The sequence below is a fragment of the Manis javanica genome, chromosome 14, assembly GCF_040802235.1.
Source record: "Manis javanica isolate MJ-LG chromosome 14, MJ_LKY, whole genome shotgun sequence".
Classification (NCBI taxonomy): domain Eukaryota; kingdom Metazoa; phylum Chordata; class Mammalia; order Pholidota; family Manidae; genus Manis; species Manis javanica.
Genome location: NC_133169.1, coordinates 4,041,458 through 4,618,173, shown reverse-complemented (window position 1 = coordinate 4,618,173; position 576,716 = coordinate 4,041,458). Strand labels below are relative to the sequence as shown.

At 44.5% G+C, this 576,716-nt stretch overlaps 1 protein-coding gene and 2 long non-coding RNA genes across 5 annotated transcripts; all 3 read left to right on the top strand.

Annotated features, from left to right (window-relative positions):
- The first annotated feature begins 136,605 nt into the window (after window positions 1-136,605).
- Window positions 136,606-146,979, top strand: LOC108385241 (uncharacterized). The gene is made up of 3 exons (XR_001850238.3): window positions 136,606-136,718; window positions 145,805-145,872; window positions 146,705-146,979. It is a non-coding gene; the product is annotated as an uncharacterized lncRNA (long non-coding RNA).
- Window positions 146,980-301,624: 154,645 nt separating this feature from the next.
- On the top strand, window positions 301,625-563,096 carry PBX1 (PBX homeobox 1). 3 transcript variants are annotated; one of them, XM_037023699.2, is made up of 10 exons: window positions 301,625-302,024; window positions 302,213-302,499; window positions 305,795-305,868; window positions 511,628-511,872; window positions 517,539-517,729; window positions 525,613-525,748; window positions 529,850-529,898; window positions 537,077-537,189; window positions 538,481-538,570; window positions 562,612-563,096. In XM_037023699.2, exons 2-10 carry the CDS (start codon window positions 302,309-302,311, stop codon window positions 562,702-562,704), a joined length of 1,182 nt encoding a protein of 393 aa, XP_036879594.1. In that variant the 5' UTR covers window positions 301,625-302,024; window positions 302,213-302,308; the 3' UTR covers window positions 562,705-563,096. The 3 variants fall into 3 exon arrangements, with proteins under 3 accessions (XP_036879594.1, XP_036879593.1, XP_036879595.1); XM_037023698.2 differs by having other exon boundaries at window positions 301,627-302,024; window positions 529,850-530,009; XM_037023700.2 differs by lacking the exon at window positions 537,077-537,189 and having other exon boundaries at window positions 301,629-302,024; window positions 529,850-530,009.
- Window positions 454,664-468,049, top strand: LOC140846077 (uncharacterized). Its single transcript, XR_012124963.1, has 2 exons — window positions 454,664-455,560; window positions 455,739-468,049. It is a non-coding gene; the product is annotated as an uncharacterized lncRNA (long non-coding RNA).
- Window positions 563,097-576,716: the final 13,620 nt, after the last annotated feature.

Here is a 576,716-nt window from a genome sequence, read left to right as displayed (position 1 = left end):
GTCATTTTCAAGTGGGGTGTTCTTACGTTATAGACTTCTGCCACCTCCTAGATAAATGACTGGCTGCCCTTGACTGACCCTGTCTTTAAAGAAGGGAAGGCTGTCTTTACAGACACGGGAATGTATCCTGGAAAACTTTGAAAGACATAGCACTTAGAGACAATTTTATTTCTTTATCAGCTGATAGTTCTCTATTTCACTTCTCAGGCCTTTATCACTTGCTGGCATATGTGTGGAAATGAGATCCCGAGGTCTTAGCACTCTTTTTCTTTGGCCTCTAAATGCAAGCTCTATTGAACGTGCAATCTTGTACTTAGTGGGGGTAGCGAACATCGTGATGTCACACCCCCGAGGGCAGTGCCTGACTCTGTGCTTGCTGAGCAGTCTGGAACTGTTAATTATTTAACCATCACATCCTGTTTTCTTCGCAGTATTTTTAATAATAAGAGAGTGGCTAATGCATAACCACTCTGTGATATGCAGTCACCGGTGGGATTATTTAGAATATTTTGCCATGTAATGACAAGTATTTCATGAACATTTAGTCCAAAAAATTAAAAAAGTACTTCCCAGTTTCATCAGTTGTCAAGGAACCACAACTTTCCAATTAGTTTTGAGAGGCAGAAGGGAGAGGACGGACATCTACACCCTGAAAGCCGAGGGCCTGGGTTAAAGGCCCAGGCCAACCCTCACTGGCCCTGAGGCCTTGGGCAAGCTCTCTGACCTCTCGGAGCCTCAGTAACCTCACGTGCACGGTGGGAATCAGGACAGGACCTGTTCCTGATGCTACCGTGAGGATTGAATGCACAGCACTTTGAATCGTGTCTTGAACATACTCAATGCTCAACACCTACTCAGCACTTGTGACCATCTTCCCCATTCCTTCTCTCCTTCCCAGCTTTTTTCCCCTGCCCCCTCCTGCTCCTCCGTCTCCATTTCCTCCTCCTTGCGATTTTTATTGATTATTGTAATTACAGAAATCCCAGGCACATTTTATTTTTAAATGGAACTTTCCTACAAAGCAATCAGGCTCAATCCTGAGTTCCAAATGATGACAGTTATGCATGTCCTGGGTGCATTTTTATACTAGAAGAGTTTTCTGTTAGGTATGTGATGAAAGCTTGACAGCCACTGAAGAAACCACTTCGAAATCCTACGAGTAGCAGAGAAGGCTGCTTCTCCGTCCCCATCCTCCATTCATTCAGCTTTAGTAAGCCCTGTCTTTAGAATAAATGATAAGAGGTGTACAGGCTTCGTTTTTTAATTGTTTTAAAATATATAACTTATTACTGATATTTTTATTGCTTTAAAATACATAACTTACTACTGATGGTGTAGGGGAGCTTTGTAAAAATTTTCTTCAGGCAAAAGACCGTAAGAAGGGATTCGGTTTGTGAGGAGTTACAGATTGGGAGGGCGAGGAAGGAAAGGTGACTTTGCTGTATCACAAAGCACATATATTACAACTTCTTACATTGTCTCAAGGTTGCCTTGCTATCCCCTGTGTTATTTTCCTTAATTTCTATCCTTATATTTCTGCCTCTGTCCAATTTGCAATGAAGAGGGAAATCAGTATTGGACAAGCAGTTCCAACTTTGCCCCCATAATTCAAGATGCCACCTTTATCACGCACGTAAGGCCCTTATATACTTGGGTCTATTTATGGACTCTCTACCTATTCTGTTTCGTTGGTGATCTATTGATATGCTGAGTGCCATGCTGTTTTAATTATTAAGACTTTGTAGAATGTTTTAGTATCTGACACCTCTTTCTTTCCAGTATTTTCCCAGCTATTTTTGTGTGTCTATTTTCCCACAGAGAATTTAATATCAGTTTCCTAACTTCCTACGAACAGCCTGTGGCATTTCATATCAGGATCACGTTCAGCTGAGAGACCAACTTAGAAGGAACTGGCATCCTGAGACGTCGAGGTCAGCTATTCAAGAATAAGGGACGTTCTTCCATTTGTATGTTCAGGAGTGTTTTTGGTTTTCTCAGTATGGGCTTTGAACATTTTTTGTTAAGTATATTCTTAAGCATTTTTAACTTTTGCTTGTTGCTATTGTAAATGGGGTTTTCTCTTCCATTGTATCTTCTAACTGGCAATTGACTTTTTACATGTAATATATCTTCGTATCTTGCTGAATTCTTTCTTGGTTTGCTTGAATGAGCTTTGCCATTGATTCTCAAGGTCTAGTATTCTTTGTAGGTAATAAGAAATCATCTGCAAGTAGGGAGTTTCTCTTCTTTTGTATTTCTTGTGGCTCCAGCTGTTTTTTCTTTGCCTGTCCTGTGGGCTTATCCCTCCAATACACCATTGAACAGTGATGGAGATAATGGGCATATGCGCCTTTTTCCTGACCTAAGTGGTAGTATTTCTGTTTTCTCATTAATCAAGATGTTGCCTGTAGGATCAAGGAAGTTGATCCATTCCTATTTCTTCAAGCATTTTTATAAGGATTGTGTTGAATTATTCCAAGGCTTTTTCAGCCTCTATGAGAGATAATCATCATTTCCTGTGCTCCTTCAATGTATTAAAACAATGTGTTATGTTATAATTGATTTCCTAATTCTGAACCGTGTTTGCATTTCTGGTATAAATTCTACTTGCCAGGGTATATGGTTTTTCTGAATTTGGTGTTGGAGTCTGTTCCCTAACACTTTATTTAGGATTTTGGATCATTTTCCTAAGTGCTATTATTCTATAATTTTCTTTAACTGGGCCATATTTATCCCATTAGGTTATATTTGCTTCATAAAAAGAACCTAGAAGTTTTCCTTCATTTTCTATATTTATGTAATTTATGTAATTTAGGTAGCAATCTGGCCTCTAAAGGTTGGATAGAATCCCTCTATAAAAGGATCTGGGCCTGGTAGGTGTTTTTGATTTTTCTGTTCTTTGCTTTGTTTTGTTTTCTGTAGAATAATTCCTCAATAATGTCCTTGATTTCTTCTGTAGGGAAAAGCCTGTAACTTTTCTATCTCTAATAAAGTCAATTTTATTTGTTACCTGAATATTCAAATATATTTGCACAAAGTTGTCCAAAGCAGACTCCTATAATTTTATTTTAGAAATTTAATTTTATTCTATAATATAATTCTTAATTTTTAATTAAGGCATGAGGCAGAAAGCACAACAAAAAGATTTTATAACTTCTATAAAATATATTTGTTATAACTTCTATAAAAATTATAGAATACTTTTTATTATATATAGAATAATATATATTATAGAAGTTATAAAATATATTTGTTGTGCTTTCTGCCTCATGCCTTAATTACACTGATAAGTAGTCTGTCTATTTTTTGATCACTTTTTTCAAAGACCCAAAGTTTTTATTTAATTTGTACTAGGGTTTTCCTGTTCCCTAGTAAGTTGGTTTTATTATTATTATTCCATTTTATTATTATTATTATTATTCCACTTTCTCTTGGTTTACTTTGTTGCTCTTGCTTTCTAGACTTAAAGGTTGAGTTCATTGAAAAACTGAATAGAAAGGTTGAAAAGCACATGATAAAGAGAAAAATTTATGAAGTGAAATACAGATTTGAAGAAAATACCTAGAATCCACCCAGAGATACAAACATATGGAAAATATGAATAAAAGCTTAAGATCCATGGAGAAGTGAATGAGAAGTTTGATATTACATCTAATTAAATTTCCAGATGAAAAGGAGAGAAAGAACAGGCAGTCATATTTAAAGAAATAATGCCTGAGAATTTTCCAGACATTGTTTCTGAGGAAAAGGTGTTGCCAGTTAATTGTCATTCCTTAAAAGATACATCTTTTTTCTCTCTGACTTTTTTTATGATATTTTTTGTCTTTGGTATTCTATAGTTTTGAGTATTGTGTGTGTATGTATATGTATATATATATACTCATTGCTGAAAAATTCTGAAACATTATTTTCATATTGCCTCCTCTATGCCTTCTGTACCCTGGCCTTTTGGTCTCAAAATAGATGTATATTAAACCTATTGATTCATTCTTTCACTTTTAACATATTTTTCATACTTTCTATATATTTTTCCAGGGTTTTTCTAGTTCATTCTATTCAGCCAATTATAATCTCTTGTTTATACCATCTACTAATATTAATTTAACAATGATAATTTTATTCATCATATTTATCTCATTTATTATGTTTATGTTTATTTATATTTTTATTTCTAAAAACTATAGCTGATTATATTTAAATGTTTGTTTTTATCGTCTCCTGTTTCCTGCTTCTAAATGTCTTCCCTTTTTTTTAAAACATGTCACACATTGCATTTAATACAATATCTTGAGGTTTAGGTGGTATATAGCTACTATTTTTTTTTCCTGACTCTAATTCATGGCATCTTGCTTCGTTATGTTATGTGCTTTTATTATGTGTTCACATATGGCTGAATATAGTCTGGAGAAATTCTGAGGACCTAAGTTGAAGATGCCTCCCTACAGAGAGGAATTGTGTTTTCTTCTCGTAAGAGCAGAGAACTTACTGATGTGGAAGCCATTTTTTTACTATTAGGTTCAATTCCTTCATTTTTTGGTGGGCCCAAGACTCAGTTTCCCAATTCCAGTGACTGCGGAACAATCCTAATACTTGTTCTTGCTCACTGCTCATAGCTGCTCATTGTCATTCCGGTTTACTGTGTTTCCAAACTGTGGTTAAACCTTTAGGAGGTCGCTTTGTGTGTGCTAAAGTCAAGACATACATCAAAATGTAGTTTTGCTGTATTACAGGTAGGGTCTAGTTGTGGGTGTAGCTGGAGGGCCATTAAGTGCACTCTACCAAAATATCTAAATTCTCCAGACCCACCTCAGAAATGATAATCTTTCATGTCTCAAAAAACAATAACCTGAAAACAAATATCATGCAGACATAAGAAGTCCAGTCTCCATGTTTTCTCCCCAGATACCTCTGAGTATCTGTGAAGAATGTTTTCATTTTACACAGACCCAGCTTAGTTTCCATGCACAGCTCACAGGAGAGACTGGCCGTGAACCTCTGCTCAGCTCCCACAGTCACCTCTTGTCATTGCATACTGAGATGCTGTGGCTCATTCCACTTTCTGTTTTACCCTAAATGAGAATCCATTCCTGCTCCCTAATTCACCAAACCACCACCAAGTCCAGGCTCATTAGCGCTCAACAAAACTCAAAACTTGACTAATAGCTTGGAATAACAGAAGGCAACTGAAGTTGAGGGGAAAGAAACCCATGAAACAAAAAAATAGTAGACGGAAATATGACTGTAATTATGGTCTCCTATATAAGGAAGTTCATTCCTGACAGCCAACCGAAGAGAACATACTCAGTTCCCTCTTCCTCCAAGTCTAAGGCCGGGCTTTCCGTCGGCGTATTTTGCAGGAATGCAGCTCTAGAGACCAGATCATTGTTCTTGGTTTCATGAGAATGCTTTAGGTCTTCGTAGGCTGGATCCTTGCCTTTATGGAGTACTATCGCATCTGCGTCTTTGTACACCCAAAATGTATAATGATATTCTCCAAAATGCAAGAGGGTAATTTATTTTAAAAGAAGTCAAATCCCTTCCCTACAGAAATAGGAGAATTGCCACAAGTTTTGGAATATGTGTTTATTGTTCCTAGCTATAAAGGTTTGAAAGAATAATACCTAGTTTCTTTCTAACTAGACCACTCATTTTCTTGCTGCCATGGTGATCCTCCCCAAACAAAATACTTTGCAATCTCTTCAAAGGCAAGTACATTGTCTTCTTTGCCTTGTTGCTCCTAGTATCAAACAGAACACCTGGTACACGGTCATGCTCAGTAACTGCCCCGTGAATGTATCAAGGAATGACTATGCAAATACACTTTTCACTAAATATTTGGAGATGTTCAGTAGGGGAGAGGAGAGAGGGAGGGACAGAGAAGAGAGAGGGGAGGGAGGATATGTGAATGCGTGTCTGCCTCTTTATGGGAACAACAGGTTTGAATACTGATGAAGTGGAACTCAGATCCACTGTGGGCACTGAACCGGAGTGAGACAGAAAAATACAACAGACTCGTGGCCAAATAGGAGATGCCCCGTCTGTTGATGCAGCATATATTCTGAGCTCAGCCCGTAAGTAGCAGGAAGTGACATGAATGAATATGGCTCAACGCGAACGAAACAGCCATCAAAGACGTGTCTCTTTCGGACTCGGTGGCTGCAGGCTTTCAAAGGTGCCCACCAACAAAGCTGCGGGTAATCTGCATTAAATATTCTGTGCAGAGCTTGGGTAACTGGTTCCAGACCAGATAAACAATTTAACAAACACCCAGGAAGACTGTCTCTAGCCTTCATAAAACTGAAAGGAGAGGCAAGAAATGAGATGGGCGACACTGTCATGGAGATCACAGTCTCAGTCATTTGGAGATATTTCATTCTGCAGAGGAGCTGGCACTCCGGAGGAGGGATAAACACGAAGTTTGAAATCTGTCTGAAATGGCATGGAGTATTTTTCTTGGGGTATGGTACTCAATGAGACTAAAGTTCTCTCCAGAAAATAATACCACTTTAAGTTCAACTCATCTTTTGAACAACTTCAATGATTGACAGGAGTTATTTAAGCCATTGTTAAAGGTCGGTTCCTAAAAAACTGTGAGACTGCATTGTCTTGAGAAAGAAATTGCTCCAAAGGGAAGCAACGTCAGTCCATTGGTAAATTGGAAAATACATAATCACGAGCGAATCCAACTGCATGTAAAGTCCTCTTGTGCTTAGAGCACTATTCTAGTCACTCAGAGAGGAAGACAGCGGGACGCATCACCCCTACCCTTGAAGAGTCTGGTTAAGAAGCCAGACCACACCTGGTACAGGAATCAGCAAGTGAAAACTGACTTCTTGCTGGCTGAATACGCAGAGCTCAGGAGTGGTCAGAATGCCTACTGCTACCTGAGGAGGTTCCTTACAGAAGTTTTACACTATGACTTAAAGGGGATATTTGAAAGGTATCTTAAACACTTGTTATTTGAATTTTGTAGTATAATCATATGTGTGTGTCTGTGAATATATATATATATACTGTACACAAAGATATATATAGTTTATATGTATATATATATAATGTGTGTGTATATATATATATATACTTATTGTTTTCAGCTTTCTATTCAAAGGCAATGATTTTACATAATAAAATCACATACTGTTAAGGCTTAGAAATCACTTCTAACATTTCCTAAAGAGTTTAGTAGAAATCTGTTAATAGATGGTCAATGGAAAAATAAAAAAGAACAGTGGTCAAGGTTTTGTAAACTATTTTTCATTCTATTTCCTTCTTGGACCTTAAAGTGTATCAGTTTATTAAAGGTTTTGAGAAATCTTCCAGGGAAGAAACCTGTTTAATTTATTTAAGCCAGCATTTTCTCATTTTATTTGACAGAGCATTCTTTTCTTTTTTTGGAAGTCTGTCTACATGTTAAGGAAGCCAATAGATAATTCTGGAACCACTGACCTAGTTCAGTTTCTCACTGTGCAGGAAAAGTGAGTGGAAATGACTTGCCCCATGTGATCACGGCCTCCTAATGCCCAAGGAAAGCCTAGCGTGCTGTTCTCTGTATTACCAGCTCTATTAATCTTCTGCTTTATAACTGTCCTGGAATCAAACACTCCATGCATTTAAGTTCTTGCTAAAACTCATGGCCTTAAACCTGATGAGGAGATTTTTGATGAGGCAAAGACCAAAAGAAGAAAATGTGTTTCCATGGAGTGACGATTTTTTAAAGTGAACTTGATACAAAAGAGTAGCTCCTGAGACAGTCAGTCCCCAACCCCAGACATCTTCAAGCAGAGATAGAATGATTTGTGGTGAAAGTTGAGGACATCCCTGAACTCATTCGGGGGTGAACTCTAAAGGGGCATTTTTGCTGTAAGAGTTTGCTGTTCTGCTCATGGCTTCAGTACAATAGGACTGGGCAGCAAGGAATTCAAGGCCCCAAACCACCAGCCCACTTGATCAAACAAATACCGGGGAGAAGGATCTAGTCACAATGTTTGAACAGGGCACGAGCTCGCAGAACCTGGCACGCTGCTGGCCTTGACTCAGGCATGCAATTACATGGGAAGGATGAAAGAAGATGGGGTCAAGCAGCAAATGCTTCACTCAGGAAGCATCTCAGCAGGTGGCAGAACAGGCATCTTGGGGATGAGAGGCTTAGGCAGGGCTGTGGCGCCATTCACAATGCTATCCAGAGCCTTCTATGTGACAGGGCAGGTTCTGAGCTACCGGGTTATTTCCAGTCCTAAAATTGGAGAGTCTAGGGAAAGAAAGATGCACTGAGATGGGCACAGTCAGTTACACATTTAGGGCCAGGCTGCAGGATCCCACCAAGTTAAGGAATAATGTGGTGGGAATATGGCAGAAGCTCAATGACCACAACTGGACTATGAAATGTATATCAGAATAACAAGAAGAATGGTGGGGTCCTGAGCTCCTGTATCTGTCTATCCCGAGAAGAGGTTCTAGGTAAATACCTTCAGCAGTGGAAAGAGGAAATGTTCAGAAGCGAACTCAACAGCTGTTTCCCTCTCCAAAATGCATCTCATCAAGTAGGAAAAATATAGGAAGCAAACCCTTAATTACTTCAGCATTTTCCTGCCAACAGTATGAGGCAGACACAGCAAGTTTAGAGAGAAGGTAGTTCATGTTCACGCTTGTGTGTTATGTTAGCCTGAGAGGTCATATTCCTTATTTTGGGACAGTGAAGGGATGGTAAGGGGAAGCAGATGAGAAGCTAGCCAAAGAAGTCAAGGAACATTTCTGTGGCCCATTATGACAGCATTGCCTCATTCTGGGAGACATGGTCTTGCTTTCTTTAAAACCATAGGAATCAGACCTAGGAAGCCTTACTTCCAGACTTCAAAACTTACTATAAAGCTATGGTGATCAAGACAGTATTGGTATGGACAGAAGATTAGGCAAACAGATTGATGGAACAGAATAGACAGCCTATAAATAGATACATATAAATACAGTCAGTTGGCCTTTGACAAAAGAATAAAGGCAACACAATGGAGAAAAGATGGTCTTTGCAGCAAATGTGCTGGACCAACGGGATACACCTATGCAAAAAGACAAATCTAGACACAGACCTTATAATACCTTTCACAAAAAAATAACTCAAAATAGATCACAGACTAATATAAAGTGTTGAATGGTAAAACTCCTAGAAAATAAATAGGAGAAAACCTAGAGGATCTTGGTACGGTGATGACTTTTTAGATGCAACACCGAAGGCAAGATCCCTGAGAGGAGTGAAAAACTGGTCTTCATTAAAATTAAGAACTTCTGCTCTGTGAAAGACAATGTCAGGAGAATGAGAAGACAAGCCACAGGTGTAGAGATAATATTTGCAGAAGACACATTTGATAAAGGACTGCTGTCCAAAATATGGAGAACACTCTGAAAACCCAACAATAAAAACACAAAATCTGGCTTTAAAATGGACCAAAGACTTTAACAGACACCTCACCAAAGAAGATAGACACATGGCAAATAAACACATGAAAAGATGCTTCATGATCATGTGTCATCAGGGAAATGCAAATTAAAACAATAATGATCAAAATTAATTAGAATGGTCAAAATTCAAGACACTGACAACACCAAATGTTGACAAGGTTGTGAAGCAGCAGGAACTCTCAGTCTCTGCTGGGGAGAGCACAAAGTGGTATGACTGCAATGGAAGGCAGCGTGGAAGTTTCTTCCAAAACAGCAGACTGTTACCATATGATCCAGCAATCTTGCTCCTTGGCATTTACTCAAAGGAGTTGAAAACTTATGTCCACACAGAAACCTGCATATGGATGTTTATAGCAACTTACTCATAATTGCAAAACATGAGGCAACCAATATGTTCTTCAGTAGATAAATGGATAAACTGTGGCACATTCAGACAATGGAATATTATTCAGCAATAATAAAAAATGAGTTACCAAGCCATGAAAAGACACGGAGGAACTTTAAATGCGTATTACTAAGTGAAAGAAGCCAATATGAGAAGACTACATCCATATGACTCCAACTGTATGACGTTCCAGAAATGACAAAACAACAGAGATGGTGAAAAGGTCAGTGGAGCTAGAGACTGGGAATGGGAGGGGGCTGATGAACAGGTACAGCCCAGAAGGCTTTTAAGGCAATTTAAAAAATGCTGTGTTCACAGGGTATAAATCTGCAAAGAAGTAAACAGCTAACCTTTTCAAACAATATGGCTTCTCTCTCACTTACCAACTTTACATCTCCCTGTATGGCCCCGGAAGATGACTGGTTAGCCAGAGACGGGTAAGATGCCTCAAGGGAGGAACAACCTAAGAACAGGCACAGTCGCAGGGGGGCCATCAGGTGAGAAATTGGGGATCAACAGAGGTGAGGCTCAGAACCTCACCCCCCCTGCTTTGAGAGAAATCTTCTGCATCCGTGGATGTTTTGTTGCCCTTGTCTAGCTTGGATTAACACATAGTCTACAGGCACACACCTGATCATCTACATTTGCCCTCTTACAGCACTAAACTATGTTTTCTACCTTTATCTTGCATCTACCTACCACTTCAGCATTTTATTAAAAATAAAAATGATAATAATAATAAAGGGAGAAATGCGGGATCCACATATAAATCAAGTATAAAAATCAAACGAATATTCGTATTTGACCTGATTGTTTATATTTATAGTTCATAATGCGTGATCAAAACCGAAAGCTTCTGTGATGAATGCCCTTGTACTTTTCACCATGTAAGAATTTATTCACTATGTAATAATTTGTTCTCCATGTAAGAACTTGTTCCTTATGCTTCAGAAGATTGGAGACTGACGAGAATTAGGCTTGAGATGGATTAATGATTGTACATTGAGCATTGACCCCCCTATACAGAATTTTATTGTTGTTAACAACCATTTGATCAATAAATATGAGAGATGCCCTCTCAAAAAAAAATACACACTGGGTTTTGAAGACAGTGTGGTAGTAAAAGAATGTAAACTATCTCATTGGGTAATTTTTTATATCGAATAAATATTTAAATAATAATAAAAAAATGCTCTGTCCAAGTTCATAATGATAAATACATGTCATTATGAATTTGTCCAAAGCCATAGAATGTACAACACCAAGAGTGAATCTATGATGGAAACCATGGGGGGATGAGGTGTCAATATAGGGTCATCAGTATAACAAGTGTCCCCCTCTGGTGAGGGATGTGGTTAATGGAGAGGCCCTGTATGCATAATTGGGGGCAGAGAGGATATAGGGAGTCTCTATACCTTCCTCTCAGTTTTGCCATGAACTTAAAACTTCTTGAAAAATTAAAGTCTGTTAAAGATACAATTTTAAATTAAAATATATACATATTAATGTTGCAAAGGATGGGGAGAACTGGGACTCTCAAGTGCCACTGATGAGAATCTAGAGGTGGATAAGCACAACTTTGGAACTCAGTTTGGCAGGGTTTTTTTAAGTTAAGCAAATATCACAAATATCTATCACACGATCTAACCATTCCACTCTTGGGTATTTGCACAAGAGAAAATAAAACATGCATTACATAAGGATTTTACACTGTGTTCAGAGCAACTTTTTTTTGTAGTAGCCAAAAATGGAAACAACTCAAATCTATCAACAGATAAATACATTTAAAAACTGTGGTGTAGCCAGAAAAATAGAATGACTCACCAATAAAAAAAAAAATGACCTATTGATACAACAACATGGAAGAATTTCAAAATATTCATTCTAAGTGGAAAAGGCCAGAAAAAATAGAGAACACATTGCATGATTCCATTCCTACAAATGTCTAAAATGTTCAAAGTAACCGATAGTGAATGAAAGCGGATCGGTGGTTACCCAAGGCAGGGAGAGGATTACCCTATAAGGGTCAATAGGAAATTTTGGGAGTGATGGGCATATGCATTCATATAATTGTGGGAAAGGGTTCTTGATTGTATGTGTATATCAAACCTATCTAATTGTACTTTTTAAATTGGTGCCATTTATTTTATGTTAATCATACCTCGGTAAAGTTGTTAAAAAACAAATTCCCATTAAAAATTTTTTTTGGAGTTAGAATCATCAGGTATCTGTGATTGGATTCAGTTGATAAGAATGAAGAATAAAGGATGCATCTGGGATTTTGGATTGAGCACAAGGTAACTGCCTTCACTGAGAGATCTGAGAGAGGGTAAGTATTAAAATGAGTACCAAGCCTAATCCACCCATGCTTTCCATTCTAGTTAAAGGGGAAAAGATCCATTCAGTGACTTAAAACTAAAACTCTGGGGTTCATTCTCAAAACTTTGCTCTTCTCTCTGACATGAATCAGTCAGAATGAAGACATTTTTGGACTGAAAAATAACTAAAGGGGAGCTCATATCAGTGAATTAATATGCCAAAGAATAGACCAGGATTTTAGGATTGAATGCACTGATTAAATTAAATGAAAATTTAATTCATTCCCATTACCTTTCTATGTAAAGCAGAGCATGGGCAGATTGCCTGGGATAAAATAACATCACCACAGGAAAATTCCCCAGCTGGAGAGATTTCTGATACCCTGATATTTTAAGAAGTTTATTTGGACCAACACAAACGGTGACGGTCAAGAAACCCTGAGGATCTGGCATTGAGAACAAGTCCCCATGTTTTCAAAGTGAGCATAATTCCATATGCCTGGGTTGTCTAAACGGCAATGTTACATTTACTCCATTAGCAACAAATTTACCAATCAAAGTAGAGCAAAAAAAAACCACTCCAATCCCACAGGCTCTGGATTAAAATGAAATTGTAGTCAATTCCTATGGGCTCAAGTTTTCTCATTCCCAGAATGCTGATCGAAAGCCTGCCTTTAGAGAAAAATTTTACATGTGAACATTTCCCCTAAGCCGCAGCCTTCTTGCCTGGTCTTGTATTTTTGTGCATCCACTCACCAGTGAAAATGATTGAATCTCCAGGTACCATTTCATCTGAGGGAAATGAAATCACTGGAACAGAACATGTTCCGAGGATCATCTGTCTATTTATCCAGCCAGGAGTTTATGTGTTACCTGTCATCTGACTGCCACTTCAACAGAGCTCTGGGAAGGACTGAGTAAGGGAAATGAAGACTCTCGGTGCTGGAGAGGGACGCAGGGTTCCTCTGGTGAGTTCATTGACATGCATAAGAACTAGAGTACAGTTTTCCCAGGTCCCCGAGGCCCTCCAGAGAGTCCCTGGCATCTCTGGAGTCAGAAACCACTCCTGGTGCCCTGGAGAACCAGACCAAAAAAGCTGTCTGGGAAGAATTGGTGGCAAGCATGCCATTTGCACAATATTCCCTTGTCTGGCAGAATCTTGTCCAAACCACTGACCACAGACGCCCTCCACTTGCCCACACATTAATCTGCCTTTGTCTTGAATATACTTTGTGGTGTCCAGTATAGAACGCAGACTATTCCATTTTTATTGCCTCTTTTTCTACAGAATCAGATCCATCTACTCATCTTTGCCCTTTGACTCCACCAGAGGGTTTAAGTTATCGATTTAGTGGTCTGTAAGCCCCCCAGTCCCAGCCTTTATACGCAGTCCTTCACACACCTAGTTCTTCAGCCGCTGTAGCCGGTTCATCCTACCCAGGTGCCAACCCCTGAGTGACCCAAAATGAGTGATGGCCTCATCATTGGTGACAGACCTCTGCCTGAGACTGAGTCCGAGGAGGTTCCTCTCCTCTCCCCTATCCCTGTTGAGTCACTATTTAATGACTTTTACTCCTTAGGAAATTCTTATTTATAGATCATGCTTACTTTTGTGATAGCATGACTTAGTATGGCTTATTGACTTAATTTTTTTTCAGCAAAATGTAGATATAACTCATGATGCAATAATCAAATTATTCTGGCAATTACAAATAGAAAAATGACAAAGGGACCATAAAAAGAAAGAAGCAATTGAAGAAACATTTCATCATTTAGTGATATAGGGACATTTTATTAATTACAACTCATAACCACACGTACACACAAATGTTGCATATGTGTACGAAGTGCCCAATAATTTGTGAGATGATTCACAAGAGGAATGTGGGCAGATTGCCTGGGATAAAATCCTAAACCTCTTATTTATGGATGTTTGGTCTTACACAGTTTAACCTTTCTTTCCAGCCTCAGTTCTTTCTTTTATATAACGGGGGTAATAATACCATTTTCCTAGGGTTGTTTTGCATAATTAAGATAATCCAAAAAGAAACACACTTAGTATAGTGCCGAGTGGCATGCTTATGATTGAACCTCTAAGATAACTGTTTACTTTAATCCTATTTACTTTTGCATTTTATCTATATTTACTACTACTATATGTATTGTACAATATGTACTGTAGGCCATTTCTAAGTGATACCTCAGATTTTTTTCCTAGACTATAAAACAGATTTCTGTAGCTTTTCCTTATAGTTATAACTATCTTATAACTATCCTTATAACTATCTTATTAAGATTTTCTTGGGAGAAATGGTAATGGTGTGACATGATCAGGGTGTTAATTACATTTTGGTGATAATCATGTTGCAATACATGGATGTATCAAATCAATATTTTATATACCTTAAACTTACACAATATTATCTGTCAATTACAACTTAATAAAGCTGGAAAAAAAAGAGGAAAAAATGGAAACATAACTGACTTTTAGTAACTAATAGTGAGAGGGCAGGCTTGGGTGTTGTCTGTAAGGATTTATGAAGATTGTTATCATAACAAAGCATTAAGTATGTCTATAGCTTAGTTTTTGTTAAAAAGCTGTGAATTAATTGGCTCAGTCCCTGGTTTCTGAACTTCCAGTCTAAGACAGACAGCAGTGATACATGTCTAAGGAAAATACAGATAATTGACCCTATATTGAAAAAATATTAAATTATGTATTATTTATATCTTAAGGCAGACAGTGAAAATAGAGGTATTAAATATGCAAATCGGCTGTATTTTCATGTTTGCCTGAAATATTTCACACTGAAATTTAAGCATTCAGAATGTAGAAGGAGACTTGAGAGTGGGTGATTTAATTTATAATGTTTCCTTTTATAGACCCAGAAACTATGCTTAATTTACTTGACGTTAAAATTGAATTGTTTGTGTCTAATAATTTGAGGGGCTTCATTCTTTCTTTAACACAGAATAAGATTTGTCTCATATTTATTCATTACATGGTCTACCCTGAGTACAGACTCTCAGATATTTCTAATCTGAGAACTATATAGGAAATTTTGCATATAAATTTTATCTGCCTATGATGTATTTTCTCTTATTAAATATTCTGTATTTCTTACTGCCTTTCAGCTTGTCCTGTTTGTCCTGAATTTTAATTCTCATTCAACTAACTAGTATGGCATCATTTGCACAGCTAATGAACATGGTCATTCAGGTTATTGATTGAACTATTAAATACCATTAAATGCAGGAATAATTTTGGTGGAAAATCAATTATGTCATTCCAGGTTAACATAACCCATTGATATCAATTCTTTGCATATTCACTAGTTAAATGTATCCACCTTAATATTTATATATGGTCTATTATGCCAACCCAGGTAACAGACACAAAAGTAGAATCAAAAACCTAAGTGTGATTCACAATTTTATAAAGTCAGCCATCAGTTGATTATAGGATTTAAGCAGTCTGGCAAAACAACTTTTTAGAGAAGTCACACCGTTCTCTGAGAAACAACTCACTATCTCAGTATTTTCATTTCAGAAGAAGGAGCTATGGCTCCGAGTGTCTCATAGGATTTCTTTATGTGATAGTAGCTCTTGTAGTTTTCAAAGACCAATACACTTGGAAAATATGTTGATTAATTTTCCATTTTGCATTATCTGTTTCATCTTAGATGGCAATTAAGAGGTTTGTGGATTGTATTTTCTTATCATTTTCCCAGGGATAGAAATGAACAGGTCAGCAGTTTCCCATCAATCTTTCAATAATATTGAAATATGGAAATAACAGACATATAACACTTTAGATGAGTTAAATATCCCAAAGGTCAACAGTTTACTTTCGTTTCCTTTAGAAAGTTTCAGTAATTTATGCATTACTTGTGGCATTCTGTGTGATAAGATAAAGCCAGTATTGACAGCCCAAATACTCCAGTCATGAAACATTAATAAGGACCTCCTGGTATAATTAGCATGACCTCTGAACACCATCAATGAAAAAAGATCAGTCTTGCAGCCATTAACAGGAATATGGCCAAGGGGACTTTGTGTTTGACTTGCTTTCCCTGTTAAGAACTATATTTCAGAAGCAAATCAAAAGTTTAAAAAAAAATACAAAAGATTCCAGAGCAGGATGTCATTTCGCATGTGATGTAAAACAAAGGCACCCTGAAAACCTCTTGAGAAAAGTCCCAAGGCAGGAAAATTCAGCATTATTCTGCTTAACTCAAGAAGCACCCCCTTTTTCTGATCCCACAGTTGCACATGTTAAAACTAACACTGAAATTGTGTTGGAGAAATTATTGACGAAATGAGGGAAGCCTGATAGATTTGAATAACTGGCAAGATACTTTTAAGCCTAAGAAACCATTTTGGGGGGGTCGTAACATACTCTAAAAAATTACATAACAAACCAAATCACTAGATAAATCAGGCGACCATCCCACTGGATGGCACTGAATTAACTCCAAGGTAATACAAATCTTTCTAGGAAAGATTTTTCATATTTAAAGAACTATGTTTTGAAGAAACTACAAAATATTACTGAGCAATATAAAAGAAGACTTGGATAATTGTGGAACCGTATCATGTTCCTGAATGAAAGACACTATTGTAAAAACATCACTCTAAGCAAAGTATTTTAAAAGTTTCTCACAGTTCCAACCAAAATGCCATGAGAATCTTGGAAAGAAACTGGGAAGAAACAAAACAAAACAAAATAAAACAAAACTGGGAGGAAAAAGAAGAAAAATTATGTTAGAATAAATTCAAAATAATTCACAAGAAAGAAAGAATAGACAGTCTCATAAAAATTAGAGCTGCCCTGAATGGGGGAACTAATCCTGCAAGATAGGAAAGTATATTTTTAATATGCAGCTAGTAAAGCTCTAAGGTATTGGCACTAAAACCACAGAGCTCAGTTACCAAACTAGTCCAAGAACAGCTCCTGATATATAGAAAAATCGGCAAATAATAAATTACCATTGCAAATCAATGATAAAGAATGATAGTCAATAAATAGTGCTGCAGAAATTTATTAGACATGTGGCAAAAAGTAGAATCAGATCTATACCTTATCCAATATATGTATGCAGCCTACATGGATTCAGATTTTTGAAGTGCTTAAACTATCACAATTCTGAGTGCCCTGTTTAAGAAGAAGAATACAATACTACAAATACAAAATTAATTATGCAAATGGATATTAGTTTAGGGTGAGGCAAATCAAAATACACAAAAACACAACATCAAAAAATCTAATAGCACCCTAATACCAAAACCAAGCAAAGACACCACATAAAAAGAAAATTACTGACCAATATTCCTGATGAACATAGATGCAAAAATACTCAACAAAATATTAGCAAACCGAATTCAAAAATACATCAAAAAGATCATCCATCATGATCAAGTAGGATTTATTCCAGGGATGCAAGTATGGTACAATATTAGAAAATCCATCAATATCATCCACCACATCAACAAAAAGAAGGGCAAAAACCAAATGATCATCTCCATAGATGCTGAAAAAGCATTTGACAAAATTCGACAACCATTCATGATAAAAACTCTAAACAAAATGGATATAGAGGACAAGTACCTCAACATAATAAAGGCCATATATGACAAACCCACAGCCAACATCATACTTAACAGCAAGAAGCTAAAAGCCTTTCCTTTAAGATCAGGAACAAGACAAGGATGCCCACTCCCTCCACTTCTTCTCAACATAGTTCTGGAGGTCCTCGCCATGGCAATCAGACAACACAAAAATACAAAAGGCATCCAAATTGGTAAAGAAGAAGTTAAACTGTCACTGTTTACAGATGACATGATATTGTACATAAAAAACCCTAAAGAATCCACTCCAAAACTACTAGATCTAATATCTGAATGCAGCAAAGTTGCAGGATAAAAAATTAATACACAGAAATCTGTTGCATTCCTATACACTAATGATGAACTAGCAGAAAGAGATATCAGGAAAACAATTCTGTTCACAATTGTATCAAAAAGAATAAAATACCTAGGAATAAACCTAACAAAGGAAGTGAAAGACCTATACCCTGAAAACTACAAGACACTCTTAAGAGAAATTAAAAAAGACACCAATAAATGGAAACACATCCCATGCTCATGGATAGGAAGAATTAATATTGTCAAAATGGCCATCCTGCCTAAAACAATCTACAGATTCATTGCAATCCCTATCAAAATACCAACAGCATTCTTCAATGAACTAAAACAAATAGCTCTAAAATTCATATGGAACCACAAAAGACCCTGAATAGCCAAAGGAATCCTGAAAAGGAAGAATAAAGCTGGGGGGATTATGCTCCAAACTTCAAGCTCTAGTACAAAGCCACAGTAATCAAGACAATTTGGTACTGGCACAGGAACAGAGCCACAGACCAGTGGAACAGACTAGAGAGCCCAGATATAAATCCAAACATATATGGTCAATTAATATACGATAAAGGAGCCATGGACATACAATGGGGAAATGACAGCCTCTTCAACAGCTGGTGTTGGCAAGACTGGACACCTACATGCAAGAGAATGAAGCTGGATTATTGTCTATCCCCATACACATAAGTAAACTCAAAATGGATCAAACACCTGGAGGTAAGTCATGAAACCATGTAACTCTTAGAAGACAACATAGGCAAAAATCTCTTGAATATAAACATGAGCAACTTTTCCTGGACACATCTCCTTGAGCAAGGGAAACAAAAGCAAAAATGAACATATGGGACTACATCAAACTAAAAAGCTTCTGTATGGCAAAGGACACCATCAATGGAACAAAAAAGCATCCTACAGTAGGGGAGAATATATTTGTAAATGACATATCTGACAAGGGGTTAACATCCAAAATATATTAAGAACTCACATGCCTCAACAACCAAAAAGCAAATAACCCAATTAAAAAACAGGCGGAGGATATAAACAGACAATTTTCCAAAGAAGAAATTCACATGGCCAAAGGCATATGAAAAGATACTCCACATCATTAATTATAAGAGAAATGCAAATAAAAACCATAAGATACCATCTCACACCAGTTAGGATGGCTGGTATTAAAAAGACTAAGAACAACAAATGCTGGCAAGGATATGGAGAAAGGGGAAACCTCCTACACTGCTGGTGGGAATTTAAGCTAGTTCAACCATTGTGGAAAGCAGTATGGAGGATCCTCAAAAAACTAAAAATAGAAATACCATTTGACCTGGGGATTCCACTCCTAGGAATTTACCCAAAGAATACAACTTCTCAGATTCAAAAAGACATATGCACCCCTATGTTTATCGCAGCACTTTTTACAATAGCCAAGATATGGAAGCAACCTAAGTGTCCATCAGTAGATGAATGGATAATGAAGAGGCGGTACATACACACAATGGAATATTACTCAGCCATAAGAAAGAAACAAATCCTACTATTTGCAACAACATGGATGGAGCTGGAGGGTATTATGCTCAGTGAAATAAGGCAGGCAGAGAAAGACAAATGCCAAATGATTTTCCTCATTTGTGGAGTATAACAATGAAGCAAAACTGAAGGAACAAAACAGCAACAGACTCACAGACTCCAAGAAGGGACTAGTGGTTATGAAAGTGGAGGGGTGGGGGAAGGGCGGGAAAAGGGGAGATTGAGGAGTGTTATGTTTGGCACACATGGTGTTAGGGGGATCATGGGGAAGACAGTGTAGCACAGAGAAGGAAAATAGTGACTCTGTGGCATCTCATTACACTGATGGGCAGTGACTGCAACAGAATATGGGGGCGGATATGATATGGGTGAATGTAATAGCCACATTGTTTTTTCATGTGAAACCTTCATAAGAGTGAATATCAATAATACCTTGATAAAAAAATTAAAAAAAAGAAGCTAATGGATCTCACAAATAGGAAATCTGGAAAAATGTACTTTAATTCAATAATTGCCTGCCAGTTCTATAATATTTTTCCCCATGTGTTAGCTGCATACTCTTTGTTTATCTTCTCATAAAAACAGCAATTTAACTTTTTTATTATTGACAACTTAAAGAAATTTCTTTATATCCTTAATTCATTATTGATAGTCATGGAAGTATTTAGGATTATTGTCAGCTTTGAGAAAATGTCAAGTTTTGTTCATATATGAGCTGTAAGATTTGGAGAATTTTCCAGATTAATTTTTGCCTTCATACATTTCAAATCTTGGTGTTTGCCCATTAACCACACCCTTTCAGTGTTGAGCACCAGAGAATATATTCCTATTGCATTAGAAAGTCATACACCTTAGTATCAGGGCACCAGGAGCCTGGCACAAATGGGTAACCTTTCTGGGGATCAGTTCTCCAGCAGGAGGGCTCGTTATCCAGGAAAGCCATGGCGAACCATACAAAACTATTCCTCTAGACCCAAACTAAACGTGTCCTCTTAGCTGGATCTTAACACGCCTGCCCTGCCACAGTGCAATATCTCCCCTTACGTCAGATTGCACTGTGGCAGGGCAGGCGTGTTAAGATCCAGCTAGGGAGATATTAGAGAGGAAATGTGTGATGGATGGGGAGAATTATAAAGGGAAAATTGGAATGGAAAGACACCATGGTCCCAACTGAGTGCATTTAAAATATTTTGCTTTAGCAAATTTAAAAAAAATTGTATAACCATGTAAGCACATTCTTGAGTTCCTTTCCTGGCTTTGTGGTAAATCTTACCTCTGATTATCTCCACTTTGTCATTTCAGAAACTGCGACTGGAAGGCAAAGGAGTCTGTCCACGATCGCGAAGCTTGCAAATTGCGAGCAGAGCTTAGAAGTCAAGGTTGAACAGTTCCAAAGATATACTGCTAACAAAAGAGAAAAAGGGTTAATATCCTTAATACATGAAAAAGTTATTTTGAATCAGTACAAGATCACCAATAGAAAAATGGACAGTTTACCAAAAAGGAAACAAATGGTTATCATTAAAAATCACTTAATTTTAAAATGGACATATATTTTTATCAAATTTGGAAATAAGTTTTAAATGATAAGACACAGCATTGATGGACTAGAATAGGCACATATATTGCTGCTGAGAATATGTCTGTACACGTTTCAGGAAATTAATTTGTCGATCTGGCAATGTTTATTAATAGCTTTAAAGATGTGCATTACATTTCATGCAGTCATTCACCTTTATTTATCTGAAATAAATACAAGGTTTTGCACACAAAGACATCACACTGCTTATAGGAGGAATAAAGGAACAATATAAAGAGAATGGTTAAGTGAATTATGGGAGGATGATAAAGAATATGAGATACAGTTTGTGTCATTACATTATATTCACGATATTTCTGTAATATGCTGTAATACTTCTGGACTGCCAAGTGAAAAAGGTCTTTTATATGTAATATACAACGCAAAATCTCAACCATGTAGACACACACACACAGACATTAGGCAGAGCTATAGAGCTTCTTATACAGATTAGGAGCTATGGCATTAGACCATTTTAACTTAAATTGAAAATGCAGTTTTTTAAATGCTTGCTTTATATTTTAATCTACAAAACAGAACATTTGCACCTACTTCTTTACTTCTTGTTGGCAAGGTTGAGAACTGACGAGGGTGTATGTACAGTGTGGCGCTGAAAGCGTATCTTGTTATCAAAGCATTCAATTTAGTGTCGCTCAGAGTGGGCGCCTGACGTGCTCGGCTCCACATTTGCCTCCCCCGCTACGTCTTACGGACGGGCTGCACAGCTCTGGACGTCTGCCTGCTGGTCTCCCAGAGGTGACTCTGCTTCCCTGGAAGGCGGTATTAGGGAAGCCCCTGGGCTCTAATGTGAGGAAAGGCACTATATAAATGCAAAATAGTCTATTTTATTCATGCTGTCATATAAATAGAGATCTACTTTATGCTAGCAGTTTTTCAAGGGAACTGTCTGTTCTTAGTCTCAGGCTTCTCATTTTCAGGGCCTCCATCATCTATTGGGCAAAATTAGTTTCCACTCCAGGACAACAGGTACCTTCCTGGGTGCAGAGCAGTCGTTAGAAATGTCACCTTGAGCCAATACTAGTCCACACAGAGGACTAGATGATTATGTAGATGGTTTAGACACTAGCTGCTTCAAGTGTACTCTACGCTGCCTCTGGCTGGAGGTACAGAGATCTGGCTGCAGGCACACAGTGAGTCAACTATTTTCTAGTGGTCTCAGCCATGCCCACCTTTCACGGCCCCTCCAACGTGAGGATGGAGTGACGCCAACAGGCTGTGCCATCAGGCAGACCTGGGTTTACCTCCTGGCTATGCTGTCCGATCTGTGTCTTTGGGTCTAGTTCTTCGTGTGGGGTCGGAATGCATCTACCCACCGGGAGTGTTACAGGGTGATTCAAGGAGGCGTGCAGGAACGGCACTGCACACAACGCCAGGCGCAGAGTAGTTCAAACCGCGTGGCTTGTTACAGTCAGCAGACCTGTTCTGCAATTCAGTTCAACCTGGGAAATACGTATAGGACACTGTGCCGTAGGAAAACAGGAACCACGGGGCCTTGTCTCTGCCCTTAAAGAATGTACAAGCTCTAAACATAGAAAGGTTCAAATTAGAAGCGACCCGAGCAACTCTCTCTTCCACTCCCTTCCTTTTTCAAATAAGGAAAGCTTATTCTAAAAAACCCAGTGTGGCTTCCAGGTTCTGTCTGACACGCTGGGTGTCTCAAAATGCATCAAATACACTTGACACGTTAATTTGGTTCAGATTTCATTTCACATGCCCTTTTTTTACGCTTTTCTCCCTGAAGCCCTTTAAGATACTAAAATTTATGTGTTCCAAGGTGGGACCCAAGCTCTTCTCACAGTGAACCTTCCGCCCACCACCATCACCTCTGCATAATCTTGCCCCGTTACCTTGATCAACTCTGCATTTCTCTGTCCGCCCGAGCGCTCTAGCTACTACCTGTGTTCTTCACGTGTTTGGTAGAACCACACCTTTTAGTTTTGTCCCCTTACACTTCTCATTTTTAAAACCCTCAAGAATGAATGTGTGTTTAGAAAAGGGAACTTAAATATACTTGCCCAAATGCAAGGACCGTACTTCCCCACACCGTGCCCGTTGCACTTTGCCAAGACTCTCATTAAGTTGAATTGAAGTTAGGCCCCAGGGCCCCTGCCAGCGCTCCCAGGGAATCCTCTCATTCTGTGGATTTGCAATTGAAACGCTCAGAGAAGGAAACTCCTGTGTTTCAGATCTGTGGGAGGGAGAGCTAAGGCGTCTTCCCTGGGCTCCGCCTCTGTCCAGCGCAGCTAGCTCCTTTTTAAAAAGGAGGAGTTAATGATACGACCGGACAGAGAGAATATTCCTCAGTCCAGGTGTATCATTTTCTCTCTTGCCCAGGCATCTTGATCTTCCTGTGCCGTGTACCTCTTTGGCAGCTTGGGGGAGCCTATACACCCCTTCTCAGAATATCGCTTTTAAACACAAAACTAAAATGCACAAATTTGAAAGGAAACTCATTATGTTGAAATAGTTATCAAAGCATGAAAAACATTTTGATATAAGGCTGTGTCTTTATTAATATATTAAATAACAAGTTCTAGGCGTGGCTCTAATAACCACCAATAATCTAAAATAGCAAGGAGCACAGGTGCTTTCTCTAGTCAGCCGCCACTGCTGTAAAATGGTACAAAAATGTCTGCGATTTCTACTGATGGCAGTCATAAACCCTGTTAATCCTACTCTTATTTCTTTCCTACATTCCTAATGAAAGGACATGCTAAATTCTAGTTAGAAATTAGTGAAAGTGAAGATACAATAGTTCCCCATTTACATTCAGGGACTTGTGAATTCTATCCAAGAACCGGTAATTTCCGGGTTCTTAGTCTCTGGGTTAAGAACTCCAGCTGTGCTTCCTGACACAGATCTAAGAAATCCTGGCCCAGGCTGGCCATTCCGTCCCACGCCTCCTTTTTTCTCTTCCTAAGGCAGAACTCAGGAGTAGGGCTGCTCTTGGAGACTGGACATGTCTTGCTTCAAGAATACCTAGGCAGAAAAGTCTCAGATTTTGTATTTAGCTGAGAGGGGAGCAAACGGAATTTGCCAGTTAGGAAATGCTTTATGTAGAACAAGTTCTCCCTTCCACCCACAGTCAGGTATGTTCTGATTCTTCCCCTCCCCCATTCTCCCTTTGTTTGCAAGACTGGAAGCATGGGTGGAGTTTGAAATAATATAACTCCTCTGAAAGATTAGTAATATATTTCACTACCTTGTGGTAAGGGAGAGTTATCTGAAAAATAATCATTTTTTCCTTCTCCTTTATTTCTCCTCTTTTGTTTTCACATATTTTCAATGCAGAACACAACTGACCTAGTCAGTCTCTCAAACTACCTCGGCAACATCCATATGCAAATATCCACACCCCTTTTCCTCTAGGGATGAATATAGATATACATACACATATCAGATCTTCCTCTACTTAACAATGAGTTACAGCCTGGTAAACCCATCGTAATGGAAACTATCAGACGTAAAAAATGCACTTAATACACTGAACCTACCAAATATCACACTTAGCCTAACCCACCTTAAACATGCTCAGTATACTTACATTAGCCTACATTTGGGAAAAATCATCTCATACAAAGCCCACTTTATAATAAAATGTTGACTGTCTCATGTAATTTGTTGAATACTGTATTGAAAGTGACAAAATAGAACGGTTATATGGATACAGAATGGCTGTCAGCATATTGGTTGTTGACCCACGTGGCTCACTAGGAGCTGCGGCTCATTGCCATCGACCAGCACCACAGGAGAGGATCATGTGGCAGATTGGTAGCCCACAAAAAGATCAAAATTCAAAATTCAAAGTATGGTTTCTACTGAAAGCATATTGCTTTTGCACCATTGCAAAGTCAAAAAATTGTAAACTGAACCATGGTAAATTGGAGACGATTTATGTATGTAGATACAGACATAAACATGATATAAGTATAAATGTACTTTGTGTTTTTCATCCTTTAAAATATGGAGATGACCCCAGAGATTTTTCCCATAAAGGGACCTTTATTAAAATGAAAGCTTCATGCGGGCAGGGACTTTGTTTTGTTCACTGCTGCTTATACAACAATTTGGATAGTGACTGGCATTGCTTAAATATTTATTGAATTGATGGACAAGTATGTTAGCTGAAAAGTACCCGAAAATGAAGTGGGCTTGTGAGGATATTTTTAGTTTTATCTGAAGCCAATGCTATGAGAGAGAAAGCCAAGTGCCCCAGAAACTGTTTTCATGGAAGCAAAGCAAAACCTTAAATTTATACCTTAGGAAAATACATACATATACACCCACATAATATTTAACAACAAAATTACTCTGTCCTGAAATAGCTAAAGGTTTTATTTTAATTTTAAGTCAAAATAAAAGGCTCTGATGATCTAAAAGACATGAAACAAGAGAGATAACTAGGAAAGTGGAAGTAAAGCTATCTATACATGCCAGTGCGGAAGAAAAAAATGAGTAAATATTTGAACGTTGGTTACCAAACTCTGTTAACTACCGGCAGAGAGGCTGGACCGCCATGAATAGAATAAACGAAGAATGAATGAGTGAACAGTTCAACTCAATAACTCTTCCTCCCCTCCCCTTGCAACATTGCACACAGATGCTGGACTTAATACCAGTGGAAGGAAGAAAGCTCAAAGATGAATTTTAGTTGCAACAGCAAGGAGGTTGGGGAGTAATTAGAGAGAACGGGGGAGGAATTGGCAGCCACACGATATGACTTATGGTCAACCACAAAAGCTGTGTGGTGGGAGCACTAACTCAGATCCTGGTGCAATGAGGCAGTTAAAGATGGACAGGAGTGAGACATCCATGAGGAGTTGACAGAGCTCCTGCCCATGTATGTCGCCCAAAGGTGTCCAGTCATGGGGTCCCTGAATCCACCAGATAGATACTACTTAGTGTAAATATTCCTCCAAACAAGGTCTCTAGAATGCCTGGAAAATACTCCTACATCCCCCCACACCCTGTCATCGGAGTATTTCCAGTGATAGAGATCACATCACTTTTTAAAACAGGCAGCTCAATTATTAAGAGACATAATTAGTAGAAGCTTCATCTTTATAAGATTTGAAATTTACCATCCTATAATTCCACCCAACACTAAGCCTAACACCTGGTACATAGAAGCCACCAAGGGTTCCTTTGTTGAATTAATACCTTCATTTTCATCACCTGGCAGGGGGAGAAAAAAAAAAGGTCTGCTCACTTCCAGAGACAGACTATCTGCTGCCGTTCCTGAAAAGCCAGGATAACCAGGAACAGGGTTCCAGCAGACAGGAGTTCAATATTTCAGGGCCAGTTGCATTGACTTATTTGATAAATAGATAGATAGAGATCTATATCTTCAATCTTTAAAAAGAAAACCTTCTTGATACTAGTAGGCTGTAAGTCCGGGGAGAGGAAATCCAGGGGCAAAATACCTTCAAAAACCCAAATCAGTAAAAGGGAGAAATAAAGTTTAAAACCTGTTTATTGCTTACAAGCTGCAGTCCAGCTCAGTCTCTCCCCCTCTGCTCCCGACGAGGCAAGCAAACAAGTCAGGCCCTCCCCTTAACCTCTCGGGTTCAGACACGCCCTCGGTTGCCCAGGTAATTACCCATTGACCCAGAGGAACTTCTCTCCACCCCTGAGGGTATGCAGGTGCACTAAATGGCGAGACATTCTGGGAATGTTACAGTTTTACCCAGATAGGCGAAGAAAGAGGATTATATTAAATCAATGCAACTCACCAAATATTGACATCACTCCCAAAATGTTCCCTTCTCCAAATCAAATTTCCCACATCTTGAAACAATCGCAGTTTGCCCAGTTGCCAGCCTTTACTGTGGGTGCTCAGGTTCATTGATTTTAGCCTTTTTTAGAGAAAGGTGCCTCAAACTACACACAGCCATGCAAGGGTGGTTTGACATGTCCAAGGATAATGAATCCCTCGTAACACTTGGCTTGGACATAGACTTCCATTCATAAATGTAACTGACAAAATATTTCCCCACAACTGGCACACACTGAGTTTGGAATTAAGTAAAAGCAAAGGTTTTTACATTTAACTCTGTTGCTGATGGTTTTTTTTTTTTTAGCCAGGTCTTTCTTATCAATTTAATTTTTGATCCTAAATGCAGACCTGACCCCTGTTAAAAATTTCATTTTGTGGGTTTCACATAGTAGTTCAGCCTGCTGAGAACATCCCCATGTTTCATTCTTCCTTCCCTGGTTCCCTCCGGCTCAGAGGATAAGGCGTCCTTCCCCCGACTGTTGATTTTTCTCCTCTTTCCACCAGGATTGTACTTAACTTCGCTCAGTTTTCCCTCCTCTCTTTTACAATTGATTTTGTCCACTTCTACATTGTTCTCACTGAAACTACGTTCACCAAAAGCCACCTGATTTTCAAATCTAATGTGTTTTAAAAATCTTTATCCTAGTTTGTCTTTCTGCAGTATTTGAAAGTGTTGATCATCATTTGTGAAAAATCTCTTTCCCTAAGTTTAATTATATTACATCCTTATAGTTCCCCTTGTATCATATTTATCTTGTCTTTGATCTTTATTTCTCTTTAAATAACATCACCTCATGCTTTCATCTTTAGTCTCCATTTTCTTAGCTACTTTTATTGTTGCCAGATTTCTATCACCAGTCTCTGTCTAGACTTCTAAACACTTGAGGTATCTTTTCCATTCACTTCTGAAGATAGAAATCTCAATACTCCTAAACCTGAATGCAACATTTAAAAAAAATTAATGTTAATTAATAAGAGTCTCTGCTTTTTTTCCTATAAAATATATCGTCTGCATCACCCCTTACCAGAAAGCAAGTACAGACGTGGGCAAGTCACTTACATTGTCATAGAATACATTCTACATTCCTTTAGAATGTCCTGCAAGGCCCTTCACAGTCAAGTGTTGATAGTGGATTAACTATAAACTAATGCCACTCCAAGTGCTTTAATTATATTAACTCATTGTCTTGCCAATGGGTTTCAGCCCCAGGCAAGTTCGCTAAGGATTCAATGTGACCGAAGAAATTGACAGCAAAACGTTCTTTGGGGTGAAAGGGTTTATTAGCCACTTGTTCTCTGGGGTAGGTGGAGCACTAGCGTCTGGGCCGAGCTCCCTATATGGGGCAATAATAGCTTATTGCCTAAAGGTGTGGAAGCGGCAGCCCAGCAACAGGACAGTCACGTCATCAGGTGGTTGAAGTTCAGTGAGATTCCTGGCCATAGGAACCCCAACTTCCCCACACTCATTTAATTCAACCGCTCTATAAGTAAGTACACTTACTACCTTTTTAAAGATGAGGAAATGTAGGTAAAAGCTGTACAGTTCGCCCAGAATCAGCAGCTGGAGGTGGGAGAACAGTGCTCAAACCCAGGGAGTCTGGCTTTAGAGTCTCTGTTCTTTTGACCGCCACACAATAAGGTTTTGACAACATAGCCTACTTCTTACATTTCCAGATTTACCATATGAGAGATCCCACCACACCCAGTGTCTTCCAGAAACAATAAATAGCTAGCCCTTCTTCCCCAAATCCCATGCCTTTCCATGGCTCTCTGTCTATTTTTCAGTATTCGCTGTGGCTGCACTGCCTTTCCAACTCCATTCTTGCTACCTTCAGTTTCTTAAGGATGGGAACAGGATGAGGAAAAGAAAGAAGCTGACCAAGGCTGTGGCTTCAGGAGGAGTCTAGCCTCATTTAATCCCACAGGGAGGTCTGGGTTGCCTCATCTTGAGGCAAGGGAGCAGGATTTTGCTCCCCAGTTCCTGCCAAATATTGACTACAGACCTGAGATGGGGCGACTCACAGACATCTCTGAGCCAAGTAAGTTGAATCATTCAAAAGCAATCAATTATGGTAACTGACCCTAGTAAAAAAAAATGCCCATTGCTCTCAGCTGATTTAAATCTTTCTTAGAAAAACGTGTAACATAAACACATTAAAAATAACGTAATTACGTTTTCATACTTCCATATCAAGAGAAAAATTTTAGGGATCTCTTGAATTCAGGGCTTTATGCAAAAAACAACAAAGCATAATTAGCCTGATTAGATCAGTATTAATCAATCCTTGGTTTATAAGCAGTTAACCCTATATAAATGTACACAAAATATGTACAAAATATTCCTATACCCTAGGTCTAGGTCTAATGATCAATTCTTCCTTGCTAAATGAAAAGCGCTATTGTGCGTCGGAGAGCTTAGTGAAGTTAAGTCCTTCCCAATTATTTCTGGATGTTTGCATTATTTCAGTACCATGTTTGTCTGTCTTCTCAGGGTTCTCTTCCACCCCGCAGCAGTCATGACAGTGCTTGGATGACTAGTCCTCTTTTGCATGATGAAGATGATGAACTTTATGAAGAAGTCTCTGTCTGTCTGCAATTGTCCAAGATGTAGCCTTTGAAATTTCGGTATTTACATATGCTTTCTGAACAAGTTTATTTGTTTCTCTTCTGATTTTCTTCTGAACAAGTTTGTGCACCGTGATGGAACTTCACATGATACGTTTTTTTTCCCCCCACTTAAAATTATCCAACAATTCTGTTCTTATATGTTCTGAAGAAATCCTCTCATGTATTTTGCACAACAAAGCATTCACAAGGATGTTCATCACAGTTAGTCGGTGGAATCAGTGGCAATCTTGGTGACCATGAGACAGAGAATTGGGAAGTAAAGATAGTGGATTCAAACTATGGAATATCATGCAGCCCTTAGAGGAAACAACTCGAAGTATTGGAGAGATGGAGAGATCTTAAAATTATATGTATATATAACTTCTCTATATAGTTTTATATATTATTAATTTTAATCCATATGTTTATATGAAAAAAATAAAAAGCAAATAGGTACTGAAATGCAGCATCATTTTTAAAAATAATTTTTAAACTGCACATAAAATAAAAACACATTTTTCACAAAAACACATGCAAACAAAAACATACACATCAATCATACTGGAATTGTTGCCTTTGGACATGGAAGAATAAGAATATATATAATAAGGACATAAAATAATGCATAAAATGACAGCGTGGCCTGAGTTAAACCACAAAAAAAATGATAGATCATGAGCTGAGGAACATGATTAACTAAGTTAAGTTATCTAAGTTCCTATATCTAAGTTCCAAAATAACAAGTCTTTTAGTTTTGTGTGATAAACACTTCAAACTTTTAGACATAGCTCCCTCAGCAATATCTAACATCCATTTAATAATGGTCTATGGCTTTACTGCATGTCCCACATATTGTGAAAAGTGCTTATTTTTAAAAAAATACGGTTAATTGCATTGACTAGTAAATCCACACATTAAACTTAAGTGGTATCATGATACTGTTTAGTGTTGTACCATATCTGCTCAAAATCATCACCTTGGAACAAAATAATGAAACAGGCTAAAATTTCAAACTTCTTTCAAGAGCAACTAAACAGTGATTACTAATAAACTTATTGTCCCTGCTGTATCCCGACATAGCTTTTCTCTACTTGAATTTTCTACTTGCATAACTTTATTATATGACAGGTCCTCTAAAGTTACAGGTCTTATATGCAGCAGCATTTATTATACTGGTTCTAATAGTCTTCCAATCTCTCTTCCTGTTTAAGTATTATGGGACTGGATAATCAAATCAGATCCTAGCACAGCACCTGTCACTTAATAGGTGTGTCATAAATAGGTGGTGGATTAAAAAAAAAGTGACAAGACATAGTTATTCCCTTCATGTTCCAATTTATTTCTCCTAATCCTAGAAGCAATCAATGTTAGTAGTGATGCACTGGCAAGCATTAAGACATATATAGCAGACAAAACAAGAACTATATAAATCCAAAAATCCAGATATGTCCATGGTTCAGAGTTTGATACACACACACACACACACACACACACACACACACACACACACACACACACACACACACATGGTTAAAAATAGAAACATTCAATATATGACTTCCTGGTTTCCTTTTTCTCCCTAACAATATAGTAAGAATATTTCCAGATAAAATTCATCCACCCTCTACCCACCAAGTGATCAGCCCATTGTACAAAAACCATTTATTGAAAAATTCATCCCTTTCACCAGGGATTTAAACACCTACATTATCAAATATAAAGTGGCCAGTGGGGGATCTTTTTCTGCATGCTCTACTTTGTTCTCTGGATTTGCTTATTTGCACAGCAGTACAAAACAGTTTTAATAACTATGATTTTAATAATTATTAGGTTTTGTCCATACCTCCATTTTTTTTCTTTTCAGAAATTTCTCAAACCCCAGAATCAGCTTGCTTTTCTTTATGCCCAAATAATGACTTTAAAATGTTTATTTTGAAACTGCAATAAAATTTCATATTATCAAGGAGATAAGAGATGTGTTTACAATAAGTAGTTCTACGTAAAAGAATGCCTTTTTCTATTTATGCAAGATTTTCTTATGTTCCTCGATGGGGGGAGAGGGGATTACAGTTATCTTAATATGGATTGTGAATATTCCTTAATAGAAAGAACTTTCAATATATTATCACATTTGCTGTTATTTCCAGTGATGTCTTTTATTCCAAGTGATAACATGCAAAAAGGTTTTTAAGTGTAAATCTTAAAGTCTGCCACTCTTTGAACTCTCATAAATTCTAAGTTTTTTACCTTTTAAGGCTTTACATATACAATCTTACATGATACACATATATGTTATAATGATTTTCCAAGTTTTATACCTTTTTATTTTTCTTGTCTAATGTATTGGCAAGTATATCTAGATTCTAGAGCATTGTTTAATAATGGTAAGCATGGTAGACCCAGATGGATTTTATATACGGCTGGTGTGTTTTCATTAAACCTAATGTTGGAGCTTAATTAAAACAATGAATGCATGGAGAGAGAAGGAGAGATTCTTTTTCTCTTTTAATTATTAAGTCTTCATCAGTATTGAACGATATATTTCACTAATTTCTTTTTTGCCATCTATGGAGATTGCTCATACTTTTTAAAAATATCATGTTTTTTATTGTTAGATTTACAAGCACTGAGCTAACTCTGTGTTCCTAGGATTACGCCAACTTGCTCGAGATGACTGCTTTAGATCTTTCCCTTTTAGGCAGCACACAGTTGGGTTTTCCTTTTTTACTAATCTCTAGAGTAACTTATTTTTAAATATGTATGTCCAATTAATATTGCTGTATGTAACAGATGTGTTTGGTCTTAATTCTGTCATGGAGCTTAAGGTCTGAAGCCTTGTCCCTATTTCTGCCAGAAAAAGGTATGTTTTTGTTGTGATTTGTATGTTCTTAATTTTAGTCCAGAAAATTTGGTTGGTTGAATCTTTAAGAAATGGTCTTACAACTTGAAGTAATGGCCCTAAATCCCTATTTCTGGAGTTAGTTATAATCTTTAGGCATAGAAGACAAAGGGTTGGTACACTGACCCTCCCATTTCTCACTCACCCCATCTTTCCTCCACCCCATCTCAGTTCTTCAAAAGGTTCCTTCATACACTGGAGTATATAGTTAAATAGGGATTATTTGAGTCTTCATTTTTAATAGCACCTCTGCTTTGAAAGCTGAGGAAATTTGATTATTTCTATTCCATCCCACTCTTCCCCTATTAGTTCAAAAATTGAGATACCCACTTCCACTTTTATTTCTACATTATTATGCCCTCAATAGTTTAGCCTTAGCCTGTATTAATTTAGAACGGTTGCCCCCAGCACATTGATTTCCAGGAGTTCTCTATGGATCATCCAGGTGTCTGAAATTTCTTCAAGTTCATTTTAAAGAGCTCATGGCTGCTAATTTCTAGACTTTTTTTCATGTGTAAAATAGCATTTCTTGTCTTAATTGTAATGACTTTTGGCTTTTCACAAAATTCATGGTAGAGCCATCCTTCCCTTAAAACTGTATGGACGTTATTCCACTGATTGCCAGCGCTGGGATGTGCTGGGGTTAAATCTAATGCTGGTCTGTTTCCTAAAAAGCGATGTGATTTTTGGAGGAGGAAGAGGGGCCTGTATCAGTGGATTCTCTCCATCGTGACGGAGGGCGATCGCTGGTCCAGGCTGCTTCTTGGTATTTGTTTATAATTGTCTATCTTTATACATGCTGCAAATCCAGGATTTCGTCTATTTCATGAATTTTTTTCTTATAACTTTGAATTTTTTCATGTTTCCATCTTCCAGGTATCTTCCTGCATGACACCAATGATGTGTCTGTCAGATCTTTGCATGAGTTCTCTATCTATGATATTTTTTACTCATTTCCATTCACTTGGGTCTCTTCCCTCAATTCTGTCCCCCTGTCCTTCATGTGGTTCCAAGAGTATCTTTTGTCATTTTGTGATGCTATTAGTCTGACTTTCATGTAAAAATGTCCCCCTTCTACTTGATTCTTGAACTCTGTCAGCTCAATTTTCATCCCACTCTGCTGTGTTATCTCTTCTTCAAGCCCTTGTATCCATGTTTTGAACTCTCGTGTCAAGGGGGCATTTTCCTTTCATGTCTTTCATTTCTTGGGGGTATGTTAACCCATAATTGTCATCTTCATGATGTCATTTGTATACTTGATATCCTGCATCTTGCTTTTGTATTTCATTTTTCTTTTTTCTTTTTTCCCCCTTGCAGTGTCTGGCAGGGACTATGTCTAATTTTTTTTTTCCCTTTATTACTTTGAATGTTGAAGGTTTATCCACATGGTCAGCTATTTGCTGAAGTATCGTGTAAGAGAGGAGGAGATAACTGAGGCATGATTAGCAGACAGCTTTGATTTTAGTCTGCAGTCTCTTCCTTACAAATACTGTACTTCTAAGCCAGTCTTTTTGCTCTGGGTTAGTAAGATGCTCTGCATCTGAGATCAGAGGCCTGAATTCACAGCCCTGAATTCTTAGCTCTGTGACTTCGGCAGGTTATTTCAACTCTCTGAGCCTCATGCTTTGCATTTTTTAAATCTGTGCAACAATAGCTCCCCCTTCCCACGGTGCTGTGAGGATTAAAAGAGATAATTCATGTGAAGTGCTTAGCGCAATACCTGGCACGTGGAACGTGCTTAGCAGTAATTATTATTATTAGAGCAAAGCCTCATTTAGCAGTCTTTGGTGCAAAGATTTAATTTTACATTACATCTCTTTAGCAGACTAAACTTGTCAACTGCAAGATTGATTGCCATCCACTGTTTCTCCTTTGCTCTGTCACCCCACATGGCAGTTTCCTGTGGCCGTTGTACCAAATGGCCACCAACTTAGTGGTCTAAAACAACACAGATTTATTATCTTACTGCTCTGGACATCAGAATTCCAAAATGGGCTTCACTGAGCTAAAATCAACGTATTTTCCGGGCCACGTTCCTTTCTGGGGGGGCTCTCCGGGGTCCCATTCCCTTGCCTTCCTACCTTCCAGAGGCTGTGCCCATATTTCTTGGCTTGTGCCACCTTCCATCTTCGGAGCCAACTACAGCTGGTAAAGTCTCTCAATGTTTTCTTGCTGATTCTGACTCTTCTGCCGCCCTTTTCCCCATTTAAGGACCTGCGTGATATGATTGGCCATAGAATACAAGATAATCTTCCCATATAAAGGTCAGCTGATTAGCAAACTTAAACCCGTTTGCAATCTTAATTTCCCCTTTCCTTGTAATCTGACATAGTCACAGGTTCCAAGGATTCAGACATGGATACCTTTGCAGGGCCGTCATCATGCCTACCAATAAACTACTCTCTGCAGAAATAGCCTGCTTTTTCAGTGTGGCCCGTGTCCCCTTCCTGACTGCAGTGTCAGACTGGGTGCTTCCAGAAGCCCTCCACAAACCTAGATTTGCATTTCAAGCTAAGGGCCGTAGATTTTTGCCCTTCAGGATGTTAAAAGCTCTTGTGGAGAATTTTGCACAGGGCTGAACTTCTACAGGGTATGAGTCTATTCTCAGCCCCCTCCTCTGACTAGGTTTGTTTTCACATGCCTTAGATGCTAGTTTTCATAGCCTTCAGTTGTGATTGCTTTCTAGCCTGAAGATGGAGTTTATGTTCTCATTATTTTAGTTATTGGTTGGTTTCAGGAGGGTGATAAAGAGGTGCCTATAGTCTTCCATTTTCATCCGCAAAAAATATCCATCCATTTTTTTTAATTAAGATCATTTTTTAGAGCAGATTTAGATTCATAGCAGAACTGAAAGTACAGAGATTTCCTATATGTCCCCTGTCCCCCACACATGCCCAGCCTCCCCTGTTACCCACATCCCCCACCAGATGGACATTTGTTAAAATTAGCACATCGTTATCACACAGAGTCCACAGTTCACGGCACTGCCCACTCCTGGCACTGCATATTCTGTGGGCTTGGACAAATGTCCGATGGCGACTGCATGTATTTGCCATTATAGATCCACTATGCTACAAATCCTCTGCGCTCTACGTATTCATCCCTCCCTCTCCCATCACCCATCTCTGGCAGCCACTGATCGTTTTACTGTTTCCATAGTTTTTCTTTTTTTTCCAGAATGCTGTCTAACTGGGAGTCATACAGTAAGTGGCCTTTTCATATTAGCTGCTTTCACTTAGTAACAGGCATGTAAGCTTCTTTCATGTCTTTTCACTGCATGATACCTTTCTTTTTTCAGGGGCTGAACAATATTCCATTGTCGGGATGTGCCACACTTTATATAGTCATTCACCCGCTGAAGGACCTCTTGGTCATTTCCAGGCTTTTGCAATGGTGAATAAAGTTGCTGTAACCATCCGTGTGCAGGTTTTTGTGTGAATGTTAAGTGTTCAACTCCTTTGGGTAAATACTGGGAAGCACACCTGCTGGATCATATGGTGAGAGTTGGTTTCATTTTATAACAAACTGTGATATGGCCCACCAAAGGAGCTGTATGATTTTGCATTTCCACAGGTAATGAATGAAGTTGTTCCACATCCTTGTCACCGTTTGGTGGTGTCAGTGCGGTGCATTCTGGCGATTCTAACTGGTGTGCGGTGGTACCCCATTCTTGTTTTCAGTTTGCGTTTCCCTGATTACATATGATTGTAGAACATCTTTTTGTGTGCTTATTTGCTATCTGTGTATCTTCTTTGGGACGTGTTTGTTAAAAATTTGGTCCATTTGTTTAAATCAGTTTGTTTGTTTTTTAATTGTTGAATTCTCAGAGTTCTTTTCATATTTTGGATAATGGCCACTTATCAGATGTGTCTTTTGCAAACCTTTTCTCCCTGTCTGTTACTTGTATCCTTTCTGTCATATGTGTCAGAAATTCCCTGAGGTGTTCACATGTAGAAGGTCCTCTTCCCCATTCTAATTATAATACAGGCTTTTTTGTAACATTATCTACTGGCTTAGTCATTTCAAGAGATTCAGTATCAGATTCTAGAGACTTGTGATAGCAAAGCTCAAAGTGCCTCATTATCCAAAAGTTCCCCACTCAACTGCTATTTCATAAACTGCAATCACATGTTTTTAATAAACATTTTTTTCTATTTCTTGCTGTCCTTATTTCCTGGAAAGGAGTGATAGTTTAATCTGAATTTATGTGGACATACTAAAATCCTATAAATGACTGTAACCATGCTTTTCCGACTGGTGGGCTTATTGCTAAGAAATTTCACATGTTGCAATCTGGAAAGATGTTGGAAATTATCCCCAGCTTCTCTGATGTTTTACTGCAGTCACAGACATGGTAACAGTAATTGCCTTGATGTCAAATATCTTGTGCTCACCAATACAAGAATCCAAAGCAGAAGTGTGTTTGGGAAGTAAATTATCCTCTAAATAGGAGACTCCGAAGCCTCATGAACTAACTGTGCCTTCCTCACTTATTAATAAGCATCATTTCCAAGCAACCAAGATGTATTGAGTTGGGAGTCCCTAAGTGCGAGAGGGTCCAGAAATAGCTTTGACTTTTCCTTTTTTTAATTTACCTTGTGGGGCTGTGGGGAACGAGCAATCCTTTAGTCTGTCAATATCACCAGCAACAGCACCACATGAAGAGAGGATGGGGAGCGAGGGGTGAGGTGATGGGGGAGGCTCAGCTGAGAAGATGGAATGTCTATTTGACACCGAAGAGGGTCTTCAGAACTCTGCAGAGCTGAAATGTCAAAAGCAGCCACTGAAAAAGAACTGAGTCATCAGAATTTTGACATTGACAAGGCTACACTACATACAGTATGTGTGACTTCTGATACCCTCCAATTGCTACCCCGTGGACGAAGACATACTCTGTTTCTCTCTCTCGTCTTTGGTAAATTTGTTTGATTTCAGGTTATTGTTACTTCTCCCTCTGTTTGCCTTTATTCCTTTCATTCAACAAATATGTACTGTAATGTACTATGTCTTTAAACCGTGTGTCTTGGTATGCTCATAAATTATTTTTTCCTTATTGAATTTGGAGGGCTATTCAGGAGACGAAATGAAATGATGCATTAAAACTACTGCAAAAAATGGAAAATAATATAAATGCATGTTACTTCTCCTAACCAAAATTACAAAATTGATGCAATATAACATATACTTCAGATGCTAGTACAGTATCAATTATAATTTTGTAACAAAGCGGGTATATCATATGCACAAAATGCAGAACCATATTTTCTTTCTAGATGGATTTCCTTCAATTTCAACAAACATTATAATTCTTAACTGAAAGAACTATATGCTACTGTTTGCATGCCCTCATCTTATTTACCAGTTTTGGGGCCAAATTCATCCTCTAGCAAGGTTGTTGCTAAACTAAGCATGAACTGAATGGTAGGAAAATTCTCATGATTTCAGGAAGAAAACATGCTATTGGAAAAATACTGCAGCATAGAGCCATGGAAATATTGCTAGGTTCAAGCATATATCCACCATGAAAAAAACCACCATGCTTTTTCTTTTGGTCAACCTAACATGATATATATATATATATATATATATATATATATATATATATATATAAAATATGTATGTATTTCACTGGCCTAAGGAAAGAGGAATTAAAACAGGAACCTTCTATAACAGCACTGTCCACAGTGAGAACCAGTACCCAGATATGGCTATCAAGCACTTGACAAATGGCTAGTGCAACGGAGACACTAAATCATTAATTTTCTTTCCTTTAAATTTAAAATCCTGAAACAGTATAAAATGTTTATCTGTTAAACATAGCTTCATTGGGAAGGTTGGACTACATTTCAGTTATGCCATTGAAAATTCAGCATCCAAATTAAGTTGTGGTATAGTGGAAGCTAAGCACCAAAGTTCAAAACCTTAGTGCAAAAAGAAAAAAAATGTAAAATATCTCCTTAGTAATTTTTATATGGATTCCATTTTGTGGTAGTCTGGATAATGGCCACCCAAAGATATCAGGCCCTGAACCCTGGAACGTGTACCTTACTTGGGAAAAGGGTCTTTACAAATGTGCTCAAATAACAGCTTTTTGAAATGAGGAGATTATCTGGGATTATCTATGTGAGGCATATGTACAATCACACGTTTCCTTGTGAGAGACACAAGGAGATTTGGACGCACACGTAGGAGGCGGCAGAGATTGAAGCCATGTGGCCACCAGCCAGGGAATGCCAGCAGCCACTAGAAGCTAGATGAAGCAAGGGACAGATTCTCTTCTAGAGCCTTTGGGCTGCATGTGGCCCTGCTGACGCCTAGATTTGGGCCCAGTGAGGCTGATTTTGGACTTTGGCTTCCAGAGCTGTGAGACAATAAATTTCTGTTGCTTTAATACACCACATTGGTGGTAATGTGTTATAGCAGCCAGAAAACTACTCTACCTACTGACATGATATTTAGGTCATATTCAGTTAACCATAATATTACATCCAAATTAATTTTACCTTTTGCTTTCTTTTTTTTAAATGTGGCTTCTTGAAAATTTAAGTTTCTATTAGACAGTGCTGCCGTCAACCGTGGAGTTCTGCAGGACAGGGGAACCAGGGGCCAGTTACCACCTCCCTGGCTGAAGATCTCTGAGCATCTAATGAGAAAAAGGAAATGTTTCCATCCAGAAAATGATGCCTGACAGCTTCGGTGCTGTGTGCTCGGATTCCTTCACTCATCTCCGCTGTTTGGAAAATAACGCTACAGGCTGGCATGTATTCAAAATTAAGGTTTCCCTGTAGTTTGCCTGTTTCTCCATTATTCGGAATAAGTTCTCCATGGAAATAGAAGCATCCTAAAGGGGGATTCTTTCTTCCCACCCCCCAACCAAATCTTCTTTCCAGTACAGAGCAGAGAGGCTGTGCAGAATGGGCCACTCCTTCTTTGATTTGTCTAACAAGCCCTATTTACTAAAAGACAAGAAAGCTAAAAATGTGGCAAGCATATTGCCTTTGAAGGTAGGGAAACCAAATACACACATAAAAAAGGACCCAATGTATCTTCAAAGACTTACCAATTGCTACTCCCACACTGTCGATATGGAGAGATCATTTCACTAAGCACTTAAAACGCATGATGAGAATTTGCACAGCACTTTTTTTCTTCAATCATTTACACACGTAATTGTGTTTTTGGCTACCCTTCTGAACCACCATATCATGCTGAGATGGGGGGTTTGAGTGGGGTTGCAGAGGGCTGATTATTCCTGGTGCACGGTATAGTGTCTCCTGGCCTCACGTTACGTAAGGCAGCTGACAGAAAAGCAGCGATTCCAGGTAGCGTAAAGTTGTGAGGTGGTTTGGTACAAATAATCTTCACTGTTGCTCCATGAACATGAACCTACAGAAGTTCTGACCTCCTCGGCGTTTACATTACATGCCCATTACAGACAGACGCCTGGCGCCTCTGTCCTTGCCCAGCTGAGCTCCCCGCGGGATGCAGCATGCATGCATTTGCTGCCACCCGGCCACCTTCTTGTTTGGTACCTTCATGCTTTGGAACAGGAAATGGAGGACTAGAGAAAGCACCTTTTCTGCTTCCGTGAGAAACCACTGCTTTGTGGAAAACTATCCTTTCTGTTTTTAGAAGGATTGCCCATCTTTTCACCTCGCAGAGCTGAGCTCACCTGCCTGCTGCGGTTCCTCCTGTGTGTCTGCTGCTTCCAGTAATAACAGTGTCATCCTCAGGATGTATGACCGTGTCCCCTCAAGTCATCCCCTTCCCCGGCCCTCACTTCAAATCCTAACTCTAATCTGCTCACTGGACCTAAGGAACGCCTCTTGAGAAACGTCCTCTCCTTTCCACTTCCCCAGCTGCTCACCCAGTGGTCCCAACTGCTTTGCAACTTATGACAGTGAAGTTTTTTTTTACAGATTGCTCAACTTTGCGTCTTTGTTTTTCCTTCTCTCCTTTCCTACCCTACTGTGCATGGTGTTGCCACGATAACGTGCATAAAGTCAGTCCCTGATCGTGTCCTCCAGTCAGTGGCTCTCCATTCCACCAGGAATAAAGTTCAAACATCTCAACTGGCATTTCAAGCCCCCCACGATCCAACTGCATTCCACATTTCAACCTCCCCAACTGACAAATAACGTTCATGTATGAGACATTCCAAGCAAGCCTGACTTCCTGTCCTTTTCCATGCTTTCCCTTCTCTTTCGTGCCTCCATAAATTTCATGGTATCCTTCTCTTTGTCATGTCTTTCCCTTCCAATGCCCCACCTTACCAACAGTGCTCAGCCACTTTTCAATGCCCAGTATAAACTACCTTTTTCTGTAAAGTCATCGACGATTCCTTCCATTCAAGTGAACCTCTGGCTCCTTACCTTCCCAAAGGAGCTCCTCGCATCCTGCCTTGTGGTCACACCTCATCTCCCGTCCACAGGGGTCACCCGTACAACTAGGGACCATGCCTGATCCATCCTTTCCTTTCCTCTCCATGGTGACTACAGATGCCAGGTGCCCAACCAGGGTGGACAGAGTGAAATGGAATGAGTCCATGCCAAGCTAGGTTTCGGGGTACGAGCAATGAACACACTTACAGTCGGACTGCACTTCTTGGGGATGAAAGCTGACTAGCAATGATTAGACAAGCAAACGTGGCTCCGAGCTGGAGCCAGGCCAGAGCAACGGGGTTAACAGCGGTATTCTGAGGCAGACGCTTGACCACGTAGAATCAGGAAGGCTCTTCTGATCCCTTCCTGCTTGGAAACCCCTTGAAGAGGGATTTGCTTTAAGAAAAGGAGTTCTGTGCACATGATTATTCTTGCCCTCTAAACCCCAGGGGTATGATGCTGGTAATTACTTTTGGATCTATTCAGTGTAATTACACAATCATCCGCAGCCACCTACAAACACTCCATCATTACACGGCATCGTCCTGGTAAACGCCACGAGGGCTCCTTGCTGGGTAATTACAGCTGTGCCACAGGGCAAAGATTAGTGACACTAAGAACTTCTAGCATTACAACTCACGTCTCAGCTGCAGGACACTGCATTTGTAGAAACACGCTGCAAAGAAGCTGTGTCTTTAGCATGTGAACAGCGGCAGTGTTTGAACTTTGGGGCGAGGAAGGAGCTTCTCTTCCCCACTTCAAGGGGCTGAGGGAAGGATATCAGAGCCGTTGACCTTCATTGTCTCACAATCTAGATGGAAAGAATTAAAGTTAGATTATCTATCCTGGTTTCTCTAAAGAATAGAGGGGGAAGTGATGAGCTAGATACAGCAAAGCAATAGCTCATCAGGCCTTGAAAACAAGAAATAAAGAACTAGAGGTTTGCAGGCTTACCTTTCTCAGTACATTACATAAATCTCTGGGGCGCATTTACTTTTTTTCTTCTCACCTTCATCTCTCCCTCATCCCCAAGTGTGTAAAATTGGAAATTTTTGTGACACCCAAGTAACAAGGAAATACATAGAAGATGGGTAATGGGAAGAAAGTCAGGAAATAAAGTAAAATGGGGGAAGGCAGAGAGAGGATGAAAGGGAAGGAAGTGGGGGGAAAAGGAGGGACAGAGAAGGACATGAAGTGGGGAGGAGGAGAGAGGGATGGAGGAACAGGACTTGGGGAAAACACCTCATGCTTATTTCGCTCCATGGCTTTACCTTATTTTAAAAAGAGCAATTGGGGAAAGTAAAGTACACACTGGAGAAAGAATGAAGTCACACATACACATTAAGACCAAATTAAAATAACAGAGATTCAAGACGTAGCTGGCTTGGCCAATGCAAAGACAACGGTTTTGACATAGGGATGTGTGCAAGGGAATACAAAAAATAACTTGGAGAGAGCAGAATTAGATTTCCGGCTCCACAGACTTCAAGACTAGAGAAATCAAAGGGAAGCTACTTTTTATTTGAGGTAGAAATAAAAATGACTTCAACTTTTGGTACGTTACTTCCATGATGATAATGTGAGGTCCGAACTGAAATGTCCAGAGGATTTTTGAAGATGGGGAAATTTTGGGGGGAAGAAGATATTTGGGCTAAAGAAACAGACTTAAGGGTCATTTACATGAGATGATCTCTGAGTCGGTTGATGTCAAGGAGAGTCCCAAGGGTAAAGCATGTAAAAGAGAGCAGAAAAGATGTATGAATTTGGGGAATGACCCATCCTAGGGCAGAGACTAAGTTTTACACATCATCTAATCTCTAACACCTAGAAAAATGCCTGGTATACATGAGACAACTAATATATTTAATGAATAAAATTCATGAAATGAAGGGGGGAGATCCAACTGCGAAATGCTAAGAGAGGTCCTAGAAAGATGGGGACTCCAACTTTATTTAAAACTCTCAGATTTATCTGAAATCTCAGAGATGCTGATTCAGCAATACGGAACCAAGAATCAGGGATCTAATTCTGAAATGAGCAGTCCTGATAATTTTACCACGGAAGATCCACCGACCTTGGAGAAGCATTGACTTAAGAACAAGAAAGTCTAGCGAGCTTTGTCTCACCACCTCCCCAGTTGGATTTTAAGGGCTGTCTGGAGCACTGTGCTGAGAAGGACTACACAGATGAATGAATCTCATGAGGGCGCAGCAGATACTGCAGGCATACATAACGAACATAGGGCGTGGACCTTCTGCGTACTTGGTAGTATTCGGGCCCTTTATCCAGTCTTCCCAGATTACAGGTAAATGAGGGGACGCAGGAGGAGTCCTGAGCCCCCAGGTCTGCATTGAACATCCAGGACCATCAGCAATTCACCCACAGGGAAGTTTTGTGGCCCCTGGATTGGCCAGCTCCATATTAGCTAGTCAGTCAACCAGCCAACCTAGGCAGCCAGAGAAATGGGATGTTAAGGAAATGATGTGAAAGTGAGACATAAACAGTTGTTTAAAAAAACAAAACAAAACTATTGTCTGGAATTTGTAGATACCTTCACCCCTGTACTTTATCCATTGTTTCTTTTTTAATCCCAAACTGTTGTTTTAGACGTATTTCCTATGCGTGCTCACGTGAATTAATGCATCAGGCTAGATCACCACCACTTAGAGCCTCAGCAGCCCCTGAGGGGTCGTCCTGTTTCATGCCTCAGTTTCTTGATGAGGAAAATGAGGCCTGTGAAGGCAACACCGCAGACAGTAAGTGGCTGGTTCTAGATTAGAACCCCCATCTTCCAATGTCTATGCCATTATTTTGTCTTGTATTTTCAAGCGAAAGATACTGACAATGATGCATTAGATTTCAAATTTTTTCAATGTTCCTGCCTTGTCAAATAACAAGTCTGTGAGGATATATTACAATGGTTATCTCCAGGAAGAGGAAACGGGGTGAATTTCATTTTGCTTCCTCATGTATTGCCCGCATCTTCGCAGTGAGTATGTAATATTTTACATGCATGTGTTTTTTTCTTTTTATATAAAGCTTTTCTAGGATGCTGCTCAGTGGTGTAACTGGTGATGGGTACATGGGGTTTGTTCCACCGTTTTACATACTTACATGGCTGTTGGTGATGCTAGCGCAGCACAGTGCTAAAATTGGAAGAGATTTCAGAATTGCCCTAAGTACCTTGTTTCATAGGCGAGATAATGAAACCAGACAGATGAAGAGATCTACCTCATTGAAACCTGTAAATACTATAGAACAAAAATACAGGTATTCTGCATCATACATTAAGTGACGGTGTGCTTGAAAATTTTTGTGACTCCCACTTTTTTTCTGGTGTAAAAAGCAAGGACTATATTCTTTCAGGAAGAAAACTAGCATTTATTAAGCATCTTCTATGTGACAGGCGCGTACACAGTCATAATCTCATTTCTTCACAATAATTGATGCTTTACAGTTTACAATTCAGGAAACAGATACTCAAACAGTTTAAAATAGAAGGGGAATCAGACTGCAAGCCAGTGTCTTTCGCTCCTAATCGTACAAGGCTGTCCAACTCGGAACCACATTCCCTTTGTGTTGAGCTGGGGTGCACATAGCATCCCCAGCAACAGAGGTGAGTAAAGGTCCCTTTTATTCTGTAACGTTAATCAGCATGTGTTGAAATGCAGGTAATCTGATCTTTGCCATGGAAACCATGACCTGTTTCCACTAGGCCAAGACCGGCCTTCTCCAGTTAGAAGGCAGCCCCTTTTTCATACACAGGGCACTATTTTGAGATTTTTAAGTTTAAAGGTAGGGCCAAGTGGTGCCCTATGGGCATCTCATGGTGGGACAATCGTATTACTTCACCTTTCCACTCATTTTACATTAGTCAATGGCTTTCACAAAAGGAGTTTAAATTATTGTGTGATAAGGTAGATGAGAAAATGACGGGGACACCCACCATTCAGGTCTGCCTGGGACTGAGGTGTTTCCTGAGACATGAGACTTTCAATGCCTAAACCAGGACAAGTCCTGGGCAACTGGGATGAGTTGATCACTCTGGGAAACAGAGACACAGGATGGTGAAGGTCGCACCACGCCACACAGCAAGCTAGGGACAGACTGGACTAGAACGCAGAGCTCTGGGCCTTTGCGACAAAACCAGAGTGCTTGTTAGTCTTTGAAACACAGAATTCGGCCCATCCAGCCATCCCACATGCTCATGACAAATGGGCAGCATACTGGCAATACAGACAATGGCAACAGGAAATTCGATTCTGTCTGTTCTCTGCATCCTGACTTACCCACCTTAATCAAGGCAGCCCCCGCCTCAGCCACGACAGGCGGCCACCGTACACCAACCAGGCCTGTCTTTATCTTCCCCTGTCTAGCCGTCGCACAGGTAAACAACACAAGCTCATGTAAGTCCACACACACAAGAGTCTCCAAGAGTAACATTTATCTTATACGTGTTCCATTTATCTTTGGCAAAAAGCTTCAGACCCAAACTATCTTAAGTGATCTCAAAAAGACAGTGATAAGTGCCTTCCCCCGTCATTATTGCTCCATTTTATCACAGTGGTGATAGCAATAATGGTGGTTGTAACCCCCATCAAGTCCATTTAACGTGGCTCATTTTCAAAAGCCACTCAATGCCTTGTGACAGTCTGGCCAGGCAATATGAAAAGATCACTTAACCCCGGTGCTCTGAGGAAGACCGTGAGTGAGGAAAGAAGGCCCTACAGTCAGGGGCGAGATGGCGCAAGAAGGAGAGGGATGAAAAAAAGACCATTGATTTTATGACAAGGGGCAGAGCCACTGTCAAAACAGAGCAGCACACACTGAAGGAATGTTTCAATTAGCTGTTTGCAAGCAAAATTCCTCGGAAGTTGAGATGCGCTGGCTTCTGGCTGTCCTTGGTTCTTTTGTTTATTCTTTTGTTTTTAAATATGTGTGTTTATTCCTAATACTAAAAGAGGAATCTAAAATTAGACTCTCTGTGAGCAATTAAAATCCTTAAAGAAGACTCATATAATGATTTCAAGAAGAAGGTGTTTTATGATGTTACTGTGACCTGGAAAATGATGCCAGGCTGCAAGGAGTAGTGGAGCCAGCCGCCTGCCGCTCACCCTAGACACATGGTTGCCTAAAGTTGCCGCCTTTTCTGCAATCCCACAACCTATCTGATTACCTAGCATGTGTTGAAATTGTCACCAAAGGACACTGGTTTCTGGAGACCATGGGTGGGGGTCTGGAGCCAGGGATGCATAGGTAATGACTAGAAGAAAAAAATAAATAGCACCCCCTTTTCTGCAACACATGACTAGGAGCTGGTATTGCCCAGGAGCCCTGCAACTGCAAACAAGGACATATTCACAGAGATATTAAGATGGCAGATTCAAGGGCCATAGCGTGGTTCAAAACCCACTTCCGCCATTTCCCGGCTGTGTGACTTTAGATTAAGATTTTCTCTCTCTATGTGTCAATTTCTTTGTCAACACAATGGGAATAATTAAACCCTATTTTGTAGGGTTGTGTGTAGGGTTGTGTGTAAGGCTGTTGTGAAATTTAAATGAAGTCGTTCGTGTAGAGTGTTCAGCACCATTCCCAGTATATGGTACGTCCTATGGAAAGGTGCTGTGACTATGATTAATCCATATACATATTTTTATCTCGGTTTCCTAATCAGAGCTCTTAATGAGTTAATTCTTCTTATTCATCTCCAAATGTAAGACTTGCCATAAAATGACTGATGGGCACCAAGGTTTAAAAAAGAAACGGCCCTTGATTCTCTATTTGTGTTCAGGCTCCATGACCTGTGGGACTTATGATCTAGATAAATCATGATCAACATGTTTAACATCAAGGACAATATTACATAATGCTGAGAAGTTCAGGGTTTGGCGACATATTAACCTGATTTTGAATATTTGTTCCACCACTTTCTAAGGCTGTGATATTTTATATACTCACGGTGCCAGCATACCGCTGCCCATCCTTCAGATTTCAGGTTAAATATAATTTCCTCCAGAAGTCTCCCTGACCCACCTATTATATATCCTCATTGCTCCCTGTACTTACCCCTTGTGACAGTTATTAGAATTATTATGAAATAACTACGTGACTACTGTCCATCTTTCCTAATAAGTCACAAGCTCCAAGAAGGCAGGAAATGTGTTTATTTTCGTTCATGCCAGTATCCCCCTCACTGGACTGTGATAGGTGATAATTATTGAATTGAATAAAGGACTTTGAGGAGAAGAGTGATGTGATCTGAATTCCATTTCAAAAGGATCACATTAGCTACTTTTCCTAGAATGAATTATAAGAGGACAAGGGTGAAGGCAGAGAAACGAGTTAGGCAGCTACTGCAATCATTTAAGTTAGAGATATTGGCGGCTTGAGAGGAAAAGTTAGCGATGGAGGTGATCAGAAGTGATCGACTCTAACAGACATATTGGCTAATGGGTGTGATCTTGGGTAAAAAGCAAGAAGACAGCCAGGGATGATTCCAGGATTTGGGCAACTGGAGGAAGGGACTGCCCTTACTTTAGATGGACAACGACAGAAGGACAGATCTACTGCAGTAGCTCGGAGTCTGTTCTTGGAACATAGGAAGTTGTAATGCCTCGTACACACCCAAAGGGAAGTGTCAAGCAAGCAGTCATATGCCCAGATCTCTGGGTTAAAGGGGAAAGGTTTGGAGATACAAAGGTCATATTTATTTTTTAAGTGTATTCATTTATTGAAACATAGTTAATCAATAATATTATGTTGGTTTCAAGTACATAACACACTGGTTCAGCAGTACCCATTATTATTAAATCCTCACCCCCACTAGTGTGGTTACTATCTGCCAACAACGGAAGATGTTACAGAATCACTCACTATATTCTCCCTATTGACCAACTTACATTATGATTGAGATCTTTTTTGCCTCCTTATCCCTCTCACTCACCTCCTCCACGGTAACCGCCAGTCACTTCTCAGTGTCTGTGACTCAACTGCTATTGTCTTCATTTTGTTTTGTTTCGTTTTTAGATTCCACATCTAAGTGAAATCATATGGTACTTGTCTTTTTCTACCTGCTTATTTTATTTTGCATAATACCCTCTAGGACAGCCATCCATGTTGTAGCAAATGGCAGGATTTCTTTCTTTTTTATGGCTGAATGTTATTCCATTCTGTATATGCATCACATCTTTGTCCAATCACTTATTGATGGACACTTAGGTTGCTTCTGTATCTTGGCTATTATAAACACTGTGGCAATACACACAGAGGTGCATATATTTTTTTGAATCAGGGATTTTATTTTCTGCAGGTAAATTCCTAGAAGTGGAAATACTAGGTCATATGGTATTTCCATTTTTCATTTTTCAAGGAACCTCCATACTGCTTTCCATGGTGGCTGCACCAATTTTGCATTCCCACCAACGGTGCAGGAGGGCGTCGTTATTTCTTGTCTTTTGGGTAGTGGCCATTCTGACTGGTGTGAGGTGGTGTCCCACTGTGGTTTCGATGTGCATTTCCCTGAGGATTAGCAATGTGAGCATCTTGTCATGTGCCTGCTGGCCATCTGTATTTCTTTGGAAAAATGTTCAGGTTCCCTGCCCATTTTTCAATAAGGTTATTTGCTTTTTGGTGTTGAGGTGTATGAGTTTATACATTTTGGATATTAACCCCCTATCAAATGAATCATTTACAAATACGTGCACCCATACTGTAGGTCACCTTTTCATTTTGTTGGTGGGGTCCCTTCTGTGCAGAAGCTCTGTAGTTTGAGGAAGTCCCATTTGTTCATTTTTGCTTTTGTTTCCCTTGCCTGGTGGGGAATGTGTCCAGAAAAAAGTTGTTCATGCTTATTATGTTCAAGAAACTTTTGCCTAGGTTTTCTTCCAAGAGTTCTATGGTTTCATGTCTTATATTTAGGTCTTCAAAGTTCATATTTAAGGTCCTAAGACTGGATGAGCTCACCAACAGAAGAAATGAAAGACGGGGATAAGCTCTAGAGGAATCCAATGTCGGAAGTCAAGAGACAATGAGGAACCAGCAAAGAACATAAGAAAGAGTCCGTGAGGGCAGATGAGTGGATGCGGAAACCTCCAAAGAAGCTTCAGTGATAAGCCATGTAAAACAATAGAGGTCTAGGGACTTTCATTTAATTTGACAACATGATCATTGGAAACCTTGACAAGAACAGTTTTAGAGTGAACTCCTGGGGAAATGATTAATGTAAGTAGATTTAAAAGAGAAAGAAAAGTCATCAGAGGAAATTTATTCTCAAACCACAATGAGATACCATTTCACGCTCACCAGAATAGCTTGAAAATCAAAGAAACTGCCCACACTAAACACTGGTGAGGATATGGAGCAAATGACACTCTCATAGATTCCTGAATGGAATGGGAAATGTTAGAACTATGCTAAAGAATTGTTTGGTACTTTCTTTAAAGTGGAATATATGTTTACCATAATATCCAACACATCCACCCCAAGATATGTATCCAAAATAAATGGAAACAGACATCCACTAAGATTTGAACATAAATTCTCAGAGAAGCCTCCTCATAATAGCCAAAACCTGGAATAAAACTAATAAAAATATTCACCAACAGGAGAATGGAAACTCAAATTTTAGTGTGGTCATGGAATGTTACTACTTAGCACTACAGAAGAAGGAACTAATTCTAATACACCCAACAAAGTGGATAAATCTCCAAGCATGATGTTGCCCAAAAGAAATCAGAAACCCCCACCCCCTGAGGATAATTACTGATTGATTTAATCAGACCTGAAGTCCAAAAACAAACCATACAGAGTTAGAAATTCTTGTGAGGAGGAAGCTAATTGATCAGAAAATGCATGAGGACATTTTCTGGGGTGATGGTTATGCTCCGTGTCTTATTTTGGGCGCTAGTTACATGTGTATAAGCACTTGTCACAATTCATTGAACTGTACATTTGAGAGTTGTGCATTTTTTTCAGTGTCAATTAAACCTGTTTTTAAAAAGAGAGAATCACAAAACTTGGAGTCAGTGAATTACAGATGACTCCTTAAATGCTCTAGGATCAAAGGAATTAGGTAATAGCGGGATGGGGCGATTGGAGCTAAGAACTTTTTTTCCTCCTGTTTTTTTAAAATGAGAAGAATGACATCCTGTTTGCATGTTGATATAAATGATCCGGCAGAGAGAAAAAAAATACAAGATGATGCAGAAGATTTTAACACCTACTTTTTGGAGTTGTTATAAGGGTAAGAGTAGATAATAAGTGTGACTCACTTAACACAGTATCTGGACTATAGAAAGAGCTCAACACACCATAGTTAATGCTGTTATTATTGCTATAAGGGATTATGGACTCTCTGCTTCCACTGTAAATGCACACAAATGATCTTTTGTTCTTATGCCTTTTGCTGTACGCTTTCTCTGGTGTCACCTGCCATCAGGCTGACACTCCTGCTGCTCTGCCCGCACTGTTCTCAGCAAGGTCACCTGGCAGTGTCTTCCCCCTCTTCTAATTCCCTACCTACAACCTGCAATGGGCTGCGAATCCAGATTCCCAAACTGTTTATAACTGAGCCTAGCTTGGGAGGGTGAACAGGCTACGAGAACTCCCTCTTGCTGTGGTAACTGATCCCTGCTCCCACCTTGGCCTGGCCAATTTCTACTTGCTCTTCAAGTGTCCATTTCGGTTTTATTTCCCCTGAGAAGACTTCTCTGGCCACCAAGGATGAGATTGCTGGCTCTGTCAGTCATGAATTTTTCAGCTACCAGCAATCGAGACCCAATTAAAACCAGCTCTCAAAAAGGATGGTGGGGGTAGATACTGATCTATGTGATTGTAGTATTCCAGAGGAGAATCTGGGCAGAAACGGGTGTCTCAGAATCTGCCCCTGTCTCCCCTGCCCTCTCCCGCTACCCCCAGGCTCCGGGCTCTGACATCCCCCAGGTCGCTTTTTTCTCCAGCAGTTCCTCTCAAGATGTTGACAAAGGTGAGCAGGTAATCATTTGGAGCCAGAAAACTATTGACAGGAATGTTCCTTTCTCTCATTAATTCTAGTCCCAAGGGGATCTGCTTGCCTGGCCTGGACCAAGTGTCCATCAAGGGTCTCCAGGGCGTAGAGTACTGTGAATGACCACGTGTACTAGAAAAGCAAGGGGCTGGGGTAAGGCACAGCTGTGAGTCCTTGACCAGGAACAGGAAATTCATGCTGGGAAGCTTCAGACATAGGTTCTCCTGTTGGAGTTTGCCGTCTGCTAAAAAATATTATGTATCTTTTGTGCAACAGCTTCTGTCATGCTTCTTGGCCCTGGAGGAGCAGAGGCCTGATTGTGAGACACCAGGTGACTCCACCTGGAACCTATCAGGTCCACCAAGTCATGAGGTCCGTGCACCTGGCACAGTCACCATGGGGTGGAAGCAGTGCCTCCGAGATCGAGTAGGACAAGGGGGCGTGAGTGAGCCGTGCCAGCAGATAGACTCTACCTCCCTTTGGGGATTGGGTAAAAGCTGAAAATGGACGGCGGCTGCGCTGCAACCTCACTCAGGGGCAGCACATTCCAGGTGGCAAGGGAAAAGCCTCTCAACAAGTGAATATTGGAGCAGCACAGCAGTTCGTGCAGAAGGACTCGTGGGCGGGGTGAATGACTGGCCAGATGAAAGGGGCCTAGGAGGAAACAGACTGAAATGTTGAGAACCAAGAAATCTTGGGAGGAGTTATATGAAAGAAGATACTGGAGTGTGACTATGTTTCAAACATGCTAACAAGCACCAGAGAGCACCCCGCACAGAAGCGCTGAATCACCAAGTACACCGGGGCTCGGCACAACGGGCAGCATGGCGTCAGCCCCTGCTTACACAGGCTTGATCTGCTTGAGCTGGCTTCTGCTGCCTCTGAAGGTTCAGCGTGGCAGCACCGGAGACCAGCACGGAGCCCCAAGTGAGGCATGGTTTCTCTAAGACACCGTCTGGCCGCTCCATGACAAGTGGACCACGTCAGGTCCCCTGTATCCACAAAGGACCAGCCGTTCATCTGCACAGGGGCTCCCATTTCCCATACGGGCTTGTCTTTCTTGTTCACAGACCTCAGCCAGCACCAGAGAGCGGCTGAGCACGGACCCCCTTCTCGGGGTTCTCAGCGTGGGCCCAGGCGCATGGGACCCAGCCATCCCCCGCGTCCCATACTGCAGAAGCAGCTGGTCTCACAGAATACTGGAGTGGCCTACAAGGGACAATGACAGTTCCAGCTCCAGGGCAGAGGCTACAATTCTGAGTAGGGGTTGGCAATCCAGCCTGCCACCTGTTTTTGTAAATACAAGTTTGGTCGGAGCACGACCGTCCTTATTCATTCATGTGTTGTCTGTGGTTGCTTCCGCACCACCAGGGCACATCTGAGTTATTGTCAAAACCATATGGCCCACAAATGCTAAAATAATTAGTGTCTGGCTCTTTACAGGGAAAGTTTGCCAGCCTCTGTTCTCGAGGATATAGTGCCATCAACCAGGACCCTGTGTATGCTGGGTCCCCAGCAGGAAGAATACCTAATTCCAGGGACCCAGGAGGTGAGGCATGGATGGTCCCATCCTCACACCCAAGAGTTTACTATGGGCTTTGTGTTTCCTATCCCTGCAACTCTGGGTTATCGGTCCTGGTCCTCAAAATCAGCATATTTTTTTCAGGGGACACAAGAGTCCCATTGAATTATAAGCTAAAGTAAAAGTGCCACCATGTGGAAAAGTGTACCGAGTGGCGCAGGGAATAGAATGTTGCAAATTACTCTGCAAAGAGGAACTTTCCACCCCGTCGGACGTCGGGCAGTCAAAGCTCCTTCTGGCTCTGCTCCCTTTGAGGAAAGCAGGCTCACACAAGGTCACAGCTTTTGCAGAACAACCTAGAGCCGGTGGCAGCGCTAAGTAAGCAATGGTGTGAAGCTATGGCCGCTGTGGCCTGACAGGGCTATGGTGTGCTGGAGTTGACAGCAGCATCTCACAAGAGACCATTTGTGCACGTCTTCCCCATTCCCACTTGACACCAAGCTGGGCCCCATGACAGCGGAGGTTACAGGCCGGCAACCGGCAAATGCTATAAATCAGAATTTTTTTTATACAGGGAGCTAGTCATTAAATATTTACCAGGACAATCCTGGGACACCCTGATGGGCAATACTCATGCTCTACCTCGCTGCCAGGTGGCTGAGGCTCAGCTGGGCTCACTTCGTTGTTTTTCTTCCTCTGCCCCATATTGCATCTTCTCCCCTCACAGGTATTGATCCCTAAGAAACAGGTGAAACTCCATCTCAGGTCTGCTTCCAGAGAACCCAGCCTGCAACATGAGATTCTATGGCATAATATTACTATTATTAATATTGCCATACGTGCAGCACTTGCTTTTGTTAAAAAACTGTACTCATTCTAAGTGATATTATATGTAGCAAAGCTTTGAGCTGGGCTTTTGAACATCTCAATGATAGAATTTTAATTCCTGACACCCTGAGAAAACCAAATGGTAAGCAAAGAACAGCTAACTTAAGGATACAGAATCGTGTCCTTTTTCTGAAGGGTTCATCCACATGGTAATAGGGTTACTAGGACCAGGTACCACGGGGAAATGCTTGCTGTGCAATTAAAGGTTATGATTAACTTTTCATTTGACCCCGTTGATAGAAATTCTCCTAGCGTTATTTACTCAGTCATCTCCATTTTAAGATCTTAAAATATAATACAATCACACATTTACACAGCTCACAAAATATTCAGTAAAATATTGGATGAAAATTCTCCAAGTGCCCTTAAGCCTATAAAGTATTATTTTTCACAGGTGCAGCCAGCAATTCTGGTGATTTGGTTAGGGGACAGGAATGTGGACATATCAATGTCTAATCTAGAAATAGCCCAGGGAATTAAAGGAAAAAATGCAGGGCTGAGATTTTGGGTCCAAAATTTGGTAAAGGCGTGTCCTAAGCCCTGGATTAATGCTGTCCACTGCAGCACACTACCAACTCTCTCTCTCACACACATGCACATACACACACACACACACACACACACACACACACACACATACATACAACACTGAAAACCATTGCCTCAAGGATCCTTCTAAATATTTCCTCCAGAACATGTACTGTTACCTTAATGTATTTTCTGTAGCTTTCCCTTTTTGGTGGAATATGTCACAGCTCCTCATCTAGACTCTTGAACATGATGTTTTGACTTACCTCTAGCTTTCTAAACTGCCCCTGCCCTCCTGAAGCCACACGTTCCCCTTGATGCCCATCCCAGAAATATGGGTCTGTCCATAGACTTGCCCAGAATCGAGACGTCAGCTTGGATTGCAGGTTCAGGCTGGATCCATGCACTTCCATACCTAGATCCTGAAACCTTAGTCTGGCAGGGGTTCTAGACCCCCCACAGCCCCCTCTTTGCTATCCTAATTTCTGGAAAGAGATCACCAGACACCCACTAACTCTTGATGGCTTTGGGGAACAGGAGTGACATCAGTACCCCTGGAACAAGAAAGTCATATTTTTAACAAGCTGTGGAATTTTACCCATCAGAATTCCAGTACCACGGCTGATTCCTGTGATAAAAGCTGTCATGCTGAAGATCAGAGCACATTTCCCAAAGGGCTGTGCCCAGCAGGGGAGGGCATGTGTCAAAGCACAGTATCTGAAGGTGAAGTCTGGAATGAAAGAGCGGACAGAAAAACACAGTGTTGATGAGGAGACAGGGGGGATGGAGGCAGCGAAGAAAGAGGTAGGATAGAAATAAAGCTTTTGGAGGAAGGAGATTTCTTTCAGGAGAAATGGAAAGGAGTGTTTATGGGTTTTGTATTACAGGATGCCCTGCAAGACAGCGTTACAGAGGTGTAAGCACTGTAACCATTCTGCAAGGTTTCTGGAGGCAGATTATGATTTCCTCAAATGGTGCTATGATGCAGTTAGGTTTCTATAGGCTACCTGGAGAAAAACATATCCCCTAGATACAGTTCTTCCCCTTGGTCAAGATATGTTTAAACTGAATTTAGCTGGAGATAAAAGCCAAGGAAACGAAGATTGCGCCCACACCCGTGGAGGGCACTCAGTGACTTCAAGATGCTCTACATTCTCATGAGATAGTACATTGTATACACAATTTCAAGACTTGTGCCTGACCTATAGTCAGGACCCAAGATTTATTTCCTTTTCTTTACCCATATCTTCTCTTCAAATGACAAATAACAGAATGTGACATTTTTCAACACACAGCTCATCAAAATATCTTCGTTGGGAAACTAGGAATTAGGTGGAAAAAGAGAACAGAAAAGTTAAGACGTCAGGCCTAAGTATTAATCACAAACTGGGGTCCAGCCCTTCGAACACAGTGAGGGGTCAGCGTGTCCTAACACCCAAAACCCTCTGACGGGACATTTTTAAGGCTGTTGCCTTCAGTTTCTCTCCAGTGACCTCAGTCTTTCCCTCTGGACCTTACTTCTCCTCATGTTCTCATTTCTTCCTTCCACCTTCCTTGGGCACCCGGCACCGCCCTCCCACGTGGAGAATGACAAGAACGACTTGTATATATTTACATCTCAGTGTAGGGATGACAAGTTCTTATCCTCCTACTTGTCAACTGTAATCAATTCATGTAGTGGCTACCTGAAGACAGCCTCAGAATCCTTCTCAACACAGTGCTGGACAGGGTATGGGAGGAGGGGGTGGATGCTGGGATCAGTCAGTTCATCACTGATGTCTGTGGTGGGGTAGGAAGCAGCGTATAGTCACTGTGTACCTTATTTGTCAAATCTATGATTTCTCTAATTTGAAGTCAATATTTAACCCCGATCCCAACTCTACCAGAAGGCTTCATTCTTAAAAAAATGTTTATCATGAAATATTTAAATATCCCCAAATGTAAAGACAATAGAATAATGAACCGGATGTGTCCACAGTTCAGATCCATCAAACACAGCCAGTCTTCTTTCAGCTGTACTTCCGCCCACCACCTCCCCTACCTAGGGATTCCTTTGAAATAAATAATTAGTGTAGGAATGACACAAAATAAAACTCATTTTGAAATTTGGAAACCAGAGTATTTCATCTGGAAATTTTTCCATGTATAGCTCTAAAGAGACAAGGTCACTTTTAATCCTTACATCACCCATTTTCTCTTAAAAAATTAAGGAAAGATTTCTCCAAGGTAGAAATTTTTAGGAGGTAGGTGCTCTCCTCCCGGTTGCCAAACTGACATAGGGTAGCGATTTCCCACCTCTTCCAAGAACGGTTATTTGAGAATTGCAGATGGCTGTGCTCAGTTGGAAAGGAGATTTTTGCCTGATGTTTCTGAGTGGGCAGAACCATCAATCCAGGTGAGGCAGGAAGTGCAGAAAAGGAGTCAAGCCGTCGGTTGTGAGAGACATGATGGGAGCAAAGCCCTCCCAGCTGAGAAACAGAGACCTTCATTGCTCCAGTTTCACTGAAGATAAAAACCAGACTGGCTGCTGACCAACCAAAATGGCGAAGCTGACGAGCAGGGATGTGTTTTAATGAAGCGATGGCTCAATATTAGACACACTTTTCAAGAAAGAGTTGTCTTAGATGCTGCACAACTGTCAGTGCAGGTTGAGGACAGTCAGGAAAATGAATCTTACTCTCCATTTCCTAAAAGAAACCAAGCCTGGAGGGTGAATTTTAGTCATTAGAAACTGGAATCGGGTTTGCACGTAACTAAGTAACCTGCCCATTCTTGGTGAAGCCGTTATAAGTAAATGCCACACAGTAGATTACGTAAGCTCCATGACCTGAAAGGGTCATTAAACAAGCCCAAACCACAGGATCAATGATTTCTCTCAACCCACTGCTTCTATTTCTCCTATAGCTACTAAATTATAATCTCAGCCCCTAGTAAAATAAAATGCTTTTTATATGCAATGTCTATCCTTGCTGTCTGCAACCACTCCCTGTTCCTATACTAGGACAAGGACCAGGACAGCATGAGCCAGTCTGTGCTGTCCGCCTGTGCGTGTTGGAGACCCCACTGCTCTATCCAGGGCCTCCTCATTCCCAGTGCATTCCAGTTGCTCAGGCTTCTCATTTGAGCTCTTTTACTCCCTCTTCCCAGATGTATGCCTGTCTATGAATAATCCTCTGGTTTCATAAAGCACATTAAATAAGCCCCTGCATGAGTTGGCCTCATTTATTCCCCACTCCCTTAGAAAGTGGATTACTCAGAACAAGCTGGCTGGCTGTTAATAAATGCACAGCAGACAGTAGGCAACATCACGGCCCTTGTTCAGCTTGGTCCTCTCCACCTTCCAAGGGGCAAAGCTGGCTCATCTCAGCCGAGGAATCATCTGCTTGGTGATCTTTCATACATGCATATTCTTGATCTGTTTGTGCTGCTATAACAAAATACTACAGACTGGCGGACTTATAAGCAGCAGCATGTATTTCTTATAGTTGTGGAGGCTGCCTTTTGGACTTTGGGAAATCCAAAATTAAAGTGCTGGCAGATTCAGTGTCTGCTGAGAGTCGGATTCGTGGCTCACAGAAGGCTGTTTGCTCGCTGTGTCCTCACGTGGTGGAAGCAGCAAGGGGACCCTCTGGGGTCTCTCTTACAAAATCACTAATCCCATTCTTGAGCTTTGCACCTTCATGACGTCATCACCTTCCCCAAACCCTCACCTCCTAATGCCAAATCACGGGGCGGGGTAGGATTTCAACATATGAATTTGGGGTGTGCACAACATTCAGACTGTAGCACATCTGCCTACCCATTACCATATGCTATAGACTTAACACGTATGATTTTCTAAAAGTGTTTTGTGATGAAATACCCTGCACAGACCCACGTCCTCACTATTGTTCGCCATGCATCGAAGCTTTGCTACAATCTACTTTGCAAGAACAGTCACAAAATTACATATTTCCTCAACCATCAGGTCAGATACAGAATGTTCTTTCCTGTGCACAGAACAAGCCCATGTCCGATTTTATCAGAACTTTGACAATATTATTTTAATTGTCATTTTTATGGTAGGACTCTGTACTTTCTTTGTACCTCGCCTCTTTACATAATGCGAAGAATAGTCCCTCAGTGACTATTTGGAGTTTGTTGCAAAGAAAAGAGAAACTTCTTCAACCATCTCTTAAGCAATTGTCAACAAAAAGGGATTCAAACCAAGAGACCCTGATGGGGAAAATTTCAAAGTCTCCCGACTGGAGCCCCATTGGGAATAAGGCGGGTTCAGGGATGGCTCAGCACCCCGCATGGGCTTCCTGTGGCTCCTTAGAGCTTGGTGTGCAGACTTCAAAGCACCTGCAGGAAAACTAGAACTCAGTTCCAGAAACAGTTTATAGAAATGAATAACTAAACATAAAAAGCTACTGAGTTTAAATTAATTATGCATTTTGACTTCAAAATTTTGTAGGAAAAAAAACATCGATGATGCAGCTGGTGTACAATAGAGGCCCTCGTTCAGCTTGGTCCTCTCCACCTTCCATGGGGCAAAGCATGGGGAGCTTCCGGGTGGATTGCAGCCCCAGACGCTGCACAGATTTCTGCAGCACCAGATGAGAACGTGTCAGGCCCAGAGCAGGAGGTTCAAGGCCTGCCTGATTGTTCGCTTTTCCTCGCATCACCCCAAGCTCCACTTGTGTGGATACTATTGGTCAATGGGTCCACTCTTTTTTGCTGGAGATGTAGCCCCAATTACCTCTTGTCTTAACAGCTGTGGCTGCCTACCCTTCAGCTACCCTTTTATCCAGACGTCCTTGTCACCCAGCAAATTGTAAGTCAAATTACGTCACTCTGTTGCTCAAAACACCTAGCCCTGGGAATAAAATCCAAAACCTCCACTCTGCTCTAGAAGGCCTTGAAAGACTTAGCCCCCTTCTGGCTTTTCTCTCCCTGTTTATCACTCAGTTCTGACTCCTTAGTTCCCTTTCTCTGCCTCAAGCAAGTTAAAGTCAGTTTCATTTCAGGGGCCTTTCGCTGCTGTTCTTTCTCCCTCAACACTTTTACCTTTGGCTCTTCTCTGAGATTTCAGCTGGAGCGCCATCATCTCAGAGAAAACTTGCCTGACTACGTGCAGTGCAGTCTGTTACTCTCTCACGTGGTCCTGCTTCTTTCCTTCCTACGTAAATCTATGGCCACCTGAGAGACTCTCATAAAGAGCCACTTATTTATTTAGTGGCTCTTAAACCTCATCCTGCTTTTCCCACAAGAGTGTTGTCTCCGCGAGGACAGGGACAGTGCCCGTGTGTCCTTACTGTGGCTGCATCCCCAGGGTTTAGTGCAGTCTCTGCCTCGAGTGGGCATTCCGAAAAGAATTAACAAATAGATGCACGTATAGCAAGGGGAAGGGAGGTGGGCCCGTGTAGATCATTCTGGCAGTTCCCTGGGTGCTCAAGTTGGATGGATCCTCAGAGATAAAGACTGGGCTTGGGCAGGAGCCAAACAAACAAGGACTGATGACTCTGACACCCACCCCTCACCCTGTTCTCACGTGGCCCATTATTTTTGCAGGTTGAAGTCCTTGCCATAGAGTCACCTTGGATAGAGGATAGAGTTGGTCCTTCACTACCAAACGCAACCTTGGTCGACAAGACCGTGTACTGTATTCAGTCCTTTGTCCCCACAGCACCTACAATGGTGCCTTATTAGATTTGCTCAAGAAATACGAGTTGTAGTAAATGCTCCGTTTCTAAAGGCCTCTCAAAATTCTGCCTGTAAAACTCTCTACTTATGACATAACAGTTATCTTAACAGTGATGGAAATAAGAGATACATGAGACTGAGAGAAAATTTTCAGAGTTACCCTCTGTATCCCGCTATTTTTTTGTCCTGATCTATTTTTCGCTTTTCTGTGCCCTGCTTTATACCCCCAGTAGGATGACCTCTGAAGGCAACATTATTCATGGTCCCTGGCCCCTGGGCAATGGTAAGTATTCACCGGAGACTGGGAGGTAGAAGGAGAAAGATCAAGACACAGCTTCCCAAGAGCAGCCCCTGTCTATGGTTCTACTTTCCTAAAACATTCCTTTTTGTTTTACCCCTTCCCTAAAAACTGGTCCCTTCCTTAAAGTCTTCTCATCTGCCCTATCTACAACAAATTCCACTTGGCTGAGCCCCTGACTTCTATGCTCCCATCCATCTGGAACTACCGGGGTACTTAAGGTAACCAAAATCTCCAAGACATGAAGTTTTAAGATGAAATTCCTCAAGTGAGCTGGCACAGTTTAAGAGAAGGAGTTGACTGTTGGAATCAAGACAAAGATAGAAAAGGTGAAAATGAACTAAGATCTGAAAACACATCCAGGAGGTATGAGGACGGCGGTGTGAAATGAGTGGAGACAAAAACAGATCAAGGGGCTGGGAAGCGTGTTAAAGACCTAAGGAGACAGAGTATTTAGGCGATGCTGCCCCGCTAGTGAGAAGTCTCAGAAAGGGATATGTTAACGCCTCTCAGAATGCACCTTTCTTATTTTATGTTCAAACAGCATGCCTATGATTTTAACTAAAGCATTATAGAATTCAAGGGAGGGTTGGAAAAAAGGGGGCATTATTATTTCAGCCTTTTAATGTGTGTGTATGTTTAAAGTGACTCCTTGGTTTGATTGTGCCAAAGCCATGTTTCCACATATTTATGAAATTTCTCTAGAAATTCTGTATTACTAGAAAGCCATTGAAATAATATACCAAGATATTTACACGCAGCACGGTGAACATCTATTGGTATGTGGGAATGCCCACAAATTTTATTTTTCTCACCAAAAAAGAATTGTGTATGTGGCTTGTCTCTCTCTCTCTCTTCCCTCTCATTGCTGTTGTTTAAACAGCTTTATTGAGGTATGACTGACATTAAATCACACCTATTAAAAGTATATAATCTGATAAATTTTTAGATATGTATACACTCAAGAAATCATCATGAAATCAAGGAAATGAATACATCCATCAGCCCAGAAGTGTCCTCGAGACTTTGAGATCTCTCCTGTTGACTTCTCTCCACCAGTCCTCCGCACCCACACTCCTAGGAAATCATTTCTCTGCTTTCAATCCCACAGAATACCTGAAATTGTCTAGAACTGTATATAAATGTAGTCATACAGTATGTGCTCTTTTTGTCTCACTTAACTCAGCATAATTTGAAATTCTTCCATTCCTTCTATTGCTGAGCAAAATTAATATTCCATTGCATGAATATATCAGAATTTATTTATTCATTTACCTGTTGAAGAGCAAACTGGAATGTTTCCAGTTTGAAGTTCATACAAATAAAATTACTATGAAAACTGTTTATATATGAATATACGCTTGCACTTCTTTTGGGCAAATATCTGGTAATGAAATGGCTGGCTCATATGGTAGATTTTTGTTTAACTTTGCCAAATTTCTTCCCAAAGAGGTTGTCCCTTTTTCCATTTCCACCAGCGGTACATGAGAGTCCCAGTTTCTCCATAGCCTTAGCAACATGTGGTAGAGTCACTCTTTTTCATTTTAGCCATTCTTATATGGAAGTTGTATCTCATTGTGGTTTTAACTTGTATTCCCCTTGTCATCCATGTCTTCTTTTGATGAAGTATTTACTCAACATTTCGCCCATTTCTTTGATTGGGCTGTTTCTTTTTCATTGCACATTGAGAGTTCTTTATATATTCTGGATATAAATACATTATGATGTTTGTGATTTCCAAATATTTTATTTCAGTCTATGGCTTGCTTTTTCATTCTATTAACAATGGCTTTCTAAGAGAAGACATTTAATTGTCATTATTACTTTTATTGTTATTTTGATAGAATTTACCAATTTGTCTTTTCTTATATTGTGCTTTGGAGTTCGTATCAGTGAAATCTTTGCCTAACACAATTTTCTTCCATATTTTCTTCTAGGAGATTTAAAGTTTGGGTTTTACATTTAGGTCAATATTCTATTTTGAGATCATTGCTGTAAATGGTGTAAGGTATATGTCAGTGTTCATTTTTTGTATATAAATATCCTATTGGTCCAACATCATTTATTTTAAAAAAAACAATCCTCTTTCCATTGAATTACCTTTACATATTTTTGATAATCAGTTGGACATATATGTGGGGATTGATTTTAGGACTTTTTATTCTGTGTATTAACCCACATACCTATTTTTATGTCAACACAACATTGTCCTGGGTATTGAAACTTTACAATAAATCTCATGTCATAAAGATCAGACAGTTATCTTCCTCCAAGTTTATTCTTTTTCAAAGTTGTTCTGCTTATTCTTGGGCCTTTGCATTTCTGAATGAAACTTAGCATGTTTGTCAAATTCTAACAAAATGCCTATTGAGATTTCAATAAAGAGAGCACGGAATTTCCAACCAATAAATGTGTCATATCTCTCCATTTACTTACTTTTTAATTTCTCTCAGTGATGTTTTGTAGCTTTCTGTGTATAGATCTATCATCTTTTGTCACACTTATCCCTAATTATTACATATCTTGATACTTTTTAAATGATATTTTTATTTCAATCACTGTTGGCTCATTGCTATGACTTAGAAAGTACATAGATTGACCTGTATCTGCAACTTTGATGAACTTTTTCATTAGTTCTAGTATTATGTATAATTCCATTGGAGTTTCTACAAATATAATCACATTATCTGTAATTAAAATTAGTTTTATTTCTTCATTCCCGATCTGGACAGTTTTTATTTCTTTTTCTTGTCTTATTCCACTGACTAGAAATTCCAGTACAATGTTGAGTAAAGGTGATGAAAGTGGATACTTGCTTTGTCCCTAATCTTATGAAGAAAAGTTCCAGAATTCAATATTAAGTATGATGTTATACAAATGCTTTTCAATAGGTGTGCTTTTTCAAGTTGAAGTTCCCCTCTAGTATTAATTTACTTAGAATTTTTACCAAGAAAGGATTTTGCATTATCTTAAATTTTGCATTCCTGGGATAAATGCTACTTAGTCATAACATATTATCCTTTTTATACAGAGCTGATATCAAATTAAATTTTTGTCATGAAGCTTTCTATCAATATTCATAAAGAATATTTGTCCATAGCTTTCTTTTCTTGTAATGTCCTTGTCTGGCTTTGATATCAAGGAAATGCTGGTTTCCTAAGAGGAGTTGGAAAGTATTCCCTTCTTTTCAAATTTTTGGAATAGTCTGTGTAGAATTGGTATTATTTCTTCCATAAGTGTACGATAGAAATCAACAGTAACACCACCTGGCCTGTAATTTATGTGTGTGTGTATGTGTGCACAGAGAATTTTAACTACAAATTTTATTTCTATAATAATTATAGGATTATTCAGGTTTTCTATTTTTTCTTGAGTAAGCTTTGATCATTTATATCCTTAAGGGATTTGTCTATTTCATATGAATTGTCAAATTTATTGGCATTGTTATTTATAATAGTCTCATCATTTTTTGGTATCTGTAGAATGTGTAGTGACATATTGCATTTATCTGTCTGGCTTGAGATTAATAATTTTATTGACCTTGTTAAAAAATACTGGCTTTTGTTTTCATTGATTTTCTGCTTTCTATAGCTGATTTGTGTTCTAATGTTTATTACTTTATTTCTTCCTCTTAGTTTGTTTAATATGCTTTTCTTACTACATTAAGATAGAAATTGACATTGCCAATTTGAGACCATTGCTATTTTATTAAGATTGGATTAGTGCCATAAATTTCCCTTGGATACTGCTTTTAACTTCATTGTACACATTTTAATATGCTGCATACCCATTTTGATTCTGTTCAAAACACTGTAATTTCCCATTTGGTGTTTTCTTGACCCATGTTATTTGCTGTGTTTTGTCTAGATTTCAAATGTTTGGGAATTTAAACTTTTCTCTTATTGATTTCTAATTAATTACCTTGTTGTAAGAGAATTATTTCCTATGATTTGAATATTTTCAAATTTATTGAAACTTATTTTGTGGCCTTGAGTATGGCCTACCTTGACAAGTGTTTTATGTGCATTTTAAAAGAAGGCATATTCTTTGGTTGCTGGGTGAAGTAGTCAGTTTTGTCAAGGCATGTTACCTCCACTTCTTTCAGACCATGCTGTGCACCCCTACCTCTTTATTGATTTTCCATATTCTTGTTCTATCAATTATTTGACAGAGTACTATTGTCTTTGTTTGTAATTACGGATTTTTTTATTACTCCTGAAAGTTTTATGACTTTTTGCTCCATATATGTTGAGACTCTGTAATTGGGTGGATAAACATTTAAGATTATTATATCCTCTTGATAAATTGGCTTCTTTCTCATGACAAAATAACATTTTTTTATACTTGCTAATATTTTGCTCTGAAGTCCCTGATATGAATAAAGCTACTTCAACTATCTTTGGATTGCTATGGTATATATTTTGGTTGACATGGTATATATTTTCTCATTCTTTAACTTTAAACATATCATGTCTTTGTATTGAATATACACTTTTATTGGTCCTTGCTTTTGATCCTATCTGACAATACATGCTTTTAATGTAAGAGTACTTGGACCATTTACACTTAATGTGATTATTGATCTGATTAGGATTAAATCTGTTAGAAAGCTATTTCTTTTTCCCCTTTTCTGCTTTCTTTTGGATTAATAATCTGCTTTTTTAATTCAATTTTTTTCTCCTTTATTGGATTTTTAGTTATAAATTTCTGCCATATTATTTTAGAAGATGCTTTGGGATTTGTAGCATACATGTTTAACTTATCACAGACTACCTACAAGCAGTAATACACTGTTTCATGCATAGTATATGACCCTTACAATAGTATAATTCAATTTCTCCCCTTCTATCCTTTATGCTATTATTGTCATACACATCACTTTTACATACCTTATAAGCTCCATACCACACTAATACTATTTTTTATTAAATGTTAATTATTGACTACAGATTTAAATACTAAGAAAAATCCTATGTATTTACCATGTTATAGCTTTTTCAAATGTTCTTCATTTCTTTTTGGGATTCAAATTATTATCTGTTATTATTTTCCTCTTCCTCAAGAAGTTTCTTTTAAAATCTCTTGTAGGGTCAGTGTGCCAATGATGAATACTTTCAATTGCTGTATATCTGAAAAAGCCTTTATTTTGCAGTTCTATTTGAAAGCTTTGTTTACTTAATATAGAAGTCAGAAACAACTTTCAGTACTTTAAAGATATTGATCCACTGTCTTCTTAACTGCATTGTTTCTGACAAAGAATCTGCTACCACATTTATCTTTGATTCTTTGTACATAATGAACCTTTTGTGTCTGGCTTCTTTTATGATTTTCTCTTTATTATTGGTTTGAACAAACGGTTATACTTTGGCATAATTAATTTTCTTCATGTCTCCTTTGCTTAGGGTTCATTTGATCCACGGATTGTGGGTTTCAAGTTTGACAATTTCTTCAAATTTTTTTCTCCCCACCCCTCTTCCCTCTAAGAATTCTATTTATGTGTACATTAGGTCTCTTGTGGCTTTTCCACAGCCCATTAATGTTCTTTTAACAGTATTTTTGGCTTTATTCCTATATTTAATTTTGGAAAGCTTCCATTACGCTATTGTTACATTCATTGATATTTTCTTCTGTGATGCCCAATCTATTGTTATCCCTTCCAGTGTATATAAAGAATCTCAGGCATTATAGTTTCAGGTCTAAAAGTTTGATTTTTAAAAAATATCTTTCAAGTTTGTATTTAAGATTTTCAATATAAGTAATGCAAATATAATAATTGTTTTAGATACTTTTCTCCTAACATTTGTATCAGTTTTTCATTGGTTTTAATTCTTCTCTCTATTATGGGTTGTATTTTCCTTCCTATTTTACATGCCTAGCAATTTTTTATTAGATGCCATATACCAGGTACTTTATCTTCTTAGGTGCTGGATATTTTTGTTTTCCTATGAATATTCTTAAACTTCGTTCTAAATTTGAAATTAATTAACTCACTTGTGATCAATTAAATATTTTTGAGTCTTCTAAAATTTGTTAAACAGTCCTAGATCGCGATTAATCTAGAAATAATTATTTTGTACTATGAAAACAATATTTCTCTGTGTATTTCATGATTTCATGAATCAAGTGGTTTTCTAGTCTCATCGGTGGGATCAGAAACACTCTGTGAATCTATTTGGCTGCCAGGCATGTTAACTGTACTACTTTCAGGTGATTCTTTCCCCGACCTGCTGTGATTTCCTCACACACATGTTGATCAGTACTCAGGTGGATACTCCAGCGTAACCCTCTGCAGATCTCGGGGGCAGTTCTCTCTTCTTCAGTAATCTGTCCTATAAAATCCAGCCACTTTCAGCTTCCTAGTTTTTCAACAATATCCTCTCATCTCAGGAAGTCCATCTGGCCCCCCAGGGGTCTTCCTTTCTCGTACCATGACCCAGGAGCTCTCTCTGTACAGTAACGTGGGGCATAGTGCATATTATTTGTTTGCCTGGTGTCCAGTGCCTTCAATACAGTATTTCACACATTTTGTCCATTTCAGTTGGTTTAAATGTGAGGGTGAATGTTCCTATTATTCTATCTTGTTTTGAAGTGTAAGTATGGTTGCTGTTTTTTTTTCTTTTTTTTTAAATGCAGAATTTGTAGGATAGAGAGTTGAAGTCTAGAGTACTCCAAGGATGAGGGTGAAAGAAAAGTGTGGGCGTGGGTGAGGAGTTAGGGTAAAAGCAGCGGGTGAGGGGTTAGAGCAGGGAAGGAAATCTTGTTTTCCAGGAGGGACACATGAGTAAGGGATTAGGAAAGGAGAGTAATATCAGATATAAATGTGGATTTCCCTAGGTTTGATTCACATATAAATTTTCAGGATATGCAATTAAATTTGAATTATTTTGATTCCTTTTGGCCATCAGACTATGTCTTCTGTTTTGGTTTGTTTTAAATATTGTGCCATGTACAAACTGGGAGCCCCTGGTTTTTATGCAGATTATAAAAACTATCATGAATTTTCAAAAGTCTAATTTTTCCACATGCTTTTCCTTCTATTTGGAATGTGATTCCAACCTTAACCTCACGAAACTCTACATCCTTTTACATTCAGGGGAGTGTGATTTCCTCTGTGAAGACTTCCACTTATGTCCTGCCTCCCACCCCAGCCACGGCTAAGCCTATTTATCTCCCTTCTCTGCTTCGATAGTTCTTTTTTCATGTATACACAAATTCTAACACATATTATATAATATACCTCTTACATGTTTATCTATTTTCCTCTGCAGACTGGGAGCATATGAAAGGCAGGAACCACACCTCAAGCACTTTTGATTGAACTTCTCAGTACTTCTGTAAAACAAGACATACTCCTCCCCTCCTTCTTTTTCTACTATATGTTGAAATAGTCCTCATCTGACAGCTCTGTGGTTTATACCTTACTCTTTGTCCCAAATCTAATCCTGCAGAAAGCTGCAATTATCATTTGGTACGATCTTATAAGGCTATTAAAGTGATGCATTGCTTTTACCAATTTGGCCTTACCTGAATCGTGTCTTATTCCGTAGTTCCAAACCTGGCTCTGCAGCAGAACTTTCCATCCCAGATTTAGCAAATCCAAATTTCAGAAGCGTGGTTCTCAGGAATATGTATTTTTAAATACTTACTCGAGTGAGTCTTGTCCTTGGCAGATAACTGACTTTCCTAGTCATATGTGCTAAGATCTGGGATTATTCTTCTGGACCAAAGCATTTTTGGCAAGTTGGTTGCCCAGGGACCTAGTTGAATTTAAATTTTACGATAGAACTAAGAGAGTAAAGGGGGAAAGGTTTGGATGGAGATGTAAAAAATAAGATAGACACATGCACACCACTATGTCCTGTCTAAGGTGGTTAGTATAGTTGGTACATATGTATACATTTACTGAAGGATATAAACAGTTGAATGGTAGGTATACTTGCCATTTGAATAAGTGAGCTAATTCTGCATAGTCACCTTTTTTTTCTTTTTTTTTTTTTTGTCCCTCTTGCCATTTTCTAGGAATCGCATCCCATAATTTGTCTGTAATAAAATGTGACTGCTTGGGAAACATTCACGGAATTGGCATTCATTTGCATGCTGCTGCCATTTCCGCCCAAGGCATTCTCTCCTTCTTCCTGGTTCTCCCTAGTCGCCCAGCCCAACCCCCCTTGCACAGCGCTGATGAGATGTGACAACACAAAACGCAAGCGCATTTCCTAGAGATTTACCAACATCCAGAAGGAAAGCTCAGAGGGAAAGGAACAATAGAAAAAGGGACTTGTGGAGGCAAGAAAGTTCCTGAGCCTGTCATTTGCAAATGTCACTTCCATTCTCAGGGAGCTCTAGAGACTGTTAAGCAAACCTGTTTCTAATGAATACAGCAGGAGCCATTTGAGTCCTCCAGACTTGAGCCAGTCACATTCAACAGATCACCCAGTCTATCTTCCATTATCCTCAGAGGGGGCCTGTGCCTCACGGCATCTTTGCAATTTCAGCCTCAAACGGCCTAAGCTAGGGACTTCAACCGATTCAATAGGTAAATGGTGTCAGAGGGTTAATATATTTTCTCCATAACATTATATAATTGCTATGTTCTTTATAATATTATGTACTATCATGTTATATAATGACATGACTCATCCCTTTTTCTTCGCCCTTTGCATTTCAGTGATCAATTAGTCTTCATTATTTATTAATACAGTCAGGAAAGCTCCATAGAAATACATGTAAAGACAGTAGATTTTCTTCACTCTAGCATTCATTACTTGGGAAAAACCCTTACCTTCTCTAGGCCTCAGTTTCTGCATCTATAAAAATGAGACAAAACTTCATCTTACCTAAAATATTTGTGGAAAGAATAAAAAGTAAGGATGTGTTTATGTATTTGAAAAGTATAATGTAACTGTATAAAAAGATGAGTTAGTATAATTGTTAGATAATCCTTTCCAAATATGTAAAGTTGACCTTTTTACCCATTGAGTTATTTTTTGAGTCACATTCTATAAAATGGAGAATATTCAATCATTCACATTACTTGGTTGAGATGCTCATCATTCCCTTAGTTGACTGCTTCAATTCACAAATCATTCCCGTCATTCTGAATTCTCTCCCCTTTAACGCTATCTGTCTGATCTTGAGGGGTCCAGTGAGCAAGAATATTAAGTAGGGCATAGTGCTGGTAAGATTTTTCATCACCTCCCAAGGACATTCCTTCCTTTAGATCCAGCTCATACATACTTCCTCTCTGCAGCTACTCATTCCACTATGATCTTCCCTGAATACAGAGATCATGACAATTCCCAAGACCAAAAATTAGTCAAGAAATGATATTTTTAATGAACAAAATACTAGCCCTTTTTGCATTTATGAAATTATTTACATGTATTATTGATAACGCCCATTGTCTTATGTTAAACAGTAACTAGGTGAATAGCTCACCGAGGATATTACCATGCTACTCTCTGGACGGCTTCAGACAAAAAGATGTGCTTGATAAATCACCTCACCATTTGGGATTCCTTCAAGAACCACATGACCTCCAATAGTCATGACGCATGAGTGCCACTCAGTGGAGTCCGACGTAATGATGTTCTCATTTTAGCCACTTTCATGCGAGAAAAACAAAACAAAACCCATCAGTCAAAGAAAAAAGCAGGGAAGGAGATGAACAAGAGGAGAAAGAGAAGAATATAACAGAATAAAAGGAAGAGGAAAAAGAGAAGGAGAAAGGGTAAAAAGGAAGAAAAGACGCTGTAAAGTTTGAGGAAGAAATTGTTGTGTGTTGTGGGTAGCATGTGGTATGTCTTTGAGAGGAATGTTAATTTTAATATATGTTAAACACAGTAAGATTTTCTCTTTCTTTTTCCTTTCTCAACTCCCAATGGCAATATCTGGAACTGCGAATAATGAACATGTACAAATGCAACCTCAAATAGTAGGGGATGCAGAAAAGGAAGCATTTTATAAGATGAATACAAAGGACTTGTTAAAAATGAATTATGCTTAATTTGAAAAAAATCACCTTTTAGTATTAAAGCATCTCCACATTTCATTTTATAAAATGAAAAATTTTGAGAGAATCATTTTTTTTTTTCCTTGGGAAATGGTTAGTACACCTTCCGGATCAAGCCCCAACTGAACTGGTCCAAACTTATATCCATACAAGCCAAGTTCCTCCCCATTCAGACTAGTTGTGCTCTTTCATGAAATGGCACGTTATCTGTGTTAGGATGATGGTAGAGACGGAGGAGGGCCTGCAATCAGATGTACTTACTAAGATACAACAGATATGTGGAAACATGATGGAAAAACTGTGCACTCTGATATGCAGTAGGAAGCAGAACCCAGAATGATGGTTATGGTTCTGACAAGCAGTTGTCTTTAGGCAACTGGACCAGAAATAGCAGAGTGCCCCATCCAGCCAATGAGCAGTTAACAGCAGCAAGGGACCCCACAGACTGGGTTACTGGGTTATAACCCTGCCCCCTGCCCCCTGCCAAAGTCTGTGTTTCAGGTATCACCAGACCAGAGAGCACATGGCAAAGAAGAGACCTGCCTGGGTACATATGAAAAGTGGCAAAGAAAGTGAAGACTCATTCCTAACAAAAAGGCAAAGGCACTATGAGGAATATGTATAAATCCTAAACCATCAGAGCAGCAGAGGTGACTTGATGCCAAGAAATACATGTATTTCTTGTTGAACAAGAACTTCATAAATTCTTACATGGAAAGGGAGGGTCAGCCCAGATACTGGGACAGGATAAACTGACAAATAAAAATCAATGGGATTACGGAGGTTATGGGCTCAGGGTACTGCTACCTTACTCTAATGTGATCCTACGGTTCCCAAATCATCGCATTATTCCTATTGAATTATAATACCTAATTTTATGTGGAATCACCAAGTTGGAACAGGCTGAACACCCTGCAAAACACTTTGTGGTCCAAACAAATATTTCTGATGACCATCAGTTGAAATCTCTGTAATCCTCTATGGAATTTAACACTTACTTACATTCAGTCCTGCAAAGTTCTCTACTTTTTGGTATATATTATTCCTATCTTGTCAATGAAATTCTAGGCCAGAGTTGTCATCTCTTGACTGATCACTGTTTTCATAGTAACCACACTGTGCCTAATAAATGCTGGAGAATTACTTGATTACATATGATAATATGTGGAATAAAGATTGCAATATGAACGGAGTACTGACACATTGCGTAAGGGAATAGGAAAACAATATCTTTGCTCTAACATCACTCAAGACTGAGAAAGCATACTAGAAGGAAAAAAGATCTCTGTATTAAAAAAACCCAGGAGTAAGGCAATTCATTGTTTTAGGAAAAGGAGATGTGTTGAAATCAAATCTGGTAACAGAGATGACTTGAAAGATAACCCGGCTATAATAGGAGAGAAACATTTGTAGATGATTCCCAGCTAAGTGGGAATAGGAGAGGGAGAGGGAGAGGGAGAGGGAGAGGGAGAGAGGGAGAGGGAGAGAGGGAGAGGGAGAGAGGGAGAGAGGGAGAGAGGGAGAGGGAGAGGGAGAGGGAGAGGGAGAGGGAGAGGGAGAGGGAGAGGGAGAGGGAGAGGGAGAGGGAGAGGGAGAGGGAGAGGGAGAGGGAGAGGGAGAGAAAAGGCACAGAAGAGACCAAAAAAAGACGCTGGGGCAGAGATTAAAAGAAAAACTTTGAGAGAAGATTCCAGAACCTTAGAGGCGGACATAGTCCCAGCAAGAAGAGACGCAGTGATGGTGCCGAGCCAGCTCATACTGCCTGGTGAGAGCAGACTTCTCCCCTCTCCTCCAGCCCCCTGTGGAATGACTTCACACTGGTTACTTGAACTCAGCTGTGGTGGAAATACTGTCACCAGGGAAATCAGCAGAGGCTTCCTCCACGACCACCCCCGAAGGCCTTCCCAGCACGCTGTTACGCAATGACCAGCGTATCACTGTATCAGAGAGAAATTGATGACTTCCTACGGTTCAGAACTAACAGTTGGAAATGTAAGCGTGTTGACAGCCAGCAGTCAGTGAGGAACCAGCAGGAGCAGCCGGCAGCCCTGCTCTGGGAGGAGCTGAGTCCCGGCGGGATGCTCTCCTGCTGACTGCCTGAGCTCGTAGATGCCTCACTTTGTTCCTTCCTAAAACACTGTGTCTTGCCTCTGGCCTCAGTGTCTGGGATAGGACTGGACCGCGTGGACCCAGGTAAGCTGTTGGTCAGTTACTGGACCGCCCCCTGCCCACCCTGCCCACCCGGCCCCATCTGTCACTGTGTAGGTACAGGGGACTGAGGCCCTCTGCTTGAAGGAAGCGTCTCTCCAGAGACTTTGCTGGCCTACGAAATAATGTCTTTCATTCAGCTGGGATCAGTTGTGGATGTGGTTCATTAAACAAAACCCTCTACAAGAAGAGGTAAATTCGGTAACAAGTATTTATTTTAATAAAGAATTCACCATAGGATAACATTAAATAACTAGCTTCCCTAGCACACTTACATAAAATCTTTTCAAGAGCACTGCCATTATAGAAAGTGAGCTAATATTTAAGCTGAATATACAATGATTCTTTAGGGGAAAGAGTGCTTTAACTACTGAGAATAATTGTAGGCCTGCTTTAAAATTTAGGAAGTCCCTGGTTTCTAGGGCTCCATTCTAATAATTTCTTTATTCAGCACTACAGCTCCATCATAGGAATGGGAGCGACTGAGATCAAAGAAGGTATCTTAAAGGGATAGAAGGGACTGGGAAGACAGATGTGATCTTAGATTCCGTTACTTTATCCGCATAAATGAAAGATTATTTATATACACACTGAAAATAGCCATTGCACATCATGACATCCCAGTAGCTTTTCATTTCCAGAAAATATTGAAATTGGCATTCTATCGATGTAGGGTCATTAAAAGTGTTAAAATTAGACAACAATGGGGATATAAATCCTGTCAAGTTTTTTAATTGATCGATTTTATTCTGCAACTCAAGAACCTGTTATTAGGGTAGGCATTGTTGATGTCACAAAAGTAATGCACATTCATTTTACCAAGTTAGCAAACAACAGAAATATTTAAAACGTAAATAAAAACAAAGCATAATTATTCAACCTGCAGGTGGTCATGGTTTATAAGTCCTTTTTTCTAATATGTATTTTCCGTTTTGTAACGTTCCGTATTTCTTCTTGCAGAAAGAATACATCCTTATTGTAGAAAGTGCAGAAAAGTAGAGAGAACATAAAAGTCATTTATTCCTTGTGGTAGTTCCTGGGCCAAGTATAGGAGAAGATCATTAATAAATGGTGTAAATTTTCCTATTGGATGCTTCTATAATTGGAATTATATTGTATATGTACAGAATTCTGTACCACCTTTAAAAAATGAAATCATTTACCCTGTCTGAATTTACCCTAATTCACGGGACCATTTCCTTCTTATTATGAAGTCAGGTCCTTTTCAGGTATTCAATCTGCAATGAATGTGCCAGCTCATAACTTGTGCCCGATCTCAAATTATTTTCTTTGGATAAATTTCTACAAGAGAATCATTAGGTTAAAGTCCCTGAGAATTTTTTAAAGGCCAAATTGTTTTTCCAAAGTGATTGTACCAATTTACAAATTCGCCTGCAGAGCCCAAGACTAATTTTAGCTATAACGAGGTTTTTATGTTGATCAAAATGTGTTCCCATTGTCATTTCTATGGACTCTGCTCTTCCCTTCTTAGTACGGAACAAAACTTGCAAGTCATTCTGCTTATTTGTTTAATGTAAGCTTCTCCTGTTAACTGTAACCCTGGTAAAAGCAGGAAATAAATTGTTTTCTCCCCATTAAACAGCCAGTACTGAACCAGGTAAGGCCTGACACAGAGAAAACAGCATCTCTGTTTGTCAAATGAATGGAGAGATTTGCTCAGCGGAGGATTATTTTTCTGAGTATTTAAACACCAGAATCATCCAATAAGATAATTTACTTAATACTGAAATGATTATTTATTAATGATGCCCCATTTTTTAAAAATCACAGCAATAATCACAAAAATCACAAAATGAAGAAGTATTTGCTCTGGAACTCAGCATGGGGTCTGCTCCCCAGCTCTGGAAAAGTAGAAGGTGATGTCACAGCCACCCACCCACATGTGATGCGATGCAGGAGGTATGGCCTATGGCTGTGAGTCCCCACTGTGTCCTCATGGTAGGGAGTGAGCAGAGGATAGGGGTGCAGGGCATGTTCTCACTATTTACACACAAGTCATAATATTTCCATTAGGTATTTATGAGTTTAACCCATACAAAGCAAAACCTGTTTGCTCTCTTTAAAGCCAGCCCCCTCGGTGTACCTTGAAAAGAAACAACATTGCAAAAATCATTAAAAACTAGATGACTTTTGCACCCAAAGCAAAAAGTCAGTGAAACTTGTGGGGTGCTGCTGTACGTCACTGTTCGATTTTCTCCCATGGCCCTTTTTGTATTTACTCAATAGCGCAAGTATACCTCTGGGCCCTGGGGGGAAACTGTGGCTGGTCCCTGCAGCTTCTGGTCCTTTGTGATACTGTTCGTCACGTTACCTGAACATCGGTAATGAAGTCACCTTAAGTCCAATGGTCACTTTAGGTTGCCAAACACGATCTTGATTCAAAAATTAGAATGCCTAGTCCAATACAGGGCACAGCACACACCTCGGGTTTTCCTGGCCTCAGTTAGGACCTACACAAGGCCAGTCTTCAAGGAAGGAAATGTGACCTATTTCTTCTCTCTCTCGCAAAATGTCCTTCCCAACTTTTGAGGTCTTGTTACTGATTTCTAGGGGGTGGGACATAAGCACATAAGCACAGAGGGGGAGGCAGCAGGGAAGAAATTTTGCAGTCAGCTGTAACCGCGGTGGTATGGCTACGGGTTTTCTGGGTTCTGGGGGATGTGTGAAGCAGTGTGTTTCTCCTACAGCCACTTCAAGGTCGCTCGGGGTCTGCTCTGAAGGGCACCTTTGATGAGACAGCGAAGTCCCTTGTTGCTCCGCTCCGTGCCACAGGGCTCTCCCTCTTGGGCCAGAACCAACTGGCCCAGCCAGCTGTCCCTGCCTTAGCCCACCCGTGACATACAGCTGACTTATGAAAACTATGTATCGATCCTTTGCTCCCACAGGGGGCTGTGTGGCAGGAGCGCCTCTCCTTTGCTTCCCCCACGTATGACTCCTGCTTGCCTGCTCGGCGCCTGCAGGAGTTGACATCAGTCCTTGTCCTTTGTCACCCCACGGAAGCCTCACCCTCCTGTTGAGGGCATGAGGCAGGCAGATGCTGCCTCTCTAAGTACCTCCCTCCCCCAGGGACTCCCTCTTTCCTTCAGTTCACTTTGCAGACACAACTAGTGATGCAGACCGCTTCATCAGGTGCAGTCAAGAGCCCGACCTGGCCAGGAACCTAAAGGGCACCAAAGGTACACATGATTTCTAAGCTGAAGGAGGTGGGAAGGGTGAGAGGATGCCACGGAGGAGAGGTTAAGGGCTGGCATGGTGGCCAGACCCAAGGAGGTGTGGCGCCCTGCCTCAAACACCACGGTCTGCAGACTGGGATGGGTCCCTTCCAAGAAGACCCAGGAGAGCCCTCTGACAGAGCTGTTTTAGGGAAGTGGTAGGGGCTGCGGGGAAGGTGTGCATGTGTGTGTTTCTTTATCCTTCTCTCCAAGTTCACACTGGATTCAAACTGCAGACACAACACTAAGCACACGTGTCTGAAGTGGCATTACTCAGTATGCCTCAAACCATTTTTTTCCTTTTTCTAAAGACACATGCTTAGGATGTAAATCTGGCTTTCTTTTTCCATGTCCATCCATTGCATGGAGCATTTATTGGTCCAGATCTGTTATAAGTCTCCAGTACAACACCCCCACCTACCTTTCACACACTTGGCCAAAATGAAGTTGCGACCGCGTCAGGAGAGAATCGTCCCTTCACCGTCTGAGCTCTTTGTATTCTCTTATGTTCATTTTCTTTTCTTAGGCACATTTCTTATGTGCTGAATTACCATTAAGATCTACACACATGAGGGATGGACTGCATCTTACCCAATGCCTCACGCCAAGCTGTTGTGCCTTCATCCTGAACATTCCATGCTTTTCCCCATATCCTACAGGGCCAAGTCAAAAGCTGTGAGCATACCCTCCAACTCCATTATGTTGTAACTAGTTGTAACATAATTGGGGTTTCATGCATCAAAGCTTTGCACAGGCACAGATGGAAAGCAAGCTCCTGGAATTCCCTCAGTAACCATGATGCAGGCTTAGTTGTTCGATACAGAAATACTGAATATTAATTGCATGTCAGACATTAGACACAAAGGAACTACCTGTAAAAAGCTTGCATCATGGTGCTCATGTTAGTTTTCTATCGCTGCTTTCACAAATCACCACAAACTCAGCGACTTACAAACAACACCAAGTGTTTGTCTTAAAGTTCCAGAGACCAGAGTCTGAAACGGTTCTCACCAGGCTAAAACTAAGGTGTGGGTAGGGCTGCGTTCCTACTGGAGAACCTAGGGGGAGAACCTCTTTCCTTGCCTTTTCCAGATTTTAGAGGCTGACTGAATTCCTTGGCTTTTCACCCAGTTCCATCACCAAAGCCAGGAATTGTGCATTCAGGCTGTGGGTCACATCACTGCAACCTTGCTTCCATGGCTACATCTCAGACTCTAGCATTTCTGCCCCCTTCCTCTACTTTTAAAGACCCTTGTGATTACGTTGAGCAATGTAATCATACTTGGATAACCCAGGATAATCCTTATTTTAAGATCAGCTGATTAGTAACCTTAATTCCACCTGCAACCTTAATTCCCCAATGGCATGAGTAGCACATTCACGGATTCTAGGGTTTGGAATGTGGACATCTTTGGGGAGCCATTACTCTATCTACCATATCGATAGAGACAGTTTGTAATAAATGAGTAAGGTAAAATACTTTATGATAAAAGAGGAGTCTGTATAGAGAGAAGTGGAGGACAGTAGGAAAGACAGAAGGGATTCTGTGATTATTTCTGCCCGGGAGAGAGCCAGCTATCGTTGTAAAATGAGATGTCATTGAAATTACAGTTCCCAAAATACTATAGTTTCTACCAGACCAAAGAGATGAAATGATGTCAGAGGAAACTAGTCCTGAGCAAAGAAGATAGCAGGAGAAAAACATTTATTCATGAAACAGTATGACAAGTTAATGCAAACCGAAAGAATTTTAAATACTACGCAGGAGTACAGCATACGAAGCTATGAAATTAGGGATAAAAGCAGGGGCAGATCGAGGATTTGGGACTTTATCTTAAAACGGTAATACTTGAGGATTTGTTGGAAACAAATTAGCATGATAAGGTTTGTGCTTTAAGAACAACTACTCTCACCAAGATTAGTGCAGAACTGGAGGTGAGGAATTTCAACTGTGTTTCAAATAAGAAATGATGAGAATCTGAACTGAGGGAGTTGCCAGGAGGATCGAGAAAATAATATGATGAACACAAATGATGAGTAGAATCTGCTAGTCCTGGTGACTGGTTGGATTTATACAGTGAAAGAGAGGGAAGCTTCCAGAATGACTCACAGGATTTGTTTTGAGTGACTGGTATGATCCAGCAAAGAGAAAGCCCAGCTCTATTTGGGATCCGTTTACTTTATGATACTTGCAAGAAATCCAGTGATGATTTCCAGGAAGCAGTTAGTTGCACTGGCTTGGAAATAAGACAAATATGGGCTAGAATATTGACATCATTCTATAGATGTTAGTGGAGGTTGTAGAAATGGTTGAGTATAATGTGGTTGAGAAGAAAAGCCGACCAAGGACAGAATGGGTATCCCCAATATTTATAGGATAGCTAGGGTAAGAGTCCTGCTCAGGAAACTAAGAAATACTGAGGAATATGAGGAGGAAACGGAGAGAGAGAGAGAAAACTGTCATGTAAGTCAAAGGAGGAGACACTTTCAGGAAGGGAATGATCAATAGTGTCCGGTATCAGACGAAGGTCAAGTAAGGAGATGATGATTAAAGGCCCATTGGACTTGGTGATTAGGAGGACATTGCTGACCTTTGCTAGTATCACTGAAGGGCTAGAACAGCAACCTAATTGCCATGAATTGAAGAACAAACTGGTGGTAAGCAAGTTAAGACTCTGCTCTCCATGTTATCAGCTTTGAAGAAAGAGTTGCAAAAATTAGAATCCAAAGAGGTTTGTTTTGCTTTTAGAAAAAGATGTCAGGATTTCTAATCCTCCCTCCTCCTCTATGAAATTCTTTATAAATGCTTTAAAAAAAACTGACTGCTTCTTTCTCTGAACTGCAGAATACACAAACCATTGTGAACTTCTCAATAATACAGATGATACCCCACTCCTGTTTGTACCTTCATTCCTGGCACGTGGAAGGAGGCCAAAACAAATTTTTTTAAGCAAATGAGTAGATGAATGAAAGAATGAAAATTTGTCAATTGGTTGACTGAATTTTGGAACACAAAAATGCTCACAGATGCTGGTTGAACGATAGATTTCAGTGTTGCCCTTTTGTCACTGGACACCAAGAAATATGATGGTTGGGTGGTATTCAATATATTTCTTTATAACCAACAAACAATAACTGGCAGAACATTCCCCACCTTTGGGATTTAATTTTCATTACAACGCTGTCTTTATTGCTCACACTACCCTTTCTAATAAGTAACCTGAATTAAAAGAGTCCTGGAGAGATGATTCCTTGGAGAGAGTTTCACTTGGCTGCATAACTCCTGCTGCTGGACCCCTACTTTTGAGGTAAGTGGGGCTACTTTTTTCCCATGTTCAACCTAGTGAGAGAAGGGACTTCATGGGCACCCCTTGGAGAGCTTGGCCTGTTTCCTCTGAGGCTGAGGTATCTCATTTTCACCTAAGAAAGACCAGAGGAGGAGAGAATGGCTGCTTAGAGACAGAGGGAAGAGGCTGCACTAGAAGCCAGGGGCAGGCCAACCAGTGAGGGGCAGACTCACTCACTGGTTGAGGTGAGTGAGTGTGCTTTCTGCGTGCAAGGTGTGAATGCTTGAGGCAAGAGCTGGTCTGATCAACTTTCAAAGGGTCCCGCTAAAACGGACCCCCGGAGAAGGTGCCTGTGTGGGGTCATCTGCCAGACAGAGGCTTGGAGATCAGGGCAGTGGAATTGGGGGACAGCAAATGGGGAGCCAGAGGAGAGGCAGCAATCCCCCCCCCCCCCCGCCCACCCCATGCCTCGGAGCAGCAGGAACCGTCTGGCTCTGCAGTGCAGGGGTCAGAACAGGAATGTGTGAAGTGAGACAACGGCCGTGGAGGGCGAGGAGACGACAGATCCACGGGACATTTCAAAAGTAGAAGCAGCAGAAATCGATAGCCAAGTGGCCAGGGGACATACGTGAGGAGAGCGAAGGACTGCTCCCCGGTCACACGTGGGGCCGTCCAGGCCGACAGGACATCCCAGAAGGGAAGGATTGGGAGGAAGGAGAATGAAAAGTCAGCTCACCTTTAGATGCACGTTCAGCCTTGATGTAGATTTGACCGCACTCAGGAGCAGGTAGCATTCCTACGCGGTGCAGCCAGACTTCCTTTGTTTTTTAGTCACTTTGGTAAGAACATTTAACATGAGATCAGCCCTCGAAACAGATTTTTAAGTGTGCAACTCGGCATTGTTGACCGTAGGTACAATATTCTACAGTAGATGCACGGAACACACTTACCCTACATAACTGAAATTTTTATCTGCTCACCAGCAACTTCTCATTAAAGTCCTAAAATTTCAGTCCAGGAAAACCCTGTTCTTGGCTTGTGGGCAGCTGCAGTCTTGCAAGGTCCTCACACGGTAGAGATGGAAGCACTGGTGTCTCCCCCTCTTCTGATGAGCTTGGATCCCATTCACGAGGGCTCCACCTTCATGACCTGACCACCTCCCACGGGCCTCACCACCTAACACCACACCAGGGGTCAGAGCATCCGCATAGGAATTTGGGGGGGGATCCAAACATTCAGTCTATAACAGGCTTCTTCTTCCTTCCCAGGTCTGACCTACATCCTGGAATTGGGGAAGGATGTAGATGTCACCCTGGAAATGGGCATGGCGGTTGGGGGAAGGACAGCTTGACCCTGGTTATCATCTCTCCTCCGTGACTTCCAATATGATGTAATTCATGTCACGTTTCCCTCGCACGTGCTCAGGTCTCCAAGACTACCCAACACACATTCCCTTTTCCTGGCTGTCAAGTTCCCTCCGAGGTCTCTAGGCTCCCTCCCAGATTTCCCAAGCTCTTCCCATGGACTCAAGAACTCTAGAATAAGTCCTGGGGAGGTCACATACAGCATGGTGGTGATCGTTAACAATACTGTATTGTATATTTGAAAGTTGCTCAGATGGCAGATTTTAAAAGCTCTCACCGCACACATACACAGTTGTAACTGCACTGAGATGACTGATGGGTTAACTGACATTGTGGTTGTCAGTTTTCAATATGTACAAATATCAAATCAGCACATTTTACACCTTAAATTTACAGCAAAGTAGTATATCAATTATATCTCTTTAAAGCTAGGGAAACTATGTTCTCTTTACTGTTTTCCTACACCATACCAAGGTAGATAACCTTTGCAGGGAAAGAAAAAGTTTTCCCTGACACCCTTGGGGTCTCTGGCTGTGTCTGAAAATTAGACTGACAAAGACAGGATAACAAGAAATGAAGACCCAAAGAAACTGTTAAACCTGAGTGTTTCTGTGCTGGGTTTGATGAAGGTGGAAAGCCACGGAGAGATACAATAGGACAAAAGTGAGTTTAGGGAATAAACCAGAGGAAACAGCAAGATTCTGTTTCCCTTCTCTGTGACCCTTTGTCTTCAGAGATAAGAATGCTACTTTCTGTGAGTGTATGGTGGGCACCTCTCACATGAGGGTTTTATGACCTGCTACACAGGAAGGTCAGACAGAAAGGTCTTCCTGCACAGGCCATTTCTCAAATCCTTCAGCTTGAAATACTCGATATGCCGTATTCTCGGATAGTGTGTCCTGAACCCTGTTCCCTTGTAAGGCTATCTTCGTGCTCATCAACTGGACACCTCTCAGCCTCTGTGGCTCTTCTGCTCTGGCAATTAGCTGGCCTCAGACTTGCATAGCAGATACACAGCTTCCCCAGCCTACACACTAGGAAATGAAACACAGTGTTCTTCCACTCTGAGATCCCCTCACACTGACCTGCCCAAGCCCAGGGACTCAGTGCTGGTAAGGGACACTGTGTGGGACCCACGTGGCCATCACCTGCCCTCTTCTCTTCTCCAGGCAAGACAAAAACTCTTTGGTCCATTTTAGGAAGAGTTTATAGCCCTTCCCTAGGAGGACTGGAGGCAAGGAGACTAAAAAGGAGGCTGCTCCTCTACTGTGCCCAAACCTTTTTCACTGGAGAACTGTGTCTTCCACAAAAATCTACACTAGACTATTTGGAGAAACCCAGAGGCCAACATTTTGACTCTTTGTTCTCCCTATATCATCTCTACTCTTGAGAAGATAACGGGAAGGCACTACTACTGCCTCAGCGGTGGGGAAAGAAAACAGTGGGGAAGCACCTGAAGGTAGAAATGTCAGAATCTTAGCTGAGCTGTCGCGGGGCACACAGCATCCCTTCCCGTGCTTGAGCACCAAATGTAGTTCAGGCTCCTGTTTCGCTCAGGAAGGTTTTCCATAGAAAGGCCCCATTTCCTAACTAGCACCTGGTTGAACGAGGCTCCACTGCCTTTCAGAGCTTTCAGAACATCAGTTACTAAGTAAAAGGCTCTCTGTGCCTCTGAGCCAGAACTGAAGACCAAATCACACAGGTCTTTGGGTTTTCGGGATGACTGGGTGAGCAACTGGCCTTATTGTCTCCTTCCCTGCCATCCTATCCTGGAGAGCCACATGTAAATACTTTAAACATTATTTTTTAAATCAACTCAAAATGCTTTTACCTGTTCCCTGTTTTAAAGCCCCAGTCAGCCTCGCAGTGTAGTGCTGGTGTCAAACTTGCTCTGCTTAGAGGCTACCACAGGAAGACTGAGCCCCTCTCTGGCATCTCTCTCCCTCCCTCCTCTTTCTTCCACTGAATTGTCAGGAAAATTCTCTGTGCCTCCTCCAAAGGCACCTTAACAGCTGTGAACTCCTGACCGAGTGGTTCTAATGGCGTTCCCAAGCTCCCCTGCTCAAGGCCAGAGAAATCACAGCCCTTTGGACCTCTAGCCAGTAATTCATGGTACTTAGTCAAACTCCTTCCCCCCTTCCGGCCCCCTCCGCCCATTCTCCTGCTCTCTCTCTCTCTGCTCTCTCCTCACACCAGTCTGAGCAGCGTGATCACCTGCCAACCAGTATTGATTTTTGCTTCCCAATCTCCAGGCTGGATAGAAGGAAAAGATTAAAAACAGTTTGTCAGTTTGAAGTTGAATAAGAATTTGGCACAAGGGACGTCTTAGAAATGTGAGGAAGTGGCGGGGGAGGTGGGGAGTGTGGGCAGTCAAGGCCAAAGCAAATCTTAAGGGAGTTTAACCCTTTATCCAAACCAGCCCCAGAATTTTTTTGGAAGGGATTGAGCTATAATCCTGCACGCTCTCCTTTCCCAGTGCTCAGACCTGCCGTGGTTTTCTCGTAGCTCACAGTATTGGCACAGGTTTAACGGGGATTGTCTCAGGCCCTAGGACACCACTCTCTTGAGCCCACCCGACCACTGCTACCTCCTGGGAGGTCACTTGGTCCTTACCAGAAGTAGTGTCCCAATCTCCACGGTCCATCTGTGCTTTACCGGGGGGCTTCTGTCCTTGTCAAGACAGGGTGGGGTGACCAAAGAAATTTGTCCTTCAAAAAAATGAGTAGCATTGACTCAGGAAGGATCCTTTTGGTTTCTTTGTCAGCTGCAGAGATGACAAGTGATTTACAAGCATCTGTAGAAAACGTGAAGGGCCAGAGCACAGAGAATCAGCTTGTGGAAGAGCCAGATCCAGGGCACTAAAATTTTACTCACTCCAGGGCATATTACCAGACCGCTAAGAGTTCCTGGACAAGCTAATGCCGGTGGGTCGCCTTCCCCTCCCTTCAAGCACAACAGTTAGAACCAGGTCAGACCATCTTGTGGCCACAGAGACAGGAAATGGGAGATTCCTGCATAATAATGAGGACTATGCTGATTATGCAAAACACAGTTACTGACTGGAGCCAGTTGCCCCTTCCTTCCTTCCAAAAAGAAAAATTTGCCAAATTTCTACAGGATTTGGCATTAATGATTTGTGTTGTGTGTACCATAACCACACAGAAATCAGTCTTGTTAACGTGAAAGTCAGGACGGCGAACTGTTTCAATGTTTGTGTCCATTTCACATACTTGTATTTGTGAATATATATATATATATATATCTCCAAGTAAGGCTGTATATGTAAAACATGATGCCTAGCAATGTTCCACAATCTCATGAAGATAATGTTCAGAATCTCAGGAAGATAATAAAAAGGTATAATCTTTATAATAAGAGGAAAACAGCATTTTTAAATCCCAATTATTCAAATCAAGGGACTTTCAGAATAATTTTTTAGAGTCCCTGGATTTGAAGAAGGGCAAACTACATTTACAAGCATGACTTTATTATAATTTTTTTAAGTTTCAATGTCTTTTATTTACGTAAAGTCACAAACCTTCTCCTACTGTTGATTTCTGTATGTCACTTTCTCATACTGCCATTATTTGTAGGACTGAACATGGGCTGTGAATAATAAGCCTGGCATCCAAGTTTGGTTTTAAAGAAACTGATTACAGGGAAGAGTTTCCAAATTATGAAGGATCACAAATCATTAGCACATATGCCATTCCTGTGGCCTGAAATATCTCACTACAACTCAGAGGCATAAATTTACTATGCAAAGTTTGATTTCGAATACCTAGGCTCAAACAAAGTATCTTGCACTCCCCGTTTGTGGTATCAAATATCTGATCTCAAGTTATTGTTACCAACAATTTTATAAACACAATGCACAGCATAAAATCATAAGTATCCGAACCCAAGAGGAAATCAGATATTCTAAATAAAAGCCAACAGAATCAACAAATAAGACAAAGTTAGCCAACAGGATGTGCCAATACTCGAGTTACCAGATAGTGACTCTAATGTAAATAGGCTTTTGATTTTCAAAGAAATAAAAAATTAGTTTGGAAATTTCAGCAGAGAGCTAGAAAATTTTTTTAAATAAATGGAAATTCTCGAGTTAAAAAAATATATATGTAATAGCCAATATTCAGACTGTTTGGTAGAGCATAGGCTTGACATAGGTAAAGAAAAAATATGGGAAATGGAAGGTAACGCAAAAGAAAAATAACCATTCTAAACTTGTATATCCTAACAAAATAGGATAAAGTTAGAGAAAGCAAAAAATGAAAGAACCATAATAAACATCAGAAGCAAAACTGCCTGCTTTGGTGGGAATTTTAATATATCTAACTCAATAATTAGTAGAAAAAAAGAAACAAAAGTATCAATAGAATATCAAATAGTTAAATTTATCTTAACAAGGAGATTTTTCAGGAAGATGTACAACATATAAAATACTGGCAAATTTGCCATATTATATGTAGAATACTATGCTTAACAACCTACAAATATTTTCTGTAGCAAATGCAGAATATTTATAAAAACTGACCATGTATTGATCATTAGGAAAGTCTAGAGTGTGCTCTTTCCACCATAAAACAAACTGGATTTTTTTTTTAATGCAAATGATGAAGAATCTCAAAAACCATCTGAAGGAAGAGTTACAAGTGAGAGAACATGCTCTACTAGATATCAAGATATAGTATGGGCCTACAATAATTTAGATAATCCAAAAATGGGCATTTATTTAATTTATGACAGCAGTAACGCTAACACTGCAGACCAGCGGAGAACAGTAAACGCTGTTGACTCTCCTGAAATACCCATATTACAAAATGAATACTGAAAATAAAAGGAGTAAAATGTAACCAAAATTAAGGCTAAATCTCAAAATGTGTTTCCGCACCCACAGAGATACATGCGTTTGAATTTTTCTTATACTTTTCTGAAACTCAGATTACTATCCAGGAATCTTGGATTTGGAAATGAATACCTAACTCACCTTGAGGCAATGTCTGTCTATTGAGTTATCATGGCTGAGTATAAATACCCATGGCCTGGGGTCTTTAAGAACAAAGTGCTAATGGGGACAAGGTGTGAGTTTTCTAGACATAAATCAACTGGGAAACTTCACGCACAGCAAAACACTAAACTCCCAATGTAGTGAGTAGCTGAGTCCTTGAACTCTGGAGCCAGGTAGTCATGAGTTCGAATCCTAGTCTCACTTAAAGGCAGTCTGACTTGAGCAAGTGACCAATTCACTTTGCACTGCAATCTCCCCTTCTGAAAAAGTGGGTTAATAATGGAGTCTTTTCCGGGAGCATGACTGTGAGGATCCGATAATATGGTCTACATAAACAACTTAGCAGAGTACCTGGCATATAGTCTGAAACGCTCAATAAGTGTTATGTAGAAAGCAGAGTGAGAATCCAGTCGGACAGGAGCCGTGGCCCTTGGCAGGTAAGCAATCCCGATCTTGACTTCCTCTCGATTGAATGTAACTGAAAATGTGTCCACTGTTGTAAATAAGGACCTGCACACATGCTTATTTTAGCTCTCACTTTTTTCTCATAGATAACATCAGCACACCTGCTTACAGTCACATTATTTTGGATAATTAGAAGGAAGAAAGTGGTCAGTCTGGAGTAATGATTATCCTCTATGGTTCTGAAAGATAACAATTGCTTCAGCGAACACTGGCACCTTCTTCCCTGAATTAAATTATTTTCATTTAACCCACCTCTGGCCCTCCACCCTTAAGCAGGGAGTTCCAGTGGTTGATTGAAGCCCTGTATAAAAAGATGTATTTTATACCTTTGCCTGAAAATTATGATGTCAGCACCATGCCTGAATGCCTGTTGAATTGAAATACAACATTTCCTTAAGAACACGTGTTGACAGTTACTTTCCTCATCAGTCTCCCCTCTTGGTTCCAAGAGCCCATAAAATCTTACAACCACACAAACCAAAATTATACAGGAGACCCTTAGTTATGTTTGGCACAGACTAGATGGTGTGTGAGTGGAACCTTTCTTCTTTCTTCCAGGGACTTGCTCTGTTCCACGCCTGGATGTTGGCTCAACATTGTCCTCTGGTTCAGCTCAGGCGGCCCAGGACGCCCTCCCCACTCCTCCCTGCACAACTCCCCTAACCCTGGGGAGACTGTCGGCCTCTCTCACTTGTTCTGGTGAATAGACAGGTCGTGTCTGTTCACTTAACAATTCCTGCGACATATCACCGGAGTAAACTTAAGCTCGGATTATAAAGCTTTCTGGCACTTCAGTGATTTTCAAGGCCACTCAAGGAGCTTTGCTAATACAAGAAGGTACTTAACAGACAGCCCTCACTCAAGGCAGCGTCTGCAGCTGCTGAGGCGCCGCGGCCCCCAGAAGGAAAAAGTTGGCTGCCTATGCAGCAGAGTCATTTCCTCTTTCTTTTAACACAGTGACATCAATCAGTTCTGACCCTCTCCAAAGCAGGGTCCGCACATACCACTGAACATGTGTTAGGTTAGGGAGAGATGCCTATTTATAGGTAAGCCACCTACATAGCAGAAAGTCATTTACATGACCTGCTAGGCTTTCTGGACAGAAGTAAGGACTCATTTTATAACTCATATTCAAACCTTTCAGCAGCTTCAAGATAAAATAAAAGTGTCATAATTTGGAACACAAAACCTTTCCTGACGATACCCTCATCTACGTGCACAGCCTTCTAGTCCCTCTCCCTAAACACACACACACACACACACACACACACACAGCGTTGGTGCCTTCTCATTCTATTGGATCTCTGCCTGGAATGGTCTCTTTCTGCCTGTTGAACTCTGACCTGTCCTTTATGATTCAGTTAATCATCATTTCTTTGGGAAGCTTCCTTGATGTACAACACAGGCTGTTCTCCAAGGCCAGTATATTCTCCTATTCTGTGCTTTTCAGTATCTTGATAGAGTTCAATTCCAAGTAACTGTTCTAAATAATCTCTACTTTTTAATGTACTCTTCAGTATCCAAAATGGGCTCTGCAAATTTATGCATAAACAGAACTTGTGTAAATCAACTATTATTTTATGTACACATAAGCAGTATCAATGTGAAAAAAACAAATTATGAATCCAGTTCTTAAGAAAAACTTTAAAATGGATTTAGATCAATTATTATACATGCATATTTTTATATACTATATATAATATATAATTCCTTAAAATTATAGATATAACATAAATATAGTATTTATGATATATTATTATACATGTATTTTTATATACTATATGTAATATATAATTCCATAGGATTATGAAGGTATAAAATATATAATATATAATATTTATGCTACATATTATTATACATGTATTTTTATGTTTTAAAAATTTAGCTCAAGGAACACCAAGAATATTTACTGTTCTTTACTAGGAGCTTCCCAATTACTTGATTTGTTTTGTATCAGCCCTGAGCAGATCCACTTCTAAATCTAATGGATAGGAGGACATTTCACCCTCAAGGATTTTAAGGCCCAGCTACCATTGCTCTCAAAACCTCAGAATTCCCAACGCAACATTTAGCGCATTGATCCTTTGATAATATTCTTCTAACGGTTATTAATGTCTGAGAAGTGTCTTTGGGGGCTACATTTGCATAATAGAGGGGATCGTGCACCAGAGAGAAAAGACCTTTGAAATTCAGGATGTGAAATGCAGGGTGGGAAGCCGCCTTCATTGAAAATCTGCCAAGACCCATCAGGAGATCTGAGGACAGCCACTTCTCCTCTAGGTACCCTGACTTCTCTATAAAACAGAATCTATCTTGCATGGAAAAAAATTAATTAATTTTTTAAAGTACCCAGAAAGGGGAGGTTTTGAATTAAAGTTGAATATGAATTTAGGAAATCCCTTTTAAAGTGCAGCCTGCATGTGTTGGGGTAGCAGTTAGATAAGCAAAGCAGAATGGAGGATGCAGGGAGAAAAAAAAATAGCAGGCCACCCAGTCTCCGCCCCGTACCTGCCAGAGTGACCCTGTCTCCCTTAGAGCCCTTTCGCAGTTCAGCACAAACTGATAAGCAAAATATAAAGGTCACTGGGACCTTCCTGATTTTGGAGCATAACCCCAAAAGGAAGACCTTGTTGCTGATGACCCTGAGGCCATTATAATACCATTATTAAATCACTGCATTACAGTTCAGCTCATGGGAAGAAATGATTAACACAAACTTGTGCAAAGAGGGTGGAGGGGAGGAAGCAAGATGAATCCAAAAGATAGTGTGAGGATGATAAACTGGGAAAGAGGAAAGCAAAGAAACCCCCTGTGGGTAAAACTGCAATATTCCCAGAATCTCTGGCTTTCGTGTATCTCCACATCAGTAGGTAATCACAAGGGGTGGGGAGAGGGCATATCTGGACAAGAAAGGTTGGGTGGGGTCCCTTTTTGCAGACAGGTGGGAAGAGACACAGGCGAGCAGAAGTAGAGGATTGCTTGTAAGCAATAAACGGGTTTCTCCCACTTTTTTTCTCCTTTTGACTGATTTCTGTTTCAAAGGTATTTTGCCCCAGGCTGGGAAAATAGTCCCACCCCCCAGAGTTACACCACCATAAAAGACACAGTTTAAGACTGCGTAAAACCCAGCAAGCCGCTTCCCACCCTTGGGGTCAGTTAGTCCCTCCTCAGTCTTTGGAACTTACTTTTCATTTCACTTTGCTACATAAAAATTCCCTGCGGCTTTTACTCTCTGTGAGTCTCAGCCTTGAATTCTTCCCTTCGAGTAGACAAGAGCCAGGGAATCGCACAGCCCACCTCCCAGTAACATATGGTGGCAGCTTACCAGGAGAGGACCTCTACTTAGCAATCCCAGAACCCCCAAAGCCCCCCACCTTCACAGCCACCAAGGCCTGTGGTCACCCTGGCCACCCTCAGGCATACCTCACCGCTTTGGGCCTGATTGTTTTGAGAAGTGTTATTATCACATTTCGTTCTATGTTTTGTGTTTGTGTGGCTAAGAGTTTTCACTCACGAAGTAGACACATGTGTCCATTCAAATTTGGACCGTGAGTGAGCACTGTACATGGAGACACAGACCTTCAGGCGGGCAAGCCCGCTCTCAGCATGGTTTAACTCTACCTTCCATGTTTCATAAACCATTGTGACGGTAAGACAGCTTTTCCTAATGCCAACGTGCTTGATACAGAGGTATTATGTTTTGGTAAATACCAGCCCTAGTGCCCCCTTTTTCATTAAAAAAAAAAATCATTACCTATAAATTTCTAGATCCTCTATCTTGCTAAACATAAGCTCTCACCTTTCGAGGTTGAATGCACATTATAAAGAGTTCACAAAGTGGTAGACAATCTGAACAGTTTCATGCCTTTCGGCTCTCCTAATGGACAGCTGCTACGCAGGCCTTCCATTTCCTGAAGCAAGGTAGGCACTAGAGATCTATTTCCTTTCCAATGAAAAAAGGACATTTCAAAAAAATTTCTCAAATTAAAAAATAGAACTCCAGCCACAACTGCACACAGGGGACGAGATGGAAGATGCAGTATATCGTGAAGGGCCCCAGCAGGTCTGTGTTTAAGCAACACTGGGCAGATCCTGACAAGGCAGCTAGGACCTTGAGGAGGGTCCCTCGAAGGTGACCCCCGTATGTGATAAGAGCACCTTCCATCTAGTAAACGTATTTTACATTTGTACAGTTTGCACAATATTTCCCATAATTCATCTAACTTAGGAAAAACAGTAACCTTGTAAATTAAACAAGAAATATATTATCTCCATTTTATCACTGAGACTATGAAGACTTGGAGAGATTCATTGCTTACATTCAAAAGTTAGCAAATGGTTGATCCAGCATGAGAATCCGTTGTGTGCCTTTTAGAACATTCCAGATTCGAATTGTTCCCAATGTGGAGGTAACTGAAAAATAAAATCGAGAACCAGCTGAATAGAGCAGATGTACCCCCGTGATGCTCCCACCCTCCTACACTGCTTATTCCACATCATAGGAACTGGAAGATTCTCTGACATTCGTCTGATTTGTACAATTTGGTGGGAACCAGATCCTCAACCCTCTGTTGCGTCTGACGGAGGGGATGCAGAGCGGGTGTGCGCTTGCTCACAGGCACTCTTGCCCTCTGGCTCCACCCATAAATCATAGAACCTTTGAGAAGGCAGCCACCTCTGGGCTGAACAGCAAGTGTTGAACTGTGAGTAATAATTTATACCACAGAGTAATTTCACACTGAAAGCGAAAAAGATTTCTCAACCCTCCCAATGCTGAAAGGGGACCTAAGTCATATAATTTTATGCCAGCAACACATGTATCATGTGAAGGAGGAAATAGTCTTTCAATGACCTGAATGCTATGTGTTGTCATTAAAATATGTTTAGCCAAGGCTGTGGCTCAATTTGAAACCCATCTGCGGGTATGTGTCACGCTTGGTCTCGGGCAGGACCTGAAGCCAATTTAGAGAGTGTGTATTATGAGAAATCTTCAAGGGAGAGGTGTGAAATTTACAGTCAATAGCAAGTCATTTTCTGATTGGAACTTGGCCCAAATTTTGCAACGGATACACTGAGAATGCCGCAGGATCTGTAACAGCCATCAACAACAGATTCTAGGGTTTAAATTCTCTCTCCAAGCAGGGCCAGCACAGGCAAGATGCAGAACTGGATGAAAAGCATAAGGAAGTTTGTGTAAATTAATTAAATCCTCCTTGACACCATTTCCTATTAAAAAAAAAAAACTGCCCATGCATTGCCAGCGAGCCTTTGTTCATGACAATCTGGGCAAGCACCTCTCCATATATGATCTGTCCCCATTAGTGTGTCTCCTGCTTCCAAGCCCTGCAATGTTGGAGCTCTAGCCAATGCCTCCTCTATGCCCATGTCTCCAGGTACTCTGACATTTTGTCCTGTAAGCTTGCTTAGGACACAGGAATCAAGAAAAGTCACCATGACCACTTTCAGAACTTTAATTTGTGCCTTGGAGAGTTAAAGAATTTTTCAGCATCTTCGACCTCTACCTCACCATGCCCATTTTTGTCATTCCTGAAGATCTGGCTTACGGAATCCAAAGCTCCTGAACCATTTAACAACCTAAAATATGCCTGTAGCCATCCCAGACCTCTGGCTGATGCCTCAATCTTCCACACATCTCCATGCTTGGGCTCTATCTAGGCCAGCATAGTAAGAAACTCTTGATATAGTGATACTAGACATTAAAACATTTTTTCCAAACTCCCCAGCTGATTCTAATATGCAGACAAAATGAGAATCATCACCTTAATCATAATTGTAACCCGAACTTTAATGTACATAGAAATCACTTGCAGGGTCTTTTTAAATGCAGATTTTGAGTAAGTAGTCTGAACTGGATCAGAGATTCTGCATTCTAATGAGCTCCTAGGTTGAGCAGGTGCTACTGGTCCATGGATCATGCTCTGCGTATCAAAGTTATTTTAACTATTCCTTCACACCTTAGCTCAAATAAGGTATCCCTTGTAAGAATATTCATTGTGTCCTCCAGAAGAATTGAGCACTACGCCCCTTGTTCAGTGTGTTCCTCTGTCAGCTGTAGTTGAACGTGCCCTTTAATTGCTCACTTACTCATCTGCCTCCCTGCACACACACTCATGCAATACACCCTGAACACCTTAGGGACAGAGACAATAACTTACCTATTCCTACTACCATGTCCTATCACAGGGCTTTGACAAATGGTATCAAGGAAGGAAGAGTGACACGGAGAGAATTTAAGAACTTTCTTCCTCTTCTTATCCACTTCTAAGTATCTACCACAAAGCAAAGCTGTGTTATAATCACTTTATTTCACACTGTCATTCTCCTGAATCTATTACTGATTCTAGGTATTTACCAATTCAAGGGACTTCTGACGCAGCGTTTGTCAGCTATGGAGAAGTGTCTCAGCTAGCATTGCTGCATAATGACTAGTACAAACTTCAACAGCTTAAGCAAAAAAAAAAAGAAGAATTTACTCTTTCTCACAAGTTATAGGCCAGTTGGTTGGCAGCAGTATTTAATAAAGACAGTAGCAAGTATTCCTTTCTCTAGCAAAAGCATAGTCCTTCTGTTACAATACTTAATCAATCACTGGCTTGATAAAAAACTCCATTCTCTGTGGTGATGATCCTATGATCTTGTATCTGTATCGCACAACGGACAATGAGAATTAGGGCCTTTGCTTTCCCAAGTTTAGTGTGGATTTCTGAAGTACATTTACACTTTTTAGTGTTACTAATGAAGCCTCTCATTTAATCTGTATAAAACAAAGAGCACCAGATACTTTTTTTATTTATTTTTATTTTTATTTTTATTTTTTGAGAGGGCATCTCTCATATTTATTGATCAAATTGTTGTTAACAACAATAAAATTCTGTATAGGGGGGTCAATGCTCAATGCACAATAATTAATCCATCTCAAGCCTAATTCTTGTCAGTCTCCAATCTTCTGAAGCATAACAAACAAGTTCTTATATGGTGAACAAGTTCTTAGATAGTGAATAAGTTCTTACATGGTGAACAGTGCAAGGGCAGTCATCACAGAAACTTTCAGTTCTGATCACGCATTATGAACTATAAACAATCAGGTCAAATATGAATATTCGTTTGATTTTTCTACTTGATTTATATGTGGATCCCTCCCTTTATTATTATTATTATTTTTATTTTTAATAAAATGCTGAAGTGGTAGGTAGTTGCAAGATAAAGGTAGAAAACATAGTTTAGTGTTGTAAGAGAGCAATTGTAGATGATCAGGTGTGTGCCTGTAGACTATGTGTTAATCCAAGCTAGACAAGGGCCTTAAAACATCCATGGATGCAGAAGATTTCTCTCAAAACAGTGGGGGTGAGGTTCTAAGCCTCACCTCTGTTGATCCCCAATTTCTCACCTGATGGCCCCCCTGCAACTGTGCCTGTCTTAGGTTGTTCCTCCCTTGAGGAATCTTACCCGTCTCTGGCTAACCAGTCATCTTCCGGGGCCATACAGGGAGATGTAAAGTTGGTAAGTGAGAGAGAAGCCGTATTGTTTGAAAAGGTTAGCTTTTTACTTCTTTGCAGATTTATGCCCTGTGGCTTCTATGCCCAGCACTTGTCTCGAGGTATCTTTACCACTTGGAGGAATTATGATACTCGGTAAATTCGATATGAGGCACGAATTCTATTTAAGGGCTGTAATTAGGAAGGAAGAAGAAAAGCTATAGAGGTAGCAGATGGAAGAAAACATGGGAGGATTGATTATTTCTTTGACATATCTTCTGTAGAGTAACTTAAGCATGTATAGGTTTTAAATTACTAACTAAATTGCGCACACACATTAACATAATAGGAGTACAGTTACATAACCAAAGCAGATCTATAACTACCAGCCATCTCCAGTGAAGCCAAGAAAACCAGTTAGGCACCCAAGGCATTTGTGAAAATTTGTCTATGATATGATGGATATTGTCCAACTGTACTTGAACAGTCTGAGAGAAATCAGACAAATTAAAACAATCCATTCCTGGGATCTGTTCACATCCCATATGTTCTTTTAATGGTAAATAGTCTGTAGTCGTAAGATTTTGGAGCACTACAACTTGCACTTCTCCTAATTCTTGGTTGAGTTCCAACATTATAGATCCAGTCAAATTTGTTATTTTACTGTATGCACAAGCCAGCTTAGATATCTCCTTCTTCATTCCCACGGCAAGTCCAGGAAACGGTGGGATGGATGCAGCTACAACTGCAGCATCGCCTGGATCTTTGTTGAGGTTTTTTGATGATCATCTTCTGGTATGAGTCTTCCAGAGAGTGCTGATGTTGGAAGTTCTTCTTCATATCGTATCTTAGTTCATTTTCTGGGTAGCAAAATTAGGCTTTGATCCTCTGTATAAACACAAACAGACCCTTTGCCCACACTTTGATATGCCCTTTATACCATTGTGTAGAACTAATTGGAGGTCACCACACAGGAACTGCTATTTTTTTTAAGAGAGAGGAATATTATCAAAAAAGTGTACCTCCATAGCCAATCATCTGACATCCTTTAAGTGATCAAAATTAAGGATATTTAAAGCATGCGTTAATCGTTGATTTACAGTTAGTTTTATCCTATCAAGGAGTAATCCCCCTTTTCTTTCTTTCTTTTTTTTTTTAATCTTTAATCTACACTTACAAGAAGAATATTATGTTTACTAGGCTCTCTCCTATACCAGGTCCACCCTATAAACCACTTTACAGTCACTGTCCATCAGCATAGCAAAATGTTGTAGAATCCCTACTTGTCCTCTCTGTGTTGTACAGCCCTCCCCTTTCTCCCTCCCCCCCCATGCATGCTAATCTTAATACCCCCCTTCTTCTTCCCCCCCCTTATCCCTCCCTACCCACCCATCCTCCCCAGTCCCTTTCCCTTTGGTACCTGTTAGTCCATTTTTGGGTTCTGTAATTCTGCTGCTGTTTTGTTCCTTCAGTTTTTCCTTTGTTCTTATACTCCTCAGATGAGTGAAATCATTCGGTATTTCTCTTTCTCTGCTTGGCTTATTTCACTGAGCATAATACCCTCCAGCTGCATCCATATTGCTGCAAATGGTAGGATTTGCCCTCTTCTTATGGCTGAGTAGTATTCCATTGTGTATATGTACCACATCTTCTTTATCCATTCATCTACCGATGGACATTTAGGTTGCTTCCAATTCTTGGCTATTGTAAATAGTGCTGTGATAAACATAGGGGTGCATCTGTCTTTCTCAAACTTGATTGCTGCGTTCTTAGGGTAAATTCCTAGGAGTGGAATTCCTGGGTCAAATGGTAGGTCTGTTTTGAGCATTTTGATGAACCTCCATACTGCTTTCCACAATGGTTGAACTAATTTACATTCCCACCAGCAGTGTAGGAGGGTTCCCCTTTCTCCACAGCCTTGCCAACATTTGTTGTTGTTTGTCTTTTGGATGGCAGCTATCCTTACTGGTGTGAGGTGATACCTCATTGTAGTTTTAATTTGCATTTCTCTGATAATTAGCGATGTGGAGCATCTTTTCATGTGTCTGTTGGCCATCTGTATTTCTTTTTTGGAGAACTGTCTGTTCAGTTCCTCTGCCCATTTTTTAATTGGGTTATTTGTTTTTTGTTTGTTGAGGCGTGTGAGCTCTTTATATATTTTGGACATTAAGCCTTTATCGGATCTGTCATTTACAAATATATTCTCCCATACTGTAGGGTTCCTTTTTGTTCTATTGATGGTGTCTTTTGCTGTACAGAAGCTTTTTAGCTTAATATAGTCCCACTTGTTCATTTTTGCTGTTGTTTTCCTTGCCCGGGGAGATATGTTCAAGAAGAGGTCACGCATGTTTATGTCTAAAAGGTTTTTGCCTATGTTTTTTTCTAAGAGTTTAATGGTTTCATGACTTACATTCAGGTCTTTGATCCATTTTGAGTTTACCTTTGTATATGGGGTTAGACAATGGTCCAGTTTCATTCTCTTACATGTAGCTGTCCAGTTTTGCAGCATCATCTGTTGAAGAGACTGTCATTTCGCCATTGTATGTCCATGGCTCCTTTATCAAATATTAGTTGACCATATATGTTTGGGATAATGTCTGGATTCTCTGATCTGTTCCACTGGTCTGTGGCTCTGTTCTTGTGCCATTACCAAATTGTCTGATTACTATGGCTTTGTAGTAGAGCTTGAAGTTGGGGAGTGAGATCCCCCCTACTTTATTCTTCTTTTTCAGGATTGCTTTGCCTATTCGGGGTCTTTGGTGTTTCCATATGAATTTTTGAATTATTTGCTTCAGTTCATTGAAGAATGTTGCTGGTAATTTGAGGGGGATTGCATCAAATCTGTATATTACTTTGGGCAGGATGGCCATTTTGACCATATTAATTCTTCCTAGCCATGAGCATGGGATGAGTTTCCATTTGTTAGTGTCCCCTTTAATTTCTCTTAAGAGTGACTTGTAGTTTTCAGGGTATAGGTCTTTCACTTCTTTGGTTAGGTTTATTCCTAGGTATTTTATTCTTTTTGATGCAATTGTGAATGGAATTGTTTTCCTGATTTCTCTTTCTATTGGTTCATTGTTAGTGTATAGGAAAGCTACAGATTTCTGTGTGTTAATTTTGTATCCTGCAACTTTTCTGTATTCCGGTATCAGTTCTAGTAGTTTTGGAGTGGATTCTTTAGGGTGTTTTATGTACAATATCATATCATCTGCAAATAGCGACAGTTTAACTTCTTCTTTACCAATCTGGATTCCTTGTATTTCTTTGTTTTGTCTGATTGCCGTGGCTAGGACCTCCAGTACTATGTTAAATAACAGTGGGGAGAGTGGGCATCCCTGTCTGGTTCCCGATCTCAGAGGAAATGCTTTCAGCTTCTCACTGTTCAGTATAATGTTGGCTGTGGGTTTATCATATACGGCCTTCATTATGTTGAGGTACTTGCCCTCTATTCCCATTTTGCTGAGAGTTTTTATCATGAATGGATGTTGAGTTTTGTCAAATGCTTTTTCAGCATCTATGGAGATGATCATGTGGTTTTTGTCTTTCTTTTTGTTGATGTGGTGGATGATGTTGATGAATTTTCGAATGTTGTACCATCCTTGCATCCCTGGGATGAATCCCACTTGGCCATGGTGTATGATCCCTTTGATATGCTGTTGAATTCGGTTTGCTAATATTTTATTGAGTATTTTTGCATCTACATTCATCAGGGATATTGGTCTGTAATTTTCTTTTTTGGTGGGGTCTTTGCCTAGTTTTGGTATTGGGGTGATGTTGGCTTCATAGAATGAGTTTGGGAGTATTCCCTCCTCTTCTATTTTGTGGAACACTTTAAGGAGAATGGGTATTATGTCTTCTCTGTGTGTCTGATAAAATTCCAAGGTAAATCCGTCTGGCCCCGGGGTTTTGTTCTTGGGTAGTTTTTTGATTACTGTTTCAATTTCTTTGCTTGTAATTGGTTTGTTTAACTTTTGTGTTTCTTCCTTGGCCAGTCTTGGGAGGTTGTATTTTTCTAGGAAGTTGTCCATTTCTTATAGGTTTTCCAGCTTGTTGGCATATAGGTTTTCATAGTAGTTTTTAATAATTCTTTGTATTTCTGTGGAGTCTGTCGTGATTTTTCCATTCTCATTTCTGATTCTGTTGATTTGTGTTGATTCTCTTTTTCTCTTAATAAGTTTGGCTAGAGGCTTATCTATTTTGTTTATTTTCTCAAAGAACCAGCTCTTGGTTTTCGTGGATTTTTGCTATTGTTTTATTCTTCTCAATTTTGTTTATTTCTTCTCTGATCTTTATTATGTCCCTCCTTCTGCTGACTTGAGGCCTCCTTTGTTCTTCTTTTACCAGCTTCAGTAATTGTGATGTTAGACTATTCATTTGGGATTGTTCTTCCTTCTTCAAGTGTGCCTGGATTGCTATATACTTTCCTCTTAAGACTGCGTTTGCTGCATCCCACAGAAGTTGGGGCTTTGTGTTGTTGTTGTCATTTATTTCTATATATTCCTTGATCTTCTATTTTGATTTGTTCATTAATCCATTGATTATTTAGAAGCATGTTGTTAAGCTTCCATGTGTTTGTGAGCCTTTTGTTTTCTTTGTAGAATTTATTTCTAGTTTTATACCTTTGTGGTCTGAAAAATTGGTTGGTAGAATTTCAATATTTTGGAATTTACTGAGGCTCTTTTTGTGAGCTAGTATGTAGTCTATTCTGGAGAATGTTCCATGTGCACTTGAGAAGAATGTATATCCTGTTGCTTTTGGATGTAGAGTTCTATAGATGTCTATTAGGTCCATCTGTTCTAGTGTGTTGTTCAGTGCCTGTGTGTCCTTACTTATTTTCTGCCCGGTGGATCTTTCCTTTGGGGTGAGTGGTGTGTTGAAGTCTCCTAAAATGAATGCATTGCAGTATATTTCCCTCTTTAGTTCTGTTAGTATTTGTTTCACATATGCTGGTGCTCCTGTGTTGGGTGCATATATATTTAGAATGGTTATATCCTCTTGTTGGACTGAGCCCTTTATCATTATGTAGTGTCCTTCTTTATCTCTTGTTACTTTCTTTGTTTTGAAGTCTATTTTGTCTGATATTAGTACTGCAACCCCTGCTTTCTTCTCACTGTTGTTTGCCTGAAATATGTTTTTCCATCCCTTGACTTTTAGTCTGTGCATGTCTTTGGGTTTGAGGTGAGTTTCTTGTAAGCAGCATATAGATGCGTCTTGCTTTTTTATCCATTCTTTTACTCTGTGTCTTTTGATTGGTGCATTAAGTCCATTTACATTTAGGGTGACTATTGAGAGATATGTACTTATTGCCATTGCAAGCTTTAGATTCGTGGTTACCAAAGGTTCAAGGTTAGCTTCTTTAGTATCTTACTGCCTAACTTAGCTCGCTTATTGAGCTGTTATATACACTGTCTGGAGATTCTTTTCTTCTCTCCCTTCTTATTCCTCCTCCTCCATTCTTCATATGTTGTGTGTTTTGTTCTGTGCTCTTTTTAGGGGTGCTCCCATCTAGAGCAGTCCCTGTAGGATGCCCTGTAGAGGTGGTTTGTGGGAAACAAATTTCCTCAGCTTTTGCTTGTCTGGGAATTGTTTAATCCCGCCATCATATTTAAATGATAGTCGTGCTGGATACAGTATCCTTGGTTCAAGGCCCTTCTGTTTCATTGCATTAAATATATCATGCCATTCTCTTCTGGCCTGTAGGGTTTCTGTCAAGAAGTCTGATGTTAGCCTGATGGGTTTTCCTTTATAGGTGACCTTTTTCTCTCTAGCTGCCTTTAAAACTCTTTCATTGTCCTTGATCCTTGCCATGTTAATTATTATGTGTCTTGGTGTTGTCCTCCTTGGATCCTTTCTGTTGAGGGTTCTGCATATTTCCGTGGTCTGTTCAATTATTTCCTCCCCCAGTTTGGGGAAGTTTTCAGCAATTATTTCTTCAAAGACACTTTCTATCCCTTTTCCTCTCTCTTCTTCTTCTGGTACCCCTATAATACGGATATTATTCCTTTTGGATTGGTCACATAGTTCTCTTAGTATTGTTTTGTTCCTGGAGATCCTTCTATCTCTCTCTATGTCAGCTTCTATACATTCCTGTTCTCTGGCTTCTATTCCTTCAATGGCCTCTTGCATCTTATCCATTCTGCTTATAAATCCTTCCAGGGTTTGTTTCACTTCTGTGATCTCTTTCCTGACATCTGTGATCTCCTTCCGGACTTCATCCCACTGCTCTTGCATTTTTCTCTGCATCTCATCCCATTGCTCTTGCATTTTTCTCTGCATCTCCGTCAGCATGTTCATGATTTTTATTTTGAAATCTTTTTCAGGAAGACTGGTAATGTCTGTCTCCTTCTCAGGTGTTGACTCTGTGATCTTTGTCTGCCTGTAGTTTTGCCTTTTCATGGTGATAGAGATAGTTTGCAGAGCTGGTATGAGTGATGGCTGGAAGAGCTTTCCTTCTTGTTGGTTTATGGCCTTCTTCTCCTGGGAGAACAGTGACCTCTAGTGGCTTGTGGTGGCAGCTTCACGCAGACAGGGGCAAGCAGACAGGGCCTCTGCTTCCTGCCAGGCTGCTATGGAGTTTATCTCCCCTGTCGCTATGGGCGGGGCCCTGCTCCGGCTGCTGCTCCAAAATGGTGGAGCCCCGTTGGAGGGGGAGCGGCCGGGAGGCTATTTATCTCCATAAGGGGCCTCCGTGCTCCCTGCTGCCCAGGGGGTTAGAGTGCCCAGAGATCCCCAGATTCCCTGCCTCTGGACTAAGTGTCCTGTCCTGCCCCTTTAAGATTTCCAAAAAGCACTCTCCAAACCAAAACAACAACAGCAACAACAAATGAAAAAAAAATTAAATAAATAATTTTTTTAAAAAAAGAAAAAGAAAAGAAAAATGCACGATTTTATTTGTCCTTAGGTGCCAGTCTCAGGCACACACTCACTGGTCTTGGTTCCCTGTTTCCCTAGTATTAGGGTCCCTGTCCCTTTAAGACTTCCAAAAAAGCACTCGCCAAAGAAAAAAAAAAAAAGAGGGAAAATAAATAAATAAATAGAAAAGGCCGCTCCTGTTTCTTTGTTCTCTGGCGTCAGCCTCAGGAACCTGCCCACCGGTCCTGCCACCCTGTTTCCCTAGTATCCAGGACCCCACACATGCACTGTGTCTGCGCTCTGGTCCGGAATCCTGGGGCTGGGTGTTTAGCAGCTCTGGGCTCCCTCCCCCTCCCTGCTGACTCCTCTCCACCCACAGGGAGCTGGGGGGAGGAGTGCTTGTGACCCGCCGGGTCGGGGCTTGTATCTTACCCTCTTCACGAGGCGCTGGGTTCTCGCAGGTGTGGATGTGGTCTGGATGTTGTCCTGCGTCCTCTGATCTCTATTTTAGGAAGAGTTGTCTTTGTTATATTTTCACAGATAAATGTGGTTTTGGGAGGAGATTTCTGCTGTTCTACTCATGCCGCCATCTTGGCTCCACCTCCCCAGATACTTTTTTCAAACTGATCACAAATAACGATACCAAAATTAAACACTCAGTTATGTCTCTATATGGATATATACTTTATGTGCATATTTACGTATTAGAAATATATATGTATATCCTTTGTTATATAAAGCACAGAGTAACTGAATCTGACTGCCCTCCTTTAAGAGGAACAAAATAGGTATATATACATATATACTTACATGTTGTATGTATACATATTTACACAGAAGCAGATGGTGGAGCTAAACAGTGCCCAAGGAAAACAGAAGGGGCAGAAACTGAGCCCAAAAAAACTTCTGCAGATAAAATCAGTCTCCTGTTACACAGTCCCAGCATTCAACTAACAATTGCCTAGACTTTCTGCATTATAGAAATAATCCTTTTTACTGGAAATCTATTAATTTTGAAATTACCAGAGAGCATGAAAGCACTTCCTAATATTTTTTGCTTGAAGACCTATAATTTACATCGATTGTCCAGGCAAATTTCTCTTCTTTACCCTTATTCATGTACTGTTTATCTTACTATGTTTTTCTACCTTCTCTTTCTCTCTTCTTTCTTCCCCATTTGATTCTTTCTCTCCTTTCTTGCTCCCTCTCTTAGTCTTTCAATGTTATAAAAGCAAGGAGATCTCCAGGGAAGAGAGGAAAATGACAGAACAAGTGAGGCATAAACAGCTCCCTTAGAAAGGTCATAAAGAGTTTTAAGTACAAAAGTCATTATTATACTGTCACAAAAATAATAGGCCTAAACTGCACTAAAGGTAGATTCTACTTTTCTGGAGCAGGGAGTGGTGAAGTGCTCCTTCGGAGGTTTGACTTTTAATCCAGAGTTGTGTCTCAAAAACACCTAATCCACCTATCATTCTCCCCACACACTGCTTCACAGGTGTGGTGCTTCCATATAGCTGGACGTGCCTAGGATGAGACAGAAGTCAGAGGTGGTAGGGGTGCTCAGCATTTACCCCTCCTGAGACTACTAGAATCTCAACTGCCTCCATCTAACAGTACTGCCTGGCGACAGAGCCCTGAGGCCAGAGGAACATTAAGCAGGTAAACTGGTTTCTCTTCTCTGCCAGACTTGACATTTTCCAGGCTTGTAATCAATCGATTAGCATCTCTCTTTCTCTCCTTCTCTCTTAGAGGTCACCAGGGACCAAAAAGAGTGGATCAGTAGAAGACAAGCACCTAATAAGATGAAACCTTAGAAGAGAACAGGCCTTTCAATCTGCAGATGTAGCATGCACGCTAGTGCCTTCTAGAAGGTCCGTCTGTCTCTTCCTGTAATCGTGGTTGGGAAGAGGGGCAGGCAGAGAGAATGACAGCCTGGGTCCTCTTTCCCATGAATAGCAAAGCGTGATCCTCCCTAACTTGTTGGCCGGAAGAGAACAGACAACACTTACCCAAAACCTAAAGGCAAAACCTCTGGAGAAGGTTGATCAGGTCCCAAGTCCAAAAGCACTGGCCGAGCAATGGCCCATTGGGTGATGAATGGAGTCTCATCTGTGGACAGATATCTGGGTTTCAAAACCAGATCTGCCACTTACAAATGGTGTGAGTTTGGACCAGTTATTGATCCTTCCTTGCCTTAGTTTTTATATCCATATAATGAGTGTAATCAACACTGGGCTATTATGAATATTAAATAGATGATGACTACAAGAGGCTGCCACATAGTAACGCCCTCCGTAAATGATACTTATTATTATAACTCTTTTTACATTCATTGTAACATAGACTAGAGCTGACCAATAAATCCAAAAGCATGGTGGATATAATAGAAATTGGTACCTCTCTCTCCAAGCCACGCAGACAGGAGTGGTCCAGGGTGAGTGCTAAAGCTCTGCTGCAGAGGTCACCCAGGTCCAGGCCTTGTCTATCAGTCTGTCGTCCTCTAAGATCAGGTTGTACCCGTGTGGTGTTGGACCAGCAACATTAGCAGATGCAGGACCTCGTTAAAAAGGCCAGAGTTCAGGCCCCACCAGGCCTTCTGAATCAGAAAGTGTATTTTAATAAGATCCCTGGGTAAGCAAATTAATATATGCAAAGCATTGTTTTAGAGTTCTGTCCTCAGCTGCTTGGTTAAATCTAACCCACGGTCACCCACATGCAAGGAGAGGACAGGAGAGCAGAAGTGGGGAGTGAGCAGCTGACCTCCTTTAAGAGCAATGACTCGGGGGTCACCCGCACTCAGGGTGACTTGGCCATCCCCACCCCCTCTGACCACACGCTGCTCCAAGGCAGGTTGGGCGATGTCTCCTGTTGGACGGCCAAGGGCCAAGCTAACGGTCCACCTGTCGGAAGGAAGAGAGAAGAGGAGAATAAAGAAGGAAGTCACAGTCTCTGCCAAGATGTTCGTTGTCTTTGTTTTGTTGTAATTGTTATTATCATGAAGCACGGGACAGTGAGAAAAATAACCTTGGCCTCTGTACAGCTGAGCTATTCCAACACACCCTTATAGAAAGAAAGGGAGAGAAAGAGATGTCCAAACTACGCTCTCTTGTTAAAGTAGTCAATAGATAACATTCTAGTACCAAAAAAATGCATTCAGTAGGAAGCAAGATGTTCTCTCTTTTAAGGACTATATAATTCACAAGAAACATCTTGATGTAATTCAAAACAGTGGCATTTCTTGGATCAGGAAAGTTCTTACTGAAAATACCAAACCTGATCTCTAGGAAAGTGTGTATATACAGACAAGCCCCGAACTGAGACCCAGTGAAAGGAAACGAGGCACAGGGCAGCCACAATGGTAACTGTAAAAATGAACAATTAATACCAACTGCCCATCTGACAAGTTCCAGTCTGAAGAGCCTCTCATAACAAAGGTCTGCTTCTCACCCATGCAATGCTTCATGTGAGTCACCCTGTAGCAATGGCACCTAGGACAGGTGCTCTGAGGGTGTCACAGTGCGGAAAGACAAGGATGAAGGTGGCGTGTGGCATCAACTGCCTTGCCTGGGCCGTTTGACCAGGACTGTCTGCCACAAAGATACTTTAGGTCTGGGGGCATTCAGAAGAGGAAGTGACTAAATACAACAATTATCCCTTATATTATACTTATAAGTTGCCTTAAACTGTTTTCTCCTTTTATACCTTTTACCTTTATATATATATAGGGTATATATAATGGGCATATATATATATATGGTGTGTCTGTATACATATTTACAGCATCTTCAATATAACTGCTCATCTCAGCCATCACTAGCACCCTCCAGCTTTTGCACCCAAGGTCTGGACCTATTCACACCTCAGGACTGAGCCCTATCAAAAATAGCCTGGATATTGAAAAATTATGCCCCTAAATGGATGCTAGGGGAAAGCCATCTAGTAATGACACTTTATTTCTATGCCATCCTTCATTTTTTTTTAGAATGGATTCTATACATTACCTCCCCATCACAGTAACTGTGGGAGTCTGGGCAGGTGTGCTCAACCCCACTTGAAAAACAAGGAAGGAACCAGAGGTTAAGGGTGGAAGGTAAATATCATGGTACCCCTCAGCTGCCTTGAGAAGATTGTGGGGGCATCTAGTCCAGAGACTGGGGTCAGTAGCAGGCCAGCAGAAGTAGGAATGTAAGCATTCACTGAATCTTCAGGGCCGCCCTTAACACTTCACCTGATGTCCCATTGGCCCACTGGAGTGTGTGTGTGTGTGCGTGTGTGTGTGTGTGTGTGTAGGGAAAGATGTGTTTTTGCTTATCAGAATACCTTTGTAATATTTATGATCACACAGTGAAATAAAGATAAGACACATCCCCCCATATCCAGCTCCAGAATGAAAGTAAGTCCTTGGATTTCTACATTTAATTACTAATTCTTTGTATTTCTCAGCCCTTGCAGGGGCACTGACAGCAAACATTAGGCTTGCGTTCCTGGCTGCCATTGGAGACAAGCCACTCTGTCTGGAGAACGCCTCTCATAACGTTATTTTTCACTCTATTTCATAAAACCTGTCCTGTACAAATATATTTTAATTAATTAATAAACAGGATGTGATGAGTTCTGGCAGGGTGACATGTGAGCACAAAGAGAGGGATTTAAACAGACCCTGACACATGTTAGCCGGGAAAATACCCAACACGTGTGCACGCACACACACACACACACATGCACATTCATGAGAGGTCTTTTTGTTCATTGGAGATATTATGTCATAAGATGTTTTGGAAGATTAGTTTGACATTTGAGGGGAACTAAGTAAGAAACACAGAGATTCAGGAGAGGCCTATGTTCCGAAATAGTTGGCCAGAGGTCAATCGTGGGGCATCTCTATTTTAGAACTAGAATGCTGGACACCAGTAGAACTGATTCAAATAACCTGAAATGGCTCATAAATAAAACTGCTCACCATGCTATTCCTCTAGTACCTCCCATCTTGGTATTTGAAGAAGTGAAGGTGGGGGCTTACTTAGCTCACAAGTGTATTCAGTAAATATTAGTTTTATCATCATTTGAACCAGCATTTCCTACAGCACAGCTACCTTGAGTTTGAAGATCACCAATATCCCCACTGCAGCAAGCCTTGTCCTCAGGGTATGTATGTCTGGAGCGTTTTGATACATCACTGGAAATTCAGCTCAATATTGGTAAGCCATTCTCAATAAAATCTGGAGAAGAAAAGTTACTTTTACTATTGGAGCACTTGCCTTTTTATGGCTCTATGTCCTTTAGAAGTTTACATTTTCGATAAAAGAAACTCTTACATATTGAATATGATTTATGTATTCCTCTATTTCAGCTCATAGCAGTGTGCATCGGAGTTGTGCTTCCTTCTTTCCCCAACTGTGCTATGAGCTGCTCTACAGGAGACACCCCTTTCTATTCACTCTGTGTCCTCACTCTCTGAGGACAGAAGGCTCCTGACACGCTCAGCTATTTCAGATTAGTATCAGTGTCTGTGTTTTGCATTCTATTTCCACTTGCTATTTGAGGAGCCTTTATAATTATTGTTAACCTTAAGCAAACGTCATAAATGAGCAAAGTGAGTCTTGAGTCCTTTCCACCCAACTTTCTATTCCTCACCCGCCGTCTGTTACCTGACCTTCCTTCCCTGTCTCCTAACTGCCAAATGCACTGATAATGCTGCCCATTAGCCCTAAAACAGGCTTCTCAGGCTTCCATGCTGTGTCGCTTCCAGGCCACTCACCCCACCCACTCCAAAAGCAACCCACGAGTATGAGTGGGAAGCAGGGTACCTCCACTCTGAGCCTCAGTTCCCCCTTCTCTGAAGCGCAGGTAACAGTATTTATTCCTGTTGCCAAAGGTTCTTCTGAGTTGGACCAAATCCGTGAGAATTCCCAACAGAAAAAATTTTGAGGCCACCAATCAGACCGTGATCTACTTTCAGCTTTCTGCATATTGAAAAAAGCTTACTGATACATACGTCATCAATGATCTTCTGCAGCCCACTTTACTTACGTGGAATTTACAGAGTGTATCACCTGCTATCTTTTCCGAAGTCTCTATTTCAGACATTGGTGCGGTGCCTCAAACAATGCCCATCACATAGCAAGCACTACCTATGTGTTAATGGAATACAACAAATTTTAAAATTCTTTGAATACCCTCCATTCAGATATTCAGTGAATTATGATTTATGAGAAAAGTTGCCGAACCACGACACAGAACATTTGGAAAACAGAAAAGTGGAGGATAATCACCCAGTTCCACCACCATTAACATTTTGTTTATTACCCTCCAATTATTTTCATAGATGGTGTCTAGAGAACAAGAATACCATCACCGTGATAATCAACTGTTTTTGAGCACTTACTTTGTGCTACACGAAGATTACCATAAAAATTGTGGCAGAGACAGCTAGTGTTTCAATGAAACTTCGTGTTTGCCTTTCTTAATGTAGCATTATTGCTGCCAAGCAGCTGTCCTTGTCCACCCCACGGTGGCTAGGAGGGGCCATGGGAATGAGTTCTTTCCAGAAGACTTTGACTGGGCCTGACTGGTGTCGCCTCAGGCCTGAGGTGGCTGAGCACCAGATGTGGCTTTGCATGTCACGTGCCCTGTCTGTCTGCTGCAAGTGAAGGGCCCCGAGGTCCTGGAGAAGATGGTGGAAGCACAGGATGGAAGGAACCTGGTGTCTGAATCACTTGGATGGCTCTCCTCCAAACACCAGCACTGAACTGTTAGAGTTTTGCCCAAGTGAGAAATCATCTTTTATTATAGAACCATTGATATTTCAGAGTTTATGGGATACCTTAAATCATACCTTAAATCATTCACGAGTAGGACATACTGACTTGCAAGAGAATGAATGCAGTTGCAATCATAGCGATAACCACATTTTCAAATTGCTTTTTAAATTTTACATCATTTTATGAATATTTACCCCATGATGTTGTATAACTTCTGTTATTATCAATGTAAATGCAAAATAGAAAGGTAGGTCACATTTTTGTAGTAATTTCTGATCGGTAGACTTCTGTGTTATTTATCTTTTGTCAATAACTGAAATAATGGACTACTTAGTATCCTCTTTCAGATGAAGTTTTCTATGTATGAAGTAGATACTCGCAAAATGAAATTACTCTTCCAAAATGTATAAACATTAATGTATGCAAATTTATTTCCAAAATAATTTCACCAATTTCCTTGTAAATAGCAATTTGTTACAGTGTATGTTTTGTCATAATTTACCAGGACTGATCTTTTGAAAAAAATATTTTCAAGTTTAATAGATAAAAATGATAAATAGCTGCTTTTATTTGATTTCCTAGCCACAACTAGTGGCTGTATTTTCCTACCCTTTATGTGTTCTACTATTAACATAGTGAACATATTTGACATCCATAATTTCTCTTGACCCTTAACTAGACAGAAAATATGTGGATAAGCTTGTTCATGGGTAGAAGACTCAATCAGCAGAAGAAATCAATTATATAGCTATGGACTTTCAGGCAATATAAAATCTATAGGCAGAAAATATAAACTTTTGATTTAGCTTCATTGAAAAATATAAATGGAAATAGTTAAATTGAAGTAGTCCCTGCATAGAGCTAGTGACTCCAAAATAAGATTCGACAGTATCTTTCCAGGATTTATACAGGAGATTAGCTGGGACTCAGCATCTGGGGAGCATTACATGGCTATCATCTGCTGTGCCCGCAGATCTCGCCAGTAGGCCCACTGGCTTTTTAGCCGATTTAAGAAATCTGGAACAGGAAACTGCAAATACCTAGAGAACCATGTTCCCACCCTGGAACCCTATGAATACTCATAGTTGAGATGGCGGTCCTTGCTTCTGACTTGGCTGTAGAAACAGAGAAGGCAGAAAAAGGCTGGTATTTTCAACTAGTGAAAAAGACAAGAATAATGTAATAGAGAGGCAGGCAAAGAAAATTCATACCGGAGCCCCTAAATTTGATTTCATGTGACCTCACTGGGGTCTGAACACAACAGAAAGCAAAGGAATGAGGAAATTCAATGGTTTAAACCCCAAATAATAAACATACCTCCTAATCCCTGGATAATTCGAATGAAAGTTTTATTTGAACCTGATTTATTCCAGTAATGGCCCCATATTCCCGCCTCATTTGGCTGCACGGCCACAGTTCTAGTAGGAAGTCATTTTTTTTTAAAGCAGGGGCAGGAAGGAGGGAAACATCACGATATTTCTGTATGTCACAGAAATCCTCCTACTGACACTTCCCATTAGGAGACACGACAATGCCGATTTAAATTAAACTTAGGTCAGCTGGTTGCCTAGCAGTAAGAACTAGCCTCAACATCAATCTGAATATAAATCTTAGCTGATATTTATTTCCACCTTGAACAATTGTGGCTTATTAGTTTATTTCAGGGATCTTTGGTGGCCTTTGTGTGTCTTTTGGCATATAGAAATGATTTTGTAGGTCATCAGCTACATTCATTCTTTCTCAAATATGAACGTGAAACCCTCCAGAAACCCTAACCTATTTTTCATCCAGCACGATTGTTAAAGCAAAGAAAGTCTGATGGTTTAATTTCAGTCAAACTGCATCACTCCAAGGAGGAAGTGCAAGTCTCCAGACCAATGAAACCGACGACGGTTAGAATGTTCGGGAAGGGCATTCATTTCAATTAGCGACAAATGACTCGAGAATTTTAACGCCAACCGAATGACTCTCAACTTGATATCTCTACTAATTCCTCTACGTATCTTTTTGAATCATTTGCAAAATAGTAAAGAAAGAAAATAATGGATAACTTGCACGCATTATAATTTTTCATATAAACATAAACGACCAGTCAACTAACCATTGATTTTCCTGCCTTGTCCATGTTGATTCAAAACAATTAACATTAAAAACAAAGGAACCCACGTTCTAGTCATTTTAAGTCACTGAATGTCTTTAGAACTTCATTTATTATAAAAAAAATAATCCTAAATCATTCCCCTTGGTAGATTTTGCTTTTGAGATTTAAAAATGTGTATTTATTATCATTTTCAAAATATGAGATCTACCATGGCTACTGGGGTACAGGGTCTTGAGTGTTTATTGGCCTGTGGTATGTGTGGCAGTTGAAAACTTCATTGACTTTTTAAAATCTGGCTGAATACTCAGGTGCTCATTCTAATTTCAAATAGAGCTACAAATCTTCAGAGTTCAGAAACCTAGATTTTATTTTACACTCCCAATTTTAAAACACATTTAATAAGTACATAAGATTTCACCAACATATGTAACGAATATATTTTATTACATGTTAGGTTAGAAAAGTATATCACATTAAGTGCTTTGAAGGGATTTTTGTAATCAGTTTATTTCCTGAGCAGGTTTTTCATAATTTTCAAAAATTCAAGTTCAAGTCAAAGATTTGATATATCGAATTAAAGAAAAAATCTGTGTGCGTGAACTCAGTGCAAAGACCGAGAAAAAAAATATGTGTATCCAAATCACTAAATATTTACTTATTGTAAAAGCTAATAAAATTTTCGATAGTGGGCTTTAGAAATAAGATTGAACCTAGACATTCAGACAGATCTACATTTGAAATCAATTTTTCTGTTGAAGTTACTGATCCTCTTGGAAACTCAGTTTCTTCATCTACAAAATTGGTATACGAATCTCTACTTCATAGAGTTGTCATGAGAAAAGATTAAATAATGCATATGAAACACTAGGATAAGTGTTTTTCAATAGGAGCATCCTTGCAATTGAGCGCTCTATCTTCAAATGCTCAGGGACAGTTTTACATGAATGAAGGTAACTATATAAACTCTAAATATCCTCCAAGCCTTAGACTTGACTGCCTATTAAGAATCAACACCCAGTTGCATCCTGCATGTGGACCTGATCATCTATCAATAACATCTACCCCATCAGCTTTGAACTGGCCCACGAGATTTCAGACTGGATGTGCAAAGTCCAGATCTTAAACTATATCCCTTATGTTAATTGCTTCTTTTGATAAGTCTAAATACTATTATGAATACAAAATAAAATACTATTATAAATACAAAACACATTATACTGTCAAATGATTATGGGAAATATAACATAAAACATAAAGCCCTTTTAAATTTTTTAATTTCAGGCTAATTCCTCACTGGGAAAATTCAAGTTATGATGATGCCTCTGGTACTACGCCAAGATAAACATAATCAGAAACCCATGATTGGCAAGAACGAAAAGGAAAGTATTATTAGCTACAAGGGATCTACATAAAAGGTACTCTTTTCCCAGTTCCACAGTTGTGGAATTTGGGGGCCAGTTCCTGGCTCCCTGGAGGGTGTCGTCAATTGTTTTGATAGCCTGCAGAAAGAATACTGATGTGTACAAGTGTGTGTATGCAGATACAGAAATGTTGGCGGCCAGACTACTTCATTATGGAACAAATCTATGATCACTTTTTGGAATGCTATGGACAAACCAAGATAAGACTCCCCTCGCCATTTCTCCATGCTTGTGTGACCATCCAGAAAAATCATGACCGTGGAGGGTATCATTCGCCCAGTTTTCATGCCCATTAAACGACTGACTATGATTCTCAGCTTCATGAGAATCAGGCTGCTGTCGTGTTTAAGGGACATTAAGTCAGGAGAGCTGGGAAGGCCAGCTCTGCCAGCCAAGCAGTAGCAAGGGTCAGAATGTAGTCACCTGCTTATCCCCCATCCCCACATCCTCATCACACATTGTGACACTTACCTCTGAAGCTAGTCTCAACTCACTACAAAGGAACACCTCCTGTATTTTCTCAGCCAATGTGATTGTCCCTGGGTAAAATTCAAGTTACGGCTGCTACCAGAGGACACTGAGCTGTGACAAGGTGGGTTTTTCTGACCCTTGGCTTTTTTTCTGTTGACCTTTGCAACAGTGTAGAGCTTAAGGTGGTAGTGGAGGGCCTTGCACGAGATGATGGGAAGGAAGCGAAATGAAGAGGGTGCAGAATCTAGTTAATTCTGGTTGTTTCTTCTTTGAGAGAGTTGATATTTCCTGCCTACCTCTTGAGTGATTAATAATACAGTGGCTGACTCTTCTGCACCCAGAGGGTTATTGTCATCCTTGGTAGAGTTTGACATTTTACACTTTAAGTAAGCACACCCTTAGGCAAGGAGACACCAAGAGACAGATTTCCTTGTTCAAAGAAGATGTCACCTAAAGAGCAAGTCAACAAATATACCACTGCCCAGAGATAGCCAACATTCAAAAGGGAAGGAGGAAACAAGGTAGAGGGACATAGAAGAGGCGAGAAGGTAAGGAGGGTGGGGGAATAATGGAGAAGAGAGACAGGAGGCGAGATGTCACTTAGAACACTATGAATGGAAGACAGGAGCTGTTCTCAGCCATTAGGATACAATTCAGGACGCTCAACCACCTTGCCACTGTCAAGCGTGAAACAGGGCTTGATACTTGTCTCATTCATGGGTGAGTGTTGGTGGGCCTCCATCCATTGTGCCATCCTGGCCAGTTTAAAAGAAAAAGAGATAAAACAAAATCTGGTACCAGGTTGTTAGTTTGCAATTTTTAGGTGGTTAATAGAAAAACAATGGCCCGTGCTAAGTTCAAGTCCATGACGCCAGCAACAATCCACAAAGTAGAGTGGCTGGCAGATTTGAGGTGGGGTGCTCAGGAGGTGGGGGACAAGGGCAGAATTACAGGCTTCCCTAGAATGACTCACACGGATCTGCTCTGATGGTCAACTAACAGGAATTCCTCATATGGCCGCGTTTGATCAGAACCCCAACTCTCAATCATTAATGAACTGAAATAATTACTCAGATTTTACCAGTGTATCTTATTTATTCTTATATGTAATATTTATTGAAGTCCTTGCTCTCCCTGAGCTTTAAGTCTTGTAGGAAGGACATAAATTAAATAAATAAAATATATTACATAATATTAGACAGGGATTAGCATATAAGAGATAAATAAAGCAGACGAAGGACCTAGGAAAGGTTAGGAGTGTGGCAAAAAGACCTGAAGAAAACATGCAAACCGTGTGGATTTCTGGTCCAAGAGAAAGTGAGAAATGTGACACTGGGGACAGTAAGCTCTACAACCCTTCACAGAGTTTTATCTCAAGGGGAAATAAAAAAAATTGGAGTGGTATCCAGATAGTGGGGCAAAGAAGGCTACTAGTTCTTTTTATTGAAGTATATTTAATGACTTCAGATGTACAACATAGTGATTTGACAATTATACACATTATGAAATGTGCACCAGGATTAAGTGTAGTTACAAACTGTCACCATATAAAGTTATTACAATGTTACTGACTTTATTTCCTATGCTGTACTTTTCATCCTGTGACTTATTATAGAATTGGAAGTTTGTCTGTTTTTATCCCCTTCACTTATGTCACCCATCCCCCTATACCTCTCCCCTGTGACAATCACTAGAAATAGACTCGTAAACATGAAGAACAAATTGGTTTGTTTTTGTTTTGTTCTGATTTTTTTTTTTTAATGTGGGAAAAACAGCAGCATACTCTTGAACAGGCAAGAGGGCATAGGATCTGATGGACAGATGGAGAGGATGGCCTTGCACAGGAACACAGGAGGCTCTGGGAAGTGAGATGCCATAGGCACAGGTGCTGGCTGGACTGTAGATGTGATAGGAATTGCTCACAGAAGTTTTCTCGCAGTGCAATAGAAAACAAACTCATCAATTGAGAATGAGGAGCGTAAGAAGGTGAAAGGAATCAAGATTTCAGGAGAGAGGAGAAGGCATGAAATAACATTCTTAGAGATCTAAACATGAATGGATGCAAAAATACAATATGATGTCTCGATAACATCAGGGGCCGGTTGTGGTTAATTGATCATGATTTTAAAGTGACCAATCAGTGGAGTTGCATGTTTTCTTCCATCATTTTAGTTGCAAGTGAGCAGGCACAGAATGTACTCAGGGTTGAATTACTCGGCAGTTTAGCCAGAGAAATACAAAAAAGCAATATAAGTGCAAAGGAGCTGAAGGCATGTCTAAAGGGGTAATTATGATGATTAACTGGAGAATTTAATCTGGGTAGGAAGTTAAGTAAGATCACAGGGTGGGAAGGAAATGTGTTAACATCAATGGATTTTACATCTCAACTGGGTTTAATACTGGTAAGACTTGAAGAACCCAAAGTGGGGATCAGGGGGTACGAGAAAGATAGAAAGTGGTGTTTAAAGAATGCAACACATCATCTTGAGATAGTAGAAGTGTTCAAACGATTGATAACGGCAAGATCTAGGGCATGACCACGGACATGAGTTTCTTACAGAAGACAAAGGATAAGATTGTTGAAGGAGAGGGGGACACAGAACTGAAAAGCCACGGTGTTTGTTAGAAGGACATCAATATGGACACTGGTACCACCAAGATGGGTAAAGAAGTGGTGCTTCGGTGAGGGCAATAATATGGGGACAAAAATCTTCAAGGAGTGTACATTAACCTGCTTTTTTCTAGATTATTGAGCATTGTTAGTAATATTTCATTTCCTTGGATCTATAAGATTTGGTTTCACTGAGAGTCTATTCCCTAGGAATTTGATCTAAATCCTAGGGACCTTCAACTATCATATTTCCTCTTATTACTGATCCACTATGCTCATATTACTGTCGTGGGTAGGTAAGTCAGTGATATTTAATATTACATAATGATGATAAATTGACTTCAAAATATTCAAAATAAAGAAGTCATTTAATGAAATAAGTAAATCTTTATAATAACTGAATTTTGGGGGGTGATACTTTTGTGCAGAAATATAAGATATATGCTTAGTATAGATTTAATTTAAACAAATATTTTCTTAAATACTTGAAATTTAATAAAAGCCAGACATAATTTCCACTTCACCCTTCTTTTTAAACCTGTCAGTTTTCACAGTGGTGGATATAAATGTCTCCACAATGGTGAATATAAAAGTGCAATACAATAAAGAGTTTTGATAATCTCTTCCAATTATTTATGCTCTCTTCAACACTGACTGCCTGGAAATGTTCATTTTTTACTTTTTTCCTCTTCCAATCCCCTATTTAAAGGCAAAAGTCTGACAGGAGGCCAAAGCAGCAGCAAGTCAAAGATGTAATAGAAAAAGCAGAACTGGAGGAGGCGAAGGGACAGAAGAAACGGTGGTGGGGCCGAGGGCCAAGGAGGCAGCCCAAACAACTGAGGCATTCGTTACCTACAGGAGAGTGACCCCATAAGTCAACATAATGAGGGTATCAACCTGGGATATCAGGGAGTCGGTTTGCACTGTTCAAAAGGAAACTTGCAAATATAGAAAGAGAAAAAGCTAGAAGGACCTATGAGGTATTGAATTAGACTATAAATGTACTAATATGAACGCATAATTTTTTAAATACATACATGGAGAGATATGGAAAAACAGTATATGTGTAGGTGTGTATTTGTGCACACACACACACACATATACATATACTTCTTCTGAGAATAAAAGAAGCTATGACACCCTGTTAGCAGCAAGCACACTGAGCACTGATGTGTTGGCTTCTATGTACCAGAATCAGGGGAAACATCTGATTCAAGGGCTGGAGCAAGGAAAGCACAAGGTGATCCTTGAATACCTTGTTGTTCTAGAAATGAAGAAAGAGCTCTAAAAAGGTGGGGATGTATTAAAAGAACACAGAAGCAGCCTGAGCCGCCTGCGTTCCTGTGCAAGGCCACCCCCTCCATCTGTCCATCAGATCCTACCCCCTCCTGCCTCTCAAGAGTATGCTGCTGTTTTTCCCACATTAAAAAAAGAAAGTCAGAGCAAAACAAAAACAAACCAATTTGTTCTTTGTGTTTACAAGTCTATTTCTGGTTATTGTCACAGGGGAGAGGTCTAGGGGGATGGGTGACATAAGGGGATAAAGAGGGGCAAACTTCCAATTCTAAAATAAATAAGTCACAGGATGAAAAGTGCAGCCTAGGGAATAAAGTCAGTAACATTGAAATAACTTTATAGGGTGACAGTAACTACACTTAATCATCGGCCCTAAGATAGACTGATTCAGCTGTGTCGGCTCCTTTGCTCTGCTCGTAGCTGGAGGGTTTTGATCACTCACCATAACCTGGGACGTTGATCTCATTCCATTGTCTAAAAGAGTAGAAACACAGAACACACTATCATTCCATACAGATATTTTTATCAGGTGGAGACGGCCAGCGTATCAGAAGCTGGTAGACAGATGCCCGTGGACAGCAGCTCTGTTCTGTGTGGGACGCGTGCCTCTGGCCATGCCTATTTTCTCTACGTTGCTGACAAAGGTATTTTGCTCCCCTTTATGGAGTCTAAGTATTATACTCTTAAAAGCAGTTAGTGATGTCAGTGCTTTCTGGTATAGTAAATCTCTAGTGTGAGATAATCTTAGTTAATAACCAGCATAAAGCAGAGAGAGGTCATTTTTTTAAATGCTGCCATAAAGCCTGCGTTTACTATGATGGAGTTGGAAGGAGGCCATCCCATTAACCTTTGTATTGTATTGATAAAATTATACACCCTCCTGAATATCTAGGGTGGAGATGCTGCCTTGAGTCTTACCTTTAGAACCTTCTCCAGTAACATCCTGACTGGCCCAGTGGCACAGCACCTGGCCTCAGGCAACCTGGGCGCGAGCCCCAGCATGCCATTTATGTAGAAATGTGACCTTGGGCAAGTCTTAACCTCTTAGAGTCTCAGATTTTTTTCATCCATATTTTTCCCTTGTTTCTAAATGTAGTGTTTGTAGGTATACATGTCTTTTATACATTTTTTTTTACAATTATCCAGGATGACTTTTACGTAAGAAAAAATAACCCTTCCATGCGTGTAGAAGTGCTCTATTTCCTACTTCTTCATACAATCACTAGTTTATGAATTGAAGAAGAAAAAGAACATGAGAACCCTTCACAAATGTGAGTTAATGTTATTATGACTCTTCATAGAATGAGTGGAAGGGCTTTTCCTTGGAGTCTTCACAACACTGTGCGTGGATGTGACAGACAAAGTGGGAGGTAGATGGGGAGGGGAGAGTGGCTCTCTTTGGCAATCCGTAGCCTAATTCATGAGGACGTGGAGAAATGGCCAAGAAGTTTTCCCAGGGCGCAGGAGGGGGTAGAGAGGAAGTGGCACCGCGGATCCCCCTGTAAGGTGCCCGGTAGATGGGACAATCCCATTTGCCCGTCTCCTAGGAAGCAAGGCCTGGCTGCCCTGCCGCCTCACACAAGAGGTCTGTGCTTCATCCCCAGATGATAAGATATGGAAGCGGTTCTCAGCCTGAGTCCTCACGCCCTCCTCCAATCTCAGTCTCATAGACTGTTCACAGGGTAAGAAGGATATTAATGTAAAGCTATAGTTCACAACTTTAAAGGTTACAATGCCTACAGGAAAAAAAAAAAGGAGAAAGGAGAAATGAGGTCAATTAGCAGAAACCCTGCTACTTAAGTGGCATGCCTATAAATTGTCTCAAAGGTGGCTGCGCATATGAAATGCTTTCATGGTATAGGTCAATTCTTCCTCTTTGTAATTAAAGAGAATGGTGACAATAGTGCTGTATCCTAGGTCACATTCTCCACCATCAGAATTAATTAATTCTTGAATTAATTAATGATGGGGTCATTTTAACTATAAGTAACCCATCTTTCAAGACTCATTTCAAAGCCTATCATTTGGCAAAGGCTTCTGATGATTCTATATAATACAACCTGCTTCTTTCTTACTGTTCTTGTGATTTGAAATACACAATTTAGCATTTCTTCTAAAGCACCACTTATTAGTTGTCTCCCCAGTTACAGCATAAATTCTTTGAGGACATGGGTTGTGTTTTACACTTCTTTTATTATTACCATAGCCCCAAGCACAATTCTGAAAATAGTGCTTAATAAATATTTGTTGATTAATGAAAACTTCCCAAATTGCCTTTAAGGCACCATTCACACTTTCTCTCACCCTAGGGTAAGGGCAATTTTTCTGCTTAGGGAAATATGCCAACATCCTCTAACTCTGTACCTTTTTTTTTCTTTCTTAATATGTAAAAGCAAATCTTGCAGGGAAGGGGAAGATCTGGTAATGTGGCAGCATTCAAGAATGACAATTTCTTTTCTCCAAAGAAATTTATCTCTCTGGATTATGAGACATACAGATACGTTTATAGAAATTGGCATCAAGACCCAGAAATTACCTCAGTCATCTCTAGTCCATCCCATTTTCCATATGCCCAGAGCAAAGATACGAAGCCGAACAAACCAGAACACCAACCTCCGCTGAGAGAAGTAGGCTGGTCATTGCGCTCTGCATCAGTCCCCCTTTGCGTCTGGGCGATGCTCTTCAGGCCTCCTGAGCTCCCATCTCTGACTAGGTAACACTCACTAGAGGTGTTGGGAAAGACGAAACCGGATACCTGTTGCGGCCGCCTCTGCATGCTTCTAGCAGCAGCTTGCAAACTTCCCCAGCTGATACCCGCTAAGTTCTGCTCCGTGTGCACAGGCTGGGTTCAGGGCCTACCCAAGGGCAAGAACGAAGATGTTCACCGCAAAGGTCAAGAGCTGGGAAGCACAGGGAATTGGCCAGGAGGGAAGCCCTGGAAACAGTCCTTAAGGGGAGAACAGCAGGAGCCCCCCATGTAGTTTCTTGTTGCTCTAGCAAGGAAGCCCTAATCTAGTAAAATGATCAACCACAACAGGGGTGGCTGCTATGACAAGGAACCCTCCTATGGAACACAGGTTCTTAGATCATTGTACTTGAACACTGACAGGCGGACATCAGGTCAACAGAAGTTCACGAGGCTTACAGGCTTAAACAGAGCGCTAGAGAGGAAAACGAGAAGGTGATTTCCGGTGTCAGGATCAGGCGGTGCTTACAGGAACAAGGGCAAGTAGCAGCAGAGAGGAGCTCTGTGAATAATGTGTCTACGAAGTGAGAACCATGCCTGCACTGACACTTCGGTAGACCTCAACATCCTATGCTGTACTTCATACCAACTTCCTTTGTGGAATATTTCGTGGATGATGATAAAGTCAATAAAATGACCTTCCTCTCTCTTTAAGGACTTTAGGAAAGGGTAAGGGGGGAGAAAAAGATGGTGGATCAGAACCAGTTCTAGCATATATGCGAAGCTTCCTTTACCCATCATAATTCCCTACAGAGCTCATATCAACTGAATTAGCATCTTGGGCATCTTCACAGATCCTTCCTCTAAATAATTTAGCTCCTGGTCACCAGGTGGGCAGAAGGCTAGAGTCAGACATTGGCAGGTTTACAAAATCAATGTGTCCTCCATGCCACCTTTGGGGGACAGAAGAGGGCCATAATCTATGGCCTCAGTTTATGGGCTATTATTTCTGCCTGAAATGACTCTTCATCAACTTCATGATTATGAAAAACTCATAACTGTGAGGACAACATATGTGTGGTTACAGAGAAGGCTAGATTGGTATCCAGGGCTCAATGGTACAGGACAGTCACACCCAATTATGCATTTGCTCTTCCTGACTAACATTTAGCCCTTCTCTCTGCTCTGAAGACGAGAGACCACTGTTCTGCTATAGTTTTCTTTGGGGCTGAGTTCTATTGTGATTCCAACGTGCGATGCCTACAGACACTACGTCCTTCTGATGGCCTGGCATTATTAACCAAAATAGCAAAGGAGGCTTCCCATGCAGGACGCATGGGAATTTCACTGTTGCTCACCTGAGTTCTGTCTAGAACACTGAGAGCGAGGTATGGTCACAGAGATAGGGATGCCATTGAACACTCAGAGCATGACAATAAAGAGCGTTGGTAAGTACGGGGATGCCACTGAGCAGGTAGCCCTAACCACATCTCAGGTTTAGAAATGGTCTAGGGGCACCCTTTCTGCAAGAAGAACACACTAGTAACATTTAAGAGGAAGGTAAATATGGTGCTGATGAAGTTGGGTGAATTCAGTGTGGCATTGATTGATGACCCCACAGTATACAGCCAGACATGGGGAGACCACGTGCAGCATGTCAAACAAGGATTTGGGTGGCTTTTACAAACAAGACTGACCGTGGGGCCGAGGCATGCCAGCCTGCCATGCTGAGGTGACATCTTTCGGACACACAGAGGAGAAGCAAACAGCCTGTTTGATGGTGACCTGTTCTATTTCTTAATGGCCCATTTCATGAGGAGATGCTAGACAAAGATTACTAGACATTATTGACTAATTGCTAGAGGTTTATGATTACCCAGTTCAAATGCCATCTTCCTCACCCACGGAGACCGACCAAGAAGGTGGCAGGGCAGGACATTTCAAGTATCTTTTCCTTAATGTTAAAGGTGTTTTTCTGGAGTTACAGAATTGAAAAGTACTTCACAATCTTATCATCCCACTGCATGAGGGCAGCTTGCAAAACCCTCCCAGCTGGGAATTACCCACTGGACATGTTTCTGTCTCCAACAGAGGTAGGTCCAGAAGGATGAGGTTACTCTAGACAAGTGGCCTGTTTCCATCAACAGAACCATGTGACAGAGAGGATGTTTCCTCCTGTCTTACTGAGAGTTTGTTTTTTTGTAAAAAGTCTAACTTTAGAGCCGGAATGGGGTCAGCAACCCAGCAGCCCAGAAATCATCTCCAGCTCAAATGAAATTAGCCAGTTCCATAAAGATATTTCTGGCCTAGTTTGTATTGCAAGTCTCTGTTCTCCTAGGGGCAAAGGATGACCTCACGTCTTCTCATTATTCTTTCCTACCCTTAAGGTATTTCTTGTCACCTATTATCATATAAGCCCTGTGTCGTTAGTTACCCCTTCTTGTGCTCATCCTATCGCCCCAACCGCTGTTACACAGTCCTTGAGGGCGAAGCCTCATTCCTCCCCTTCTTGGAACCCACTGCAGCATGCAGGCCAGGGTCATGCACACCGTTTGTATCAATAAGAGTTTGTTCATCCATTGAGCCGTAGACGGCTGTGTCCAGTTCTTCTGTGAAGCATTTGTCTTTATATCTATTCTCTCTTAGTAGGTCAAATAGTGTGACAAGTTGCTGCGACTGCCAGAATTTCTCAGTCATATGGAAGACAGGATAGTGTACTGGTTAAGAGAATTCATGCGCTTTAGAGAAAAATGCACCTGAATTTAAATTCCAGCTCTGCCATTCCCTAGGCATGTGATCTCAGCCTCTCTGAGCCTCAGTCTACATACCTGTAAAAATATCTGTAGCTGAAGTTATCTCATAAGATTATCGTGAGGATTCAATGAAGTAATAATGGTACAGGGCTTGACACACAGTAGGCACTCAAAAAGTGGTGGTTAGTATTATGGGGCTTTGTGGTCCCCCCTTTTGCTCTTATACCCTTTGCTCAAATATTATTCAGCTTAGTGCACCCGTTGTTCTCATCATTTTCTTTCAGCATGGTATTATGATATCTACAGTGATGCAACAGTGATTTTATAGGGTCTGGTTATTTCTTGGTGCAAACAGCAAATGAGATCGGTTACATAGACTTGCGTGGGGCAAAGGTGGTGTAAACAGGGTACAAGCGGTGATTTGTGGACGGTCCAGACACCTTGCCTTAGGCAAATCCTCCAAGCTGAATTTGCAGGCTTTTAGCTCAATGGGAAAAAAATACTGCAGGTAACAAGTCAATTAAAACTCAGCCGTCTCCAAGAACACAACCTCACGGCACTTGTAATGCAAAGAAATAAAAATGTGAAGCATAAAGCTTAATTTTTGACTCGGTTCAATGTGCTTCGCTTACAATCTCCAAGTTTAATCTATGGCCTCAGTTTATGGGCTATTATTTCTGCCTGAAATGACTCTTCATCAACTTCATGATCATGAAAAACTCATAACTGTGAGGACAACATATGTGCGGTTAGAGAGAAGGCTAGATTGGTATCCAGGGCTCAAAGTTGATGTGCACCGATTTCTAAGATTTAAAAAGTTTCAAAAGCTCAGGTATGGGCAGAGTGTATTTTTATTTCCTGCTTCTCTAACTCTCAGATTACTAGGAATCAAAGAAGCATGTACTTAATTCTTGAAGGAAATCCAAGATCCATGTTGTTCATCCTCAGTCTGTTGGGAAGCCTGCAGGCTAATTGCTGAAAAAATACACCCCCAATAAAGAAGTTGGTTATGGTGGAGAAAGCAGCTCTGGACTGAGAGGCAGAGAACTTGATTTCTGCTGCCTGTGCCGGCCCTAATGATCCGGAGTCCCCCGGAAGTCCAGCGGGCCCCTACCTCTCAGCTCCTTCTGTAAACAAGGAGGCAGGATGAGATGCCCAGGAAGGTCGCATGAACTCTAAAATTGTATAGCCCAACAACAGTCCTCACGTCACATTCCAGCGATCCTAGAAAAGTCCTTCTCTCGGGCTTCATCTGCACCTTCGCCCACAGCCACTCCTGCCGGCCTCGTTGACATCCCAATCAGAAGTAGGTACCCGTGCCGTGGGCAAAACATCCCTCTCCCTAGTCTTTCCCGTGACCTTTTCCTATAACCTGACAGCAGCAAGTAATTCAAACTATACAGCTGTGTTTAGCAGCACCCCCTGATCAACAGGACAGAGAGCTATGTGTGTGCTTCAGCATTGTTACAGCGCTTGATGAAACCAAAACTGTGCATAGGACTCCTGCGCTTCAAACAGTAAAGTCCATTCGAGTTTCAAGAGAGAGAGACCCATTCAAGCTGCTCTGAGAAATGATTGGTTGGGGCTCTTCTTATGCAAAGATACAGAGACCTCATAGAAATCCAAGACCTTGCCGTCTAAATAGGAAGCGGGAAAGGCTTTAGGAATGGAGGAAGGGCATTCTAGGCACCTGGTGTCTCTGCAGCTCATCTTTCCTCTCTACCTGCTCTTCTCACTGCCAACTGGCTTCTGCCTGCTTGCTCAGAACGTCTGCTGCCCCACAGTCGCTGTGGTCCCAGCTCTGCATCCATCTCTCAATACCTCCATTCGTCTTCTGACTCCACCACAAATTACCTTTTACCTTCGGTTTTCTAATTGCAAATGTTCTTGAGAGAAACTGTATTGGACGCCACATCTTCTTGAAACCAGGCCACACAGGAAATACATGGCTGGTCAAACCATGACTAGACAGCCCGAATCTAGGGCCCTGTCCTGGCCCAATTTAATTGGACCAAGTCTTAAATTAGCTACGGCCTATCAGAAGGGCCGTGCGTGCTGCAGCCTTCCTCAGATTGGGGTATAGGCAGGCCTGCACGTGAAGGTCACCAGATAGTCCTTGTTTCGTATCAGTATCTCCCAGGACTTGCCTAAAAGGTACTTGCATGGGTCCAGAACCAAGGATGCATCCTTACGTTTTATATCCTTTCCTATTTAAAAAGAAAAAGACTGGCCTGACATACAGCCTAACAGTCATTTCTTGGATTCGCTGCGTGGTCCAGCTGGTGCGACAACGGCCACTATTTGCCTTTGAAATCAGTGCCTTTACTGTTCCTCCTCTATTATTTGAAAATGGGCCTTACTGGTCTACCTCTGAGGATTATTTTGAAAGACACCTCACAAAATATTCTCAAGCTGTTTCATAAATGCTGTTACATGTGAGCATAGTAGCATTTCCTTATTAATAGTACAAATGATAATTGTTTTAAACCCCTTTACACCTTTTCCCTTTTAATATCCAAGGAGGCTTAGTTGAGAAACTAACATGTACTTTCAGAGGAATGTGATCTTTGCACACTGCACCGGGGTTTTCATAAATCCTCAGCTACAACTCTATGATGTGTTTTACACCATCCACTCCCACATCATTCCTATATTAGTATAAAGTCCAAGCAGCTACGCTATAAATTTTAAGACACGTACTTTGAAACCTTCAATGTTCCAGTCATCAGGGCTTCAAGCATTTTAAGAAACCAATCAGAATGCACAGGAAATGAAAGGGAAGCCAAAAAAGAATTTAGGCAATCTTTTTTTCTTTTTTCCTAGAAAAGGAAGAGGACACGATCGCAGAGAGAGCCTGGGAAGACAAAGACCATAGTTGAAATTTGTGAGTTAGCCCTATAAATCCTCCAAATATGTTAAGTCCTGGTCTCAATGTTAAAACCTAAAGTCCATACAGTATCATCGAATGTTTTCGGGAAAATTAAAAATTTTGCAAGTAGACTCAGCAAAATCTAAAGAGATATTCTGCCAATATATTCGGAAGTAGTAAAATCCTTCAGACTCACTTGGATTGGAGAAGCTGTTTGGGTAGAAGAGTTTTCGCCACCCCCAGAACTGCAGGAAGGCTGCCTGGAGATGTCTGTGGAAGGCCCTTGAACAAGACACCATGGACAGGCCGCTCCGGACCCGCCCAGCCACCCTCAGGGTGCTTCACAAAACCTGATTCAAACCTTAGAAACATGTCAAGATTTCCCCCAGTATTTCCTTTATTTTGTCTGGCTCTAATCTGTAGTATTTTAATTAATCAGGAAATCCCCATAAATTAAAACAAAATGTAAAATATTTTATCACTTCTTTTGAGAAAAAAAAGAAAAGAAAATCAAGATAACATCAGCTATTTTGCGTGTTAGAAATGCCAAAATTTCCAAGCAATTTGCAAAGCTTCTGTACAATTTAATGAATCTTCCGAAACTTCTCTGCTTACCATTCCCCCATAATTTAATGCATGCTCAGAATTATCTCACCAAGAAATTTCTGTGTCCCCAGAAACCCAAGATGTAATTAGGCTTGTTGTAGTCGGTATTAAAGCAGGGGCACCTATCATTAGCATGTTACGGGTATGAGCTTGCACACTCCTAAGAAGCTGTTTGTCCAGCGGTGAAAAGTACTCAGCTTTTCTAATCTCCTGTTTGTTTGTTTGTTTTAATTTCGTCGATCTGGGTCTTTTTTCCTTGGTTAATCTAGCTAGGAGCTTGTCAATTTTGTTTAACTTTTTAAAGAAACAACTCTTAGTTTGGCCGATCTTTTCTATAGCTTTTCTATTCTTTATTTCATTTACTTCTGCTCTAATTTTTATCATTTCCTTTCTTTGGCTAATTTGCACTCTGTTTATTCTTTTTCCAGTTTGTTGAGGAATAGAGTCAGGTTATTTATTTGGGATCTTCCTTGCTTCTTAATGTAGATGTTTATTGCTACCAACTTCTGTCTTAAAACTGCCTTTGCTGTGTCTCCCAAGTTCTAGTATGCTTTGTTTTCATTTTCGTTTGTCTCAAGAAGCCTTATTTCCTCTTTGATTTATTCTTTGATCCACTTGTTATTCAGGAAAGTGTTGTTTAACTTGCATGTGTTTGTGAATGTTCCTGTTTTCCCCTTGTCATTGATTCCCAGTACCATACCACTGTGGGTCAGAGAAGACACTGGTGTGATTCAGTCTTCTTGAATTTGCTAAGACTTGTGCCGCGTAACACATGGTCCATTCTAGAAAACATTCCAGGTGTGCTTGAAAAGAATCTATACTCCCTGTTGTTGGACAGACTGTTCTCTATATGTCTGTTAGATACATTTGGTCTATATTGTTGTTCAAATCTGCTGTTTTCTCATTGATTCTCTCTCTGGACGATCTATCTATTGTTGAGACTAGGGTATTAAAGTCTCCAACTTTTCATTATTTCTTTTTCAAGCTCTGTTGGTTTTTGATATAGTTAGATGCTCCAAAATTGGGCACAAACTTTTCAATATATTGTTTATATATATGTATACATATATATAAAAATGAGTTGAAGATGTGGAGAAAGTGAAATCCTAACACACTGACTGCTGGCCAGAAGATAAATTGGTATAGCCACTGTAAAAAACATTAGGGTGGTTCCTCAAGATGCTAAACACATAATTACCACATGATCCAAAAATTTAACTCTTGGGCATATACCCAACAGAATTAAAACAGGGAGCAAAACAGATACTTGTAAGCAAATATTTATTGTGGCATTATTCACAAAAGCTAAAAAGTGGGAACAACTCAAAATTTTCAAACCAACAGATGAGTGGGTAAAGAAATATGGTATATACCACAGACAATGGAATATTATTCAGCCATCAAAAGGAATAAAGTTCTGACACAGACATGGATGAAACTTGAAAATATCCAGATGCAAATGGACAAGTATTATATGATACCACTTATATAAAATACCTAAAATAGGTAAACTCATAGAGACAAAGTAGACTCTAAGTTACTAGGTGTTGGCAGGAAGACAGTTTGGGAGTTATTGCTTAATGGCTACAGTGTTTCTATTTCAGGAGACGAAAAGGTTTTGAAGATGGATAGTCATGATGGTGTACAACATTATGAATGCAATTAATACCCTGAAATAGCCACTTAAAAATGATTAAAATGGCAAATTTTACATTATATATATTTTGCCACAATAAAAAAAGCGGGGAAAAAAATAATGTTACCACAAAGCAAGTTAACCAAGAAACCCAATGCCTTGGTATAATTAGGTTCTTTGTGAATTAGTCTTCAACTTTATCAGTCTCTTTAATCTAACCTTGCTTTATACAGAACATTGAAAAGGTCCCTTTTGATGAATCTCTCTGTTATGTCAAACTTCCTCCTAACACTGCCCTGGGATCAGTCCAGACTGAGGCTAGGTGACCTGCTAGCAGAGTGCACTCAACTTTCAGCTGAAGAATTGTTTCTTCAATTGTTCGTTTGCTATTTTGACGCATGTCAGACACCAAGTCTTCCCCACTCATTTAACAAAGTTCAGTAAAACTACAGCCACCTACCCGCTCTTTTTGTCTTTTCTTCTCCCTTCTTTCCTATTTTTCCAGCCTGCAGAGAGAGCAAAGCAAGTATGAAGTAAGTTCCCTTGTCACCGGGACTCCGTGTGATTAACTGTTTGGCAATCATAACGTTCTTCTCCTGTTTTACATCAGGTCTTAATGTCTCCATTCCAGCAAGAATTGCAAGCTGTTAGATGGTGCTTTAATTTGCTAGTAATTTAAATACATAAATACTCACTACCTTCATGCAGAGAAGCTCTGTTTCTTGTTACAGCATGTGTGAGAACACAAAAACTCTGACTCTATTATACAAATGTTAGGCAATATCTAAGCACCACACAGCAAGGACACTTAAATAACTTTTATTTCTGTTATTCTACAATAGATTTGTTGAATATAGAAAACAGAAAACTCCAGAAAGTATAAAGAAGAAAATTAAAACCATCAAAAACCTCACTACCCAGAAGGCATCAAGGCTAATATTTTGGTATATTTATTTACAGTTCTCTTCTGTACATACATGTGCAAAAATAATTCAGATCATAAAGTTTTATCTCATTATAGAAATCATACATTAAGTATACAAACTTTGGAAAATATAATAAAATTAAAGAATGTCAAAACCATTTTAGAATCATTTAGGTGCAATAATTTTTGTTTTTGCTGTGTGTGCTTCAGATTTTTTAATACCTGTGTCTATTAATACCTTTTTCTGATTATATAAGACATAAATGTTAATTATCTAAATTTGGAAAATAGAGCAACTTATTAAGAAAACCTACCACTGGTATATATCCTTGAAATATAGATAAAGCTACAGATAAAATTATTTTTTAAAAATTCTACACACATCACTTAGCAATAGATTATGACTATTTTTTCATATCAAATATTGTGCTAAAGCATGAACTTTAAGATAGACATAAAATTTTATAATCTGTACTTACCATAATTTCATTATCCTATCCTATGCTGTTTAGTTGTTCTATCTTCTGTTCAGATTATGAGGGTACCAATTTTCTTGCACCTTCACCAAAACTAAAATTTATTATTATATTTTTAAATCTCCATTAATCTTATAGATAAAAATGATGTCTCGTTTTAATTTTTAATTAATAATTAATAATTGATAATTATATTAACTTCTTTTCCATGTATAGTGATTGCTTGCTTTCTTTTATGAATTGCTGTTGTGAATCTCTTACCCATTTTTTGCTTATTTTTTCTATTGACTTTTTGTCTATAAAATTATTAACACTTTAATAAAAATCATATAAATCTTATAAGCTTTTTCATTTTAAATTTGTTTATGGATACTTTTATGTAGATATGTTTTAAATGAAATTAAATCCAATACTTTTTTCCATTTATTAATTTTGGAATTATTCTTAGGTAGGCTATCCCTGTTTTTCAGTTTAAGTTTTCATCTATATTTTATTTTTTTATACTGTTTGTTTCCTAATTTAACTCTGAATACATTTGTAATTCAATTTGGTATATTATTTGATGTAAGCAATTGAGTTTCCTAATTTTTCCAATTACTTAACACCTATAATCAAGTTATTGGTATATCTACACTTATTTGAAATGCTAGCCTTGTCATACATTACATGTTATATGTATGTGTGTGTATATATATATATATATATATATATATATATACTTGACTGGGTCTGTTTCTGGACTTTATTTTCTATTCCACTGATAGGTTTGCCAGCATCCCATTGCTGAAACTATTGTAACTTTATGCCTCTTAAACAACTTAATGCCTTTCAGTTTGAGTGGTTGCTCTACATTTTCTTCAAAAAAATTTTTGGCTGTGTTACGGTTATTAAGTTTCAAAACACTTTGAACCCATCTCACCTTAGTAGGAAAGGGACTATCATAATTTACAAAAATTTCCCCCAAAGAGTAATACAAAACTTTTAGCTAGTTTTATGACCTAGAACAAAATACCCAAAGCTTAGTTTTTCTACATGATGATCTTTGAGGACCTACTTTCTATGATATTTTTTAGGTCTAAACAAAAAGTGATTCTTACCGCTTTCCAGAAAGTAACCCTAACACCAGCCATAAAAGTATCCTAGTTAATTATATGCTTACAGATTATACACATGAACAAACATGACTTTGACCCCTCCTAATATGTGGGTAAGACAATAGATCAGTTATTAGGGGATCTCTTAAGATGTGCAGTTGCAATTTCTAGATTTTGATAGAACAATGTAATTCTTTATCCTTAAAGAGTTACCGCATTCATGTTCATGGTAGATAAGTTAGTGGCTGTGAGTTCTCTAAAATTTGAAGCATTTTTTCAGAGTTGACTTAGCATTTTTGTGTAAGGTTACCCTTTCCTTAGGTTCTTAGAGAACCCTGTGCCACATATTCTTTGCAAAGAACAGGATCTAAAAGGCATTGTTCTAAGCCAGTTAATCTGCTAAAAAAGCCTCAGAAAGAGAACAGAAAAACTCACCATTATCACAGGGAATTTTCTTATTAACTGTTGTGAGTTCTTTACATCGTACTTTGATTCTTTTAGGCTTCCTTTTCAAAAAAGGACACATGTCTCTGCAGTTAGATTTGGTAACTAGAAACTGTTTAAGCTGCTGTATTGATATCTATCCACTTGTCTTCCAATCTTACTATATGGAAACTAAGTTTTGTTAGTTTTTACTCTTGAAGGTGAGTTTATTGCTATATGAGCAAGTTGGTTTCGAATAAATCAATTGCATTTTGAAATTATTATGCTTGTGCGGCCTCAGAAATAATTCTTTTGTCTTAGATTTTATTACCCACTGTGTTTTCACAAACCAGATTCCCCCCTTCTCCTTCCCTTGACTACAAGCAAAAAGGCATTTTATTCCTTGAGATCCTTTATATTTTGCCTTTACAAGAGGGAATGAAGCCTCTCCTTAAGAGTCTACGAGAACCTACAACTTTGACCCATTCATTCATGTGTCCATTCATCAAATATTTATTAAACATCTGCAGAAATAAAATAAGAAATCAATTGAATGTAGCAAAATAGAGAAGAAAAAGACAAAATCATCCCAGGAAATAAATAAATAAATAAATAAATAAATAAAATGAATCAAGGAAAGAAGGAAAACAACTAGGAAAATGAAAAGATTTTGAAAGATTTAGAGAGAATATGATTGAGACAGAAGAGAGACAATGAAGATGGAATTTACATAAAATTGGAGACCCAGAAACAGGTTTTTTAAAAGAATAGAGTAAATTTAATATTTAAAAGTCTAATCCAAGGCAACTTTCCATAAATAAAAGATGATTTGAATCTTGTAACAAAAGGGCCCACAAGGTACAAGGAATATCCAATTAACTCTGAGACTTATTCTCATAAAACCATTAGGTTTAAAGAAAAAGCAGATCTCCTCTGGATCTCCAAATAGAATACATAAATTTATAAGAATAAGAGAGTTAGATTAGAATTAAACTTCTGTAAAATAATATACAAAGTAGGTAAATATGAAATAGTATTTTCAAAAAACTCGAGAAATAAAGTCTAAATCAAAGATTATATACCCAAACTACCCTTTAAGTATCAAGGCTATAGAAAAGTAGTTTAAAACATGCAAGAATGCACAGAATTCTAGGCCCATTATCCATTCCTGAAGTATCTAGAAAATAAATTTCACCCAACCAAGAGATGACTAGGGCGATTTCAGAAAAAAGATGGCTGAGGAGAATTTAATGTAATTAAGTGCAGATCTAAGATTAAAAAAAAAACTTAGAGTGAAGGTGGAATAATAACAAGCTATATCTTATATGATGCATGCTCTTTCATATGTTCTGTTTTGAAAAAGTTGAAATTAGGTAACTTATAAATAAAAGGAAATAAGGGCAATAAATGGATACAAGTGCAAAAATAACTAATAGAACAAAAAATACAAACTTTTCTATACTAACAACTTTAATAATGTACTTTTAAAATATTACATAGAGGAAGGAAGGTGGCAAATGTAATACACATAATAATTATAACACCAAAAAATATTACATTAAAAAACAAATACATGGAAATAGGTTTAACTGACCTATTGAAAGAAAAAGAGTTTTAATTTAGCTGATAAAGACCCATTTATAGGTGATATAAACAAGATGTGCCCCAAACAGAATAATTCAGAAAGGCTTAAAAATTCATAACAGTAATAAAAGGCAGGATTCACAATGAAGTTTTAAGAATTATGAATATCTATAGCAAATAACACAGGAGCCAACTATAGGAAGCAAAAATTTAGGTGCAAGAGAATACAGACAAAAAAATAATAAGAGGCCTTAACACACTACATTTAGTACAAGACAAATGAAGTAGACAGAAAGTAAGGCTATAGAGAATTTAATGATATAGCCAATAAGTGGACCACATGGACATAACTATATAGTTTATATATGATAATGAACATATATGTATCAGAATTTTTACCCTAGTAATCATAAATTCATTTTCTTTCTAAAGTGGACATTCACAAAATCTGCTCACATATGAAGTAGCATAATCAATCATAATTTTAAAATAGTACAAAATTTAGGAATAATTTAGCAATGACACAAATAGCATAACTTAGAAGTAGAGCAAATTCATAATTTAGAAATAGCACAATCAATGCTATCTGATCACAGTGCAGTATAAGCAAGAGTTATTAACAAAACTTTTTAAATTGCGCAACTGTTGATTAAAAAACTTCCATGACACAATTCTTAGATGAAAGTGGAAATACAAACTGAAATTACACGATATCAAGAAAATAATGATAATGAAAGCACTATTGAGCAGAACTTGTGGGATATATTTTAAGTAGTGCACAGAGAAAAATCTACAACTTTAAATATACTCATCAATATAAATGAAAGAATAAAAATGAATTATCAAGTTAAGAAGTTAGAAAAAGAACAGCAAAATGAACCACACACACAGAGAGAAGAAAGTGATAAAGATAAAAGTGGAATTAGTTAAGTTCAATAATAGGAAAACAAAGGTTCAATTAAAAACCCAAATCCTGAGTTTTAAAAACGTAATCAAAGAGACAAATAACTACCTAATTTAATCAAGAGAGAAAAAAGAATGGTATATAACATGAGAACTGATGTGAGGGAAATACCTTAGAAACACGGCACCAATAAAAATAAATATAAGGAAAAACTATAAAATCTACATTTCATATTTGGAGACTGTAATACACTTCTTTTAGCAACTGATGCAAAAAGCAAACCAAAAATCACTAGAGGAATAAAGTACTTGAAAACAAGATTAACAAAATTAACCTAATGGACACAAATGGAATCCTGCATCCAATACCTGCAAGAAACACATTGTTTTCAAGTGTAAACAGAACATTTACCAAAATTGACCATATGCTGAGCTATAAAGCAAGTCTCAAAGAATTACAGAGAATCAGAATCAGACAGAGTGTGTTCTCTGACAGCAGCGGAATTAAACTAGAAATAAAAACCAAAAAATCACTGAAAAATCCCCAAATGTTTGTATATTAGGCAATATATTCCTACTTAACCCACAGGTCAAAATAGAAATCCTAAAGGAAATTAAAAAATATTTTGAACTGAATGAAAATAAAACCATAACAAGTCAAGTTTTATGTGGTGAAGTTAGGGCTGAGCTTAGAAGGAAATTTAGTAAGTCCTTAAATGCACATATAAGAAAAAAAAATGCCTGATGTAAGTATCCGTCTGAGGGAGCTGGGAGAAGAAAGACTAAATTAAACCAAAACCTGTAAAAAGAAGAGAGCACAAGGCAATGAAATAGGGGGGAAAAAAGGTGCATTGGAGTAAAATAAAAAGGATTAAAGCTAATTAAAAAAAATAAAGGCATAAAAGTGATGAGTCCTTAGCAACATTGATCCAGAAAAAGAGAAGGAAGAAACGGCATGAATTAGCAATATCAGAAATGAAAAGATAGAGACATATTATAGGTCCTACTGGGTTTACAGACCTTTAAAAATAATAAGGGAATATTATGATAATTCTATGCCAATAAATTTGAAAATTTGGATGAAAGATAGAATGCTTGACAGATGCCACTCAGAACTCACAAAGAAAACTCCAGGCTCATATGGCTGGCTGGTGAATTCTTCTAGGCATTAAAGGGAAATAAAATATTAATTTGATTGTATATTAAAAATAATATGTTTCTGTGAAAATAAAAATAAGACAATCTTACCAACTTATGTTTCTAGACACCAAAGCTAGACAGGAACCTTATCAGAAAAGAAAATTTCAATTATAAGATAGGTCAGTAGCTCTTATAAAAATAGATATAAAATACCCTATAAAAATATAACAATTAAATCCAAAAAAACAGGAAATGCACCTTGACCAAGTTTCATTTATTCCAGGGCTATAAGATTGATCAACTTTTGGAAAAGAATCAATATAATTCACCACATTATCAGAATAAAGAAGAAAAATCATGTGATTTTCTCAGAAGAAATGCACTTAATAAAATACCTGTGCATAATTAAAGGAGAAAAACTTTCGGCACAGCAAATTTCATAATCTGATATAGCATTTATATGCACAGAAAATCCAGCAGCAGGTATCTACCAAATGATGAAATATTTACAGCATTTTGAAACAAAGTTACTTCCCACTTCTATTTATCATTATACTGGAGTTCTTTGCCAGTCCAATAAAGAAAAAATAAATAAAGATTAGAAAGGAAAAAATAAAACTACCATTATCTGAAAATACTTTTATCTATGTAAGCATCTACAGAAAAATTAATAAATCAATTTAGCAGGTCCAAGATGAATATATCAATAATAACTTTATTTCTGTATTCTAGAAATAAACTTAAAGGTGTGCAAGCTCTTCACCTGAAAAACTATAAGCCATTTCTGAAAGAAATAGATATTTGAATTAATGATAAGATATGCTGTGGTCATGGATTGAAAAATCCAGTAAAATAAAAGTCAACTCTCCTTAAATTTATCTATACAGTCCACGCAATCTAAATAAAATGCCTGGAAGATTGTGTGTGTCGGTGCATATGTGAAAATGTTAATATGGGAATTGACAAGCTGACTCTAAAATGTGTATTAAAATGTCGAGAGCTGGTAATAGCTAGAGTAATCTTGAAGAAAAAAAAGCTGGAGAACTTAATACTACTAGATACCAATGCATAACAAAGCTGCCATCAATAAAATAGAGTGGTATTGGTACAAAACTAATAGACCAGTAGAATATAAGAAAAAAAGCAGAAAGACACTCAAATATATATACGGTGACTCAAGGTAAAGATACCACTGCTATTCAATAAAAAGGACAGTATTTTCAATAAGTAGTATTCACTGAATCGGATAGTCATTGTATATATCTTTTCCCCTGCCTCACATTATAGATAACAGCAATCAATTCTAGGTGGTATATAGATCTAAATATAAACATCTTCAAGACTTCATGTAAGCAAAGTTTACTTAATCAGGACAAACATTATTAACAATAACATAAATGTCGATAAATTGAGCTTCATTACAATTTCCGTTTTCCACAAGATACCATTAAGGAATTTATGGTGGAATTAAAGAATTTAAAAGGAGACACATATCATGAGAAGGTATTTGAAATGCATGTATCTGACAAAGGACTTGTATCTAGGACATATTTTTAAATTCCTAAATCAATATGGAAAAGATAATCAACCTAAGAGAAAATAGGCAACAGACTTGAACAGATACTTCACAAAACAAGGAAATCAAAGGGGTAATAAGTATGGGAAGAGGTCCTCACCGTCATTAATCCTCAGAGAAATGCAGATTTGTAAAACCGGAGTAAGATTCTACTACATACGCACTAGAATGACCAAAATCTTACAAAATGACAGTACAAAGTGCGGAGCATCTGAAAGTCTTATACACTTCTGGTGACAGTATTATTTCACATGAATTCTTTAGAATAAGAAAACTGCTTAGCAGCATTTATTAAAGCTGAATGTAGGCACCCTCTATGACTGGACAATTGCACTTTTGAAGCATATGCTCTACAGAAAGCTGTGCACATATGCTCCAAGAGCCATGTATAAGAATGTTCATACTGGTGGTAACAATCCCAAACTAAAAACAACCTATAATAATATGTGATAACACATGGCGGTATATTTAGAAGATGGAATATTATACAACAGTGACTATAAATAAACTGCTGCTACATGCCATAGCATGACCACACCTCACAAAGAAAATAATGTGTTAAAGAAGCCAGACACAAAAGAAGACATACTGTATGGTTTCATTAGTATAAATTTCAAAGCAGGCAATTCTCATCTATGGTGTTAGAAGTTAAATATCAAATATCACTGTCAGTGTGGAGGGACTATAATAACTGTGAAGGGAGGGGATAGGTTTCTGAGGGGCTGGTCATATGGTAATATTCTATTACCTGAGCGATGGTTATACTAGCAGGTTCACTCCATAAAAACGCATTGAGATCTGCTCTTACAAAATAAATAAAAACATAATTACATAGGTATATAGGTATATATTCTTAGTATCTATAATTACACGTTTGTATGTTAACATATATGAAAGTATGCATGCATGTGCATATGTTATTACATACCCCAAGAAAAAGGATCTCATAGACAAAATGACAGGTAGAGTACCCCTCTAGGAAGTATTTGTTTTCTATGAAAATTAATAATCCACAAGTTTGTCAGATACAATCTAGGCCTGACCCATGACAAACATTGCTCAACAATCTTAGTCCTCTTTTCCAATGACCTTCTTAGTGGTTAAGCTGAAAGATGCAGGCCCCGCAGCCACGCCAAGACTGAAAAGTGAAATGAAATCTCTTGCCATCCCTGGCTGAAGCACAGAGAGAAATCATTAACACCAGGATCTCAAACTCTGTAGTAATATTAGGTTGACGGGAGAGGGCTCTGGGTTACAAGACTTTTGTATGCCTTTGATCACTGTGGTAGGCAGGCACCTATTTCTGCCCCAGAATAAGGCCAGCTCTGCCCTGAAGCCATAGCAACCTGCTGGGCCTGACAAGCCTCAACTTCAAACACAGCTCTGGCCCATCATTTTTGTCAAAGGGCCTATTAGAATAGCCTTACAAAAATAGCAACCACTAGAGTTAAGTTTTGATGCAGTGTATTAGGAAATAAAATTTTCTTTTACAGAAATGGTAAACAACAGAATCTCTCCCTCGAGAAAAAGCAGAACTTTTGACATTTAAGAGAGACCCTTAAAGAGAAAAAAAGTATCATTTCTATTTCAGAGGATCTATTCAGAATGATCTTCTTGAATCGATGTGGCCCATCTCAGTAGCAAATCGTTTCTGAAAATTCTCATTTAGCTTACTCAACTATCTTTGTTACAACTTAATACTGTGACTATACGTTGGAGATTCAAATTTTCCCTTGGTAATTGTTTCCTTAGCAAAATAATCACAAGCAAGTATTTGTGTATTGTGTTTTATAATTATTTGTCTTACATTTATGTAAACTATAGTCCTCAATGTGTCATACAACAGCTCCTTGGAACATTACACTTCCTTTTACACTTGTGTTTTAATCGTGATGATGAATCACTTATATAATTAATTATAACATTAATCACGTGAGGTTGAAAGGGAGCCCATTACCCACCATTAGGAGAAATAAGCCACAGCAGTTTGCACAGAGTCACAGGTTTTTGCCGTTTTTGAAATCGAAGAAAAATCATATTTTACTTGTAAGATTCACGTGTGTCACTAGAAAGTGAAAGCCTAATTTTTGATAAAATATGCAGGCCGATGCTCTCATCTCTGTATGTTGATTGACTTATCAAGTGGAGATCATGACCTGGGATATTACGAACACCCAGAGCTCTGACTAATGCTCAGAAAATATTTGTTTTTTAATGGATAACTCGATGGATGTTATCTTTCCCTAGAAACTTAAAATAAGTGGCAGTCATAGATACACTTCTCTGTATTGGACAGAAAGGAGAAAATCATCTATCCTGGTATGCTTAGATGATGCTTTTCTCTCCTCAAACTCTAACCAGTTAACTTCTTAGAGAAGATAAGGGCTTGCTCCAAATGAAACACCCTCAAGGTCACACTTTTGTTTTTGAGGCGCATCTTCTTCCACTGTCTGAAATCCCCTAAACAGATATGGAAACATTTTATGTACAACTGTATGTAATTGCTCTAATAGCCACTCAAATGCTTGCTTGAGGTCAGGAGGACCTTGAGCATTTGTACCTTAGTAAGATAACTAAAGACCTATAAGATGGTTAGTGAAACATCGAATGAAATAGAGAAATCTTAGTCTGATAGAGGTTCCGGCTCAGGGTTCTCTATGAATTAATTCTTTTATCGGGAGCGGTTTTACGAGCATTTTCCTTCTCTGCATACCAATTCCAGAGAAGTGCCTATGCCGGACTGAAAGGCATTAGACTTCAGCCCACTCAGAGCCATTTATTTATTGAAAAGTTTATCTATGTATTAAATTCTCACTGAAGAGGGTTTCACTAGGCCCATAAGACCAGTATACAGGGAGCTGCAGAGCTCTCTGGAAAACGAACAGGGATCTAACTTTTCAGTCTCGTTTTTGTTCCCATTGCTCACACACCTGGGCTACGAGCGGCACCGAGAGAGAAGCATGTATTCAGGCTGAATTTTTTTTCCCCTGCATGTGAGCAGGCCACAATTTATATCACTCAGGTCTTCTTAAATTAGTCCGAGAGGATTTCATTTTACAGGCCTGCTTGACTGGGATCCTTTTGTCACGATGGGTTCAGCTTTGTATACAACTGAGATTCATATTTTATGTGAGTGTAAAAACCCCAGCCATGAATCTAGCAGCTCAAAGCTTCACCTTCATTCTTTACAGCTCAGTTCCGAGCCCGGTACATTTCCATCGACTTGAGGCTCAAGGCAGCTCCTGGCTGAGCTGAAAGGACAACAGCTAAAAATAGATTTAAAAACCCAGGAGCAGAAGAAGAGAAAACGGGACTCTTTCAGTTCTTCTTTACACAGCACCTCCCCAATTAATATGATATGGACATAATGCCTCCTAGTCACACATTTAAATTGAAATAGCGCTGTGGCCGGACGTTTTCTGCTTTTAAAGTTAAAGGAAGCTGTGGAATTGTCTGTCAGAGGCTCCTGCGAGCCTGTCACCCTCACGCATCCCGTTGGCTCGGCTGCTAAGCGCCAACCTACTGTCCCCTCCTTTTCCCCAGATTCTCCCCCGGCTCCCGGCTGCCACCTCTTTTCACTGTCTCGGTTTTCTCCTACTCCACTGATCTCCAAACCTCAGCTTCCATAGCAGAGCTGATCAAGCAAGATGAAGAAGCCGAGCTACGTACGAGGTTTGCTTTGCTTCCACTAAGATGATTTTGTAGGGAGGTTTCAGAAAGCCACGCCTCTCTGCACCCACAATGACATCCTTTAGAATACAGTGCTGTTGGGTGCTGAATAGATACAGTGTCGTGAGTGGCCCTGCATGAATGTATGTGCGCGTCAGGGACTAGAACAGAGAGGTGTCCAAAGGAGTGAAGAGATCATGAGAGATTTGTTCTCTAAATTTCCTTTGTCATCGCTAATGATTTGTTTATTTAAACTGAAGTTGACTGCCTTCTTGGCACTGTTAATGCCTCTAATGAGCTGTAAACCCCAAAGGTCTGTACCATTGCTGATATTTCAACAAAATGAAAGTTGCAATCCCAATCTCTCTTAAAATAATAGAAATCTTGTCTCTAGGACTATGACCTGTGAATTTTCTAATAAGTTTTCTCACTATTATAGAATATTATCTACTATTTAATGAACATGTGAATGTGTTAAAGTATCATATAATAATGATAGATAGGGACTCTGTCCCCCATAATGATTTTGGAAACCTAGGAGGTACCCAGCACCTACATTATGCGTAAGAACCCTATGAACGAAGAAGATACCTTCTCAGTCCTCAAGGGACTTCAGTCTGGATGAATAGAGATAATCTGAAGCAATATCATATATTGTTAATTGACAAAATGATAAAGGATAGACAAAATCTGAGATGGTAGAGAAAGAGCAACATGTATTGAAATCGTTTATAAAGACATCATAATGTGGATAGAATTTGAGCTGGGCATTAAGGGAAAGTAAAATTTGTGTTAAAAATAAGAGGGAGAAAATATTTTCTTAGCGGAATGGGGAGGGGAGTGATGGCTCCTAGCAAGAATCAACAGCCAGAGGAGCATATTCTAGGAATGGTGGCTTGGTGTATATGGAGAAATATTTTAGGTCTTTGACCCTCTTCTGGCACAAAGTTCCTAAAGCTCTGGGGATTTCCTGAGTGTAGGAGTGTCTTGTGTTATTCAAAAGAAGCCTCTTTGTGAGCACTCTTGTGTTTAAGCTAACCAGTGACTTAGTCTGGGGTCCCTGCATAGCCTCAGGAGGGGCTGGTCCCCAGAAAGACCTAGTGATGAGCGGGCTGGGACCTTCACTCCAACCCAGGGACCGCTGGATGGGGAAGGGGGAAGAGGGCTACAGATTAAGCTCTATGAAAGTCTGAACATGAGGTCTGCTGAGCTTCTGAGCAGATGAACACATCGCACACCCAGAGAGTGGTTTGCTCCATCCAGTTCTTGGGGACTGACGCTCCTGTGCTTGGGACCCTTCCAGACCTCACCCTAGGTACCTCTTCATGCAGCTATTCACCTGTTTCGTTATCATATCCTTCCCGTCCCTGTTTGTGAGCCACAAGCCACAGTGTGCGCAAGATCTGGAGTACATACCCAGCGTTGGGACTGATGTAACCACAGTAAGTCTTTCGTACCAACATGACATAGGTAACCACCAATGTTTATTTCATCCTTTACTGTGAGACCTTCATGGGAACTGGCAGCATTGCACAGATGTCAAAAGACCCATCTTTCAGCCACTGAGGCAGGGCTCAAAGCCCCACCCCCAGGGCTCCCGGAAGGTGAGGTACCTCCTTCCTGCAGTAAAGTTCTGAGAGTGGGGATCTTTGTTACAAAGACAGGGCATGGTTTATTTAAATAAACATATCATTGTACTGGGTCTTCCTTTCATCCTAATACATTTTAATAAAAGTCTTGGATGCAACCAGGATGGAAATAATAAAATAAGGGAAGGAAAGAGGAAACATAGAAAAGAGATGGAGAGAAGGTAAAGATAAAGGATGAAATAAGGGAAGCAGGGAGGGTTGGTAGTTACCTGTGTCATGTTGGTACGAAAGAAGACTTACTGTGGTTACATCAGTCCCAACGCTGGGTACGTACTCCAGATCTTGTGCACATTGTGGTTGGTGGCTCACAAACAGGGATGGGAAGCACGTGGCAGATCAGCGCTACAGGGATGAATGGAGACGTGCACCACGTCACTCTGAAATTTTTCCCACAGCCACCAGGCAATTCTTCCATTCTCAGTGAACACTGACAGGGTATCCTACAAATTTAACTTGGTTCTGACATTATTTGCATGGAGATAGCACCAGTCCCACAGGCTGGAGGCTCAGACCCACAATGCTGTGCACCTCAGACCCCAATTTCAAGTCCAGGCTGTCACTTGTGCTCCTGACCCAGAAGTTCCCATGACCCTTTCCTTGGGTTTGAGACTTTGTTAGAACATCTCACAAAGCTCAGGGAAGTGTTTACTTACATTTCACATTTTATTGTAAAGGATGTTATAAAGGAGACAGATGTCAGAAGGTGTCTGCCAGAGAGGACAATCTGTGGCCAGTGGAAGCCATGCAGGAGGGCTGGTTTAGGAGATCAAGGTCAGGCAGTACCAACAGAGGGGCCAGACACCACGGTGTCACACCACAGCAGAATGCTACAGCGGAAGGCCAGGACAACGTTTGCATCCTTGCTCTGAGGGTTCTGGTTATGTGGATTTGGACATTGGAGGGGGTTACTGAAAATCTGGGCTTAAACAATGTACAGAGGGGGTTCAAGATAGCGCTTGACACGCAGCAAGTGCTGCTAAAAGTCAGCTAATTGTAATGGTTGCCAGCAGAAAAGAAGAATTATTACAGGTGGTGGCGGTAGTGGTGGGGGAGGGGTAGTAATTAATTCATGGCATGGACTCTGTGAGAACTGTTGAGGTAAAATACGTGCCGGCACCAGTTGCCATTTCGGGAAAAAGAGACCTTTGGTTAAAAAAAAATGTGATTGGCTGGAGCTGTTAGGCTACAGTAGAGGAAGTTCACACATACACACCACTGTTTCTGCAGACTTGTGTCAGAGGATGGGGAGCCAGGCAAGGTGTACTTCAGGGCCAGGAGCTAATCCATCCCGCAATACAGCAGGAAGAACCCAGAGGACAGGTCCACTCAGGGACTGTATTAGCAGCACAAGACCGCACTCTTTGGAAGTAAGCAAGAGGTCTTAAATAATTAAGTTGGGAGAGGGGAACACAGTGTCATAGTTGCTCCCAGTCCTACTTTCTTCCCAATTCTCCCACTTTCTGCTGCAAATTCAGGTCACACGGATCATTTCCTTTGCTTACCTGTATCGTCTCCCCGACCTCCACAGTCTCTAGCACAATGGATTGATTCACTGCCGCACATTTCAGAGCACCCCGAATGCCACCTTTCTTGCTTTATGCTTCAAGAATTCCTTTCAACTAAATCAGGGTCATCCCATCCGATCGGCTCAAGCCAAGCCAGGGGACCCTCTTCACAGAACAGCCCTATTTCTAGCAAGAAGGAGAAACAAGGAGAATGATAGAACTTTGTATTTCTGTTCATATAGACATAAATAAAACATGTCCTTCCTCAAGATAAAGTAATCCGCGCTTAACTAGCCCTTTTCATTCTTTGAGGTGTTTTCAAAGCTTCCTTTAATGTCAAGCTCTTTGAGACAATCACTGCAAGACTTCACAGCCCTCTGCCGGTGCCTAGACTCGCTTCCCTGTGGCCTTTCCCCGGCTTCCTTTTTATCTCTTTCTTCTGAACAGCTGCTCTCTGATCACTGCTTTAACTTTTAGGGAGATTTTATTTATTTCCTTCTCTTTCATCCTATGAAGTAGGCAGACTTTAGTTTTGTGGGCCATGGAGTCGATGGTTTTCACATCCTCCCCACTTTTTCTTTCTTATTGTAATGTCCTAAGAAGCTAGGAAGGAATGGAGAAATACTGATGCCTGGAAAGTTAATGGAATTCATAGCGAGAGAAGGGTACATCGGTCGCAACCTACATACTGTTCAAATTCCACAGAGAAGTCTTCACTGACCACAGACACATTTGCTCTTTATCTTGTCAATTAAATAAAAAATGAATGGAATGTGGAGGAGATTTTTTTTTTAACTGTAAAAGAAACAATCATTTGGATGTCTTATCCTGTCAAACTGAAGATTTCAAAGCACTTTCAAAAGGTGGTATCAAGCGTGGTTATCGGTGACTCTCTCAGCTTGTAGGCAATCATTTTAATGCAGCCAGAGCCACGTTTAAAAATATTAAGGTACAGTCGAGTGAAATGACAATTAGATACACTCATTAAGAAATGTATCCTTAAATGAGAAGCTGAGTAACTGGCTGTCATGCTAGCTGAATAATATACCACCTTACCAAGGGTTGAGGTTAACTGGAACCAGCATGACACAGGTGTTACTGAAAGGCCATCTGGTACCCCTCTGTCTAGATAAGGCAGAAAATCACCTCAAGGCAAATCTTGTTGTTCCATGTCAAGTATGAATTTCTCCTCTTCATCATGCAAATGTAAGTTAATTTGGCTATCATTGCTGTGCTGAAGGGGTAAGGAAACCGTTTGTGCCTTAAGAAACACTGTCCTTTGGGGCATGCTTTCTCTGGAAAGGAGACGATTGGGTTTCATATAGGAGTTAGGGAACCAGTAGAAGGAAAAAGCTAGGGATCGTGGACACTTCCATTTTGAAGTCCAGTGTTTTTAGACCCTTCTGATGAACTGAGATAATTTTGACTAAATTGAACCCATCATGAGGGGAGGATGCCTCTGGCCAGTGATTTATGATTTATGAAAGGAAGAGACAGTGCACACAGTGAACTTCATTCCTGTGTTACTTAAAGAAATTGCCACAGCCACCAAAACCCTCAATAACCACCACCCCGATCAGTCAGCAGCCGTCAGTACGGAGGCGGGACCCTCCACCAGCAAAAAGATTAGGACTCACTGAAAGCTCAGATGATGGTGAGCACTTTTTAACAAGAAAGTACTTTTTAAAATTAAGGTATTATGTTGTTTTTAAGACACAATGCTCTTGCACTTAACACACCACAGTACAGGTTAAATATAAGTGTATTTGCACAGGGAAAAAAATTCATTTGCCTTACTGCACTTTTTGTTTTATTTTGCAATGGTCTAGAACTGAGCCCACGATATCTCTGAGGTATGTCTCTGCCTATCTGTGATGGAGTTTTTACCTGCTTATGATGCATGACAGAAAAAAAGGACCATATATTAATATTCCAGTTTATATTATACCAGATATTTAACAATATTTCCTGATAATTTTGCTGCTAAAACAGTATTTGTTTTATGCAGTGATGAAAGCACTGGATAATTTTGTTTATAATTGCATTATTTTGCAAATAAAAAATGATCAACTACTGCCTTGCGAGCTCGTGATATCTGTCTCCTAATTTGTTCAATATAAAAGAACAGAAATGCCTAAAGGGTATTTCAATTTTTCAATTTTGCTTCTCCCCCCAAATTTGTGTTTTTATCCCCCAAATTTATGGTCTCTCCCAAGATATTTGGGAGGCCCCAAGAGATTGAATCAGCAAAGCCAATCCAATTAATAAAGCTTGACTTAAGTTTTTATTATGGATAATGTATCCATGGAAATGTAAGATTACCCACAAGCTAATGAATCTATGCAACTACTTAGGAAAAAGAAGTGGAAACAGTTTCATACTGGACAATAGAGCTGGCAGGGCGGGGTGTTCAGCAGGCGCCTCTAGCACAGTGCATAGAACCAGATTACAGTTATCTGCATACGCATCTCTCTTACTTACAAACTGTAAGCTTATCAAACATTCCATTTTCCCTAATTCACTTTTCCATTTCCAGCACCCAACACAATGCCTTTCACACAGTACGTCAATAAGGATTGGTTTTCTCTTAGATAATGAAATCTTTTAAATAATTGATACATTGAGAGAAAAAGGAAAGAATGAGAAACTGCTATAGCCAATAAAGGTGGTTATTTACTTGAATAATGATTTGGGTGGGTTTTTTCTTCTTGTAAGACCCAACTCAACCCAATAACCTGGTTTTGAATATTCTAGTCTTGTATATTATGATTGCTTAGATGTAAATTTACAATTACAGAGGTTTAGTTTCTGTATATCTGGGCTTGGCAAATTATGGCCCATGGGCCAAATAAAACCTGTCACCTATTTTAGAAACAAAATTTGATTGGAATAAAGCCATTCCCTTAAGTTATGTATTATCTGTGGTCACTTTCATACTCCAACAGCAGAGGTGACCAGTTGTTGTGGACCCCTAGGGCTGGAGCCCACAGACCCAATTTATTATCTGATCCTTTGCAGAAAATGTTTGTTGGTCAAAAGTTGCTATAGATCATCACTTTCCTATATATTCTAAGATTAATTAAATGCCCAGTTTCATTATATGTCCCATAACTAGAATGAATTTTTTGTTCTTATGACAGTTCCCTTAACCAATCTTTAAAAGGATTACCCATTCTATTGATCAGTAAAAAGTCACAACATGTCAACCACATCCTAACATACTCATTATGCCCAAGACAGTGCATCTTAGGGGCAGATGTATGCCATTTCTTTCTGGGAACCATCCCCTAAGCATATTTAAAGGTCATATTTTATCTTCCTGCTTCCCATAGAGTTTGACTAAAGCTGAGGAGAACTAATTGCATCTGGGGAAAAGTAGGCCTTTCCATAAAGACTTGACAAGATCAGTTGGTATCATTTGGGGCAATAAAGACATCAAATCTTATAATGGCACCAAAAATAATAGCTGCCATATATTTGAAGCTTAATATATGCCATTCACTACAACTCTACTTTTCTTTGTTTCGTATCGCTTTGTCTTCTTAATCACCGCACGTGAGGCACATCTTGGTTCCACTTGACTACTGAGTAAATCTAAGCCGCTGAGGAAACTGAGGCACAAATTTCCCAAGTCATACCATTAATAAAAGGCAGGACTGGGATTTGAAATGAGACAGATTGATTACAAATCCAGGTGCTTCTTTACTGCTGTAGCAAAAGACAAAAAAGCAAGGTCATTTGCTTGAGCTACCTAGCTACCTCTTGGTGACTGAAACCACAGACGCTTATTTCCCATGGTTCTGAGAGCTAGAAGTCCAAGACCAAGGAGCTGGCAACTCAGTTCCTGATGAGACCCTTTTCCTGGCTTGCAGGCAGCCACCTTCTACGTCCTAAAAGTAGAGAAAGGCAGAGCTCTGGTCTCTCTATTATAAGGACACTAATCCCATCAAGGACGCCTCATCCTCATGACTTCCTCTAAACCTAACCATCTCTCAAAGGCCTCACCTCAAAATGCCATCACATTCAGGTTTAGGGCTTCAACATAGGAATTTCGTGGGCACACAGACATTCTCCACTAATACACTCCATGTGACAGCACGCTTAGACAGCACCCTCTATGAATTATATTACTGACATCATGTTTGCAAAACCAAAATGTCAGTCTGGTCATGATGGTCACTAATGTAAAGTAATGCCCGGCCCTCTCTGCTGGAATCCTATGCAACTAAGGACAATTGTACAGTATCTCCAGGCCACCTTTCAATCAAATGGTAATGAGACCATATCATATCAGACTAGGAGCCACAATTGACTTCCCAGCTTTAGAAAGTACATTCTTCTCCTAATATAAAATGTAGCTGACAGAATAACGATCACATACCAATAAGAAGATCAAGATAATGATTAGACCCTAAAGCAACACCCATCAGTTTATAGATACTTGCCTCTATCAATTCCTCCATGGCTTCTGCTATAACAATATAATGTACTCTCTCCACCCAGAGTGTGCCATTCCCAATAGTTTTATTGATTCTACCCCTGGAACTCTGCACTCAGGCAATGGTTACATATTCCAGCCTTGCAGCAAGTTACCATTAACAAACTGCCTGCCTTCCTCTATTAACCCCCATTGCCATCTGGCTGACTCATGAGCTACCACATGAAGAACGTATTCTCTTGTGTGGATTGTTGTACTAAACTTATGATTATGGTATTTGAACAGTACCTCAATATTACATCCTAAAATGCAGTTTAGGTGATTAGTCCAGAAATACAATTAACTACCTCTGGAGCTGGAGCATGAGAAGGTGTCAAGTTCTAAGGGTATTAGGATCTGCAAATCTGCAAGACCATCCATGGAAGTGAGTTAATAAGAGAGAGCCCTCAGTATACAAATGGAGAACACAAATGCTTGGAAACGTAGTGCTGAAGAAAGTAGAGAAGAAAAATCATAGAAGAAAAATCAGTGCATTAGAGCCCAGATAAGTCATTGCATCGGTGTTCTTAAGCTTGAAATAAGGCTGAAGCCAGCAGAACTCTAGGAGGTCAAAGTGGCAAGTGGGGCAGAAACTAGGCAGAGAGAGAGTCGATTGTGAATTATGAATAGTAGGCGTGGCTGAGAATCTAATGTTGAACTAGCATTTGAGCAGTCTGGACTTTTCCACATGCCCTAGTGTGTGGATCTCCTTATCAATGGATTTCATGTCTATGAATTCACCTGTTCATTAAAATTTGCTTGTAATCCCAAAAGCAACACACACAGGGCTTTCAGTTCTTCACAGACGTGGTCAGAGCTTTGAAAAATTTGAGTCACCCAGTGTGTCCGTTCCCAGCTGAGGGTGAGCAAGGCGGTACGCTGCTTATTGTTTCAGCTGTCATACTGAAAACAAGTGTCCCTCTGAGGTCTATTTAGTGCCCACATTTGTTCTCATTTTTGTGCTATTTTGGGTGATTTAGCTGTTCAAATGATCTCCCAGGCATGGTGCTGAGGTGCAGTCTGGTGTTCTCGAGTGTACACCCTGGACAGAGAAAATACGTGTGTCACAGAAGTTTCATTCAGGCGTGAGTTATACAGTGCTACTGGCTGTGAGTTCAGTGCTAATGAATCAACAATATACATGAATCACCTATCTTTAAACAGAAAAACAGGTGAGGTATGGATACGCTGATGAAAATGTTGTGGACAGAGGTTCTCAGGAACATCGCCCTGTATTTCTCCTAGGAGCTATGATTCTCAGTCTACTAGTTAAATGTCCACAGCAACTTCGTAGAACATAATGACCACAAATACTGGGAAGTGACTGTAGATCCCTGGGTGGTAGGCCATGGACAGTCCAGGTGCCCTGACACTTGGGGAAGCTAATAAACGCACCAAGAAACAACAACTGATGTCTACAATTACGGTGACGCAAGAAATTATGTTTACGCTAATTAGGTAGAATTTGAGTGCTTGGAACAGTCCCTCCTCCGTCTCTACACCAGCCTGAAATGTTCAAAGCAGTGGTGAGTCTCTGGCTGTTTCTCTGACTTTACAGAATACTCACTCTGTGTTGTCTGCTGAAGCCTCTGAAATTCTGGGACAAACTCTTAAGGAAATAAAAAACGGGTAGTTGGGAAACACAAGGGAGGATATCTGCTTGTAGCATCAAGTGTTGTTGATCTTGTGGGAAATCGTTTACTAGCTGAAGTCTAAGTTGCCTCAACCAAGACCAGGTATCATTCTTGCCAAAACTGACCCAGGTTCTAGTTCCCCCTCCGTATAGGTAAACCTTCCATCCCTAAGATTCTAGTTACTTAAAAAATATATCTGTGGTATTTAAAGTGGTTTGTTATGAGAAATAGCAGATACCGAGAAGAACAAAGCTTGGTCTCTGCCTCTAAAATAGACATGTATGACAATAATACCAGTGCCCTGACAGAGGGGTTTTCATAGTACCAGGATTTGCGTTCATCAGGTATGTAAGACACGAAGGCATGAAAATTAGCATGAGAAAGGAAGAGCTTTTTATTATACCCATAGTTCCCTAGAAACAGAAGTCATGGCTTGGCATGAAATCCACAGCAAAATGAGCAGGAAGAGAAAGAGAAGAACTACAGGCAAGAGTCTAGATTGTATTTCTCAAGGGAAGGAAGGGGGAGGCAGGGGAAGCAAGCTAGTGTGAATAATTCCGCTGGGTGCTGGGCTGTAAGGGTCCCTATTCATCCACTACCTGGCCCTGGGTGATTAGGGCCTGGGCATAGAGTTCCAGAGGTAGGGGGTGAGGGGCATGGGCTCAGAATCGGTTGGTTTGTATATTCAAGGCATGTTTGCAAATTAGTTCTTCACTGTCTCCAGGATTAGCTGACCCTGGGAGGGGCAGTCCCCCCAGGGTCACCAAGCCTTCCAGTGACAGACCATCAAGAAGACAGACGATCAGAAAACACAGTGAATACAGGTAACAGTGCGCAAAATGTTGGCTAGGTATGGAATCACCCATTCTCTGGATTGCAGTGTGGGGCTTTAAATCCTGTCCTGGTGCTGCCCGTTGGATTCTTACAAGCCTGCCCTGGGGATGGGGTTCTTATCTGTCATTGGTGACCACTTCACTTCCCAGGAGAGATCAAGTTAGAGTGGGGCACATGGTTCAGAGAACAAAGGCAGACTGAGTTCTGGGAAGAGACTTAGTGGGATTTCAGGACAAGCCATGGGCCAGAGGAGTCACACATCATACATCAAGAATTGATTTATGAGGTTGTGGCAGCTGCAGCCCAGTTCCAAGAAGGCCCTCATGTCCAGGAAGGCAACCCTTTGAGTGGGAAGGGTGTCCGCCACCCGTCTGGGGTTGTTTGCCAGAGGCCAGGCCTTTCTCATTTGCACTGTCTGCTTGTCCTCTGAACTTGGCATCTGTCAGACTGCAGGTTCCCAGCTCTCCATGTTGACCTGGGTTCTGCCTTCACCCTTGGCACTCGATGTCTGTACCTGACAGTTGACTTCCATTCTCATTAAACGGCTTTGTCTTCGGCTGGCCGGCTGGCTCTTCCCATTCTCCCCACAGCTCGCCCTTCTTCCTCACCAGCTGTTTGACTGCGTATATACCTCTTCCGCTCCACTCACCCTATGTCACCCAAGCAATGGGAAGAGAAGTGGGCATCCAGGGTGCAATCCCAAGACTTCCAAGTAGAGGCAGAGCCCAGCTATGCAGAGAAGAGCGAGATCAGGCCCAGCCCAGGAGACGATGCTTAGCGCCCAGGTGTCCGTCTGGGCCAGAGGAAGTCTTCTCCACCGGGAACGAGACATGGCAGGTAGGAAAACTCCAGGTGCCCGACCAGCCCACACCAGAGATGGATGGAGAGTCGGCTGGGGGTCTTAGAAAGGCCATGGCAAGCAGCTGTTCTGCAGGACAGCCACTGAAAAGAGACAGAACTAGTTCATCCCCTCCACAGGCCCACAGACGTAACATTCTGGTTAGTATTTCTGCTTTGTGCTAGGAGCCATTCAAAAACTTTTCCTGAAAATAGATAAGGATTAAAGAGCTTGCGATTTGTCTGTGGTGCCACATATATAGGGTGGCGGCGGGGGACCCTTTGAGAGTGAAAGGTGGAGCTATTTAATAATCACACTGACACAAGAGACTAAAGCTGGGATTGTCCAGGCAAACCAGGAATACAATCATCCTGTGCAGAATATAAGGCTGCAGCTGGGATTCAAAGCCAGGCAACCTCCTGAAGCCCCTCTGCTTGCTGAGGCAGGTGGGCTGACGTGATGCCTGATAGACCCACTGCTATGGAGAAAGTGCTTGGCAGCCAGTGGGGGCTGAGCGTTCCTCTAGGATGAGACCTGAACCAAGCAGAGATTGACAGCTTAAAAACAGTGAATTTTAATAAAGAGATTTCTGTAACTTGCTATACCACAGTAACATATGCCAAGATACCTAATAAGATTATCCTGTTTATCATTATAGGAGCTGAAACAGAAATAGAAGACGAAAGACAAAACTCAGGCGGCTGAACTATTAGAGCAGGTCCGCATGCATTGGGTTTACCCAGCATCCCATTAGATTTCTGCACACCTGACATATTTTTGCCTCAAAATAGATAATTAAAATATCCCTAGATAATGTCTTGATGGTTATATTGTGTTAAGACCCAATTAATCCAAGTGGTAAAAATGATATTGCTTTAGATTTGTATGACACATATATATATATTTTTGTCTTCAGAGGCCAAATTGCTTACCCGGTAGTGGTTATTTCTTGCGTGTGTGTAGTCACAGTCATCTAGAGAAGAAAAGAGCAGATATAACTCTCCCTCATTCTTTGCCTGATCCCCCTGTTTTATAGATGGGGGACCATGACTGCGGCCAGCATGAATGCCTTCTCCATGATTCAGGAGAGAAGAGAAAGACACATTTCATCAGGTGCATCTGCTAATGACACAGCCTCCTGTCATGAGTCAGTAATGGGAAATCAGCTTCGGATTGAAATTCAGCAACAGCCAGGACCAGGGGGGCAGCATAGTTTACTGGGAAAACCCTGGTAATCAGGAATCTTTGGTTTCTAACCGCAATCCCACCACTGTTCTAATATCCCTTAACATCCATTTCTGCTTCTGTAAAATGAGGGAAGTGGTATCTGCCCCATTTTATAATTATAAAGGGTGGGATCGTTACATAAAAATGGGAGAATATACAGCTTTGTACAACTGTATGCATTTCCAAACTGTAACCGGGAATTTAAGAGTGTGTGTGTGTCCCAGGAAGAGGAACAAAGTCAATTCAGGACAATGTACTTGGACCAAAGGTCTTGCATTGGTCATAATTGGAGGGATGAATAAAGCCTTTTAGAAATCATTGCCTCCCACTCACCCACCAACATTTTCACAGCCCTTCAAAAAGAGCTTCCAAGCCAGACTTAAGCCCCCACTGCCCTCTTCGCCATTGTTTGCCTGGCTCCTTTTTATTATCCTTACGCTGGTCCGTGAGGACGGTCTGCATGATTCCTAGCTTTTCTCTCCCTTTGGAAGTGAATGACACATTCTATGCAAAAGAGCCCTAGAGGTACAAAACAAGAAAAAAATTCATAGGGCACTGGCACACTTCAAGTTCTGTGCCAACTATCTTCAAATGCCCCCAGGATTATTTTCCCTCCTAAAGTAACGGGAATTGCTAAGTGTTTTTAGAATTGCAGTTCGGAAGATGGTCTGCCTCCATTCACACAAGGCCCCGAGGTCTCTTCCAGGAAGCAGGGAGTGTGGTGAGTAGATACTCAGTTTCATGATCTCCTGGAGTTTTTACTGCTGAAGTGTTACTCTTTGCCTTCCTGCCATTGCTGCTGTGCACAGGTCAACAGGGATGCAGTCTTGTTGGGTCTGTGTATAGACCTGGGATTTTTATGCCAAGTCTCCACAGTGACGCACAGGGCTGGATTCCAGCCTGCTTGGCCACCACGCTAGTTGTATGCCTTCCAAATCTGTGCACATTTCTGGATTAAGGACATACAGTCATTGTAATCACTCTTAGGACACTCCTGTTAGCATCTCTGTGAAATTTTCCAGTCTGACTTCACTTTATGAGAGGTTCTAAGGGACCCAAACAAGAAGCATTGTCTTCTGCAGGTAAAACCCTCCACCTCCCCATCGAGTATTCTCAGACCCTGAACACATGCCCAAGAGAAGTAAATTTTTCTAGAATCTGGACAACCACTCCAAAAAGTAGAGAATCCATAAATTAGCTGCATATGCTAGACATTATCTAAATACTCAAAGATATCTTGCATTCCCGTAAGAGTTGAGTATTTTTTGATTGACAAGAAGTATTGTGGGGGTGCTACCACTGTGTGAGATGATCTCATGGATATAGACTCTAAATGATGCTAAAAATACAAATATCCAAGAAAAGGTGGAAAAGTTGACAAAACTTGCTGTTACGTGGTTTTGTTGAGAATCAGACCAATTTAAGATATGTTTATGGAATGCATACTATGTGCCAGCATAGCCTACTCCATGTTAGTATTACCACAAGAAAAGTAAAGAGGATGGATGAACATTTTCTTGAGCATTTTTTAATCATTGAATAAGTGTGAATATTTAATTTTCATTTTCCCTGTTTTAAAGATGGTGACACTGAAGTGCTGATATATTAAGCTAATTCCCTAATGCCTCACCACTACAAAATGACAGGGTGAGAATTCCAACTCAGGTTCCATCCAAATGAATGCATTATTCCACTTCCTTGAACCTCTGCATCCTGGGAGAGAGGTTTCTACTATTCAGTCCTATTGCACCCCTACTTCTGCCAATGTGCCCATTGTATTGCATTTTAATTAATTAGTTGCCCAAAACCACCTGCTAAGTTCCTTATGGGGAATGACTTTGGGAGACTTGGTTGCTTCAGTCCTCAGCACAGTGATTGACACACAGTAAGTTCCTAATAATTAATACTGCCTAACCCTATCACATCATATTCCCTCAAAATAAAAGTTACACGAGCCATCATCTGCCTTTTCTTTTTATGTAAGGGGAACCCCCAGCAACGTTCTCCATTTCCTGTGGGTCCAAAGGACCTGCTGAAGTGAACTAGACTCGACCCTTTGTGGTGCAGCCACTCTGCATCCGATCTTGTCCATTCGGGCGGGACCACTACTCTTCCGCTACCTTGGGTCTTGGACAACTACCTTGAATTCAACCATTTAAGAAGAAATTGTTTGCCACCTTGAATGTACCAGATACTGTCTTAGGTGCTGGGAGTACAGAAATTCATAAGACATGACTCCTGTCCTCCCACTGCTCACAGACGAGCAGGGGAACACACGGGCCATCACCGAGTTCGGTTTCCGCTTCAGTTACCAGGGGCCACGCTGCTACCCTGCCCCGTCTTCTTACATCCCTGCTCCGTTCCTAGAACAATGCTTCTGCCAGAAATTGCCAACATCATTGCCGTGGCCCATCATCTCCCAGGACTGACCGCTCTTAGCAAGATGGTACCATTGAGAACGTGTCCCCCCCCACTAATCACTGAGTCACTGAGGGCCCAGTCATTGAAGGAGCAGGTTCTTCTCTTTGTGACATTGAAGTGGTTTTGGCTCAAGACAGAACTGAGTCCAAGTCTTAGCTCCAGTTTCATAGCTGTTTGGTCTTAGGCAACTCTTGCAACTTCCTTCGCTTTTTTTAAAATCTCATAAAAAGGATCAAAAGAGTCCTTCCATGCGATCATGTAATGAAATCTTACAGGAAAGCACTTGGCAGAAAAACTGTTAATATTATAATTAATATCACTCTCACCACTCGCGTCACACTTCCTGCCGAGGCACCAGGAGGCCACCTTCCTCTCGTCCTGCGTGCAGTGACCGCCCCGCGCTGTCCCCCGGGCCCTGCGTCCGCTGCTTTCCTGTGCCTCCAGGGGCGCTTCCTCCCACCTCTGGCCCCGCCTGCTGCCTCCCGTCCAAGGCGGCAGTTTTGGCTGCCGGCACGTTTCACACGGAGACGCTTTGCTCTTACAGCTCCAGCTGCCGCAGACCTGGGGGTGCTCGAGAGCCAGAGAGCGAGGGCACCGCCCCACGTCCCGCGGATGGACTCACAAAGTGTACGGACTAAACGTGTGTCCCCTGCCACAAGTCTTCCTAAGCTGGATACCCCCTGCTCTGGATTGCCCTGCCGCCCTTTTGCTGGCGTCAAGACCTCCTCCTCGAGGGGCACTGTATCCCTCATATAAGAATCCGGGCTTAGTTAGGAAACATCCCCTGAAGCTTTTCCAAAATCTTCCATACACAGTCTGACCTGGGAAGCCAACGCCTCTTTCCAAAGAGGCTCCCGGGACATGTGACCTCCTGGTTTAATACGGGACTATGCAAATTAGTCCCTGGGCTAGATGGCTGAGAAGAATGCTCAGTCGTCCTATATGTTGGGTTTACAGATCAAAGTAGGGGGTTAAAAAGACAATTACACCTTCTGGAAATACAGTCCTTCTGTCTTCATGTGTGAAGTTGTGGTGGGCAATTGTTCAGCTCCATTAGAATAAGATTCTAAAATTTGGTCCAGGGCTGGCTAGCCACAGACTGATATTTCTAGAATCAGCTAGCAAATCAAAATTTTTTTTTCATTTATAGATTGGAAATAGTACTTTCACAGAATCAGAGTTAAGATTTCCCATTTCTTGTGATCACACTACTGAGGTCCAAACCTATGAATTGGAGGCTACAGTTGAATTGACTGAGAGTTGTGACCATTCTTACCTGGGGTAGAATAGTCTGGAAAAGCAAATTGGAACTTTGGGTTATAATCCTGGCTGATATTCTTCTATAACCACCACTCTTCTGGTCACAAGAGAAATAGTACCAGCCATCATAAGACCACGGTCAGAGGGGCAGGGCCTCAGAGAGGAAAGACTCATCAATTTCTTGACGCTCGATTTCTACCTCTCAGGATTCAGGGCTACTCTTGAGATGAGTTATAAAATGCAAAGTACCCGTAAATGCAAGTAGATTTTATTATGATGCCACAGTGACAGTATTAACTACCTATTTAAGGTGTAAAAATAAAATTTCAGCTGTTCGTATCAGTAAAATGACCTCAGATATTCGCTAAGAATCCTCAGTAAAAGTTAATCACATACCACTTACTTTTAAGAAAATGCAGAGAACCGTCACAAAGCCGATGATTTCTAGAACCCTGTTTATCTGACAGCAAATACTTGATCTATTATTATTAAAATCAGTTGTATTGAATGAACAATAAGTCACTTGATAACAATATTACCTCCGTGAACCAGTTTCTGCCTAGACCAAATCAGGTAAATTTTTCATTCATTTTAAGATTTCTGGCCATTTAAGATAAACAATCAAGGTCAACTAATTTTTCAGATACTCAGATGTCCGGTCATACTGACTGATAGCCTTGGAACTTGGCAGACTGATAAGCAGCCTTATCTCTTCCTTATGTATCTTTTTATTGTCTATCCGGAGCCTGTACATTGGGGATTAAATGCTGAGACACTTACGTAAGTGATTTAGCAAAGCCATTGGAATATGAAGCTGGGGAGCCCAGCACTCCCGCGAGAAGCCTGGGCACAGAAACAAGCCCTTGGGTCCTTGGTTCAGAGTGAGAGGCTCTCTTGCATCCCAAGCCCATACAAGACTCTTCCTCGGTCATCATCTAACGGAATTCAGCCTTGGAAAAGAATGCTGCAGCCTCATGCAACATTTCACAACTTCACAAAGTCAGACGCACCACCGGCGGCTGCCCCGTCCTTGTCCTGACGTTTCCATGTGGCAAAGTCCTCTCAGGGCACAGAGAGCAGATGGGCGAAGAACAGCCAGCCAATGCAGGAGGCAATATTGTGGTGGTATTTAGGGGAAAAATCCGAATTTTAGAGCTGAAGAGTCTCTTAGAGATCTTCTAGTTAAATCTTCTTAATTTTAAAAAGTCAAACATTAAAGCCGAGGTTGATTAAATAGCTGTCCAAGGTCAAACAGTGGCAGAACCACAGTTAGAGTTCAGGTCTTCCAATTTCTTGATCCCCCCGATTTCACACCGCCATTGCCACTTACCCCACCTCTCCCACCCCACCTTTTGTTTTTTAAGGAGACACACATTTAAAAAAGCACAGAAAGCCTCTCCACCTCTCTTTTGAAAATGCAACATTTTCACCCTCTCGTCAACCCTTCCCCCATCCCTTGCCTTCTCTTTCTTTCACCCTGAAGCTGTTTCTGTAGTTGGAAAAGAAACGTCCGAAAGCCTCAAGGAAACCAATATTTCTTGTGACATTCCAACCTTTTACTGTTCTGATGGCCAGGAATTCCACAGTCAGCATTTTTGTGCTATTTCTATTGAAAGCAGAAAGTAAGTGTAGGAGAAAGTTATCTGAGAATATGGAGCCTCAGGAAAAATTAAAAAGTCCGGTTTAAATCCCATTCTGGAAACCGTGAACTCTTCTACAGCAGGAGGGCTTTTATTGCTGTAGTGATAGCCCCCAGCAAGCTGGACGCACTGGGCTGGCTGTTAACTGACAAATAGTAACGACACTGGGCAGTAGCTCCTGACTGCGTGCGCCATGTGCGGGTAAGCCGCTTGTCCACTCCACTGGTCAGCGTCCCTTTTGGAAGAGTTACTGCCCCACCTCCTAGAGCTTCTGAAGCAATAAAAGCAGTTGTAGGCCCAGGAGAAGAGAGCTATGTACATGTCAGGAGCACCTTCATGTCTGGATTTAGATGGCTTCCTGCTCCAGGGGCCCGTCACCCAGCGTATCCCTTACCTTCGCAGCCACTCCGCATCAGACGCATGGCAGGTACCATGAACTCCGTTTTACAGATGGGAAGGTGACACGGAATCTGCCTTGTCTGCCAACCAGCGATGAGTCCTAAATGATGGCGATTTTTTAAAAAAACAAAGTGTTCTGGGCATTTTAAAGCACAAGGAACTGCTTTTATTTAACTAGGATTTGTCCATAGGAGTGGGAGTCATTGATTTTAATTTGCCATCATGGACTCCTCGGAAACTTAAAATTTTTTTTTTTTTGGCACCTTCTGGCACTAACTCCAGGTGAAAATATGGTGGACTTCACTCAGGTGTTGATGACTCTTTGCTATTTTCTCCCAAAGAGTGAAATAAGCTAAGAACTAAAAATAGTTACTGAAAATACCCAGATTTTATGCATTAGACTATAAATCATATATGATTCGTTGGATGGGTGATAGGCTGATTAGCATGTGGAATTTGGAACCAGGAAATCTAAGTTCAGTTTCTGGCTACAGCTTCCATAGGTTATGAATTCCTGATCTAGTAACTTGACCCTTTGTTTCGTTAAGATACACATTTTTTTATTCTTCTTTTCATTGTTATCACTTAGGTTTTAATAAAATTTTTATAGTAAATGTATACAAAAGCACTTGATAAATAGTAAAATAATGTGAATATTTGTCAGTTATTGTAATTTAGACTTCATTGTTTAAAATATATATATATATATCATAAAGTCAAGCTGCCAAGCTAGCTTTTAAAAAATGCACTAGAAAACCAGGGCCACACATACACGAAGTTACTGCAGACTGTCTTGCAAAGGTTTTGTGGAGAATTACTGAGGAAACGTTCTAGTTTGCATGACAGGAAATACCAAAATTACAAAACTTCAGAATTGAAGTTGGAAACTAGTCCCAAACATTTTACAACTTATTCAGTGTTATATGGTGAACTGAGTAGATAGTTTTCTTAGAATACATCTTGTCTCCTCTCCAGAAAATCACTTGGTCCCCTGTACGTGACATACTCCAAATTATCCATTCAGTAATAAGGCTGAAGCCTAGCACACTATCTCTCCCTATGCCCACTTAATAATTTTTCCAGTACTTTCTATAGGTATATAAGAGAGGGTGCTCAACTATTCCCCTATTTCCAAAATATGGTGTTTGCTATGAGCTCCCTTTATTTTCCCTTCAGCCCACTGCATAATTTCCTGCCAATAATTTACTTTCCATCGTTTAGAAACTTATCTTCAACTTGAAAATATTTTACTTCAACATTCCTTTTTATCTTTAACCACAGGCAGATAATTCAATCATGATCATATGGACTCTTTAATATAATCGAATAATTCACAGCCAAGTAATTCTCTGTTCAGACTAGCATCTTCCCTCCCTGTACCCTAACTACAGGTATGTTCCTAAGAATTTCTGCTTTTTAATGTCTATTACCTCTTTTTTCCCAATCACATGGCAAGTGATACAGCTTCATGTCCTTTCATGTTGCCCAAAGGTCTTAGATTTTTCAGCAGAACCTTATCTACCCTGTTGGTTATTTAATATATGGAATATTCATTTGATATCTTTTGAATTAAAATAGTCCCATGCCTACCAATGAAGAACATGCAGTCTCCCTGCTACCCCTGTTTTAAAGATAGGAAGGTGACCTAATATTGCTCATGAAATCACAACATGGCTAGACAATCGGAGTCAGATCAGCAACTCACTTGAATACCATGTGCAATTCAGTAGTGATTTGAAGCAGTAAAGAGTGAAGTCTTTGGTCAGTTGCCAAGACAGGATTGGAGAGCAGTGTGCGACGGGACATTTAAATGAGATGGGGGGTCACGCCCATCAGGAATACTTGCCAAATGGAGGTAGAACAAGTGGTAGACGTCACTGTTGATTCATAAATTAAAGACTACATGAATATCATTTTTAAAAGGGGGTAGGGAAGTCATGTGAACTGGCTCTTATGGACCACCTCTTTGGGTAGTACTGAAACAATCCAATACTGAGGAATTTAAATAAATTCCATTTTCCTTGGCCCAATTTTCAGTGTTTTTCATTGCCTGACCCAAACCTGCTTTTTCAGGATTATCTGCAACAACTCACTGTATCAAATACTCCAGTGTAATCAATTATTTATTTATTATCCAAATACGTTTTACATTTTCTGGATTCAAAGTCTTCCCCATATCTCCCTGGAGGCTCTTCTCTTTGTTTTCTAGATATTCCGATCATACACATTCTTGCAGATGTGGCTAAAATTTCTCCCTCCCTAATTCACAATTTTTCTTCCACATCTAAATTCTCACAGCATTTATAGTATCACTCAATTGGCAATTAATTATGCACTCAGATTTTTTAGTGTCTGTTTAATTGGCTTGTTTATCTCTGGCATTAGTATTTAACTCTGCAGTTTTCTGACATGGAGCCTTAAGAAACAAGGACTTTGCTGGGCACAGGGTAACTGTCATATTTTTCTTCGTACCTCCCTGAAGAATTGATTTTGTTTTATGCTCTTCTAAGCCCCGCGGTTTTGGGTGGGAGAGGCAAAGGGTAGCACGGTGGGCAGAGCTTCAGGCCTCCGTTCATAATTCAAACAGATCAGCTACAGGTTCATTGAGTCTAGATTTTAGCCTTCAGTGCTCTTGGGGGCCTTAACCATAGATTTAGAGTTCTTCCCGCCATAGCTCTTAGTGCTTCTTGAGGAAACACAGAGGTGTTGGAGTAATACCAGAAATAGACCAGAAGTGAACGTAACATATTCTGACCCAGATTCTACCCATAAACATCCATCCAATTATAAACATATAACCCAGCCTCTCAGAGCCACAGATTTCTTATTTGCGATTAAAATATTTGGAATAGATTAGTTTGAGAATCTCCACCCTCACTTCTCCCCCTACATCCTTCTCCCAGAACCACTCCAACCCTAGAATATAGAATATTCTCATTAAATGTAAAAAGAAGAATTCCAGCTAACCCTGGCAGAGTCATCCAATTTTTAAAAATATATCCATGATTTTCTACTTTGCTTTGGACTACTAGTTTATGTTAGAATGATCTCTTTTAATAATTCAAGGTATGCCAGCCAGATCAGGAAATAAAGAAAACAAAACATTCAAAGTACTCATCTCCAATTTTTCATAAATAATCGCTTGTTATCAAGGGAAGGCACAATGATACCCACTCAGGTTCTTTCTGTCTGGGCTGAGCCACGTGGAATGCCAACCAGATCCATAATAACAGCCTCCTGAGTGGGCAGAAATGAAGGCTGTTCAATTTCGTATTCTGCTCATTTCTATTTCAGAAGAAAACAGTTGACACTGTCTCATTGCAAAGAAAATGCACTCAGATTTCATCATCAAATAGTATTTATTATTAATCCCCTGAGGATGCATGGGGCTGTGCTAAGCATGCCAATTTTACCTGCCACCTGCTAGTGGTATTTCTGTGTGTCAAAACCTGGTCTCCTGGCTGTTGATGCTAGAGGTGAGGAAGGGCAGTGACAGAAAGATTAAAGGAATGAAAAATAGACTTTGGAAGAAAGGTCACCAAGAATTGCAAAAGGTTACTCGGAGAGGGTAAGGCTGAAGGGTTGCCTGGTTACTGCTCTGGTGCCTGGGGTTGGTTTTCCACAGCGTGTTGTCTAGGAGCAGGTAGCAGCCTCTAACGCAGCGGAGTATTAGACAAGAGGGAATGCGTTTAGATTAAGTGGAGGAAATGTTGATATGCCAAAAGAAATGGAACTACTTACACAGACAACAGAAATTCTACCCCTGGAGATATTTAAGGAAGAACAGGGACTCTGAGCTCCTGAGAGAGGGATACGATGGATCAAATCTGTTGGAAGGCAGGACCCGGGGCTCTGAGGTCATGATTTCACAATTATCCTAAAGTGATTGCTCTGATTTCCAAGTTCAAGGATCCCCTTGATGTGGGGACACCATCCTGGCAGAGTAAAATCAGGAGAGATTTCACAGAGGAACAGGCATTTGAACTGAAGGAGATTTTGACAAGTGGAAATACAAGGAAAGCCATTCTAAGCAAATGAAACAAGGCTGTGGAGACATTATGGAAATGAGACAGGTGATAACTCTGCCATAGGAGTTAATAAGTCCATGGTTAGAATCCAACTCTTCCCTTACTGGTCACTCACATGACCTGGCTTCTAAGCTTCAATTTCCTCATCAATATAATGAGAAAAAGATAAAAATACTTATTTTCACAAAGCTATTGTCAGGATTAAATGAGACATATAATGGAAGATACAGCACAGTGCCTAGCATACAGTAGGTGTCTAATAAATGGTGTAGTAACAATATTAATAGCTGTAATTATTACTATAAAAAGGAAAGCAATTCCATTTAAGTGGAAAATTGAATGTAAATAAGTAATGGAAAGATAAGACAAAACAGCCTGTGGCACAGTTGCACATGCAAAGATGTGTGCCTTTCACGAGATTCTTCTGTCTCTCTGCATCAAGCAAGAGGCGAACTTCCCATGAATCTCCCGTGCAAAGTTAGCAGCACCATCCTCTGCTCCCGAAGCTCTGTGCACACACCTCCTTGGAGAACTTAGCACAGAGAACTGTGCATGTATGTGACTCTCAGCTCCCCGACGAGGGGGCCTAGGTCATGCTGAGCTTTCTAGTTCCGTTTCCTAGCGCAATGCCTGGTGCCAAGAAGGAGCTCAAGAAATGTTTCAGTGAATCACTTGATCTTTTTTTCTAGCAGTCTCAGTGCTTCCCTCAAGGACGCAGAAGAATCTGTCCTGGTTTGACTTCCTGCAACATGAGTCAGAAAACCTGGGATGAGGGAGACCATGCCCTGTGCTGGCTGGGCTGGTCTCAGCTTCTGCTTGAGCGTCCTTGACGCTCACGGAGGTACAGCTACATGCTAAGCCTGGAGCCACGTCTGTGTAGGAAACCATGCCTGGAGTTACATTTAGTGAGTTCTGAACCTAAAATGTGGCCCATGGAATGAGTGACTCATTCCATTTTTTAAATACCTCCCCCTTACCCAGCATGGATTGATAACAAATACAATTTGCAAGTTTAGTGCATTATCTAGTTAGCCATACTGGTTGTCTGCTCTAGTAACATAAAGACCCAATCCCAGAGCACAAAGTTTTCCTACTGCGTCAGAATTTGATTTAAAGCACCCCTATGATACAGCCAGAAGAACCTTAGACTCAAACAAGCTCGAGTGAATTTGGCTCTGCCCCCTGGTAGCTCTTTGGAGGGGCTCAGCCATCCAGTCTCTCAGTTAGCAGTAAAATGGGAATAACCAAAGCCTGCTTTACAGGACTCTCATGAAGATAAAAGGATTCCCTTATCTTTATGTTGATTCATTCATTCATTTGCTGTCTGTCTGATTCAAGAAAGAAAAGAAGCAATATTTGTGTGGTAGTTGAAAATTGTAAGATGTAAAGTGCTGCATTCTCAAGTGCCTTCAAGGTGTTTCTATAAAAATAATTGTTGTCCATTTTTTATTAATACAGTCTCAAGGAAGTGAGATTGTCAAAAAATCCAATATTCAGTGAGTAACCAGCTCACCGAACCTTGGTGATAGGGCATAATTCCCTGTCCTTACATAATTTAAAGTGATTAAAGTGAGCCACATCTTTAAAAAAATAAATACATAAATCACTATAGCTATTACAATCTTCTTATCCTCTTTCAGTACTGTGAATACTTTTGAATACTCTGAAGGATCTCAAGTTTGCGTAGGGCCATTTCCCATACAATGATCAATAGCCCCCTTGCTTGAGAGCAGGTGATGTTCTTGGTGTGACTGTTTTTTAACCACCTGAGTATTATCCAGAAATAGGATGGAAGAGAGAATCTGGAAACAACTATTTTGAAAGGCAGATACAAATCAATCAGTGAAATAGAACGTGGATTGTAATTGTCAAGAACAGTAATTTCCAACCATCAGAGAATTAAGAATAGTTAACTCTACTGTGGTGTGACTTACCTGAGGACCTGCACACACACACACACACACACACATACACACACACACACACACACACACACACACACACATACACACAGAGCAGAGTGCAGTATAATTTAGTGACAAGGTAATGGCATGGCATCTGGGGTAAGGGGGAAAAGCCCGTCCCCCCTTTTCCATTTGTAAGCAAGTGATCTTATCTAAGTACTTACTCCTGACTATCCATTTCCTGTAAACTCTGTAAAATGAAGATTGTAATCCACCAAAAATTGCCTACTAGGCTCACTGTGATAATCCAATGAACAAATGTCTGTGTAACCTCCTGGAACAGTCACATTTCTTGTCTTATAGTCCAACAGAATCACAAGAGCTACTTAGATATTAAAATACAAATTGCATGGTTTGGGAATCACCAGTAGACTTAGAATGGTACTTTCAATCTATGTGGGAAAAGTACAGTTCAGGAAACGTATAATAAAGCAACCGTGGCACCGTGGGTGAGAACTTCTAGAACCTTAACACTGACCTTCAGACTTCCATCTTCCCACTGATGACTCGCTTTGGACCTTTTGGAATTGGCCTATCTATTTATACTAATGATCAAACTGCGATTTTGGCAAAATGAAAGCTGAAATCACCTCTCCAACGTTTGTAACACTCTGAAATTTGGGTGTTACGCTCTGCTTCCTACCTCATGCCATTTACTGGGCTTGAACACGGGTATCTAGCAAATACCTATTTTTTTGCCTTTGTATTAATTTCTATCACTGGAATCATTTATTTCAAGAATCAAACCCAAAATATGATACACACCCACACACTTTTCCCTAAGCCTCTGAAGATACCAGATTGTTGCTGAAGATGACCACCTACACTGACCCGACGCAAGCTTGGGACCTTTATGCCCGGTGTTCTCAACAGTATTGGGGGGAGGGCAGTAGACTTTCATGCACGTCAGATGCGAAACCCTGGGTCCTTGCCGTGTGCTACGCAATTGCAGAGAAGATATTGCAGACTCAAGGCCTTGTGAAGGGGATACAGGAAGGCTAGGAACGACAAATGTGAGGAATATGACAAATCAAGGTTGGAGACCAGACGGGGTCAGAGCCCTCAGGATCTGGGGGCCCCTCCCCGCCCCGCTGTGGGGCTGTGGGGCTGTGGGGCTGTGGCAGGCCTCCTTTCTGCTTCCAGGGTGAGGAGGGAGGAGCCGGGAGTTCTGCATTTAAGGCCGGGGACTGGGGAGTCAGTGACTGCTGCCCTTCGGATTCAGTCCTCTCCCACTCTGTGGATCTAAGGCTGGGGAACAGGGACATTGCCCGTTGCCTGCTGTGCCTGGATTCTGTAAGAAATGCAAACACAAAACCCCCTCTATTATCAAGAAGTCACTTTTCTCAATAGCATTTCTCTAATGATCATATATTGTTTCCCAGAAAGTGCTCCTAAATTATTTAAGAGGAACAGCCTGTCTCCCGATGCATTAAGACTTGCCTGTACACATCTGATTCCTGAGGTGCACTTGATCTCATTTTTGACTTCGGGAGGGAAACTGACAACAAAGGATGTTGTGTTTGTCTGTTCGAAAGGGTTGCTTTTATTTTTGTGTGAAGAGGAAATCAACTTGCTTCCTAAGCTGAAATTATAAATTACAGAAATCCATGATTTCCTCTAGCCTGGGCGTGAGCTGTAATCACAATAGTATCAGTGAAAAGCAGCAGCCTCAGGTAAAAAGAAATCATTTCATAATAATTAGTTGTGGACTTTTTTTTAAGTGCAATAATATTCTGGACTTCAATTCACGGTAGTAGCCTGCAGGTAAATAAAAAGAGCGGACAGCGGGAAGTGGGTGACATTCCAGGAGGGTGAGGGAAGGGAGGGAAGGACCCTGAGACAAGAGGGTGGGGGAGCAGGAGAGGGGAAGGGACAGCAGGGAGGGGCAGGGGGAACCCGGGAGGCGAGGGAGGGGGTGCGGAGAGAGGCAAACAGGGAAGCGATTGCAGGTAAAAATAAAACAGAAAAAGCCCAGGTGGAATTCATGCGAACTGTTCTCATCAACACTGCTACTCCCTCCTGTCACAGGAACTGTCAAACAGGCTCCGCTTGTAATGAAAGGAAAAATATTTTATTCAGATTTATTAATTTGAAAATGAAGCCCGCCTGTCGAGAGGGGCACAGTTCTTCTCAATCTGTCATCGTTGAACCACACGTTCCTGACACCGGGATTCATTTGTCTTGTCGGCTCTGACAGTCGGATTCTCCCAGAGCTCTTCCTAGTGGATCGCCCTGGGATTTTAAACCGGATGAAACACATTCCGACAAGGAACAGCCTCTTTATTAATGCAAATTACATGAGAAGGGGAGAAAAAAAAAGAGAGAGAGAGAGAGAGAGAGACGCCAGCAGCCGCTGTGGTGTTCTTATCCCTGTATCAGTCATTTGTTATTTACATTTATACACATTTTTCAGTTTTAATAAAAGGAGACCCGGATTTTCAGTGACATTTATGGACAGTTTGTTTCAGAAAAAAAATAAATAAATGATGCCATCACTGTAATTGTATGCAAAGGGAAGCGCGCGGCGCGGGGGGCCGGACCGCGCTGCCTGCGCCCCTGCCCGCGTGCGCGCGTCCTGTCCCTTCCTGTCCCTTCCTGTCCCCTCCCGTCCCCGCCGCGCCCCACAGGAGCGCCCGCAGCCCGCGACCAGGCCCGGGGCGGCCTCACCTTTGTCTTCAGGGCGCAGTGCAGAGCGGCAGGGCCGCGGGTGCCCGCCTCCGAGGACCCCGCGCCCGCTCACCCATCGGGCACACCGGGCGCCCTGCCTGTGCTTGGAGGGCCCGGGAGAGCGCTTTCAGTGTAATTCCTTCGAAAACCAGAAATCCTCCTAACGAACATGGAGCAGTAAAGGCAGCCTGGGCTCTGATTGTCCGTATGTCAGCGCAAGCGTAGAAGATCATGCTTCCTATGTTCTTAATGAAAAATTAAGGAGGAAGGTGAATCCGTGAAAGCAAAAGGCCCATGGAAGTCCCAGGCGGCCCTGGACATGGGTGGTGTGCAGTGGACGCGCGCTGTTGCATTGAAATAAACATCCTGGCTGTGTTTCTGCTTGGGCCAAGCGTTCCTTGGAAGCAGGCAAGGAGTGGCCACCCTCTTTCAGTCGGGGTGGACGTCCCGCAGAGGCGGGCAGAGGTGGCCCCATCCCGTGGTGCAGGGGCAGAAAGAGCCCAGCTCGGGGGCTCCAGAGGGCTGGGTTCCGGCTGCATCTTAGGCTGTGAAGGAGCCCTGGGCATTCATGTCCCTCCCAGGCCTGGTTACTGCCGCCCAAGAGGGCAGTAGGCCTGGGAGGTTGCTCAGGCGCTCTCCAGCTGCACCCCCGAATGGTCCTCAGATCGCCCCGAATGACTGAGGCCGAGAGTGACATCCCAGCGCGGGGCCAGAGCTGTACTCTTCCTGCGGCATCTGTTCAGCCTCGGGGTGCGGCGGGAAAGGCGTGGTTTGGGCGCTGGACACGCACGTACCAATGGAAAATCAGCCATTAGCTAAATGTGGAACGTTGGGTAAATTGTAGTAACTTCTCAGGGTCTCAGTTTCCTCAACTATAAAACGGGGGGTTAGACTACATCAGTGAGTCTCAAAGTGTGGTCCCAGATCAGACTCGCCAGCATCACCTGGCACCTTGTTAGAAATGCAAATTCGAGTGGGGGCAGGCTGGGGCCATCGGTGTTTTCACAGGGATGTTCTGAGGTCACTGAAGTTTGAGAAGCACTGGACTACATGCTCCCTAAAGTCCTTTGCAGCTCCACAGTCATAATTCCAGATAGGCTAACGTTGTTCCTTCATATAAACAGGAAGGACTGGAAGATCCTCCGTACTTTAAGAATAGGCTGCATAGGTAAACTTTGCTGATTCAGTGGGTTCAAATTTTTCCTTCTTACATGTATGATCTTTATTTAAAGAGTCTTGAGGAGAAGTTGTAAAGTAGCATCCGACTGGGCAGAGGCCACTCCAGGTTCTCAGTGTCTCTAAATGTCTGTGCATTGCACAGGTCCTTTAAATCTAGGAGACACTGTCTAACCATGGGGCATTTTTATCTGTGCATGACAGCCTTAAGACAGGTAACTCCCTTCATTCTCCCTCAAATTGTCTTTCCAATTAAATGAAAGGAAAAGACAAGATGAATAACCAAAAAGGCAATGAGAATTTCGGTGATGTGTAAGGACACAATTAAAGGGAGGAGGGGGAAGATGGCCTTCTGCCTGGTAGAGAACACAAAAGACTACACCTAGCCAACAACCACGTGTAAAACGAATGCCTAGACCGGTGCGCATTCAGCATCAGGGTACATATGTTTGTTTAATGATGTCTCCATGGTCTATAGAATTAATATTTAATGGCACTTGTCAGCAAGATTCTATACAAGGGTTTGTTCTGCCTTTTTTTAATGCTTGTTAGTGGTTGTGTCTTCCTAGGTTGTTGTTCTTTAATATTTGAATTACTCTTTGCATTTGCAGCCATCCTTTTCTGTCTCTCTACTTGCAACTTTGCATTATTTGGCAGGTTAGGAGACAGAGAGAGGCAGGCAACAGAATAAAAAGACTTTCATTGAGTGTCTCTTCTCTGCTCAGAGGCATAAAACTTAGGTAGAAAATGAGGATTTTTGTTGGTGGCTGTTTTTGCTAGTAGCACAAGATGTAGCATAGTGTGCACCCCGATTGTTTGTTGTATCATTACTCCTGTGATCAGAGCTATCCGCATGAGTCAGAGAATTAGAACTTGGGATGTTAGGCAGCTGGTCACATCACTTATATCACAAAGAGGTCATTTTGTTTTGACTGTCTACTTTCCAAGTTATTAGGCTGGGTTTTCAATGGTCCGTTATACTGTGATGCTAAAGAGAGCACATTATAAAGATAAGCAAACTATATGCTGTAGTATAAATACCATGTTGCTAGTTGGGACTGTTTGGAGATTCTGTCTTTTCTAGGATATCAAGTAGAAAGTATGCAGGACTAGAAGTTGGCAATTCAGGGTGTGCAATAGGCAAACTGGAGCAAATGGTGCTAACTTCCTCCTCAGTCTGCTTTACCATCGTCACAGCATATGTTACTCTCAGGAAGCAGATAGGCTTGCTTGCCTGCTGACTCATTCATGTGCTTATTGTTTGCTTGCTTGCTTATTTTTATTTTCCACTGGAATATGAGCACCATGTGGGCAAAGGACCTTGCTTGCATAGTTCATTAGATCCTTCACGCCTTTTCTCTCCCACTCCTTGTGATAAGTACACTGTCAGGTACATGGTAAACCCTCAAAGGTACTGGATGAGTGACCTAATGGATGAATGGATGGATGTTTTCATGGATGCTAATGTCACAGGCACAGCCATAGTTTCCAAATATGAGAGCTCTGGTCCCAGGCCTACCTGGTGCAGACCTTGAGCTACTCCCTGTAACAAGCTGGGTGGCTTTGGACAGAAAAACACAGGCAACATCTACCATCAAAGGCTGTTGTATGGACCAGAGACAGAAGTTAGAAAGTGCTTATCCCTGTGCCTGGCCCATAGTAGGTGCTCGATAGATGTAACTATTAATTATGCTCTCAAATAACTTGTGGACTTAAAAGCATCGGTCGGGTCCTATCCTTTACATCTCTCAGAGTCCCTGACACATTGAAAGACAAATAGTAGCAACTTAATAAATATGTGCATGGCTACTCGATTGATAAGCTCTTAGCACAAAGGAAAAAGTCTGTTGTATGAACAACCCTAATCCTCAGATATTTATCAAGTAGGGACGATGATCTAGGAATTGCGCAAGTGACTGTAGTAGCCAGACATCAGTGAAGAGTTAGAAACAGAAAATCGCTAAAACTCGGAGCAATGAAAATGCTGTTTGTTGAGCCCATCCTCAGACTGAAAGCTTGGCTCCTGGATCCAAAGTTTCTATCATCCAATTCAGGCTCTTCCTCAGGAATTTACCAAAACACTGGTAGTCTTGGCAACTGTCAGAAAGTAAATGTGTCTTCTGCTCTATTCCTGTGTATAATTTGCACATGCTGATTATTTATCGGCTCAAGATGCTTGTGTTGTGTCTATTCATCAGCCGAGCACCACACTCCCTTATACCCCATCCTGGACCTTTTCTATCCTTCACAGACTTAACTGTGATCAGCTTTAAGAAAAGAAAATAAATTAGTTTCCCAGGAAATCTACATGAGCATTTTCTCCAGGGAGACTACCCCACTGAGAGCAACACAGGCCTTGGCCATTGTTTTGTTAAATAGTAATAATAACTTAAAATGTGATGACAGCAGCTGATGCCTAACTGCAGGGTAAGGACCAGTCTTGTTAGCGTTGCCTGGCAACCTACAGGCCACATCTCAGAGATTTTAAAGGGATCCAATGAGTCAGGAGAGGTCATGGCATCAGAATGAAGGGAACTGAAGGGTCGCTGAGGATCCACAAAGTCCCTATGGGTCTTATTTTAATTGTTTCAAATAGATCTGATCCTCATCTGTGAGAAGAAATTGAAGCATCTGTGAATAGAAATATATATAAGCCAAATCAAATCCTTCTTGAATTTGGTTTCCTATTAGCCTTAAAAAGAAGTAACAGAAATCGTAGGTGCACACATTTCTAAGTGCTTTGCTGATGTTATTTATGTTTATTTTTAAGCTTAAGAATTATAAATACTTTAAGGAATACTCAGAGAATTTTAAGCCCTGGTCAGGATGTAATCACAGCCTCAAGAGTTTTAGATGACAAAGCAAGAAACAGCTAAGACCCTCTTCCCCCACCCCAAATTAATCTACCTGAATACTGAAGGGCAGACTTTCCCATATCAGTTGTATGGTCAAAATTCAGTGTGGCCTAACCTAGCCAGCTTGCGCACGCCAACCTAAATAAGGACTAAGGTGTGTCCCCTTTTCTATGACTAGTACTGACCAATTCTATCATATTACATGGAGAGATGCAAGGATATTGTCTCTGCCCTCAAAGAGTTCACAGACCTACTCACAGCAAATAGCAGTGAGCTGTGCATTTGTACGTATCTGAAGTTCCTGTACCCAAGAACACTGGCGCGCTAGCCGTGGCATTTTCAGTGAATAGCCATTTACACGGACCTGGAACTTGGGAGTTGTGCTGGACCCTTCTGTCACTGTCACCTCTTTATCTAGACAGCCGACAGTCACAGGTTTCATCACCCTCACGCCTTGATTCCTTATGCCTCAGCCTCTCCTACTCCTGCCCGTCTCTTCAGCCAACGCCCATGTCTGGTCTGTACCATATCCTGCTGGGACTTGAGGAATAGCTTCCCTGTCGCTCTGCTGCACCTTCAAACAATCACCAGGCTGCTGGAGTTCGAATGTCAGCTCTGAATTTGCCACTGTAGGACCCTAGGTGACTTCCATCTCTCTGCCTTACTTCTACCATCAGTAAGATGAGGGACTAACAGCCCCCGTCCTATAGCATTGTTTTGAAGACTGTACTGCCCTTAGAATAACACCTGGCACATGGTAAGCACTCCATAAAAATCACTGTTTTGTGTTAATCACCATCTTCCCTTCCTTAAAGAGCGTCCGTTGTACTTAGAATCAAGTCAGACCCATTACGTAACATGAGGCCCCTCCTGACCTGGCCTCTGCTTATACGCGCCCTCATCTACAACCAAGAGCCATGCACCTACCCCTTCAATCTATGGTTCAGCTACACTGGTCTTCTTACGGTGTTTCGAAAAAGTCAAAATGTCCTCCTCTGAGCCTTTACAATGATCATCTCTTCTTCCTGAAAATTCGCACCGTTAACTCCGTTCATTCTGTAGGTCTGCGGCTAATCTCACATCTCCAGAGAGGCCTTTGTTTGCGTCGTCCCAGCGCTTACTAGGGTGGGATTTAACTCTCCCCTAGGACAGGGGTCAGAACATTTTCTGTAGAGGGCCAGAGAGTAAATATTTTAGGCCTTTTGGCCCATACAGCTTTTCTCACAATGTCTCCATTCTGCCCTTGTAGTGTGAGAGCGCTTGTTAAAAATTTGAAAATAAACAAGCCTATTTGTGTTCCAAGGAAACTTTATTTATAGATGCTGAAACTTGAATTCCACAGTCTCTGTACATTATGAAATATACTATTTTGATTTTTTCAACCACTAAAAAAAATGTAAAAACCATACTTAGCTCATAGGCCATAAAAAGACAGGTTGGCCCTGCATCAGAATGGATGTTTCGTGAGGGGAAAGATACATTGGTCATGTCATTGTTATGCCCCAGCATTTGGTCCAGGGCTTGATATAAAAGGGTACTGGTTGACTACTTGTTTAATGGATGAATAAATCTAGCTGTATGCTGTCATAATCAAGGATAGATCTATTCAACACCAGGCAAAATGGACATGTGAGTAGAAATAATCAAAAATTAATTATCATTCTATGCTTTGTAGTTTACAAAGTACTTCCATATACATTATCTCACTTGATTCTCCCTAAAACCTTTGCAATAAAGAAGCCCAAACTCAAAAATGTGAGTTTAAAGAAAACTAACGGAATTTCTCGAGGTGTTACAGCTAATCAATGATGGGGTCAGACCAAGATCCTGGTACCACTACCTCTACTCAGTGGCTCTGAACATGTGTCTCCTGATCAACAGCATACACCTTCCCTGGAACCTTCCAGAAATACTTCTTGGGCCCCATCCCAGACCTACTGAAGCAAAACCTCACAGGTGAGGCACAGAAATCCCTGCTCTAACAAGCCCTCCAGATGGTTTTGATGCGTGCTAATGTTTGACAACCACTGCTATAGACCAGTGGCTCTTAACACTGGCTTCATCCTAGAGTCACCTGCAAATTGTATAAAAATCAACAGCGTCTGTGCCCCACCCCCAAGAGCATCTGATTGATTTCATGTGGGGTTGGATGCAAGCATCAGTATTTTTAAAAACTCTCCAGGTGATGCTGAAGTGTATCCAGAGACAAGATCCACCCCCATAAAGGCCAGGCTGCCTCTCCTAACAGGAAAGAAATGTTGCCCAAATTAGTTAGGACCGCCTGCCATAGATCCAAGCCAATATTAGGTCCTGAACTTATTCTCTTCAAAGGACACTGATAGATGGATCTCCTACTGCCTCAGATAACTTAATAGACTTTCCCAGACACCACCGGCCCACAGAATAAGACCTTCCCCAATAATCTCTCATGTTCCAATTTCTCTTCAGGCCTTTATTCCCACTGCCAGGGCCCCTCGCCTGTTTTCATCAGCTGATTGCACAGATTCCATTAGAACTAAGGGCAGGTGCAGCTTGGAATGAAGCGAGAACTCATCCGTCCCTTCACATTCTCTCTCCTGATGTTTGCTGGTTTGTGTGATTAATTTTATCAATTTTCCTGACCTGCTTTGCCACTGAAATAAATATGACAGCGGTTGTGCTGCCTCAATTCTTCCTCCTGCCAAGTGCAATCCTGACATGTGTGTTCTTCTTGATCTCAGCATTGGGTAAATACCAAGTAAGCAGACCAAACAGAATTCAGCCTGGTCATATGGACAGAGCAGGTGTGGAACCAATGCGTATGCGTTAGTGGTATAGGGAAAGTAGAAAACAAGTTCCCCATCTTCCAGTTTAGCTTGGCAGTCATTCAAGAAAACAAACATTGCATTTCCACATCTCCACATCCACTTTACCCACTAGCTCTAATTTCCCTCCATTCAGAGTAAAACTACTGGACAGGTGACAATACCAAAAATACTGAGCCTCTGACTACCTCTTAAATGTATCTATCCAGAAGGGCAAGGTGACAGAATATATAAAAAGCATATAAAAGTATTTTACAAACTATAACCTGTCTCAGGAATGCCAGCTGTTATAATTAAAAGACTTACAATCTTGTCCTAAAGGAAGGGGAATCCCTTGTATTGAGCACCTACTATCTGCCAGGCACTTCACATCCTGATCATTACCATTCATCTTAAGGAAGGTATGCTAATCCCATTGCACAGAGAAATTTGAGGCTCAGAGGGTTGAGTACCTGCCCTTAGTCATACCACCTGTGAGTTCCAGACCCGCCTGCAGCCCCATCTCTCTGCACCACACCCCAGCTCCTCGGTGGTGACCAGACTCACTCCAAGAACTGCTCACCTCTTCTCAGGGGCGAAGCCAGCCTCCAGACCATATTACATGGAGGTGGAGTCTGGCTTAGTCTTATGGGAAAATGAAATAAACTTGGCTTCATTTAGTTTAATTGGAGGAAAAACCAAAAACCAAACATTTTGGAGTTTTGACACGTCATTCCAAAATCGATCCCTGTATGACTTAGAGTAAGTTATACTCTATGATTCAGCTTTCCAGGGTGTCAAATACACAGAATAAGAGCCACAGATTTTTATTCTGAGAGTTAATTCGCTTAAAAAAAATCACGTACACAAATATGCCTGGAACCATTCCTGATACATATTAGGTGCTCGAGAGCTGATTTTGAATGTGAATCGTAGTCCCTTCGTAAGAGACAAATTAAATGCTACCATTAGCTATTTATTACTTTGAGTCAAACCATTGTTAGGGTAGTAGATCTCCATGAAAATGTGTGGGGGTGTGGGGGGGGATGTTTCCTGGGAGGCATACCAAAACAAACTGGCTATTGGTGAACAGCAGCTGGTCACTTTTTATCCCTGATAACCAGCTAAGGGCTGCACTCTACGCAGAAGCATGAGCGGCCGCCAGCCTGGAGCGGTCTTCTGCAAGGGGAGGCGAGGGAGGCCAATTGTGTTGGAAAAAAATGTTGAAGAGATAGTACCAAAGCCTGTTCCCCTAAATTATTCAACTGGAAGGAAACTTCACAGGCTGTTTGCCTACTGTCTTCAGGGAGTAAATAGTCTCTGTTTTCGATGGGAAAGTAAGGACCAGAATACTAAAGCAATCTGCCAGGGAGCAGCTAAGGGCGGACTAGAATCCGAGTCTCTACCCTGGGGTATGAAGGCTTCAATCAGCTCGTCCAGCCTCGCTTCTATCCACCAAGCTTTTCCCCAAATCTGGTTCTGGGGGAGTCGGTTCACCGTGGCTGCAGGAACAGGAGTTGGATGGGCAAGGCTGGGCACAGGGGGCAGCGCAGTGTTTTCACAGGAGGTCCAGGCCGGTCTCGTCCCCTTTCTGCCACCCCCTGTATTTGACTTGTTTATCAAAATAGAAAAATAAAGTCATCCACGAATGCGCCTCTACAAACTGGATGAGGGCATGGTATGGTGTGGGCTGGTTCCAGGGAAGAATGTAGATAAGGGAGCACCAGGCGAAGACATCCACTGTGGCCGGGGCTCCTGAGAGCGCGCTCTCTGCTCTGCGGGCCGTATCACTAGCAGCAGCAGCAGCGATGAGGACCGCAGGCAGTTGTGGGCAGCGTTAGCCCACCTTTGACTGGGTGAACGTTTCTGCGGAATAAGCAGTCAGCCCGCTCCCAAGTACACCACGGTACCCTTGGCGGATGCATCATTTCCCTCCCCACTGAAAACCTCCACTGAGTGGCTCTCCTGATGCCTCCTGTCGCTTGCTCCTTGCTGGGGGAGGGTTGAAGTGAGCAGAAGGGAGATGCTATCTCTCTCTGTGGTCCCCTGGGCCGGCTGAGTACCGAGGTATGCGCAGGGGCTCAGCTATTTCTCCCCATCTCCTTGTAACAGGAAAATGAGATGGAGGAACAGGAAGGGAAGAGAGCGCCTCTTACTTCCTTCGCATTGATCACTGCGCACACCGTCGCCTCAGCCATGGCAGGGGAGGGTTGGTGGAGAGCTCAGGCCCGGATCAGGGACCCGCCTTCTGAGCAGAAAGAATCAGGCATGAGACATGCTGTCTAATTTCCAGCCTCCCAATTGCCCAGGCAGACCTCATCCCCTGAATTCAGCTCTTCCTAAATGAGGGGAGCAGAGGTGGGGGGTGGGGGGGTCTCCTGCCAGCAGTGTTGAAAGCACCATCCATGACATGGGCCTGGGAGGAAGATTTTTGCTGGGGAAACGAAGAGCTTCAGTATTTTGCACACCAAGCTTGTCTTCTAATGACAGCCTTGGGAGCCAGACGTTTCTAAGTGCTAATTAGAGGTGTTGATTATCGTGGTAACCCTGTGGGGGCTCAACCCAAGCCCGAGAGCAAAAGCCACAGATAAAATAAAGATTGTTACAATAGCTCACAGTGTCACACGAGCATCAGTACAGAATGTCAATGCTCAGGCGCAGTCCAGTCTGGGACTCCAGCTACTGCAATGACGGGGGCCCAGGCGGATCCGTGCGCTGTCACATTCACAACATGCAGGTCTGATCGAGGGATGGCCACTCCATCCTAATCAGGAAAAGCTCACCAGGCCTCAGATAGAAAGAAATTGACTTTGGACAGAATTTCACTACAACATGAGCCAAAGCTACAGAAATGGGGCCCACAGACAACTCTTTACAGTTCTAAAGGAATCGAGCTTTTTAAGACACAGTGTACTGTGTTTACATTTATGACCTTAAATACGTGCACGTTTTGACAGGCACACACATAGTTTTTCTAAGAGCGGAAGTATTTGGGTTAGTGATTCACTCTGTGCATCAGTATCTTTGGACAGCTCATGACTGTATGGGGAAGAGAATGAGAATCAGAAACAGAAGCCTTGAGGGTGAGTGTTAATTTGAGAGACAGCCAGGCACAGGGTGAGAGCAGAAGACATAGAATCTGAAGATGGTTGACAACCGACTCCAGCATTCCTCACTCAAGTTTTTCTAAGCCTCAGTTTTCCCTTCTGCAAAATGGGGATAATATAATGGAGGATTAGATGAAACAGAGACTAACAAACTCTTAGCATGGTATCTGGCATTGATGTTGTTCAAATCATTTAGTCTTTCTTGGCCTGATATTCCTCATTTGGACTTAACAGAAAATAATAATACCTACCTTTGGAACTGCTTCAAGGGTTAAATGGGAGGATGCTACTTAGGAAGTCCCATAAATTTACAAAAGATAGTAACAATTACTACAGACACAACCCAAGTTGTCATCTGTTTGGAGACAGGATGTCTAGCCTCAGCCTCTGCTAGGATCTTTTCCTTTGAGCTGGGGGAAGTAGCACCCTGGGGAGGTGGCAATCCCTTCTGTTTTTTAATCTGTAAGCAGATTTAATAAAAGGTCAGAATTCAAAGAGATAATGCGCGTGTCATTCTTTGTCACTTGTAAAGCACTTGTATACACCTCTTTATGGTGCTTTGAAGTTGGGCAGACCCAGATGCAATTTCATTTCCACGATTACCAGCTCCATATCCTTGGGAAAGCTACTGAAGTTCCCTCAGTTCTAGAATGAGAATAATATCGGTCTCAAGAGTCAGGTGTGAAACACCTAGCGCGGTACCTGGGGTACAGAATGGAACACATCTGCTTTCTCTTCCACACTTGCTCTCTGAGGGATCATCATTAGGATAATGCAGACACGGCATCCCTGCAAAGGGGAGGAAAGGTAAGCATAAGGGAGTATCCCCATGATTGCTGCACCTCAATGGGAGGCGTGCAGGGAGAGACGTGGAAAAGCGCAGAAGAGGAAGAAGAAATCACTCTCAGCCCTGCACGCAGGCGGAAAGACCCTGGGCATAATGCTGTATCCCAGATCTAAGCAGACCCAGGAGGGAACACGGTAAGGATAGAGGAGCGCGGAGCCGGGCAGTCATTCTTTCCCGATAGATACTCGCTGGCTTCTTAAACCCTCCCTTTATCCCCAGAGCCTACATTTTTCAACACCAGCAATCTGTGCACTGAAGTCACTTTACTCTGTTGGGAGACATAAATCTGGCTTCCTCAGAGTCCACTGTAGCAAATTGCTAGCACCTTCTCAGACACAAAGGAGAAAATCAAGGTTGACTGCAAAATTCTTCTAGTTGCTTTGAGAAAGGTATCCACTTGAATTCAACGGACAAGCATCTTCAAGAAATGCTCTGCAGAATGCTGATTCCAAGAGATGCATTTTTTTTAAAGGACTACGTCAGGATCAAAAGTTTTCAAAATACTCTCTGCTATATCCCCCTTCTCAAGATTGACCATCCGTATTACCTTATTATTGGAGAAGGATTCTGGTAAAACCAGTTCTGTATTTTGATCAGTGTTTCCCAAACTGATTTGACAATGGAACTCAGTTTCCCAAGAACTACAAAATTCTATGACACTGGTTTCGAGGAAGGGCCTTCTTGGCAACCCCACAAAGAGTCTAAGACTGTGTTTCCTCACGTGTACTCAGAATTCTATTTTATTGAGTCCTTGATAGAAAGAGGATGTTCAATAAGTATTTGCTAAATGAATGGATCCCACAGTGGTCAGCCGTTTGGCAAACAATAGTCAATTCCCCTACATTGGTTAATGTGACATCACATACAGTTACCTAATTAATCTATCAACCCACAAACATTGATCCAGCACAGATATCTTTGATGTGGAGTGGATGGACTTGCATAAGGCAATCTGTCATCGTAATGCAAGAATCTGAAAGGGTGCCTCTCAGCCTTGACTTGGTCCAGCTCTGGAGAGATCTGTCACTTTGTCTCTAGGTCACTCTGTGCTCAGGCCACATAGGAAGATAGTTACCATGTATTAGATGTTTTCCTTGAATTGTCCTGATTTTCAATATTCTCTCCCATTTGCCTCATGAGCCACTGCAATGGACACACGATTCTCATGCCCCAGTGCCTAAGCTGCATTTCTTAGGTTTCTCCTTTCTCCTATTATCAGCACCACCACTCCTTATCAGGTGACATGTCTTGATGTGAAATTCATAAAATACGACCACAGTATTCCTAGCAAGCGCAGTAGGGATAATCCATGCCGGATGAAGTGAGCAAAAGCTGACTTCTTTCTTCCCAAGGGTGAGTGACCAGGAAATATATAATTTTGCATCATTTTTAACTGCTTTTTTTTTTTTTTATAAAATGCCACTTTGTAGTCACTCTGTGTATGAGTTTCTATATCCTGAAGACGGTGGCCTTAGTCTGGAAGGAAATGCACACCAGAGTTCTAGTATCACTGTAAATACTACCTTCTTTCCAAGGTCTCAGGAGAGCCAGCAGTGGTGGTGGCCGTGATGATTTACATTCTGCAGGGAGGGTTAACCCCGTCTCATGGCCACCGTTGTCTCAGGACAGCTTGTCAGCCCACAAGAACATCCCATAATGGATTTGAAGTGGATTGTGCATCCCCTTGCAAGGTGGATGCTGTATTTATTGAATAGACATTAAAAAGAACATTTCTCAATTTCTCAGCACTGAACTCAGGGTCAATGGATCTTCTTGGCACTGACTTGCTGAGTCAACTCCTAGCTCAAAGCTTTTAAAGGGACTGGGGTTAGATTAAAGGATTAGACTCCGTCTTGAATGTTTCCCTGGCAAAATCGTTGGGTCTTAAATCATTCATGTTGCCTCACAGTGCTTTAGTGGCTGGCCGCTGCCAGCTTTGAAGGGAACGCATGCGCACACGCTCACATACAGACAACACCCAAACCATGACACCCCTCTTCTGCAGATTTGACTAGGGACTTTCTGCCTCTGAGAGGAAACTACTCCAGACTTACCACATAGCTGTGCCTTTAGCAATAATTATGAGCTAGCAGGGCATGCCCATGGACTCTGATTGAATCCTTCACCCCCAGATGGAAACCAAGCCTGCAAGAGCTAAGCCTCATATCCTGCCACACAGCTGTCCTCGATGTATATGCAACTAGCTGATTGACTTTGAGACAACCACCTCCCCTCTCCCACCTCAGAGTGCATTGGGATACCCACCCATGCAGTCAATCATTGTCACCTGTCACCCTGCTGGAAGTTTGTGTACACACAGTGACATTCATTCATTGATGGCTTCTCACAAAAGAAAACAAGGCTTCAGTTCTTTTACATACCTTGCTCACGTACAATCAAATGCAGGTCAAACAAAACACACACATTCCTTATATAGTTTTATACATTCAATGTAAGAGAAATACCTGGCATGCTACCTGAGGCACCCAGGGGCTCAGTACCTGGTATTTTTACGCATGAGCCTACCAAGAGGTGTCTGAACAGGGGTGGAATGAACATCCACATATATTGGAGAGAACGCAAGATTTAGGAAAGGCTACCTGGGTTTGAGTTCCAGCTTGAACCCTTATTACCTTAGTAGCTGTACTACAAACAAAAACACAGCAAACATTCCTTTGGACAATGAAAGTTCACAAGTCTTTAAAATACCTCTAAGAATCAATGAGTCAAAATGTTCATCTCTTTATTGCCTAGAACATCCTTATCCCATCTAATTCACAGTTGATGTGAAGATAAATAGAACAACAGCAAAAAAAAAGAGCTGTGACGAAATAGACATCAAAGTGTGGTGCAAGAGGCCTGTAATGATCCTTTAAATACAAAACAGGAGCTCCATTTCTTCCTGAGGGCTTCATGTACAGTCCGGCCCTACAGAAACACTCCCTGCCAGCCGAGATGACGTGCTCGCTGCTGAGCCAAGGCACGTCCACCTCCACTTCTTCTAAGGCCTCTCCTCCCTGGCCGTACGCCTTTACTCCTTTCTCTGTCTACCCAAATCCTACGTTTCCAACTGCGTCCAGTTTCAAGGACATCTGCCTGCTGCAGGCTTCTCTGACCATCACAGTCCCATGGTCTTGACCTCCTTTTCATTTATTCAACTGCAATGTTTATTATTTTTCCATGAGAATATTTGTTATGACTTATTTCCTCAACTAGACTGAGAAGCGAGAAAAGCTATCACCACTGTAGAAGAGCTACAGGTCTTTACGTCTTACTTTTGGCTTCTCGTCTCCCACCTACAAACACACACACACTTTTTCACGCCCACTTCTGTACTGACCAGTGCTTTTTTTAGGGTAGGTGCCCATGACTATTTGTTTCCTACCTGACTACGGTTCTGGTATGACCTGTTCTGAGCCGTCCAAGTCTCTTCCCGATCCATCCCTGGGTTTCTTGACTTCAGTCCAAGTCCGTTCCCTCCCCAGGCCCTGGAATCGATTCGGTTCCACAAGAGGATTTAATAAACTTTAGTGCAGTAATGCCTTCGTACTTGAAAATAGCTGCCCCGGTTCTGGTACGTGAGCTGCTGCCCGGTTTCTGTGAGACACTTCCTGCCGGTGCCTTGGTTTTTGCACTTTCCTAACTTCCCTGTGGTTGAAACCCTACCTCAGGATCCTACCCAGTTCCTCATTTCCTCCAAGAAGGAAATCATACGTAACTCCTACCGTTCTCTTCCAAAACTGGAGCCCTCCCCTGAGGACCTGCCCCAAAGCTGAAGCATGGATTTCTGCTCACCAACTATTCTTCACCTGTAGCCCTCAAACTTTTTATCTTTAACCCAATCTCTCCAACGCCAGTGAATCCTACTCCTATGATATACTAAACCCAAGTTTCCCATACTCCACTCCGTTTTATCTTAACCTGCCCTCCCTGACTCTGAACTCCTACCTCCATATCCCAGCTGGGCTCTCCCTCTAGCCCCGAAGGCCCACCGATCTGCACAACCACCGTTCTGCACCTCCCAGCCCAGGACAGCGGCACGGCCTGTCTCATGAAGACCACACATGTCGGCCTACACTCCCAGGGAGGCGGGCGGAACTCATAAATCGCCCAGCCATGCTTTTTAGACATGGTGATTCACGTGCCAGGCTCTTTTACTTCTACCATCTGCAGCCAAGTCCAGCTTCAAGCGCCTGCCCCACATTTCTTGCCTGCACATTCAGATTCTCCCTCCCCAGTTCTGACATCGCCTCTGGTGTACACTGTGGGTCTAGGCCAGCGGCAGCCCCACTGCCTCGGGCTCTGTGTTGTTTATTGAGCAGAATAATCTGTGGGCAATGACTGAGGTGTCATGTTTGCGATCTGCTGCATAGACAAAAGGTGCCAATGGATTGCTCAGAACAATTTCAATGATTTGGTGCCGCTCAGACAGGACCTGCAAATTCAACAAACCAGACACAATGCTGAGTTTTCACTGCAAAGGGACAGAGTCAAGAGCTTGTCACAGGAGCTAAAGAAAGGGAAACAAAAATCTCAGGCCAAAAGGCAGAATAAACACAAAGCTGCCCCATGGTGGAAACATGGAAACAATTTTCTCCCTGGGTCTAGTCTATTTCTCATTTCTGAAGGCTCCTGTGAGCCGGCCAGAGGGTCTTGCTCAGGAGCTTAGACGCAGATGGCAGGAATGTTAACTGTGTATGTGTCAAACCACGGTCATATCTCAGACCACAGGGACACCAATAATCATGACCAGAACCATGTCGTAAGTGAGTCATTAAAAGCAACGCATTCCTAGGAAAGAGGTGAACCTAGAGAGTTTCTTGTTCGATTGTTTTCTTATACACTTCCTGGCCATATACAGTAATACTGGCTTACCCTTCTATGTCAGTCTTAGGCTTAAAGCATTCAGATTAATGCTTTGGCCTTGATGACCATTAGACGGAGCTCCTCCACCTTGTCTCTGAAGTTTAAGTGTCTCCCTCTCTCATTCTGAGATCCAGTCATCCCCACTGAAGGCATGGAAACCATCTCAATGGTGGTATCTCCGTTTAATCTCTAATTACTGCTCTCACATTAAACAATTCAGCCCAGCCCAACATGATATTTCTTCCTCCATGATTTAACACACTGAGAATCCATTTCCACACACGTTTCCCAGATATCTGCTGATTGAAATTGGCAAAATATTAGTTCTTTTGCATGTATGTATCTCCTCATGGGTTAGATTTTGTGTATCTCTCATGTATCTAGAGATCTGAGTCTGATTATACATGCCAGAAATGAGAGGTGGTAGGAAAGGGTTTTAAGGAGAGTCAGAATTCCAAAGCAGTCAAGTGACTTAGCTAAGGCCCAAAGCAGGGTCCTTCTGCAAGAGGGGGACAAAACTCTTTAGACAGGGGAGTGGAGTTCCTTTAGTTGGGGTGCATGGTTTTGCATTATTTGGTGCTTAATGAACTCATATCCAAGTGCCCCAGACCAACATCTATTCTGGCTCTGCCTCGTGAGAAGAAAAAATTCTCCATATAAGTTTCTGCACGTGCTGTTTCTAAGAAAGGTACCCAGTAAGTCTGTATCTTTCCTTCGGCACTGCCCCTACTCTAGACCATGTGACTGTCATTCCTCTTCTAGGAAACTGTTTCACCTTTTTTTAAGTTCCGTATACCCAGTCTGCTCTCCATACTGTAGCCAGAGAAATCTTTCTGAAGTGACATCAGATAATAACACTTCCCTCCTTAAAATTCTTCCCCTGCCCCTGTACCCTACCCTGAATCTCATTCACACTAAATTCCCTTCAGCTTCTTAGCTGTGCCATATTCTCCCTCCTGAAAAACTATTCCCCCTGCCGAGTACACCCTCTCCTTTTCCCCAGTCTGCAGCCAACTGTCTTCCGACCTTCCTTGAGGCAAACAATATTCATCGAAGCCTTAACTTCAATGCCACTCCTCTGAGGGGCCCTTTGCAGTCGTAGTCATCCCATTGATCCCCATGTTTTGTTCCTTTAGATTAAGGCTCTTTCTGAGCCTGACCGAGTGGCCTCTCGCAGAGCCACCCCTTGGCTGGGCTCACCCTACCTCACCATCAAGGCTGTGGGCACAAGAAATGAGCCAGGACAGAAAAAGCAGAATGAGTGAAGACCAAGCCAACAATGGCTACCCAGCCACATCTTAGCTCTCAGCTGGGATACGAGGTGGCTTCCAGGCAGCTCAGTGAACAACTGCAGGGAAGAAAACCAAGCCCAGAGAGAGCTTTAGAAAATGACCAAAGGAAGGGAGCTTGAGGACAACACAAGCTCTAAAAATCATTCTCTTCCTCTTGACAGCATGTCCACATCCCAGCTCAGAGGGGGGAACCAGCGCAGCACCTCACATTCAACAGGCCCTCAGAAGGACTTGCTGAATGAGTGACTGCAGGAGGAAATAGAGGGACAACTAAAATGAAGAATTGCTCCTTCTTGAATTCCTATTAGAGTTCAGGATGTTCAGCTAACAGTAGCTCCACCCGAGCTCAGTGTGGGCCGCTATGCCAGGTGAACATACCCTGGGTATCGTGTGCATGCGTGCATGTCACACCTGGCACTTGTAGCACCTGCCTGTATCCTCCTTAATGGTTCCTTTTCTGTAATCCTGTGGACATGTATTTCTATAACCTTATTATTTTAAGCTTAGCGTTTTATCTCCAGCGCCTTGCAGAGACGGATACACAGTAAGCACTCGTAAATGTATGTTTGAATGAAAGACTTACTATAAAGAATTACCATTTTTTTTTACATATTCTTTTCTAAATATGTAATTGGGTAGATGTGAGTATAAACCCTAGGCATTTTTACAATGCTCCAAAGAACAGAATTATTGGCAATAAAATTTTGACTACATCTCTTCATAAAGCAGGTTTATTTTTATAATTGTCCTTTACTATTTCATGGTAATGGGAAGGTCTGTGTCAAATCAGTCTGTTCAAAGAAAAAAAAACTGGTTTCCACATGTAGATATAATATTTCTTTACTTCCTTTTGGTTCAGACCAAACAGCTGCCGAATGCAAGGTCTAGAGCCAGCCAAGGGCCTCATGAAGCATCCCTGTGCTGCAAGAGGGACTGTCTCCCCTGAGGACAGAGCTGGTATCTCCCGCAGGCTGTTCCCTCACTGACCCTCCGAGGTAAACGCAAATGATTTCTGGGTCTTTGGGCCGCTGTCTTCTTCCTCAAGCAGCTGGCTTGCTCTTTTCAGCCTTACCAAATTACAATTACAGCCAGCCCTGCCTCTGTTAGAGGACACCCAATATGCTTGATGGGAGTTCGGGGTACCCTAGATGTTACCATTGCATGTTTTCTGACAATCTTTAGATATATTAGCACAGATGACTCATCTCATCCATTAGGGGTGTTTTGGATATCAGGGGACAGACCCAAGGTCCTCATTCATAGGTTCTGGTGGGAGGCGTGCTCAGAAGGTGATGCAGGCACTGCCGACACCCTTCAGCGGCGGCCTTACGGGACGGGGGTGTCCTTTGCTGCGTTTAGAGACTTGCAAAGGGAGGACTCTCTGTTGACCTGTAGAGCAGCAAACAGCAAGAAAATGAAGCTCTCCAGCGTGGCGGGGGAGGGTCTGGACTCTAAGAAGGCATAACCAGGGCAGAGCGATTTTGATTCTCATACTTTCTCATATCAGCAGAATAGCACATGGTGGCAAAGAAAAACTTTCGGGGGTATTAGGCCTTTATATCGTCCAGGAAAATGAGCCACAGCAGATGCAGGCTATTAGGCCTTGTAACGGGTATGATGGTATGCAAATCATTTATTGGGTCCTTTATCTGCCTTCATTTTTTTATACCTCCTCTGAAACTCTGAAATTCTTAATAAACTACTTCCTGCAAATAATTAAAGCCCAACAAGCATCATACGGTATATGCTATGTATAATCGTGCATTAATGGTTTAGTCCATGCATATAAGCAGGTACATTATATTATTATAGTACATAGGATATATCATGTATAATCTTGCATTATTGATCAAGTACATCTAGTTCTTGATGTCCGTGAACCAGTGGGCCAGGCATGGTGTATGGTCCCCCAAACAACAGTTTTAGACGCTGTCAGAGCAGACCAACCACATTTGGGCAGAGTTAAACACAGGGCTTTGCAAAGTTCATTCCAGTTCAAGAAGCGCATGGTCATGAGTGCGCACTGCGACCTGCTCTTGATGCCATCTGGGCACTTCTGTAGAGGTGGGGGGTGGCCTGGTCCTCAGAAATGGTCTCAGCACAGAAGTAGTTAAAACAGGGAAACGACAGCTTGGTGTTTTGCGACAATATTGTCTCTTTTATAGTAAATGTAGAAATAAACTTTGTAATTAGGAAATTGAACTCTGAAATGATTCTTCTATTAATTATTCTTCCAGCTTAAATGAGTGTGAGTTTCTAAGTAATCAATGGGCACTTAACAAGCACAAAGTCATTATTTTTAATAGGACCATTAGTGTATTTTTTCACAAAATGGTGGTTATTGAATCTATACTGCCTATGAATAAAAATGCCAGATTTCATTAAGACTACTCTCTAGTAAAGCTTAATGGGTACATTGTATTCCACAGTGTATAAAATCGCAAGGCTATTTTATAAACCATACCAGATATACACCCTCATCTCCCCCCTTTCATGTACATATGACTAACACATCCTTCAAATATTTTTGAGCCAATGATCATTAAATGTATCTCAATTTATTCATACTATTTGTGCTGACAAACCATATGTTACTTTTTTATATTTCATGTTGAAAATATAAGCCTCGTAACACATTAACTCTGATTTTATCCTTTTAATCTATATTCTAGTCATCTCAATTGATTTTTTAAAAGATGTATAACAAAAAGTCATTTTTCTTTTTTTTTTTTTTTGCAAGCAACTCATTACTAGATGCTGGGAGTGTGCAGTTAGTTTACTTCTGAAAATAACACAAATAAAGGTAAACTAGAGACACAGCAAATGTGATACTAATGAATCCTAAATATGTACAGCTCACCTCATCTGAGCACAAGTCATCCGATACAAAGCCACGGTTGTAAGAGTCTCATAAAGCTGCTTGGTGACACAAAGAAGTTACAGCCAAGAATCTATTGGTTTATTGTATATATTGTCATATTCCTTCACTCAGAGGTCATACGTGCTCCGTATCCCACTGGATGAAAGGACAAGCTCAAGGACAAAAGGATTAATTAACTTTTGACCATTTGAAGGAGTCATAAAGGTGGAATGAGGAAGGTGCACAAGCGTCTGAACTGTGTTCACCCTGGAATCTGGACTGTGTGCATTAACTCCAGAAAAAAATCAACTGGGAAGACCTCCCCAAAAGGAAAGAGTTAGACACACAAGCTTGGGCCAATACCCAGCAATACTGGCAGGAGCATCATTTTGTGCCCAATGATGCCTGTCACCTAATTTGTCCTTTGGCCTAGGGACCTATGAAATAAAATCTGAGTTCTATGAGAGCTGAAAGCACAACTTGACTTCACATACTTCACTACATGATGCAGCATCCAAAGCAGCAGCATGTTGTCACCTTGTCATGTGATGTGTTTTGAAACACATAGACCAGAAGAACTGTCCCTTACTTTAACGGATGCATATCAAGGGCCCCATTCCCTCATTCAAGTCAGAAGTGTTATTGGGCTTGCACATGATGGTTTGGGCATGCTGGAATTCGATGTGTCATGGATATAGTATAACTTCAATGGGTTTTAGCAGAAGGCATCACAGCTGTGAATCGTCCTCATTGGCTATCACAGGTGTTAAAGGAAGTAGAAAACAGCAAAAAGCCAAAGTCCTAGAAGAGAGCAATAGCAGTCAGTAGTCCTGTGACTGCTGAAGGTGCTGCATTCCCAGCCTGTGTGAAATAATCCTCTACTTTCTCTCCTTGAGAATTCCAGAAAAAAATCTGCAGAGACTTCACCAAATATTAAAGCTCCCACATTAGCAGGAGGCACACCTGGGAGTAGTTGTACAGTTAGTGGCCTTATTATTCCTAATCTATTGCGATAGAGGCATAAGTGCAGAGAACACACAAATGGTAGACCATGGCCATGTGCATAGATCATATGTAATGAGGTTAGCACTTGCCTCCCAAAGCCAGCTAGGCAAGCTTCCATGAAGCCAGGGCTCAAGCCAAGTTTTCCAGTGTGAACCACATACCCAAAGATAAGCCTGATTAGAGTTGAGTGGCTCCACAAGGACAAAATGGTCAGTGAGCCAAAATCAAAGAATAAAAAGCCTTTAATGGCACTGCTGACAGAGTCACCATCAGTCACCTACCAGGAAAGGAGAAGGGTATCTGGGCATGGCTGAACCAAACATGGACAATAACCAGTAGCCAGGGTGAAGAATGTTTACCAAGGATAGAAAAGCTAAGTTAGCAACATGTGAAACAACAACAACAAAAAAAGAGCAGAAATGTTTAATAATTAAAGTGGTTGAAGCTAGAAGAAATTAAAAGAAAAAAAATTTAACTTTTTTTAAAAACAAAATTAACTAATGTTCACTCAGTATCTTAGCACTCAGCATTGAGTTAGGGCTACTGGTAGGTAGTCAATGCAGGTTACCAGGAAACTGAAACCAGGGGGCTCCATATTTTAGTGTCAAGATGGAATTTATATGAGTTTGACTCAGTTCTCCACTTCCTAGTCCCAGTGTGATTACTGGGCTGGAGTTTCCATGAACCTCAGTCTCTATAATGCATTTTCACCACTACGGCTGACCTTTGAACACCGTGGGAATTGGAGCGCTGACCGCCTGCACTGTCAAAAATCTACATATAATTGTGACTACTAATCACCTGCTGTTGGCCAGAAGCCTTCCTGATAACATACTTTATTGACACATATTTTGTATGTTATATGTATTATATACTGAATTCTTAAAGTAAGTTAGAGATAAGAAGGTGTTTTTTTCAAATGGTCACAGATCTAAAAATTCCAACCTGCTCATAGAAAAAAAATCCATTTATAAGTGGACCAGTTCAGTTCAAACCCATGTTGTTTAAGGGCCAACTGTATATCTATTCCCCCAACCTAACGTGTAGATAGTATTTAATAACAGTCTTCTAATAGGAGAGAGCTACAACCATGTTAAACATTTACATCTGCCATGAAATATGTCACAGTTTCAGAGATATTTGAATGGGCATTGAAAATATCATAGTAAGCACTCAAAATTACTTTTTGAAATAAATAAGTGAACTCACTTTTCCTAAGTCCTAGTTTCTTTATCTGCACAATGGTAATAATTGCACTGTGGTTAATGATAAAATGAGATACGTGTACGTGAGGTGCTTAGCACAATGCCCAGGACATGAAAAACAGTTTTCTTGCCTTCTTTTTGCCCTATGTAAAGAGAGTAGGGTTAGAACATGAAATAGTTTGTCAGTTTTACAGGAAAAGATGTGATGTCAGAAGCTGCTACAGGCAGCAGTTAAATTGTGCTGGAGGGTATCAGAAAAGGAGAGAGAAAGTCAGGGGCCTCCTGAAGGCTCAGAGAAACACTCCCGGAACCCCTGATCTTATACTGAATACAAGGCAGTGGCTGCTATAGCTGGAAAGGAACAGGAGAATGTGCAGAGCCTACTGACGTCTGAACAATCCCCCTAAAACTTTTGGGCTTTACACTAACTATGGGGCAGAAGCGCCTTGTGGCTGAAAGGGAGACAGAAGGGCAGGTTCTCCCACCCCCACCCAGAGGCACAGCGCTAGGGGCAGGACAGGACAGAGACAAGCCCTCCAGAAACTCAAATCCCTGCTAAAGGAGAGATTCTTTCCAGCCCGCAAATCACTTGACACCTGTGGTAAAATAAATCTAACTAAAGCAACCGTAAGCTGCATACGCAGGTGAACCGCACACCGGACTGACTCAACTCCCACCCAACCCCCTCTGGTTGGGCAAAGGAACTTGCCCTTTTCTGAGGTTAAGCATTAGTTACGTTAGTCTCTCTGTTTCTTCTACATATAATTTCTGGCATTTAATCATAAATCACTAGATGAGTGAAGAAGCAGGAAAATGTGGCCAATTGCCAACAAAGGAAATGGTTAATAGAACCAGACCTAGAAATTCCAAATGTTGGAATCATCAACACAGACTTTCATATAACTAAGCTTAATATGTTATAGGATCTAGTGGGAAAAGTTACACGAACAGATGAGGAATTTTAGCACGGGGACATAAACCATGAAAACCATCAAAGGGCGACCCTAGAAGTAAACAAAATCCTATCAGAAATAAATAATCCTTTCAATGTGCTTATCCACAGGATGGGCTCAGCGGAGGAAAATCAAAATAAGGAAAACAAAATAAGCCTAGCACGTGAGAATATCCAGTTTCCACTGGGCCGCCAGAAGAAGTCATATGTTGATTGAATTATCCCAATTCATTTACTCTGAAATAGTAGCTAAGATACTGCATCCTAGGTGTCCTTTATCGTAACTCACACCCCACAAGGAGAAAACATCCTGTTGGCACAATAGATAGGAAACAGAATACATAAAGCTGCAAGGGAAAAACAGAATTGAGGTTAAGTACACAAAACAGAGATAAGATGGGAGGCCTCGTCAGGTGGTAAGAACAGGACGGGCAAATAAAAGCGAGGCAGGAAAGTATAAGATAAGCTTACGGAAAGACAGAATGAGTTATGAAAGTCACATTGGGAAGAGAGTGAATCTGCCTTATTACAGAATGCGACAGGACTTCACCATAAACTTCTGATGTTTTCTTCATCTACCTGCAATGATTAGGTGCTATGCTGTGTGGAAAATAGGCACCAAATGAATATGTATTGAAGAACAAATATGTGAGCGAATAAATGAATGAGGAATGACACTAACTGTCAGCACGTTTTGAAGAGCTGGTTACTGTGACATCTTAATGTTTGCCATCAGAAACTCTGGGGTACCTTAGATCAAGAGTCTTGGCTGCAGGAAGAGGGTTATGCAGGGAGAAATTAGAAATGATAGAGTCAGAGCCCCAAGACATCACAAAGAGCGAGAGAACCAAGGGGAAAATTGCGTCTTCCTTCCTGAAATCTTGGCTGTGCCTCTTGTCAAGTATGGGCGACACTGTCCCAGGAGTTCTTCCAATAACCATCACACAAGATCCATGCAACCTTACACATGCCAGGCCTGAGTAAGATACGGCCGGATGTACCTGTAAATGAGATGGGTTCTGATTCTGTGCTCAGGAAGTTCACAGACTAGATGCTGTGTGACGCAGACTGGATTCCGTATGGATTCTGAGCTTCAGTGATTCGGCCTCCTGGACTCCCAAGCACTCTGCTCACTTGGTCTTTAGAACCTTAACCCACGGCTCCTCTCTTCTCCTTGGCAAGCTACAGAGCAGTGCTACCAACAGAAATATAATTGGAGCCACAGACAGGAGTCACATGCAATTGAAAGTTTTCTGGTAGTCGTCTTAAAAACAAATATAAAACAGATGAACTTTAATCATGTATTTAACCCCATAGATCCAAAAGATGACTATTTCTACATGAATTCAAAGTATATTAATGAGATATTGAATCGTCTTTGTTTTTATATGTAGTCTTTGAAATCCTGTGGGTAGTTCGCATTTCTGGCTCATTTCGATTCTCATGAGCCACTTTTCAATTGTTCCAATGCGTGACTATAGCTTTAGAGCCAGTCCTGTTTCATGAGTAGAGACGTCAGCTGAATCAAAGAGAAGGCACTGTGAGAGAATCTTTGAAAAGTCATGTAAGGATAGAGAGAAAACAAGCCCTAAAAAGATGAAAAAACAAAAAGTGATGAGGAAAACTCAAAGCTATTCAAAATCTGTGGGAAGAGGAGAACACAGAGAAATCGGGAACTCTAGCCAGTGAACTTGCTCCCGACAAGAGACCAACAACTAGCTTCCCAGTTAGTGTCACAGAGTCCAAGTTATATTCCTGTCTGACTACCTTCCAGCTAAATAACCACAAGCAAGTGATTTGCCCCAACAGTGCCCCAACTTTTTTGCTTGAAAATGGGAATAATAATACCACCTGAGTTCACACAAGCCTTACGAGCCTAATAAATATGGGGGGAAAAATCACATTAATAGGAGCAACTCAAATTTTTCTAGTTCTTAACTCCTCCCCAAAGGCTGGACTTGGAACCTTTCTAATTGGGTTTCTTCCATCCTCCCCAAAATGTTTTTTAAGAGTCCCCAAAGGATATCTTTCCATAAAAGCAATCTAAGCCACCAGGTGCCGGGACTTCTCTGCCAGGCAGCTCCTGTCTCCTGCAGGACGTTACTCTACTGCGGCACAACTTCATGGATTATAAAAATAGGTGCAATTCCTGATGACATATAAGAGTAAGTCAAGGAGGTGGTGAATTAGCTCTCAGAGCAGTTCACCCCAAGTTAATGGAGTGTCTTAAGATCTGTATGAAACAAACCTAAGACTAATGGCACAACTGCAGCCTGCAGGCAGCCCAGCGAGTTTGTTTTTTCTCCATGAAGGCCTCAGATGACTGACATTGGGCAAAACCCTGTTGGGGTGAGGTAAGAGGTCAGATAGCTAAATCCAAGTACATTGTCCTGACCCTACTGTGAAGGGCAGCAGAGCATTCTAACATTCGTGTTCTTGGCATTTGTATCTCAGGCTGTGACTTCGTCAGGAAACACTTGGGATTTATTATTACTTGGATGCTAATAGATTAAGAATAAATGGTTAGGAACCCAGAATGAATTAAATAAGTCATTCAAGGTCCTGCCTGGGTCAAAAAGTGTAAGGAAGCTGCCTCAAAGCAAAAGTACTTTATCAGAGGTCACTAATATCTGAAAACCCATATGAAGAGTCAGTTGCTTTGAGCATAGATGTTTTACTCTGTTAAACTGCAGATATGCTGCCAGATACTATGCCTCGGGCAGAATAAATACGTAATCTTTTTTTCACTTGCTTGTGTTTCCTCAAATGCAGAGGCTGAGAAAAAGACTGACATACAGGTAATTTACTTGGGAAGTAATGCCCCAGAGAGGAAATAAGTTAAGGGGACGTGGAATGGGGATGGAGGAAAAGCTTAAGTTGACCTTGGGGTTGGGCATCTGCCATTCACCCCCATGGGACTTCCCAGGGCTACTGTAAGGGAGCCTCAAAGCTTCATACCTGAGACTTGGTAGGCAGACAGATTTATCCATTGCATCTGCCTCCTTGCCAAGGGTGGTCCCGTGGGCATAAATGTCAAGTAGATTTTAGCAACTGTCCCAGACTGTGGCATCAGCAAAACTTGAGAAAAGAAGCCAGAGGTATACGGTGTTGGTCCAAGAGGACGTACTATCAGGCTTCACCCATGCAAAGCTCCTTAAAACCTGCACGGAGAACACTGCCACAGCAGTGACAGATGTAGGAATGAGAATGAGTGGGTTTGCATGGCACACGAAAGGCATCCAGGGCAACCCAGCCCTTCTACCACTTAGAGCTCCATTAAGTCCAGCCTTTTAGTGAACAGCCACAATTTCTGCATGTACTACATGCAAGAGAGCCCATCCCTCCTATCACTTAGATCTCTGTTAACTATGACCTTTAAGTCCCATTTAATGTAGTGAAGAGCCACAATTTCTGCATGTACTAAGTGCAAGAGAGTTAGTGAGACAAACAGCAAGTCTCGAAGTAGTAACTGACATTCATCTTCTTCCTCCAGCACAGCCCATCCTAGATCCCTCACCATCAGCCAAAACTCCGAGCGATCTAGGCAGCTTGCCTGATGGGGTGACCCAGACCGTCATCCTTAGAGGATGTCCCACCTTGGCTGCCTGGCCCCTATCGGGCAATGATTGTGAGTTATCTGTTCGTCATTCCCGCAGGGCATGGAGGCACCAAGAGATGCCACAGTGAATCCCTTCAGACTTCAGATAAGCTCCTCTTTCACTTCCTGGTTTCAGCAGCCCTAACTCCCCATGGTAATCAGAATCAAGCACCTACCAGTAACCTTAAGTCTTTCCTTTGCCTATTGGTACTCTGGCAAGAGGTGCCTCAAATGAGCGGGTGCTGATTGTGGCTTTAAGTTTAGTGGAACTAGTGCGTCCTCTGGTGGGACTTCCCCCAACTACCATCATCCCTGCCCCAGAAGCCAGGACTTCCCATTTGGCACAACCAAAGTTATTGGGACAATAATCTCCAGTCCCACAAGCGAGTCCTGGGGGTGATGGTGAGTCGACCCTACTTCCACCACTTGGTTCTGAGGCTCAGGGATTGGGGGACTATATTCTCTTCCTAGGGCTGGTGTAACACATTACCCCAAACTGGATGACTTTCTCACAGTTCTGAAGTCTGAATTCTCTGAAGGTTCTAGGAAAGCCTCTTGGTAGCTTCTGGTGGTTGCCACCATCCTTACCGTTCCTTGGCTTGTAGCTGCATCATGCCAACCTTTACCTCCTTCATTGCATAGCCTTCTCTTCTGTGTCCTCCTTTGAATCTGTGTCCAAATGTCCCTCTTCTTATGCATACACCAGTCATTGAATTTAGGGGCTACCCTAAGCTAATATGACATCAAAAACTTGACTATATCAGCAGAAACCCTATTTCCAAGTAAGCTCACATGCACAGCTTCCAGGTGTTTTTAGAAACTGCAGAAGGGACACTAGGTTAACACAACACAGGATCATCAACACAGACCCAACATCTCAGAAGAGCAAACCCAACCCTCAGCATTGTCCTCAAGCTGGCTATAGGCTTTATCTGAGCCTAGAGCAAGCCATTCCAGCATTCCACTATCTGTTCTATGCATACAAAAGAAAAATGTTAAACCACTTACTCCAGTGCACACAGCTAGAGGAAATCTCAGAGTCAGGAGTCATGCCCAGTCTTCCACCTCTAAGCTAAGTACTCTGCCATTTATAGAGTATTTCCCTCATTATTGCTTTCTCAAATGTTTTGTCAGGTTAGAATGTGTGCCATTATTCCTAGTCTCCTCCTCCTTACTGACCTAGTTTGGAAAAGCTACTGAGTACTCCATGTCACCGTCTTTGGAGCCAGGAAAACCTGGTACTGAGTTCTCATTCTGCCAGTTCTTGGTTCTGGAGCTTGTAGACTTTCTAGCTCCAAATACCTAATGGAAAAAATGAGGACAATAATATCTGTCTCACGTGGTAAGTGAGTGGAGTGTGTAAGATTTGTGAAGGGTTGTTTGCAAAGAGCTGAGTACAGTTCTTGGTACCGAGGGAGTATTCACGGCATTATACTTGACACTGTGCCAAGTGCCATGGGAAAGCCACAGAGTCAATGTGGGGGCTTCCAGAGTGGCTGGTTTGTCCATTCCTCTTCTTCCTTCCTTCTGCCAGGAATGTTGACTCAATGGCTGGAACCATGGCAGCCAGTTTGGACAATAAAGTAACACGAAGGAAAGAAGTCCAATATTAAGGATGGCAGAATGAAAGGAAACCAGGGGCCTGGGTCTCTGATGACAGGAGCCGCTATTCTATCCTGAAACTACAAATTCCAAATTTCTTTTACATTAGCAAGTAATAGATCTATTCTGTTTAACTGGCTTATTTGGATTTATGGTTTTACGAAGCAAAACCCAATCCTAACTGATATACCATGTAAAACCGAGGCCCCAATTTATAACCTTACTGAGGAGACAGGAAATATGCATATTTTACTAGAAGATGGAGAGAGAGATCAAGTGAGTGAATGGTTATGTTCTAAACTCTGTGGTTCTGATTCTAAGAGCAAGAAGATGTCAGAGAAGGCAAAAATCTCTGCGGGTTGGAACAAAGGTTTGCAGCCCAAGATTAGACCTGAAGGAGGTCTTAGGGGAAGCAGAGGACTTGGGGAGGAGACAGGAAGGATGGAGCTCTCAACATTTCAACCCAATAAAGGGCAAAGAGAAGACCCAGAAGGAAACAATTAACAAAAAATAACAAAGAATGAAAGAAAATTTATAATTCTAAGAAATGTGTAGTCCGGTCACAGTGGTAGAAATGGTTAATCTTTCATGTACTCAAATCCCTGATAATTATTAATAATTTGTTGTGATGGGGGAGAAATGCCATGGGGAAAAAAAATGTGATGAAATTTCAAAAATCTGGGCAAAATAAGCAAAGGAGAACAGAAAGTAAACAGAACAGTTTTTATGGACATATGAAAAACATATTCATATGAAAGGAATTAGTTGTGGCCATAAGAGGTTTTCTCTTTTTTGTCCTTTTTTTTTTCTTCTTTTGTTTTTTAACCCTTGCAGCATTTTAGATGCTCCTCCCAAGGAGCCAAAGAGAAGAAACCTGGAAAAGTGATTCTTGGCCGGGATTGACTCACACAGCTGACTTGATTTTAGTTGACTTTCTTCACAGAATGTCAAACTCACAGGAATGATATGTGCATCGATTAAGAGTTTTTAGTTGTAGGTAATAAAATCCAATATAAGTTACTTAAGCAAGAAAGGCGAATTGACGCAATGAACCCAGCTCATTCATGCAGTTTCAAGGAAGGATTAGAGCAGGTACTCAGGGAGGGACCAGAACAAAGAAGCTAAAAGCAACCAAGATTTTCTCTTTCTCTGCCTGTCCCGGCTTCTTTCTAAACATCTGTTTCTTCTCTTTCTCTGCAGACAGACTTCTCAGCTTCTCATTCCACGGACCAACCAGATTTCCCCTCATCTTCCTGCCCCACTCTGGCTCCACTGTTAATATCCCTTCCTCTCTTGAGACCCTTCCAAACTGAAATACATCCACCTATTTCCTATTCCAGATTCCCAGGAGAGGAAATGTGAATACTCAAACTGGCCCCAGGTCCAAAAGGCCCTGAATAACACGACCCTTCCTGTTTTGCACTGGGCCACCCACTCCTTCATGCACTAAATTCCTGACATGCTGGCTTCTGCAGGTCCTAGAAAAAAGCAAGCTCTTCCCCTCCTCAGCGACTTTGCTTTTGCTATTTGCTTTGAAAGAATTCGGGTGCAGTCGGGTACTTTCGGTCACATCTCTTCCTGGAGCTCCGTCATGGCCTCCAAAAGCCTGGCCTTAAACATTCTACCTAAAAGGGGAAATGAAACCCTTGCCTGCAGCTCCGTATATTCTCTATCAGGAACTTGTTTAATTTCCATTTTAATACCCAGCACAATTGAACTATTTCCTTTCCCCTTTGTGCATATACATGCATCATGTCCATCCCCCCTAGTTGGACATAAGGAACATACCATGAACACCAGTGATTGCCTACCCAGCATGCATTTTCCCTGATTTTTCCAGGCTGCTAGCCCTCCCCCAAACTGGCATGTACCTCAGCGGCAACCTCTACCAGGTCCAGAAGTGGATCTGATTGGTCAAAAGCAACCTCATGCCCTTCCCAATGTTTGGCTCTAGAACAGGGTGTGACTGTTCTTCTCAAAGGCACCCAACTAAGAGTCCTCTGAGGGGGTTCTTGGGAAAGCACGCCAACTCCAAAAACAGAGCCAAAAGTAAGTACGAGCTATCGTCTACTTCTGAGTGTGATTCTGTCTCACTAACTCTGCATCAGCCTCCTTCCTTACGGCCTGAGGATGCAGCCAGTCTGAATGAGGATGTCAAACCGGAGAGACGGACATATCCTAGACCTTAATGACGCTATTGGGCCCAGAATTAATAAACCCCCAAGTCAGCCTTACACAGAATTCCAGTTACGTAAGATTGCTTTATAGCCTTAGGTCTGAGCTACTTTGGGACAAGAATTCAGGTCCTTAGGTAGCTAATTGACCTACTGGGGTGTATGGACCATGACTGATGTTTTCAACTGTGCTTCCAGGGACTAGGACAGTGCCTGGCTCAGAATAGAGGCTCAGGGATAATTAGCAAAATGAACGAATATGTCCTATTGTCTGAAACGGGAGACATGAAATCATTTAATACCAATATGAGCCCTAGAAGCACCAATAAATTCAATGGAGAAAAGAGAGACTTTTTATTAAATGGGGCTGAACCACTGGATATTCACCAGGGGAAAAACATACCTCACCCCTTCCTCAGTATGTAAACAAAAATTGATTTGGGATGGAACACAAATATTAATGTAAAAGCTAGAACAATGAAGTTTCTAGACAAGAACCTGAAAGAATATTTTCATGACATAAGTAAGCAAAGATTTCTTAGATAGAGAATAATAGCATAAGAGGAAACTAAACTTCACTGAAACTAAAATTTCTGTTCATCAAAATACACCATTAAGAAAATGAGTACACAAGCCACAGCATGGGAGGGAAGATTTGCAATACATATACCTGACAAAGAATTTTTTTTATCCAGAACACAGAAAGAATACCCATAAATCAAAAGTCAAAAGATCAACAGCCCAAGAAAACTGGGCAAAATATATGAATGGACACTTCACAGAAACATATATATAAAAATATCAATAAGCACATGGGAGGTACTCAATGTTAATCATTAGGGAAATGTAATTTAAGACCACAGTGTGATACCATTTCACTTCCACTAAAAAGGCTAAAATTTTAGAATACAGCAACACAAATGTTAGCAAAAATGTGGACAAGTTGGGACTTATATGCTGTTAGTGCTATGTAAAATAATAAAACTACTTCGGAAAATTATTTGGCAGCATCTTATAAACAAATATACAGCTGCTCTAATAATTAGTGATTCAACTTTTAGATATTTACTCATGAGAAATGACCAACCGAAAGATTTAAGAATGGCAATCAGTCATAAAAGCCCAAAACTATAAACAATCCAAATATTCATCAACAAAATCATTAAACAAAAATGTGATCTATTCAGAAAATGGATATTTTGAAATACAAAGGAAAAAACAACTAATACATATCAAAACATGGATCTCAAAAACAAGTTGCATAAAGCACAAATAAAGCTGGAAATAAAAGAATATATTTAAAATTATTCCATTTATAGGAAGGACAGAAACAGGTAGGGCAAATCTGCATTGACACAACTCAGAAAGCAGTTGCCTCATTGAGTGTGTGAAAAGGATTGATTCTAAAGAAAAACAGGGAAACTTCTGAGATGATGGAAATATCAGACTCTTTAATTTGGATGTGTAAGATAGTCAAATCTCATCAAACGGAACACTTAATATCTGTGCATTTTATTATATGCATATTATTGCTAAATTAAAATGTATGTGTGTGTAGAACATGACTTCTGCCAAGAGGCAAGACTTGTGGGTAAGGAGAGAATGTGCATACGGTCCTTGTGAACAGTTACCTCAAAGCATACTTATGATAATAGGGCATATACATATTGCTTTTCCTAAAGCCTATAAGTAATAGCATTCTCAAGTTAGATTGCTGTATGTCCTAGATTGGAGAACACTTTCTTATGATGTTATATGATGTAGAATGACATCGAATTGAAGGACAGATAACTGTATTAAAGAAGGAGAAAAGCAGCATTTTGAGAGTTAAGAGTTAACATTTAGGAAAATGTTAACATTGAGGAAAATGGACGATCTTCAAAATTTTCTACAAAAAGACTTATGTGCCTCAAGAAATAAATCTGTGTTACATGAACACAGAAAGTTACCTGATCCAAGTAGTATGGGAAATGCGGCACATTATACCCCCTCTTCATCATTCACAGTGTATACACCATATCCAAGACTCTGAAAAGCGCTACCACAAAAACATCTGCAATACAATTTCCAGCAGACTTAACTGTTATTTAAATCCTACCTAAGACTTACTTTTTTCTTTTTGTTTTCATTCCTCCTTTGATTTAGTGATTGATTGATTTTTGGCAAGGAGTTTTCAATAGATTTTATTAGATTTTATTTTACACCGAAACTAAAACCTAGAAAGGTTAAACTTCCCCAGCTTGTACATTCCCAATCTGAACATTTACTTTTATACATAAAATAGAAACTCAGAGAGGTGAAGTTGCTTAGGTCCTGTACCAAAATGTAAATATCCTTAGAACAAACTATGAAATCAAACAATAAAATCCAGTGCCTGAAATAAAATCTGTTACTTTTCTTCCCTCATTAATTTGACATAATGGAGAAGGAATGTGTTCAAGACATGACTGCTCAGTGAGTCTATTAGTTAATTCATTCTGTGATAACATATTTCTAATTGAATAATAAAGCTCAAAGATAAAATATAATACTCTTTACAGATACCTGCTTTGTAGACATCTTTAACCCAAATATATCTATGCTATAAATGAGAATTTATTATATTTTGCCTAGATTGTTGAAATTGCCTTCTAACTAGTCTACTTACATCCACTCTTGTCTTTTACAACTAAGTGAATCATTACCCTACTTTACACAAGCTACTTTACTTTTTAATGTTTCGATTTTCCCTGGCTATAAGATGGGTATAAACATATATATCTCTAAATTAGTTGGGTTGTATTATTTTAGCATTTTTGTAAAACATTTGAGCCATCTAGGGAAAATCATATTAAACTGTCCATTCACTCTTCGTGGCTTGAGAATAATTTTTTTCTGACATTAATAAATGTTAGTTGGGTAGCTACTATGTATAGTAGAGCCTACTGAATTGATATGGGACATTTCAGGAAAAAAAGCTCTTAATTTTCTTTATAAAGGGATCCTTTAGAGCCATTCCCAGAAAATAGCAAGAGATTAAAAATTAGGCCTTATCTATCTATCCTTCCATCCACCTATCCATCCATCAATCTGCTCTCTTTCTTTTACTTAAACATGCCAGTTTCAGGATATATTTCAAATGTAGACTCAACAGTATTTGCTGAGGGGCTGGACGTATAATGAGAGGAAAGAGATAAAACAAGAAAATGTCTCATTTTTAACCTCAAACAAGAAAAAACAACAAGGAAAACAGTATCATTTGCTAAGATAGGGAAACCTTAGTAAGTTCAGGGATGAAAATCAAAACCTGACTTTTGTATATGTTAAGTTTAAGATTTTAAGATGACTTTTAGACACCCAAACAAGGGATAGGAGAGAGAAGGAGAATAGACATCAGCATACGGGGGGTATTTAAAGCTGTGGGAATAGAGATGAAGAGAGGACAGAAAACATTCCGACGCAAGCCCTGGGGTATCACAACATTTAAAAAATAAGAAAAATGGAAGCTGATTTGAAATAGCCAGTGATGCCAACGGTAAACCAAGAAAATATGTCATTTCAAAAGACAAGTGAAGAAAGCATTTTTTTAAAAAGGGGGTTGATCGATTGAGTCAAATGCTACTGAGCATAAAGTAAGAGGGGGACTGAGGACAGATCACTGGGTGTGACAACCTGGAAGAGGTCAATGACCCCAGCCCGCTGGGATTCATATCATGCAGGGCATTGTGGACCATTAGAAGGACTCTGGGTTTTTTTCTGAATAAGGCAGGAGCCATTGGACAATATTGAGGAACTATGAGAGGATCTAACAAAGCCACTCCGGTTGTTCTGATAAGACTAGATGTTAGGTGCCCAGAAGCAGCGGACGGGCGGTTAGGGGATGGCTGCTGTAACTCAAAGAGAACGTGGAGCCTTGGACGGGGAGGTAGCAGTGAAGACACTGAGAAGTCAGCTTTGGGATCTATTTTGTAGGTAGAGCCACAGGGTTTACAGATGGATTAGATACAAGAAACGAAAGGAGAGGAGTCGAAGGTGACTCCAAAATTTGGCTTTGGCAACCGGGCTGGTGAAGATGTTGTATCACTCCCGGGTCCGAGGCACCAGGTACAGGGAGTAAGGAAAGGTCATGGGGGCTGAAGAAAACCCAAGGGACCCAGACGTAAGGTGGAGGAGGAGGTATTTCTAGGAAGAGGAATGACGGACGGGGCAGGGAAGATGAGAACTGCAAAATAACTAAGTTTAGTAACACAAGATCACTGGTAACCATGACAAGGGCTACTTCAGGTGGGCGATGAAGGCAAAGATGTGACGCAGTGAGTTGACGAGAAAAGGAAAGGAAAAACAACCTGAGACAGTAAGAAAAAGACAACATGAAAATGAATTTTTAATGAATTAAAAAGAAGTGGTGTCCTGGCTGAGGAAGATTTTTTTTGCTATCAGATAGGAGAAATAACAGCATGTTTATGTTCGGAAAAGTCCAACAAAGAAAGAAAATTTGCTGATGCCAAAGAAAGTGGGAGTGCTTACTGGGTGTCAGCAAGAAGGGATGGAAAGTGCCCAGGAGAACTGGTCATGGAAGCGGTGAAGGGGGCTCAGCCACACAAACAAAAAGGAAGGGGCGTCCGGAAGCAGAGCCAACAGGGGATGTGATGGTGCGGGCTTGTGGGGGTCGTCTCCTGAGGGCCTCCATGTCCACATTGCAACAGGAAGCTGGTCCTTGGCTAAGGATGGGACTGGGGAGGAGATGGCAGGGGCTTGAGAAGAGAGGAAGGGTGTGCAATGAGCATGAAGCCCAGCAGAGGAGGGGACGGGGACTGCTGGCCAGCCTGGCACCCCTTGCGGTGGGTGATCCTGGCGTGTCTATAGGCTCCTGTGCAGCAGGTTCGGCTGTGGGACCAGCAGGGTAAATGGAGGATCACATTAACTCAGGAGTATGTTTTTGCCCCAGTGAATAATTGTTGCAATTAAACTTTCAGATCCCAGCTGTGCCGAGGGGCGTGACAGCTATGGATAAGAGTAACTTGGCAAAAGGAAAATAGCATATTTTGGAGTCCTACTCTGTGTTTTAGGAGCTTTAAATTTCATGTAATTCTTATTACAACCTTGTGAAGTAGGTATTTCCCCCATATTACATACGAAGAAAGAGACCAAGAGAAATTAAACATTTTTTTCCCCAAGATATTCAGTTAGGAGGCAGAGGGACATGGAGAAGAGCTCAGATTTTTTTCTGAGACTCTCGTCAGTTGGACTGGAAGGAGATTTGGTACAACCTTCTGGGGAACAGCGCTGGCTCAGGGTCCAGGCGGTGGCTGAGTCAGCTGGCCAGACACCAGGAAGCAGCTTCCTGCCATCAAAACCCCAGGTGGCAGACACAGTCACCAGTTTGGCCGGGAATACATGGCGCCACCACTCACGAAACCACTCATTTGCTCCTATAAAACAGTCATCACCTAGCAGGATGCCAAGAAAACCAATCACGACTAAACTCCCAGTTCAGTTTGAATCACTGGCCACGTGTAGACATGATCATGATCATAACGTTTGGCTACCATTCTTTGCAGTAACCGTCCTCGGGTCTGTGGTAACTGTGGGGCTGCGCACACCAGTCATGCTCACCTGCATCTGTCTGGAAGCACACGCTTCAGTCTTAGGGTGGATTGCTTAAGTCACAGTGACCCCTGATTCCAGCAGAGGTCTTGCTGGTCCCTCAGAACCAAAAGATGTTTCAGAGACAACCGCGTCCAGTCCCCTCATTCTACAGTCCTAAGAATCCTGAGAATATTTAAAATGCAGGTACGTTATCCTGTCTTACATACCTAGCTTTGTAATGAGGACTCACATGGGAGAAATCTTTCTCAAGTGTAAATAATTTTTGTATGTACATCTGACAAAACACTAGGTCCTTTGTTTTCCTTCTAGGGATAGTGTTCATGGCAAACAACAAACAACATGTATTCGATAAGTGTTTAGTAAATGTTCAACTGGCCGGCCAAAGGGAAGGAAGACACGGCACATAGAAAACTTACCAGGAGAAGGTCACATCCCTGGTAGTCCTTCTCCTGGACCAGCGTTTCCTGTCCCCCAAATAGGGACATTATGGAGGAATTACGGGGACAGGTGGTCAATTCATGAAAAGCATATAAAGCCTGTCAAGGTCACTACAGCTATGAGACAGTCTCGGCGAATCCCCAACTCCCGATCAGCCGTGGGACCCGCCACTCCAGTTCTGACCACGGAGAGGTACTGCTGGACATAACGCCAGGGACACACTTGGGAACGAAGCTCTGAGCAGCAGAGGAGGTCAGGAACAATTTATCTTAATCTGACTAAACATTGTAAAGCGACCTTCTCAGTGAAGAGTGAAGGGAGCATTGAAACAGAATACCAAGGATGATTGATGTACGGACACAGAAAGTTGTATTTCCTTCATTAAAAAGTTTTCTTATCTTTTATCATCTTATTCTTCGGTTTACAGTCCAATAAGAGACAGAAGGGAATTACACAAATTATCCCGCATGAAATGGTGGAAGGTTAAAGTGGTAAAAGTAGTGAGAACTGAGTGGTGACAGAACTCAGAAGCACTTTCATGGTCTATCTGAGCTAATTTTTTAATGGCTCCTCAAGACAGCACGATTATCCGTACTATACAGATAAGGATGCTGGGCCACAGGGGTTGCATGGAGCGACGAATACCCTGTGCCTGGAGTAGATGTTGGGTCTGGAGGCCTGGGGAGCGAAGGGCGGGGCCGGCAGGAACAGGCTCTGAGAACTAGAAGGAGAGTGGAGCACGAAGTCATGCAGAGTTCCAGCTCTGAAGACCCTGGCGGCGAGAGAACTCCGAGGGGTGAGGAGGGGGATCTGCGGGGGACCCGCGGGTGACTGCGTGCAGTGGACGGGTAGTAACTGCTCTCAGCGGGAAGGGGCTCTAGGCGAGGGGAGGTCACCAGGGGGTCTTCAACATGGATCATGACGCTACCTCGTGCAAGAAGGTGGACCCTCCTGTCTCTAAGGAAAGTGGACATGTACTATGGAGGCCAGTAGACAGGCAACAGGAACCTGACCCACCAGGATTACAACCTGTGGCACAGAGTCTGGCCACACCCACAGCACAACCAGTTAACCAGTGTGACTACATAGGGTTCATTAAAGTGATCCTGTCAGGCTGATAATACAAATTTTTCCTCAACATTAGCCTCACCCTCAGCTTACAGTTTGTGGTCGATAAATGAAGTCATATTTGAGCTGGGTCTTGAAACATGAATAAATATTTATCAAGGGGTGTTGGGGAAATACAGGGAGATGGAAACCACTTCACTCAGAAAGAGCATTGGTGGGAAAGCAAGAAGGAATGACCTGCCACAGTTCAGGACGGCTGCATGACATCCTGGGTGGGGACACCGGCTCCAGGGTCGGAGGTAGGCTCCCATCACAGGTCTAGTCCTTAACAGCTGAAGGAACTTGAGCAGCAATTCAGAAGAGAGAGGAAAATCGATGAGAGAGAGTCACCCCTCCTCTAGGGAAGGGACGAAGAGAAGGAATGAAGAGGGTGTTCCTTATCCACCTGATATTCTCAATGCCTCCATGAGACAGGTAGGAGTGACATTTTGCTTACTGATACATACTTTATTTTCTAGATTCTTAGTTGACCCCTATTGGGCGAACTACACTTAGTTAGTGTCGGACAAACAGACGGGCAGACTTCCACAATGATCTAACAGACCATGAGAAACAGCAATCAGTTTCTGGATAAGTCTTGATAAAATCTCACAAAATTCCTAAAGTAGGACAAAATCATGAGGCACGAAGAAACTCAAATAATGTGCATAAAAGTACTTTGTAAACTGTTTCTGCTATACAAAATCTTTCAAGAGCCCCCACAGCATGCGGAAAGCCTGTGTGGAATTAGCAGACTTGAGTGTAATTACCAGTTCTACCACCTAGGAGCGTGTAGGCTTCAGCAAGGGACCTAAACTGTGGTCTTCAATTTAAAGGGTGACAGTGATACACAACTCACAGGCTTTTTGTGGTGATCAATTGAAACAATAAGCAGGAAAGTGTTTTGTTATTATGATTACAATTTTAGTAAGTATTTTATTAAAGAGAGACTACTTTTCACTTCCCTGACAAAGGGGAGAGTTGAGAAAATGATAATAGTGTCTGCAAAGTGCTGAGAAGGTGATACACATTTTTGAGGCTGACTCAGTGTGATACTGAGACAGGTCTAAATCTGGGTCCTGATTCAGCCAGGTTGTGTGATTTGAGACTAGGCTGATAATAGGTTACCACTGAGCCCCTGGTCTCTCATGTGCAAAATAGGAATAACAAAGCCCACTCTGCAGGGATTTTTATGAGGAGGATGGAAAGTTAATGTAGAGTATCTGGAATAAAAGAGACATTCAACGAAGCTGCTATAGTATTGTTTTCATCACCATCACCATCATCGGCACTTGGCATTTTTTCCCCTTCTGCGAATTTCAGCCAGGACAGCATAGAAGAGAATGGCTGTTTCCAGCCAGGAGCACAGGGACAGACTGAGTTTCTTACAAAGCTCAGGATCTGCTGAGAGGAAGCCTCGCTCTAGAATATAGATTTGCCAGTTGCTCTTGAAATCTTCCTAAAGTCTGCAGATTCCATTTCTTTGTGGTAAAAATGGAAGCCAAGGAGAATCAAAGTTTTGTCAATGCTGAAGTGACCTGGCTTTCGTAAGATAAGCAGTGTGAAAGAATCGAGGTGGAAATTCATTCGGAGACCTCAAGGTCAACATTTATTTCTCTAAAGTATTCTAAGTCTGATTTACTTATTTGAAGTCATTGTGTAGAAGGTGCTAAATAAATAGGAACTATCATTTTGACAGTCTTAATGACTGCTGCTTAAGTGTTTGAACACTGAGCAATATTCAGAGAGTAAGCAATTTAATAGACTAGCAATTGCTCATGTAAGGGCAATTACCCCCATTTTGGTTTAATTATTAATGTGGGTTTTTTTATATTCCCAACTTTAGCAAGCAAGCTTGTTGTAATGAAAAAGAAAGTACAAAATATTACATGCTATGGTCTATAAAAGGATCATTTTATTAATGCTATGGAGTAGCTAGGAATTCAACTGTTATCTTTTGAGACAGAATATAAAGAAATTCAGTCTTTATCCATAGGGATGCCAGAGTTGGAAAAGTCAGATTGGAACAGACAGAGGTGCAGTGACTTTGGGGGCACCTGATGCTCTATGAACATGTACATGTCCTTCAGACCGAGTATTCTTTTCCAAGTCCTGTTGTTAAAGGGAATTTTGGAAGGAAGAAAATGCTCCCGACTTAGTGTGAAATGGGATGGTGAATTCTGAGGAAACTCCCTTGTGAGAGACTAGTGGTCAAATAGAGACAAAAGGCAAGGAGGAAACCTTAAAAACCAGCTCTACCTTCTTAATTAAATCATATAAGGCACCCTTTAAAGTAGGCCATGGTGTGAGGAGCATCTGACCTGGACACCACTGTGGCACCAGGGGAAGCCGTCAGGATCACAGGCCCGGAAGCAGGCTCCCACCATGCCTGCCCCATGGGGCCTCCCACTTCCAAGGGCTCGTTGGGGCCAGAAGCCCGGCCCCCTAGGCTATTCACCCCCCTGATTCCAAATCACCTGATCTCTACACACTTGCTAGTCCAACCGAACCCTTCACTCATCTTGTTCTCTGAAGTCCTCCTTCACTGCCTTCTGGAACTGTCTCCTGTCACCAAGCACCTCCCTCAACATTTCATTTCACATCGTCTTTGGGAAGTTGCATTTATTAAAAAATGATCATAAACCCCAACTCTCTGCCTCCCTTCAAAACTATTCCAATATAAGCTTGTACACCATTTACTGGCAGGTCAGGTGGTAGGATGTGTTCTCCTTGTCCCTTATAACTAACTATACCTCTATTTCTGTTTCTCTTACAAAAACCCCTCCTCTAAGAAATCATCCCACCTCACTTTTCATTTCTTTCAATATCCCGTTCATGTGCCCTCATTCATCAAAGTCTCGAGGCCCTTGAGCAGAGTATTCCTTTCTGACTTAACGCTGTTCACTGTGTTTGGCAATTTCACATGCATCACCCCGGGCCTATCAAAACCTTGGCCTCTTAGATCCTGGAGCTTTTCATCTCCAAACACCATTTCTTCCACTCCACACCAGCCATTCCATCTGTATTAGTCAGTTTCACTTAAGTGGTAGTAACAAACAACCCCAGCAGCTCAGCACCTTACAACATGTGAAACGTTATTTGTCTCACGGGAAACATCAGCTGCTGGTAATCTGCATACGCTGCTCTATGTGTCTGGAATCCAGATTGAAGAGGCCCTGTCTGAAACTTACTTGATGTGTGGTAAAACCACAATGGCACAACAGAGGGAGGAGGGAAGATACGGGCAGAGCCATACGATGGTTCTTAAAGTTGCTGCCCGACCGTGGCCAGCGCCACTTCTACTCACACTCCATCAACCAGAGCAACTCAGTGTCCAAGCCTGACTCCCTAGGGCAAGGAAGTATGTCCCTCTCCCAGGGAAGCACATGAGAGGAAGCAAGACATTTTTAAGGGAAAATAATGTTTGATACGGATACAGGAAGGGCATTACATACTTAAAAACAATAGTATACTCCGCCACACTCTTGAAAAAAACATATATTTTATCATCAGAAAATCTTCATCACACCAGAAATCTTAAATATTAATCTCCAACACTCTGATATCAATCCCTTATTCTACCTACTTTCTTGTTCCATTACCACTATCATCCCCTTGGATGACAGAGGGGAGGGGACAGGTGTTTGCATAACTCGCTCAAAGCAGCAGCAGACGCACCGTCCACTGTCTTGATCCCAAGTCAATAAATATTTTTAAATACACAAATTATATGTTATACTGATATTGGTTACAATGGGATTTTACTTGTTTGCTACTTTATTCAATTAATACGATGATGAAGCACGTAGAAAACTTGGAGCACGGGCAAGGTATAGGAGCCACATAATTCAAGAATTAGGAGTCATGCTTAAAATGGAATTGACTACCTTTTAGGAGACAAAACAAAGTGTGACCAAAACTGGGGTTGTGTATCAAGGCGGAGCAAGAGAAATTGATTTTAAATTGCACCAGCAAAAAAAATAAATAAATAAAAAATCGCTGTTATATATGAGAAAGGACTTCTGCACCGAAGACAAAATAAAAACATTGTGCTGAATTGCTTTCCCTAAAAATCTCTAACTTAGGATCAGTGAATCAATTAAACAGCAGCTAAGCGGAACCATGTAGAGTCTTGCCCAGGCCCCTAAAGATGGAGCAGCTTCTTAGCTGGCACCCTTCATGGATCAGAGCACTGTGGGACAGAGAACTAAGGTCTGTGTTCTGGGCATAATTATGCCCCATATTAGCCATGTAGCCTTAGGCAGTGAATCCCACTGAACCTATGTTCTCAACTAGAAATATCCCTGCCCTGTGTCTCTCATAGGATTGCCATACACCTACGGGGGGGTGGGAGAAGGGGGGGCTTCCGGAACTGTAAATGCCTTTACAGTGACATTCATATTATGTATGTTGACTTTTTACAATTTAACCAATGGTCAGGACATTGTGCTCTTTGCATACATAATTACTATCAACGCAATATCTCATTGTATTCCTCTTATTGAAGAAAAAATACTTTGATGTTATTTTGCATATATCTGCTTGGAAAACGAAGTAATTTTCTTCTGAAATCAAGATTTTATGGAACCCAGTCAGGGCATTGAGCGGACTGGAAGATTTTTGCCGGTACTCCGATTGACAGGGATAGTTAAAGCTCACGCAGATGCCCACCCACTTCCTAGGGTTATGGATCACCCCAGTCCTCTGTGAACCGCTACGTCACCATTACTATTGGTTGCTAAATTGTTTCTGGCTCTGCTCTCCAGCATTACCTCTTTCCCTATTGATTTGTCTTCTGAACTGAGGAGGTAAGGTCCCCCTTCTTCATGCTAAATGGCCCTATAAAAATTGAATTTTCCATGAAAATCTTCCAGGGAGGGTGAAAATCAAGGCAGAATTAAGGCTAGGGCATTACTTCTAGATTTGGTATCAGGAGAAAACTTATAAAAGCCCAGACAGCAGGTGAGAAGATGGTGGGGTCTTCCATCAGCTCGAACATAGGGACAGCAGAGCCCATGAACACCCCTGTAGCTGCGGTTAGGAAATGGGTCCAGTCTGGGGGCCCCACTACCAATGGCTACTCATGCAAAATATCTAGGCTTCAAACATCGTTATGTTTCATTTGTCACTGCATTGGTAAATATTTTAGAATTATATTTCAGATCATTTTTTTGGCATTGTGGGGTAAATTGCAGAATTTCCACTATCTCCTGCCTAGCCTTAGTTCATTTACATATCAATAGCTGTTTACTGCTGCAGAGCCTCCTATTGAACTTGGTCAAGGGGTGAAGAGAAACGGCCATTCTCTCCTCCCATCTGTTCCTGGTGCATAATTGGTCTGGTGTCTGCCAGTCACCAAGAACCCACCAATGGAGTTCATCCCAGAAAGGCAGTCAGAGGAGATGGACAGGGTTGGGCCTGGCTAGTGAATTTGAGCAAGTTGTGAGCAATACAGATGGTTTCTCCCAAACTACCCTTTCCCTTGACTTATTTTGGTTTCACCAGTTTCATAGGGGATTCGCCCTGGGACAGGAACACCCCTGCCCCCAGAGCTACAAGCATCTAGTAATTAAAGTCAAGATACTTAAATTGTGACCCAACCTATTCAATAAATCAAAAACCAAGCCCTTTTACTTGAAGGAGATCAAGCTTTTACTAAAAAGTAGAGGACAGAGAGAATAAAAAGATTGGGGTGAAATGCAACAGATTTCTTTGGTCAAAGAGATTTTTCTTTCAGCAACATAGCTCCAGTTAGACATTGCCAGTTCTTTATCTCAAAATTTCCTTGATTGCTACATTTTTCTCTGCTAAAAAAAAAAAAGGAACAATACAAAACAAACAACTAAGCTTGAAATTTGAGACAGTTTCACTACATCAGCCACTATTCCCCCTAAATGTGTGTAAAGTGCTTCCCCTTGCCCTTCCTCCATTGTGAAGCTAGGCAGATGCCCTCTGTAAGCAAGGCCTTTCCAGGGACATGTTCTCCATTCACAGGTTCTAGGCTGCAGCGATCCACCCAAATAGCACGGTGATACACACCTCCTATCATTTCTCTTTCTTTTCCCATTTATCCACAAATTAATTCTCTTCTGTTTCTGAGAATTTGGCCATAAATTTACACTAAAAATCTTCTCCTCTATATCATTCTACATTTCTCAACAGTCCTGATTTTTATATTTCAGGGGGAGAAAAATGTTCCCACTTGTACCCAATCACTTAGACTCATTCCCATTCTTATTGTTGACACGTCTTCCATGTCTCCTGTCTTTGCTGCCTCTGAAGAATCCGTAGAGAAGGTTGGGGCCCTCCTCCACCCTCCAGAAGGGAGAAATACTCGGGTGAACACGTCCATGCCCTTTCACTGCCCATCCGCTCATTGGCATGATTATCAGATTATTGATGTTGGGGAGGGCCTGATAGACCAAAAGCAAAAAATAAACACAATATAATTAAATTAAATAAAACTATAAAGCAAGCTCTACCCTATCTTGCTCTTTTTCCCCTCAAAACCAACGTGGTTTTCGGTGAGGAGATCTTTCCTCTGCTTCCAGACCCCAGGGCTCAGCCCTTGGCGGCTGGTCCCTCGCCTGTGGGGGAAGCCTGCCCGCCCCCTGCCTCCCTGACTGTGGCTGGGGTGGGCACGCTCATTCCGAGCAAGATGCTGAAGGGTCTGTGGTGCTCACCAGCCCAGCCTAATCAATACAATCTCGGTCTGGCTTCTTGTCTGCTCTTAATTGCTCAGAAGCCAAAACAGAGACTGGTGAGTGATTAACATTCCCAAACACCAACATTTCCTCTCCTTTTCTCTCTCTTTGCCTTTTTGATTTTAATTAATTCTGTGCAGCACGGTCTGTGCTGAGCTTCTTGGTCTGGAAGGAGCTTCTCAAAACTAAATCATGGACATAATGAAGAATGCAAAATACCCCCTGATAGATTGTGCTGACCTTTTTCCTGCTAATTCGTGAAAGAAATAGAGAGCATATTGTGGATCCAGCATAACACCTGGCACATAATAAGTACAAAACAATTTTTGTTGAGAGAATACCAAATACAGCAATATTTTTTCCACAATATGGCCAATGATCTACACTGAGCCACATGAGATTTATTTATAGACTTTCCATCTAAAAGTACCATGTTTCCTGATTTTTAAAAATTCATTTTTAGATATTTATAAGTGTTGATCATGTGAAGCTTACTGTTCAATGGAAAAAAATCTATATTTTAACTGTTTGTGCAGAGATCTTACTGCCAATCAGCCCACATCAGAATGGAGCCTATTCAGCCAGACTGATGCGGTGTCCCCCACATCAGGAATGCTCCTAAGTCATCCATTCACTCACTAACCAAACTTTTATTCAATTTCTTCTATAAGCAAGACTCTGTACTTGGAAATAATGAGAAGAATGAGATATTTTCTGCCCTAAGAAGCTTATAATCTAATAACAGAAATAATTCACATGTATGAATGGTTTTAATAAAAGGAACCCTTTGGTGATATATGAAAGGTACTTTAAGAGAATAGAAAGGTGGTAGCTTTTTAGAGATGAGGAAGCTCATTTATAGTCAGAGTAATTAGGTAAATCTGAGTAAGAAATTAAGGAGTTTTAGGGTAGAACTGGCGGGAGGGATGTTCAAGAAAAAGGAGTACCATAAACAGTAGCACAGACACAAGCATCAATAGGGGTATAGTTCATAACAGCCCAACACTCCAAACAACCCAGATGTCCGTTATCAGAAGAATGGATTATACTATGACATATGCAAATAAGAGAATACCATACAGCCATGAAATTAATGAGCCACCACTAGCTGCAACAACACGGATGGATCTCACATGCGTCATTTGGAGCAAAAGAAAGCAGACATCAAGGAGAACATGTTGCCCAGAATTCCATTTATTAACCTTCCAAAGGCAAAACTTAGTGTGTTAGTCAAGAGAGTGGCCGTAGTTACCTCACCATCGGGAAGAAGGAAGGCATAGTGACTGAAGGGAGCAGGGGGCACCAGAAGGAATTTCTGGGGTGGGGGGCTGCTAGCATTCTATTTATTGTCCATATTAGTTGTCACATGGGTGTGTTCAATGTTTTGCAATTGCTTAAGCGGCATGCCCTTGGTCTGTGCATTTCCGTATAGTGCACGTAGTTCATACTTCAACGGAGGCAAAACAAAATGCAAGCCCAGAGATGAAAATCTCAACATATGAAAAGAGACTGGCAAGCCCCCCTGGACTGGAGATTTAAGGTAAACGTGGGGGAAGTCATTTGTGTAGACCGAGCATCTTGGTATTAAAATAGTAAGTGGGGAAGAGAAAAGAGTGCCATGTAGTTGTTAGGCATTCCCCACCGAGAGCCCACCGCAACTCCTAAATAATTTGTCATGATTCTTTCTGAGTTTGTGAGCTTAGGAAAAGGTGTTTTTGACATGTTTGGGAGAGTTTGATAGTGTTTAAGTTTGCTTTATACTTGGTGATGGAGTAAGTAGTTGAAACACAGCTTGGCAATGATACAATTTATCTTAGTTTAGCAATTCGCTCCTACTCCCAATCAACAGAGCACCCTGCACCTGATTATTTAGCAGAGCGGGGTCAGGAGATTGATGGGTGAGTGAGAGGTGGAAGGGTTTTATTCAATGTTCTGGAGTTTTGTCAACTGTAAGACAGTGTGAGAAAAATGGGAGGGAAAAAGCAGCTCACTGGTGATGCCTGGCATTTATTAAGTACCTCCCTTCAACAACCCCCTCTCGAGCACCTACTATGTGTCAAGCCCTATGCCGTGTTCTGGCGATACAAAGCTAAGTAGGCACTCTGTGGACTAAGCCAGCATTCCCCAGAGATATGAAACTCAGCCAGTCTCAACCTAGACAGTGCAGTGCGATCATTAGAAAGATGGATAATACCCCGGGCATTACGGGAGCCCACTGGGGTCTCGGGGGCTCACAAATGCAGCTGCTTTGGGCTAGAGTCAGCTTGGCTCTACAGTATTTCACAGGACATTTGTAAGAGGATGCTGCCTGTAACAGTGCAGAAAGGATTTGCCAAGCAAATTGCTGGTGGAAATGAAGGAAGTGTTAGCCTTGTTAAGAATGAGGAGCTTTAGAAAGAGCATTTGCATTCAGACAAAGAATATGTTAATTATAACTGAATCTTACCCACTTGTTAAAGCCGTTACAAGAATTTCTAACATAGATACTTCTGCCCCACCTTCCCTATTAACAGTGCTACCAGAAAGGCCTCACATTAATAAGTTCACATATATATTTCTCATCTTTAGCTCTACTTTTGGCCTCTTTCCTAAAATTCTGGACATTTTAAGCCGAACAGACATTCTGCAGGGACTTTACAGCTTCCATCTAGCATCTGCTTCTACTCCTGCACTGCCAGTGCCAGTTACGGCCCCTCCGTCCTCCGAATCAAAAGCCGCCAATGTCCTAGACTCTTCTTTCTCCCTTACCCCAAGCCACCCACCACCCCAGTGTGCTTTGTTCTCCCTCCCAGTTCGCTCAGGTATTAGCTCCCTCCTTTCCCTTCCAAGTGTGCTGTTTCCAGACCTCAGCCTGGCTCACTGAACTTCTAATTTGCTTTATATTCCTCCTCTTAGCATTCTTATCTCCTGTCTCTCCTGCTTCAGTCCACTCTCCTCAAGGCCTCTGCCAAAGATGACTTTCTAAAATGCAAATCTGATCACATCAGCATCCCTTCAAATGCTATTGCCAGGAGAAGGGGAATAAAGTTCAAATCAAAATGCTTAAGAAAAAAGTGGGCAAAGGCTATGGACAGATATTTCTCGGGAGAGGAAAACAAATGGTTCCTATACATTCAAAATAAAACAAATGCATATTAAAATTACCTGCATTCACTTGTCAGATTGACAAAACAATAACAACAACAAAACACAAAAGCAATTGCATCACTGTTTCTGCTGAGGAAGCAGAAAGGAGCCAGGACTTTGATGCATGGGCAGGGGAGTGTGACTTAGAGGAACCCGTGGAGAGCAACGTGGCCATGTAGACACCTGCAGTACCATTTCCAAATGTTTATCCTGGAGACACACACTCACACTTAGAAACTGTGCATGTACAAAGTTCCTGGTTAGAGCACTTTTTTGTAATAGCAGAAGATTAGAAACATAAATATCCTTTAATAGGAAACTGATTAAACAAACTCCCCTATACCCACATAATGGAATTCTATATAGCTATTAAAAAAAAAAAAAAGAAGGAGGAGAAAGAAAAGGGTAAAAAGATAGTATCAGAATAGTTTCGTACATACCTGGATGCAAAGGTCTCTATAATGTGAGACAAAAGGCAAGGTGCAGAAGACGACAAAACCCATTTGCATTAAAAAGGGGTAACACACACACACAATTTTTGTTTATATGCGATGAGATAAATTTTGAAAGGAGTTTAGGCACAAATTATACGTTACCTCTAATGTGCATTTATTTTTCACTGTATTTCTTTTTATACTTTTTCATTGTGGACCACATGAATGTATTACATATTTAAATAATTACATGCAAGTATTTTGCAAGCCATGCATTAGCATGACATTAACACCCCTTCTACCTACCTGTGTAGACCAGGTCCTGTCCTTCCACCCCAACCACCACTCACACGAAGTCTGTTGTTTTGGGGAAACTGAACCTCTTAGCCTCTCTTCTTGACTTGTCTTGTATGAACAGATTTTTCTGCTCAGAATGTCTTTCAGCCTTCCTCTCTAGCCTTCCACCATCCCATCCAGCTTGACCTCTTTCTGAATTCTGTCCCAGTGAAGGCAATGGCCGGCATGCCTGCACGTAGTCAGTGTTCCTAGAATTTGTCGCGGAGCACCTTTCTTACATGTATTTATCTTGCTGAGCCCACGGTCAGCTTAAGACACAGGCTAGCTGCTGCTCCCAGCGATGCCTACCTGCCCTTCTCTAAAGGTCTTTCTCCCTCTTTCCATAATATCTCTCAATGCTGTAGCATTTAATCACATCATTTTCTAACTTTTTCATTGTCTAGTGTCTCCTATAAAATGGGAAATCTTTAAGGGAAGTGTCTTTCTTCTAATAGTAATAATAGCATTTACTTAGCATTTTCTGAGCTCTATGACAGCACTAGCCACAGGGTGTCTTTGGTGCTGGAAACATTCTATATTTATATATGATGACGCTAGCTGCATGTGCCTATGAGCCCTTGAAATGGGGCTAGTGTGACTGAGTCATTGAAACTTTAATTTGACCTAATTTTAATCTATTTAAATTTAAAAATCCACATGTACTTGGTAGCTGTAGTAGTAGCAGTATAGAGCTAGACTCTGTGATAAACTCTTTACACACATTGTAATCCTCACAAGCACCCTGCAAGGTAGATGATGCTCATCTCATAGATAAGAAAACTGAGACTTAAATGTGTAAATGGCTTCCCTACAGTTACACAACTTAAAAATAATGGTGAGTTGGGGTTTTAAACCCATGTGTTCTGATGTTAGAGTCTGTGATCTTAAAATGTGGCATGGAGGTAGAACCCAGTAAATGGTAGCAAGGTCAAAAACGTATTCACCTTAAACTCAGGTGTGCACGAAATACACATTCTTTTGTTATTATTTTAAACCTTTGTATCAAAGCATAATAGGCATATACTAAAGCATATAGTTCCTAATTTTTATAGTTCAATGAGTTTTGACAAATGGATAAACTCAAGAGTCTGCACTCTATGCAAATCAGAACTTTCTGATACCCTCATGGATTTCCTTTCATCCCTTTCTAGTCAGTCCCCACAAACCTGCAGCCCCCAGAGCCAACCGCTCTTCAGACCTGCTTCACCGTAGATTATTTTCACCCATTCTAAAATTTCACACAAATGGAATCATCCAGTATGCACTCTTTTATATGAGGCTTCTTCCATTCGCCCTAACAGTTTTGAACTTCATTCATGTCATCATATCTGCAGGACGTCCCTCTTCACTGCTGTGTAGTATTCCGTACGGGGAATCACCACGATTTGTTTGTCCATCCTCCTAGTGACGGATGTTGGGGTTGCTTCCAGTTCGGGGCTACCATGAGTATAGCTACTGCCATCATTCCCATATGTGTCTTCCTGTGTGCATGTTTTTACTTCCTTTGCTAAGTGTCTAGAAGTAAAACCTCTGGATCATAGGATAGGTACGTGTTTTACTTCTTACAAGACTGCCAACCTCATTGCTGAAGCACGTGTACCATTCAACGTCCTACCAACCGTGCCTTGGAATCCCAATTGTTCCATATACTCGCCATCACTTGATTTTGTTAGCCTTTGTGATTTTAGCTGTTTTAGGGAGTGTATCATGTAAGTCATCACAAATTTAACTTGCTTTTCCTAATAGCCAAGAATGTTGAGCAGTTTTTCTTGTGCTTATTGGTCACTTGTGTATCTTCCTTTGTGGAGGGTCTGTTTACATCTTTTACTCATTTCTTATTGAGCTGTTTGTCTTTTTCTATTGTTTCACAGGTCTTTGTATATTCTGCATAAAGTCCTTGCCACAGATACATGTTTTAAGAATACTTTCTCTCAGTCTGTTGATTCTCCACTAATTTTTTTTCATGTGTGCTGCATTGAATTCTATTTATCTACTTATTTGTACAATGTTTTCTGTTGAGAAGCTTAAATTTTGATGATTTCTAATTTTTTAATTTTTTCCTTTTTGCTTACCGAATCCTAAGAACGTTTACCTACCTTAATATTGCAAAGATGTTTTTTTCCTAGAAGTTTAAGATTTTAGGAGTTGACTCTGTATAGAAGGCATATCTTTCAGTGGCACTAAATAGTCTGATCCACAAACATAGAGGTACAGGAGAATGCTGGATTGTGCCAGTGCTAGGTTATTTATGCTGGGAACCACATATTTCAATATCCCCTTCTCTGTATGACTCTGGGTGGAGCTGGCCAGAAGTGAAGTTGCATTGAGTTTGTGAAGGTGGAAGTCAAGAAGCAGCCATTATTTTTTTTTTTAAGTTTTCATTGATTAGAGTTGATAAGAGGCAGGTGCATGGGTGCTGGTGACCCATCCCCACCCAAGCCCCATCTGATACTTTGCCATGAACTCACACAGGGCTGCAGCCATGAAGAACCAACACCCTTTTACACAATTCTATGCCAGCTCCTACTGCGGTCCTACTATGGCACCTAGATTTACCTGGCTTCAGATTTCCCCGCAAGGCTCACCATGTTCAGCTGTGCGGGGACGGGTTAGGGACCTCTCTCTGATCCTCTGCTCCCTTCGCTGGACCTTTACTTCCCCACTTGCTCCTACGGTTGCGTAAAGACTAATTGTTTAGATAAATTCCCTGGTCTATTGTACTTAAAAAAGTTCAGCTTCCTTGATTGCACCCTTATGATCGGTGAGGAAGAAGTGATGGAGAGACTGGCAAGAGGAATGTTTGGAGGGTTAGAAAGCCCCGTGTTACAGAGGCTGATACAAGAGTTCCTTGGAAGCCACTAGCTGTGTCCTGCAGCTGAAACGCTGTCCTGTCATGGTTGTATTATATATGGAGGAAAAAGCACCCAGTTTGGTTTCTACTTCTGCCACTTGGGTCACCTTGGGAATGCCTCTGAGCCTTCATCTTTAGCTCCATCACTTCTTGATGTGCCTGCTCTCCTACCTTCCAGGACTGCTTGCAGGATGCCATGCGATACAGTGCTTCACGCTCCGTGAACTCAAACATGCCCTTCAGCTCGTAAGCATTACTACCCTCACCACTGCCATCATCTTTCTTATAATCATCTGTTTGGGTCTCCCCATCATGTAAAACAAGACTGTCACTCTGGTTCCCTTTGAGAAGACCCAGAGGAAAGTTTAGGAGACAAAGAAGGAGCCGGAGGTGCCAGGCTGCTCTGAAGTCTGCGGACTCCACGGATTTCTATTTTTCTTACTCAGTTCTCCTTGACCACATCAGACAGGAGCTGGTTGAACCACTCGTGCCCATGGGAGAATTAATGCATATTCAGGTTAAGAAATCCTGTCTGGGTTTTGCCAAGCATCCTGTCCCATAAGCTCTCAGAGACACCACAGGGCATCCCACCCGGGGTGATGGAGGGCTAGAAGCGAAACGGAGAGAACCCTCCAGACGGTGGCTGTGCAGTCACACGGGCTCGCCTCTTTTGCGTTAATTGATGTTGCAGTCTGCCGCCCTTCCTCTGTCTCCATGAAGGCAAGTAGGAGGGTGGGGGGATCTGAAACAACCGCAGAAAACAGAATGAGCTTCAGACATGAACGCTGAAAAAGCCTTGCTCATGCAGGAGACCTGAGTTCCAGTCTTGGCATGGGGACCAGGCTTGGGGAGGCCAGGGCATTTCTGGCTTCATCTGACAAATGTAAAGTCCCACTGGCAAAGACCTTCCAAATTGGTTTCCAGAGAGACATGGAGTTCCGTGCTGGCCACAGGGCTCTGGTCTGGACGGTGGTGCAGCCAAGAAGACGCAACACTCAGGGAGGCATCTCCTCTTCACCTGGGTCTGGTGTACACCCCTCTCTCTCTTTATATACTTAATAATGTTTCAATGAAACATTTTATTCAAATCAGAATTCTTCCACTTAAAGAAAAATAATAAAGCTTAAAAACATTGTACCGGATGTTCTTCTCTAAGAACCTGCAGCTTTAAATGCCAAGCAATTTAAATTTTTTACAGACCATTCTCCATATCATATCCTCACAGAAGTGGTATATCGGTTTCAGTCATGCAAGACCTTATTCATTCATTTGTACTTCAATTAACTAATTAATTCAACAAAAAGTTATTGAGCACAAGATTTAGAATTTGAGGCTAAAGGAAGAAAAATGAATTTAAAACCTCTCTTTACCATTGGCTCTCATAGGCCTAAGGGGTCATAGAAGCAAATAAAAAAACTATGATAAATGTTATAATAGTAGTTGGTAAAAAATTTTTAAAGAAGTATAAACAAATCCATTCATTCTGCTAGAGGGATTTGGAAACATACCATGTAATCGGTTTTATTTCTCTAAGTCATTGACCTGTAGATTTGCATTTTGCTTTGGTTCATATTCAAATGATGCCTTCATTTTCTGAGCAGGGAGCAATAGTTCTAAGATATGCTGGGTAACAGGGTTAGGCTGTCAAGAGTTGGAAAATGCACCACAGATAATTCACAAATGGAAAAGTCCACATCTGGGCAATTCAGAGATGGCTCTATATTGCTTTACTGTCAAGCTGAAAAAAATCTAATGAAGACCGTTCAAATGTATCCTTTCAAGTATGCAATCTGCACATTACTTTAGTATAAAAAATAAGTATAATGGGGAAAGAGCTATGCTTCCCAGGTGCCTAAGCCATTGCATCGTGTTCTTCTGTAACAATGAAAAAGGTTTGCGTTCACTCTCAGACACATAATTCACTTGGCTTCTTGACAGTTTATGAAGGGCAAGAAGAATTTCTCCTTCTCATGTCTGATCAAATGCACAAAGAGAGGTGCCAGCAATTAACTTAAAACTTTGGCAGCAACGATGTCCCATGCCTCGTTTAGCAATAAGTCTACAATTTCTGAACCCATAGTGACGCTGTTCCTCATGACCCAGTCCCTTGGCCGTCTGCTGCCCACTTATCATAGGTTTACAGCCTTGAGCCCTTCTTCGCTTCTATAAATTTCCAAAATCACAAACTTTCATGCCATTTATGAAATTCTTTGGAACTTTTTAATACAAAGCTCATATGTGTATAGAAAGTTTTGCTTTCCTGTTGACATTTAGAAGTATTTTTAAAGTCATAAAACAGGGATTTGGGATCTTTTTCCATACGATTTTTACATAATTCAAAACCTATATGCCTATAGACACTATTAATTTTCTTATTAATGTTAATGGTAACTCCAAGAGGACTTACTGAAAGTTAAAGTATTTGACACAGCTCAAATGTTATTCAAAGTGCTTTATTCATAGCCATTGTGTATTCATTAGTAATACTTCATAATTTCCCAGGTTGTGATAGAATTTTAGTGACATTAAAACTGGGCAACTCAAATCCATGTCATTCATTACAGTCAGTACCAATTCTCAGGTTTCCATGATTATCCTTCACGCTGACACATCCTTTAAGACTCATCTTAAATGCCACCACTTGCCACTCAACTCACATGGACTCTTTCCTATAGGAAACAAGACCACTCAGTTTATTTGCCTTTACTATACCATGTCTTGGAGTAAAATATCACTAACTTTCTCTGTGTGGTTTTCTTCTTTCCACAAAAGTAGGTACCTCGTTTCCCAAGTTGAGTAGTCACCTCACATACCTCATATTTCATATTCCTCTAACTCACACACCAGCAACCACTCATTCATTTACTCAATCATGCATTCACCCAACAGATATCTGATGAGCAGCTGCCAAATGCAAGAAGCTGCGCTGACCCCCAGGACTACAAGCCAGGGTCCCTACTCTTAAGAAGCGTAGTTTAATGGAGAAACAAACCAGTATGTATATGATATATATACATCCTTATTGTGCTGAGGGAATAATGTATTAATAAGAGTAAGCCCTGGAAGACGGAAACTCACAGGAAAAGCCCCAAACTGGAATGGAGTCATTGCAGGAGCCTTCTGGAGTAGGGAAGGTCAGGAAGGCATCCAGTGAAAGGAAGATGATGAACGAGAGCCTGGAAAAGACATGGGATGCACAGACAGCAGGTGACTGAACGTCACTTGTCAGTTGAAACGGAACAAGCGAAAGAAGAGGAAAAAGAGGAAGGCTATAAATGAAAGGAATTACAGGTATTCCTCTTTTTAACACAAAATATTAAAAAGTATGTGCAGTGTTGGCTCCTTGTTGGAAGTCTTCAAGGAACACTGCTCTATGAACAACACAAACCGATTGCTAAATATTGGACTCACCTTTTAGGAGAATGAATAAAACTCTTCTTGGAAAAAAGATGTTTGGACACCTGAGGCGTTACACAGGGAGCTAAATGTCTTTACTTCCAAGGATGACTGTATTTTACTCACTAAGATAGAACTTGATTACATCTTACCTTTTTAGGCTCCCCGAGGACTAGGTAATTCTATGCTGGTGATACTCCTCTTGAACTAAATAACTGTGTGTGGGTTGGGGGGACAGGGTGGAAAGGAGGAGTGAAAATAAAGTACTAAGAATATACTTTCTTCAATCATTGCATTAATTGTATGCTCAATTAATGCTCAGTAATAAGATTTTCTAAAATAAGATACTCAGCAGTAAGATATTCTAAAATAAACCCACCAAATAAGTAGGAAATGACATTCCCTTGCCATAAATCAAATCTATCAGGACACAATAACGATACTACCTACCAGTTACTAAGAATTTATTTCATACCCAAAAATGTGCTAGGGTCTCTACATATTCTTTTATCCTCAAGACAAACGTAAAAGTCAGGTGTGGTTATTTGCACTAGAGAGTCTCAGCAAATCTTTGTTAAATGATCAAATCAAAGCTCTACCTAGTAAATTACACCAGAAACAGTTGGACTCACTCATCCAATGGCAAAAATTAAGGAAATGCCTTATGTCACGTCCCTAGCAAATCTTGTAGCTTCCTGGGACTCTGAACCCAGTTGTTTCTTAAAGAAAAAAACAACAGCTATGCAAATATAACCCACCCATGGTACCTGGCACATATTAAGTATTTACTGAACGATGGCATGGATGAATGTGAACGAAAAGGCGAATGTGCCCCAAAGCCAGTTCACTGAAGAACTTCTTAAAAACACAGAACCCACATTGCTTCATTCTGAAACAGACAACCCAAATAAGTCTTTTTCCTTCAGTGTGCAGGGTAGTACCTTGCGTTGCCTGCTAGCCTTTCTCACACTGCGGCATGGTGCCCTGAAGCCAAGTGAAGGGGAGAATGAAGCAAAGAGAGAGAAAGCGAACATGGCCAGTCCCTGCTTTACCAGTAAAAGACTTGGGACAAATTCGATAGATTTGATCAATGGATCTAACAAAACAATTTGAGACTTTATGGCTTATTGATCAAGGACCTATGCCTGAGAGGTGCCCATCCATCACCTCGGAGGCCAGAGAACTCCCAGAGAAGGCGGCCCTACTGCAAATCATAGTCACCCTTCTGAATTCAAAAGTTCAATGGTTCTGTCTACCAGGAAAACCTTGGCAAGTCATAACAAGGCAATGTTTTTTCTGCAGGAGAGGAAAGGAGAACGAGAGGTCAGTAGGCACAGTGAACCAGAAGCTGGGCGTACGTGATGAATAAAACCCTCACCCTGACCTTGTCAGATAAGTGATGGAATCCTTATTCCATAAAGAAAACGAGGGCCAAAACAGCGAAGTGACGTCAGGGACACACAGTCACTAAGCGCGTGTGCACCGGAACCTGCCAGGTGTACCCCACTTCTTCCTCTCCAGCCAACTCACCAGACTCCACAGAGGGAAGTTCTCTATGGGAGTCCTGAGTCCGAATGGCTCTCTTGCAAGGGGTTTACAATATCCACATGAAAATAGCTTATTTCGATCCTTCCAGAATTCACTTCTCAAGGAAAAGACTCATTGTCAGCTCCAGGGTGCCAGCATCCTTGTAAACACTGGGATGCAAAGTAAACAAAGGCAGACGAAGACCTCGTCCTCACAGAGACCTCGTCCTCACGGAGCTGACCTTCAGGTGGAGGAGACAGAAAGTACGTGACACACAGATATGTGTGTGTGTGTGTGTGTGTGTGTGTGTGTGTGTGTGTGTGTGTGTGACAAGTTTACGGAACAACCTTGATGCAGTAGAGTGTGGAGCAAAATTCTTGTTTTTTTCAGTCATCATAAACTTATTTTCATCAGCTATGTTGATCTTTCTTCCTTAGCCCTGGACAAAACATAGGCCACCCAGCATGGCTTTTCTCACCATTTCCAGGGATCACTGACCAGTCCCGTTTTAGGAATTTTGAAGGCCCATCCAAATAATACCAAAACATCACTCTCTCATCGACCTTTAGGTTTTAGCATATCCTCCATCGTGGGCTGAGAAATCTGCAACAGGAAATGGGTGGGGTCGTGTGAGATTCCTCTCCATCTCTTTAGTCCCCCCTGCCCCTCACCTGTTTTCTCTGACGCCTTCGGGGTTGATGGGAAGGAGGACAGCTCGGGGGCAGGACAGGTCTCCTGTACAGTCCGGCCCTTCATCTTGGGGCACACTTTGTGGTCCCATGGTGATTTCCTCTCACTCAAGGCCTCTCTGAGCAGCATTTCTTGGCACGTGTTGCTTCCCATTCAGGTGACCTCTGAACTTATGACCTCTTTTGACCTCACCTACCCTCTTACCCATGTGAGACACTTGACTCCAGCCTTTCTGCTGGGTGGCTTCCACTGGCAGGAAACCCTCTCGGGTTAGGGCTTCGTCAAGAAGGCTAAAGGCTGGATGCACCCTCCAGGTCTACCTGGTCTGCTGAAAGTGGGGGTACCTTTGTCCCACCATCAGTGAATGATGCTCGCTCTCACCGTGGCCCTTCCTGCTTACTCTGACTTGAGAGTGGCTCCAGCTAGTCACTCTGGGGCCCATCTGTGGGTCTATACAGGCAGCAATCTGTGCTCATCAATGTCCCACTCCACCCAAATCCAGGGACCCAGGTCACATTTGCTGAGCTGTTTCCTTGTAGACCATTTACTTGGCCTCCCCCAAGGGGAGGGAGTCGGCACACAGTGTAGCCGTTGGCATCGGCTCCCCAGTCCTCTGCTCAGCCATCGTCCCGTCATGCTTACATTCCCGTGAGATTTCACTCAGTGGTGAGTGCTTCGAAAAACAATAAAGCAGAGAAAGGACAGGGAGTTTTAGGGGCAACTCCAGATGGGATGATAAGAGAAGCCCACTCAGCGGAAGAGACATGGAGGCAGAAACCTGACTGAAGTTAATGGGGGAGTCAGGCGAAGGTCAGGAGCAAGAGCGCCAACCAGAGGAAACAGCAAATGCATGAGCCCTGAAGTGGGAACGGGCTAGGGATTCAAGAAATGAGAAGAAAGCTAATGAAGCTACAGTTACATGAAGGGGAAGTGGCAGAAGTTGGTATCTGAGAGACGGGAAGAGGCCAAATAAAGGAACACCTTCCAAGTCACAGGAAGGCACTTGGATTTGACCTTGATGGAACTCCTTGGAGAATGTTGAGCAGCATAGCCAAAGCAGCAGCAGAGCGGTGCCATGAGCCTGGTTTTGTGTTTCACATATCATCAGGCTGCCACGTGAGCAGCAGATGGTGGAGTGACAGTCATCCACGTGTGCAAACGACCCGGAAGATCTAGTGAGTGAAGATCATGCTTGATATGCATGTTCAGCTTAGTTACAACATTTATACCCACAGAGCGAAGGAGCAGTCCAAGACGCTAAGACAACTCTTCCAGTTCTCTTTGAGACGCTGTCCGCTCCAAGGTGCGCAGTTTGAGGTTACAGGTTGGGAAAGATGTATTCAAGATCACAGAAATAGGTTAATGCAATGTAGTAGTTAATAAATACACAAGTATTCGAGAGAAAAGTCTTATTTTTGGACTCTGTGGCTGTATAGCAAATCATACCAAACTTGGTAGCTTTAAACAAAAAAAACCCCATCATTTTATAAAATCTGAGGGTAGGTCAAGAAGTCGGGAAAGACTCAACTAGGTGGTTCCAGCTCAGGGTCTCCCATGTGGCTACAGTCAAATGTAGCCAAAGCTGGAGCAGTGAGGAGGAGGTGCTGGGGGCAGGCGAGGTGTCGTTCTATCCTCACGTAGTCTCAGGGCTTCCACACAGTGGCCCCTCTGCCTGGGCTACTTCCTGTGTCTGCCCAGCCCGGTGGCCTCACGCAGCTGGACTGCTCATGTGAAGGCTCATGGCTCCAGCCCAAGAATTCCAGCCAACCAGCTGGAAACTCTGTCTCTTCTGCCACATTATTTTGGTTATAAATGAGTCACAGTCCTTCCCAGATTCCAGGAGAAGAAATATAGACCCTCCGCTCAACATCTCCCAGTGGGAAAAGTGCCACCATCACACTGCACAAAGAGCCTGCAGAATTGAAGATATTATTGCAACCAATTTTGGAAAATGCAATCAGCCCCCATGACACCTCATGTGAAAGAGTATTTTAGGAAGGATTAAGATTTATACATGAAAGGGCAGAGCTGAGACACAGAAAAAAAAATTGATGACCAGAATTATTTAGTGGTAATTCAGAAAAATTTGGAACAGGATCAAGACATTGATTATGTATAACACTGGGGATAAAAGTGATATCTGCCTATATTAGATGGCTACCCTCACAGAGATCCCAGCACGCACACTCGTGTGCACACACACTACTGACCTCCGAGCCCTCTTACCCAGTTAAATTACTGTGAGCACTTCTGGTCAGTTCTTTTTATCCATAGCTACGCTGGCAATTGCCAACCATTTCCCACTGCTTCTGTATCCATTTATGTATCCTTGCGGGGCTTCCTCTGACCTACTGGAGAAGATTTGTTGATGGTTGTCCTCTCAGCTCAGGGCAAAGTAATTTCTTTGGAATTCCACTGTCATCCATCCTCCACATGAGCAGCCTGAGAATCGAGTTACAGAGAGCATGGCTTTCATGCCAGTGGGCTGGCTGGGACCCGGCTCCTCACACTTAACGACTTGTCCTGCCATTTGGTGTTGAATATGGACTGTATGGGGCACAGAGAGAACTCTCGAGTCCCGTACAAATCCTAATCCTTCCAGTCTCTCCATCTATCGCCATCTGCTTATCTCTCGATTTTATGGTGCTTATGACCACCGTACTCAGCAAGGTCCAGTTCCTCATTCTGCCACCAGCTAATCCATATTTGTATAGTGGGACGCCATGCTTAATAAAGCCACAACTACCAGGGGCACGATTGAAATATCAACTGACCAGAGCTCATTCTGCCAGATTCCTCAACAAACCAGAAATAGGAGTAAAAAAGCATCTAATTATGGAAAACAACTTTATAGAAAAGAGGTGTCCAAGAGAGGAACCTTCCAGGGTTTGTATAGAATGCGTACACTCTGCCCAATCTGTGCCTTTCATACCTACCGCCACTCTCCAACGATGTAATTTTCCAAAGATTTGGCAAGTGAGTACTATGATTTATTGAGAAGAGCCATAGGAAATATTTAAGAATCCGGGTTTAAATGCACTTCTTCCGTCGCTTTGTTTAGCTCAAAGCCCCTGAAAGCTGGCTCTGTGATCTCTGACGGTCACTCTGAACCTCAGTCTCCCCATCTGCTAACTGAGAGAACAGAATGGATAATTTCTCCACTTCTTTTAGGTTTTAGGTTTGACGATTCAGAATGGTGAGCATGGTATATCTTAGTTAAAAAGAAGATTCCATTAACTGGAACATTCATTCCTCTACATTTTACTTAAGTTCTACTACATAGTAACAATAATTATATCTTCGATCTATCATTAAACTTCATGTTTTCATATCCATCTATGCTCTTATTTAAACTTCAAAATGTCCAAAAGTAACAGATGATACATATTTCTGTACCCTACCAAGTATATGATATTGACGGGATGGACACAATTATATGACAAGCAGAGAGATTCTATTTGGTACTTTGGTACCATCCACATGGTTCTTTTTTCTTGAGTTAAAGAAACACTTTAAGATCATTCAAAGTGAAAAACAAAACTATAGAAACATGTCATTCAAAATGTTTCTGTGTTAGAGCATTACAATAATCTTTCACAGACACATGGAAGACATATCAAAGCTTAACGGTAGGCCCAAGTCAAAGCTAAGTTTGGATCAACTGTCTAAAAATAATGCCTCATATCTTCAGAGCACTTTCAAATTTAGCAAACACTTCCACATTATTTCATCTGGGTCTCCCAATGACCCTGAGCCCTTGTTAACTGACATGGAATTGTTAATCTCACTTTACAGATGACTCCACTGAGCTCAAAGATGACGAGTGGCTTACCCCCAAACACAAAAGAAATTAGAGATGGAATCGGGACCTAACAGGACCACAGAATTCAAAGTTTGGACGACTTAAAGATCATGTGGGGAAACCTCTCATCTGAGGCTTCAGTCCTATGGCCAGCTGGCCGTGCAAAATTGGGGCTCTCCTTTCTATACTGTAGATTTGTAACTGGAATGTGGCTTCCCAGCCAGGCACCCCATTTCCCAATCTCTGTTGTGTCTAGGCGGAATCTTATTACCAACTATCGCCAATGTAATGTGATACATGTCGCTTCTGAGCCAAGCTGGGTAGGAAGTTCTCCTGATTCCTTTGCCACGCCCCCTTCCCTGACTCAGAGGGCACTGAAGCCCAAGCTGATGGTGGAGACAAAGGCACCACCAGGAAAAAGGTGCCCTGCCAACAGCAACACTCGCCCTGGACTCTACGCAAACGAGAAATAACCAGCTGTGTTATGACACTGACATTAGACATTTATTCTTTTCCACAGTTAGTACTAGGCTAACAGATAAAAACCCCTCCCACAAGCTCCCGGCCTCCAGTGAAACACGGTAACCAGGGGCTCATTCCTACCACAGCTTCTGACTATTAACAAATTTTCCCTACGCTGAGCAGATTCCCCCCTATTATCTCAGTTGGGTCCTGCTGGACCTTCTGAACTTATGCAGAACTGATCTCACATCTCTTCCACGTGACTTATGTCTGCCTGTGACCCTTTATTTATAGACTATCTTTGATAAAAACTAATGATTCCTTATAGACTTCATATTTCCACAGCAAGATCGCGAGCTCCTCTTCTCTGGCAATGCTCGAAGCCCTCCTGGGCAAAGGACAGGCTTTGATGGACACCGAGTGTCTTATGGAAGCTTGTCCTGCTCTGGGAGTTGGCTTGTCACCCTTGGAGGCGTTTCCAAATTCATTCACACCAACTTAGTCTCATTACCTGCTCTATACCTACAGCAGCTCACACGTTTCTCTGTTACAAGCCTCCCCACATGACATTATAATTGTGACCTACCCTTGTAGCTAATAAAGGTCTCTGGTGAGAGGCCCACTTCCCATTAGTTCATTACACACATAGAGCCACACATTGTGCCACTGCAGGCACTGTCGTGCCCATAATAGTCCAGAGGGTTGTTCCACACGGTGGAACACTGACCACAGAACCTGCTCGAGCCATAAGACGATGCAGATGCGGCCTGACTTTCTCTTACCCTCAGATGAGCCCCTCAGTCCGCTGTGCGGGGGCTGGACAGTTCCCGCTCCTTTTCTGCCCCTGCTCACCCCTTTCCTGTCGCCCTCACTGCACACACACAAACCCCACCTTCGTGCCACACACCCTCCCTGCCTTGTTTTCAAGCAGAGCAAAGAGAATGTGTTCAGAAACAGATCACCAAAGAGACAACACATGTCGAAGTTGCTGATACCGATGGCTCTCCTAGCGTAGCTTGAGAGATCATCGCATAAAGGCGTCTCCCCCTGGGGAGGATGACTGACTTGAGGGAGGCTGTTGAGCAACTGGATGGGGGAGACAAAGGGTGAAAGAAGTTGAAAGCTGGGGCATTGCCTGTGACTTACTTATTTGCTTACATGTCTTCTCTCTAACTGACATATGTATTTACTCACTTTTTTAAATTTTCTAAAACATTTGCCAGGTGCTAGGCATTATTCTAAGCATTTTACAAATGTTAGCTCACTCTATCCTCATAACCACTCCGTAAGGTAGGGTCTTTTGTCATCCCCACTGAACAAATGAGGAAACTGGAGACAAAGAGGTCTTGTAACCTGCCTGTTGTCTTCAACCACTAAGAGCTGTAGCACGTCTGAACCGAGAACAACAACTGCTAACTGTGCTGCCATGTAGGGGAGCTCTTTGAAAATAGAGATTTGGCCATACTCTGTTTTGCATCCCCACAACTTATCACTAGTTTCTGCAAAACAGTAGGCATGAAAAATTGCTCAAATCAATTAATGATGAGTGAATGACTGAATGGAAGTCTCTTCTGGTTTATTCAAAAAGGGTGCTCTGAGTGGAAACTGACTCCATGAATTTGTAGCCATTTCTAGTCACCCACTTTCTCTGAGGTTATCACTTCCCATTGCAGAACACAGGCACACCCCACTTCCCTCAGATACCTAACAAGCTGAAATCAACCTGCACACTTGCAGACAGAAACATCAAGGGGGACACAGCAGTCCTGAGCACTTCTAAATGCATTTTCAGTATATCCAGCTCCAGAGAAGATATCTCAGGAGAAAAGCAGTGGGTCTTCCCTTGCAGGGCTCATCCCTGCAGAAAGCACGATGCTATGCAGCCAGCAGGACGCAGTCACTCAAACCACATCCTTTCTGAGGCAAAGGTGTGGAGAGGGGACAGCAGTCACCTCAGCTGGCGTTCCTGCCTGGGATCTAACTCGGGAATCTGCTCGCTCACCTAGGGGACCAAGTCACTTGTATCTTTTGCCTTTTTCTTATCAATAAGTTGGAAATGATGCCTGGTTTGCCATTTCAGAGATAAGGAAAGTACAGCTTGGCTCAGAGTGTTTCATTGACATAAGTTCATATGGCTGCTAAACTGGGCTGTGGATGAGGACGGGATAGGAACTCCTGGCTTTCATCCTTGCACATGTCATTTTGGGAAACTCACCTGAAGTTTCCCAAGGACTAAGCAAATGAGGCATAGTCCCGAGACGTGGGGTCTCCATGCGGACCTCATCGTTTACGCGCCCTTCCCTTCTGGAAACCATACTAGATGAAGCTCCTATCGCCTCCGTGGAAAATCCGGGATCTGAGGCAACTGCTTTCTGTTTTTCAGACCTTGAGAGCTGCATCAGGAACTCTCAGGGGACTGGGAGAAGGGAAGGAGGAAGGGCTAACCCTTCCAGCAAGTAGCTGTGACTTTGAACGAGTCATTTGACCTTTCTGGACTTACCATTAGTATTTTTGCACGTGAAACAAAAAGAATTGGATTAAGTATGTGCTCCGCCCTGTGTGGGTTGACATAGAAACTATAAGTGAACTTCAGCGCAGGCCACACAGTGGAAAACAGTACAACTGGGTAGAAATAATCCAAACCGTAACCATAGAAGACGGGCTGTGACCTCTGAGTTGTGGTCTGAGAAATGGATTTGAGAATTTATTGTAGCCTGCTGAGGACATCGGCCGATGTGCTGTGGCTGCAAAGGTCAACAAATGGATGGGTATGATCCAAACAGTATTGTAAAACACAAAGCAAACCACACTTAGCATTTACCCAGAAAACAGAACCTGTGCATTCCCTCTGAAATGCAATGCTCTGCAAGTTGCTATACCTGTAGAAACAGACTAAGTTCATGCAGAACAATTCTAGAGTGCGAAAAATGTAATGTCTTAGAGCACGGAAAGTGGTAATCATTGAAGTACAGCCTAAAAAGATTTAAATTACACCACGATTATGAAAAAGCAATTCTCTGCCATTAACGTCCCATATAATATTTAACAACATTTCTTAATTTAGTCACACATACATATTTAAAGTCTCAGATTAAGTAAAGTGTTATTTTAGAAATAATGCTTCTTCTAATTCTTACATTTCACGAAACAATTATCCTCAAACTCTTCGTGTGCGCTTCCAGTCTGAATAACTTTTCCATTATTAAAGACACATTTTGAGTCATCTGACACAGTTTCACAAAGCATATCTTCCTCATGGCCACTGAAGTCATTTGAAACCGAGAACATTTGAATCCATGTCTGATGCTTCCAACCCACAAACTCCCATTCACGTGGCACTGGGACTATCCCTACATTGCATTCATCTTATAAGTATAATGATAATTATTACATGATTACTATTTATTATGCATTCTCTTCAAAACTCAACCAGTTATCTGTGCAGCTTTTTAAAGTTGTTCACAATGACCTCAAACACTTGCAGTTGTGAGATTATACCTCCAGAAACAATGACTAAATTACTAATATATTTGTATCCTTTTATTTTAAGAATTTCATCAGATGATTTCTCTAAGCAACACAAACGATTGTGGATTGAAATGATTTAAGGATGACTTGTCTTCTGTTAAAAATACTTCATTGTTTAGGAAAAAAATATTTGAGAGAGCATGCCATAATCTAAGCAATTATAGACTCAAAGGTGAAGCCATTCTGTCTTTTCGAAGAAATAACTACAAGATAGTTCATCTTATATTCATGCATACAGGCAATGTTAATTATGAATTATTAAATTATAATAAAGACTAAACATCAGTTATTTCTTTCATATGTTATTACTGAGGGCTTTGATTGTTAAAGGGTTAGAAAGGATGGCTAACATTTATTGAACATGTACTGTGTGCTAATGGACACACATGTATGATTTCCCTGAAGAATTAGAATGACATTCAGATAATAGATTTAATTATGTCTAGCTTACAGGTGAATAAACTAGGATTCAAAAGGTTTTTAAGTAGCCTGTTTCCCACAGTCAGTAAATCCTAATATCAGAATGAGGACTAAGATGTCTCTGAATCTAAAAACCCTGCTTTTTCTATCACATCAGACAACACAAAGTATTAGAACAAGGAGCAGTATCTCAAAGGTTTAGAGAGAAAAGTATAAAATAGAATATCTACTACTTCACACAATTATATAGGAATTTGTGTTTTCATAATACTTGCAGTTTTGATAGTCTTTTGCATGTATTATCTCATTTGATATCTGTAAAAATTACATTAGCTCCCATAGTATGATCTAAAAATATAAAGTGATTCAGAGAAAGTTGAGCTATATTCATTAACAGTAACCACATATTGTTTATAAAACAAGTTCCTGTGAGTTTACAAAAATAGATATATTGTTGTATTGACACTAACGGCTCCTAACTTCCAAATTTGACATCAAGTTGTTCTTTTGTGTCACAGACAAAACAAATGGATGGATGGACCTTAGACCCATCTTGTTCTTTCCACTGTAAATGCTTCTAAAAGATTAGGATTTGTTCAGCATAAACACAATATTATTTGCACACCTAAAAATAGCTAACTTTACTGCCAAATGTCATCCATGTTTAAATTTCCCCAATATGTCACGTATCATTTTATCTTCTTGTAAAAATTTGGTTTCCCAATTACATTTGGCTTATATGGTTCTAGGTCTCTTTCATTCTGTAACATTCCTTCCCCCATTATTTTCCTTGCTATTTATTTATTGAAGGTCATTTTTTTCTGCAGTTTCCACACTCTAGATATTGTTGATTGTGTTCCTGTGATGTTAACATGTTTCTCTGACCCCTGTATTTTTAATAAACCAGACTCTTAGAAATCAAGACTTGGTCAGATTCAGGTTTGATTTTTTTTGGCTTAAATATGTCTGGTTGCTTCTCTTTTTGTGATATTCTGACTGACCAGGGGGCTCAGAAATTGTGATTTTAACAGTCCAATTTTAGTAGCCATTGATAATCATTGCCTGGTATGCTATTTTATTTGGGATTGCAAAAAGGTAATTTCTACATAATTCAACGCTAATACATTCATTGGCTTGAATTCTAAGAAGAACCACCCCTCATCAGCTATTTGATGATGTTAAAATACATATTTGCACAGAAAAGGTCTGAAAAATGCTTCTTTCCATTTATCACTTTGTAGAATAATGAATTATTTCTCTAACATCTTCTAAACATAGCAAATGATATTTTTATTTTTTTAATATAATGAATTCGTTGATTCAACATACTTTATGTATTTTAAACCAGTGTGGGTTTGTTTGTTTTTTTTCAATGCTTAAATTATCCTGACTTTGGCCTGGTTATTAATTTCTGACACTTCCTGTCACAAGCCTTGATTGGCCCTAGAAAACTTCCTACTTTCTGATCGCATAAGATGGTCCAGGCTCCCCTGCACCTTTCCTGCCCTGCAGATGTACCTTCCTAACTATTTTCTCCAAGGACACCTAGATCCTTTTCGTGCTAAATGGTAGTAAGAGACCACAGTGTGTAGCTAGAAGTGCTCATCGCTACTAGGAGTTTACTGTTGCTGGCTCTTTTTTTTTTTTTTTTTTTTAGGTATTGCTTTTTTTTCTCATTTTGATTTGATTTGATTTGGTAATTTTCTAAAATATTTATGGGGTTCCACAATACTTAAAGAGAAATTTAGCTGTTTGACCTGCCAATGTCTCCTCCATCTCCACGTCCATTCTCCTCCCCACAGGTAAACTTTTTAAATGTTGGTACATCTTTTCAGGAGTTGTGGGAGTTTTTTTCCTAAGGAAAATGTCTATATACGTTACACAGTCCTATTGCTCTCATTTTCTTAGCCAAAAGCAGAGTTTTATACACACATCACTGAACCTTGTTTTCTTAAATTAGCAATATATTATTGGGCAGTAGCATAGCAGACTTTGAACAACACAGTTTGAAATATTGGATCTACTCATACGCATATTTTTTTCAATAAATATATTGGAGAAAGTTTTGGAGATATGTGAAAATTTGAAAAAGCATTTTATTTTCTCCAGCTGCTTTATTATAAGAATACAGTATGTAATACATATAGCATACAAGTGTGTGTTAATCTACTGTTTAAGTAAGGCTCTGGCCAACAGTAGTTCAGTTTCTGGAGAGTCAAAAGTTATACACAGATTTTCAACTGTGTGGGGGTAGGCACCCCCAAACTCTGTGTTGTTCAAGAGTCATCTGTATGTAAATACATTCCCTATTCCTTTTATGAGAAACCTAGTATTTTATGTTCTGTATGTATCATAGTTTATTCAACCAGTCCTATACCGACAAACATCTGTCATTCTTCCACTGATAGGTAGAAAGTATGGCATTTGCAGAGTACTGCTGCAAAGGGTTGCAATGAATAGCTTTGTTGAATATGTCTTCATATTTTTACCAGTGTATTCTTGGGAACAGGCTTCCTGGGTCAGAGTGAAAACAGATGTGTAATTGTGACAGATCTTGCCAAATTTCCCTTGCCCTCCCTAAGACTTGTACCAATTTCTGTTCCCATCCAGTATTTGCAACGACCCACTTCCTTGCGGTCTATCCAATACAGCATTCTATCAAAACTTTGGAATTTATCCATCTAAAAGGTGAGAGGTAGTATTTCAATGTCATTTTATTTTGTATTTCTCTTATAATAAGAGAGAATGAACATATTTTAAGATATTTAAGGTCCTATGCATTTTTTCCTCCTGTGAACTCTTCATTCATAACTTTTGTTCATTTTTCTACAGGGTATCTGCATTTTTTGTTTGTTTCTCCATTTTAGGCTTTTTATAAATTAGGAGTATACACCCTTTGTGTTATTATTTACAAGTATTTTCATTTATGTTTTTATTTAGCTTATAGTCTTTATTGTCATGACTTTGGGGCATTTTTGTTTGTTTCTACGGTCACATTTATTGGACTTGCCCCTCTCATGGCTTCTAGCTACCAAGGCATTGTGGGAAAAAAAAAAAAAAACCTTCTTTGTTATTAGATTATGAAGGAATTCCCCTGTGTTTTCATCAGTCAGTTTATGGTTTTATTTTCCACATTTGCTATTCATTTGGAATTCTTGCTGGTATATAATGTGGGGAATGAACCAAGCCCTACCTTCTTCTATATAGCATTCCAGTTCATGTTTTTTGAATTCTTATATTTCTGAGCATGATTTCTTTTTTTTACATCACAATCATGAATAGTTTTAATGGGTATAAAATTCTAGTTTGGAAGCATTTCCTCAGATTTTCTAGTACCCAGTGTCCTCTAACACCCAGTGTTGCCCTTGACACATTCCATGTCATTCAGATTCCTGGTTTTTTGGTATGTCTCTGGTTTTTCTTCTCTCCTGCCTTCTCCTCTTCTCTCTCTCTCTCTCTCTCTCTCTTTCTCTCTCCTCTCTCATCTTCTGGAATCTTCATCTTACCTCTGCTGTTTTGAGATTTCATGTTGGGATATCTTTCTAAGGGTGTTATTTTCATTGGGCTGAACACTCCCTGAGCTTTTTCAATTTAGAAGCATGTATCCTTCAGCTCTTGGAAATTTCCTCCTATTATTTCTTTGGCAATACCTACTATCCACAATACCTCTACTTTCCTGGAAACACCATTCATCAGTTGTTGGATTAATCCTCTAATTTTCTTACCTTTTTCCCTCTAGCTTTCCATCACTGACTTATGCTATTTTCCAGCAGACTTCCAGAATTTTTCTCCAATTACAATACTGCATTTTTTTCTATTTTTTCCCAAATCTTATTCCTTGAATGCTCCATTGCAGTAGCAATCTTGTTTTTGTTTTCTTGAAAGCAATATTATCTCTTATTTCATTAGGGACATTAATCATCATATGTGAACAGTTTTTTTTCCATGTCCAATGTCTCTTATTTTCTAGCTTCCTTTTTTTTTTTTCATTTCTTTTTGTCACTCTCTGTCATTTTGGAGGCTTTCCCCAGCTACCTGATAACCTTGGCTTTCCTATTCAAGAGTGAGCCCGGTTCTGCGTGCCAAGGCAAGGCTGGCTCTCAGGGGGTTCTTTGTAAGAACTTGAGGTTGTCATTCATTGGGAGCCACCAAATATCAGCGTCTGAATGTACTTTCTCCAGGGACAAATCTTCCATTCTATTGTGAAGATGGGGTAGAGAGAGACAAGGAACAGGGCAGATATTTCTGGTGTCTGATTCCAGAATCTGAGCATGCGATGGGAATTGAGGTGTCTCAGTGTTTGTGCTGTAGATTCTCACTTAGTCGCTCTGTTTTCAGCCCCACACCTCAGTCCTGCACTGCACTACATCCACGGCCTTCCAGAGATCAGTAGGTATAATTTCTCCACAGTATAAACCTCTGTTCTACCAGGAGCCTAAGGAGGACACCCCCTCTACCCGACCCCAAGTTTCATGGGCAGAGAAGGGAGCAACAGATCCCACTACACTGTGAAGGGACTCTGAATTAGCACCACTTTCAGTCCAGTGTCTCCCCCCCTTCTTCCGCCAGTGCCTCAAATGCTAAGCTCTTCAGGGTTCTGCAGAGTGAATTGTTCATTTCATGTCACTGCCCACAACTGCAGACACCTGGTTATATCTTCATCCAGTCCAGTCACACAAGTAACCCTGGTCTCTTCTTTGTTGCAAAAATATGTTGAATTCTCCCACTTACTCTCACCTCCTTTTCGGTTTCCTATCCTTAAGGGTGAAGGACTTTTCCGACTCCTTTAGCATTTTTCAGTAAAGTTTCCTTTGTATAGATGTGTATGTATGGGTGTGTTTACTTAATTGTTTTGTCTAATTGATTGATTGAATCTAACCTACTTCAAATCATTTCTGCCAAAAAGTTTTGGTCCCAAGAAAATATTCAAGTGCTATAATAATCTTATTTCACACTCACAGATAAACAGACAGATACATAAAGAACAAAAAAAGGAAGAAAAGAGGAAGGAAGGAAGGAAGGAAGGAAGGAAGGAAGGAAGGAAGGAAGGAAGGAAGGAAGGAAGGAAGGAAGGAAGGAAGGAGGGAGGGAGGGAGGGAGGGAGGGAGGGAGGGAGGGAAGGAAGGAAGGAAGGAAGGAAGGAAGGAAGGAAGGAAGGAAGGAAGGAAGGAAGGAAGGAAGGAGGGAAGGAAGGAAGGAGGGAGGGAGAAAGGAAAACTTAGTCTAAATTTAAGAAAGGGCACAGTTTGAGGAGACTATATGACCCAGACATTTAATGTAAGAAATCTTGCCAAGTTGTTACAATCTCTGGCATTTCCAGTGAATAACAACAAAAAAGTCTTCACTACTCCCAGCCAAAAATATACACCTCCTGGCAGGCAGTGAGAGCCCTGGCAGCCTCTAACTATCATATGCTCTCCCCTCTATCAGGCATTTTTCTGGATGGAAAGAAGAATTTTGAGAGCAAACAGGGACAGAAGGGACAATGGGGAAGTACCCCTGTCCCCTCAGTGCCCAGCAGGGCACTAACTGTGGAAACCAGCGCCCACAGAGCCCGCCCAGTGGCACTGCACTGAGCACAGGGTTGGATGCGGCCCCTAACGTAGTGACCTTTTGCGAGAGATGTGCTCCCGGGCTGCCAGCAGGCGCCACCAGGCCGACTGAAAGGGGCCTTTACTGGGTTTCCTAGGTTTCTGCAGACACTCTTGAAGAAGGTTATGTGTGTTTTGTGCTGAGACGGTAATAAATTAAATTATAGCTCCGGACTAGTTATCTCCTATATAATGGTGGATTGTTTCACTGTCTGAAAAACCGGAGACTAGGGACTTTTTCAGCTTGTCTTTGATTTTTCTGAGTAAGTTGTCCTAGAAATGTTTTTAAGAATAGGTTCTGCTTTCATCTGAAAATCTGCCATCTTGTAAACATAGCATTTTTAATAGTGGAAAAATGTTTCTTACTTTGGGTGTGCCATTCACTTTTAAATTAAAGTGTCAGGTGATAGCAGATAAAGCTTCTTTCCTCTCAAGTGTCCTTGTCACTATTGGAGTTTAGGTTCTCATTACCACCAGTTTACCGCAACAGCCTTCCACCTGCCCTCAACTCTAACCTCCTTGATTTAAATCGTGGTCTATCTGACTTGGAGTTTATGCTCCTTTCATTACACAGCATTGCCTTCCTACTGACCTCTCTAGCCTGTTCATCTGAGGTAATAAGGGAAGGAATGCATTTCGTGCTAAAACCATTTGCCATCAATTTATTCTTGCTCTTTCTTCCTTTCTGTAATTCACACTGTCACAGACCCTAGAAGTCCATTTCATTCATGTCTGTGTGCTTAGAATCTAGTACAGTGTCTGATACATAGTAAATGTTCAATTAGTAGTTATTAAAGAAATGAGGCATGCATTTATAGAAGCCATGACTTACATAAAGTGTGTGACTCCCTTGAATAGCCACAGTACCTGCAGCATAGGAGCAGACAAAGCAAATAAGTGGGATGACTGGCTTGCTGCACAATCTGTACATGTGGGAAAGAGAAAGAAGAAAGGCAGCTAATAGTATTGGCTAAAGAGAGTGGGTGAAATGATGCACTGTGTGATCTGGGGCAGATGTGAAAAGAGGTGGAGACTTGTAGATTTGAAGAACATGGAGCTGTTCAGGGGTACAAGGCCTTGAAATCTAAGTGAATACAGTGTGAGTGAGGTGAGAAACCTGGATGCAAGAAGGCTGTGGTCAGGACTGTATCAGAGGGAAGGTGGGGAAGAAATCGCAGGTTGATGCATAGAACAAGGAGCGGCCATGAATGGGGCCTAAGTACGGTAGGAAAGGTCAGTCAATCACAGGGCGTCAAAGTGACACAACAGTATTGCCAGAGGTTAGGAGGACTCCATGCTAGAAGTCACATGTCAACGCTCTGGCCAAAAGCTGGCCATGCTGCTAGGTAGCACACATCTTACACAAAGTGAGGCTTTTAGGTAAAGATGAAGAAGTAATGATTTATCCCCTCCTTGAAGCTGGGCACAAGCAGGCAAGACTTATACACATAATAGGACTAGAAAACACAGAGCGCTGTGACGTAGTGATTGTTTCAGAATAGTTGGAGGAGCCCAAAGAAAGAGGGGGTACATGCTGAGAGTTGTCAGGGGCCTGCCGGTGCAGGAAGGGTCAGCGGATGTAAAACATCTACTACTTTCTGCTCACTTCTCATTACCTCTTGGAATTAAGACTGTGCACAGGGCTCTTGAGAACAGCCTCACCTGTTAGCCAAGTTAAGCACATGCCTCCAACAGATTTCTTGGGTGCAGGAAGGTTCTCTGTCTGCTGTCTGAAGCCTCCAAGGGGCCCCGCGATGGATTAAGGAAGTCACTAATGTAAGTTCTGTAAAGATTAAGTAACACTGTCACCTCTCCCTGAGAAGGGATGCCTAGTGGGGACGGAAGGCGGCCTTCTGAAAAGGGAAACCTTAGGTCACAGGACACTGCATGGGAGAGGGAGAGATCAGCTTTGGGGTGGAGAAAGGGTCCAGGACAGGGGAGGCAGAAGCCGTCCAAGGCAGACCTGACCTCTGGCCATGCACCAAGGCCTGGGCGCTGCTGCGTGTCCTCAGGGACGTGCACACTGAGCACGCCGGCTCCCCTCCCAGCACGAATGGAGACCTGCTTCTGACGGATGACTCCACGCTACTGGAGCCACAGCAAAACAGAAGACAAAACAAAATGGAACAAAAAGCCAAGAAAGGTGCATAAGACACTTATTTCCTGCACAGCTTGAATATAACTCCACTTTAGAGTCCTGGGTCATCAAGCCAACTGCTAATTTTGAGCCTGCTCACCTTATCTCCTCGCTGGGCAGTATAACGCCGTGTTCTCTGTCTCCACCGACCCCTTTCTCTCTCTCTGTCTCTTCGAGCACCTGTCTCTTTCCTTTCCCCCTCTTCCTTTTCTTCCTCCTCTCTCTCTCAAGTTTTTAAATATACTTTAATAAGATATCACTTACATACCAAAAGACCCTCATTTTAATATCCAGTTTGATAAGTCCTGAACAGCTTATACATGTGTATAACCACCACCAGTCAAGATACCCAGTATTATGATTACCCCCCAGAAAGTTGCCATGTGCTTATCCCCAGGCAATGCCCCTCTCGCTGACCCAAGAGAACCACTGATCAGCTTCCTGTCTCTACACATATTTGTCTCTGCTAGATTTTCCAAGAAATGGAGTCACAGAAGATGGACCCGTTTGTGCCTGCCTTCTTATACACAGCATAATGAACTTCAGATGCATGCATGCTGTTGTATGTATCAAATTAAATCCCTTTTTGTTAAATATTATTCCATCATATTAATACCTAGGTCATATAGCAAGCATATGTTTGACTTTATAAGAAACACGTGAACTGTTTCAGAATGATTACACCCCTTCTATTCCCACCAGGAGTGTATGACAGTTCCATTTGCTTCAAATCCTTGCCAACTCCCCATATTGTCAATCCTTTTAATTTTGGCCATTCTGAAGAATGTATGCTGGTATACCATTGTGATTTTAATTTTTATCTCCCCGGTAAGTAGTTACGTGGAGTATATTTTCACATATTTATTGGTCATTCATTTCTCTTCTTTTGCGAAGTATCTATTCAAAGCATTTGCCCATTTTCATTAGATTGTCTTATTATTGAATTATAAGAGTTCTTTATGTATTGTGGATACAAATACTTTATCACATACCAGTAGTCAAATATTTGGCTTTGTTTAAATTGTGAAACTATAAAAATAACAGCAGCAGTCATAGAATCCTAAAAATATAAAATAAATTCACTTCAATAAATACTGGCTTTGAGGAACCTCAGAACTTACAGCTTTGGAATAAAAATCCCCATTTTTTTCAATACCAACTGATTTCTCTCACACCCCCTCTGTTTAATACTTTTCTATGAAAATATGTGTTTTGGTTAAACACATTTAACCTAATGAAGGTGACCTTGAAATACTGGGATAGTGAAATTTGATTTCATATTTTAGTTTATTCTGTAAGAAAACCAGCTAAAGGGCAGTTTTGGTTTTAAATTCCCTCTAGGATAGCAGTTGATAGCAAAGATTTTAGGCCTGGTGGGTCATAAGGTCATTTTGCAACTACCCAACTCTGCTTTATAATGGCTGAGAATGTACTATCACAGGCATTGCACAAATGAGAGGATGTACCTGTGTTTCAAGAAAACCTCATTTACAAAAATATGCATTCAGCTCCATTGGGTTTCCCATTCCATGGTGTAGTATTAATGTGCACACACACACACAATATATATATATATATATATATATATATATATATGTGCCACAAATAATAACATAAGGAACAAGTTCAGTTTAGTTTTGCAAATTATGTCCCTAATAGCTCCCTCTGTACCGCTGAAACATAGGTCAGACTCTAGTGGTATTGAATCAGATTTTCAGGGGCAACTGCTGTGTCATCCAGTTAAATTTATAGAGAAAAAAAATTCTGTTGTAAGGTCACAAAACTGTGGTCTTAACTTCGATCAGCTATCACATAAATCTATGCCAGTCATGGCAAGGAAAACCAGGCGCACTCACTCAAACCTACCACTCCCGTCAGAGACGTAATTCTAAATGCATTTGAGGCCGGAAGAACTGACGAACACTTACACCCAAAGAGCAAGTCAGAAGCTGAGAAACCACTACACTGAAATAATAAATATAAATTGTTCAGAATGAGACTATTGGTTGACAAGCAAACTACTCAAATATGCTCATTTTTTAGAACCTAGTAATCTCTGCTTGATGCATCTTTATGTACACCTGCAGGCATTTAATGGGTCTCAGTAACCACTGTTTGATTGTCTATGTTCTCTATCATCACTTGTGTCCAAAATTCGCCAAGCATGTGACTCAATGGGTATAACACTAATTCCGTCTTACCGCTCCAAACTATGAATTCTATTAACTGAAATCCTAGCTGTGTCCTGGACAGCAGGAGACAAGATGGAGATGAGAGCTTATCTGGGCACAGTGGTGTCATTGCCTAGTCTGGAGAATCCAAGATTATTCGAAATACTTTACTCCTTGTTAGTATTTTTTACCTCCATCTGGGACCCATTTGCCTATTTTTTCTTCTTATTATAAGCATTTATAATGTGCCACATATAACATTTATAACAGCTTATAGATTTTTTAAATAAGATTTATCTCCTTTGATACAACATAAAATTGTTAATTACTTTTATTCCCATTTCAAAGGAGACCAAGGCCCCAAGAGGTGATGCACCTTGCCCATGTTTGCACAGGTTGTTAGAGCCAAGATTTTAATTCAGTCAGAGCCCCAGGACCTGAGGAACTTCTATTTTCAATTGCTGAGGGTCTTTGTCAGGTGTGAAGCCCCATGTCCTGAAAGAGTACCCCCAAATCACTAAGTTCTAGCTTAATAATCTGAAGTTCCTTCCATTTGGTCAAAAATCCTCAAGATCCCATCTCAAGGGTATTCCTCCATCTCCTGCCAGAACAGGCCAGTTCTCACAGCTCCCATGCGTTACAGTCTCTTTCCTTACTTACTAGGCCCAGATGAGTCCTGTCGGCATTGAACCCTTGCCACTGACCTGGCAGCCAAGAGAGGAGATGGGAGTCCTCCTGAGGGGGCCTTGCAGTGGGGTGGTCTCTGCAGGAACCTCCCACAGGGGCCAAGTGTTACTTTTACTCCAGGAGCTTGGGTGTCTATGAGAACCAAAATCGTCAGAGACTTCCGCCAGGATGATCCCATCCCAGGTTTTCCCCACCAAGGCCCTGACTTCAGGAAAGCAGACCTGTTTTAGCTAAGCTTTAAGTACCTCTGGAGCTCTATGACCCTATCGGATCCTGAGCTTATGCCTCATTCCTCCTACCATATGAGATTAGGAACTTCTTTATAAGCTATGTTCACAGACTTTAACAGCCCACTGTTTCTAATTATCCCATTTTTAGGGCATCAATAAAATGTAGTAACAACCAGCCGGCTCTCCTGTCTCTCCATAGCTTTAATGTAAGTAACTTGATAAGAGTCTTTCTCTACTGGGACTTAGAGAAACCCCACTGGCATATTTAGCAAACGGACTGCCCATCAGCCTGGGCCTATGCTTTTCCCATATACCGGCTGGGCAATGAATGGACCAGTCCTAAAGCCCATCTTACTGCCTGTTTTCTGGAGTGTAACCCACACGTACTTCAATAGCTTGGGTCTTCCAAGACATACATGCTAAAATGAGATCGTGTATAAAATCTGTAATGGGAGAAATGTCTGTAAAGGGCCAAAGGGGAGATACCACACATGAGAAGAAAAGAACATGGGTATGGAACTGTTACGTCTACGTTACATTGCAGGGCTTACATCTGCACAAAGGAGAGAGAAAAGGCAGAGGTGGGTAAGAAGAACTCCAGAGGGCAGAGAAGTTCTCAGAAAATCTTGGCCATGCATTGGGGAGCTCCTGACCAAAACTATTTATTAGAAAAACCCTGGGCCAAGAAGGAATGGCCTGGCTCTGGTACCACTGCCTTACTCAGTCGTTGGCTGGACGTAGCTCCTGGGAAGAGTGGCTTCAGAGTGAATGAATGCCAGTGACTCCGGAGGAGCAGCGACTGGAGAAGGTCAGCCACCCACTGCGTCCACACAGCAGGTCCCTGGGAAGGGGATCTGAGGGGCACGAATCCAAGGCTGCCACAAGACGATACTTTTCGCCCTCATAAATCCATTGCAACCCCATTAAAAAGCCCATAGAACTGCTACCAATTGTTTTTATTTGAAAGATCATTTTATAAAACCTGACATTATTGTCGGTTACGCACCAAAGTCGTGCTCACCCAGTATTTGGAAAGTTGGTGCTGGACTTACATAAAAGAATGAAATGAAAGGGTTCATCCAAGTGCCTCCAAGTGTTTTGTCAAGGCGCGGGGCTGTGTGGCCAAGCTGGGTGGAGCGTGACGCCGAGTCCAGCTGCTGTGATTACGCAGGCAGTGAGCACTGCGTGGGTTCTCCAGCTGCCGTGCCACCCATGCGTGCCCCTGGTCACTGGGGGCAGGGGCAAGGGGTTACTCAACACAGACTGATTCCTTTAATCATAAAGCATGTTGGTGCCATACCAGAGGAGACGCTGCATCTACAAACGGCCAACATCAACCGTTTTCTTCTGCACGCTTCTGCTTCTAACCTGTGGATGCAGCCGTAGCGGCAGTCCCATCCCCATGTTCTTCTCTCGGTGAAAAACTTCACTGGTTTCATTAATTGGTCTCTGGACCAAGAAGTTTATTTCACCTTTCTCCTGCCTTGACTGAAAGTCCCCGTCTATCACGACAGTATCCTACATCCCACGTTCACAACGTGCCTTCCTGTGGGCAGCAAGTATTCCCTATTCTCAAGGAGGAAGGACAAATCACTCCTTATTCAGTGATGAAACCAGGCAGCCCCGATATGTCTCCATGTGTTGATGACCTCATTAAACTAACACCTGTCCCAGGAAGCCTAATGTAAAGTGACTTGTGATTGTCTTCCAAGCGCTTATATGAAAAACCCTCAAAGGGAACAGCCAGAGTCCATTTCTCTGATGGGAGAGTGAGGACACGGTGACGACCCCGCTGTGGACAGAGTCCTGGGAGCAACAGATCCGAGAGAGAGTCCACGCTGCAAATGAGTCGTTAAGTCAGGGTGTGGCATACCCACCAGAACTGCTGGGGTTCCACACGAAAGAAATCTCACTCAACTAAACTTCAGCTGAACGGGAGGGGTCCGCTGAGCTGTGGAATGCCTAGACGTCATTTTCTCTCCTGCTCTCTCTTCTTCTCCTTTGCTTCCTCTGAGAGGACTTGATTTTCAGTTTGGGATCCATTTTTGACAAATGGTGGGAAAGAACAGGTCTGTGGCCATTGTCACTCATCATTCCAGAGAAGAAAGAATGCCTCCTGCTCAGAAGTTCCTGCTCAGTCTCAAGAAGGCCTCTGATAGGCTGGGCTGGGGTCACACACCTGAACTGAACCAAGCACAGTGGACGTGGAGGCGCAGTGCACACCTGGGGCGCCCAGCCTGTTCCCACGCCCATCCCCTGGTGAAGATGGGTTAATAGAAGACGGAGTCAAACTCGGCTGAACCACACAGAACAAGAGCAGATGGAGCTGGCTCTCCAAAGAGAGGATGAGCCCCTGAAAGAAAGTGCCCCCCAGTATTAGTGAATGTGTTAAAGACTCGACTGTATACTCATCTCTGAAATAATCATCATGGGACAAGAAGAAATGTTCTCATCCATTAAGAAATTACAGTCTAACTGGGGAGACATACTTACACAAAACCCTTTCCATAACAACAGAATTTAGTAAATTGCAAGAAGCAAAATACATGATTTGGGTCTCGGTGAAGCTGGGGGGCTCAGCAAAGTCTCATAAAGGAGATCGAGGCTTGGATGGATGACTCCCACACCTAAAGCCTGAAAGATCTAAAGACGGACAGAGAGGAAGTCAGATTATACATTTACTGAGACAGGACTATTTATAGAACTGTGTAGCTGAGAAGAACACAGACTTCTCAGTCATAACCTTAATTTTCTTCCAGCATTTGCCAAATAACTTCCTTTTGAGCTTGAGTAAAATTTTCAACAACAGCCATGATAATAAAAATGGTCAACATTTAAGTGCTTTTAAGTCTAAGTATGTGCCTGGACCTGCAGAAGGACCTGAGGAAGGGCCCAGGGCTTTACCTGGGGTGGTGATGGCGGTAATGTCACCAATTTGGGGACTGGCCGATGCAAGAATTGAGACACACTTATACACAAAAATTATTTGTTGCTTATTTGGACACTTTACACATTACTCGTAGAATATTTACAAGACCGTAAGAGGGAAATATTACAATGCCCTGGAGCTGGTACTGGCTGAGGCTGGGATTCAGACTGAGGGAGGTGATGAGCTGATTCCACCTTTTCAGTCGCTGTCCTGCTCTGAGCCACACGGACTTTTTAAGATGGAAATAATACTGCACTTACCTCACAGGAATTCTATCACAGCTAAACAATGCCTGTGACACATGGCAAGTATTCAATAAATAGTTATAACTACTATTTGTTTGTGAGGGAATTGTACCATCCATTTTGCGTGGTGAAAAAAAGCAATGAATTTATATGAAAAGAGCCTGGTTTTATGTCACAGCTCTTCTCATTACTTGCTGTGGAGATTTCATCTAAGGTCTCTGAGCCTCCCTTCCTCTGTAAAGTTGGAATCATAACTACCATCTGAAAAAGTTGTTTGTTTTGTGGAACATTATCTAAGGTAAAACCTAAGATAGGACTTTGTTAACTTGCAAACAGAATAAACACGTGAAATATTAATATGGCTGTGAAAGGGGCATACACACACTTGCTTATGTCTTGCATGGGGCTCCTCGTAGAAAGAGAGATAAATTTAATCAGCTAAGCTCATCCCAGTTCTACACCCGTGAGCTGCATGCCCTTGGGTGCCTCTCCATCCAGCCAGTCATGCAAGGAACAAGATTATAGGGTTTGTGCATGGATTCCCTTCAGCGGGGCTCCAACCTCCTAATTCCGTTGACTCAAAAATGCCCCCGCTCTGCTTGAACACATAGAGTTAACACAGGCTGTGGTGGCATTTGGAGGGGTGAGTACACTAAGGTAGTGCCTGACTTTAGGATCTTGACGCAGAGGAAAACAGGCGTGCATGGCTCACCCTTTCTATTCTCAGAGAGCCTAGGTTGACATGATGAAGGGCCCAGGGCTTTATCAGGGGCAGTGATATGATGGTTATAACACTGATTTGGGGACTGGCCAATGCAATAATTGAGACATACTTATACACAAAAATTATTTGTTGCTTATTTGAAATTCAAATTTAACCAGGTAGCTTACACTTTAATTTGTTAAATCTGGCAAACCCTAATGTACACCCAGAAAGAGTGCAGTGATGGCTTATCTAGAAGAGAGTCTGACACTCCCACAGCTACACTCTGAGTAAGGTAGACAAAAGCAGCTCCTTGCTTATAATGCACAAGCTTTGCACCAGGGTCTCCCTCACACCAACCCAGGTCACTGGACCAGGGATTGGTGTCTGTTCCAGAGTCAGTCACTACTAGGTAGGTAGGTCAGTGTTTGTGAAGTGACCTATATGAGAAGTTTGCCAACAGTGGCACTTTATTCTGTAAATGAAGCCAGAAGATCTCCATCTCAATTAAAGAATGTGCAAGACAGCAGACAACTGTCCAGTGAGCAGGGGAATAGTAACCAGCCCAAGAGATGGAAGGCATGGAGCCAGAGAGGCCATGAGCAAGCAGAAGCCAAAGGATGGAAAGGAGAGAAGAGAGAGGAGGCACCCAGGTGAAGGCCAAATAGACGTATAAGCAGAGACGGGTAGAAACCAACCCTTTGGGGTGAGAGTGTCAGAGTCAGGATTGGCCCCAAACTGCCTTTAAGGGGACGCATACTAGAGATACTCCTGGAGCCCAGAGCGGCCCTCTATTCTATACGGGATGCACCACATTCAGTTCCAGCAAGTGTGACTGTGGTGATCAGGAAAATATTTTTCTCTATCATCTATGTATGTACCCTTTTAACAGGCTGAGTCAGTAGAGATTATCTGAGTGTATCTCTATTTCTTTAAGCCTGAAAGGGCATTACACCCACCTTAATTCTCTAAAAGAAAGGGACCTTCAAGCAAATTTGTTCTAGGGTGACTTAGGGATCGCTGCAGCTGGAGTAGTGTTGGTGGTGTGGCGACAGTGGTGATAGAGGTAGTGGCGGTGATGATGGTGGTGGTGGTGGTGGTGGATCAGTGGACCACAGGTGTCCAGTGAGCGCTATGCTACCCTGTGAGGAGTCAGGGAGAAAGAGGAAAGATACACTCCACTGAGCATGAAAGGAGAAACATTCATACCTAGGACTAAGACATTATGAACCACTATACTATTTCTAAATTTGGAAATAATGAAATTTCAGGGACCGTATTCTCATTGTTAATAAGGTCGTCCCCCTCATATACTCAGAAACACAAGCACACCTGAGATCCACAAAAATAAGATATATAACGTCCCACTACATCTGTGCACACTTCCTGCAGATGAGCTGGAAGGGTTCTTTGCACCCAGGGACCTGCAGGCTTATTTGGAATCCAGGACTGCCCCTGTGTGGCAACTTTATCTGTGCCTCTCAGTCTTACCTGACCTGAGGGAGAGCCAGTTAAATTCCTCCAAGAGCTGATTTCCAGCAGATATTGGGACAGGTAGGACAACGCTCTGCCAGGATTTGACACCAAAAAAATGTCATCTATGTGTCAGCTGCAGCCTGGTGGCAGTGAAGATCACGGCCCCTAGCATGGCATCAGCATCTCTCCTAATGACCCACATGTCCTGTGTAGAGGAGGATGACAGCCCGGAGCTCTGTGGAGCTGAGGGCCTTCGGGGCAAAAGAGCCGTGCCTCTTGTCAGGGAGGAATGACTTCAGCCATGTCAGGCTCGAGGCCATATCGTTATCTGCCTTAGTTCGCTATATCTGGCTCGCTTAACTGCCTCCGCAATGTGCACGTTTATTCCATGCCCCCCTCGCTGCGATCCATACAAATATGAGAAGCTTGTCATTGCTGTCCGTTCCATAGCCAGCATGACTATGGGTAAAAGGAGAGCGCTGTTTGGGAAAACTATAAATTTATGCTCACACCCCTAACCGACAGTTCTCAACCATAAGGTCACAGCCCTCAGGTCAATCATGAGGGGTTAAGGAGTTTCCTGAGAGGAGTCTGTTACTAGAAACAAAACATGGGCATTTGTAAAATGGGAAAAAAGTAAGGTAGATGCAAACATACCCCAATAATAACACCACTCCCATCCATTTTCACTCTGATTTGCACTCTTAAGATAGGGAGAAAGGAGCAGAATGCATGTTACCCGTAGCCTGTGCTTCTCTCTGCAGCTGCTATAAGAGGGCACACATGTGGGACTATGGGCACAGGTAAACATCACTGGTCACGTTCCTCAGGAAAACAAATTGAGATCAGATGCCCAGATTCGTATAGATATGCCATCCTCAGTTTACACGTGGAAGCATGTTTGCAGCTCAGGTATTTCCCGCAGGCCAGTGTTATACATGGGAGCTAATTTCTACCTCAGTCCAATCCCAAGTCTTCAACGGGTAGACAGAGAAAATGTTACCTCTTCTTAGGACCAAAATGAGTTGCTGAGGAGGAAGGGAGATGGAACCAAGAGAAGGAATGCTTCTGACTCCCGTTCAGACATGCAGCTGGGCCCAGTGTCAGCCTCGCCCTGGAACTACCTGCTCCAAATGTGATGGGCTGAGGAATTTTATCCCCTAGAAATGTTCCATGAGAGTTATTCATGGAAAAGTAGGATAACACAAAGCATGCATTTCCCTTAGGACCATTAAATGGTCGTGACGAAGAATAGCGTGCCTGGTCCAGCGGGCAGGAGCAGGGGTGCCACAGGCTGGAGGACCCACAAGGCAGATGTGTGGGAGGGGACGGTGGTGGGGGGCAGGTGTGGGGGAGTCGAAGGGGGAAAGCAGCATGGCAGGAAGGGTGCTGAAGGATTAAAGGCAGTGGAGGGATTCAGTGACTGCCACGAAAACTTTGGGAGAAAAAATACCATCTAGAGTGGCTTTCTGGGAAGACGCCTGTTTTGTACATTGGATAAAATCTTAGGTTTACCCCATTTCAAGAAAATCTTCAGTAAAAATTACAAGGGTGGGCCCCCCTGACCCCTGTTCATGGGGAGGTCCCCTTAATTCATGCCCTCACATTCACAAGAGGAAGTATAACTGAGACCCCTTCCAGAATGGACACCAGCAATATTACGGGATCCAGCTTAGGAAACTTGCAAGGATGGGAGCTAGTTACTAAGCAAAAGTGAAGAGAATGCTTTCAGGGCCTCAGTCTGCATGAGGCAGCATTCTATCTTCAACTAGGTTGAAGATGCCTTAGCAATTCGTTTTTTTTGCATTTACCTAGTACGTTCAAGATTGCAATGAATTTTTATCTGCATCATGTCATTTGGGGCTTCTGCTAATCTTGGATGAAGGCAGGGTCAATATTACAAGACAAAAAAACTAAACTTAATGAAAGTTGTATAGCTTGCCAGTGTTTATCACAGTAATAAGTTAGAGAACTGGGCAAGAACCCGTTAGTTTTGACTTCAGATAGACCTTCCTTTCATGAAAACAAAGCGAAACAAAAAAAGTGAATCAGTCTAAGAGGATGTAAGAAATGCAGCCTAGAACTACAAGGAAATGGGAAGCCACTGCAGGCAGCGGAAGTGGCTCTTGGTTTGGTTACCCTCCTTTCTATCACTTTCTGTCCCATGTGACCATCAGAACTGTCCTAAACTTGAATTGGCTGCCCCAGAAATCAATTCATTTCCATTACAAGAGCCATGAGAAAATAATACTCGGCATCATTTATGTGTAAATGGTCATGGCTTCTTATTGTTTATCTTAGCTCCTTTGGACCATTTTACCACATTTGACCTTAATCTTTTCCCAGGACCTTGCGAACTAAAAATGATCTTTAAAATAAGTGAACTGATGAGGTGAAGTTTCTAATTTGACCTTGCCAAACAGTAAATGATCAAGATTCTAATGGGTAACTAATGCCATGTTAATCATGACTAAATGTCTTAAGCATGTGTTATTGCTGTGTCCTTCTAGAATTGAGCTCAAAAACTACCTTTTGCTCAATTAATGTACAAACCTGTACTAGCTTACCAGAAATCCAGGCTTTACCTGGGAAAATCACTCAGAAACTCTTTGGGTCTCGTTTCCTCATAAATAAATAAGGTAAATGGTATCAAACTTGAAAATTTGCTGTGATAGTTAACTGAACTCATGTATATGAAATTGGCTAACAGCAAGTAAAAAATGGTCTAGCCTAAATATGTTAAATAACTAATCTTAAGCCTTTTTTTCCTGGGAAAATAGAGGGTTGGTTCCAAAATTCTAGCCAATTTTCTTTGCCTATTACTCTTTTCTAACCACATTATAATGATTTCAATGTTTTCCTATCTGTCCCTAATCCATATTGTTCTATCTGTGAACCTTTTAAACAGCTCCTGCACTTGGCCCTTGAGGTGACCTGAGGTCTCACAGATGCCACCCTTCTGCTTCCAAAATCTATGAGATGCTATGTTCTCCTCTGTCCTGATCCTTCGTGCTTCTCTTCCCAGTACACTTGCTGTGACAGTTAGATACATGACCTGTGCAGCTCTGATGGCCTGCCTGAACTAGAACATGCTCTAAGTGCCAGTGGGTCGGACTCGGTAGAAGCCAAACTGACTGAGGAAAGGAAACTATGGAAAGCAAAGTCTAGGTGAGAAAATTAATTTTGTAAAACTATGTTCAAGGTTGAGCCTCAAGCTAAAGTCTGGGAACCACAAAAATCAAGAAATCTTACATACTTATTTAGTTCAGTCTCCCAGGCCTTTACACACCCCACCAAGTCCTCCCAGGCCAAGAGAGAGAAGAGGGCAGCTTGTCCATGCCTAGGTACAATGCTTTTCAGGGGGAAACTTAACTTCAAGTCTAATAAGAGTGATGGGACCTTGGGGAGGGACCCCATCATCACTGCCAAGGCAGGAATCTTCCTGAACATGTGGCACATCAGCTGAGCCCAACCCACCTGCGAACTGCTCACTTGACTTGACTCACTTCACACCCCAACGGGAAAGGACAGAAGGACAGGTGTAAAGACGGTGAACGTGGGAGACCAAACTATCTCATAGACCATAGAATGCTACAGTTTTGCTCTTTTATTTAACTGGATCTTTGGAATGAACTCTTGCTGAGGTCAGTTAAAGCCCTCTTCTCAGATGCCTCCCTGAAGTTTTTAACCAGTTTGTCTGGAGAAAAGAAGATGAGGAAGGAACTGGACTGGATACTGTGATGAGCCTCTCAGATCCTCCTCGGAGCTAAGGAACCGTTTCCCCAGGCGCAAAGAGAGATGACTGCTGGTGACTGACAGGTAAGTCCCTCCCTGGAATTGTCCTCCGCCAAAGGGAACCACCTGGCCCAGAGTTATGCCCCAGCCGGGAAGAGCACGTATCTAAAGTCTGAGCAGTGGGGGGTACACAGACTCAGCCTCCTTCTCTGCAAGGCCACCCCAGCTCAGGTCCCTGGGAGATGCGCTGAAGCCTCAGTTACAGATGCATGGTGACTCAAAGTGTCCATGTGTCCCCTCCTTCCTTCCTTATGACAGCACTTCCCAATACATCTCCTGCATGCAAATCTCCATCTCAGAGTCCGCTGCCCAGGACACTGGACCCAAGACAGAGACGGTGTATGTCTCTCCTTCCCCATTTTCCCTCAACTGGGATAATCTACAGATGAGCCCCACACCTTCTTCTACTCGGGGAAAGAGCAGCAGACACAGAGGATGCTCCAGTGATAATTATTCCGTGTAGCCTGAAGTTTTTCAGGAAACATGTTGGGCTCCATTCTGCTTCCTAACAGGACAATCATCTTGCTGAGTAAGTTGAGAATTTCCTTAACTTCTTATATTTCCCCTTGTCACTCACTAATCCTCAAAATTGAGAAGATCAAGCTTTCTTATTTTTAAGAATTTAGCAAGTTGGAATAATTCCAAAAAATATAATGAGTGTCCTATACAGTTTGCCTGTTAACCGGAGTTCTGTGGAAAGGAAATTTTATGGTGGAAGAGAAGTCCTATTCGTAGCCATCTGAGCTAAAACCTTTAGTAAAGTAAACGTTGGATAGAGGACGTAGGGATTTTAGACTAGTCGTCACTTGAACACCTTGGTCTTGCTCCTGTTGGTTGGTTAATTACTCTCCTTGCTTATAATGCATACTTAGTATCCTTCTTAGCATAAGGTCATACCTGCTTGATAAGCAACAAAGATTTACTCTAGATCAGCAATAATACATACTGGTTAAGAGCATGTCTTGCTGGCTGAGTTCAAGTCTTAGATTCATCACCTCGCTGCTCTGTGACCTTGGGCAATTACTTTATCCAGCCTCAGTTTCTTCATCTCTAAAATGGTCCTAATAATCACATTTGTGTCCAGATTAATTGAATCAACACATCTGAAGCACTCAACCCTACCAGGTACAAGTAAGCTCTTAATAAATGTTAACCAATAATACTGTAATTGTTATTAAAATTGGGTACCTGTTCTTATCTACAGGACTACTTTGCTCTTCCGTGCTGACCCATGGTCAGCTAAGCTAGCTTCAGTGTTATCTTTTCCTGCGTATGTACACAAAATCAGTCCTACTGATAGCCATTTCTATTGTTTCTTTCTTTTCTTTCCTTGTCTTTATTGAATTTCATTCATTTGCTTGAAATATCCTCCAACCCACCATGCTTTTTTCCTGGAACAAGCAGTCAGCAAGCCCTCCCACACAAACTGGTCTGTATGCAAACTCAGTCATCAAACTGTATTCTGACGGTTGGCCAACTTTTTGCAGAAAGGGCCAGATGGTACCTATTTTGGGCTCTGCAGGCCTTACAGTCTCTGTTGCAATTGCTCAACTCCACCATCAGAGTGCAAAAAGGAGCCAGACAATGCATAAACAAATAGCTACGGCAATGTTCCAATAAAACTTTATTTACAAAAATGGATTATGAGTGGATTTGGCCCTCAGATTTTTCGCTGACCTCGCCTCTTCCATTTGACCCGAAATTAATGCTTATTAGATCTACATCAATAGATTTAGTAAACATTAATGATCAACTCACAGTTTACTTTTTGCCCACCCAGTAATTGTGTGGCCTAGAATTCATTTTTCAATTTATCAATGACGAGTCAGTGAAGGACAAGCTCAAAATCCTTGCAAAGTTAAGCCAGGTTATATTTATTATGGCTACTTAGTGGACCAGATCTATAAACTTATTGACAGACTACAAGCCTCTGCAGTCTAGCTCCACATGCCATTGCTTCCCTGTAAGAAGTTTATGTCCCAGAAAGACTGGATACTTGAGACTAATTCCACTTAGAACTCAGTTTTCAAAATACAGGTCAAATATTGTCTGCCATACAAAACTTCCCTAAACTTTTGAGTTTTTCAGAATGCTGAGCCATCATCTTTTCCATTTCTCTATCTCCTCATGCCTTGTGTATTCTCTGGTGCTTATTAAATATTCAGTGAAAAAAAAATGAATGAATGTTGTTCCACACCGAATAAACTTCACATGGGTTGTTACTCACTATCTTGTCCTTTTCCAAAGACTTCATAAGTTTTTTACAATTTATCAAGAATGTTTGATGGTACTGAACTTACCAAGACACCTGTATAGTGCCCATAGACATGTTATGCTTCATTAAAACAATGATTTTTTTTCTAGACAAATCCATTAACAAAGCAGAAAAAAGAGTGGCTGGAACCTCAGGGGATCCAGGTCGTAGTCTTGGCTGTGTTGTTTGGCCACATAACTTTGGGTGTTTCCTTGCTCTGAGCCTCAGTTCCCTTATATGCAAAATAAATTAATTGGACTAAATATTCCCTAGGGTGCCTTCTGCATGCTTAACAATGCTTCCTACAAAGGCCAGGGTTTCACATCTAATTCAACCGTCCCTACTGGTTACCTGTCTCTGCCTGGACTCCTGGAAGAACAGGACCACTAGGCCTAAACTCTTCTTTTCTCCTCCAGAATTCTAGCACCCTTTCTCATCCCCAAATTTTCACTTTGGTGGGAAATTCTGTGGGGCTACTTCAATATAAACAGCACAGAGAGAGAAGTCAGGGGCTCAGAATGCCGGTGTCATTTCTCTGGGATGTCAGAGACTTGCCCAAGGAAAGGAGCATCTTCCAGACAAGAGTCTTGGGTAGCCAAGAGTCCCTTAGTCCCTCTGGCGGATCTGCCCGAGAGAGCTCTGCCACCCTGCAGGGACAGAGGCTGACTCCACAGAGTCAGGGTAAGAGACCGTCAGCTCCTGTGAGTCACGGGCACCCACGAGAAGAGGCTTGGGGCAGACAAGCTTTGCAGCCAAAGAAAACACAAAAAGAAGAGGGAAGCCTTGTAAGTACTAACGGGGGAATACCAAAGACTGAATGCAGCGATGACTTACAACCAGGTACCTTTTGGGGGAAAGCAGAATTGAAATCCACAGAGCTTCAATTTGCCTCTAAATGCTTGTGATTTCAGAGACTCTCTGGGGTCCACACTCCCTGTGGAGAGAACCCCTAACGGGATGGAAGTTCTGACCCACCTGCTGCGAGAGGAGATGAGTTCTGCACTGGGACAGACTAGGACATCCTCACCCCAAGTGAAAAAAAGTGAAGCCACTCTTAAAAGAAGGGACTGAGCTAGAGAACCACATACAGTCTCAAGGAGAGGTTTCCGAGCTCTACATGATCCAGGGACATCACCTTTCGTAGCCGTTGTCAAGGCAACAGAGGACAAATGGCATCAGCCTCCCTGGGTGTTACCACCTTGACCTGCCAGCTGCAGACACAAAGAGCACCCTCTCTTGACAGCCAGAGCATCTGAGATCAACCCTCCCCACCCCAGTGCACAGACAGCAGGACGCAGGCAGAGGTACAGACATCCTATCATCGCCTAACGTGGGGCCTCTTTACAGACCTATAAAAAATCCGGCACCCTCCAAATATCTTGTAAGTGTGGCAACCTTCAAAAATCCTGTTATGTTTAGCCATTCTGGCAGTTTGGGGCTATGTATCAGGGGAAAGAAGCCCTCTGTTCTGGAATACAATTAGCCTAGGAATCTCAGGAGAGCAGGTTTATTTTGTCTTCAAAAGAGACGTATAGTTCTAAACATATCCCTCATTCACAATTTCAGATGGTAAGGTGAAAATTCAGATGAAAGTGAGCCTGGGAACTCCGGGCCATAAAGGAAGCCAGCAGCCTGGAAGACAGCAGAGTGTGGACATGGAAGGAGTAGGAATTCGAACTGTGGTGATCCCAGGTCCGCCAGCCCGCGGATGCAGACACCGGCCCTCCCGAGCCAGCCTGCAGCGCAACTGCTGTGTTTAACCTGGAAGTGCCGGGCCCCCAGCACCAGCAGCTGCCTACCTGTAACATTTCCAAGTGGGAAAAGGCCAGGAAAACTTTACAATCAGTTATATGTTAAAAGCTGCTGATGTGCCTTTAATTCACCTTTTTGCTCCAGACGCATGCCCTGGAAATGCCATAAAAATGTATAATTATTTATTTTGGTTTCAGTGGTCGAGGCCCCTCAGAAGCCTTCTCAGAGGTGCCAACAGACAGGCCTCTTCGTCTGCCGACCCCCACCATCACCCTGCGTGCATCATTTTTCAGAACATCAACTACAGTCTGTGCAATGTTGACTTATGTTTTCATCTGTCATACCTCCTCATTACTGACTATAAACTCCTAAAGGGCAGGGACGGTGTCTAAATCACCTTTGGAGCCACCTGACCTGTGTTCCTTAATTTATTCAACAAATGTTTGCTCAGCACATGAGGCCAGATGTTGTACCGGGTGCGAGGATGCAGTGATACTAAGATAGGCAGTATCTGCCTCCTGGCACTTATTTTCCAGGGAGGGAGAGAAAGTTAACTGAGTAAATGAACTAACAACTTGTGATAACTATTAGGATGGAAATAAAGTGCTGTACGAATAATAATAGCTAGCTTGACCATGTGTTCCATGGGCCTGGGATGGTTTGAAGAATTTCTTTTGCATCAACTCATCCATCCTCACCAACACTGTGAAGTATTTTCATCCCCATTTTACAGATGAGGAAATTAAGGAACAGAAAATTTAAGTGATTTGCAAAGGTCTCAAAGCTAATAATTGCAGGACTGCGCCCATGTTTTCATCCTATGAGAAAGAGTAGCAGGGGACTCTTTTAGAAAGGGTGGTCAGGAACGGCCTCTCTGCAGAAATGAATGACAGTTAACCTGAGACCTGAAGACTGAGATGGAGGCCATCTCAAATTTCTCCAGTACCAAGGATGAGACTGCAAGTCGTTTCCTGGAGGAAGAGGCGGCCATCAGGGGGAGCCGCCTTTGAGCTCCTTTTGACCCAGGAGGGAAGTTATAGAATGAGGAGGTGAAGCCAAAGCAGCTTCAAATATTGGCTCAGGGGTTCTGGATTTTATTCCAGGCTTCTGCAGACTTCTTCCCCGAGTCCCTATTTCCCAACCAGAGAAAAGTAATTATTAGCATGCCTGTAAACCTTCGCCTCATGAATCCCACAGTCTGGTCAGGTTCCTCGTCAAACTAAAGCCATCCGTGGCCACCTTCTGTCTGAATAATCTTGGGCAGAGCTAGGTTTTCCCCTTTCTAATCGAGGTTGAGAACGTTTGTGTAGCTTCCCCTCGACTCGTGATTTCTGATGTGTGCCAGGTACCGTACTGAGGAGGCCACAGTGGAAAGAAGCGACTTGGGAAGGCAGGAAGATCTCAGGCTTTGGAGTTGGGCAACCCTGGGTTGAAAGCCAGCTCCACAGCTTAGCGCACCCACGTCAGCACCTGGGCAGGCATCTACCTCTTCTGCAAAATGAAGGTAAACTTAACTTTCTTTTCACAGAGCTCTAGGACTAGGTAAGAGAATACGTGCAATGCAATGAGAATAGCGCTGGGCACAGAAGAGACACGAGCGGATTTTGCTCCCCTTCCATGTTCCTTGTCATCCAAGAGGCTTAGTAAGTGCACCCACGTGAAGGGAAACAGCCTCACATGACCTAATGTCTGTGCGGCCTGGGGGGGCTGCAGGAGCCTAGAGGGAAACAGTGCAGACAATCTGCCTGTCGCTTATACACTTTCTGTGAAATACAAATATACAGGTCTTTCATACTACCGTCTATGGATTCCCAGAACCTCCGGTGTGGCTTTCTAGTCTCTGCCCCAACCCTTCCCTGCTACTTACACTGCAGGGGACTAACATTTATGGGGTCCCAACAGGTGTCATCAATTGTACATATATTATCCCAATTAACTCTTACAACAGCCTTATAGGATGAATCTCATTATTCTCTACAATATTCTCAACTTTCACCAATACATGGCTCTCCTCCAGTTCCTGATACACAAAGGGATATGATCCCTCACCCCCTGGCAGCTAGCATAGCCATACCAGCCATACTACCCCTACAGACAAGGAAACGTGAGCAGAAATGGCACAGCTCACTTGGACGTGGAACGGCCAGTTCCCGCCGCTACCACTCCCTCTTCCTCCGCCGTGATGACCCAGGAGGCCACCTCTTCCAGGAGAGGTCGCTACAAAACGAGGCAACACGGAGAATGGTGGCCTGGGGAACTGGCTGGCCTGACCAATATTTGTGTGAATTAAAAACAGACCTTAGTGGTGTCAAGCCACGAGGACACTGAAACTGCTTTTCATCTTAGCACATCCCAGCTGATGTTGGCAGCTATGTCCCTGAGACTCAGATTTGAAATTGTCTCCACCAGAATCCCAAACCCATGCCTCTTCCTCTCTGGTGGTCTCCACGAGGATGCCAGATCAGATATGTGCACTAAGAAAGAGGTCTTCTGCAAACACCTGGGGAGCTTATGGGTGACTCACCCACAGAGAATAGACGGGAGGAAGGGTAGGAAGGGATGCAAGGAGATCAGTCAGATGCTGCTGCTATAGATCAGGTGAGACACCTGCCAGGAGCTGGACCTTGGGTGGTGGCTATTCAAGGCAGCAAGAAGTGGATAAACCAAAGGTGCGCTGGGAGACGGAATTGTCAGGGCCTATTTCTCCACTGAACTCCCAAGAATTGCTGGGTCTGCTTAGGCAATGCGTGCCACTGCTCTGTCTGACCTTGCCTCGGTGGGAATCCGCTGGTAAGACTGTTGACTAAGCTGTCCAACTGTGTTTCTGGTGCAGTCTGTCTATTTCGATCGTACAGACATGGCCTTAAAAACAGTCTCATTCTATCTATAGACTTAGAGTCAAATCCGGTTTACATTGGACCAGATTTTCTCATCCTACTCAAGTCTGTGGACTAAGTTTCTCTCCCCAGGAGCAACACAGAGAGAGAACCTGGCCATATATTTATAAAACGGGGGCTGGAGGAATAGGACGCAAGATAGTTTTTAGAACATGATTTTATGGTTTGGATTCTAATTACTTTGTGAGTCTGTTTTCCCCCAACAGAGGGAGTTGGCTGAGAGGCTGAAGTTAGCAAATTGCCTGCCTCATGCAGGCACCATGTCCATTTCGGAATGTTTTCTATGGATTTTTCCCACGTCATCTATTAATTACCTAATTACATCGTCTAATTATGGGATTCTTCATGTATTTACACTGATTACGTAATTGGGTGCAATTACACTAATTAGGTTAATGATACAGGATAACAGACTACAAATTGCTTTAAAGGGACACTGGGAAGGCTGGTGGGCCAAAAACCCTTCGGAGGTAGGTCAGGATCTGTCTGTTAGCGGCTCAGCACTGCCCTTGAGCCCCTCCTCATCCTGACCCCTCAGATCCACCCTGGAGAGCAGGGTGGAGGAATCGCCCCAAGATCGGGAGGCCCAGGACAGGGCTGTGAAGGAGGCGCAGTTTGCAGGTAATCCCCAGGCTGCCCTCTTGTGGTAGGTAGAATATTGCCCCCCCACAAAGATGGCTGTGCCTTAATACGCAGAACCTGTGCATATGCTACCTTGCCTGAGGAAAAGGACTTTACAGACCCGATTAAGGGTAAGGACCTTCAGCTGGGAGAGATTATCTTGCATTATCTAGATGGGCTCAATATAATCACATGAATCCTTAAAAATGGAGACCCTTTCCCAGCTGGAGCAGAGAGTCACCAATGGAATACAGAAGGGTCAGCTGGAAGACGGCAGCGCCAGGAGGGTCCAGCCCCCCACTGCTGGTCCCGGGAAGCTGGGGGCCACCTGCCAGGAGGACCAGACAGAGGCCCCTTGGAGCTAAGGGCAGCTTCTGACGACAGCCGGTGAGGGAGGGGGGCCCTCAGTCCTACAGCCCCAGGGAACTGAACGCTACCACGTGAATGGGCAGGGGAATGGATGCTGCCGTCGAGCCGGCAGAAAGGAGCACCGCTCTGCTGAAAGCTGATTTTAGCCTCGTGACACCCATGTCAGACCTCAGACCCACACGACGGTAAGAGGATACATTTGCGTAAAGACACAAAGTTTATACTACTTTGTTGCAGCAGCGATGCAACATTGATATGCCTCTTCATATTCGGTTCCTCCTCCCCTCCCCCATTCACTTCCTTTGTTATTTATTGTCCTACATATTCTCTCATCTGTTCTCTCTCTCTTGAAAGCCTGTTTTCAAGAAAAAGCCTGGTAACCATCTCATCCCCTAATGTAAACCTACATCAGTGTTACATCTCCTGGTGAAATTTGCATTTTCAGTTTTAGCTCTAATTGTGTAATGGAAGATCTTGCCCAAACCCGGAGTCTTGTCAGTGGTGGGTCACATCCCTGGGCAGCCCCTCACTGGCTGTGTGACCGTGGTGAGTGGGACATCCCATAACCGGAGCTTCACTTTCCTTACAGTAAAACAGCTCATAGGATCCTCACACACACAGAATGGGCTTATGGATGTTAAGTGCCTGGAACAATGCCTGGTCCATAGACAATGTGCAATGGGTTTCCTTCCTTCCTCGAAAAGAACGTGAGCCATTCGTGACCAACTTGGGGAAGAAATAAGAGCAGGGGAATGTCCCTGTATCTGAGAAATCATGAGATTCTTGAGCTAAAAAGCTAGATGATTTATTTCATATCTCTTGGAACCACCAGGAGGCCTAAAAGAAGCTGGGTAGTGAAGCCACTCAAAAGCATCTGCTGCCAGCCTGCCTCTGACTGGACAGGGCAAGAGTGCAGGTACACACAGCTTGGCGGGGCCGCCTGCTCCCATTTCTGCCCATTCCTGGCTGGCCGCAGAGACACACACGGGAAACACAGCTCAGCATCTGGGCTTCTATCTATGCCTCCTGGTCATTCTAAAAAAAAAACAAATGATCCTAAACAGTCCCTGAGAATATCTGGCTAGATCCTGGCAGAGAGAAGGGTGACGTTTATGCAGAACAGTAATAATAGTAGTCACTAACCTTTATATAACATCTACTCTGTACAAAGCAGCCATGCAGCCATTGTATGTATATGAAATCATTTAATCCTCCCAAGGGCCCTTTGTGGAACGTAGTATGCTGTTCTTACCTGCGTTTACAGCTGAGGAAACAAAGGAAGAAAATAATTCTCCCAAGCTTACCAGCTGTTGGGTGGCAGAGCCGAGTTGGGCCGACTGGCCCTGGAAGCGATGCTCCTGCAGCTGCCAGACACTCACGCCAGGAGGGGCCCAGCGGCGGGAGGAGCCAGTTTCTCATGGAGACTTTCAGCTGTGTTTTCCCAGTTCCCCCAGAGCACGTGAAGGGTTCTTCATAACAAGGCCCAGGGTCCCAGCGCAGCCTGAACCCTGGAGTCCGTCTGATTGGCTTCCTTTGAATTTGGTCCAGCTCAGGGTGAGAGCAGCCTCGGAGTCAGAGCAAACCTGCTTGGAGTCCCATCTCCACTGCTTCCCAGCTGTTCGGCCTCAGAGGGATTGCTCAGTCCAGGTCCTCACAGGGAAAATGAGGATCATGACACCTTACAGGAAGGGGGAACTCTGGTTCTCACATATCCTTGTGAAACTTTTATTTAAGTCATTAAATATTATCCATGAGTCTTGCCAGTGGGTTTCAGCCCCAGGCAAGTTCACTATGGCTTCGTTGAGACTGAAAAATGACAATGGAACGTTCTTGGGGTAAAAGGGTTTATACCCAACTTTATTCCCACGGTGGCAGGTCAATCGCTAGAACCCCTTCCACTCAGAGCGAGGCTGCAGGCAGCAGGCCGTCTCTGCCTCTGGGTCCCTCTGCCCCCTGCAGCCGTCTCAGTGTCTGTCCTCAGCGCTGCCACCGCTGCAGCCTCTGCTCTCCTGCAGCCGTGCAGCTGCCATTCCACCGTGTTGCCCAGAGCACTGGGCGGAGCTCTTTACATAGAGTCAGTAGCGACGTACTGCCCACACCTGTGTAGTGAGCTAGCCAGCCAGGGCCAGGTGAGAATCCTGGCCACAGGAACCTTAGCCTCATCCACACTATGGCACCTGGATGTCATGGTATAATTTGAGGGATTCCAAGCAATCTTTTATCCCCCACAAACTATCAGTTTGCGTTTGATGCCCTGTCTGAAACACAGATCTCAGTCAGGACTCTGAATCAGGATATTGGCCCATGTTAAAATGCCCGGACTTGTGGGGTAGGTCCACTTCTTAGTTATTGACACCACCATGTGAATTAGCTGATACACATCGCTTTTGATGTGGTAATACCCCAAGTCAGAGAATGAGGATGATAATAATACTAAGGCCTATCTAGCTTGACAGGTTATTTTGAGGAACTTATGAAATAACAGAATGAAAACAAATATATCAGAAGTGCTACCTAACATCAGTTCCGACAGTGCGTAGGCGGCACCTGCTGTGTGCCAAGGACATGGAAAGAATTGTAGCTGCATTGAACTGTTACTGCGTCAAGGTATTCTCTGAGTTCTCCTTTTGAGGAATTAACCAAAGCAAAATGGAGATTAAACTGTTAAAACACAGAATGAGAAACAGCCCCTGGACATATCTCCATCATGGGATGTGCCCATGCATTCTTTAATTATCAAGTTCAGTTTCACTTGCTTCTCACCCACTGGACTATTTGCTTCTTGAGGGCAAAGCCTGCATCCTGGAGATCTTCCCAGGACATGACAAATGGCTTGACACCCACTAGGTGCTCATAACTAGTCACCAACAGAAGGAACAAACAAAAAGCCAAAGAGTTTCTCCCAGAAATTTAGCTGGAGCCTTCCTACCCATCCCATCCCAGACTCCAGGAATGGGCCTGCCTCTGCAGGGGCTCCCCAACAATGCTCATCCCCACGTGGCCGTGCGACCCTCCACCGCACGACCCATCTGCACCAGGAGCAGCCTTCGTTTCTGCTCTTGGCAGAGTGCCGCTGGGGGGCCTCGTTTCTGGGCTGTTCCCTGGCATCAGAGCCCAGATGCCTGTGAAATCCCTTACCCACCGCTTTATTGGCTGAGCTGGTACCTGGGATTCTGCACACAAGCATCAACAGTTATTGATCTCCTGGTTCAGGATTGAGCAGTACGACTTTGCTTTCAACTAATTGTGCAGGGAAAGGGCTTTAAAACAAGAAAAGAAAAATCCATTAAACTCCCTATGACAAACCCCTGGGCCACCCTGCTGAGCGCTGCACCACACACATGTTCCCGCAGACAAGCTTAAACCGTTGACAACTTGCCGTCTTCTTGAGGAGGCCTTCATTTGCACATGACCTCCTAGGTTTGGGGGGGCTTTTCTGGGGGGCAAGGGGTGGGAATCCTGAACCCCTATGAAGCAAACATTTCATGCATCTCCTCCATTTTGGCTGTTGACACAGAGCTGAGTATGTGGACATAGCCAGTGTCCTAAACAGGGAAAAGATTTAGGGACCATCCTGTTTCATTATATGGAATTTAAGGGTGAATTGATTATTCAGGCTACAGCTTTTCATACATGCCTTGAAGTCTTAGAGTTCTGAGAAGCTGCTTAAATGGCTTTCGGGAGGTAGAGGAGAGGAGAGTCGACATCGCCAGTGGGCCCTGGCGCTACTACCCACCTCTCACCCTTACCACCAGGATTTATCTCTTTTATCTGCATTATAAGATTGCATTTGAGAAAAAGACTTTTCTGTGCTTGAAGATATTTTAAACTATGGATTTGGCAGCATAGCATAGTGGTTATAAAGTCTCCCACCAGACTGCCTGGGTTTAAATCCAGCCCTCACCACCGCTGGCTGTGTGATTCTGCCCAGCCCCTATTTAGACCCCCTCCCTCTGACACGAGAACTTTGCTCCTACAATTACTTCTTCTCTCATGTAGCATCATCTTTTCTCTCTGAACCGAATCATCTCATCACCATGTAAACATTAAAAAAAAGACAAAAGTTCTTTGATCACATACCTACGTCCTACTGTTGCTCTTCTTTTCTCCCCTTTACAACAAAACCGTTGGAAAGAATGGTCCATCTTGCTCCCTTCCTCTTCCTCCTTGTGCCCCATTATCTCTTGAATCCACTCTGCTGAAAGTGTTCTTGTCCATGTTACTGACCTCATGCTTGTCCATGCTACTGACCTCATGCTTGTCCATGTTACTGACCTCATGCTTGTCCATGCTACTGACCTCATGCTTGTCCATGCTACTGACCTCATGCTTGTCCATGTTACTGACCTCATGCTTGTCCATGTTATTGACCTCATGCTTGTCCATGCTGCTGACCTCATGCTTGTCCATGCTACTGATCTCATGATTGTCCATGTTACTGACCTCATGCTTGTCCATGCTACTGACCTCATGCTTGTCCATGTTACTGACCTCATGCTTGTCCATGCTACTGACCTCATGCTTGTCCATGCTACTGATCTCATGCTTGTCCATGTTACTGACCTCATGCTTGTCCATGCTACTGATCTCATGATTGTCCATGTTACTGACCTCATGCTTGTCCATGCTACTGACCTCATGCTTGTCCATGCTACTGACCTCATGCTTGTCCATGCTACTGATCTCATGATTGTCCATGTTACTGACCTCATGCTTGTCCATGCTACTGACCTCATGCTTGGCCATGTTACTGACCTCATGCTTGTCCATGCTACTGACCTCATGCTTCAATGCCCAGGTTGTTTTGTCAGTTAGTAGCAATTGATGCAGCTCAACACATTTCATGATTTATGAAAAGTTTTCTTCACTTGATTTCCATGACACATTTTCCTCTTTGCTTCTAACCTGACCTGCTCTTCTCAGCCTCCTTCCCTGGCTCTCTTCCACCTCCTGAGTTCTAAGCTTCTGATTCTCCAAGCCTTACTCCTCAGGCTGCTTTTTCTGTTGTTAGCCACCATCACACCAAAGTAGTCTCACCCAGGGCTGCAGATGTGAATCATCTCTCTGCTAATACCCCCCTAATTCATATCTCTAGCTTCCAGACTCACCTCTGATCAACAGACTTGCATGTCGCTTGTCACTGGACATCTCCACTTGGTATGCAAATGGCCATCTGCACCTTCATGTCCATGCCCCAACTCTTGGCTGGCTTCCCCCTCCAGACATGTTCCTTCCACATTTTTCTCCATCAGTAGATGCCATAAAGTGACTCGGGCCAAAACCCTTAGCCGTCCTTGACTTCCTGTTCTCCCTCAAACCCACATTTAATCCATCAGTAAATCTCACTGGCATGACCTTCAAAATATCTCCCAAACCTAACTACTTCTCATCATCTCTGTTGTTGCCATTTGATCCAAACGGCCGTATCCCTCACATGGACTAATGCAATATCTCCCAAACAGGTCACTTCTACACCTTTGCCCCTGTTGTGTCACATGGCTCATTTAATCAAAAACCCTCTGATAGGTTCAAAATCACACAAAGAACTCAATATACAAAATCTTTACATTGGCCTACATAGTTTTCCCTGGCTGTAGCTCCAAGTTCGCCTCCCACCGTTCTCCTCCATGCCCTCTGCAGCCCTCCCAAGGCCCCGGGGAACACAGTCTGCTTGCACGCAGCCTGCTAGCTCACCCCCACAGAAGGCTGACCCTCACTCAGAGGAGGCACACTCTTCATCAGGATGAGCCACACCACGGAATAAACACGTCCCCTCTGGGCCCTGACATGGGGAAACTGAGGCCTCAGCTTGGGAAATGCCACAGCCACATGGTGACCAGCTCAATTTTGAAGGCAGGTCACGTGGTTTTCAGGGGTGGTTATGGACAAGCCCCCGCTGAAGGGCCCAGAGGGTCCATGAGTCACTTTTCCGGACAGGGATTGTAAACAGACAGTAACTATGCTACTCGGGGTGAGCATTTCATGGGGAAGATCACTGGTGAACCGCTGGGTCAGATACTTGAAACCAAGGTAATATTGTATATCAAAGGCACTCTCTTCTTCGTCATCTTTTGTATTTTATTCTACCGTACAGTCTGACAAAGCTGCGCCCACACACCGTCCCATCTACTCCTCTCAGCAACCCTGTGCATTTGATCCCTTTTGCGTAGCCGAGGCCCGGAGAGGAACCGTGTCATGGTTAAGGAGGCATGAATAGGGAGTTTGGGGGCTGGGACCAATTACGGCGGCTGGGCCCTGGAGTGTCAGGGCGGGACAGGAGTGGGGTGGCAAGACCTCACACACCCCTCACTCCGAGGCTGTACATTTCCATAAACAGAAGCCAAACCACAGCCTCCTCAGACCCCAGCTACCCAACTGAAAGCAGGCCGGCTCTCCACGCGGACTTGAGCGTCCGTGCTGGCTGCATCCCATCCCCCAGTGGGGGCCCAGCATCCTCGTTGTTGTCCCTTCTCCTGGCAGACAGACTGGAAGCCCTATCACAGGGAGAGCCCCAGAAGCAACGCATTTCTGAAATTATCCCTGCTTTCCTTTAAAATCCAGGAAATCCCCACTAAACTAACCTTCCCCAAAACAAGATTTGAGAAGGGCCCAAAATGCTGAATAACCATTGGAAATACTCCTGTGATTTTGCCAAAAGTCTCCCTGTTTTATTCACATGCTCAAGCTGCCCGCACTGTATTTAATTTTTCCTGAAGCTTGCTTTATGTTCACCTCCAAAACCTCCTAAATCAATTAACGGCAATTAGCTTGATTATGAAACTATAAAAGCAGATATAAAAAGCCCCCATAAATCTCCCAATAAAGCATCTAACCAAACGAAATCTTCCGGCTAACAGTTAAATGAAGTGGGGTGTTTTGTTTATTTGTATCACGTGGCCCCCCTGTTAGCCCGAGGAGAAGTTTTTGTTGTGAAATGTTCACCAGGACACAGGTGAGGGCCAGGCGGCTCTCGCAGGTTGGTCAAGGGAAAAACAAGTCAAATGCCTTTCTTCCCGTGGCTTTTTGGCCTCTAGGCCTCTATACCTTCTTTTATCTTACGGTGTGATGATCACCCTCTCACAACATGAATTAATTTGCTCCTCAAGGGAGTAAATTGTTGGTCAGCCACCCTGAGCCTGGTTGAAGAAATTATCATGGCTCCACATCATGATATGGGAGCTGGGACCGCTTTTTATGTGCAAAGAGGGCCAACAGTTAGGTACCCCACATACTACCAGATAAAACATCCAAAGGAGAATATCCAAAACATTTGTTTAAAGAACGTTACTGCATGGCCGTGAAATTCAATGGCGGGGCCAAAGGCTATTTAAGGGCCTCTGGTGTGTGCAAGCAGCAAAGACACCCAGGGGAGATTCACACAGGACATACTAGTATCTGTCGGTCCCTCAAGAAACTTATATTACTTCTTGCATAACTGATAATAATGGCCACATGGTTTAAGGCAGCTATTGAACCAGAGCACAACACCAAACTAATCATTATAAAGAAAAACACAGTGTTTATAGTCTCTAAGTTTGAAAAAAAACAAATGCCCTTTTCCTGGAGGACTTTGGACTTTCTCCTACTTGGCTGCAGTTTGAGAAACAGAGGTATCCAACCGTCAGCATCCGCGAGAAAAGCTCTCATGTGAGCTTCCCTCACTGGTGGGGCAGAAGATGAGCATGCACTGACGGGCCATCTGATCCTGTCCCCAGGAAAGGAAACAAAGCTGACAGGAGATGTTCATCATGTCCCCCTAGGTTTTCCTGTGTGTGCCAGTTCTAAATCCTCCTTTAGGGCTTCAGTATGGCATATTTGATTGGCAACCAGAGTCGAATTCTATTTGTCTTGTGTTTTGATTTCATTCATTCCATGGAATGTACCGAGTGCCTACTAAATGCACAGCACCATGTGCGTAGGCATTTATTTAATTATGTCTTGCCTCATCTGGCCGATTGATTCCATAACCACAGATTGGTTGGCTGGGATTCTGATTCTAAGTTGGTTCAAGTCCCATGTGGCTCTAAGTCAGACCCCTTACCTCTGTACAACCCCTCAATTTCTTTTACTATGTGATGGGAATAATAGTAACTAAAGCTGCTTAGAAATGTGCTCAATGATTCCTGTTCAAGGGAAGGGAAGGCTTGTGAAGTTCAATCATTTCATCCTCAGATACCAATTTGAGATTGGTGCATGTGAAGGTTTGCTTTTAATTTATATTGCAATAGTTACAGGTCCCTCCAGATATTTTCTTTATTTCTTTGTTCCTATCCCTAATTTAATGACTGCTGGTTGAATTCTTGGGTTTCAATACCGAAGTCATTAACTTGGGGTGACTGGCGGATCCTGCGTTCCTCTGTGAAAGATTCCCGGTGGTAATGCAGAGATAAAATGCCCCAAAGGTGGATGAGCACATGTGAGTAAGATTTTTCAAGGGAACTGAATTTGGGTCTGAGCTTGAATTTGGCCTCCTGGCTCCAGTCCTTGTTATATGGTCCTAAGATGGTTTTGTGTCCCTTAAGGTAGTCCCCTTGCTTTGTTCTAATGGCCAGAGAGTCTCTTAAGCTCACCCATGGACTCTGAACTGGCAAGAGACACATAAATGGATTTTAACATCAAGTGGGCAGATACCACCCTTCAAGTGTTCTACATCCTCATGATTTCAAAACGACCAGTTTATATTTTTAAAAATTATTATGTATGATAAACATCTGGTTCTCAGCACCCCCTGGGGCTGGGCCTTGCAGGGCAGGGCTGAGGTACTTCAGTAAAACCCTGGGTGGCTTGTGACATCACGTCAAGTCAGAGGAAACCTAAGGCTAAGCTACTCAGCTATTTGAGGTAACAGAGACCTCAGGTCAGGTGCAAAGAGGCAAGCTGTGGGCTGGAAGATGAGAAGGCAATTTGTGAAGGACAGAAAACGTAAGCCCGTTCAGTGATGGCCTTCTTAACCATGACACAGTTCCTCTCCAGGCCTCGGCTGCACAAAAGGGATCAAACGCACAGGCTTGCTGAGAGGAGTAGATGGGACAGTGCGTGCGGCACAGCTTTGTCAGACTGTACAGTAGAATAAAATATAAAAGATGACAAAGAAGAAGAGAGCCGCTTTTATTCAAATGCTGTTGATACACAATATTACCTTGGTTTTAAGTATCTGACCCAGCAGTTCACCAGTGATCTTCCCCATGAAATGCTTACCCCAAGTAGCGTAGTTACCACCTGTTTACAAGTCCTGTCTGGAAAAGTGACTCATGGACCCCCTCGGCCCTTCAGCGGGGGCTTGTCCATAACCATCCCTGAAAACCACGTGACCTGCCTTCAAGATTGAGCTGGTCACCATGTGGCTGTGGCATTTCCCAAGCTGAGGCCTCAGTTTCCCTGTTATGTCAAGGCCCAGAGGGGACGTATTTATTCTGTAGTGTGGCTCATCCTGATGAAGAGTGTGCCTCCTCTGAGTGAGGGTCAGCCTTCTGTGGGGGTGAGCTACTGGGCTGCATGGCAGGCTGTGTTCACTGGGGCCTGGCAGAGGGCTTCAGAATCAATTCCATGTCCACGCCCAGGAGCCCCTGGCCTACTGGGAAAGCTTCCAGCAAAGCAGAGGGCATCAGATCTCTGCACTCCCCCTGCTGCGTCCATCACCGTGGCAGGGTCTTGGCAGTCCCACAGCTCTGCCTTGTGAAAAATCACTTCTCTGTCCTACTCATGAGGGTGACTCTGTCACTCCGAGCTGCTGTGAACAGCCTAGCAAAATGTTTTAGTTTTGTGTTATCCAGACCTGCACATATAGACACAGTATAGAGGTTAATGCGAGCTGGTCAACAAGCAGCCGGTCCTTATTTTCTGTTTGTAAAATAAGAGGACTGTCCTTCAAGTCCTTGAGGAGAAGCCTGTTGTAAACACAGAGCATTTTTATTATGGCATCACCGCAAACAGTGTTATCACTTTCTTCTCTCCAACACGTTTAATCCCACACCCAGAATAAGGCTCTTTGCTAGATTGGATGCCACTACTGGTGACAGGTTTGGACAGGAAGCTGGGTTGAATGCAGACTGACAGGTTCGTAAATTTGGTTTCTAATTTTACGTATTTATTTCTTTTAAAGAAAAGAGGGAGAGAGGGAATACTCAGCGCCATGAAATCATTAAAGCCAATTCCCCTTCTCTCCCCGGCCCTCCCTTTCCCTGAGTATGTGCGTGAAACAATCTTTGCAGCTACAGAGCCATCCGATGGTATTGATCCAGATGTGGAAATTGCTATTGACTGCTGCTCGGCTCTGTGCACTTCCCCGGCTTTTAAAGATACAGCATAGAGGTGATTTCACTTTGTACGTGACACAGCTCTGGAGACATTGCTGAAACAAACTAAATAACACAAATTAAAAATCAGGCTTTGTATCTTGCTCCTCTGCTTACACCAGAGGGGAGGCCAAATAGCTTCCAAATAGATGGTGACAAAGTGGACAACCCCATGCCCCTTCTAAGGAGAGAGGAGGACAATGCATATGCCCTTTGCTTTCATCCCGACCGCTGGCAAATATCTCAGTACAGCCCCGCTGTTGTTAAAGTCCTTAGAGGCTCTGAGCTTAATGGGAAGTGTGGTCTGCTAGTCAGTGAGCTGTATCAGTTCTCTACTGCTGCCCTAAAAAATCACCACAAATGTAATGTTGTAAAACAACACAGATTTGCTGTCTGTGTCAGGAATCTGGGAGGGTCTCCTGGACTAAAAGGAAGTGTCGGCAGTCTTTGTGTCTTTCCAGGGTTCTGAGGGAGAATCCGTTTCCTGCTCACTCAGGTTGGTCACAGAATCTTGTTCCTTGTGGTTGTAGGACTGAGGTCCCAGTTTTGAGAGGCCACTCCATGCCTTGTCTTGTGGCCTTTCCCCATCTTCAAAGCCAGCAGTGGCAGGTCAAATCTTTGTCCTGTGGTATCTCTCCAACTCATTCTTTTTTTTCAGTACTCGTGTGATTAGATTGCACTGATCAGAATAAACCAGATGATCAGGCCTTCAAAGTCCCTTTTTCCCTGAAAAGCAACATACACACAGGCCTGGGGGTTAGGATATGGACACACTTGGGAGCCATTAGTCCATGTAGCACAGATGTTGTGGCTGAACGTCAGCTTCAGAAGAGTCTAGCAGAAATTAAAAAGAAAAAAAAAACCTAGCATTTCATTTTTAATCATGGACAGCGATGTACTTCTCCATTGTGTGTGAGCACTTCCACACAGGACGTCTGCTCCTACCATAGATAAAACTGTCCAGCCACTTTAGAAACCATGTTCTAAAATCAAACCTGTCTCCCCAAAGGCTAAACTATTGAAAAAAGAGTTCCTGGTATCGACTGGCTAGTATGCTAGCTAAAATCTTGGAATACCACGATAAACACAATAGACTAGACTAGACTAGGCTTTGCAGAAAGTCACAGTTTAGAGGAGAGATCAACAGGGGGCGGGCAATTACAATACAAGGTGAACCCTCACTGCCACTGAGGTCTGTACGATCCAGAGACCACAGCAACAAAGAGTACTGAGATCCACAACTGCTTTCCCAGCACCTCTTGCAGGGGCAGATACTTCAGCCCTATTTTACAGATTGCTAAACCAGGGTGAGAAATCAGGTCGTCTGTTGCTCAACCTCCTGGTGGCAGATGGAAGCATGATGCTAGGTGTCAAGAGCCCCAGTTCTCACCCTGCTTACCTCCTGAATACTGCTCCCCACAGGACGTCATGCATCCTAGGGAGAAAATTTTCACTTGTGCTTATGTGTTTAGATATTCCCGAAATCTCCTCTCTGTGTTCCTGAGGGGACGATGATGCCGTAGCCTCTGCTCTGCCCTAACAGCCCAGGGAAAGTCTACTTCACTCTTGATTCTGCCTGCAGACAAATTCATCGTCTGTTTTCAGCCCATTGCAGGCTAAGGGCCCCTTGGCTGAGAGTCTTCTGTCAGCCTGAATGGCTAATTGAGACCTCCCGGGTACTGAGCTGGTACAGATGGCCATGAACGCGACACTGTTGGACCAGGAGGGAAGGAGGGAAAGCAGGGCGTCATGAATATTTAATCAAGTAAAAGTAAATATTAATGAAACAATTGTACTTTTAAATGGTGAAATTACTTTCCATGTTCCAGTCCATTTTTATTTCATCATGGAGTACATATGCACACGCACACACACACACACACACACAGAAATGATACATTTGTCATCCACGCGAGTGATTTCCAACTTGATCTTTTTAGTGTGAGAATCCTCCTTATGCTAACTCTAAGCCTTCCTGAATTCATTCCTGAGGTTGAAAATGCCTGATGCTGTCCTGAAATAGTTTGCAACTTTCTGGAATTCCAGTGACATGCCTGAGTCTTGTCTGCTCTGATTTCATGGCACAAAGCCATGCGTGCCATTGGGAGGCACAAAGCCTTAACTTGAGCTCATGTGTGGTAATTGCTTTATTCTGCATGAACTCGTTCTAAATCCCCCCAAAACAAGAGAGAAGCTTAATTTCACAATTTTAATGACCACATTATTTACTCCTCTGCTACTACCCGGTAAGCTGCCTAGGGTGTCTTTTAGATACACCGTCCTCTAATTATATTCCTCTGTGTTCATTTGCAACAAGACATTCTTGAGTTTTCTACTCGTATTTTTCAATGTCATCTCCTTGAGCACTGCCTCTCTCCCTCTTCACATTTTTGGGAGTTTATTCTGTCCAAATTGTGCCTCCTTCGACTCATACTACCTGCTGTTCATCTTCTGTTTCCCATTGTAGATTTCAATCTTCATTCTTTGATGTTCCCTCTTGTGCCTGAATCCTACACTTTCATTTTGTAATTTATTTTTTAATTACCGAAGTTCAGAGAGATCCATTTATTCTTTTTTGTTTCATCTCTTATGTTGAACAGGATCATCTCCCCTCAATGCTGCTGAGATGTCCCAGAGTCTCTTGTCCAGTGTCTAATCCTGCTTTACCCTGTAATCTCTCTCTTCCCTCTCAGCCATTGACTGTCACAGTAGTCTCCCCTACCTTTTAAATGCACTGCTCTTTCACCTAAACAAATTTCCTAATTTTCTCTTGCAATCAAGTGACTCAATGGTCTTCTAACCATTTTGCTGTCCACTCCCCGTAACTCTTACACTATTGGCCACAGCCTGTCTTCCGGCAGTGATAGAATAATGAAGTCACAGAAGTGAAAGAACTCTTGTCCCCAGGCAAATCCAACCTATTTTAAGGCCAATGTTTAATAAGTTTTTGCATCTTCTCCACAAAGAATTTTCTCTGAATTCCATAATCACGTTTTATGAGCCATCCAGAATTTGCACCAATCTAATTATCCAAATGTTATATAAACTTGTAGATGTATATATGCACATACACACATCCCTATATGATACATGTTTTTATGAAACATACATAAATTATATATGTAAAATAAAGCAGTTTCTCCAGTTTGAGCCCTCATGAGTGTTCTAGGAAGGAATACCTATTACAGCTGTTTATATGTTTAAGAGCAACATTCTAGAAGGAGGAAGAAATAGAGGGAAAGTTCCTTTGTTTCTTCACTTTGCCTGGACAGCACAACCCTTTGTCACGACATCCCTAACTCGGTCTTTACGCTAGGGTCCTCACCTCTACTTGTCCCCTAATGGCTGTCATTCTGCACATTCTTGACCAAATGAAGTCGAAAACAACAGCAGCCAAAATAGAAAGCAAATTTGTGTGCTAACTAGTGGCTAGCACACTCAGAATTCTCTGAGTTTCTATAACACCCTGGAGTTTCCTTGCTCTCATTCTCATCTATAAAAATAAAAGGGTTACACGTTCTCAATCATAATATAAATTGGTCGCAGGGATAGTAATACAGCATGGAGAATGTAGCCAATGATTCTGTAACATCTTTCTATGATGACAGATAGTAACTACGCTAGGGGGGTGAGGATTCAATAATACGGCAACTGTTGAACCACTGTGTTGTATACTTGAAACCAATATAAGATTGTATATCAACAATACCGCAATAAAAATAAACTCGGCAAATACAGTTATAAAGTTGAATGCTAATAGGTTAAAATTTTTAATCAAAATGTATAATTAAGATTAAATAATAAAAACTAAAAATAATATGTAAACTTCATTTATAATTTAAAAATAAAAGTAATAAAGGAAGTGGGTTAGATGTAAGCAGCTGATCAGAGATTTTAAATACCTTTGAAAGGTGGGTCAATTTCTTCAAACAAACTCCTGCCTCTCTGTAAAATCGGTACGGCGGAAGGCGTCCGGCGGAGAACGGGAGCACCGTGCGCCCCCCAGGCTGCCTCTCCCCGACTCCCCCGGCCGCTCTGAGCCCCGGCAGCGAGCTCCGGGGTGCCTCTGCATCTTCCCCAAACTACTGGCGCAGACTAGACGGAAAGCCACTTTTGACATTCTGCATTTCTGTAAAAACAATGAAACTTGGAAATAATGACATACAAACATTAACAGACCATCTTTCACTTTATAGAACAGAATCCCTGGCAAGTCATTTCTAAAATTAATCCTATTTTTCCTGTTGAATAGCGTTACATGTCGTGTTCATCTTCAGTTCGCTTGACGGTCGTTGGCAGTGCACCCAATGTTCTGGCTCTGGGCTGCTGTTTGTTTCCAGTCCCCCTCTCCTTTGTGTAAGTGTCACTGCTCACTACCGTGAGGGTCACATGCTGTACCAGGTGCCCTGTCTCACGTAAGCGTGTCGCACGTTGCTCATTTGACCTGGAGACATTGTACTTGATTTTAGTTGTAAGAGGAAAACTGCTTGAATTTAAAATTTAATCCTTGCAGGGGAATAATAAGACTAATTGTCTCCTAGTGTCTGTGTTCAGTGTGAATAGAAAGAGTATCATGTCTGTCTTTGGCAAGAGTTGCCATGTTTTTGCACTGAGTATATGTTTAACGAATATCTGCCATGCCATCCTGACTCCTGCCTTGTCTTACATGATGGGATAAAAATCATTCCCTTGAGTTAATTTAGTCGTTCATTCCAGGACTAAACAGGGAACTGAAGAAGGTGCTGCAAATTCAATAAAACATAGTCCCTGACGTCGAGGAGCTCCCAGTCCATAGGTAGGATAAAGAAATACCTACTTATTATGAAGCATTATGAATATAATAACAGTGGTTTGAACAAACTACTAGGGAAGCAGAGGAGGCAGAAATTCATTTTGTCTTAGAGAAAGTAGGACCCAGGCAAGCTTCCTGGAGGAGTGACATTGAGCCCAGAGAGATGGAGTGTATTCTGCCAGCTCTTGGCACAGGGAACAGTGTGTCCAAAGGTACAGGGATCTGAAAGAACAAGGCATGATAATTCAGACCTGTCGGCCAAAGCACAGGGGAAGTAGCCTGTAACCGTGGGCAGGGAGGGAAAAATGTGACAGGCAGCTTATGAAAATGCGAGTTACCGCATCCTATTCTACACCCAATAAAGGAGACCGTTAATCAAGGGAATGGCATTATCACATCTGTATTTTCAGTAGTCCTGATAAAATCCCAACTTCAGAGACAAAATTTATAGATTCTCGTGACATATTAGATCCATGAAGAAGAGAGGGTAGTCAGAGAAAATTCTAGTGTGCTAATTTAGATGACTGGGTCGATAGCGATGCCATCAGAGATTAAAGAATCCAAGAGAAAAGCGAATTCTTAGGTAATTGAGGGGAAGGAGTGGAGAGAGCCTAGGAAAAACAATGAATTTGCCTTAACATATCTTTAGACGTATGTGATGTAATTTTATATACTTACGTATGTTTTTATATAATTAATTATATTTATATATGCCTATGATATATATTTATATATATAATATATAAAATATATTCAGACTGAGATGTGTGGACATCCCTGGTATGTCCTTGTTCATTCCTTATTGGATGTGTTTCGACAGAGTCAAGCCTGTGGAGTGAGATATACACTGAGTGGGAAGAAGCCGGTCTCCATGCTAGCCGAAGATCTGGCCAATAGACCACATGGGAATTCAAACTGGACCAAGAGTCAGGAAAGACATCAAGCCACAAGACTCAGTTACCTTAGAATTCCTCTGCATAAGAGCAAGATTAAGGAAATCTGGGGCTGCAGGTGAGAAGTCCGGCACCATTAATTTAGGAAACAGGAAGGTAAGACCTGGTGGAAGGGACGAGAAATCATACCTGTTTTATAGGATAGTCTTGAGAATTAAATGAGATAAAGGGAGTAAAGAGCTTGACACCCTCACACACTCCATAAACACACCTTCTTGGTCTTTTAAGTTTGTGCTGTTGACCTAAGAAAAGATACACTACAACTATTATCATGTCATTTGCATCAAGTGAGCATCTGTAGTTCCTGTTACACAGAAATTCTCTTTATACAAATCCGCTTAGACATTATTCATGAAGTCACACATTCATCCTAAGGAGCAACATCCTAAGATGTAAGACGTTGCACTTCCATGTGACCCTCCTGTTTGCATCTTATTCTCGGTGCTCACAACTTCTTCTCTCTTGTATGCTATTATATTAGGCATTCTGCCACATGTAATTTTTTTTCACAGTGGTTGCTCAAAAAGTGAATTATTACTTATTTCTAAAAATTAGCATAGTGGAGAAAGTTTGAGCTGCCTGTCCTTAGCAACACTTTTCGTGCCTTCTCCTCCTTCCTGTCCCTTCCCTCAGCTTCTGCTTTCAACCAGAGATCTTCTGAGATGGGAGCTGAGAAAGAGAAGGGGCGACTTCTCACATCCCGAATATATGAGGGCATTAAATGTGATTTTCCTGGTGTCACAAAAGCTCAACAGCATTCTTCAAGTTCTGCTAAAAGTCAGTCTTCTTCAATAGCTTTCCAAAAATATTTCTGACAAAATGTCTACTTTTTATAGTTTCAGCACCCAGATGGATATTATTCAGCTATTAGAGTATATTAATTCAAAAGAACTCACCATCCGATCATAATGCACAAATTTAACATTGCTATACATTTAGAGATAATTTGTTTATCCATAGGATCTCTGGCTTTACGAGCATTGAAGAAAATAAGGTTCATGTGACACACACGTTTTGCAGAAAAGTTTGCAAGAATGCATCTTTTGCACTAAGTGAGAAACACCTCTATCTTATTCCCTGGTATTAAGGCCTTCTCACTGAATAATTTACTGCAAAATCAAATATTTGTTCGTACTATTCACTTAATTTAAAAGATTGTTTTTTGAGAATTAGAATTTTTCTTTTTAAATATTCCTATAGTACATCCCTCTGCCACATTCAAACAGTAGAAAAACATGAAATTGATTCTTTAAGCTTTGATTTTCACGGGAAAAAGGAAAACTAAAAATTTAGGTACTGAAAAAGTAAAATAGCTAACTGCATTCTAGTTAAAAAAACAAACAATAAACAAAAAATACGAGACTAAAGAAATCATACATACTTAAAAAGTACTTTATTCCTGAGGAGGTGTTTTGGCAAATTAACCAAAAAAACAGTCCTGCCAGAAAGCACTGCCTATATGTATATGAATATAAATGTGAATAAAGTCACACATATACCTGTATTCATACACACACACACATACACACACTATACATATATGTATATAGACCTGGACTCAAATGTTTAAAGTGCATTTCTAAATGTTTTACTGGTTCAAGATATGGCTGATGCAACATGCAAATAGATAGAATACTAGAAAAATATATTTTATCCCAAAATGTGTCATAAGATCAGACAATAGCATAGGGAAAAGTCAACATTTTCCTCAGTTTGCAGAATGAGGTCTCATTAGGGTTCACCAAAGCCACACGGGCATGTTCCCTATTACTGGTCCCCCCTTTAGAGATGGAAAGAGATGCACAAAAATCATATGACATCTTAAAGACTGCATCCGTCTCCAGCTGTCTCATGCAATACTTTGTCGAATAACTGGAAGACTAGAAGCTTGGAACTACTTTCTCCCCTTGCCCCTCTTTTTTTATTTCTCTCTCTCTCTCTCTACTGTTGAAGAGAACAGGCAATGACTTGGGTTTCTAATACTTTAACTCGAATCATCTGCTAAAATGATGTTACGGTTCATGGAATTTCCAAGTTCATTGAATTTGGACTCCACTTAAATTACTTTTAGGAGACCAATCTCGTGGTCAAAGAAGAAGCAAGTCACTGGGCTCCAGAACCACAGCTCAGATGTCTGTCATCATAACACAGAATAACCAGATTATTCAAAGATGACACATTGAGAGGTGTTCCTTTATTGGCTGATTATGGATTCATTGGTCTTACAAAAAAAAGACAACAGATACTCCTTGTGAAAAAGCATCTAAACTCACCAGATAAATAAAGCAATAAGAAGGCAATGACTATATATGTGATGGAAAAAAAAAAACAGACTCCAAAATGACAAATTTTAGCCAGCTGCCTTCACAAAGGAATTGACTGCCAGGTCTGTTCAAATTCTTTGCATATGCAAAATGGTCTTTCTAAAACTAAAATAACTGACCTACAAGCAATTTAATTTCCATATACATCAACCATCCTGATAAAAGAAAGGATTTTTTTCTAAGCTTAGCATTTAAGAAAAATGGTATGATGATGGTATTTATTGCACAAATAATATATTTCTCAAGAGTAGATGACCAAAAGCTGATATTAAAAAACAGACCATTGTTTACATCAGCCTTAAAAGAAGGGTAGTGCTTGGACATAGCGTTAGAATAACAATTAAGTGCAAATGTGGAGAGATTAATTGGTTATGAAAAAAATAAAGGAAGGATGACAAGGAATCAGTACGCCGGGCTAGGGAGCCTCTTCTGTGGCCCCAGGCCTGAGCAGATCCACTGTAGAGACCCAGCAAGGAGTAACGGGCGCTTGAATAAGGTGGCAGGGTGGGATGGGCAGACGTCAGGCATGAGAGAGGCTGTGGGTATCAAACTGACAAAAATTGGCATCTGCTTGGATTTAAGAGATGAGAGAAAGGAAGGCATCAGAGGCGACCAAGAATTTTAAAATTTGAGAAAGGAGATCCTATCACATACTGTACTGGGCCCACAGAGGTCAGCCAGGACAGTCATTCTTACAAAGACGGTAGTTCTAGAGCGTGTAGGTAATCAGCTTACGGTCACACAGCCATCACAACAGAGTTAGAGTAGAACCCCAAACTTTGGGCTTCTAATGTTTATAAAACTTCGGGAACATTGGAGACATTATCCAGAGAAATCACCAAAGGGAGAGCACATTTAAGAACAAAATCCTTCAATCCTGTGACGTGTGTCATAAGCTGGCATTCAGGGGTCTGCACAGCCTCTTTGGTTGAATGCCACCATTCCCAGGATCTTTCTCTTTCACCACGCTCCGTTCTCCACCACCCCAGTGTTAATGTCTCCTGGGAAAGTGGATGGAAATCAAATGCTCAGACACACACACAAAAATATGGATCTGCTATCCACCGGATGCTAAGGCTACAATGTCAAGAGAACTGGAAAAACGGATGGCGTGCGCAGCCAAGGAGCTCCTCTGCTGACACCTCATCGCAGCAGAAGGCAAGTGTACGCACTGGTGTGTAGCCTCTTCTGTTCCTTAGTTGCGTCATTACAGGAGGGAACTACAGGTATTGTGGAAAATACCCATGGAGGGGTGCAAAGAATGGCACAATCTTGGGAGGGTTTGAAAGGTCTCTGCTTTTCTTGTGCATGTTAAAGGCAAGCTGGCTGTCTTTGGACTGGTCTCCTTTCCATGCCAAAATGTCTATGTGTTTTGAAGAAAATGATATGTGTTCTGCTTTGTAGTTTTGCTTAACGTTTCAAAGCATGAAAGGGAGTCTTTTAAAAATGTAACTGTAGTTGAAGTGCCTGGAGAACAAAAGCAGCAGAAATGGCTAGTGTAGGCATGCTCCAAAGCTTTGAGCACGATGTTCTGTCTGAAGGAGGATCAGAAGAACTCACTGGAGTTCACAAAAGCACAATTTACAGACGCAGCAAAATGTAAGAAGCTGATATCCACACGGGTTGTTCAGCACAATGCTTGCTGACTCTTTTTTCAAATGTGTTTTTGATAGTAGACTAGAATCTCACCAAGGGAGAGCACATTTAAGAACAAAATCCTTCAATCCTGTGACTTGTGTGTCTTAAGATGGCATTAAGGGCTCTGCACAGCCTCTTTAGTTGAATGAATCTGGCTACGGTGGACATTATTCACAATCCTGAGTTCATTGGGAATGCAAACGTCTGTGTGCATATGTGCTAAATAGTCTTGAAATCACATCCAGGAGACAATCCCACATTTTCAGGACTAAGGCCAGGCTGCTTTTCAAATAAATATCTATTAACAAATACAGTAAAGAAACAGGTTTTCTCATCTTCGGATTTGGTGTTAAAAACACACTCACCCGTTGTGGAGCTTTAATGTAAAACCCAATGGCTCTAGAGACATAGATCTCAAGGTCACAAGTCTTTCCAGAATTTTACATTTTTCATTTCATGTGTTCCTCATTCTTTAAGCATAATCTCCTGCCCCTAATGTCTCACCCACCTGCTTGCAGGAAGAGAGAATGTCATTCTTTACTTTACGGGTTTGTGACAAGGAAGGTGTATACAGACAGTATCCCATCTTCCTGAGTTTCCTCTGACTACCTTCCTTCCCTGCCTTGGGCTTTGTCAGTTCCCTCCTCTCTACACTGAATCTCTTTGAGTTCCAAAAATAGATCATTCAATTTAGGAAGAACAAGTAAGTGCAATGGAAAAAATATCTGAAGTATGGGGAGGCATTTCAGCTTCTCTATCAGGCAAGAAGTAACTGGCCACCCAGTGTCATTCCTGAGGATCCTGCCTCCTTCTTAAATATGAGCTTCAGGAAAATCACGGACTCAGAAAGGCCAGACTCGGTCCCTAGTTCCACGACACCTCCTTGTCAGCTCCAGACACATCGCAGAACAATCACACAAAGACAAGACTCTATGGCTGTGAGTTCACTAGCATTTGTACTAGATTTGCTCCATGAAGAGCTCTTAGATGTTTTACACGATTCCTCACCCTGCTGATACTTTATTATCTTCTAATGCATTGACCTGCCCCTTGAAAACTAATGTATCTGGAGCATTCTAACAGCTCCAAGGGGATTTTCATTCAAGATTGAAGTATTCTTCAGGCAATGTTTCCCAAAGTGTGATCTTTAGAAACACCTGAACAAGAACCACCTAGAGTCCTTGTTAAAAAGGCAGATTCCCTGGCTGCTTCTCAAGCAGAAGATTCAGATGATTCTACGGGCACTCATGTTTGAGCAATGCTAACTTAAGCTTCTCCACAGAGACACGGCCAAGTTTAGAAAGTGAAAGAGCCTCTAGAGGCGTGCTTCTCATCTGGGGTTGCCTCTGATTTGTCACGATGGGGGGAGGTGGCTGCGGCTCCTGGTATCTAGTAGGCAGAGGCCAGGCATGCTGCCAAATGTCCTATAATGCACAGGACAGACCTCCACAAAAAGAATCACACAGTCCAGTATGCCAGCGATGCTGATGGGGGGAAACCAGGCTTGAAGTTATAGGTTGCCTGTGATCCCAACCTGGAATTCCCAGTTGCCGTTCAGCAGTCCCATGACTGGTTAATGGTCTAGATGAATGTTTCTCAAACTGTAAATCATCAAGTCAGTTTAGTGGCTGATGGCCAGCATTTTTAAAAATGGAATGAGATGGAATAGAAGAGAAGAGAATGTATCAGAGTATATCACACATAATAAAGGTGAATACTATTTCACGAACTTTTTATTTCAGTTGCATATGTCTTAGTTATTATGTAATGCATAAAAGAGGATGTAAAATGTATTTCTTTTTTATACATCTTTTTATTATTGAATATAACATATATCCATGAAAGCACACAAACCATAAATGTGTGACTTAATTTTTCTGTTCGCTTCATTAGTATGAAGTAAACATTGTATAACCATCATCCAAGACAAGAAACAGAACTTAGTAGCTCAGAGCCCCCGTGTGCCCCTTCACATCATAATCCCCTTTCTCACCACTGAAAATAACAATTATCCTAACTTTTATGGTAATCGCATCCTATTTTTCTTATAATTTTTAAAGTATGTACCTCTAGCTAGTTTAGATTAGTTTAAAATCTACATGGATGTACAAAGGACCAATAAGACAAAACAATCTTGAAGAAGCAAAAGACAGGAAGATTCGCCTTGCCTTTGTTCAAGACATACACTTAAACTAATTTATGCAATACTGTATCATTGCAAGGGCAACCAAACAGGAAAACAGATGAAAGAAGATATTCAGGCAAGGAACAGATCTATATATATAAATGAAATCTCAATATACAACAGAGTTGACACTCCAGAGCTCTGGAGAAAGGATAGTCCTTTGTAGATGTCAGTTGACACACTTAGCTATTCATAAGGGAAAATCATAAAAATTCACTTCTCCTTCTCATTACAATTATTCCAGGTAGACTGTGTCCCTAAATATGAAAAACAAAACAACAAAGCTACTAGAAGATAACGTAGGAGTATATCAGCCTGAATTTAGGGTAGGGAAAGATTTAAACAGGTACTAATCATGAAGATTTAACTAAAGGTTTACCAGGTACTAATCATGAAGGAAGCAATGAATCAATCTGACTATATGAAAACTAAGAGGTTCTATTCATCAAAGGAGAGTTAAAAGATTAAAAAGGCAAGCTATTCAGTGGGAGAAGATATTTGCAACACATAAAACCAACAAAGGACTTGTACAGAACATTTTTTAATTCCTACAAATCAATAAAAAAAAAGAGAGAGACTACCCAACACAAAAATGGTCAAGAAACTTGAACAGGCACACCACCAGGTAGGCTATTCAAATGGTTAGTGAACATATGAAAATATGATCAGTCTTATTAATAATCAGGGAATAGAAAATTGAAACTGCAGTATGATGCCACTACATAATTCCCAGGGTATCTGCTTGTTATGTTCCTCAAAATATCCTGTTGGGATTGTATTGACTAGAGAGATCAATATAGAAAGAATTGACATTTTTAATGATTAGATCCTCTGACCTAAAAACATGATATTTATCTCTATTAAGATATTTCTAAATTCCCATTAATTATAATTTAAAGTTATCTGTGTAGGGATTTCATACACATTTGGTTAGATTTATTGATCAGCTTTTGATATTTTCTGATGTTATCATTAATGGTAATATTTTTCAAATTTTAGTTTCCATTTATAGTGGATTATGGAAGTACATTCAATTTTTATTTATTGAGCTTATATCCACCAAATTAACCAATCAATTTGAATAATTTACCCATGAATTATTTGGGAATTTCTTTATGTAGCTATCATTTATAGATACACAACGGGAAATTTATTTCTGATATTCCAATATTTACTCTTTTTATTTTTTCTCCTTTTCTTACATCACTAGATAAAACCTGCAGTAAAAGGCAGATTTCATGGTCTGGATATTAGGTATCCTGTCTTGTGTCTGATCTCAGAGGAAAAGTTTACAATACTTAACCATTAAGAATCATGTTTACTGTAGGTTTTTTAATAAACAATCTTTATCAGATTAAAAATACTCCCATATTACTTAGATTATAAAAAGTGTTATCATGAATGGATATTGGATTCTATTACATGCTTTTACTACATCTATTCAATTAATACTAGTATTTTTCTCCTTTACTCTGCCAACATGTCAAACTATATTAATATTTTAATATTATCCCAACCTTGTATTAATGAAATAAACTCAACTTGGTCATAATGTTAAAAGGTATACTCTTTTAACATACTGAAGTATTTAGATTGTTAATAGTATATTTTATTTAGGATATCTGCATCTATGTTCATAAATGAGGCAGACCTATCACTTCTTTTTCACAGTGTCTTTGTAGATTATTGATATTATCAAGGTTATGTTGGCTATTAAGTATTTCATTTTTTTTCCCATTTGTCTAGAAGAATATGTTTAAGACTAGTGTTATTTGTTCTGTAAATATGCAGGAATACCACGGTGAAGCATTCTGAACTTGGAACTTCTATGGAAAAAATTTTTAATTACACATCCAAGTTCTTGACCAGTTACAGAGCGATGCACATTCCCAGTTTCTTTCTGTGGCCATTTTAGTAAATTCAATTTACTAGAAATTTGTTACTTCCTATTGGCAAATTTATTCACAATGCTCTTATTGTCTTTTTAGTTGCTATGGAATTAATTTTGGTAGTCCTTTCACAAACTCCTAACAGTGGTTAATCAGTCTCACTAGGAATTTACCAGTTCTGTTAGGCTTTTTAAATATTGTTTAGAGAAATGTGTTAAACATTTCTACCCAAGATTATACATTTGTTTATTTCTACTTTTAAGAATATTTTTATACATTTTGGGGCTATTTTATTATATGCATACAAACTAAGAACAACTGAGTTGTTTGGAAAGAATTAAGTTGGATCCTTATCTCAAATACATATCAAGATAACAAACCAAAGAAAAAAAATGCTTTAGGAATAATGGCAGCAATGGTTTATACTCTCCTTATAAAAGCCTTTAAGACTGTTCCCAAAAATCTAGAAGTCCTAAAATAATAGATTGGTAAGTTTGACTATATAAAATAAAACTTTTCTGTATGGCAAAAAACACCGTAAGTGAAGCCAAAAGGCAAATGACAAATTGGAAAATGTATCTGCCAATCAGATCACAATGGACTAATTTCTTTAAAATATGAAAATCTCCTGCAGGGAACCCATGTCTATGGCTATGTAATTAAACTTTGGCTTTTTCTCCTGTTACATAAAAAAAAAATCCTACAAATCAATAGCAATCTAAAAGAAAATGAGCAAAGAGTATTAATAAGCAGTTCAATTAAAAAGAAATAGAAATGACTTAGATCTATGATGTAATACTCCATCGTCTCATTATATGAAAAATACAAGTGAAGCTCACACTGAGATATTTTTTCATCCATCAGTTTGGCAAGATCATAAGGACTGATATGTAAGTGATTTGGTAAGAGGGGAGGAAAACAGAAACTCAGACAGTAATGGTGGAATTAAAAATTGATACAACCTTCAAGGAAGACAATAAAATATGGCAACATCTACTTAAATTAGATTATCTTTTGACCCACTAATTCTAATTAGGAATTTATCCTACAACTACATATATAGAATAATGCATATAAAAACTATTCCTTTCAACCTTCATATGCTTAAAGCAAAATTTACCACAACCCAAATATCTACCAATGGGTGACTGGTTAAACTAGTTATAGTTTACCCTGATGATGGAATATTATGCAGCCATTAAAAATGGGTCAATGTTGTGTAATGATTAATATAATCTGAAATATATACAGTTAAGTAAAATGGACAAAGTGCTTAACAATGTGTAGATTATGCTACTATTGTGTAAAAAGAGGTAAAAGAATATATAAACTTTGCTAGTATATAAAAAGTAATATCTATGTTAGAATGTATATACAAGAATTTCATAACACTAGACTCTATTCAGCTCAGGCTGGGAGTATCCTACTGGCAAGAAAGTAGGGGTAGGAAGGAAGATTTCTCACTACATACTGTTTCTACTTTTAAACTTTTTAACGATGTAAGTCATTTCCTATTCAATAAACAAATAAAAGTGCACTGGTCTAAAACAGTTCCTCTCACAATTTTTACTCAGGCTTACCTACTTCACCCATTCTCATTTTCTGCTGAGAAAAAGAATTTGTAAGAACAAGGAAGGGTCAACAGAGAAGAAAATTTGAAGAAATTATGCATACATCTTCCTTAGCAATGAAAGTCTGGATGACTCATATTTGCATTTGCAATGTTCCATGTCCTAAAGCCTAATTAGTAGAAAAATATAGGCCAAAAATACATTGATACAAATACGTATCTTTGTACGCTGTAAAGTTCACAAGCCTCTGGCTTTGAAACTTTTTTAAACATGACCAACAATAGAAATACATTTTGTATCCTGACCCTGTGTGTGTGTGTGTGTGTGTGTGTGTGTGTGTGTGTGTGAGTGTGTGTGTGTACTACAATACACAAAATAGTTTCATTTCTTTTTAAAGTTGGCCTTACTCCAATGTTTTCTATTTAATTTTATAACTTCAAGTTTCTAAAACATGGTGCTTACATTCCATGTAACTGATTTCACTACACACTAGTAAATAGCATCCAGAAATTTGAAAAAGACAAAGTCACAATCGTGGGAGTGTGCAGGGTATAGTTTGAGGAACACCTTCACCCCACCACACTTTCCACTACCACACACTTTTCAGTCCCCCAAAGAAACGCGCATCTTATTTATAAACCTACGTTGGCTCTGCGAACTCAGCCTCAAGACAAGCCCCCAAGCTTCCTTCCAGCCTCCAAGGAGTGCCCCTCCTACCCCACATGTACAGTGATTCTGGAGCCACCAGTTGAATTCAACTTGATAAAGAAGCTAAAACGAGGAGTCACTTTTAAACGGATAGAAACAATTGAACAACCGTAATCTGGTTTTTCCATAATTCTCTTCCAAAACCATGCTATTATTCTAAGGGGATTTTTGGAGGAAAGGATGTGAAGAAAGAATAATAAAAAGAATTGGATAAAAGACAACAAATGAGACAAGTCAACATGCGGAGGGAGAGAAAAGCCTGGACTGATCTCTCTCACCCCCACTCCTGGGGTCCCCTCTCCACTGGATGTGTTCACGTGCTGAGGAGAATGATCAGTGCCAGTCAACCTAAGGCAAGTTGATTTTTGATACAGACACTGGAAAAGGCTCAGGAATCAATGTAGTAGGTCCTTCTGAGGACAGGGTGGGAGAGGAGAGTCAGAAGTACGTTCAAAATTGTGTAAAAGGAGAAATTACAGCCTATAGACCTGTGCTATTCAACAGAGTTGCCACTAGCCACATGTGGCTACTTAAATTTAAATTAATTAAAATATAAAGCTCAGTTGCTCAGTTTTCTGGGCACATTTTAAGTGCTGAGAGCTTTACTGGGCAGCTCAGGGAACGCTTCCATCACAGAAAATTTTACAGGACAGCGCTGCATTCAGATGCACCTTCCAGACCATAGACACAGGGAATCGTATCTGACCCACCTCAGCACGAGATGAGGGCCGTGGACCAGGGCCCCAGCTACAGGGAAGGGGAGGTATATTCTTTTCTGAAAGAAAGAAAGAAAATGATTCTGCATACTGAATAAGAATGCCTCACTTCCTTTCCCCACCTAACTTCCAGAATGTCAGCATAAAAGCTTGTATCCCCCAGACAAAACTTGAAGAATGGTTCTCCAGGAAAAAAAAAAAAAAATGAGCTTTTAGAGAAGGAGAAAAATCAGTTTCTGAGAGTTTCAACAAAGGGGCCATGACAGGCCTGAGCATCATCTGAAACCCATCAGTCAAGGAGCCAGCCCCACACAGTTTTCTATCGATCCCTTAGTGCCTCGCCCATAAATGCAGAGAGTCGGGGGTCCTGGCCATTAGAGAAAAGACCACCGCATACAATAGGGGCCAAAGCAAACAAATGCAAAAGGGAAACTTGGAGAAAAAGACAATTCATAAAAGATTAAAATAATAATAATAATAATAATAATAATTTTTTAAAATTTAAGTATAGTTGATAAACAATATTATATTGGTTTCAAGTACACCACACAATGGTTCAACAGTTACCCACATTATTGAATCCTCACCCCAACTCATGCAATTGCTCCTGTCAACACAGTAAGATGTTTCAGATCGCTGACTATATTCTCCACATCTCACTTCCAGCCCCGTGACCAACTTATATTATGATTGAGAATTTTCATCCTTTTATCCCCCTCCCCTTCCCAACCTACCCATCCAAACCCCTCCCCCATGGTAACCACTAGTTACTTCTCAGTGTCTATGAGTCTACTGCTATTTGTTCATTTTGTTTTGTTTTTAGAGTCCACAACTATGTGAAATCATTTGGTACTTGTCTTTCCCCACCTGGCTTATTCACTGAGCTTAACACCCTCTAGGTCCATCCATGTTGTCACAAATGGCAGGATTTCTTTCTTTCTTATGGCTGAATAACATTCCACTGTGTCTATCTACCACTCCTTCTTTATCCATTTAGCTGTTGATGGACACTTGGGTTACATATCTTGGCTATTGTAAATAATGCAGCAATAAACATAGGGATGCATATATCTTTTCAAATCAGGGATTTTGTTTTCTTTGGGTAAATTCCTGTAAGTGGAATTATTGGGTCACGTGGTATTTCTATTTTTATTTTTGAGGCACCTCCGACCTGCTTTCCACAGTGGCTGCACCAATTTACATTCCCACCAACAGTGTGGGAGGGTTCCCTTTTCTCCACATCCTCGCCAATATTTATTACTTCTTGTCTTTTGGATAGTGACCGTTCTAACCGTGTGAGGTGATGTCTCATTGTAGTTTTGATTTGCATTCCCTGATGATTAGTGATGTGGAACATGTTTTCATGTGCCTGTTGGCCATCCACATTTTTTTTTTTGAAGAATGTCTGTTCAAGTGCTTCACCCATTTGTTAATCATTATTTGGGTTTTTTTTTGGTGTGAGTTCTTTAAATATTTTGGATATTAACCACTTATCACATAAATTGTTTACAAATATATTCTCTTATACCTGTTTGTTCTGTTGAAGGTGTCCTTTGCTGTACAGAAGCCTTTTAGTTTGCTGTAGTCCCACTTGTTCATTTTTTATTTTGTTTCCCTTGCTTGGGGCAAATAACTATGCTTAATATTTTCACAGAGATAAGAGAAGGTATTTCAAAAGGTGGATAAAAATCCTTCTATAAATGAGTGATAAAGAACAAAAAGAATTCTTAGAAATTAAAAACAGAATGGAAATGAAAAGTCAAATAGAAAGCTTGGAAAAGTAAGGTAAGGAAATCTCCCCAAAAGGTAAAATAAATAAACAAATAGGCAAAGAAAATTAATATGGAGGGAAGTGGGGGGTTGGGTGGGTGACTGAGGCCCAACCAGGTGATGTAACACAAAACAAATAGAAGTTCCATGAAGAGAGAATAGATGGGAAGAAATTATCAATGAAATTGAAAGGGAAAAAGTCTTATTTCTTTTTCTGTACTAAATACTTCTGGCCACCAGACTGCGGGAGGGGAACAGGTTTTCTACGTCATCCTGTTCTTTTATTCTCTGCACCAACCGGGTGTCCTACAATTCAATTCCGTCCTGACTGTGTTTACCTGGAGACAGCGTTGGATCCCACAGGGGCTCAGTCCTACCTGCTGACTTGCCCCACAGGCTCCAATCACAAGTCTCAGGTTGTCACCTGTGCTTCTGACCCACTGGCTATAAATCAGGGTTTCCGTGGTACCCTCCTCAGGTTTTATGAATCTGCTAAGACAGCTCATAGAACTCAGGAAAATGGTTTATTTGCTAAATTACCAGTTCACTATAAAAAAACATAACTCAGAATAACTGGATGGAAGTATAGGACAAGGTATGGGAGATGAGGAGCAGAGACCCCATGCTCCCCTCAGGTGTGGTGCCCTCCAAGCACCCCTGCTTGCTAAACCCGGAAGTCCTTCCAATGCTTTTGCGTTTCATGGGTTTTCATGGAGGCTTCGTTAGGCAGACAGGACTGATTAGATCACTGGTCACTGGCGACTAACTCCATCAATCTCTCCCCTCTCCCCTCCCTAGATGTAAGAGATGGGGAGGAAAATTCCAACCCTCTAATCCAAGTTTACCTGGGCAGCCAGCCCCCTGCCATCCTTTGGGACTTTCCAAAAGTTCCTCATTTTCACAAATTCAGGTGTGGTTGGAATAAGCTTGTTATAAACAACAAAAGACTCTTCACCTTTTTTTTTCCCAAGTTCACTCTTATCACTTGGGAAAATCCCAGGGTTAGACAGCCCTGTAGCAGGAAGGGAACAAAGACCAGTATATTTTTCTTATTACAAATCACAATTTCACAGAAACAATATAGGAAAATTCCCCAGAATTGAGAACATGATTCCAGGTTGGAAGGGCATCACGAATGCCCTGGACAATGAATGAAATAACAATGTAATAGGACATTAATATATGAGGTCCTAATTTCTTTAAAGCACTCATTTAAGTGTAAGTATGCCTTTAGAAATATGGAGGTACAAAAAAATTGCCAGAAGGACCAGCTAACATTGCTGGTTATTATTACTTCCTGGCAGTGGGGAGTCTAGTGAAAAGGTGAGAGGACTAATGCTCTAATGCGCTTGGTGAAAAGCCTTAAAGTACAATCTGACTATGTATGATTTAAAACAACATACATAGTACTTCTATATTTTTTAAGAATTAAATGCAAAATATACAACTCATTTAAGACACAATGCACTTACGTCAAGGAGTCCTTCCAGAAATGTGTTAGAATTCCAAATATATGCTTGAGTTCGAATGCAATAATTACCTTTTGCCAATCCAGTGGCAGTCAGACTTTTTAATGGCATATATCTCAGTGAATTCTAGAAATAAACCAATTTTAATAACCTTAATAAGTTGCATAGCACATAACTAGTAGAATGCCCTTAATTGCCTGTAGAGATGTATGTTCATGGAATTGCACATTATGCACGTTCAGAACTAAGGAAGTGTCCTGTGTTTTTGAGTCGCTCTTTGTGCAATCAGAAAGGCTCTTAGAACCCAGTCTTGGGCCATGATTCAAAATGTGGAAAGGAGGCGCTTCCTCCTAATTATCTCAGATTATTCGGGGATTCTAAGAATGTATCCATTCATTAAACATTTATTGAAGCATATTGTAAGGCAGCCACTTTGCTGGATGGTGAAAGTAATAGAAATGAGAGCCCAGTAATATGACCAGGGTTCCAGGGATTTCAGTGAATCTAGGCTTGAATTAATTTCTTCAGGTTGCTGCAGATGCCTGAGACATTTCCAAGTTGTGGCTCAAAACTCTAAGCTTCTAAGTCATCGAAACCTGAGAGTGGTGAGAGTGGAGTGGGGGATAGGGGGCAAGGGGGCAGAGTGTCCCACTGTTTGGAACTTTAAAAATATGGTCTCTTAGCAGAAAGGGACCTGTGGCAGATTCTGTTAGTTACCAATCCATGTGCATTCCCACCCCCCACTTTTTCCTTGCTGAGAGATCCCTGGCTTTGTGGTCACATACACCTGTGCTGGGAGATGGATCACAATTCACTTCACCAATGTGACAAACGTGTTCCAGACTTTTAGAGCCTTCCCCACAGCAAAGGGTGGTCACATGAACAGTTCTGACCAATAATATTAAGCTGACATTTGGGGGAGTTTCTGGGAAAGATTTTGTCTTACTGATAAAAGGAGACAGACATGACTGCAAACTGCTGTGTCCCCCTGTCTTTCTGCCTTGACACGGATGTACGGAGTGGAGCTCTAGCCGCTGTCTCACTGTGATAATAAGAGCAGAGCCAAAATGCAAGGGCTAGTTGAGCAGAAATCCAAAGGCTCTTAGTTGTCCAAGGGCATCAGTGAGCATCTGACTCACAGGCAGCAACTGCCCTCCTTGATTTGCTGTTATGTAAGTACTAAGATCTGTTTCTACCCACAGAAGACTTCTTTTCAGAAAATGTGTGAAGGGATTTTTTTCTTCATTTCAGAAAATGTGTGAAGGGATTTTTTCCCTCAGTAGACAATTCTCTGACAACAGCTGAGTGTCTTACGATTTACTTCCATTCTGACAGTAGTACCTGGAGTTAGCATCAGATTCCACAAGGGAATGGCTCAGTCCCACAAGACAGTCCCCACTTCAAATACCAATCACAGTCCCAGGTCCCATACCTCAGGACAACCGGCTATAAATTAGTGGTTCCCACAACCCTCTTCTTGGGTTAGATAATTTGCCAGAGTGGCTCACAGCACTCACGAAGACACTCAGCTTACTATCACTGGTTTAGTCTCAAGGATACGACTCAGGAACAACCAAACAGGAAGGAAATATGAAGGGAAGGTGTGTTCAAGCCCTCTCCAGGCACAGCACCCTCCCAGCACCAACATGTATTTACCTACCTGGATGGTCTCTGATCCCCATCTTTTAGGGTTTTAATGGAGGTTCAGTTAGGTACACACGATTGATCATTGGTGATAAATCACTGGCCATTGTTGATTAACTCAGCCTCTAGCCCCTCTCCTCTCCCCAGAGGTCAAGGGGGTACTGAAAATTCCAATCCTCCAATAATGCTTGGTCTTTCTGGCAACAGCTCCCATCCCGAAGTATCTGGGGAGCCCCCAAGCCCAGCCATCTCCTCATCACACTGGAGATTCTACGGGTCTTAAGAGACCTGATGTCACAAACTGGGGCTAAGGGAACAAGAGTTTCTAAGACCGAATTATTATAATGAAAGATGCTCCTATAGCTGCTATCACTCAGGCAATTACAAGGGTTCTAGAAGCCCTGTGCCAGGAACTGGGGTTGAAGACCATATATATATATTTCTTATGATATCACAATATCACAGTAAATAGATAAAACCCCTATTTATTTAAGCCTCTCTTTCTCTTAGCTGGATTTTCTCTCACTTGCCTGCTCTGTGAAGCAGGATCTGAATCTGTGTTTTATAAATGGGGAAATCCAGAAAAAGATAAATTAAGGAATGAAACAATGTAGCCAGTGTCAGTTCATCTGCTGATGGCAGAAATAGGAGCAAAATCCAAAGGGAATGTGCCAAACCTTAAGCTGGAGATAAAATGAGCTGAAAAAATTCAACTGTGTGCCTTTTGTCCTTATATTTTTTTAGTGGTCCATTTGCTATTGACTGAATATTACAGTTTCTTGAAGAAAAATGACGTTTCTTCATTGACAGAACCTTATCAAAATGTATATTTAGTAGGATCTTTCAATCATCCACCCACCCTTCCTGACTCTATAAATATGTATAAATATGTCATTTTCCATATTACTTAGTTTTTAAAACTTGCCTGGAGAATTTATTACCCATTCATTCTGGGTCCATTCCAGATTATAAGAGATTATTGCTCATAACAACCCTTCAAAGTTGGTATTATAATATTTATTTTATAGAAGAGGAAATTGAAGTTCAGGGTACCATGCATTCAATTGTGTTCCCCAAAAAGGTATGTTGAAGTCCTTACCACTAGTACCTGTAAATCCAATGAGTGGAGGGAGAGACATTTAGAGACTCAAAGTAAGGAGGGAGGCAGAAACTGGAATGATGCAGCTATAAGACAAGGAATGGCAAGGGTTGCCAAGGTAATACCCAAAAACTAGAGGAGTCCAAGACGGTTCTTCCCTGCATCTGTCAGAGGGCAATTCACCATGCTGACACCTTAATTTTGAATGCCTCCAGATGTGTGAGTCTGAAGCCACTTGGTTTGCGGTGATTTGTTAGGAAGTCAATACAAGGGGTTAAACAATTTTCTCTGTATCACATAACTGGAAACTAGTAGGGCCCACATGAAAACATTTCAGTTAACTTGCACTTCGGAGTGGCATCAGTTTCATCCAAGTGGAGTGAGTTCAAAAGCTCCAAATTCTTCATTTGTTCTACAGAAGTATTCTGAGTTCTGATAGGCTTTTCAAGATACAAAGAACAGATTTCTCAAGAAGCCCATAACCTGCCTTATGTGGTTCCTGAAGAGTGACATAAGATATCATTATCTCCTATTCTATTTGCCTTACTCTCCCTAGAACACTATTTTTTTTAGATATAGATATACACTTTAACTCTATTTTCTTTCAGTGGTTTGCAGTTGGCATCCCTATCTTTTGGGTTAAAATGCTTCTATTAAGAAGTTAGCTGTCAGTCTTACTGTTGAAAATAATGCATGTATTTTCTCTGACTGCTCTTGTCATTTTCTTTTTCAGTAGATTTCAGCAGTTATGCTGTCATATGCCTACATGTGGTTTTCTGTTAATGTATCCTGCTTGGAGTTCATAAGTAGTCTTGAACTTTTGGCTTGATATCTTTCATCAGCTTTGGAAATTTTCAGCCAGTTTCTTTTCAAAGACTGCCTTTAACATAATTCAGTTCTCATTGCCTCCGAGACTCCAATTACATGTATGTTGGGCCTTATCACTATGTCCCATTTATTTTATAGAATCTTCCCTAAAATTTCCATCTTCTTTTCTTTTTGTGCCTCAGTCTGTATATTTCCCACTGACTTATAGTCCTATCTTCAGTTCTGTCTACTTTGCTAGCAAACTCATTTATTGCATTCTTAATTTTTGTCAGATTGTTCAGTTCTAGGATTTCTTTTTATTTAGAGATTACATTTCTCTGCTGAACTTCTCCATAGCTTTTCTGTTTTTCTAGAATATACATCACAGTTATTTTAAGGACCATGTGCATGAATTTTAATATCTGGACCTCCTGTATGGGTCTGATTTGTGCCAATTTTTCCTGGGATTTTGTTCATTTGGCCTCATTTATCAGTTTGCCTTTTACTTTTTTAACAATGATGAATGTTGCATATGAAGAATTGTAAGGTAATTTGAGATTCAGATTGATGTTAAATACTTCTAGAGAGGATGTACTTTCATTTCAGTGAGGCAGATAGATAGTGTAAATCTATTTAATCCAGTCTATAATTGTGTTAATTTGAGTCTGGATTATAGGTTGTGGGAGGGCTGTTCTAATTTTTTTTAACCTCTATTCCTAATGTAGCATTGGGGAATATACTAGAAATCCTTCTTCATAGGAGCCATAACTATAATTTTTTGTGTCTCCCTAACAGTGTGAGACTATTGTTTCTCAGCCTCTTGGCAGCCAGTTAAAAATCAGCAAATGGATCAAAAGGAAAAACAGTGCTGAAAGCTAGGCTTATTTCTCTGAACTCCCCTTGTCTCCTGGATTGTAAGGCCTTAGGCCTTCACTAATTCTCAATGCCTTCAAAAAGACTTTTTCATTTAACCCTTTCTAGTTATTGTCAGCAGTATTTGTCTGATACAAGCTAGTTCAGCTATAGCCAGAAGTGGAAATCCAAAACACTTCGCTTTTCTTAGCCTTGGAGAATTGAGCTTGATGGGTATTGTTTTATAGTGAAAAGAAGAAACAAACTTCAATCCCTCGGTTCATAAATAAACCTCCATTATAGAGAGTGAGCTTCCACTTGCTTGCACAGGGTGATAGAGGTGTCACCTTCTCATGGCAGGCAGCAAGGTGTTGTATGTGTCACAGCTCTCATCTGTCCTTCACTCCTAATCCATCTACACAGGCAGACTAGATCTAGGCAGAACCATGAATTAGTGTTCCCTCTCTGTCTTCTGCCCTATTTGGTAAGTAAGGTCTTGCTTTCAGTTAATTCCTAATTTGGGGAGTGTCAGATAAAATAATCCTTTAATCCCAACTAATGTAGGAGTTACTATTGATTTAAGAAAGATATTTACTACTAATGTATATTTGTTATTGACTTTATAAAATATGATTCAATGAAGAGTGTGGGTAAAATTGCAATATTTCCAGAATCTCTCATCTGGCCCTAATTCATCTCCATGTCAATAGGTGTTTCCAAGGGATGGAGAGAAGTAGTTCATCTCCATATCAATAGGTGATTACAAGGTGGGTGGGGAGCCAGAGGAAATCTGGCCCAGGGAGGTGTGATGGGGTCCTTTTGTAGCTGGGTCATGAGAGACAGGGGTGGGCAGAAGCAGATGACTGCTTGTAAACAATAAACGGGTTTCTTGCACTTTATTTCTCCCTTTCACTGATTACGGCTTCAAAGGTTATCTTCCCCACGGTGGGAACATATTTTCCCCCTGGAGTTACAAAAAGAAACATAAAACTATCCATTAGTTTATCATCATTACTTAGTCTGTTAAACTATTTTATGCTGCCTTGAAATTTGTCAAAATTCAAAGTGCTAATTCAGGTATGTAAAGTTCATTGATTTCACTTTACTTTTATCTACAATAAACACAAAGTGAAGGGAAGACTTCAGACCATTAATTGTATAATTGAATCCTACTAACTTTTGATTTTAAAATATTCTGATACAGCAATTAAAAGAAAAAGGTACCATTGCATAGAATTTCAGAACTAGAAGGGCTGTTAAGTGTCTTTGAAGTCCAATTCCTTTCTAAAATATGAATCCCTTCCCCCAGAAAATAATTGTCTGAAAAATACTTCCCACTGTATATGAAGACATAGATTCAACTTAATGTTAAGGAGAAGAAATAAGCAAAGGGAAAAGAAAAAAAATCTGTAATGTGAGTGCCTCCCCTCCTTTCCTCTTTCTTAGATGTATTGAGATGTTTCCATGTGCTACCCATTCAGGCACTCAAGTTCCCCCCAAGGCACTCGCAGTCCATTGGCAGATACGTACCCATAAACAAAGAGTTATATGCATAGTATGCAGGGGGCCCAAAAGAATTAATAATTAATTTTGCCTGGGGAAGTCAGAAAGGAATTTGAGCTGGGTTTAGCCAATGAAAGGAGAAAGAAAGATACTTCTTTTTGAGCACCTACTGGTTTATAGTCCTAAGAAAGTACCGGGCGCACATGGGAAGCAGAAGTTGTGTAGATGCAATAATAGGAAATAGGGCTGGAGACATACCATGGGAGTAGATTTTGAAAGTCCTAATATGCCATGCAAAGGAATTTGAACGCCATCCAAACTCTAATCTTCTCAATATCCTAAATTAAAGGAACAACAGGATAAATTTTAGGAGTGCAACCTTGCAAGAATTTTAGATTAAAGACAAGAATGGGGGCTTACTGGAGGATGGGAAATTGATGCAGTTGTCTGGATGGGACACAAAGATGTCTTGAGCAGCAATTTATAATCATATTTGTATATCTGATTCCCTCATCCATATACACAGAAGGGTCTGAGTTGAAGAAGTACACTCAAGAGGATTTGGTAGTCGGGTGGATACGGGGTTAAAGGAGAAGAAAACATTTTTCCCCAAGGGAGAATGGGTAGATGGTGATGCCCATGACTTAGGTAAGAAGTAGGTAACTAGGAAGGTCAAGAGCAGAATGATGATTTCAGTGCCAGTCGGCTTTTTGGCATAATATTCCAAGGAAGTTTGGTATGGTGGACATCTATAGAATGGCTTACCAGTACCCTTTCTCTTGTGATCTCCTTCCCCATCCACATAGCTAAGATTTTCTTTGCTTTTATATGGTTCCCTTACCTTTCTCATCCCTAATGTCCAACCAGAATTGAAGATCCAGGGAGGGGAAACAGACTCTTGATTATATCTTTGTTCCTGGGAAAAAACATCATCTTTATTTCTTCTCTGTTACTTCTATTATTGACATCAATTTATACTTTGGTGACCAACCTCAGTATTGGTTATGATAGTGCCTGGCTACATGTATCAGTAAACCCATTATAATGACTTTAGCATATATTGAATTATTTTATCTCATATAACAGGAAATCCCGAGATAGGCAGTCAAAGACCAGTATGGTTTTCAAGCAAATCATTAAGGATCCAGGCAATTTCTAGTTTCCTCTTCAACCAGCAATAGCAACACCTTTTATTCTCATGGTCTAAAGATGGCTATTTTATCATGAGATATTTTATCTCTGCCCTAGGCAATAACTAAGAAAGCAAAGGGTAAAAGGCTTGAGTGTGCTTATTTGTCCACTTTTAGCACCAAAAAAAATTAGCTTTCCCAGAAGTTCAACCCAAGGAATGCTTCCTTATACCTCATTGCCCAGAATTATGACACACGACCACACCCATACGCAAGGAAGCCTAGGAGATTAAGTTATCTATCTGGGTACATTGCTGTCAAAATGAATTGTGATTTGTGAGTAAGGAACCCTGTACGTTGGAGGCATGTAACTAGCTGGGCCTGCCAGTCACATTTTCCCTTTAAATATAAAATGTAGAATGTTTTCTCACAGCTCATAGTTGCTATTGATCTTTGATGTACAGGCATATAAATATCAGGAAAGAAGGCTGAGGGGCACTAAGGGAGGAGGGTCACCTGGGAATAAAAGTCTAACCTGTTTTCTCCAGTAGCAAGTGCCTTTCTATTATCTCCTTTTTTTACCCCCTGCAACTTCTCATTTTTGTAGGGGAAAAGAAGTGCTTAGGGTTTCAAGAAAATACTGACCAAGAAAGCTAGACTTAAGGAGGATACTGCAAGCATGGACTAGTATTTCTGGGGCAAGCAGAGGTAGGCTATTTACCTATTAACTGGCCAGAGAATGGGTGAAGGAGACTTAGGTTTAGCAAAGAAATCAAAATGTCCCTGGTCAAGGATTCATTCTTATTCTTCACTCCAAATATGTCCCCAGTTCTTCACCTCTCCCTTCGTGGTGTGACTTTGTAGCTACTACCAACAGCAGAGGGTGTAGGTGGTGCACATTCTCCAACCCTGCAATTGGGGCTGGCCTGGGGATTTGCTTTGGTGGACAGAATAACCTGGATATGTGCCACTTCCAAGCTTAGCCTTCAAAGACACTGTGCACATTCACTTTCTCTCTCATGGACCCCTGTTTCCACCATGTAAACAAGTTTGAGGTGGACTGATGAAAGACAAGAAATGTGAGACCTGATCATTCTTGCTGCCCCAAACCATAGTTAGCCAACCATCAGACATTTAACTGAGGCCGTCGTCAAACAAGTAGCTCCCAGCCAACCTTCCAGCTGTCTGAATAAGTCCAGCTAAGCTCAGCCAAGCATGGCCCAGGTCAGCAGAAATGCCCCATTGATATGTAGATTTGTGAGTGGTAAAAAATAGTTATGGTTTGAAGCAACTAATTTTAGGATGGTTTTGTACACAATACATAATTGATAAATTGATGATTGGGATTTTCTAGACTAACAGGTTCCTTTTGGAACTCTACAACTAACTCAGGGATTTACACTTCTATGGTATTTATGCTGCAGAGTGAATTCGTTAGTCAAATGAGAATGGGAATAGTCTCAACTGAAGGAGAGGTCACTAGGTTCCTGTCTGGAAAGGCCGTGAGTTTTAGGAACTATGGAATAAAGCACGATGCTCTTAATGACTGCCAACAGAGGAAGGACAGAGGGAAATTTTGTGGCTCTGGGAGAGTCTACTCAAGAATAGTAAAAATTAGAAAAGCAGTCGTTTATTGAGCATGTTTTGTCTCAGCCACTATACTTACTAAATGCTTACCGTTCATCGTGATCTGATTTCAACCAAAGCACAATCTGAAAACTTGTGGAGATGGGGCTGCAGATAAGGTAACCTAGTCGGCCAAGGCCATCTGGTGAGCTTCATGTCTGAATGCTAAATACCGGGCTCTGCTGTTCTTCTGGTATCTGGGCCCAGACCTCGGGTTGTAGTGCGACTGAGAAGCGTTTCTGTGCTCTGAAAATGGGTGATAATGACTATTTGAGTTGCCATGTCAGGACTGTTTGTTATGCTGTCAATCTCGGTTTGCCCAGGTTCATCCCAGTAACCCAGTACGGGCTGGTCGGAAGCCGGCTCCGCTTATTGCTCCGCTATCCCTTCCCTTTCACAGATGGGGAAGATGAAGGGACGGGTAGAAAATAAGAGAGTTGCTGCTGACACCTTTATCAACAAGATCAGTAGCTTGCACTTACACACAGGCACGTATTCGTGTGCAAAGGTGCGCATGCGCGGACACACACACACACACGCACGCACGCACACACCCTGCCAGGATAAAGCCTGTACTTTGGAATTGTATTGGTGGAAGTTGAGTTGTCTCATCTGTAATATGGGAATGGGAATGTCTATCTCACAGGGAATGCTCAGATTATCTATTGTGTACAAAACCATCCCAAAATTAGTTGCTTCTCAGAAAGTGGCTACACCACTTCCTTGTAAAACCGAAAGTGAGTTGGATTCCTTGTCTCTCTGCTCTCTCCGCATCCTAGTTTCTAGTGAGTCCTGTGGACTTCACCTCCAGAAAAGATCCTGAATCTCATCATCATTTTGTACTGTGTCTAGTCCTACTGTACTTGTCCAAGATGCCATCATTTCTGGCCTAACCTTGTGCAACACTTAAACATCCCTCATGCCTCCTCTTATTCCTACTCCCACACTTGCAATCCAGTTTCTGCTTGGAGTCAAATAGTACTTTTAAGTACAGAAGTCAGGTGACTTTGTTCTCCTGTGCTATAGACTGAACGTGCGTGTCCCCACAATATTCCTATGTTGAAACCTAAGGCTCCATATGATGATATTTGGACAGGGACCCCACAGAGCCCCTTCATCCAAGTGAAGATAGAGCAAGAAGGGAGCCATCTGTGAACTAGAGAGGAAGCAGGCTTTCCCAGACATGGAATCTTCTGGCACCTTGACCTTGGATTCCCAACTCCAGAGCTGCAGGAAATCAATTTCTGACTTTTGAAAGCCACGGTATTTTGATATAGCAGCCCAAACACACTAAGACATCCTCGTAAAACCCTCCAACGCCTTCTTTTTTTGTTAATTCAAAACTAAGTTTTTGACCTTAATTTTGTAGCACTCTCCCCTCTTGCCACATTGACCTTAGTTCTCGTCTCTCACTGGCCTCACGTGGCTTACTGCTTACTGTTCATGGCCATTAAACGGCCCTTCTTGGGAGGTCCTCCATGGCCACTGAATCTAAAGTAGCTCCAAGCTCACTTGCTGTCACACCTTTCAATTTCATCTTCATGAAACTTTTCATTCCCTGGTGCCTGCTTGTAGCTGCAGTCATTTGTTTATTTCACTGGAATGTAAGTTCCACGAGAGCAGAGCCCTGGCCTGGCATATTCACCCGTGACTACAAAGTGCTTGGCATGAAGTATGTTGTCAAAAAGTGTTTATTGAATCGATGTGCAATGTCCCTGCCTTGTTTAGCTGGCTGCAGTGGATTTCAAATGCAGTTAGTACAAAATCCAAAATCTTTACCATGGCCTAAGAATTCCCAAGTTCTCTGGTCTCTGCTTCCCTCTCCGATGTCATCTTTGTATACTTTTTTCTCTTGCTTATTACGCTCCAGCCTTTGATTTTCTTTCCTTTAAATTCAAACCTTAGCTCCAGCTCTTTGCATATGTTGTTTTCTCCTTCCTACCCCTCTCCCCCAATTGTTCTTTTCCAATTTCTACCATATTTCTACTGGATTAACCCCGAATGTCAGCTTCTGAGAAAGCTCTTCTCTGGCCACCCTGTTTGGAGTTGCCTCCCCAAGTCCATGTCACATCCCCCTGCTTAATTTCATTCAGAGCGTTTAAGAGTCACTGAGCTTACATAGGTCTTTGTTTTGACTGTTTCCTGTGCTCCACTGCAAGCTCCAGGAAATCAGGGAATCCAGTTTGTCCCACGACTTCTATAGCCCCAATACCCTGAACAATACAACTGTGTCAATGTCCCACCACAGAGAACCACCCCCGGCCTTTGCATCTGCTTTCAAGGGCAGTACCTGCAGCTCTGGCTCTGACATTGATGGTAGATTGACTGTCATTCAGTAGCCAGTACTAATGGGCTCTGGACAGTCCAATAGCTTGCTTTGTTTAGGAAATAGAGACAGCTTTCCATGAAATCATAGAAAAACCTGATGTGCTGAGAGCCACATGGTTTTCCCAGACTAATGCAAAGTTGTGCCTCTTGCTTTATTTGATTAGGCTAGGAGATGTTGCCTTTTCCGGGTCTTGAAATCCCGTGAGACTCTGATAAACATAGTGGAGTCTGCTCTAAGGATAATGTAAAGTGGTACATACCACCAAATTGTATAGATATAATTTCCAAGACTTCATAGAACTCCTGAAACCCCATCGTGGGCCCTGATGGAGAGCACCTGCCCTAGGGAGCCCCTGGGTCCCCGCCGATGTCAGCACCACATGCAGGGTGGTGGCCCCAGCCCTGCTGCAGGGGCTGCCTGGTGAGGCATGGGAACAGATCAGGCTGGAAGGGGGAGACCTTGTTGAGCAGGGCAGGGGGTCTGGGCAGAGAACAGGAAGAGCAAGAGAAATGCAGGTGGAAAAGGCATGGAAAAGTTGAAAAGCAAGAAGGAAGGTAAGATCGAAGCTGAAAGAGAAAGACAAGGGTCCCCAGGCAGAGGACAGATGCCATCAACTGCCTTGGGTGCTGTCTTGCTAACTGATTGGTTCTGACCCTGCTGGGCAGAGAACTTCTTTTCCCACATAAATAGAAGGGTTACAGAAACCTAGAGGCCAATGCAAGTATAATCATAAAGATCCACAGCTGAGCATCTGCCTAGCTGATGCGGTAGGGACGGTGTGGTAGGGAACTTATTTCTGTGCCCGTGCCAGGGTTCCCATCTCTTCCCAACCATCTTGTTCGCTGAGGAATGGACTGGGCCCCTTGCACATTCCCTCTGTGCCCTGCTCTTTGTTCCTTAACAGAGACCAGAGCATGTGCTAGCGGGCATCTAATGAAGTTTGAAAGAGAATCCTCTGAGTGAACTCAGTGTTGACATAGAGGTAACATGGTGAGATGACTTTGCAGACATTAGAACAAGGTCACATTGAGAACGCTGTGCTCCTTGGCCAAGTTTTGGTAAAGGCTCTTGTCCTTAAGACATGATTCGATGCACTTCAGTTATTATTTTGAAGGAGTATGGTGAGATTACTAGCATCATTCATTCTCTCAACACATACATAATAATAATAACACCATTACTATTAAAACACTGCTGAGAAATGGTAGATGCAAAAAAGCACTTTCCATCCCTTGTCACAACCCATAAGGTATAGACACTGCATGTGTACGTCCTCTTCAGAATCTACTTCCAGAAGTTCCTTAATGCAAATAGATGGTTCTAATTTTTATTTTAGTTCACTTATGGGCATTTTTCCTCTTGACTTCCTTGATCCTCTGTAACATATTAGATATAAGAAAGGTTTTAAACCTATACTTCATCAAGCAATCAACTTCTGGAAACCTTGGTTTCTTCCTCTGCAAAACGAAGATGAAGGTGTAAAAATTAAACATCAAATTGTTCAAGTTAAGTGGTAACGTACACACAGTGCCTGTAATGCAATTAGCATTTAGCAAACCGTGTCTATAGCTGCAGTGATTATTTGAGTAAAGCCACTGCATTCCTCTCGCACAAGCTTGCAACCATTTTCCTTATCCTTCCCACCCACGTAAAACCAATTACAAAGTTCTCCTAGGTCTTCCCTGAAGAGTCCCTCCTACCTGTCCTCTTTTCCATTTCTACCGCCACCTTGTTCATTCGTCTTCCCTATTTCATCTTCTCTTCTCAAAAGATTTGATATTGGGCAACCAGATCAAACTTCCTATAACATACATCTTTGCTTCCCTCAGTGGCTCCTCCATGGACGCCAAATAAACCACAGATGCTGATGGTGGTAGTCCTCAAACTCACACCTTCCTAACATCATTTCCAGGGCTCCTGAGGAGATAGTCCGTACCAATGTCAAGCTCATTAAATCCGTCTTCAGGCCCAGTTCATCCTCTAGACCCACTTCAAGGTCTACTTCCAAGCCCCTTACCTCAGCTGCCCCCTGTTCTCATCACTTGTAGGTGGTTAGAGTATTCTATAGCATAAAATACATATTGAAATATACTTTGGCAACACTATAGAGGAACAATTAACAGCACTGAGGTCCAACAGTTGTGGTGATTCACTTAATAAAGAGCCTTGACTATAATACCTAATCACAGAGTACTCAATACATATTTACTATCATTAGTATTTTTGTTTTGGACGTTTCTTATTTTCCTAATCTTTTAGATTTTTTAAAAACAGCTTTGTTGAGGTATGATCCACCCTTATAATATGTGTAATTTTCTGTACACAAAATATCTGGTTCTTAGTATATTCACAGAGTTGTGCAACCATCACCACTCACCACTACCTATTTTTAGAACATTTCCATCACCCCAAAAAGAATGTTCCTAGATGATAATGACCTTCATTAGTGGTGGTACCTTTTCTAATACTTTGCATGGTAAACACTGGATTTTTCACTTAGAATTACATGCTCACAAACTGATTTCTTATAGGTTCTGAATTAACTCCTTTTCATGATTTAAGAGTTGTTAACTTCATCATTGTAAGGGATATGTTAACTCTGTGATTGACGTGATTTGAGGAGATGGTTTTATACTCCAATTTTTATTCGTGTTGATATAAAAAACCAGTTTACAAGTCAGGGTATGCGTGTGAATAAAACAGTGGTTATTAAGTGATGTCACATTGTAATTACATTAATATTTCTTTTTGCACATTCTTGTGCCAGTAAGTGCTAAGAAGCTTGTTGAGAACTGCTTTGAAATCCTTTCATGACCGCCTTTAACTTGCCAAACTTGTTTATCACAGTGATTGGGAAGGTGGTTGGACTGATGAAAAAAAAATAACACTTTTTTGAGGTTCTCAAAGCACCTGGCAAGGCTACCCCCTGCTTTGCAGATTGAGCTCACTGAGGTTTGCAGGGGTTTAATGCATTTCATGCGGCTGTACCTCCATCCAAGAAGGTTGGTTGACTACACAGTAGAATATTTTTATATTCCAAAATATTCTGGGCTTTTCCTAAGTAGTTCCTCTGCTCTTTTGTCTTAAAACCATTGTAACAGTGTAGCCAGCCAGGTTTCCCCTCTCCTTTCCCCTGACGGAAAGACTAGGGGCATGTTTATGGTCTACCTGGAGCTGTATAGTATTGGCTGTGAGCTATGGGTTTCTTATTAGCTTTTTTGCCTGATTCTATTTCTTTCTTTTTCAGTACTTCTTAACCATTTTCAGTTTGAGTCATTTTGCTCAAATACGTATCATTTGAAGCACGTTGAGTTTCTTTTCCAACAAGATGTGTGATATGTACATAACTAATTTTTACACTGTTCATGCATTTCTGTTAGACCAAGTTACGTTGTATAGTCGAAACACCAGGATTTTGGAGAGAGCCACAGTTTGAATTTCAGCTTTCATGCTGAATAACTGTGGGACCTTGGACAAGTTTTTAACCTTGCTGAACCCTCTCTCTGTAAAATGGAAATAATAATCCATACCTCACAGATATGTACTGGGGATTAAATAAAATAACTCATGTAAATTACTTGGTGCATAGTAGGCATTCAATAAATGTCAGTTCCTTTCTTATCCCAGTTAATAATGCTTATTAGACTATATTAAAATCTAGAACCAGACTGTGATAATGCATTTCTTTATTAAGTATTTAAGCCAAATAACTAATTTCCCCTAGGGGGGAGGGAGAGATCTGTTGAATTAGTTTCATTTAGTAAACTTATTTACTAATCTTATTTTTTTCTTCAGCATTATTTAGTGTCATAGTCCATAATTTAGTTTTCATGCAACAAAAAGATCACAGTTCAGTATTCCTTTTAACTGTATTTAAAAAAAATCTATTCTTACACTTGCTGCTCATTAGAGATCATTATTAGTTATAGTAACAGCTCGACTGTATTTCATAATAACTACTTGGTGCTGACGAACTTTTTTGCTCTCAAGTTTCCCTGAGGTTCAGGATTGAAAAGGATCAGGTTTTAAATGGCCATGTTACACACAGCGAGAGAAAAACAGCGGGGGGAGGCAGTCGCACACCATCCGCTTTCTTTGGTGTAAATAACACACGTTAGCCTTTAAGTGGAGCCACGTTTTCTTCAAGGACGGAGCCCAAGAGAGGCCGGCAGGACGCCTGGGAAGCGACTGACTCAGCTCAGCTGCAGCTCCGTGGCACCTTTAAGGACCGGAGCCTGGGCGCCCGCTCGGCCTCCTTCCCGGCCCACCTCTGAACTCTGATTGACAGGGCGCCGCGGGGGCGGAGCTGAAGGAGGCGCGGCGGAGGCGCGGGGCGGCCGCGGGGGGCGGGTCCACCTCTCCCCGGCCGGCCAATCAGGGCGCGGGGAGGGCCTCCGCGCGCCCGCCCCTCCCCCCTCCCCCGGCCGTCCCGCCCTCCCCCACGCCACCGCCCCCTCCCCGCTCCTCCAGGGCGCCCTCCTCCTCCTTCGCCGCCTCCTCCGCTCAGGCCGTGGTTTTTCTGTCTATGTTTCTGGAGTCCTGAGCCCGAGCTAAACAAAAGCAGGAGGCTGCCGGGGCTGCCGGAGTTTGCAGGGCGCGCAGCCCGAGCTCTGCCCGCGCGGCCGGGGGCGGCAGGCGGCGGCCACAGCCCACCCGCCCGAGACGCTCTGGCCCGGAGTGGGGGCGGCGGGCCGCGGGGGGTGGGGGGAAAGTTTGCCTCGCCAGCCCCCTGCCTTCCGCTCCTTTCTCCCGATCGGTGCCTGTTTGCGGAAGGATTAAGCCTCAGATTTGAGCGCCGGGAGCCCGTGCCGCCTTGCCGGGGAGACCGGGCTGGAAAAGCAAGAGCCAGCTCTGCTTTCTTGGCGTCCAGTGGGAAGGTGGCTTATTTTTCTTGCTTTTTGGAGTCGACACCCTCACCCACCAGCCCTCGTCCCCACCCTCGCCCCGCAGCCCCCTCACGCCCCCTCCCCCTCCCCGCTCCTCATCCTCCCACCCTCCCCTCCAGAGGCAAAGGGGATTTTTTCTTTTGGTCTTTTTTTCCCCCTTCCCTGTTTATCCTGAAAAGGATCCGAAGACAGCGGCAAGGATAAAAAGCCTCGGCGCTTCCCGGGAGCCGCGCCGCGGAGCAGAAGCGAGGAGCGGGGCCGCGCCGCCTCCGGAGATGGACGAGCAGCCCCGGCTGCTGCACTCCCACGCCGGCGTCGGGATGGCCGGGCACCCCGGCCTGTCCCAGCACTTGCCGGACGGGGCCGGCGGGACCGAGGGGGAGGGCGGGCGCAAGCAGGACATCGGGGACATCCTGCAGCAGATCATGACCATCACCGACCAGAGTTTGGATGAGGCCCAGGCCAGGTGAGATGGAGGCTTCCCTTCCCTTTCTTGGGTTCGGTGTTTCCCTCCCTCTCGCAGGGGGAAACAATGGGAACCGAACCACCAGGGCGCTTTCTTTTTAGATGTTATTTCTTTTCCCATTTTGACGGGCAACTCTATGGCGGAGGAGTGGAATTTGCAGGAGGGTTGTTCTCGGAGGTGTAATCGCCCGTGCCGTGGTGTGGCTGCGCGTATACATGCATATGTATATATACACACACACACTGTGAGTGTGTGCGCGCGTGTGTGTGCATAGGGAGGTATCCACACATGTCCACACTAACACTCTGGCATGCCGAAAATACTGCCAACTGATTCAAAAGCGGCCCTCGGCACTTTTTACTGCTTTAGAAAAGTATCAGAGAGAGCAGAATTGTCAAGTTTTGAACAGCATTCCATGTCTTCTTGTCGAGGGACTCCGCAATGTTACAAAATAACACGTCCCAGAATACTTTATTTGCCGATTGACTTGACTCCTTATCTGACTCGGAGACTTTTGAATTTTATTTATTGGCTTACCCTTCCAAAATTAATATTTTCCCCATTCCACCCCTCCAAAAAAAAAAAAAAAAAACCAGTCCAGATGATTCTTTGTCAGTAGTTGTCAGCTCTCCAGAAAATATTTTGCATTTAATTCTGTTCAAAAAATAAAAAGGTGGGAAAGAAAGAACAGGTAATTTTGCTTTTAGACACATTTGTTAAGAGACTCAGCTATTTAGTTTAACTTTTTTGTCCCTCAGTTTGAGTCTTTTTACTAACCTTCCTTTGCACAGAATGTATGGTCCTTTAAAAAGGGGTGGAGGGGGGGGCAAAATCCAGCATGCTTTTTTTCCCGTGCTTCTTTCAGGACCACTTAGAATGCAACTAAATAGAAATGAGGGCGTGTGTGTATTTTATATTTCTATGGGACATGAAGATCTTCATTAAGGAAACATAATAAATAAGCTGTGCAGTTTCTCAACTTAAGGCACTGCCAGATACATAGTTCCCCACTCTAGGATTTTACAGTAAATTCTCTTTCAAAATGAAACAGACTCAGTGGCAACCCACGAACAGCTTGCCCGGGGCCCATCTCCAAAGGAAGAATTTTAAAAATCTGATGAGCACGTATGTCTTTACAGTTAATGACCCAGCTTTGTTAAATCTCGTAATTTTTTTAAAGACATGCACGCAATTCCTTTGCTTCAGCTGACGTAGTTGTATGGAAAAGATATCATTATATGTATTTCTGTCTTAGGGAAAAAGGAGTTTGAGTTGAGAAAATGAGAAGAAGCAGTTAAAACCATGGATGTTATGAAATACACTCCTGGTTTAGCTGCAAGCACATGCAACATGTAAACTCAGAGGTCCTGAGGTTTACGGGTGCTCGAAAACTTGGAAATGTTCAAAGACTGGAACTACCTTTAATTTCTTAAAATAGGGAAAGTTTAAAAAATCAGTCGGTGCTCTTTTTGAATTTTATTATCCGAAGAATAGCTAATAGGTATTGTGAAGTGTAAGACTTCCCACGGGTAGGCTTTTTTTTGAACTGGAACGGATTTCTCCATCACATTGTTCCAGAAAAATTAACTCAGCTGTACCAACAAACTGGTTTAATAACAAGTTTGTGAAGTGGGAAGGGCCAGTAAGACTGGAGACTTACCACTGTTGTGCTGTTTAGTCCCACTCCATTTTGTGCAACTGAGGACCACGGTGGCCTGGCGGCTCCCCCTTTCAATGGCCTAGATGCTGAGAGATCAGACACAATTTCGGGGTAGGGACATTTTCTGTTCTCTCACTATAACCCCATTGATGTACTGTGGAAATGCAGTATTTCTGTAAAACCGTGTAGGGTTTTTTCAATTTGTTTGATTTTTGTTTTGTTTTTGCCTTTGGGCCTATATATGAGAATAGAATTAATGAAAACTATTTGAAAGGCCCCAAAAGAGGTTTTGGTACATTGAAATCTTTCCCACCTTTTTTCTGACCCCCCCACATGAGAATTAAGTCACCACTAAGCTTTCATTTTGGTTAAATAATGTAAGTCTATTTAGCAAAATATATGTTTTACCTTTCCCTACTTAACACCTTCGTAATGTGCATTTATTACTTACAAAGCAAACCGTTAGTGTTTTAGACACAGTATGTGTTGATTTTGATACTCTTGAATCTTGAGCTTATTACTCGTGCTGTACGGTATATATAGAGATCATACTCCTGGTTTCTCTTCATGAGAATGTGTGTTGTGTCTATTTTTTTTTAACTTTCACAAGGATTAAAAAAGAATTGCATGTGTCAGGAGAGTTAGGAGTTTCCATATATCTTCGCACATTAATTTTAGTTCGTAAACAGAATTCCCATAACTAATAGCTGATAGGATCACTGTTTTGTTTGCAAAACAATATCCTTCTGCTAAGTGCTGCCACAGAAAAATAAAGGGAAAGGTGTTGTTTTGTTCTTCAAGTACATTCTGAATACGAACACATGCGAGACCCAGGTAAATCACTAATCTAAAAGGCAGAATTGTATTTATTTTTCCCCCAATGGGCACAAGGTCCTAATTGTAAATAATTGAATTTCAGCACCTGCACATAAGCGGTATGTGCACAAGAGGCATAATGTGAACACAGAGAAATGAATTTATTCCCCATATGGGTATGTTTGCCCCCTGGCAATGCATTTCCATACTCTTTAACTTGGGGACTGAAATTTTATAAATTGACAGTTCTTCTCAGAAGACCTTTCAAGCATCTTGTGTTTATGAGAATACAGGGGCATCTGCGGAATGAATTCGAACACATGGATGAATTAAATTTGAAAACACACACATACACGCACACACACACCACACGCACACCACACACACACCACACCACACACATCTCCAAGAGGCAGACAGCTCCTAAACTGTGGTGGTTGCATAGATTATACAAAACTGTTAACCCATGCTTTTGGCTTGGCCATATTCATTACCCTGGATAGGATTATTGGTTGAAGAATTCCACTTTGATTAAACTACTTAAAAAAAAATAAAAAACAGAACGCTGCCTAAATGGGCATAATTTAGGTTAGTTCTGTTCTGTAGTTAAATCCCTGCTCTCCCCTGCTAATTAACATTCTTTCTTTTTCTATGGCAGGACTCTGTATATTAAGTCATAAAACAATTGAAGCATGCCACAGAGTTACGCTTGGTGTATAATTTTGGCTAAACGTTCAGATTTTTCCCCCCTGTGCATTATCAGCAATTTGATCTGAAAAGTCCACCTAAGCTATTATTGCTGTTGTTTCTTTCTTGCAGAAAACATGCTTTAAACTGCCACAGAATGAAGCCTGCCTTGTTTAATGTGTTGTGTGAAATCAAAGAAAAAACAGGTAGGAATGAGATTCCAACATTTAAGCATTTTCTTTGGCCAATTGACTCACTTAACCAGCAATCATGAGCCCATTATTTAAATATTAAAATTTCAGGATAGTGGTACTCTGAAGATAGATCGCCTATTCCGGTAGGACGTCTTGCCAGCTCTGCCTGCCTTCTAAGAAAGAAAGCACCCAAGTTTTTCTGACAGTTACTCTCACACATTGCTGGTTTATTTGCCCTCCCTGTGTTCCCGGCTTCTTTGAAAGGGGGGCTAAAACGTGGGTTCTGCAGGTGGAGCGTGTGGAATGATGCACCATTGCAGGAAAGATATGAAAGGGAAGATCCATTTCTTGAAAGAATATATTTTGGCCCATATTGGAAACTAGTATTTTTGGAGTTGGGCAGCGAGGGGCTAAACTGTTTAAAGTGCCCTCTCCTTTTTCTTTCTTGTCATTGTACAGAGCAGGGCGAGGGGGGTTCTCTGACGAGTGTTGTCAAGTACCTCTGTGGAAAACGCTCTACACTCTCAGTTTGTTGGGGTTTGCGTGCCCTGTGATTTTATAGCAGGGAGAGTCGCTGGCTTAGGAGAACATCAGGCCCTGAGATCACTCATTCTGTTGTTTTTCTGCATTCTAGATCTCATATCATGGACTAACACACTTACAACACATCCCAGGAGGGCCTTTAAATTTTAAAGCAACAATTAAAAAATAGCAGTCATCAATCAGAGGTGTTCTTAAACAACAGATGCTCTGGGAAGGACATTTAGCAACATCCTCTTGTTTGTTTATTTTAATACCTCAATTTTCCAAAGGGGGTGAATCTCTCCCTGGTAAAAAAGAAAAGAGTTGAGAAGACAGTCTGAAACCAGGGCATGAAGATGAGGAACGAGGGGTGGTTATATAAAGCGGGAGCTCCCGCTGGCCTCTGGGCTGCTCGCTAGCTCTAGAGCAGTGCAAAGTACCTGCCACCCTATTTATTTATTTATTTTTTACAACAAGGAGTGTAACAGTCAATAATTCATATCTAAACCATATAAGCAAGGGCATGACATGAATGAAAGTGACAATAAATATGATTGCATGCCCGGTTGATATACATTGATAGTCACACATAAAAAAAAAGGTCGGTGGGGGGGGCATACACAGGGTGGCTTTCTTTTTGAGCGCTCTCTGTGTTTCCCTTTCAAAAACAAATAGTTTCAAGATGTGACCCGTTGATGGAATATGTAATTACTTGGGCCTCAAAATGTATGTAAAATTAGCACGCAGCCCCTTTGTTGAATGTTAATTTGTGTTGTGCCTAACATTCTAGACAAAGCACCTGAGCAGTCATGTTCAGACCTTTAAGTCTTTAGATTTGCCTTTTGCCAAATCCTAACCTTATTGCCAAGCTGTTAATTCCCTTATTTTAGTGGTGAGACACCCTTTAAGAGGTGTATGGATGGTGCCTACAAATATCAAAGAGCTTTTTCAGTTCGTCACACTTTCTAGTTGGTTTTTTTTTTTCCTGTTAGCCCAGCATAGGAAACCTAAGTCTATGCATATTTTTTTTTCTTCTCTCCTTTTTTCCTTCTCATTTTCCTTTTGATCTCTGGTGCTTATTTACTTTGAATATTTGATTGGTTGAAATTTGTTTCTAATCTAGTATGTGTTCTTGCCTGTCTTGATTCATAAAATGTAGAAACGAGGTAGAAAGGCATGTTTGATAATCTGGGCTAAAGAGACTCTGGTTTTGAAGACACTTAATCAGATTCTTATTGAAAGGAAGCCCATAGGGCATTTAAATGTATACTGTGGCCGAAGTGTTTAATTCTAGTCTTCTAATTAAAACCTACTAAGGCAGTAGATCCGAGGGGTGGGTGTGAATAGAGATCCAGTTGCGTGTACTTTGCTCCTTATTCATATAGACTTATTTATGGTGATAGTACGCAGTCATATTGGTTAAAATAACACTCTAAAGGTGTAATTTATTGTTGGATTATATATTTTGCTTTTAAAATTTTCTGTCAATTAATGACATTAATGTTTGTAGATTTTTAAATATCTAAGTTGAGGTTTATGTGTTCTCTTTAGAATAATATATTGAAAAAATAGTTAATTGAGTACTGTAAACTGACAGTGGGTAGGGGTCAGTGCCCTTGTGTTAAGGGGGAAATACACGTGTACATACACACGCACATAGAGTTGTCGATTGAGAGGACACCCATGGGTGAAAGTAAAAAAAAATAAAAATAAAAAAAGAAAAGGCCTCCCTCCTTCATATTCTTCATTTTATATGTTGGGGAGGATTAAGGGGAAGGAAGAAACCTGTCCTGGAATGTTGACTGTTCTGTGTTAAAGTAGGAGACAGACAACTGAGGTGTGTGGACAGGGCCCTTCGAATCTAAAGCGAGGTCACTTCGTTACTCAGGATCTGTCTGTAGCTTTCATTCTATGTTCCAGCCTATCTTCCATGCGGCCGATGTGTCAGAGATGCAAAAAGTGTTTGTGAAGTTGCCGAGCCTTTTTTCGTCTTGATACGGAGCGAGTGAAAAGCTGGCTGGATGCTCAGTTCACATACATTCCCTAATTGTTTGGGGACTTTCGTTTTGTTACTCTCAAGCCCCTTTGCACTTAATGAAGATTTTGGGGCTTCCATCTCAGGTACTGCAGAGGTTCCTGGACTTGGGGTGCACTTTGTCTATGTTCTCACACGAAGTTCCCACCCAGGTCTTTATTAGGAAGACAGGATTCTGAAGAGTATGGCAATTGCATTCATTTAATTTTTGCTTTTTTGTTGTTAATGATTTTAGTTGGAAAACTCAGAAGTAAGTAGGAAAACTGGCTAAGATTGTCTTACCAACCTTTGGGAACTTTTAAAGAAACACATGCAAAACACCAAAGTGGGCAGCGCCGTGTTAATTACAGGTGATTGATGCATACCTAAGTCAGAAATTGCTGTGAGGAGGATATTTAAAAAAAAAAATCCAGGTGTCTCCTGGCTTCAGAGTGTGGGTGAGTTTTTATTTTGATAGCTTCTTGCTTTTTAAAATAAATGCTAAGAAAAAACAATGCCTGCAAAATGCTCTAGCGGCAAATCTCAAACAACAGCCAAGAGCCCTGTGAAGCCCTACAACTGTGTGTATTGCAGAGGTGGCTTTTCTCTGCGCGCTCCTTCTGGGAGCATAGAGATTTAATGCAGAGCTTTGGACCATTTAGTACCTTGTTTTCTTTTGCTTTTTAAGAACCGTTGTCTTCTGACATGTTAATAGCACTAGGCTGAGTTTTACATCTGTGTGTATGTGGTGGTGGGGTTGATGGGGTAGAAAAGGAGAAAAAAGTCAAATATGCTACATTCTTAGAAAGACCTTAGATTTATCTGTATATGTTTCTTGACTTTTTTTTACTTTTGTGTCAAAAATCATGCACATTTAAAAATGAGGAAAACAAAAATAATTGGTTGCCATTTATTAAGGAGAATATTTATAGATAGCAATGAATTGCTGTAATTGTTGCAAATAGTTTTTAATTTTAGAACATAATAGCTATATATGGTGCTTCTCTGCCACTTCTCCTGTGTGTTATCTGCACTGAAGTTAAATCACTGAAGGTTACAAAAATTATTTTTTTGCTCCCTTAACACCCTTTTGTTCTCTCTCCTTTTTGCTCTGTGTTCAATTAACACCCCCATCACAGAACTGTAGTTTTTTTTTTTTTTAAGTCTACTACTGTATTTCACTTTGACATGCTCTCTTATTATTCTTGCCTGCTGCTTCCCTTTTATATAGCAATTACATTATGGGGCTGCTGCTCCTTTGCTCTTTATGGCATTACGGACTAATTTGTGTGTGTGTATGTGTTTGTATAAGAAGGTAGAGGGGCCATCAGGGAAGGAAGCTGTATTCAGCAGGGAAATAATTCTGATGGTATTAAGGCCTTAAACAGAGAACAGGAGTGAGATAACTTTAGCCAATTTAGAAATGACTGACCAAATTCCTTTTGGGGTCAAAGTAGCAGGAATGGCTTTTCATAGAAGTTCATCTACAGCAGGCAAATGAAAAACTTTTTCTTGGTGATTCAAGTATTTGTTCTTTTTTTTTTTTTTTCCTTTGGAAGGGGTAGCAAATGAAAGGAAGTTACAAGCCAGTGGTACTTGAACACCACCTAACAGGCACAGCAATGTGTTAGGCAGAGACAAGGTGATTAGACTATATGTTGTTTATTATAATCTGAATATAGGCTGTAGACCTACAGTGTGACTCTCAGAGGTCCACCATAAGCTGATGATGAGGGGGGACTTTCTTGCCAGTGACTTTGGGATAAGCCATTTTTAGAAGTGGATTTAGACAAATTCTGGCATTTGAGAGGAGGGGAGGAGGGTGCAGAAGGGATTTTGGTCATACCTGCCAGATGAGATTTATTGGAAATTTAGTGTCACTACTTCTATCAATAGGGGAGTCTTATAAGGATTGGAAGTGAGAGGGATTTCAGTTGAATTGAGGAAACTGGAAGAAGGTTGGTGACAGGAAATGCAGAGAGGAACTTGTGACCTAGGATGACTGGGGTGCTGGGAGCTGGGAGGAGTGAGGATGCGGCTTCCCAGCTGGGCTGCAGGCTGCTCTCGGGGTGAGGGGGGCCCCTGCCTGCTTGTGTGTGTACCCACTGCCGGTGCCAGGTCTCGTTGCCTGCTTTTGTCCTTGTGTTCTGTTGACCTCCGTGAACTCTTGGTGGTCGTGGTTGGCAAAATTACAAAAATCCCACCAAACAAGCAAACAAACCAAAACCTAGATATTGAACATATTTAAAATAGGAAGGCATTTTAATTTTAATTTAAAGCAAAATCCTGGCTTCTTTTGAGACATGCTTTACATGCATGCCTTAGGAAAACTTAGCCTTAATTTTGATTTCAAACCTCGTTTAGAGGAATCCTGTTATGTTTTGACTTGGTGAAGTGAATTTACATATACACTTTTATTCCTTTTCTTTTTTATAAAAAAAAAAATCTCACTCAGAATGCCACGTGATAGAGGCAGTGTCGTAGGTCTGGCTCCCAAAGGCAGCTGTCACTCATCCTCCTGTGACCCTGAAAGCATTCTGTCCGTCTGACCTTTGCATCCTGGGTAAGAGGCATATAACAGTTCTGACCCCATGTCTGCCTCTTACCTGAGTGGTGTGGTGAGGTTTAAGGAATGCAGTAATTGATAAATAAAATAAGTGGAGGATTAATGAGTTATTTTCAAAGTGCTTTGAAATAATTTTTCCAGCCTGAGCTGTATAAATAAAAGATGCTATATTTTCTATAATAAGTTATATCTTGAATATAAATAGAATCATATCCTGTTCCCACTTCATAGGAGTCACTGTGTTAATTCTTTCCAGCCAAAGAAACACATCTCCTAGGCTGTGGCTAAGTAATGGGGTTGTCAGTAGTCTCTCATGAGGACAATTCTCTGGTCGAATCTTTTGCCCCATCTGCATCCTAGAGATGTCACTTCTCAGAACCTGGCAGAGTGATTTCCAGAAAAAAAAAATTGTAGGTATAGACTGTCATACAATTATAAAATCTATCTCCCTTTATGGCAGAATAAGGTCAATAGTGACTTCCTGGAAGGTCTTCTTAACTCTTTATGGTTCTGTTTCAATCTCTCTATTATCGGTGGGAATCAAGATTGCAATGGGTAGAAAAATTCATCCTTTTTGGTTTCGGTCAATAGTTTCAACTACATCTTCCAGTGACACTTTTGGCATTAAGCGGCTACTGGGGTGGGGACCTCATACCTGTACTAGTTCCGGATCTATCACTAGGCAGTTATAAGACTGACAGACATATTGCTTAAACCCTTTTAGGGGAAACTGCGGGTAGAGGTGAAGGACCTGGTCTCTGAAGCTAGACTGCCTGGGTCTGTATCCCAGATCTCCTCCTTTTTAGCTACGTGACCTTATTCAAGTTACTAAACCCCCCTGAGCCTCATTTTCCTCATCTGCAAAATGGAGAGCTTTGTGATACCTGTCTTAGAGGGCTGTTGTGAGGATTAAATGAGGTAATATGTGTAAATTACATTGCCTGGCGTAAACCTTCAACAGCAGTTAGCTTTTATTATTTCTGGCCCTGTTTTCTTATATAAAAAAGAGAGGCTTGCACCAGATGGTCCCTAAAGACCAAGCCAATTCCAAGACTCCAATTCTATGCTGGAAAGAGACAAAAATTGCTGAATTTAAGATTTGCCTTCTTTTGTTTTTTTGCCATTCTCTTAAAGTGAGAATTAGCTCTATCTGGCCAGAAAGCCCTGGGAATAGGTTGAAAGAAGAGGGGGGGAAAAAAAAATGAGTAAGAACAAAGGCAGAGGTTTTTAATTATCCACACACTGGACAACCACCACCTGAAAAGTGAGAATTGCATATATTAGTGATGGCATTTACTTAGCATCAGCAACTGGAGGTATTATGTAATCAGGGTTAAAAGTATTTTCCCTCTGAAAACACAAAGGCCCATCCATTCAACTTACAAAGTTTCAAAGCACAAACAGAAGAGTTCAGGGCATCCTGACCTCTTCCTGTCTTCTTAATAGGTTTCTTATTTAGGAAGAAATTTATCTGTGTTATAATGACAGCCTTGATAACATAGTAAATTAATTTTTAAAAAAATGCTTTTTAAAAATAGCTTTCTTGAGGTGTATTTCATATACCATGACATTCACCCATAATTGTACAGTTCAGTGGTTTTAGTATATTTACAAAATGCACTTATCACAACTACCTAAATTTAGAATGTTTTTCATCAGTCCCAAAAAAAAATCCCGGACCTATTACCAGCTTGCATTTCTCCCTTTGCCTGCCCCCAGTAACCACTGATCTATGGATTTGTCTGTTCTGGACATTCACATAAACGGAATCACACAATACATGGGTTGTTACCAGCTTCTTTCACTTAGCATATTTTAAAGGTTCATTTGTACCATAGTGTGTAATAATACTTCATTCATTTTTTATGGCCAAATAATATTCCATTATGTGGACATACCACATTTTATTCATCTGTTAATCAGCTGATGGACATTCAGGTTGTTTTTATGTGTTCCTGCTGCTGTGGATATTCTGTATGAGTTTTGTGTGGATATCTGTTTTTATTTCTCTGGATGTATGCTTAGGAGGTGAATGTTGGAGCTTATGGTAACTCTGTGCTTAGCATTTTGAGGAGCTCCCAACGTGTTTCCAGAGTGGCTGTAGAAGGTGTATTCTTGTCATATTATAAATGACACCAAATTTTTTTTTCAGCATTCCCAACTGTCCATTTTTCCAGCCTTTTTCTCCAAGCAGTGATCTCTCTTACTCACCCTTGTTGAGGGTTCTACTTTATTTTTTGTCTTCTTTGATCAATACCTACTTGAGAAAAAAATATTTTGATAAATATATTTGACTTGAAGTGTGCATAATCAGGATTTATGTGAAACCTCTCTCAGAGCTGTTTGCATTTTAAAGAGGAGAAAAAAAAGTCAAAGGAATGAGTCTTTGAATCTGCCGGAATTTCAGATGCCATATTCCTAGAGAGGGAGACATTTGCAGAAAAGATTGGATAATTTTGTGAAGAGCAATCTAGTATGACAGAGAGAGCATGGATTTTAAGGCCAAACGACCTGGATTCAAATTCTAGCTTGTCACGTAATATTAGTGAGTTGTTTGATTTAACAGAGCTTCAGTTTCCTCCTCGGTTAAGATGATGATACTACAGAGGGTTGATGAAGGATTAAACAAGGCAGTAATATAAAGTACATAGTTCAGTGAGTGCACCCAATAAATGGCAACGGCTGTCATTTTTCCAAAACCATACGGCAGAGTGCTGACCACCGCTCTCATGAGTTGGGGTCTCTCTGTTCAGGTTGGGTACTTTACCAGCTCTGCCTAGGAGTTTTGGAAGCTTACCAAAATGCTTCCTGACCTTGCTTTTAAATGCTTTAAATCGTTGTCTGTGTGAGAGGGAGAAAGGTCTTGGGCAGAGCTCAGGAAAGGCATTCTAACACTCCTGCATTCCCTCCTTCAATGCTAAGAGTTCCAGGGAGAGAATCCCATAGAATGTGCTGGACGTTGCACACATGCGCAATTTTAAACGTAATATTTTTAAATTGCTAGCAGCCCACTCCAAGAAAGTAAAAAGAAACTGGTGACATTAATTTTAATAATACATTTTATTTAAATCCAAATACACCTGAAGTATTTTAACATGTGATCAACTAATTATTGAGGTATTTTACTTTTTTTTGTACTAAGGCTTTGAAATCCATTGTATGGTTTGCTTTTACAGCACATCTGCAGTTTGGGCTAGCCATGCTTCCAATGCTCAGCAGTCACATGGGGCAAGTGTCTTCCATGTTGGATGACATGGTCAGGCAATCGTTATTCCAGCATAAACCTTTGTTTTGTTCCTTTTTTGACATAGTTTTCATACTCTGAGGGGGACACATGATTGTTCCCTATTCATACTTGATCTGGTAGTTCTGTAGCAATTAGAATTAGTTTCCCATAAAAAGCTATATCTAAGCATATTTAGGCATCTCTTTCCGACAGGCAATGTCCTGTTGCTGGGAGCTGGGATGAGGTAGTTCCCTTCTACCTCTTTCTGTATTTTACTTGTTTCTTTTCTCTAAGTCCTTGTTTACATGCTTTGTTTCCCTCTCCTTAATGAACTCTGAAATGTTCCCCAAAACAGAATGAGTGGGCTGTAGAAGCCAGCTTGTTTCCTACAGCTAGAATACAGTGGAACAAGTATAGGGGATTCCATGATGTGATCAAAGTTTGCTGGACCCCCTCAGTCAGGAGTTCTGAGGCTTCACCCTGCCTGCCTCCAAATTAGTATGGTAATTTGAGAATGCTAGTTAACCACTTGGTCTCTGGTTTCCACATCCATGGAATGGGCAAATCCAGAGAGCCGCTAATCTGACCATAGATTCCATGAATCATGAACCCCAGTGTGATGCCTGCCCAGGCTTGGCTTCATACGAGGAATGCAGGTGGAGCATCTACAAAAGAAAATTCTTTTTCATTGTTGCGGCAGTTGTAATTCATCCTGTGACTCCTTATTTCTTTTTGAGACAGTCTTGCAGAACCTGGTTATGGTGGTGGTAAAGTGACCTCCAGCCAACCAAGTTGAACTGGAGAAGGTAAATTGGGAGGGAAAAATAGTGACTTTTTCATTTTCTTTAAGAAGCCTTCAACATCCCACTTACAAGGCCAGTTGGAGGCCAGCCCCAGTTTAATCCACCTTGCGGACTCTATGACTGAATGCAAATGTTTCTTCTGCATATTATTCGTGGCTAGTGAATTCTAGACTGGAAATTGCTTTTGGAAAATGTAAAAATGTATAGTTGTAGGATGGGAAGTTCAGTGTATCCCTCTGCAGGTTAATATGGTGCAGCCCAGAAGGTCAGGACACCTGGGTTTAGTTTCCGCCTAGGAATTGTGGAGAGCTCCTTGTTGACCACTTGCCTCAGCTGCAATGCTGCAATAATGTCTTTCTCACCTACCTGCCCATGAGGTTTCTGGAATCTTCAATTGAGGATATTTAGGAATGCTTGACTTTTCCTTAAGACAGTGTCAGTGGGCCAGACAAGGTCTGTATTTGTGGAGCTTTGAGACAGGGTTGAATCTGCCAGTAGGTCCCAGGAATACATTTACCTAGTGGCCTGTGCTGGTAGGGCTAAGAGCTGGAGTTGGCGTTCCGAGGGCTCTAGGTGATTTGAGACCCAAGAGTCGCTGTAGGAGAATCCTCCTTATAATCACCATTGTTAAGAGAATTGAAAGTTTGCATTTACCTTTTGTCCCTAACAAAGAAAGCCTCTCAGGACCCTAATGAGTTCAGCCTACAAGCATTCAGCAAGGTTGGCTCTGGATATGAGGGTGTAGACGGTAATTGCTTTCTGCAGAATTTGCATGCAAAGGCGCTAGGGCCCTGCACCCCGTTTACATTAATAAACATTTTAAAACAAAGCGTGCAACACACTCACAGCTTTCCTTTGTGTGGCCTCCTTCCTGGGGTACCCGCGATCCCTAACCCCTCGCGCGGCCGGGCGAGGGAGGGGCAGGCCCGGGCGGCGCGGGCAGCGGTGCAGCGCCAACTCCGGAGGCCGAGAAATAACCGCATCGCGCGAGGAATAAATGAACGCGGCTTCGTCCTGAGGCCGGTTAAGGGGGATCGGAGAAAAGCGCAACCACCAAAACCCAAGGAGAGAGGGCGCGTCGCTTAGGCCAGGTGGGACGGAGACATCGCAGTTGTCTGGAGGGCTTAAGGGGCCACAGCACAAAATAAAACTTCTGGAACTTGAGGCAACTCCAAGAAGCAGTGGCTGAGCCCCGTAGCCTCGTGCTGAGGCCCCTGCGAGACGGGAGGCCAGGGTTGCGGAGCGGGGCCGCGGTGGAGGGCAGCCCGGTCTTGCTGCAGCACCCCGCACGGTCGGCCGTTCAGCGGGGGTGGGGTGGGGTCAGGGGTCACGAAGCTCCCCCACCGGCCTCCTCGTCCCCCGACCCCTGGCCCCAGGCCCCTTGCGCCGCGGTGCAGACCGCGCCTGGGCAGCGCCGCGCGGAGCCCACGGGCGCCCGAGTCCTGGCGTGGGCCGCCCGCGCGCGAGCCGGGGAGCCGGGCGCTCTGGCAGCGGGGCTTGGTCGCCCCTTTGGCATTCCGCCCCCACGTCCCCGTGTGCTCCCTCTGTCCTCTGAGGACGGGCAGCGGAGGACCACCGCTGCAGGGGGAGCCACCCCGGGCGCCGTCCCGCCCCTCACCAAGCCCGGGGGTGGGGTGGCCCCCCGCCGCCGGGGCCTCCACGCAGGGACGTCGGGGCCGGCGGTCTGGTCTGCTCCCCGGGAGCCCCTGCCTTGGCCGAGTGCGAGGGGCCGGCGCTGGGCAGTCCCCGCGGCGGGGGCTTTGCACGCAGAGGTGACATGCAGACGGCAGCGCGCGAGCACGTGGGTGCGGGTGCGCGCGCTCCCAGGCACCCATGTTAATTTGCAGCTCTTTTCTTAGTTGGCCCCGTGATGTTTCCTCTCTATTCAGTCGTATTCCAGTTGGCGCTTTATGGTATAGAAATGAGTCAAATAACATAATCTGAAGTTTCTGCAGAAACCCTCCGATCTTGCCTATCTCTCTGCTCTTACAAGGGACACCGTCTTCCCCTGGGGACGTTTTTAACCCAAAGAACCTTGATGTACTTTAAACATCCCTGACATTTGTTTTCGTTAAGCGTGGTCTGATTTCTTTAACACTCGAAGAAGGTTTGGGGCCTTCAGACATTACTAGTTTCTTATATGGCAGCTTGTCCTGTCTCAGAGGAATGTCCGAGGGGCCTCAGGCTGCCTTACTTTTGCAAATGTTTTTCGAATAATAGGGTTGACTTTCGTAGTTTGCCGCCCTCCTACCCGTGTGCACTAGGTGCTTCCCCTCCCCCACGGAGCTGCTGGAGCCAGGCAGGAAGGGGCTGTCATCCTGCTTATGCCTAAGCCCCATTGCTTTATTTATCTTAGAAAGTTAAACTAAGATGCTCTTGATGTGTGATTATTATTATTAAATGGATTCTTGCGCTTTCTATTATTGCTGTTTCAGCCGCACAGGGCCACCCCCAGGTCCTCCAACAGACCCTCCGGAAACTTTCTGTTGACAGTTAGAAGTCAGAAATGTTGAATCTCCTCCTTACTTCAAAAATCTAGGAATAATTCTCTGTGTACATTTCCACGAGCTCTGCCTCTGATCCATCAACTGAAGAATCAGGCCTGTTCTTAATTTCACAGGATGAACTTCTCATCCCGGGAAATCTGGGGGAGAAGGTGGAAGGATTATTATGCAGGTTGAGGGGTCGTCACCTGTTACTTTCCACTGTTGCATATGCTGAAATAGAAGGGTAGCAATACTAATGCCAGCAATGGTGATTGCAAAGGAGAACAATTGCTTCTCTCTTCCGGATCGGGATGACCCCTGACCCCTTACTCACTGTATTGACTCCTCTGTTTCCAGGTGTTTCAAGTTGGAATAGCTTGGAAATTACAACTGTGAATTAACTTCTAGAGGTGTACACCGGGGAGAGTAACATCTCCCTAGAGGCTTCCTTTTGGTTATAAGTGTGCAAAGATTGCTTGTCTTGTTGAGATCCCATTGGGATATATCGTCTCCTGTACTGTCACCTCCTGAATGTTGCTTTTCATAAACAGAGGTTATAGAAGCTTGATTGTTTTTTAGTGACGTGGACCAAATATTTTTGCACACTATCTATTCTGGAGATGTTGGGGGAAAACTCAGGTCCCACTGGGTGAATATTGGATGAGTTAAAAGTGAATTCCTTTCCAGGTTGGGTTTAGTTTTTCATCACCAGTTAGATATTTTTATTTTAGACCTTCGGGAGGATGAATGAAATTGCTAGGTTCGTATTCTGTTTTGGACCATTCATTGCTTTAACAAATATTTGTGAAACTTGTCTGGATGAGGGCTTATGAAAGGAGGATGATTTCAAATATGTTAGTTGTGGCCCTCACCCTCAAGGAGCTTACACCCCATAAGGGGCCGGAATCGTGGTCAGGATCTTGGTAACATGGACAGCTGACTTGCTTCCAAAGCCCTGAGCCCATGACTAGACTGTATTCCTTATGGCCAGGACTGGGCCGTATAGGCGATGCTGAACCATAGTTCACACAAGCGCTGGGTCACGTGCAGAATCAGAAAGACCCTGGATCATACATGCAGAATCACAGATGTGTGCTGGGTCACGTGCGGAATCACAAACGCGCTGGGTCACGTGCAGAATCAGGAACATGCTGGGCCATGTGTGCAGAATCTGCTTTCTCTGATTCCTAGGGCGCTGTTTTTGACTTAGGCAGCCTGAGAAGTGTTCTCGCGTTGAGTCCTCACCTCTTTGGACTTCTTGCCTTTCCCTGAACCCACTCACCCCTTTCCTTTCCTTTCTGCCTCTCCCTTTTCGTCTTCTCTTTTGTTGCCTACCTCCCCTCTACTGGGGCCTCCCCCACACCCCCAAGTTGCTATTTGCCCACCTTGTGACCTGAGACCGCCTGGCATTTCCCTGGGATGGCTGGAATTTACCACCCGCCGAACAGGCATCCGGTGACATTTGCTCACCTGGGCAGCTAAGCTACATGGTCTGCTCGGAGGGGCTGCCGGGAGCTAGTGTGGAATTTACCTCTGTGCTCCAGGGTTCTGGCCAGCAGGGAGGCAAACAAACATGCTTTGTAGGGGCTGGAATTAATTTTGATCATGGTACACATATATAGCTGTATATATTCATACACACATTTATTATGTATTCAATAAAGGCATGTAGACAATGTGTGGATTATCTGTCATTCTCCAGTCATTATTTTAACAAATTAAATTTTCACTGTCAGCTCCATCGTTCACACTGGGGCCCTGGCTTCCACAGCTACCTTCTTTCTTCCTCTCTTTCCCTGGTGGTAAAAGATGTGGGCTTAACTTAATTCTTTTGAGGCCTTGCGCCATTAGACATCCTGCCCCTTATGGTTCCCGAGGCTCCAGTGACAGCCTCCTCCCTGTGTCTCTCCAGCCATTCTGCTGGGAAGGGAATAGCTGCCTGTCTCTTTGGGTCAAACTGCTGTAGGAGCTTGTTCCGTCCAGTTACTGGGACAGGCCCTCCTGGAGGTGTCTTCAGCTCTCGGAACACAGGGACGCACCGTCTGCCTGTCCTGGCTGCCAGCCGAGGAAGGGCGGCAGGTGGTGTAGATGGCCAAGCTGCTACTTTATGCTCATGTTTACCTTGTCCAGGTGATTTGAAGGGAAGAGAACTCTGGGCCCCAGGCTGGGAGACGAGTGGTGGTGGGTCATCTCAGGGGGCAGCTGAACAGGAAACGTCAGAAGTGATGTCCCTTTCTTCCCTGGGAGCAGGGAATGCCGTCTCCACAGGCGCTGACGCTGAAAGCCTGCTGAACACTTACCACATGTAGAGTTGCTCTTAGGATCCCGATTTTGAGATGAGGAAACTGAGATACAGAGAGTGTTGTGAACTTCCCTAAGGTCACGCAGGTCGTGAGAGGCTGAGCTGGCACTGGTTTTACTCAGGAAGTTGTACTAAATACCGCTTTCTATTGGAAACAGTGCCAATGAGTGACAGCCCTTTAAACTATGATTCTAACAAGAACATCCTGTGGAATCCTACTTAGTTGTCCCAAAACCAAATCATTCGGTTCTACCCATCTCGGGTCCTGTTTCTCAGGTACATCGATATAACTACCTCTTGCCTGAGGTTGGCTGTGAAATAGAAGTAAAAGGAGATAAGTCCAAAATTCTCCTTGACTCTGTTTCCTGAGTTTTATTAGGAGTCTGCCTGTTACCTTTTTTGAATCTACCCGATTTCTTTCAGGCCGCGAGCAGGGCTTATTTTCATATGTGGTCTATAGCTTAACTGCCCTTCTTCTATGCATCACCTTTCTTAGTTCCTGCTCAGAAGCCTGGGGTTTTGACAGGAGCATAGAGCAGGGCGCCGTGTCTTGTTCTTGCCCACCTGCCTTGTCCTGCTGTCTTCCTGTCACACGTCCGAGTGCAGCCACACTCCAGGCCTGGGAGGTGCAGGTTGACTGGAAGGGGTGCAGGTGGAAGCTGCATTGGTGAGACCTAAAAGTCTCAGCTTCCCGGTCGCAGAGCCACTCTTGTCAGAACATGTTGAGCAGCTCGTTTTTTAAAAATAAGTTAGTGTCCTCAGTGTGAGGAGGGGACAGCTGCTTCCCCAGAAGCGGGGTGGCCCAGAGAGCAGGCTGGTGCAAAGGACTTGGCTACAGGTGAAGTCCCGGTGATGGCGACATTTGCCAGGACCTGTTATCTTGATGTTACCCCACATGCTGGAAGGGACAAAAGAATTCCAGATATCCCATGTTTAAATTTATTGTTTAGAAAATGGTATTGCAGCAGAAGACCTTAATAAACAAAATTTTACAAAGGAAAAGAAATTCAGTTTAATCCTACTTACCCTAGTTCAGTATTTCATACAAGTTACCCACTTCGTGTTTATGTTTTCTTTCTGTCATTTTTCCTTATGGATGTATGAATTTTCCATTTCCTGGGAATGATTATGTATTCAGGGATAAAATTCTCTAATATTTACCAACAGAACCTGTTACGTATCTTATTTATTGCTCATATCATTTCAAAGAAGAATTCAAGCAGTTTACCAAAAGGTACAAACCAAATGCAAAGTTACTAAATAAATGAGAAAATTAGAAGAGAAAATTAAGGTAGGATAATAAAGTACAAAGGAATGTTAGTATGTAAAATTGCACATATAAGGATCCTTTCGTATGGTGGCCTTTCCAGTCTTTTTGTGGGTAAGGAAAAAACTTCCTGACCCTTTGGATGAAACTAGTTGGGGACCTTGTTCAGTCCAGATTCTATAGAGTTGGCTGCAGATTTGAGACTTTGCTTCCTGGTAGCAAGAGCAAAAAGGGAAACGGGATCAGTTTCAAATTTCAAACCATGTAGAATTGGAAACTCATCAGTTGTTGACCCCATGCAAAATTTCTCCCATAGCTCCTCATAAGAAGATGCTAAGTGGTAAAATGTTGTACTGTGCAACATGATAAATAAGATGTTATACTTCATATTTTACCATAGCTTTTTATATATAATGTCCCATAAGCCTCATCATATGTTGTTATAATTACTGGCTTAAAATATGACTCCCTCATTAGACTAATGAGTTTCTGGAAGACAATGATCAGGACTTCCATATGCCTAGCACATAATAGTTATTCAGTTAATATTGTTTGAATTGAAACACTGTTTTATCTACTTATCCAAAAAGGAAGAAACTCCATTTATTAATATTTACTGAGTACTTGCAACTAAAAGAGGGAGCCGTCAAAAGCCCTTGCCCTTGAGGAGCTTATGGTCTACTGGGACTAAATATATCTTAATGGATACACTGGACTCTAGTGTGATAAGTGCTGTGTAATAGAGGTGTGCACATTCTATCTTTTGTGGAATGAGGTAAGATTGCTTACAGCTCACACTCAGTACAGCCAGCCTTCCCCTTTGGAGTCTGGGTTTGGATTCCTAAGCCAGGAGGGGAGGAGGGGGCCAGACAGGAACGGTGAGGGCCTCTGAGCATGTTCTGAGAGGACAGAGGGGATTGTCTTGCAGACTTGTTATTTTATTTCCATTCTCTTTGGAGGAAAAGGGCCTTATGCCTTGGCTAACTAACTCAACCTTCCTGGTGCTCAGGTCTCTGAAACGGGGGGCACGAGGGGGATTAGTGTCGGGGTGGGAGGGCTTTCTTTCTGACTTGAGGCCTCCTCCTGGGTAGACTGTGGTTCCATTTGCCATGGCAGCTGGAGTTGGGGCCACCATACCACTCCTGTGACTGGCTTACAGAGAAAACCTGGTAGGAGGAAGGAACAACCCCTGGCACATATTTGTAAAATAAAGAGTGAAAAGAGCAGGTAACTGCCACACTGGGTTTTATTCAGTTTTGTTAATTTTTCAATGTGTGTTATAACACTAATCAGAGAGAATTTTTACCTTCTTATGTCACTTTCTCCCTCGTTTCCTTTCTCCCTTCCTTCCTCTTAAAATCACGTACTTACTTCTCAGCTAGGCATACAGGTTGCCCCTGCTATCTGAAAGTAGACGTTTTCTGAAACCTTTCCTAAGCTGAAATGGTGGAAAGTGGGGAAGCAGTTGTCATTAATTTATATGGAAAAGTTCTGAGCATTCCCAGACCCGAAAAAATAACCTTTCTCCAGTATTTCTGATACCTTAGAACACATCTTGCTAAGGGATTCAGAAAATAAATAGAGACAAAGCACAGATGCTCACGGACACAGCTGGAAGTGGAGATGCCAAGCGTGGTCTGGGTTGGGGAGCTCTGGCTGGCTGCCTGCTGCTCCGGGTGCACAGCCTCCATACCCACTGGGCTCCCTGTAGAACGCACACTGAACTGAAGGTTCTTTCCGCTTTTTGACAGTTTTTGTAAAAAAATCTCCTCTGGGTCTCTTTCGGTCAGCAAAAATAGGTACTAATGCAGGGCCTTTGTAAAAATGAAGTAGTGTAACTGGAACTTTTAAGAAGTGGGGTATACCTGTAATGAGCAATGCAAGGTAGGACCTTGTCCCCAAATTGCTTACCACTGGGAGAAGAATGAGCTCTTCAGAGCAACTATATTGATCAGGGCCTTGAAGGCAACCCAAGTGTAGTAAGCCCTTAACCCGCAGTACACTCTCAAAAAAAAAAGTTTCTAGGAAGATGATTGCAGTTTTCTCTAAGTTGTAAGCTTCTCTTTCCAGATGGTGAACTACAGTCAGCCAGGCTTCATTCATCTTTGCCTGCCTAGCACAGTGCTTAGTATATATATGATGCTCAATAAATGTCAGTTGGAGGAAGGAAGGAAAAAAGGAGCCACACGTAATTCATCTAACTCTAAACTGGACTTACTTGTATTGTCAGACTGAACAGCTTAAATTATTTCCAAAATTCCTACTATTTTCTGTGAGGGTACTAGTTCCTGAACCTTATGTATGTGCTTCTGACAAAGACTGGGAGCACAGGACGGAAACCCCATGTACACCTCTGGGATCACTCCAGTGAAATGCTCCAGGCCCTGTGCTCGGAGGGAAAGGTTTCTGGTTGGAATCTACCTGCTGTTGGATGGGGGAGTGTTTGATTGGCTCCTGTGAGTCTTGAATTTTCTGAGTTATGATCTTGGACTTGGGGTTATGAGGGTGCTCGGGGTATCATGGAGTAGATGGGGTTCTGGGGAGAGTACACAAGAGAGGACATAGGAGAACTGTGTAAAGATGAGTGATCGTCGCATTTAGGAAGCTGGCTTGACACAACCTTGCAGCGGAGACCCCAGGTGGGAGGGCGTGCTGCTTTCCGTCGCTCTGGTCCCAGCACCTTCCTTGCATTCACATCCCCAAATTGTCCTGTCTTGTTCCATCTGCAGAGCCTCCTCTTTTCTTTTCTTTCTCTCCCAAAAGTTAAGCCAACTGTCTGTTTGCTTGTGCTGACTTTTTGCCCGGTTTTCCTCCCATCAGATCAGTTGAAATGTTGGGATGGGAATCCTCCATCAAGTTCTTCATCACCGTCATCTAACTGCACATAAACCCAAGAAGTTGAATGTGAGGATTTTTTAAGGGAAGGTGGTTGCAGACCCTGAGGCAGGGGAAGTAACTGAACAGGAGGCTCTCAGGGCATGCACCCCTCGTCTCCCCCGGCCCTTCCGGGAGGAATGTGTGTAATTTAAACCTGTTCTGGGGCGGCCTGAAGGAAGGGGTCGCCCCACCTTCCTCCCACTGCTCCCGACTCCCTCAGGGGAATTCCTAGCCGGGGTCTGTGATACCTCAGACAGGGTTGCCACCTTGCAGGGCCACTCCCTGGGGGCAGCCTACCCCAGTCCTACTGCAGTTCCCGGGTTTCTGGATGAAGAGCCACAAGAAGCTCAGCGGTTCCTACATGTCAGCCCCCCGCAGCCCCTCTCCTGTTGGGCCCTGCCTTTGCTCTGCTGCCTTGGTGGGGGTGGAGTGGGGGGGGGTCTCTGACAAGGACTCTCACTGTTGGCTATGAGGAGGGTACTGGTAGGTCCTTGAGGACCAGTACATATATTTATTTAAAGTTTCAAAGAATTTTTAATGAAAGGAAGTTCGTTAAGTTCGTTACAAAAGTTAGGCATGATAATTACAAAGAATTCCTCCTTGGAATCAAAAGACTCAGGTTCAAATCTCTAGACCCCAGCTCCACCTTACTACTTACGTGACCTTGAGCAAGTTATTTCATTTTCTAGACCTCAGTTTCTGCATCAACAAAATGAAAATATCCGCATGGGAGGACCAGCATATTTAAATAACCATGTTCTGGAGATGCCCTTTGGCTTGGTTTGGAGGCCACTAGAACCAGTTCCTTTGAGTTTTTTCTGCATGGTCCGACTCTCTCTCTCAGCACAACCACATCTGTTGAAAATTTCTCCTGTTGTCGTTTGCCGAGACACTTCATCTTAAACTGGGCTTCCCGGCAGCTTAATAACAACGTATGTCTAGCTGAGAAACTTTTAGCGTTTTGGTTTAGAAACCTTTTTCTTTACATCCTATGTTATGTGTTTTTTCTTTTTCTTGAATAAGGACCCCTTTCCTCTGTGTGATGAGTAAACAATATTAATTTCAATTTATAGTCTCCTCCCTTTACTGGAGTGTCCCCTGCATAAGTGGTGCTTATAGACACTGATTTATATTCACTCAAATATTCAACAAAAGGCCCCGTCCTGGGATACCGAGTAAAAGAGAGAGAAAAGTGATCTGGGAATCTGGTGGCACAGCTCTCGTGTGCACAGGGAAGTTGCGTGTTATACTCACACCCTTAGGAATTAGAGCATTTTTTAGTATATTGAAAGAGCCATAAATACAGGTGATCACTCATAATCCTACACATGAAACCAAAGAGGAAAATGTACCCAGCCCCCATCTCTCCTGTTGAGGGGTCTACACTGGAGGAGTTATTCCTCTAATGCCTCCAGACAAACAGGAATAAGGAGAGCAAAGGGCGTCACGTGCAGGAGGTGCATGTGTGTGCATTTCGTGGCTGGCCTGGAGGAAGTTGCTCGTGAATGAGGATGTGTATTTATCGCTGTGGAAGAGCGAGTGTCAGACACGCACACAGGTCATGTCGAGTGCCCAGTAAATGTTTTTCCCTCTTCATTTCCAAAGCAAAACGGAAACATCCAAACCTGTTTGGAGCCACAGTATGATGCAGGGGACCATGTGACCTGTACTGCTGCCAAGTAGATGGGCAGCAAGGGGCCTGCCACTCAGCCAGTGTCCTCACCTGTAACATGGGCACAGGTTGCACTCATCAGCCTGGCTGTGTCTGCTTCCAGGGTGGTTGTGAATTTCCAGTGAGATGTGGGTTTGAAATGCTTTGTAAATTTTAAAATACAACTCACTATTAAGATTTCTTCTCTAACCCATCCTGTCACACAGTCTGCACAATTGAAGAGAAGGTAGCCACAGATCGGCAGGCATGCGGAGGGCCGATTTGGGGGATGGCATACAAGTCTTGTTGGACGTAGACTTGGTGGGGCATGCAGTGGATGTGGAGGTGGACATCCCGAGAGAGTTGAACTGAGAGGTGTGATTGAGAGGCAGATGATGGCACATTGAGGGCGTCGTTTCCAGAGAAGACTTGAAAACAGAGGTTACTTGCCCCCACTGGAGCTGGCAACAAGCGAGCAGGATTTTGAATGAAACTTGAGTATCGACCTCATACTCACACCTCACACCTCACACCTCAGGATGGCACACACGATGGTGGAGGCAGGGGGCAAGGGAATAGCAAGTGTGGTTTGCCATTTGTGCATATGCCCGGTGCATGTCCTCATGTCGCAGTCCCCGGGTCTCACGCACCAGGACAGGATGCTGCAGCTACTCTGTATCTTCAGGTGAGGCGCACCAGGGTCTTTCACTTCATATGGATGTGTTTCTGAAAAGTGGGGTTCCGGTTCTGACTGCATGTCCTTCATCCAAGGCTCACCTGGGCCTCACAGCAGCAGTGCATGGCGGAAGGGCACTGGGTGGGGTGTGTGGGGTGGGGATGTGGGTGAGCTGCCTGTGCTCTGGGTGTCTTGACTGCCTCATCTTTGAGAGAATGGCTTGATTGGGGTGATGCTTCAGGTCTCTTCCAGGACTTAGGTGGTTGGCACTCCTGATGGCAGGCAGAGCCCTTTCTGTAACATGAGGATTCCCACATTTTATTGACCTTTGTTGTTCTTAGTGACTGAGCTTTGTATCTGGTTTTTTTAGAGTATGGCCCTCATACACGTACTCAGTGTGTGGAGTTTATTTTCCTATTTATCGGAATGCAAGATGGGAGGTTTTCAATACACAGATTCATTTCTGAACTCCAGTTTCTCAGAAGGTGAATGAATGGTCATCCGTTGGCTCATCTCAGTCTCTCTTAGTCACGTAGTTATTTTGTGGAGTTGAGGCACGGCCACAAAGCTCCCATTCGCATCAGTCCGGCACTTCTGCACTGGGGAAACAGCCTCTCGAACAGCGTCCCAGGGGTATTCCCAGGAGAGGCAGAGACACAAGGGCCGGATGTTGTGGCCACCTCTCTCTCCTCACTCCTCGCCCTGCCTTCTAGCCCTGGAAGTGTGAGCGCCCACCCAGTCACTTCAGAACCCCTTCTTACGTGCAGGATGAGGGGGGCACAGCCCTAGGAAAGCAGGAGGCCTTGTTGCCTGTCATCTCTGCTGGGATGGATACCTGAGTCTTTTGGGAATTGAAATCCAGAGTCCGAGGCGAAGACCAGAGGACAGAGGCCAGGCCTAAAGTGACCACAGAATTGCATCAGGTGCAAAATAATTGAACGAAGCAGGGGTATCCCCATGACAGGGAGCTGAAACCCTCAGTCCAGATGTGGTCAGAGAGGTCCCAAGAACGAAAGGCAGTCTAATGAGGGGGGCGCGCCCCTGTAAAGCACGGTAGGAGAGTCCATAGTAAGTGGAGGTGAAGGGGGTCCAGCTGGGTTTTATTAAGCACAGAGAAGACAAATTGGCTTTGCAGTGGTTCCAGCTATATGTTAATGGTGCTTTTTTAAAAACTGCAGAAGAGGGCAGGGGAAAGTGTTGCCAGCCATGCATGCAGGCACGCACACACAGGTAGGAAAAGGGGGATGAGGCTCAAGACCGAGCGCGGTCGGCTTTATGCATATAGGTCTCTGCATGTGGTGATGAATAATATATATATATATCATTTTGGACTTTGAGAAGGCGGTGAGTTTGTTCTGGCCTTTCCATCCCTGGTTACTTCTTCCCTTTGCTCCCTACACGTCTGCTGTGGCTTTATTAGGAATTCCCTTTGGTTTAGGGAAAAAAAAAAATTAGAGGGAGAAAGACAGCCGGCTGGAGGGGGGAGGAACGATACTAGCTCTTGGCCCGGGGCCTGCAGGGAAGGGCCCTCAGCCCCGCCCGCTGTTCCCTTGAGCGTACCCCCTGTCCCCCATGAGCCCTCTCGTCTTCTAAGGGAGCTAAGGGAGGCTGGTTCTATCCTCCTGATTCCCATTTTTTCCTTGTTGTTTAAAGAGAATCTCTCTCTCCCTGTTTTTTCCTTCCTTTTCTGAGGACTGAGCCCAGAGAGCAGCGTGTCCTCCCTGCTGGCCTCTCTTCTCCTCCTCCGGCCTCCCCCCCTCCCCCGATGAAGAGTTCATCCAAAGTTCGCATCCAGACTCCGAACAAAGTGGCGCAGACCTTTTCCTGACTCCTCACCCTTTGTCCTCATCAGTCAGTGACAGGCAGGAATCAAACGCCGAGGACCCAGCCGGGAGAGGGGCCCTGGGAGAGGAGGAGGCCAGGGCCCCCATTAGCTCGCGGGGCCCACGGTGGCCGCGGGAGGGGCCGGCCCCGAAGGAGTTTTGTTTAAGTTTCCCCCAGGCGTGCACGGAGCGTTCCGGAGTTGTGGGCGATGCTTTCATCTGGTTTCTGTTTGAGGACTAGAGCCCGGGGACCGATCAGGCTGGACTGGGTGGGCAGCAGGGAGAGAAGGGGCCGGAGAAGGGCAAAGTCGATCGGCCCGCTTTTCCCTGTAGCTGGGACCCTGGGCGCTTTCCCATCCTCCTGTGAGACAGCACAGTTCCTGCGGAGTGAAGGGCTCACCTTTTGGAGGTGGATTACACTTTTCAGGACACCAGAGGCCCATAGAGCAAATTACTTCTTCCGGAGTGCGGAGCGCTAAATGATCCCCTGGTGCCCTGGGAAGAGCCCGTTTCCCTCCGCAAGGTGAGTCATTTATTGCTGGAGAGGAGCCTATTGGCCGGACTGCTGCCGTCCATCCTTGCACATCCCCGTGAAGCCTCCAGGGTGGAGGTGATACTGTCCACCTGTCACCCGGGAATGGGGCTGACAAATGCCTTCCTGACTTCTGTTCCCAGGATTGACTTTCTGGGGAAGGCAGTAGAGTGACTTTTCCAAGGTCTTAGAGCCAAGGGCTCACTGTAAGTGAGGGGAGTTCGATTTCTAACCCCATTGCAACCGCTTTTTTCTCAGAGCAGAAAAAGCGAGGGCCTCACCAGGGGCTGCCGGCTGGTTCCGTCTGCTCTTGGGCTCTGGGCTGGCCCCCTGTCGCTGCTTGCTGCATGGGGTCCTGCCCGTGATTTCCAATTGCCACCTGCCCCTGTGCCTCAGAGGTCAGTGTTGCTGTGTCCACGTACATAAGCTGCTGGGGGCCGTGAAAAATGGGGCCACGTTGGTGAGAGAATTTGCATTGCGAGGTGCCCTTTTTTAGATGAGCCTTAACAGGGGAAGAACACAGGCGTGGAATCTGGCTCGGCATTGAGGCCAGAAGGTCTATTGCCTTTTCCTCTCCCAAATCTTTGAAATCATAGTGACCTCTGAGACTCGGGAATGTAGATGCTGTCCCGTAGCCTTCATGGTTCGGATGATTGGGGGGCTGGGAGTTCCTTCTGTTGGTGTGCACAGGGGATTGATCTGAGGTGTCAGGACCCCTGGGTTCTGCTTCTCCTGACCGCTGATTTGTTATCTAACGTATAAGCCAAATAAAAACCAAAATGTACTCTTGGCAGGGATATTGAGAATTGGTGACATTAAAAAGGACTTCATGACGACCCCTCTAACATCTGTCCAGGCTATGTGCCACCTGTCATGTAAAGCATGTCATATATGTTCATATATGCTATCTCATTTAATGTATGCAACCATCCGAGGAGGTGGAAATTGTGATTACTTAACACACCAGGACATGGAGGCACAGGGAGGTTGAAATAACTTGCCTGAGGTCGGTTTAGCAAATAGTTATGTGCATTATCATGGAAGAACGGTGCCTTCCCAAGGCTGGTTTTGCAGGACAGCTTCGTTCCACACAGTTTGAGAACCAGGGGCCAGCCAACCTTAGTAGTGAGGATCCTGGATAAGTTGGATCCTGAATCATTTCAGGCTGAGTTGAAGGAAAGCTTACTTTTTCACAGGTTAACACAAAGGGGGCTTTCTACCTCTATTAGTAGCATGAATGCTGTTCCTGGAAATATTTGTCCTGCTTAGGAGAATAAACTTTCCCAATATTGAGCAGCAGCATTTGCATACAATAAATGTTTTAATTAGTAATGAGCATTGGCAATTAATTAAAAACTATGTCTGCATGGCATTGCTTTCTGAGCAGCACGTTTATTGACAATGAGTTCGTGTGCATATTTAAGTGACACAATGACATTTTTTTTCAGCGTTTCCTAACCCGGGACATTTCATGGCGGGACATCCTGTTAGCAGACCCCGGGCAGGTTTTCCTAGCCTGTGAGTAGAGAGATGGAGAGATCCATGCTGTACCTGGGCCTAGAAATAACTTAGTGGCAGGGTCTGCATCCCAACCCGGCACGCCTGCGTGTTCTCAGATCCTTATTTCTTGGGAGCCTGTAAAGGCCATTTGTGAAGTTGGAGCCCTCTGTGAACAGGGGTGCCGCGCCGCCGCAGTTAGACTCAGTCTAGACTTTCCAGCTCCCCTGTGGCACTTTTGGCAAGTTGACAGGTATAATTGATGAGTTATTCTAAGAATGTGATTCCTGAGTAACTCTAGAGTGGTGTGACTGTGTTTCTGAGTAGTTAATGTGGCTGGGGGGAAAGGCAGATGAAGGGGAAGCTGCAGGGAGACGGGGAGGAGGGGCCTTTGTTGAAGCCAGGCTGTGTTCTCTCAGTCTGCGGTTCGGAGGGAGGGCAGCCGGGAATCCGCGCACACGAGACCCGCACACCGCGCTCGTGGTTTCAGCGTGAGAGTCTAGAGGGAGCTTTTCCAGCTCTGGAAAACGGAACAGGAACTCTGCACTTCAACATGTCAACTTCCAGGCCAGCCTTCGCAGTTTGGTTTGTAGGAATTCACAAAGCAGCGTCCGCTGCCTGCAGTTCGCCTGGTGCCTGAGTGTGTGTGCACCATTAGATTGTCCCTGGCTGGTCATTTAATTCTCACGGGTCTGCAAAGCTGATGGTCCGTGGAGAAAGGAGAGAAGTGGGGCCGTGGTGGTGACCATCATATCTCACAGCCATCGAGGATGAGCAGAGTCTAAAGATGCTGTTGCTGGTGGTGGGGTTCAGGCTGGTTCTGGGGGCATGAAAGGCAATGCCTCATGCGGTTGGCATGGCGCCTGCACGCAGCAAGTTGAAAAGCAGGGTGGGATCCGTGGACGAGGTGGCCCACTCGCTGTCGGGGCTTCTCCCTCCACAGGCCTGAGGCCCGTCCCTCAGGGACCCCCACCCGGCACACCAGGCCATCCCTGCTGAGTGGAACCGCAGCACACCCACCCACCCCGCTTGCCCTGCTGACGGTGCGCACTCCTCCTGGGTCTTCTCATAAGCATTTAGTAATGACAGATCCCCCCATCACACGCACTGGAAACTAATACTTTCCCAGCATTTGTAGTGCACAACCCTTACATTCTTTTTAAAACCAACCTACCTATTTATAGATCCAGACACAATTATCTTATTGGATTTTTGACTGTGGGTGAGTTACTGTGAGGCACTTCTATTTTCCAAATGTCAAGTGGACCCCAGATTCCAGGGCTACTCCACACGAATTAAACTATGCCCCTAAAAGGTTAGAAATGCTAAGTCGGCCCCATGTCCTCCCCTTTTTTCTGCTGGGAAGAATTAATCAGGTAGGGAGACAGGGGTGTGAATTCCAGCTTTTGAGGCCACCAGCTAGTTGCATGACCCAGGCCAAGTTCCTTAACTTCTCTGTTTCTTTTCTCATCTTTTCTTTTTTTCCTGTAAAAATGTGAGTATTGGCTTAACTCTGAAAATTGTTGGGAGGGCTAAAAAAGAAAAAAGAAAAAATAGCCGCTTTCAAACAAGTATCGCTAATTTTCTTTATTCCTTTTTAGTTTTTGCTCTGTCAGAAACACACCACCCGGTGTCCTGTAAATGATCAAGTACCTGTGCTTTGGGGACCCAGGTGCTTCTCACACCAAAGCAGGGACTCCCTGTCACCATCTCTGTTTCCCCCTGGCTCGTGTGATGGTTCTAGATCACTGTTTCAAGTTCAGCTCCTGGTTGGCTCAGGGTTCATATGTGCCTATAAACTGGGTAATTTCAAGGTTAGGTTGATGTTCTCTTCTTTTCCGGAGAAGCTCACTTTTCCCACTTTGCCCTTCCTTTCACCTGCTATTCCAGTTTTCTGTTTCTTGGTCGGATGACTTGGGAAGTAACAGTATAGGGTGGTAATTACAATAACTTAATTTGCATAGCACTTTATCAATTTCAAATCACTGTCCCATTTCATCTCACATCTGGGGCGTCATTATCCCCATTCGAGGCAAGGCAATTGAATCTCTGTAAGGGAAAGATTTAAATCCTGTTCCACTGCTAACCTGTTGGGGAGAAGGTCACTCAGAAGCCCAGAAAGAAACACAGGATGTGAAAGGTGCAAGAGAGACTTTTGAGATCATTTAGTCCAGCACTGAGAAAACGAATAATTTACAGGGAAAATTGTTAAGTTTGCAATGCCCCATGAAGAAAGGTAAAAAGAAACGGGTGAAGTTAAGTTAAAAAATATTGCAGTATATCTAAAATGTTATTTCAGACTGTAATCAACATAAAAATAAAATTTTACGTTCTCTTTGGAGCTAAGACATCAAAATTGGGTGTGTATTTTTCTCTTTGCAGCACGTCTCAATGCAGATTAGTCACATTTCAAGGGCTCTCTAGCCACACGTGGCTAGTGGTTACCCTGTTGGTCAGTGCACGTCTAGTCTAACCATTTAATTTTACAGACTAGAACGCTGAGGATCAGGATTGTGATGGCAAAAATGACACTAGTCTGCCTGTGGAGCCCTTTTTACTCTGCTGTCTGCACTGAACTGTATTCAGTATGAAGACAGAACCCGGTTTCTGCTGTAATTGTATACCTTCCCTCTTAACGCCCTGTAGTTGGGGCTAGGAGAAGGCTCCCACAGTTAACAGGCTTTCGGACAGTGGCATGCCTGTTCCCTAAATCACACTGCAGTCTTTGGAATGGCAGAGAGAGCTTTCTGAGTGCTTAGCGCATCCTTGCTCCAGGGGAAGTGGGAATGCATGGCTTTGTGCCTTGCAGACTTCCGGTTGGTGGGAGGAAGTCCTTCTCTGCTCAGAACTTCCCTTGTACAATGCTGTGGACTTGGGCATGACCCGCGTGAAAAATCCCAGGAAGCTGTGAGTGGCGCCCTTGGCACATTGCACTGGAGTGCCAAGCGGACAGTGCCAGTAGAGCAATTTTCAGTAATGGCCCCAAGGTGGCAAGTGAGCGGTCAAAGCAGTTGAGGGTGACATAAATGATGTCTCTGGAAGCCAAGACGGAGCGGCCTTAATGGACAACAAGGTTACCTGGCTGGGTGGTGACTCTGGGAGCCTATTCTTTTTAAAGGAGAAGAGGAGCCATTTATTAATCACCACTTTTGGCATGTTATGTATGAATCATTTGCTCGTTGTCACTATCCACCTCAGCTTCGCCTGTAGCAGGCAGCCTCCAAACTGATGTGATCACTGTATATTCACTGGCTTCCAGAAATCACTCGTGGGAAGTCTTATTTATGGTGATGATGGTTATGGTTATGATTATTGACAGCCATTATTATAAACATCATTATTATTTAGTGTTAATCAACAGCAGTATGAAAGGTGCTCTAAAGAACACAGAATTAGACCCTGCCCTTGCAAATGGGCTCATAAGAAAAAAATGACAGGAAGAGATACCCAAGCTTGCCTGGGTAGGAAAAATACATTCTAGGGAAATACAGCTGACAGAATCGCTCCAAAGGTTGTAATTTTTAGGGCTTTGGTGGAGGCCAGTGTGGCACCTTGAACACAGAGTAGAAAAATAACAAGTAGAATTTCCCAGTAAGACAAAGTCAATGGTTTCAGGCCAATTTTACTATCAGACTGAGTTACAAAGAACAGATGCAAGGGGAAAGTTGGACATATGTTTTGTTTTGTTGGCATGCAGGTTCATATTTAGGATCTATTTTTACTACGTACAATTTGCATTTTTTAATGACTTCCAACATCACCAGAGTCATTATGGACCAGCCCGTGGTATGAGAGAAACTTTGATCTAATGGAAAGAGCATTTGTCTGTAGGATAGAAGCTTCTGTTCCATTATTCCTGAATTTGTAGATACGGCATTTAACGTTTTAGCGTATCTATCTGTATAAAATAGGGATAATAGTTAACTACACGATAGTGTCTTAAGGATTGAGTTATTATTTCTTTGACCCTTATACCACCCTCATTTTGTTTCCGTACTAATCTCTGAATTTTGTTTTACATCTTATATTGCTCAGTTTCTCTTAAAAAATTATCCTAGGAGGAACGTGGGGCTCAGAGAAGTGTCTTGGCCAAGGGCCACAGAGCCGAGACATGGCCCAGCTGGGGCGGGAGACTGGGTCTCCTGACTTGATCCGTGGCCTGTATTCTGGTGTGCCCATTCCTCACAGTCCTGGGGTGTTCAGTGGAGCAGCTCTAGGACCCAGACATGGAGACAGGAACTCATATTTGACTTTGCTCTGCTTTGTTTTATTTTATGAATTGCCTGACAATGTAAGGTTTCTTTTGGGGAATGGCTGTTGCAGTTAAAGACTTGGAAATACTGATTTAAAGTCACGTTTACTTTTTGTGCCTACCGCTCACGCCTTCGGCTAGGATGGGTAGACATGGCCCCGGAGGGGCCTGCCAGGAAGACCTCCCCTCTCCTTGTCTTTTGTGGAAGGAACAGTTTTGGTCGTTATCCGGAGGGCGGTCAGCTCCTTAGAAGGTAGAGGGCGACCTCAAGGGTTGATGGCTGGAAAGTACAGCATCGTTCTTCAAAGAGGTGGCATGGCACCGTCTTGATTTGTTGCGATAGTGGATTCATAAAAGAGCTTTTGGGGGGCACAGAGACAGCTGTCTGCAACACTTTGAAGGTTTTGTCCAGCAAGAAAGAATTTCCCAGTTCTGTATGTGGCCTTAAAAGGATCATTATGCCTATTGGATGCCCCCAGCTATGATGACTCTCAAGTTGTGGACTTGAAGGAATAGTTTTCCTCCACAAATTCCTTACATTTCATCCATAGTTTAGGACCTTACCTTTCAGAATCTGCTTCTCATGGGCTTTGTCTTGGGGTCTTGTGGCCATGTGGTAACCTCACAGGAGTCTGTAGCTTATAACTCTGGGCCCTCAAGAAGCCTGGCCTTTTAAGAAACTGATCTGAATTGTTGCCATGCATTTCTGTAGGGGTCCCAGCTTCTGAATTTCTGGTTTTTGTTTGTTTAACCTCACTAGAGAGCTGGGAGCCCCAGCCTGGCATTAGGTGGGACAGAGGCACATTGTGGAGGGCTTGAGCCGTGCCCTCTGTTGTCTGTGGCTCCTCAGGGCATCTCTCCCTCCACCCATCCATGCAAGGATGCGTGCCTGCCATCCACTCTCAGAGCTAGAGGGGCTGTTGGTTGGAGGTGAGGTCATTTAATTCCCAGAGGCTTGGATGAGCAAACTAGTGCCATGGGACCTTCAGTTGGGTGACTGGAGCCCTCAGCAGAGTCCTTGGAGGTCCTGGTCACACTTGATTTTGCCACTGTTGTTGATTCCGTCTTTTCTGGACAGCAGGCTCTCCCCTTCCCAACTCTGCTCCACCCCTTTTGTCCTTCTTGACTTTTTGAAGGGCTACCTGGGCAGCCACATTTTTCATAAAGAGCCTCATACCTAAAATAGCTTGACATTTGTGTAGTACCTCAGAGTTTACAGTGCATCTCATTTGTATTACTGGCTTTGACCTTTAAAACCACCCGGAGGTATGAAGGAGCGATATTGTTACCCCTTTTCCCATGAAAAGAAATGGAGGCTCGAAAAGTTAAGGTGCCTTGCCATGGGTTATTCAGCAAGTATATGGCGGAGCTTGAATTTGAACCCCGGTCTCGGTCCCTACCAAGCTCACCCTCCTGACAGAGTGGTGTTTCTTTATGCCACACTCCATTTCTTGACTTCCAGCAAAGAGCTGGCAGCGGACTCAATATGATTTCTTTTTTCCCCTTTCCATCTCTTTGCTTGGCAAAGAGCAGATTTCACATCCATTGCAACTCTTTTCCTGACCTTGCTCCCCACAGGGGCCAATACAAACTCTGCAGTCGTCCCTAAGTTGTATTATCCTTTCTTAACAGATCCTGAACTTGACCCCAGGGTCCTCCAGGTGGGATGCTGGGTATTGTGCGGGCCCTCGCCCCGGTACTGTAGCTGTGCTTGGGGAGGCTGAGACTCACTCAGCGGCACCCTTCTAAAAGCCTACTGCCGAAGTTAAGACTGGAAATACGTTCTGACGTGTGCCCTCTTTTCATTTTTTCATTTTATGTTTCCTGTTAGTCTGCTCAACAAAGAGGAGGCTTTGCACAATACCCGCCCTCCCCCCCCCTTTTTAAAAAATGCTTTTCTTAAAAATCTCCTAGGCTCTTTTGAAGCAAGCCAACAAAAGTTGAAGCCACTAGGTGTATGCAACCCAGACCTCATGAGTAAGTATTTTCCAAAGCAAATTTTAATCCACAGCGGTCAGTTTGGGGACAGTGCGAAGACCCAAATCACCCTGGTATTCTGAAGTACCTCTCCCAACGTTGAATCCTTAAATCTCAATTCAGTCTGTGGGGCTTGACGATTGTGTGTATATAATTACTGGGGGAAACTGGGGTAGAATATTTGAGTCAGGACTGTCCTAAGAAAAATTCCAAGATGTATTGTTGCTGTAATATCTGAGGAAAATAATGAGAATATTAAGGACCTGAATGATCCTGCTGCTTTTTAACTAAAGTCATCTGTACCCACTCTCCACACAAAAAGCAAACAGGCTTTTAGTGCTTTCCCATTCCCTGGGGTACCGCCACCCATACTGGCACCCAGTTTAACTGGAGAAGTGCTGGGCCAGGGTCCCCATCAGGACTCACCCCTGGGGTGAGTCCTTACTGTATTTACTCAGCCATAGGCTCCACCCCTAAGTGGGTGAATGTAACCTTCCCGTAAGTGTGTGCTTCTAATCATGCAGTGAACTTGGGGGATCAAGGCCATCTGAGACTGGAGTGATCCAAACAGATCACTTTTGATGGGGTCAGCAGTGTTATCTTCCTGCCTGAAGAATGGCAGGCATTTCATAAAAATCCGGGCCCTGTTAGCCCTTAGAAGGGCATGCACAGAGGCGAGTTAACTGGATTCATCAGCACCTTGCTGTGGGAGAGACCCGAAAGTGCCCCTCTGTGGAGGGAGGAGACTGACCCCACGTGGCCTTTACGCTGCAGCCGGGCCTTGGGTCTCTGGAACAAGGCACAGCAAGGCCCCCACATGGCCCTGGGCAGGACAGGGGGCTCTTCTCCCCCACCCCACCCCCCGACTTCCACTGAGCTTTCACTGTGTTTCCCTGGAGACATAGGGCTTTAAGTGTTGCAGTTGAATACGCTGAAAATGAGACCCCGTAGCTGTGGAATCAGGTCTGCAGTGAGCCTATTCCGGGGAGACTTGGGAGAGCTCCTCTTGGGGGGAAGTCCGCCTGGGAAGTCGCCGTCCTGCTCTCCTTCCCAGCTCCCGGCCCTGCGCGGGCCCGGCCTCCGCTCGGCCTCGCCCCTCGGCGTGGGAGCCGGCTCTGCGGCCCCGTGCCAGTCCCTGCCCGGCGCTGACCTGTCCAGCGGCCCTTTCCGCATCCTCCTCCTGCTGCGGGCCGAGGGGGAGTTCAAGTCTGCTTCCAGGACTCCTGCTTTTGGCTGATTGACAGTTGCCTGTGGCCTTGGGAGAAAAGCCGCCTAACCAGTTCCCAGGCCCTGGTTAGTTCAGACCCTGTGTTCAGGGTGCTCATAGGTGGGGGCTGGGAAACAAAGCTGGAGAGTGACGGGAAAGGCTTGCCAGTGACTGCAGGGGGCCCCGCCCTCCAAGCCGCCTTCCCCCTTAGCTGGGTTTCAGTTTCTGCAGCTTGGCGTGAACTTCAGGGTTCTGTGCATTCTCCGAGTCCTTTAAAAAAAAAAGCAATGGCCTCTGTTTTAGCACTCTGAAACCGCTCGGCAATGATCGTTTGAGTGGGATTTTATTTTATTATTTCTTAATGTCCTTGTTTATTTAATTGCTTAAACAAGGGTCTGGCTGTTTGGGGAGAGTCTCTGCCTGCAGCTGTACGTGCGTCCCCCCATGGGTACGCAGCTCTGACCCCCAGCTACACACCATCCCCAGACCCAAGACCAGGCCTGGGTGCCAGGCCCTCCCCACTGCCCCATACTCCCAGCTGGCTGCAGGTCTCTCCCACTCCCCCATCTCCACCCCATCCCTCAAAATCCCAAACAGACCCCAAAAATGTGCTAAATTGCTTGCCTGCATAAAAGGGCTCTTGCTTTGTGGGTACCTAATTTCTCTTCGATTTCTTTCTGTCCTCAGAGGTCCCCAAAGGTACTTGTAGAATGTTTGCCGTTAAACGGTTGTAAATTAGGGGCTGAGCGCGTGGAACGTTATGAAGGCTGTGACTGGAACCGTGTGGCCTCCCCTGGCTGGCACGTTTGTAGCCTGAGAAGACGTTTGCTGTGGGCCTGAGTTCCTGAGTGTCAGGTTTCAGCTCTCCTTTCTTCTCTTTTTTTCTTCTTTTTTTCTGCAGCTGTTTCCCCCCCCCTCCACCTTTCTTATCTTCCATCTCTTTCCTTCCTTCTTCCAAACCCATGCCCTCCCCACCCCTCTTGATTTTTCTACTAGTAACCACGAGGTGCAGAGCGGGAATAATGAGGCGACAAATAGAGCTGCTTTTTTCCTCTACTTAAGCCAAAGAAATTTATTCTAATTCTTTTTTCTATTTTTCCTTTTCTTACTCTGTGTTTACTTTCTTTTTCTTTCTCTTAGCCACGTTCAAAATTTTTGCTTGCAAAAGGGAAATTTTGAATAACTGCCTACCTAGAACAGAATGCAATGCAAAGACAGTTCAGCCCTGTCCCATGCTTTCAAAATTAAAGCTAGAGGAGAATAATGTACTTTGTCCCTTTGGGACTGGCCTGATGTAGCTAGGGGACCATCACAGCGCCAGGTAGTTACATCTGGGGAATGGGTGGTCTCACTTGAAACAACTCCTTTATGTGAAATGTGCATCCTCAGATATATATATGAAATGGTGTATGCATTTCCAAAAGAGGTCTTTGTGTAATTCCTTGTAATACACACATTTTCAAGCAGTGGTGTATAAGCCACTCAAGGTGGTGGGTTCTTTTGAAATAACAACCTTTTCACGTTGTTTATGGGGTGATTAATTTTACCAAATATCCACCTCTTTTCAAATAGAGTATTTTTGACAAACTGTGTGGAGAACATGGAGAACACCTACATAATTCACCTGCTTGGGTCCGGAGCACTTCCTAATGCCTTCTACTTTATACACTTTGAGTTTTAAGTTAGGTCTGGTGTGCTTTTCAGTCTAGGCACAGTGTACTGTACCCGGGAGATGATAACATAGCCATGAGCACATGCCGTTTGCCAGACATAGTGCAAGGCACTTTGTACACTATTGCAGTTATTCTAGTTCAGAGATGAGGACTCTGAGGATTAAGAGGCTGTGTGAACCGCGAGGCTAGATGGTGCTGTCCTGCTCGCCTTCTCGCCCTTCTGCATCCCCTTCCCATGGCACTGTGCTCCGTCCCTCCTCACTCATCACGAGTGCAGTTTGACTTCTGAGGCCCCTTGACATTCATTCAACAGTTACCTGTGTTGAGCGCCTGCTGTGTACCTGGACACTTGTCCTTCCGTCCCGCACTCGCTGGTCACCACCTGTCACAGCATGTAGCCTTACCAACAGGAGAGGACCTGGCCCTTCCGTTCTGTCCTCTGGGCCCTTGCCTGTGCCATCTGCCTATTCCTGTGGCATCCACATGTAACGAGTAAGTTACCAAGGTAGTCATGCGGGATGGCAGACCAAATGAACTGCTAGAGGAGACCGTGTTGAGCTTTAATAGGCAGGATGTGCAGTCAGGAGCGGTAGACGCGTCTTGTGTCTGGCTGAGCCCTCCCTTTGAGGCTTTCCCCTCCCAAGACCCCCTCATGTCAGGGACTGAGTTTTTCATTTATGGAGTACTTCATTTTTAGACACATTGCATTTGAAATTCTCACTCTGTTTCCCAAATAAATGAAATAAAAGGAAAGATGGGAGAAGACAGGCTAAACACCTTGCTCTACTCTGTAGAGGTAAAGTGCCTTCTCTGGAGCAAGCGCGGTGTTCATTGCTGGGAAGGCATCATGACCACACCAGAGACCCCTATCTCAAGGAACCCGTATCCCGGTGGTGGCAGATGAGGGGACCCCCCCAGTCCAGAGTATGGAATGTTGTGATGGAGGTGCGGATGGAGTACTAAGACGGTGTGTAGGAGGGCACCTCCCCGTCTTGGTGGTGGCGAGGTCCACAGAAGTGTCTCTGTAGAGATGCCGGGCGAGCAGGGGCCTGACCACGAAGGTGAGGTGGCCAGGGGAGGTGGCATAGGCGAGGGGAGCAGGGTGGCAAAAGAACATTTTTGTTGCAGTGCTTGTGTGGTTTTGGAGAAAGATGACTTTTTGTCCTCAAACATTCTACAGCAGAGCTTCCAGAATGATAATTGGGGTTAAGGTGTCCTAAAGCAGATTGTAGAAGAATGAGGAGCCGGAACCGAGTCTCTATTTTGCTATAGGCTGTGCTGACAGCTTTCTCTTTTCTCTCTGATTAGGCATCCTGCAGTTCCCTGAATTCAAACTCCAGTGTTTACAGTGTCAGCTCATTTGTGAAAAACCTTCCCAGAAAAGCAGTTGACCAAGTATATATATATATGTATATATATATATATATATATATAAATAACTATGAAATTAATAAATGTATACTGAGCGTTTCAGTGTTTAGGGGGCTGGGTTTATGTATCACAGATTGTTAAGAGGATTGTATAGCCAGTTCAAAGATACAGACCTTTAAAAAGCTTTATGAAATAAACAGCATCTATTTGCACACTAATTCCAACTTTTCCTGTCTTTCAGAAAGCAGGTCTGATGGTGCCTCTTTGAGGAAACTGCTTATTAACATTAAGTGTTCATGTCTCCTAAAGTTTTAAGATTTTATTTTTCACTAAAATTCTCTAAATTCAGAGACTTTTGGTCCTTTCTGCCTTCCCTTCAATTTCTCTAGATTGGTAAAATTTTACCATAATTGCACTCCCTTTTCCTGTAATTACAATAAGCATATTGATAATAGTGGTTTTGATGAAGGGCTTGGGCAGGGCCAGAGCGATTCCTTTCAGCTTTCAGGGATTTAAGCTCTTTTCCATCATTCAAGAGTTGTAATTTTTTTGTGTGTATTTAGAACGACTCATCTTCCATCTTCTCTAATAAGTGGGTTTTGTGATAATGTTCTGATGTCTGGTGGTCTCATGTTGCATTTCCTTACTGTCTGTCATTCCCGCTGGAATATAAGTTCCGTGACAGCTAAGATTTTGCATTGTTGCTCTGTCCTTAGCATCTAGAACATTCCCTGCCATAGGACTCAGCTCAGAGTTCTCAGACTTGGCTGGTGAAAGGAAACCTCATTGCCATTCCCCACTTAGATGCAAAGATAAAACTCATTTTAACTCTCAATCATGGAGTTCCCAAACTAATGGGAGAAAGACAGTAAATAGACAAATATATTTATTTCATTCACATTATTTAACGAGTGGGTGAAACAGTTAATGCTTTCTCTGTGCATGGTAACTGGTGACATATCCAGATTGTGTACAAAATACATTGTGTAAGTATGCATACGGCCTTTTGTATAACTTAATTTTTTTGATGAGAGAAAGAATATCAGAATTTTATAAGACCATTTGTTTCCAGAGGATGGCATACCTAAGTCTGCTGTGTGAGGTATTAGGAGAGTATTCCTGAATGGTACTGGAATTGGGGGTCACTGGATCTTGAAGGATACAGAGGTACAGTTTAAAGGTGAGTGTGGGGCCTACACCAGGCTGAGCACACAGCGTGGACAGAGGCCCAGAGTGACGTGACTCTTACAGCCAGTGTCTGCGGCCATCACAGGATCAGATTATGCCAAAGCTAAGCATGCCTAACTTGGAAGACTTGAAAGGTCGTGCCTTCTAGGATGTCAAGATTATCAGAGGACAGACAGAGTTGTTGAGGAAGGTTAGGAGAAGAAGGCTAGTGAGTTAGGTTCCGAGTAGCCTGTCGGATAGATAACCAAGTGGTGCTGCCTGGGAGGCAGTTGGAAGTAGGTGTCTGAAGCTTCAGAGAGGGGTCAAGGCTAGAAATGTAAATTTGGGTGTAATCATCATGCAAATGGAAGTTGATGTCATAAGAGGGAATGTGATATTCCAAGAACGTCTACGCAGAATGGAAGAGGATCAGGGCAAAACCCTGAGAATAGCCCAAATATGCAAGTTGGACAGAGGAGGGGATCAGAAAAGATTAGCAGGAAGGCAGGAGAAAAATCTGCACCTGCTGAGCCGCGGGGAGTTCGAGAACTGTAGGGTCACCCCGTCACTAAAGCCGTGGCTTCCCCTGGGCTCCTACACTTCTGTCCTAACACATCTATGTTACATTTGTCTGTCTTTAGCTCATGAACTCTGTGAAAGCAGGAGTCAGGTGGGTTTTATCTTTGTGCCTAGGTCGGGAATGGCAACGAGGTTTCCTTTCATTTGCCAAGCCTGAGAATTCTGAGCTGTGTCCAGGGTCTTTGCCGGACAGTGCTGGAGTCCATGAATGATTTCTGATACGGATTCCGCATCCGAGGCGGGGGGCAGCTTGCTGGGGAGTTTTCATCTCTGCATTAGATGTGCATTCATTCATTATTCAACAGATATTTATTGAGAACCCAACATGGCCGAGGAGGGTGCCTGGTCCTCAAGTCAGTGTTTATCGAATAAATGCTAAATGGTTAAAGGAGTGGTGAAGGGTCCTGACTGGGGATGGGTGACCACCGAGGGCAGCGTCCATGTAGTATGCCTCTTACCCCATCCACACGTGCCCAACGGGAGGTTAGCTACATCGGTGTGAACAGTGCCGGATGTCAATGATTTTAATACGAATGCTTTTCAGTTTTGTTAAGTGTTTAACTTATTAGAGCACACTTGCATCTCACTTGATCTTCACATTAGAAATAGGTCGTATGTTTTTCTCTCCGTTGGACAGATGAGGTAATAGAGATGGATGTATCTTGAAAGAGATTAACAAAGCCGAAACTGAGCTCAGGAGCGGGACGCAGGTCTCCCTCCCACTTCCAGCTCTGCGATTATGGCCCTGGGATGGGCTTCTCCCATTACAAAATACGACTCGGCTCTTGGGGCAGCCAGAAGATTTACACAACCCAGTGGGCAGTGGGCAGAATTTGGGGTGTCAGAAGGTTGTTAGGAGGAGGGAAGAAATGATTGGCTCCCAGAGTGGGTTGCCTATTCATAATTCAGGATTCTTTCTCTGTAGCTAATTTTTGTTAAGTATAAGAATTCCAGGAATCTTTCAGGAATTGGGGGAGACTGCTCTTTCCTGAAATATAAAACATCTGCTCTTCGTCTCTCTGGAGCTGTGCTGTCTGGGGGGAAGACAGGGAAAAAGAGTTGATATGAAACAGACATTGTTTCAAACAATAAATTCCCCTTTTACTCATTAATGAGAAAATAAATTTAGGGACAGAGGTGTCACACTTTTTAGGAGGCCCCTCTTTGTGCGTTTTTTTTTTTCCCCTGAGGAATTAAGAAGCTCAGAGCAGGAGACCATGTCTCCGGGAGCACAAATCATGGGGGTTGGTGGGACACGGCCCTTCTCGTAATATCAGGCAATTTTTTGGCAGGTGGGGACCAGTATTTTCTTCTTGATAATCAGACACGGGAATACCTGAGGGGATAGTGGCATGGCAGGACATGTATTAGGATTTAAAAAATGTGTGCGTACATTCCGAAAAGCCCCGTCTTCGTGTTGGCCACCCTCCGTCCCCCCGAATTCTCTCTCTCTCTCTGGCTCTTGAGGCTTCCCCACAGTCCATTCCCCAGGCACACTGAGATTCTCAGTGTCTGCTAGGGGCTGGGCCTGGCGCTTTGGCACACCATGTGAGCCCCAAAGATTTCATGAAATCACCTAACACCTTTCTATTGAGTTTGGCAAGAGCCCTGGAAACGGGGAAGGAGAAGGGAAGGCAACATGTTTAGGGGTACAGACCCATCCGACTTTTTATCCCTGTGCGCTCTCTCAGCACCTAATGCAGTGACTGGCGCTTAATGGGCGCTCAAGCTCTGCTCTCTGACACGCAGCGACTCCTTTAACTCGGTACAGTGGTGAAGAAAACACGGGCTTTAGACTGAGCATGGGCCTCTTTAATAGAGAAGGAAGACCCGGGGCCTGGTCGGGTCCGAGCACACGCCTCCAGGCAGAGTGACAGAGAATCCTGGAGAACCTGTTGGAGATTCCCCCCTGTGAGCGCTTTGCTGCTCCAAAGCTGTTACACCAAAGGTTTACTACAAGTTCACGGATGTCCTCTGCCGAAGATCCCCAGCCTCTGTGCATTTCCTTTTGTTCCGTTAGGTTGGGCACCAAGGCAAATGGTGGCTGCCACCTCCTCAGCTGACTCCCCTGTCCCTGTGTCCCCACTTGCTATCAGCCTGCCACACACTCTGGCACCAATAACAGTCTCCCTGCTGAAAGAGAGACGAGGGACCGGGCTTGTGAGGGAAATGTCACCTCTGGGCTTGGAGGGTGGCCCACGGCCCCTCCCCTCCTCTTCTTTGAACCCGGGAGGGGGCTGGTCCCAAGGCTCTGTGGGAAAACTCTTTTGAAGGGCCATGTACTTGGGCCACGGGGCACCATTCCACTTTAGTTGAGGGGGTCTCTGTTGTGTTGCAGAGAAAATGTGGTGGGGTTAACATAAAAGCAGGGTCTAGCAGCCAGGGACCCAGTGGTCCATAGGGCCTGCTTTCTTAATTGCTGGCGAATTAAACCCAGAAGGCACTGGTTGGGGGTTGGGGCCGGGCGGGCAGAGCCTTGTGAGAGGTTAGGTTCCTGGTGGAGCTGTGATGGGATTAGCAACAGTTTGGTGGAAACAAGTAGAAAACCAGGAGAAATACACAGGATCAGCTCCGTGCTGTGTCCCTGTGGTGTCTGCTTCACCAGGGACCTTAGGCCTGTTGTCCTGCATGATCATAGTGCCGCACCACCCTTGCTGGGGACTGGCTGGCAGGATGACGCTCACGCATGCTGCCTAGGATCGCGCATTTGCACACTCCCTTGTCCTTAGAGGCTGAGCTGGGACGCAGGGAAGAAAGCAAGGAGAAAAGAGAATGAAAACGCTTGACCAGCAGAATGAATTCTGCCTCCAGTCAGGCTGGCTTCCATTTGTCTCGCCTTCTATTTTCTGGACTTTCTCTCACCATCAATCCTGGTTTTTCCTCTTTTATTCATTAAAATGTTTTTCATCTTTGGGCCAACACTTTGTCTCGTGGCCGGTGTGGTCCTCCCCGGCTCCCTCATCCTCCCTGAGTTCTTCTGGCCGCTCTCCTGCCTCCTTGATCCCAGCCCTTCTCTTGGAAATGCTTTTTTTTTTCCTTTTCTTTTTCAGATTTCAGGACTTCTTGTTTTCTGATCGGATGTCCACTTGACCCTTCTAGGGGTCTGCCTTGTCCTCTACCTTTTGGGCCATGTTCACGTTTCTGTCTTTCAAAGAACATGGCTACTCATGGGTGCATGGTCACTGGGCTCAGTTCTCCCTTTGGTTGTCTGTGTAGAGAAGTGAATCCTGCTCAGGAAAAAAAATCAACAAAACCTTGACCTCTATGCCTAGCTGCTTTTTTGTTTTGAGGCATGGGAATAGAAATTGCTTAGCTCATTCACGCTGCCCGGAGACCACGAAGGAGGGTGGCACACCCCACAGGAAGCGGGGACAACCCCATTTTGGAAGGAGGCTCCCTAATTTCTTAGGAGATGGGGAGTAAGGGCCAGCTCTGCGCCTGGCCTCCTACTAACATTTCTCGGATCTCACTTTACCTCCAGCAGGAGGGGAGCTGACAGCCTGCAACAATGGCCTCCTTTCTTCTCCCAGGGCCAGTGTTTTGATAGTGTCAGGTTACACCCTAGCCTCCCCCCAGCCCATTTATAAACCTGACACGGGCAACATGATGTAATGTTATTTTTCAGGGTCTCAATGAGGGAATTTTTTGCCCCAGGTCAGAAGAATGCTAGTTGATTTTTGCTGAAATGAACCATGGCGTGGTATAATAGATGCGCTCCTAGTTCAGGAGGTGGGGGCGGGGAGGGGGTGCTGCAGTGGGCCGTGGGGAACAAGGCGTTTTTGTGCTGGGATCTTCCTTTCCCCAGAGCCTAAGTCAGCCCTCCACGTGTGAGGAGGGCTCCTGTCGGAGGAGACTGGCAGCTTCCCCTTTTAGAGCCACCTTGCTGGGACATGTTGCCATTGTCTTGATTTCCAAGGCATTGCCATCGAGAGAGGCGGCACTAGGAGGTGCCCATGGGCAGGAAAGCAGGACTTCGTGAGACGGGCCTCTCTTCTAGACCTGAGTTCTTTGGTGGCCCTCCCCCAGCTGATGGGGAGCCGATGGGCCTGGGGGCTCCCCGGGCCCCTCCCCTTAAGCTGATAACCATGGCCTTCTTGTGGAAAGTACCCTTCCCCTAAAATTGGCAGGACAGACCCATGTGTGTATTTATATTTGTTTGAATCCAAAGGTACAAAAGATACTACAGTGGAAAGTTGCCTAGCGCTCAACTGGGAGCACTGCCTATGCCAAGGAGACTTTGTCTGCATCTCTCCAGTCCCTCCCTCCTTCTGGAGGCAACCATGTTACCAGAGCCTCATGGGTAAAGCAGGGGGTAAGGGGCATGGGAGGTGGAGTCCAACTCGGCTTTTCAATCCTGGCCCTGCTATTAATTTCCCGATTGACCTTGGTGAAGTTATATGGACTCTCTGCTCGGTCCCTGCTCTGTTAAGCATGAGGACAATAGATTTCCCTCTTAGGGTCATTGAGCAGGTTAAATGAGTTGATACACACAGAGAGTGCTTAGAACAGTGCTTGGCTGGCTGAGAACGCTGCATGACGATTTACTTTAAAAAGTCCTTGCAGAAATATTTTTGAAAATTATAAATACGTTTTTATTTTCCTCTCTTTCTCCTTCTGTGTTACCATCAACGATTTAAGTGGCTTCTGCTCAGGCCTCATATTCCAAGGTTTGACCCATTAGGCTTGGTTACCACCATACCTACGGGCTGTCTGAGGCCATCACCTGGATATTTATACCAAAACCCAGGTCGGACGGCAAAGAAAAGCGTTTTATACCAGCTGCACCGACCTAGTCACTGTTCTCCAAGCAGCTCACACACACCCTTTGCTGACCCTCCGCCATTGCGCTGGGTCCTCTGAGTGCATCCGCCTCACGCCACACCACCTGGCAGGCTCAGATGTCAGTGGTGCTGCAGAGCTGCTCCCGCTGTGCCCAGGTCCTCTCAGGAGTCCGGGTTGACCGTACTGGGCCGTGATCGGTGTCTTGCCCATGAGTCAGGCCTCCCAGCTCCGTCACAGGAAGTGGGCCCAGGGCCTGCTGCATGGTCAGAGTGCCATGGTCCTAATAAATGGACAGATAAGTACGTCTGGTGACAAGATGACTTTCCTTGTCTTATCTCTCCCTGCGGTAAAGTTGCTCTGGGGAAAGAACGAAGAAATCAGACTCCACCTTAGGATCTGACATGCTCACAGTCTGAGGCAGGCTGACTCCAAAGCTTGAGTCTCAAGCTGGGGCCTCCCCAGGGCTGCGTGTGCACTGCCCCCTCCGAGAGCCCCTCTTTTCTTGCAGCCTGGGGGTGGTGATCTCACTGGGCCCCAGGACCTAGGAACACCTGGCGTGTGCCCACTGCCTTGCGGAGAAGTAGGGCTTGAGCAGGTGAACTCCAGCAGCTCCCAGGGGTAGTCATTCTAGATGTTTCTGAGGGATGTCTGATAGAAACTAACAGTATGAACACACGAAACTGAGCACCATTCGTTGCCCAGTAGTGCTCAGGAAGCAAGGGGTAACTGCTACTCCCTGAGTTGGGGCTTTCAGTGGTTGGGCCTTCCTAAGCCTGAGCGTCCCCAAGTGCGTGGAAGCAGAGCAGACAGATGTAGAGGGGCCTATTTTAGAGTCCATTTAGTCCGACCGTCTCGTCTTTAAGTGAGGATGGTGAGGCAGAGAGCCATTCACACAGACCTATTTCACGACAACGGCTCGGGATCCACTCTGAGGACCTTGGTTCTTCCAGAGCCTAACCATGCTGCCTGCTGAGCGTCAGGGGCACCTGGTCAGGCCAGCCCATAGATCAAGCCTCCCTTTTCTCCTCCTGGATTTTTCTGGCCCCTCTTTTTCTCTGGTTCCCCTCCCATTTCTGTGTTACTGTTGACGCTTGACTTCTGGCCCCTGCAACGTCCCTACCTACATCATGGATGTTTGCCGACTGGCTGATGAAGGGTCTGCTCTCCTACTTTGCTGGGCCTCCATTTCCCACCCTCTGACATGTAGAAGCAGCTCCTAAAAAATAGACTCCCCCACATTTGGTACATCTAAGTCGGGCCTTCATCAATGCACATGATAATGATAAACAGGTGTGGTAGGACCTGGCTGGTGGGCAGCCCGGGCTGGCTTCCCTGGTCACGTCAGCCGAACTCTGTGAGCACGTTCAACTTTTTTCCTTTATTCTTGGTAATGAAGAGTCTTCAAAACTATTTATTTCTCAGGTAGTCCAAGGGGGGTGGTGGTGTAGGGACACAATTTCTACATGTGGTAACCAGTGTGTGAAAATAAGAAATGGAGTTGAGTTGGAGCTCATTTCTTTTTCTTTGATTACTGGTCTGTGGAATAGCCTGTTCTTGTTGGCCTCCTTAATTGTATTTCTACTAGTGGCTGTGATCATCTTTTCATCTTCGCAAATAACTGAGGAATTTTTTAAAAAATGGCCTCTTCATTGTTTTTCCATTTCTAACATTCTCTGTGCTGACAGATCTAAAAATAATGAAACACTAACTTAAATTTTCTAATTCTTCCTTCTTTCAAGCAAATGACTATTTGTGAAGGTGGAACACTCCTGATTTTATAGAGTGTGGATTCCCTACAGATGACTAGCATTCAAATGCTAGCCTTCTAAATGTTAGGTACCAAATTGACCTTTTTGTGATCAATTTGTTTTTATCCAGCTTTATTAACAGCCAGCCGCTGCACCATCGATTGTATCGACGAGGTGGTGATGTGAAGCAGTCACTGAATGCGGCCGGAGGAACCAGACCGACGCGTGTGTGGTTTTTGTTTTCTGGACAAGGACTCCGCTAGTTAGAACAGCCTTTAATTGTGCCCACCACAACTAAATAAAACCCAGGAGACAGTTACAAACGACCTGTCAGGAGAGGGGAGGAGCGAAGCCAGAGAAGGGGCTGGAGGGAGAGCCCACAGGCCTATGGAACCCCTGTGACACCCTCCTGTCGCTGGGGTTTGTCTCTCCCGGGCTGGATATCCTCGAAGGGTCTTCGAGGTTAAGTGCCCAGAGTCTGGGGAGGCGAAAGGGTTATGGTGTCTGGGTGCCGAGGTGCCTCACAGGTGGCCCTCGTGGAAATCCTTGTTACCCGGGTCTCCTGAGATGACAGACCCAGGATCCTGCCAAGCGGAACGTGGTCATGTCAACTGTGGGACAGGAATCGAAAGGCTGGCTTGGTATCTTACTATATTTGGCCTCTGGACCTGCTGCTGTGTGACTCGCAGTACGCCTTCTGATGGCTGTCCTCCAGACTGGGGCCGATTCAGTGTGAACAGGTTGAGACCAGCCCTTGACGTCTCCATGCGTGGCTCATCCAGGAGCCACGCCCCTTCTATCCTGTGCCCCTGTTGCCCCACGTCCATTCTCCGAGCCCCGTGCTGCTCTCTCTCTGCCCCTGGGTCTCCTCCCCACCTTCTTTCTCCTGCTCCTGTGATGTGTGCTCGGAAACTGTTTACTGACCTTTGGTACACCGTGTTGGTGGGAAACATTGTAGGCCAAATAGTAATACTGTGCAATTATTTAGCATTATATTGGGTGTATCTCCCTTGAGAAATATATTCCTGGGAGTACACCAGTAAAATGAGTTTCAGTTAGCTGAATCATATTTTATAGCCAGTGAAGTTATTAATTTAGAAAACTGCTCGCAAGGACAGAAACCTGACCAAGGCCATCTCAACCACACACTGAAATTTTCAGTAAAGGTGTAAGAAGCATATTTTCTAATAAATTACAAGGTAAAAGCACTTTATGTAACAGGAAAATAAAACAAAAACCCAAAGTGCATTTTCTTGATGCTAACTTGACAAGGAGCTGCATTTTCTGAGATTATTCAGTTCTTTCAAATGTAGTAATAATAATTAATATTTATTGATATTTATCACATGCTAGGCACAGTGCTAAATCCATTGACATAAATCATTTCACATAATCCTTATAATAATCCCTTGAGGAATGGAATATATTTATCCTAATTATAAATTTTTGAGACTGAGGTTCAAACCAGTTAAGTAATTTATGCAAGGTCATACAGCTGTTAAATGGTAGAGCTGGGATTTGAACCCACCTGGAGTCCAGCTCCAGAGGTCATATCTTATTACCTCTTGACTATTTCTTTCCCGTTATGTGTGAAATAGCATAGCCTCATTTCAAATACTGTTTTAAAAATTTTCTTAAGTTTATACGCTAAAGCCCATAGGTCGTGTGTTGGTACTTTTACATTTTTATTTCCCTTAGAGATTATAAGGAAGGCTAATGTCTGGGGCTAGTCAGCTCAGTTGGTTAGAGCTAATGGAGCAGAGATGACAAGGTTCAGCCCCCATATGAGTGTCTTAGCTGGGCTAGTTTCATGGCCATAGAATTAACCTTTCCTCTTTGCCAGCTGCGTCACAAAGGCGTGTTGTTGATCAGACGGAATGAGGAGGATAAAATGGTGCAAAACATGGGACAAGCTACCCAGGACTGTGGACGGTCGTTCAGTAATGTTGGCTGTCCAGTTTGGGACTAGGCATTATGGCCACTTTTAATGGCTTAGCACAGCGTTTCGGAGTGTGCCCAGTGGAGCTGATATTGGGTTCAGTGTTTCCGTGTGAGGAGAGGTAGCCTTGTTGAGTAAGCCTGGGAAGCAGCGAGGTGAAGAGCCTTCACTGCAGGCGCATGCTGTGACCCGCCCAAAGGCCGAGTGGGGTGCGGTCATTTGCATTTTCAGAATTTATTTGACGCTAGTACCTTCTCCCTAGACTAGGATTCTTAGATACACACTTTAGAAAGCTCTGTCTTAAAGTGTGTTTGCTCCGTTGTTCGGCCTGTTTTACATCCTTGTAGTAGTGGAATTGTTCCACATCATGGGACAGTCGGGTCCAGTTACAAGGACCGGTCCCCCGTCCCCCAGACTTCCGTGTGCGTTCATCTCCTTTCAGCGAGTTGCATGCTTACCTTTGACCCATTTGCACATCTCTCGTTCCCTCTCCCCCTTTTGCCCTAATTGTGTAAGTGGGATTGTGCCGATGGCCTCAGCCCACACCCCATGTCAGTGACACAGCAGGGACTGGAACCCAGACCTCGGGGCTCTGGCCCACTTCTCTTTCCAACAGCCTATGCTGCCTCCCAGTGGACAGAGCATCTGCAGTGAGCAGAGCTCTCCGTGCTGGCTTCCTTCCTAGGAAAGGCTTGCTTGGGGTCTGTGAGCATTGCTTTGGCCTGCCATTGCTCCCACTCTGCAGAGTGGCCTTGTCTTAACCCCCACGCAAGACCGAACACCCTTTCACCATCCCCCAACACACTAGTTGCATTATTAATAAATGCTTGAAACAGTCATTTAAAGGTTCTAAGAGCAGATTCTAAATTGACTTTCTACTGAGAGAATAATCGCATTGGAGGGACCCAGGGTCATCAGCACCAGCCCCCCCACCCTCTTCCGGGGATGCCGACGTGCACTGGGGTCTTGTCAGGGACACTCTCCTACTGGGGTGCTCGTACAGGGCTTTGTGCAGCTCCAGTGGCCATTTGGTATTCTTATAATTTGGAAGACAATGACAGAGTGGAAGGTAAATTTTATTTTATTTTATTAAAAAAAATTAAAGCCCAGTGAATAATCTTTGTGCACTATTCCTTAATAACATTCAGTTGTGACTCCGGAAGAACAGTAGGTCTGCCAGAATCAGTTGGGTTTTTTACCAAGCTCGGCTTCAATAATCCTGCCACTTGCCTGAAAAATTCATTATACTGAAATAAACACATTAGGAACTCCATCATCTTTTATATCTGTAATATTTATGAAGTCCAGAGGCTCCCAGCCAGCCAATAAGGAAGCAGGTAATTCCTAGCAATCAGTTATGTAGACATCGGTTGATTTGGATTGCAAAATATAGGTGCCCTGATTAGCCCCATATATGGTCATGCATTGTTCTGCCGTCGTTCAAAAGCTACCTAATTATGAATTTTGAAGTATAATGTGCTGGCTTTTAACATAAGGCACTTACCTTTTAATTGGCCATCAGCTTTGTTTTTAGCTTTGATGTATCTCCACTGGGATTCAGATGAAGTGGGGGGATAACCAGCCAGTGAGCAGAGAGAAGGGTAAACTGATCATGCATAATTAAGTGGCAGCAGGAAAAGTTAGGGTTATGCTAGAGGGAGAGAAACAGAAGGACGCTGGCAGGAAACCAGGTCCGTTTAGGGCCACGCTGCCCCACGCACCCTTTTTAAAAGAACCTTTTATTCCCCTCTTCAGCTTTCTGGTGGGACTTTCGTACCCATGGGAGCTGACTTCTACCAGCTTGATGACCGGCTTGCCTCCTCCCCTCCCTGCCCCTGAGCTCGGAGCCAGGCAGAGGGCGGACTGGCAGCCTTGGCCAGAAGGAAAGGAGGGAAGTGAGGCCTAGTTGGAAGCTGCCCCAAACCGCAGGCCGGCGGAGCTGTTTGCAGTGTCTTTCCCTGCGATGACTAGATTATTCAGTTGAGGGACTGAGGGGGATCCAAGGGCAGGTGCCCATGGGAGGGGAATAACCCGAAGGACCAGTGGTTTGGACAGGGAACTGAATGCATTCTTTAACTCTTGAAATACTAGCGCCTGCATGATCCTTACACACTACACAGGCAGGGCACCTTTTCTGGGTCATGTGTCCATTCGTACTCTGGTGAAAGCCATGGCCCTCTCCCTGGAAAATGAGCTTAGATACACCCATATTTTCCCCCATGTAATTTCAGGAAGCCAAGGAACCCCTGAAAGACTACCATGGATCTTTTAATTCTGTCAGGTTAAAAAAAATCCTGCTTAGCTGCCAAGGTGGGGCCGGGAAGTTTTCTCGACAATAGAGAAATACTTGGACAGGTGCCCCAGACAGCTCAGTGAAAACGCTGGTGATCGGTGGCTTTTTGGAGAATTTTGTCCTCCATTCTTTTCCTCCTGCTCCGCAGCGCTGTTAGTAAGTTCCATTGATTCCTGATTTTTTAGTTTGCAGGGCCCTTTCTAAACACCCAGTTGGGGCCTCACCACAGGCCTGGGAGGTAGGTTGTGTGTATTGTGGCCCCATTGCCAATTGCTTTCTCCATGGAAAGTGCTGGTTCTTTCAGAGGCTCCATCTCGCCTATGTGCTTGGCTAATGCAGAGCAGTTGAGGATGGACAGAGAGGACGATGGGAGGGGCACCATCCAGCCGAGGGACGGAGGAACAGTTGACCGCTCAGAGATGGAGGCGCCCTCTCTGCATCAGCCTCTGGTGCCGACAAGAGGATGGGAGAACTATTGTTTCTGCGCCCGTAGCTGGACGTCACCAAGTCTGATTTTCCTGATTTTGAATTTGTGATCGTTGTTACAGAGACATGGCTGAAGTTTACTTTGTTTCATTGAAAAGGAAGACCCATGAAATAGATGCTGGAAACATCTAAGCAAATATTTATAGGAAAATAAAAATCACTTGTATCCAGGTGCTTCAAACACACCCATTTGTACTTAATGCCCCAAGATTTAGGTCGAATTTGCCTTTTAATTGAAACACATTGCGTGAGGCACTAGAGGTTGCACTTCTATTAGTGCAATTCTAGCTAGTTCTGATTATTGTATACATGCAAACACAGTGGCATCTCATATCTTACCATCGTATCACAATCATCCTTATCATTTCATCAAAATCATCCCTATCATTTTAGGCTCTTTTACTAATTCACACGTTTGCATGTGTGTGTGTGTGTGTGTGTGTGTGCGTGCATGTTTGTAAATTTCTTTCTTCCTGCCCTCATGAAGTCATGACACAAAGTAGGACCTTGCCTGTAACTATATCCCCATACGCAGAGTAGATAGTTGAATGTAAGATTGGTTTTATAACTCTTGACATCAGGTTTTGAGAGGAAAGCCAGATAATATTTTTCTTTACAATTTATCTTTCCATTAAAAAAAAAAAATCCTCCTTCTCTGCCTTTATGTTTTGCCTTCCTTTTAGAGCCCGAGGGGGAGAACTGGGGGCCTGAGAACCTATCAGGGGCATTTGTCTGACTGCCGGATGTGGGAAAGTGTGGCAGAGGGCTGCCTGGGGAGCCACCTGGGGCTGGGCCTGGGGTGCTTGCTGGTGTCCTATTGCTTTTCCTTCAGCCTCTGAAGGACCTGGGCTAAGCTGATCATTCCAGAAGCCACGGAGGACTTCTGGACGGAAACAGCCGTGTCGTTTGGCCATCCGTCCTGGTGCACCTTCCATCTTTTTGTCCATAATTAAGAATCATTCACATCCAGTGGCATTTCATCACAACTGCCCCGAGAAAGGATGGGTGCACATACCTAATCGGAAAGGGTTCTGTGATTCTGGAATGCAGGAATCACATGCAGGGCTCAGAGAAGTTTGCTTCTGTATCTACCTATAGAATTTTTGCATAGGTGTTTGGGGAGATACTTTCTACCATTTTATTTCCATCTTCTTCAAGAATGAGATGTGTGGATTGAAGAGCAAGCCCTGTTCATACCTTCCAATCTGGTCTGTAAGACCACCTGCCTCTGATTTCTCCTCCTGTAAGTGGGCACTAGTGGCATAGACTTACCAGATCATGGCATTGGTGGTACACGGTGACAGCCAGGCTGGACAGTAGCAGATGAACTGCCATTTGGGTGTCGTCTACATTTGTCAGCCTCTTCTCTGCTGTGGCACTTGGCTTTAATACTTGTAAAGGCTAACTAGACTCTTCCTTCAGTGCTGCCAGGAGGCAAGGCCGGGCTGGAAAGGATCACTTGGGCGGAAGGCATCATATTGAGAGAAGCTGGTTTCAGACCCTGGGCTGCTGGCATCTTGATTTCTGTCCCAGGACAGCTTCTGGGATGTGTCTGCGTGATCTCGTGCTGCTCTGTGCCTGGGCTTTGCAGATTTCCTGTTTATCTGTGACATTGCAGACACATTGAAGTTAGTTTGCAGAGTCTTCTGTGCTGGAAGACCAGTCCAGTGGGGCTTCAGGACTCCCAAGTTCTTGATGGATATTTTTCCAGAGGAATGGGTTGCTTTGTGAGGTTTTCTTGTGGTTTCTAGGCTGTTCTGTACCCTCAGCCTGTGGTCAAGCTCACTTGGACCAAGACTCATCCTAGTGCCTTGAATTAGGCACTTGATTTACACATGCTCTTAATTTTTCTGTCCAAATTCCTTCAGATTCTCTACCCCTCATATGCCAGGTAGTTTCCTAAACCAAATACCTTAATTCTGTTCTTGTTCTGCGAGTCCTAACAGCTGCCTTCAAAAACATTTCCATGAAATACGGAAAGTCAGCTGCCTGTTTGAGATCACAGTCCATGTCTGGCATGTTGCTGGTGTGTGTTCACACACATGCTGACACATGCTTACCATACATACATGCACACAGGTGCCCTTTTTAAAATAAGGCCCCTCTTCTTTCTCCTTCACGCACCACATGCCCGTCATCTCCGGAGGTGAGGCCTGCTTCATTGCACACCAACGCAGTGAGTGCAGATAGACACAGACCCCTGTCAGTGTGTTCCTAAAGGTCCCGGCGAGGAACAGAAAAGTGTCACCTCCAGCTGGTTCTAATAGCCTGCCTGCAGTTTTCCATGGCCAGGCCTGGAGAAGAGGTGGGACAGGAATAGCAGGGTGGTGGCAGGGGAATGGGTGCCCATGCGTTGGGGCAGAGGAAAGCAGAGATGTCTGCACTTCGTTTTCATCTCGTCTAGGAAATTTTAAAAGCTGTTTCTGCTTAGACAGATGAAGAGCCGTGCCGGGTTCCAGGTCCTTCAAAGCTGGGAAGGCTGCGTTAGGCGTCGCCTTCGTTCCAGAGAGCCACCCCAGTGCCCAGAGCATCGCTTCCTGGCGCTGCCTCCCGGGTGTGTTCCTCTGCCTCTTCTTCACGTGCTGCGTCTTCCCTCCTTGCCTTTCTCTGTCTGTGTCTCCGTCCACACGTCAGTGGCTCCGCATCCGAGCCCGGCTATCCCCCACTCCCCCGCGTTCCTGGTTCCTGCCCGTCCGCCTCCTGCGTTTCATTACCACGTTAACAAACTCGAGTCGTGCCTAACGAGGACGCCTCATACGTTATGCTAATGATCAAGAGACATGTTAATGATATTTTAGAAGCCTAATTAGTGGAATATATAACTATATGCAATTTGGTAATGGACTGTGACGACAAGTTGTTAAAAGGGGGCTTGACAAATCCAGTCGCCTGTGGCCTCAGACAAACGGGAGCTGAGAATGGATGAGTGGGGCTGGAGGGAGGAGGTGTGCACCAGGGGTGTGAATGCCACGTGTGCATTTACGTGCGGGTCAGTCTTCTGGGTAACGTCGCTTCCCTGTCATCCTTCCACCGTCCTGGAACCACAATGCTGACTGTCTCGGAAGAATTATCTACTAATGTTTCTAAGCAATTGCTGCTCTTGTCATCGATCATACACTTGTATCTTTGTTAGAAATGTTATTTTGATTATGTTGTTCTTCACAATATCCCTACTTGCAATTTGTAATAGAAGATGTATACACAGAAGATACGAGAAGATAGGTTCTTGTGCCAAAGAGAAATTTTATTGCGTAATAAACCAACAATCAAGACCATGTAAACTGGGGAATTATCTGTATTGTGTCTATCAACATTTTGATAGTAATGGTAGGAGTTCAGTAAGGAGTGGTATGTATAAAATCATTCAGCTGTTTGAATGTCAACTTCTCTCAGTGAAAGAATTGGTTACAGGAGTGTATTTCTTCAGTTGGAATCTTCTTTCCTTTACTACTGTGATTCCCAATTTGTGGGCTGTGGACCCTGGGGGAACCTTGAAGTCATTAAAAAGGTTTAGTAAACCCACATGCACATTCAGAATTGTCAGTAAACCGAATAAGGTCATGTGCACATGTGCGCGCGCACACACACAGACACACAGACACACACACACACACACACACACACTAGAATTTGTTGATGCTATTATGAGATGCCATTATAGTTAACAAAATGTACATTCTCTTAAAAAAAATTTCAATTCCTATTGGCTTTTTGTCCACGTACACCTTTCTTCCATCTGCAAAAGCTAAAAATAAAATGACCCTCTTGTGCTGCTCCTTAATATTTTTTTACCTTAAAAACAAGACTACCTGCACAAAGGTTGGGAACCCCTGCCTAGCCTGTTGTTATCAAAACTGCTTGTAGAAACTAAGCAAGTAATTTTCACTTTTGAACTATTTTAATTCTAGAAAATATGTTTGTGAAAATTTCCTTAAGGTGTTGTCTGTTTCTAAAGTGGCTGTTATTAAAAATGTGGGTAGAAAAGCCCCCTTAGTGGGAACTGAATGGTTGTTCCGGAGGCCACCGCACAGAATGTTGGGCACTGAGTGAGTGGACATCCCAGTGTACAGGTGGCACGGGCTTACGGGAGCTTCAGTTTCAGAAGCTTGCTTTTATTTGTGTGCCTAGGGAAGGGGGACTCAGTTATCATACACACTTGAACACCAGGGAAAGCTTTCAGAAACAGATTTACTGTGAACGTGTTTCAAGTTTGTGGCTTCTTTTTGGATAAAGACGGTGACAGAGACAAAGAAAGTTAGTGTTCTGTGCATCAGCTCTATACTCTTGACATATATTCATCACATTATGCACAATGAGGTATATTTGTAGTATTTTTCCCTGGCTTTTCTTCCCAAGGCGATGTGCCCTGCTACCACCGGGGAAGGTGGAAGGGTGTAGGTGACTGGTTTTTGTTAGACACCGAGCACTCCCTCTGTGTCGGGCACAGTTCTGTGTGCTTTTTTCCTTTACTAAGGGGTTCAAACTGCATCATGCGATCTCTCTGTGGTCTGGTACTGGGACACGGGCTCGGGGACAGAATGGCCTCCCACGGCGGTAACTACATGACTCCTTGAGGTTGTCTTCCTTTGCTGTGTTCTGCGTTACCCTTAGGATTGATTTTAAAAAGACAGAAGGAAAAATATGTATCACTCCACGTGTTAAATAGTACCCTCTTAACATCCCCAATGTCAGTCTTGTGAATGTAGATGACCCCCAGCCTGGGATAAATGCTCGCTGGTCAGGGAACTTGTCTGTTCCAGGGTAGAAGCGGTGGTGTTTTTAGAAATGCACAAAGGAGACATACCTGGAAGCCCTCCATGATGCACCGAGGCCAAAACACTGTGCGGCACTGGTGCTTGAGGTCTGGTGCTCTCTCTCTCTCTCTCTCTTGAGTCTTGCTGTCCTTCCTCGACACTCTCAAGGCTTTGGAGACCTGGATTCCCTTGTTTGCCACTGAACCCGATTCAGTGTCTGGGTTCACTTCTGCTGACGCCGCAGCTGCTCGATCCCCTCCCCTTTGAGATGAGCCCCGTCCAGCACCTTCTCCTGTTCCCCCGCACTGTTGTTGATGAAGCACTGAGAGGGGAGATGATGTGTGAACTCAGGATGCTGTGATTACGTCTGATACCTGTTTCCAATTAAAAATGAGAACTAATTTTTGGGAGGGAGATGGAAAGGCAAAAGTTTAAAAAAGTGAACCAGTGGAAAAAGCACCCTCATTACCCAGAGTCTTTCTCACAGTCGTTTGAAGCTGGGAAAATTAGCAGCCGCTTTGAAGCTCAGCTCTTTCATCTCTGTGTGTGTGAGTGTGTGTGTTAATATTAAGTTGAGATTCTTTTTCTTGCCACTTATTTGGTTTTTCTGCTAATAATGAAATTATAATGAGGTCCCTGATGGGATTAAAAAAAAAAAGAAGGAAAAACACCTCACATGAATTATCTCATTCCCCCTCACCCTCCTTCTGCTTTTCTGTAAGATCTCTTCTGCATAATAGGTCTTTGTCTCTGGATTTGAGACAGAATTAAAGGAGACCAGGAGTCGGAAATGCCCCCATTTGTTCTTTTTGGGGAACGGAATGCAAACTTCTGCCTGGCGGAGAATGCTCTCTGTCCTCACCTCCCAGTCCTGTTCCTCCCTGGACCCCTCATATTCCTCCATCTTTAACCTTCCCAACTTGGGGTTGGCAGGAGGTGAAAGCAAGTATTTGATTCTTCTGCAGGCTCAATGCTCAGTTTATTTGAGGCGCATATACTCCCTTACCAACCCTTTGAACTTAAAGTGTTCGTGCCTTGGTCTGGCGTAGATGGACCAACGTCTGGGTGTTTGGAAACCATGGGAAAACCTTGCTCGGGATGGGAACATTTCTAATAGCAGGTGTCCCTCCCATCACCTCTTGATTCCTGTCCCATTGCCCTTTATCAGTACGGTTTTTGCAAATGCCGTTGAGTGAAGAGGGCTATTGTCCGGGGGGCACATGCCTGGATTTCTGCATGGGGTGAGTGGATGGAGCCATTGGTAGAAGGAATCAATGTGTAGGCTGTTCGAGATGGACACATACATCCCATTTCAAACTTTCTGCCTGTAAAGAAAAGAAAAAAATTCTGTGGTCTCTTCCAATGAACAATTTAAGTCTTGGCAAGTCTCCCTTTCAGAATATTCTTCTATAATCTGTCCTAAATCTTTTCTGCTTCGGTGTGTTGCCTTAAGTCAGAGATAGCCAACTGCTCTTTGCTGGTCTGAGTACTCTAGAAAAATGATGTGTAGAAAATGGATAAGACGAATGTGCCTTGTCTGTGTATGTGGTTTGGTCAGAGGCTATTTCCTGAATACATGTTCAGGTTTTTCTGATCAGCGCTAATGACCAGTTGCAGGGCCTCACTCCTGCTCATGCCTGTAGGTTCCCTTACTCTCTCTTCCTTCTCGCCATTAAACAGGTATAATAAAGCTGGGGAATCTTTACAGTTGGTGATTTTATATCATAGATCAAAGATCAAAGCAGAGGAATACACAGCAACCGTAAAATTAACTGCTTTTTCAATTTTACAATGCTTTCAGTGATAGAGAATCTTATAAATTTAATATTAATTAAACACTTAGCTTTTAACCTCTTCCTGCATCTACTTTTGGCTGGTGGCTGGAAAAAATTAATTGGGCATCTTAAATCTTTTGTTACTAACGCCTTGACAGGAGGGGTTTCAAAAGCACCTATAACTTCAGAAAATGCACTTGGAGCATTTGTCTTTCCACTCACCTAATTGAAAATGCTTTCTTTTTTTTTTTTTTCCTTAAGGAAAAATGAACCACTTGCTAATTTTTTTAAAGGAAGTATAACTTACAGTCCCTTTTCATAGCCTGAGCTTTAACTCAGTCCCTTGGCACATTTAACACTTTACCAAATGGAAGTCGTTGAGCTTCCATTATTATAAATGTCCTATTGATTTTGGAATGCGTCGGGACAGAGTATGGCTGGCAGTTGCTTGGCCTGATCATTGTGTCACCTGCAGCTTTTGCATGTTCAGCTCAGCAAGACTGCCTCCTGCTTTAGTGAGAGTGGCAGGGGCAGGGCTCACCTTGCAGCTATAAGCCCACATTGGGGGATCAGAGGCGGTAGACCCTCAGCATCGTCAACAGGAGAGGCGGAAGGGCAGGGGTAGGAAGCCGGTGTGATAGACAAGGTGTTTTGGAGACGCTGGACTGGGCTGTTCACGTTGTCTGAGCTACACAAGGGGCTGACCGAGGCCTTTTGTTGGGGGTTGGGCATCACTCCCTCTTTAATAGCCAGGCAGGCATCCGCGGCTGGGCTTCAGAAATGGCTCCATAGAAATAGTAATACCCCTGCACTTCATCTCTATAGTACTGTTTCTCCAAAGAGCTAGGAGCATTTTCATCCATGTAGTCCCATTTTTTCTCCCCACATATCACTGTGAACTACTTAGAGGTGGGCAAGATCAGGCCACTCAGCCTGCCCAAGCTGGTTTCCTGCTGTGACCGTACATTTGAAACTGGCAGCTGCGAGTTACTGTAAATAGGGCATGGGCCCAAGAAATCATCTTTTTGAACCTGTTTCAGATTCAGGTGGCTGAGAAAAGTGGTACGTTGATTGCTTTTGAGGGCATCTGTTCTTAGCACACAGTGGAATCCCCGGGGTTACGTGTACCTCACTTTGAGAAAACCTGTAAGACACTAAATTTGAGGGAAGAATCAAAAAGTCATCATTCATTTTACAAAAGTGTTTTAAAAGACTACTCTAAAGTGGTGTACGCTAGTTTGCTCTAAATCCCGAGTCTTCTAGGCCTGTATCTTCTAATGAGACTATAAATAAGTTTAGAATCGATGCTCTTGGAGACTGTTTTGGGGTAAAGTAAGGGACGTAGATGTGCAGCAAGGCAGTGTCTTATCTCCTGTGCTGGGCGGCAGTGCTCCCCCGTCTTCAAGTCCCGACAATCCCTGATGGGGAATATGGATCATTTAATCCAAACGTGAGATACTAAATTGGCTGGAGTCACCACTAGAGGTGGGCATCCTAGCTTCCTGCACCTGGCTGGTCTGCCCCCCCCCCTGTGAAACCATCACTGTGCCTTCTCCTTGCAGCTGAGCTTTCTGAACCTTTTAAGAACCAAATTGATGGGATGTGGAATTTGATAGCCAATAAATTAAGGATATTGGTAAATGTAACGACTCCATTAGAAGCTGGCCGTTCCAGAATCGGTGGCACCATTTGCTTGTGTATTTGTGTCTGTGGAGATCCTTTATATATGTATCTCTCTGTTTCTGTATCCATCCAGACATATATGATATGTGGGATACTATAAAATTTTTAGTGCCTTAGTTTGGGTTGACCGCCTTATTACTCACGAGTGAGCTATACAGGTCTTCCTTAACAAGTGGCAATAAAGGCTTTACAGCACCCCTTACACCGCCACATATTTTTGTTTAGGCCACATACTGTCTTTTTCTTTTTAAGTTTCCCTTTGCTCCTGTCCCTCTCAAGTACCCTTGTTGCCGTGGCAACAGTTCCATCGTTGCGCAGGGTGGAGCGGAATGACAGGCTCACGCGAGACTCTTTAAGCCTGTGCATGTTTGGGCTGACCGCAGGCCCTCCGCTGGGGCCAGGGCTGGGGCCCTCGCCCTGGTCATCTGTGGCACCTGTTTCTCTTTTATGCCCAAAGCTCTGGTTATTCGAATGCCGCGGCTTCCGTTTGTTAATCATTCTGCAGATCTCCACAGGCCTGTCCTCTAGGGAATGTGACGAAGCTGACAATCATCAAATAAAAACTGGGGGTGGGGGAGAAAAGATTAGTGTTCGTAAGCACTCTGAGTGAAATATGGAGTTATGGAAGTGGGAGACTACATAGTAAATACTGTGTGTGGGCAGAAGGCCAAGAAAGGCCTGGGCGTGTGAGAACCCTCGTTTCTGTGGGCCACCCTGTGCACTTTCAGGTTCTCTCTTTCTGTCTCTGAGTTTTTCCCCTTCCAGCAGATTTTCCTTCTCTTTGACTTGTGGGCTGTTAGTGTTAGAAGGACTCATCGAATTGAGTCCAACCTGCTCCTTACTTCGTGGAGAAACTGAGGTGCAAAAGTCACATGGCGTGCTGAGGTCACACACCCTCTAGTGGTGCACGTGGGATGAAAACTCACATTCCCTGGCCCCCTGTTGGACTTGAGCTTTGCCATGAATAGTTGATTCTTTAAAACAGAAATTACTCAAAAAGTTTCATTCTCAGGCTGATTTCCCTTCAAGCCCCCTGAGCATTTGTGTAAAACATAACCGTAGCCGTAGTGGTGAGATCGTTTGGTGAAAGTTGACAGGTGGTGAGGCCGTAACCCCTAAATTTCTCAATTCTTTATTCACCAAGAAAGTTGGCTTGCCAGCTCCCTGATAAAAGGTAGGAGTTCCTATAATCTGTTATCTGAACCACATTTGAGATGCTTTTATATATGACTACCTGTATTTATATATTTTAATACAGGCAATATTTTGACTGTTTCATTTTTGAAAGTGCATATGAGCATGCCAAAAATCACAGATGATGTGAGAAATGCTGTCAATAAAAGCACTTTTTCAGGAAGGTGATTAGAACAACCCTAAAAATAAAAACGTGACATTTTTCCTAATTTCATTTTACAAGGTGATTAGAAAAGCATGGGGCTTGGGGATCACATGGCTGACATTAGTGATTTTTATTAGGGGAAATAATTCAGATCTAAGTCTTTTGGCATGGGCATAGAAAGACTGCAGTCCATTCTTGGATGGCATGAAAAAGAATCCTGAATATGTTTTTCTTTTCTGAGTTTCTTAATTCTGAGTGAAGTACATTACCTGCCTGGTGTGGGTCATGCGGCATTTTAGGAGACAGCCCATGCCTTGGTTTAGGTCTTCACTTGGGCCTTCTGACTTGTACGCAAGGTGCACTGTTCCTATTGTGTCATGAGTATGTTTGTGTTGTCATACACAGGCTGCAGTTTGCCAGGAGTCCATCTCTCAACGAGGAAACACTGTAATATTCCATTTGATATCGTTTTTCTGTTTCCCAAATGCTAGGGAGAAGAGAAAGCTAATATTCACTGGGCTTGTACCAAGCAGATACAATGAGATTATCCATGCAAACTTATTATTGGAAGAGTTATTATTCCCACTTGACAGGTGAGGACACTGAGCCCTAGAGAGATTAAATCAGTGGCCTAGTCTCCTATGACTGACTAGTAACTGGTAAAGCTCAGGTTTCTCTGATTTCAAAGCCCACATTCTTTTTTCTGCATCACGTTTCCCCCACTGGGTACGTGGCTGTTCATCTCTTGTGCAATCACTGGGTCTTTGCTTTTATAACATGCTTAATTCCTTCCTCCACAAAACTCATGATAAAATAAGACTGGCAAGCATTTGGCATCATTCTGCAAAAGCCAGAGAATCAGCAAGTCTCACCTTTGATGGAGGGACCTTTGTCAGCGCCAGCAGGTTTCCAAGGAGTGTGGCAGAGGGGATCATGGGATAGCAGCACAGGGGCCCTGTGAGGGACTTCTAGGGACCTGGCAGACACGGGGGCTGGCAGGGCGAAGGAAGGAGCAAGGTGTTAACCTTCATCACACGCACAGTTTCTTACTCTTTTTCATGTAGGTCAAGGTACATAACTGCTGCCTTATAATAATTATTGTTATTATTAATATTACTACTTTAAAAAATACCTTTTAAAAGCCTCCATCGGGCTTAGGTACTAGATGAAAGTTTTGGTTAAAATGAACGAGTTTTATAAACCCAGTGGGAGAGAGACTTTTTTCCCCCACCTACAATGTTCAAAGGGCTTTTGAACAAACTTAAATGTCTTTGGATATAAATAGAGAAGCTAGAAAACATAGCTCTCAGATTCAAGTAATAAAATCATGGGGGCTGGGGGAAGGGGGTCTAAAAATTAAGTTAAAAAGGGAAGTAAAAGCTATCATTCGGAGTTGACCCTTTTACTGAGATAAGGTGCCAAACATAAATAATCCTCACAGAGAGTGACAAGTCCACTTACTTAATTCATTATTTATTTTACTTATTGGAGAAGCTGCTTAGCCTCTGGGCATATTTACAAGTGTGATAGAAAAAAGACAGTCCCTGCCATTACTGTTTACAATCCGCAGTAGATAATATATAAACAAGATATACTGTTTTTGTAGGCAGACACTTGCATCAGATAGACTTTAAACAAAGGGGGAGAGCAATTAATATGCATACGAAATCACTAAGATAAATCAGCTTTTAGAGCGAATGAGGAAAAATAGTACCAATCAAAGACCCGGAAACAGATCTGATCTGCGTTTGACTCTCTTTGTATTTAAAAACCTGACTTTGGGGGCCATTGTGGCTCAGCAGAGTGTGGGACGGGGTGAACAGGGCTGTGGCTGACTCGTTCCACAGCTGAGCCTGGGAAATGCTCAGTGATACCCTCACCTTCATGGGCCGTCAGCCGGAGAGAGGCAAATTAGAGCGGTGGCGTGGCCACAAATCACAGGCTGTTGTTACATCGGTCTGACCCTTCGCACCATTTTATCTGAGCCCTTGTGGATTTAATGTGATTCCCCTCACACCACCCCTCTCCGGACAAATGCTAATATTGTTACTGTTATCATCCTGATTACTGGAGGCTGACCTAATACCCTCCTGCCCTCAAATCATAGGACCTTCCCAGGACTGAGCCCCACAGCGCCTCACTGATGGGGCTGCACTGTAGTTGAATTAACAAAGGAGGAAAGTATCGCGGGTGCCCCACAGCCCATCCCTCTCTGTCTTCGTTATGCTCCCCACCCCGTGGTACTGCTCACGCTCCTAAATAAAAACTCAGATACTCTGATTAGAGGGAGCTGGGGAAGAAGTCAGGCTCTGAGTTCAGAGGCCTGAGACCTGGGCACCTGTCCTCAGGTTCACAGCACAGAGTCTCTCCTGTGAAACACAGGACCTTGAGTATATAGGTTTGCACAATCTGAATAATTTCAGGAATTCTAGATGTCCTACTAGTGTAGAATATGCGGAATGCCCACCGCCGATTCAGCACCACTCAAGTCCTGTGCTTGGGTGTTTTCTCATTCTGTTGTTTTGTATCAGCCACCCAAGACACTTATAAGTGGCCTTTCTCATGATGAGTATAGCCTGGGAGGAGTCAGTGGTAGGCATTCACTGGACACACATGTCTGAGGGCTAGCGAATGCATAACCATGCCCTCAGCCATGCTCTCTGCAAGCTTGATGGGGGGGGGAAAGGTAAAAATGGAGGCACAAAAGGATATTATCAGGGTGACTCAGGGAATAACCTAAAAGTGGGGAATTGATTTATGGTGCCTGCACCCTAAACCTGCTCATACGAGGTTAAGAACTGGAAGAGACCTTAGACATCCCAACCAGTGGGTTTGCAGAGAAGAAAACCCAGAGTGGATGTTAACCTGCTTGACTTCATACAGCAGGTGAGTGGCGTGGCTGGGCCTTGCGACCAGCTTCCCCAGCCTCAGGCCCGCCATCCTGCACTCCCCGCGTGGAATGTACTCTGACTGTTTTTCATGTGCACCTTCTCTCTCTCTTTCCATAATGCTACTAATCACATCATTTTCTATTACTTGTATTTTCGTGGCTGGGTCCATCTTGCTGTAATGCGAGGGTCTCAGCGTGGGCTGCTTCCTGGATCCGGTAGGATGTGAGTGGGACGCATCACCCTGTGGTCCTTACGAGCACGGACTCTGGACACGCCTGCCCGGGTGTGAATCCCAGCCCTGCCATTTATGTGCGAGGCGACGTGGGCATGCTGCTCAACCTCTCTTGGCTTCAGTACCCTAATCAATATAATAGGAAAAATAAGGGTCATGTCGCCTGCATAATTATCTCCCTCATGGTAACGACACGTAAAGCTGTTGAAACCGTGCCTGGCGCATGTGAAGCCTCATAGTGTATTTTTGTTGTTACTTAGTCCCTTCGTCCTCCAGCAGTGGCCTCAAGCTACGTAAAAGGTGATATAAATCAAGTCCCCGTTGAGGAAAGAAGCACCTTGTTAACAGTCCTTGGTAAAGGCTGTCCAGCTGTCTGTGGTTCACCGTGCCGGCCTCTAATGCTCAGCCTTCGTTCCTCTGGCCCAGGACAGAGTAAGCTGCCCACTGAGCGTTCCTCCTCCTGGCTGCCCACAGCCTGTCACTGCGGGCGGCTGGGCGATCCTGCCAGAGTCTGGCCCCCCCAGCCGGTGTCTCCCGAGGGCCAAGGCTTGTGCCAGCGGCCCCTGCAGGACAGGCCTGGTTCCGCACCTACCGGGGCTCACCTTGGACCCGCAGATGGTTGTGCCAAAGCCCTGTACAGGTGAGGGGGTTTTCCCTCCTCTGGTCTCCTGGGGTGTAATATTATTTCACCAAGGCTTTGAGAAGAAAGAGAGCTTTTTGAACTTACTGTTGAATCTGTCTGGACCCGACAGCGATGGCAGCCCGTACTGTCTGTCTGTTCTTCCCTTCCTCCCACAGTGCTGACTGGGCTCCGTTTCTGGAATATGAATTGCCCAAATTGGACGTCGTGCCTGGTGGGCGACTGTAAGCTCAAAAGGAAAGTGTCAGCTTCCTACTGATGCCCCGCCATCCTGGGGGCACAGACTTTCTTGTCCCGTAGCCCAGGACTCCCCTGGGTGGGGTTTGGGGCTTTGTCTCAGATGCGTTTCCAGGGAGGAATGCCCCCTCTTAGCGGTATCCTGGCCTGCCTGGACTTGGAAAGGCCCGGGCGCTCGGGGCTCAGGGCTGGGGCCTGCCGGGGCCTCTGTCTGCAGTGCCTTGGGGAGTGCCGGGTCCCCTACACTCCGTTGGCCCTAGTTCCAGGTGGCTCTGTCCTTGGTGCCCCAGCCGCCTCGCAGCATCATAGGTGACAAGAGGCTGTGTGTGTGCCTTTTGAGATGGCAGCTGTGGGCAGGAGGTGACGCTGAGCCTTGCACCTCATTGGAAGCAAGAGATAAACCAGAGGTGCGGTGGGAGGGTGTGTGGGGAGGGGGCAGAGGGAGGGAGGAGGGGTGGGGAGGAAAGGAGGAACAACTGTAAAAAATGTTAATTTATTAATCACTGAATATATAGCAGTTCATCTGAAATGCTGTTGCTATGCCAACACCCTGGGAGTTTATTTTCTTAATCCAAGAGACGAGCCTCAGTCCCCTGCTCCCCTGCTGTGTCATTTGAATTTGCTGCTACCACCGCGGTATCTGCTTTAAAAAGTGGAGGCGGGGGCGGGGCGGGGGCGGGGGCGGGGTGCCGGGGGCGGGCGGGGCCACCAGAATCGTCCTATGCAAAGCAGGGAGGGAGGCCTTTCTCGCTGCGACTTAGTAAAAATGACACAAATTAATATACTCTACTTAAACCAGACCAAGATTAATGGGCCTCTTTCAGTGCAGCTTAGCCCAACTGTCACTCGACAGGCGTTTGTCGGACAAAATCAACACTAATCAACATTTATTCGTCTCCTGCCCTTGGGTCCGAGGAGCGCGCGCGGCCGTGCTGCTCCCCCGCTCGTCTCGCCACGCTCTTCGCCCCCCATCCAGCCTCGCCATATATCACCCTTCCTCCTGGCGCCTCTCCTCGGACGGATCCACACACTCAGCTATCAGGGTACATTAGAGGCATGATAGATTTTCTGTTTTAATTTACATCTATTACATCACAGCATAACAGGTTTGATTCAGTAGAGACCAGCGTCTCCTACAGGCAGACTCCCGGGGCGGCTCCCTGCATTGACTCATTAGGGTTGGTCAGGGTGCAGCCTCAGGTAGACTCCCTCCCTCGCCCCCTTCCCTCTCGCTCCCCGGCGGGCTCAGCGAAGATCTAGGTGCCTCCTCCCCAGGAGCACAGCCCCTTCCCTTCAGATGGGGCTTCCTGAGCTGGGTCCCCTGAGGCTGGCCCGGTTCCGCCCCCTGTGCTGTCTGATTGGGCTTCGGTCAGCCGGCCCTTGGGGAGGCGGGGGGGAGCGCTCGCTTTCTCTTCCCCGGCCTGGTAAGTGGGCCTGGGCAGCCCAGTGGGCACCCCTCCAGGTTTTCGTCCCCGCCCCCAGCATCATCTTTTTTTTTCCGGTTACAGTTAGATTTTATTTGTACCGAAACCCGGGTCGGTCGGGCCAACCGAGGAGAAGGAATTGGAAGGCGGGCAGAGGAGTGAGTCAGGGCGAGACGGTTTTCCTTTCTGCAGGACGTCTTGGGCACATGGTACTCCAGCTCGGAACCGGGTGGATGAGGCCGGCTGCGTCTAGGCTGTGGGCTGTGTGCATTCACAGCGCCTCTGTGCAGTGCCTTCCGCCTCATTTAGGAAACTGGCTTTTCATTTTTATCCCTTTCTCCCCATTTCTTTCACCAGAGATGTCGCATCAAGTATGCCTTAGAGTATTTCCCTTTGCGTTTTGGTGGGACTGGGGTGTTTGATGACTGTCGATAAGGCCACATCAAGCTCTTGCTGGCTGGTCGCCTGTTTGCTGGCTGCAGAGAAGAGCTGGAGAAGGGGACAGAAATCATACCGTCCACTCAGATCATTTTACCCAGTATGACTTTATGCGTGGCCACCATGCCTCTGTCAGATGCCCAGGGAGACCGTGTCTTTCATTTCAAATTGGCTGTAACACAAGTCCCCTGGCCGCTTCGGAGGCCCGCGTTTTTTATTTTTCCCATCAAGCTGTCCATTCTAAACAGCAGTAAGGGGCCTGTGGTGGCCGGAATGCAAAGAAGCCAGGGCTGAGCCGGGGTGTGCAAGTGCGTGTGGCTGCCGAGGCGTGCGATGGGTTAGGAGGACAGTTTAGGACTTGCGTTTTGGTTTCTTGTTACGCAGCAATAAAGTAAATGATGCTTAGGACAACTTCGTACTCGTGGACCTGTAGCTTCATGAACCACACCAACAGGAGGGCCCCGCATCTTGAGCTTGGGAAACTGACCTCGTTAATCTTAATGAGGGGAAAAATCCTCCAGCTGGGGCTGAGAAGAAAATGAAATAGCAACGAGGTTATCACTCTGAATGGTCTCAACTGTATTTAGAGTACAATCAGAAGGATTCTTGGAGGATTTTCTAAAATCCTGTGGAGAGATTTAGAAGAGAATGCATATGGCCTGGATGTATTAAGAGACTGCATCCCCTGGTGAGCAGAGCAAGATCTGTGATGTCCCCACTCCAGGAGGGGCCCTTAGAAAAGTTAACACAGGAAAAAGATGGGCTGAAGGAGTCCGAAGAGAATTGGAGAAGAAAATGAGTTGACGTGATTCTTGTGGGTCTAGCCGGAAAAACAGAGCTGGTCGAAAGAGTTGCTGAGACAGCTGACTGAGTAGGCTTCTGAGTTCACGTGCTCCCTGGGACACTAACTTTCAGTGGGATTTGGGGCATCTGTTTCTTTATCACCCAAAGGCAGGAGGTGGGCTGGGGGAGTCATGTCGTACAGTAGGCAGCTTTTCGATTTGAACAGTAAGTGAATGCCTTTGGCTCTGCTGTCGAGGAGCTGACAGATTGTGACCAGTGAAGTTGGGCGACTCTAGAATAATTTTGCCCTCAGTTAGGAGAAGCTTGCCAAGTTTCACTGGCATTTGGTCGGGGACCACAGAAAGAAGCAGTGCCATTGAAGGTATCTGGCTTCCTTACTTCAGCCTCATCCACTACACAGCTGGTCCTGCAGACAGGGTCATTCTGCCAGTGGATTCTTCAGAGGTAAGGGGCAGCCAGCACAGGCTTTCTTCTCCAAAAGCCCACAGGTTCTAATGCTGGCTCTTTTTCCATCTCTCTGGCATGTTCCTACACTCCGTAGAAGATTTGTATGACCATCAGGTGCACATTCAAGTGTCATCAAACGGACACTGTGATTCAACGGGGCCATCCGGGTATGGGTGAAATGTTGAGGGGTTCCCATTAATACTTATAAGCTCCTTGGAAATTCAGTCTTTTTCTCTGAAAGCTGTAAGCCAACAGTTCTGGACACTCGGGCTGCTGCTGTGGCTGCGTGTACATGTGATGGGAAGTACCGGTTGCCAGGCAGCGGGGAATGGACATACTCGTGCTGCCTAGCAACAGCGGCCGCATGGTCACTTGCGCGCATTTCTGCACCTCTTCCTGTTTGGTCTGCTGTAAAATACAGAGGGCTTCCATGGGTCACACTCTGCCCAAGCCACGAGATGCAGGAAACACCGTGAACGAGGGTGGACACACTCACAAGTGCATGTGTTAAAATGAGCACTTCTCAGACTGTGTAGGCTGAGCGCTGATTGTCGTACAGCATTCCTCGGATTCCCCTCTGAAGTTACTGTGCACAGCTGGACCTGTAGGCTCACTGCTGAGCGGGAAGTGGAAGCTTAGAAAAACGTCAGACTTCTCTGGGTGCTGCCTCTGGTGGGCCTTTACTCTGCATGTGTGAATATGATGTAAAACAGTCAATTTTCTGATAAAGACACACACACACACACACACACACGACAAGAGGAGCAGAGCATGACTTCCTAGGGAACAAAGCAGTCAGGAGAGAGAAAGCAGATGTACCCTTCCTCCCAGCCCCGACCTGCACCCTCCCACGTGATGCTCCTCGGTGAGGTCAGCTGCCCACTGCGGGTTCTGCAGTTGCCTGCTCTTGGTGGCTGTGTGTATGGAGCCCAAGGAGGGCTTGGAGCTGAATGCTTAAGGAGGAATTACTGCATAGTGAGAAAAGGGAGTGAGTGTGTGCTCGCTACCCTACCCCCTGGGTGAGTAGGTACTGCCTGCCCGTTTGCTGCCTGCTGGAATTGAGTGGTAGCCAAAGCTCAGGCTGGGTTGGAAGGCCCTAGTTCATGCCTTACTTCACTACCTACCAATGGTGTGGCTCTTTTGTGCAAGCCGCTTGTCCCACCAAACCCTTGTGTTGTGGTCTCAGGGACAGCGGCGTCTGCCTCCCCAGGTGGGCTTGGAGGCACAGGTTGGTGGGCACGTGCGGTGCGTAGCCAGTGCAAAGTTATCATCTCCCTTAGCCTCCTGCCTGTGGAAAGAGCAGGAAACGTGGGGAAGGCGGGCATGGAGCCAGCCTGTTGAGTACACACTTCAGCATCTTGGTTTCATCTTCAGTGTCAGGCTTCCACACTAAGAGCCATTTTCGTCCTGTTTAGGTTAGAGAAGAGAAGAGACTGCCCTCCTTTTGTGGCTTGAGTTGGTTCATAGGGAGCCTTGAAGATGCTCATTTTTTTTTCAGTGTTTTCTCAAATAATCCTCAGAGAGTCAGGACAGATTGCACCCATTTCACAGATGATGAGACAGTAATAGAGAACAGTGAGATTATTTTTTGGGGACCCTAGGGACCATTGGTTTCAAGAGGAATCAACGTCCTGGGGCCTGATGGGGTGAATGGAGCAAAGCCAGAGGGCGTGGAGGAGCTGAGGAAGTCACTGTGGGGCCCAAAGGTTCTAGGAGCTGATGAGACCTGAATTTTACACTTCAGGAACGCCGGGTCCCCAAGTGTCCTCTGGACAGATCGCAGTGTGGCTTTTGGGGACCCGGCTGAGCTCGGGGACCAGCAGGGTGGAAATCAGGCCTGCGTCTTTTCTGTTCAGTGTAGGTCTGTGCGTCTGCCAGTCTGCAGGGTGGCAGAGTGACTCATAGGGAAGCCTCCCGGTCCTCACCTGGCCTCGCCCGTGGGAGTCCTTCTGTGTGTTCTCAGGCTGCAGCTCCCCCGCCAAGGTGAGAGTGTTGACCTGTTTCTCAGCACAAGGAAAGTCCGGGTTATTAGCAGTGTCCAGCTCTGACTTGTATAGAGCGCTCCGCTCTGTGCCTAGCTCCTTGCCCAGCTCAGATACTCGGAAACAATGCGAACCCACTAGGATGAAGGACACTGTGCACTTATTTTCATGAGTTACTTCTGCACAAACACCTGTTAGCAGCTGAGCTTCTCTGTCAGAAGAGAGACTTGGTCGCTCAGGACCCACTGGCTCTCATTTCATAACCCCTTCTCTGGGTGCTGTTCCCCATGCAGGGGGAGACCGTCCCCCAAAACGCTCCCCTCATCACAGCCCTGCAGGACTTGGCGCAGACCACATGCAGCAGCATGGGCCTAAAATTCCCCACCACCTGTTCTTCCAGTGTGTCCTCTGAGCTACCTCCGGCTGTCCCATTTGGTGGCCCCGTGCCACAGCCTTCTCGTGGTAATTGTCTCAGTGTTTTACTTGGGGCTGGGGGCAGGGTGAAAGGAGCGAGAAGAAAAGAAAAGAGGGGATGTGCATTAGGGTCCATTTCCCCAGCAGCTCCTCAGAAAGCCTGCGCTGGCCAGGAGGACATGCAGGGACCCAGTGTGGACCAGCACGGGGGTCAGGCCTTCTCCCTACCAGCCGGGCTTCCTCAGCTGCCCTCCCATGTGGCTCTGTCTGGAGGTGACCTGCCTTCTCACGCCCTCGCTACGCGTGGTTCTCTCTATGAGAGTTTTGGCAGAAGCCTTGGCTGCCATGCAGGGCAACTTATGGCCCAGCCTCGGCCCCGGCTGGTTCGGTGGCATTCCCTCCGCTCTTCTTTGCGTGGGTACATGGTGAAGAAGACGCCGGGAGAGCAGACCTGAGGAAGAGCTTCCAGGCTTCTGCGTCTGCCTCCACACTCCTCCTCCCTGTGGATTTCAAGAATTCCAGCTCTTCTGCTGAGTCAGAGAACATGGCAAGGAGGGAGACTGTGTGGTCTGCTGAGCTGCACCCCCCTCCACATGGGGTGAGCTCTCGGGCTTGTATCCTTGCCCTGACAAGGATCTCACGCTGGTTTGCAGGCTCACGGGTGACTTGTGGTATTCAGCTAACACCCTTCCTTTGAGAAAGTTAGAATGCTTGATAAACTTGAAGCCTTTGATCCTCACAAATACCCCTGGAAAACTGAGGTTTGGTGAATAAAGTACTTGATAAGTTAGAATGCACGCCCACTGCATTGTGCCTGGCCGCCCTCCCCTCCTCCGCCTCGGTTTTGCTGGACGATGACTTGAATGCCTAGGTGAGCAACAGTGTGTACTTCCTGGTGATGTGCCCCGTCTCTGGCACCGTGTGCTTCTGTCTTGCCTTTTTCACTTCCACGGTTCCTCGCTGCCTCTCCTGTAGAGTGTGCATGAGAAGTTAGCCGTGACCCCCGGTGCCCCCCTTCAGCACTGAGAGCAGGTTTACTCTGTTTTGTGGAGACTGGGTCCCAGTGAGTGAAAGTGTCTTGGGATGTGACTATTAATAAGAAATGGCAGTAAAATTGACCCCTGTTGTCATTTACATGGCTCCTCAGTTTGGTCTCAGACTAGGATGTTCAGGGCATCACTCCATTTTCATATAGGGACTGGCCCAGGTGTGCCTGGGAGGTTGGCTGGGAGATAAAATCCTTTGGCAGTGATGCTGAAATTTGCCGGGGTCCTTCCTATGCCCCCAGGGCCTGCAGATTGGTGCTACAACCTGGTCTTCTGAAGTCCAATGAGATAGTAAGTGTCTGGTATACACTTATTAATTTAATGAGGTATTTTTATTATGGCAAACACAGTCCCTTTAATAACAGCAAGGGTGGAGTGAACCTGTGCCTCTTGCCATAGAGAGCAGTAGACATCTGGAAATATGAAAGATCACAAAACAAAAACTGCCTGCCCTCAAGGAGCCCGCAGTCTGGTTGTGGAGGACATACGTACAGTGTCTGTTCTCTGCTTCGACGTGTGTCACTGTGATGATTCTCAATCACAGGCCACCTTTTATCCTATTACCCAGCCCAGCAGATTCAGACAGAAGGATGGAGAGGCGGGCATCTGCCGTGTTGGACGTGATGTTTTATTTTAAGATAAAGTATGGGAGCAGCTGACTGATGGGTTATAAACTGGGAGGTCCAGGATAAGGCTTCATTCTGGGGGCATCAGTATATTTCACCGGGAGCCTCCTGGGCATTAATTCTGCCGTTAATTTTGTTATTAGAGACCTAGCCAAACAAAGGGAGGTGGCGAAGCTCGAGGCTGGTTTAACCTTGATGAAACAGTGATTTCACCAAGGATGATGTTTCCCCATCTATCTTCATCCATCAAGGCACTGCTGAAATATGCTAATGACGCCCGAAGAGAGGAGCACAGAGCAGTTAAATGGGGCGTTGCAGATGCTCCCTGTACCCCCGTGACAGGGCGATGCTACTTACTGTCCAGATTTAGTGTAGGAAGGAGGGCTCTTCTGACGAGGCACTGTGCAGGACACGAAGTCGGTGCAGTTCCACTCAGCAGAAACGAAGGGTGCAATGGAGAGGTATGCCCCCTAGATTGAAAAGCTTCGTTTTTGGTGAAGGGGTGGCTTCTTTTATTCTCTGATGCCCTTTCTAGTCCATATATGAAGCATGTAGGTAGCATATGTCAGATCGGAAGCCTTCATGTTTGTAGGTTCCAGAATGTGACCTCCCACTTTGTGCCAAATCCACTTACCTGTCACCATCAGTTCGCATCACTGTGTTTCTTTCCAGTGGTTAAATGAGCTAATACCTTTTTGAGAAGAGAAGTTACAACTTATCAGGTACTGATTACATATATTACATACATTATTGGACACACTGCCAAGTTATTTTATATACTCTAAGTTCTTACAAACATCCTATGAAGAAATGAAATAAAAGCGTGTGTTTGACAGATGAGCAGTGTTTATGGCCCAGTGTGCACATCCACAGTCACATGGCCAGTAAGTGGCATGGCTGGGGGTCATGCACAAGTCTGTGCAAGTCCAAAGCCCTTGCACGAAACTGCCAGCATCCAGTGGCTTTGATGCAGAGCACCTGTGGGAACCCCTGCTAACTGTTGGGAGTAGCTTGGCTCATTTACATATTTATGTACTTTTAGGGTTCACTCTCCTATTTCATTCACAATTCTTTCTCTCCTAAATAGACCACAAGCTTTCTGAGGCTGGGACAAGGCCCGTCTCTAGAGCCCCAGCCACCGCTGAGCCGTTTGAGTCATAACTCACGTATCCACTGCTGATAGCCCGAGCTTCTGTTTGGCGGGCTTACGTTGGCACTGTGCTTCCAGGGGATAGGGCATAGGGCACGGACGGTAAACTGAAGCTGCCCGGCTTCTCTCTGGTTTTCATACATTGGAAGTGAGCCATTGAGGGGTTTGTCTTTACAACTTAATCTTACAGGGATTACAGTAAAATTTCTGTTGCTTTCAGTTTATTGTGCATCTGCTTCTTCCTGTGAGTTCACAGGCCTCATCCTATCTAGCCCATATCAGACCACACAGAGAAAAAAGTAAATAAAAATGGAATTTCCTTATTCCTTATTTAGGAGCATCTTTAGGCCAGTCCGTGCAGGAGCCGGGTACAAAATCGTGCCGATCCTAGGCAGACAGCATCTCCAGCCAGTCTTGCCCAAGATGCGGATCCTGAATGACAGGTGGTTTTGGAAGTGAGGTACAGGAATTCCCAAGTCTAAACCACCTATCAGCCACCCTTTTTCAGTGGAGACAGAGAAAGGCAGAAGCTAAAAAGAGAGAAAAAAGATGTATTTTTTTAAATTTAAACAAGACCCTAAGCAGCGTAAATTCCCTGATATAAACCTTGCTAAAATAAAAGCTCCGTCTTGGCCTTAGAACTTGGTCTGCCATTTGTCAAGCCGGTGGTGAACTTTGGGGACTGCAGATGGTTGCTAAAGAGTTAATAACCAAAGGCCTGGAACTTCCAGGAAGCCGTGGGTCCCTGTATCCTGCCAAAAGGTAACATCAGCCCGGGGGGGAGTTGGTTGGGCTCCCGTCCGCCAGATCTGCCATTCTCAGCTGCTCCTTCTCCACTTCAAGCCTTCAAGTTCATGTATAGTAAATCCTTCTCTTAATAAAGCTGTTTTTCAAATCTGACTTGGGACGAGGGACTGCTTTTCCTCCAAATGCAGCAGCTGTTAAACATGCTGCTTGGGCCCCGTGCATATCTCTTTGTTTAGTTTGGGGTTTTTAATATGAGCAGAGACATAAGAGCCGGAGGACTCTATCGATTTCTCTCTTCTCTCTGCCCATGAGTCAGTCCTCCACTGGGTTCGGAAATCAGGCCTCCAGCTACAAAAGGCCCCATGCTGCTCGCCCTCCAAGATGAAGCCTTTTGTCCCCTAATAACCAGTACAGGGTCCCGCCTCCTCTCAGCGAGATAGAACCGTGAAGCCCAAGGTGTCAGCCAGCAGAGGCCAGACCTCTTGGCCCTTGTCTGTCCCCGATGCAGGGGGAAGGCGTTTCTGCACCCTTGTGCCCGCTCTCGCCCTCCTGTCACTGTCTCTGTTCCCAGTGCGCTCAGGAGCGTTAACTCCCTGCAGGGGAAAAAAGTTCACAAAAGAAATGAATTATGCATATGGAATTCATTTCTTTGATGAATAGGGAATCCGAACAAACTCTTTGGCTGTTTGGTGTTAAGGCGGAGGGGCGGGGGGGGGGGGGTAGGTTAGGGCTAAAACAGTACCGAGGTGGGTGACCCAAAAGAGTTTGGAGTGAGAGGTGGGAGGAAAACCCCACCTCTTGCTTGGAGATACTAAGGACAGAGTGAGTGGCCCTTTGAAAATTGTTTATGGCCCATTATTCTTGGCAACACTGTTGCACCAGACCCTTACACCGCTTCTCCCAGTCAATGTGCACATTTGTCAGAAGAGAAATTGGGAGTGGGGGTAAAATGACATTGGGGCAAAGTGACACCACCACAGTGACAGGACCTGCAGATTTACAGGTTTGCTGTGATTTCTGACTTCAGTGCAGGTTAACTGTGGGTCCTGGGAGTTCTGAAGGAGGAGCCATGTGGTGGGTAGAGCGCTGCAGGTAGAACTAGAAGAATTGCACCCAAGCTCTAGGACACCTGGACTGTGTGACCTTGGGCAAGTCACTAAACCTTTCTCAGCCTCCTTTTCTCTTCTGTACATGCAGGGCAGGGGCATGCTGTCTGCCTCACGGAAATGCTGTGATCCAACCAGAGTGGTTTGACAAGGGGACACAACATGCATATCTGAAAAGATTTTCTTTTTCTGCCTCTGCCTCCTCCCCTAGACAGCTTCTTAGATGTTCAGACCTCGTGGTTCAGCGAGCCAGAATTTCTTTGAAGCAGAATGAGGGGGAAATTGATTCAGGAGCGCTTGGTGATTAAAGAAATAAGCGAGCAAAGAAACATAAAAACGCTGTTGTAATCCTCACTGCACCCATATTATGAAAATCATTTAAAACGACCAATCTGAGGTTTTTGGCAAACTGAGCCACCGAATTGGTAGCTGTTGCTGCATTCCTAGTTTGCTCAACAGTAGGAAAGCTTGTCACCGACGGCCACAGCAATTCAGGAATCAACCCGAAGGTGATTTTTGGATTTCCTCATGTAGGCCGCCAACGAACAGGCCGACTGACTCCTGGCTGCCACAGACCTGTGGATGCTTCCAGGCAGGACGTGTGTCTGAAGTGGTCTCCTTGCTTCCAGTTGTTCTCCATTAGTCCTTGAATGAAAAGAGGGCTTGGGGACCCCTCGTTCTCAGGGGAGATAACAGAGTCACCGGCAGGCATAGATGCATAACCGTTAGGGAGATTGCCCTGCTTGCTAAGAAGATTTTTTTTGTTTTTTGTTTTTTGATCGTCCTGGGGGACTTAAATCCCATTTCAGGACTGAATGGATTGAGCAGGTCTAACCATTGCCATGTATTTTTTTTTTCTTTTTCTCATAACTCAGTCGCAATACATGCAATTTTTACAACAGATAACTTCTTTTCCCTGTTTTTTTGGGGGGCTGAGGATGTGTAATAGGATGAAATTGCATCCTTTGGGCTGCCCATTGTAAGCACACGATATAACTGTTGGACCTCTGGTGTCTCGTTTCCAAGCTGTGCGCCCAGGGCCCTGGGAAGGGGGTGGGGGCACCCCAGGCTCTGGACCCCCACCCCAACTTCCACTCTGCACTTCTGTTTCATGGATTTTGTTTGTTTGACTTTATGGGTAAGAGTCTGCTTCTAAGAAATGTTCGAAACCCAGTGGTGCAGAGAATAGACCAGTACCTAGTATGAATTATTTATTTGTTTATTAAGATTTTCACAGCACCTCTCCTCTCAGAGCTTCAGGCACTATATGGAACACTCAGACTGATCATATTTAGCATTAAAGATTGAAAACAGGGCCAGCAGTTGAGGAAACCCTGGGAAAAATGGGAAGAGAAGAAGAGAAGAGAAAATGGGGGGTCAGCAGGTCAGACTCATGGCTTGAGCTGGAAGAGGCAGGTCGTGAAGACCTGTGCTCTGTGGGGTGGAGTCCAGTTCTGCCAGCAAGATGTATTATTAGGGAAAGTCACTTCACCTCTTTGAGCCTTCTCCTTACAAAGGAGGTGACTTAATTGACCTCCCAACCCCTCCCAGGTATGATCTTTCTTGGAGGCTGAACCGCTTCCCTTTTTAGGTGAGCAGGGCTAACACTCCCGCCAAGTCATTATGTAATACAAATGTTTTTTTAATGTTATGCATAAACCTTCCAGTAACACGTGTGCTTGGTACAGCGTGGTTCTCAACCCTGGCTGCCCAAGAAAATCACCCGGGCACTTCTACAAACTAGCGCCAGCGTCTGGGCTCCGTCCTGGAGCAGTGAAATCAGAACCTCTGGGAACTCCTGCTGAGCACCCTGTTTTCTCAGAGTCCCCCGGGTTACAGCGTTAGACACCTGGATCATAGAGTACTGTGATGGGGACCTGGGGAGGGTGAACAGGAGAGGCGAGGAGAATACCCAGAGAAAGGCAGGGGGCTCATCAGCGTGCATGGTTTTAAGTGTTTCTTCTGAGAAACAGTGGGGAGGGGGAGAGAATTCCAAGCTCTACTGTGATGTCCTCAAGCTCTAGGTCCTTTTGGTGGTAAGTGTAGTTCATGGGGCCCCTACAGCTCATTTTCCCCTGTACTTCAAGGCTGGGAAACTTCACAGCCATCCCAGCACCTTCTGCAGACGCTTTCCCAGCTCCCTGGCTCCCTGGCTCCCGTGGAAGCATCTCCCACATGCCAGCCACTGTGCTGGGGGTATCACACTGACACGTAGCAGAGAGGTTGGTGTTACACTGTCCATTTTACAGAGGAGGAAACTGAGGCCCCGGGAGGCTAAATAGTTTGTCCAGGGTCCCAAAACGTGTAAGCAGTGGAGAGGGCTATCAGACTTGTCTCTCAGGCCACGTCCCTCCTACCCTTATGCTCAGCTCCACCCTCATCCTTGAGGTGGGAGGCCTTTGGCTTTATGAGGATGAGAAAGACTGGTGGGGAGGAATCAGCCTAGGAAGGGATTCCCTTTGCGATGGCCTCTGAGGCCTCGCAGGAAGGAAAACGTGCCAAGGAGCCAGTGCACCTGGCCCAAGGGCGAACTTGAAGTTAGACCTGGGCCCAGAGAAATCAAATTGCGGGCAGTCCAAATACAAATGATCTGGGGAACAAGCTTTGCCTTCGGTTGCCACACCTTTGGTGGCGCTGACATTGCTTCTCTCTCCGCTTCTTTGTTTTACCGTGGCAGCCCTGGGGTTCCCTGTGGCCTCCTGGACTCTCTTTGGGGCTGCTAGAGCTGGCCTTCTAGGTCAGGCCCCGCCCAGCCCGCTGGTCTTCCCCACTCCATCACAGCCTTCCAGGACACAGGGACCGTGTGTCTCCTCTTAGCAAAATGTCCTACAATCATATTTTCTAGCTTGAAACAAAAGTAGGCTTTTACCTGGGAAACCCTTCTCAAGCACTTTTCTGAGGGGAGTGCTTTCTCCCAGCAATCATAGTGCTCAGGATAAGGTCCTGGCCCACCTGTTTCCACTCCTTAGGGGAGGAAGGTGTTAACTGTTTTCTGATGTGCAAACTAAAGCCTTGTCAATGTTGAATGCAGACAGAGCTTTTGTGTGACGTCTCCAGGCCTTAACTCCAGGAGGTGTTTGACAAAATTGTCATGGCTCCCATTTTATGACACCCCAAATCTATCAAGATTTTTTCCCCCAGGATGTGAAACAGGTGTTTTTCTGGATCAGTTGTTCATACCTGTTGATAGGAGGCGCGGCTGCTTGGCCTCCTGGACCCCCACCAGCTTCGATCAAAGGTGCTCCCACCCTTGGCCTCCCGCACCCTTGGCCTCCTGCACCCTTCACGTCTCTGCAGCTGACTTGCAAGTTGGCATTTTTACCCCTCATCCCTGCCAGAGGTGTGATAGGGCAAACTTACATTCAGGTAACTCAAAAGGGCCATGCTGGGTCTAAGTTTGAATTCTGTCATTGATTCAGCCTTCAGTACTTTCCCTTTAACGCTGATTAAAAAAAAGGACAGTTTTCTTTTCCCTCCTCTTAGCAATATTGCGAGCTTTTGGGGTTCTTCGAAAACCTTGCCTGAGAAGTCCGCGCCTCAGAAAACAGTGATCTATGGCTTCACAGAGTAGGGCCCGGGAGTGGCAGGTTTCCGGGCAGGGCATGGGAGGGGCGCTCACCTGTGGCCCTGGGCCCACCTTGTGGCCAGCCAATGGGAGCCAGCCTTTTGGGGAGATAGGGATGCCGGCTTTGTCTTAGGGAAGTGCAGTGATGGGAGGCTTTTTCTCTGCTCCTGTGGCTGTGGGATTGTTACTGTCGGAAGAGAAGGAGGCCCTGACTCAGTCGGGTTACCGCCGGCTCATTCCCTCTGCCTTGTGCGGAGAAGAGAAGGCCAGCCTGGTCCCCGCGCCCCCGCTGCAGGGAGCCCTCTGGGCACCTGGGAGCTGCGGCCAGGGCCCTGCTCCTCCCGGTGTGCACCGGGATTTGCCCAGTGGGAATGTACTCATGCTTCTCCGCCCTGTGCTCTAGCACATGCTGCCTGGATTTTCTTTGTCACCCCCTCCGCCTTTAAGAAAAAAGCAGGTATAGGATTTCTAGCCCTTCTGTACCACCTCTGCCGTCTCTCTCCCTTCTTTTCCTCATTCCAATGCTCCCTTTAGTAACAGGGAGAGTCGGAGTTACAGTGATTGAAGGTGGGGGGAGTGATGCTGTTCTGGAAAAAAAATCAGCCCAGACAGCTTCAGGGCGGGAGCAGGGCGCGAACACCCAGGCAGAGCTCAGCCCAGACCCGAGCCCAGCCTCCTTGGGTGTCCTGCTCCAGAGGAGGGTGATGAATTCGGTTTGTGTCAACATTAAACTGATAAATGAAATTTGTGTGTTAAAACAATGACAATTTCAATGTGCCGCATTTTCTTTCTTTCTCTCCCATCCACACCTCCACCTCCCCTCCCGTCTTACTCCTAGCTTTGGGTAAGGGTGAGGGGAGGCTGTGGGGAGGGGGCTTTGCAAGCTGTCGGTTTGCATTGTGCGGCCGGGGAAAGGTCTCTACCTGGCTCATTTTGTCCCCTTTGCTTAGGCTGTCACTGCTGACAGTCCTCATGTTTATTTCATCTCGCGTGGTGGCTGTCTCGTTTCCCTACCCTCCGATGTCATTAACGCACAGAGAGCGGGCCCTGCAGTGCTGCGCCTAATGAATTCCGCTGTGGCTGCGCTGCTCCCCACCTCGTTACCAAAGCTCAAGGTGTCAAATTAAACCCAGCCTAGAGAGAAAGAGAAAGTGCGGGAGAGACGCAGGAGCAGGGAAGACTGGAGGGTGCGGAGGGCACATAAACAAGCATTGCAAAGAGCAGGTGCGGGGAGGAGAAAGAGGGGGATGCCACAAACGGGTGACTTCCCGGGACCACGTCCCCTCCAAGCAAGGTGACTTCCACGACTCTCAGCAGGACCTAGTGACCCAGCCCTCCAGGTGTGCGGTTTGCACCTTGGCCTCGGCTGTGGTTTGGGGCCCTTTTTCTCATTACCTGGTTGCATTGCCCGCATGGTTTATGCAGACTGGGTACCTTGCAAAGCAGACAGAGCAGCTGGAGCAAGTGAGAACTGACAGAGCTGGTGGAAGATCTGTGTGTGGGGATGCACGTGTATGTGTCGGGAAGGGTGGAGGCTGTATGTGAGCCCCCGTGCCGTGGCTGTCATCAGCCACAGAAACCATGCTTCACAATGGTGGGAAGAACAGCATCTCATAAACTGAAATAATCCCAGCAAGGTTCTTTCTGGTGTATTCCTTCTTCCCATCCCACCCCAACCCGAGAATAATGAGTTCTTGTATCTCTTTTGTATTTAACATTATACCATTTACAAAGCATTTTAAAAAAATATGTTACTGGCATCTTACTGTAATAACATTTTGTTTGAAATGACCAGTAGTAGGATTTTCCTGTTTGGCAGACAGGGAAAACGTGTGGGGAAGATGGTAACCCACTTGCTCAAGATGACAGAGCTGAGATGGAGAGGGCGGGGGTTAAAGTTACACTTCACACCCTCTGTTTCTGGGAGTCAGTGTCTTTCCCCTGGTACCACACAGCTTCCAAGATTTAGTCAAAGCATGGAGGAGATCGTTGATGAATAAGCTTGTCAGTTTTTTAAAAAATGAAGTAAATTTACTGATTGTAAAATGGATAGGTCTTAGAATATTCTCTTTGATGTATGTAGACACGAGAATATACCCACGTACCCAGCACCCCAATTAAGAAAGACCTCTTCCATTACCCTTGAAAGTTTCTTTGGGACCTTTCCACTTAAATCAATACCCCATTCCACCTCAGGCAATTGTTCAAATTTTTATCATCAGAGATGAATTTTGCCAGTTCTTAACATTCTTTATATATATAAATGGATCATACAGTTATGTATACTTTGGTTCCTAACCTTTGTGCATAATAATGTTTTCTGAGAGGTTCACATATTGCTTGGATCGATAGTTATTCCTCCTCTTTATTGCCAAGTGGGTGGTCCACTGTATAAATGGACCATTACTTGCTTATCCAGTTTCACTTGCAAATTTTTTTTTAAGAAAAATATATTTTGAAAATAATTTGATGCTTAAGACACAAATTTTCAAAAAAATTTTGGAGCCCACGGTGCTCAATCCTTTGCCTGGCAGGGCCGAGGCACAGGGTGAGCAAGTCTTGGTGGCCCTCCTTCCCCAATTCTGGCCCTGGTACTTTACATGGCTGGGGACTTCTTTTTCTCTTCGCTTAGGGCTCATTCTCTTGTTCGTTGTCCTTTGCTTTTTTATGACAAATAAGACTGACAATAATAGAACCGCATTTCCCTTCTTCTTTGGCATTTTGTCCCTCTCCTTTGGTTATTTGATTATAAAACTCTGATCTTCCTTTTCTTAAGATTTAAGAGGAACTTTATTTTGGGAAAATCTCCCCATTTTCTCTCCCAATAGTAGAGTCAACTCAAAGATATCCCAAGTCGGAACTAGAAATCTCTGGCAGATACTCTGCAAACATAGTGGATGGGGGAGAATCTAGCTAGAATTGCCCCATTTTGTAGATGGGGACAATCTGGAAAACTGTCAGATTGACAACTTAGAATAGCAAAAAATTTAGGTTCCCTGACAGCCCAGTGCTTTTACGTTGGGCTTTACTGGTAGGGTGTGTTCATATGTGTGTGTGTGTGTGTGTGTGTGTGTGTGTGTGTGTGTGTGTGTCCAGGAAATTGCCACTTGTATTAACAGGAAAGAGGCCCAGTCTTTGGTCTTCTGGTGGCCATCATCGCAGGATCCTAGGTCTCAGGTTCCATTGATCTGAACTTGTTATGCAATGTGTTTATCTCCTCACTGACGGTCTTTTTCATTAAATCCACTGCTTCCACCACGCCAAGCCCATGAGAGCAGGAGAGGGGGTCAACAAGGGCTTGTAACGGTGGGGACGAGGAAAGCGAGAAGTACAGGAATTGAAACCCTTTCCTTCTCTAACTTTCCCTAGAGATGCTTACACCATCTGAGCAGCCAACCCAGGAACAGAATGGTTTGGGAGAGAGATTGGGGGCAGCACAGCGTGCCAGTCACCATGCTTGCTTCTCCAGTCCACACACATCAAATCCACGAAAAGATGCTCGGTGCTGCAGCATTACGGGGCCGCTTAGGGAGGATGCCACTGTCGTCTGGAAGAACCAAGGCAGTTAACCTGAATCTTAAGCATTTGTTTCTTCATTCAGTAACATTTATTGAACAGAGGATAAAAAAGAAATGAGTCCGCCCCTGCCTTTAAGGGGCTTCACAGTTGGGAAACAGTGTGACTTGCCTTGTCATAGGGAGGGGCACAGTGTATGCTGGGAACCCAAAGGGGCCCGGCTCAGGCAGCTCCCGTCCGGGACAGCTCCCTGGCCAAGATGACTCAGGGGAGGACTTGATTTTATGGGCATTAGCCAGAGCTCTTCACTAGTTACTGGTTCATTCAGCATATCACTTCTGCCCCTTTCTGACATCTTTCTTGAGCACATGTCTTCTGTGGGGCACCATGCTGTGGGGGTGTGGTCTGCCCTCTGGAGTAGAAAACTCCAATGCCCAAAAAATAGGGATTGATAAGGCACATGGGCGCTGGGACCACTGTTAACCTCCCGAAGGTTGAGCTGCTTCTGGTGATGTCCCACTGGGGTGGCCAGACAGTGTGAATATTCTGGTAATGATCAGTGAATTTTCTTCTTGTGTTGTATTTGACCTAGTCTTTGTATTTGCTGGTCTGGAGCTCCAGGTTACCTCCTTGACCATGGTCATCTGTTGTTGTTTTGGTTGAAGTAGACTTAAGATTTGTATAACATTGTCTGTAAACTGTGATGTCCTGGCTCTAAACCTTAATGAAGAGGCTTTCACATAGCAGGAATATGTTCGTTTTACAATAAAACTACTTCAGGGTTGTTAGAGTCTAATACGGTGTAAGAACTTGATGAAGATTTTGTATGACACATGAGGCTGTGGCCACCTTTACGGTCAGTAGATAAACATGGAACCAGCAGGTAATGTAACTCTTCACCATTTGTCCACACCACTTGGACTGGTGTGGATCACATGCAGATCATTAACCTTCAACTGCAGGGATAGAGAGTGGAGTTAACATGGTATAGTCTTAAATATTTTAGAAATGATACATTTTAAGAGAGTCAAAGTAAAACACTCTCATTATTTGATTAATAACTCTTAGGATGTATTGATACAGTTGCCCAGTGGTAAGAATTGTCACATACATATTGGTCTAATACATAAATAATTCTTTAATTCTTGTCAAGCTGAGGCCACTATGGAAACTAATGAAGGTAAACAGCACAAGCAGTTAGGTCCTGAGGAAGCCTCAGTGTGGTGGACTAGTTAATAGACTCTGGGAACTTCTTCAAGTAGATAATTATTCCACCTGTTCAAATGCTTATTAGCCTGTCTCTTGGACATTTTGGCCCAGCTGTATTTGCCCATAGAATCTATATTCTTTCCAATGGATCTAATAATCCATATTTTGCCTAGTCAGAAAATTTAAAGTAATTATAGAATTCATCTCATCTGAGTTAATTTAGATCCAAGAAACTAGTAACGCTCAACATTTTTACTCCCCCAAAACTAAATTATATAAAATACTCCTTCGTGGCATTTCAAGACTCCAGGGACTCCCACATCTGTATAGTACCACAGCACATCTATGCCCTTCATCTTAGATAGGTTATGAGGAGAAACTGCCTGGAATTTGGCTGAAACATGGTATGCCATTTGATGCCACCGGGGGATTTGCTGTGTCAATTTAAGACTGAGTGATGGACACGGTGGAAATGAAGGAAAAAACCTTTCTAAATGTGAACTAGTAAGTAAAAGGGCAGCAGAATATGCTAAAATGCACAGGAAATTCTTGTCACAGTACTGATCGTGTATGAGGTTTGTGGATATCATTTTTGCCTCTGGTATCCTAACAGTATATAAATGGTACACTATATTATTATACACACATATATATTATTATATGTTCCATGTACTATATTGTATGATCATACTAGACCAAGCATAGGTGATAAGGTTTTTCATCAGCTGGTGACTCAAAAAAAAGTGTGAGTTTATGGATGGGTTACGTGTGGGTTATGTGTATGACCCCAAGCCTGTGTTAAAAATAAGGATAAAAATAGCCTATGCGGGTTATTTGCCTAACATATTAAGACAGTATTTTCTAGTCTAAATAAGCCAGTAATCTGCTTTTGTTTAGATAAAACAATGGAGTGTATTGGTATTGTTTTCCATAGTGTGGAAAAACAGAAACATGTAGACGGGATAAAAATCAGGTGGATCCTAGAGGCAGGCTTTGAAATACATGGCAGTTGGGTGACATTGGGATGGCACAGCTGTTGCAGTGACTAAATGGTTCTTTCTGGTGTAGGTGAACTTTTTTAGGACTCAGGAAATGTGTCATGCATCAGTATGTCTTCAGAAGGTGGGGACATCTGTCTGTCATGTAATTGGGAGACTTAGCTCAAAAGTAGGCAGTCATAAATACAGTAAACCAAACCCCGTATTATCATGATGTATTAAAACTGGATTAGTTGAAGCAATAAAAAAAGAAAGTAAACGCTGATGCAATATGTTAAGTAAGATTTACTTCAACATCAGCAATGAGAATAATTTCACAATGCTAGCATATTTCTTGGTCCCTGTTTTGGGAGGGCGGGAACAAGGCACAGAGTCATACACGACTCCAGCCACCACTTAGTCGGTCCTGCACTGCGGAACCCCGGGGCAGAGCACACCGCCATCCACCTTCGTGTTCCACGTCAGGGGATCCGAGCACACCTGTATTGTTTATTTTCTTGGTCTGCTCGAGTCCAAGGGAGGCTGGCTTTTACCCTGATGGGGTGGCCGAGGAAAGAGATGCTCTGTCTCCTTCCTGAGTTAGATTGGCTGTCTGACCCTGTTCTGTGGCTTTATCGACTACTGTGGTTTAAGCCCCTGCTACCTGCCTGCTGTTTGGGAGAGAAAGGTGGTGGACAGCCAGCCCTGAGTTAGACAAACTCCCGCTGCCCCTGCCACACTATGACTTGCCATTCTGTCGTGCCAGCGGCTTTGGGGAGGGCCTGCTGCAAAGGTGCCTCTGGAGAGGTGCCTCCCAGCGGCGTCTGTGTCAGGGCTGCTGGCATTTGCGCCCCACTGCCAGGCAGGTCCTAGAGGAGAAGGGAGAGTGATGAGCCGCAGTGGGTGTTGGATGCAGGGACCGGAAATTCAAAGGCTGGTCCCTTTCTCTCTCAGCCATGGTGGCATTCAGAAGCTGTGGTTGTTTCTCCAGTAGTAAATAAGAAAGAGGAAAAGAGGAACAGAGGGAAGAACTGGGAAAACCAAAACCCAGTCTGACCTCACAACCTGCTCTTATCCTGCAGCCATGCTTTAGCTTCCTTGTAAAAGTGACCCGGTACCCGAGCACCAGGAAAGCAAATGTTGTCATTACTCGAGGTTCACTTCAGTCCGGCATGTGGACCAACCGGTCGAAACTCCTTATTATCTGCTGTGGTCATAGTGGTTTCTGGGAATTTCAGCTCTTGCCTTTCTAAGAAAGACCAAAATAAGTACAGATAATTACTGGACATAAAATATTAGAGATCAATTAATACAGATAGTTGCTGGGACAGTTCCTCAGCAGCACGAGCCGTGGGACCACAGCTTTTGCACTGAATGGTGGCTTGATGTCCCCGAGTGTGTTTAACAGCGTAGAAGTGTACACAGGGCATGTGAGGTCTAGCACGTGTCTGCATGTGAGGGCGAGCATTAGGGCCTTGGACAGGCTACTCAACCTCGCTCCAACCTCGGATCATTGATCAGTAACATGGGGATTTTAATAATAATAGCCAGTGTCATTGGGTGCCTATGTATCAGGTACTATTGTAATCACTTTACATATAGTATCAGTGTGAATATTCACTGCAGCCTTTCAAAGTGGAGGCTCTTAGGCTCATTTTATAGCTGAGGAAATAAAGGCCAAGGGGCTTAAGGAACTTGGCCAGGTACACACAGCTAGTTAATGGCAGAGCCAGGACATGACCGTGGACTCTGATTTCTAGGCCTTGGCTTCTCCATACATTGCCTCCCCAAGAACATTGGGGAACCAGTGGCGTCATACATGGCAGGCACTTGGACAGCCCCGTGGGAGACAGGAGGCACTCAGGGAGTGTGTTCCATCCGCAGCCCCTTAGCCCTACCCAGGAACAGTGTGACATGGGCACGGAGAGGAAGTACTCCCTTCCCGAATAATTGGAATTTAGGCTTGTTCCAAGCTCTAGGAATCACATCCGGGGAATGTGCCCTGACTGGAAGCTTCATATTGACCCACATCATCTCAGCTGGACAGCGGGGAAGGTCCAGTTGCAGTACCACCTGGAGTTCTGTATCCTAATCTTTGAGGAAGGGCATGGGGAAGGCAGCCACAGATCATTTCCTTTTCAGCTTTAAGCAAGGATCCCTTGTTTCTCTGCTACCTGCTCATGGGGGATATGGCCCTCCTTCCTTTATGTTACTACCCAAGTTCTCTGAGGACAGCAGCTGTAGCTTCTATTTCCCTTGTTATCCCCCAGCACCTTATATAGTCATGAACGTGGGCTGGATTGTCCAAGGCAACTTCCTGAAACAGTGGCGTCCTGTGCCTGAGTAGACGGAAGTTGGGATTTGTACCCAGGAAGCAGGAGGTACGTCTGGGAAGAATGTCCCCTTTTTTGAGCCACTTGAGGGCCTCCTGCAGAGCCTGCCTCCCTCCACACACACCCTTTCCCCCTCCCGGGCAGCAGGGTCAGGAGCACGTGGCCCTCGGCCAGTTCTCCTCAATGACTTCCCGAAGGGGCAGCACGTTGGCTGGATCCTCAGCTGCCGGTGCTTATTTTTCTGAGTCTGGTTCTCCAGGCTTCCTGTTGACTCTGCGAGATGCGGCCACTCTGCCCGGTGAATTCCTTTCCTTAGTGGGTGAGCCAAGAGTCGGTTCCCGTTGGTTGCCGCCAAAAACCTTGACTGGTTAGAGGAGGCTGGGGGCGAATCAGACGCCGTCACAGAAGCTGCGTCCCGCTGGGAAGCGAGGAGGGGCCGGTGGATGGTGTGTTCCCGCTGTAGGATGACAAGGACAAGGTGGTCTGAGTGAGCTGAGCAGGTCTGGGAGGAAAGAAGTTAAGCAGACCCGGGAAGGATTGCACCTGGCCTTGAAATATAAGGGAATGCAGTCTGAGCCTGAAAGACTGGTTTGGGCTCTGAATGGAGGCCGCTGGGGACCTTGCCTGTATGGGACATGCTGGGGCCTGGAGCTTTGGGGAACTTCCAGTGGTTTTGACAAGCAGCTGCTGGGGGGCTGAGGCCTCTCAGCTGCGGCCGACACGGCAGTGCTGAGACTCAACATACCTGCGTGCTGTCGAAAGGACACCTTAGGGATCTCCCCTTGAGGTACAGTGGGAGGACCTCCTGCTGTCCCATGCATTTCCCTTCGAGTAACTTCTGCCCCTTGCCGCCCTATCAGCTAGATAAAACCAGAGTTGGTTTTGAGCAACATCAGCAGAGGAAGAAGGAAGTGGTTCTGTCTAGAGGTCACGCTTAGTGGTTGTCCTGACGCCTGCTGTCGCTGCTCTTTTTCTGGGTTAGCAAAACAGCCCTGCCCTTTGTATGGACATTACCCTTCGTGGCAACCCTTCGGCGAGTTTGCTAGTCCCTGGGCCCTGAAGAGCCCACACAGGATATTTTTTTTCAGTGCAGTATTTCATTTCATTTCTAACGACAATACAGATTGTGGTCAGTGCCTCTAAATAAATAATGCATCAGCTGTTGATATTACTAATTCCCTTTCTAGGATTCGTATACTCCTCCCTACAAATTCTGTTCACAAGGGTACCCACCTTCCCTGTGGAGCCGAGCACCTTGATTAATATCTCCTCTCTGCTTGTGCCTGGGGGTGGCGGGCGCACCCAGGTAATTGCCACATCAGGACAGCTGCGGACAGTTGGAGGCACACACATTGCTCGTGGCTGGGCCCTTTTGCCTTAAGTCAGCACAGGTTGGCAGTGGCCAAGGGCAGGCAACTTACATTCTTCACCCCTCTTCCTCACTGGACTGCGCTTTGCTTGTGAATTGAACCCTGCTGCCAGGGGCTTATCCTTTGCTTCTTCAGCCTCTAAAGTGGTCAGAAGGTAGAAGAGGGCCACTGTGTCGGGCAAACATGAATGAGCCCAGCAGAGGCCACCGCCTTCCAGGTGTCTGGAGGACATTCCGTCTGCCAGGAGGGATAATGGTGCCAGTGGTTCCTGTGAAAGCGCTCTCCACCTCCGTAGGGAGAGCCTTCCCTGCGCTGGCAACCCCACTCTGAGACAGGTTCTTATATTAACCCGTGTGATTTTATGCGTGGTGGTAATGTTTAAATAAGCATAAACCCCTCATGGAAGTTAAAAAAAAAGTAGCGCCGTCTCTCTTTTTCTTTATCATTTCATACTTTCAAGCAGGGGTGAATAGGTTGGTTATAGAGTTAAAAAAACACTCCCATGGAGAGCATCAATTTTCTGAATGTTTTCTTCATAACTGCTCTAAATCTTATCAAATCAGTTTCTCCCATCCTTGAAGAAAAGGTTTTTTTTTTTTTTTTTTTGACTTTCTGAGTCTGTTTTTGGAACTTTCACTCTGACCAGGTACCAGGCCTTCGAGGAGACATGGTTTAGGCAGAGTTCCTAGGACTCCTGCAGAAGACCTTCACTCCCCAGGAGGCTCTGGGTGCATCCTTTGCACAGCTGCCTGTTACCAAGTCAATCCTGAATTACCACGGTCATTTGTGGAGGTCTGATGGCCCAGGGGCAGAGCAGCCATCTTTAGCTCACTCTGAACGAGGCTGAAGCCTGGCGGGCCCATTCTGGGATTCAGGAGTGTGGGCATTGAGCATCCCTGGATTAAAGCCTCTTGCACTTGAATCCTGACGGCAGCACGATGCCTTTGCGCCACACTTGCTTTTCCACAATTGCCTGCGGTTTGGTTCCTTGGTTACTGTGATCATCTCTCTCTGCCATTGTTATGTCCTTGTGATCTGAGTGTTTCTCATTCTGGGTTATATATACCTCTGATTTTGTGTGTATATTTATTCTCTTTTGGCCAGGGGTGGTTAACGTACAGGACTTTGATCAGAAGTAGTTTTTCTTTCTTCTGCTTTAGAACCATCTCCCTCCCTTAACTTATTACTGGGTTACTACAAAGAACATCTCTAAAACACAAATGTCTTAAAATTGACTGTGATACTGTGGAAGTGTGTGGGCCCCAACATAAGCGTAACTTGTGAAAATATGTCCTGCTCAGCTGTGTAACTTTCAGAGGTTTCCCAGAAGCCAAAGCCTTTTACACGTGTCAGCCAAACGGATGACTTAAGCAAAAATGTAAAGTGTTTTTTTTTTTTCTTAGTTAAATCTTTTATCTTAAAAGTTGGTCGAAGCAGAAGGTGTCTTAGTAGGATACCTCTCCCCATGGATACAGCACGATGCTGTGTAATAATATGTTACTGTTCACAAAACGTGGAATCTGTTCAGCATGACGTGCTTTGGGCCCCGGCCCAAGGCTTGCCTGATCTAGGCTCTGAAAGTGAAGATACTTATCATTGACGTGCTGTGTGTTCTTTAAGAAGTAGAGCCATATCAAAGATACTCACATTTAATGAGATGATTGCACCTGTCTGTCATTGCAATTAAAACATTTATGAGATCATCAGACACCTTTTGGAGTGTTCCTGGTATGATGTCCTATCCATCATAGTCCTATGCAAATAATTACATTAGCAAAGTGTGGTGAAGTGTGTTGGTGCCTCAAGTAAAATAGCAATTGGCAGGTGAGTTCGGGGTGAAGCCTAGGCTAGCCTTCATAGTACAGCTATGACTAACCAGAGGATGTGTACGTTACTCACTCCTCCCAGAAGCCAGGGGTTGAAGATTGTTCGGGATGGTGGTCCCCGTGGGCGGAAATCCAAGAACCTGCCCAATGGAGCCTGGTGATTTTTGTCAAGGGGTTTCTAACTGTCTTCCCATGTGCAACAGGTAAATCTTGAAAGAGCCATGGGACTGCTTTGTCAATCACAACTGGCAGACACATTGCTGTGGTGACTACATTGAATTACTTAATATGAATCCATGTAACAAGGGAGGTGGCTGTATGTCAAAGAGAAGGACACAGATGTCTCGCCTGAAGTAGATGAACTGAGGTCATGAAGTTTAGAAAATCGAGATTTCCCTCATCTTCCTGTAATGTGGTCTTTCCTTCTCGTTATGATCTGACACCAACCAGCTGGGACCTGGTCCAGGTGTCTTGACCGTTGGAGGCTCTGTATCTTCCTCCAGGCTCAGGTTGCTGTTTTTGGGGGTGCTTGCCTTTCCAGTCAGATGCCCACATTGCTTTTGGTAACAGGTGACAGCACCAACATGGGTTATGATGCCAACCAGTGCCGTGGCTTAGGGCGTGGGGCTTGAGAACCCCCATCGTGGGAGACCGCTCCTGGCATTCTCCACTGTTCTGGGACTTCCTGATGGCACAGACTTGGGGTCTGTGTTGTGGCACCTTAGAAAAGAGATCTTTTGCAGTGGGTGAAGGGAGAGGAGGACTATGAGGCTTCCTCAGTGGGGTCTCCATCCCATAGTGAATCCTGTGAATACTTGAGTTACAAGATCCTTGTCCAACTGGGCAGGAGGAACTGGTGATCCCTACATTGGAAGCATAGCTGTATTGGTCAGACGTTTTAGTTGCACCAGAAATAATGTACTCTGGCTATGTTAGGCAGAATAAATGTTTTATTAAATGATCTTAGGTTTGAAAAACAAAGGTTACAAGATACATGGGACTCTGCTTAGGTCACAGAATGTCTGGGGGGTGTGGTGGGCATGACAGCCATGTGCACAGCACCGAGGCACTGGGGAGGTTGAGCCACTGGACCTGCTGCCAGTGATGTGGACACTTATGCCCCTAAAGAACCGTATGCCTCGTCACCGTGGTTGACAAAAGATCGAGTCCTCTGAATTCAACTGCCATCAGATTGGTAGAACCTGTTTTGTCTGCCTGCACCTAGTTGCAGGGGAGTCTGGGGTTGTAAGTCTTGTGATTTGGCCTCAGGAAGGTAGGACTCATAAGGTGGGTAGGAAATTATCCAAATTGTAAGGTCCCAAAGACATTAGGCAGCTATAAAATTTAGACTATGGGATTCTCGGTTTGGGGCATCTCCAGGAGGGAGTGACTCAGGACCAGGCAGAGTTGAGGAGCTGTGGGGTGTGACCCCCTGGGTGTTGCTCACTGTTCCCATGGGTGCCTCATCTCCTAGGGGAGAGCCCCATTTGCCATCCTCTTGGGGTGTATGTCTACCTTAGCGTCTCCCTCCTGGGATTTTCTCAGTTGCCAGGGGGCAGCTCAGCTCCTCCTAATAGCCTCAAAAGCGATGTGGAAAGATGGGGAGACTGTTCATTTCTGCATACAGTGGACATGTTATGCATGCTAAAAGAGGCTTATGTCCATTATTATCATTATTCCTATTTGGTGCTTTTGTATATAAATATGCCTAAGGTTTCAAAGAATCAGTGATGTATTTAGCTAATGCTCATGTTGTTATAATGTACTGGTATGTTCATTTCTCCGATTAGTCTAAGAAAGAAAAATGAAATAATGGTAGCTACTCTAAGAAGTCTGATAACAGATTCTGGCTGATGGAGCAGATTATTATGTAGCTTCATAAGTTCAGTAGAACTGGGGGGCTTTTCCTACTGCTGTTGTAGTAACGGAAATGCCCCTAGACTCGTTTCAAAAAATATTAGTTAATGATGCCTAGGAGAGGAGCCGTGATAAGTATGGAGGATAAGCAATGGGGGTGAGATGATTCCTTGAGAGTCACTGGATTTTAAAATTGGGAGGAATTTCAGACTAGGGTCTTGACATTTGTCCCCCCCACTCCCCCCAAAAAAAGGTAAGAATAAATAATACTTTAGTAGTTACTACCTTTTATGAGTCCTGATTGTGTTCTGAGGTCCTTACTAGGTTATCCCATTTAGTCTTCCCAGAAGTCTTTAAAGGAAGGCAGTGACTCCCCTTTTCTCAGGTGAATGAACCAGGCGTCATCATGCCCCATCCTGGGTGGAACTGAGATACGAACCCGGAATGGCCCGTAAGCGGTAGGCTGCACCCTGAGCAGAGAGCCCACCATCCTGTCTGTCTTGAGATGGTTGTACAGCAGGAAATTGTTTGCAAATTTCATTGCTCTCCCCTTCCAGGCTGATGCTGCTTCCGAAGGTGTTTTTCAGGGTCACCGCTCCATCCTCACGAACCCTTGGCCTTTCGACCTTCCCTTTTTCTCTCTAATCTCATTTTGATCATCCAGTGCGTGTGTTTCTAGTTCCCATCTTTATACAGTGACAGGCTAAAAGTAAACAATGCGAGTGTTTCACTAAGGGCCCTCCCAAACTTCGTAGAAGTTTATGATCTGAATAACTGAGCACTAACTCCGACTCTGATGGGACTCCAATGTGGTGAGGAGCAGAGGGCATTTGGGTGAGGCGAGAGCCACCGGTCCTTGGGCTGCACCTCAGACCCTTTGGGGAGCCTCTTCAGCCTGAAGACATCCTCTGGACATGACCTCTGTCGTAACTGGATAAGTAGTTTACGGTTGAGCACTGGAGACCCTTGGTATTCAAGGATTTCATATTCTTGGTTTCGACTATTGAAAGTATTGAAAGTGACCACAGATGTTTCTGGTGTATCATCAGCTGTAATTCTGCTGAGGCACCAGTTTGAATGACGTGAGCAAGAGCCACATTCCGCTGGTGCGAGAGCCCTACCCGCTGCCAGCAGCACCCTCTCGCTGAGGGAGACTCTCAGATGGGGGGTTCCCAGAGGTCTTGGGACAGCAAGCTTACTGCCAGTTTATGCTCCCTATATTTTGTTTGCTGGCCTCTCGTAGTCTCAGGTGGTCCAGCTAGTGACACAGAGGAGGCCAGCATGCAAATGGTATCCCCCCCCCTGCTTTGGGGGTGTGTGGAGTGCTCTTTGCAGATCTCTCCCAGACTGATTGGGCTTGTCTGTGAAGTAGTGGTCCATGCCCGCTTCACATGCTCCTCCTGGGCCGTCTCCTTTACGCTGTGGTCAGGAACTCTGTCATTATCATCCTCCCATATTCTGTTCTCAGCCGTCAGCCCTTTGCTACATGGCCCCGAACTTAACTCTTCAGGACTCTGTGAAACACAGCACACAGTTCCACCTGTGGGACTGGTTTTTCCCTGGGAAGTCCTAAGTTAGCCATTGACAAAGGGATTGGCATACTATGGCCATATTCATTTTCCCCACCTAACCTGCTGGTGCCTTGATTTGGGGAGATGGTTGACTTTGAAGCTCGCTTCGCTTCTTAAGAGAAAATTGGCCAGGTGGGTACAGATCTCCCTTCTCTCCCCGGCCAGCACCACCATGCCTCAAGGTGGCCAGGGTGAGAACGCATGGCGTCCCAGCGGGGCTGGGCCCCAAGGTGATCTTTAGGGTAGGTGTGCATAACGGAGCCTCCAGCCCTGCCCAGATCACCTGGTCCCAGCCCCAAGATAACCTTTGAAGTCCTGGCCCTGGAGTGTGTCCAGCGCGATGGGCTCTCCCCTCTCGCCTTACCCTCCCCCTGCACAGCCAGCACCTGACGTCTTTTTATCAGATGAGCGGGGCCCTGCCAGGACCGGCTCCTGGCGCCAATGTGGCAGCAGCCACAGCCCCTCAGCTTGTTAGACTGAAAGAATGTGCCGTTTTAATTAATGATATGTAAATATCCTTGAATGGGCCACATTTGCATATTAAGAGAGATTTGCGGAATCTGCGGTGTAATATATTTTAATTAAGGATTAATTAAAAATAATGGGAATTTCATTTCGCCTGGCAGAATCCGTTTAGATTTTAGCACACGTCTGCTTGGGAGTCTGGTAGGATGGCTGGGTCTTACGATTCCCATGGATGAGAGAGGCACTCCTGTGTTTATCATCTTGGAACCCCATTCTGGGGAGCAAGGGGAACTCAAGGGGGGTAAAAATCTCCTTTCGCCTTGCCCATCACCCATTTCTCTCCTTTCCTCCTCTTTGTGATTTTAGGGCTGTTTTGGTATTCTTTATGGTAAAGTAAGTAAATGGCTCTGAGACACGGAACACTAGTTGTGTTGGCAATTATGTTAATGGCATGCTATTAGGCTATGATTCTATATGAGCAATTGGGGAGAAGAAATGCCTTACTGAGAGAGAATGATGCAACAGACGTCTGTCTTATTGATATAGCTCCAGTGGCGCTTTCTGCATAATTACACTTGGCCACTTTCTGTAGGTGGGGGAGAGGCCACTGCATGAGGGGGTCTAGAGCTAGATTTCGGGCAAGGGTGCCCCCTGATCCATGCACAGAGGCTGGGGTGGGGTGGGGCAGACTCCCCGTGGGTGTGGGTATTGGCAGGTGAGCAAAACTTGTTAGCAGAAACCCCCCTGTTCTCTTCCTTTCCCTTCTCCTCCCTGGAAGCAGTCCCGAGTAGGGGCTCAGTTTGAGCTCCACCAGTCCTTTCCAGACGTGGAATTCTCTGCAACATATGCATTGCCTCTCTGGTCTTCTGTCTGCCGGCCTCCCCTGCTGCCCGTTTCTGTTCATACAGCAGACCCCGTACTCTGGGGGCTTTGCCATTTGCCCCTTGGCCCCAAGCACCTGCCTGCAGCCCGCCGATGCGTCCTGCCTCCCAGTGGTGTCTGTGGTGGATGGGGCACCCGGGAGCTTCCTCGGAGCCCTCCCGCTCTGCAAGCCCTGCCTCCTCTCCCAGTTCTAAGGCTGCGGCCTGTCTGGAGACCCGCCTGCCAGCTTGCTGTTCTTGCTGGAGATCATTCTTTTTGCACCTTTGATGCTTCAAAAGTATGAGGGCATATAAACGGGTGGGCGGTCAGGGAGGAAGCCAGATTCTGTCCTCAGGTGACCGAGGTTCCCAGCAGAGACCCCCGAGAGCAGAGGCTGGTTGGTTTTCTCCCCGGGCTGCAACGCCCCATAGGGAGAGCCAGGGGAAATCGCCTAGGACTTCTTTGAGGTTGAATGGCCTGGAGCTTTGCACCTTTAAAGCACATTACAGGATTGTTTTGATGACTGCCAGGATGAAGAAATGCTTGGGAGGAACCTGGGGGCTGGGGGTCCAGCACTTAGCTTCCACACCCAGCTCTTCTCCAGGAGAACCCCCTTATGGGAGATTTCCGCATTTCCACTGAAGCCTGAACTCATTTGTCCCTTTCCTTTCATTAAAACACGTGTGTCAGCTACCCGCCCTCCCCACCCGTGTGCCTCCTGTAACTCATGAATTTAGGGGAAATACACAGAGAAGCTCTGCTGCGGTAGCCTTTCCTTGTAGGCATCCTGACATCTTAATAGGCAGCTGACTGAAGGCATTTGGGGTCAGGATTGGAGGGAAGATGGGATGAAGCTGCATAATATATGGACACCTCTGAGCACGGTGGAGAAAGGGGCTTTAGAGCAACAAAGCAACCCTAGGACGGAAAGATGGGGTGCAGAGCACAGCGGGGAGGGAGTAGATGGTGACAGTGGAGGGTGTCCCGCAGACCAAGGACTGGGTGGCAGGTGGGATTGAGGGGACCGTGCACGAAGCGCGGGGAAGGACCCGCAGGGGTGTCCCCCTGCAGCCCGGGCCGGCGCCTGTGTGCACTGCAACGGCAGCCGCACCGTGTCTAATGCAAATGGAGAAAATGCAGTTTCTGGTAAGTGATCCCTAATAAATAACATCAAGTCTTCTTCCCTATCAGCTGGTGACATCCCACATTTCTCTTCCCCCTGCGCCAGCCCGAGACATTTAATGATGTGGCGCTCCTATGGGATGTGAGGCCCATGCTAATATCTCCAGGCTCCCAAGATGGTGGGAACAGATCCAGCCGGCTCAATTATTCCGCTCCGACAGAAGTCACAAAATAAATATCTCTATATATTTCAAATACACAAATAGGCCTTTTTTTTTTTTAAAAAAAGTCCGTGAAGTTTCTCTTGTCTTTTCATTATGTAGAAATTCGTCCAGGGCTAGTTCTTGGTCGCTGGAGGATTTCATTAATGGAATGAAGTAAAAATAATCAATTTCATATGTTCCCCGTGTTTGTGGCTATGGGCTCGCTAATGATTCTGGTTAGTTGGGTGCTATGGAATTTGTCTTTTAACTTGCTGCACGCTGACGTTGGATGCGGGCAAATTTCGGGGCATGTGCCCGCATGCATGCCCGCCTGGAACTGGGCGAGAGACTCCCGTTCTTCCTGCCGTCTCCTTACACTGTTTTCCCGCTTGCTTCACGTCTAATTCCCCCTGTCATAGCCTTTCCCTCCATCAGGACGGTTTCTGAAAGGCTGTTCTCTGTCCTTTGCCCTCTCATAAGTCTGGGCCATTTCTGGGAACATGTGTGAAAGGCTGAATTTTTTTTTTTTCCCTAAGTGGTGGGGGAGGCGGAGGGAAGCTGGTAAAACGTGTGTTCAAATCAACAGAGAGCCCCTCGCTGTCAGAGTCGGGGTTTTATTTGGGGGTAGGGGGGTGTCTGCATCATGTATGTGTTATCCTGGCGTCTCCACCCACCCGCTGGGCCCTTCAGGTGACGGCTGCCAGGTGCTTCACCTTGCCTTTCTTCCCAGACCCCCTTGTGCTTCCAAAGAATGAATACATTAAGCCAAAGAGAGTCCACAGTGGATTTTCCATTATTAATATGTTTCCTTTTATTTATTTTTCATGTGTTTTTCTTACTCTGGCTGTTTTTCTTTTTTCTGTCTCTTATTCGCTCGTTCACACGAGTATCCGGCCACATCACACCCCCACCCCGCCGCCCCCTGATCATGGATATAAGGATGTCTCTGCAGCCAACGCAGTGCCATTCTGCGTACGCACTCACAGATGTAAACACACCGGAGGGCCGCCGCATGTGTGAATTGTTTATACTTTTTCCCTTTGATGAGCTGTCATCTGTGGGCACTGCTTGGGGATTTGGTCCCAGTGATCTCTCGACCCTGCGGAAGACATTAAACACCCCCCAGACCCTTTGCTCTGCCTCCGTCTCTGAACCTTTCACTCTCCTTTAATGAGAATTTCTCCTAATTATTTCAGTGGCTGCAGCAGAGGGACCGCAGTGTACTTAGATCTCGATACTGGGACGTGACTGTTGTGCTGATAAAGGCAAGAGATCAATAATTTAGGCCTCAGCTTTAATGGCAAAGCTGAGAGCTTAAGTGTCTGCATTCAGGTTGAGTCTTAGAGGTTCTTGGAGTATTAATGATTTCCATAGGATTTTTCTCCCCCTTCTTCCTTAAGCTGCAGCTGATTAGCATTCTCGTGTCTGCTAAATTGTATTTATAAAAAGATATTTGCCTCATCTCTTTGAACATATGCCTGTACCTCCCATAAATGTGCAGAGGCACGCCTGTGCCTCTTGTGTGTACATCTGATTATTCGCAAATATGTATGCACACAGGGGCCCATAGGATTTCTATTTTTGTTCTTATCTGGGGAGTCCTCCCTCTCGTTGTCTTCGCCTTCGGGCTGCCCATGATCCATTCTCTCCAAATTCATCTGGTGCACGTGTAGGCACTTCCAAGGGAGGGGGAACGTGTCATCTCTTTTTTGCTCTATTTCTCTCTTCTTTTTTCTTTCATTCTCTAATTTCCCCCTCTGTCTTAAAGCTACAATTCTACTCTACAGAAAGGGGCCTCACCAAAACCCTGCACTCACTCAGATGTGGGTGTGCATGTGTGTGTAATAAAATTCTGAGTTACTATACCAGGTCATTCTTTTGAGGAATTCCAGCAAACCCATTTGGGCCCCAACAAATGCATCCAATACATGCATACACAGATAGATGCAATGAACATGAGCATGCCGGATGACATATTTTATATTAAGGTTGAAAAGGGAAAATAAGAGCATAGCACAGTTGAGGGATTTTCTTGGATGACTAGTCACTGGAATCCTCATCACCTACAATAATGTAAGGCTGTAAATAAGTAACCAGTGCAGTGCTGTCTTGAAAGGGTCAGAGTGGGGTGGGGATCCCCCCAAAGGGGGAATACAGCCTGTCTTCCAATGAGTCCAAGATCCAAGGGCCACCCCTCTCCCCCCATAATTTGTCAGCCCAGCCTCTCTGGCATTTTTTTCTTCTGGAAAAGCAAGTGACATTTTTAATTCGCCTTCGCCTTAGGACAGCAAAGTCCTATGAATCTGCTTCAACTTTGGCATTGTAAATTCAACAGAAAAAGCATTCCTATTAACCTTTTTAAGTGGATGGAGTTTGCGAGGGAACGCGGTGGGGTTTTGCGGGATCTCGCAGCACATGCCGCGCCCTGTCACTGGGGGGCAGTACGTGGTCTGGGGGCTTCAGTAACCGCCAGTGTTTAGCACATCGAGAGCCTGGGGCACAAAAATGAAGTGATGCCGAGCTGAAAAGAAGACATGGGTGCGTATAGTTTACAACGATGAGACATATCGTTTGCCATCCAGATGCCCTTTCAACTCGTGGCCAGTGTTTTGCTGTTTTGTTGTTGTTTTTTACCAACATCAGTATGTGGTTGGCGTCCATCTCTGCTTCTCAAGTTCATTAAGGTTGGGGCTTCCTAATTTCATGTGACATGGCCTTGTTTTTGTGCCCCTGCAATGCTTCTTCCGGGAAGCACATTCCCTCTCTTGGTAGCAAGTCTGATTTTCCCAGCGTCGTGACTTACCCATGAACAAGGACGGAGGATGGAGGAGGAGTCCGCTCCGGATCAGAGCGCCTTAGCGTCTTGGTGAGTTCAGCACCTTCCTCTTTGAATCTGTGGCCGAGGTACACAAGGAGTTCCCTTTGTCCCTGTGTCCCTGACTTGGCTCTGCCCTTCCAACGTTATCATTGCTAAGTTGGGATGTTAGACAGGTGATCTGGTAGTTAGTTGTCTCCAAAAAACCCTATCTCCAATTCTGAGACAGAGAACTTGGAGTGAAAGCCAGGAGTCTGGGCGTCCTGAGAAAACTATAAATAGGCATGGAATGTCCTGGATAATTCTGCGGTGGAGGAATCCATTCTGAACCACTAAGGACCGTTAAGAACTTGATGCCAGCTACACAGGCAGAAACTCTTACAGATGCTGCCAGAATTGAGAAGCCACCCAGAGTGCTGTAGCTCCAGGGAAGCCAAACAACAAACTCGAACCAATTGGAGAAAATGGAGGAATGCTTCACAGCCTGAATGCAGTTGATCCTGGGGGCCAGTGGCCCTGGGCCCAGCAGACCAACCGTGCTCCTGGGCTGCTGGTCAGAGAAACGAATCCCGGGCTCACCCACGTGAAAGGGACCTGAAACTTGATGGAATGGTGGTGTGATTTCGTGGTCCCCGTGAACGTCACCACTCTCTCTGACATGGCGCTTCACAGTTGACTGAATGCTTTCACATCTACGTTCCTGTTTGATCCTGAAAACAACCCGGGAAGATTGGCAAGGGAAATACAGTTACTCTCATGGAGGATGAGAAGACTGAGGTCACTGGTCTAGATGGCTGGTTTGACGTCATACGGCTGGCAGGTGGCAGAGCCATAACAGCAGACCATGTTTTGAAGTCTTCGCTTAAATTCTTGGTCCTGGGCTGATAAGCGATGTCAATAGATCTTTCCTCTGGGAGTTTTGGTGGGGAAAAAAAAAACAGTAAAACCATGTCATCCATAGAAATGGAATAGAAATAAGGGCTCCCTTCTAGATATTTTTTTCTACCTCTGGCTTCCACCTCTTGGCATTGACAAGAGATGAGGGATATTTTTTTCCTTTTGCCATTCGCTTAAGTATTAATAACAGTAGCCATGTGTGTCTGCCTCCCTAGCTTCTCCTTGGTGGACAGCAGTGTGCCTGACCTAGCCAGCTCTCCCGAGCCCAGCACTGTCCAGACCGAGCCAGCCAGAACCAGACCTGGTGAGAGTAGAGGGGCTTTCCTTTCAGAAAAGGAATCCCAAGCTCTTCCATTGTACAACATTCTTCAGAGCGCCCCCACCCCACCCTCCCGCCATTATGAGGGGTCCATACACTTTCCTGGCTCTTTCTCCCATGCTCTGCCCTTGAAGCTGCAAGGTCCCTTCACTGGCCTTATACCATCATGAATGAACTTCAGGAGCCCCACTGACCCCAAGGACGGACTGCTGTCTCCTTGCATTATATCCTACTGGACTCCCTTGGATGAAAACTCGCAAGCAGATCCTAGTAGGGAAAGGACTTGAAATTTGCGTATTTCACCAGACTCGGTACATTAGTCATCTAGGCTTGCCAGAACACAGTACCACAAGCCAGGTGGCATAAGTAACACATGTATTTCTCATAGTCCTGGAGGCTGAGAAGTCGGACATCAGGGTGCCAGCAGATGTATTTGCTGGTGAGAGCCGTCTTCCGGGCTTGCCCACAGCCACCTCCTCGTTACATCCTTACGTGGGGGAGCGAGGAAGCTCTGGTGGTTTTCCTCCTCTTATGAAGACACTAATTGCATCATGAGGGCCTCTACCCTCATGCTCTAACCCTAATTACCCCCCCCCCCATGGCCCCACCTCCTCCTATGCTCGGGCTGCAACCTAGGCACTTTGGGGGGGACACAAGCATTCTGTCCCTAACGCTGGGTTGGGACTTGCTGTGCATGCCATCTTTGGTGTGGCCTGTGTGCCGGGTCTCCTTCCACTTTCGCAGTTGGAGTCTGGTGACCTCTCTCCCCCTTTGCCTTAATAGACCTCTCCCATCATGCTTTACTGTAGGGTGGGGCTGGTTCCATTTGGCATGAAGTTGTGCATCCTTGAGCCCACCTTGATGGGAAAGCTGGGTCAAAGTAGCTCACTGCACAGAGGGGAGCAGGAAGGAAACAGAGGGGTCTGTAGTCTCCGTGTTGCCACAGGTGGGTCTTTGCACAGCTGGTGGCAAACCAGGGCCTCCGTGGGCCCGTGTGTTAGGGCCATGCTGTGATTGCCCAGCCCAAATGCCCATGCTTCTACTTGGAATTCCTTCTCTGCTTTCAGATCCCCTCCTAAACAGCTGACCCCCTGGGGCACTGGATTTTTTTTTGTTGTTGGTGGGAGTAGATTAGAGCTGGCTCTCGGTCAAGAGGGGCTGGAACTAAGGGTGAATTTAAAGATATAAAATGAAAATCAAAGCCAGGTAGACCAAAATGTCCAACCAGGCAGGCCAGGAGAAGAGGCAGGGCTGTGTGTGAAGGCGGGAGTGCCGGCACCTGCTGCAGCAAGGTGGGCCCGAGGCGCAGGAGGGCACCCGACCTCAAGCCCTGGGGCTTGGCTGCCGTGGTTGCAGAGTTCATAGCCAAGGACTTTCTTGGCCCAGACAAGTCTTGAAATGAACTATAGTGAAGCCTTTAAGAGGACAGCCTCTGGGATGGGCCTACTGGGTTCAAAGACTAGCCCTTCAGCTTGCTGGCTGAGTGACGTTGAGGTTTTTAAACTGTCCTGCTTAATACAGAACATTGTTTTCTTCAAAAAGCCCCTCTCAACTCACTCCCAAGCTGCCTGGAGTTCCCTTTTCCAAAGCTTAAACCTTGCCCTGTAGGCAAGGGGCTGAGGTCTGCCTTTCAGTGGGCATGCTGCCCTGCAGAGGTCCCTTTACCCACCACAGTGACTGCCTGGGTGTTTTTATTTTTGCATAAGACTAACAAGGCAGGCTCATGTGATCACTGCCACCCCCATATGGACACTTGTTAGGAGTCTATCCCAACGGCCTGCCCTGCAAAGGTCTCAACATGAATAACAGCCAAACCCCTCATGGGTTATGGTGAGTAAGAATATTTACTGTACAGACACTGCTTCATAGTTTACAGAGTCATTTATTTGCACCGTTTTACTCACAATTTTTAAGGTGCTCTGGGGCCCCCACAAAAACTGTACGATCTGATTTCTGCCTTAGAGGAACGTCCAGTGTTGAGGAGAAAAGACTACCATACAGAAACTGAAGATGATAATGTTCAATGAAGTTGTTAATTAGGTGTCATGGATTAAAAGTACAGTGATATTTCAGAGACAAAAGCAGTGGCTTAGAGTTCACGGTAATTAGAGTCGGCTTTACAGAGAAGAGGTGGGGTGAGCAGGTACTGGGAGGGAGGCGTGTGGTGGTGCAAGGAGGCAGCCGCCAGCGCTGAGGACGCTTGGAGGCGGGCATCCGTTCAGCAGGGGAGGGGCACAGCCAGGGAGCTGGCCCGCCCGTGTGCAGCACAGTGACAGAGTTCAGGTAGGGCCTTGGGGGACTGAATGTCTGTGTGGACGCCTAATGCCCGCTGTGGTGGTGGTAGGAGGTGGGGCCTTGGGAGGTGATAAGGTCCTGAGGCTGGAGCCCTGTGGGGACACAGCAAGACGACCTCTGTCTGTGCACCTGGAAGCAGGCCCGCACCAGACGCCCAACCTGCTGGCAGCTTAATCTTTGTCTTCCCAGCCTCCAGAACTGTAAGAAATAGATTTCTTTTGTTTATAGACCGGTGGCTACCAGTATATGGTGTTTGTTATAGTAGCTGCAATGGTTCAAGACAGGAAGAGTGGGGTCAGGTGGTGCAGAGGAGGCGACGGGAGTTTAAAGTAGGTGCTTCACATATGTATTTTGTCATGTAGTTTTCCAACAAGTCTCTTCATTTATTATTTAGTGGCCCCACTTCATAGAACGTGATGGTGCACACACCCATGTGTGCTCTTTCCAACCCAACGGGCATTCATTCCAGGCAGGATTGCAGGCTGTGTGTGATGGGCAGGGTGGGGACCACTGTGGGCTGCTTACAAAGGAGGTGAAAGTGGAAGGGGGGGACCCATGAACTTGTTTACTGCAGGTGGGTGTTGATGTTCATGGATTTAAGAATTACAAGGAAATTCTTCTGGGAAACATGCAGAGCGGTTGCAGAGGCAGCTCTGAACGTCTGACTAGGAACTCGGCCCCTGTGACCTGCACCCTCTCTCTGAGGTCTGGCTCGTCTGTGCCCACATGGCTCTCTGTGCATCAAGCCAGCCTCAGAGGCCCGGCCCTTCCTGGCTGCGTCCCTATGGTTTATGATGCTTTCCGATGGCCAAACACGATTCCTTTGGCACCGAGGCAGACATAGCTTTCTGCTGTCGCCCTCCGTGTGTGAGAAACTGTGCTGCCGACGCGCCCAGGCCTTCTTCAGGCAGCGGGTTGGGAACGTGAGCTGGTGGCCAGGGTGGCCAGGTGGCAAGGGCAGACTCTCAGGAGCCAGTCCCTTGGCAGCTGCCGCCCACTCGGGGACAGCAGACTCCATCCCAGGGGCGCTTTAAGCTGTGTTCTGTGACCTGTTGGTGCGTTAGGCAGTGTGTTCACTCATAACTACCCCAGTAAGTTAACTCTTCCCCGTGATAGGTTATGTTGTCAGAATTTCTAGCCAGAGACTGAAATAACAGGGGACTTGAATTTGATGTTCCAGCTTCTCCTTACGCCCTGTGTGTGTGTGGGGGGGGTATGGAAGGTGTAATTTTTCTCAACTCTCATGGTTTTTCCACTGAAAAGGGGTGGTGATCTGGCTGTCGATGAGAGAGGGCAGGGGGCCTTCAAGGAAGGGACACGGGCTGCTGTGTTCCCCAGAGAGCGGGTTCTTGTTTATTCCAGCCCAGGACCCTAGTCCTCCCATCCTGGGGGGAGTGTGCTGGGTGACCTCTGGAGGTGAAGCCTTCTGCTCCGTTGCCTCTGAGTTCACCCCCGGGGGACATTTTATCTGGAAAGGTGACGTCCTTTCGCTCAGTCTCTGCGGCTGCCAGCGCAGTGCTAAGGAGACCAAAGCCAAGTGCCCCACTGGTCTGCGGGGTGGAGCTACGGACTATTTTTCCCACTGATGTCCCCTGTTAATTAGGCCTGGCGATGCCAAACTCCAGAGGAGACCTGTCTGCAGGTGGGCGCGGAGCTCTGAGGTCATTTCACTTAGATTTATCAAAGACTGCAAAGAAATCGTAAATGGCAAGGAAACTGTCCTCATGTGGGCAGGGGAGAAAAAAACTAAATCAAGCTCTACATGTATCTTGTAGCGAAACCAGTGTTTTAAGAAAGGGGCTGCCCTTAAATTAAAAAAAATCCCCCATAGGTTTTCCTCCCGCTCATCTTCCTCCCCATAAGGGTGCCAAGGGTTTCTATACTCTACACTCTTCATCAACCACAGCAAATCATTTGCGTCCTGGGCTGGGCGTTTTAGTCAGTTGATGAATGATAACCAGGTCAGAGATGAGGAGGAGGAGATGGGGAACTAGGGAACCCTGACCAAACTCTGTTGGCAATTGGAAGGGACTTAAAATTGTCTGGGAGATAGTCGAGGAGATAGTCAGCTGTGCTGGACACTGGACGGGTAGATGGCCGCCGTGGGAGGACTTGGGAACCTCAGTGGGAGGAGCATAAAGTTACGAGATAGTCGGAGGGCTCCTTTGAAAATAGGTAAGGGTTACACCGTGTGTCCAGTCATCTGGGCTTTTTCTATGAGTACACAGCCTCTCTGGGCACTTTGTTTATCAAGTCACTCATATGAAATCATCAGACTGTTAATCACAATAAAAATTTCCAAATGATTGGATCGGAGACCTTATGTTGCTTTTAAAGAAAAAGTCAAAGCAGACTGTATTCATTTAATTGTTGTCTAAGTAATTCAAAGACAAAATTGACTCTTAGTTTTGTACTTACTTTTAAAATTTACCTGAAAAGCAGTCCCCTGCCTGTGAATAGCCCTGTACGTTTCCATTAATATTCACGTTCTCATGTGATCTTTGTAAATATCCCATGGTTCTCAGGACAGACACGGATATCGCCCCATCTTCAAAGCTGAGGCTCAGAGAAAGGAAATGATGGCCCGGAGTTCACAGATAATGTCTTCTGACTCTGAACTCCTGCTTTTTTTGTTTTTTAAACACACTGACCTGATCTTAGTTGAACAGAGGGGGTGTCATTGGAAATGCCAGTGACCCTGTGAGGTCAGTTAATGGTTCCTTCCTTCCTGGTAGGAATGAGACCCCAGGGGAGAGCTAGTAGGTTAGTCTATCCCATTTGGAAATCTGGCCTCTACCTAAGTATTGTTGGGAAGGTGGGCCTGGATGGTTTAATGAAAACAGAAGGAAGGCCTGTTTCCAGGAAGATGGGTCTAATAGATATTCCATAAGGAATTAGAAATTAGTTACTAGAAAATTGTACTCTGGAAGATCATAAAGCAAACATTTATTATATTCATTTGCCTTTTTCTTTTAAAGCAAAGCCCTTAAGCTTGTTTGTCGGGGGGAGGGGGGATGGGGGTGGTATCTGAAAGAATGGTCATTAACAGTTTTATAATTACAGATTCAAAAAGGATTCAGTTTTGAACCCCTACCCAGTAGACCTACCACTATAGCAGCTACTACAAGACTGGCCAATGTCATCTGGATATTGTCTAATTACTTCTAGAAATGGGCAGTAAAATCCCAGAATTTTTCTATCTTAAAGGAGCCTTTGAGATACTTGTTATTTAACCAAAAACCATTAGGCTATTACACACATCAAACAGGCTGGTTTTTTCTCTTGATGAACTGAATCTGCCTCTGTGAAACTTTTCCCTCATCTATCTGAGGTCTCCCCTTGGACACAGTGTAAAACAAATCCATTGCTCTTCTGCACAAAGGCCGCTCAGATATTTGAAGATCGTTATTTCTCCTCCTTCATCTTCTCCTCCCTAGGCTGAACACTCAATTCCCTGAGTTCCTGTGGGCTATTTGTATGTTCTTTATTTTTAATTTGTAATTCTGCAGACCTTTATAAAGTACCTACTATGGGTGAACCTGGCGTTTTTTAAAACTCAACCTTTTTCCTCATCACATGAATTATAACCCGAGAACTAGGGAGAAGAAAACTGGTTGTATTGTTTTCCTTTCTGCTTAAGTAATAGAAAATGGAGAGAGCATGTGTGTGAGTGTGTGTGTGTGTGTACATACATATATGTATGTACATGTGCATATGTGTGTATTTTTTAACTATAGGGAATGAAAACTAGAAGATAAACAGATGAAAAAGAAATTGAAAAGTTAATTAGGCATTTTAAACATAATCTTTTGACTTTCGATGATTTACAGTGTTAACTGTGGAGTTAATTAAAACTGCTTCTCAGAGACAGAGTTGTTCAGAGATACAGGGTTGATTGTCAGGCTTCCATACATCTGAAGAGAGAAACCCAGCTTCCATAGCCTGTTGATGTTTTTTCCAGACCAGTACATAGAAAGTAAATGAAAACTAAATTGCAAAAAAACCCATCAATTTAAACTCGATTCTGCGAAGTTGATGTTTTGACCTGGGACACTTGGGTGTACCTTTATCTTTTACTGGCAAAAAAAAATTGACTCAGAAATAAAGAAACTTAATAAATAAATATAATAAAGAAGACTTTAAGAGAAATGATTTAAGTATTCAGGCACACAAAATAGCACCTTCACGTGTTTTGGTAACATGTAATGTAAGTACTCAGTCAGAATGTATTAATAGGTCACTCACATAGAGTGGTAATGTAATTATAGTCGAGATCTTCAATATAGGTTAAAACAGATGTGTGCCCCCAAGGCTGTTGAACCTGATTGAAAGAAGGGGAAAGAAATCCTCCTGCTTTCTTTAACGAGCTCCGTTAGGCATCCCCAGTAATCGCCTGCTGGTCACTCTGGATTGGTGAGGACATGGCGCAAACACTGCACCTTGGAATCACTCGCTTCCTTTGCGAGTGTTTAGAAGTAAGAGTGGTTTTGGTACAGCTCTTGGCCCCACAGGAAGGACGTTTTCACCCCTCCATGCCCCTGTCTGTCTGCCCATCAGTCTGTCCAGCCAGCAAACCGTCCATCCTTTGAATAAATATTTATTGAGCATCTATGGGATACCATGCACTTTTCAGTGCTTGGACTTCATTAATAAACAAAACAGAGAACATTCTGACTGCAGAGAGCTTGGATGTTAGGAATGATGGCTTGGAGTGACTTAACAGTTGCTCTTTTGTCAACTATCATCTCTATCTGCAAATTGGATCCTTCCAATGTAAAAACAAAACAAAAAGAATAAAACCCAATTAATCACATGCACCAAGGATAACCAGGTACCAGGTCCTACCCCTTATTTTTCTTTTGCTCTTAAGTGGCCACCTCTTTCCTCAGGCAGCTGATGGAATTGGTGGCCGAGCGGTCAGGCCTGTGTGCTCTGGGGTATAAACGCTGGGGGAGCCCGGCCACCGCAGAGGCCCCCCTGGAGCACAGCGTGATCTGGGGCAGGATTGCTCCTCTTCTCCTTTTGTTCCCCTCACCCCTCCCATCCCTGCAAGGATAGAGCCGCTCCCAGTGGCTGTCAGACTCCGCTCTTCATTCTCGTTACTTTCCCACTGGTTCTGCTCAGCCCCCAGTCTGTATGTCTTTGCGTGTGGAGAGCCGTTCACGCCAGCATGTCCCGAGGAAGAGGAGAGAGGGAAAGAAAGCTTCTAAGAGTGGTGATTCTGGGATACTGTCAAATTTTGGTTTAAAACTCAAAGTTTGCTTGATGGGTATCAGTAAACAGTTACAATGGCTTCCATGTGTATGACTCTCTGTCATCAGTGACATTGGCATTTGTGTCTCAGTCCGCAGCTTTCCAGATACCCTACCAGGAGTTATTTCCTTTGGTCCCGTCAGGCTGCCCTGAAGCAGGAGAGGAAGCCCAGGATTCCAAGGCATTTGCCCTGGGTCCTGGACGAAGTGCGCAGAATAAGACTCAGGCTGCGGTCCTGTGATTCCAGAGCCGGTGCCCCTCCTAACAGGCCCCAGTGCCTCGCCAACAGATGAGATTAACAGGCGTCACACCACCGTCTTGCCATTCTTGTAAGCCAGAACCCTCGACTGGGGAGCTAAGTGCTTGCTTGGCTTGGGATTGGGGCGTGGGTGGTAGTAGAGCTGGGATTCAAATCCGGATCGTTTGAACCCAATCTGTGTCTTTCTGCTCTGTCACTTTGTGTAATGTTTCAGGAACCACCACCCCACCTCCCAGCACACATGTGTGCGTCCGTGTACACACACACACACACACACACACACACACTTTTAGTTTGGCTCCATCACCAGGCAAGCTAGTTAAAGACTGTTGAGCCTCATCCAGAAACTGTGATGGTAAAATGAAGTTTTATTTTTGATAATATGCTTGTGTTGTAGTAATGTACATCTTTTTCTTCCTTCTAGCACTGATGGGGGACCACTTTAGATTGATAGTTACGCTTCAGATTTCTTTGCTGTTGCTTACGTACAGCATATTTAACATGAGGCCAGCATTGCAAACAGTTTTATGAATATCCTGGTGAATTCCTCCAGCTTTAGCACATTTGCTTTTTGTAGACGAATCTATACACATACCTGCCTGTCTCTGGCACGTAGCAGTGTCATTATGTTTTCTCTGTTTCTTGATACCTTGTGAAAGTATGGCAGAAATAAAAGAACTGTCTTTATTCTTTGATCTCCCTGATGCTTTATGAATTCTGAAAAATTGAGGGGGAACAAAGGAAATAGATGCTTTAGTGCTTTCCCTGAGTTTTGAGAAGCAGGCTTTAAAAGTGCTTTAAAATTTTTCGGAGCCATTATGGACAGACCTAGATAGAAGTCTGTGTGATCAGGGTAGCCCAGGAAACTTCTCTGACCCCAGCTGTTGGGTTGAAAAGATTTCATTTAGGTCTTTCTCTAAGTGTCCTAGATTCACAGACCCGAGTGACTTCTCTGGTCTGGGCATCAAGATGTATGCGGATGTTACTTCCTAAGGGTGATAAATACGGAAAAAGTATTATCACCCCCACACCTCCAGAAATCACTTAAAATGGGAGGAAGTACTTACGAGCTTCTGGAAATGGTCCTTAGTCCGCCTTATTTCAGCAAAAAGAGATTTGAGGTACTAGGCTCAAAAGTGAACTTCTTTGTTCTTTGAATGTACTTACCCAATATATTCTTTCGCCTGTACTCGTATCTATAATACAGAAAGTAAGTTAACTTTTATACAGCATTTTATGGTTAAGAATCTCTTCGTCTTGTGTGTTGAACTTAAGTAAGAAATAAAAGAAGACTCACTTATAAATATGTTATTTAATCATCACCATGACCCTTGGAAGTAGACATAAATTACTGGAGCCAATTACTAATTGGGAAACTGAGTCTTACATTTAGTGACATCCTCAAGGACACAGGATGTTACATGCTCGGATCAAGACTTGAACCTTAGTTTTCCGAGTCCCGGGTTCTGTCTCTGTCAAGCCATGTCTGATAATCCAGAAGCATTAGCAAAAATCTTTCAGTTTTATTCAGACTTTTCTGCAGCCCAGTGTTTGAAGGCTTCCTGCTGTCACAGCTGTTCCTGGGAGATGGGAATGGCTTTTCCCATATCTCTCTGCATTATTGTTGTTGTTATTTTTAGTTCTATTTTCATGAAAAATGTACTTTTAGCTCACAAAAATAGCATAGCTTCAGCTTATCACAGCGTTGCAGAACACGAGGGTCTTATCTCACCTACAGGTTAGGGGCACCTTCATGCCTCCTGGCTGGAAGGAAGGTGCAGAGGTCGTTCCCCACAATGGACGTGAAGCCAGGGGCCCTCGGTGTCTCCTGGATCCCATTCCTTCTGCTCTGCTCTCTCCTTCCTCCAGCCTGAGAGCCGTGAAATAATGACAGAGTGATTCTCTTTCCCCTCAAAGGGAAGGGGGTTCTGGGGACCAGAGGAGAATTAATACTCATTGATTCTTACAAGGAATGATGTTAGGACTTTTGTAAGCATTTTCTCAGTTACTACAACAGTTTCCTTAGGGTCGGTGGCGTCTCCAGTTTTCAGGTGGGAAACCGGGACTTGGAACCTTTTCCAAAGTTGTGCAGGTCGTGAGGAAAACCCACGGAGCTCAGACCTGGGTGGGTCCAAACCCTGGGGCCTCTTGTCCACACTGGGTGTCCTGCTGGAGAAACTCCAACCGTGGCTTTCTGGTGGCCGGCCTTCTGGATGGACACAGCTCTGTGCCTGCCTCCCGTGGTGAGGGTCACTGACCGAGGAGGTTCTGCACGCCTTCCTCAGCGGACGGAGCCAGGACTCCGGGTTTGTCAGGCTTGAGTGAGAATCCTGCACTAGCCCCTTACTATTGATCACTTTGGCGTGCTGTTTATCCTCCCCAGACCTCCATTTAGCCACTGGTAAAGGGGAATGGCCTGTGGGGCAGGGGACCGAGGAGGATTAGATGGCAGGATGTGGGCACAGCCCTGACCTGGTGGGTTTCACCAAATGATGCTCCTCACTGGCCCAGTGGTTACATGATCCCTTGTTAAGATGAAGGACCTGGGACGTGCAGGGCTGCGCTGCTCAGCACCATGATTTTGATCTGTGCCAGAATTACTTGCCAGCTTCCCAGGCTTCCGCTGTGCCGGAGATCCAGATCTGCCCAGGCTTCTCTGTGTTGCCAAACCTGCCCATCCTGTCTCATGGGAATCCGGCAGTGTGAGAACCAGGGCCAGCTGCCACAGAGGTGCATCAGGAACACTGGGCCACAGGAGCCTTCCGTGTGCCCAGAGCTACTGGAGGGAGGTGTGCGTCAAGGTCCCAGAAGGCCCGAAGCAGTGGTGGGCCAGGGAGCACGCACCACACAGGCCATCGTTAGCTCTGGAGTCGTGGCGGAGGACGCCTCCTTGGGCTCCCAGACGTGAGTCAGTGGGAGAGACTCGACATCCCTAGTCCCCTGGGGACAGCCCAGCTACACCCTGGGCCTTGGATAGGTCTGCTGGACAGGTGCGTGATGCCTTGATCATGCACACCGCTGGGTGCAGAGGTGGCATCCGGACCATTTCACCGCAGCCGAGTGGACAGGAGCAGCAGGACCCCCCTCCTGCTGGCTGCTGCCGCTGGCTGCCGCATCCTTGGGAAGTACAGGGGAGAGACTGGGGCAGAGAGAGACCAGCGCTGGGAGCTAGAGAAGGTTAAGGCACAGCTGACTATCAACTGGTCTAGAAGTATTTGAGGGGCTCCACATACACGGGTACCTACACATGTCAGCCCAGCGTCTGTGACTATAGGGACTTTCAGGGTGCCTCTGAACGAAGCCCGGAACATGTGCGCGGATTTAGGAGCATCCCGCATGTCTTATTCACAGTATGGGATGGAACTGTCATCCAGTAAGCGCATCCAGCACTAGCTTCTGGTGCTTAGTACTGGATTCTTTTCAAAAAAATTACATATGGAGAAACTGGGGGCTTAGCACTCACTGAAGGGAGAAGTAACTCTGGAAAGAACCGGGTGGGTTTTTGTTTTTCTCTACTGGTTTCATGTTTTCCAGCTCTCACTAACTCTGTCCAGCTGCACCCCATGTGTTGCCCCAAATTACCACACGGGCACCAGGCTCTTCCCCTCTGTGGCGCACTTGGGGTGCACTGGGGACTGGTCTTTGTAACAGACGTTTTGTCAGGGGGGGCGCCTGCCTCTCTCAGCTCCTCCTCGCTCATCCAGGGCCCACGCTTCTCACGGCATCTTTTCATTTCCTCAACCTTGAAGCTTTACCTTTGCAACACAGTTGTGTGTACCTGTAGTTTGTCATTAATTGGAAATAACTGTTCAGATCGACGTAAGGATAGTTCTTCCCAGAATTAAAGGGTTCTTCAGTTGGGTGAAGTATTCGCTCGCTGGCCCTGTCCGTAGGGGGACTCTCTGCCTCTCTGCCGTACCTGAGTGGGTGTACAAACCCGTAACAGCTCGAGGGAGTGGCTTGGCGCTTCGCTGAAGAACTTGAAGCTCCCATTGAGGTGCTCTAGGAAATGGAGATATAAACGAATAAGCACTGAAAATTGTTAGGCCTCTCATTCACACATGTTGTCATGTGACTTATGAAGTATCCATCCTTGATCCTTTGCAGGAGGGAGAGGCTGCCACGTACATTTCTCCTGAGCAGGAGCGTGGCTGGAAGCCACCAGCATGAGCCCTTCCGCTTGCACTGGGGCCACGACCTCTTACGTGTCATTTGTAAGGCTGTTACCAATGACACAGGGCCCCATCTCCATTCTCCCATTCCTCTCCCAACATTTACCCTTCTAGATTTCCAGGTCCTCCTCTTCTCCATAAAATGGTTGGCATCCTCCAATGGAGGCCAAGAAAAAATGGGACTGAATTCCCTTTCCAGAACTCTTGTGTGCACGGGGCTTTTCATTAAGATCGCAGTAGTGCCAAGCGGACGCGGCCGTTCATGTCGCTGGCTCACTGAGGCCGGCAGGGTGACCGTCCCGTCTCGCCCCCTTCCCCGTGCCATCCCCTAGGGGCAGGTGGGCTACAGGGTGGAGCCACACTTCCCACTGGCGCCACCCACTGCGTGGAGAGCCAGCGACCTTCCTCCTGGGCTCCTGATATCGAGCAGGGGATGAGTAATTGGGACTCGCCAAAGTGTTTAAACACCAGAATTGAAATTAATGTCCCCTCATTGCCGGCTAGGCTGACAATACATTACAGCAAACACCTTCCCAAAGTGAAATGAATGTTTGTTTATCCTCATGAAATATACATCAAAACATGTTGGCGGAAGAAGCCCTAATGAGGGAAGGGGCCGGGCTTCCTGTTAATTCCAGGCAAATATCTAACCGAAGTGGAGGCATGTTCTGCTCTTTCTTTTCAGTCCTTTCCTTTTCTTTCTCCCCCTTCATTCCTTTCCCTTTTTTAGAATAACCTGTCCACAGCTGTGTATCTAGGACATTAATACGGGTTTAATGAAAACTCCAGTTGATCTGTCCAAAGATATTGATGAGCATTGCCCAGCCGTATTAATCATCTCCTTGAGGGAGGAAATGAAGGCCCTGTGAGCAGGTTTCTGACAGATGCCAATCCAGATGAAGAGGTGGGGGAAAAAAAAGTGTTTTTAGCCCTCCATTGCTACATCCGTTTCCTGGGCCATGGCTGAGCCGGGAGGGCACGCGAAGGACCCCATGACAGCCCAGGAACTTCGGGGGGCACTTTTAACGTGAAATCATTAAGATTCTGCCAATAAATCCACTACCGTTAATTATATTGAGATGGCCGACCGATGGCTGACAATATTCCCGCATTGATTTGCATTCGCGGTGAGTCGATGATCCGCCTTCCTCTCCGTGGGGCTTTAAATCCTCTCGTTTCTGCCGCCGGCCCCTCCTCTTCTCCTCCTCCTGCCCCTCTTCCCCACACCCACCCCTCCCGCCTCCCCCGTGAGCTTTCGCAGGAACGCGGCTCCCCTCTCCCTGTGATCCAGTTCTCTCCCCAAGTGCCAAATGTTTCTTGATAGGAACAAGCTACATTTCTTTATGGCTTATGGCAAACTGCCTTGATTACTTCTACTGCTGTACCCATTATGTGAATTAAATATGTATTCAGTTGCATGCTGCTTGCGATGTTATTGCAGGGTGACATATGGTACTGACTCAATTAGAATGAAACTAGCATTAGATAACCCTTCTGATTACATGCATCCTGACCGGCTCCTCCCAGCCTCCCTCTGTGCTCTGCTCTCTCCAATGACGGCAGCCGCAGGTTTTCATTAGCGGTTATCATCTCCAGCGCTCTGGATGTGGGCTGGGGGGTGGGAAGGGAGGGGCCTGTGGGTCCCTGGGAAAAGAAGGCCTATCAGACAGACAGACAGACAGGTAGAACAGGGTTGGTGGGGAAGGAATATAAATGTACTCTATGCCTATGCTTGGAATTAACCCTTAAAATCATAATTTTTGGAAGCGGTTCTCAGGCCTCCAATGAGAAGAGGCCAAAAATGTCTCTCTAGGTTGAAAGATCAGAAAAGGAAACCGAAAGAGTGGCTGAAAAATGGCTGGTGTGTGTGTGTGTGTGTGTGTGTGTGTGTGTGTGTGTGTGTGTGTGTGTGTGTGTGTGTGTGTGTGTGTGTGTGTGTGTGTGTGTGTGTGTGTGTGTGTGTGTGTGTGTGTGTGTGTGTGTGTGTGTGTGCGTGATTAGTTGGTGTTTACCTTGAAAATTACTCATTTAAAAACAATCCCTTTTTTTCCTCCTGGAGGAGAGCTAACACTTACAGGCTAGCACCGCTAATACATTCTGTTTTTATAGCACAAGCACATCTTTATTCAGCTCATGTTAAACTGTTAGAGTCTCTGCAGCACCTGACAACCCAGGTGGAACAGGAATTGGCCCCATTCTGCAGATGGAGCAACGGAGACACAGAGAGGCCGCAGGACACTGCCGATCAGGGGTGCACAGTCACTTGGCGGCAAAGTGGGGTAGCTCAGGGGTATATACTATAAAGTGAGGGCAGTTAAATCTTAGAAAATTAAGTGCTTTGAGAGTCTGAGGCAGGAGCAGTGGCTGCTGGAATATCATGTCCTGACAGTTCTCTGTATGAACAGAGAACAGCTGGCATGTAACATCCCCTCCGGAGGAGCAGTTTTCCCTCCGTGATGTTCTTCCCAGCGTGAGGCTGCTCTGTGACCTTCCTTCGGCTTCCCCTGCTCCGCACGTCTCCTCACCAGGTGGACACCCAGAGGCCCATTCCCTCCATCTCTGCTAGCCACAAGCTGAGGCTGAAGCTGCACCCGTCGGAGCCCGCCCCACAGCCTGCAGGCGGTCCTGGATTTTCTCATGGGTGGACAGATAGGCTGCTGGGTCCCGGATGGCCTGACTGTTGCCCCACCATGCTCCTTGTCCATGCCCAGCTCAAGTCTGCGGGTCTTTATGAGCATCTATTGTATGCGTTTGTGTGCAATACATACCAAAAATATACATGGTATATGGCCACTGGCTGTGGGCAGCTTATGCCCAGGCAGGTTAGCATGCGGGGGAGGGTAAGTGCAAATGAAGGTGGTGTGGACACACAGCGCCACAGGTGCACTCGTTAACCTAGCGTTCCTACAGTGATGCTGTCTCTTAGCATAGTGCCTTGACTGTGGCAGGCACTTACCCAGTACTGGTTGAGTGGACCAATAAATGAATGAATGGAAGGGATCAGCCTGAACATCAACTATGGCCAACATTTCTATGGTGATGAGGAGACAGGTCTTCGTGGTGGAAAAGGGGCCTCTTCTAGAAAGGTAACAACCCCCCCACCCACCCAACTTACCTGCTTTCCATTCCAATAATAACCACTCATCTGTATAGCACTTCACACTGAAAATAGCCTTTCAAGAAACACTTGAAAGAGATAAACAAGAAAGGAATAAAAATGTTATTCTTATCTGTATCTGTACGGGTTATCATAATCTGTGCAGATATTGTATCTGTACAGTTATTATTATGTTATCTGTAGAGGCCAGGTATGAGGGCGGCGGTGGAGGGATGGGGACAAGATGGGGACAAAATTCAGCAGCATACGGGAATCATGATGTATGTGCTATAAAAGTATTTTTATGTTGTAAACGTATTACCTGTTTAAAAATAATATTAAAGCCAGTAAAAACCTGCAGAAGCATCAGTTCACCTAATCTTCATAGCAACTGTGGGTGGGTGGATGGGGGGCATTTTTATGAGTTTCTAATTTCACATAAGGAAACTGAGCCCCAGAGGGGTTAAGCAACTTACCCAGAGTCTTAGAGTTGGCCAGTTGCAGAGTCAAGAGTAAACCTGGATTGGCTGCTTTCCGCCACAGCGCACAGGCTCTGTGAGCCTTGGCCCCACCTGGGCTCATCCCGGATGGGCGCCTGTGTGATGGGGACCTTCGCTGGGACCTGTGTTTTCCCACGTAACTGTGTGTGCAGGAGAAGAGAGAATGGTGGGGCCGGGGGCTCTCCACTGCCACCACACAGCAGGGTTCAGCACCCAGTACCAGATCTGGCTTCGAGTTAGGAGAAGCGGTGTCTCTGCACTGGCCCTGCGGTTCATGCCCTGTGAGGGAAGGGGGGATGCAGGAAACAGGTTTAACCTGGAGCACAGGGTGCCTGATGTGTGGTGGGTTTCCTACTGAGCAACAAGGAAGGCACAGGTGTCAAGTGTTGTCCCCCTGTTCAGTTTTAGAAAGCTCATGCTAGTCGCTTTGCTTTTACGAAGGCTTTGCATTAGTCCCTGTTTTTGCTAAGATCCAAAGAGGATTTTTGCTTTAACAAAAAATGGCAAAACGTGGAAAGAGCGGTCAGTGTGTGTTCTTCAGGGAGCCCAGCAGGTATGGAGGCACACACGCCAGCAGCGGGCTGTCCCGACGAGCCCCTCTCCGGGAACCACGCTCCGCACCTCTGCTTTCAACTGTGCATGTGAGCATCATGCTTTGTCTCCGTTTATTTTGTGCATTCCTTTGCAAGATGTATCCTAAGGTATCAAAAAAGCTGGAGAGAGGTTATTTTTTGGGGTCTGGGAACACTCCGAATTTTTCCAGGTAAACACCTTTTCAGCTTACAAAAGGTTTTATAGGAATGCTCTGCTTTCAGATAGTGGGACAATGGTCAGATTACCTAGAAGGACCTGAGGACAAGCTGACACTGACGAAGGTCAAAGTTATTAGTCTGGTAAATTGAATAAAGCATGGCATATGTGTTTGAGGGCCAAGTGTGACATTTTTATGGCATCCTTCAGGTAGGTGTTTATCGTTACTCGATAGATGTTTATGCTACTTAAATTGCTTCAGAGGGCATCCCTCTCGTGACCCCTGCCCCTGCCCTCCACCCTTTCTCCTTGGCCTCTCCCAGGGCCGTCCCACTTGGCAGGATGGGGGTTCATGCCATTGGCTCTTCTCGCGTGTCTTCCATTCCTGTGTCTGGGTCCACTTGCAGCTTTCAGATCTTTTGTTCTCCAGGCCCTGCTATTTCCTAGCAAGGCCTTTTCATGAGCTTCACACAGCCAGAGAAGGGATGTGTCCTTAGACCCCATGAGGGTGACGATACCTCCCTCTGAGCAACGTGTTACTTAGCAGAGGTGTCGGTACCCCTGTTTGCCCTTCAGAAGGGTTAGACAGTGTTTTCCCAGTCCAAATCTGTTTTGATTTTGTCCAAAATTGCCCTCTGTTCCTTCTGCACCCCATGACTCATATCCCACCTTCATGAAGCCTCCTGGGACGATTCCAGACTTCACAGGTTCATTCTAAGATTTCTGGCCTCCTCACCTAACTCCTGAAAAGCTTCTTTGCTTCTGCTAAGATGGGGTTTCCCCCTCTCTCGGTCATGGAACCCCCTGAGTGAGAAGTCCAGTCTTCATATTCAGGTGACTGTATTTCATACGAGTCACCTTTCTGTTATCAGACCCTCCACTCCCCACTCTTGATTTCCATTTCATCCTGATGTGCCTCGTAGCCCCTTCGTGGGACCTTCCCAGTCAACGTCAGGGCCTTTCCGCCTCATCACTGAACTATTGCCGCCCCCCACCATGACTTCATTTATCCCCCAAATACTCGTACCTTGCAAATCTGTCTACTTGTAATCCCACTGAGGGCAGGCCCTTACCTTTCTCATCAGCCTCCGCATCCCCAGTGAACAGCACAGTGCCCGAACTGGAGCCAGCACCCAGGAAATAGGTATTGAACAAATGACGCATTAAGACCTGTATTTCCAGCCCAGAGCTATTCCGTGACTCTCCGGTCTGCACAGGTAACTGCCCTCCTGGCAGCTCTGTGCCCGTGTGTAAGAGGATGCTCAAACTTGATACGTCCAGGGCAGACCTCCTCACCCCCCCATCTGTATCCAACCATCTGTTCCTTCTCTCTGTCATCTGCCCAGCCCAGAAACCTCAGAGTGCATCAGACTGTTAACTTTTTTCTAAGCCTGCCCATCCCCCAATCTAATCTTTAGCCAATTTGTGTTGATTTTAACAGAAAGCATTCATCGGACACTTGGTGCCAGGCTTGGTGCCAGGTGAGGGAATACAAACACATGCACGTTTCCTAACTATGTCCCCTGTCGCGTCCCCTCCCTGTCTGCCACAGGCCTAGGTCACCCTGTCCCCGTCTTTCACCTGGACAGCTGCACTGACCTCCTAGCTGGTGTCTCTGCCCCTCGTAGCTTCTTACTGGCCCTCCTCTCTAAGACCCACCATGACACTCTTAATGCAAAACTGCTTGTCAACCCTTATTGAAAATTCTTCACTGGCGGCTCCAGTGTCAAAAGCTACAGTCCTGAATCTCACAACGATTGTGCCATGATCAGCCGTGAAGGATGTCACAAGTAATTTTGATAATTAAAGGGCCTGGGACCCGAGGTTTGCAAATTATTTAAAATTTTAAGCTAATTCAAATTAGCCCCATAAAATGTCACTTTGACTCTGTTGAGTTCTCCTGCATGGAAGAGAAATAGCTTGGTCGCCTGTTGGGAGGCATTCATCTCTGTGGGTGCCCCACTCTCGAATGTGCCCCAGATCTAAGCATTGAGTGGGGGTGGGTGGTGGACACGGGACTGAAGTCTGCAGGAGGAACCGTGAGGCCCTCAGCAGGACTCCAATAACCTGGTGATCCAGCCCTCGTCTCCCGCACCACTGCTCTTTCCTACTGTTGTCTTCTATCTCATCCTAGGCTGCAGATCTGTAGAGTTCCCTGCAGTATACCTGAAACCTGCCACTTTTTTCTTACACCTTTGAGGATTGTCTCGTCTACCAGGACCCCCCCACCCCCGACCCCCGCCCCGTCTACCATCCCCACAGTGAACAACTGCCAGTCATTCAGATCCTAGCAGAGCCTTGTCTGAGTGTTCGGACCTTTTTTTTTTTTTATATTCACTTTGCCTTGTATATTCCTAGTCTTGGTAATTTTAATGTTTGCTTGTTATTTTTTTATATGTTTATTTTCCCATTGGACGGCATGGGACTGTTCATCTCCCATTGCACTTTGAGATGAATGCCTTTTTATATTCTCCCGATTTTTTCGGCAGGCTTGGGGACACAGTACTGCTCCACAATCACTTGTTACGTGAACTTGGAGTCATACAGAGATCTTCTTACCACCGGTCTCAACATTGTCCAGAGGCGGACAGCTTTAGTGCCATGTCCTATCTTGGTGGATAGAGAAAGCCTTTGGCAGGAAGTCTGTGGAACATGAGTGGCTTGTGGCCTTAGCTATGTTACATAAAGCCTATGTGCATCTGTGTCCATGTGCATGGTTGGCTGGTGGGACTGTCCTATGAAATGGTTGCATAGACCAAGTTAGAAGATCTATTGTGGGATGTATGGGAAACAGGATTAATAGGTAAAGGGAGGCCCACGTGGTTAACTTCTATACCGAAGCACCATCCAGCAGAAGGGTTTGGACATGTGATAAGGAATGGAGACCTAGTCGTTATTAGAGGACAGACAGCATATGCTGGAACCAGACCTGAGATTTTTAGTCTGGTAAACATGTGCAAGATGTGCTAGACTGTAGAGAGACTGGGAACAGGGACTTCAGCCAGGAGACAGAAGGGCCCAGGGTCTGGCTGAGTGCATGGTATTTTGGGAATGAAAAGGATCCGGCTGTTTTGCAAGAATGATTAACAAGAGTCCGGTGACCATCTAGATGTGGGATTGAAGGAACAGTATGAGTCAAGCATGATGAATCATTTAATTCATTTATTAATTTGGATTCCACGGAACGTTTGAGGTGGGAGATGACTCAGTACAGTGAAATACTGTTTAACAATGATAACTGTCCCCAGACAGCCAGAGGGTGTGGTCACAGACGCCTGCTTTATCTCGTAACTGTCGGAAACAAGGACTGTGACAGAGGCGTTTGCTGTGGCATGTGCAGGTTTGAACTAGACTGGGATGGCCTCCGTCTCTGTGTGCCTCTGTGTTAAAGGTTGTGTGATCTGGTTACCTGGGAGAATGGGATTGGTGTTCCTGTGAACAAGGTAATTAGGAAAGGGAGGGAATTTGGATGCCAGGTACAGTTTTGTACCTGTTTCAGATACTGGTAGATCTTCCAGTTTCATAGAATACTGTGATTTCTTCTGTGGAGTTGTTGATACTCGAATTGGCTGTCTCTGACCATTCATCCGACTTTATCTCGCCGGGGGCCATGTGTGATCTGCTGGCGTCATGCTCTATTTTCAGGTGACTCCAAGACTTAGCCCTCTAGTACCTGGGACCTCCTTTCTGGGAGGAGCCAGAATTTGCTGTGGACCAGCATAAAACACAGTGGAAAGAACTTTGGTTTTGGAGTGAGGCTGACCTGGATTTGTGTCCTATTTCCTCCACCTTCTGTGTGACATTGAGCAGGTTACCTAAATTTTCTCTTGTCTATTTTCTCAATACTAAAAGTAGAGATGTTGATATACCTACTCCATAGGATTTGGGGAAGGATTACAAGAAAAATAGCTCATGTCCACTTAGGGGGAATGTACCAGGCACTGTGCTGTTTACATTCATGTTTTCCATTGAATCCCCCCTGCAAAACCTATAAGCTGTATACTGTTGTTGACCCATTTTATTGACCAGTAAACTGAGCATAGAGTGGTTAAGAAACTTGCCCTAAGAATTGTAGGTACTGGCAGAGGGGGAATTTGAACCTAGGTCGGGTGACTGTAGCAGTGAGCCTTAAATAATTAAAAGCTCTGCAGCCCCGCAAATATCATTCTCTCTGAGAAACCCTGAAGCTTCCCAGGACCTCCATTAAGGTTGATCATCCCTTCTACCTTGTTTCTATAACAAAATGCCTGTGGCTTTAATTACCATGTATTTTATAACTTTTCAACCCTTAATTTTAGTCATTTGTTCCTATATCCCTCTCTCTTCACTAAATTATGAACTTTTGAATCCAGGAACTGTGCCTGCCTATGCATTTTCCCTCAGACATCTCCTTTATACACAAGCATCCTCAGTGTTACTTTGTGGGAAAGAAATAATATTAAGGGGCCACCTTTGGTGACATGAGTTCACCTTGGCCTTTCTGTCACTGAAAAAGAAAAACTTAAAATGTCAGGAAGTACAATGAGCAGCACCCATGAAATGTGATCATTTGAAATAATGAAATAATGCCCCGGTCTGATTATGGTCCTTATATCGCCTCTCCCAAGAACAACGGAAAAGTCTTGAAAGCAGATGTGAGCTTTGCCTCTATAAGTTGGATTGTTTGTGATACTTGGAATTGAATGAGACAAGAAATAAACTACCGGGTCCGGTTCCGCCTCGCCGCCGGGCATCAGGCATGCTGTGTCCCATTTACGCTTGGCTTTTTCTTACTTTTTGCTCCTTCCGTTGGAATGTGGGCTGGATTCTCAAGCTTCGCAGTAAGTGCCACAGATGCAATGGAGTCTGACCTGGTGGGGAGAGGGTCTGGGGAATCCACGTCAGTGACTGATCAAGAGAGTGGGGCCCTAAGCCTGTCGTTTTCTCCATTCTGACTCACCTGAGATGGCTCCGTGGGCGGCAGTGGAGGGAGAAGGCAAGTCCCCACCTCTGCATACCTCGTATAACTGCTCTAGGGTGCGAAGTTGGGTGCTAATAGTGGTCTTAGCAGTAAAAACAATAATGCACCGAGTGTATCATACTCATCAAAGCAGTTGTACGCATAGGGCCTCTTGGCCTGTTCTTTGAGAGGCAGCCCTGCGTGGTCCCTAGGCGGTTGAATAGGGAGTGCCCAATCGAAAGGCTGCAGTTGTTTCTCTTTTTTGCCTTCAGTCCCCTCATTCTCTCCCTGTCCCGAACGCGTCTCTCTGTCGTTACATCTCCCGTTCAGGACTCAGCTCCGGCAGCCTCGCCCATTGGAGCACCGGAGGCCACCGCCCCAAACCTTCCCCCTTGTTTCAGACACGATTCTGAGCGTGTGGGTGTCTGGGTTCCCAGCCCCTGGGAATGTGGGTGCGGTGATCACGACATGTACTAAGCACTAACTCTCTGTAACAACAGCCTTAAACCCTCACAGGTGTTAACTGAGGTCATCTCCCCACCCACCCCAGGAGCCAGGTAACACGGCTGTCTCCATTTTACAGCGGGGGACTGTTCAGAGGCAAGGTCCCACAGCCAGCCAGTAGTCAGGCGTGGCTTCCAGATCCGGTACCGCAGCCATGCTCTGAAGTCTCACACTGTACTGTCTGCAAAGGAGAGGAGGTGCTGGGAGGCAGGACGGCTGCAAGAGTGAGACCTGAGATCTTAAAAAGCCCAGCAGCCGGGGTTTAGATACAATAGGCATGCAGACTCGGCTACCTCGCGGTGGGCCTGGGCGAGAACCAGCATTCACCCTGACGAATGATTTGGGTCATGAAGCTGAAGCCAGTTTATGTTCAGGATTACCCACCTGTCTGTCTGTCTGGACATCTCTTAAAGAAACTAGAGGAAAATATAACATGGTTTTAAGTGATTAATATCCAAAAAACTAGTTTTGGTAAAGCCCCAGGAATGGGGAGACGAGGCCACTTTCTGGAGTGATTGATTTCTCAGTAGTTCACCTTTTCTTGCCTTTCTGCCTGCTTCTGGCTTCCAGAATCTCTGGTCCCTGGTGTCTCCCCGCAGAACAAAGGGTGTGACCCCAGGAACTGCCTCCACGTCCTCACTGGACCCTTGCTCCGGAACAGATGACGTGAATTCATGAGTCACCTACCCTGTGCACGGGGTGCCACGCACTGCTCGCCTCTTGTCGCTGGGATGGCGGCAGGTAGAGGGAATGCAGTGCGGGAAGCGCCAGCCCTTGCATGAGCCACGGGGATCCGGAAGGGGGCTGCCGGGGGATTGGAGGGAGAGAGGGAATCACTTCTTTGTCTGGAAGGGGCATGCGCTGACGGCCCCTGCAGGTCTGTTAGGTGTCTGTTGCATGGGAAGGAAATCCTTCTCTCTTTTGCCTCCACCTCCCCCAGCCCCTTTATATTTTTCTCCCTTTGCAGAATAATATAAAATAAAAAAGCCCAGCAGAGAGGGCGCCGAGATGCTGTCGTCCCTGGCGTTGATGTTATTTATTTTCCTCAGTTGCTGCTCTGGAAGCCCGGAGTTGACAGAGCGGTTTTGTAGAATAGAAACATTATAGACTGTTACTGTCAGAGTGTTAAATGTGATGGATAGAGAAATAGAGGCGAAGGAGGGGACTTAATACCGAGAGCCAGGGTGCTCATGGGAAAATAAACCATCCGCATATAAGAAATGAATGAGGTAATGTGGCGGGAGGTAATGGGCTTTCGCAACATGCCCAGAACAGAGATGCTCATTACAGGGTGTGCTTAACCCTCGGCGTGCCGATTTCCCTTTGTGGGCTTCCTGCTACGTCCCTCTGCGGAGCCCATGCGTGGCTTTTCTCGAGGCAGGGAAGCAGGCGTGTGTGGAGGATTGGGGCCAGCATGTGCCTCCTGACACTGCCGCGGCAGTGGGGAAGTCAGGATGCCTTGGCAGTGCCCGAGGGGCGCGCCGTCCCCGTGGCTGCCGGAAGGCCTGTGCCTGATCGCTGGGAGGGCACAATCTGGGAGCTTGGCTCTCGATTTCTCCACTGGACATATAGGAAGAGAGCTTTGCTTACTCGGGAGAGGACATTCATGTGACCCGGCTCCCTCGGCGACCCTGGAAGATTCTCTGCCACTTTGTGTGGCCTGTGCCTGGCTGTTCACCTCCTGACCTCCACAGGTGGCTTTGCTGTAAGGTGGGAGGGAAAGGGGTGGAGAGTGGCCATCCTTAGTGCTTCCTCATCAAGCACAGTGTTTGCGATAGAAGTGACAGAGGTGAGCATGTCATGGGGAGACCCTGCCTCAGATGGGGTGATGAAAGGGACCCAGCCAGCCTGAGCAGGGTGGAGAGACATCAAGTGAAAGGTGGCCAGTTTCACCGAGCAAGATGCTTCGCCTTTTTACTGGGTCCCTGCAACCTTTCCCACCCGTCTGTGTGTCCTGATGGTGGCCAGCCCTGTGTCTAGCACATGACAAGCATTTAGTAAACTATGAGGATGCAGTTGATAAGGGCCGCCATCTAACTCTGGCCATCACCTGCTGTGTGGCCTTGAGCAAGTCTTGACCCTCTCTGGGTGTTAGTTTCCTCGTCTGTAATGTGGGAATCATAACGCCTCATAAATTTATTATCAAGATTAAGCCTAATCATGCTTATGAGAGTGTTGGCAAGCTATGAAACATCATGCGAACACCGAAGTATTACAATTATTTTTGTTGTTAGTAACAATACAATAAATGTATTGTAATTGTATCACAATACAATTAAGTGATAAAGTAAGAAGTTCACCCAAGAAATAGTTTTCAAGCCAGCAGCTTCACGTGCCTTTACCCGGGTAATGCTGTTGCTGTGTGATGTCAGTGTCTCTGCTTTCCGTGGCGGCCGTATCAGCAAGGACACCACCGTGGCTGCATGTTTATATTGTTGGGACCGGGTCGGTGGGAGCCGGGAATGCTCCTGCAGGGGACCGTCGTCACCTAGGAGCCTTGACGGTCCTCCTTCTGCCCTGAAGTTTCACTGGGGCGCACTGCATTTTGGAATTAGAGGGACCCTTAGTGAATGGCAGCTGCAGGGTCTTTCCTCTGAGCTCCATCCAGGACTTTCCTCAGCCCCCCCTCAGCCTCAGATCTGGCTGCCGCCCGTGAGATCGTGGCACCAAGGGCCCTGTCCTCACTGGGATGATGACATGGCCCACGTTCTGGGGGTTATTCTGGTTGTCATTTTGCTTTCGGAGACCCTCTGTATTTCCCCAGGAGCATGAGGATCAGGCGGGCTTGTATATGACCAGCTGTGGTCCGGACCCTGCTCGGGTCTCAGGTCAGCCTGAGGCACCCAGTGGGGAGGTGAGGGGCGAGTCCTGCCTCCATGTGTCCTTCTCCCCATTCCCCGTCCTCACCCCAGGAGGTGGCCCTGCTCTTACCCTGCTCCTCCTGGGGTGGCTTTTTCCTCCTATCCTCTCTTCATGTCCAGCCTCTGTCCATCCTTCAAACTTTGCTTTTTCTTGCTTTTCCAGCAGCCACAGCTTGAACCTTCCCTTCTCTCGATTCCTCATGTTTGAACCTGGCTATTTGTAGTTATTGGTGTTTCTCTGATTGTCCCAGATGAGAGTATCTTGTCTTTCCAAAGATATTAACAATTTCTGGAGAGAAGGGGTGTGTGTCCTGCATGTGTTTTCCCTTGTGATTGGCATTGCACTGCCCACTTCTCCAACCCTTTGTCGTCTGTTTCAATACAATGCTTCTAGAACATGGAGCATTTATTTTTGTTCTTATTTCTGGTGTTCCTCACCAGGCTAGCAGTTCCTTATAGAAAGAAGCGTGATGTTAGGTGTGTTTTGATGCCCCAAGAATCTAGGATACCACCTCTCCTGTTATTTCTTCAGCTTATTGACAGTTTTTACCAGAAAAGTCCTCTTCCTGCCCCTGTCTGTATGCTCAGACATGCTTCCACTCCCCCTTGAAGGGAACGGCAGTGGGTGCTCTGTGGGGGTGAAGCCGAGCACCAGCCCCTGCAGGATCTTGTCTCCCACTGGGCAGTGTTGCCGGTACGTTCCCGCAAGGGTCCACCTGAAGACTGAATGCGGTGATGTGTCTGAGGAGCTCAGAATGGTCCCCGGCACCCGCTAGGCGTCAGCTCTTGTTACAGCCGCGTGGGGACACCAACACCAGCATTGATAGTTGAGAAGGCGCAGTAGTGGCCCCAAGGCCCATGCCCACTGACCTGCGCTTGTTACTCCATCGGCACTGCTGGAGTTCCACGTGTGCGATGAATGGAACCTGTATGCTGGGGAACAATAGCCCCAGACCCTCTGAATGTGACTCCAGCTTGGGCTAGCGGGATCCTTCTGCCTCCGACGGGTTCTGAAGGCTCGGACTCTATCGTGGGGTCTTCCTGAGCACCTCTGAGGTCCCGGGAGGTTCTCTGCAGATATGTCCCTATAAAAGCTGACTCCTTTTGGGTTCATGAAATAAGGTGTGTTTTAGGGCACAGCAAGGTACGAATCCCTGGATGTGTTGAAACGTGTAAGAAGGGCAGGACTAAAGGGAGAGGAGAGGCCCAACTCCCAGCCTTTTCAAGAGACTCTTGGCCCCTCTACCTTGTTTAAATTCTACTAGGACTCACAGAATAGTAGGGTCTGTAGACATGAGCTCGGGAAAGGCAGGAGAAAGCAAAGCTTCCAGGACAATTATTTCCCTTGTTGATCAGTTATTTTTCTAAATCCTTTTCTGTGTCAAAAAGCACGGTTCACAGTACTTTGAAGTTCACCAACTGTTATCTCAGAAATGTGTGCGCTTAGGAACTTCGTTTTTGAAAAAGGGAATGTGATTGGTGTCCAGGAGAGGGCTGTGGTGTGTGGCAGTGGCAAGCTCAGCCGTTCTCCGGAATAACCCGAGGGTATTTGTAACGCCAGGTGCACAGGTCCTGCATCCAGGGTTTGCTGTGTGGCCTAGAAATCCGTCTTGGATGGATTAGAGCCCGTAGCACCTCTTTGCCGTCGGGAAGTAGCCCCACCTGCACGGACAGCTCTTCCCTCCCCTGGCGGTGGCCCACTTACCAGTCATGAGGCTGGTGATCTGCCTCCATGTGGATTCAGCCCGCCTGTGCGCCCACCTCTGGGTTGCCCACAAGATGAGACCTACCTGGCAAAGGTGAGCTTGGGTCTCGCACGAGGGCGGTTCCACATCTGTAAACGTCTCATGTCTTTTTGCCAAGCTGTGCACTGTCATCCGTGTGCGTCTCTGTATCCATGTTCCCTGCCCCAAATTGTGGAAATAACTTCTGTTGTCCTCTTACCCACGTCATTATGACGTATGACCCAAACTCAAGAAGTTCTGATCCATGTCAAGAGGATAGGGAGCCGTGGCTGTGGGTCTGTGTTTCCCAGCAGGCCGCCGCCATTCCCGGGATGTAAAGCCCGGATGAGGACGCTCAGGCTGAGAAGTACAGGTTGTAGCAGCTGGGGGAGGGGTGGTGGGCGGCACAGTGCCCTCTGTCCCACCCGGTAGTGTGAGGCAATGGGCATGCTGGCATTCCAGGTGTCTGCCACCCATGGACTGAAATGTCTGCTGTCTGAACCGGGCCAGGAGAACACACCGTAGCCCGACCCGCCACGTTCGTGGACTTGGAGACAGTGAGCAGGGCCAGAGATGACATCTTGTGCTCACACTCAGGACCACGATGCTCAGGCTATTGTCCAGGCTGCTGAGATATGACTGTATTTACTCAGCTTTGAAGGCACTGCCTCGTTCTGGCAGGGCGGATGTATTTATAGATACCATTTGGCATTCGCCCTTCCGCACCAGAACTTCCATGTTTGAGCTGACTGTTTGTTTTGAGTTGGCTTGGTTGTGTTTGAGTAGGAATGTGTGCATTCCCATGGGTGTACATACTGCGTGCGTGCGTGCGTATGTGTGTGTGTGTGTGTGTGTGTGTGTGTGTGTGTGTGTGGATATGCCTGTGTGCATATGACTGGGCCAACTGATTCTCGGGGCCTCTTAAAGAGACTTTGTCCCAAAGTGCAGACATAATCAACTTCCTGGGCTAGTTCCACTCATGTCCAACCACGTCATGTCTTTTGATTTTAAAAAATACCTGGTGCTTGCAAATATCTATTGTCATCCCTCTCTGACTTTTTCTTTTGTGTTTCTCTGTAAATGGGAGATGGCAGAGGAACTTCAGCCCTGTGGTGTGGAGTCGTGAGAGACGGGAGAGTGTGTTCAGTACAGCCGGTGTGTGTGTGGTGGGCTACACTGTACAGATTTGTGTATCTGCTGTCAGGCTGCAGTGGTGGGGCTGTCCAAAAGCATGCGTGTACACACACACATGAGCAAGTGCACACACACACACACAGTGGCTCTTGGCCAATGATCATGAGCCGAAACATTTCAGCTGAAGTGACCTGTTGGCCAAATCTGCATGCGACAGCCTGGGTGTCTGCGCCTGCTGGTCACGGCCATGGCTTCTCTGGCTGTAAGCAGAGTTTGGGAACTGGTCACTGCTGCTGGCTGGGCTCAGCTTTCTGGATGACCCTAGAAGCACAGATTCTCTCAGACCTGAGACAGGTTGGGAAGGAAAATGGGGGTTCCTCCTTCCACCTTTTCCTGCACCTCTTCTGCAGAGCCAGTAGCACCCATGAGGACCCGACCACCTTCTTACAATGGGCTCTGGCACTCTGAGCAACCAACAAATCTCTTTTTATTGGCATTTCCTCCAATTTAACCATCCCTGAATTGCATTTGAATCAGTTGAGAGAGAGGAGGGGGAGGGAGGAGGTACCCCCCGCCTTAGTCTTGGAAAAGCAGCTCACAACCAGCTTTATTTGGTAAAATGCTGCAATAGATGCTTGTCAGAAATAATTTATTCCTGTTAGCTGTAATCTGAAGGAAAACAGATACAAGTCCTATAGTTAAAAAAAAAAAAAGTAGAGTAGTCTTGCTTTCGCTGACAGTACAAAGGTGTCATATACAAGAAGGATTGACACAGAGCAAGGGGTCTTGTGGGAAATATGATAATAACTATAAAGAAGACAGATTATTCCCCAGTTGCCAACATTCAAACCTTTTTACAGTCAGTTCAAACATATAAAACTTTATTGCTCTAGCAGAAAGGGGAACAATTTCTGGTTGCACAGCTTTCCCAGGGCTGGGTTTATACTGTCTGTGTTATTGCTCTATAGTGGCATTTTAAAGTTTATTGAACAAGACTTTTACAATTGAAGGAAGTATATAAAACTGTAAATTTATTAGATTTTTCAGGATAAGTGCCCTTTCTAGTTGTGCTCAAGAATTCGGAGCTACGAGAAACTGCTAGTTACAAGACTTATTAATATTAAAGACTGAGAGTACGCACATTTTATACCTTAACTGATCTGAAAAATCATACTATTATATTACTGAGCCTCAGAGATCTGGTGCTGTGGAATCGGCTGGATACACCCATGTAGGACTCTAAATACCAGATGTGTTTATTTTTCACTGGTTGAAAAGTTAGCTTTTGTTTTATCTTACTTTATTTGATTTTACCACAGTCAGGGTATTGCCTCTCTTCATTGAAAGGTGTCTCAGGGTAAATGTTTTTTCCCAGATCTTTGCTGATTTCCCCAGATTTCTTAGTGTGCAGCTATATTAGGTGGTAGATTTTTAAGAGCATATTTTAGGTCAAGTAATCCATTGGAGTATCCACAAAATCAAGTCTATTTTTGTTAATCAGAACGCTACTAGGAACAGTTCTTTCATATTTTCCAATGTCTTGTTTCTCATTTCTCAAAAGTCTCTCAAGGACACGACTTGAGGAATTTTGTCACGTTTGGGACCATCAGTGTCAGGGTTTCTCAGCTGCTGTACTGTTGGCTTTTTAGCCCAGAAAATTCTTTGTCGCGGGGCCGCCCTGAGCACCATAGGGATGTTCAACAGCATCCTCGTCTCTACCAGAGATGCCAGCAGCACGCCCATTCCTCTGTCGTGGCAGTGAAAACCAATGACTCCAGACATGGCAAGATGTGCCCTGGGGGCACAAGCACCCTCATTTGTACCGTAGTATCATAGTAAGGCTTTGAAAGAATGATACTGTAAATAAATAAAATGGGTTGTTGTGTCTGTTAATCAGAAAATAACTATAGTTACCAAATGTGAATTATAGGAGTATTTACTTTCAGGAATGTGTGACTACAGACATCTCTTACAGTGCATCCCCCAAAGAAGGCAACCTAACCCAGTCTTTACAGCATAACTTATAATTTCTCAGGACCACATTATTCTGCAACAGAAAAATGTCCTGTTTGCTCACCTGGGTCTGAGAACAGGGGTTTATGGATACAACCACGTATGAAACCGTGGCATATGAAAGATGGCATATTCTTTTTGTATTACCTTATGATGGACCACTTACAAGTTTGCCTCTGGCAGTTCATGAGCATATGCAGAAACATGTATATATAGTGTGTGTGTAGATAGATAGATAGATAGATAGATAGATAGATAGATAGATAGATAGATAGATAGGTAGGTAGGTAGGTAGGTAGGTAGGTAGGTAGATAGATAGATAGATAGATAGATAGATAGATAGATAGATAGATAGATAGATAGATAGATAGATAGGTAGGTAGGTAGGTAGGTAGGTAGGTAGGTAGGTAGGTAGGTAGGTAGGTAGGTAGATAGATAGATAGATAGATAGATAGATAGATAGATAGATAGATAGATAGGTAGGTAGGTAGGTAGGTAGGTAGGTAGGTAGGTAGGTAGGTAGGTAGGTAGGTAGGTAGATAGATAGATAGATAGATAGATAGATAGATAGATAGATAGATAGATAGATAGATAGATAGATAGATAGATAGATAGTAGATAGATAGTAGATAGATAGATACTATGTGGCTATACTGTGAAGGATTTGAGAGACAATTTTTATTCTGATTTTCCCACTTGACATGTTTAATTTTGTGGTGCCGTCAACTTGCCTTTAATTTTCACTGTGTGTGCTAGAATTTGTTCGACCAATTCAGGAGGTTTTGTTAGTGGGTTCAGTAAAAACATTCAATGAAGTTGTTGATAGCACCCGTACACCTTCATGCTACGTCATATTAGGCGAGTATCTCCATGCGAATGGCACATTGATCTGGGATTTTGTGTTAATTTGCCTAATGACCATCGCATTTGCAGAAATAATTAAGATAGTAAGTTTTCAAAACATTAAGTTATAATATTCCTTCCCTTTTCAACTGCCTGAGCTTTGGAATTCCACGTTTGCGTTTTTATTTCTTCTTTTTTAAGTGCTAAACATTTGTGACTTACTAAGGGGTTTCCTGAAAGTGCCTGATTCTGTTATTCTGTGAGGCCGCCATTCCTTTCTGCTCCTCTAACCTTTGAGGGCTGGGCGATGTCCGCGGTACAGTATGTCTTGTCTTCCCTTCCTGCTGTTTCTGTCGGTCACTGGGCCCCTACACTGTAGGTATATCAGAGATTTCCTTCTGTGAAGCTGTATGATATTTTTAAAAAGTGTAGTATAACTTAGGCTATTCACTAAATGCCTTTCTGATAGCTGGGTATAAATTGGATGATTGGAAAGGAAATTTTATTAGAAACCTGCTGGTGGTCTGCCTAGGACATTTCTGGTGATCTTCTTAGTAACACAAAGAGCTGTTTGTAAGCACCCCTTTAGTTACAGCTGGTCCCCTTAACTCATAATACATCTCGCTTGACTTTTTAAACTACTGATATCCACAGCAGTGTGGTATTTGCTGCGTAGGATGGCACACATGTGAAATTCGCCCGTCTCTGCACTTGGCCACCACAGAATGTGCTCGGCCTGTCTGGTGGACAGCCACCCCTACAGGCGACAGCCCCAACACTCTACGGGGTTTAGTAGTTTACACCAGGGTGTGAACCTGGAAGATGCAGACACGCTGAATCGGGCACACACATCGGCCCTCCAAAGCAAAGAGGGGAACTTTTCATCAAGTCTCGTGAACCTCCTGGATTATTAAGTCCCACTTCCAGGTACCATGGAGGAGGCAGCAGAAATGCGGCCTTAGGAAAACCCTCAGCCAGACTCAAACAGCAGCCAGAAGAGACAAGAACCCCAACCGTGGTCCCAGCTAAAGGCCCAGGAAGGTTTAGGTCCTGTCCTTGTCCTGAGTTCCTGGACTGGGCACATCTGCCATCTGCAGCAGTGAGTCGACAGGGACTGTGGACTCTTCAGAGGCTGGAAGGGGACGAGCAGGACCAACATTACACGGCAGACGTCAGGCAAGTCAGTGAGCCCTGAATCTTCTGTGAGGCCTTGGGCATTCCGCTCAGAGCTCTGCTGACACCGGATTGGAATACAGATTATGGGAGGGCGCATCCGTGACATGAAGCCCAGGCTTGAACCTTCCCAAGGTTTGAATGTGCCTTACCGTGTGAATATTTTATTTTATTTGGCAGCATGCCCTCAGGAGGCCAAGAAAGAACGCTGACTGAGCCTGGGGCAGGGAGGGTCTAGGGATGGGGGAGATGAGGCCAGTGTTGTAGCTAATGACACTAACCCCTCCGTGGGGGTGTGGACAGGTGAGGGAGAGAAAGAGAGGTGGCCGGGGGGCGGCACAGACCGCCTGCATCCAGTCTCCTCTAAGGCCCTGGGGCTAACTGCTAGAGCTGTTTAGAATTCACTGTGGGTTCATGGTGAGAGGAAGACCCCCAAGCTGAAATGAATTTCATGCTTGAAGGCTTGTCTTGGGAATGCGCATGGGTCTAAGAGCTCCAAACTAAGACGCCCTGTTTGGGAACGGGGAAAAACAACTTTGGAGTGTGTGCCCAGAGTGGGAAGCCGTGGTCCTGCCTAAACGGCATCGTGGAGGAGACGGAGGCCGTGTGGGTGGGTGCCCTTCAGGTGGTTTCATTTCCAGCCAAGGTCATGGTGCAGGTTGTGGGCCCAGCACATGATTTGCATTGCACCATCTGCCTTGGAGGCTCTGATTTAAGGCAAGAATGTTGGCAGAGCCCTGAAGATCCGAAGGCGCTGTGGGACATGTCACACGCCCCGTGCAGCATGGAATGTGGACTCGCTTGCCAGAGCCTGACGTACAGACCTGAGAACCTGGACTTTGCTTTTCCACACATGGCCGCATTTAAGAGGCCACGCCGTGTCATAGCGAGTCGGTTAAGTGAGGCCGAGTGACCACAGCCTAGCACAGGCCACAGGAGCAGAGAGAGATGGAGTGACCGGGCAACCCCTGGGTTCCTGGCTCAGCAGGGACCGGCCCCGGCTTCCTTGATGCAGCCTTTTCGTTGATCTGAGCAGGTTTCTGCAAGGGGCAAATGTGGGTGAGTGAGTGACAGTCATTCATAAAGGAAATATTTGGCCTGTGACTGTGAGGTCATGGGCCTGGGCTGAGTGCTTTTAACCTACATAATCTTCACAAGGAATCTATGGCACGAGTATGCATAAAATGGGGGCGCGTCCCCATTTTAGAGACAGAGAAACTGAGGCAAAGGCAGTTAGAAAGTGGGCTAGAGCCAGGTTTTGAAACGAGGCTGTCTGCCCAGCGCTCGGCTTTGCCCACCCACCAGGCCGGGTCTGGGCTGAATCTAGTCCCTCCTTCCAGCCGCCGTGAATCGTATGCTTGCTGTGTGTTAGGTTCCATGCTAGGAATACAGGCTGGGGGACGACAGTGCCTGGCCCTTCGGGTGCTCACGGTCTCAGGACAGCCAAGGAAACCGGCAGCGGCAGTCCTGTCGCAGAGGCTCTGAGAAGCTGGACTCGGCGCTCATGGGGCCTGCAGTGCGGCCGGCAGGATGGCGGCTGCCCACCCGACTCTGTGGTCCCTTCAGCATCCTGAAGACGCCCCCTTACTCCGCTGCCTGACGCTGAGAGAGCCCGCCTTCTCTCCACAAAGGTGGAAGCTTCTCTAAAGAAAAGGGGGTGGAGACAAAATGGGAAGCAGACCTCCCCGGAGAAAGAGGCCCAGCTCCCTGTTTCAAGAAGCCCTCCAGTCTTGTTAGCCCAAAACTCTGGCAGAACAAAGCTGGTCCCATTGAAATGGAAAGAACAAGAGAACATAAATAGAAAAAGGACAAAAACAAAACAACACCCACTTTAAGTTGAATAAACTGCTGCTGAGCCGACTCCTGAGTTTAGATGGGGGCTCTCCTGTTTCCAGGATATTTTCAGACGCAGATGGCAATTAGGGAGAGACCGCTGTAACCTTGGCACTTTGTCTGGGGCGACTGAGCCGACGACCACCAGGACGTTGCACATGGACCACCCACTGCAGAGCATCTCGGGTCAGGCCACTGGCCAGTCTCACTGTAATGCTGCAGGGCAACCCAAGCCATATTTGGTTGGAAGAGTGGAAGAGTGAAAGCAGGTGTTGAAAAGCTATGAAAAAAAGAATTAAAACAAAAATGTGCCTCCGGCTCGTTTCAGCTGGCAACAGAATTTCCTTCCTCTTTCCTTTTTGCATTTGATATTATTACAGGAACATTACCACGGACTCAATTTCCACTTGACAGTGAAATGCCAGAAGTCCCGGGGCCAGACAGCTCTGCGGCCTTGTGGGGCGGCGTCCCTTGAGCCCCTGGAGATCTGCGGAGGGTCGCGTAGAGGTGGAGTGGGGGGGAGCTAACCACGGCTGCCCAGAGCCCCCCGGAAAGGGGCCCCAGGATGGGAGCTGCTGAGGGCGCTGGAGAGGCTGGAATGGGGTAGATGTAGCCCGCAAGCTGGCACTTGGGTGTGAACCATGGGATCGTTCTGAGGACTAAATCAGCAGATTGATGCAGAACGCTCAGGTGGGCCTGGCACCTACACCAGCCCTCAGGAAACAGCAGCCACCCTTAATATGTCCTCCTGGGCAAAGCGATATCACCCCTCCTGCAGAGTTGGAAACAGACATCCAGAAAAGAGGGGCACCGTGCTGGGTAGCTGGGGGTCTCCTTTTGGGCCAGTGTTCCTCTGATTCAGTCCTTGTTCTCTGCTCGGGCCTCTCCTTACTTCTCATTGGAAAGCCACTGACTTGCTCTGGTTAAAGGCAAAGGACACTTGGGGGTTTAAGGAGGAAAGTGGGAGGAAACAGAGAAGTCGCACAGCAAAGGAGGACCCCCAAAGTAAGTTGAGGGTATTTTATTTCAACTGTTGACAACCACGAAAGCCGGGCGCAGAGGGAGAGTGACTCTGAGACCTAGGCGGGGGCGCCGCGCTGCATCCTCGGGATCCCACCTGCCTCCGGACCCCGTCCGGCTGGCCGGGTGCGTGTGGCCAGGCCGCAGCAGGGCCCTCCTCGGACAGCGTCCTCCTCTGTCGGCCCTTCCCCTGCGTCCCCACGCCTTTCCTGCACGTTGCTTCTGCCCACCCTCCAGGGGGGACAATCGCATCGCCCCCTGAAGGAACAGGGTGGCTGTTGGCCATGTGGCCCCGGGCTCAGCCGCCCGGGATAGGAAGAAGCTCTTCCCCAGAAAGTCCCTCAGGCTTTCTCTTTTTGTTGCACCCCCTCCCGCCCCCCAAGTCCTGCGGTTGCCCTCCTGTGACAGCCTGAGACACAGGCCTATCCCTGGTGCATGGGGAGCAGCCAGATGTGGGAACTGCTTTCAGGACCCAAAATCCCTACAAGCACGGGCCCGGCCCCCACATCTTCAGGGCTGGCGTGCACGTCTCCATGTGGGAGGTCGGAGGGAACGTGCACACGCTCCGTTCAGACGCAGCCCCGGTGCATGGAGGGCCTGCTCTCTGCTGGCTGGAGTGTGGCAGTGGGGACAGGACCCCGCTGGGGTGAGACCAGGGTTTTGAAGTTGAATTAGGGGGTGGGGAGCAGAGGGAGAAATTGGTTTCTCCTGATCCCCCTTTGCCGTGTTTTGTTTTGCTTTGCCATAAGAGAGTCAGAGAGCTCCCATCTGCCTCCTAGGGGAGGTCATGCTCAGTGACTGGTAACATCTGGGGTAGGGTCCAGTTCATTATGTCGCCCAGAATATCAAAGCAGTTTAGGCTTTGGAAACCAGAGGAGGGGGAAGGAATTAAAAAAAAAAAACGGCACTGCTGCCAGGCGGGCAGCTCTCTGTCTGCTGTCTGCAGGCGGCTGCTACCCACTCGTTACAATTAAAATGAAGTGTCCGTCAGCGGCTATCTTCTCTGTGTGGCCCATATGTTTCTGAGCTGATACTGTCCGGATTATTCTGTTCGGGAAAACGATAACGGCTGTTTATAACCTTGGCAAAGACTGAGGCCTAATCAGGCTGGAGCACATTTTCACCGACTGGCTGATAACAGGCTGTTAGCAGCCTTATCGCTGGGGAGAGATAGGCCAAAATAAGCAGATCTGTGAACACAGGAGCCCAATCGAGTGGTACACACTCTGGCCCCGGCTTTATTTTTAGATTCCCCTTTCTCAGTTGATATCAGAAGGCGCAGAGGAAGGAGGTGGGGTGGGTTGTAATGTGTGCGCCGGCGGGATGTTAATCAACACAAGAGGCAGAGGGTCAGCCCGGCTTCCAGTGCTCCGGGCTCCCTTCCGATGAGGGAGAACACGTGCAGGTCTTAGGGGACAAAGGAAGGGAAGAGGCCGTGTTTCCTGGCCTGGTGTGTGGGCCCCGAAGCCCACTCGGCTCCGCCTTGCCCGCAGTTGGAGCCTCCACCCCTACCGGACCGGCAGGCGTGGCTGTGGGGTTCTGTCCACATTCCCTTCTGCTGTAGGGACGACTTTTACTTTCAGTCTTAATCCACTAGGCCCGGGCGTCTTCAGGGCATGCCTCCAGAATGACGTCCCCAGCCTGGGCATTTCCTCACAGGGCTTGGGGAACAAGTAAGTGGGTTAGGGTAGGAAGAAAGGAACACAGGCCAGCACCCAAGGGTGGAGAAAGGACATGGATTGGGGCTCAAGGGGCATGTAAACCGAGGCCCACGAAATCATGGATCAGTAAGCGACACTCACCGCCCCCGGAGGAGCTGTGAGTTCTCGGCCAGGCCCAGGTTTCTGCCTCTCGGTAAAGCCTTCATGGAAAAGCCTTTTGAACTTGCCCCTACACGGTGATAGATAAAAGCCAAATTCTCCAGAAAGACAGTTATATCTGGGCCTTGACATATGTGTGGTTCTAGAACAGTTATGAATTTGGGATAAAAAGGGCAAGCATGTGGTGAACATAGAAAGTAGCAGGGGAGGTGCACTAGGGGCAGCCAGCAACCGTCCCGAGAGAGGGAAGTGTGAAGGTGCTGTTTGCGTTAGACAGAGGAGGTCTTGCATGTTCTGAATTCGCTCTGCACAAACACCCAGGGGGAGGCATTTTACTCTACTCTGTTTCTGTCTGTCTGTCTCCATCTCCCCTCTTCTCCCCTTTCTTCCCATCCTCTCCCTGCTCTCTGTGCAGTTGGCTGATTCCTGACTCACTTTTGTCTGCCTAAGACTGAAAGGGTAGAATCAGGTGGTAGGAAAGGGGTGAGGAGACCCATGCACTGGGGAGGGGGCGCGTTTCAGGGACGCAGATTGCATGGGCACAGAAGGCCTCAGAAAGCGTTATTACCATTATCATGCTAATCTGTTTACAAGGCCCCTTTATTCATTAATCTTTGAACAGCAGAAGCATTCATACGGCCTGAAGTAAGAACCACCTGTGCCTCCAGGACCAAAAATAAAGAGTGTTAAGAGCAAATGACGGGTGGAAGCAGGAAGGGAGAAATTACATATAAACAAAAGGCTTCAAATGCCATCTTTCTGTCATTCAGATCTTCATATATATGATTTTATAGCTCACGTGTTGCAAATGGCCAGCTGATTTGGCAATTTAGGGCACAGACCCCAAGTTCAGAGAAAATCTCTGTGGGGGGGCGGTCAGCGTGTCGTGAAATTATTCAACAGTATGTTTTTAAAAATCCAGACAGAGGTTTTTCTACACAAATTTTTCTTTGGGAAATTAGGATGTGTAAGTGGAATATAAATGACTTGAGTTAACACTTTAGATTTACTGGTTAACTCAGTGAAATAATCTTTTACATGATCTTCACAAACTTCGTAGTAGCGTAATAGAGAAAGCTAAATCTGGACGGGACCTTCCATGGGATCTAGTTCAGACCTCTCACTGTCTGTTAAACCTTTGATTAAGAGTTCTTTACACGTAGCCCAAGCCCCTGTTTGTCACATCACATGTACGCTGGTTATATTAGCTTTGGAGCGGTACCCTTACAGGGCGCAGCATGGCTCTTGCAAGCACTTATTACCCTGCGTATATAGACAATTAGCAGGGCTGAAGGGAGCTCAGGGGACAGGCTCCAGCTTTCTTTGCCACTGTTGCTAAGATGGCAGAGACACCAGTTAGGAAGTCCTGGGAAGAGAACATGTTTCATTTAGGCCTGAGCATCTTCTAAGAAGAAATACAAGAATGCCAACAGACTGGAATGGCTTCCGTATTCCTTTAGGTAGGACTTTTAAGTTAGCTCAATCACAATCACCCTTAAAATCCATCCTCTTCGTCAAGAGATGGAGTTCTTCGGTTCCAGCCATTAACCCTTGTTGGGTCCAAGGGTTAGAATCATAGACTCTTGGAGCTGGAGGGACCCGTGGTAAAGCACCACCTCCTGCTTCAGTAGATCAGGACACTGAAGGCCTGGGGAGGGGACAGGACCTGTCCAATGTGTCCGAACTGGGCCTAGACCTAGGATATTCCACCTTCCATCTCAGTGCCTTTTCATCTTTATGATGACTTTATATTATGATTTAGTTACGGGATGAAGCATTTAAAATAAATCCCTTAACTGTCCATGCCACTGTTTACTCATCTGTAAAATGAGGATTGTAATTTCCCAATTGATTTTTAAGTTCCACGGGAGCCGGGACTGTGCCATCCATCTCTGTATATCCCAGGGCGCCTAGCTCATGCGGCGCTTTGCACACGGAACTGCTCAATAAATGTTGACTGTTGAATAATTGAATGAATGAATGAATACAACTCTGAATTGGACTCCTCCAGTGATGGCTCTTTCATTAAATGATTTTTCTAACATGTGTGCACATTCTCAGCCATTCATTTCTTAAATCTGTTTCAGGAGAAGTAGTGAAAAATGATGATGATGTCTTTGGTAGTTCTGATGGAAGACTTTCCATTCTGGCAAAGCCCTATTGTGATCATGGAATTGGGGTCGCCGTCTGTGTTCCGGGCAGCGGGCTGTCGGTGAAGCCTTCCGCAGGCCCAGTAGCAGGCCTCGGCATACTCAGGTGCCTGGAAGCCCTGTGCAGTGAATTGCTGTAGGGTCTGTCTTTCATTTCTCCTGCGGATAGAAGGGGAGCTTACATGGGACCATGGGTGGAGCCCTTGTCTAACTTATTTCCTGCTGAATTCTAGTGCCTGAATAATACCCAGGTAATAGTAGGCACTTGATAAATGAACGAATTAGATGCAGATTGATCTACTTTTGCTTCCGTAGTTTAGGCCTTCACAGTGGAACGCTGGACTGGATGACTGTTGCCAGGTTCCCTTCCAAGTCTATTCCTCTGACTCAGAAATCCTGGCCAGGATCAACTCCTCCTTCAAAGCATAAATTCTGTCAGTCAGTTAAAAATCTGTGTCTTTGGACCTGTTAACCTATGCGCTGCCAAGACCCTTGGATTCTGGGCCTTCTCAGCCTCCGCAGGAGGTGACTACTCAAAAGACTGATTGCCCACCGAGGCTTCTGAAGGCAGCTATTCAGAGACGTCAAGATCCATGGCAGAGAGATTGGGGGAGATGCAGGCGGGGAGGGGAGAGGTTTAGATCACACATGCAGCTTTATCAGATCTACCTTGCTTCTCAGAGGCACGTGATTGGCGTACTTGTGTCATTGAATATCAAGACATTCTGCTTATGAATTACGCCAGTGAGATGTTTTCGGATCATATGAAAATGGTGTGTGCGGTGACTGCCAAGTAACAATTTTATGTGTATGACTCGGAGCACACCACCCACTGATCTATGTAAGGTGGTGCTATTCTGCTCTAAATGGAGCATCACTCATTTGGGGATGCCAGAACCTTTCACAAGCATTCAGTCACTTAAAACTCCTGTGCGTTAAATAAATAATAAGATCCTTACCCCCTTGAGCAGAATATGAAGCCCAAATATTGAAAAATTAGGCAGTTTAGTCCAAGGCAGAGTGTTCAGAGAAAACACAACCTAGTGAGCTCCATGAGCTCAAGTTTGAACTATAAACATTTTTACACCGGCACAGGGCAGGGCAGCCTGCAAGCGGTGCTCAGCAGCCTCTTGGGCTTTTATCCAGCCCCTGGTATGTGTGTGCCTGGTAGTAAGTTAGAAACTAGTAAAGAAAAAAAAACAAACAACAAAACATACACAGTTCCTTTCTTTTAAGACCGAAAAAGCATTCTTTGCTTTTGTTGAGATACAGCACATAATTAAAAGATCAGACACTGTAATACAGACCGTGTTCTGTCTTGGAAGCAGAGAGCAGTTAAGTTCCCGGGCACCAGTCACGGGGATGGCAGGCCTGGGGACGTGGGCTTTGAGTTGGAAAACAGATGGGATCAGAGTCAGGAGGAGGGAGAATGGACCTTACACTTGAGAAGCAGCAAACAGAGGCAGAAAGATCAGATAGAGGATGACATTTGGCCGTAGCAGTTCTCACTGTATCTCTTTTTCTTCCGGTTACCCCCCGGTAAAAAAATAAAGGAAATACTATTCATTGGTAGTCGGCCACCACTGAAGGGTGGGTGAGGGTGACTGATGCGTTGATAGCTGCCAGGGTGAGATGCTCTGACATTTGACCACTGGGCCTTGGTATTGGGTTCTTGGGTTTCTCCAGAGCCTCTGCTGAAGAGGCTGGAGTCCTTGTTGGGAGACTTGCGTCCCCCTGGTGGGTGGTGTGATCAGACTCAGATTTGGGGAAGAGCACAGCCCTTGGCTGCAGGATGAATCCCGACTAGCAGATGCAGCTGAGCTGGGGAGGAACCCTGGGGCGGCCCCGAGGCCCCTCCTGTCCAAGACCAAGCTCTGTCTGGGATCGTCGGGCAGGTGTTAAAATCAATAGTGCAGCTAAAAATACTTCCCGCAGCAGCTGGAACTGTCTTCGAGCAGCTGTGGGACGGTGGGAGTACATCACCCCAGCTATACGGGCAGGTGCGTGTTGGCTCCAGAAAGTTAGAACAGACACTCTCTAGACACATCCCCTGCACGGACCAGGGCCCCGCTTCTGACAGAAACAGAATGAGACATTTATTTCATGCAGCCTTGCCTGGAAACAGGTGCACATTGGTTGAACCCGTTAGTTCGAAAGCGAGCAAACCAATTGGCTTCCACTAGGGGGAGACTGTGGCTTCAGAGCCGTGAGTGGAATTAACATCTGCACATCCGCTCGCCGTCCTGTTCTTGACCAACACTTGCCAACAGAGAGTATCTAGCATACCCAGATCAGTCGCTATTTCACAATCATAATTATGCTGTCAATATAGTAGCTGCCCTCTCTTAAGGACTTCCTATGTGTTAGACACCATATCGGTGGTTTTGTTTAATCCTGAAAAGAATTTCAAGGTAGGTGACATTATCCCCATTTGCATAGGTTCAGAAAACGAGGTTCAGAATAGTCAAGAACCTTGCCCAAGGTTCACATACATGAGCCATGGAGTTGAGAGTTAGGTCCAAGTCTGATTTCTGTGCTACGGACTGTTGAATAAAAATGTTAATTATATTTCCATGAGAACTTGCCAGCACCAGCACATTTTTTTTTTTCAGTCTAAATTTATACATATAGAGTAATACATAATAGTATCTTAGGGTGTTGGCATTGATGCATGTTCAAGGCAGTTTTGGAGAATCAGATTTTTTTTTTTTTATAAAATGTTCTTTCACCCCCAGCCTCCATAAAGATTGTCATCTTGCCAGTGGAAGCTCCCAATTGGCTCACTTCTGCGGACTCTGAGGGCATGACTCTGAAAGGTCAAGATGTGGGGACCTCCCTTATGTCGGGCACTGCTTGTGTAGAACAAACCATGGTACATGCAGGTGTAAGAGGAATCGTTGACAGTGGGGAGTAAGACTTGGGTGAGAATTGTGGTCTTTAAAATGACTCCACAGGTTCACCATGTTACTGGTTTTGATGTGGTGAGTGGTCGTGGGACACAGACTTAGGAACACCAGGCAGCCGGCCCTGCATCGCCCAGGCTTTGGGGCTGAGCTGAGCCCACCTCCGCTGCCCTGGGAAGCCCGAGTGGGGACAGCGGTTGCCTGGCTGAAGGTGGCTTAGTGACTCGCTGACCACCCAGACCTGGTGTAGAGATGGTGGCGATAGCGACAGGCTCTCAGCTTTGGGGCAGGGACTAGTTTTGAATGTCTGCTTCAGAGTTTCAGATTTTGCGATGTGCAGATGTGAATTGCAAGTACAGCGTGGGGTTTAGGTCTTTGGACACGGAGCTTGGGGTTCTGTTCTTCCGCTCCTTGCGGGAACCGCCCCTCCCCCGGGGTGCATCGCACCCGGACCTCCTGAAAGCGGAGGGCAGATCCTCAGGAACTGGCCAAATGACAGCTTTCCGTTGATAATGAAAGGGTTTCAGAATTCTGCTCAGCCTTCTCCCGGCCAGTGACCCCATCAGATCCGATAAACTGAACAAGCTGGGGGAGGGTCCCCACAAGCTGCCAAGGCGGGGGGGTCCCCACAAGCTGCCAAGGAGACCTACCCAGGAGTGTGGGTCTGTGAGAGGAACAAATGGTCGGCGTGGGGGGCGGGGAGGGCCAAGAAGTAGGCAAACTCCAGGACGAGCCATTTTTCGATCCCCTTCAGGGGTGAATCTGAGGCAGGCTTAGGAGAAATTCCTCTGCCTGTACTTCCTCCTGTGAGGGAGGGCGAGGAAGCTAATGGTCTGAGCGCCCAAGGTCAAATGTTGGCTCTAAATGTCGTGCAGTTCTGTGACAAATACACAACCAGAACCGGACATCCCCAAGTGGCAGCTCTCGTCACTTGGCCAGAACATTTGAAAGCTTCAGGCTGTTCATTGGAGCTGAACATAAAGTATTTCCAGGAAACCAGGAAGTCAGTGGCCTATTAGAATTACCTGGAGACCTTTTCTACATTGTACATGTCCTGTATCAGAATCTCTGGCTGTGGGGAGGCTCAGGCGTGTGTGTTTGTGAAAAGCCCCCACTTGTGGCTCCCAAAGGTGCGAGGGGTTGTGTGCGTGTTAAAATGCGTGTGGTAGACATATGTAGGCATGCGTTGGTTCATTTCCTGACGTGATCTGGTGCTGGCCCTGTGACATGTGATCGCAGTGATGTGGACGTGGCAAGCCTGGGCACCCTTACTCTCCCCGTTTCCCCCTGCCTGCAAACAGAGTTAACATCCTCAAGGTAAAGCTTTGAAATCCCACACTGACCTTTTCGTGAAGCATTATAATCAAGTTGAACATTTCCAGTTTTACCACAAACGCTTACCCCGTGGGAAAAACACTTCCCTACATTTTATGACAATTGATGCTGATTTTGAGGAACTAATTTGTATTGAATGCAAAATGTCCAGCCTCATGTGGAACCTGGAAAGTCCCCAGGTCCAAACAGGCCCAACACTGTGTTTTCATTGTAAAGACAGGGGAAACAATGGAAGACTGTCTTTTCTGTTTCAGAAAATCTTTCCTTCATTGGTCTGAATATTTTATTTTCTATTTTTACAGTCTGGTGGGTCTGATGGCAATGAGCAATTCTTACAGATACCTGAGCTCATGGGAAACTCACCCTATCTGGATTCTAATCTCCTAGGTGGCAGAACCTGCTGCATCTCTATTGTGCAGAGTTCCCCGTTGTGCCAAGGATCCTGACGGGTACATGCTGACCCCTCTGCAAGACTCTGGGATACGTGACTGACATGCGTACTATGCAGTGAAAGTCAGCATTTCACGCCCCACATTTCTAGTTCTGGCCACAAGGGAAGCCATCTCCTAAGACTCTAGGGTGTATCCAAGAGCCTGGGAACCTTCAAACTTAATTTGGAGGAAGTCCCAGAAACAAAAGCTGCTATGTCTTGGGCTAACATCTGCTGACATAAGCAGGAACCCCTCAAGGCTGCCTCCTGCCAGTGCCCAGACTGGGGGGCTCGCATGGGGAAATAGTATCTCTGGAGTCTGAGCACCCCTACCCCCATCCAGCTAATATCTTCCTCAGTATGAGCAGCATGTAGTGTCTGGGCCAGGAGGTGGTGGGATGCCTGGTAAGGGAACAGAGATTCCCAGTGGAACCCCGCCTGTTGGGCCAGGCGATCTCTGGCTGCAGGGAGGTGCTCCCTCAGTGTCGAGAGGTGTGGTTGGCTGAGGACCTCTGCGTTTTCCTTCCTGAGGTATATTCTCAGGGGCTTTACCTTCACTGTAACAAAAGACACATTTAAGAGATTCCTCCTGCGCGGGGGGAGAGGATCCCTTCATCCAGAAGAATGCCAGGCTGTCTGAGGAGGGCATCGTACTCTATTCGCTTGAACCAGGGAGAAGACGGCTGAGGGAGCAGGGGAAGGCGTGGGCGTCTGTGAGGGTTTCTTCTCTCCTGAGAGCCCACAAGCATTCTCAGGTTGGCGACAGCCCGTATGCTTCTATTTCTGGAGCTGGCCTCTTGGCATCGTCACGCAGGGTGTGTGCTAGTTGTGCTTTGTGGTGGAAAGGGCAGCTGTGTCCGAGGAATGTAGGACTCGCAGCTCTTCTCCCCTGCAGCCCCCCAGTAGGCCTTTGGTTGAGCTGCATATGAACTGGGGGCGAGAGGGTCTTAAGACTTTCTAGCTGCCTCTCAGGGTGGGCAGAATCCTCTTCAGGGCACTGCCCCAAATCTGTGACTCCCTCTGTAACACTGGGTGGTCGTGCTGGGGTCTCTTCTCTGTGCAGGTCGGGAGAGAATGGAGGGACACGCGTAATGACGTAGAAGCACACACAGTGACTTCTTCGAGGTGCGGTGCTCTGTGTGCTTGTTTCCCACTCTGGAGTATCTTCCAAAACTCTTAGCTGGAGTCTCTCACCTTCCCGTTTGCTCCTGTTAGCATGAAAGATGGAGTTCCTGTAGGCTCATTCATGTTGCCCAGGTATGACTCGGGAACATTTCAGTTGGTTGCTCATCCATAGCTTCCTGGTGGCTTCTCTTTGCCCCCCAGGCACCAGCCTGCCTGTGGGAAGTGGGGAATCACCCCAGGGACCAGCAGGGACGTGTTTTCACTTACAGTGTTCTTCACTTGATCATCATTTGTCTATCCACTTAACAACACTTCACTGGGCATCTTTTTTTGTGACAGGCTATATTCTAGGCACTGGGGATACTGTCTGAAAAGAACAGACAAAACCCTTGCCCTCACGGTGCTTCTACTTTAGTGAAGGAAAGAAATAAGATATAGCATGATATAAAATGGTACGCTATCCTATGAAATACTAGCATCTTTTAAACCCAGTGTCACCTCTCACCCCCCGCATGGCTCTCTCAGCTCTAGGCTTCCTGGCAGGTGGTCCCCAGTGGGGCCCTGCCAGGCTGTCACTGATTATAGAGATCTTCAGGGTTTATGCTCATGGTCTGTAACCATTTCTCTATCACAAAATCTTCTTGCACCACAGCCTTCATCTCTTATGCTGCAACCAATGGGTGTGTGCCTTTCCCTCTGGGTGCTCATTTTTAAGTCCTTCCTGCCCCCCTCAATGTCATCCTATTCCATTTTTCTTTACAGACTTTCAGGTCTACTGTACTTGCTGATTACTTAGTGGAGGGCACTGGACATCTCCCTTAATTAATTCCATCGATCTCAAATCCCACAGGGTTCAGGGTCCCTAGATTTCTGAAGCAGCTAAATGCAATGTCTACATTCCACCCTGTTCCTTCAGCAAATTGTTTTGCCCCACCGTTGCTGGGAGGGAGTGTGGTGGTTTTACTTATTTGCGGGAGTAGCTTAGTCCGCAGGGGACTCTGCCTTCTTGGAGGGGTTCTTGTACACCTGCCAGAAGGAAAAAGGTGCTTGGCTCTCTCTCTTCTTTCTCCCCTTCCTCCCCCTCCCTCAGCAGGAATCACTTCCTCATTCTCTCCTTCCTTTCAGTCACCTCTCCCCTTTGTCACTTACTTCCATGATGCTGGCCGAGAAGGGACCTTGTCTCAGCAGCAGGTGACTTCTCAAGTTCTTGGAAGAAGATGCGACCATCACCCAGGAAGTCTTTTGAACAGTAGCAATGCAGCGTATTTTCCAGGACGGCACAGCGAAAACTTGTGGCAGCAGTCTGGTTGAGTTATATCTATCTGACTGTCGAATCCTCCCTGTTAATAGTGAGCATGGGTTTCTGGGGGACAGTTATCCAAAATGGCTCAGTGTCATGAGGTCTGTAAGTGCAGCAAATTTTGCACACCGAGGTGCAGAAGTCTGCATAGAGAGGAACTCAGTTCCCTCATTTCATAAATGTGAACATAGGGTAAAGAATTTATACCAAGTGCTTGTGTTGTGTACCAGGACCTAGCCTAGGCACTAGGCACGTATGCCCTAAACGGTGAAGTGACTGCTGAGCACACAAGCTGCAGCTCACACTCAGCCCCATCCCAGCCTCTGTACTGCCTCTCTTAAGCCCAAGAGCCAAAGAGAGAGAAGAGAGAGTCGGCAGTTTCTTGGGTTAGTTGGCGCCTTAGAGCCTTATGCTCTGCCCGCTGGGCTGGCAGCAATTGAAGACCCTCCTCAGAAGCAGACACTGGCAGATGCTGGGTGATGGCCAGCCTGGCTGTGCTTGGAGCCTTGGCAGTCATCAGAGAGGTAAGGGTGAGCGGGTGTGGGTGGCAGGCAAGCGGGCAGGGCTAGGGGGAGGGATGGAGAGAGGCACCCCCCCCATCACGCCATCTGACCGTCTGAAGTTGTGTGCATGGTGGAAGGCCAAGCAGGCATTCTGCACAGGGGCGTGGACTTAATCTAAAAGGAGTTTTCCTTTCTGCCCAGGCCAGCCAGGCAGCAGGGCCCTGCACTGCCTGCGGCTGGAGAAGACTGTTGCTATGCGCCGGAAGCTTAATTTTATTATTGCTCTCCCCTATTTAATGTCTGTCTCTCAGGCAGCTGGTGATGTTTTAATGAAGCTGGAATTGTATAGTCTGTAGCGCTGGATAATCATAAGCTGCCGAGTCAGAATCAAATTAATAATTCATGAAATTAAAGTGTATAATTAATTTGAACCATGCAGATGAGAAGAGGAGCCAGAACCCACAGCCTGGAAGGAGCTAAAGCGTGGGGAGTGTTGACGGAAGTCGGCTGCTAGCCCCCAGTAGTGTAAATTGGCAGACAGGGTCGGTGTCTCAAGTACGGGGGTCTTGCTACCTGTGCACACGTGGCTTTCCTGAAACAAGGTCCTGCCACCAGAAGCAGGTGCTCCAGAGCTCTCACATGGCATTGGCTCAGTCCTCCGAGGTCCCAGAGGATTCTTGGTCCAAAGGGAAATGAGACGTCGGGAGTTACAAGGTTACCTATCTCTGCACTCTGGGGGTCCTGCAAAAAGCACCCTCAGAATCTTCACCGTTTTGTGCGGTTCACAGGGACGTAAATCCAAACCTGCAGGCGTTGTGCTGAGCTCCCAGGCCTTTAGATTTCCCTCTCAGGAGCTCACTCTCTCGTGTAACACAGGCGTACATGGAGCACATGCGAATGGCTTCCTCCAGGCAGCGGTGGGCGCGCACTCTGCATCTGGCGTCCTGCTCTTCCTCCCAGGCAACCTTTGCAGCTGAAGAGAGAGAGTCCTGGTGTCATTCAGAGCAGCAGAGTGAAGGGAGAGGAGCCCAAATCTTCATCCGGAGACAGGGCTGGTCCCCAAAGTCTGGACCACGGCCTCCTTGCAGGCTGCTTTGAGCTGTCTGCTCTCCACTCTCCGCGCCCGTCTTTGCTGCCTCTCCAGGTGTGAGTGGTGGGGGTTCTGCTTGTTCCTGGTGGCGCCGACCTAACTGGCTGGGCATTCCATCTGCATTTGCAGGCAGCCCCTGGGGTCCCTGCGCAGGGCCTTCTGGGTGCCGCTTGCCTTTGAATGACAGGGCGTAGCAAGCAAAGGCATCTTTGGGTTGATTTCATTAGAAAACTCGCTCTGGCGTTGAAGCCTCCTAAGCATGGCATCGACTTCCCCAGCGGAGACTTGCAGGGAGCAGGAAGGCAAAACCAGATGTGCGGTTGGCCATCCCTCTTGGTGAGGCCTTTTGAGAGTTCTTATCCTGAAGGGACAAGCCCTGGACCCTGGGACAGACGGCCAGCGCACAGACCCTCAGAGGCTGGGTTGCACTGAGGCTCAGTTGAATTCACGTTCATGAGCCTTCAGAACGTGTGTCCATCTCACGTACGAACTTGCTCTGTCTGCCTCGCTGTTCACGCACTTACCCAGAAACCCCAGGAGAACATTCCTCCAGCGAGAACCCCCTCAGGGCCTCCCAGGCAGCAGCGCTCTGCACCCCAGTCCTCCTTACTCTCTCGAGCTACATGCTCCTCTGAACTTGCCACTGCATGTACGGCCTCACCTTCTGCAGCACCTTCCAACTTCCCCCATCATTTAACAGATCTCCGATTGCCCATCAACACCTCGAGGGTCTCTTTTGCTCCCGGCAACCTTTAAACCATTATGTGTCTAACATTCTCAGACTGATGCACACAGATCAGAAGCATCTGATGCCCAGGCCGTAACAAACACATTTGGGGACAAAAATCCTGGTCCTGTAATATGTCTGACTTCCTGTCTTCGGAGCACTTCGCCTGCAGGCGTAAATCCTTACTGTGCTGCAGCTAGTCATCATTTTGTTGGCGAGAGAGCCAAGATATAATTCAAGGGACTTGCCCAGGACTGCTGGTCCGTGATGGGCTCGGCTTTGTCTACCCTTCAGTCGGTGGAGGGAGTCTTTGACAACCCTACGGTTTGGAAATGAAATTTAACCACCTTAAAGCTTCTTGAATTTACTTCCCTTATGTTCAGTTGAAAATTTCTGACTGCCCTTGGTGACTGGATGCTCTCTCACTGGAAAAGTGTTACACCACATGCTTTCTCAAGTGGGCCTTTGAGTCTTAAAAGTTTCATCTGTGCTTGACAAGATTAAAACTAATCGGAGACCCCTGTGGAACGGCCAAAGTTCTCGTGCAGTGTTTACTTGTAAGCCCTCTTTTTACGTATGGACATCTCGGTCAGCCCACATCTGCCGCCTCTAGGGAACAGGATCTTGTTGAAGGGAATGTGTTGATGAAAGTTTACAGAGGCTGTGGTCTTTTTCTGCCCTGGGTTTAGAGGAGAGAGACCAGTACCGGATGGTGGTGATGACTCGTGGGCCTGCCTTGTATGTTGCCTCCCAGTTACCTTAGCCACGCAAAGGTTAGGCTGCCCTCGGATCCGTTTAGTCAGCCAGGTGGCATTCAGCCATAAATATGGCTGGAACCAATGAATTAACCAGAGAAACCTGGTCACATCTGGGTTTATGAATAGATGCATGCTGAAGCCACATCAGGGAATTCGGTGGAACTGTGAGCGCGGCCACTCATCCCATCACTGAATTAGGACTATGTTTGAAGTCTGTGGAGTGTGACACGGAGATCGATGGAGTATTAGCATGGTCTTTAGAAAGTCTTCTAGGAGAAGTATTTCTTGAAGCCCAGAGGATGAAAGAATGCCCTGCCCACAGTCGGGGGGACAGTTCTTCCTGGACGTCTTTGTTCATACTCTTTGGCACTCTCTGTGCGGCGCCGGCAGGAAGAGCTGAGGCCCATCTGGGGCAGCGACATCTCCAGAGTCCCTTTAGCTGCTGGAGGAGCTCTGGGGCTCGGCCCCCACGCTGGCCTTGGCTTTGTCCAGGACCTGCCCTTTGTCCAGCTTTCCTGCCACAGGAAGAAGCCTTCCCTCGCCTTCCCGGGCTCCCTCCAGCTCCTCGCTCTGACCACTCCATTTTGGTCAGATGCTCCCGGAATGCAGTGCTATCTTGGGGTTTTGCTAAAGCTCGACACCAAGCTTAGGCTTTATTAAGTTACAGACCCCTGGGGATAAATATTTGGACCCTTCAGCAGCTCCTGAATGAATTACTGCCCTCACCCCTTGGCATGCACATAATGAACCCATAATGAAATTCAGTAATTAACCTATTTAATTTATGTATTTGTTTAATGTGTGCCCTTAATGTCTGTCATGCGATCTTGGGAAATCTCTGCCATTCTGTTAGTTCTGATTGTAAGATTCTAGAAGATAGGGACTCTCCCTGTGTGGTTTCATTTGCTACTGACCGTCATGTTAATAAAGCTATATTTGATCTATAACTCAAGGGAATACAGTTCCTATCTAGAGCATTTTAATAAAGCGTATTTTGCGAGAACCAACATAGTTTTAAAAGTAAATAGGGCAACCAACCTTCATTTAGAGGTTCTGAGCAGAGTGCTGGTCCTTTGAGTGAGTGTTCCGATCTGCCCCCATCCATGCACACAAATTGCAAATGGTTTTTGTTACTGAGATTGAGAGATTGGTTCAGTGTTACATACACAGCCCTGCCCATGGTAAGGGTCTTGAGATGGTTTACAGCAGAAGCCAGCAGCCCCCTCCCAGGCACTAGAGGTAACCCCCAGCCACTATCTTTGTCTTGTGAAGAGACGGCCTCTGCACACATGTCGTTTGTGGCTCTTCGCCTTTGCCAGCTGCTAGGATTCGGGTGCAGGCCGCTGTACATTGGCCTCTTTTCTCTGGAGCTGAGAGGTCTTTGCTCCAGCTTCCTCATTAGTGGTTAGTACTGCCTCCCACCCCCTGCAAGGGACCCTGGTGGGAAGCTGTCTGTCCCTAGTCTGAGAGGAAGACTGACTTCGTTGAAGTCCTTAGTGGGATTTGTCAGCATCATGGCAGAGGATGGGAGAAAAAAACAAATGGACAGAAAGTGGAGAGAGCTCCTTCCTACGCGTTCGGTGAGAATGGCGGAGCTCCGGTTAAGACAGGTGAGCCATGTCAGACCGTGCTTCTTGAGGAAGTGAGCCAGAGCCCATGAGGCCCGAAGCCTGCGCAAACATGTTCCCGTTTCTCGTGCAAACCAATAATTTATTTGTTTTCCAAAATGAAGCCAAAGGCATAGAAGTAGTTCATAATTTTCAGAAATTATTTATTATCATTATAGTATTTCCTCACAGGCAGCAGATAGCCCATTATTCAGAATTATAACCTATCCCTGATTTAGACATGGCCTGAATAATGAAATTGGAGGAAATGCAGAAAATAGGGGTATTAATGTGAACCATACATTTGTCTCTCAGCAGAAGGAAGGAACCTCTCTCAGCCAAAGATTTGTTTATTTTCACAAAAATGCATGTTTTTTGTTTTGTTTTGTTTTTCTGCCCAGGGCCTGGGTTGTTTAACTTCACAGCACCAGGTGAGAGTCGCTGGGTAACTTGTGACTGCAGCATGCATCTCTTTCCCGGTATTCTCCCCACCCATTGCAACGTATTTCAGTTTAAATGGCCCGTTACTTTTCTTCACAGAGCTGTGTCTCTGCATCACTGAGAGCTTCAAAACCAGTCAGGAGGAATTGGATGCGCCATGTGGGTCAGCTCATTATAACTTTCAGGAAACCACAGGACAATTCTAGGGTTATTGCTGGTAGGCTCCCCAGCGCTGGGTTAGGTGTTTTATCCTATTCTCTGCTCAGCTTGCAGTAGCCACTTCTCTTTTCAGTACCTTGTACAGGATAAATAAAGGTGGTGGACATGGATTTTCAAGGCAGAAGTTTCAAGGCTGCATCCAGGAATATTTGACCACTGATCTTAGAGGTTTAAAAGCCAAAAAAGAAAATCTATGATTGAATTCTTATGAAAAGTATGAAATAAGTTTTGGACAGTCTGCTTTAAATCATTGGAACCCCTTTGTTGATAAAAAGTGGATTTTTCCCTCCATGACATCCTATTTATAGATTCACTGAGTGTGGAGTGCTCAAGGTCTGACCTGCTGGGTTCACCTTTTGCCATTTATCCACGTGCTTATGTTTCTGCCTTCATTTTTTTTCTCCTTCCTTTTCCTCATCGTTTTGATTATTTATTATCAAAAAGTATTAAGAATCTGTGGGATTAGCAGTAGGGTGGGCTCACTTTCTAGGAACTTAGAAGTTAATATAAATGCTGTTAATATGGATATAAAAATTTCAAAGATTGTGTAAAGGTATATATGTATATATATTTGTGTGTATGTGTGTATATACATATGTGTATATATATATATGCTTATACATATATAAAATTAATAACAGGCAGCATTTATGTAGCATTTACAATATGCCTGGGACTAGTAGCCTCTGCAGTTGATAGGCAATATATTTAAAAGAAGAGATGAAGTAGGTATATGTATTATCCCTTCTTTACACTTAAGAAACTTGAGGCCCAGAGAGGTTGGCTAATTTATCTAAGGTCACACAGCACAGTTAGTTAATGTAGGCAGGCAGTTTGGCTCAAGAGTTCATGCTTTTAACATTACATTGTGCTGCTTTTTAGTATAAGTATAATAAGCAAAGGACGGATGATGATGATAACTAGTAATAGTAATATAATAATAATAAGTAAACATTATCAAATATTTGCTGTGAGGACTTTAAATATTGTGGCGAGCACTTTCTGTTTGTTGCTGTCATTAATCTGCCCAATAATTCCATGATATAGGTGTCATTAGTATCCTCCACATATTTAGACACAGACTTATTTTCTAAACTTGCATCATGTCACACATCTAGTAAGGAGCAGAGCCACACGTTACTGTTGGGATAAACCCTGGAGGGCATCGGGACCTCGAAAGTCCTCAACATCGCCATGACGGTAGCAGAAGGCAAAGCTGGGAGCCTAGGGGGCTGGGAGCAGCAGGCCTGCTGGCCGTTAGTCCTCAGGGTCAGTGCACCCATTTTTCCCAGTCAGTTTTGTTGTACTCAGTGGCCAGGGCCCTGGCTGTTAGTCCCCGAGTTGATGGCATTCGAGCGGAAAGAGCGTGTGGTTGGACTAGTGCAGAGCCATCCTCGCAACCACGTCAGTGACCTGCCCTGCTGACTGGGACCTGGTGGTGCCAGCTGTGTACCCAGCCGTGGGGCACGTGGACATCGTGACCTCGGGAAGTGGTGTGTGGTCCTGGGACCGCTCCATTCATGGTGAGGACGGGAGAGCGTCCTGTTCCGTTCTGGGTCTTGTGTGACCTAGTTGGTGTGAGATCTGGGTGGGGGCGGGTGAGTCTCTGCTCTCCCCCCTCCCTCCTGTCCTCTCTGCAAAGGTTCAGCCGCCCCACCCATGACATGTTTTAAAGAACAAAGGCACTGTGACCCTCCCTGTTCTCGCGTTAGCCGCCAGCACTAAAATGGGATCTCAACAAGCTGGCAGGAGGGGGGCCCCAAGAGTCATTGGCCAGAAAAAGTTCTGCCCTGCATAAGCTTGGTTAAGTCCTGAGCAGCAGCAGGGCATGAAGTCAAAATAACTCAACTGGCTCTGCCCCTTTGGTGTTAAAGAAGCAGTGACCATTTATTGCAGTCTTTTGCCATATTTTCTCTCCTTTTAAGATGTGTCAACACCTCTCTAGATGATGGGGTTTTGTGGGTATTCTTTTGCTTTACTGTGCAGAAATGTAATGCATGGATCATTAGTGCTCATCAGAATGATGTCAGAAAAGTGGAGGATTTTTTTTCTCAGTCCCTTGCTTTTTTGTGAGTGTATTCCACGTGTGTGTGTGTGTGTGAGCATCCATACACACACCTGTGTCTATGACATAATGGGCAACAGGTCCTCTGTGGGCTGTAGACCTCGGGACGGGGCGACCCACTTGACCTATTTCTGCACGTGTCTTCTGCCCTTTTCCTACCCTTTGCTTCCCTTCCCCCAGCAGACATGTTAATGGCTCATATCATTTTCCCTTTTCATCAGCCAAAAAAAAATTCTCGCCTGGCTTCTCTGATTTCAGCCTGTGACTTGATGAGGTCCCTGCTATTTATATTTTTGTTTGTTAGGAGGGAGGGGGGAAATGTATAAATAAAGCCCAGCAAACCCAACGACGCTGCTGGGTACGAGGGGACTCCCTGGCCTCTCTGCAGCGGGGCTGCCTAACCGGTAGTTACGCAGGGACCAAGAGGTCCACGCTGTGAATGCTAGTGAAAGGGTTACTGGAGATGCAAACAAAAACAACATGGAAATGAGGCCCCAGCAACAGGTAGACTTAATCAGATGCTGTCAGATGAATTCAGCATCTCCCCGATTGTCGCCTCTCTGTGCCTCCCATTCGGAAGCCCTCATCTGCTCCAGATGTGGTTTAATTTACTGCGACTTGGCTAATTACTGTAATTAAGGATTAATTACTGTTAATTACTTTCACATAAACTCAACGCCAGTCAAAGAGCGGAGCCTTATGAAGTCTGCCACTGAAGTGAGCCCGGCTTGGCGGCCCGTGCGGGCTCTGCAGGGCCCTGCGTCCGCCTGGGCACCTGCCACCACACATCTTCCTGACCTTCCAGCGTCACCTGCGGGACAGGGGGATGCAGGGGTGCAGGAGGGGTCAGCGCTCAGGCCCTGGCAGGGCATCAACTACCAGGCACTTCCCTACGTGGAGGGCAAGCAGGAGGCCAGGGTGGCGTCGGGCACAGGGCCCCGACAACCTGCAGAGAGATGCACAAACCCCAGCCTTTCCCGGGGTCTGCCAGAGCCAGCCCTGTCTTCTTTTCCTGTGATCACGCTGTTGGCTTTGTGAACAGTAAAAAGCCAGAGTTCCACCTTGGGGCTGAGGCTCACATTCACCATGAGAAGCTGGGTCAGACATAAAAGATGCGGTTGGAAATCGGCACCAGGTTGTCTATGTCTTTCCCCCACCTCCTCCCCATCTGACACCCTGATTTTGACTGTGTGATGGGTGGTGAGGGGATGGCTGCGCGTGCCTCAGGGACCTGATCACACAAGTACGATGTCCCCAGCCTCACCCCGGCTCTCGGCCTTAGGTCCTGGATTTAGCCTCTTGCCAGTGTTGACAATGATGCTGAGTGACGCAGAATGACATCTACTGAATGACGAAACTGAACCCTTTAATCCCGAAATCCCTCCATCTCCCTGCAGGTGTCTCCCAGTGTATCCATATTCTACCTTCCTCTTCTTTCTCGTGAGATATTCCCCTCCCTACGTCAAGGTAGATTGTTCCACCCGGGTGCCTTGCCCTGACCTCTGCTCTCCTCTGGTCCTTTGCTTTGTCTGTTTTTCTGTTCTCCCTCAGTGGCTACCTTCCTCCAGCCAATGGGCCTTCTTAAGTCTGTCCTAACCCGCAGCGCCCTCCAGTCTTTCTGTCCCCGTCCTTCCCTGACACTGTTCTAGTTAATGTCACCAGGGCCCCACGGTTGCTTAAGGATGCAGGGTGCGTTTGTCAGTCCTCGTCTCCTTAGATTCCTTCCTTTGCTGTCTTTGACACTTTTCTTCACGACCTTTTCTCAGAACCTCTGACCCCTTGGCCACTTTGATTCTGAATGATTTTGTCCCTCTGAATGGCTTCTCTCACCCGTCAGGCAATATTGGTGTTTTCCTAGAGTTCTGACCTCAGATGGCTTCTGGGTGGGTCTCATTCTACACACTTTTGGAGAAATCACATCAATCTCAGGGTGTTTACAGCTCACCCACTAGACTAAGAACCCCCTGATGCCAGGCCCTATGTCTCATTCATTGTCATATCCTGCAAGGATGTAGTGCTGTCCACACAGTTTGCCGGACTGCTGGACCACGGAAGCCTGGCTCATGAGCTTTCTGGCTACCTGCCAGGGCTACTTTCAAGGGTCCTTCTTATTTCCTGTGCCCTTTACTCTTTTCCTTGGGAGTGAATCAGGTCTTTATGTCATTTAAGAAAATCCTGAATCCTGAGACTAGATTATTTCAAAGCAGACTCCAAAGGAGGATATTTTTTAATGGTGAAATTCCCAAAGATGCATCGTTGATGCAGAAATACCAGAATACTATTGAGTATATTTTTATTCTGTGTACTACCATCTATTTATAAGAAGTGACCTGCTTGTGTATAAGTAAGTTTGCCTTCAAATTAACAAAGGATACTGCTCCAGGTGTAAAGGTAACCTTCACTTAGTGCTAAAGAAACACTCAAATTAACTTTTTCTGTATCCAGTTGCATTCTTTGGTCATTAACACAGAAAAATGTTAAACATTTTTATATTTGAATCAATTATAAGTGAGATTTTAACTTTCCTTAGGTATTTTTAAGTCTTACACTAAGCCTGTTGATCGAAGGACAATAACTTTTATACATTTAAATTGTGTGTTTTTTTAATGAACCCGTTTTGTGTTTGTTTCTTGCTGTGTCCACAGAAATTATTTTTTCTTTAGTCGTCTAATTTGCAAATGGTTAAATGTTGGGCTTTCACAGAACATGCGTGTATTTACTTACTGTATACATGGCCATGTTGTGTAAGTGTGAGTACTTCATTTTGTATGCGTGCTTGCATTTTTCACTATGTTCACAGATAGTGATTTTAATGGATATTCAACTGTGTGTGCTTGCATGGCGTGTGCACGGAACATACAGTACGCATGTGTCAGATGATACCACTCTGTCTTTTGAAGTCATCTTCTTTCTTGTTTTCTCCTGGAGTTTTGCTGTAAGTATATTGCAGCAAGTCCAGATTATAAGCAGTGGTTTGAAGGAAGCATTTCTTGTATATAATGAACCAGAATCAACTTCAATGGGCAACTCATTTGCATGTTTAAAATACAGAAAATATAAAGACCACAATGTTAAATTACTTAACTGCATCCTATTATTACTTGTCTGAATAATCAACTTCGTGATTTGAATTTCTCCGTTCAAGTGCTGTTTGTTTGTTTTACGAACCATCACTGTCAGCCTGTGTTTTCCACGACTCACCACGTACGTACTGACTCTTGGAGTTGGGGGTTGTATATCTTCTCCCCCATTATATGAAATGGCTGTAATATATGTGGTTCACTTAACAAACACTTTCTGAATGCCTGGGTATGTCACACACTTACTAGCCCCTGAGGATAACATGGAGTGATGAATTACAGTGTGAAAAAATTAATAATATAGCATTACCATGAATAACAAATAGAGTTTGACGCAGTGAACATTTTTCTCTCTTGTGATGGTATGTGTCTTAAGTGCTTGAGTAGCATATAGAGGGTTAAGAATGGAAAAATTGTGTATGATGGTACTTGTGATCCGGAGAGGGAATATTGATATTACCTTTCTGCCAGTTAAGTAAAGTAATTTAGAAATATCTGTGAAGTAAGGAAATGGGGAGTATAGAGATAACATCATGACATTTTCCAAGCTGGATAGCAAAAACGATAAATATCAGAAGCAAAGTGAAATACATAATATTCCAAATGCTTCCTTGATTCATTAATGCTATTACAAAAATACACATCTCCAGTTAAAATTCAATGTGAATTCTTAATTTGTTTAATAATGAGTATTGTGCAATTACTTACAATGTATTGCATGAGCTATACATGCTCTACAGCGTTAGCCCATCCCTACTCCAATTACAGTATGAATATATTCCATTTTGCAACACCATGATCATTGGAAAAAAAGCGTATCACTGTTGTATACATGAAGTATTTAGATAGAAGCACTCATTCAGCACTTGGCAGCATGAGAATTATTGAATGCTTAGGGAGGTCAAAAATAAACACACAGATATGCATAATCTAGACATAATGAGATTAAATTATATATGTTATGCATATATAGACTACGTATGATTTTGCACTTCAGAATTTCTTTGTACATATCATAGGCTTGTGTGCACCTATCTGTGTGTGCTTATTTTTGCATGTGCAGAATCATGGAGTTGTGTATTTGGGCCTCATTGCTGATAGTAGGAACAAAGCTGAAAAGCAGGCAATTGAGAGAGAGAGAGGGAGAAGGGGAGAGAATAGTAGTGATTAAGTCGGCATTGTTCTGTACCAATCGCTGGCTGCCTGCTATTGTTTTCCAGCATTTGAAGATGAAACATATTCATTTAGCTTTCAGAACGAATGGCTTTAATAAGGGCAGAGCGAAGAGGTGGGCTAACACTGATGGCTGGAGAGACCCATGGGGCTCCCCCTAAGGCCATTCCGTCAGAGCGGAGGGCCGCATGACCATTAACTCTGCGATCAGGACAAGTTTTCAACATTCCGGGGTATATCCTTCAGTGGCAGAAAGAGTCATTTGGAGTCAAGGGAAGATGTATATCAGCAGTAATTGGATTCTGGCCAGGATCCGAGGACAATGTTATCTGCGGTGAGGGACTGGGGAGGGGCTGGACGGGCGTGAATGGAGCCACAGCCACTGTGGGCTGCAGGTGGGGAACCCCCACCCGCCCAGCCCCAGAGCTGCTGGTTCCCCCAGGAGTCCGTGCGGACCCTCTGGGGATGTACGTGAGCCTCCTTACCCTGCAGAAACTGGTTGCACAATATCCTGGGACAAAACTTGGGGCGGGTGAGGCCGCACTGGTGGCCCTGTGTCAGCCCAAGCTGCTGAAGGCCTGAGAGGGCCCCGTGCACCCCTTCCCACGGCTGCCTCCTCCCCTCCCTGCGCCGTGACTGCTTCATTACAGTCTGCCTCCGGGCCGGCGTCGGCCTGCTTGAGCCTCACATCATTATAATTACCATCATTGGAAATAGCTGCGGGCCAGGCGTCGGTGCACCGAGTGAGATGTGTGAGTGTGTCCACTGGCCCCGGCATCTTCTTTCAGCTCCGGGGACTGCGAGGCACGCGGGTCCCACCAAAGCCAGCCAACGCGACGGCTGTCAGCTCCGCTCACCCCGCCTGTCACCAGGGGGATGCGGTGGGGCTCATTTTTTTAATTGACACACCTTCCTCTCTCATTCCACGCTCTCCCATCTCCACCTGATTCCTCCTTTCATCTTCCTTTGAGAAAAATCCATTCCTCTGCTACCCGAGGAAAGAAAAGGGGAAAAGCCACAGAAGGAATACTGACATCTGCGTTATCCTCTGGAAAACACAGAGATTTTAACAAAGGCACCAGCCAGGAAATGAATGCACCGGAAGTCAGAAAAAATGATTGTCAACCAAATCTGAGGTTGACGAGATGGACGGATGGGGCGGGCCAGGGTGGGTAGAGAGAGAGATCAGAAAGACAGGACGTAAAGAGAGAGAAACGTGCCCAAATGTGGGAGGGAGATTGAGGTCAAGAAGAGATGATGAAATACTGTGTGTTTCTCATTGTCTAGTTCGAGCCCCTCTTTCAAGGAGGCCTAGGGTTTCACTCTGTTGAAGCAGAGTGGGAATAGGGAGGCCCCAGAAAATGGTATCCCCTGACCGCCTGGATCTTTCAGTTCTTGAGAGGCACTTTCTGTAGTTGCTCGGGAGGGATTAAGAGGTGAAATGGGATGCCGCGCTGTTGACAGATTCAAGGAGACTGAGGAAGGAAGGTGTGCTTTCTCCACGCCCAGGGCAGAGTCCTGTGAGAAAGCCCCTCTCAGGAGCCTTGGGCTCTTCAACTTCCAGCTCTCTGAGTGACCAGTTTTTTGAAGCTAGATTGATGTGAATCACCTATGACATTAGTAGTACTGAGAGACGAATGGCCTCAGTCCCCTAAATCAAGAAATAAATCAGGGTGAAATTAAGGAAATAGATCAAAGTTCTTACTTCAGTGTTGATAGCTAATTTTTTTTTTAATTTTTGGTTTTAATCAGCTTGAGGTGTAATTTGCGTAAATGAATGCACCTATTTTCTGCCTACAGTTGAAGAGCTTTGACAGGTAGATGTGGCCCCCCCCAAACCATCAAGATAGAGAACATGGCTATCACCCCCCAAAAGTTCCCTCAGCCTCTACAGTTAGTCCCCTGCCTGCCCATAATCACTGATCCGCTTTCCGTCACTGTGGACTAGTTTACTTAATCTAGAATTTCATGTGAATGAAATTATACAGAATGTAGTGTTTTATGCCCAGCTTCTTATGTCTAAAATCTCCAAAGTAATGTTTTGAGATGCCTGCACATGGATGCTTGACTCAGTGATCTGTCCCTTTATGTGGCCGGTTAGTATTTCACTGTGGGAAAATAGCACCATTTGTTGATCTGTTCATCCACTGATGGACAGTTGGGTCATTTTCAGTTTGGGATTCTTGTGAATCAAGTCGCTGTGAACATATGTGTGCACATCTTCATGTGACCTATTTTCACTTCTCTTAGGGCTTGCATTCCTAACTCATGAAGTAACTATATATTTAATGTCATATGAAACTACCACCCTGTTTCCCAAAGTGATCTTACCTCTAGCTCTTCTTGAGTGAGAACGTACTATATTTTCCACAAAGGGAAATGTCGGTGAGATATTACAAATAGTGCGAGAAAAAGGCATGACCAGTGGTGACAGGCCTCTCCTGGTCTATAAGCTGCTTTATGTTAAGATGAATGGCTCAAACTATTCCATTTTTAAAATTAAATAACAGTAGAATAAAGCCTTTCCTAAAATCTACAGGTCTTAATTATTAGTTGATCCAGTTGAATTTTGCAGTTTTTGAAAGAAACACTGAAAACACAGTTCTGCTGTCAGGTGCGTTACATGGCCCGGTTTCTCACCTCCTCCAAGAACCCGTCCAGAGAGAATTCCATCCTGAGCTCTCTTTCTCATTCCTCCCACTGTTAAGTGTGGAAAGTACACCGTACTGCCATCCAGTTTGGGCAGTATTTTTGTAACCAGTCGTTTCTAGTTGGTGTGATGGTCTCTTTGGTGAGGACCAATTTTGGTCTAAGTCCCTGACAAACTGGGGCACTTTTTTTTCCCCTTTGTAGAGTCCATGCCACTTACTAATGCCATGCATACTATAGTGCTCATTAAATTCTTGAATAAGCAAGGCAAAATCCCCAGAAGGTGTAATTCAAAAAACTCACTACCACTCTATCGCCTAAGGTGAAATATCTTAAATAACACGTGAGGGTCGTCTGTGTAAATCCACTGTGAACATACACTCCCATTCATACCCCGTCTCTGCCTTTGTATTATAAAACCATTCTGCGTCTCCTGTGCCTTACATGGGCTCCACATTTAGCTCCCTGCCTTTGAGTAAATAATCATGCGATAAAGCTCAAGAAATATTTGGTTGTGGGTTTCATTTTTCCACCTCAGCTGCTGATGTGTTAGGTCGCAGGCTGTATTCTGCACAGTGCCTGGTTCTCACACAGCTTGTGGTAAGTGAAATTATTCCAAGATTCAATGAATACCTGCTATTGAGTGGCTTCCCTAACCGCGCGGACTGGTCTTTTGTGAGTGGCTATTGAGAGGATTGTCACAGCCATTGACCTACTCAATTTTACTTCCAAAGAAATGAGCATTTTTCTTCCCCTTTCATTTCTAAAAGCAGATACGGCAATTTGCGTAAATTGCTGTCTTTAAAAGTTTAGGTGATTATACTTTTTTTTTCCCTCCTGCCTTTTTTCTTCCTTCCCATTTAAGCAGCACAGTGCCGGCTCTTTCTGTGGGATTGGACGCAGCCCCTGCTGCGGTGTTTATGAAGCGGCTGAGTGTGTGTGGTTCCTTCCACGCCAGTGTTCATTTACCTGAGATCTCAGAGACAAAATAGACGGTGGTGAAATGTTTAATTAACATTTTGTATTTTAATTCTAGGGTCCATATTCCTTAGGCACAAATACTAGAGGGTTTAGGGCTTTAAAAAACTGTACCTAATCAAAAATGTCCATTTCCTTGTGGAAGAAGATATGGTAGCAGGTAGCCTCCGTGGCTTGAACGGTAAGCAAGATTGGTTACCTTTTAAAGATTCTTGTATCTGAAGAAGAGAGAATTTGATGTCAGTGTCAGGAGAGGAAATAAAAAGTGCAAGTGAAGGACCAGGGATGGAGATGTGAAGAGCGAGATGGTGGTCGCAAGGTCCTTCGGCAGTTGGCAGGGTCATTAGAGCACCCTGTTCGCGGGTTCAGTTCCCGTGGGTCACAGTCAGCTTCACTATGGTCTGAGATCATGGCCGCAAAGCATATTGAGGCATTACTACATGCCATGTGCTGTGTACGTGCTGAACCGTATGAAGAAGGAAATACATTTTAAATTATAGTGCGGAAGAGAGAAAGAAAAAATGAAAAGAGGCATTCTGTCTTCAGGGAGCTCACGGTCTAGCGGCCATAAACTTTACCCCCAGTAGCGGTCAGTATATTGCAAAGGGGTGACTATGTTGGCGAGAGGACCAGTGGATGGAGAAAACAGTCCTACAACCAATTCGGTAGGGTGGGGGGACCCGCCAAGCTCAGATCCCACCAATGAAGATTTATATGATACGAAATTAGTAAATTTACTGAGTACTTGCTGTGTGCCAGTGATGTGTGTGTGTGGTGCTCGGGATACAAAGATGGATTTGTTAATTAATTCATAAAATATTGAGTGTGTGTGTCTGTTACGTGCCAGGCATGAATAAGACATTATCTTTGCTCTCAGGGAACTCAATAGTGTATGTAAAAGATACATAATCAACTCTTTTCAGTACATAATCAAAAGTGCTTTATAATATAGATATTTGCAGAATTCTGTGGGAAGACAGAAATGGGGAAAATAATTCTATCTGTGGATACCGATAACTGATCACTGTTACGAGATACAAGATAAAGATTTCAAAACCATTCATCTCGGAGCATTATTAAATATGCTAAGTAAAAAAATAACAATGAAAACCAAGCAGGAGCTGGTGATTTATGTACACGTGTTTGTGTCAGCATTAGCACAGGGCCGCTTCCCCCTCTTCCTGTTCGCCACACTGTGGGATCGATGACTCCTACCTAGCCCAGCTGAGAGGCAGACGTTCTAAGACTCAAGTGGAGAAGTTGGCTAAGTCCCCTCCGTGTCTGAGGCTGACAGGGTAAGGGCTGCCTTTTTGGGTCATAAGAAGGATACCTGTGGAGTCAGTGGGCCAGGAGGACTTTTTGAAAAATTCTTCTTAGTGATCCAGAATCCATATGATTTAGAGATATATGCCTTTACTGTTCGAAAGAATGCTGGACAGATTTTCAAGGTTATAAATTGCAGTTCCTGCTAACAAGCAGCCAGAAAGGGTCCTATAAGTAAAACGCATTTCAGATCTAAGAGGAAAAGAATGACGGTAGAGTGCATCGTGTGGTCTTTTGCTCCTGTCATTTAAAAATGGAATATCTGTGCAAGAAAGTAACTGCAGAAATGGGCTGTGTGTCCCTGTTGGTTGCACCAGTGGGATGGCAGCCAACCTTCTTTCCCGCTTTTCTTTCTGACTGCATTGCTCTAATAAATGGTGAGAGTATTTTTAATAAGTCCCTTGGCCATCATCGTAGTTATGATCTCTAGATGAAGACAACTGTGTGAGGTTGGCGTCGGCATGTGTGCATGTGAGCGTGTGTGTGTGTGTGTATGTGCGCACACGTGCCCTTGATTGATGAAACACTGAAGCCACCATGAAGTACTAGGGTGAAAATCACCTACGTTAACAGCGAAGAAATGTCACTATCAATTCCAACAAAGACTTGTAAACCTGGAGCTCTAACAGCCAACGGTTTAATTCTTTTAAAACAGAAATTTCTTTAATCTTTCTAGGCAAAACTATATCCCATCTGGAAAAATACAAATGTAGAGACAAGAAGAAAAGCTAGAGAATTGCACGCTTCATCTAAGAGCCAAGTAAAATACACCCATCTTTGAAAGGCGGTCTTGCAGGGAGTCTTGTAGAGAGGGGTGACTCTCCTGCTCAGGGGCACATGTGGTTCTGGGAAACTCCAGAATAGGGAAATATGCAGATATTTTGTTCTTTTTGAGGTGGGGGGAGAAAAGTCTTCAAAGCCTTCAACTAGGGCATCTGTAGTATTTATGGACTGGAAGACCCATCACATACTCTAAGGATCAGAAAACTGGACTTCCGGGATGGGAATAGGTTCATTTTCAACAGTGAAACAATGACACATTGAGGCCAGTATCCATATGAGAGCCCAGGTCGCTGCTTCAGGAGGCTGCTATATAAAAACAGGCTTTTTTTAACTAAACTTGTGTAACCTCTGACTTTTAAAAACTGAAATGAGAGCTCCAGGTTGACCCAGAAAAGAGCACATGGAGATCAGGTTAACCAAAGGTGGGCCTTGCTTTTGATATCTATGGGATGGGGGTTAATGCTCCCAGCCAGCTTGCTGCTTGAAAATGCTGGAGGCAAGGCCTCATGGACGTGCCTGTAGAGCAATTGACAGTGATGAATGTGCGATGGTAATGAGTAAGTTCATAATAGAGCCGAGATGTCATGGCTTTGCATACTAGTTACTGGACCGAAGGAGTGATACCAAGCTTTGACTCCAATAATATGATTGACTTTCCTGCTACGGGGTCAGCTCCTGGCAAACAGCAGTGTAAGCCAGGAAAGAGGATTCCTAGGGGGTCAGGACCAGTGATGGAGGGAAGCCAGCGAAGCCCAGCCGGCTGAAAGCGGAGCTCCTGGTGGCATTTTCGCTGTTGTGTTCCTTCCACACTAACATCCAATCAATGGCCACATAATAAGATGGCCATGATAATAGTAATATTTATTGCTGTGATAACAAAACTGATAATGGTTCTGTGGATCCGTTTGGGTCATTTATTTTCTCCACTGCAGTTAGTCTTGCTTGACTCTTGACTTGCTGAATTCTTCCTTTTCTCTTGTCCCACTACCCGCCCGCACCTCTTTTTTAATTAGGCATCCTCAGAATGTAAGGACCCAACACTTGGAGCCCTTGCCACCTGCTGTTTTGATCATTCTACTCAAATACTTAACGTCTTTCTGCTGCTGTTGAAAATGATATACATCCAGCATGGCGCTTCTGCATAACGATATAAGCTGGACCCCTCAGAATTTATTAGGCACTATCCGCGAGACTGCATCATCTTTCATACGTGCTTCCAAAATTGATTCCAAGGAAATCCAGAATTCTGTTGGACAGCTTCCCAATACTGAATCACTTTGGATTAGATCTGTCTGCCAGCAGCATTTTAAAAAAATGGTGGCTGGACAGTATCTCGTGGCATGGAATGTCAGCAGTGCATCAGGGAGCCAGGGGCCTTACAGGGGTGTCCGTCTGCATTTAACTCCCATCCTCAAGACCACGTCATCATTTAACATTACCTGGATTTCCAGCCATCCCTTCGATGCTCCACATGCGAAGGGGCGAAGGGGAAGGTTAAAAAGGGCACACTTCCAACTGAGTTATTCCCTTTTAGGTGCCTTCTTCAAGCTGCTGTATAAACACTTCTAGGACTTCGAGTTATCCAGAACTCCGTCCTGTGGCCATGGCTAGCTTCCAGGGAGGCTGAGAACTGGAATCATCTACCCGGGCATGTTCTCTGGATAGATCAGACTTCTGTTTCTAAACGGGCGAGGTGGAGTGGATATTGACTGGGTAGCTAGAAGTCTGAAGGGATGCTATGGACCCATTTGATTAATTGTGATCACTTCATTTCACATCTGTCCACAGCACCAGAAGAGAAGGAGGTAGGGTCACAGAACATCAGCGAACAATGGTGGAGATTCAAGGCCTCCAGAAGACCCAGACAAACCCCACCCATGTGGTCGGTGCTGGGAAGCTGATGTCATAAACTCAAAGTCATGTGCCTGCCTTGGTGGCACATTATGTTTCCTAGGCTATTTCTAACCTAATCTTATAAATTTAGTCCTTATTTCCTTATGTTTGGATTGAGATACCAAAAATTTCCAGTACTTACTACTGAAGAACTTCCAATCACAACAACTTACATATGTCCAATGAGCAGATAGTTATTGAACTCAGCTCCTCTTACGTGAAATGAGAGTAAGACTCAAGGTCAATCGGCCTCTGGGGGGTACCCATCGGCTCTTTGGAATCTTGCAGCAACCTCACAGGGCAGGGGTGGTGTCTCATCTATGGGAGAACATACTTGTCCATCAAGATGGGTTCTGCATCCCCAGAGCCTGGCTAGGACACTGCCTGATAAATAATCTTCGCCCCATAGACCTGGCACACTCAGGATGGAGGGGTTAATAAGTAGGTGGCCTCTGCTCTTAGGAGCTGTGGTCAGGAGGTAGGAGATACCTAGGTAATCTGAGGAGAATTCATTCAGCAGTACAGGCCCAAAAGGTGCACGTGTCCCAAATCTTAGTTGAGCTTGTCTAAGCTGGTATCTCACCGAAGAAGGTAACAGGGTGCTTGAAGGAGCCAGAGGTGGGGTTGCATCTTGACTGATCACCTGCCATTTGCAAAACTCCTTTTGCAAAGTAATATTTTTATTTTCTATACCAGACTTGTAAGTCAATATTTTTAGATGGGGAAACTGAGTCTGAGAGATGAGGAAAGTTGCTCCAGGTCACATGCCTGGGGGCAAAGCTGGTATTAAAGCCTGTTTGTTTGCCCACCACACTGCCTCTCCAAGGAAACATACCAAAGTAGGAAACTTAAACTTTACAGTGAAAAAATAGAAGGAAAGCATGGGCCGCAGACCGAGCAATGGCTGGAAATCAGAGTCACTGAATCCTCTCTCTCCCTCGTGTCGCCCTGGGACTTTTCTTCATCAGCACAAGCTGCATGTTTGAAGTACTTTATAAACGATCAAGCCCTTTCTATACCAGTGCTATTTCCTCTAAATAATAACAGTTACATTTACACCTACACTTCTGCCCTTCTAAAAGTGGGCTAATAATAAATATTGTTTTCTCTGCCAGAGTGTTGTAATAATTAATATGTTGGAAAGTGCTCAGTAAACAACAAATGAGGTGCCTCTTAAACATCACTGCTTGTCAACACAGTAAGTTTGCAACGTGATTTTGGATCTTCTAATTGAGCTGCAGCATCTAAATGTAAAGTGCCCAATGAAAGTATTAGTAACAATAACAATACAAATTCACTAGTAATTAATAATAAACTTAGCCAGCTGCAGGTTAGGCCAAAGCATCTAAGCATTTTCTGCCAATTGCTCTGAAGTGTCTAATAAAGACATTAACAGAGTGAGAGATTATCTGAGATAAGAACTTTCCAGAAGCTTTCAGAAAAACCTCCTAAGGAATTCTCCCTGATGCATTCATATATGCATATGTGACCGAAAGGAACTGATAACCATATTCTTGAGTTCTGTTCCCCTGCAAATACTTTTACTTTCCCATCCAACCAGAGTTGACATTATTGACTCATGTACTTATGAAGGATCCTTCTCATTGGCCTTCATCCGGCAGAATAAATATCAGAATCAAAACACTCCCTCGCTGAGCTGACCTGTGGTTCCCACGCGGCTCTTGTCTTTACCCAGGGAAGCACGAGTATGTTATGACAGAGCAGTGTAACATGTCTCTTTTTAAGGGGCTACCCTAAGTACTTCGAAATAGAGTGACATACGTGATTTTCCTATGGCCAAAGAAAAAGCTAAGAAAGTCAGCTTTTCACTCTCAAAAGTATTCAGAGGTACTTCTCCTGTGTGGGGCATCTTGGTTGTGCTAGAGGATCAGAACAGCCAGTAGAACAATAGGAACCGTCCACTCCCGGGGCCTAGTCACTGAGCATGGAATTTGTAGGTGAAAGTGGTACAGCTCCTAAATACCATGAATATCATGTGATGAAATTATAGTGAGTAGTTCCTTTTTTTCTGAGTGATTATTGTCCAAGTTCTTACCAGACCTCATTTTAACTACAGCAGTTTTGTGTTCCTTTCCATGAATTGTCTCAGATTATTTTTGCACAGAATTCCATAGGAGCCTCATGGCTCCACGTGGGTGCCTGGGGTAGGAATGGGGTGAGGACTGGCAGGTGAGCTGGGACAGGATCTCACTTTTTCCTGGAATAGGGCCGCTTTGGTCTAGTATACCCATTGTTCTTCCAAGTAATCCTAAAAGAAGAGCTAAGCTTTCACAAAATTCTTTTGAAAAATCATTGCATTTTCTCCTTGTGTTCTCTTCACAAGTCTTTGGGGACCTTTTGTCCCTTCATGCTGATGAAGAACTGAGGCTTAAACAAATGAAGTTTCCAGAGAGTGCCCACTCCTAGGTTGCTGAGTGCCAGCTCAAATCCAGATGTAAAATACTAGTAAATGTGAGAGTGAGCATATTTATTTTAGCAGGTCCAGCCTGCAGAGAATGTTATTTATAACTTGCCTACTTAGGTTAACCTGGCCCCTATATGTGTATGAGCCATATGCATCTGTGTGTATGTGTGTGTGTGTATTTCGTGTAAATAAATAAGTATCTGTTTTTTATTTCAAAATACAAAAAGGTAGGACTAAAGCAATTCACCGAAGATCAGTGTGGTCATGTTTATATTCCGGGCCTGTCAGAAGATGAGAGGGCAGTTTTGTATATTGTGTGGTCTGTTTGCTGGATCTTAGATGAGAGGAGCCATCGACTCTGTGACCATTAGCAAGTAACTCCGCCTCCCCAAGTCTCCAGTGACCACAGGCCCGCTGGCGATGACAGGATTCGCCGGCTTGCACATGGAGAGGAGGCACAGCAAGATTTTGTTTGCTGCTGTTTCTTGGGCTGAGGAGGAGAGCAATTATGAGATAATTAATAATCTTTTGAGTGGAAAAATTTGCTGGACCTTGGTGATGCTCAGCATATCCTGGATGACCTGAGGTACAGTGCGTGCAAGGAAAGGACCACCTGCGTGTTCCCGGAGGAATCGTGTGCCCAGGCACGCTGGGGTCAGACCGCCTCCGAATTTCGTGTAGATTGGGGGTTGAGAGAGAGCAAACCTCACAAGTCAAAACAGAAATATTTCTTAGTCCACCTCCTACTATGTACGCAGACCATGAATAGTAAGGTGATGGGTCCAGACCGTCCATGGAGAAAGGCCTGCCTGCCACTCTAACTGAAGCTGGTTGGCCACTGTGATAATGGTGTGGACACAACTCATTCTCTTTTATTTTTGGTTTGCCTTACCCTGAAATAAGGATACCGCTAAGCATGCAGCTAGACCATCCGGATTCGAGATGCAAGTCTGAAAAGAGAAAAATGTCAAATTCTTTATTCAAAATAGATGATATAGAGAGATCCTATCACGCCATAAATAGTAATTGTACAATACAAAGAGTGGTGTGTGTGTGTGTGTGTGTGTGTGTGTGTGTGTGTCTCTCCAGGGGTAGGAGGAAGAAACCACTGGTGTTCAAATGATTTCCGCTGCTTCCAGAGGCAGTCATGTGTATCAGAGGACAGGCCAAGAGATAATAAAGTGGAAATAAGAACTCTACATCCAGCCTCTTCAGAAAGAGGGAGCAGGTCCTCCGCATCGGTTCTGATCCCTCCCGGCTCTGTTGCCTAAGGTCAGCTCAGCAGTCCTTAGAGGCGGTCCCGGCAGGCTCTGTGATCTCTGTCATCTAAGGTTAAATAATACGTCATTAAAAGGGTCCATCAGAAAAGAGCAGATTCTTTCCCTGTGATTCACATATTTTGCAGAAGCCTCTGGCTTCTTGGAATTTCTGTAACAAAGTTTAAATCTCACAGCAGAAATGTTTACACACTGCAGTTCAGCTGAGTTCCGAGGAAGCTCTCCTGGGACTCTCGTGAGAATGGGGATTGTGGGCATGGCGAGCAAATGCCCATGACCGCTGCCCTTCACTCTGGATGAGGAGAAAGGTCAACACGGCATCACATCTTGAACGAGGACTTGAACATACCACCCTGACCATGGAAGCATCCCAGGGGGGTGGGGGGTGATGAAGGCGACGGGGGGAAACCTGTCTCCACTTCAAATAGACCCAGACGTATGAGGAGGAGACCAGATGGGACAACCCCCGACTCTGTGTTAGGTTTGCTTTCGTCTTCACCTGGTGGGCAGGTCTCACGCCATCTGGGAAAATGTTTCAAATCGCCACACGTAGGGCAAATGAAGCACAGGTAAAGCTCTTGAAGGTGTCCTTTCTTCTCTTTGTGACCATCAAGGCAATACTGAAGCAGCACACAGTTTGGGAAACAAGGAGAAAATACTGGTAGTCCTGTGGCCCAAATACAGCAACTCTGCATTTTGCTGCTCCCTCCTTCACTGATACTCACTTCTGGGCTGATAGGTGGGTGGGTAGGCAGGTGATGGAGACATCAGATAGCTAAAATCCGTACCTAGGCAAGTATCTTGCTTACTAACCTAACAAACGCTGTAGGGATTTTCCGTGTTGCTATGTTACTTTCAAATAAGTGTTTTTAACAACTGTTTAATATTCCTTAGAGTTGTTAGGGTCCTTACCCTAGAAACAGGTGAAAATAATGACAAATAGTGTTTATGATTACTGCCAGTCCTGGGCAGACACAGGGAGATAACGATCTGCGTTTGTTTTTCTCCTCCTCCTTCAAATTCTGCCAAATTTGTCAGCAAAACAAAAGCGAGATGAAGCACGTATTCAGGTATCTGGTTTGAGCTGCTGGAGATTTGTCGGTAGTTTTGATCCTTCACGTGAACTTGTTGTTATTAGCAAGGCTTCTACCCTTTGACCAAAGGAGTTTTAGAAATACAGTGGCTAGAGAATGTTTGGACGGATGGATGAGTAGACGGGAGGGAGAGACTGAATCTGTGACTGAGCCAATGTAAGTACCTGGTTTACGAGAGCCATGGACCGAGCAGGCCCTGGGGAAGACGGATCGTGTCCAACTACAGTTACCATCATCTGATGGATTAGAAATCCGTAGATAGAAATGATGGTTTGAATTAACACAGACATACCCAAGTCTTTTTTGCTTTACATAAAAACGATTTAAACAGAAACATTACTGCATAGAGGAAAATGTATATTACCTTTCTTAAGAAGGAATTTTACCTTTATAGAAAAATGCTTCAAATGTAGTAAACACTGAGCTGAAGCCAGCAGAGTATTTGTACTTCTGAAGTTTCATTTAAAAGTAGCTTTCAAATCAGGGGCTGGGTGCTGTGTGAGGTGTGTGTGTGTGTGTGTGTGTGTGTGTGTGTGTGTAGTTCATTGTTAACTGTGTGGTGGCCTTTCTTACTAAAATTCACATGTATGTGTCTTTGTGTATGTGTGAATATCTGAGAATACAGTGTTTAGACCCCATTAGTGAGGGTAAAAATGTACAGATAAACTATATCATTTATGGTTATGATATGGCTACTGTCAAAATAACATGCTGTTTTGACAGTTGCTTTATCTTTACTCTCACTGAGTCTACAATAAGAAACTAGTTTCTTAGCAACTAAAATACATTCTCAAACAAGAGCATTAAAAAGGAAAAAAGAAGCCCACAAAAGAAAAACTATACCCACAGTTGATGGCTGGGCAAGCCCTTCCTGTTGGGTGGGGAGGAAACTTATCTCACAGAGAAAGATGTCCTCTTGTCCATCCAGCTGCCTTGAGGCAGAGTCACTGCCTTGGGGTGTTTGGATGCTAGACAGAGAGGTAGCTTGCAGGAGGCTCCGTTTTCTTCTTCCTTTCAGTGTCTTTTTTAATTTTCAAGTATTCCTTACATCCTAGGTAAGGCAGTTCTGTAAGAATAAGCACAAAAGCTCAGGAACAGAGAGCCTGTATCATTGAGACGTGCAGCCAGCTGTTCCATGGCATGTAATTAGTTAGCTGAAATGGTCAGGATGGGTAGGGGCTGCAGAAACCAACAAGGAATTCATGTACTTCAGGCCTGGTGTGTTATATCCATCACACATTTTGAAATTTTCTAATGCAACAGTTCTAAGGGATGACCTGGGGATCCCCAAACCCTTGCAGGGAACCCCTAGGGCAAGACTGTTTTGATAATAATACTAAGATGTTATTTGCTTTTTTCAGTCTCACACTTTCATGAGTGTATAATGGATTTTTCTAGAGGCTATGTGATGTGTGGATTGCCACAGACTGAACGCACAAACAGGTGTGTGAATCCACCTGCCTTCTATTAAACCCAACATTAAAAAGATTGACAAAGATGTCAAGTGTGCCTGCTTTCTCATTAATTTTTTTGTGTGTCAAAAGTACTATTTTTCATAAAAACAGGTGACTTATGTTAATGTGTAATGGCCCCACTATTGTTTTAAAATGGATTAGTAAATATGACATTTTTTTTCTTTGTTTCAGATTTCTATCGCAGTACGTATTGGTGGGTGTGATCTATAGAGACAATTGCTCTTTGGAGTCCTCAGTCGTTTTTAAGAATGCGAAGGGTTCTGAGCCCATGATGCTTGAGCACAGCTGCTTCTAAAGCACCTTCTAAGGTCTGTGCCTTGGCATGATCCATGGGTTTGAAGCCACCAGTACTATTTCTTTTCAAATGGTGGGATAGATTCGAAATGGTCCCTCAAGAAATGAGCAAGTTAGAGGTTGTCAGGCAGTTGGTGTATCGATTCCTCTCCCTTCAGGCTTTTTTGAACCCTGGATTTTCAGCAGAAACAGAGAACCAGCTCCTAAGATATTTCTAGAGACTCGTCTCTCCTCATAATTTCTTCCTCTGGTGTCATAGCCTGGGCATTTCAGTGCATTTCTCTGGTCCTTAGTTACCAGCCTACCAAATCCTGCAAGCCAGACTCCCCATTCCAGAACGAGATCTGAGAAATAAGACATAGGGGAGAATGCAGAATGTGGAAGGAGGAGAGGGGGGAATTGTTAATTAAGCTCTATTAAATATTAATTGAAATATAAATCCAAAACCTCACCAACTCCTGACAGTTATATAATCTAATGAAGTGGTAGGGCCTGTTGCCCCGCAGTGTCATTGGCTCTGTTAGGGGAATAAAGTAATCTTCTGCCCATAAACACCATGAGGGCTTTATTAATCCAAGGCATTTGCCAATAAAGTAGATGGGAAAGTCGGCAATAATAATAATTTTATGGAACATGGAAGGGTTGAAGAACGGGCCGTGTGGCTCTGGACGGGAGCTCAGTGACTCAGCCGAGGTGTCCACATGTAATGGTCAGGCCCCAGTCGCTGGTGCCAGGCGGCGAGGCCCTTGTGTGCCATTCCACGTTTAACAAGTCTTTTCTCCACTTGGGAAGATGCCTAGGGAATCCCTGGGGCTAGTTTCAATTTTACAAACTACGTTGGGGGGAACAATTAGGCTTGTGTGTTTTGGCATGGAAGTTCCAAAAGACTATAACTTGAAAGGGTTTTGGAGATGAATTTGATTTCTTAATAGCAAACGCGTGTAAGTTTGTGTTCTGCAAACATTTTATTGATGGGTGTGGTATGTGAAATGTACAAGTGACCTGAATCCTGTATATATGCTGTAAGAGAAAAGTTGTGTGATCTTTTCTAGCTTATAAAAATTCTTAATGGAAAGCTAAAATGGGTACAACGTTGTCTATACATTTTTGTTTTTTGGATTATTAAGAAATTTTTAAAAATTTTGCACAATGTGTGATTCTGAGATTTTATTTTAGATGCAACTCCATTTTGAAAATAATTACCATGAGTTTAATCGGTAGCTCTTAGTCTTTGCTTTTAAAGAAGCCTCTAGGCTCATGTTTCAGTCATTTCTCTGTACAAAAGCTGGGTTATTTCAGTTGTCTTTTATCTGTGGTTTGATTGTTGTTTTACACATTTGTAGCACAATTTTTTTTATACCTCCTGTTTTTATGTTACTATGGGTACAGTGGTCCCCATGTCTGCAAGCTGAAGTTTCAGTTTTAGGAAAGGCGTTCCATGGAATTTAAAGATGCCTTGTGCAAGCCCATGTTTGCCCTGGGGCAGTTCCACCAGCCCCCTTGGTGAGTGGTACAGCCAGTGTATGGTTTGACCCCTTTTGGTTTTTGGAAATGAGAGCAGCTTCCCCGCCTCCCCCCATCACTGGGGCTGACTGGCTGGGCCGGGGGGAAAGTTTAATAGAATTGTGTCATGGATAGCTCTGTTACTCCCCGTATGTTAGCAATTTGACTGTGGTCTCTTTTATTTCCTTTTCAATTTGGGCCTAAGCAGTTTCCTAAAAGAATGTGGATGGAGGCTCCCAGTGCTGGGAGAAGGAATAATGCAGCTGGGACAGTTGCCTCACCCTCTGAAGGGGCCGGAGGAGCCTTGAAAGGCCCCCGAGAGCAGAGGTTTCTGGTGAGTGCGGCCGGCAAGTGGGTCAGCTCTCCGGGTCGCCTTTGGTGTGTATCAAATAAGAAAAGCATTTTGGCGGGGCCACTGGGAGGTGGATGGGGGAAACGGGGGGGCTCAGCCAAGGTGGATGGGGCAGGTGCAGGCGTGCATGGGCTCGCACCCCCCCCAACCCTCCCAGGGTCCCCGGGGGACAGCGCCCACTGTCCCCCTGCCCGAGCGCCCGCTCACCCATGGACAGGAACACGGGTCCGCATGCTCACGGGGCCCAGCAGAGGGTGGGCACTCTTGCAGAACTTGGCAGAGGCCGCCCTGTTCACTCTGGAGTGTTGCTTCCCTTGATGCCAGTGCCGGATCCTGGGTCTGTACTGCTGACGTTTTAGAACATGAGAAAGGGCCTCGGGAAGAGCCAAGTATCTGCCAGACTGTGTCGGGAGAACCTTTATCATTTCTGTCAGATACATCACAACTCGCTTGTCTTACCATACATCTTCCTAAATGTGACAGAATATTCAGCTGTTATTAATTGAATTCTCTCTAATTTAACTGCTTAGCAGGAGAAAGAGTGACTGGTTTGTTTCAACACGTAGAACTGGCATCAACCTGTGTGAGGGTTTCAATTCAGTTGTTTGCAGGGACTGATAAAAGCCGTTGTAGCAAGAGAAACGGCTACCCTACTTTTCATCGGGGGTAACTGAATTCAGTTTATTGTTCTAAAACAAACAGGGGTGTGTGCACCAGAGAGACACATATGAGGGTGATACAATGGGTTTGGGGCATGTTTCGCTTCATCATCTTCTGTGATGGGCGCGTTTAGATTGCCCTACAGCTTCTCCGAGGTGGTTCCCCCCACCTAGCAGGCTCAGGGGCGTGGTGGTCCTCTGTTAATCTGAACGCTTTGGAGAGTGAATTCGGTTATTCTGTCTTTATCTTTTTCATCACTGACATGTAAACAGAGAGAGGCCTGCAGATTTCCAGTTAGCATTGAATGCGTTGCTAAGAATTCAGAGCCATCTTGCTGAGAGAAATTAAGAGATTAAAATTTAAGCTGCTGCGGATGAATTTTGGGGAGACTGAACACAGCCTCTTTCTCCTTGGATCTCTGGTGGAAGAACAAAAAGCTAGTCATGTGTCAGTTTCTGCAGCGATTTTCAGAGAAACAACACAGGACTCCATCCAGTTCACTGATCTGAGGAAAACCCTTGTGTGAACGAGGCACCCTGCTAAATTTGTGTGGGTTTTTAACCTGCATTTTTGTATCTGTAGTTGTGGGTTTTTGTTTTTTTTTAAAAGATAAAAATGCACTTGGTGCCAGAATGCCTCTAGGTACATGTACAACATTCTTTTTCTTACATAAACGAGCTCGAAGCGAGACATAAGCAGAAGCGAGACTTGGCTTGAATGGAACAGCCCGGACAGCAAGGTAAAGAGGGATGGAGAACCGTGTCCCCAGCTCTGCCGTGAAGGTCAGCGCAGTGAGCCTCGGTGCTTTGCTGAGATGGATCAGAGTTCCCAGACTGAGGACCGCGAAGAGCATACCTATAGTCCTTTGAATCGCCCATCATGGGACTATTAGCTTGAGTGTTCTGGAAAATATTATTACCCCCAGGGCGCCATGTAACTCCCTGGCTCCTGACAAGCTGCCAACATGGCTCTCTCTCTGGGCTGCAAAGTGGGAGCTCCCCTGGCAGGCGGCCAGGGTTTTAAGAAGGCTCTGGGGGCCCAAGGTAGCCTCCTGGTGCCAGTCAACATTCATTGTAAAACCCAATTCAGAAAAAAATTCCGCAGCTTTCCCCTCTGCACAGAGAGCTAGCTGGCATATGAGGAATATCTCTGCTGGCACATTGCCCTGTATTTTTAGGGGGCAGCTTTTGCTCTGGGATGGCATGGAGAAGGGGATTACTTGCACTCTCGCATTTGATGTAAGCCATCTTTGTCATATTACATGAATAGCATTGCAGGGGATGGCCAGCCCAAAGCTTAGCCCCCTCCTCTCCTTCACACTGCCCTGTGTAACCCAGGTCTTTGTCACAAAACGACTTACGGATTTTCACCCCCTCTGTAGCCTTATGGAAAATAGTGGCCTCCATTGGAAACCTCAGTTTTTAAAAAAGACCCCCTTAATTTGGGCTTTGCAAAACATGTTTAAAATTAGAAGAATGTTTTTCCCAGAGAAATAATTTGCACATCTTTTTGCATAGAAATGCCGGGCCCATGCTCACAATCACATTTATAACTATGTTTACTGCGATATAAAACATGCACATGGCTGCAAGGTCTTAAGGTACCCTAACATTGCGTGCATAGTCCAGAAATAGTAAAGCACTCCATAAATTTAGGAAATCCAGAATAGAAGCCTATCTAATGAAAATACCAGAGTCATAAAATTTACTCACTAGAGTAAAGCTGATCTGAGAGCTCCTCATATGTTTCTTACCTTACAAGATTCAGTGTTTCTAAGACAAATGGTGGAAGGTAATGTATTTGGTGCAAATTCTGGATGTCTGTATGCTTATTTATAAATATATGCTTTAGGCTTATCATGACATATGAACATATGTGCTGACAGGAAGGGTAGATAGAGATTGGGATCCAGAGAATTCCTAGTGTGATAATAGAGCAAAAATCATAATTTAAATGGTTGTCAAAGATAAAGTGTAGATGAAGAGAAAAATCTTATATTTATGTAGCAACTTGCTGAAGAACAAGACCTCCGAGGTCACTGATGCTCTGGGAGTTGCAGGGGAAGGGCGTTTGGAGGCAGAGGAGTGGAGGTGGTATTTAGCCTCACCTCTGAAACTGATACGGATTTTATTTTATTTTTTTGGCAAGAGAAAGATGCACCAAGTATTTATAGAGCCCGTTTTCTGCACCAAGAGGATATAGCAATGAATAAGACATCACTGTCCCCATTGAACCCAGATTCTTATAGGGGAGACATATATAAAGCATGCCAGATGCAAGGGTGTAACCTGATCAGGAATAGTTAAAATTTTGATGGGCTGACCATGGTGGGCAGAGCTTTGAAGGTTCAAGTTCAAAGAGTATGAATGGAAAAAAGTTATGAAATGCTGTGGGGTTTTTTTTTTTTTTTGAATTAACTGGAATGCCTGGAAAGTTCGAAGTGGATGGCGTTGTAACCTCATAATAACTGATGCTAATGTTGGCATCTTAACTACTCAACTCACTGAGGATTCATGTTTTCTCTTACTGCCTGAACTTTGACCAAACAGGGAATACAAAGGAGATGATTAAAAGAATGTAAATAGCAACCCCAAAGTAATGCCTTAAAATTCAAACTTCTGAGAGACATTGAAGGACTTGCGAAGTGTTATCTCATTCATCTTATAATGACATCAAGCCTATTACCCAGTCAACATATCCAGGCAATGAAGTCAGTGCGCTCCACCTGCACTCAATTGGGCATTGGCAAGAATGAAGGAAAGGGGTTTTAAAAGGCATTTTTCCAAGTTGGCTCAAGCCTTTTTTAAACCTCTAAACCATGCTGTTACTCCCACACTAGGTTGTTGTGACCCAGTAAAACTCCCCATTTGTTAACCACCAGGCCAGTTCCGACTGCAGCCCAAGGATCACGTTGGGGGGCTGGCTGGTCAGAGGGAAAATCTGGATCCATTTGGATCTAATACACCTGAGTAAGTACTCCTGTACTTAAGTGTTTTTCACTATAACGTTTTTAGTTTTATAATTTAAGGTGGTGTTCCATGGCTTTTGAGGTGACCAGACTTTGGGGAGGGAGGAAGCTGCACTCTGTGATTGACATGACTGTGTTCTGGGCAGGACCACCCAGTGGGCCACTCGGACCCTCACCCACGACCACCTCATGTTTATACAGCCCTTTGTTTTTAGCGGTTTTCCTCTTTGAGCCTACAGCTTGTACCCCTTAAAACCTTCGTATTGTTGTTCCCCTCTTAGAGAATCACAGATCTGCCAGGGGGGCTTTGTGTTCACACAACACCGTTGGTTTCTTTTACCACTTCGATGGTTGTTTCCGACAATTACCATTTTCTTGTTCATTATTACTTAAATATATCATTGCCTGGTGTCACGGCTTCTGGCTAATAAAACTCCCCGTCTGAGTGACTGCAGCCTGGCTGGTGGGAAGTGATGCTGTGGGCTGCCGGCAGGCTCTGTGGTGGCAGGTTTTTGATATGCCTGGATGCTGGGGATCCATCTCAGCTCCGTAGAGTGGAGGACAGGGGAAGAGCAGGCGACCAAGGGCCCCTGCCTGAGCATGGGAGCAGGGTAGCTACCAGGGGCCGTGGGCGAGTGCAAGCCTACCTCCCCTCCCATCTTTCTTACTCTGTCACCATCAGAATCCATGTGGCAGCCTTTCTTTTCCTTTCCAACAACCAGCCATGGGCACGACAAGAGTGCAGACTATGGTATGAAATTGGGCTGAGCCTCCTAAAGTGTACTGGGTTAGGTGACTCTCTTTTAACGCTGACAGCCAAGACACTTGAAACTAAAATCTATTTCCTTTTCCTTTCAGTTTAGTCAATTCCACTAGCACATCCTGAGTGCCCACTGTGCTCACCTAGCTGCAGTGCTTGGCACACAGTAGGTGCTCACTAACCACTTACTGAATTCCTAAATGAATGAAAGTGCCAGCCCCCCATGGGAGGGATGAAGAAATGGGAGGAAAAACTAAGTTCAAAAGCGGGTGAACAGACCTCTGCCTCAGAGGAGTCAGGATGGATATTGTTCATCCTCGGAGACAGCGTGACCCTATGACCCTTGTCTGTACAGGACCAACTGAGACTGTGAGGCCTGCTAGTAACTCTCTTTCTTGATGCCAGTTCTGGATACTGAGCTGCGTGCACTATGAAAATGGACCAAACCAAACATCTATGATGTATGTGTTTGTATTTAATGTATTCTCTGATGCAATAAAAAACAACAACAATCTTTTAAGGGACAGTGTCTGTCCTCCAGGAATTACCTTCTGGTTGCAAGGGGGAATGGAAGGTGGAGGTAGAAAGCAGTACCTAGGCAATGGATCTTAACACCGCTTGGCTGAACCCCGGTTCCAGTAATGTGCTGCGGTGGCAGGGCAGAGATGGTTCCTCCCAAGCTGTGCCCTTCAGTGTGGCATTGGCATAAATTTCTGGGGGGGCAGGTTGCCTCCTGAGCGGACGCCCCCAAGTCTGGCTCACAGGGAAGAATCCAGGGCCCGCCGGTGATGCAGAAACTGTGTGGCTGGTTCAGCTTTGTCTGCTGGCTCCCATGTATGATTTTTTTTTTTCTTTTTAAAAGAAAGAAACATAAGGAAAACATTTGCTTTGACATTGAATCCACCCCCACATGTAACAGTAATTGCAGGGCCTGGAGGGAAAAAAAAAAAGTATCATTCCAATTTGGGGCCAACCAGCCTTGACAGTATTGTGTTAAACCTTCTGAGAGATGAAGCCAAGCTGCAGCAAGGTGGGCAGGCCCGGGGGGCACGGAGAAACGGAGCAGGCAGAAACATCCAGAACCAAGAGATGCCACGGTGCCAGCTCCACCTTTCTGAGGCATTCATGCTCCAGGAAGACCGGCAGCTCTGGACCTGGGCTTTGAAATGGCTCGTGGTCCTGACCCCTGCGGGGTTCTGGTCGTAAGCCAGTCAGATGCCCGATTTGCACGATAACGTACGGCCACTTGACCTCCACTCGGAGCCTGACTGGGTCCCCCAGAAATGACAGCTGTGGAAGCCCTGTAGGGACAGCAGCCTCTAAAAAGTCCCCAAACACATGTGCCTCCTCCTTCTGTCTCTGTGTGTCTGTAAAAGTTCAAATAGTGAGTCAAGTTTATTGTTTCTATCTCGTTTATTTTAAGTATAGTTTTACACTTTATTATGTGCAGTGACATCTTAAATGGAGCCTGTCACTCCGTCTTGACTACTGCTGGGGGCTAGAGCCACTTACCATGTCACACATTTCAGCAGCCCTGATTAACGGTATCAGAATGAGCAGCTCCAATTCTTTGCCCCCCTCAAAAAAAAAATAGTGCCCCTATTTACACAAAGCAAGATTCTAGAACTACAGGATCTTTCATAAAGCGAGAGGGACTCTAAATGGATCAAATCCAGAATAGCACATTTCTGTCTTCCTCTTTCCCTTTCTCCCTGTCTCCTTCTTTCCTTCCCTCCCTTTTTCTTTCTTTTCCCTCCATTTTTCAGTTTTCCTGATAATTATAAATAAATTAAAACTTCCTTTTTCCCCCCGGAGCATGGTTTGGTATGGCTCTTCTCTTTCTTTGAGACTAACGTCTTGGTAGGTTGAGCCACGCCCTAAAATGACAGCAATGGAAAAGAAAAGAAAATAGAGAAACTTGCTCCTCTCGCTCGCTCTCCCCGCCCCAGTTGCTTGGCCGTGGCTGGGCGCTGTCATTCTGCGAGGTAGCCTCGAGTCATTTGCATATTTCATGCTCCTGGCTGCTAATGCAGCATGCGTTACAGATGGCACTAGCTTTGTCCTTCTGGACCTGATTCAATTATGAATGGAAGTAGGGGACTGAGATTTGTCTTTTTGTCTCTGCTAAGTTGGAATAACACAATGAAGCTGGGTAGGTAGGAATTTCTCAGATTGCCTCTCTTCCGCCTGGACGTCCCCCCATTAGTTCACTCCCCAGAGGATATGGGTTGCATTTACATCAGAAGCTAAATGTGTGATCATGATTTATTTTTAAATATTTTCTTTGCTCTCACTTGAACTAAAGCCATATTCTGAAAGTGTAAGTGGCCTCTGCCCCCCCCCCCCCACCTTTTTCTTTCTAGTTGTTGATTCTCCTTGATTCCTCAGCTCTGACTCCAGGATTGATTCAAGAACCTTGAGCAAAACCACTTCCATCCTCTGTGCCCTCAAAAGTCCTGTCCCTTCACATCATACCACCTAGGGACCATCGGAGGTCAGATAAAGACTTTTCTTCACGTTAGTACGTGTATACCCAGCCCACTAACTCAACCTATACAAATAAAACACACAAATATAGTAGATTATGCAAACTATGAGTGGGATCTTATATGCACATATTTATTAGGCACTAATAGTATTTTAAGTGTGTGTGCATGCACGTGCATATGGTGAAAGACTTGAGTTTGGTATGTTTTGGGAAGTCTGAAAATAAACATTGGATATATTCTTTTATTGGGGTTATTGGTTTTTGAACATTTTGGTAAGTAGTCGAGCATGCTGTGTACTTCAGGCTATGTTTATCTGGAATCTGTGAGATTTTCCCCCCACCCTCAGCCCCCAGTCTGTGAGTGCCAAGTCTCGGGCCAGTGCAGTCTTAATAGATACTTTTAGAAGAATGACTAATTTGAAAACCTACCAGTCATTTCAAAGAAGAAGTGAAAAATATTGACCATGTTTCTCTTGGATTGATTGATGGATGGATTGATATTTCGTTAGATTTATGCAGAATCTCCATGAAGATCTTTCGGGTTTTTTTTTTTTATTTCACTCACCTACGTTTGGAAACCAGTTGTGCATTATCACCCCACGGGCCTATTGCTTTCACCTTCCCTTTGATATCTACCCTGGTAAATTTAACCGGGGGTATAAATTTATAGTGTCTCCTCACCACCTATATTTCTTAAGTTTAAGTCATTAAGATGAAGGATAAAGTGGCCTACAGAGAAATTGCCAATATAAAAGACAGTGGTAGAATGTCAGAGTAAGAGTCTGATGCCCTAGATCAACACAGGTGACAGGAGCGGTGTGGCTTCAGGAACTCTGTTGTTTTGTCTTGCGAGTTGCAGCAAATCTCAGATCAGCATCTGCCTTCTTTTCCCACTCAAACGATCCAATCTATTCTAGCAGTAACCCAAAACAGCAAGCTAAGTTTTTCAGAAATACTATATACTAAATACTGTATTTAAAAAAATGTGTGCTTCCTTTCCACATTGGCTTATGATCACACACCTCTTGAAGGTGATCTTGTCATTGAAGATCTGTTCTGAAGTTGCTGTAGGTAGATTCCTCCGAGGGCTCCAATCCACCTTGAATCCTGGCTTGGCTTCTGTTAGCCAAATGATATTAGGTAAAATTTTAAAAACCTGGGACCTAAATAGACTTAGCAATGCCCTTGTTTCCTGTGTCCCAGGTAGCTAAAATAACTTCTCTTCAGCAGATTTTCTGGGAGCACTACAATTCGAAATGTTCAATAACTTTTGGTCACTTTCATAAAACTAATTATCTTGGACTCGCTTTCTGCTAATAGAAAATCTTCCCTGAAAAATGAAACTGGAGTCCCTAATTTTAGCTAGTTTTGATTTGTCATCACTGACTTACTTTTTCTTTGGAAATTTGAAATAAACTGAAAAACTGTAGCCATAGGACTAATAATTGGCATAGTAACTTTGAATGTACCAAGTGTTTTTCCTACATACTACCTGAATTTCATCCTCATCATAATTCTGGAAAAGTAAGTTTATTTTTCTTATTTTACAGAGTGGAAAACAAACTTAGAGATGTTAAATGACTTAACCAAAATCACAATTCAAATCCAGTGTGAATGTGTTAGGATTAAGTTCTACTGCAGCAGAATCCAAACGCACATCATTTTAAGGAACAGAAGACAAGTGTGAGCCTTTGACATCTTCATGAATTTAAAGTGGCTGCTGGAGCTCCAGCCATCCCATACCCGTTCCCAGCATCAGAATGGAGGAAGGGGTGAAGGATAGACGTACTCCTTTTTAAGAAGACTTTCTAGAATACTAGACATACTTCTGCTTGTACCCTATTGACTAGACTTACTGATTATGACTATGCTTTGTTCTAAGAGCCTTAGAATGTAGCTGGGTGGAACTACTTCAGCTATTTCTTAGAAACAGGACAAGTTTCTGAAATGGTACTGCACATGCATTTGGAAGAGAGTTGAAAGCCCAAGCCCCCAAATTTACCCCAAGATAGACTGGGTAGTTATTTTACTGTCTAGATCTAATTTGGAACATAGGTGTCACATCATGCCAGAGAACCTGTGTGCTGAAGGCAAAGTCCAATCTTGATTGTGTTAATGGGTCTTTGCTAAATTGATGTAACTAAACACATTCATGATGAAGCACATCAGAAAAGAGGAGGTGGTGTGCATCCCAGAGCAGCAGAGACCCTGACAAGGGTCTGACGCTAATCATGCCACACAGGTGGTCAATCCATGGAGGCAGCAGTGACCTTCAAGCTCTGGTATAAATTCTTAAAGGTGACTTTGGTGCTCCCAGAAGAATTTTTTTTAATATGTAGCTGCCAAATTCACGTGCCCCCTGGGTGTTCCTTCCACTTAAATCATAAAAGAATAGCTTATAGGATTGTGTAGATTTATAGGATCAACTTCTTGGTTATTCTGTTGTCAGTGGTCAAGGAACCTGTGTCCCATATGGCCTCCATGGAAAGGGCTTCTCACTCCCAACTTCATTACTAGAGGAAAAAAAAATCCAAGTTTCCAAGTAGTTGGGCTTGTACTTTTTGTTTTATAGCCCAAATATCACTCAAATCCTTGTCCATGAGCTGAGTGGGCAGGGTGTCTTCCCTCAGTGCTTTGTAAGTTGTATCACCTGCCCCACGGGCTTTGGGAGTCACACAGGTCACATCTCAGGGGTACTCATGGCTGGTGGCTATCCTTTATTTATTTATATTTTTTAGAGAATAGGATGAAAATGGAACCACCTATGTGTTTGTGATGGGAAGCATTTTGGGTGTATTTGTGTATCTATAATATTTCACATTGTCTTATCTCTTTAGCCTCTTAATATGATTTTCCATAGATCCCAAGTCCATATGGAATATCTGACAGTTTGGCTTGCTCTAATATTTTTGCTCCGGTAATGTGGGGATGACCACATCACCATGAGTCAGTACTGCTGGCCTCTCAGGATGTCAGGAGAAACCTCACAGTGCTGTCTGCACCATCATGTATTTTATGCAGACCACAGATGTTTGGTCCCATAATTTAGTTGTCTTATTTCATTACATTTTCAGCTGCATTTTTTTTCTTTTATCTCACCTTTATAATTCCCTTGAAAGTTGTCTAAATAGCTATAGTCCACGTACATGGAAAAAGACTCACAAAATAGTGGCAACTTTGGCATGAAAATCCGTGTGTAATATGATTTGAAACGCATAGTGGAAATGTTAGATACAAAACATTTTTCACGATCGTATGTGAAATATTTAGGTCAGTGTATTTCTTTACCATTATTGGAAATACTGTCTGTGTTTGTTATGTCTAAAGGCGTTCTTCTGACTTAAGAGCTTTGTTTCATTCTTGGAAGTCATCTTGCCATAATTACAATTCTGAATTGTTGTTCTTCCTTTGGAAAGGAATCTTCTAGCAAGGAAAACGGATACGCATATAGTTACAGATTGGAATACTTTTCCTTCCACCCTGACCTTTCCAGCCTGGTTGCTTCTACCAGGGCCCACATACATGGTCACTGAGGACCACGTTTATGGTCATCATTGGTCTATGGACATTGATTTAACCCACAGTTTCAGGAATACACAGAGATAGTGTCTTGACAAGAAGTGGCAGTCAGTATAAATACACAGGTGCATACCATCCTGCTCTTAATTTGTGATTTTTTGTCTCTGTCCAGCAAGATTATGTTATCTCTAAAATTTGCCTTGGGTGCATTACATGTGCATGTGTGCCGCCTAATGGACGTTAAATGTTCTTTTCTGACTGAAGAAAACAGGATGCTTTTGCTCCGATTTGTTTTGGGAACTTGGGCTGGGAAGGGGCAAACTTGGCTTCGTCCACGAAGGTGGGTGGTTCCGCCTGATAATGGGTCTCCTCCGGGGCCAGATGGAGTGAAGCAGGAAGCAGCCAGCCAGCGGAGTCATAACTGATTCCAGTGCGTTTCATGTAGAGCAGGTCAGAGAGAAGGCAGCTAACACTTGTGGGGTACCCTGCGTGTGCCAAATGCTATTCTAATGACTTCACCCAGGTAGACCTCATTGAAACCTGATAAATGTGATTATTCCAGTTTACAGATGAGGAAACCAACTGGTGCTTTAAGAAGTTAACTCATCTGGGGTCAGACAGCTAATAAGAGGCAGAGGAGTCGGGATTTAACTTACATCTGTCTGATTATGAACCCATCCCCTTCCCAGGGTACCTTGGAACCTGTGTTGTGTGAACCTGTGGGTCAGATATGCTCATTGTTGTCAGGGTGTGAAAAATGCCCCTTAAAATACTGTTCTGGGAAATTATAGTGGTGACTCTTTGTGCTGTATTTACCCTCTGTGCTTACCTTGTTTGACTAAGTTAGGAAGTACTTATGAAGCCATCTGTGCCCCTAGCAAAGTCCCAAATGCTGGAGGGGTAGAAGAGAAGGGTCAGATGTGGTCCCGTGGGTGGGTAACTGTCGCTGGGCAATGAGAAAACAGGATGCAGAACAATGGAAAGCTGTGGTAATTCTTAGTAAACTCGTGACTTTGGGGTCTCTGTGGAGCGGTACGCTGTCCTTCAAAGCCATCCAGAGGTGGATGAGGGGTGATGTGTGCATGCTGAGGTGAACAGAGCCTGAAAGGAGGAAGGGCTGAAGAGAGGACCTCAGCGGAACAGCTGGATGAGCCCTGACAGCAGAAACACCAGTGTCGCCATCTGCAGATGTAAGAAGAGTGGGTTGTTTTAAGTGAGAAATGGATATATTTCTGTATCTCATTTATCTTCACTGCCTCTCTTACGAGACACACCCAAGTCTTCTGATTCCAGTTTGGACATAAGAAGTAAGGAATTTTCTAGAGTTTGACATTTCTGATCAGTGGGTTCCAGTTTAGGGGTGGATTGTATTCCAGACATGTTCTTTTTTTCTTTTGCGGGCCCCCCTAAAAGCCATTTCCTGAAAGTGCTGTACAGCTAAGATTCCCAGGCCCACTCCGGATTCCTGTTGTAAAATAGAATATGCCTCGCTTCTGAAATGCTGATTCTATTTCAGTTATGTTGGCTCACGTTTACAAATATTTTCTAGTAAGAATACACGTTCTGAGGCAGGACTGACTGTATAATTTGTTGGGGCACAGTACAAAACAAAGACTCGAACCCCCTCCATCAAAAATGATTAAGAATTTCAAGGTGGCAACGTCAGAGCATCACACCAAAGGCAGGGTCATTCTGAGCACGGGGCCCCATGTCTGTATCATCCGTAAAGGCAGCCCTGTTTGGAGATTTGGCTTAGAATACAAGGCCTGTCTTTCATCCCTAAGCCTTATCCGGGCCTCCCTGAACAGGGAGTGGAAGCCGGGCAGGGGTGGGCTTCAGGGCGAGGGATGGAGTCAGTTATTTGCATCTGCCCTTCCGTGCAGACGTACCAGGAGCGTGTTAACTCTGCACTGCGATGGGAGAGAGAGCTCTGTTAGCCTCTCCCGAAGAATTCCCATCTGGAGCAAAGGAGAGCATGAAGAGGTGGGAGGCGGCCAGACATAGAAGAACGGGTCATCCGTACTCCCTGCCAACTCAGATTTGGTTAATTTTCAAGGTTGTAAGTTTATTATTCTAAGCGCAGGTAAGGCCCGCCTTTATGAAGAAGCCCTCAAACCTTCTATGTGTATTTTGTTCACAAAAGCAGATGGGATAGACACTTACACAAAAACCACCTCTGCCACTCTCGACAATTAAGCAAAACATGAAATTGCGGCTGAAACGACAGGGTGTTTATGTAGAACAAGACTTCGGACAAAGGACCCCATTCGTTGATCCTGAATGTGGTGTAACTCTACATCTTCTGAGGGAAGAGGGTAATTTTTTCCCCATGGATATATTTTCTCTCACCAGTAGACATGCCCACCTAACAAAGACAACACTTCTCATTCGGGGAGGCTAACCCCAAACTGACTACTGTCTTGAATTGTGCTATCAAAAGGGCGTGAACAGGGAGAAGAAAGTCCCTAATACCTGTTTCACACCAGCATGTCCTAGGGGCTCCCCGAAGCCACAGGTGGGCAGTACTTCCAGCTTTATTTTACAGTCGAGGAAAAGTGCTTCCATATGCCATGCAAGGCCTCCTGGCCAACCGGTTGCAGAGACAGGACCTGAATTCCAAGCCCAAAACCCATTCTCTCCCCACACGCCGGCTTCCCCAGCCCATTCTAAATTCCAGCACAGGACACCAGAGACCTAGAGGAACAGGGCCTGCCAAGTAATTCTACCTCTCGACCGTGTAGGAACCTTATCATGAAGAGGGAGGGTGCTGTTAGCTTTTCTTAGGCCCTTGTGGGTGCTGGATACGGCTCCTAACTGGGTGTCTGCCCCCTTAACTGTTGCTGATATGTGTCTAGTACTTGAAGCCGACGTGACCTGTCCACATGTGAGGCACAGTGGTCCCCCCAGAATGGCTCCAGCCAGCGAGAACCACTGCTTTGTGCCGAGCATAGCGCCGCCAAGAGGAAGCCTATCAGCTTTCCCACCAAAGAAATTTACATTTCTTGCCACTGTCCCCGTGCTGCTTGCTCTGCCCCACCCCCGGGCCTCAGGCCGCGAGTATGGTCAGCCTCCTGGGGGAGCTCAGGGTGCTTTCCTGAAGGACTCCGTCCGCATTGACTTAAACAGCAGGTCCACTGCCTCTACTGGTGTGTGCGGTTTGACTCCCTTACAAATGCAACGAATTTGCCGGCTTAGAGTTTCAAGGGGGTCACGAGGAATCTCACAAAGGCTGAATGAGGCTCAGGCCCCAACCTACGGATCTGTGCTCTGGGTTCCTTTCCGTCCCAGAGCCAGGCAGAAAACACATCCCCTTAGATGGCAGAGGCAGCTCCTTTGACCCGTGTTCTGAGGTGGGGGTGTGCTTGAAGCCAAGGGAGGGATTAGGCTCCGAAGATCCCGTGAATAGACTGGGGAGAGCCCCACGCCCCTGATGAAGGCAACCAGTTTACTCTCTTCTCTGCCCCTCGTACAGTGGAGTCTTGCTTTGTCATTTATTAAGTCTGCCTTACGGAACTAGCGCCCCCCAACCACCGTGAGGCTGTCATGGGGTCAGATGAGGGGTGGCATGTGCCATCCAGGCACTGGTAATGTCATAACCAGGGGCCAGAGCTTGAGTTGGCAACCTAGGAAATATGTGCCAAACGTGGACCTCTAGTCAAGTGTTATTATCATGACACCATAATGAAATAGTTTAGAATAACCTCCATGTAAGTGATGAAGTACCTTATTGCTGAAAGGCATTGGGGCCCAGCTGCGGCCACTGTGCCCCACCCTGACTTGAGTCTCTGCAGAAGCCACTGTGCACAAATGCCTCCACACTGCTGCTCGCCGGCACCTGCTCCACTCTGACCCTCTCCTGCCCTCCTCCAGCTCACAGCAAGGACACGGGCTTGAGGCCAGCACAGCCCCCACCCCCTGCCCCCCGCACACCTCTATCCAGCCCAGGTGCCTCCGAAAACCAGGGCAGATGCACAGGATTGGGCAAAGAGTATGGACTTCGATGAAGTGGACTTGAGTGATCTGTATAAACCCAGGCTAATTTCAACCTCTCCGAGCCAGTTTCCTAAAAAATGGGTATCCACGATCTACTCCTGAAGTTTGTGTAGGGATCTGGTGAGATAATAACGTTCTTGGTAGACTGCAAAGTGCCGCAGGAATGGAATCCAAGTCTCTGCTAGAAGGCTGTCTGCGAAGCTCTATCTTCTTAGAATGTGGCTGGTTTTCCAGAAACGTGTCTCAATAGCCAAGATCTCTAAAAATGACCCAAGGATCCCTCCCAAGTTCCATCTCTGTGTTTTGTGGATAAAGGACAGTGGCTTGTCCACGATGACAGGGATCAAGACGGCAGACTGGGGACATCAGCCTCCCCCACAAACCATGTCTTTTCCGCAGCAGCCGCCTCTTGGCTGTGATCCCCACGGTCACACACAGTTGCCTTCTGTACTCACAGTCCGGGGACATTTCCTCTCTGTAGTGACCAAGGTGCGCCAGAGCTGTCTTCTCCCCTCTTCCTGACAGACTTCATTGCCTGGCGGTCTTGCAGGTGAAGCCAGTGGCCGTTCCGGTCTGTGTGGGTCCACCATCCCCGGGGTCTTCTCCCAGAGGGTATGGCCAGGCAGTTATCCTGCTTGCCTGTCTCTTCTTCCTGCTGTAATCTGTGAGGCCCACCACCGGTCCTGACCAGGTGATGCTGCCGGCTCAGAGGCTCTCCTTGAGCCAAGTGCCTTTCTGAAGCCAAGTCCCAGTACTGCTGTCATCTGATGCCCCCCCAAGCCCCTTACTCAAGTGTAGAGTGAAGGTTTTGATGTTCATTGCACAGGCATGAGGGCTGTGACCCCAGAGAGGCCCCGGCCAGTACCGGTCCTGTGTTCATTCACTGCAGAGACGGCCGCTGGGGGCTGGCTGAGCATCACCAGCAAGGCGGATTTAAAGGCAGGCATTTCGATCCTGATGCCGTCAGACCCCAGCCTCCACAGGAGGGGCACCCTTTACTTGTAGACCTCCCAGGGGCTTCTGCCAGCCTCCTTCCACCTCTGTCCTCCTTCTCCCTGACAACCTTGAGGATTTGGAACCCTTCTTGCCCATGTCTTCTACCAAGGGCCTATCTGGGGATTTCAGGGTTTATTGTTTTTTTTCTCCAGAATTGGATGAGTTCCGATCTGCTACTATTTGAAAAATAGAGAAGTGCTGTTTTGCTTATTATCAAAAGGAGAATGGAGTTTTCTTGCAACTAAATGAGAACTTGGTACGTGTCTTGCCCCGAGGGTGTGTGTGTGTGTGTGTGTACACTCGTGGTGGCAGGAGGGGCGCGTGGGGGGCCCGGTCTTCCGTTCTTCCATCTCTGTCTCCTGGTAGCCAAAGCTGATCTCCTGAAGCAGGGCAGGCAGGGAGGGCAGGCCGCCTCTCACCGCTTGCAGTCGCCCCCTTCACGCAGAGGGTTCTCGTCGGTCATTCTGCCTGTTGTCTGTACACAGCGTTTGTCTGGACAGCAGAACTCCGTGTACTTGACATTGACTACAGTCTTTCTGCCTTTTCTCTTACACAGCTTTTTTAAAGCCCCCAGAGACCCCTTAAAAAAAAAAAGAATGCAAATGGAAATTATGCTGGAAGCTGAGATGAACATTGTTTTGAGTCATGGGATCTTGGCCACATGGGGACAAACTATTTTTTATTTTGGGCAATATGTCTTCTTTGGCATTTATTACACCTCTGTTAAACACAGCTCATGTGACACAGTGTTACTCATAGGCAATCAGAGGAAAAGCTGAAAGTTGAGCTATCAGTAGGGCAGGGCAACTTATTGTTAATAGCAGCCATTAAAGCTGAAAGGAAAAATCACCCATCTGCGCCCCCCAGACCTGTCTGCCTGAGAGCAGGGTTGGGCCTCCCACCAGAAAGGGGGCTGGGGGACCATGAGGGAAGGAGAATGGAATGCAGAAAACTGAAATCTGTGCACAGGAACACAGAGCTGGATTCAACTTTGGGCCTTACCCCCAAAACAGAAAAAACCCACTAATCATCATTTCCCATAAAAGCACCCGATAGCTCTTACCCAAAAATCTGCTGCAACATCCATTTTAGCTACAGAGGAAACTTAACAGAAAGATCGTGGAGCAAGCCATGACACCTTCTAATGGTGATGCATTCCACCGCATGATGTAATTTCTAAAGATTTGCCATCCCAAAATTCTTTGCCATTAGACTTTGGAGTTCAGCAAAGTGATTTTTTTCTATTTTACCAAGTCTGTCTTTAAAAGGGCATATGGCTTAAAATCCTTGCAGACATTTTAAATCCCAAAGATGCCACACCTTTCCCCACTCTGACAGGCCACTCTACGAGCTGGTGTGTTTGGGGGGCTATATACGGTTGTCAGCAAGGTAAATAAATTTGAGAGGCCTTTGCAGAGAGTATGTTAATGAAACTCGTAACAGTTCTGGAAGGGCAAGGCAGTGGCCCGTTTTGCAGATAGTTAAGACTTTCTCTGGTGCAGAGTGGCTGTTCTCGGAATCACATCTCAGTCTGGGAAACTAAAAGCAGCTGGACTTGTGGCGTGGAGTATGGGCCCTGGACAGAGCTGACCACTCCCCTTCTCCACCACTCTACACACTGAGGAGCGCTGGTGTGGGGCAGTATGGCAGCCTGCTTGCTTGTCTGGGTGGAGATAGTAGACTGAAGTTTGAAAGGCTTGTGAAATGGCCCAGGGATGCCCTCCGGGTTGGCTGGAAGTCGGAGCTGAGCCTGCAGTGCTTAATTTAGGCAACCCCTGAATGCATGCCTGGCTCCAGGTAAGTGGCGAGGCCTGTCAGAGCGGGAGGGGCCTGCTGACTCAGACCTGAGTGGTGCCTCAAGCTCTGGCTGGCTGATTTCTCAGGTGTGACCGCATCCGGGTCTAGGCGGCAGCCCTAAACTGCCCCTTGGCTGTCAAACCTGATGTCAGGCCAGATTGGCTTAACTCATCACCAGGGGAATTCTTGGTAGAGCCTGGTTCCTTCATGCACTTCCTGACTTTGTCCCCCTAAGTGTGGTGGTTCTCAGCCTCTCTGTTTTGGTAGCACAGTTTTGAATCCTACAATTATCTCGGTTGTACTTTGGAATGACTTGTAAGCTCTCTCCAAGGGCTTCAGCACCACGTCACACACTGAGTAGAGTCTTTTCTTCCCGGACCCGGCTCCTGACGACAGTCACACGCACACAGTCCTTGGTATTACCTTCTGTGCTGGCACATGGATTGTTCCCTGGCAGAGCTGGGTGGCCCAGTCGGCTCAGCGTCCCACTGCAGGCATGACCAACCGACCCACTGTGTGTCTTACACGTATTAGCAGTTGCACTGTAGTCCAGTCACTTGTTCAAAGATTAATTTTATGTCCTTATCGATTGTCCAAGAAGCCAACAGGTTTGATCTCAAGACCTCCTGTCAGAAACCATGGATTTAAAGATCTCTGCTGTAGGGTTTCCCTGCTGTGATTAAGTGTGAGGGTGCTTTGGGGGCATGGGTCTGAAGGGATAAAATGGCGAGGACCAGGAAGGGACGGCCAGGACCAGGGCGGGACTGCTAGGACAGGTGGTCCAGGCACGTCATTTCAGAATCCTCAGCCCCGCATCTTACTGGCCACAGCCCAGCTCCGTCCCCACCCATGAAGATGATTTCTAGACTTGCATTCATGATGTCACCGTCAGACACCTGCCACGGGTACAGAAAAGGATCTGGTGTTAAAAAAGCACTGAAAAGCAGACATTGGAAGGAATTAGTTGAGGGGAGGTTTGACTGAAGAGAAGCAAGTGTGGCTGGGTCCCCGGGAGCCTAGTGCTGTGACTGGCACCTTTGCAGCATCAGTGCAGTGGATCTGCCCAGGTGGGTCCCGGACCCAGGGAGTTATTTTTCCAGTATTCTCCATGTCAGTGGGGGCAACTTCTTAAAAATGTTATATCCACTTTAGATCCTTTGATCTTAAAGAAATAGGAACCAGGAGAGGCTGCAGGCCAGGTGAGGAATTTGAGAGGGGGCTGTGATGAGTTGAGGATGCTAAGAAAATCGCAAAGAAATAGCAGAACAAGAGAAAATAGGAAGAATGTTTTCCTTTTTAAGCAAGATATAGGGTCGTTGAGGAAGTTTCAGAAGTTTCCGAGGTCATGGCATGTCCTCTCATGGAAATTACTAAGGAAAGAAGACCCTTTTGGAGGCATATCATGAAATGCTGGACCCTCAAGTGCCTTGGGAGGTCTCTGCTCTGGGAGGTAGAAAAGCCAGCTGTCAAGTTTGCATTGGTCTGGCACCTTCAAGACGAGGGTGGGATTCTTGTTTACTTGGATTTCCGAGGCCGGGTACAAATTCCTTTGTGATCTGCATGTCCACTGGGCCTCCCCTGGGCCGCACGCCCCTGGCCATAGTGTCCCTGTGGGAAGAGGTCGTGGGCCCGTGCCACAGACCCTACTGGGGTTGCTTCTGTGTCAAGTGAGGGAGAATTTCACTCCTGGTTATGACTTAGAGGATATTCTGTTTTTAATGGACCTGAGTCATCTGTTCAAATGAAGCAATGTCAAGACTTTCCGAAGACTGGGCGCTGTGGAGGAGGGATGTGGGCAGCAGCCATAATCTAATGTTTCTCCCATAATGCTTGTTTCCCCCCATTTCTCAATTGCTGTCTCCCAGTGTAATTACCATCGCAAGCATTTCCTGCGCATCCCCTGTAGGTACACCACATTGTGCCAGCCACCCGGGGCCCAGCAGGGATACACGGTGTCCTTTGCCAGTGTCGATCAGGGCTTGATTACACTTCACGGCTGTAATTCAAGCCTGCTAATCCTCCTCCGCGTTCGGAAAAGAGGCCTGTTCTATTAGATAAGCTGATTACCGTCTGGTGTGTGCTTCATGCCTAGCAAGGGTCGTTTATACGTGGAATTATTGCTGGTTGGAGTCTGTGCGTACCGCATGAGGAAGCCTGCTTGGGGGTGGGAGTGCCGGGCTTCACCCCAGATCTGGGGGGGTGAGATATGGAGTCTGGATTGCAGCTGCTTCTCCCTCAACCTCTGCGCCAGTGGCCAGGTGTTCACTTCTCTCCTCTCCCCTGTTAACGGAAGGAGCCCGATAAGATTGTGAGAGTCTCAGACTTGTGCCCCCAGGCTGCCCTGTCAGAGATCTCTGAGTGTGCAGCCCGATTGCACTTGGATTGGTGGGCAGGCCGTTTGAGGGGCACGTGGAGGGCTCCGTGAGGGAGGAGAAGTGGGCCCACCATGGAAGGGCGTGTGGTGGAAACCCTCCAGCCGCAGACCCAGGAGGGCCCAGCCACGGGGGAAGGAGGGCAGCCGGCAGAGACCATTCAGACACTGTGCATGCTCCGAGGTGCTCTCTGCAAAGCCATGGAAGCCTTGTTAACACCTTTGCCTCCTCCCTCCCGGGCCACCACTTCTCTGGTGTGCGGCTTGTGGCTTGGGCACAGCCCACACAGCTCCTGCTCCTCAGACAGGAGCATCTGCTACGAATGCCTGCCCAGCGACGCTGGGTGATGGACGCTGGCCGCCCTCCTGGGATCCCCACCCTTCCTCTGAAGCAGCTCTTTTGGGAGAAGTGGGATCCTGATGGCAGAGGCGGAGCTGCGGGTGTGTCTGAGAAAGGCCGTTAGAAATGGTGGGTGTGAGGATGAGGGGAGCGCTGACATGGTCGCAGGTACCCCCGCACCTGGCCCCTGGCTTGCCCAACCTCTGCACCACATATGTCGGTGTCTGCCTGTGTACAGCTGACCCTTGAACCACAAGGCGTCTTTGGACTGTGCGGGTCCACTTCTATGTGGGTTTATTTTCAATAAATATATTGGAAACATTTTTGCAGATTTTCAACAATTTGAAAATACATTTTCTTTTCTGTACTTTGCTTTATTGTCCAGATACAATATATAATGCATATAACATGCAAAATATGCATTAATCAACTCTTTATAGTATTGAGAAGGCTCCCAGTCATCAGTAGACTATGAGTAGTTAAATTTTAGGGGGGTCAAAATTATATGTGGATTTCCGACTGTGCTGGGGGTTAGTGCTTCTAATCCCTGTGTTCGAGGGTCAACTACATCTGGATATGGAGTAAGGAATTTAGGATGGATGTCAACACACTTAATTGTGAAAATATCACAGCTGAGGCCTCCTGGTGAGTAAACTTCTCCACACACTGTGTTTTAATAATCTGTTCCTTGGTGCTTTTCTCCGTGAAGTCGTCTGTTCCTTTAGGGCAGGCACTTAATGTTTTGTTTCTCTGTCACACAACGACCGTGCTCAAGGTGAGCACCTGGTAAGCTCCCGAGGTACGATGCTTTTGAGTTAATGAATGAATGAATGCTTTTCAGGAAGTGGGGGGCTTGCCCAAGAATGACAGCAGGTATAAATGGTTCGGAATTTGTCACAGTGCACTGCCACGTAGTCCTCCTCAATGAGTCTTTCCTGCTTTACGTCTGTGAAACAGAGACTCCGGGTCCCCAGGGGATGGGTGTAAAGGGCAGGTCAGCTGAAGGCAGGACGGAATCCTGCACAGCCAAGTGGCGTGTCGGGAAGGTTGCTGCCTCGTGTGATCAGGTCCTAACCCCTGGGCATCTGGTCTGCGTAACGCTTCCTGACCCGCAAGCATCTCGAGGGTTATTGTACCTCCCCCTTTCCTCCTACCCTTTCCCCCAGTTTCCCTCCCTAGTCCTCTTCCCCCAACACCCCTGCACCACCACTACCTCTCTTTCCTCTGCCTTTTCTAGGGAAATCATTGTCTCCTAAAGGTCAGCCTATTCTCCAAATGTGTGACTTGTACCCCCGCAGAGATCTCTTTTCCTCTGAGCTCGCCTTCATCCATACTCCTAGGAAAAACCCAAAGGAACCACACAGGGTGCTGCACACCAGCACGGAGCTATCAGGGGGACTGCAAAGTCTGAAGCCTAATTTGAGCGATGAAAGATTTCTTTGATGCGCAATGATTACTTTTCTCTTCCTCAATTTTAAGGGATTATGAATCTCTGGCTGTAGGATACCCAGCATTGTAGGTATGGTTTGAACTTTTAAATCTCATCTAAAATTTAAGACTGAGTGTCTGCACATGTGTGTGTTGTGTGTGTGTGTGTGTGTGTGTGTGTGTGTGCGCCAGAGGGTGTGTACCGTCATTCAGGTGGAGGTACAAGTAATGGAGCCTTTATTTCCTTCTACATGCAAACTGAGCGAATGTTTGGTTATCAAAAGAACCGTTGTCTGGGAAAACCATACCTTGAACTCATCTTGGCATCTCTGAAATAATCTCAGGGTCAGAGTCAAGTGAATATAGTGTCGCTACATCCCAGGGCCTCAGACTATGGAGCAAAAGTCAGAATTTTCTTGGAAGACATGAGCATGCACCGGAGTATCGTGTTCTCAGAGTCCAGGGTTCCACCAAACGCAGAACTACACCAGTAACAGCAAAGCAGAGAGTAAGTAGGAAAACTTGTGCGTTTTATTCTGTTCATCTGCATTTACAACCCCATCCCAGAAGGACTGGAGAGCTGGCTGATTGCCAGTGTGTTGCTGCTGTCCTGAGTGTTAAGGACGTGGTTTGAATGTTTGCCCAAAGCAGAACCTCTGGGTCCTCTCGAGAAGAGGAAAGAGAACTACCTAGACGTAACTGCCGTTGGTTTACAGAATCTTGGAGTTAGCTAGTTTTTTCCCTCCTGCTGCCATGATTCCATTACCTGTTTGAGATATTTGAAGGTGAGGAGGATAGGCTGAGATGGTTCCATACCTTTTTATTTTTTCTAGGAACCAGATACCTACATACAAGGAACAATCCCGATACAGTTGCAAGCTACTCTTCCACCGGGGTACCTCAGAGCACCTTTCTTCGCCCTTTGCTGTGTGCCCAAGTGTCCTTTTGGGGGCGTGTGATGGCAGAAGGGGGGGCTCGGAGTTCTGGTTTGTAAATTGGAAGCAGCCTGGAACTGGAGCGTGTCTCCTCCTGGGTGATGTCAAACCTTAAAACCAAGGCCTTGTGCAAATACTATATGATTTCACTTTTTAGTGGAATATAGAAACAGCAAAATCGAAGGAACAAAACAGACTCATAGACACTAAGAAGGGACTAGTGGTCACCAAGGGGTGGGCATGGGGCAGGTACAGGGGGAGGGAGATAACAGGGAACAATAATTCACAGTCACAATATAAGCTGGCCTGTTGAACCACCGTGATGTACACTTGAAACCAACGTAAGATTGTATATCAGCGATAGTTTAATAAAACAAACAAGGTCTTAATGCTAGCAACCCAAGGCCGTTCTGCACCAGGCAGAGCGACACTACAGTCGCTGGAATTTCACTCCTACGAGAAGTGAAGGGTAGACCCTGGAGCAAGAAATTCAGCTTTAAGAAAGCATTTGGGCAAGTGCATTATTGGACGGTTTGGTGTGTAAACAACTCTGTGACTTCTGGGTTTACTTGAGGACAGAGTAGGGTAGAGGGGGTTTGACGCTGGGAAAGCCCCAGGTGTGTTGCTACGGTTTTTCTTAGTTCTGGCTAGGTCGGGAGAGCAGAGAAATGAATTCTGCAGGAGGCCGCATGACGGGTCACATGGGCCTCCAGCCTGTGAAAATGGCCAGCTGGGAATTCGGGCAGGAGGCTCCTGGTTCAGCTCTGATTTCCCAGGGCCCGGCCTGCGCTTGCTACCAGCCTTGCTGAGGCTGGAAGCTGTGAAGTAGGGAGAAAGTCCTGAAACGAGTCAGCTGCTTACCTCTTGTGCACTCCTGGGCCCTCTGCTCTCTCCTCTGCAGAAAATGGCTTAATGATACCCTGTAATATTCATGTGAAAATAAAAGCAAATGAGCTAATTTTGGGACAGAATGCTCTGTAAAGTTTAATTCGCACCCAAGAAAGCATCATTGCCCCAGCATTCTCCCATACTGTTGTCATCCCGTCTGCTCTGTCCATGTCCTTCGCTCCTGGTTCCCTGCCCCTCATGATTCTGCAGGCCTGGCCTATGTCTGGTCGAGTCTCCCCAGCTGGGACGTGGGACTCACTGCCCGGGCTGTGTGCTGAACGCCCAGTCGATGCGGAGAGCGGCCTGGGTCCTCTTTGAGAGGATGGTGTGCGTAGGATCGTGTGGTCCAGCAGCACTCATGTAGGCTGAGAGCTTTAACTGAGCCGTAAGGCTGTCCCTAACCATAAGTGGACATGACCAGTCTGGCACAGTCACGCAGAGAGTCGCTGCAAAGCAGGTGGCACAAAAGGAGAGAAGCAAATCAGGCTTCTGAGAGGCCCGTATGTCAGTCCCCCCAGAGCGCCTGAGCCCTGGCAGTGGCCTTTGCTGCCCTGGGGACAGCGGAATCTCCTCTCCACTCTGCAGGGGGCGTGCTGGGAGTTCAGCACCGTGTGCCCCGGGGGCCTCATTGAAGTAGGCATGGCTTACCAGGGGCTGTCCCAGGAGAACCCGGTGGCCATGCTAACGTCCGGCCGGTGGAACAGCCGGCAGGCGTCCACTCCGTGTTGGTTGGAAAGCAGATATTTTGTGGGTTGGAAAGATGTCGGCTCGCTCATAGGAGGAGAAAACAAGTCATTTCTTCAGATAAATGTGGTAAGGACCACAGTAAATAAGGCCCAGCCTCAGGGAGGCAGATCTTTAAAGGAGAACTAAGATGGTCCGTCATCTGTCTCTCTGTCAACCGTTGATGCGTTTAGCGTGCGCCTTGTGGTGCTAAATGCTTTTTGATGATGGTCGGGATGCCCACAGTACCTCCCCGCAGGGGGAGGGTGCCTCCTGGGTGAGCGTGCCTGCTGGGGTCCCCAGCTGTAGTTCACGGAGGAGGGAGTGGGCCGCAGGGCCCTTCTCTCTGCTCTCTCTGACTTTCTGATCTTACCAAGATGTAAAAGCAAGTTAGGCAACAGCCACAACAAAAAGCTCGTCTGAAAATCAGAGCATAATGGTTCCCATCTGCTCCAGCGCCGCTTCCCCTCGCTGCCTGCCAGGGCGTTTGCAGCAGACGCTAAGTAGCACATTATTTTCGATAAGTTGCAGTCATTTACTTGAAATCTCCTTCTCCTTTAGAACGTCCCCCTGGACACAGGAGTGGGCATTCGAGACACCCCGCTCAGGACTGCTCAGGATGCCCGTGCTCAAAATCAAGAGAAGTTACCTGTTTGACCACCAGGTGCTTGTGTGTTCAGGGTGTCAGCCACTCACACTCCTTTGGGAAGAGAAGGGGCTCCATGAGGTGACAGTCCAGGGCCACCCCATATCTCATTTCCTGAGGAAAGGATGGTGGCCCCATGGACTGTTCCCCAGAACAGAAATGTTTCCTCCCTTAACATGTCAAGCCAAGCCTTTCTTGGTCCCCGTGAGATGGTTCTCTTTTCTCCAGCTCCTGGGCTAGCAAAGACTGGAGGCATGTCTGCAGTCCAGGGCTCCCGTCTCAGACGCCCCACCGCCTCCCGCCCCCACCGCAACCGGCGTTTCTTATTTAGCTCCTCTTGTCCAGGGTGAGAACCTTGCCACAGCGCCCGTCTGCCACCCCGTCTCCCCTGTCAGTCAGGACTTCGTGCTTTTGGAGGCTGTTGGAAAGTTTTGAGAAGCAGCCGCAGCCCCTTGCTACTCACGCAGCCCTTTTGCCTGCGGGGTCCGCAGCGTCTTGTGTCTGAGAACAACCTGGGTGACCCGTGAGCAGCCAGCCGTGTGCTTGGGGTGGTTTTTGTAACGAGTGGTGATGGATCATCCGTATTCTGCCCCTGCGGGACCCTGGCCGACCTTGGATGCATCTGTGAGATGACTGTCTGGGGTCACAGGTGTTGTTTGTGATCACAGAAAAAGGGAAGCTAATTGGCATGCGTTCTGAAACGGACCTCGGGTGCCCAGAAGTAGACGCAGTGTCCTCCAGTCAGGGGGGTTCCTGCCGCCGCCAGAGTGAATGGAGGAGATTTCCTCTCCAAGTAGGCTGCCCCGGGACTTCTCGTTGCCTGTGTTCTGTGTCCCTGTTCGGGTCTCCTGGAACTGACAGATGCACAGGCTGGTCAGAGTGCAAGCATGATGTTCCTGGAGGGTAAGGACGCGTCCTAGATCGAGCTGTGTGTAGGTGGCCAAGTCACGGTGGCCTGCGTCTCCCACATTGCCCCCACCCTTCTGTTTGCCTCAGGGTTTACGGCTCCGCCTGTCTTCTCTCTCCCTGGTCAAGACCCAATGTTCTCTTTGTTCTCTTCTTCACAGAGGCAGCAGTGTTGGCTGGTTGCCACCCCCAGCCACCCCTCCCCACCCACGTGTGTTCTGGCCCAGGCTGCACTCCTCCGGGCCACACAGCACCCCGGCCAGGAGGCACCGCCTTCCCCGCCTCCCTCTCCCCAGACCTCCCGGCTCTGTGAAGAGCCCAGGTAGCCCCCAGAGAGGCCCCTCTAAGGACCAAGCCTCATTCGATCTGTTCTGAACCTTCCCTTTTCGCAGGCAGAAATTCCTCCCGGTGGCTACTCAGTTGTTTTCGTGACTCGCCTCTTGTTAGTAAACCTGCCTCTTCCTAGTTCCCTCTGTGATGCTCTAACCAACATGAAACCGCCCTGCCTTCTAGAGTTCTTTCTTTTTAGTGCTTTTTTAACAGCTTGCATTAGCTTGAATTGGTTAGGCTGCCAGAAGCAAAACAAAAACCTCTAAAAAAACACCCAAAGTAACTTGGCCCAAATGAAATACGTGCTTGTCTCTCTCTTAGTTTCATACAATCTGCAGGTGACCATCCAGGCTAGTGTGTCTAGGGTGTGAGAACTTTTCTCTGGATTCTCTCCCCAGCATTTTCCCCAGGCCAACTTGCAGCCCAAGGTGGCTGCTGGAGCCCCAGCCATAGACTCATATGTTCCAGCAAGCAAAGGGAAGGAGAGAAGGGCAGGAAAGGTGTTCCTTCTTCTTAAGGACATTCTGAAAAATTTATATCCTACTTCCACTCATCTATACCTACAATTTTGTCATTCAAGGTGTGACCACATCTAGCTGTAAGGGAAGCTGGGAGGTGTCTTTCTTCCCAGTGGCCATGAACTCAGCTAAAAATCCCTGTTTTGTTTCTACAAAGAGGATACATTGGAAAACCAGCAAGTCAGCCTTTTCCTTCTGGCAGGCCCTTCCCCAGGTGTTCCCTCTCCCAGGTCCCTAGCAGGAAGAGATACATGCTCCATCATAGCTCATATCGCAGCCTATTAGCATAGTTAATGTGCACATTTATGTCAAATGGCATTATTATCTGTGTCCATTGCAGTGGTAACAGTGATCCTGAGATTCAGTGAGACCTTCTTGTCTTGTTCCAGAAAAACAGACTTGGCCTTTTTTCTCTCCCACACTTCCACTTTCCATCCTTTTATGGAATCAAAGGAATTGGGTTGCTAATGGAGAGAAGTAGAAGGGCCAAGGTACAGGGGCCAAAGGGATGGGGTGAGCTAGAACAGTGCACCTCATTTCCTGCTTCCAGACCCCATCCCGGGCGCGGCTGGGGTTTGCTGTGTACCATCCCTGATGTCATTCCTCTGCCCTTGGTCTGCCCTTCTTGGTCTCAGACGACCACCGGGCAGAGGTGCGCATTTCCGTGTCCTTGCAGAATTCCAGCAGAATGAAGGTGCTGTATTTGTCTCCTGTGATTTGTGGAATTGGGAATAATCGTGGAGCAAGTTAATGCTAAATTATCAATTATCTTCTGTAAGGACCCCTCAAGGTCACTATCACATTGTGTTAGGAACCCTGCCTTTGAATTATTCTGTGTTCTTCAAAAACTGGGAAAGCTTCTTGTGAGAACAAAGTGTGCTTTATTTCCAACTCTGTTCTGATGATGTTGTTTGGAAGGTTGGAAAAAGAAACAATTCTGCTACAACTGACCTTGTAGAGATGGGCAAGAAAACTGCTTGTCCCTAGGAGCTGGAAAAGCGTTCGTAGTCCTGAGACAGTGGAAGGATGTCAGGAAGGTAAGACCATACGTGATACAAACATGTCAACATACGGGCACTTTAGTATTCGGAGTGTGTTGTTCAACTTATGCCCTGGCAGAGAAGACAACCGAGAACCCACCCCAAATTTGAAATGGAAACACATTTTCTGTAACCTCGATTCTGAAGAGAGCCTTTTACTCTCTTCTGGTTATCATTTATTTACTTTTAATGGAAATTTGAAAGCAGCCATTAAAGCTGACTTCCAGGCTAGCTTGTGTGATCCAAGGTGAGATTGCTTCGGAGCTAAGTGGTTCCCAGAAGGGTCTTTCAGCCTTCGAGAAGGACCGAGGCTTCCAGGGCGAGCTCTGCAAGGTCAGGAAGACAAAGATGCTTTCTGGCTTAGGAAGACTAAAGTCAGGGGCTCTGTGTAAAGAGGGGACCCTGCAGGCTTCAGTGGAAATGGGATTCTTAAAGTGAAGGAGAGAATGGCAAGAAAGGGACATGAAGAGGAGGAAAAGGGAGGAAAAAGACGACTTTTTGAGATGTACTCTGTTGGCTGAGGGTCCATCTCTTGGCCCATGATCGTGTCAGCGTGGGCTTGCCTGGGGACAGGATAGCAGGTGGAGCGTGTGTGTCCAGCGACGTGTCTGCATGCCCACCGATGTGCCCTGGGTCCTTCTGTGTTGCTGATTCCTAACATACAGAAACAAACTCTTAACTCTGAATCGACTGCTCTTTTTCTCCCCAAAGGGACCTTCCTCAGTGGGATTGATTTAGATTTAACATTTGAAAACCTACCAGTTACCACGCATGGGCGTGTGCTTTTGTAAAAGTAACCTTGCTTAATTCTTAATGCGAATTATGACGTGGGTGAGATGATGATTGGCTGTTGGTGATGAGGAACCTGAGCTTAAGGGAGGCAAAGCCACACAGAGCGAGTTCTGTCCCCGGCTCTATACCAGCGTCCTTCCTTTATGCCGTGCCACGGAGCTAGCATGAGAGAGCCCCGGGCCCATACTCATCTTTTGGGGGGATATTAAAATATGATGGAAATCTATCGTACACTAGCACCAGCAGTCAGTGTGCTAGGTCCCTGACAGACTCCAGGCTCCGGAACATTGTCCTCTAAAGCAAGAGAATATTGAGACGTTTCTCTCGCTTTCTCCGTGGTCACCTCCTTTGGAAACAACCATTGTAGAGAGGAGCTTGCATCTCCAGGAAGGCACAGCGAGCCTCCGATCAGTGGCTCCACATTTTTCATGCTTTTTATGTACCCCTTCCTACCAACCTCTGCAATGACGCTTAAGGCAGAGGGGCTCCCCGAGCAGCAGTCCAAGTTTGAGCTCTTCAGCCCCGTGCCCGAGCATCTCCCTAGAACTTGAAAATGCACCTGAACCCAGCAGCTGAAACCTAGCCCAGAAAAAGGTATGAGCAGAAAAGCCTGATAGGTTTTCCCAGAAAGAACCCAAAAATACAAAAGCAAAAAAAAAAAATATTTAAATCATCTCAAGAGTGTCATATTTTTATTTTTACCTCTTGCCCTAAAGCCTCACACAAGGACCTGTTTCTAGGGGCTGTTGGCTAAATATGAAGCAGTGAGCACTTGGTCCATGACCACATATTATACTGACGCTCAGCACAACTCCCGGCCCCATAGGAAGTGCTCGATAAACATTTGTGGGGTGAAATACTGGAGAAATCTCAAAATCTTTCTGTTGATTGACTAGTGCCCTCAAGTGCCCTAGCTTAGTCTACCTGCTTAACAAACCAAGGAAAAAAATTGAAAGGGCTAGAAGATATCTCACTCAGTCTAATATACTGCTGGTAGCATTTCCTGGGTCAGGAATGTGTTTAAGTGAACCGAGAATTCCTGTGGGGGCTCCATCTACGGGGCCCACCTTTGTGTCCCCAAACTCGTCAGGGACTGAGCCAGCACTGCAAGTCCCAGGGCATATTCAGCATTTGAAGGTTTCACTCACCTGGGCTCCTCATCCGACCAGGCTGTTGCGGGCCAGCTGCAGCACCAAGGATCTCCACCTGGTCTGGCAGGCGTCAGCTCGGGGTGGCTGGCTCGTCCATGCAGTCCAGAAGCCCTGAGTGGCAGCTGTCTGTCAGGCTGGTTTGTAAAATTCTGGAAAATGAATTGATAACCATTTCCACTTACTTGATGGGCAAACTCTAAAAAAAACCCAAAAGAGAGCTTTTCTATCAAGCAGAGTAGGGGATTGAGAATAAGGGTGAGAACATCAGGGCATTCTTCCCGAAGCTTCCAGCCACTACCTGGAGGTTTTGGTCCCACCTCCGGCTTAGAAGAATGCAGTTACTGCACAGTGATTTCGCAGCTTGAGCCGAAGAGTTTCCGATTTGTGGATGTCGTCATGTGTACAGGAAAGGAAAGAACTGGGGCAAGGATGAGAGGGTGTGTGTCAGTTGGGATTTTTCTGGTTGGCAGCCACCTAACCTGGGGACTTGGTGGGTGTACCACAGGCCTCAGGGCAGCGAGTGTCATGGGTAAGGGGGGACAGGGGTGTCAACCGTGGGCTTCTTGAAGCCAGAGCCCAGGCCTGATTCATCTTGGAAATCCAGCACCACCTCTTTCTGGCACCTTAAAGGTGCTGGGTCAGGAATGTGTTTAAGTGAACCGAGAATTCCTCCGGGGACTCATTTGTGGTTAACATCGTATGGGTGGCCGCCTTCACTGGGGTCCACTGTCCGCCCCCCCAGAAATTCTCCTCCAGGCACCAGCCACGTGCCAGGCTCTCCCCAACACAGAGAGCCTTCCTCGTGCTTACATTGGCTTATGGGGGACACACCAGGCTATGGGTCCCAGAGGCCCTGGCTTAATGACAGCACGGATTTGCTTGTTTAGAAGTGTCAGATTTGAAAAGGCAGATTGGACAGCTTTTTGAAGTGGGTGTGGAAGAGGCGGCGAGGGAGGGTCCTTCCACCCCTTGCGCCCCTTCGCCCAGCAGCACGCTGGCTCGGGTCCAGCTCGTAACTGGCATGCAGGGAGAAGAGCACGCACAGAGGTCGGACTGCCTCGCCAAGCACCGCAGACCCAGACAGAGAGCTTGGGATCGCACCCTCCTTCGTGCTTTCATATACTAAGAAATACATAATTTCCTGAACAGCCCTTGAATAGGCCCTTAGTGCCCGGAGCTCTGTGAGGTCGTAGGGCGGATACACAGATGCAGGACGGGTGGTCATTGCCTTTCAGGGGCTCACAGCCTTGCTGGCCTGGTGGCAGGTGTGGCCTGGGGTGTTCTGAGCTGCACCATAGCCGGGGTGCAGGCAGTATGTGCCCTGATGGCTCAGGGGCCAGGGAATGCATTTTTGGCTATTGTTAAGGTAGGTTTCATGAAGGAGCTGAGATTTAAAGTCGCACAGAACAGTGGCAAGTGGTCTCTGGCCGAGAGGGAAGAGGGCCTTGTAGCCTGTCACAGGCCCCAGTAACTCTGACTATTAAGATGCCACTGGCAGAAAGAAGGAATTGGAGAAATTTAGAGAATTAAGAACTCAGAAGAACTTAACTTTCTTTGCTGCCTCATATCTGCTTGTCCCCTCCCCGGGTCACCAGTCATGGCCTGCGCATCAAAGGACACCAGCGCACGCATGCGTGCATGTGTGTGTGTGTGTGTGTGTGTGTGTGTGTGGTGATCATACTGAGTGTGTGTGCGTATGTGTGCGTGCATGCCCGTATGTGTGTGTGTGTGTGCACAGGCATGGTGCTCCCACATCCATTGGCTACCGTCTGGGGGAGAGTCGGGACCCTCATGCTGCAGAGGAGAATAATTTTCTAAGAGTTGGAGACTTAGATTCTAGTCTTGGCTGTGTCCCATTTGCTTTGTTTTTGGGAAAGTGACTTTATCATGACTCGGCCTTTGTAAGCTTCACTCAGCTGCTGTGTACGTTTGCAGTGTGACTCCATGCTCTCTAAGGCCATGGAATTCAGTGTGTGCAAGTTCTTTATGAGCAGAGACATGCACCTGTGGTGTTCTCAGGAGCTCTTTGCTCTGTTTCTGGAAATGCAAGGACACCCTATTTCTGCCCCAAACTTCTGTCCAAAGGTCTGACCGACTGGGCAATGGCCGAGCAGTCCTGGGGGTGAGGCGGGGAGCAATCCATGCTCCCAACTGTCTTTCTGGTAGTGGACAGTAGAACAGCCTCCATGCATGTTAAGGCTACTGCCTTCAAAGCAAGCAAAGAGATGGGCCAGAGGGTGTGAGCCTCAGCCCAGCTTTGGGTCTCTGGGCTGCTCACCACATCCGAAGGCGGCCCTGCCTGTAAATCTGTCCTCCCCTTGCTGCCTGCCTTACCTGTGCAACCCTGAATCTGGGCATTTCCCCAGCACCAGCCCGGGAAGGGAGACTGCGGGACCCTCCCTGCAGAGCCGGTCCTTGGTGAAGAAAGAGTGCCCTCTAGTGGGCCTTGGCTGGAGCTGCTCCGGACCCGGGTTGCCCCAGCAAGGACAAAACGCCAGCGCTCAGCTCTCCTGCCGAGGATCGTGAATGCGCCTTTGGGTTTAGTTTGTTTTTCTCCTCGTGTGAAGAAAAAGAAATAAATAAAGGACAGCAGGAGACCAGTTGTGAGAGCATCTCCAGCAGTGCTGTGACAGTCCCTTTATCTTGGCATTTTTACCAAAGAATTAACCCCAGGGCCAGCAAGGGCAGCAAGGGAGAGGTGACATCAGATGCTTTTTAAAGGGCTTGTGACAATTTCTATATAAATCACTTACCTGCCCTGACCGTCTCTCACGTAAGGGGGATGATTGGTGAGAAAGAAATCCCTTTAAGAAGTATTCCCGAAAGGGTTGTCTTTTGGGGTGATCCTTGTGGGGACCGCAGGTCCACGGCAGGTGATTGCATTTTCGTAGTGGATGTGTACGGGCAGACCTGCCCATTAAGCCCCTACGTGCGCTGGCATAAACGGGGGATTGGGCCCTTTAAAACCGGTTTCAGTAAAAGCAGCCGGCTGGGGAGGCAGAGGTGGGGGCGGGGCGGGGGCGGGCCCCCCCTGGGACAAAGGAACTCGATCAGACGCGATGTTTGCCGGATTAGGTAGCAGCCACGCTGGTTGAAATTGGATCTTGGAGGATGCGTGTTAACATCTCTGGTGCCCTGGCTAAAGGTTCGTTTGAGTCTTGCATGGTGCCACTGAGATAAACAGGAGCTTTTAAGTACTCATTTTGTCTCCCCGTCGCCAGTGCTGGCTTCAAGCAATAAATAGGTAACCATCAGTTCTGCTTAGACGTATCACCCTTCACATTTATTTATTTAACGTTGGTGGGTTTTTTTGAACCGACTACCTGAATAGTTTCCTTGTCAGTGCATCCCAACACCCATTTTTATAGTGGCACATTCAGATTCTCCCCTCGTGAGTAGAGATGTGTGCATACTGTGTTTATGGGGCCAGGCACGCCGCCTCCAAGCACACAGACACAGCCCAAGACCCACAGAACCACGATCTTCTAGGTAAAATAGTGCAAGGTGAAGGGCTGTTCTTGTTTATATCGTTTCCTATATATCTGGGGGGAGGGGTGGCTTCTGACAGATACTCTTGAAATTTTCCATTTTCATAATGATTCAAGTATAATTTAAAGGGTATTCGGACAGGGCTCGTTTTGTTTTCCCACATCTTTCCATTCTTTTATATTCTTCAAGCAACCTATATATGTTATAGTACATTGTGTTTCTATCATACTAGTTCCTTACTGGCCACATTTAGAAATTAATTATATTAAATTTTTGTGAATCCAAATTTTTCTTTTAAAGCATTTTGGATTCCAGGATTCATAAAATGATGTAAAAGCTAAGCGAAATGCTAACATTTTTACTCCATCTATGTTTTTTTATCCCCAACTAAATGTATACGTGAGGGGGGGGAAATGACCTTCATACCTGGTGGGGGGGAAGGTCCGTGTGAATTAGTGTTTCACACTCTGTGACTGTCCTGGAGCTTCCGGGGTGGGTGGGAGCTTGCAGCGCATGCTTTCCGTGTCCTCTGCCACCCTTAGCAGTTTACTCTTCCTTCTTTTATTTAAAACCAGTTCAATTGCAAGACCAAGCAGAATACTAATTACGTAGGATAGTTGGCGCTTCCCATTGATTGTTTAGAAGGAACAGTGCAGCTGGATGAGACCGAGAGGTCTGGACAGGAGGGCTGTCCTCGGAGCTCAGCGGCGGCCACAGGCCCACGGTCACCTGCCCAGCCCCTGGGGGATCGGGGACCGGCACGCTGGCCTGTGGATGCCGCCTCTTTGCTTCCCCTGCTTCTCAGAATGAACTGACCTTTGCTAGAGAAATAAACTAACAGAGCTAGTGAGGCAACCTCAGCCTCGGGCACTGTGGGGGGTCTGGACCGCACCTCGTGGGCAGAGTGCAGGCCGGCCCCAGGCGGGCAGGACCTGACCAGTAAGAGGACGCTGTTCTTTTCCTCCTTGCTACAGACCAGAAATCACTGTAAGATCTTTCAGTGTCGGGTCACATGCCCAAGGGACTGGTTATGTGTAGCCAGGAGGACCCGCTTGAAGGCATTCCCCCCCTCCGGGCTCGTGTGCCACCAGCCCCAGCTTCTCTGAGGTGCAGGGGGTGGTTCCCGTCAGCCTAGGTGGCTGCTTTCCCAGGGTCTGCGGCATCTTTGGGAGTTTACTGGACATGAGATTCAGGAAGGTGCATTAGAGAATAGAATTTTGCCCCAGCATACTCGTAATGGCCTAGCTAAAGTGGCACAGTTACAGTCATTTAGTAGGAGTGGCTCAGAGGTGATTCCTTTCTTCATTTTAAAATGGCCCATGAATATTTTTGTTGGTAAAGCAATTAAAATTCCCTAGAGAAACCCCCAGAAGCCCCCCCTGCACAGTGCCCTCCCCTGGAGGGGACTCCCTAGGCCGTGGAGCTGAGGAGGAAGGGGCTGCCGAGCTCTAATACCAGTGCTGTGGGGAGAGGACGGAGGGGCCCCCCACGCCTTTAGGGGCTGCTCTCCCGGAAGTGGGTACGGCCCTCAGTTACTTTCTTCAGGAAGCCTTTGTTAGCGGTGCTCAGTTCTTTAGAGGACTTTGGAGATCCCAGTAAATGAATTCCAGGAACTGAATAACAGGACTAAATCTCTATTATTCAAAGATCAGTCAACGAGGCAATTGCCCGTTTTGTCTCCTGAGCCTACAGCAGGATTTCACTGCAAAAAGAGCCCACGAGTAAACCTCAGAGATGCCCTAACCTGTGCTGTCACCAGCACCTCCGGCAGAATGTTAATTAGCGGTCAGGTGTGAAAGGACAGGAGTGGGGTCCTGAAGCCTTTGGTGTGCGTGGGTGCCGACACCCTCCTTTCCTTGGCCAGCCGCCCTCCCTGCTCCGCCCTCCCCTCCGCCCACCACGGAGCTGCATTCGCACCCATGCCTCCTGTCCTCTGCTCCTAACGGTCACCACTGGTCCACGTGGCCGGACCTCCTGCTCAGCCGTCTCGTGTTCCATGAAAGCAGCGCCACGCCTCCCTTCCGCCCAGGCCTTGCGATTCCCTTCTAACAACTTTCAAGGCTGGTTCTCATCATGCCTGTGGGCAGCCAGGGACATGTGTCTGTGTCGGTGTAGACATGACGGACCCCTCTGAGCATCTGCACGTCCCCTCCTATCGAGTCCATGCCCGCGTTCCCCGTCACACCCCATGGGCTGCCTTGCCAGGGCTTGGGGGGCAGCTGGTGCTGGCACACCCCCCTGGGAGATGTGTGCCCCGCCTGGAACAGCCCTCCACCGGACAGCCACCGGCCTCGTAGTCCCTGCCATTGGCATCCCGTCCCCGAAATGTGACCGAACACGGGCCTCCTCCTCTGCCTTTGGCCGCTTTTCGCTTTTCCTAACTTGCCCCAAATTTTTTCGATTTTTTAAAATTGGGAATTCTTTACCTGTTCCCTCTCAACAAAGACTTGGCTGCTTCCAACTAAACTGGGGTTTAGATGAGTGATTTATTTTATGGCAGGTTGTCTGACGGTAGTAAAAAGGGACTGCCTAGCTCTTCTGCTGATTTACTAAATCATTTGATCTCTTTGAGTAGGAATCACGCCCCCTCCCCCGGGCGGTCGCTGTGTTTTCATAGAAAGCTGCTGTCTGGTCACCACCTCTAGGCTTCTCCGAGCCCCGGACCCAGCTTGTTGAAGGGCCCCACCCTGGTTCCAGGGACCGAGCCCTTCCCACCTGGAACCGACAGATCTCAGCTTGGGGAGACCTCCTTACTCCAGGGCCAATTTTTTTTATATATATATTCTTTCTGTTTCACATTTTACTCTATTTTATTTTATGTTTTTGTATTGAGGAGTAATTAACATACATATGTCTTCTTGCAGGTGTAGACTTCTCCATACTCTCTGCTTGTCCAGGGGGAATGGTCTTAAGATTTCACTAACTCACTGGATTCACCTGGCTTAGGTTATTTTGGAAATGAACATTGAGATGGATCAAAATTACAGAGTCAAAGAGTGTAAAGCCACAAACTCACAGAAATCTAAAATGAGATATGAAGAAGGAAATGCTTTTCCCTGAATTAAAAACTTGGCAGTTTGGGGATGGGAGCAAAAATTATATTCTAACTCATGTTTTGTAGCTTCGACATTTCTTTTATTGTGGTGAAACATATGTAACAAAAGTTACCATTTTGACCATTCTTAAGCAGACAGGTCGTGGCATTAAGTACATTCACGTTGTTGTGTTATCATTACCACCAGCCCCAAGTGAAACTCTGACCCCATTAAACACTGCCTACCCCCTCTGCCCTCTTCCCCAGGCCCTGGCACACTGGTCTGCTTTCTGCGTCTGTGACCTGGACTCTCCAGGCACCTCATTTAAGCAGAGTGTAATTGATTTTTGGACCAGCCCTTCACCCATTCCTTAGATACCACATTGCAAGCATTTTGGAGACAGGCTTAGCCAGGAGGCACAGCTGTGTTGTTTTTGTTTCTGTCTTTAGTTTTTCCCCTGGGTTACTGTTAACAACCCCCTCTTTGTGTCTTCCTGCAGTTTTGAGTATCCGGGGAGCCCAGGAGGAGGAGCCCACGGACCCCCAGCTGATGCGACTGGACAACATGCTGTTGGCAGAAGGGGTGGCTGGCCCCGAGAAGGGGGGTGGCTCGGCGGCGGCGGCCGCGGCCGCAGCAGCGTCAGGAGGGGCGGGTTCAGACAACTCAGTGGAGCATTCCGATTACAGAGCCAAGCTCTCACAGATCAGACAGATCTACCACACGGAGCTGGAGAAATATGAGCAGGTAACCCAGCCGGGAGGGGCGGCGGGCACCCCGGGCCCTTTAGCAAAGGGTGGCAGAAACGTAAACCAGGGGCTGGCGGAGGCAGGGGCCAGCCTTCCCTGGAGGTGGGCATTCTCACGTCTAGCGTTTCCTGCCTCACTGCAGAGCCACCTGCTAAACATGAGTCCACCAACTCCTTGGTCTCCACTATTAAAACCCAGGCAAACAGGGCTAATGGCATTTAAAAAAGTTAGGTTGTAAATGATGATTTTAGTCAAGATAGAGGACACTGAGTACCTGGACCTCCAGAGCATTTGTCCCTGGCATGCAGCCTAGGGGCTGTCGGGATGACACGGGTCATTAGCCAAATCACCACCTGGCCTGTGGGGAGGGCGCTGGGCTCCTCTGCCCTCTTTTGCCCTGAGGATTCCTCGTCTTCTGGGTGTGCATGGAATCCTCTGGGAAAGGACACTCAGACTTGGCCTTAACGTCTCTCACTCTGCCCACGCCCAGTTCAACTGAAAATCAGACACATTCTCCTTGATACATAATGGCGTGCAGACTGATACACACCTCCCTCTCTAAAAAGAGTAGAGGGTCTCAGGGGGCCCCTGGAGTCAAAGTTGACAGTCCACCAATGGTGTGTGGGACCCAGTGGCCCACATAATCTGCCACAAAAGCTGGTGGTGCATGCCAAAAAGCCGTGGATTTGGAGCCAAGGATACCCCAGGGCCATGAAAGCCCCATAAAGGAAAGGATATAAAGGCTTTATGTTCCAAAGCGTGTATAAATGTAGGGTATTCTAGTTACGACAGAGCCCCTCTCTCACAGAGCCCTCCCCCTGCCCACAGGCCCCCGCATGCGCTGTGGTGCTTTACGAGGGGACCCTGAGCACCAGCCTTACCCCCCATCACTCAGTGGCAGATACGTCTGGTCACTTCTTTGGCCCCCACAATGTCCTCAAGGTCTACAGCGAATTCACTTTCATTTGATTGTTGGGTTTCTGGCTTTCTTTTCTTTTTTAAGAGCCACAAAAGAATAGGAAGAAAGCCCAGAAGGCAGAGCGTTCAGTGTCCAGTTATGACTGCCTAGGTAGAAGGCAAAATGCAAACTTAATGGGAAATTTTTAATTTTAAAATAGAAGTAGGTGCTTTAAAATTTAAAGTGAGAGAAGTTTCATTATTGCACTTCTGCCTACCTTTGGAATGGATTTCTGCAAAGTCCCTTCCGTGATAAGGGAAAGAAAGAAATCTGTGAGGCTTGATGGCCAGCTTGGGGAAATTCAGCGTCAGATGGGTATAGGGAGGGCCCCACGGGAGGGACCTGTGCGTCATCACCCTCCACCCTCCTGGGAGAGAACACAGGTTCCTGCCGCAGTACTGGCTCATGGAGACCTGTCTCCAGATGCCACGAGATGCTGAGCGCAGATGGCGGCTGATCCATGACAGATTCACCCGCCTGGCCTGTGAGGTTAGAGTTCAGAGTCTGCCCTAGCCCCTGGGGTAACTTGGGCAGACAGGTGGGGCGTTCCCTAGAGAGGCTTTTCCTACCCACCTCCACAGCTAAGCCTGGTGTCTCCAAAACCGCCTGTCTAGATCTGTCATCCCGGTTCACATACCAAGCTCCAGGCACCAGAGTCCCGAGTGCAGCCTCCCCAGCTCAACCGACAGCAGGAATGGATGTCAGGCTGAGGGTGTTGAAAACCAGCTTACGTCTTAGCTCAGGTTGCCAGCAGCATAGAAGAGCTGCCTCCTTCCTTGATTTACGCCTGCTGTCACTCTTCTGTGCTCATGCAGAATGAGGAAAACCTTTTTACCAACATAACCGCACTTGCTCCTCGAGGTAATTTTGTGGTTGGGTACCCAAGACGGGCACTGTCATCAGGTTTTCCATTTTGATACAGGTCAGGAAGTGGATGGCAGCAAGGTTAGGGGATGCCTGTGGGTCACACGTCCAGCGAGGGATGGCGTCTGCCCTGGAATCCGGTTTCTGACCCTTCATCCAAGGGCTTTTACTGGAAGAGTGTAGGACTCCCCTAAATGTGGAGAGAGAGAGTGGCCTTCTGTAGACAGTGAAATAACAGGCTCATCTTCCCTGTTACTTGCTTTCATTAGGTTGCCAGCACCTGAGAGGCTAGGGATAAAAACTGCCCACCTTTCGACACTTCTCATCTCCCTGTTCTGTATATTAAAGATGCTGAAAATTGGGAACTTAAGGAAAAACTCTGTCAAGGCAAATTATGTAAGCGTTGTCTGTATTATGATTCTGAAATAGAACTAAAAAATCATTTTCTTATGTATATGGACTTTTCTGGGTAAGAAGTGAGTGCTGCTTAACACACTCCATGTGCTTAATAATTTATTAACGTTAGTCATATTGTTAATTTTACTAAATAGCAAATTGTAGGGAAATTATACCTACATTAGGCTTTTAGTATGTCTGAGAGGTATAGCCTCTTCACTTTTCTGTAATAACCATTCCTCTTGGGAGCTTAAACATGGAAACCTCAGTAAAGCATGAACGTCACTCTGCTTTCTTCGTCCCTGGATGAAGTTACCAGGTTGACTATCTAGTTGATTCTGTTTTGGTTTTACTGTCATGGTGGCAGATAACCGTGCAATCAGTTAGCTTCCTAGTTATTAACTACCACAGCCTCCTCACACTCCCCTCCCCACCTCCCACCCCCCAAAAAAACACCTGAATCAGCCATTGTTGCATCCTCAGGTTATTAAATAAAGAAGGCTTCTAGAGACTTCCATTAGAAAGGAAGGAAATTGTTTTGTTCATTCAGTGGGGTGGACAAACCACTTTTTCAGCAGCTCATGTTGGTACTAAGGTATTCAAGAGCTGTTACACTCTAACAGATAAAACCACGCTGTCAGAAACCTGGACTATAGTCCAGGCGCTATTCACAAAGAAGAAATCCACTGGGGCCCTCTCTCTAAGGCTGGGCCGGGCCAGGTCAGGCCAGCTCGCAGCTAAGAGAGTCCTCAAATCCCAGTTGTGTCCGTTGCTGGACTAGAAGCAAACGCAGTTTGGGGTAAGGGAAGATGGTCCGCACACAGTCCAAGCTTAAACTGCGGGGCCTCCAACCAGGTTTTCCCCGAGGGTTTCTCTGAGTCTGCGGCTCCTGGAGACACCCTCGCCCTGGAGCCTGGGGAGAGCCCTTTCAGAAACCCCCAGCCATCTGGGGCAGCCGGAGCAGTTGCTGTGGGAGGGGACTGCCTTTCTGACAGTCTGCAGCAGGGTGTTCCCCTCACGGAAGCCTTCGGCCTGGGTGGGTTCTGCTTCACAGCGCTGGTAACCCCAGCCGCCCATGGGGCTGTCGCATTGTGAACGGCTGACCTAAGGAAGACTACAGCTTCCGAAGGGGCTGCACTTGGGGGAACAGAGGAGGGGGCGTGGGGAGTCCAGGGCCCGGGGAAATGTGGATCCCTCTGTTCCATCCATCCAGCGCGGGCTTAGAACTCTGCGCCCCTCTCCGTTGTGCGTCCCTGAGCAGCTGTGGAGCAGCTGCCTGGCCGAACCTCAGCAGCAGGTGGGAAGACCCCACTGTCTGTCTGAGGCACCGTAGAAGGGCCCCAGGATACAGTGCCCTCAACACACAGCAAATGCTGTGAGTGTTTTTATTCACTGTAATGAAGCACATGATTATGAGCCAAGCACTGTGGCTTCCCAGTGGAAAGCAAGTGCACCTGACAGTGCCGTCACGCCAGCCCTCCTGCCTGTGAGCGCCCGCGAGGCAGGGAGGCTGCAGCCCAGTGGAACGCGGCCTTTCCCCCGAAGGCCGGCTGGGAGGCTTGCTCTGTGCCTGGCCCTCTGTCCCCACCCCGTGGCCACGTGGAGTCCCAGCCAACTCGCTGCCGCATTTTATTTCCTTCCTTTGGTGTACAGGTGAGTGGGGTGGTCAGGGGTGTCCAGACAGGAAGAAGCTTCTAATACAGATCTTGTGTTTACTTCATAATTTTCTTGTTGGAGAGATGGACCTGATCTATGGGTTTGTCTTCAGTAAATGCCTGCAGAGTGGAAAGGTGTTTATGAAAGCCCCACATATTTTTTTTAACCAGGAGGGAAACTAAAGCCTGGAGAAGTTTATGCAATCATGGTAACATGTTGGATTTCTGAGTTCTCTGTCTTTTGAAGAGATAATGACACACCATTGTCGGTGACCAGACAGGCACACAGTAACTCATTCAACCCTTGCCACGCCCGTAGGGGTGGGTATTGTTGTGCCCATTTCCCGGATAAGGACGATGAGGCCTGAAGGCCCGCAGCCCAAGGAGCCCCAGAGGCAGGGCCAGAGTGCAGGCAGTGTGGTCTCGCCTCAGCCCACCGGGCTCTGTTCCTGTGAATGGTTTACTCAGCCACGGCACAGAGCAGGGCTCTACGGGGCTGGGAATGACGAGATCCCCTCTCAGATGAGTAAAACAAAGCGTGGAGTAGTGAAAGCATTTGCCCCAATACTCATGAGGCAGGGTCGAGACCCAGACCTCCCAGCCTCCAGTGCAGACACAGCCCAGTGGATGCAGCTGCCTGTGTATCTTCGACCATCCAACCTCCAACGATTTCTTCAAGAAACGAGCAGCGCGTGTGTTGCCAGCAAACCTGAGGGGCCCTGAGCTGTAAGGACAACGGCACAGCCGTGTCCCCGTGCATGAGTGTGTTTCTGTTGCACCATTAAGCTGGAGCCCTTAGAGTCTTTAGTTTTTCAGCTCTTAAAGATCAGCTTGCCTTTTCTGCTACAAATCTAATCTAGTTTTACAACCTTGCAATGACTTAATTGTGAATAGATATTTTATCAGATGCTCAGCTAAGGAAACCAGACTTCAGATGTTAAGCAGTAGTAACGAAGAGTGAGGCCGTGGTGTTCAGAGGAGCAATTTCAGGCTCTGGGAGGGGACGAAGTGCCTGGCCTGGCATAGAAAGTGTTCAGGCCCTGTCTCGGCTGCTCCTTCGGCTGTGAGCCTTTGGAAAAGGCCCTGCATCTCTCTGGGTCACAGTTTTCCCAACTATAACGTAAGGCGGTAGGAAAACGATCTCCAGTTCCTCTTGCAGAGCTGATGGTCCGTTGGTCTGGACCCGGAGCGCTCCGCCTTCTGCAAGGATAGCTCCTGCGTCCCCTCAGTCATGTTTTGATGCTGTGTCCGTAAGACCCTGAGGACAGATTCCCTTTGTGTTGTAGACATAGAGGGTCTTCAGAAGGCCAGTGTGGGAGAGGCTTCTTACAATATAATTAGAAGTAGAAATAGATTGATGAGAAATCTCCCAGGAGAATTACCAAAGCTCTTAATTCCATGATTCCACTCTCTTGGCTGTTTGTACCTCCCAAAATGGAACATTTGAAAACAAAGTTCATGTTACATTTGACCCCAAACTCCCTTTGGCTCTCGACCTTGAGTGTTTTGAAGTGTTTCACTAGGATCACATTCTCACCTTTTACTGTGGTAAAGTTGTAGGGGAAAAAATGGTTAAGAATTTTCTTTTCCTTTTAAAAAAAATCTGCATCGTGATCAAAAGTCGGAGTCAAATGTGCTGAAGGGGATTTTGAGGCAGTCATTTATCTTATCCCTCTGATTTGACACACATACCACAACCTGGCCCAGTTTTCTCGGCTGGCACACAGACTAAGGTCCAGGACCTGACGCGCTGCTGTGGGCCCTCAACCACCCCATTGTCTGCCGTTCTAGGCATGCAACGAATTCACCACCCACGTGATGAACCTCTTGCGGGAGCAGAGCCGGACCAGGCCCATCTCCCCGAAGGAGATCGAGCGCATGGTCAGCATCATCCACCGCAAGTTCAGCTCCATCCAGATGCAGCTCAAGCAGAGCACGTGCGAGGCCGTCATGATCCTGCGCTCCCGGTTCCTGGATGCGCGGTGAGTCCCCACCAGGCGGTTCTGTGCTGGGAGAATCCCTGAGCCAGGGGTGGAGTCAAAGGTTCCGTTTTCACTGTGTTAAATGCTGGGCCAAATGGCAGCGTGGGGAAGGTTCTTAGGACAATGACGGAGGACTGTGAGAGAGGACAGACAAGCCATTGGGTTTCTGCAGCTCCAGGACAACGTGTGCTTGAGGCAGTGGTTTTTATCACCCACTGCTACTCACTCCAAAGCAAAGGTGGCTTGGCTACAGTGACAGAAAAGGCAGGACTTTCTGTTTTCATATCACCAGGCCCCCCTTTTATAGGTCCACGTTGTAACTATGGCCCATAATGTTTTTCATAGACACTGCAGTGACCCACTTGCCCCCAGAAAGATGGCTCCGTCTGAGGGCTGGGATCTTTTCCATATACTCTGTATAGGCAGAGACCGCACTCAGTTCAGTTCAACAAATATTTTTAAGTATATTACCGTGTACCACACTCTGGGCTGAGTTTCAGGAGTGCAGAGATGAATAAAATGTGGCCTCTTAAGCATAGAGGGGGCATAGAGGAGCATAGAGGCTGGTCTGGCCTGGGCCAAATTTTCAATTGAAATTTGATGTTTTCTCTCTGGCTTTGCCGTTCATGACCTTACAAGTTTGTAGATTTCAGTTTAAGAACCCATGGATAGAAAGGTCCTTTAAAGAAGATAAAAACTGAAAATGGAGAATAAGTAGTCAGTCCTCGGTCCCCCTACTCTCTAAACCAGTGGACTTAATGCAAATCCATCTGATTCCTTTTGCTTCTGTTATCCAGCCTGTAAGATAATGATAATCATATCTTTCATCTCCTCTAGAAAGTAATTGGTAATTGATCTAGCAAATGTGTTTTCTGTGCATGGGTCTCCTTTGTGACCTGCAGTTCATGTGAAATTAGCCATCTCCTAAAATTGTAGATTTCAACATGCATCATTTCAATTCCTGAAAATAATCTCAATCTTGTGATTTTTATCATTAAAGTGTTAGAAGTGTCAAGATTCTATACCATTTCATGATCTAGAGTTTTATCCCTTTGCAGTCAGACAGAATGATTCACACATCTTTCTGAGTTTTTTCACCCCTGAAATCATGCATGACTCAGCTCTCTTACCTGTACTTTTCTCTCTGTTCACAACTGGTTTTTACCAGTCCACAGATCTCTTTAAAACTCCCTGGCATCTCCTAAAACTCCCTTCTATTTGGGATAGCACAGTGTATCTTTGGGCCAATACATGTCCATAGAGTAAGTCAAGAAAAAGTAGAAATAAAGATAGCGTTTCCCAGCTGGGCATGGTGAGAAGGGGAGAAAGCCAGAGTCCATTTGAAGCAGGGCCCGTGGGCTTCCCTCGCCTCGGGGGCCTGCTGCCAGCCTGGCTTCTTCAGAGCAGGCTGCTCTGCACCGGGCGAAGGGCAGGTGACTGGTGGCCTCTGTCTGGGCTCCTCCCCTGGGCTGCAGCCGCCGCCACTTGCATGTGTTGCTTCCATCCCCATGGTAACTCCCCTCGTTAAAATGCTGGAGTTGGTGTTTATGTTGGCAGATACTGAAAAAAAGCAAAGTCGGGCCCAGACTGAATTCTTTTCAAGAAAGAACTCGGGAAGGGCAGCAGGGAGTTAGGATCATTGTCTCGTCCGATTTCTCCTCGCAGGAATTGTACTGTGCCCAGTTAAAGGTCAGACTCTAAAAGACGCAGAGCTAGAGCTTCGTACACGGCTCCTGTCGTGTCCACCAGTCTTTGCCTAGACGGTTCCAGTCGGCATGAGAAAGACAATCACTGTAAGGGAGAGTGTCTTGCCTGCTTGGGTTGCAACCTTGGAACCCTTGCCCCTGAGCCGAGGTTCAAAACTAAAACAACTAACTTACTGTCACTGTTATTAGCATTTATTTTGAGGGTATATTTGGTATCTGTAAAAGAATAAAACCCCACATGCCAGCCAAAGGCTGGGCAAATGGCTTTCTCAACTCAAAAATAAGTGTTTGCCCAGGCCGCCTGATTGGTTCAGTGAGTACCATCACGTCCAGTGCTATAACTGGGAGGAGAGCTGGCCAAACAAACCTCAGTGAGAAAGACATGCTCACAGCTGATGTTCAGGAGCTACTCCCAACCATGCCTCTGACCATCAGGGCTTCATCAGGAAAAGATTTCATGGAAGGCAAAATACAAGGAGGGGTTGCTCTAATAGCAGCATGAGTGTTTGTCACAGAGGGGGTGTACGGAGTCCACCCCTTCATTGGGTGTGGCATTCCAGGTGTTAGTTCTCTATTGCCGAGGAACAGATTTAGCTGCTCAAAACAATACAAAGTTACAATCTCATAGCTTCTGCTGTTCAGGACCCTGCACAGGGCATTACTAGATCCTAAAGCTGTGATCTCAGTTGACGCTCGGGGTCCTCTTCCAGCTCATTCCAGTTATTGGCAGAATTCAATTCCTGGCAGTTATAGGACTGAGCCCCCCAGCTCCTGGAAGCTGTCCTCTGTGTAAGCAGCTCACAGCAGGGCTGCCTGTTGGCTTCCTGGAATCTTGCCATTATAAGGCTTCAACCTAATCTCCCTTTTCATTGACTCAAAGTCAACTGGCTGTTAACCTAATCACGGGAATGATGTCCTGTCATTTTCACAGCCCCACCCACACTCCACAGGCCGGCATCATGTACACCCACCATGGAATCTTGCAAACCTTAAAATTCTGTCTTCCACATGCAGCTGAGCACTTGGCCCAGGTGTGTCCTCTCAAGTCACATCCTTTTTCCTTTCCTGGACTTAACTGTGCCAGAAAATTTTAACAAACTTTCCATTCATCCATTCATTCAACATTTATATCTCATGCTGTGTGTCAAGCATTGTGCTGTAAAATTTGTCAAAGTTATTATTAGCACTCATACAGTTTTCTTAGTTGAAAGAGAGAAAGAACTTATACACCCTCCTATGTATTTTTAACTTTTTAGATAACTTTTTGCTGGAGATAACATAAGAAAATAAACAGAATGACACCTCTGTGCTTCACCCTGACAGAGGGCATTACTTAAACTGAAATAGCAAGGAGAAGAATGGCAAGGAAGAGGAAAGGGCATCCTGTGGCATCTGCTCTAACTGGCACTGTATTTCAGTGGATTTTTCTCGTTCTTACACTGGGCCAGATACTATATTAGCCACTGGAATAACGTAGACTGAAAAAAAAAACTATAAAGGGGACCCTACTTCTAGGACAAGCAGACATTCTTACAACTGAACATAGAACTACGTTCACACATGAAGTATGTCTACCGACTACCCGAAGCGGAGAGAGAGCCAGGAAGGGGGCAGACGGTATGAGTCTTAGAGGAGGAGTTTTGCCAAAGAGAAGGGGTAACATGAGCAAAGTAAGACAATATTGTTCAACTTCAACAAGCATTTGCTTACTGTGTGTTCGGCTCTAGGGTTTCAAATATGGGGGAAAAGGGCTCCTGCCCTGGAGGCGTTTGCTGGTTAGGAGATGTAGGCAAGTTTGCAGTGAATACCACAGGGAGGAGTGTGGGAGAGAGGGTGTCCTGAGGAGGCACAGGTGCGGGAACGTCACGGTGCCTGGGGGCGGGGGCGAGGTAGCATGTGGTGGGACTGGATGAAATTAGGCAGTGCTCATTAGCATTGAGAGAAATGAGGCACTCTGAATGGGACGGATCCACCGAAAACTACCCCCGTGAAGATTCTGAATTTGTCCTGTCAAGTGGCAGAAACCCTCAGAGCTATTTAAGAAAGGAACATGGTGATTGACAGCCTAAGTTCTCGAGTCGCACTGCTTGCATCCAAACGCTGGCCACGGCCCTGACTCCCTTTGTGTCCCAGGGCAAGTGATGTCTCCTCCGTGGGACTCCATTCTCTTATCTGTCACAGGACAATAATCTATACACAAGAATAAATAAGATAATATGGAAAAAGAAAACCTTAGTGTCTGAAACATAGTATTCGTACAATAATTCTCCAATATAACAAGGATCGCTCCATTATGTATTAGTAGGCATTTATTGTTATTATTGTAATAGACGTGCTCAGATCCCTGGGTTGGGGGAATTACTCTAGTAATTGGAAAAGAGACGAGGTAATCGGGGACCACGGGTGAGGACTGAGCTCCTAGGCTCGGGTGATACCGAGTAAGTAGGAAATACCTCCCCCCATTTTACTTAAATATTTTGGAGGAAATACTCTCATTTTAAGATAAAGATTGTTATTGTACAGAATAGGAGGTTTGAAAACCTTCTTGCTTTTTTAATCCGAGGGAGTTTTACCCGTCCACCTCATGCTTTGCAGGAGGGGACGCTCAGGTTACCATTTCTGGAGAGCACCAGTTTAGAGCGCCACTGTCTAGTGTGTGGCATTTTGATTCTCAGTTTAAATTAATGAAGATAAAATGAAATAAAAATGAATAACATGTAAACACTTGTCTCCCCAGTCACACGAGCCCCATTTCAGCTGCTCCGTAGCCACACATGTTTGAGGGCTGCTGTCGGACGGCTGAGGGCATAGAACGTTGTCTCATTGCGGGTCGTGCTGTCGACAGCTCAGGCCAGAACCATTCTACAAGGGGGGCGGTGGCTTGTCTAAACCCATTTTAGAAATAGCAGTGACAGTAAGAACAGAACCAGCAGGACTTGCTTTGGGACCAGTCATTGTCTGTTGAAGGCACAACAGCCACAAAAGTCAAAAATCACTTCTGATTTTCAGCACGTGCTAGGGACTCAGATATTTGAACGATGCATGAACAAATGAGCAGGTACAGTAAGCCGTATCTGTGGCGATGTCATTACGTAAAGTGGGGAACAAAGGAAATGGAGCCAGCTCGGGGTCTGGAAACAGAGCTCGTTTGAAGCAGTGTGGCGTGCATGGTGAATGGGAGGGTGGCACGCAGGAGAGGCCGCCGGGCAGGAGACAGCCCACTCGGCTATTGGCAGCATCGTCTGCAGAACCTCCACTTCTCGCTCCTGAATCCTTCTGACCCAAAAGGTTTCGCCCCTAAAATGCCACATCTATCCAGTATTATTTAATCAACTCCCACGTTTCTTAAATTAAAAACCTACATACATGATGCTCAAAACTTTGGATTGGCTTAAAATCACAAAGGTTAACTCCCCAAACTGATAACACTTGAAGCCAAAGTAAAGACACCTGGAGTCTGAGCTCAAATAACCTATCGTCCGAAGTATATTATTTTCACTAGGTTGCTTGAAATTCTAAAAACTCCTGAGCCTGAGATTTCAAAGGCCCTTGATGAAGACAGGCCCTGGAAGGGGTGCTAAGCCAGTCAGTCAGAGGAGGAGAGACCTCCTAGGGAAGGTCACATGTCACGACGGGGCAGAGCCGGGAACAGCGGTCTGCACCGCCCGTCTGCCTCCAGCTTGTTCCAGAGGCTTCCTCCCGGCTCCGCTGGAATAGTCCCAAGAAATACACCGAGATGCTGACGCAGACAACTGGCCGAATGAACTGAGGTTCTCCCTGCCTTCAGGGTCCAGTTCCCGGCCCTAAAACAACTGTTTTCTTTATGCCCAGAAGAAGCCAAAGGTTATCTAAAGACCAGCCCGGAGACCTTGATGGCCAGTTGGCTGTCTCCCTCAAACTTCCTCCAGATAAGAAATGGGCATTGTTAACACCCGCCTACCTTTTTAGTTGGGCTTTTTAATCCGGTCTGCCCACTTTCTGATGCTGGGTGACCCAGAAACTCAGCATGATTTGGGAGAGGGACTTGGGCATGGAGTGATCTGGACAGATGTGGCTGATACCTGTGGACAGATGGTGTTCATCCGGTAAAATCAGGCACTTGATTGTGTTAATTAATCCAAGCGGGACCCTGAAAATACACTATTAGCTGAATTTCCTGACTAGGAAGGTGGTCAGTGCTTGTCTGTTGGCTAAAATGGGGAAATTCTATATCCTGGCATAACCAAGGATGTTACGGAAATCTTCTTTAGAAGGAAAAGCTTTTGATAAAGTCAAGAAAAGTGCTAAGAGAGCTAATTGAGAGATGGATCCCCAGCAGCTCAAGGGTGGGGGTGCCGACCAACGTCTGCACAGCTCCCCAGCTATTCACAGGCCTGAGCTGTGAGGAGGCTACAAAGTGATTCTCACTTTAAATTAGTTCAATTAGCACTTTATTTTTTAAGGCAGAAAAATGCTTTTATTCAAAAATGGTTTTCTTCCTTTCAGCAACCTGTACATTCAAAGGATTTCTGCAGGCTTTTGTTTTACCATTTAGCAGCTGTTCCTGCAGAAGAGGGCCCTTTGCTCCTTTTGAGGAAAGCCAGGCAGTCGGGGTTCATTTCAGTCCCTTCTGTACCCTCTTGCCCAGAGAGATGTCTTTTAAAAATGATACGTGCACACACGTGGGGGATGGCATAAAGAGGAAGTGTTAACTTACAACTTACTTTTAACTTAGGGCTGCAGAGTCTCTGTGGGATCGCCAGGAGGCAGTCTGTGTAGAGGACAGAGGTGGGCTTCTGCTGACAGGCAGACCTGAATTAATATCTTGTCCCTGTAACATACTTGCTGAGTGACCTTTGGACTCAGTTCTTAAATAGGAACGACCATATCCATCTCACTAGTTGTGAAAAATGGGTAACGTGATTGTTTTGAGGAGCAAAGCCCAATGTCTGGAACCCAGTAGGAGCAAACTCTGCCACCACCATGCCCTGGCATCAGCCATGCACCAGCGCCACGCCAAGCGCTTCCTGTGTGCGACCACGTTGCTCACTTACTCTCGCTCACGAGCTCGGTGTGGCTCTCCTTGCTTCTGTGGAAGAAGCTGAGGCTTAGAGAGGCACCCCAGATCCCCCAGCTGGCGGCCGGTCGGTCCGGGATTCAAAACCGGCATGGCTGGGTTTTGACACTTTGTGCCCCTGGCTGTACTGCAAACACATTTCTGACCGGTAGTGAGACCGACGGTGTGCAGTGAAGTACTCAGCAAGTGCTGTTCATGACGGTTCGTCATCCAGCCCCTTTGTACAGCTCTCCTCTAATCCGCATTTTGCTTAAAAATGTCTTCTCCCAAATCTTCTGCATCCGTGGATGTCTTGCTGCCCTTGTCTAGCCTGGATTAATACTTAGTCCATAGGCACACACCTGATCATCTGATCATCTACATTTGCCTTCTTACAGCACTAAACTATGTTTTCTACCTTTATCTTGCATCTACCTACCACTTCAGCATTTTATTAAAAATAAAAATAATAATAATAATAGGAGAAATGTGGGATCAACATATAAATCAAGTACAAAAATCAAATGAATATTCATATTTGACCTGATGGTTTATAGGTCATATTGCATGATCAAAACCGAAAGTTTCTGTGATGACTGCCCTTGTACTGTTCACCATGTAAGAATTTATTCACTCTGTAAGAATTCGTTCACCATGTAAGAACTTGTTCGTTATGCTTCAGAAGATTGGAGACTGACGAGAATTAGGCTTGAGATGGATTAATGATTGTACATTGAGCATTGACCCCCCTATACTGAATTTTATTGTTGTTAACAACCATTTGATCAATAAATATGAGAGATGCCCTCTCAAAAAAAAAAAAAAAAAAAAATAATTTGCCATAAAATAATTGCCATAAAATAATTTGCCATAAAAAAGTAACAGAATGAAAGTTTTTATATTTGATTTGCCTCTTGTATCTTTAATACCCGATTCCCCTTCTGTAAGGAGGAAAGCAAAATTTTGTCCAAAATCTGTGTAATGTAGACTTGCTACATTAAAACAGTTGCTTTTGTATAAAAAAAAAAAAATAAATAAAATAAAATAAAATGTCTTCTCCCAGAATCAGATCCTCGTCTCTCCCTGTTCTGTGTATTTGATGTCAACCCTTTGTCATCCTTGTTTCTTTCCTTTTTATGAAGGCGGAAGAGACGGAATTTCAACAAGCAAGCAACGGAAATCCTGAATGAATATTTCTATTCCCATCTCAGCAACCCTTACCCCAGTGAGGAAGCCAAAGAGGAGTTAGCCAAGAAGTGTGGTATCACGGTGTCCCAGGTAAGCGCCCTCAGAAGGCTCAGCCGGGGGCCTGGCGGGGGCAGGGCCGCCTGGCAGGGTCTTGAAGGTCTTGCTGTACTGAACTTTATTGCCTTGCAAGTTCCATCACCTGCGGCCCTAAAATGGCAAGGTAAGCACACGATGTGCGTGAATAAGAGCGTTCCCAGGGAAGTCCCTGGAAAAACTTGAGAGGGCCGGTCAGAGGCAGGAGTGCAGTATTACAAAGGGCCCGCGTTCTTCCCGCCACGGCTCCATTCTTCAGATGGGCGGAGGGTCTTACGTGCACTTGGGAAGCTGTCTGCACTTCCTGTGTTGTTTTCTCAAACATAGTCAATTCCTTAGCCCCTTTTTTGCCCAACTCAGGAATTTTAAGAGTCAGTGAATGAAACTTTTAAAGAAAGGGAGGGATTCAAATGTCTTCAGACTCTGGAGTGCTCACCCTGTAAGTAAGGTGTAGGAATTTTAACATGTCACTAAGATGGCATTGAGATGGTTGCACAAAATGTCACTGAGTATCCCCTGCCCCCAAAGGGCAATGACCATCACAGGTGCCTGTTGACTTGGACAGATACATGATAGGAAACTTGTACAGACCTGGAGTCTTCAACATTATTAAGTAAGGCATCTTTATATGAATATTTTGTCTACTCAAAGGATCCCTCCATCCAAACTTCTTCTTCAGACTGAACCCTCAAATATTGCCATCATCTCTGGTTGAGAAACTATCAGAGAAAGTTTTCCTTTGAATTTTTTCACATGCAAGAGAACCAGGTGTGCAGGTATTTCCCTAAAAGGGACAGGGGAGCTGGGGAGAAACTTCACCAACGTTTTCCAAGAGAAGTAGGGGCTGTTTTGTATAAACTGAGTATCTGTACCTTCCCGGATGGAGTCCTGGCTTCTCTCACCCACACAGGGTGCTGATTGCCATCCAGCTGCATTCAGCCTAGCAGGATTAGGTCTAGTGAGAACGCAGAACTCCAGCCAGGCTGTGGAAATACCTTCCAGATACGACAGAAAGAATCTTTTCCTTTGTAACTCGTCTAAGGAAGGTCTGAGTTAGAGGTTGTTCAGCTGACAGTCATTTCCAGTCCAACCACCCTGGAAGAGCAGAACACCAGCAGCTGCACCCCAGCGGCCTGATGTTGCCAAGCTCTCTAACCATTCTTGTCTAGAGGTAGATCCCTTGTCCACACAAAAAGCAAATTGCCAGTCTTTTGCTGCTTGCTGCGTGTTTGAGGCGTGCTTCCAGGGATGAGCCACATGTCTGGCTCACAGTGCGTCTCAGTCATGCAATCTTCTGCTTCTGCTTCTGAAGTAGAATTAAGTCATTTTATTGTCTGAATTCAGATTCTGGGATTTCGGATCGCAGTCCCTGGCGGAGGTGGAATGCACTCCTCAGGAGCTAGTCTGTACTATATCTAGATTGACGATGGACTCCTGGTCTGGCCCAGCAACCCTCACTTCCTTCATCACGGAAGCTGAAGGCACAAACACTTTGTCCATTGACGTGATTATGTATATACTGTGCAGACTGCGCCACCCCCTCCAGACCATGCCGCCATGCTCCGTGCCCCGTCACGTCATTCCCTCCCAGCAGCAGCCAGCCCCTTCACCACGGCAAGTCCCAGTGGGAGGGAGGGAGTGTGATACGATACTGTAGAAAGAGCATGTGGCCAGGAGCCCGTCCGAGCCGGGAGTCAGCTGTAGGATTGGAGGGAACCACTCTTTTGGGGTCTTAGTTGTCCTGTCCACCAGCCGTGGTTCCTGGGGCCACACGTGTCAGATCGCCCTCCGGTTCCCGGATCTAGGGGACACCTTTCCGGGCTGCAGGGCTCATGGGCTGGTTGCTTTGAGTTCAATCACCCCTTCATCTTGAGATTCTCCTGCCGTGGCTTCCTGGGCCCTGTCCTCTCTGGAGCTTCCTCCTTCTCCTTGAGCCCCACCCGCTCTGTCTTCTTGGAGGTCCTGCCGTCCGTCTCTCTCCTACTTCTCTTAGCCGTCACCTCTTCATGCCCTAGCCCCTGGTTCTTAACCATTTTTTTAAGTCACAGATTCCTTTGAAATCTAATTACCATTGAGTCCCTGCCTTGATCCAAAAACCTGCTCGTACACCAAATCCATCTGAGGTCCCTCTTTGACCACCGTCTCCCTTGACCCCTAAACAGCACTTCCTCTTGGAGTGTGATCCGTAGGACGCATATCAGCAGCACCCGGGCGCCTGAGAAACAAAAATGCTTAGGTCTCACCCCAGTCCTGAATCAGACCCTCCGAGGGTGGGTGGAGGCTTGAATATCTGTTTCCCCTGGGGCTCTGCCCTCAGGCTTTCAATCTCACTATGTCCAAAACTCTCTCCAGAGGATCTGTGATTCCTTTTGTGTGTCTTGTCTCACACTGGACCTGCCTTCATTGTATCCGTAGCGCCTGGCTCAGAGCAGGCCCTTAGTCATAACTGAACGGTGAGTTAATGAATGAAAGCTCATTGTACACACTTGGGAAATACCCGACCTGCTACCAGCGGTGTTCTCGTGTGTAGGGAAGTCATTCCACACCCCATCCCCGCTCCTGCCTCTTTCCTCTCATTTTTCTCTCCTGTGGCTGATTTAATTAGACCTCAGGCATTTCCTTTCTTCCTCAAGAGCCCTCCCAAACCACATCTCGCCCCGTTTCTTCCAACTCATCCAGTTACCTCAGGAAAATCCCCTTACCTCTTTTCCTCTCTCTCGTCCACCGAGAAGTCAAAAAACAACCATAACTATGATTCATTCATGTGAGTTGTGAAAGTTATGCCAAGAAAAGCATGAGTTTTGCAGTGAAATTAAATACGTAGTGGTCCTTAAATGGACCCAGGCATACTCTTCCTCTCCTGGTTTCACGCTGTCTCTAGGCACCAGCATTTACAATAAATAAAGCATGTCCTTACCAAATGTTTTCCCATCTTGTTTGCTAAAATTGCAACTGGATGGTTGGATTTTTTATAACAGAGTCTTGCTGTTTCTGCTGTAGTCGAAGCTGCATAGGTATGGAAGGCCTAGCCTTCTAAGAATCTTTTTTTTTTATTTTGTTAATGCATTTAAAAAATAAATGCAGCTTTGCAAGAATTTTCTTTATCTGTTATTGTTGGGGGTAAATATAAATTATTTGTAAGCTGTGGTACATGTGACATCTTCCCTCACCAAATTCATAGTTTGTTTTGTCATTATATGAAAAGCACAACATATTAGTTTGAACTGACATCTGGAATATGGGGTACAAATCTTCCCTCCGTCGGGTGGGAGTTACAGGGGAAAAACTTGCATTTCACTGTGTCTCCACTTGTGTCTGGCAGTGGTCTTAGTATAAAGAGAACGGGGTGTGCACTCAAGCCAGGACAGCTGCTGGGAGCCCATGTAGGAAATAAATGAACAAATGAAAGTAAATTAGGTTCATTTTGTGTGTATTGGCTTTAATATGTAAAGCATGGCATTCAAAGGAATAATCAGTGGGATGCTCCCGTTTTTCCATGTGTAGATAATACATAGGCTTTGCACAAAATTTTAGTGAAATCTGTTGGACTGAATTAACATGGATCCCTAAGGTTGTAGTACCGTGCGGCTATGAATCTAGTCCATATTAAAGTCATTTAATAAAAACGTGAAATTAATCCCCTGATCAAAGAACCCATCTGCGGTTACAGATTCTCAGGGATGTTTAAAGGTCTGTGTGTTTCGATTGCCCTGAGTCAGCATTAACGTTTGTTAAGTGACAGGTGTTTCTTTGAAATGCTGTGTTTATTTTTGGTGTCATATCCTTAAGAGGTAAGCAAATTAAAAATGCCCGCCCTACACGGAAAGGGTCCTGGTTTAAATGAGCAGCTCCTTCATAGGAAAAACTTGGTTACAGTGGTTTTTGCTAAATTGCATTCTATTAAGCCAGAGGATCCCATTTTATACAGTTGGCCCTTCGCGAAGCTCTTACTTGCCATGTTTTCACGGATGCTGAGAATCAGAAATAAGATAAGACCGATCGGCCTGCGTCTCCAGCCCCCTCGTGCAGCCCTTCCTCTTCGGTGGTGTTTGTACAGATGACATGGTAACTGCTCCCTCTTCTCTTCAACTGCTCTAGGTATCAAACTGGTTTGGAAATAAGCGAATCCGGTACAAGAAGAACATAGGTAAATTTCAAGAGGAAGCCAATATTTATGCTGCCAAAACGGCTGTCACCGCTACCAATGTGTCAGCCCACGGAAGCCAAGCTAACTCGCCCTCAACTCCCAACTCCGCTGGTTAGTTTTCCCTTTGACTTGGGGGCCACTGTTCTCCACTTTCACACTTGCTTCTCCCGACACCGGGGTTTTCTTTTCATTCCTTAGGTGTCTGATTGGTTGATTTATGCATTTGATTTTCTTCTTTGTGCCACTTCGGGTTTTTATTTCCCAAGGGCAGCGTGTTTTCCTGTTGATAATAACGGGCTTGTCTGGAGGATCGGACGAATGTGTCTGACTCGGTCGGAGGTCTGTTGGTTGGTTGTGACCCGAGGAGACCTCCAACTTGTCTTTTCAAAGATGCCAGGAAGCACGTAAGCCTGACCTAAATGCTTAGAGGTGTCCCGTGGGAGTCCAGCATTTAGTCTGTTTCATAGGAAGTTTTTTATCTTTGTCTATCATCACATATCATCTGGAACACCTACTAGTGTGCATTCTATGCAGGATTATTCACTTTTCCATTGAAAATCTCATTTGAATGCTCCGGGCTGCAAAGCCAGGCGACCATTAACGCCATCCCTTGTTTATAGTTGGCGTTCTTTTGGAACCTCCAACGTTGAAGGGTCACAAATGTAAATGTGTTTTATTTTGTTGGCTTTCTTTATGTAAATGACAAAGAAAACTGCCCGTCATTCATTCAGGTTATTCAGATTCTGGTTTTCTTGTTGTAGTGTCACTCATGGGCTGTACTCCCGCTTTCATTTTAGTGAATATGCATTGTGTCACTAATTCCAGAATTTAGGCTAGCATAATGTATTTTTGGGTGTGCCTCATACCTCCAGTTCTGAATTTTCACATGTAAGAGAAACATAGTCAGCAATGCCTAAAATAGAACATTAGTGTTTGTATGTATGGAAAACATGTTGGTACTTTTTATTTGTATAAGGGAGTACCAGAAATATTTTCCTTATTAAATAAGCTTTGTCTCAGATTTTATTTTCTGCTCTAATGAACCAGATCCATTGATTTTTGGCTGTAGGGTACACATCGAAGAAAAATGATACCTCCAACATTGAAGGGTCACAAATGTAAATGTGTTAGATCCTCATGTGAACTAACCTTTCTGGGGCCTTGTGATATCTTTGACCCCAAAGCTCACTTGTCTGTTAAAACAGTAAGCTCGCTTTCTACCTTAACGGTGGATCATTACTGGAGAGGTGCAAGGCTCCACACTAGTGCCTGTGAGCTTCTGGATGCACTAATGTGTTGCAAGGTTCTCCGAGTCACTGGACTATATCATCCTGGCCGCCTTTTGTTTAAATGGAATCATGCATGACAAGTGGCCTGGGCTTTGTAAACATAAGGACAGGAAGACAATGTAATGTTCAGTACAGTTTTATCTTTCCCAGCATTCCATGTTGGGTGACTCGAAGGAGCATGTTTGCTCTTTGAGGTTTTCATGTGTATGCGTTTCCTTCTTTTCCCAACATGGTATGATTGACGGAGGATCCAGGCTAACAGATTCCATACACAGAGTGTCCTGCCTCCCCTTCTGGTCAGTCATTAAGCATTTCAGACCCAGCAACACTCGTTGAATTGCCCTGCTAGGCAGACCCGTTTGCTTGTCTCTTTGGAAGAAGTGCAGTTCTGTCAACATTAGCAAAAACACACTCACCGCTCCTGCAAAGGTTATCGTAATGCAGAACAGGTATCAGAGTGACTCCTTCCTGTCCCTGATGTATCTGCGCTGACGACACCTGAGCGTGATTTATGACTAGTCCTTAGAAAGATCCGGTGGACTCCCTCCACTACTAAATCCAGAACTGTTTATTCTTCCTAAAGCACTGAAAAAGAGAAAAGTAAGCATTTTAAGCCCCCCCCCCCCCCCGTCTGTGTGTAAGAATTATTTTAGCTCTCTTGGAATATCAGTCTGTGATTACAGTTTTCTAAGGAAATTTTCTGGTGACTCAAAACTTCATGTGACTGTTCTGAACACAAAGTAAATTATTATGGAAAGTATGTTCTTGAAAATAATATGCAGAGGAACCCTTTGCTGTGCTTTTTTTTTTTTTTTGAGAGACAAAAGAAAACGCCATTGTAGATGTGTAGTAATGTGGAATTCTAACAGGCAAAGTTATAAATGGGCTTTTTATAAAAACGTTTTCTTTTGCTCTTAACCCAAATCATTGCACAGATAAAGTGAGAACTTTAAAATGTCCCAACTTCTCACGTAACGATGTTTACAATGTTGCATCCTAGCTCAGCAATAGTGCCAAAGATAAATGATCATTAGAACAGATAGCAAGCTTTTAAACAAGTGTTCATAGGTGAAAATATATTTTGGCTCAGTTTGAAGCCTAGAGTTTCAGGAGCCTGGGAACTTTTTATAATCCTCTGTATCGAAACAGGGCTTTTTTTGTTTTTGTTTTTCCAGAACCTTTGCTAAATATAAATACTCAGTGCTGCTGTAAGGAGGATGCTTTGCAAGGAAGTCTTTTCCCCTCCAGTGGCTTTTGTGTGGAGCAGCCACAGTATCTCTATTTAGGCTTCTGAATATTCCTTCTTGTTGGTGTATCCTGGCCTCCTATCACCTTAAACATCATTCATAAAAATCACTGAGGATGAAGACCAGTGGGGAGATAAGCAGGCATTTAGAGATACTTGTCCTGTTTCAGATTTTACACTGGCAGAGTCGGACAAAGTGGACGGAGCAAAGAGGAAAAATAAAAGAACTACAAGAAAATTAAACATGTGGGGGAAAAATAGGAAGCAAAAAAGGGGGTGACTAAAGCAATAGTTATAACCCTGGGCCCATAATTCTCCTGGCATCACCTGAAGTGACACATTCTCAGTTTCCTATTTTTGATGCAATTCTGAGAGCAAGAATTAAAATCTCAGAAAAACAGGGCCCCTTTAGGAAGGTTAGATTATCTCCTGGAGAATGTTTTAACATCCAAGAAGAAAGAAATGGGCTTGTGCATTATAGCTGTTGGCTGGCCCAGAGAATCTCTGTTGATACTTTATCAGGTTCTGTGGTTAGCTAAGCAATCCCAGGCTTACTGAAGCTCAGAACACCCTGGATTTGAAATCTGCTTAGCTGTGTGTCGAGAGGACAGCACCTTGTTCAGCCATAGAACTTGTTCCCCTGACACTGTAAAGTTAGTGGCAAGCCCTTGCACACGTCCTTATTACCGCCCCCAGTAGGAGGTTTGGTGTTTTTCTGCATTATCCAAGTAAAACCCTGGACGCTGGCTTCCAAAGAGAAGTTTATATACAGTATGCACAGTGAGAGAGGAGGTAAGACATCCAGGGAAATTGACTGGCACTTTCCCTTTTAGTTCTAAAAACTAAGTGCAAGAATTTAGCCTATTGATGGTTTCTGCTGTGTTCTTCCGTTCTTATGTTTCTCCACTTAATTTCTAAGTGGAAAACGAAAGCACGGCCTCCTGGAACTGGAACTCCAGAAACTTGCTGTGCACAGCTGCTGAAGGGATTTCACATGTGACCAGGCAACCCCTCTTCCATACTTCACCCTGACAGAATGTCACAGTGATTTTTGGAGTTGGGAAGGTGAAGAATCGTGGACAGCACAAAAGCAAGCATGAGACTTAATTAAGCTTACGTCTAGCAAAGAGGCTCTGTGCTTTGAGCCTCCAAATGGTGTGGGAGTCCAATCTGATGAGGCTAGCTAGCCACCTAGTTAGTCTCTCTGGAGCCTTGATTTCCAAACTGTAAAACTGAGAACAATATTCACCATATATCTGCTCCATAAAAATGCTATGAGACATAATGAGCTAGTGCTTTCCAACACTTCAAGTTCCCAGGGAATAAAGAATGAATCCATTCTTGCTCTAGGCTGTTGGTTCTCAACTGGGGTGAACTTGGTCCTCAGGGGATGTTCAGTAACGTCTGGAGATGTATTTGGTCATCACAGTTTTGGGGGTGGGTCTTCCTGGCACCTCGTGAGCAGAGGCCAGGGATGTGGCTGACCATCCTACAATACGTAAGACCTTCCCCCACGGTGCAGAATTACTAGCCGCAAACATCAGTAGGGCCAGCACTGAGGAACCCTGCTCTCGAGTTAGATTTTGTCATCGGATTCTGTTCTATTTCTCATTAGTATTTTTTGGATGATACAGTTAATTTTTTTCCCTTGAACAAGTGTAAGTCTCCCAGTGACTCCGTGGAGTCGAAATGCAGCCTTGGGGAGTTGTCTTAAGAAAGTGGATGGTCACACATCTCACATCCTCATGTGTGCCTGAGCAAGTGTGTAAGAATCCATAGGCGGTCCGTTATTTCTTCTCTGTCTAGCTGAGGGCAGCTTTACCCCTGCACATGCCCCTCGTGTCTGGGTGGCAGCCTAAACGAGCCACTTGCCTCCCTTCCCAAGTCAAATTCAGAGCCTTTTAACTGGTAAGCACATCTTAAAATGTGCTTCTAGTAATCGCCGATTATTTAACAGCCGCCCACAGGTAAGGTCCCCGACTGACCTCAGCAGGCCAGGAAATCCTTTCAGCTCTTTGCGAATTCCACAGCGCCTCCAAGAGAGCCCATTCGTTATTTGTCTATGAACTGCATCCTTCCCGGGAGGTTATCCATTCCCTGATAAGTTTCCAACTTCCAGGCCCAGATGAGAACATGTCTTCTGCTCATTATTTAGATTTTTGTGTGGACTTCTGTCTGCTTTATTAGTAGCACCTGGTCGCCCCTCCAGAGCAATCACTGCCTCTAGCTACTTATCAGCATCAGAAGCCATGGTTGTGTCGCACTCGGGTGTACAGAGACTTCAGAATGCTGAAACAGCAGAGCCGAGAGCACAGGGCCTATTCCTGCAATTACTGCTCTGATTCAAATGCATTTGTACATGAAGTGCATTGGTATGCGCATATTTATCTCCATGTACATTAGGCAGCCAGACCTATTTACTATGTATCCATGCGCACACAGTTTTTAAATCATCGGTGTCAGCTGCAATGTATATCTTGTACATGGCACATTGCAGACCTTCCTGGTTTCACAGATGCCATATCACTGGGCATGAGCGTACCCCTTGCGGGGCTTCTCCCTTGTCTTAGTTTGCGTGCTCATTTCCAATAAGCCATCCGCCAAGCATATGGAGTGGGTGTTTGTTACATGGGGTTTGACTGGGAGAGGAACAGAATACCTAGGCTTCAAAGTGAACACTCAGGGGAAAACTTCTGAGATGATATAAATAATGTGGGGTCTTGATGATGGCTCTTCTTGGTTCTGATGACGTCTAAATGTGAGCATGTGTTCTAACAACTGTCACAGAATGGCTTTTATTATTTAGGCTGTATATCTATGCTGAAAAGAAAGATGTGAGAGGGATGTGATCGGGCTATACAGGCCTGGGTATTAGAGAGCTGGGCACGGGAATGCCGCCTGTGCTCCACACTGCTTCCCCCACAGGTCGGGGAGCACATGGGGAAGATTCGTGCCACGTTAGTGGAAGGAGTTCCAGGCCACAGCCATATACCCAGTCAGATCCTGTGCTTACTTTGCCTAAGACCCCGCTTTTCTAATTGCATTCAGATCAGCTGACAGAGAAACGTGTCTCAGGTGAGGCAGACCACGTTGCAGAGCTGCGGAGATGTTACAGCTCTCTGGCTGGTGCCTGCGTTGTCCCCCACGCCCCAAGGAAAGCATTGCGCCCTTCCCCACAAAATGGGAGTGACAGTGGGAGATGAGCGTATGCAGCTGAATAGCTAGCTAGGTCCTGGCATGGGGGGGAGCAGCCCCCAAAACAGACAAATGGAGATGTTTCTTGACTTAAGGTTGTCCCGAGTAAATCATAGTTTCCTCTAAATGGCTCTTGCCCCTGGAGAACTGAGGATGCTGTGAATAGTTAAGCACAGGGCAGGGTGACAGAGTTTAGGATTCATTGCTAGTTAAGTAGTCCTCATGGGGAACAGAGGAAACCTCCTCTCCTGCCCCGCGGCACCTCTTCCTGCGGGCAGGGCAGCTCCCTAGGAGGGTGCAGATCCCTGTCTTGGCAGAAAAAGAGTCAGAGCAGAGACATTGCAGGTGGGCAATTCCACACGAACGATGGCTGTCTCAGAAAATGAGGGCAAGAGGGCAATTGGAGCAACACAAAGTCAAAAACCATTGAGTGGAACTGACCTGGGTCCCTGAAGTCTCTCCTTTTCCAGGCTAACGTCATGTTTTAACCAAACCTTGCACGTTGAGCTTTCTTTCCTAATGCGCTGAGCTGCACAACGACTTCCAAGTTATAGTGAGCTTTCCCACGCCCTGTGTTTAGGTTGAGGGGTGGGCTGGTTTTACCCCAGTGCAATCAGTAGAATCAGGGTGGTGACTGGGGGCTAACTCTCTCTGGGAGAAGGCTCCCTCTCAGGGGTGAGCACAGTTAACGGCCCTTCTTGAGGCTCATTTTCATAATAATAATAATAATAATAATAATAATAATGATTACATTATTATTATTAGCATTTCATAGTTCATGCATGCTTGAGAACTCCTGGCCCATTATTCTGTCTCATCTTCCTGTATAACAGCAGGCGGCAGGGAAGATATTCTTGGGCTGTTCGGCACCCAGCAAGGAACTTACCTTCCTTCTAGAAATCAGGGATGTAGGCGGACTCCTGTCACAGGACCAGCCCTAACGTAGGGCACTGCCTTCATGCATTCCCTGCGGGCGCCTCTCCCACACGAGGGTTGATCGGGTTGGCAGTTGCAGATTTAGAATCCAACTAAATAGCTCAAGTTCTCCATCTTGGTGGCAGAAGTCACTGACCAGCCTAAATTCTCCCATTTGCGGTCCCTTGGCCATCCCCAGAATGTCAGAGGCGTGAGGATCTAGGTCTGGAGACTACCTCCCGTTCAAATAGGCTAAGTTGAGAAGAATAAATGTTCCCTTTCTCAGCCTGAAGTTGCTCGGGGGAAGCGGTCCTAGTGCAACTTGTAGTAAGAGGCGGCTTCACATACCATGGACGCCATGCCCCCCTTATCGCTTGCTCTGTCCTTCATGCTACTAACCAGACTCTGCTGGTGTTAATTGATGTGCACCGACGGGGGGTCGCTTCGCATGCCGTTCTTCCTCTCGGCCGGCAGTTGCAGGGGTCGAGCTTGTTCCTCTCTGTGATTCAGGTACCTCACTCTTTCCTTTCCAGGTTCTTCCAGTTCTTTTAACATGTCAAACTCTGGAGATTTGTTCATGAGCGTGCAGTCCCTCAATGGGGATTCTTACCAAGGGGCCCAGGTCGGAGCCAACGTGCAGTCACAGGTAGGGACCCAGCCGCTGTGCCGCCAGGGGGATGCGCCAGAGCCCGGAGCCCGCAGGCGTTCGGCACGCCCTGCTCCTGCCCAGACAGGGAGAGAGGCAGACAGAGCTGTGGAAACAAAGCGTTACCAACAACCAAAACAAAGGCAACCACTGTGGCGGGGGAGCTCGCCCACACTTCGTGAGTGCATTTGCTCTGGCTCGCGGGCCACGCCCAGAGGTCAGGAGAGGCGCTGGGGCGGCCGAGGCCGGTGAGCAGGTGGGGCCAGCAGGTGGGGCCAGCGTGCACTTTGTTCACTAACAGGGAGGGAGGAGCCCAGCCCCTGCCGCACTTTCCAGGTCTCCCTCTGGTCAGCCATTTCCCCGCACTCAAGATTTGCCAAATAAGGAGTTGATTAACAAGTAGGCAAACACTTTAGTGATCTCCTGTTTTCCATTTATGCCTTAAAAACACCAACCAGGTTGACGAACTTCATCTCCTGAGTCATCCCTGAGGTCTAGGGACTTGGGTTTCGGTCACGAGGCAGTCCGTGTTGGAAAGCAGAAGCCAGGCTGCGTGGGGCAGACCCTCAGTGCCCCGTGGTGGCCCCTCGCCCCCACCGCAGCTGCGGAGGCCGTCCTGTCTTGGCTGATGTGAGGGAGCCGGCAGGAGGCCCTGGGTCGCAATTGCTGGGGACCCTCTGAGCCACGCAGTCCAGTCTCCCACCCTGCATGGGCAACAGGAAGCATTACGTACCCGGAGGAGCCCAGCTGGCCAATGACTCAGCTCCCTGCTCAGAAAGTACTGCCTGGAAGCAGGTGTGAGGAGATCCGTTCAGACTTTGGTCAAGCAGCTAAACCACTGGCCATCATTTAAGCCCTCAGAGAGATGGGGCATAGGTCACACAGCCCCCTCTGTGGGGTGGCTGCCCTCACCCCCTTTAAACAGAACCTTGACTTTCATAGGCTGCCCAGCCAAGGAGAAGTTAACTAGGATGTTCTGCATAGAAGGAAAAACTCCCCGCTCTCTCCCCCCGCATCCCTGCCATCTCATGCCGCTTTGTGCATCAGTTTCAGTGCTGGGAATCCCGCTCTCTCTCACCATTTTACTGTCTCACTTGCTGAACTCAGACAGGACATGGATTTGGCATATAGGGGAGGCATGGCCTCCTCCTAATGGACCCCTTCCCTGGAAGATCATCTCCAAAATGATTATGTGAATTCGGCACGTACATGGCAGCCTGGGTGGTGATGCTGTGCCTCCGTTGCCCGGCATCTCCCTGACTAACCTCCTCTCTGTTGTTCATCTGTTTAGGTGGATACCCTTCGCCATGTTATCAGCCAGACAGGAGGATACAGTGACGGACTCGCAGCCAGCCAGATGTACAGTCCGCAGGGCATCAGTGTAAGAAACCGAGGTCCCCCACCCTTTGTTTTAATTCTGTCATTCCCAATTATTTCAAAGCCAGGGGGCTCAGAATGCCACTTAGTAGGACTTAGCTTAGCTTTACGGTCACCTAGTTCCTTGTCTCAGTATCGGCCATGACATCAGCATCGTTGCACCCACAAAAGAAGTGGTGACTGGGCAGGCTTCATGCAGGCAGCTGGCGTCCAGGGCTGTCAGACACAATCAGTGTTCGCATGGCACCTGCGGCCACTTGTGCTCAGCTGAGAAGAGCTGCTAAACAGGTGACACCTAGTACAACAGCGGTAGGAAGTTGTCGCCGCAAGCTGGGGCCTGGGAACCTCGGGAGGAAAACCCAGTAGCCAGAATCCATCACATTCAGGTCTGTGGTCTAAATAAGCATCCTTTCTCCACACCATCTAGGGAGAACTAAAAAAAAAAAAAAATGGAATTAGAGGCTGGGTGTGTGGAAGGGACGGGGAGGATTACAGGCCATCTTGTACTTGTTCGGGGGTGTGCTGGCGGCTCCTGACTAGCATGAAAATTCATAGCGACAAGCTATGTCGCACCGAGTGAAATCGATCAGACAGACACAAGGGGAACCAAATGTGGATTTGGGACAGCAATCCAACTTGATTTCTCAGATCAATCGTCTGCTGTCTCAGCTGCGGTGACAGCAGGCTGGGACAGAAGGGTAGCCTGGAAAAGGAGGCTGTTCTTTAGATCAGGGGTGACTTCTCGGGCTTTGTTCAAGGTTGCAGGAGACTCCGCGAGATCTGTTGTCTCAGAACTATTGAAGAAAATTATGGTTGGTTGATGGTGATGAGTTTTTGTTGTTTGTATCTGTCATCATGGTTAAAATAACTTGGGGAATGGAAGAAAGGACAGGTCGGCACGAGGCACGGATCCCAGCCGGTACTGACAGAGGGGCCGCGTCTGCACAGGGCCGGGGATAGAGCCTTCACGCCTGCAGCGGTCACATCGCACGTGGCCAGGGCCACACTGGAAGGAACCAGGAGCATCCCAGCTGTTCCCTCAGAGGAGGAGAGGTCGAAAGCATTAGGAGCTCATAGCCCATAAAAGAGGTGGTGTGGGTGGCGTAAAATGTTTCTAGACCCGCTGTTGCTTGTGAGGGAGATCGGACTTGTCGTGCATGACGTGGAAGGGCTAAGAGAGGATCGCTGAGGGGATGGTTCAGAGAAACACAGTTCACTTCAGCGCGCGATAGGACTTTCTCACAGTTAGAAAGGATTGGCCGCCTCTGGAAGTGAAGACCTCCCTGTCCTCGAAACATTCGAACGAGGTTTGGCTGCCTACTCAGTAAGGGTGTTGTACCAGGGAGTTAAGTATCGGGTTATAAATGTCTATCCTGATGACTTTGAAGGCCCCTTCCAATTAGGAATTCTTTATTTTTCGTCTTCCTTAGGCAGAATCCCCTCCAAATTTATGTAATATTTACCAAGCCCCTCTCTGGGAGGGAAACAAGAAATCAAAGGTAAACCCATTAAACATACTCTGAGCAGTGTCAGTTTCTAGAAAGCATTTCCAAAGCAGAGGGACTCCCCCCTTCTTGTGCTTATACTAGTTGTTATTGCTGCATTCATGGCCGACTTGCTGGAAACCTGCTCTCAATAATCCAGGACCATCGTGGCGACGTACATTCTCTAAAATGGATTCCAGATGAATGAAGTTGCTCTGTGCTCATCAGTGTGTGCGGTGGGTTCAAGCATGTATGCATTTATGCATTGCCTCAATCTTTTTTGAGATACAAGGTAGATTTTTCCAGAGAAACCTTTGCTGTACATGCAAATGAAAGACAAGAATGTGAGGGAAGTACCAGGGCGTGGGGATGAGAATATGAGCATGCTCCGCAATGGAACTGCCGCAGGTCTGCGTGACTGGGTGGGAAATGGGCTGACGGTTCGGCTGGTTGGCATCTTCCTTTCCTAATTGGGTAGGACTGAAGAGAGCAGCTCTCAGACTCTGGGAGGTCAGCGTTGACCCCTCTGACGTCATCTGATGGCCTGGGAGTCATTTCTGAAATAGTGTGGCCAAACATGTGCAGACACTTATGTCTGATTACATAAGCTTCCCACAAAAACTGGGCTTGAAAATGCCACTTGAAAGAGTCTCTCATTTTGCATTAATTTTTCCTTCCCTGTGAACTTTGTTTATTTTATTTCTGCTTCTTTAATATGCAGGGCAAAGGAATCAAAAGCTAATCATGATACGGAATGCTTCTATGGTATCAATTTTAAATCGGGCCACCTGCAGAAGGCTAAGCTGCTTAGAGCAAGATGTGTTTTTAAAAGGTGGTATTAGATGCTGAGACGGGCGTGTGTGTGTGTGTGCGTGAGCACGTGCGTGTGCAGAGTGGAGCTCTGGCTGCCAGAAGAAAGAGAAAAGGAGGGAGATGAGAAGAGACAAGGACAGGAATGGGAGGTCGGAGCCAAGAAATAAAAGTAAGCAATTCCTAAACGCGGGGCGGCAATGGAATTCCCAGCTGGGCTCTGGACTGTGTTTCACTCGGGGGAGGACATTTTCTGGGCAGCCTTTATCTGTTCCCTTGGCTGGGTTTTCACCCATATTGTATCCTGCCAGTGGCTATGATGAATCCCATAAGGTTCAGACCACTTGCGTTTAACTGAGACCACGCAGCAATGGCATTGCAAGGTCGTAGTGGTAAGAGCTGCCAGAATGCTGGTCCTGGGCACCCATGTGCCCACGGGCAGGCCGTAGCTGTCTTCTGCAGAATGGGGCCAGCAGTTCCCCCCCTTAATACCTTGAGCCGCTTTAGGGGAAATGAGAAAATAAGTAGGAAAGGGCTTGGCAAAGCATAAATTGTTCCATGTGAATGGCAGCAATGAAATGTTGTTAAGTGATGACTTTCTAATTTGACCTTTTTTCTCCCCTCGTGTGAGCGGTTTTCACAGTAGGTAGTGCCTAGTGAGGACTGGTTAGGACACACTTGTCTCTGCTTTTCTCTTCTGATGGAAAGAGAAGCTTTCAGAAAGTATGCAGACTTAAGCAAGCCCTGAAGACCCCCTTCCTTAGCCAGGCGAGCATTAAATTATACCTCCTTACACACTTTGTGCTTGCAGATGACAGTGGGCAGTTCTTACCAGGCTTTGAGTGGCGCTCGGTGAAGGAGGGAGGTCATTGCACTGCCTGCCAGTCAGGTGTACTCACCGCCGCTTAGCTATCACATCCGTTCTTCCTTTCCATTCTCACTGCCACCGTCCTCATTCCAGAAATAGTTCATTAGCTGGACTGTGCCGATCATTTTCTAATTCCTGTCAGTACCTTTAACTTCTTTCTCCTGCACATCCCCTGAATTTTTCCCAGAAATCATCAGCGCCCCCTCTTCCTACCTAAGCCGGGGCAAACCCTGAATCTGACATTCACAGTCTTCCGCACTCTGGCCTGTCTGCCTGTCCTTCCACCTCATCCTCCTGTCCTCCAGGTGAATTCTGGATGCCAGGCAGTGTGGTCAGCTCACCCTCACCTGGTTACGCACATTCCCCTACACTGGCTCATGTACACCATCTACGGAAACGTCCTTCCGCACGCTCCTCACCACTGCCAGTCACGCTCACTGCCCTGCGTCCAGCTCCTCCCGCTGTGGGTCTCCTCCTCAGCCCTTCTCTGCTCTTCTGTCTGCTTCATTTCACCATTACAGACACGCACACAGACATACGTAGTGCGTCTGTGTCTTTCACTCCCAAAGAGGTGTGTCTTCCTAAAATGCATACCATTAGTTGCTCTAAATATTATCTGTTGAAAGATTAAATTAGGCAGGAAAAGATAAGCTGCCACTGCATTAAAAATGCATTTGAATGACCAATAGCCACATCTTAAATAACGGCCGTGCAGTGTCCAGTAATGGTTTTTATTTGAATGCTTTACAAGCCCGCAAATATACTGTCTTTTTCATTCAAAAAGGTTAAGTCTTCCTTTTCATAAAAAATTTCTCACCTTGATAGCAGGGCAGATTCTCTGAGAATAAGATTCAATCAGCATTAAATACATGATGTTACAGGGTGATGATACTGTCAGGCAACCGATTCCTTTGAATCCTTCAACTCCTCCTGCCCTAAAAGAATCCTCTTATCAAACCTGTTCGGGGGACACCAGCCATGTAGCAATATAACATCACTTGCAGTGGGATTGCGGACCAGCACCTCCACAAAGGGGGTAGCAACTGGAAATCAGTAAAACTGACCCTTTCTGTCAGTTTTCTTTTGACAAGTGGCTTCACCTCTGTGTTGCTGCTCCATCTGTAAAACTCACCAGTAAGCAAGCTCTGAGGTCCCTTTTTCAGTTCAGTTGTTCTACGTCCTACAAGTATGATCTTCAGTGCTTACTAGTAGCTCAGGGGGTACCAGACCCAAGTGTAGACTGCTCTCCCCAGAAAATCCTCATTACATTTAGTCCCTGCCACTCTTTCCAGCCTACCCTTCTGTCCCCACCCCGCCCCCACCCCAGTTATATCTTCAGGCCCTACATGGGAAGGAGAAAGAGCTTGCATTACACAAACTTTCCACCCCTTTGAATTCTTAAGAGATTTGTGGTTGCAAGACACATTATTCTTTAATGGTGACACCGTTTATTTTCGATTATTTTCACATGGGAGTTAAGGGAGTGAGTGAGTTCACTGTAGCCCATCTTAAATGTATAAACAGACACCCCTAGAAGATTTTTCTTTATTCAAGAGTTTTAGTGAAAATGGAAATAAAGTGTTAGTGTTCTCTCTCTAAAGGCAAAGGGCCATTAACGTCAGTTTATGACAGAAAAATCTCATTGATTACTTTGTTGTGATAATTATGGTAGTGGAAAAATAGAGATGAAGTTTTTCATCTCGGTAAATCATAACATACATATTTTGTTCTGGTTTTCTTTTCTCCCATGCTTGGCCACAGGAAAAAAGGACATTTACCAGAAAATAAGGAACACATAAATCATTAGGACACAAATAGCGTCCTGCTTAAGTGAATACATTTCTGGCATTTGGATTGTCACAGGGTCTGCTCGGTAATACTTGGGCACATGCCATCATTTTAATTTTTCCATAACTACGTCTGAGAGACCTCCTTCCACGTGAAGTATGTATTAATAAGATGTTGCCACATGTGAAATTGGAGGACTGGAAAGTGAGGGTGATAATTAAAATTCATATGTAAGTCTTTAAAACTCACTTTAATTTTATGGAGTTTTACTTTTTCTATTTGACCAAGCTGAACTTGAATTTTGAAGGTATTAAAGCATATTTAGATGTGCTTCTCAGTTACTTTTGGGTCCCTTCTGGTGCTGGGGTGGGGGACTAGTGCACAGCCCCACCTGGAGGGGTAAAGGCAGGGAGGGAGATGGACAGGTTGGAACATGGGGAACCCATCTCTGAAGAGTTTGGAGGCAGCAGGAATACGGAGTGGATGGACTCCTGCGTGCAGGAAGCTCGCAGCCTGGCTTTCCTTGATAAAGCCAAAAGGAGACAGAGTAAGTCCCTTCAGCTTCTTACATGACGAGGCCGTTAAACTCTTAACACTGTATCAGTTGAGCATTTGAAACCGGAAAAGCATTTTATTTAAGCCCACCATAGTTGGAGATGCAAAACAGAAATCCCAATATTGTAATTTCATATGCAATCCAGCTGCCAGATAAATAGTCCTCAAAGTACAGAAAGCAAATGAGGCCAAATCATTTCATGGTGAATTCACACATGCATTTATCTGTTCATTCATTCATTCATCCATGCATTCACTAAATATATCATCAAGGTGCATTTTTGAGCTTGGTGAATGAGGCTACGTCATAATACCCAGATCAAGTTGGGGAAACCAGTCAGGGTGTATGTGACTGTGCGTCTCATCCAGCACTTTGGGATCAGGTGTCCTGTTACTCTTTTCCCTGGGAACCAACCACTTTTCCTGTAGTTTAGGAGGGAATTTGAAATTAAGTTATACAGTGGAAGAGAGAAGCTCTAGTCCAACCAGCAGTAGTGTGTGAGATCCTCTCCCCTCTCTCCAAAAAGCCATACCGTGGGCTGACCCTAATAGTGATGGTGGGTATTCCTCTGTGGAGACCTCTTAGCTCTTTGTAGGAGTTAGTCACAAAGAATTCTGTTGACTTCAAACCTAGTGATAGGATCACTCCAAACATCGTCACATTTATAGTGTGTGTATGTGGGAGGGGGTGTTACACGTGTGTACATATGCCCCTTGTGCCACTTTCTGCCCATGTGAGTATTCATACGCCACATTCCCTCAATAGGACTCAGTTTCCTGCACTCTCATAAGGACAGTTGAGGGCGATGATCCCTAAGGCCTGTTCCACTGTTCTAGTCTGCTTATAAACCATGATGCTTTTCCATTCCCATAAAAACACAAGAGGAGAGAAAATACTTCAAAGCTATAAATAATAGAGAAGTGTGTTTTTGTAAAGATTCCCATCAGTGAGATGACAGTGTCCACCATGCTCTTTACATTTAGCATTTCCTAGCAGCCCGCCCAGCGGGGGCTGCATCTGGACCTGCAGCTGTGCTGTCCTTGGGCCAGTATCTGCTTGGCGGTTCCAGACTCAGAGAGGTTCTGTACAGAAATTCACAACCACAAAAGGCAGTTCAGTTTTTGTGGTTGCTCCTGAAAGTGTGATATGATCCCTCTAGATCTCAGTCAATAGTAAAACTAATTAAATGGGCCGAATTTAATTGTGGGAAACGTTAGCATGGATGTCTACAGATGGCCCTCTTCTGGCCTTTGCGGAAGGAGCTGCATATTCTCAGACAAGCTTGTTCTCAGATAAAATATTAGAACTCTTTCTCGGAAAATCCGAATGTTGCTTGGTATATTTTAAAAATCTCTATCTCTTTCTCTGTTTGAGTTTGGGGAAATTCTTGTCCATATCTCTAAATATTAAGTATTTAGATCTCTAACTATTTTCCAGTTTGACAGAGAAATAAGGCAGAAGGCCTGGGCAGCTTCAGTCTAGAAAGGCTAGCCAGATAAATACATAGATGAACACAAACTTTATTCAGCAAGTGGTCACAGAGATCCTTCTGATATCCAGCACCAGGAATGCAGGTATCAGTAGAAAATGGTTCTTGTGCTCTGTAAAGCCACAAATCTTGGAGGGCTCAAAGTTACCTGGTTCAGTCCCCCATTTCTTTGAAAGGGACAGACTATACCACCCAAGGTCATCAACATAATATTATTTTTAAAGAATTTAAAAATAATTATCAGAGAAATGGAAACCAAAACTACCCTGAGGTGTCACCTAACACCAGTCAGAATGGCCAGGCTCAGCAAGACAGGAGAGCTCAGGTGCCGGTCAGGTGTGAGGAAGGGGTGGAGTAAGGGAATCCTCAGGCCCTGGTGGGACTGCGAACTGGTGCAGCCACTGTGGAAAACAGCGTGCGGCTTCCTCAAAAACTTAGAAGTAGAACTGCTGTTTGGCCCAGTTATTCCACTTCTGGGAATTGATCCTGAAGGAAACAAAAATCACAAATTTGAAAAGATACCTGCACCCCTTTGTTTATTGCCACTTTATTTACAACAGCCAGAATAAGGAAGCAACCTAAGTGTCCATTGACAGATGAATGAATAAAGAATATGTGGTGCATATATATATATATATATATATATATCACGGAGTATTACTCAGCCATAAAAAAAGAATGAGATCTTGCCATTTGCTAACAACATTGATGGACCTAGAAGATATTATGCTTGATGATATTATAATCGAAATAAGTCAGACTAAAAAAAATACCATATGATTTCACTTACATATGGAATCTAAAAAATAAACAAAACAAAGAGACTCATCAACACAAAGAACCGACACGGTTGCCTTAGGAGACAGATGCGGAGAGAGGGGTGAAGTGGATGAAGAAGAGAAAGAGGGACCGACTTCCAAACATCAAATAAATTAGTCACAGGGATGAAAAGTACAGCATAGGGAATAGTTAAATATATATAATTGTTAAATCACAATGTTATACACCTCAAACAAATATAATACTATGTATCAACTATATTTGAATTTTAAAAATAAGGTGATAAAATATATAAATAAACCAGGGGAAAAAGAAATAGAGTCACTTTTAAATAGCCACACTACTTAAATGTTAATTTAATAGTAGCTAGAGTTGGACAGCTTCTAGATGACCTGCCAGCTGCTTTGTGGCCACCAAAGGCGGGATGATGGTGTCAGAGCCCTGACTGAGCACGCTGCATAGACAGAGCAGGCTTCCTAACACGGAGCATGGGGAAGATGCTTTCTGCTTAAACACGCCTTTCCTAATATAAATAAAGATCTTTATTAAAAGGAACCACATACAAGAAGTTAACTCAGATGAAGATAATAGCATGCTTTAAACAATGAAATAATATGGATAAAGATTTAAAATATAAATAAAAATTTTCATATTGAAGGGGAAGGGGGAAATTAGCAAGAATGGCTGATGCTTCCGTGAGTGTCTACAATGCCACAATGCTTAAAAATATATATATATATATAAATATATAAACACCTACAATTGTAAGATTTCTGTTTGCAGTAATTTTAACTCCGTCAGCCACAAATTTGTCTAACCTGATAATTTTTCACTGCTAAGCAGGATATGTCTTTGAACTTCTCTTGAGCTCTTCCTTTACATCTAAAAACCGTTTGGGCTTGCAGGAGATCTGGTCTGTGTTTCAGATCTCCCAGGGGACCAGAGCCTTTGCAGGCAGCCTCCTCTGCTTGGCCGTGCCTTCCTCTCTCCCCTGCTGGTCTCGCCGAAGTGTGGCCTGCAGATCCACAGCATTGCATCACCGGGAGCTCCTGAGCAGCTGCGTCTCAGGCCCCGCCCAGACCCTCCAGCAGGTTCTGCCCTGTGATCAGACCCCCTGGGGATCCCCAGTCATGCCTCCGCTCATCTAGTCGGAGAAGTGCTGCTCCTGCGAGAAGTACTTGGAATGCTGCTCAGTGCTCAGCCGAGAGCTGCTGCCGTTGCTTTAGAGACACTGGTCCAACATTTTAGTTGGAACTTCTTCAAGTATGGAGAAAAGTTAGAAGAATTTTACAGTGAAAGCAGTATGCCTGTCATCTAGATTTTACCCATAATACTTTACTCCACTGGCCTCATCAGATGGATGGATGGATGGTGGATGGATGGATGGATGGATGGATGGATACCTAATTGTTGTATATAATCTGTCTGTCTGTATCTGCATCCTTCTATCCATCCATCAATCCACTGTACTTTTTTGACGCATTTCAAAGTGAACTGTAGACGATGGTACACTTTAGCCTCAACAAACACCACTGGCCGGTGTGTCAGTAACGAGGGGACAGTATTTGTTGGCAGTAGTTTTTCTCTTCCGAGGTACAATTTGGCACAGTCAGGTGTACAGATGCTAAGTGTACATTTTCCCGACTGCTGACAAATGTAATGCACTTGTGTATAAATTTACCGCCCTTTACTTTTTTGCACCTACTCTTTTCTCTACTAGACGGGACAAACAAAAAAAGGACAAAGAAGAAGGACAGAGCACAGTAACCACAGGGTCGCCTGGTCTTTTTAGCTACATGTTCCCTTGTCCCACCTACCCCACTGCCTCCATCTGAGAGCGAAATTGCTCAAAGTCCATTTTAAATGGAATAAGATGGTTTATTCTACATGTGCCGTAGGTTCTGACTTGATGTGCCTGCTTTTTTGAAAGGATTTGTACCCTTCCGTAGTGAAAACCTTTGAACTACATAAACATAGAAGCTAATGATATTTGAGAATTAGGGTGAGGTTTCCTCACCTACATTGTCCCTCTTCCCTTTTGCTATCCCCCTATTTCTTCTCTGGTGTCCTTTAGCTTGAAGTCCAGTTCATTTTCCAAAGCTTCCCCTAAGTTACACAAGCCTGTTATTTTTCAGAACCACACACTGCCTGAAATTGAGCTTTATTTCCCCTTCGGGAAGCGATCTATCACAGGAATGTGGGAGCCTGTTTCAGCCAAGCCATAGACCAAGAGGCTGAGGCGCTGCTGGGGAAGCTCTGCAGGCACCCAGCGTAACGACTCAGCACCCTGGGGCCTTGCTGTGCATGAAGAGTAACACAACTCGTGCTGTGCTTAAAGTTCTGGGGATAACTTGGGCCCCACCGAAATTCACGCTGAGAATACTAACTCAGAATGTTTACTGAGCCCCAGCATAGTCCAGTGTCCTTGTTCACATTCTCACCTCCATCTCATGGTTGAGAAAACAAACGGAGACGCAGAGAGGGCAAGTATGTTACTCAACATCGAATAGCCAGTGAGTGATGGGTGTGGACCCAGGTCAGTCGGACTCCGCCGCTGCTCTTCTTTCCCTTTATCCAGATGGAGCCTTGAACCTCCGGCCCTTACACTAAATCAAGGCAGTTGGTCAGAAGCGTACAGTTAGAGCATCTACTGTGTTTCCTGGTAATAGATATTTTGGAGCTTGGCTAACACTTAAATCTGTCATAACTCAGTTACAACTGTTTTGTTATGAATCCTTCCAGGGCAGCATAGAGAAGGCTTAAGACTAGTTGGCTCTTGTAGTAAATTTAAATCTAAAAATTACGTAGCAGTCCTTCCCTGGATATAGTCTCCCGTGCCCTGCTGTTGCGTCATATTTGTCAGCCGGCTGAGCCAGGGAGCCAGTGATCAGACACACGAGAGCAAAGGTGGTTTAGGTCAGTGTCTCTTCCTGGAGAGATTGGGTGGGTCATTAACATTGATGGCAAGGCTGTCCCAGGAATCTAGGTGTGGAATATCAAAGAGGTTTGGTTTTTGTGTTGATTGATCTGGGGACAGTAAAATGGACGAAGAAGAAGCCAGTGCAACAAAATATTAAAGCCTGTTAATGTAATAGGTTACACATGTTAAATAATGGCTCTAGAGGGTGGAAGGTAAATGTTGAGGGAACCGGTGTATCATCTACAGGTGTAACCGTCTCTCCTGGACCGACAGAGAGTAGGAAGGAGCCACCCTCACCTCCCTGGGCCAAGACTCCTACAGAGACTATCCCTTCTCTTTATCGACACTTAACACTTCGCATTTTTAGTAAGTTAAAAGAATAAATGCAACAAAGTGCAAGGGTAATACAATATGAATGAATTCAGAAAAATAAATAGAAAAAATGATGGCACATAGTACATTAAAAAGAGCTAGGGAATAAGAAAATTCAGAAGGAAGAAAGTACTAATGAACTCTAAGGTGATGGAAGGGTAAAACTGGCAGGAGAAGGATAAAATTGCACGTGAAATGGCAAAATGAAGGTTAAAAGCAATTAAGATACTAAAGAGAACAATAAAAAGATAAAATAAGCTAGGATGAGTGATTAAAATAAATAACATCAGCTAAGAACATACACAGATTATAAAACAGATCAAGTAATAATAAAATAAGGAACTGGTAGAAAGCCGTAAATTAAAGAACCATTAAAAAACAATAAAGATAGAAAATTAGCAGGCTAAAATGACACTTAATAATTGTATTAATAACTAACACACTGACTTCTTCCCATGTGCTGCCCCCTTTATATGCATTATCTAATTGTATTTAAGTGTCTTAAAACAGAATATTTTAAAAATGTAAACAAATAAAGTTCAGAGGGGGGAAAACAATAGTAACAATAACACATCAGAACAATACACACACATAAAACTGAAGGTTAGCACAACAGACCTGCAGATGTGCATTTTTACTCCCTGTCCAGTGTATTTTTGCTATTGAAAATCACCAAGTCCTTGGCCTGGTACTTCCTGTCTAGACCTCGGGTTCTGGAAGGCGCCGGCTCTATACTGTGAACGTTGGTTTTCTTCCTCTCTCGTCTTCCCGAAAGCAATTCCTAGTGGTTAAAATCCTCAAGCGATAGAATCCACAGCCCAGAACCTGTGGCGGTGGGTAAACAACTCATGATCTAACTCGTCTTTACAGGATTTCGTTCAGGATTACCTCCTGGAAGTGCTTCCTGGCCTCTCCACACTGTACCTACGTGATAGGTCGTGTACTGGGTTAGAGTGGGGGTTCCTTTCTCATCCTTCACAGCCTTTCTAGGTCTTAGGCTTCTGAAGAGAAGATCCGAGTTTCATATCCCAGCCTTCAGTTCATACCTGGTACAAGTATGTGCTGATGCATGTTTTTTGAAGTTAGCCTACTTGAACCTGTTGTTTAGAGGGTTTTTCTTATTCTTTATTTTTCTATCCCTGTAAACCAGCAAGAAGACTTGTGGCTGGATTTTCTGCCTGCCTGGAACCCCTGCAAATATGCATTTTTGTATTTCTATTGTCCAAAGAATCTCTTACACAAAAGAGTGTTGCTGGGGGTTTTTGTTGTTTTTTTTCATCCTTCCGGTTATCACAGCCTAGTGCCCATCTTTACCTCCAGTTTGTCTATCCCTGGGACCCTATGATCTTCAGCAGCTCATGCCGGCAATCCCTTACCGGTTCATGTTCAGAGATCTGTCGCTCTTAGGTCTCTTCCTCGTGATGTTTCCTGGGGCTGGTGTTGCCCATGTGGCCTTGAGTTCCTTCCACAGTTGATTGATTCACTCATGGGATGAGCAGGCACTTACCTGGATCCCATGACTAGCCTGGTGTTGAGCTGGACATAAGGGCGGGAAGTCAGGCCAGCCCGTGCCTACCCCAGGCACCTCTCCGTCTTCTCTAGATTCGGTGCTGTGGTTAGCTTCTTGTCTTTGACCATATTTTCTGTGGAAAGGGAAACACAACTGATTAACACTCTTCACAGGTAATCAGATTTTGAAGCGAGGGTATGAAATCACTTGCCCACTTTCTCTTCTCTGGACAGAAGAGGAACAGTTGCCTCCGTCTTCCTTCCTCAGGCCCATATCTGACCTCGAGCGCTCTTTTCCAAAGAGCTCCAGAATGTGGCCAAAATCTTGCAAACACCCAAGACAGAGACCCAAATCACATGCGGACTTCTTTCATGCACTTGGCTTAAGTCATACATTTACTTTTTGATTTTCTGATTACTCATTGGTATTTAATGTAGAAAATTTGGAGAATGCAAAAATCACACAGGAGATAACCGCTTAGTTTTGGCTCGGCCGCCTTATGGCGTTTTGTGTGTAAATGTGTTTGGTGTGGGTGTAGGGAAGTTACTATCATATCGAACATATCATTTTGTAACCTACTTATTTTACTAAAAATATATAATGAAAATCTTCCATATCATTAAACATTCTTCTCAAACATGACTTTAATAACTGCATAGGAGCCTGTTATAGAGAAAGTAGTAATTTATTTAATCAATCTCTACTGGGGAACATTTGAGCTGTTTTCTTTCTGTTGTTTTTTTTTTTTTTTTTTTGACTATTACTAATACTATGGTAAACATATCACGGTACAGAAAATTCAGTGCATTTTTCCTACTATTTCCTTGGACAAATTTCTAGAAATTTGATTTGCTAAATCAAAGGAAGTGAACAAGTAAGGCCTTTGTGATGTTTTGAAAGCTTTTTTGTGGTGTCTTATAAACATGATGTTCTGGAAATTTCTGTTAATTTATGATTCCCACTAGCAGTTTATGATCATTCCCATTTCCTCACACCCTCAGTAACATCTTAGCAGTTTTCAGTCTTTGTCAATTACCAAATTGTAAAATGGCACCTCATTTTTATTTTAATTTAATTTGGAACTCTTTTACTCGTAAGATTTAATTAACATTTCTCGTGCTTATTAGCCTTTTATATGTATTCTTGAAATGTTCATCTTTTCTAGCTGATTTGTAAGAACTCTTACACAATAAGATTATTCCATTGCACACTTGGCCAACATCTAGAAAATAAAGAAAACTCTATTCCTACATGGAAGGCGGCTCAAGTGGCATAAGGCCCCTAGACTCACTCTCTCTGTCTCTATGGAAAGTTCTTCCACATGAAGGCTGGACTCTTGTCCTAAGAAAAGTAAAGGTAGATCTCTCAGTGAAACTCATGTTAAAAAAAAAAAATGACTAACCCTGCAGTCTGAATCAGTTTGACATTTTCTGTATTTCCAGCCTGTGAAAAAACGCAGAGCTATAAACGAGAGCCTCAAAATTCTAGTCAAAACTGTCCTTACAGAATTACGTCATGCTTTGTATTATCCTATGTATTAGCAGCTTCCAAATCAGCGCTTGACTAGTTTACAACCAGACTGAAGAAACAAAGTTATGTATATTTAAAAAGCTTTCTTATAACTTGGCTACATTTAGGTCTAGAAAGGGCTCTGCCGAGGGCCCAGATGTTGCCTTGTGTTTCGGTGCTATGTCCGTCTCCTTGTGTCCTCAGCCATCCGTCAGGTCGCACCTTCTTCCAGGTTGGACTGTGCCATCTCCCCATTGCCAGCCCCCCTCTGCCCTTCTCCCACAGTGGAACGTGCACAGAAACGCCACGGCAGATGCCTGAACCCCCAGCACAGCTAGAAGATTTCCACTGGAGAGATTTCAGGGACAAAAACCAAAAACTGAAACGCCAGCCTGCTCTTACACCTGGATGAGAATCCCGGAATAAAAGAGGATCCCCCCCAGCACCCACTGCAGAGCTCTGGGATGGTGGCAGGCCAAGTCAGAGCCCGTGAGCCCATCAATGGTGTCCAAGCCCTTGCTCTCACCGTGTCAGTAAATACAATTCTCAAAACAGTGTCCTCCCCGAAATAAATTAGGCACAATGGAGGCGCGTGCCCCGTTCTAGTACATTCTCGTCTGCATCTCCCCCACCGCCTCCCAGCCTCTCCCCTCCGCCCTTCTGCTAGTTGTAATGTCCCTGCAAACACTAAATGCCATCTGAGTGCATTAAGCAGCAAACTGTCCAGTGACATAGCAATTATGACTCTGAAATAGATTTGGTGCGTCACGGAAGATAAGGGTTTTGAAAGTTTCTGTTGTGATTATAGCCTGTAACTCCCACAAATAATAGGCTTCAAAATAAGAGGCTGCCAGCGGAGTCTTTGTGGCTTTGTCTCAGTGATGGCTCGTAAATTGCTATGAGTGTCCTAGCGGTACTTGAATATGCCAGTCTTAGGGCTGTGGAGTTGGTTCGGTGTCTCTTTTTTACGTGGCCTGTCATTTCTGGTCTGATAATCTGGGGTAATTGCTGTCTCTTGGATGGTCCGAAAAGTGTAAGGGGCTTTGGCTTCCTATGCAATAGGAAACAGCCTCCAGGTTTGCACTGCCAGTTGTGTGTTCCGTGTGTAGCTGCTGTCCATCATTAAGGTGTGTATATACAATCTCTATGCATGCCCCAAGTCAATAATAGCCTTTCAGCAAAGCCAAAGCAAAATCAAAGGTTAAAAAATAAAAAGAAGAATTTGGGGTTGTATAGAATCAGCCAGTCAGATAATTTATATTGAGAGTTAAAAAAAAAATCCCCTTTGCTAGAATTATCCAGGTTTGGCTAGATGAGTAAATACAATTATCTTTTATATTGTCTTAAATGTCAGCTAGTCTTCACCAGGATAAGCAGTGTGTGTGCGTGTGCACGTGCGCATGCCTGTGCATTCTTTAGGTGCTCTATTTTTTGAACGTGTATTAGCTCTATGTAAATATAAAATATGTATAAATTATGTGTGTTTTTGTACATGGGGTGAATGTGTGGAAGTGTGGAAGTGTTTTGGTCTGTGCACATCTGAGTGTGGAGGAGGATGTTTATTCAGATATAAATAGTTTATCTGCGCTGAGACATCTCTATTTAGTGAAATCAAGCCGAGCTTGTTTCCTTTTGCCTCAGCAAAGTTAAATAAAATGAATTTTAAGTTTTAACTTCCCATGTGTACATTTAACCTAAGGACCCCATTAGTCTGTGGAATGTGGAAACATTATGTGTAACTGTCCTGTTTACATTTTTAACAGAAATGAGAAAGCAACCCAGCCCTAAACCTAGACATGGACACCCCCTCATACCCCGGGCGAGCAATGACAGACTCAGCCACACCAGCCTCTCTCAAGTGTCTCACGTGGCAGTGTTAATCTTGGGCCTTCCTAACAGATGAATTAGGAGAGGAGGAAGCTAAGAAGGTGCCACCATAGAGCTCGACCTCAGAGTCAGTCTGCCCATCAGTCACTTGTGCTGGGTGCTGGCAGGATGCACACTGTGGTGTCACATGTGAGAGTCCTTGGCCGGGTGCAAAGCCAGATAAGGGCAGAGGTGGTGACTTGTTATAAGATGGTTTGTGTTCATACAAGTGCACATGGATTGGGGTCACCATGTTCCTATCCAGGCCTTAGACCAGAACTCTACGTTGCCATTTAAGATAAACCATATGAAGTCGCACAGTGGCCTGTCAGCAGTGTAACCCCAGGGGAGTAGGGGTGGTCTGTCCAACACCAAGTTTGATGAGGTGGACTGACCCTAGGAGTGGAAGGTGTCAGGATCCCCCAAAAGATTTTTCTGAGACTTTTCTCGTAGCTTCTAGCATCCTCATGAACTGCGCTCAGATTCCCTGCAGGTGTGTGTGGAGCACGGGTTGTCCGCCGTCCCTCCTGGGCTTTAGAAGCAGCCACGTGGTGCCCACACACACTCACACAGCCAGAGCTTCTGAGACTTGAAGTGTGCAAAAGCAGTGGCATGCTGCAGGGACTGAGACTGGCAGATCCCAGTTCCTGGGCCCCAGTTTCCTCATGTGACCATGTGACGAGGAGGAGTAGGTGTTGGCACTGGGCTGATGTACCATCCTACCCCCATCAGCCACAGTGGGGGACTTAACTATCGCGATTCTACCTTGGCCACATAGTCAAGATGGGCCCTGGCAGCCAGATGGCCTCGTATTCACAGGGCAGGACACCAAGGGAAGCCTTCAAAGCATTCGTTTCTCTGTTATTCAGCTCAAGTGCTTAATCAGACATGACCCTTGTCCTCTCATGGCTGGCAGCTGAATGACTGACCATCACATTGACTATAAAGCCAGAGCCCTTGGCGTGGCCCGTGAGCCTTAGCATGATGGAGCCCCCACCCTCCAGCCCCACCTTGCTGCCTTCACCACTCAGCCTGTGCTCTGTGCTTTCTGAATTTCTTTCAGTTCCGTGGAGCCTTTGGACGGGTTTCTCCTCCTGCCTAGAGGGCTGTTGGCCCTACTCTTTACTTGTCTATTTTCTGTTCACCTGTAGACTGACTTTCCGGAATCTCCAATCTCAATAATGACATCCCCAGTGTCCTTTCTCATAGCTCTTACTACCATCTAGAATCTACACTGTTTTTCTAATGATTTATTGCATGTCTGTTTCCCACAAGACAATAAGCTCCGTGAAAGCAGATAACATATATTTTAAGAAATCGTTACATCTACCACTGTATGTCAAGTACATAGCATGAGTTAGGCACTGAATACATATTTGTGGAATTAAGATTTAAATGATCACAGTGAAACCTCACTTGGCTTCTGTAGAGGAAGCAGGCATCTCATTGGGCAATGGGAAGCCTATTTTTTTCTTCACAGCAGCTAAACTACTAATGGTCGCTGAGCACGGGTATCTGTTCTCTGCCAGGACTGGCTGATGGCACTGCCGATCTCTCTTGACATCACAGACTTTCGCAGCAAAAGCTCGGGACTTGAGAATGGGGAAGAAACCAGACTAGAAAGAGGTTGGACGGTGTGTCTTGGATGTACGTCACTGGGGACTGAATTAGTGGTAGGTGGCAGTCGGGATACTGGCACCAGTGGACAGGGGACCGTGGGAATCCCAGAGCCACCAGCATGGGATGATGGGGGCAGAGGACTGATTTCCGGGAAGTGTAAGGCCAGCTAGTATTTGGTGCCGAAGCTCCAGAGCAGGGTTCCAATTGCAAGACCAAGTCATCATGTCATCATAAAAGAACTGCAGTCAATTGCAAGAAATTCAACAGTGCTAGGCAGAGGCTTCCCAGAGATGTTTCAGCCCCAGGGAGGAAGTTCGTGTACAAAGACGCAGGTGCACAAGGTCGGGGCGAGCAAGCAGCCACGTGGGATCTCGGGCACTTAGGGTACCCAGCTAGGCCACAGTAAAACTTCTTTGACTGAGAGTACATGTTAGTCCCACATAAATTTGCCCGGATTTAGCAAGTGGAAAATACTGCATGGGACTTAGTTATACTAAAAATTATTTATTGTTTACATTCCATATTTAACTGGGTACCCTCCGTGTTATGTGGCCACTCCACTCCCAGATCCCAGGGGACACCGAATCTGCATGTGGGTCGCAGGCCTGGGGAGACTGAAGATAGACAGAGACCCTCCAGGCCACTGAGGGATTTTGTTCTGGATGTTTTGGGGTACCCACTATGCCTGAGATGCTGACTGGGACTCTCCCAAATTCAGGGTGGGGTATCTTCCTTCTCGTGCCCTGTGGAGAATGCTCCGTGTCCTGCTGGGCTGGAGTGCTAAGCTGTGGGGCTGCTACACGCAGGACCCAGTGTTTTCTCAACTGTTTTCCCTAAAACCAAATAGCAATATACATATTGATCATAGTTAACTGTTTGGGCTAAGCTACGAAGTACCAGATCTCCTTGATGCCTACTTAGTGAAAGAAAAGTTCCTAGATGTGAATCTTTCTCTGGACCTGCACGACGCCTGCTCTGTCTCCTGAATGTTTTCTGGTATACACAGCCCTTTGCATTTAGCCAGACTGAACTGTGGAGGTCAAGGACAAATGCCTAATCTGTCCCCACCCACGGAGGAGGTTGCATGTCGAGAGCCACTAAACATGCAGTACGTCTTCTGTGACCCTCCAGGAGATATTATTAAACGTAGGCTGTGTCAGGCCCTGTGGTGGGCGCTTTGGGATCAAAGCCAAGTCCCCTCGCCCTGCTCTCTGGTAGGTGAGACTGATGTAAAAGAACAAATACAACACGGCAGCACAAGTGCTTGATAGAGGTGCGTCCAGAGAACTGGGGCGTGGGGTGCAGGAGGAAAGAGACATTGCCACGGGGTGGATGGGGGTGCAAAGATGCTTAAACTCAGTCTTGAAAAACAGCCAAGGTGTGCGTGGCATGTAAGCAGAGGAGTGGAGCGTTCAGGGGGGAAGCAGCAGGCACGACGTGGCAGCTCTGTTCTGGGAATTTCTTAGCAGCCTGATGTGATTGAAGCCTTAAACAGCACTGAGGCGGAGAGGGCGCAAAGTCAAGGACATTGCAGGTCTGATGAGGACATCGACCCTCATCTGGAGGTCAACGAGAAGCCACTGAAGGCGACAGGATCAGAATTGCAGTTTTGAGAGACCACGCTGGTGGCAGCCCGAGTTAGGACCGGAGGGAAGCAAGACTGGGCATGGATCTCAATACACTGTGAACCTTCCCAGGGAAATGGGGAACATTTTGTCCATTGGGGGCCTTTCCAGTGGCCTCTTTTCATCCCCCAGCATCCCTTGGTAAATGCTCGCTGAGTAATCATGGGAAGAACACATGCCTGTCAGGAAAACAGTTCTCTTAAAGGCAAAGCAGTTGATCTAGAGCATGACTCCCCTTGGTGATGGGATGTCTCCCCTGATAAGTGGTGTCTGTGTGTGTGTGCATGTGCGCGTGTGTGTGCATGTGTGCGTGTGTGTGCGTGCACAGACCAGGAGAGAGGACGCTTCCACGTCGCTTTATTTCCCGTCCTGGCTGAGGTGATAGAGGCCCCGGGGCACGCATACCTCCTCACCCGCGTGGAGGCATCTCTGGTAGCGGCAGCTGGCCCATAGGCAGATCTAGCTCTACTCGGTGCTGACATCAGCCGCTTTGTGGCACCTCAGCGTATTTCTGGGTTGCAAATGAGAGTTTCTTAGTGCCAGGCTCGCTTGGGCTGTCAGGCTAGGTGATGAATTCTCTGCATCAACCATGTGCTGCTAAGGTAAGCTCAGAGGGAAGGCGGGCCTGAGAGGAGGCTGGAGCCAGCAGTTCTCAGCCCAGCAGCCATGGCACTGGGCTAACAGCACCACTAGCTCCAACACAGCGCAGGAAGGCAGGTGGCCCTGTTCCAGCTCAGAGACAGTGGCAGAGAAGAGGGACGTCGTCTTCACTTGCAGTCCTGGCTCTTGTGTTTTGTCAGGAGAAACCACACAGGTTTCCCCATCCTGTTTCTCCCTGGGCTCCATGACTAGGTCCCCTTCCTCTGACAGCCGCACCTGCCTTATCCATTGCATGGGGTTCTGGCAGAATTTGGTGTACATCGGTCATGTGCCAAATTCATTAATGCACAATATACAGTAAATAGTCATTTTTGTTCCTGGAACCTTTGTTTCCAAATGTGTTTTAATTTATGTGTTGAACATCCAGATGTTCTGGTCTAGAAAACCTGCTGCATTTTGTCCTGATTTTATATTCTCTTAGCTTCCTCCCCTGGAGGTTCCACGCTGTGCCCGCTACTGGCTTCACCTAGTGGAATTCAATGTTAGATCAAGTCTTGAGGCTCGGTGCCCGGCCCCAGGATTACCTGTAGAATGAAGTGCAAATGTAAACTCTCTCCCACTAGCAGTGGTTTTGGAAAGGGTTTAGGGTACCCTTGATTTTGCAGGTGACCCTCCATTTGGTCACTCACGTCAGCATTTGGAAAAGCGTGTCCATTATAAAGAGTAGTTCACATGGGGGAGTGGAGGGCATATTGGGGTACAGAAGAGAAAAAAACAAAAGTTTTGTTTCTTACCAAATCCCACAGTGGTTAATGAGACCATCTCCCACTGTCCCTGTGCCAGATAGAAACACACACACAAAGGTGAAATTTCCTGCTTAATATTCACCCGCAAGAAGAAGAGGGAAGGAATTGCTCCCCAGGGTTAAAATGCAGTAAGCGGGGTCAGCTGTTCCTGGGACAGTGCAGCCTCCAAATGCCTTACATTAAAGCTGGAACGACACAGGGCAGCCGAGGTGGTTTACAGGAACCCGGGTATGCTGGGTTTGCCCGTGTTTCTGATGGTGGAGATTTTAGCAGCAATGGCGGCCCTATACAGCATCCCATGGCAGAAAGCACCCCCAAAGAAAAGAATTCATTTTGCTAGTATTAGACATCCTTAGTCTAAAAAGTACTTGAGTTCCTTTAATTTACACCCATAGATTGCAGTGTCCTTAATCTGGCGAGAAGTGAGGGCCAGAGCTGTATCCTGGGGATGGGGGAACCAGCTGCTCCAGGGTGCCTGGGACTCAGGGGTTCCGGGAATATAGGACTCGAGTGTTAACACCATGGGGGTCCTGGCACACTGAGACAGTTGGTCCCCCAGGTGGAAGCGTGTGTGTACATCCTGGGGTGGGGGGGCCTTGAGGGGGGCAAGGAGGCAGCTAACAAGACTGGTTTTATGTGTCTATTTTTAATAGAAGGTTTTATATATTCTTCTTCACTGGGCCAACAAGCATAATTAAGATGCCAGTTTTGATTTCAGCCTGAGCTAATTCCTGTCTCCACCATCTGTGAGTTCTCTGTACCCTCTGGCATCGTGTGCGCTGGCCTGAGAAAACAGAACTTCTTAAGGAGGGAGGTCAAATGTCTACTGTTTGAGTTATGTCAGCTCAGAATGACTCAAAAAAACAACGTCTCCTGGAACCTCGTGGCCAACACAGAACGCCGTGCCAGTGCCCTCCTAGCACAGCACCTGCCAACTCGTTTTCCTTACTAATGGCTCCGTTCGCCATCACTTCGGTGGAATAATGGCATGGGCTTCATAAGAGTAAGGTGGCGATCTGTGAGGCACGCGGTGAAGCTCCTTTGTCCACGCGCTGTGGCGTGGATACCCACTGCTTTCTTAGAGCTTCTTTATCTACTTGTCTCATACCAGTCGATTCAGAGATATATGACTTTCTTCTTCTTATGCCAGTTCTTTACTCTCTGCCTTATGACACTGAACAAGAAGGAGCTCTTAGTCTCCTTAAAATCCTGTACCACTCAGCGCACACACACACATATACATCTGTTATTTATTTACTTACTCATCTATCTGGCAAACATACACATAGAAAAAAAGATTCTGAAGGCAGATGGGTATCAAAATGCTAACGGTAATTATCCCTGAGTGGCAGGATGATGAATGTCGTAAGTTTTCGGTTTTTTTATCTTTTCCTATTTTCCAACTATTATATTGCATATACGATTGCAAATGTTATTTTTTGCAAATTTATATGAGCATCTTTTTTTAGTCAGAAAAGATAAATGACGGTTCAAGGATTTTCTTTGGAGAAGAGTAAAATATAATCGCTGTTCTCAGATAGCCTAAAAAGGCCCAGAGCACATGTTCCTGATGGGGAAGGGAGTCGTCGTCACCCCTGTGGCCAACCTGCACTGGGAAATTGAATTCTGTGCTTGATTCTGATCATACTACAGTGTTGGCGCCTTGATAGAAAAGCGTCCTGTTACAAAAGAATTCTCCTTTTCCCTCACTACTCTCCTTCTAAACTATCACAGACAAGAGGGGAAGGTCCTCCAACAGAGAAGGACTAGGGGAGCTCCCTGGCCCGGGGAGGAGGTGGCCATGTGAACTTGAGGGCAGTCACTCATTGATCTGCCCTCAAGGTGCCGTGTTTCTGGCATTGCCCAGCATGACCTTTTGCCCTCTTGGTATCTAGCTCTGCTCTTGGGTGAGGTGTGGACAAAACCTGTCCTCATGCTGAAGTAACTGGTGCGAGCTGCTTTGAATAAAAAGCCTGGCTGTCTGGGGAAATTTGGCACATCATTTGGGGGACCAGTGGCGAAGAACAACACCGGGTGGATGGAAAAGGCAGAGGAAGAGGTTAGGAAGCAGCCTCACTTCAGAGGTCAGGAGGCCCGCACTGTGTGTTAGTCGTAGCCCGGATGCCTGCTCTGCCCTCCCACCTCCGCCTTCTCATGAATGAAGCATCCGCACACATTGGCCAGCACCTATTCAGTGCCAAGCATGCTGTTCTGAGGACTGTGGGTTATGCCAGAGAAGAGGCCATGGTCCCTCCCAAATGGCATTAATCACACCTGCCCCAGGTACCCCAAATATTTCAGGGAACAAAGTGAGTGGAAGATACAATGGCACATAATTTACCAGGTATGCCTAAGACCGGGTCTATTCACAATTCACATTTTCAGAGTTGTGGTCTGTTAACTCCAAAGGAACGCAGCATTCAGGGAAAAACAGGAATTTTAACACACTTGTATTTCAATGCTTTAAAATACATAAACCATCATGAATTATGTACCATGAATTAACCACTAGGACAAATCAGACTTCAGCTGTTTCAGTGGTGGGTATTTTTTGAAAGGGGTGGTCATTCAAACAAACCCTTTCAGAACAGCTGCACTGTTTGGGTGCCTCAGGATCAGCATCTTAGAAAAATGACCTACAAATGTAGATCGGACTTACAGCCCCTCGGCTCACGGCCTCTCCGGGTACATATTCACGCAGACCAGGCCTTACAGTCTCACCACCATTTTTTTCCTCTTATTCGCCTGAATCACCCACTATCCTTCTCAAGGCTTACCTCACAGTACCTCCTCCAAGAAGCCTTTCCTGATTGCCCAGCGAGATAGGAGGTTGCCTTCATTTGAGCCTCACAACAAGCGGGCTGTCTTGTTTATTATGTTCCACCCTGGGTCATATAGTTCATTCCTATGCTGGCTTTATCCCCTATCTTAAGGACACGAACCGTAGCTCGCCCATCACTCTGTACCCAAGAGCAGCCGCAAGCTGGAATCCCATAACATAGGGAACAACCAGAGCTGCAAAGACTTTTAAAAGCTTTGGGGAACTTTTTAAGTTTCCAAGGGGATCCCAAGGCCAAAGAGGCGGAAGGGTTTCGCCAGAGTCCACAGCCAATTGTGGCCAGAGTCAGAATGATTCCCGGGCCCTTGGGCCTGCAGGCCACTGTCGTCGCACGAGGGCGCATGCGGCCATCTGACAGCCTGGTCAGGCCAAATGCGCTGAGAAGAAGTGGGCAGTGCGAACGTGTGTCTGAAGGCGCACCGGGAGGACCTAGATGTGGCCGAGGGTGGGGAATGTCACCAGCCACAGTAAGACGGTTGAGTTGATGAGTGTCCCCATGTGCCAGGCACTGTCACGGCCCTTTACACACGTTGTCTTGGTGTCGTTGCTCACAGCGGCCGCCCGAGCTCCGAGGACTGACTTCTCTCCCTTTTTCCCTTCTAGGCTAATGGAGGCTGGCAGGATGCCACTACCCCTTCATCAGTGACCTCCCCTACAGAAGGCCCTGGCAGTGTTCACTCCGATACCTCCAACTGATCCCCCGCCCTCGCATCCCGGCCGGCCCTGTGTCGGGGCAGGGCCAGGAGGGGGGGTTTCTCTCCCAGCGCTGGAGCGGTCAGACTGGAGGTCGAAGCAGTCAGCAAACACAATAAGAGTCTCCTTCTCTTCTCTTCTTTGGGATGCTCTTCCGCCAATCTGGACACTTCTTTATACTCTCTTCCCTTTTTGTTCTGGGTAGAAGCCACTCTTCCCTGCCTCCAGCTGTCAGCCTGGTGTCCGTCATCCCCCCTCGCCCCCCGCCCCTTTCCGTCTGTCCTAGACTCCCTGGGCCCCTGCCCTCTATTACATCCCTGAAGGATATTTTCAACAATTAGAGGAATTTGAAGAGCAAAATAATTACAAAGAAAATAAAGGTGTTTGTATGTTTTCGTGCTGGTGGTTTAAGGAGCCAGATTCACCTCCCCCGGGGGGGCCCGCCCCCCATGTTCACAGGTAGTCGTCCTGTTTCTCTCATTATTCTCACTACCTCTTAGCAGGAACACGCCACACGGCCCCCCTCATTCCAGGCCTCCCTGCCGCCTCTTGCTCTTCCTTCCCCAGGGACGGTTCCCCTTAGCACACTTCCCTACTCCTCCTCCCCAGCCCGGTACCCTTGGGGACTGCCACAGCCGGGCTTCTGAAGGTGCCACATTTTCTGGTTTCAGCTCCACCGGGTTGCCTCCCAGGCAGGAAGTCAGGCAGCGTGGAGAGGGCATAAGAGCAGGGCTGGGCTCTTAGGGGCTTTCTCAGCCTCTTGATAACAACTCTTGGTTTCAGAAACAGTCTGTGGGAACTGAAAGACTTTGTGAGCAGTGTCCAGACCCTCCTGCAAAACCAGGTCTGAGTTGGCTTTCAGTAATCCCTTCACGCACACGCACAGTCTCACCAGTTGCTTTCTCACTGTCAGTCACATGCCACGTACAGATACCCACATCGTGACCATAGTATTCTGCCTTGTGAGCCCAAGGGAGGGAATTAGCAGCCCTGAGTGTAGGCCACTGACAGAGGGATAGTGTGTGCCCAGGGCTTCCAGGACCCGGGCGCACACACCCAAACCATGTGCACAGGACTGGACCGCGATGCAGGCCGGGTCTGCTGCGGTAACTGCTCCGGTTCCCACCACCTCTGGAGCGCTCAGGGAGCCACACACAGTACTTATAATGTCTGTAATGGGTTCGGTTCTGTTTCATTTGTGGTTTTATATTAGGGGCATCACATTAATTGTCTAAAGTGTGACATGGCACCACATTCTCGTTCTCGAAGAGAGAGTTACGTGTAAGAACACGCCTCGGGCAAACTTGGTAGCTTAATTTGAAGACCTGAGTGTGACGGGGAGCAGGGCGGCCCTGTTCTCAGTGACGCCATCACAGTGGCCACTGTCCCCTGGGATATCTAAGGGAGAAGGGTACGTGCTAGAAAGCTGTTCTCTGATGTCACCTGAGTGTACGTTCTTCATAGCCAAGTGTGCAGCCATAAAGATGGCAGGTCGGCCACTTGGTGAGGGGGAAGGCGGGCAAATCTCTTTGCTCATTTTCTTCATCTGTGAAATGGGGGTTATTATGTCTGGCTGACCAAGAAGGCTTGTGGGAGACTGAAGGGATGGATTTCATTTATATCCAGTCTGCAAATATGAAGCCAGGGGAAGGAGGGTCTCTGAGGTCAACTGGTTCATGCCTTAGAGGGACGATAAATGGTTTTCCTCCTCTAACTTGGGTCGCCGTCGGTACCCTGATGCCATCGTGTGATGACAGAGAGAAGCGTGATTGTGGCTTTCACTCGTTTGTTTTGGTCTGTTTGGTTTCTTAGAATAGGTAAGCTTCCATACTAGGAAAAATAGGACCTGGTTCTGTTAGTTTGTACTTGAATCCGATACGTGGCCTTGTTAGTACTTAGTCCCCCGTCGCATGCACTCTGCTCGCGAGGCCTGTGGGAGAGGTGGAAGTCCCTGAGGGTGAGGACGGCCGGCGGGCGAGGTCGTGGAAATTGGGCATGGCACGATGGTTAATGAAGAGAAAATGCTCCCCTGTGTCATGGGGAGACGCTGCCTAGAAACTGGAAGCTGTGCGTGGGTGAAGGCAACGCTGACGGTAAATGCTGGGCGAGATAGCATCATGCCTCGTGATGGAGCAGCAGAAAGGCCCTGCTCTCCCGTCTGTGCTGTACCAGAGCAGGGCCCAGGGAGGGGTGGCCCGCGGAGCCCCCGCCGGCGGCCCTGTAGTGATCAGAAGAGGCAGCTTTGTCTCGGCGGCAGGGCCTGTTATAACTACCCACACTGCAGCATGGTTTGGCTCACATCCGCCTACTTTGGGCAAAGTACAAAAGAGACAGGAAAGGGATCTCTTGGGAACAGGAAGAAAGATTACAGATTTGGTCAAATGATCACTGTCTTAAGCTGATGGAAGAGATGAGAGCTGTGGCAGGTGCACGGGCGGCTCCCCACTGGTCAACCCTCCCCTTCCCAGTGCCCGGTGCTTCGCCGGGTCCTCTGTACCGGGCGCCTTTCCCACCATCTCCCCCCCACGCCCACGGCCAGTGGGGCAGCCTCGAGAGAGAGCTCTCCATGCCGCGGCAGCAGAAGGATGGGGTTGGAAAGAGCTTGCCCCTGGGAACCCCTCCTGGGGCCCTCCTACCAGCCCCAGGACGCCGTCAGTTGCTAATAGAAGTGGGGGTGCAGCGAATTCCCCCCAGAAGTGACACTTTCCTTGGGTTTGTCCACCTTCTAACTTCTCATCTGCCCCCTTCACCCCTAGCTCCTCCCCTGGCGTGGAACTGACCCCCGTTTAGTGCTTTGACCACGTGGCGCCTTCTTTCCATTTATTTTTCATCTTGCTGTGTTGGTGGTTTCTTACTGGCTGTTGCCTTTTCTCTCATACACCTTTTCCCCCTATTCTCCTTCTGAGTTTTATTTTTCTGCCCAGAAAAACCTGACTTCGATACCAAAAAAGATGAAACTACAGAAACTCAAATTTAAAAAAAACTTAAAAAAAAAAACAAAAAAATACTCAATGATTCTTTCAGCTTTATTAACATTTTCCATTGTTTCTTGCGACTTGTGTCTGGTTCTTTGTAGTATTGATGAACATTTGATAATGAATGTTCTTGTATATTCAGATAAAGAAAAAAAAACCAAAAAAGCGGTCTGAATTTAATAGTGTTTATAATAAAAAATTTTAAAAATGACCCTCATAGCACGCGAAACAGGACGGGGAATTGCCCCCTCTTCTTTCTGTGACAATGCGCATCATTCCTGCATTAGTTTTTAACACCAAGCTACCTATGTTCATCATTTCCCCCATTTTTCTTCTTCATTTTCTCGCATTTGTGAATTAGTTCAAGAATGCTAGAAAAGTGTCGTTGTGCACATCCATTCCGTTTCACAATGTTTAAAAGTGACAGTAATTCATTTTGTAAACTAAAAAAATTCATTTTGTAAACTGAATAGTGAGCATAATAGGTACAACCTGACACATTATTATGTTTATTAACTTTGAGACCCAGAAATAAATTCTTTTCTTTCCTTTATTCCTGCTCTTTAAAGTATAAAAAAAAAAATCTATGTTTTGTGTTATTTTTGGTTTGTTTATGGGGGGGTACTTTTTTTAAATGTCAGGATTATGATCTTGCTGTTTTTATTCCTTAAATATGTATACGAGGTGATGTGAAAAGATGACATCGTAAAATAGGCTTGTGCTTGTACTTCACTGCAGAATTCAGTTGACTTCAGAAACAAAGATAAAGCCCGTGTTGGTGTCACAACAGTTGTCACGCTGGACACCTGCATGTCCAGGGTGTGTGGCGCCTCTGCAGTCCCTGAGGGAAACAAAGTTGGGGATTTGAGTGCTCCGTTTGGCCCTTTAAAAATTCAAGGAATGGGTGCAGGGGACCTTTTCCACTGTAGGGAAAGATTTTTGCCTTTGTTGACTGTGAATTCACAGCAAAATGCTTTCTCTCCTTTCTTCCTGATTAATAAAACCATTCCACGAGGCCTCTTCCAGCCAGACCTCTCTAGACGAATCTACATGAAATTTTTCCTACCGATGAATCCCACAGAAGACCCCGGTGTGAAGGGCACCACCGCTGGCTAAGTAGACCAGCTCCAGCAAGCCTTCCCCGGCTCCTGTTGGCCTGCTGAGCTCTTGAATCATGTTTTGGAAGCAGAGGTGGTGAGAAATTGAGGCAGACCCAGTTCGGTCATTTTAATGGTGAGAAGCTACGTTCGAGAAGCACCCTCTCGAGCCGTTGACTTCGGCGGCTGCTTAAAGCCAATTGTTAAACTGGCTTGACTGGGAATGTTTTTATTAGTTACAGGAGAAAAGAGAGCAACGTTATCTGGAAGAAACGTGTTTTAAACGTCTTTCATTCAAGAAACAATTGAGTTCTTCAAAAAGCAACCAGAACCTCCACAAAGAAAGGGGAGCAAAAAAATGCAGAATTGCGGGCCACCGCTGTAGGAAGCATTTCCACCCAAACGCGCGCTCTCTGGTGTTTCAGTCATAGCGAAATGATGACCAGCTTTTCACATCACCTTTATGGTTTCAAATCCCTAGCTGAAAGCTTTCTGGAATCTTTTATTTTTTGTAACCTTTTTCTTTCCCTTGGTTTTTTTTTTTTTTTTTCAGTTATTTTGAAGTGCTTTACTTTGGTTGGTGGTTTTATTCCCCTGCTCCCCCTCCCCTGTTATTATTCAGAGTATAAACCTGCAAAGTTCTGCTCTGTTTTGGTTTTGAAAGTTTAAGCTTTTCTGCTTCTGTGAGAGCACAGGCTTCTGTCCCTTTCGACTCCAGCTGAACGTTTGTGTTCTCTAATGATACTAACATGGGGTAGGTTTTGCAGTCTCCTAATTTGTACTGGTAATGCATATTCCAAATAAATAGTTTCTTTTGTTGCAAAAAAAAAATAGACTTGTATTTTGTGTAAATTTCTTCTCTTAACTGTGCTGACAACTAGTCTTCCCCCCAAGTAGGACTGTGTTAGTGTAGATTGTGGTTTAAACCGTGGCCCTAATCATTTTGAAGTCCACATACCAGGACAGTGGGGCAAATGATCTCATGAGCCACCTACCTGATCCACAAAATAAGAAGTAAGGGTGGGAGGGAAGGTGGGAAGAAACAAGGAAAGGCCATTTATGGGCAAATACTAGCTGTGCTTCAGGAGGGCGCAGCGCCCCAGTGTGCGCTTGTCTGTGACCGGCCGCCCCCTACCAGCACCAGCTTAAAAAGATTCCAGGGAGCTTGTCCATAGTAAATCCGAAGTTTCAAAGCCGTAGCTGTTTGCCAGTTCTCTTTGCCTTCTCTTTGCTGTGATCTGGTCATAAGGGAAATCGTGGTATCCAAGAGATGCTTCAGGGAAGGAATCTAGGCTCCAAGTGATAGTTGTTGGCTTTGAGAATATGCTGGATGTCACCGTAGATCTGCGTGCCCACCGTGTGTCACACCCACCACGCCGGGTCGGAGTCTGTCTCGATGGTTGGCACTCACACTGAGCCCCCGGCCTCTGGGTTTGGGTCCCACGACAGTTTGGCGTCTCAGGGTGTCCTGCCAGAACACCACCACAGCCCTCCGGCCTGTCTGTGGCCCAGCCTCAAACACCGCCTCCCCATCCACGGTCAGGATGGAGCTTCTTGTGTGGCCTCTGACGTGCTGGCCCTCTGGGGGTCTTACATGCACGGCTTCCTCCTTTTCGTACCAGAACTCTTGGGAGGCTCTTCCCAGAGCCCCTCTGAGTCCAGTATGTATGGAATGTGCCAGTCGCTCACCCTCTCATCCTGATAATGATTCCGATCAGTAGAAAATAGATCAAAGAAATGGAGACTCATTGGGGATCAAATGGACATTTTTGTTGATGAACAAGCTAAGGGCCCATTGGCCTCAACATTACCTAACATTGATGTGGAGAATATTGCCAGGGGGTGGAATGGAGGCCCCGTGTTCCCACTTCACATCCAGACGTCTGGGCAGGAAGCCTCAAATGACTTCCTCCTCCGGGTAGGTGGAGACGTGCACACCTGCCCCCACCAGGTGCACCGCTTAGAGGGCATTAACTGGTGACAAACCTGCGGGCACCATGCCCCAAATGCACCGCGAGTCCCCTTGTCCCTTACGCAGCAGCCTAGGCAAATGTCTGGTCGGGTGTCTGGTGCCCGGGCAGCGACTCAGTTCTGGGCTCCTCCGCCCTCCGGGAACGCGCAGGCCTCCGCATCTGGCTGGTGAGGGGGAAGGGGTAGGAAGGCTGCCCCTCGCTGAAACCCCTTCCCTCTCACCCGGCTCCCAGGTGCAAGCACAAGCTTGCGGGCGGTGGGGGGGGGGGTGGCGACAGCGTCCCTGGCAAGGCAGCCACTTCCTGGCCACTTTTCAGACCGTTGCCCATCTCTGCCACAGCCGGGGGCCACAAGGACAAGTGAGCAGAGCCAAGCCCACGTGGCTGTTCCACTGCACGCGCTGGACATGCTCCCAGTGCAAACCTTCCAGCCAGCACCCCAGCCTCGGCTTTGTTTCCGGGGGACAGTGGGGAAAGGAGGGTAACAGCAGGGCCAGAGCCACTCAGCCTCACGTCGCCCTCCAGGGAGGACATAGGGTCTCCCCCTCCATGCGGATGTGAGCGTGGGAGGGAAACACCCCCTTCCTAGCATTCACCAAACCTAGTTGTTGTCTGAACTCAGGCCTCGGCTCCCGCTGTGGTCACCTAGAGGGGAGAGCGCAGCCCCGGCCTGTCCCCACCTTCAGGAGGCCACGCCCATGCTTACTGCTGGCTAGAAGGGTCGCCTCTGGTGGCCAGCAGTCACTGAACAGGGCTAAAGCCTTAAAAATACAGAATTTGATGTGCTTACCTGCCTCACTGGTTTCTACGTGCTTATCCTCACAGACTCCCCATTTAAAAATGCCAAGACATGCAGCAAATACCAGTGCTGTGACCTGCATTTATCAGGCAGAGCATAGCTGGGTGCACAGAAATACCCAGCGTGCAGGGTGCCTCCAGCGCCGCCTTGCGGAGTGACTCAGTGGACGGAGGAGGGTGTTAGGCCCGGAGGCAGGCCTGAGGCTGTGCTCTGGGGACTCCGCTTTCCGGCTGTAGTCAGAGCTGACAGCATGTGCGTAAGAGGGCAGTCGGCGTACTGACCACGGAGCCAGTGAGATCCAGTCCACAGCTGCGCCTGGGGCAGATTTCCGAGGCCACTCTGGGCAGTGCGGGGCTGGCGGAGGAGGTGTAAGGGGTCACGACGGGACAGGGACAGTGCCAGGGCCGCACGTTTTGGGGAAGGGCTGTCCGTGTGTATCCTCCTGGACCCAAGTAGGAGACAGCTTCGCTCCTGCTCCGGAATGGCCCTGGGTGCGTCAGGAAGAGACATTCCTTAGCATCTGGTTACACTGACCCTGAGCCAAGATTCCCTCTCTCCCTTGATACTCAGCCACACTGTCCAGGGCACCCACCAGATCTGTCACAGGGAACCTCTTGATAGCATGCGAGTCCCAAGTGGCACAGGACGTGGAATATAAATCTCCCATGAATGCATAGCTAGAGAGGAACTGAGGCTCAAAACAAAATCTTCCTTTTATAAATTAAAATTCAAAATAAAAATACAAAAAACCACGCGAGGCTACCCCTCTACCTTCCCTGATTCCCTCCTGTGTTCCCTCTCAGCCGGAGCACCTCACTCCATCGCCGGAAGCGGAGTCAAGGCCCGCCTTCCACAGCAGCCACGGGGGCCCCCCTCTGTTGGGATGGAGGTTGCTCTTCCATCTCTCCGAAGTTCAATTAATCTAAACTTATATTTCTCTATTAGCCCACTTTTTCTAAAAAGTCACCTTAGGAGGCTTATGAAGCACATCCCAGCATCAGACCTACCTATGGAATTTAGAAAACACAGCAACAATCAGGCTTCTAGAGCAAAATTAATTTCCCAGAACCCAGATCCTCGTCCCACATCACTCTTGCTAGTGAAGGACCGGAGCAGAAATTTGGTAGCTCGAGGAGGAAGCGGGAAAGATGGAAAACACATGAAAAAGGAAAAGGAAAATCTCTCCATCAGTCTTCACAGTGCCAGCTGGTTTGTCTCCACTTTAGTCTTGAGAAAAAGCCCCCAGCAAGAGGTTAATTTTGACTTACTTCCTGTATCCCGGGGGGAAACAATCCAATCCATGCCTCCTGCCCCCTCTCTCTCTGAGAATGACCTTTGAAATATTCATGCTTTTGTGAAAAATCTAAAAATGTAAAATGGGTCCCCTCCCTCCCATCCACAGGCTTCCTCCGAGGCTCCCCTCTCCCCGCAGTATTTGTGTAGTACTGAGAAGTAGCGCCGTTTCTCTTTCCCCCAAAGCCCTGTGTTGCTGCTCCCGGTGTGTTTACCCCTGGAGCGCTGGGGCTCCAGCTCTTCCTTCTCGGGGGGTCCTCCAGCTCACGACCCCTGCTGAGCTCTTCTTCTGTCTCAACTGGAGTCAGTGTCCAGTCGCTGAACCAGGCTGGGGCTGCAGGTGCAGGATGCGGGCCTCCCCCACCCCACCTTCCCCACAGTGCCTCGCCCTCCCCCTGCGCCGGGAGTCCTCAGCACCAGCAGAGACCTTCCCTCCCGTCATCTCCTTGAGGTTTGCCCTGGCGTTTCTCTCCTGCTATTCCCCAGCCCTTTGCAGAGCAGCAAAGTGTGAAATTGCCTACCCTGCCCTGTCCCCAGCCAGGTCTCTTCTCTGTCCCAGCTCTGTAGAGAGCCAGCTTTGCTGATGAACCCATCACTTGTTTTCCCAACATATTTTTCTAATTCTATGTTGATTTTTTTTTTCTTTTTAATTCTGGATCTGTCCAAGGCTCCCATTGTTGGCATGACTCCTGCTCAGCTCTAATTGCTTGAGTTGGGTGCTGCCACCCGGGCGGTGTCACGGTGTGCTCAGCCGCTGTCCTTCCCCGTGGTGTGTCCCTCCCCACCCCCCGGGGAGCCTGCCCGTGGGGCGCCATGGCCTGGACCAGCCTTCAACACCCATCTGCGCCCCTGTACACGGTGGTGGTTCTGCTGGAATTCACCATCAATTCTTGAAGCATTTTAGCGTGATGTTTTCTTGACTTCCACTACCGGTGTGTCCGCGTTTTCTCATCTAGTGAGACCTTTAAAGCCATCCATGGGGACACCTCCAGTTGCTTTTGTTCCAAGTCCCCATCTGTACTGGCGAGTGTAAAATTACAATGTCCATTACCTGCTTCCAGAGGGTCTTCCTTAGATCCTCTGGTGTGAGAAGTACATACAGGCCCCTCGCGGAGATCTGAGAAGCCAGACTGCGTAGATCTGAGCCCCGGCTCTGCGGCTCTCAGGTCCCTCCTGACACTAAACGGAAGGAATTTCTTCTCCAGCATCCCAGCACCAGTTGCGTGTCCTGTGTCGAGCTCTGACCCTACCCAGAGTCAGCAAAAACTCCACAGGTTGAAGGGCGCAAACCTGTTGGAGAGCCCTCACTTCAGTGCCGGTTGCAAGGATCAAGTCACCAGGACTTATGACCAACCAGTTATACCTGGGGAGTTCCCACAACCCCATCTCACATTTCACAATTTGCTGGAAGGACTCACAGAACTCAGGGAGTCACTTAAGTTCATGGGTTTGTTATGAAGGGTACGAATCAACATCCAGGTGAAGAGGTGTGTAGGACGAGGTCTAAAAGGGTCCTGAGCGCAGGCTCCTCTGTCCCCAGGGAGTCGGGATGCGCTGCCCTCCCAGCACATGGGTGCCTCTGCCAACTAGGGAGCACTCCAAAGCCTGTGGGTTAGAGGATCTTGCACCAGTCTCATCTGGGCATGACTGATTGAGCCGTCGGCCGCTCCTGCTTCCCTGGAAGTCGGGAGGTGGGGCTGAAAGCTTCCATCTTCTCATCAAGGCTCCGTCTTTCTTGTGACCAGTCCCCTCCTGAAGCCATCTAGGGACCCAGAAGCAAAACCTGCTCCTGTCACCCTTATCTATCCAGAAATTCCAACGGCTTCAGGAGCTCTGTGTCGGGAACCACAAAGGCCAAATAGTCCCCATCACGTGACAACTATCTGGCTAAATTGCTTAGTCTCTCTCTGCCTCGGTTTCCTCATCTATAAAATGGAGATAATACCGATACCTCATAGGGCTGTTGGATTCAATGAGTTAATACTCAGAAAAATGCCGGACACACAGTAAGTGCTAAAAATGTCTTTATTGTTAGTATTATTTCCTCTCCTGATACATCTGCCTGGGTGCGTCTCCATCCCTGAACGAGTAGCCATGGGAATGCCCTCCTTTTTCCTAACTCCACTGTAAAGGACTGTTAGCTGTGGGTAGGTCATCTGTCTTTTTTTTTTTTCCTTCTTTTTATATCAGTCTAGCCTGGCTGCTAGGATCTTGTGCTTCCTGAGGAAATTCTTCTCCTCTCCTGGCTCAGTCAGCATCCTCCGTCATTTCTCGTGCACTTTTCCAGGGTCCCCATCTTGGAAAATTTAGATTCTTCGAACAAATCACATACTTACCAGGGCATAGATGAACAAGAGCTGGTCTCGGACAAAACTGTGAGGGCTTCGAGGTTTGTCTTCTTTCCTGCCACGCACTTTACCTGAATCCTGTTCTCGCCTGGTGTTCCTTCCGAGGCTTTTCACTACCAAAGTGCGGGGGATTTCTCCTTAGGAGCAAGGAAGGTGTGCCTCTAATATCTTACTTTGACGGCTTCAACATGTAAAAATCTGTCCTCGGGCGACACTCTGCTCTCCAAATGCTAGTCTTTGGGTTTATTAGCAGGTCTTCCAGGCCCATCTAAACATACATTGGAGGTTAAGAGTGTCTAGCTTCTTCCGAATCAGTACAAGTAGCAGCAGTTGAATGCGAATCAAGAAATGTACGACACAATGACCGTAGTTAACACTGGATTGTATATTTGAAAGTGTCTAAGAAAGTAGATCTTACATGTTCTCATCACAAGAAAAAAAAACATTTTTTTTTGTATCTATGGGATGATGGATGTTAACTAGACTTATTACGGTGATAATTTCACAATATATGCAAGTCAAGTCATTTTGCTACACACCTTAAACTTACCCAGTGCTGTATGTCAATTTATGTCTTAACTAAACTGAAAAAATAAATCTTTTATTAATGACCAAGGAGATGCCAAGTTGCTGCCCAGATTTGCAAGGTTCCTCCTAGTCACGGAGGTCTGGGAAACATTCTTAGAAAATAGAGCAGATCTCCCAGCTCGTGACTCCAATGGAAGACAGAGAGCCTTTTATGCAGGCCTGGCCTGAGTCACACCCTCCAGGCGTATCTAAGAGGACAGACTGGGGAAGAGAGACCTCTGCGTGTCCTCACAGGCTGGAGGCTCAACCAAGGCCCTCTGGCCTGGCCGCAGAGAAGAGACACTGTGACCTCATCAGTCACAGTAACTGTTGCCTTCTGCACTCAGGTGTCTTGCCGTCCAGCCACTGCATCTTGCCCTTCAGTGACAGGAACCCAGCTCTTTTATTCCCGGGTCTGCAGTCCTACCCCTGCTCACGTCACTGTTTGATTCAGTACACTTCCCTCCCTGGGACTTGCCTTGCAAGGCCAATACCTCCTTTATGCCTAAAGAAAAATCTAACCTGAGGATTCTGTGAGTCGCCTGGGCTCCTGGCCAGGGGGTTATTGCTCGGGGCATCAGAGATACCTTCCGGATGGGCAGCTGTCTGCGTGGCCGTCCTTCATTTCTGCAGTAAACAAGCATGCAGGGACCAGGTCCTGTGTGCCAGGCATGGCTCTGTTCCTCGGAAGGATCCTAACCTCTGATGGGGCTACCACCAGGAAGGTGTTTTAAGCAAAAAACAACCCAAATCGCTAGATTCTTATCGATGAATACAACTGTATTCATGAACTTACAAGCTTGGGCAGGAAATTCAAATTACAGTGTCCATTACCAAAGCCCTAAACCAGTGGGAAATGGAATTAGGCTGGGCTTATGGGAACAGATGTGCATTAAAATGAAAATGTTCTTGCTGTTGGATGGCTCGAAGCAGCTAATCCCACGAAGGCACAGGACAATAGGAAGCGCAGGAAGCGGTTGAGGAAATGTATGACCCAATTATTTAAAATCATCTTGCTTCCGGAGCAGTGGGAGGATGCGAGGGAAGAACCCCTGACACCCAGAAGCAACGATGCTGCTGATTTAAAGCCTTCCCAAGCCTGGAACGCAGTCACGCTGCCTTCCCCAGTCACAGAGGAATTCAATTCCATCCAATTCAACCAATACGTCTTGGCAGCTGAGCGCCGGGAATACACCAGTGGACAAGGTCCCTAAGATCAGCTAGCCACTGCTTTCCTAAAAAAAATGTATGTGTGAACCCAGGTTGCTCTGTAGAGGTAACAAAACAATGTTAGAATGACAGAAAAGAAATACTCTGAATTCTGAGGGGCGTTCGTTAATCCAGCCTCCTCTCCCCTATAAGCTCAGATAAGTGCAGTGGCCTCTAGCCCGTGGCTTGCTCTTTGCACCCCCAAAAATTCCAAGCTCAATCCTTTTGGCTTCTTTGCAAACTTTGCTCGCGCTATTGTGACGTCGGCTCCCTGGAGCGGTGGCCCCTCCCGCCCTTGCAGACCTCCTCACACTGGTGCCCCAAGCAGGTGCCCATCTCTTCTGGGAAGCCTTTTCTCTCCTGGAGTCATCTCTTCCTCCAGATTCCCCCAGGGCGTCCTTGCCTGTGCCTCGAAATGCTGTGAACTATCTTCTCGCCCCACATAAACTGTTAGGGCTCCAGGGTCATATCCGTCACCCGGAGAATGAAGAACCATGTTATACACCCAGTAGGTGCTCAGACAACTGAGGGAGGGAGGAGGGAAGACACAGGGAGGGAAAGGGTAGAGCGAATGGGTGGGAGGAGGTGGAAAGGACAGAGGAGAGAGAGAAACCGGGAGAAAAGGAGCGGGGAAGGAAAACAGGAGTCAGGAAGAGGTGGGAGGAGAAACACTGAAGGAGGAAAGGGGGTGCTGCTCAAGGAAGAATCCGAAGCAGGCCACGTCTCCACCTGAAGCGAGGTCTCTGGCCTTCGAGTTGTAAGAGGTCAGAAGAAGTGGGTATGAAGAGAGAAGAAGGTCTCAAAGTGGGTGCCAAGTAGGAAGACAAATTCCATGGCCTGACCTCACACTTTTATTTAAGAGCAAACCTGCCGGCCTCGCTTGTAAGCACCACGTCTGCGATTTACTGGGAGAATCCCAGTTATGTGTAATATGGAAGCCTGGGGTGTCAACGGGCCAGACTAGTCCCACCGGCATTTGGTTTGAACACGTGGTTATCAGCCACTTCCCATTCATTTATTCTTTCCTCAGCAAATACTAAACAAACACCCTGCCCCGCGTGCCAGGCACTAGTCTAAGAAGTAGGGATACAACATTGACCCAAATCCCTGTTGTCCAGGAGTTTAGATTCCCATGGGAGGGAAACAAACAGGAAACAAAATAGTGAGTACAACAAACGGCATGTTAGGGGGTGGTAAGTACTGGGGCCAAGGGGAAGAGGGAAGGGTGGGGGTGCCAGTGAGTCAAGATGGGGTGGCCCAGGGCATGGACCAGAAAGACGGGTTTGAGCCAACTGCTGAAGGAGGTGAAGGGGCAGACCGTTAGGATAACTGAGAGATGGTTCCAGGCAGAGGGAACAGCCCCTGCTAAGGCCTGGAGGCAGGAGCCCGTTTGGTAGGTCCAAGGAATTGCAGAGTGGCTGAATGAGAGAGAGAAAGGGGGGAAGGACATTGATGTGGGCAGCAAATTAATGGTGGGAGGGAGGGCAGAGCATAGACAGCCCCTTGGAGTGCGGCCTGCTGGGGACTTGGGCCAGGCTGTACAGTGAGTGCGGGGGCCGGGAGGGCTTGTGTGGGCAGAGGGGCAGAGAAACGAGGTGCCATGACTCAGTTTTAGGCATAAGATGCTGGGGACGTGTTGGGCGCAGACCACAGGAAAGCGCGCTGGGGGCCCAGTTAGAAGACAGTTACGCACTCTGGGCAAGAGAGGACGGCGATGGGGGCTCAGAAAACCCCACTGAGTTCATTCCATTTGTTCT

Coding starts and splice junctions, on each gene's coding strand:
- PBX1 (XM_037023698.2), top strand. CDS start 302,309: ATGGACGAGCAGCCCCGGCTGCTGCACTCCCACGCCGGCGTCGGGATG. Junction 525,749..529,849: donor GTGGTATCACGGTGTCCCAG/GTAAGCGCCCTC, acceptor CAACTGCTCTAG/GTATCAAACTGGTTTGGAAA. Junction 538,571..562,611: donor ACAGTCCGCAGGGCATCAGT/GTAAGAAACCGA, acceptor TTTCCCTTCTAG/GCTAATGGAGGCTGGCAGGA.